General features: G+C 48.4%; 10 protein-coding genes across 30 annotated transcripts; 5 read left to right on the top strand and 5 right to left on the bottom strand.

Moving 5' to 3' along the window:
- Positions 1-12348: 12348 nt before the first annotated feature.
- SLC38A10 (solute carrier family 38 member 10) lies at positions 12349-59188 on the top strand. 4 transcript variants are annotated; one of them, XM_067547260.1, is made up of 16 exons: positions 12349-12919; positions 15129-15246; positions 19206-19251; positions 22016-22109; positions 24142-24285; positions 26559-26683; positions 30429-30531; positions 31614-31796; positions 33847-33958; positions 34514-34620; positions 41836-41992; positions 49691-49861; positions 50136-50582; positions 51181-51303; positions 54719-54898; positions 55051-59188. In XM_067547260.1, exons 1-16 carry the CDS (start codon positions 12815-12817, stop codon positions 56274-56276), a joined length of 3441 nt encoding a protein of 1146 aa, XP_067403361.1. In that variant the 5' UTR covers positions 12349-12814; the 3' UTR covers positions 56277-59188. The 4 variants fall into 4 exon arrangements, with proteins under 4 accessions (XP_067403361.1, XP_067403360.1, XP_067403362.1 ...); XM_067547259.1 differs by having other exon boundaries at positions 55048-59188; XM_067547261.1 differs by lacking the exons at positions 12349-12919; positions 15129-15246 and adding an exon at positions 19393-19492 and having other exon boundaries at positions 19236-19251; positions 55048-59188.
- A 738-nt stretch (positions 59189-59926) lies between these two features.
- On the bottom strand, positions 59927-61397 carry NDUFAF8 (NADH:ubiquinone oxidoreductase complex assembly factor 8). The gene is made up of 2 exons (XM_067547258.1): positions 60607-61397; positions 59927-60198 (listed from the first exon to the last, which is right to left on the bottom strand). Exons 1-2 carry the CDS (start codon positions 60928-60930, stop codon positions 60178-60180), a joined length of 345 nt encoding a protein of 114 aa, XP_067403359.1. The 5' UTR covers positions 60931-61397; the 3' UTR covers positions 59927-60177.
- TEPSIN (TEPSIN adaptor related protein complex 4 accessory protein) lies at positions 61325-73476 on the top strand. Of its 2 annotated transcripts, none has more exons than XM_067547257.1 (13): positions 61325-61399; positions 62790-62862; positions 63604-63695; positions 64090-64183; positions 64507-64574; positions 64793-64871; positions 65872-65943; positions 67073-67276; positions 67779-67953; positions 68507-68608; positions 69053-69131; positions 69723-69857; positions 70359-73476. In XM_067547257.1, the coding sequence occupies exons 4-13, from the start codon at positions 64111-64113 to the stop codon at positions 70953-70955; spliced, it is 1584 nt and encodes a 527-aa protein (XP_067403358.1). In that variant the 5' UTR covers positions 61325-61399; positions 62790-62862; positions 63604-63695; positions 64090-64110; the 3' UTR covers positions 70956-73476. The 2 variants fall into 2 exon arrangements, with proteins under 2 accessions (XP_067403358.1, XP_067403356.1); XM_067547255.1 differs by lacking the exon at positions 61325-61399 and adding an exon at positions 61474-61521.
- Positions 73477-76119: 2643 nt separating this feature from the next.
- CEP131 (centrosomal protein 131) lies at positions 76120-99272 on the top strand. 4 transcript variants are annotated; one of them, XM_067547252.1, is made up of 26 exons: positions 76120-76283; positions 78877-79078; positions 81268-81362; positions 81618-81732; positions 82189-82316; positions 83434-83544; positions 84362-84514; positions 85009-85126; positions 86026-86145; positions 87015-87183; positions 87352-87452; positions 87850-88032; positions 88537-88728; positions 89245-89382; positions 90165-90290; positions 90639-90755; positions 92320-92422; positions 93354-93555; positions 94066-94173; positions 94918-95035; positions 95392-95466; positions 96543-96685; positions 97940-98117; positions 98285-98481; positions 98717-98777; positions 98917-99272. In XM_067547252.1, exons 1-26 carry the CDS (start codon positions 76246-76248, stop codon positions 98989-98991), a joined length of 3366 nt encoding a protein of 1121 aa, XP_067403353.1. In that variant the 5' UTR covers positions 76120-76245; the 3' UTR covers positions 98992-99272. The 4 variants fall into 4 exon arrangements, with proteins under 4 accessions (XP_067403353.1, XP_067403354.1, XP_067403352.1 ...); XM_067547253.1 differs by having other exon boundaries at positions 76126-76294; XM_067547251.1 differs by lacking the exon at positions 76120-76283 and adding an exon at positions 77008-77153.
- Positions 99273-102116: 2844 nt separating this feature from the next.
- Positions 102117-109603, top strand: LOC137152827 (alpha-N-acetylgalactosaminide alpha-2,6-sialyltransferase 2-like). Its single transcript, XM_067547797.1, has 10 exons — positions 102117-102227; positions 102809-103013; positions 103936-104044; positions 104520-104685; positions 105011-105188; positions 105785-105923; positions 106492-106595; positions 107402-107485; positions 107839-107938; positions 108782-109603. Exons 2-10 carry the CDS (start codon positions 102895-102897, stop codon positions 108950-108952), a joined length of 1170 nt encoding a protein of 389 aa, XP_067403898.1. The 5' UTR covers positions 102117-102227; positions 102809-102894; the 3' UTR covers positions 108953-109603.
- Positions 109604-114643: 5040 nt separating this feature from the next.
- PVALEF (parvalbumin like EF-hand containing) lies at positions 114644-116362 on the bottom strand. Its single transcript, XM_067547796.1, has 4 exons — positions 115778-116362; positions 115449-115584; positions 115037-115152; positions 114644-114754 (listed from the first exon to the last, which is right to left on the bottom strand). Exons 1-4 carry the CDS (start codon positions 115881-115883, stop codon positions 114708-114710), a joined length of 405 nt encoding a protein of 134 aa, XP_067403897.1. The 5' UTR covers positions 115884-116362; the 3' UTR covers positions 114644-114707.
- A 7161-nt stretch (positions 116363-123523) lies between these two features.
- Positions 123524-169854, top strand: AATK (apoptosis associated tyrosine kinase). 3 transcript variants are annotated; one of them, XM_067547245.1, is made up of 15 exons: positions 123977-124100; positions 124414-124551; positions 155575-155708; positions 156429-156570; positions 158311-158390; positions 158932-159050; positions 159670-159757; positions 160625-160758; positions 162513-162597; positions 163341-163462; positions 163889-164038; positions 164474-167858; positions 168120-168273; positions 168614-168832; positions 169577-169854. In XM_067547245.1, the coding sequence occupies exons 3-15, from the start codon at positions 155664-155666 to the stop codon at positions 169603-169605; spliced, it is 4752 nt and encodes a 1583-aa protein (XP_067403346.1). In that variant the 5' UTR covers positions 123977-124100; positions 124414-124551; positions 155575-155663; the 3' UTR covers positions 169606-169854. The 3 variants fall into 3 exon arrangements, with proteins under 3 accessions (XP_067403348.1, XP_067403346.1, XP_067403345.1); XM_067547247.1 differs by lacking the exons at positions 123977-124100; positions 124414-124551 and adding an exon at positions 123524-123546; XM_067547244.1 differs by lacking the exon at positions 124414-124551 and having other exon boundaries at positions 124030-124100.
- A 4865-nt stretch (positions 169855-174719) lies between these two features.
- BAIAP2 (BAR/IMD domain containing adaptor protein 2) lies at positions 174720-258302 on the bottom strand. 3 transcript variants are annotated; one of them, XM_067547248.1, is made up of 14 exons: positions 243463-243538; positions 236713-236799; positions 219018-219079; positions 218076-218147; positions 217128-217265; positions 197646-197798; positions 193805-194032; positions 192751-192952; positions 191383-191584; positions 190384-190452; positions 188756-188921; positions 185537-185571; positions 181764-181807; positions 174720-177606 (listed from the first exon to the last, which is right to left on the bottom strand). In XM_067547248.1, exons 1-13 carry the CDS (start codon positions 243530-243532, stop codon positions 181780-181782), a joined length of 1512 nt encoding a protein of 503 aa, XP_067403349.1. In that variant the 5' UTR covers positions 243533-243538; the 3' UTR covers positions 174720-177606; positions 181764-181779. The 3 variants fall into 3 exon arrangements, with proteins under 3 accessions (XP_067403349.1, XP_067403351.1, XP_067403350.1); XM_067547249.1 differs by lacking the exons at positions 174720-177606; positions 181764-181807 and adding exons at positions 182996-184429; positions 258072-258302; XM_067547250.1 differs by lacking the exon at positions 181764-181807.
- Positions 258303-279691: 21389 nt separating this feature from the next.
- CHMP6 (charged multivesicular body protein 6) lies at positions 279692-288221 on the bottom strand. The gene is made up of 8 exons (XM_067547243.1): positions 288076-288221; positions 286460-286569; positions 283634-283721; positions 282879-282965; positions 282716-282781; positions 282322-282402; positions 281517-281571; positions 279692-280019 (listed from the first exon to the last, which is right to left on the bottom strand). Exons 1-8 carry the CDS (start codon positions 288136-288138, stop codon positions 279967-279969), a joined length of 603 nt encoding a protein of 200 aa, XP_067403344.1. The 5' UTR covers positions 288139-288221; the 3' UTR covers positions 279692-279966.
- Positions 288222-309102: 20881 nt separating this feature from the next.
- RPTOR (regulatory associated protein of MTOR complex 1) lies at positions 309103-566773 on the bottom strand. Of its 10 annotated transcripts, none has more exons than XM_067547239.1 (36): positions 566718-566773; positions 520440-520542; positions 512890-512972; positions 474507-474665; positions 463408-463554; positions 449654-449829; positions 434775-434834; positions 415127-415227; positions 413725-413869; positions 399436-399511; positions 393625-393726; positions 390163-390246; positions 388094-388204; positions 383182-383256; positions 381825-381890; positions 380939-381130; positions 379510-379650; positions 373366-373483; positions 371708-371848; positions 371051-371209; positions 363110-363228; positions 358566-358669; positions 357178-357361; positions 355058-355168; positions 341577-341682; positions 338540-338654; positions 337754-337878; positions 336382-336486; positions 331514-331561; positions 322820-322926; positions 318145-318272; positions 317526-317612; positions 313900-314016; positions 313768-313797; positions 313163-313292; positions 309103-311879 (listed from the first exon to the last, which is right to left on the bottom strand). In XM_067547239.1, the coding sequence occupies exons 1-36, from the start codon at positions 566718-566720 to the stop codon at positions 311811-311813; spliced, it is 3927 nt and encodes a 1308-aa protein (XP_067403340.1). In that variant the 5' UTR covers positions 566721-566773; the 3' UTR covers positions 309103-311810. The 10 variants fall into 10 exon arrangements, with proteins under 10 accessions (XP_067403340.1, XP_067403333.1, XP_067403341.1 ...); XM_067547232.1 differs by lacking the exon at positions 566718-566773 and adding an exon at positions 562191-562893; XM_067547240.1 differs by lacking the exon at positions 566718-566773 and adding an exon at positions 547572-547694.
- Positions 566774-572496: the final 5723 nt, after the last annotated feature.

The raw sequence follows: 572496 nt of genomic DNA, 5'->3' as shown, positions 1-572496 counted from the left end.
GGGGAGTGGCACGGAAAGACTCCAAGGAAGGCGTGGCGGTCGGGATCAGGGTATGGCGCAGAGACAAGGTCCCTGCCCTGAGGAGGCTACAGCCTGAAAGTGGGAACGCAGTGGGCCTCAGGAGTCCGGCAAGGATGCAGGGCCCCATTGAGGGAAGCACTGGGCGGATGCCATGGGCACATGGGTAGAGCCCATGGCATTAACCCCTTTGGCCCCAATCACAGCAGCTCATGAAGCCCCAGGGCTGCCTTGGCCCGGGCACATCACTGCGCCTGCCCATCCCATGCGTCTGCTGCTGTGGAGGGCGGGCGGGCGGGCAGGCAGAGGCGGTGACTCCCACGAGCACGACCTCATGGGCCCATCAAGACAATGCCATGGGGCTGAGACTGGCCCGTGGGCAGCTCTCTGTGCATTAGCCCTGTAGCTACAGTGGCTCAGTGCTCAGGGCCTGAATGGCTCCGCCAGTGTGAATCTCTCGCCTGAGTGCCTGGCAGCAGAGGCGGGAGCGACGGGAAGTGCTGGGGAGGGGGCACGATGGAGGAACTGGAGGAGCAGGAGGGCAATTTGCTTGTTCTTGCTCCTCACCCAGCCAGCTTGGGGCATCGTTCCTGCCTCAGCCATTCGGAGGACCCCCCACCCCCTCTGTCCCAGCAGGGGTGTGGTGTAAAGGCCCCTCCACTGGCATCACCGGGGCAGCCCGCCCTGGCACAAAGGGGCAGAGGAACCAGCCGGCTCCGTGCAGCCCACTCCAGAGAAGTGCTCGCTGAGCACATGCAAGGTGCCCCTCTGCCTCTACCACTCCTCCATGCCATCAGCTTCATCTTCCTGCTCCATCGGCCCCGTCCAAGAGACTTTGGCCAGCTCTTCTTCAGCAGCTGGCACAGGCATGTCACTTCCAAGCCTGCATGCCTCACGGGCTGGCTGTTGTTCCGGAGTAGGGACGGGAGCCACAGAGCACGTCGCAGGGGAGGAGGTCCGGTCCTTGGCTTTTCCAGACGGGTGGCAGTGCTAGATGGGGCTTGTGTGACCTGGGGCCAGGCTGGATCCAAAGGAGTTGCACCGTGGGCAGTTCAGGGAACTGACGCTTGCTGGGGCTGGCACAGCATGCTGCATGGCTGGGATAGCTTGACACTCTGACCTGAGCAGCCAAGGATGGAATGGGCACCGGTATAGCCATGGGAAGGAGAAGGTGAGGGGACTGCGGGGATGCCAGTTTGTGCTACTATATTTGCCCTCCCTGCCCAAAGCCTCTGGGCGCTGACAGGGATCATGCAGTGGTTAGGCCACGGGCTCAGTTTTGCACGTGGCAACATGCTGGGTCCAGCACACAGGGCAAGCTGGCCACGGCTGCTCCAGCACTTAGTGCCAGTGGGGTGGCATGAAAGGGACGGTCCAAGTGAGGCAGGAGTGGGAGGGATTTGCTGGAGGTGTGAACACGCCGCGGCAGTGGAAAGTGAGCGCATATCTATATATCAGAGACAGCAGGTACCAGGACATCCTAACACCAGAGAGACAGCAAGGGCCACCCGACCCCCTGAAATACCACTTTGATGGATAGAAATGGCTTTTAATATGACAAATAGAGATGTTTTGCCCAAACCATCCAATGCAAGGTAAGGGGTCCCAGGGACACTCACGCACGTCATTCTGCTGCTTCGGCTCTGTGACCAGGTCAGCACAGGGCCCTGTGCAGAGGACGCCCAGAGGGAGTGGGCAGGCGGTTCCCCCCCCACAAGATCACACTGGCAGGGGATGCTGGGCTAGGCTTGCTCCAGCACAGACTCTGGCAGCCACTCAGTTTCTGGCAGGTGTTTTGCAAGGAGCTGCGCCTACTTGGCTGCCTTCCTGTTAACCCCACCCCGACTCCCAGAGCCTCTCCCAGCAGGACTCTGCAGTGAGGTTGGGGTGGAGGACCTGGACTAGTAGGAGGGGTGTGCAAAGCCTTATGGGGGCTGTATCAGACAGGGGAGATTGCTGTGCTTCATAAGAGAGAGGGACATGATGCGTGGAGGGGTGGCATTCCCAGGAGACGGGTGGCATTATCGGGGAGTATTCCCAGGAGGGCATGGTGTTCCCCGGGGTATTCCCAGGAGAGCATGGCATTCCTGGGGGTATTCGCAGGAGGGTGTGGTAGCCCCCACGGAGCACTCCCGGGAGGGCATGGCGTTCCCAGACAGGTATTCTCAGCAGGGTGTGGTGTTCCCAGGAGTATTCCCAGGAGGGTGTAGTGTTCCTGGCATGTATTCCCAAGAGGGTGTGACATTCCCAGGAGGGCATGGCATTTCCGGAGCGTATCCCCAGGAGGATGTGGCATTCCCAGGGGTATTCCTAGGAGGCCACTCACAGCTGTGTCCCTTTAATCCAACACACTCATTCACAACAAGGCCCCTTTATGCTGCTCTGATGGTGCCAAGGTGCCCTCGGGTGGGTCTGCCTCTCTCAGGCTCTGGGCAACGGGAATCAGGAGTCAGGCCCGTTCCATGTGACTGCTCACGAGCGTGATGACCGACAGCGGTGACTTGGGTCGGTAGTAGGGCAGGCCAGGGCCCTACTCAGTTTAAAGGCTGCAAATCCCATCCTGGCCTGGCCCCTGCGCGAGGTCCCAGATGAAACACACTGGCGGGGCAGGGGTTTGGGTACCTGCCCCGTCACTGCTCTGTGCACACAGAGGCCTTCTGCCTTCCAGGCTGTCGATCCATCTCCTTCCACCACCACTGAACTCACTTCCTAAAAACAACCCCCGTAGTCTGGCCGCATGAAGCTGATCCCAGAGGAGCGGCTCAGTAGCTTGGCGCAGAGAGGGATGTTCATAAGAGCTGGTGAGTGAAGAAACCTGTTAAGAGTTGACTAATGGATGAAGGCGCTCGGCCCAGATTTATGGTAACAGAAAGCAGCAGCAGCCAGGATGGCTCGATAATGGGACGGACCAGCCAGAGGAAACACGGGCTGGATCCTGACAGTGAGGCTTGTCAGACGGTGTCCTCATCGGATTACCCAGCTAATGTAGCCAGCCTTTGAGAAGAGACGAACAGATGGGGACACGGGGCCTCCCAGGGTCTTGCCTCTCCAGGCCGCCTTGGGGCCCTGACGTTTGCCATTAAACATTTCCAAATAAACCCGTTGTTAAAGGAGGAGCGTGCACTCCTCGCTCCTTAGGAAGGGCTGGCGAACGGTGCTGGAGGTGGAGGACAAAGTACCCTCGTGATTCCGAGGCCAGGTGGAGCACGGGCAGTGGCTGTGCAAACAAACCCACACGCAACCCAGAGGGACCCCCGCAGGAGCGAGAGGGGAGTTGGGGCCCAGCACCCTGCCCAGTCATGGGCTTCTCTGCTGAAGTGCAAACGACAACGTTGCGTCGCTTCAGGTAGGCTGCAAGTTCTTTGGAGCAGGGAGGACCATGTCTGCAGGACTGTCTGCACAGCCAAAGCTGTGCATGGCCTGGCTTGAATCTAGCTAGCACGGACAACAAGAGCAGGCAGATCACAGTGCGTGGGCTTCATTGGTGCCCGCAAGCCAAGTACATACCCAGGGGCTGGGGTGGCTCGTACGAGCCGTGCTGCTGCTACAGCTGCCCACGCTAGCTGGATTCAAGCCAGCGCAGGTAGGTCTGCCTGGGCACAGCTTTTGCAGTGCAGACATCCCCTTAGTGTGTGTTTGGACAGCCCCAGGCGCGTCTGGGCCCTGGTGCTGACTGGGGCCAATGAATGTGAGTGCAGCACAAATTCTCACCTGACTGATCTGTGCATGGGGCTCTGATTGTGGTCTCACACCGGCTTACACTCCATTGACTACCTGGGGAGCTATTCCCAAGTCACGACAGCGCAAGAATGATTTGAATCAGGCCAGCGGAGCTTTGATTGCCCTCTAGTGTTAGTCCAAAAGACTGTGCTTAGTCCAGTGGGATCACACTCCACAGCACATCAGGCACATCTGCCTCTGGAAAGAGAAGAGTGACACATGTAGGATCATTGGCAGGACCCAAAGGGAGGCAGGTCCCCAGGGGACAACCTGCAGGATTTCTGACAGTCTCAGTGAAAACAAGGGCTTGGTTTTAAAAAAGATGTATTTCAACATTGGCCTGCGGTGCTAGACACTCAAACCCAGCAAGGGCTGGGGGAGCCAGGACCCAGCACTGAAGCCAGCCGTCCCACTCCCCAAGGCTGGGGAAAAGCAAATTCTATTCTTGCCATTGCAATGATTTGAGTAGAGATTAACTCTTGGGGCAGGCCAGCCCACATCTGTCTAACGTGGGGCCTTTTGCACCTTCCTCGGAAGCATCTGGTGCCAGCCATTTGTCAGAGGTGGCTACTGGACTGACTGGGCCACAGGTCAGATGTTAATACGTATGTTCCCTGTAATCCCGGGCAGGTTGAGTTACCCCGGGGAGGAGGTGGCTGGTTTTTGACTCGATCGTTTTTACCTTCACAGGATCCTGTTAAATCATCATCAGAGTCCGTTGCTCTATCCCTGGGCTTGTCGGATGTGTCTGAGGCTGGTGGTCTGGAGGCAACAGCTGTGTCAGGTGAACAGAACAGGCATTTTCCCTGGCTGAGCCGTGCCAGGCAGGGCCAAGCTGACCTGACCCAGCGGGTGGGTCTCCTCCCCTTGGCCATGCTGAGCTGTCTCTGACTGCGAGGCTTCATAGATCTCCAGGGTAACGCAAGTATAAGGCTGTATCAGTGTATTTCAGAGGGGAACATTTTCTAATCCCCCCCCAGGAGATGCTGAGGTTAATTTTCACTCCTGGTTTTACTTTAGACCAGTTCAAGAAAGGGCCGTGCCAGTCCTGTGCTGTGTGCTGCCGGCAGGAGAGCAGAGAGGCCAAGAACATGAGCAGGAGTTTGCAAAGAAAAGAGAAAGCCAGCAGCAGCTGTTAATCTTTCTCCCTGAGGCAGGACAGTGAATGGCCACCCGGTTTGCCAGCAAGTTCTTGAGCACTGAAGTTGTGTAGGACAGGTGATAGGCCTGTTCAAGGGAGGGTGCCTGGACCCACCCACAAAAAGGAGTCAGAAAACTGCTGCTCTTAGACTCAACATAAGTGGCACCTGGAGGGAATTAGGCAGAAGTGTTCCACCTCCTTGCAAAACTTTTGTAGAGCAAATTCTTGTGGTTACCCATTGCAATTGCTGCAAATTATACAAGCGTCGTGTATTTTGTTCCAATGGCTCGGGTAGGTCTGATCTGCCACTCTGTGTATGTGCGCGTGCGCATGCATGCACAAACCATTCAGCTGGATTTTTTTTATGGCTTGGGGGTAAAGAGAAGAAAAGACGGGAGTTCCCAGCAGGACAGATGCCTCAGAAGGCTCCTGGTTGCAGGGTCAGCACCTCCATGGGGTTTTCTGCCATTGCTATAGTTTTGATTTGGAGGGGCAGACAACGCAAGCGCTGCCGGGGAGTGAATGCAGGAGCGGAGCCAGGTGGAGCTGTGAGAAACTCATTCATTTCATTTCACAGGGTTGCAGGTGAGCCTGGCCTGGGTGGTTTCGATGTGGCAGGACAGCATGCAGCGCCTAAACAAATCCCAGGTGAACCACATTATTATTTATATTCCAGTGGCACCTATTAATTATTATTATTATTCACAGACTCATAGAATGATAGGACTGGAAGGGACCTTGAGAGGTCATTTAGCCCAGTCCCCTGCAGGTCCCAGCTGAGATCAGGGCCCAATAGTGCTGGGGGCTGTATATACAACTGGTGTGAGACAGTCCTTGCCCTGAAAAGTTTCTGATCAAAACAGACAAAGGCACCAGGAAGTTATGTGACTTGCAGGGAGCCTATGGCAGAGCTGGCATAAAGCTTGGTAAAATGTGCGCCAGTACTTTAACAGCAAGCCCAGTCTCTCTCTCTTTTTCACCAACTGGTTTTTGCTTTAAACACACCCAAAGCGAGTGCCAGAGGCGGCATTTGACCAGGCAAATTGCACAGGAATTCCACATTCTCTGTGGGGTGGATGCAAAACCACAAATTGGACCTGCCTCTGCTATGACCGGTCAGAAATCTCAGCAGAGTCTTGAGCACATATTGTCACAGAGAGACTGTGACCTGGCTCTGGAGTTTGTACCAGCACTGATTGACTTGGCCTGGCTCTGGTTTGGCTGTGGAGGTTTTATGTTGCTCTAGATCCAGGCACTGAAATCCCTCTAAATAAAAGAGAAGTAAACCAAAGTCTAATAATGCAACATGAAAGTGTTCCCATCCAACAGCTAACAAGGGTCCCATGGTGTGAGTGCTGCCATGTGATGCACCCATTGCCTGAGTTTTAAAGCTAACGATCCCATTTCTAAACTAGCAATAAATACAACAGGCCCCTGTACAGCGATGCCCTGAACTGAGCTGCCAATAACAGGAACTGGGGCAGGGCCAGCCCTTAACATGAGCTTGTTTCCAAGGGTGTTAATTTCCAGAGGCATTTCAGCTGCAGTTCATTAGAGGGCAGGTTTGTAGGGAGAGAAAGCAGAGGTGCCGGAGACTCATTGACTAGGCCTTGGTATTGAAAAAATGAAGGGGTGTGCGTATACACGTGCACATGCCAGGATTCCTCTCCGGTGGATGTCAGAAGGGCTCAGATGATGGCTGTGAGGAAACCCAGGCCTGCGTCAACTTGTCAGGGTGTTTCCAGCGATCCCATGGCAGGTCCACACTGGACTTACCCTGGGAGAGGTGAACAGCAGGCTGGCTCTCTTCTTGCACTTGGGAAAGGAAGCTTAGCCCATCAGCCTCTAAACAGCATTTCTAAAGTATCCCTGGCCAGTGCCCTCCCTGAGTTCTCGCAGGGAGCCTTAGCACCCCACCCCTGCACCTCACCCCATTACAGGCACAATGGACGAGAGAGGAGACCAGGAGGAAAGAGGGTGAGACCCAGGGACAGGGTGGAGTGCAAGAGACACAGGAGGAACAGGAGGCAGAGCCTCCTTGCAATGTTTGAGCAGGATCCTCCCTCCCAGACATGAAAGGTCAGAGATGGGGGAAAAAGCCAGGCAGGCCACTGCCTGCATCTGAGCTGGGATGGCTCCTTCTAGGCAATGATCAATATAAGGTTAACCTCTGGGGCGCTCTGAACCTTTCCCCATGTTTCTTGTCCATAGGAGGACATCAGGAACAGAGCAGGATTGTCTGTTGTTTTGCAGGCTGCCTTCTCCCACTGCTGCTGCCACCAGTGGAGTTGTCAGCCCACTGCATCCGCTCTTTTGTGTGTGTGAGGGTTGTGTATGTGGGCTTTGCTCTCAAAGCAGTCAGGACAGGCTCTGCAGGAACTCCCAAAGGCTCACACACGCACAAACACACACACAAAGTTTCTCTCTCACTGGGGCAAGCATGATACAAAGAACAAATCAGAAGTTCAAGAAAAGAAATCAAAATAGCCCCGAAAAGGGAAGGGCTGATCTGAGCAGCTGACGGGTCCACCTCTGAGGTGCCTCCTACTGCTTTACTTGAACCCAGGTCTGCATGGCTAGAGGAGCTCCCCACCCACATTCTCCAAGGACCATGTCTTTATGTCAGTCTTTAACATGCTCTGTAATATGACAGCCCCGAGAACTTCATAATGTGCCAACAGAAAATCAGCCAGGCAAATACCAGTGCTAAGCACATGTTTCATAACAGGCCTCCTCTTCTACCATTACACATAGGTCAAGAAACCCAGCCGCCCCCAGGCCACATTGTAAAGCAGGATCAAGGAGTCTCTGTGCCAGACCTTGTGACACTGAAATTCAAAGTTATGAAAAATAGACTCCTGTGAAGCTACTTGTTCCAAGGGTGTCTGAGAGCAGCTCCCTGAGTTTGGCTCAGAAACCTATGTAATTTGGGGCTCATGGGTTTAACCCCATCTATCAGTCTAGGGACAATATTCCTGGAATTTCATTTTAGCATATAATCTAATAGAGGAGTCCCAGACAGCAGCCCTCCGGCCCATCTGTGGTTTTATAGGGACTGCTGATGGTAAATTAGATCCATTCCCTACTATTGGATGTGTTGTCATTTTTATGACTTTGGGGTTATATAAACAGGAGAGGGAGAGAAAGGGAGCAGGAGGGGGAAGAGAGCAGGGGGAGCCCATTAGCCGGCAGTTGCTACATTTACTTTTTCTTTCTGTGTTTTAAATTCGGGTTGGTTTGTAGAATTGCGCTCAGTACCGAGCTTGGGCTTGTAACGTAAACCTTGCGCGCACACAGCGAAGAGGCAGCACCAGACAGCTTTCAATGTGTCAAACCCAAATGAAATAATAATAACAGGCAGAAACCTAGGCAGGGCTGGGGTTGTGGAACTTGGCTCTATACATCCTGTGACAGCGGAAGAAAGCGGCAGAGGGATTTTTTTAAACTATAGTCAATTGTGTGTGTGTGTGTGTGTGCACACCTGTGGGTGTATTTGTGCGTGTGTGTGTGGGGGGGAGGGGGCTAACCCTTTGGCTACTGTCTATGTTTTGAATTGCTTCACCCAGCGACTGTGATGCAGATGGACCTGTTTACCCCCAGAGGACTCAGTAGTGATCAAGAAGCTATTGGGCCCCAACCATCCCACCAGTTCTGTGCATGGGTTTCTGGGTAATCGAGAAGGCCTGAGCTGTGGAGGCTGGGTTGGGAATATCAAACTCCCCAGTTTAGAGGAATCCAATCAGGAGTTCTGGCCCCATGATGGAGATACGGGCCAGCCACCACATCCTGATTCCATCCCTCCCCACTCCGCAGAGTTGGAGTGGCCTGGTATTTTGATAGGAGACCTGCAAGGAAAACTCCAGGTGGTGAATTAGGTGCCATTCATGATTGAGCAGGTGGTGCTCTTCTTCCCTCTATGTCAGTATTGGACCAATGTGTTAAGAGGCAGCAGTGCTTCTGCAGCTACCCCCCGAGTGGTGTAAAAGTTCACAGATTGCGTAGCACCTTTCCCAAGAGTAGAGGAGTTCTCCTGGGTGCCCTATTCAAATGCCAACCCGTGTTGTTACATTCTGCTTCACTACATTCCCAGTTAGAGTTTCAACTGGACATGTTGTTCTTCATTTCCTCTTTTAAACTATGATGTAGTTAATATAACATTGATTAGCTGTTCAATACTAATATGTTCCACTTCAGAGGTGGCTGTATTTAAATTGTGGGTAAAGTCCTAATGTAATGGTTATTGTGTGTGTTGTAGGTAACTGTCTAGTAGTTGTCTGCAGACTACAAAGAAGATAAAAGCCCTACTTCTGGAGAGGGTTAATGGTGATTCTCTATCAGCTCAAACAGTAGATGCTTGTGTTTTGGGAACCCAAGGTTATCCATTCTGTTCCTGACAAGGCATATGTACAGTGTCGTTAGCAATTCTGCTCTTTGTGTCTATGGCTTCCTTACAAAGTGATGCCTGTGTGCTGTATATGGCTTGTGAAATGCTTCGGGATCCTTTGGGATGAAAGGTCCCTATATAAATATAAGATCGTTATCATTATGCAGACAGTCCTGGAAGGGCTCTCCCACACTGACAAGCAGGCTAGGCACCGTTGGAGTATGTGTGTTTTTCTCTGCTAATCTGTCACAGTGTAACCCTGGACACATCTGCACTGAAAGCCTTCACTCACAGCAGCTCTCAGTGCCAGCCGTGGGGTACTGGCTGGGTTGCTATTTATTTGTTTATCCTAAAGGCACTCTCTTTACAGGTTCCCTGCATTGGGAACTAGTTTCCCTCAATGAATGAATGCACGGTACTTCCTGTGAACGTGCACAGGAGTTACACGCATGTATTGAGGGGACCAGGAGCCCTGCATTGTTCTTGTGAGCCTTCATTTTTGCAACATGTCTCTCCTTTGTAGTTTCTGATGGCAGACCTGCGGGATCCCTCAAGAACGTTAAATGGTCCAAGCATCATTTTAGTGACTTGGTTAAAGAGAACAAGCGTGAAGTCTATCCTTGCCTGTGTTACAAATGATACCTGGATTATTTAGATTTAAAGCTTACACTTCCAAATGTGACTAGTGCTTTTGGAGCCTCAGTTTTGGAGCAGCCAACTTGAGACACTTTAAAAAGCATCCACCCTCTGAAAATCAGGCTCCTTAAAGGTGTCCCAAGATGGGCACTAAAACCTGAGGCTCTCAAAATCACTAGCCACTTTTTACAAATTTTGAGCTACATAATTGTAAAACCTGGAATGTACACTTTTAATGCAACTTGGTTGCTCTTTGCATTTCACTAAGCAATGGAGTCTGGTCAGGTTCAATTTGGTTTCCCGTGTATTTTTAGCCAGCCTCCCTTTCTGGCTCTCATGCATTATCACAACACTGCAACCCCCGCAAGAGACTGCTTATCTCCAAACAACTAACAGTTTAAATCAATTTTGTTTGTAAACACCACAGACTTGTCTAATATTTGCTTTTGTAAAAAAACAATTTTTAAACAAATATTAAAAATTGGCTCCAAACTTTCTAAAACTGAATTTTCCCAGGTATATTTCTCACTGAGAACTACATCCACCAAGGCTGAAACTTTCCAGGAGCCATATCCTAATTTTCCAAGCAAAAATAAGCATCCAAATTTTTTCTTAGCACCTGTAAAACACTTCTCCCAACATCTCCCAGAGAAAGTGTTCGAAAGACTTTTTACAAATTTTTCCATAAATATCTTTTTGTGGGCTGAGACCAATCACAAAAGAGAAGTTTAGTCCCTGGTGAACTTTTATGTGAGCTGTAACTGAGTAAAACAAAAAAAGACCTCTTGGAGTCACACCATTGCAACTCGCTTCGTTGCACTGTGCCTTGTCTTTGCATGTTCTTTACTGGATTTCCAAACAAAACTCCCATTCATATGCCTCTGTGACTACATATATATATATATATGAGAGAGAGAGAGAGAGGTTGTTAGCTTAAACAATCGCCTCTCATCAAGCATGGGAGGCCTGTGGCTTTGTAGCTGAAATTACTGCGTTCTATTCCCCAATGCTACACTGTCCTTTTGATTTATGTAGCACCATAAATGTAAGCAGTACTTTATAAGAGGTAGACCGGACCAAACAAAGAACAGATTCTTTACCCCAAAGAGCTACGGCATGAGTGAGTGCTATACCATAGGCAGCAGTATGGTCAGGTACAGTATAGACAAACATACGGGGACTCTGTGGTCATTGTAGCTGGAATGCTGTGTACAACAGGAGGGTTTACAGAAGTTTGTTGAAGCAGGCGCAGGAAGGAGCAGGGCAGACATCAGCTAGGTCCTGCTGCTCCTAGCACTTGAGTAAAGGAGAATTTCTGTGGAGTACAAGGCCCGTGAAACATAGCTGAGTGGTTCTGATTACATCTAGCTGAGGGCAGGCACACACATGCACGTTGCAGTCATGACAGCCACGTGAAAGAAACAAAGGAAGAGGCCAGAAGAGGGGGGTTGGGCACATGCGTGTGGTATAGCTGCCCGCTGAGGGGTGATGCCACGGTCATTTTATGATGGGAACTGAGCCTCTGGACTGAGCGCATTCCTTAGCTTTCTTAGCAGCAGGGTCAGTTAATCTGTACCAGCACAGCCTTGTGATACCATAATGCCCCGGAGAACACAGCCCAGCCCAGGCCAGAATCATTCTGCGCACCGGCAAACCCAGGAAGTTATTCTGCATTTAACGTTCCGAGGGACTGACCCAGAGGAGAAAAGCATCTCTGCAGTGACCCTGAGGAGTGTCCTGAGAATTTATGATGGGCAGAGTTACCCTCACCTGGCCTGAATGTTCCCGATTCACCTTGGTTTTAACGGGTGATCCTGAAACTAAGATAATGGATCCTAAAACTGCTTTCGGGGCTCACAGGACATTGGCATGTAGCAACCTTCCAGCTGGAGGCGTGGATTTGGTGGCGAGCAGATGATGTTCTCTCACCACCGGCGGTGGTGGCTCCGGGGGCGACCTGGTCCCGTTCCATCCCGGTGGGGACAAAATTCCCGTCCGTCCTGAGAGAGCGGCACGACGGAGCCAGGTGGCCGCGTCTGGGTGAAGCAGGCTGACCTCACGCTGTGATGTGATGTCCTCAGGCCAGGAGGCAGTGACCTGAGCTGCAAGCCATGGGGCTGACAGCCTGACCCCACGGCCTTGTCCTTGGGCGGCTGGCCCGGGGAGGGGTGGACTCAGTGGCCAGACTGGGCTGCAGGAGGATGGTGCCACGTGGCCCTGGGATGGTGCCACGCAGTGGCGTGATGTCACATATCACTCAGTGACGTCACGGTTCACGTCACACCGCGGTGCCAGTTTTGCCGTCACACGGCGGGGGAGGAGGGGGTGACACCACGCCAGCAAACTCCGTTGTCATGGCGACATTGCGGCGGGTCCTCCAAGCCGGCGGGAGCGGCGCTCGCACGCCCGGCTTCCGCGGGGGCCGCTCTCTCCTCCCGCCTCGCTGGTGCGCCGCCTCGCTTCCCGGAAACGCCAGCGGAGCAGGAGAACCCGGAAGTGGCGGTGGCTGGGCCGTGCTCGGTGCTGCTGCCGCGCGGACGGAGAGCGGCCTGGGCCGGGGGCCGCGCGGAGGGAGCCGCAGCTGATCCGCCAGCTTAGGGGAGCATGGGGAGGCCGGCCGGGCGGGTACAGCGAAACTCGGGGCCCCGCCCCCGCCTGAACCCAGGGCCCCGCCCCCTCTGGGGGGGCCGAGCGCTCCGCCCCGTGTGACCCCCTCCCCATCGCTTGCCCTGCCCCCATCTGTGGCCACCCCGGCGCCGTCCCACCCTCCCTCGGGGAGCCCACCCCACGCCTTGTTTCCCCTCCCGGCCTGGGGTTCCCCGGTGTCACGCCCCCCCCCCCCCCGGTCCTGCTTTAGCTCCGTCCCCGGGCGGTCCAGGTTCATCGTCCCGCTGGGGCTCCCAGCCCCACTCGCCATGGCGACCTCTGCAGCCGCAGGGTCCAACTGGGGCCTGATCATGAACATTGTGAACAGCATCGTGGGGGTGAGCGTGCTCACCATGCCCTTCTGCTTCAAACAGGTGAGTGCCAGTGTCGGTGCCAGGGCTGGTGAGTGCGGGGCGGGGCGGGCTGGGCCGGTGGCACCAGGAGCCGACACGTGGCATTTGGGAGAACGTGCAAAATGGAAACCAGGTTTCTCTGCCCTGTGGAGTAGAAACAGATCTAGTGGTTACAGCAGGCAGCTGGGAACCTGAACTGCTGCACTCAGGTCTCAGCTCTGCCATGGAGTGGTGTCACGTTGTCTCTCTGTGCCTCAGTTTCCTCGCCTTTCAGATACTTCCTGGGGGTTGTGAAGATTGAGTCAATAAGGGGTGTAAAAAGCACTGAGATCTTTGGGTGAAAGGCATGGTAAGAGTGTGCCTATGCTAGTACATTTGGGGAAATTGCCTGCCATTGCACTAGCTCTTGGTGCAGTTCTACTATGCTGCTGCTGACCATTTCCCACTGTTACCGAACCTCCAGTCTAGTTAACATGGTGGTTAGGATTTCATCAGCCAGTCTCTACAAGGGTTCTCACTGTTGCTAGCGCCAGTGGTGGCACAATGATAGGAGGTTTCCTGTTATCGCCAGTGTAGATACGGCCTTAGAGAGCAAATTATTACTACCTGGATGTGAAGGGGTACTGCATTATTAACAAAAAGTGTCACGTGGACATTGGTGCTGGCAGGTTTTGTGAAAAGAGTGGGCTGTCAGACGTGACTTCCAAGAGAAGATGGCATGTGATGTACCATTGCATGGCGGCTGTTCTAGTTCGCAGGTAGTATGAGCAAAGCAAAACATTGGTAGTGGGAGAAGACCGAGAAACCTCATGCAGTTTACAGTTTCACTTTTTTCCTTTTTGGGGATAGATTATGTTGTATCAACATGCCTTTGAGATGTAGAAAAACTGTTGTACATTATTACTAACTTGAAGAATACCCACAACCATTCTGGGCACCTTGCAGTGCAGGCAGGAAGGTGTGGTCCCTTCCCCAAAGATTGTATGCAAGGTTGTTGCAGCCGCCTCGGTCCCAGGGTATTAGACAGACAAGGTGGGGGAGGTCATATCTTTTATTGGACCAACTTTTGTTGGTGAGAGACACTCCCCAAAGATCTTAGTCTAATTTTAGATGTGGTATAATAAGTAATTAACAATCAGAGGGAGGGGTGAGGTATACTGAGAGTTGTAGCCATAAGGTCTTGTGTTCACTCAGTGTAGGTATGTACATGTACTGGTAGTTCAACCTTCTCTTTATTATGTTAAACCACTTTATACCCATTATACAGTTCATTTGCAGAGGAGAGATGCTCCAGAGACTGACTGGGATTGACTTTCTCATTTGTCCAACTCTCATTCTCCTTTGGAACAAGGTCTCCAAACAGTAGCTTCTCTCCTTTTTCCCCACAAGCGTGAATAAAGAATCGGGAAGTTTACATCCTTACCAGTGCTGTGCAGCCTATCAAGCTAGCTGTGTTTTAAGGCTTTGCACACCAAGACATCAGCTCTGTGTACAAAGAAATGAGCCCTTGCTTTTCCTGTTCATAGGCTGCCCAGAGCCCCAGAGACGCACCTAATTTGAATAAAATAGAACAAATTGTAGCGGCAGTGAGATTTGACACCGCTCACGCCTGTTTAAAGTCACTGGTTGTTTTCATAAATGTGCAATGATTAACAGCGTCCTCTGCAAACATGTATAAATTAGCAAGCCGAAACAATGCTGGAAGGGTAGCTAGCTAGCTTCATAATTTGTATGTAAAATGTATTGAACAGCCCCGGTGCTTATGGATAGGTGTTATGACTGATTTTCAACTCCTGGATCTACAGAATAACGACTCGCTTTACATGATTCTGTTATGAGCTATAGAGAACACGGCTGGAATGGGTCCTGAAACTGACAGGAGGGCAGGACACAAACAGTGCTACCGCTTGAAAGTTCTGTTTCATAAATTGCTCTGGTTTCACTTTTCCAGGCAGAAGTGTTGCAACTGAACCATTTAGGAAACAGGTGGCTGCTCCGTGACTATGCCTCAAACTGGGGCAAATGAGTGAAATTGAACTAATACGTCACATTTCTACTGGCTGCCGTTGAAGGCAGGGGAACTCCCTTAATAGGCGAAAATGTGGATGAAAATGTGCAAGGGAGATTGATTGATATGGGACAGCAATAAGAATGTGTGAAGTAACAGTCACACCAGGAAAAATGGCTTGCTTTCCATCTTGAGCTCGTATTTTCTTTTCTTCCCTTCCAGTGTGGCATTGTCCTGGGAACCCTGCTGCTGATTTTCTGTTCCTGGATGACTCATCAATCCTGTATGTTCCTGGTGAAATCGGCCAATCTTAGCAAGCGCAGGACCTATCCAGGACTTGGTGAGAATTTTCAGCTCTGGGGTTTCACTTTTTTTTTTTAACTGCAGTTTTACTCTGGCCTTTTAATTTACAAGTTTCATTCTAATATTGCTGACTTCTTAATATTTTTGGCATAATTACTACTGTGTTTTGCTTTCCTCATTTATCCCTTCCTGCTGCTTCATGTCATCAGAGTAATCTGAGGGTTTAATTCTGCCTTTGATTGTGAAGTTAATAGGCACAGAATTGTTTTGACTCTGCAGTGCAGGCAGAGGAGATGTGGTGCTGAATTATCAAAACACAAGTTCTCAGGAGCTGGCATAGTGGGTGTCTGATGTAAATTATTGGTCTCGGTATGAAACCCACGAGCTTCCCCACTCTGTGTGCTGCCGAGGACATTGGGTTCTGCCAATAAACTGCCTGGCATAGAGCATAGGCTTCCTGGATCTCGACTGTATGAGTGCTTATGGCAGAGCAATGGGGAGGTGAGAGGAAACAGTGCACAAAGTTCCAAGTGGCCAAGAAAATAAAAACATGTGCAAGATTCATGTGTGGGTTTTTGGCAGCGTTCACCATCCCTCTTCCTTATAGTTTGTCTACTCAACATTGGCGCCAGTATTGGCATCTATTTATGACTTCTCTGATTCCCAAGGATATTGGCGGGGAGGAGACGTTTGGGTCTGGCCTGTGGAGTTTGAATCCTCTTGATCGGCATCTAAAATGAACAGTTGCTGATTGGAAAGCATTCTCTTACTGGGAAACAATGGAGATCCAGGCAGAGTAGCCCCTTTTGGGGTTTATTTGAGCTGCTGTGCCAGTGGTTAGAAATCCTTCTCTATGCTTTTTCAATCCTCACCTTTGCAGCGGTGGGATTTCTTCCTGCAGGTGACAGAGATGGAAGAGTCTCATAGTTGGAAGTTCCTTCCTCTGCCCTCCTATGACCTTAAGGCCGTCCTGTGTGTCCCGAATTGTCTGGTTGCCTTCAGTGTAACTTCTCTTGGGGAGTCAGTGGAGAGAGTTGGCTGATCTCGCTGTCTACAAAAGATTTGAAAGCAATATGCAGCCTGCTCAGTCTCTGTGCTGTTGACAGATGGATACCCTCAGTGCATTAAATGACGGAGGCTCCATCATTTAGCTGCACAGTGCAGCTTCTGCCAAAATATATCTACCAAAAGCAGAAAAGATTAGAAAACTCTTGTGGTCTCAAAGGTTGTTCCTCTGATACTGAAAAGATGGCTCAATTATAGCTGAGCCCTCAGGTGGAGTCTCACATGGCCCTGCATCCCCAATACCAGCTGCCCATAGTGCCTCTTCCACCCCCTTCCTCGTTACAGTGAGCCTTTGTGTGCTGCTTCTCTTTTATTGAAATACATAGAGTCCCCCTTCACTTTGGAGTGTCTCCCAGGAAGACGAGATCCTCTGCACTTTCCAAAGCCAAGGAGCTCAAAGACACAGAGGGCCAGTTGTGCTTCCAAACTTCCTGGCACCTCCTGTCGCACAAACGCTGGCACTGAAAGAAGCGCCTTCCCTTCCTCCCCATCTTTGCCCTGGGAGAGGTGCCACCACAAGCAGCCAGAGGAGGGACAGCGCTGAGAGGAAAGATGTCCTCAGCGCGAATGAAAGCAGCACTCCTACAATGCATCCTAATGCATCAAGGTTGAGCGGCTATACACAGAAAGTGTTTGTCACCGTTTGCTTGTACTCTGTACATCTGCGAGAGATCCTGGCAGCCCCTGCAGCTGATTCTGTGGGAGGCTTTGGCAGCTCTGAAAGATGCAGGAAAGTTTTGCAAATTAACTTCATCCAGCCAGTCCCTTCCGGAAGAACATTCAGATCACTAGATGCAATAACAAAAGAGCCAGAGTTGTGGTAATCTAGAAGTCTAGCATAAACACCTTAATTTATGCAGCCATTTCCAGCTGAGAGAATATATATATTATAACTTTTAAAAATATTTCCTCCTTTGCTATCATGTAGCAGCTGTCCGTGCACAGTAACGTTGTATAACAGGTTAGGATTCTCAGAAGTTAATATTGTATTCCAGTGAATTTGTAGGGGGAATTAGGGAAGTGAGATGGAATTACTGCAGCTAGAGTTTGACCAGGACAAGAGTTAAAGCAACTCCTTGCTTCTGCCAAAAGTGCTGTGGGATATTAAAAGCTACTAGCACTCAGGACCAGCATCTCCAGCCGCACAGTGTCCGCTAACAGCAGGATGAGGCACACTGCAGTACCGACGTTGAGAAAGCGCCATGTGCTGAAACGCCAAGGCCACTGTGCAGCAACCTTGGGGTTTATTGCGGAAGGGCCTCTCCCAAATACTGACCAGATCCAGCTGTGCTCAGCTGGTGAGATTTCTGCAGATCATATTCTGAAGTGGTTTGGCTGAGTAATTTTGTACAGTCCATCTCCTCGTTCCTCTTTGAGAAGATAAAAGATCCAATTTTCCTAGCATCCCCAGATGGGGACATCTGGCATAACATGTTTGAAGACTCATTTTCATGAAAGCATTATTTCAGACTAGCCAAGAACACTGATCATTTAATAAAATCCCATGCCTAGACCATAACCAGCAGCCGTAGCTACTGCCCAGAGGTGCCTGCGCTTCTACTTGATGTAAAAAAGGGATTTATTGGAATGATGCAAGAGCAACCATCCTTTGTGGAGATTAGTTCATTTAAAAAGTCCTCTCCAGGAAGGTGACTTTTCTTTTCCTGGTTGCTTGTCTTCCGGCATGCCCAGTCCTCAGGCGCACACAACCTAACTTTCCCCCGCAGCATCTGCTTCCCATTTTTGCCAGGACCCTTCATGCAGGGACAAGACAAAGTCCGGAGGTATTGCTTGCTCGTCCCTTTTTAATATTGCAACCTCTCTGCGCAGACAGGCGGTACACAGGAGCCCCAGAGATCTGACAGACTGGGTTTCACGCTACTCTTTACTATGCCATTGTTGGCCTTCTGAGTTACCCAGCATGACAAAAGCCTCAACTTATTCTTCTGGTGGCGGTCTTTCCACACACTTTCCTTCCCACTCTAGAGGTGGCCAGTTGATTTCCTTCATTTTCAGAGTAGGGAGGATCCAAGGAAATAGAGTTTGTACAGTAACATTGAAAACCATAGAAGGCACTTCCAGAGGTGAACAAACTATTTCTTGGCTACCTTCTGGTACGTATACTGTACAGCCACCTCAGGAGACCCTCAGGAGGGAAAAACAGGCCGTTCTTTGCTTGATTCTACTGGAGTTAGCTACCCAGGACTAATGCAAAAACAATGTGGTCTGTGTTAGAACTGGAGGTCTTAATTTCCCCCTTACCCCCCAGCAAGATGTCTCCAAAAGTATATAAGCAGAGCTTTCCTGGCGCTTTCTTTTCAGAAAACAGTGATTTAAAGGATACTGATCATTTTCTGCTACAAGCTACGGCCAAAGTATGGGGGGGAAAAAAGCTCTCTTGGCAAAATCCCTGTGGTGTGGGTTGTGAATGCTGGGTATTCTGGGAATGGAATTGAACATTCTGGGCACCATTTCAGATTTCCCATCCAGCAACATCAGGCGGTTCAGTTATAATGGGAAGGATAAAATAAAAATGGGAACTTGACTGAAATTTTGCACTGTAGTAACTTTTTGCCACACAGCATCTTATACATGCATATTTTCTCTTCCACGCTGACTTTCTTCTTCTAATGGTTGCCATGTGTAACTGCTACTTAGCGCTGCTTTTCTTTCTTAACAGAATAAAAAAAGAACCTGCTTTGTATCTTTCCCTCATCTTTGTTCTTGTCTTATGTGGGTTTTGATATTCGGGTGGTTTGTCTGAAAAAAGAAAATGGGAGGATGGGCAGGGGAAACCAGCCCCAAAATGCAAAATTAGCAGATTCCTGTCAAATTGCCCTTCATCACTATTATTGTTAATTTCTAACTGATGTATATGTCACAGTCTGCACCCTTCCTTGGCTCACTGTGGTGTTTTTTCTCTTTTGCCAGCATTTCATGCCTATGGAAAAGCAGGGAAAATGCTGGTGGAGACCAGGTAAAGTGCTATTTATTTAAAATCTAAATAGTTTTAATTGGTTTATTTCTGTTAATTTCAGGCTTTTCGCCAAAGCCCTACAGGGTGACAGTCTCACCATGTCTTTATTTCTTACCCTTCTGCTTTCTCTTCTTCTGAAAGCCTCCACCTAGAATTTGGGCTGAAATAGTGAGCGAAACTACTTGAACTGAACTTTTACTTCCATGCTTCTGCTTCTTAAGACTCTCATTGAGACAGTTGGGTAGGTAGCTTCCTGTGCATCCCTTGGTTTTTGAAGGGGGGGGCAATGTTGTCTAGTGGTCAGTGAGGGACTGAGATTCAGGAGACCTGGCTTTCATTCCCTCTTCTGATACGCTTATTGTGAAACCTTGGTCAAATCACTTATGGTGATTTACAGAGGTGATGAGCATAACCCTGACATCTCAGAAGTTAGGTGCATTTAGCATCTCTGAAAATCAGCCCATTAGCCTGCCTTGTGCCTCAAGTTTCCCCCTCTGAACACTAGGGGTAACACTGATCTGCCTTAGAAAAGCTCTTTGAGATGCAAATTACTAGGAACAATATCTGTTGGTGACAGTGGGCTGGAATTCTGACTTCCTTTAATGGCAACATAAGCCAAGGCCTCTGACTCTAGTAACTGTAACATTTCTGTTCTTAAAAATACTATTCACAAAGCCTCAAAGGACACCTAGTAGAGATGGAAAAGTCTGGCTGGTCTTACGTAGCTGTTCTGGGAGTGGGATGGCATTGCAGCCCATTTTGTATAGCAGAGTGTCTTGCACTGTGATCTGAGGAGGTCTGGCTGCTATGGTTCTGGCCCTGCTCCTTATTCCTAGCTGCTAACCTGCTGTAAGACAGCTAAACGTGCACCAAGTGCTTTTCTAATGTTACTTTTCCATGCAAGCTATTGCCGTAATTACCACAGGGATATTGTGTGATCAGAAATGTGAGGTGAAGTAGCCCATGCAACTGTGAATGGGAGGGGGAAGTGGTTCATGAGACAATCTCCTCATTAAAATGTGGCCCGCCCTGTGTGAATGTCTGCAAACCTCTGCTCTTCAGTATAGATTTCAAGCGTGGTCCACTGCCACTGATTATGGAGTGGGCTAGCCTTGGGCTCCGAATACCTCACTCTACCCGTACTACTGTGAACAATGTTTAAGAAATGCATAGTTGTCGTCCGCAGGGGACACTCCCAAACTGAACTCCCATCCTGGGCTCCCAACAGCAGTTAAAGTAACACACATGCTGTTAGCAGAGCTCTGTCTGTCCTTGTCGACTGTACCAAAGGCATTGCACGCAGAAGGAAGTAAACTGGATAGAGCTTTGTTGTCTTCTGCTGCACTAGCGATCACATTTTTGTCACATGGAAAAGAACAAAACTGAAAGAATTTATTTTCAGGCTCGCGGAAGAAGGGAGGGAAATAAAAAATATATGCCCTGATCCTGCAATGACATTCATGTGGGTGGACCTATGCCTCTGTAAGTAGCCCCATTGGAGTTCCACTCAGGAACAGAGATCTGTGTGCCTGGATACTGTAAGCTCCTTGGGCAGGGACCATCTTTTTGTTCTGTTTGTACAGCATCTAGCACAATGGAGTTCTGGTCCATGAGTAGGGCCCCACAGTGCAAGGCACTGCACTAACACGACTACCAATTATATGATTGCAGGATCAAGGCTGTAGCATGTGTCTATAGCAAGAGGTGAACCCACTTGATCATTATTATTTATTGTTAGGGAGTGCCAGCCATGTTCTCAGCGTTGAACGGGGCACAGGTGGCAACAGGCTTGCAAACCCTAGGGTTGTCTACAGGGAGACCTCAGGAAAGCCAAGCTGAATTAACTAAAGGTGTAAATTTAAAATGTATCAGTTAAAACATATGAAACCCCTGTGTGGATGTTCTCATTCAGGAGTAAAGTGACCGTAGGCCATGCCTAGGCTATGAGGTCGATAGCAGCACAGCTGTGGCTTTGTAGTTTTGCTGGCATAACCTTGTAGGGTAGACGCAGCCTGCAGTGATGGAAGGGATTTTTTTCATTGCTGTAGGAACACTGCCTCCCCAAGCGATGGTACTTAGGACAACGCAAGCATTCTTCCGTGGACCTTGTTACATCTACACCAGGAGTTTGGTCACCATAGTTACGGTGCTCAGGGGTGGACCGTAGCTATGTCAACCTATGTTTCGAGTGAAAACCAGGCCTTAGTTTGGCTTAGTTTAATTCACTTAACTACTCCACTTTAAATTCACACCTGTAACTAATTCGGCTTAGCTTTCCTGAGTGCCCCGTTATAGACAAGCCCATGTACTGAAACTGCTTATAGTAGTCCCAAACGGTTCCAACTGATTTTCACTCTGCTTGCTAGACCTTAATTTTCAGTGGTAACAACAGTGGGAACTGGGAACTGTAGTGCAGGTGAAGAGTCAGTGGCCTGGGCAGTTTAACAGTTGAGCTCTCCAGACCTCTCTGAGCTGGGGACAGACGACACAGGGGTTAAAACGCCAGCATCTGGTCTACACTAATGTTGCCACCAGTGCAGCTGCACTTTTGGTAGTGACAGCGAGAAATTTTCAAAAGAGAAGTCTAGGGTAGATGTAGCCATGGTAAAGCCTCACACTGCTCTGAGGGTTGCAAAATGCTAATCCTCTAGGAATGCAACAGTTATTGTTTGCAGGTATGTGGTAAGTGCTGCATTCCAAGGGAGGTCTCTGCTCCCGAGTAGAATTTAGATTTCAACCTTTTCATTTGTGTGTTTCTTTACAGCATGATTGGGCTGATGTTGGGAACCTGCATTGCTTTCTACGTGGTGATTGGTGACTTGGGATCAAACTTCTTTGCCCGGTTGCTTGGACTGCAGGTAAACTTACGATCACTTGTACGTGTCCAACAGTTTAAAGAGACAATGCTCTGAGTGTTGCATAAGGACATCATGCAGTGTGTGTTATGATGCCACAGAGAGTAGCCTGCCTTAGCAATATCATCAGGCTACATCCAGGGAACTACTTATTCTCCCATTTTCACGCTTAATGGCAAATCGCATGTACTAGAACATGAGAGCACCTTGCCATGTAAACACCTTGGAGTCCTGATACATGTCATAAGAACAGGGTCAGACCAGTGCTCCATCTAGCCCAGTGTCCTGTCTTCTGACAGTGGCTAATGCCAGGTGCTTCAGAGGGAATGAACAGAACAGATAATCATCAAGTGATTCATCCCCTGTTGCCCATTTCCAGCTTCTCGTAAACAGAGGCTAGGGACACTTCAGAGCATGGTTTTGCATCCCTGCCCATCATGGTTAATAGTCACTATCACCATCCTGGTCAAGTGGTCAATAGTATATTCCTACTGCTAGATTCTTATTTTCCAAGCATGGAATTACTATCCATAGCGATTCCGTGGTAGTTTGGTCCACTTAAGATTTTTACTACACTTATACTGCAGTGCCACTCCTCCACCAGTATGACCTATTCTATCCTTCCGATACGTTTTGTACCCTTGTATTACTGCGTCCCATTGATTATCTTCATTCCACCAAGCGTCTGAGATGCCTATTATAGCAATATCCTCATTTAATATGAGGCACTCAAGTTCACCCATCTTAGTATTTAGACTTCTAACATTTGTATATAAGCACTTACAAATGTGCCCTTTTCAGCTACCTGCTGTTCCGTGATGTAACTGAATGGGACTCTTTTTCATTTGACTGTTTCTCATCAGATGCTACCTGTATCACGCATTCATGCAGTGGGATGTGTAAAACTCCTAACATAGGAAACAGAGCACATGCAACAAAATAACTCCTTTAAAATATGTATCTGTCATGAAATATGTGGCCCACTACAAATCCGAGGTGGATTTTCTGCAGGAGTTGGGATGTTCTGTCCTTCCTTTGCTCAGCTAGAAACTAAAGAGCAGGGAGACATAATTCTACTGCCCAAACCCTCATCTCCATTTCCCATTCTAGTTCAGCGTGCCCCTCTCTCCTCCTGCTCTGGAACTGTAGCACTTCGGTGTCAGAAGGAGGAAGATCAGGATACCTCAGCCACCTGCCAATCTCCTCACCCCTTCAAATTACAATACAGCCAGTGACTACCTTCCCTTGCTCCACTTCTTGTTTAATACACTTTATGTTGAGACTGTTTCTGAAGCTCTCCTCTCTGAGAGTAGAGGCAGTCCATTCCCTGGCACACTGCTCTTCCAAGGAATCATCTGCAGCTCTTGGAGTTGGGATGGGGCAGGCTGGGGAAGTGGAATGGACATGTAGCAGGATCTTGGTGTGGCTCTTATCTGCACCAGCCTGATGCCGTTAAGCTCTGATTAAGGAACTGTGAAGTTAAAATGATATATCGTGGCTGCAGCCAAATTAGTTATTAAATATTTCCAGGCATTTCAGAGTGTTCTGCTATAATAGATACCAATATGAGTCTCTGATTAATTTTCTGGATCAGAATTTTCAAGACTCCACCGCCTGCCCCTCGCCCTTTTTTTTTTTTTTTTTTTTTTTTGAAGCAAGGTTAATTTTCAGTTAGTTGCTGGAAATGCATACAAAATATTCAAATATTCTGGTGTTTGGATTATTATTTAAACCCCCAACAAATCTGCTTTTGAATGGGTCTGTCATGTGCTATGTAGAGCAACAGTGGCACCCGGTGACTATCTAGGTTAATCACAGACCTTGCTGAGGAAATAGCATGCTCTGTATCTCTGAACCTTTTCTTAAGGTCAGGAGCATGTAACCTCAAATTCCTACTCTGTCCTATTTGCTTTGTGTCTCGTTCTTCGGGATGATAAGCTATTTTTTTTTATACAGGCCCATGAGTTCCAGTTAATAAAACTGGGAGATCTCTACATGCTCTGCACTTCTATTCCTTATGCTGGTCCTTTTTCAGGTAACTGGCAGCTTCCGGATAGTCTTGCTGTTTGCTGTCTCCCTATGCATCGTCCTTCCGTTGAGTCTCCAGAGGAATATGATGGCTTCCATACAGTCATTCAGTGCTATGGCTCTGATCTTTTACACCGTGTTTATGTTTGTGGTGAGTATCAATGGCGGGGAGGACTTTGTTTCTTTAGTGGGGAGAGAGTCAGTGGTTAATTAATCTGAAAGAAAACTCAATGCAAATTAAGTTCCTGATCCTGCAAGCTGTTCCCTATGGGAGGGACCCCTGCACGGCAGCCCAGACATTGCCCACCAGGTGCAGCACACAGCTTTGGGATCCAAGTTTGGAATACAATACTTTTCCTGTTCAATATTGCTGACTCCGCATGGTATAATTGTCACCCTGATGCCCACACGCTTATACACAAGGAAATAAGGTGCAGCCAAATTGTATAGGAATCGGCTAGCAAATCTGTCAGTCACTATGAAGTTTATACATTGTGGTAGCTTAACCAAATTGTAGCCTGTATTACACTATGTGCTTGGGAGTACTGTGTAGCTTATAGCATTCTGAATTTCTGATTAAATTAGGGACAGGAGATGGTGGAAGACATACACGACAGCAAAATGAATTCTGTAATCTAATAGCTTTTTTCCTTAAAACTCATAAAATCTTGATCTTTAGGGAGAAAAATGATTATTTTTAAGGACACAACTTTATACACTGCATGCAATTTCAATATCAGTGGTAAATGTCATTGAGCCAATGAGCATTTTTCTTCCTAAATGGTAGCACTTTAAATTCCTTATGCAGTGAAGACCTCATGAACACACAGGTGGTGCATGAAAAATATTTGTTTTTAAGCCTTATGAAAAAGCTTCATCTGAAGGACACTGGTACTCAGCCAGTTTGGTTAAGTAGGAGCACTGGTGAGTTTCCATAGCTTAGTAAGTTATACTCAGCCTAGAGGAGCATGCTGCTGTATTGCAAAAGGTTCAGAGAAGAGCCACGAGAATGATTAGAGGATTGGAAAATATGCTTTATAATGATAAACTCCAGGAGCTCACTCTATTTAGCTTAACAAAGAGAAAATGAAGGGGTGACTTGATCCTGGTCCATAAGTGCCTACATGGGGAACAAAAAACTGATTATGCACTCTTTCAGAGTAGCCGGCAAAGGTCCAATGGCTGAAATTGAAGGTAGACAAATTCAGACTGGAAATAAGGCACAATTTGTTTTAACATTGAGGGTAATTAACCACTGGAACCACTTACCAAGGTCTGAGGTAGATTCTCAATCACTTGCCATTTTTAAGTCAAGATGGGATGTTTTCCTAAAAGATCTGCTCCAGGAATTATTTGGGGGAAGTTCTATGGTCTGTGTTATGCAGGAGGCCAGCCAAGATGATCACAGTGTTTCTTTAGGCCTTACTTGTTAAATGACACCATTAACTGGCAGTGGAGACTTTCATTCACTTAATGGACAGTGGTAGTGCTGGCCCCAAATGTTCAGAATCATGACAGGCTCCCAAAATATTAGGTTTGGAGTTATTTTTATCTGGCCACCTGATTTCTCAGCAACTTTGGTCACCTCAAACTTTTCTCTGTAAGCACGAAGGCTGGAAACAAAAGCTGTGGTTCTTATAATCACTTGATGCCAGGAGCTGGGACTTGAAAGAAAACACTAAACGTCATTAAAATTGGCAACACTGTCTCACTAGGAGTGTCAAACCCATTCATACAATAAATGAGCATTCAGCTATATTTACCTTCTGTTTCCTGTGCAGCCCAGCGCCCATCAGCTCCCATGTCCATGCCAGAATAGCTCTCATGACCCATTGCTGGTGCCTCTGCTTACCTCCTGGACATGGACCCTGATCTTCAGAGCGCTCCCATTGTAAATGGGCTTTGCTTGAGCAATCGGCAGGTGTCTTGTTTTATCTGGGTGTGTACCGTTGCCTGTCACCCACAAGTACAATTTTCCTGTGTATCTGCTGCTCCCAGTTTCTGTGACTCTGATGCAAATGGCTGCTCAGGAGTGATCTGATTAGCTGAGTGCATCCCTCAGGAACTATTCCAACTCTGGAGTGTGGGTGTCATGGTGCTCACTAGCAGGATGGCCTCAACCAGGGCATGTGATACACCTTTGAAAAATAACCCTCATCTGCTTGGCAGCAATGGGTGACCCCTACAGAAGCTTGACTGAGCTGGGTTGAGGGTGTGGGACTGAAAGTGGGAAATCTGAAGAATAAATATCCAGCTGTGCAGTGGAAGTTACTCAGAGCTTCTTCATCCACCAGGTAGCACTGCCTTGTTCCTGTCCTCTGTTGCCGCATAAGCAATGTTGCTGTCAGCCTGTTCACTTGCCTTAGGTCTGGCTTGGAGTCTCTGCTGTTTGGTTCTTAACCCTCTTTTTCCCTTTGGCTATAGATCGTGCTCTCCTCTTTCAAACATGGCCTCTTTGGTGGGCAGTGGCTGAAGCGGATCAGTTACACGCGCTGGGAGGGCATTTTCCGCTGCATTCCTATCTTTGGCATGTCTTTTGCCTGCCAGTCGTAAGTACCTGCCATTCTAGCAGATGTGGGTGGAGTGAGTTTGTGCGGGCAAAGGGTCACAAGGATCTTAATGGGATAGAGACCGTCTGCTTCCCTCGTGTAGTTTAACACAGTATTTTACAACCCACTGAAGTACAGCATCTCAGTCTGTTGTGGCTCTTTTGTTACCTGTCTGGGGGAGGGAGTTATGTTTCACTCAGAAGTTATTGTGCTTGAGCAGTTACTTGTTCATAAAATGCATTGGGTCAAATTAATCCCTAGCGTATCTTATATTGACTTCCTTGCAGTTACACCAACTATGAATTTGACCCATTGCTTGAGAATCATAGTTTAATATTAGGAAAAGAGAACTGGTTGTTTCAGTCCTAACCATCATCAGAGTCCTCCCAGGATGATCTACCTGTGCAGTCTTATTGAACTCACCAAATGTAGCTGAGAATATTTAAAAGAAAATTGCATAATCGTTGACTTCAGATCGTTGCTTGTATGTTTCCAGTTGCCCACTTCTTGTAATGGGTTTTTTTGGCACACAGAGGTATGTTACTGAAGACCGGGTTCTTTCCATAATTCCAGCAGCTTTACCTTCTCTACCAAAATGACAAGCACGAGTGATTCATGCCTGGTTGAAGCTGCAGCCAGCTCAAAATAGATGTGCACATCCAAATGTGGACACAAAAAAAGACCTTCAGCATTAGGAAGGCTGGCAGTGCTGGCCTTTCCCCCCCGTAGTTCTAGCAAACGCGCAGCATGCCAATAGTAAATGAATGTGACAAATAAAATTTGTTCCTACTGCTGTGTTTACACCCACATGTGTAATCCAAATCATCATTTCCCACTTATCGTCTCTCTTGGCAGCTTTGTTTCTAGCAGAACACGCTCCAGTCTTGCTGTTTAATGTCTCCATTATAATTGGCGGCAGAAGTTGTATTCTTTTACAGCTTTACCTAGTTACCACTGTAGGGTTTTTTTAAATAGAAAATTGTCCTTTTCTTGTGGTAGCCTTACAGTAATCAGTGCACATTTGCAGGGAGTTGGAAACCCTGCAAAATTACATGGTCTGGACTAGTGTGTGCATAGCTCTATCTAAATATAGATTCTGTTATACCACTTAAATGGCAAGCCAAACCTACAGCTAAAACCTATATTTTTCCCCCCCAGCATCAGAAAAACATGCTCTCCCTAGCCCATGTGATGTCACAAGCATATTATTCTCAGACTAGGGGTGTTTAATTTTGCTGACCTCCCAATCACATTTTGAAAAATAAGTAATTCTAACATTAAAAAAAAAAAGTTCCTTCCCTCCACACCATACAAATGTGACATACAGTGGTGACAAGCAGAATGCACCGTTATTCTCATTTACCTTGAATGCGTAAAAACGCCCATCCACATTTCCATAGCATTGTGTGCATTTAACTTAAACGCATAATCACACTTGTAGATTTATTTCCCTGGCCCTTTGAAATGTACATTAAGATTGCTGAACTCGAGAGGTGTCCTACTTTCCACCATTATACAGTGTGGTCTAGTAGATTCACCATGGGACTAGGAACCAGGTACCCCTGAGTTCTAATATTTGCTCTGCCACTGTATTCCTGTGTGACCATGGACAAATCTCTTAATCTCTGTGCCTCAGTTTCCCCATCTGTAAAATGAGCTTATAGTACTTCACTGGGGGGGGGGGGGGTTAAAAGATTAATATGATCTGCACCCTGTGCGAACCCATTATCCTAGGTTCTGATGCCAGTGACACCACTGAGGTCACCTGTACACCAAAATCAGAATGGCTGATTGGCTGCTGTGGGTTTGGAGGCGCACTCTGGGTCCTGTGAGGTCAGTGGCAGCCTGAGGGTACTAATTTTTCAGGATCAGGCCCTGAGTCTAGGCCAAAACTGCCCCATCATTCATTCATTCTCTCTCTCTTGTGTGGTCTCTCTTTGACAACATGCTTCCCTGGCTAGCTTAGAAATGCTGCTGCACGTGTAACGTCTGTACTCTGCACAGAGCAATATACACGAGATGGGCTTTACAGCCGGGATGAAAACACCAATTAACAGGAGAGCTGAACTAGTTCTAGCCACCGCTGAAACGAGGCCGTGATTCTTGCTCAGGCTTCGACTCCTTGCTGGCGTGCGTGCCCCTTGCTCTTGTCTCAGGAACACAATAACCTGTAACGGGCTCGTGGTCTAAATATCTTTCTCAAATCCAACCGGAGGTGTTATATTTACTTGATTACCAGTGATGTGAAGGTGCCTCAACCAATGGCATACGAAGCATTTGTCAGGAGAAGGCTTCTGCTCCTTTAATGCCCTGGTCTTTCATCGGCCTTCAGCAGGACTGTTCTGGTTTAAAAATAAAACCCAAGCACGTCAGGACATGCTTTTTGCTGTGTGCGTGTCATACTCTTGCTCCACCCAAGAGGGAGGTTGACTGGCAGGGAGGCCCATTGGCATGTGGTCTGGATTTGAAGGACTCTGCAGCTGTGACTAGAAACCCAGGAGGACTAGCTGGGCTCTTCTGTTCGACCACAAGAGGATTGGTCGCAGTTAGAATTCACGTGATGCTTCCTCCCCTCCCCCTTCGTGCCTTTCTGTTGCACTGCTGATGTGCCCACAAAACGTGAGCCTGGGTTAGAGAGCTGTGTCATCACCCACTAGAGATCTCACTGACCGCTCTGCCTCCCCTCCGCTCCACCCCCTGCTGGGCCTGCTCCTAGTTCAGAGCAAAGTCCAGGATGTGTGGCAGTTGCTATATTAAGGGGTTTTATTTCAAGATCAGGGAAGAAGTTTAAATCCTGCATGAGCCAGTGAGAAAATTTACCTCTTGGATCCCCATAAATGCATGACTGTCAGTGCTGTAGATATGGACTCCTGCACGCATCTCAATGTGCAGTTTAAAGTAACAGCCCAGTTTCCTTTGCGCAGAACGTTTTGGTGCACAAAAGATCAAGAATTTTCCAACTTGGCTTCAGTTTCACACACTTCCTTTGAATGCCCATTGGAGCTGGAGATACCCCCTTCCCTCATCTCTCTCTCAATAGTTGCTCTCTTCAGTAGTACACCGTCAGGATGTGGCCACTTGGATTAGAGCAACAAGAGGTTAATGAGTTGCTGAAATATGCACCCGATGATGTAGAAAAAGTGGATTCCACGTGCTTTCCAAGTACACAAATACCCCCAAATCCTGCATAATTGGCGCTTCCAGCTTTCTACGAACTGGGCTGTAGCAGCAGTGCTGAAATATGACAGGCACTGGGTTTCGTTCTGTTTGTTTAGCTTTTCTTTTAGACAGTGGGATGCTCTAACCCTCTTCCTGCTTTTATTCTGTAAACACTGCGTTGCTTTAATTATCAGCACACCCAGCTCCAAGAACAATAATCTCCGATGTGCTGCCTGGGCCTGTGCCACTGGTGTTTCAGTGGAACAAACGGTCATTCATTTTGCAACACTTCTGAACCAAGATGTTTACATCACACATTTAACTCCACGTGGGGCTGGGGGATGGGGAGGGTGAATATTTTTGCAACACTTGAAATTGTGAGTGTTCTGAAATCTCTTGGCATTGGCAATATAAATTGTGGAATAGCCGTGCGTTTATGCTCCTGGGGGGAGGGAACGGGGGGGATGGTGTCAGAGATTTTTCTCTGCTGGGCGGTAGCAAGAGAATTTAGGGAATGCACTGGATTTTGCATCTGTCTGGAAAGCTTTTCTGAAACCGCTTAATGTGTTACCCTGCTTTTCTGCAGCCAGGTCTTGCCTACCTACGATAGCCTGGATGAACCGTCCGTTAAAATAATGAGCTCCATATTTGCCTCTTCGCTAAATGTGGTCACCACCTTTTATGTTACGGTAAGAAACCTCTACCCTGCCTTTCTCTTCCCTTTTTTCCTTGCCTCCCAAAAAAGTGACTTTTGAGATAAGCTTTGGAGCAGTCGTGAACACAGCTATCATGAGATGGGCCAGGCGTTATCTACTCTACAGGATGAGGAGACCTTTTGTTGAAAGCAAAATAAAACGGAAGAAGGCTGCACTGCAGATTCATGGAGGTGTTCAGAGAGCCCAGGCTTGTGGAACAATAGGTCCCATTGAGCAGAGCTGGATTGGGGGTTTCAATCTTTTCCACGTGTAGTAGCAGGGTCTCCTTCTTCCAATCATGTATCTGGAAGTGGAAATGCTGCCCAATGAGCTGCTGTCTTTAGAGAGAGCTTCCCATCAGCCTGTTGCAATTGGAAGGTTATAAAGGAAGTTATGCCTCATAAAACTCCAGTTAATAAAATCCAGTTAATAATTCCCAAGAATAGCCTCCCATGTGAGCTAGGCGGCTGTATGGGATTGTATTACTGACTCTCCCTTGCTGAGGGGGTCAACTTCGTGGGACTCTGCAGCCATCTCAGCTGCAATGCTTAATCCCACTATCAAAACTCAGACCAGTGTAAGCACTGGGAAGGCAGCTGCTCAGCTCCCATTATCACTCATTCAGGGGGGTCCCTCCGTACAACCAATGCATACTCTGCTAATAATGTCAGTGGCTTTTAGGTGAAAGCCCCATGTTCCCCAGCCACCTGACTTGATTAGAGAAGATATCATGGCTTGGCCTACTGGAAGATCTGCATTGTAGGAAGTTGCCCTACGGGCCCTTCTTAGCTGCGCATTGCCCTGTTTTAACTGATCTGCTTTGCCTTGTCCCACTTGTCTGTGTAGCAGTGGGACTCTGCTTCCCATCTGAAAATGTTCAAGCACACGACCCTCCTGCAGTCTCTCACCTCTGCCCTCCCCAGCTTGGCATGCAAAGCATCATACAAGCTGCCTGAAGAGATGGCTGCTCCCGTGCCAGGAGGATGGGTCCAGCGGCAACCCCCGATACGGACTCCTGATGTTAAGAAAATGTAGAAACTTTCTACAAGCATTCACTTCCTCTCCCCATTGCACAGGTGGGATTCTTTGGTTACGTGAGCTACACTGAAGCCATCGCTGGGAACGTGCTAATGAACTTCCCCTCCAACCTGGTGACCGAGATGATACGAGTGGGATTCATGATGTCGGTAGCTGTTGGGTTCCCAATGATGATTCTGCCGTGCAGACAGGCGTTGAACACCCTTCTCTTTGAGCAGCAGGTCAGACCCTTCCGCTGGCTGCTCTTGGCCCTGCATCAGCGACCCTATCACTTTTCAAAGGGCCACCTTTTGGTTTTTTTCCAGTCGACTGGTATTTTTGGTACAACGTGCCGTAGTAGCAGCATGCACGGCTTGGTTGCTAACAACATATTTCTGATTAGCCGCAGATACTTGGTACTGCGAGTGGATGAACTCTCAGCCCCATCCACTTTACTGTAGCTTCCAGTGAAATTGTAACTGCCTGTGGTGTGCTAATAGGGGCAGCATGCGCATCACAGCAGAGCTGTTTATAAATCGGGCTCTGTGGAAACATGACTGTTCTGAGCAATTGTTAATACGCAGCAGTTCTGGAGTCTGGTCCTCCTTGCAGAACACAGAACACTTTAATGGGCAGAGGTGCTGGGACTGAAAATAAAAACCTGGCATTTGCTCTGCCACCCCCTAAACAGAGGTCAGATGGAGTGCTTGTTCCCTGCTCTACCAGCAGTTTATGCACCTGGCTTATAAAAGGTGGTGTATGATACAGAGCTGAGGTTTTCTCTTTTAGGAGTAGGAGAGGCAGAATTATCCATTAGAAACGGAGGACACCCTTCATTTCCTGCTGCTCAGACCTAAATCCCATCTCACTTCTGTGTCTAGCTCATGTTCATGGTCTCCGTCTTCAAAGCTCTGTGCAAGTTCACTCTTTCTTACCTCTCTGCACCTGCTTCTTCCGGCTCTCTTATCTAGCTCATGTTTGCACTTTAGCTATGCTGCCCTGAACAGTCTCCCCTGCTCATGGGCCAAACATCCCCCTCCTTCATTCAGATGTTTCTGTATCGTGTCCCCCTTCCTCATAACTGTTCAGTGATGATCAGCTAGAGAAATACAATTTAAATGCACCCCTCTCTCTCACACTTTCACCGGTCCTGGAGTCAGGCCTTCTCCCAGCCTGGGGTATATTTTGTGACCCCACAGTCTGTCTGATTTAGACTGTAAATCTCTTGTGGCAGTAACATGTTCTCCTTGGTGCAGTGTACAGCACTGAGCGTGCTGTCGGTGTTCAGTAAATAACAGTGAGATAGTGTGGGACTGTTCGGAGGCCCTTTGTGTATGCAGCTAAATGGAAACCTCTGGGGGCAGTTTAGAGTGCCAAATCCTGTCACCACTGTCCATATGATGCCACTTGGCTCCTTTCTCACATTCTGAGTGGTGGGGGCCCAGCTGGTGAAAGAAGCGTGGTCTGGAGCGGTAAACCCTGGAAATCTGGAAGTCCTGAGTTTTAATCCTAACTCTGCTCACGAGTGGCTGGATTATCTTGGGCATGTCACTTTGCGTTTGTCTGTACAAGGGGAGAATACTAACCCACCTGTCTCCTAGGTAGGCCATGGGGCCCAATTAATGTTTGCACAGTGCTTTGAACACACAGTGCTATGGAAATGTGGAGGGGCGTGTTTAGCTGTGGAGGCTGGACGGGGCAGGAAGGGCCTGTTATGATCTAGGAGTGACACAAAAAAATAACATTGACTGTTTGCAGAGCCCCCGATTTCTCCCGTTTCCTGGAGTGCACTTGTTTTACTAGAGCCCGTGGGGCAGAGCGGTTTCCAGCTCACCAGCCATACTCGGGCGGCAACCTGCTGTAGCAACAGCCGGCTTCCTTCCCTAGTAACCGTGGGCCCAGTCGCCCTCCTGCCTTCACCACCACTGGCACTTCCTCATGCTCTTGCCTCTGTTTGGTACTGCCATGAAAGTGAAACGGACAGTGGAGGAAGGCTTCGGCGCTGCCATTCCAAGACGCAGTTGTAAAGTTTCCATTCCGTACCGGATGTGAAATAGCAGCTTTGGCTGTTTTCGTGCAGGTTTGAGTTGAAGCTGCACATTAAAATTGCTCAGCCGCATCTAATTGTCCTCTTCATGGCTACCTATGAAGGCTGGTGCATTGGCAAGTGAAACCATCACCTCTATAGCACCCCCTAGTCTTGTCTGGCTTATCTAGCAGGGTAATTGTGTTAGAGAGCTGCAGGTGCAAAGCAGGGGTTTAACTCGCCGGTTTTTTTGGTTTCTTTAATAGCAAAAAGATGGCACCTTTGCGGCGGGGGGTTACATGCCACCCCTTCGATTTAAAGCCCTCACGCTGGCGGTTGTGTTTGGAACCATGGTTGGCGGCATCATGATCCCAAATGGTAAGTGCAGAGGTGGGATGTAACAGAGACTGAAACTCTGCTGTTCTTTCTCCCCCGTTGCCCCCCCATCCCATTTTGTTCATGCCGCGCTAGATCTTGTGTTCACAAGAATACCCATTGCTTATGGCTATTTGCTCTCACACTCTAGCGTGTCCAGCTAGCGCTGGCCGGGTCTGCGTTCTCCCTATACACGGCTACAGGAAAGGTGAACCTGCTGAGGGGTTATTAGCTCTCGTAGCCCTGAACCGGAGCACGGAGACCTGCGCAGAGGAGAACCAGTGAGGGGAGGCCATTGCCGAGGGAAAGCCCATCAGGGACTTGCAGTGGGTTGAAGTCATTAGAAGGTGACTAAGTACTTGTATGCTGCATAAATCGCAGGGACTCATTTTACCCCCGTTCTAGCTCTCCTCTGGCTGGGCTCATCTCGTATGCTAGCAGGTGGCTCAAAGCTGCAGTCCAATAAGTGGCACCATGCCAACCGCTATAGGTTCTTTTCCTTCCTCCACGGATTTTTGCATACATTTATTTATTCTTCTTCTTGTTTTTTCTTGCCAGTGGAGACAGTCTTGGGCCTCACAGGCGCTACAATGGGAAGCCTCATCTGTTTTATCTGCCCAGCTCTTATTTACAAGAAGATCCACAAGAATGCCCTTTGCTCACAGGTCAGTGCTAATGCTAATTGACTTCTCCCCCGCCTCGCTATAGAGCCTGGGAACTTAGTGCAGCAGGGGAAACCTGTGAAGCCCTCCCCTTTCCATCCCTTCCCCTCCCCCCCTTTTCAGGTGGGAACTGTTGTGGTCTGCTGCACTGAAGCGAATCTCTCCCGAGCACATGGCCAGCGGAGGAGGTGCTTGCTCAGGGAGCGGACTGTCACTTGGAATGGCAGCCCTTTTTTATCTCTGCAGCAGCAAGTGAAGCATTCACTTTACATGTAAAATGTTGGTTACCAAACCCAGTCCAGTGGGCTCCAGGCTGTATTTCCACAGAATGAGAAATCCAGGCAGTGTATAAAACCTTAGGGCCTTAAGTTTCAACCTGTCTGGGCTGTGTAAAATAAACAACTCTTCTCCGGAGAGGGGGTCCTTGCTGCTGACCCTCAGCTTTCTGGTGTCAGCCAAAATAATAATAATAATGAAAGGGAACACACACACAAAGGTGTTGCTACAGGAATTGATTTCTAAAAAAATTGGGGTCATTCAGAGGTTATTCATAACTTAGCTTTTCCTTTGCTTCAGTTTGAATGAGCCTCCAAAGGGACAGAAATAAAATGTCTCTTTGCTGGGTTTGATCTTTCTATTTTGCAAACACTGATTTTTTTGGTAATAGAGCTGAAATTAACATGATTGGGTTTTCTCTTACAATAACTGTATCTTCTAAAGCTGTTTAACAGGCTTCTGTCTGTGCTCCAACATTGTCAGTCCAATCAGCACTTTTCAGGGAATAAGATTTGTTAGTTAACTGCAAAATCCACAGGGGGAGAAGACATTTTTTGGGGTCCTACAGAAATAATGGCTTTTTCTGTTTAATGGTCTGTGGGTTTCCAAACACACCTGAAGCTTTTAAAACAGAGTGTATTCTTCTGTTGCTTTCCTGTTCCCTCATTTGACACAACTTTCTGGCTCTCACTTTGAATCCTGACACTTTGGTCCTAACTTGGCGGGCTGAGACCCCAAAACAAGCTCTGAATGGCCACTTGAATTTTCCGAGAAAAGAGAAAGGATTGTTTTTAATTCAGGCTGAGCAGACCCCTTTTCCCAGGTAAGTGAAACTGCCCTCAGGATGGGCGGAGCGCAGTGTTTCATTTGTAATGAAAGAGGGGCCGGGGCTCAAGCAATTTTTTTTTTACATTCATGACTGATGCAGCAAGCCCAGAGGTGCCAGGGCTGTGAACTGCCAAGCCTAGCGGTGCCGGGGCTCAGCCCTAGCAAGCCGCGGCACAAATGAAGCACTGGTGGAGCAGTTGGACGGACAGCCTGGAGTGGAATGTCAGCTGCCCCCCGCCAAGCAGTGGGGCTCACAAACCACACGACCTGCAACGCTGGTCACCAGAGCAGCAGGGCAGATGTTTGTATCTTACAGAAATCCCCACCAAGGCAAGGTGGCTTACACAGAGTATCAGGTCAACAGGTTACCCAGGGGCTGTGGTTTCGTTTAGCCTACCCTGGAATGAGGTTTGCATACATGCTTTTACCTGGGCTCTGAAGTGTTTCAGCAGAGAAATCTGCCTCGCTAAAAAAGAACATGGTGCTGCAGAACTCCTCCCAGGCCTACAGCTCGAATGCTGGATTCTCTGCCCACCCTCTCCTTGCTCCACTTCTTCTGCAAGACTCCTTTCGTTTCTTCCATGAAGCTCTCATGCAGCATTTCCAATGAGATTTCCGCTCTTTCATATTCCTTTGGCTTTTTCCTCCTTCCCAAAAAGCAGCTCTGCTCTCCCTCAACCCATCAACATGTGCTGTGGTGGTAAGTGACAGTGATGGGGGGAGAAGGGGCACCAACGTGACACGTTTCCTGTACAGTAGTTTTTTCACCCCCTGAGCAATAAACCTGCTGCTCCCCTCTCTGCATGCATGGTTCCATCTTCTAGCTAGTTACCAGATCTGCTAAATCCATTTTTATGGGCATCTTAATTGGTCTAAAGTAATCATGATGTGACTCTCCTAGCAAGAGCGCTACTCCTTCCCCATGCCCTCTGTTCCTGGGTTCTGGCGGCTTTCTGGGTTACCGTGGCCAGACTCTGTTGGAAGCCTGTGGGCGTTTGGGGTGACTCCCTGTTTTGTGGAGCTGAGTTTTACATGCCTGCACACTGAGGAGTTGGAGGAAGGGTTGAGAAGTTCTTTTCCAAGGGGGTGTGGTGTTCACATCCCCAGATGTTTCTGTTGGCCAGCAAAGGGCCTCTAATTCTGCCAGGGAGTTGTTAATTATTACAGACAGCTGGTCAGTCAACAGCTGGCAGCGAGCCAGAGTCTGAGAATTGCAGCTTGGATTAAGCTCCGGGGGTGGTTTAGTTAAAAGGCTTGGTGTGTTGGAAAGACGATCAGGTAACAGCAACAAGGGGAAGTTTAAAAGCTTAACGCCAGGCTCACAGAGGTGTGAATGAACCGGGAAATTGTCCCCTTTATTGTGGTCAGCGTCATCAAGCGTGTCTTGTAAAGTGCAGGTCGATCTGCTCGGCGTGGAAGGGCAATGGGGCGATAGCATGTAAAGCTGCCCTCTGGGAGATTCGGGACAAACTCTGAGGTTTGGCCGAGGGCTGCTAAAGGTCGTGTTAAGGTCCCTAAACAAAGAGCTTTGCTTCTAACAGGAAGGTGTTGGCTTCCCTGTGTTGACATGAGTTTGTTTGAGAGGCCCCTTCTGGTGAGGAAGAAGTCACTCTCCTCCGGGTCTGATAGACTGGGGAATGAGGCGCAGGGAGACTGTCCAGGGTTGCCTGCTGAGCTCTTTGTAGTGAGCTAGTGGGGAGGGAAAGTGGCTCTCCTCCGTGCCCCTGCCTGCAAAGGTGGTGGCCAGACTCCTTCATCTTGCACGCTTTTTAGAGCGTACCATCTCAGATGAAGCGCGGTAGAGAACCCAGTGACTGCCCAGGCATCTTGCAGTCCTCCTCGATACTCTGATTGGGATGAACCTTCTCCCCTCTCGGTGTTTCCGAACTGTGCTCAAGGTCCCAAACAGAGGAGGATTTAGAAAACGTGCTACCGTCGTCCCGCGCAAGAGCGCGTTTTAGCTTCCAGCTGGCAGCTCAGACACCTCTTGGGGAGGCACTTCGGGATAGTCTAATTTCTGTACAAAGGGGGAGTGAAGACCACTGAGCAGTATCGGTGAGCAAAAGGAAGCCTCCTTCCTCACTGCCAATTCCCTCCATGTTTAGACTGTTCCTCGTGGGAAGTGGGGCCTTTGCCTCAGTGGACGGACACGTTTCCAGGATCGTTGCAAAGCCTACAGCTCAAGAGGTTTGCCGGTGCTCCCTCTGTGTCTTCCTGGTGAGCTTCTGCTGGCCGAAGCTCTCAGACTGGGAGTGAGTTGTTCAGCAGTGCTGCGAAGCATTGCCTCTTCATCGGTACAAAACAATCCCTTTGCACAAATGGGCGCTCACCAGCTGCGCCCACCTTTGTGCCTATAGCTTGTTCACGGCTCCCTGATGGGATGGGGCAATAAAGGAGGCTTGTAAAACTGAAGTGACTTTTCGGGGAGCATTTGGGCTTTACCTTCATGGTAAAGGCTCAGTCACATGGAGGCAGCTGCTTGGGTCTCTGCTCTTCGTTGCTGTTCTCTAGCCATCCCCTGGCTGTGACCCAGCGGTGATGTAGGAGTAGACAAAGTTCCTTTATTCTTATTTAAGTGATCTTGCTAAGATCTTCTAATTATCCTGTTGGCATTACGGGAAGCCCAACAAGGGGGAGAAATGTCTTTTGGTTTTTCTTTTTTTTTCCCCCTTGCATTCCAGCGAGGTTGTTTCTGCTCGTTGGACTAACTGGCAGCAAATGCTGTGTCAGATCCATTACCTTCGTGGGTAGTCACCTGCAAATGAGGGTGTTTTAAAAATTAAACCTTTGAGTGATGTTGCTTGGGAACAATTTTTTTTCCAGAGAACTATAAAACAAGCCTCCTTTGGAGGGGGAGAGTCAATGAGAGGCTCCATGGAAATTTTTAAAAAGGATTTTAACCCAGCAGTGCCCGACTTTTTCAGGCAACTGGACCAATTCACCAGACAGAGACCTCAGCTGGAGCAGCCCTTCCACTCGCCTATTCGTCCTCTAACCAAGGAGGTTTGTTCTGCAGTTGTGCCACATGGTGGACCCGGGCTCAAGTCCTTACGCTGAAGTCTGATTCTGATCTGGGCCCCCCTCACTGTTCACTGCGCAGGATTGCCTTTTATTTGTTCCAGGTCCTTTCTCTGGTAGAACAGTCCCTAGCAGATAGTTCTTTGGGCTGGCTAGTGCACTCTAACCATCCCGCCTTAGAAGGCTGCATTCAGATTGTGACACGAGTGATGGCCTCACTTGTCTCGAGTCCCCGCTCCCCTGTCGACTCACATCACAAAGAACGCGGTGTGTCTTGGCCCAGTTGGTAGCCTCCATGATTCCAGTTTGGCACCTCTTGGGTGATGTGTGGCATAATCGGGGCTGAGGGGCGCTAGGAAGGCTGTGTTGGGGATGCTCACTCATCCCGGTCCCTGCACTGTGCCTGGCTCCAGGCAGAATCGGTGGTTCATGCACAACCCAGACTGACTCTGAAAGGTGTGAGACACAGAGTTGCTCAGAACGTTAGAGGCGAAGGTGTTGGTGGGTGCAGGCATTGTATCCTGGGATCCTTCCAGCCCACATTTCCCCTTAAGAATTGAATTTTCTTTTAAACCAACAAACAAAACCACCATTTGCTGGAGGTCAAAGCCCGCTGACTCTGCTTTTGGCGTATGCAGCATGGCAGGATGTCTGCTCTTTCTGCACCCACACATTCAGACAGTGACCAGTTCTTGCTGCTGCTTCTTCCATAATGGAAAAGTTCCAGAGGGGTAGCCGTGTTAGTCTGCATACAGCAAAAACAACGCGAGTTCTGTAACAGCACCCTTAACGACTAACAAATTTCTGCGGGCATAAGCTTTCGTGGGCTGCAACCCACTTCGTCATACATCTGACAAGCTTACACCTGCAGAAATGTGTTAGTCTTTAAGGTGCTACAGGACTCTCGTTGATTTTCCTCCATAATGTGTCTAAGCTCTGGCCTTTCTCCTTTGACTGCACTGCTCACACTGTCCAGAGCCGCCTCATCTCCTGTCTTGTCTACTGTAGCCTCCTCCTCTCTTGATGTGCCCTTCCCCAAGGTACAGTCCCAACAGCCGTCTCCCTGGCCCCTCATTCTGGCCACATTACCCCACACGCTCTTCCTTCTCCACCCTCTCACATACAAACGTTGTGAGCCTTACCCTTAAGACTCCTGACATCTTAGCTCTCCCACCTTACATAGCATTCTGTCATCTCTCACCTCCTCTGTTCCACAGATGATGCTAGCCTCCATCACTTCTTTTCCCTCTTCACCCACAAGCACCTCCCTGCTTTCTCATGCGCCATCCCATATGCATGAAATACCTTCCCCAAACTACTCTGCAAAGCCTCTTCCCTGCCTTCAAATCCCTTCCCGAAGACCTGCATCTACCTAGATACCTGTGAGTAACTGCCAGCTGATAACAGCTGCGTAGATGCCCAGTAAGGACTTAGGATATTTATTTTCTATTCTTATTTTGAAATATATTTAACTGGCTCAGTCACCTGGCTGGGTGAGGTCTACGCCTGCCTATAATCTCGTTTTTCCTCATCTTGCCTCTGATGCTCCTTCAGAATATCTCCAATCCCTTTTGTTATGTCTTGTTTTAGTTATGCTGTGAACTCTGCAGGGAGCAGGGGGCCATCACGTGTTCTGTGTTACACCTAGCACAATCGGACCTGATCCGTCTGGGGGCCTCTGGGCCAGATTGCCGTATAAATAAATCAAAATGATCCACTTAATCTCCATGTATTGTACCCATCTGTATGAGGGTCAATCAGCCTGTTGCTTTAATTCCACCAGATGATGGGGAGATCTTTTGTTCTGCAAATCAAGACATTGTCTATAAAGCTGTTTGTGAAATATGCATAGCATAGTCTAATGTCTCGAGACACCAGAGGCATTTTCTGTTTCGCGCGCACAATTATTCCTATTGCTTTCATGTCCCCCTGTGAGAAGGGGCATGCATGGGGAGAAACAGGTCTTTATTGTGGGGCTCAGTTCCCTTTCCTGTCATCTTGGCCGGTGACTCCAGCACAGCCTTTTGCAGGCTCTTTCTCTCTTACTAGTCATTCTTAATACAGCAACATTGTTGACACACAGACCAGGTTCCATGAGACGCTGTCGCAGTGACAATTACTGTGATTAACTAGGTAAAAATAGTCCATTGGAGTTTAATTAAATCTCCTTACCTGTCAGTGTTGTCGGCCAACAATCCATCCACTCAACTCTTTCACCTGGCACCTTTTTCATTTAGGGCAGCCGCCAGTCATTTGACAGCTCCGGCGCTCAGGCAAACATTCCCTATGCTCGTATTTGGTTTATCAGTTATTTTTCAGGTACTCCCTTTGCTGCACCCCGGACCCCCTCCAGAGTATCCCACAGGCTTCTCCATGCTGTGTAGTTCATGCCACATTTAGAAAATAATACATACTGCTCCCCCTTTGAGTGGGACGTGATCACAAAATTCCTTTCTCCTCTGAATCCAGGTACCAGCTTGTTTTCTTTTTGTATTGCTGTCAGGTGAGGTGCTGGAAATAGACTAGTCCGGTTCTCTGGCGCTTGCACCGTGCTGTGTTGTTGGCGTTGTGGACAGCGTAGGGAGATGTTTGTTTAAAAGACCTGTTTTTCTGAAGAAAACAAGAGAAGTTGATTGGAAAGATTTCTTTTGGTTGTAAAAGCTTAAACCAAACTTGACCTGACTGTCCTGCTCACTTCACTGATAGACGTGTAATGTAATGAGCTTTCCACTTCTAGTCAAAATTAGCCTCCTTTTACAGATTTTCTCTGGACATGCTCTCACCGACCTCACAGACCTTAGCTCCTCTCCCCTAGCAGTTGCTTCTTCTCGCCACACAATCTGAGCACCTCTGGTGCAAGAGCCTGCTCTGCAGCTTCTGAAACAGCCGTTGTGCAACTGTGCTTCCCATTTCAAACTACCTTTCTCTCCCATTTGCCTCTTAAGTTTTTCTCCCTTTCCACTACTTAGTGGTTTCTGTAGTTGAATTGAGCTCTGAATTGTTTTTGAGGTACAGTTTGCATGAAAGATGCTATTCAGAACAGTGACATTTGTTTCAATGGATGTTAACTGAGGCGCTGACCCATTTGTTGTGCAGATCATACTGTGGGTCGGCCTGGGAATCCTAGTTATTAGTACATATACCACCTTATCAGTGACGGAGGACACGCCATTGAAGACAGAAGCAGTGGAACTTGCCGATCAGCTGAAAGAAATCAAGAATGTAATTCACCAAGATTCCGTCAAAATATCAGGTACGTGTTCTGCGTATGTTCTGCGCATCTTGACCCCGCTCCGAAAGTCTCTTGACCCCTTTTAAGCCACTTTTGTTGTGTCACCGGGAGCCTTTTCCAGTGCTTGCGTCTCCAGGGCCTCCTGAGAAGGTTTCCAAGAAAGGGTGTAGTTGTCGCTTTCCAGAATGCTTCTTGGGTCTAAGCCAAGGATTTGGCTTTTGTTTTTTGTTCTATTGCAAGGGGGGGGACGGCCCTCCACCCTCCCCCTAGTGACAGGGCTCTGAAACTACACAAGCCTTGTAATAAAAGGAACTTTGTGCACATGAGACTAGAGATAGCACTGTACTGGCCACCTGTATGAAGGGTACAAGGAGCCAAAACAGGGCCGCTTTCACCATTTCTGCCAGCATATTGTACAAGGTTTCAATAACAGGCCATTCATTGCACTAAAAGGTATGTAAATTTATGGGTGCTGACTTTTTTTGGTTGTGAAGATATAAATTTGGAGCCAGTTTTAGCCCTGACCGAGGCTGTAATTATGCCTCAGCTTTGTTTACTGGTTCATGTTATTTATTATTTGTTTACTGTGGCTGCTGATAGAATTATGGCCTGCCGCTCCCTTCCACAGCTGCAGGCCTGTTTTGCAAGGCCATCGCTAGCAGGTGTCGAGTGACCCTCCCCTGCCCCTCATCTGTAGCTGTGTTCTGGGTTTTTTTAAATTCTTGTTTGGTTTTGCTCGGGGTTTTCTGTTCTTCAGGGCTTTGTAACATCGCAGATATTGAGAATGAAAGCAAAAAAAAAAGGTCAGGCTTTTCTGCAGGAGATTATACTCCCTCCTAGTCGCTGGCCCTGTTCCTGGCGAACAGCTTTGAATGTCTCCGAGGCACCGGTGCTGCCTGCGATAACATTCACTCCTGTGCTCCGTCCCTGACAGCGGTCAGATTTTATACATGCACACTAATGGCTCATCCACGGTGCGCACCCTCCCCTGCACAGAGATGCTCAGGAGTTCTGAGCGGAAGACGCTCTCAGTCCCTTAATGCCCGCTCAGTGGGGCCAGGCTTGGGAGGAAGGTGCAATTTAATTCTTGAATCTTGGTTAATTTCAGAGCGGTAATGGCCAAAGAACAGGTGTTCATTTCGGAAGGGCTGCTGATCTGACTTTTCACGTTTCGTAACTGATAACCTAAAAAGTCCGGTGAGAGCCTGGGTCTGTTGGAGTTTGGAACAGTCGCCCCTCCACCCAGCCACGTGTTCGGCAGGGAGAAGAGCAGGAAACTTGTGTTCAGTCAAAACCTAGTGAATCCTAGTTCCCTGCTACACACACCAGTGAGAACTAGTCAGTTAGCATTAGCCCCTATCATTTGCTACTTTGAGGGTGGATTAAATAATCCTGCCTTGGAGGAAGACATTTTTAGATTTTAAATTTCCCTGGGGACTAACCAGGCAGTTCTAACAGGCCTGTCCACAGCAAAACCTCACCGATTTCCTTCCAGATGATTTGCCTGGATGGTTTGTTTCCTATCAGCCCAATGAGAGCAAGGAGAACACAGTGGGACACCGGGACATGCTCTTCCCTGGGAAGCGGAGTGGGTGCTTTTCAGCACTGACTTTGAAGCCTCATCCTGTGGGAGGAGGAAGCGATGTGGAACGGGGCACAGGACAATGGCCGGGGAGAGGAAATATAACAATGAACTGAAAACACAAAACCTGCTTTGGGAGCCTTTCAGCCCTGGGTAGCAAGCAGCACACTGTATTCCCTGTTCACGAAGGCTGCTGCGCTGCCCCACAAGAATTACACTTTCTGGTGGCGCAGCCCATCCTGCTTGCTGCCAGCTCTCCACTGATCCCTGGACTCTGCTTTCCTCACATCTCCTTGTGACGCAGACTTGGCTAGTAATTAATTACCCTGTGTTAATCAACACCTTTCTGCCCCCTCCCTTTGGCCCTGCCTTGCTTTGTTTTGTGGCCCTGAAACCTCCCCAACAGCTGCATCCTGTCATTCAAAGTGTGCAGGGCTCGGGGTTGCCCTGCTATCACCTGGGTGCCCTTCATTGGCCACATCTGGTTCTTATTTCTTGCACGAGTCTTTAACAGAAACACATGGCTTCTCTTCAGGCCGCATGCAGTTTGTTTTTAGCATGTTCTTGGGGTTTGGGGTTTTTTCCACCCCCACTCCCCTTTAATTGATGGGTTGTCTGGTTGAGGCAAAGCTTGGAGCTGAGCTGAGCTTTTTACCATTTTGCGTTCTCCGTCTGACTCTCGCCTGTCAGCATGTGAGAGGAGTTTTATTGGTCTCTTTGATGTAGCGGAGACCAGAACTGTACTGACTTTCATTAAAACCCTGCCCTGTGGGCCCTGGGATTATGAATATTAGAACATTGCCCTTTTATGTGAACACGTATTGACCAGCGAACTCTGAATAGTGTTTTCACTAATGACACCCAAGTGCCCATTACGGCCCCTGCCTGTATTGCTTGAGGTTTACTGTCAGCGGCTCTTTGGGAAGGTATAAAACCTCTTTCAGAAATGTTCTGCTATTACATACAGCGTGTCTGGATGTTAAAAGGTTGCTAAGCTGCCTGTGAAAGCTCATGAAGGCAATTATCCGGTTTAAAAAAAAGGCTAATTAGGCAATTTCTCTCCGTATTTGAAAGCACCCCCGAGGGTCTCATGGGGCGGTTTAAGATTTTGTAATATTTTTCAGCTCCTTACTTGAGTGTTGCTGCTTCATTTTCTTTCTTTTTTGCATTGTGCAATATCTTGTAACAAAGGCCTGATTCACGCTGTTTGTGACAGCAACCTTCCCCCCCTCCCTCGCCCCCCAGTCCTCGAAACAGTTATGCTTCTGCTTGTTTTAGCAAGGAGTATCTGAGGCAGTATTTCATTTTACGGGCCCCGCTGGATTTTGTTGTTTCACATGTCCCAGGACTTGGCTGGAGCTGAGCACACTGCATGCAGAACTGGGTTCTTGCGTTTGCCACCAATATGCGTGTTTAGCGGTGTCCAGACAGGCTCAACCGTGGCTTTTTTCATGGTTGTATTGCCACTCTAGCTGCTCAGTTTGGACCTGTAAACTGCATTCCCCACAGGAAACCTGCCTCCATCCCACTTTTGTCCCCGCCAGATGAGGAAGTTACATTCTTAGACAGAGCAGACCCCAACATGTGTGAAATGTGGATTATACACAGTTACTCCCTTCGCTCCTGATGGTTGTAGGAACAGCTTGACTTTGCTGCAGCACTCCCTCGTGCTTTTGTGAGAGAGCTTTTAATAGTGCCTGTGACACAGAAAAGGAACTATCACCCTGTTGTAATTTTGGTTCATTTTTACGGCTGGTGTGTCAGGAGACAACTGTGAGCTAATTTCACTGATGCCATTGGATAACCTTGTGAAATCTGTCACCATTGCAGAGTCTGGGGGGAGGGGCAGCTCTTTTTTTGGGGGGGGGGGGGGCATAATCACTCGGTCTCCGTGTTCTTGGAGGTTGTGGGGGCAATTTCCCAACAGAGATGGGGGCTAAATCCCAGGGTTCTGCCAGACTCTCGAAGTGCCTGAGGTCCGGAGATGCTGAGCCCCTGTAACTTCTGTTGACTTCAGTAGGCGCTTCTGAGCAATGCTTCCTGTGTAATGAAAGAGGTGCTGGGGCTCTTTCAGAAGTGACCCGGCAAGCCCAGAGGTGCCGCGGCTCTGAACTGCCAAGCCTAGCGGTGTCAGGGCTCAGCCCTGGCACAAATTAAGCACCGCTTTTGAGTGCTCAGTACCTCTGAAAATCACAGCCCAAGCCCTTTCCTCTGTTTCTGAACCATTCAGCCATTGCTTCTCCCCTGCCCCCCAACCCCTCTTGGTTGCATCCATAATAGGAGGCTCCTTCTGTAGGTTTTCCATGAAGATGAAACCACTTGGGAGCTAGGTGAAATGCTGAGGTCTGTCTGCTCCATGCAGCCTTGTCAGTAAAGATTCTTCTTTCAGGGGATGAACATCCACATTTATTGGGTGTGGTCGGTGCTCTGTAAGGCTCGGAGAATCCCCGCCGTAAGGAGCTTGCAGCACTTTGTTCTGCCTGCCATGCCAGTTGGTCACGTTTCCGTGCCAGCCACGTGCCTTTCAGGATAAGATTCCGATCCAGCGCGCTTTGATCACGTTGCTGAGGTGGAGTCTATTTGATTCTAACCTCCTCAGTCACCCAAAATCTGTATTTTAAAAAGCTGCCTACCAGTCCAGCTACTTCAGCCTTCATCTCTAAGAACAAACATCTTATGCAAGGAGAAGGAGAGGTGTGCTGCAGAAGGCGGGGTGGGGCTAATTTTTTAAAGAGCCACTAAATTCCCTTGACCTCAGCCCAGGAGTTTTGTTGGGGTGTGAACATCCCAAAGATTCAGCTTAGACTGATCCAGTCCCCGGGGAGGAACCTGGCCCTCTTTGAGGAATATCTTTGATCAGTTTCAAAAAGGGGACAGTGGAGGCAGGCATTTAAAATCAAGGGCTTTGCAGCTGGTAGTGCCCTCTAGTGGTTAGAGCGGTGGAGACTGTGCCTGGTGACCTGTCAAGGACTTAAAATAGCCCTGTGTTGGGAATGAGACCATGGCCAAAAAATGTCTTTTCTGCCTTTAATTAGACAGAATCTTCCCAGGACACATCTGGCCCCTTTCCTCAATCCCCCCTCCATGCAGGAAGAGAATAAAGAAGCCAAGCTCCTCCTAAAAAAGCAGGAGATGTAAATGCAGGCTTCAGCTACAGTTTTTAACATGGTGGACAGGAATGACATGAAAACCACGTGAGGAGTAATTTGTAATGTCTTTCTGGGACCATTGCTGGAATCCCAACCAGAAGTGGGGGAGGGGGGGGGGGGGGAAGCTTTTAGGTTGCTAATCATGAAATTTTATTGCAGCCTAGAGAGATTGTTGGCAAACCACTTAAGAGAAAAACTCTCTTTCAGGAAGCATTGGGTCCTCCCATGTACATCTCCAAATGGAGACAGAGCTGCTAGAAAGCATCGTGCGCTGGGCTGGCTCTGAAAGGACCAGCAAGCAGCTAGGACCTCTGTAGGCAAAGAAAGCCCTCTTGCTGTCTAACTCGGAGATGTTGTTGTTGTTGTTGTAAGCCAAGAAGCTTTTATAGCCTCTCAGCCTTTGCCTGTAAAGTCCAATGCCACTCATAAAACATTCAGAGGCCCAGCATTACTGTAACGTTATCCAAAGGGACCTGAAGGGCGACTGTACAGTTAGTGATTATTACACATCCTGAGCAAAATTGTTCTCTGCAAACCACATATAGCTCCTTATAGATTTCCATGCAGCACGCAAGGCCATTAATTCACGCCCTGATGATGAACTTAATTTTGTTTCCTGCTGAGAAAATGATGGTTAGAGGCAACTTGGTCTTATTACGGAGTGCAGGTTTTATCTCCCTTGTTTTGTTGGGTTGCTTTTTTAAATGTGTGTAAGGTGCTAGTCATCTCGTGATTTACGACTCGCCCGCATCACAGCCATGGGGCCTCCACCAGTGATTTCATTGTATCCTGGAGACCTCAGTAGTGTCACCTGCTGCAGTCTGCTGGACAGCCCCAGGTTTATTTGAATAGGTCACCAGGCTGAGCTCCAGCCATGCTGTGAAAGGCAGAGGTAGGAGCTCTGCTTTCTTTTAACTCTTTCCTTACCCTGGCAGATGGGAAGCTCTGAGTGTTTTGCTCCTGAGCCCTTTTGCTTTGCTTATGAAATGTTGGCGTTGCTGTAGAATTCACCCTAACCCCAATAATGACCTGGACCAAGGACCGCTGTGTCGATGGCAAGTCTGGATCGAACCGTCTCTTGACTGAGACAGACCAACTGCTGTAAATGCAATGAGTGGGGTGCATCGTTACCAGGGACCCCCATAACAATTCAACTAAAGCTTTTCTGGGGCAAATCAAGTCACTTGTGGATTCTGAGGCTAGAATTTGGTCGGGAACATCCTTGCTCTGAAGGGCAGAGCACGAACTTCCCAGTGTTTGTTCAGAAATGCTTGATTCCACCCCCCCACCCCCAATGGGTTCCCCTCCCTCTAATAAAGGGATTGAAGAGCAGGCCTCCCAGTCTAGGGGTGTCACATTTGAAAGGATGCTGGTTGGTGATCTGCTGAAAGTGACACAGCCACGTGTTTGAAAAGAGACTATTTAAAGGAACACCTTGCTTTGATCAGTTTCTTCTGCTGGGGGGCAAAGAGGGGAGAGCACACCTTCCGCTCACCCCAGCTACACTTCACTGGGAGAAAAACTCTCCTGCCAATCAGCATCTTTCCGCTGACCTCCCTGAGCAGAGACTCAGGCCCTACATCTTTCATGAGGAGAGGAGCTAGGATCCAGTGTGTTAGCAGGGCTGCATAGACTGGGGGCGTGACCTGCAGTGTCCACATGGTTGCTTCAGTCCCCTTTTCTTCCTGTTCTATTTACTTAACCAAAGCAACCTTGAAAATCACCCAGACTTTAAACACTTAATTTCACAACCAGGCACAGTGCTCTAGGGCAAAGATTCCAGGGTTCGCTGAGTAAACGTCTGTCAGCTGTTCCAGCCAGGCTTCCCACACGGGCCTGGATCTTGTGCTGTTCCGTCTAGTTCACAACTTGCGTAAGACTCGCACAGTTGAAATTGTGACCATCTCTTTTTCCCACGAATTCATCTTGTAATAAATGGCACCGGTTCCAGGGAGGGGGAGGAGAAAATTGAAAGATGTTTATAGAATTAATTCCCCAAAAGAAATTTGAGGGAGGGGTGGAGAAGTGTGTGTTTTGCGATAGAGGAAAAATATTTCAGAGTTCATTGGACAGAGAATGTTCTATGTGATTTCATCGGCCAAAAGCTGGAAAACAATTTGATTCCCTGTTCTGGTTTTCCTCTGAAGCAGAGGTTCTCAAACGTTTCCATAGTGTGGGCTGCTGCTGAGAGTGTCTTGTGGGCGGCTCCTACATTCCCATTTCATGGATTAATAGATTAAGGCCAGAAGGGACCGTCCAACATCTGGCCTGACTTCTTGTACAACACGGGCCCAGGAATTCCAGCCAGTGACCTCACTATTGATCCCAATAACTTGTGTTTGATTAAAGCAGACCTTTCAGAAAGGCATGCAGGCTTCTTGGCAAGCCCCCCAGAGATGGAGAGTACGCCGCTTCCCTTGGTAGTCCGTTCCAATGGTTAATCACCCTCCCGGTGAAAATGCTGTGCCTGATCTGCGATCACGCAGCCCCCCTCTCCCCTCCCATTCGGTCCTTTTACATCCCTGTGGCAGCTACAGCTCTTGGAAAACTGTTTGATGTGCCTGTCCTGTCTGGAGTGTGGCACAGCAGTGGGAAGGAGGCGAGCCCACCTGATCTCCACAGAGCCCCTGCCAGTGCTTCGCTGGCGCTGCTGGCCCGGGAGCACAGGTGGGGAACCTGCCTCTCTGAGAGGTTAAAGTAACTCAGATGATTCAACTGGGGGGGATAAGAGAGCAAGATCAATGCTGCCATCTGGTGACAGTTCTTGGTAGCACGCAGCTTTCATCCCGCAGTGTGACTAGGTAAATTGCCCTGAACTGTTTTTGTTATCAAGATACATAAAAGAAAGTGATGGCCAGCAAAGAAAACTAAGCACTAACAATTGATTAAAAAGCTCAAAATTGCCTCCTAGGCCTGTGCCACTCAGCTGGAGAAACAGGAGTGCGGGCCGTGTGTGACCTCATTCAATTAACTCTGCCATGTTTACAGTCCAGGAGCCAGTGGTGGAAGAGGCGGAGGATAGCCGCGATAAACCCAAGCTGCAAAATGAGAAGGAGGAGATGGAACAGCCGCAGATCAAGGTGCCCATGGACGTGCCCAAGAGAGACAAAGCGAAGGAAAAGCAAGAGGAGGAAGTGCAGCTTGACCGGCCTAACCAGGGTATCTCGGAGATGGGGCTGTGGGCTGGGTAGGGGGTGAGAGTTTTGGCGTTTGGAGATGCAGCTGGGCGTACTCTGATGGGGTGGTTGGCAATATTATTTCCAATAACGGTCATGATTCCATCCCCTCTCCCAGCGGATTCCCTCCCCTCCAGCCCAGTGTGATTTGCTACTGTTCCTGTGTCTTGCTAGAAACCCTGGCTCTTGGCTAGGCAGCAAAGCCTGCTCACTGGGAGGGGCAGGAAGTTAATACACCTGTTTGACGTGCCCCCCAGGGATCGCGGTACCTGTCGGAGAAGCCCATCGCCATGAGCCGCCTGTCCCGCGTGATGAGGTTGTCGTAGATGAGGGGCAGGACCGTGAAGAAGCCAAGGCAAATTTGCGCGAGCCGGCAGTGGAGAAGGAGCAGGGCCGGCCTGTGCAGCTGGATCCCAAGAGAGAGAAGCCCAACCTGGAACCAGGAAAGGAAGATGGGGCCCAGAAGCAGCCCCAGAGAGGGTTTGACAGGGACCCGCAGAATGCCCTGGAGGGGCGACGAGACGGCCGGCCGCTGTACAAAGATCTGGAGCCGGGCAAGCAGGAGCTGGAGGCGAGGTCGCTGGCTGTCCTTCCTGAGGGCGAGAAGAGAGCTGAGGCTGCAGGTGGAAGGGAGAATGCAGATCGCCAGCTGCCTGGGAACGCAGAGGAGGCTGTGAAGCCCTTAGAGAAGGAAATTGACCCTGGTAAGTCATCTCCTTGGTGGCTCATCTGAGCAAATTCTCCTCTTGTCCCGTAACCCTCCCACAACGAGGAGGCTAGGGGAGGGCGGGCATCAGTTGTTCCGACCTGCATTCCAGTGTTTCCTTTTAATTTCCCAGGATTAGCATGTGAATATGCACAAGCCCCTCCAGCAGCTGTTGGGGAAAACGAGGAATCTGGTGTCTTTGACAGCTACTATAATATCTGTCAAACAATTGTTTGCTAGCCTGCTAAATGTCAGGTGCCGTGCGGTTGTTATGTGTCTCACAACTCACTGGAGACGTCGAGTTGGGAGATCTTGACAGGTAACACATTGCTAAGTGCCCATCTAAAAGCTAGCTAGGACGGTTCTTGCATTTTAATTGGCTAAGGTAGTTAGCATTGGCTCTCTGCCATGAGTCTATAAGATGGTTAAATATTTTTTTTATTACTTCTCTTGCAGTTGTCAGGTTGAATATAAACTGCGTTGGCTGTGGGGGGAGGCGGGACACGGTGTGGAGCTGTTTTAGAGAACATCTGCCGCTTCTTCCTTTCCACCCGAAAGACATCCGTTGGTCGGTCGGTCTGTCTGTCCCTCCACAGGTGAGAAGCAGGAGCTGCTCCCACCAGACAGGCTGGACCCAACGCAGGCGCAGCACCCGGAGCAGAGAGAGATCCGGAATGCTGAGGAGAAACAGCTGGCGAATGCTGACAGCAAGCTGGAGGGTGAGTCTCCCCTTGCGCTGGGTGCGTGACTTGGGGGTTAGCCTCACAACAGCTGCCAGTCCCTCGGGAGCCTGCTGCATCGTTGTCCGGTTGGGAATGCGTGGGCAGTGAGCGGGGGCAGGAGCGTGCAGCCCAGAGTGTTTGCCCGTGGGGGCGGGAAGCCCCGTAACTTTGGGCCAGTGGTTCCTGGTGACCCTGCGCTGGGTGTCGTGACCTGGCCCAGCCCTGCGACCCATCTGCACTGATGGGTTGGGGCCACTGTTTGGGAAAACACTGCTGCAGGCCTCCATGTCTGTCTCGAAGGGCCAAATCTTCCAGAAGAGGACGGCATGTTTCAAAGCAAACCTCTGCCAGCCCGCTGGTGAGGTGAGCCAGGGTGGAACACAGGCCTTTCTCTCCCCTCCCGCCCGACCTGAGGGTGAATCACAGCGAAGTCGGAATAAAACCGTAGTGCCTTCCACAGTGGGATGCGTCTGCATGAACTCCACTGCGGGGAGTTGCACGTTCTTTGACTGATCTGCCTGTCCCCTCCCATTACAGGTAGACAGACATGCCCTCATCGCTCAGGCTAGTGTACTAAAACCAGCAGTGTGCTTGTGGCGACCCGGACTAGTCCCCCGAGTATATAGCCGGATGTTGGGTGGATTTGTACTTGGGCGGCTAGTAAGATCCAACCCCCCAGGCCGTGTGGCCACACTGCCCTGCCTGCACGGGGCAGCACGCTGGCAGCTGCTGTGTAGACATACCCCAGGACGTTCCTAGCTTCTGCCAGTGTAGGATGAGGGGCAAAATCCCAGCCTCAGACCCAGGGCTCGTGCCTGGTGGCAGGTCGCTGCTGCTAGCGCTCAGTTGCTCAGATTCTTGCCATATTGGACTCAAGATAATGGTGGATCCCTCACTAACTGCACGCCGGCAGCTCACGTGCAGCCCGTGCCCAGCAGGTCACACCTGCATTCCTGGAACAGAACGTTTCCCTCGCAGTCTGAGTGTATGTTAGCCAGAAGCCTGCACATTGCTGGAGGACACCAGGGTGCATCCGGGGTCTTTGTCGCGGTAACAGATTCTGCATACCCTGCTTAGTGCAGCTCTGGGCAGGGTGACACCAAACATGCGTGTCCCGAGAGGCCACCTATGTACAGTGCATGGGGGGGGGGGGGGACGGCTGAGCTTAGATAACTATTTCTGCAGAATCCTGTAGAATCTGCCATTCATCCAGCCCTCCTCCATCGGTTTCATGAAGGGACCTTCCCCATATCACACAACTGAAAGTTTATGTGATGCTTTCGACGTGTTCCTTTGCGTAAAAGAAAAATCGTGGTTTTCCTAATCTGTTTCTCTTCCTTACGCATCTCAATGGGACTGAACCAGCTGAGATTAAAAAGCTAGTAGCAGGTATGGATCTCAAGGAATTACAATACCAAATTTTAAGGAGGATTTAAAATTCCAGGATGCAAGCTCCAATGAAAGAGTAACGTGCATGACCTTGGTTCTCGTAAATCAGTGGTTTTCAACCTCTTTTCATTTGCAGACCCCCTTTGGAAATCTTAGACATAGTCTGAGGACCCCCAGGGGTCCACGGACCACAGGTTGAAAACCACTCTTGTAAATGCGTTGCATGAATGTATGTGTTCACCTCCTCTAGGGGGAGAGTCCCCCCTGGGCAGAGAGTCAGCACAAGGCCTATGAGACTGAAATGGTACACAGCCCTTGGGGGCTTAAGTGGGACATAGGAGGGTGCGTGGAACTTGGCCTGTTCCTTTATACAGAGGTGAATTTCCCATCGAAAGAACCAGGGGGAAATGGCTGCTCCCTCCTGTTGGTGTGAGAGCCAAGGCCCACAATCCTCCTGCATGGATGCCTCTTAGTGACAGTAACTTCTCTCTGGGCTCTCCTTTCGAAGTCCTGAACCGCGGCACGTTGGGGGTACCCGAGTCCTGCTGTGATTTTTTTTTTGTCTTTTAAATTGCTGACAATATTTTTATGAGAGGTGTGTTAAACACCCAGAGCGTGGCAGGAGTTTGCCACGTCTTCCTCCACTCTCATTCAGCAAAGGGAGTGCGAAGGGGTGGCTTAGTATCCCCAGCTCAGCAGGTTTTTTATGTGTGGAAAGGTTGCAAGAAGTTGCATATGCCTTTAAAAATCTGAATGAAAACAAGTTTGATTTGGCTTTAAACCTTCCCCTGCAGCATTTGCTACCCAAACATAGCCATGCGGAGCTAGTGGAGTCCAGCCATGGAGAGCAGAAAGGTTTCTGTTTTCCTTGTCTGCTGAGCAAAGTGCAAAAAGTAAACAAATGGGAGAGAAGGAAACTGCACTCTTCAAATGATTTCACTTCCCCCTCCCAGAATGCAGCTTTTGCAAATGGGAATAGAAGGGGAAATTCCAAAGTCTCTGCTTGTTTTATAGCATTCTACTGTGCTCCAAAAATATTCCCCTTTATTCATCTTGTGGGTTATTAGCAAGACAACTTCCCTTTTTAATTTAAATGGCATTTTACAGGCTGTTAATCTTTGCCATGAGTTCCTTTGGGTGCAATATTCTGGAAGTTCCCAGAGAGTTCTGGAGAAATGCCACTGGGTGTGTTGGTTGGGGGGGGAGGATAGGTTTGCACGGTATGGTATGTACAGTGGGTGCATACCCTACGAAGAGAGATGAAGTAACGTCTCCATACAGACTGCGTGCCTGCATGTAGCTTGCACAGTGCTGGCTCAAATCAAGTCAGCATTGCTGGGCCCTCACTTCTGAGCATGCAACTAACTGGTAAATTCAAATAGAAATTCTGTGCTCTCCACACCTCCCCACAGTGTTTGTGTCTGTGCAGAGTGACGGGCAGGGTTTTCATCATGGTTTGTTAACATACGAAGTCATATGACACCGTATTGCTGCATCCTCTAGGAGCATGGTTGTAGGCCCCAATTTACTGGGGGTGGGGTTGTTGCACCGAGGTCATTTCAGATCTCATGGGTTGAAACTGACTCCGGTCCAGATGGCAAGCTAGTCTCTCTACCCTTCCCTGCCCTCTGACCAAAGCTGGACATTGGCTCACACAGCATTTAGCCCCTTGACAGCGAAATCTGAGCACAGGCCATGGGTCGTGCCAGGGCAGCCATGGGTTAGATTGCAGGTGCAGCTGAAACCCACACCTCTGCAACAGAAGGGGCGACAGCGCTGGCTCTTTCCGGGTATCCATGGCCAGGTACAGCTGGTCACAGGTATGGACATAGCCTAAGGAGAAGGATAAGTATTGAAATGACTGGTTGCTTGGTTAGACCGTGTGCGAGCGTTATGTCGGAGAGAAGCATGTACTCCCTGATCCCTCTCCCCCCTGTAACTACACTAAGTGTGAGAAACTGTTCTGCATCTCCCAGCACCTTCATTTTCTTCTCTCAACCCCCTCCCATTTTTTTCACTTTAGAAGCTGGGAAGGCAAAAGTGCTGGATCATGCCGTCCTTCTGGAAGTGATTAAAGAACAGCAGGTGCAGCAAAAGCAGCTACTAGACCAGCAGGCGAAACTGCTCGCTGTGATTGAAGAGCAGCATAAGGAAATCCACCAGCAGAGGCAGGAGGAGGGAGGTGATGACAAGCCAAAGCAAGGTAAGGACGTGGCTAGAGAACACCTGCCACTCTCTGGGACTGGCGCACTCGCAGGTGGGAGTAACGTGCAGGTGCACGGTGGAGAAGTGCAAGGAGAAGGGCAAATTGCTGTTGGTCATGCACTAAAAAAGGACTTTCGTTTATTGCAGCAGAAATGCCCCAGGAGCCTGGTCTGCCTCTTGCAAAGAGTAAGGAGGAAGAGGGCCAAGCTGTTAAACCAGATGTTGCTGCCAAGCCTGTTCCTAAGGAGATACTCGACCCTCCTCAGCAAGGACCTGCCAATCAGCCTGTTGACTTGGCAGAGCAACGCCAAGGGAATGTAGATAACTTGGAAGATGCTGGGCACAGGCCTAAAGGGAAGTATCTGGTTCATGTCAGTGTAGCTGGGCCTAAAATTCCTGAGGCTCTTCCTAAGGATGGGAAGGTCCCACAACACAAGGCAAACAAAGCTGTTAAAAACTCTCTAGAGAACTTAAGGGATGATTCACGCCATTCTAATGACATGGGACATGCAGCCCAGGCAGCAGGAAACCATCCAGAGAAGAAGCCTGGGGCCAAGGAGTTGAAAGGAGGCCATGAAGCCAAAGCTGCCAGAGAAATCCCAGAGAAGAAGAGTGCCCTGAAAGCTGGAGAGTTGGTGGCAGCAGGGGCGATCGCTGACACCCAGAGGGAGCTGCCATGGACTGTCAAAGCTCAGGAGGCAGCAAAGAAGGCTCCAGAAAGAGTCTTTGGTGCAGACCCTAAAGCCAAATCAGAGAATAAAGAGGAGCTCAAAGATCCTGAACGTCCACTGGACTCTTCAGATGCACTGCAAGTGGCGCAGAACGTGCAGCGTACGCAGGGACATCCGGAGATTGGAAATGGCGACGGGGGCGATGGAGCTGGCAGCCAACAGCAACGGGTCAATCAGGCCAGAAAAATGGAGGCTGAGAAAGAGGGTCTGTGGGAAAAGGGAGTGAACGTGGTGCAGAGCCCTCAGGAAAACCACTTGAACAGGCAGAAGGTCCTGGATGAAAAACTTCTTAAAGACCCTGATGAAACAAAAGACTTGGAAAACGGCATTGCCGTGAAGGGTGAGAAGGAAGCAGCCCCCCAGGGGGATCAGGAACCAGAGCAGGAGAAAGTCAAACCAAAGCGGGACCTGAAGCTGCAGGCTGACTTGGACCTGCGGAGGAGGAGACGGGACCTGTCCCCTCACCTGGAGGAGGAGACTGAGGCGAGGGAAGGTGTCATCATTGGTCTCCACCCCCTCCCGGATGTGAAAGTGAACGACCTGCGCAGCGCTCTGGAGACGCAATTGAACCATGCAGCCCAAGGTGTTCAGCAGGTGCTTCACAGCCGGCAGATCAAACAAGTGGCAGTGACAGAGGATGCGTGATTAGACCAGGCCTTACCCTATTGGTGGTTGAGGCCGTTCTCGCTTGTTTCTAAGCTCATGTCCACGGTATGGAACTTTCAGATTAGCAAGCTCCCATTTGGACTCCAGTTGCAGACGCAACGGCTGACCGTCTACACCAGCAGCACTTAACTGGGGCTCCGTCCCTATAGTCCTTGGGCAGTTTCTGACCTCAGAGGACTCTCTCCATGGCCCTGTGGGCTGCCATGGCTCCATCCGTTTACTTCAATGTTCATGTCCTGCCCGTGTTTGTCTACTGTGACTGAACAATCAGTGACCCTGAAAGAAAAGATCCGACTGCCCTCTGGCTTTCAAAGGTTCTCCCCGTTTCCAAAGGATCTTTACTGTTTTGTTCATGTTGAATTGCCTTATCCATCCTGCTCTAATTTCCCCATTCAGCATTGAGGCACATTCCCACGCTGCTCAAACCGTCTCCTTGGAAATGTTTCTCTATTAAGTGTGTTGAGTTGCTTAGTCCAGCTTATCTGGGACTCGAGCGTGGGAGCTCGCCACAGTTCCACATTTCCTGGAATGTTGTGATCTGCGTTGGAAAGGCATCAGCTAGGATGGGGTTAGCCAATTGCTTTGGTACGGTTTTCTAAAGGGGAAGCCGTTCCACTAGTCTTTCATGCTTTGGGTTCAAGTCTGAGTTATGAATATCAGTGTAGTTAATATAAGACGCTGCCTTAAACTGGCACAACAGCTACTGTTGTGCTGCCTCTTCCTCCCAGGGACTCATTCAATTGGCCACATACTAGCAATAACGAAGAGCTTTACCGTCTCTTCCTTGGATGTTAGCATTTCAGATTGTGCTTTTAAATGTGAGAGTATTCGTGTCCAAAGTGCATGAAAGGCCTCATGCTGGGACCTGCAGACTCCCTGCTTCCCCATATCAAAACAGCTTGAGACTTGCTGCAAGCAGCAGCAAATATCAGGGAATGAAACCATGTGATTAAAGGGACGGTGTCATGGAGAGTCAGCTCGGACTCATACCTACCTCTTGTCTCCCTTTGCAGAGTTCATGGGATGCTGTGTATAGTTGTTTCCCCCAGAGCAGTTCTTCAATGGGTGATTAAATCCATTGATGCTGATACTTGAGACGCTTGGGTGATGTACCTGCACAGTGGAAGGAAACGCTTCCTCAGAAAATTGGTTTGTTTCAGGCTTCCAAGAGGTGTGTGTGTGGGGAGCGGGGGAATCAGTAGCACACTTTTAAATGAGATACCTTGATTGTCAAATGTAAGGGGAAAAAAATCCCAAAGCTTTTACTAGAATGATTGAAATTCACTGTGCCAGGAGCCTATAGACCTAAGCAGTGTGTTTTTGTCTAGTAAATCAGCCTCATTTAGTTCATATCAGATCAACCTCTTAGAAGTGGGAACTGTGTAATTATTTATTCTGTAACTGTTGTGATCAGTGCTGGTTACCAGGATATAGAAATGCTAGGGGGCTGACACTGCCTTCAGACTAGAGAACTCAAAGCTTCTAAAATGGTTGTCCCAATAGGAAGAGAAGTATTGGGACTTGTCTTTAATGTGGCCTATTATCTGAAGTGTTTAAATCTCAGTTTAAAGGACCTGGAGCCAAATGGCAGCTGTACGTCTCCAGGAGAGCGTTTGCCTTCATCCACAGTGGGTGTTATAAACCAGACTGTCATAGCCAGAATCTTCTGGAGTTCCTCCATTAGCCTGGCTCAAACCACAGTTAACTTGTATCTCAGAAGCTTGTCAATTCTGCTCTGTGGCAGGAGAACCTAGAATTGCCTCCTTGTGATTAGTATTTGTGAGGCAGGTAAGAAACTAGACTGCTGATCATATGCTTTCAGTGCAGCAGTCTTCTCCCCTAGTGGCCAAATTTAAAGTCTGCCCCCTGCTGCAAGAATTAGCCCTTCAAAGCTATAAGGAAGGGGGGGGGATTTGATACTCCCCATGTACACCCCTTCAGCCCTGCTTGCATCTTGTTTGTGTGGGCTCTGTCAGCTCAGTGTTGTGAACCTGCTTGCTAGGGGGAGCACTGTTTCTTACACCATACGAGCAGCAGTTTAGGGTGACATGCCTGGACTGCTGACCTATCCCAAAGGGACCAAAGATACTTCGGACATTCCTCAGCACCTGGAATTGGCCAGTGTTGATGGATTTTTGTTGTGAATGAGACATTTCCAGCTGGACAAAAGCAGGAAACTTCATTACCTCTACGTGCCAGGAACAGTTTGTATCTGCAGCGCTCAGGGGAAGGGCTGGAGGAGTGGCCAAGCCAGGCACATCAATAAAATAAGTTAAAGCATTTAGATCTGAGCTCTTCTTGCTGTAAATGAGCATCTGGAAGCAGCTGTTGGGGGACAGTTGCTGCTGCCTGGGATGGGAGGGGTGTGACTGATGGCCTGCATTTATCCTTAAGGGAACTATGCTCATTCCAAGGGCACCCCCCCCCTCCCCGTTTTTCCATTGCTGCAGATACTGGCTGGTGAAAATAGCAGGGCTTCTCCTTGCGTGCCCCAAAATGGGAGATTGCATGAAATGCCACTTGGGTTGTGTAGGTTAAGGGGGACTGCCCTGAAGTTGAAAGGGGGGTGGAAGCTTCCACCATGCTCATCCCTGAGCAGCACCAAGACTAACACCTGTTCTTATTACAGTGTTTTTCATTAACTAGCTACTCCCTCCCTTCCCTCTATCAAGCTGCTGCTTAGATTTACCCATCCCAGAACCCAGCATTTCCACCCTAGTCCCATGCTTAATGCTCTACGCCAGGGGGTCAGAACCCCTCAAGGAATCACGAGGTTATGTGGGGGTCGCAAGCCACATGCTGTGGCTGCAGCTACCAGTCCCATGGATGGCTGACAACCAGAGGGGTGGTCGGAGAGCAGCGGGTGCTGGCTGGGTGTTGTGAAGGCAGCACTGCCCCCAGCAACTGTGCAGAAGTAAGGGTGGCCTAGTGTTGGGGTGGTCATTACAGCCTGAAATATTTTCAAAGGGGGTCCTAGAAATAAAAGTTTGAGAATCCCTGCTCCTTACACGACTTTGAGGGACCCAGCAGCCCAGCATCGTTGTGGTTAACATGAACCATGGGCCATACCCTGCCCCTGACTTGGCAGCGCTCATGCATGTTCTGTAGCCGTGGCCCATTTCTCCCCCCTTCGCTGCAGTTTCAGTAATTAGGTTTTAAAGCTGCAGTGTGATAGTCTGTATTCACTGGGGAAGGGGAGGTTCAGCATCAAGATTCCCCGTTGTTGTGGGGCAGCTCTTTAGCGTACCAGGGATTTAGCTGAACTCAAGCCTTAGTCATAATATGAAGTCATCCCAGCCTGGGCTGCTGCCCAGTAACTGATGATGCAGCAGAGAGGATGAAATCCTGTGAGATAAAGCAGAACCCTCTTTCAAGTGATCTGCTCTGTATTTCCTCCTCCCAGTAGTTCCTATGACTGTGTGGGAAGGGGAGATAGAATCCTAAATCTTCAGGACAGCCAGATGACAAAAGCTAGTTCTAACAAGAGGGCAGTCTGAGACTAGGCCAAACGGCCTGCAGCAAACAAAGGGGTGTAGCCGCTAATGAGAACAGCAGCTTAGTGTTTGCTACCCCTTCCAGAGAGCACAGTTTAAGTGTAGCATAAAAAGCAGGGCTGAAAACAAACGGACTCAGATTTTGGAGTTTTATTTAAAAAAAAAAAAAATGTCCAAATATCTATTTACAGGCATTGTTGAACCAGCTGGGAGAATTTTATGAAATAGCCTCGATTATTCCATGATTAGACTCCTAGTTCCTGCCCCTTGGATAGCTACGGATCAGGCAGATTCTTCTGCTGGCCTGGAACTACCTGACCACAGCTGCGCCGACAGCAGCGAGGCACTGCAGGTCCAGGTTCCCGTGCTCCGCGTGCTCCGGGCCTTCACCTCGCTGTCCGCTTGGCCTGTGCAAAGAAGGGAGTCAGATCAGCGCCGGGAGGGGAGGGGCGGCGTCCGTTCACGAAACGCAGCTCCCGCTCCGGGAAGGGTGGGGTGCGAGCGCTAAGCCAGCCCGGTTGACCCTCAGACCCGATCCCCCTCTGCCTCCGTCCGTACACGGCCCGGTGCCCGCAGGGCTGGAGCCAGCTCCGTTCTGCCCGGGGCTGTTCTGCGGGCAGGGAGCGGTGCCGGGGGGAGGCGCCGTAACTCGATCTTCTTTCCTTCCCCCGAGTCCCGGCCGGGCCCTCCTCGCACGTGGCCGCTGGCTGCTGCCCACGCGCGGGACCGGACTAGCGCGGGGACCCCCCCTCCCCCCGAGTCCTCCCCCTCCCGGCCCCGCCCCCGCGGCGGCTCGGCCCGGGGATGCCACTTACCGCCCGGCGGAAGCAACGCTGCAGAGCCTGGAACTCCTCGGCGCACGCGTCCCTCCGCAGGGCGGCCCGGCCCTCGCCGCTGGCGGCTACGCACTGTCCGTAGGCGGCGGCCTGCGGGTCGGAGAACCAGACACGGGCCCGGGCCCGGTCACAGGGGCCCTGCTCCCCGCCGGCCCCTCCCCCCAGGGATCGGGGCCGAGCCCGCGCAGGCCTGAAGCGGGGGGAGGGGCTGCCCCGCCTCACCTGGTCCCGGCATCCCGCCAGCAGCTCGGGGAAGCGCCGCAGCCGCTCCCGGGCTCGGAGCCAGACCCCTTGGCCAGACATCGCCGCTGCCGCCGCCGGGTCCCTCCTTGCTCGCCGCTGGGCGGCGCCATGATGGGCCGGGCTCCCGTAGGCTCCTTTCGCTGCTCGTCAAACTTCCTGTCGCTCTCCCATTGGATCCGGCTAACGACCGCCCTCTGTTGTCCTCTGATAGGTTTAGCTGCCTGTCCATCACACCACTGTGGGCGCTGGATTGGTTCCTAATAAACACCGCCCCCATCTCGCTCTCTGATAGGTTTGTCCTAGCCAGCCGAGGCTTTTGGGTTGGTTACGAATAACGCCCGCCTCTTTGTTCCTTCTGATTGGGCCCTTTTCCGACACGGGGGCTTCTGATTGGACAAACTGCCGGTTATATACTTCCCTTCCTTCGTCCTGCTGCTGGTGGCGTCAGTCGTGTCGGCTGCTTCCGCTCGGGGCCCCGCCCTCCTCTGGTGATGATTGGTGGAGCGGGGAGGAAGTCGCATTCTAATTGGTAGGCAGGGTGTTCCGAGGGGCGGGGCGGCGAGGCCGGATTAGGTGGGGCGGACGGACAAGTCAAGCCCAGAGAGGATCATGGCGGCGCCACTGCGGGACCGGTTGGGTTTCCTGAGCCGGGTACGAGGGGCCGGGCCGGGCCGGGGGCTGCCGCTGTTCGTGCCCTCCTGGGACCGGCCTCGGCCGCCTTGTGGGACGAGGCGTCCGGGGCTCAGGGCGGGGGAGAATCTCCCTATTGGCGGAGCTGTGATGTCACCACGCTCGCGTGACATCACCACCCCAGGATTCAGTGACGTCACTGTCCCGCGTGGTGCTGTGACGTCATCCACCCGGTGTGATGACATCACTCCCTGGTGCCGTGACCTCACCGGCGCGTGGCACTGTCCCAGTGTTGCCGTGGCGCCTCCCCCTCCCCAGTGCCGCCCTCGCGCTGCGAGCAGCCCTGGTCGTTACGGGCCGGGGCCTTAAACTCGTCTCCCAGGCTACAGAGACAGCCCCGGAACCGGAGCTGGGCCGAGATCCCAGCCCAGCAAATCCAGCCTCCGGCTGGGGGCGGAACAGGGGCAGGCGGTGCCCTCCAGCGGGGCCAGTCTCTGGGATCCGGGGCCCACGGGAGCCCAGCTGGTGGCGTTGGGACAGGACGAGACCAGCCCGGACTGTGCCCGTCGGGGGGACTGTGCTGGCAACTTGCCTGGACCTGCTGGTGGAGCAGCGGGCAGCTGCGTTCACCCGGGGGCGGGAGGGTGGAGGTGACGGGCCCCGCTGGGTGATGGGCCCTCTTGATCCGGACGGCAGAGCCTGGGACCTGGAGTCTGTGGAGCCAGGCTTTGGCCAACGCTTCTCTAGGGCTTCGACCCGGTAGGGTGGGTGTGCCGCATCCTCCCCAAACCAGTTGTCTTAGCTTCCCTAGGAGGCCGCTAATGCTGGATCTGAATTGTGTCAGCAACTCGTCGGTGAGGGCACCGGGCACTGCCCAGCCATCTCAGACTAGGGCTTTGTCTGGTCCACCCTCCTGTCACTAACCACGACCCTGTAGCAGATAATTAAGGGATAACCTGCTGATAGGGGAAACGTCTTCCTGACCTGTCAGTGATTGGATCCTGCCCTGAAGCAGGAGGTACCGGAGAGCTGAGGGAGTTGGTTGTCCCCAGGACTGTGGTGTTTGGGGCAGGAAAGTTCTCTTATGTCTCAGCTGGATGTGGGGCCAGTGACTTCAGCGTGTGGACGGTGCGGATTGGAGCTGTGGGCGTGTGGGGGGAGGCAGATGTTCTGTTCCATCTGGGAGCAACTTTAACAGCTTGGGAGGGGGCAAAGCGAGGTGTTGAAAGGGGGCTTGGTGGCTCCTCCTCTCTGTCCTTGATTGGCAGCATTGGTTTGGTTTCTTTCAGCTGCCCACTCTGCTCAAATGTACCTCGGATGATGACGTCCCATGCCCTGGGTACCTGTTTGAAGAAATCGCAAGTATCCTTTATTCTCCCCTGCTTGTGTAAGGCTGGGAATACAGAGACAGAGAGAGAGAAAGTGTGTGAGAGAAAGAGAGAGGGAGAGTCGCTATACGGAGACTGTCACAGGTTTTGAAGCCAGGATCAGATATTTCCATTGCCTAGGACAATGGTTACCAAAAGCCGGGCTCACCAGTGCTTTGCAATAGATGTAAAGCATCGCACTCTGTAGGGAGAGCACCGGCTAGTGGTTAGCGTAGGCGGATAGCATTCTGGTGATCTGGGATTTCCCCCCTGCACTGATGCTCCACTTCCCTGTGCCTCTACTGTCTCCATCACTAAAATCAGGCCAGCGATCCCGACTTGCTTCCTGGGATACTGAGAGACGGACGGGCAGAGTGCAGAGTGCTCTGAGATCTTCGGGCACAGGGAGCAGAGAATGAGGAGGGATTGTTCCGTTGTGAATCCCAGCTGGAGGAGGCAGGTGCAGCAGTGGGGGTAGAGGGTGACTCTGCAGGGGGGTGAGGGTGCAGGGGTTCAGTCTGGGGGAGCTGGTAGGGAGTGGGTGGGAGGGGGAGACCTGCTGCTTTTGCTTAGCTGTGATGAGGTGTTACATTAGCAGTGATCAAGGAGTGGGAATGGCTCAGGGGCTGGCAGGATCCTTTTATCTTTGGAGTCCTCGGCATTTAACTTGGCGTCAGCCGCTCATTAGTGAGAAGACTGGAGTGAGCATCACTTCCCTAACACTGCAATCTCCCAGAGATCTCCCACGACTCCCCGGGGAGCAGCCAGTGCCTCCTGGAGCACCTCCTGAACCGACTGCAGAACAACTCCTGTCATGTCAAGCTGAAGGTAATTGGACAGCCAAGTGCTGCCAGGGGGCATGCAGCACGGGGGAATGGGGGGGAAAGGCAGGAGGAGGTGACACCCGGGGGTGCTGGGACCTGAACGTTCCCAAGAAAAGCAGGGGCTGAGACTGTGGCAGGCGTGATCAGCAGAGATGCTGGTGTCACCAGCCCCGTGGCGTGAATGGAGAGGGGCTGGCATCAGGGCGTTCCTAGGGAAACCGCCTCCACTCTGGTTCCCCACTCTGCCTGCGTCTGGATCTGGTGCTTCCAGTCGACCCCTGTTGAATTCTGGTCTGGTGAAGCGAGCGTCTGCCGTAAGGACAGGCAACCGAGTGAGTTTCCCCAGGCGTCCGATTCTGCCACCCCAGACTCTGCTCAGCCGCCTCCTGTGTCTCCAGGTGCTGAAGATCCTGCTGTACATGTGCACGCACGGCTCTTCGCAGTTCCTCCAGCAGCTGAAAAGGAATTCCACCTTCATCCAGGAAGCAACAGGTAAGCGGGTGCCTGGGCAGCCCTGGGGCTGGGATGGAGTCAGCACCATGATCAGGAGCCAGAGAAGCTGAGGGTGGCGCTCTTCCAGCCTTGTGCTGCCCAGGGAAGGCCCAGCAGAAGGAAAGGCCCCAGCCCCAAATCCCTCCGGCGCTCTTGATTTCCCTGCTGCCGGCTGTGAGCTTTGTGCAGCTGTTGGGGAGGAGGGGGAGACACTGCCGGGGTGACATTATGTGCTTCCAGTGCACCCCTCTTGTTGTGCCCGGGCTGTGTTAGACCGTAGAGAGCTGCACCAACCCAGCCCTTCCTCACTCTCTGCCTTCTAGTGTTCGCGGGGCCGCCAGATCCCCTGCATGGCAACAGCTTGTACCAGAAGGTCCGAGCAGCAGCACAGGTGAGTGACTCCCCAGGGTCAGCCCCTGGGTGATGGAGGGCAAGGATTCTGCATGGGCCTTGGGAATGGGGGTGGGTGTTTGAGGCATCCTCCCACCCCTGCTCCAAGCACTGGTCAGGGGGGTGGCAGGAGCAGGACAGGAAGCTCCCCAGGGTCTTGTGGCTCCCCGGGGGCCCAGTGCCGTTTCACGGCTGTGACGGTCTGTTCTTTCCCTGCAGGACTTGGCCAGTGCTTTATTTTCGGATTCCTTGTTGCCCTCATCCTCTGCTCAGCCCTGCAGGCGGCCTCCCCTGACAGGTAAGCACCAGCCCCCTGGTGTGCAGCCCCCACCTCTTGGTGCTTGAGACGCTGCTGGGAGGCGTGAGCTGGCAGCCCTGGAGACGGGTGCTGGGGGAGGAGGCTGATGGTGGCGCCTTATCTTCAGGGCAGGTGCAGCTCAGACAGTAGCAGGGCAAGCTCTCCCCTCCTCCCCCCCCCCCACCCCGACGCTTCCTGTGAATGAGGGGAGTCCTAGGGGATCCCTGCTAGGGTGCAAAGGGCATTCAGGCTCCGTGGGCAGGTCAATGTTTACACTGTGGCTGGCCCTGTAACGCCACTGCTTTCACTCCCGAATCCCACTTGCCTAGGGAGCTGGGCAGTGGTCCCTGCCGTCCCCAGCTGGTGGGGCCTCTGCAGCTTGCCTGCCCCGGGAGCAGAGGGTGGGAACGCAGGCAATGCCTGTCGTGTGGCAGTGCAAACACGACGGCCCCTCGTGGGCAGGGGCTAACGAGGTGCTAGCAGAACTCCCGGGAAAGCAGCGGCCCCTGCAATTCCCGTCGGGCAGGTGCCATTGGGGCTGAGCGGCGACTCCCGTCAAACAGAGGCTCAGGAAATGGAGGGGGGGCTGCAAGGGGCAGTCGGTGCCCAGCTGCCATGGGGAGTGGGTGGGAGTGGGCACTGGGCGCCTACCCCGAAAGGTCACCAAAGCCAGGAGCCCTGCAGCCTCCAGCCAGCCAGTGTGTGTTCCTGCACTTGCTGCTGGGTAGCTGTGGGGTGGACTTGCCCGCTGCCCCCAGGTGGTAACCCCCCCAGCACTACCAGCGTTGCCCCACTAGGGGGCAGCACCCACTGCTCCCCTAGTGGTTAGGGCCGCATAGGGTCCAGGGGCTGAGTTTGGTCCTTGCATAGCTGGGGTTGGCCGTGCCTGGCCCCTGGGCAGCGGGACGGGCGCACCCGGGTGCAGCGATGGGCAAGGAGGCACGGCATGGGGAGGTGAATCTTGATCTCTCTGCCATGTGCTTGGTGTGTCTGCTTGCAGGAATGGGCTCCAAGCCCAGCCCCGACAGCTCCTTGCAAGGTTTCGGCTCCGCGCCTGAGAGAAGCGGTTCCCGTAAGTGCCATCCGCCAGGCCCGCTCGGGGTCGTGACCTAGCCTTGGCGCCAGCTCTCGGGGCTTGTCCCAAGGCTCCCAGCTGTTGGTGCTTTGCTGGAACCCATGGCTCCTGGGGGCCCGGCCCTAGAGGAGACTCGACTGCCATTGAAAACAGGCTGGCAGCTGTTAGCCCGTGTAGCGGCAGAGAAAATCTCAAGAACCCGACCCGAATGCCCTGGGTGTTGAGAAACAGCCAGAGTCCCACGTTCACCAGGGGCAAAGAACACACTGGACTTGCAAGCCAAACTCGTCATTTCTGGGGCCTGGCAGGTGGTTTTGGACCCATCGGGTTGGCGATTGTTGCTGTCCTGCTGCCGAGAGGCTTGGGCTGAAGTCTCCTATGCCCAGAGCAGGCATTGCCCAAACAGCAGCAGGGGGAGCTTCTCCTGGGCCCAGCCCCTGTTCGTGTGCCTCTGCCCCAGTCCAGAGGCCTGGGCTGTGGGCGAAAGGGCCCTTCAGTCCTTGGCGTCCCTGCTGAGATGCCGGTTCGGTGCCCAGTTCATGCTAACCAGCTTTGCTCCACGTTGTGTGTGAGCGTTCTGGGCAGGGACCGCCACTTGCTGTCGGCACATTGCAGTCAGGCCACGCGAGGCGCTCCGCCCCGGTGGGGGCAGGCACTGATGGGGGGAGGGGGGACATGGTGAGTGGGCAGGGTTGCTGGGCTGTGGGAAGCTCAGGCCTCTCTGAAGTGGTGGAGGCCTGTCCACAAGCCCAGCTCCCGTACAGCCCCTGGTGGGCAAAGCAGGTGGGGAGAGGGGTCAGGCCGCAGTTTCCCCCTTTTCCCCCCCCCCCACCTCCCCAAGGTACCTTCTGCCGTCCTCCAAGGCTGTGTGTGCTGAGCGCCCGGCAGCTGACGCTTTCCAGCCCTTCATCCTGGCGCCCTGGGGATCAGCTCTCCCTGCGCTGGGGCTCCTGCCCTGCCCCTTTGGGCGCAGACCCCTCGTCCCATTGCACCACGTCCCTGAATCCACGGAGGCTGCTGAGGGTTGGTGGCAGCTGTGCTGCCTTGCTCTCCCTGGGGGGTGGTTCTGTGACAGAGCCTGCACACAGAGACTCACGCCCTGTCCTTTCATGTGGGGCTTGCTCAGCTTCCACAGGCGAAGCTCTGCTCGCCACCATACAGAAAGCAGCCGAGGTGGTCGCCAGCGCCGTGCTGCCCGGCCAGGAGTTCCCCACTCCCTGCCGCAGGGAGCTGCAGGAAGATGCCTACCAGCCTGTGACGGTGCCCTCTCCTGGGAAGAGCTGCGCGGTGCCTGAGAAGCCCTCCGCTGCCGTAGCCCACAGAGGCCGAGGTACACGCATGGGGCCGGGGCGCTGGAAAGCCGCCAGCGTGGTAGATCTGCAGTAACCGCTCCCGCAGCCAGCTCGGGTGCCTCATCGCCCGGGCTGAACTCGGGCTGCTGGTGCCCCGAGCGGAAGGGACTAGAACCAGGAGTCCTGATCGCAAGTTCCCGGCACTTGCTGCTGGCTGATGCTGCTCCATGCAGTGGCAATAACACCTGTGTTCTCTAGCCGTTCCCCCTGAGGGCTCACCAAATGTGTGGCAAGTCCTAGGAATTGCCGCACGCTGCACTGAAATGCAGCCAACTCTGGGGTGAAACACAGCTGCTGTTTAGCAGCACATAGCAACACTGCTCCACAGTTCAGGACAGGACTAGAAGAACAACCCTGGTTCCTATGGCGGGCTAGTCATTGCCTGCATGGGGCAGGTCGTGGCAGGGCTGTCTGCTGATCCCCGAAGCAGGCAGGAAGCTCTGGCTCTGGGTGACTCTCTTGCTGTTGCTTCTCTCGCAGTGAGTCACCAGCCTGGGCTGGCAGGAGGTGGCTGGGAAGAGACCGACAGTGGACGCAGCTCCCAGAACTCCTCGCAGGAGAACGGGGAGCTGAGCAGGACCTCCGACTCCTACAGCAAGTCAGGCAGTGACAGCCCCTTGGGAGCCAGCAGGGAGCAGGCGAATGGAAGCGAGAGGTGAGCCGAAGAGGACACGTGGCTGGGGCCGGGCTTTGAGCCTGTGGTAGGGACACAGTTGGGGTCAAAACCACAGGGCTCCCCCTTCTCCAGTAACCCCCCCAGACCCTTAATGGCCCATCAACCACGGTCTCCCCTCTCATCTGGCCCTGTTAATTCAACGTCCCTTCCGGGCGCTGCCCATGGGAGCAGTCAGACCAATATTGGGGTTCATCCAGCCTGACCCGCTTCACCCTGTGGGGCTGCCTGGGGGTCATGTCAGCCCCTCGGGCGGGAGGAGTGAGCTGACGGCGCTTGGGGCTCTGTGCGCTGGGGCAGCCCGGGGCTCCCTGCAGAACGCGGGGGGGGGAAAGGGTTGCTTCAGTGCGGGGTTGGAACGCAGGAGCGCCTCGCCCCCAGACCTGTCTCTCTGCCCTGCCGGGGGAGGTTTGCTGGGGGGCGGGGGACGCAGACCTAGAACACAGAGCCCTTGGAGCTTCCTGCCCCTCTGAATCGGGACTACGCCCTCCCGCGCAGCACAGAGCTCACGGGCCTGGTGTCTCCCTGCTGGCAGGGTGGAAGGTGACTGCCTGCGGGAGCTGAGCCTGGTGAGCACACTGACCCGGGGCTCCAAGGTCTTCCTGACGCGGGAGGAGGCCCAGCACTTCATCAAAGAGTAAGAGTTTTTCCCCCCTCCCCTCCCCGGCGGTGCTGCGGGGGCCCTGGGTCAGGGCGGGAGGCTGCGTTCCCCACCCTGCCAAGGTAATGGGGGGGCTGGGTGGGGGTTCTCCAAAGCCTTCTTGGTCAGGCGGTGTTCCTGGCCCCCTCCGGGCCGGCTGACGGGTGGGTCCCTGCCCTCTGGCTGGATCTGGCTGCCCTGCAGAGCAGAGGGGGGAGCCTTGCGCTGACCGTGCTGGGCGTGTAGGAAAGGTGCTGTACCACACACCCCAGCGGCTGTGACCCCGAGATGTGGGGGTAGGAAAGATCCTGGGGGGAGGATGATGGGGCGGCTCTCCTCTCCTCTCTGCACCCTTGTCTGGGAGAGGCTGCCGAGGCCTGCGTGAGCCCGGCAAGCGGTGTCCGCTCACTGCCATGACCACGCGCTGCCCCCTCTCCCCAGGTGCGGGCTGCTGAACTGCGAGGTGGTGCTAGAGCTGCTGAGCCGGACGCTGCGGGACCCCAGCGAGCGCGTCTGCATGGTGGGTGTGCGGGGGGAGCACTACATCCACTCAGCTCGCGTGCGCCCTGCAGCTCCGGAAGGCGCTGGCGGAGGGGCTTGGGGACGGCAGATTGGACGGGGCCCACTGAGTGGCCGGAGAAGCCGCAGTAGCATTGAGGGGCTCCTGGGCTCCCATGGTCTGTGCTTCTGTGGCAGGAGGTGGCTCGGGGGACGAGCCCGTCTGAATGATCTAGTGGGGTCAGCAGGGGCGGTGAGCTGGTTCCTGCCCCCGTCTGCTTGCACTGCTGAGGCTCAGCCTGTCCCTCGTGGGGAAGGGCTCCCACAGCGAAAACTCCAGCACCCCAGTCCCGTGGTTGGACTCTCAGCAGGCGACAAAGGAGTGACTGGGCCCTGGCCCCTCCTGGGCTGTGCTGGGGGTTGGATGGGGGCAGCTTGCTCTGCTGCTGGCCTTGAGTTATCGGGGAGCCCCAGCACCGGGCGGTCGCCTGGCACGTTTCATGGCACTAAAGCCATCTCCCTTGGCTGGGACCGGGGCTCAGCTGAGCTGCCTGCAGCTGCAGCATCGAAGGGGGTCCTGTCTTCTCACCCTTTTCTCTCCTGTCCTTGCCAGAGGTCCATGTGTGCCATATCCTCCCTCCTGTGCTCTGACCTGCTGGCCCACGAGCAGATCTTTGCGATTACCCAGCAACACCTACAGCAGCTCAGCCAGAGAAGCCCCGGGCCTGTGGCCAACAAAGCAACGAAGGTGACTCCGGTGACTCACTGCCCCCTAGCACAGCATACGGGCCTGAGGGGCTAGCGCTGCGCTGCCTGGCCAGACCCAGCTACTTCCTCCCCTGGAGCAGGGAGCACAGGAGGGGCAGGGTCCTGGGCTGAACTTCGCTCCTAAGAGGAGATGACAACATGCTTCAGGGCATCAGCTGGCCCCCATGCAATGTTGCACAGTAGGCCAGGTGCATTATGGGTGATGCTCCCCCTGCAAAGCATCAGGCATTGACTCCTGCTGGGCAGGATACAGCTGGGTGGCTGATCTCATGGGGGTGCATACCCCAGGCTCCATGCTAGTGTCAGGCAATGGGGGATCAGTGTCAAAGGGCTCCCCAGAATCCCAGGCTGCCCCCTTGAGAGCAGGCTGGCAGGGGCCCTCTGTCTGTTGCTGGCCCTGAAGGGGGGTGACCGGCGAAGCAGGCCCTCTGCCCGCTGTGGTGCACTAACTCCTTGCTCTGTTCTTCCCTCTCCCTGTCAGCTCCTGCGGCAGTTTGAGGCTTTGTGCAGGAGCCAGCCTGCTCCCAAGAGGTCGCTGCCGGACGCGGATCACTCTGCTCCTGCCGGGGGCTCCCCCCAGCGCACGCGCGACTTGCTGACGGACGTCATGCCTCTGGCAGGAGAGCCCGTTCTCCCACCCGTCAGCTTAACGCCTTTCCTCTCGGGGCCGTTCGCTGCGCGTGCTGCGGCCGGGCCCACCCCTGTGGGAGAGCAGGGCCCGGAAGCGGAGACCTGGGAGCAGTGTGGGGAGGTTGCTCCAAGCTGTCTGCACCAGCAGGACACGGCGTTCGGACTGACGAGGCCTGAGCCCCGAGTGGATGGTGCCGGGATGGATTCTGGGCACGTGCCGACGCTGAATGGCGGGCAGGGGGCAGCCGCGCCCCCCCTGAGCCTCTCGCTGTTTGCTGGCATGGAGCTGGTGGCCCTTCCAGGCCCAGCACTAGCCAGCCCCGTTGGGGAGGAATGTGCCTCTCCAGCTCCGTGGGCACTGCCCTGTGCTGGGAGCGCCAGCGCCAAGGGCCGCAAGGGCTCCGAGGACAGCAGGGAACCTTCTGCGTTCTCCTTCCTCAACATGTAGCAGGTGGGGCTGCAGGACGCTGAGGAACGGGGGGTCTCCCTCGCTTTCCTTCTGTTCGGTCGTCTCGCAGGCCGTGACGAGAGGGGCCCGGGCTGTCCCACTGACTGGCATGACGGGGCACTGGCCGCTCAGACCTCCCTGGTCCTTGGGGTTCTGCCTAGTCCACGTCCTGCAGAGTGGGGCCGGCGGTACCGGTGCTGCTGGGGAGTCACTCGCTGGGACACGGCGAGGGGCTAATGTCCCCAGTCACTCCCTTCAGTGTGATTCCTGGGGGTGGCCTTGAAAAATCCATGAGCAACCCTACAATAACAATCCAGCCTGATCCCACACGGGGGGGAGAGGGGGGACATGTGACAACAGCCCGGCTGACAAGGCTGTGCACAGGTTTAAGGCTAATCACGTGGTCGAGGCTGCTCTGCCCCCCGCTCGGGTCATCGATCGGTGGCAGCCCTGGGGCATGCTGGGGGGGGAGGGACACGGTCCGTGTGGGCTCTGCCTCGGCCTGGACAATCACTTCACGGCCGGGGCAAAGGGGGTTAGTGGGACATGGAAAGGAGCCGCTCAGCAGTGCCGTGGAGACCCATTGCTGCTATTGGACAAGGTCTGCCTCAGAACCCACCATGCTGGGCACTGACCACCCCCCGGCCGGCAGCTTCAGCAGGGTGCACAGCCCCGAGCTCCCCCCTCATCTCCGCGGGGTTGAGCTGCCTTAGCCGAGCAGTGCAGGGGCAATCCTGCTGTTCCTCTTCTAGCCAGGGAGAGCTGCAGCCTGCAGGGCTGTTGCCCTGCACCTTCCGCTAGTGTGACGTTCACCTGCAAAAGAGACTGCGTCGAGGCTGCTGCGCCTACGCTGAGTCCGCTGGTTGGTTGGTGAGTTTCCCCATCACATTGTGCTTCTGGGCCTGGGCATGGCAACGGCTGAGTCCTGCCCCGAACGGACCCCCTGTCCGTCTGCCCCGCTGGCTCCCAAGTATTCAGCCAGGCAGAGCAGAGGGGTGGTGTGACATGCGTTCCTGTGAGTCTGCTCACTGGCATGAAACCCAGGGTCTCGGGCTGCTTTGGGTGGGTCACGATGGCAGCGGTGGGGTTTCGTTTGCTCTTTTGGGCTGTGGAGGGGCTGAGCGCCGCGGTCTGGAAGGCAGCTTCCAGACGTCTTGTCGAGGAAGCGGATGCTTTAGGCTCATCTGGAAACCATGCAGACCTTGACTGAGCTGCTATGTGAAGCTGAGTGAGGAGGGCTTGGTTCTCCCAAGTGGGGTTCTGTTGTAGTAGCTACTTATTATTTGAAGGTGCATTTGTCTCTGTCTCTCACACACACCCTCGCTCCCACCCACCCGCTGGACTTGGTGCACTGGAGCAGGGCTGTTCACACAGCTGGCAATGGACGGAACTAGCCAATTCCTAGCCAATCCTTGTGAGGCAGCAGCACCTTTCACACCTGTCTATTGCCCAGTCTCATGGGTTAAAGGGAAGCTTAATTCCAGGCACAGGCTGCCTCAGGCAGGAGATTGATGCCCTATTTAGCGTTTACATGTCAGACTCGAGTCCATCTTGCTTTGAGAGTTGTTTACATACAAGTCTGTGTTGTCCTTGGGCTTATGACAGCCAGACCAGCCAACCTGTCCCCTTGGGGCAAGTTAAAAATGACTGGAGAAAATCCCTAAGAGTGTCTGACTTGCCCCATGGGGCAAAAGCTGGGGTGGGATCCTGCTGTGTGCAAATCACATCCTGCAGCCTCCTCCCTGCTCTCCTGCACCATGTTAGCATTGCACATCCCTACCTCCCACTTAGCCACTTGCTCCTGGATCTTCTTATCTCCTGCGCCAGTCTCTGGTCCTAGGGCTGGGAGAAGAGAAGGATCCATTGTCCAGAAAGCCTCCCGGGAGGACGTTCCATGTTTACAGAGCAGGGGTGTGTGTGTAGGGGGGTGTTGCTATTTATGACTTTGTTAATAAACACTACAGTGTACATTTAAAGGTTGACTGATTCTCTGAGTGTGAGGTGCAAAGTGTGCTTGTCTGGAGCCTGTCTCTCATGAAACCTCAGGGTTCTGCTGCCGAGCGTGCTGGAGGGGCTTTCCAGGGCGTGGCAGCAATGACTGTGCTGAGAGTAGCCAGCAGTCAGATGCTGAACTGCAAGCAAGTCCCCTGCTAGGCCCTGAGTGCGCACTTCCCTTGCCCCAATTCCTGAGCTGCACAATCTGCTGAGCCTAGGTGGGGTTTGGATTTCCCTGTTCAAGCATTAAGCCTCAGCTGGCTTCTAGATGGCCTGCAGAGAGGGCTGTTATCCTACCACACATCCTATAACTTGCCCTCTTGTAGCTTTGGCTACATCCCACTCATGGGGCTTTCATCATGCCCTGGCTGCATTGCCTTCCAGGGCCCAGCTGTGCCCGCAGGGTGCAATCAGGAGGCATCTGTATTTCTTTAGTAAGGCCAAGAAGCAGGATAACGGTCCCTGAATTTGTGCTCCCTGCCACTCTCCAGAGGCACTATGTTTGCTAAGCAGAGTTCGAAGTCATTGACTTGTGGAAAACTTTCTATTTCCTGTTGAAATCTGGCCTGATGACATATAAATAACCCCCCCGGCATTCCTGCAGGTAGGCTCCTGAAAGCCTGGTCTTCACCCAGACACAGTGGCAGGTTGCAGGCAGCATAACTGTGTTGTGTCTGTTGAATTAACCTGTACAGCTGGCAGACCTGAGGGGTGCCTGAGCTCACAGTACATCCCTGAGCTGCAGACACTTGTCTGCACTTCATGCCTTTCCCATTCATTAGTGCTTATGCCCAGGACCACTTCAGAAGAGGAACACAGCAGCCCAGAGCAACAACTGGTGCTGCGCAGATGCAAGTGAATCCATCCACCAGCCAGGCTTTTCTATGGAGTCCATCACCACCGTGTCTGACAAGGAAGTTGCCAATGATAGTTCATTAAGTGGGGGATGACAAAACAGGCTCTGACCTCAGATCTTTGGCAATAATTTACAATTTGCCATCTAAGTGCCAGGATATGGCTGGGAGGAGATTCCTTCTACCTGCAACAGAGGCGGATTTTACCTTGCTTTACTTGTTCCTTTCGACGCAGGATCCCTATTAATGGATTCTTGAGTAAAAATCACACGTAAAAAGTCTGGTCAATAGTGCCCTGGATTACTTAGGGAATTTTAACCTCAGATTTGCTTTTCATCTCTTCTACTTTTCTTGTATCATGTACTTCTCCCAGGGAAGCCTGTTTGCTAACTATGGAGGACACGCAGCATCTCCTAAACTTGGAGAGGCGGGGGTGGAGTTTGAATTTAACACACAAGTTTCTATTTTAAAAAATTCCTCCCCCCTACAGGAAGGCAGCTCTGCCTTTTTATTCCGAAACCCCAGCTTGGTAGTCGAGAGTGGGAAGAATTGAGTTGAGGGGGCACTGCTGTGAACACACAAGGTTTAAGCTGTGCAGCACTACGTGCTCCTCTCTTTCACCCCCCAGATAAGCAGAGAAGTCTGTCCGATTGGCTTCTCCGTGTAAAGCACCCCGTGGGCAATTGCTGGAGGACATCAAAACAATGACCATCCAGAGCAGGGGTAGCACAAAGGTCGCAGTTCACTAAAGTGCTTAAGCATTAAGTCCCATTATATTGAACTAGGGCCACAACTGGTGCAATGGACTGTGCTGACTCAGAGGGACACTTTATACCCCACGGGTGCCCCACAGCCAGCCTTTCTGAACTGGGTGCAGTGTTGTGAAATATTATACATAAGATCCTGGAAAAGGGCTGAGAAAGGGCTTGTGATGGGGAAAGTTAGGGAACCTGCTACAGTAGTGCACAGCGGCTGTTTGTTTTGGGCGCACGGGAACAGTCACATCTCCAAAGGTTCTGTTCTTTAAAACAAAACCACCTGAATCTGTCTAGCCACGGTAACCGCAAAGCCCCTGGTGTTTTCTTCAGCAAATCTGAAATTTTGAAAAGACACGCTAACCACCTTTGTGTCTGCGTGAAGCTGCATGAGTCAATGAATCCAGAGTTCTGCGTGTTTCCCAACGCTCTCCAGGGGCCTTACAGTATCATGATAAATATTTAGAGATTCTGAGGTTTTTAAAAATCTGCTAGATGTACGTTTTCTTGTTTCAGGCAGGAAAGCAGCTACCTCAACCTTCCAGCGCAGGGGCAGGGATCATCTGTGTGTTCTGTGTTTGTGTGAGGCCTAACGCAATGGGGTCATGGGCCCTGACTCACACTCCTAGGCCCTGTACCATACAAATAGTGCTCAGTGATCATAGCAGCCCATAACACCTGTACATGTAACAACACACACTTTGTCCACCTGATGGGACCAGCCCTGGGTACGAGGAGCCCTCCTCAACATGCCAACCTCTTCATGGGCCACCTTGAGTAATTTCTGGACAAGTGCACCATGAAACTAATGACGCACCTGAGATGCATCAATGATCTTTTCATCCTCTGACCTAAACTGCCTCATGGATTTCCACCACCTCTCGGCCACACTCTCTCTGGAATACTCCTCCCGCCTCAGCACGGACTGCCCGGGCACCGCGCTCGGCGTCAGCAACGGGACAGACAAGGCTGGCCAAGACACCCGCCGAGTGCCGCGTTTCCCGGCACGGATCCAGCAGCCACCCCCGCTGCACCGAGGAATCGCTCCTCTGCAGCCCGGTGCGCAGCTCGCCCTGCCTGCGGGCCGAGGAGAAAGACGGGCGTCCGCACCCCACCCCGCTGACACCCGCCTTCCCCCAGCGAGGCAGAGCGCATCACGGAGCGGGCACCCGGAGAGCCGACGTCAGTACAGAGATATACCCCCCCCACCCCCCAGACTGCACCCCCCCCCCAGCACCCACACGGGGCACCATCCGCTGACACCCCAGGCTGCAGGGGGTCCCCAGTGGGAAAGCCAGCCCCTTTCCTGGCTGCCCCCCCCCCCCACCTCCCCCCATGCCCTGCCCTGCCCCCCGCCCCCTCCTCACCTCACCCCATGCTCCGCCCCCCGCCCCCTGGCCCCGCCCCATACCCCATGCCCCCCCTTCACTCACCCCATGCCCCGCCCCCTCCTCACTCGCCCCGCCCCTCCTCTCCTCAGCCCCGAGCCTCGCCCCCCGACAAGGCCCTGCAGCCCCACGAGGCTCAGGCCAGGCCAGGCCAGGCCCCGGCTCGGTCCCTTCCGCCCCCACCCCTCGGCTGGGTGAGGGGCGCCCTCCGGCCGCCGCCGCCTCAACCGAACTGCCTCCCCGCCCCGACGGGCAGGCGAACCGCCCAGTGAGAGGCCAGCGTCTCCGCAGCGGGCCAATGGCGTGGCCGAGGAGGCGGGCTGGCGCCCCGCCTGGGTGAGGGCAGGGTAGGTTGTCCCTGGGCCGGTTTCTAGACCGTGGCGGCCACTCGATTGTGGGGCGCGGGGCGGGAAGCGCCCGAGGGGCCCTTCCCACAATGCCCCTGGCGGGGAGGCGGCCCTAGAGCCCCTGCTGGGCGGGTAGCAGACCCCGTAGCCGCTGTTGGGGGGACCCCGGCCCTAGAGCCCCTGCTGGGGGGCGGGGCAGGAGGCTGCATCCGGCCCCTGAGCCCCCCCCAGGAGCCTTTTACCCCCCCCCCCGTTCTAGAATTGCTTCTGGAGACCCTTCATTCCCGCCTCGCCTCGGGGAGCGTCGCCCCCCCCGGGCTCTGCGGACCCCCCCGACTGTCGTGTCGGGGAGCTCCGGTTTAGCCCCCAGGAAGGGGGGGGGCTGTAACTCCGGTTTAGCCCCCAGGAAGGGGGGGGGCTGTAACTCCGGGTTAGCCCCCAGGAAGGAGGGGGCTGTAACTCCGGGTTAGCCCCCAGGAAGGGGGGGGGCTGTAACTCCGGGTTAGCCCCAGGAAGGGGGGGGGCTGTAACTCCGGGTTAGCCCCAGGAAGGGGGGGGGCTGTAACTCCGGGTTAGCCCCAGGAAGGGGGGGGCTGTAACTCCGGGTTAGCCCCAGGAAGGGGGGGGGCTGTAACTCCGGGTTAGCCCCAGGAAGGGGGGGGGGGCTGTAACTCCGGGTTAGCCCCAGGAAGGGGGGGGCTGTAACAGGGTCTCAGGCCGGGCTCCCTCCTGCTGCTGCAGCACCCTGCTAAGGACTGGAGATTGGAGGTGCCTTTGTCTCTCAAGCACCCCCCCCGCACCCCCCAAAACAGCCCCAGATGTCCGCATCCCCAGCACTGGCGGCTGGACGCTCAGGCAGGTAAGGAGCCCCCCGCCATTCCTCTGCATCCCCTTTGGTTCGCTCGGGCCTGCCGCTGCCTGAGCGCTGGCCGCAGGTGGGTGGTGTTTGGCCACCCCACTGGAGTGTCACCTTCCTTGTGTGTGTTTTCTTCTGGCTGAGGATGTGGAAGGAGCAATCCCGGCCCAATGCGACCTGCACTGCCATTGCACGCCGGAGGGGCCTGGTCTGGCCTAGGGGAGAAGGAGCCTTTGGAATGAGAATGCGGGTGCTGTCCCCGCTGCCGCCAATGGACGTTCCAGTCCAGGGGCCTGCAGGCTTTGCTAACCTGGTTGTCATTTTATAGCGCTCAAAATGCGTCGGGCACCTCACCATGCAAATGAGGAGACATGGTCCTGCCCCAAAGGGCTTACAGTATACAGCCCCTAAGCTTGCGATCGCTTCTGCTGTACCTGTCTGGAGCCTGGAGCAAACCTTTTTATTGTATTAGTTTTTTAATATAGGTAGCCTAGGTATTTCCTGTGTACTTTGCTGACTTGGTTCAGTCGTATCGAACCCTGACATGTTGGGCAGACAGTATTAGTATAGTAGCAAAGCAGTAGTTTGTAATCCAGTCTAGTGTTTGCACCCATCAGCTGCAGAGAGAGTGTGTTTGTGTGTGATCCAGCTATACATTTCTCTGATCAAATATCTATCCAACTCCCAAGGCCAACTCTAGCTGAGGCTGTGACCTTCTTCCTGGTGTTAGCTTGGTGGTTTCCATAGAGAGCCTTTTTTTTGTTCTTTCTTTTTTTTTTTTTTTTTTTTTTGGTGCCAAAGGAATTGCAAATGAAAGAGGTTAGGTACTTTTGTGATGTGAGGCCAGATAGTTTTCCCCTTTCCCTCCAAGAACTGAAGCTTTCTTCAATTTCAACTGCTTCCCGGGAAGTTTATTACTATTTAAAGAAATAAAACAACGTAGCAGAGTAACTGTGAAACTGCTTCGAGGCCATGGAGGTTGGAAAGGAGCCAGCAAAGTCCTTGGGAGCTGGGCTCTGCTATGCAAAGGGAAGAAATGGGCAGAATTAACTACCTCTCTGGATGGTAAGGTTCGAGGGGTTAGTATGTTAACTTGGCCTTGCACTCCCTCAAAACCTTTTTTGCAAGGACGTGACCTCCGTGCATTCCTGGCTGGAAGTGATCGTCCAGCACGCTCCAATTGCAACTTGTAGAATCTGAATGAAAGGAGTTTGAGGTGGGGGGATGAGGTCTGAACAGAAAGAACCCTCGTGAACACAGCATGGTATAGCGGGCAGAGCATCTGCTTCCCCATCTGACACGGGTGGATGTGGGGCTTAGTTAGGCCAAAATATGAAGGAAGTGACCACTGATTTTTTTGGGTACCTTACATTTTGGAAGTATCGCTTGAGACATGCTGGGCCTGACCTTCAAAGGGGCTGGGCGCCCACAAACCCACTTGAAGTTGCTGGAAGCTGCAGGTGCTAAGCACCTCAGCAAGCCAGGCCCACCGTGCCTGCAGTTCCAAAATCTTTGTTGACTTCTGAAAATGTTGGCATAGGTGCTGGGCAAGTACTCGCAGATGCAGAGAGCCAGGCCAAGTGGGGTGTGAGTCGGTGGGTATTCAGCCCCTGTGCGTTTGGACTGTTGGGAGGAAAGATGAGAGGCATATGACTTATCGTCTTGTCATTGAGATATGTAGGTGCCACTCGCTGGCCCCAGTCATGCTCTTCCACTGCACTTGCAGGATCTGTCACCCTCTCCACCCCGAAATGAAAAGCACCCGCAGCAGTTCCTCATTCCAGGCCGTCAATGCCAACGGCGTGGACCTGAGTCTCACGGGTCTCCCACTGCAAGTCTTGCGGCGGCCGAGCAGTGCCTCTTCGGCTAAGCACATCGCTCGTTCCATCTCCGTCATCACTGAGAGCAAGCCCCGAAGGAACGCTCTGGTGAGTACCGAGTTTGTGGGGTGCTTTCTCCCAAACACCCTGTCACCATTATGGGGATGGTCGGAGGACCTGGGCAGGCATTTCAGGCTTATTGATACTTCTATTCTCTAGGGGTGCCTGGGTGTTTAACTTCATCCCCTGGGACGTGCATCCCCCTGGCTTTGGTTCTCTTTGGTGTGTGCTTTGGGGTGGTGGGGGAGCCACTGAGGACCTGTTGCTATATATGGCAAGTGGCATGAATCCATTTAATAGAGGGCCAGGCCATCATTCAGGTGGAGCAGGAGTTTGGAAATGTCCAGCTACAAGCTGGATGTGGGGGGTTAGGGTGCTGAGATGGAGACTGTGTCCTTTATCCAGACTACATGGACTGAAGTCTTGGTGTGGACCACTGGATCTCCTCCTAACCCTGTCTCTTCTCTTCTCGTTCCTTTCCACAGCCCAATACAGGCAAGTAATGCTAGCAGCCACTAGATAAGAAGCACTTTTGCTCCCACCCTTGCTCTCCACCTTCCTTTGGTGACCTGCTTTCCGCCCCGGCAGTGAGCCTGCGTCTGTCAGAAGGTGCAGATGCGAGGCTTGCTTTGTGTCTTCAGGCCCAACCCTGTGCATTGCTGAGCATGCTCCATTCCCACTGAAGTTAATGGGAGTTCAGGGTTCTCAGTATCTTGCCAAATCGGGTCCTTAGTGAGCATGTTTCCAGCGGAGGGAGAGGGGACAGAGAAGTCCCCCGTCCGTTCAGTTAACCCAGATACTTTCTAGAGCACCTCACTGCTCGTATCCACTGCGCGGCAGGGCTCTCAGTGAATAGTTCCTGCGTCCCTGCCTGTCCTTTTCGGCCTTTGCTCACTGGGGCCTTATCTACACTGAGGAACTTCAACAAAACAACAACCCACCCACCACTGGTTCGGCAGCAGTGGTGGCACATGAGGGAGCTTTGTGTAGACGAGGCTCTGCTAGCTCCTGGTACTTTCCCAGGTTCAGATGACAACGTGGTGGTAACGCCAGAAGCCACAGCCTCGTCTAGGCTGGGTTCCTGCCAGTGCAGCTGGAGGGGGCTACCTCTAGTAAGATTTTTGGTTTTGGTTTTATTCTAGAATTCCCTAGTCATTTGGGAGGAATTTGCTTTGCTGAGTCCATCCTGGCATTCCATGCCCATGCTTCTCTTTAGAGAGTTATTGTTGGGTTTAGTAACACACTGCTGGGGATACCCAGAGATCTGAGCCACCTGGTTTCCTCTCTGCCTCCGCAAGAGTGAGCTTTGCTGGTGATTAGACTGTGTCAGCTCCTTTCCCCACCAGCAAACTCCTCAGGGCTCTCCCAGTCCAGACCTCGCCCAGCAGGTAACAATCAGGCTCCTCAGAGATGTTCCTCTGCAAGACATAGCCCTTATCCCTCTGCATTCACAGAAGGTATTCAGTTTGCTGTTCTGTGAAAGAGTCAGAACATCACAGCTTATCAACATAACTTGGGTAAATACACCCTTCCCTTCAATTGCAGCACTATGGTAAAAGTAGAACAAGTTTATTAATGAGAGAGCATGGCTTAAGTGATACCAAATAAAAGAGAGAAAGTTGGAGACGGTTACAGGCAAATGAAAGTGAAAACATGCATCTGAAGGTCTAAAACTTAATATAGCAAGATACGATCTTTGGTTTCTTTTACCCCCCAACTCCTTTCAAGCTTTTTAGTGGCTGGCCTGGGCAGGACCCATCACAGAGACCAAGTCATTTGGTTTCTTTTTTGCCTGAGGTGAAAGATAAAGGTGGTGTCTCTCTGTTCCTTATTTCCCCAAAGGGATTTCTTCATCTTACCGGTCAGGAAGGCCTCAGACTGGGGACTCCATCTCCTGTGTCTCTCGAGGTTGCTCTTTGTCTCAAGCTAAGGAACAGGATAACCCCCAGTCGTTTAGGCTGATAGCTTTGTTAACTGCTAATATGAAAATTGAGGTAAACCCACATTCCTTTACGTAGGACGGAGCTGTTTGTTACCTTTACCTACACTATGCTGTCTTGTCTTGAACATCATGCAGAGGGAATTTAACTTCCCATATAAGGTCAACACATACATTGGACAATGAGATTAATAACCTGTTTGTTATTACCTTTCATATGATACCTCACAAGGCATATCTTATACAAATATCATTGCAGCAGTGTTTAGGGTCACAGATTTCACGTTCTCCTATGCAGGAAGATGCAGGACTTGGCTGCTCCAGGGCAATTAACAATCTCCGGAGATCCAGTAGTACCACCCAGGTTAACCAGCAGGTGAACAGTGCTTTCAGGTAAGGGCTAAAGGAATACCCATCTATCCTGTTCTCTAAAAGGCCAGGAAACCCTCAGCTTCATGGTCTTTGGCTGTGTTAAACTAACTGGTCAGTGTCTGAGTTCCAGGTACCTTTAATCCTGAGATGGAAACTGGCCACCTTCATAGGCAGGGTATGACTATCTTGTTGCTGTTAGTTCTGCATTTGAGGTTTCTGAAAAGGAATTTTTTCCTTCCTTGTCTTTTTTGGGATTTCCTTCTTTTGGGATAACAGTACCGAGCAGCCTGGAGACTTCTTGACCTTCTTTGAAAGCAGCTCTGGGGGAAGAAAAAAGCTGTCAAGTCTGAGCAAAACCTCCCCAGAAAAGAAAACCACGTGGAATATCCTGGTAAGGGAGACTTTGGACTGCAGTGGGTCGCATCACACTCCCCATACTCATGTGAGTAGCCCGTTGACTTCAAGTTAATGGGGCAAGCCACATGCTTCAGTCCTTGATATGCTCTGTCTGTATCGGGGCACGTTTCCAGCTTGGCGCTGGCGTGGTTGAACACTCTGATATTCTGCCCGTTAGATCTGCAGCACAGATGGTTAACAAGGCACATTGGTGCCCCCTGCCCTGTGTTAGACCCTGGGTCTGTTTGTCTGGCCCATTGGCTGCTGGTCCCTGGTGTCTGATGTGACACCTGGAGGAGTGCAACTGGACCCTTCAGGCCACATGGAGGATGGGACAGTGAATCTTTCTGGGAGACACTAGCCACTGCAGAGAGACCATGCTCCCCGGGGAGGGTTTATAACACACACCAACTGAGTGCGCTCCTATGCTTCTTTGCTTACGCCACGGTAGGATGATCAGCCCAGGGTCTTTCCGATCCCGTCCAGCGCCCGCAGTACCAGCACCCCGGAGTCCCCAGCAGGCATGAAGAAGAAAGAAGCCACTGTGCTGCTGGCAGCTAACTTCACTGCCAATAACAGGTACGAGAGATGGCAACACAGGGCTGGGACCGTTGCACCCTCTTCTGTAGATATGGTGCTAAACCCAGGAAAAGTGACACTTCAAGGAGGTGGTGATAGTTTTGTCTCTTCACCAGCACAGCTGCTGAGTCAGCTGAGAATGAGATGTGAGTGGCCATCCAGACCCCATGCACCATTATTTATAGAGCATGCCTGGTATTTCACAGACCAGAGGGAAGAGCTCGCCATCTAAGTTACTTGCACTGCAGCAGCTAAGGATCAGATGCAAGAGGGAGCTGTTGGTATGTGAGCAGAGATTAGTGATGGAAGGCTGGGCTGGAGAGGAGGCATTTGAGGGCTGCTTGGAGCCCGGGAAGAGGAAGGTTGCTCTAAATTTAGGAGAGGGAATGAAGAAAGTGTCAGTCCAGGAGGAGGAGAAGAAGGCGAAGGAGCAGCAGTTCGAGGGAACATAGGTGGAAGTAGGCAGGGCCGTGGAGCTGCACAGGTGAGGACGCGTAGGCTGAACTGGTGCTGGAGAGGCAGGAAGCTGACAAAGGTGTTAGAGGAGAAGGTGGCTGGATGTGGTGGCAGGAGGGGAAGATGGCTTTAGCTGCAACGTTTTGGCTAGAGTAGCTCCCGTGCATTGGGTTACAAAGCTCGCTCTTCACTCGTTTACTGGAGACTGTAGTGGCTCCATTCCAGCTAGAGAGCAGGAGCCCCGTGCTACAGGTGGCTGCATGGCACAGGAAATGTGCACAGAGGGCTGCAGTGTGGCATTTGAAACCCCTTCCTTTCTCGTGTTGTAAGGCTTACGCCAGCGCGGCATGTTGCAAATGCCGTGATGGGCAGACTCAGACCCACAGGCTCTCGGCTGCAGTCCCACATTTAGCACGTCTCATGCTGTAGGGGGTTGTGTTTGTAGCTCTCTGCATAATGCGTCCAAGAGCTGGGGAGGAGTAAGTTCTAGGTGACAAGTGAATTTCTAGGAGCAGCGGTGGACCCGGTAACGATGCCTGAAAGCGTAAGAGAAGCTGTGAGCATTTGGGGTGCCAGGAAGACAGCACTGAGTTATCTTAAGAGCCCATTTCTGTGCTCTGATCCAGCCAATCCTAACATGTCATCCTTCTCTTCACGCCAGGAGTAACAAAGGGGCCATGGGCAATTGTGTCACCACCATGGTGCATAACAACTACACCACAGACAAGGCCTCCACGCTGAAAAGTTCCAACCAAGCCGCAACTTCCCTCAAGTAAGTGTGGGCCAACGCTCTGCTGGGGAATAGTTCTCTGCTGCTGGGCCAGGTCCTGTGCCCGGCTCTCTGCCATGTGCTTGGGAGGTGTTTAGGCGCTCGGAGAAGTGATGCTTCTTAAAACATGTCACCCCTCAGTGTGACTGATACTGCAGGCTGACGACAGACCCTCCTTCAGTGGCGCACCCGTAGCTGCATCATGCCAGATGGCTGCCAGCAGCTCTGATAGCCAGAATGTTCCCAGATCTGTGCATGGACCATTCAGGCACCTCCTGAGGGCTCAGACCTGGTCCAGCACTTGAACTATGGGGGGTGCAGGACAAGACGAAGGCAGGGGCTGCACTGTCACACACTGAGCGTTCAGCTCTCCATTCAGCTCCTAAATCCTTAGTAAGTCTTTACAGACGGGGCTTCCGTTGTGCGTGTCTGGTGAAGGTCACAGAGATCTGACAACCCAGGACTCCTGGGTAGATGCTCAGCTATTCCACTGATTCACTGCGTGGCTGTGGGTGAGTGCCTGCACCTCTGGCAAGGTCTCTTCACCACTTGCAAAGTGCTTCCTTCCCTTGTGGGATGGTGCGTGTCAAAGGGCAGAGTGCTGCGTGTCTGAGCCCAAGAGCAGTTACATGTCCAGCCAGAGGTGCCTGTTGTATGCAGCGTTGGAGGGCTCTGGGTGCCCGCAGGTCTGGCTGGTGGGCACAGCGAAGCCCCTTTTACTGCTCCGTGCACTGGGCCAGCCCGCTGGGGTGTGGCGAGACAGCAAGGCAGCCATGGCAGTGGGCAGGATGTCCCTAGACCATCTCCTCCTCTCCCTTAGCAACATCATCAAGGCGACCTCGAATGAGGAGAGTGAGGGCAGCAGCTTCATGAAGTCTCAGAAGAACTTTTCCAGCAACAACATCATGACCCACAACAACAGCAGCAGCAGCCTGCTCAAGAGGAAGGAGGTGACGGAGGAGGAGGCGGAGAGGTGAGGCGGGGAGCGGCACACGAAGAAAGGGGGTTGCAAGCAGGGTGGGAGAAGCTCAAGGGCTGGTGGGGGTGCAGAAGGGAGTGCTGGGGCCGGGGGTGAAAATGGGAAGTCTCAGGGCAGACAGCGGAGGGCCTGGGGAAATGGACGTGGGAGAAGCTGGGGGGGGAGGGGAGGTTTTGCCCAGTAACACGTTTGCATGGGCACATTCTGAGTTTGTCTGTGGGCCAACTCCTCAGCTGGTGGAAATGGTCATCTCTGGATTAACTTCAATGGAGCTCCACTGATTGACCGCTCCATGCTTTGTCTCCCTGCGAGCTTGTATGAGCTGGTCATTAGACTCATCTCCCCAGAAACAGCCTTTCCCTTGTGGAAATGTCCATCTGAACACAATGACCGTATGGGCTCGGTAGTCAGCAACTCCTCATCCCGGGGGTTTGTAGTCTGCTTGTGTGCTTGCAGCAGCATCACTGAGCCTCTTCTCCCACTTGTAGGTTCATTCATCAGGTTAACCTGGCAGCTGTGACCATCCAGCGCTGGTACCGACGCCACTCACAGAGGCACAAGATGGGTGCAGCTGCTCTCGGGCACTTGTTGGCTTCCAAGAGAGAGGTCTGTCACGTGCAGGTCTCCTGGGTATTCGCTCGAAGCCAGATCCCCGCTTTAGCACAGCTTTGTGTGACGCTGGTGTGCTGCTGCCGCTGGAACAGAGGAAAAGCAGTTCCCCTCTGCCCACCAAACCTCCCTGTTGAAAACTGGACAGGGCTTGCTTAGGGAGCTGGTTACGTAGCCAAAGGGACATGCTGAGAGACGTTCGGCCCCTCCAGGCTCATGGAGCCAGAGAAGGGCCCAGGCATTGGATGCTGGTGGCCCCTGTGGCAGCACAGAGCACGACGTGGCTGGTGGCTTGGCTGGCGAATGTCCTGTTGACATCCATGGGAATTTAGTTCCTCTGAAAACCAGGCCACAAGCCCCGTGCCTCAGCCTCTCCACGTGTCATTCCCTTCCCTTGGCGTGACTGCAAACAGCCCCTCCGTTGGTGGTAAGAGCAAATAGCTCCTGTTGTTCTCCCATGTCATGTTAGCGTCTAGGGCAGCGATGCCCCATGTCAGCGTGTTGTGCCCCGTTCCCAATCACTGGCACACTAGGAAATGATGCGTCATCTGCAGCTTTTTATATTTCTTTGTATTTAATTATTTATCTAAATAGGGACAAACCCCATAGCTCCTGCATGTATGATTCTATTTTTAAGCCTGTCTCATCAGTGATTTCAGACCCAGCCAGCAGATAATTGCTTTTTAGTGTCTCTCAAACGTGCACCCGAGGGTGAAACCTCTCTGGGCATGGAGTCGCTGAAAAGGGGGGGTTCGGGCAGGAAACTTTCTGGGTTTGGGGCAACCCCAGACAGGAGGGAAATGTGGTTTGTTCCCGTCTCTTTGCTGTGTGGAGCGAATGCTGGAGAGGAGCATCCAGAGCTGTCACTAACATCCATCTGTGCTGCTTCTGTGAAGGAAAGGCGGCAGCCGCGCACGGAGGAGGGGGACGTCCTGGACTTGCAGCGGAAGAAGGATGAGGAGAGACGGAGAATCCGGGAGGAGAAGGCCCAGCTTGCCCGGCGAGCTGCTATCCAGGTAATGGGCTCTGAGCGATGGCTTAACTATTCAGGAGCCATCCTTGATGTGGGGAGCTAAGGGGGGGCTTCCCAGCGTAACTAGGGGAAGAGTTGGGAACGAAGTGGAATAGTCCACGGGGCTGCTGGGCAGCTCGGTGGGGATGGGCTGCAGCGTCTCTGCCCTGGCCAGCCGGGAATCTCTGCCCTCTGGCGGCCGTTCAGCAGTCTGTGTGAAAAGCTGGTCTCAGTCTAGCTCTTGGAGAACAATGGTCCACATCTTACCTGACAGAGACTGGACTCCCCTGTGGGGAGGGACTGGTCTTGCCAGGGCAGGTGGAAGCATTGGCTCTGCTGCTGTGCATGCTGCGTCTGTCTGTCTGTCTGTTATACTTACCGTGCCCCCGCTGCTGGACCTTGCAGTCTTTTCTGTGGGATCCTGTGTGTCCCATCCCATGCCAGCCCCGTGTGGCAGGGCGGTGCTGGTGTCCCCATGATATAGCTGGCCAGCGGAGGCACAGAGAGACTGATTTCCCCCAGGTCACACAGGGTGTCGCCCAGGTTAGCACCCGCACCCCTGCACCATCCTTCCTCTGGGCCACGCCTGCCCTGTGCAGGAAGACTCGCTCTCCGAGGGCTGCAACGCTGCATTGACGTGTTCGTTTGTACACCATGTCTGCAGTCTTGCTGGGTGGGATTGTCATCTCATTAACCCTTCAGCACCTGTGCGAAGCTTAGCAGGTTTCACTTGCATCCCCCCAGTGCTCAAGCTGTCACCTGCTACCCCCAGCCATTGACCACACACGTACCGAGTGGTGCAGGGGCTCAGCAGCCTGGGCAGAGGGGGGGCTTGTGCTGGGCAGGATGCTGATGGCTGGTCCCTTGTTACAGGAGCTTCAACAGAAACGAGCCCAAAAGGCCTCTGATGCTAAGCGCCTCGTGGAGGAAGAGCTGGTGCTGCTGAAGGAGAGCAGGCGGGTAGGAAGGAAAAGGTCCACCAAGCCGGCCTCTGTGAAGAACACCAGTCCCGCTAACAGCGTCGTCAAAGCCAATAATGCAGGTGAGTCTCCCCGAGGCCTCTCTTGAGGCCTCCATGTGCACCTCTCGCTAGCGGCCGAGGGCCAGGGCAGTCGGGTGCTGGGGCGTGGAAGCTGAAAGGAGGGCTGGGGTGTGTGGTTATTGCTCTTGGGTTGGTGTAAAGAAATTAATGCTGTTTTGATACCTACAGATGCGAATTTCCACGCAGCAGCTGCAGAGCTGGAAGTAACCTCCCCCCTCCAGCCCGGTTCGGGCACGGGACAGGATAACGTGGCAGAGGACAAACCGCAGGTGGGCTCAGCTCTTCTCCCCTTTCCAAGGTCACTGGCACTGTAGACAGCTGAGGCGCTGGGTTTGCACCTTTCGGTTCAGTGAGGCTCAGGGCTGCAGCTCTTTGCACAACACGTCCAGAGTTCTGTGCCGAAGAGGCTTGCACGAGAGCACGGAAAGTGTCCCGATTGCAGAGGAAGCTGTGTCCGTGCGTCGCTCCCCCAGCCCAGAGATGGGTCTTCCTCAGATAAAATGGATGAAATCCAAGGGTCACCGATCTCCCTGTTACACATCAGGCCGCACTGAGCCCCTGGCCTTCAGTGGCTATTTAAAGCCTGGATTACAAGCTGGGCAGGCCCTGCCGCCATCTTACCGTGTGTGGGTTTTTCCTCAGTTTTTCACGCCCTTTCTTCCGTAGGATGTGAGCTCCAGAGAGATGGCCAGTGAGGACCTCGAGACGGTCGTCACTGCGGCCAGCAGAGCCCAGTCCAAGGTCACCCTCAATGAGCTTCTGGACACCCTCAAGCTGCTGGAGGAGGAGCCGGAGCTGCTGCCCCAACCTAAGCTCTACAAGAAAGACAAATACGCCTGGATAGATGGGGTAATGTCAGGGCTCGGGGCCAGCGAAAACCATCCCCTAGATAGAGCTGGGCCAGCAGGCTGCTGCGGGAGAGAAGGCGTCCCTCCCAGGGCTCGCTCGCCGCCGCCCTGCAGTTAGAGAAGGGATCAAGTGCTGGGCGGGAGGGAGCAGGGATGAGAAGCTAGTGCCCGTGAAACGCCGCCATTTCAGACTGTGCCTCTGGGAGCCGCAGTCAGGACACGGTGGAAATTGGCCTGGCTGAGGAATTGGAGCCTGCGACCTGTTCCCTGCCCCCCAGGAGCAGCGAGCCCTTGCTAAAACCCTTCTCTCTGCCAGGCCGGGCTTGTTCAGGGAGAGCTCCCTGTGGGGTGTGAGCGTGGCCATCTGAGGAGTGGCCATTAGAGGGCGATGGAAGAATTCGGTTCCATTCGTGACAGCTGGTTATTCACCCCCAGTCCCCACTCCCTGCTGTGCTGTTGCACTGCTCTGCTGTGCCATTAACACAATAATCGTCTCCCGGGGCAGGAGGCCGACTCAAACTCCCTGACTGCCGATAACCTGGAGAAGTTTGGGAAGCTGAACCATTCCCCTGGGGTCCCTGAGGACGGGGCTCTGCTCTCCGAGGCCAAGCTCCAGAGCATCATCACCTTCCTGGATGAGATGGAGAAGTCGGAGCAGGAGCGGCCCCGATCCGCTGCCTCCGCCACGCAGCAAGAGGTGAGGCCTAGGCTGTGTTAAATGGGAGCTTGCCAGTTGGCTTTTCCTCTCTGAAGCTGCTGCAGAGCAGAATGAGAACCTGTCCCAGTGACATGGGGCCAATGTAGTGGAGACAAATGGATCCATCCATGTCCTTGCTGGAAAACAGGAAGACTCTGAGGCCTTAGGACCATGTTCCCTGCTCTCTTGACTCTTCCAGAATGCTTTGGGGTGGGGGGGGAGTCTCTAAAAGGCATGGCCTGGGCAAGTGGGGGGCTGGGGTGTGGCTTTTGGGGCACGGAAAGGGAATAAACATCTGCTGGCTCCGTTGCGCCTCTTTCAGGAGGTTAGCGAGAGACCCGTCCTGTAGGTTCCAGAGCCCGTCTGAGGGGTTTGATGGTGCAGTAGCTGAGTCCCTTCTGCCTCTGGAGACCAGGCCATGGATCCTGGTGGGAATGAGCTGGAGGAAGAGAGGGTCTCCTGGTCCTACACCGAGCTGTGTCCAGCTCTGGTTGTGATGCTGCTTTCCTCTCCCAGGGGCTCTTGTCGGAAGAGGAGGTGGCCCACCTGGAGCAAGCTTCCGCCGTAGCCACTGAGGTCACCAGCTCCATCGTGAGGCTGAAGCTGGAGGTGGAGGAGAAGAAGCGAGCCATCTCCCTGCTGCAGACGGCGCTGGTGTGTAGTCCAGACACTGGCCTGGGCTGTGGTGTGAAGGCCGTGGGGCCTTCAGCAGTGGGAACCAGAGCTGGCCCTGCAGGGCTGCCCTGCACTCTGCCCTGTGAGAGGGCAGCTGTGTTAGAAGCTGTGCCACACCCTGCACCGCCAGGCAAGCATTTAGCCATGCTGAGCACCGATGGCAAGTTGGGGGCAGAGCCCTCTCATCATGGTGCCAAGCTAACGGGGGGGCCAGAGGGACGGCTCCTGGCCCAACGCACTCTGAGCCATTGGCAGTGGATTGGGAAAGTGCAATTCCCTCCCCTCCATGGCGTGCTCACCCCCCCCTCTCCTTGTCCGCGAGATGCCCAGTTGGGTGGGGCTTCTCAGCCTTCTCTGTGCTGCTCATTTAATCTAAAACCAGCTCCCTGCCCGGCAGGCTCCTCCAGAGCACCCGTCAGTGTCCGTGAGCCTGCCGGGAGCTGGCTGGGTCCTGGCCATGCTCCTGATCCAGCCTGCCACTCTTCAGAAAGGGGGAGGGAGCTCACATGCCGGGACTGCTCCATTTCTTGTCCCACCTGCCCAATCTGAGCTCTGCTCCCTTCCTCTGCTCCTCACCCCCTCGCAGTGGGACTGGGCAGCCCCAGGGGGCTAGAATGGTAGCCTAGTGGGCAGACAGGCATTCATGGTCTCTGCCCTTCAGGACTAACGTGACGGGTTCTGCCAGCCCCAGCTCAGAATGCTGCCAGCTGTGTGTGCAGCTCTCCCTAACGCCCTGTGGTGATTTCCCCTGCGCCCCATAGGCACAGCAGCGGGAACTGACTGTGCGGCACGTCAAAGAGACTGAGAAGGAGCTTAGCCACCAGCTCAAGCTGCAGAGAGAGCAGTACGAGGCTGCTATCCAGAGACACCTGGCCTTCATCGACCAGGTAATCTCCCCTCCCGGGCGGGACGCTTTAGAATCCCGAAGCCAGGATCCCCCTCCTCGCACCCCTCCGATGGGCCTACTTGAAGCATTGGAGTCCGACCCAGTTACAAAGGCCTTCCAAAAGTCCTTGTGGCTGTGAGGGGGGGGATCCTGCTTCCCGTTCTCCAGCAAGGGGCTGCCTGGTGTCGAAGAGGGGAAGGGAGCAGGCTCCCGTACCAGCCTTTGGAGTAGTTCAAGGATGCCCAGCCAGCTAAACTTCCCAAGGAGCTGCAGTGGAATCAGTGCCCCCGATGCGGGTGCTGGGGCCTGAGCCGGGGGATCTAACCGTGTCCCCCCCCCTTTCTCTCAGCTGATTGACGATAAGAAGGTTCTGAGCGAGAAGTGCGAGGCGGTGGTGGCAGAGCTGAAGCAGGTGGATCAGAAATACACCAAGAAGATTGCCCAAATGCAGGAGCAGCATGAGCTGGTGAGAAGGTGTGATGGAGGGAGGGGGCGGGGAGAAGAGACTCACTCTGAGACCCTCATGGTGTGAGTGTAACCCAAGCAGAGCGCGCGCGGTGTCCTCTCCAGCCTGTAGAGTTCCTTAGGCTGGAGCCATCCAGGTTCTGGCTACTTCTTCTGCTGAGATAAGGGGGAGGGAGCACTATTTCCCCAGGAGGGGCATGTGGTGGGTCCCAGACTGATGCTAGCTGGCAGGCCACTGGGTGGGCAGCACGTGTTCCCAGGTAGAGGATTCCACCCTGACTGACCCAGAGGCTGCTGCGTCCCGTTGGAGCCTAGCCTGGCTTGTCAGGCTGGAATTCGAGCAGGGGCTCCATGGAAAGCTGCTGGTGGCAGAGCTGCTGAGGACCTCCTGTTGCTAGGAAGTGTTTCCCAAACGAGGCCCAGCTGCGGAGGTGACTCTCTGGGCTGTGTGGGGTGAGGCCTCGATCCAGCTGGAAATGGAGGCTAGGACAAACCTGCCCCGGCAGAAGAATTCATGGTGGCAGCGCCTCTTCCTGCTGCGTTGGATACTGTGAAGAGGGGCTTGCTTCCTTGTTGCAGCTGGAAACGCGCAGAGCCGGAGGGTAGTGTGGGCCTGGAACAGCTGTTCGGTGAATCCTTGGCGCGAGCAAAGACAAAAGACCTCGAGACCTCAGCTTGTCCCCCTTCTCCTTCCCTGCCCCCCTCCAGCAAACAGCCCATCCTCCCAGGGATGCTGCCTCACTGCGAGGAAAATGTTCTGCATGTTCACCCTGCGTTTTCCTTCGTCCAGCTTCTATCCATGGCTCAGTCTCTGCGTACTGGTCAAACATAGATCAGCACCTCGTCTCCTCGCCTCCGTCAGGGGGAGTTTCTGTCCGTTCTCATCAGCGGATCTCGTCAGCACAGAGCTGCCTCCTTGGCGAGCGTCCACAACCCTCCCACACACTGACAATGAACCTTGTTCCTGGCCTCCAGCACCTCCTGGTGTGGTGCTCCTAGACCCCAGCCTGCCCCCAGGCCTCAGTCCTGACCTCTGGCACCTCCTGCTCTTTATTTCCTCGTACAGCATGGAGCAGAGACAGCCACTTGCACAGACCTGTGGCCCCTTTGTCTCACGGACACAGAGAAATTAAATCAAGACCCGCCAAACTCATTTCGCTTTGGTTTTTAAGCCAGAGTTTGAGTCCAGACAGGAGGGATGTGCAGCTGCATGCCTCCCTCTGTCAGCAGAAAGACACTGCCAACCTGGATGTGCCCGAATCACCTCTCCAGCTGGTGCTCTCGTTTGTCTGCTGCTTTCAGCAGATGCATTTCCAAGGGCTTCCGGCTGCTGTTTGCTGAGCTCCTCCGAGCTCCAGCAGCCCCGTCGAAGGAGGGAGGTTAAGGCCCTGGGACTGTCTAACTGTGGAGGGCACGCTTGGGCAGCGACTGTCCAGGTTGCCCCTGTGTAGCGTAGGCCATCTTGCCCGGTGCCAGTGACTTTCCTCTCAGTGGGGAAAACTGTTTCTAAGTAGTTTTGTTGCCTTCACTCTTGTCCCTGAAGTTTGACATTCGATTCCAAACAGGAGATCAAGAAACTCAAGGAGCTGATGAGTGCGACTGAGAAAATCCGCCGGGAGAAATGGATTGACGAGAAAACCAAGAAGATCAAAGAAATCACTGTGAAAGGTACAGAGGCTTCCTCTCTCTGCAGAGGTGTGATAGCCAGCGTGAGCTGCACCTCCCCCCACGCGCACACCCCCGGCAGCCAGGCACCCTGGCCCTAAAGCATTGCTGACACCCCACTGAAGGTTCCCCACATCAGGGCTATTCTGCTTGTGCGTTTTCTGCCTCGTGGCGGTCAGGGGAGAACAGGAGCGCTGTCTGTTTGGAGTCTCCTCTTCCACTGCAGCTTTGTAGCTGGGGCCATAACTCGCTGTTCTGACTTCCCGGCTAGACTTTGGAAGCTCGGCTCAGCAGTAGCCGTGACAGTCCCTGCTGGCTTCGTCCTTTAGTCCCGTTGCCAAGGACTGAGTAGTCAAGAAGAGCATTAGCAGCCAGCAAGGGCAAGCCGGGTTAGCTCATCCAGCCCATTCAACTAGGGAGCAGTGCAGGGCTGTGCCTTCCTGCGCTTCGGGGCCGTTTGTCCTTCCTGTTGTTGTCTCTGACCCCCACCCCCAGTCTGTGTGGTGGCTGGAGCTGACATTAAGGTGCCTGGTTCACGCTTTTCTTGGGCTTTAAGTTTCTTAAGCTGAGGACCTGGCCGCCTGCACAGGGCTCAGCAAGTTTTCCGCTCCCTCGACCAGCAGTTAATACTGCTGTGTTTGGTACGGCCTGCAACGCACAGCTGGGCCCTCCCCCAGGGGCTTTCCCCACTGATGTTAAGGGGTATTCATCCAAGCCTTTAGCTGCCTGTCCTATCACTGGTCCATGACATGGTGACAACCCCCTGCTCACCGCTGGCAGAGCTGTTCATTGCCTTCCAAGGGGATTGGTCTGAGATTGGGTGTGAGCGTTGCGCCCTGAGAGCCCCATCCACACAGGCTGTGTGGAGCCATTGTCCTTTCCCATCGTGTCATCTGCCGAGTGTCCTTCTCCTCCCCCCACCCTCGAACCCCAGGGCTGGAGCCTGAGATCCAGAAGCTCATCATCAGACACAAGCAGGAGATCAAGAAGCTGAAGATGCTGCATGAGGCGGAGCTGCTGCAGTCGGACGAACGGGCAGCCCAGCGCTACGTCCGCCAGACGGAGGAGATGCGGGAGCTCCTGGAGCGGGAGAAGGAGGAGCAGAGCCAGCGGGAGAGGGAGATGGCCAGGCAGCGGTACGTAGGGACCTGGAGGAAGGGATGGAGTTTCATGCTGGATCCTTCCCAGCTGCTTCTGTCCCGTGCTGGAGCCAGTGGGCTGAGGGGGGAGATAAGCACCCCCTAGGCTGGATGGGCAGCATCAGCTTTTGCCTAAAGCCTTCATGTGTCCCCACCCATTGGGATAAACTAGCAGCCGTTGGCCAGACAGTTCCAGCTTCCCAGCCGGAGTTGAGCTGCCAGCATCCCAGCAAGGGCTCCTGGCTCCCCCTCCAGCCTGTGACCTGCGGATGGATTTCAGCAGCAGAAGTTCCTCCCCTATGTGGGCAGCTGCCTCCATCTGCCTCAGATGAGGGGAGAGGTCAGAGAGCAGGGAAATGAATGCTTCGCGCAAAGCCAGAGCGGGGTTACGGGTTTGGGGGGAGCAAGGGGCCCTGCAGATCCGAGTCCCACTAACATACCCAGACCCAGAGGGCCGGTGTTCTGGGGGCCGGCGAGTTCGCTGAATAGGTCCTTCCCCCGCCACAGGTACGAGAAGCACCTGGAGCAGGAGGAGCAGGCGCTCCAGCAGCAGCGCCGCCGACTGTACAGCGAGGTGGCGGAGGAGAAAGAGCGGCTCAGTCAGCAAGCAGCCAGGTGGGAGCAGCCCGGGGCAGGGCCAGCGCAGACACAGGTCTGTTTTCAGAGCTAGGGCTAAGGCTTGGTCCCTGGGCGCTCACGCTCACCACCCAGCGAATGCCCGTGCCTCGCCGTTACCAGCCCCCGGGTGGAGCAGGGGTCACAGGCTCTCCCCGATCCAGGGATTGGCTAGAACCGTATTGTTAGTCCAGCAAGAATGCGAACCTTTTGCCCAAATCCTGTCTTCTCCACCTGCCCCCCCAGTGTCGCTCAGGGCCTGCCGTTCCCATTGGCATTGCTCCTGGCTTTGGCGAACCCTGCAGCCTGGGCCGTGGGGTGCAGCCTCTCCATGCGGTTGCAAGCACGCTGCAGTTTACACTGCAGGAAAGGCCCAGGGGAGCAGTTCAGATCCCGGCAGGGGGAGCTTGGAGGAGAGATCAGCCGTGTGGTTCTTCTCCACTGCTCCAGGGGGAAGTGGAGATCCCTGGGTTTGTGGAAGCAGAATGCGTCTGCTAAGCCAGCTGCTGTGTAGGGACGTGCGTTGCAGGGCCCAGGCGTGGCAGGGCAGGCTTTTTCCCCAGCCTTATGTTTGCTGGGGCGGTTGCGTGAGTTGGAATGGGCCAGGGTGGAGCATAGATACCCAAATGACTGACACCTGGGCAGATTCCTGCTGGGTCCAGTAGGGCTGCCAGTTTGCTGGGCCATGGGGTGGCGAGGGACATGGTGGCCGTGATCTGACGGTGCTGATCTTCCGTCCAACAGGCAGAGAGCAGAGCTGGAGGAGCTGCGGCGCCAGCTGGAGGAGAACAGCTCCGTAGTCACCAAGGCCCTGAAAGAGGAGTACGAAAAGGGACAGGAGGAGCAGGAGAGGCGACACCAGGTCTGCCTCCCCACCCCAGCACGTGTGCGTGGTCTCCCCCGGCTCCAGTCGTGGGCGATAGAATAGCCCCCTGGGTGCCCGGAAGGTGGCCTCGTTTGCAGACTGAAATTCCCGTCAACCATGGGACACAGAATAGTCACCCATTAGTGCATCGCGGTGCGGCTTGCCTGGCTTGTCCACGCCTTCTCCCAGCAGCATGGACGCCTGTCCTCCCCATGCGCTGCTTGAAGCAGACTGCCCTGCCTGGAGGAGGGGCTGGGCCTCCGCTGGGGAAGGCATGGGGCATTCCGGCTGGCCAGGAACGCGTGGCGCTTGCTGGAGCTGGGCAGTGAATCAGGTTTCTCCCCCTCCTGCAGATGGAGGTGAAGGTGCTGAAGGACAGGCTGGAGATTGAGAAGCAGGCATGGGAGGCCAACTACATGAAGAAGGAGGTGACGGCGCTCGCGGCTGTGAATGCGGCTGTTGTATGAATGTAGATGAAATATGAGATGGGCCCAAAGAGTCAAAGGTGTTAACGTGACCCAGTCACCGTCCAGCATTAAACAGTGACAGTCACCGTTTGGGACGCGGAGACCTTGGCTTGCTTAGCACCTTGGCAAACACCCCATTCAACAGCCTCTCAGGGAAAACAGTTAAAGCCTTTGAAGTATAAAATATTGGGTAAAGCTTCGTTCATCCCTTGTTCCCTGTCCCTTTAGCTGAAGAGAGTTTTTAGAAAGCCGGGCCGAGTCAGGAACAGTGGATGGTGTTTAGGACCTTGCATTTAGCTGCCTTTCTGCTCACCGTCTTGCAGCACTGTTGCAAAATATGCTACCTGGCTGGCTAAGACAGATACTTATTAAACAGAAGGAGAAGGAGGGGGGGGATGGGAAAGAGGAAAAAAATCAAGTGGGGAAGAAAACTCAAGGAGTGGGAGGAGTGACCGTCTCCTATCCCAGGTGGTGGTCAGGATTTAGTGGAGCCAGTGGCGGTAGCGACTCACCTGGGCCCCTCTCTCTAGCCTGGTCTGCTCAGGATGCCTCTCGGGATTAGGAAGAAAAAGGGCCAGGGTCCCAGGAGACGGCAGGGGTGGTAGCCATGATGGAGACGCTCACTCTTCTCCTTTCAGTCAGCCAGCGCCGGGGTAGCCAACCCCCATCCTCCTCTCTCTTTTGGAGAAGCGTGGGTGGAGCAGCCCATTCACTCCTTGTTCTGCCCGCCAGCTAGGCCTGGTTTCCAACACTCAGTTGCGCACCGTGCTTGTTCATCAGCAGGATCTTACCTCGGGAATTCCGGGAAGCCTTTTGGTTTGGACTCATTCAGCCTGTCTGTCTTCCTGTTGCACCTTTCCCATCCTCGTTTGTTGTGACACTGTGTGAACAGGCAGCCGCCTTTTCACAGCTGAGCTCACACTGAGGGGAGATTTGTAGGACCAGTTACCACAACAGCTCCTACCTGAAGCTGTCGTCCCCCCGCTGGGAGCTCAGAGAGGCATGTAATCAGACCCTTTGTCTGACTTTGTCCCCAGGAGGCATGGCTGCTCTCCCGGGAGCGGGCGCTGAAGGAGGAGGTGAGGAAAGAGAGGGACAAAGAGATCGAGCTGGTCATCCAGCGCCTGGAGGCTGACATGTCATCTACCAAGGAAGAGTGCGAGCGGGTGGCAGAAAACAGGTAGGAAGGGGCCAGGTGGCCATAGGGACAACCTGAGCCAGTGCGAGTGAGCCCTGGTGCTTCTGGGCTCTGGCTCCTACCCCAGTCGTCTGGGATCCCTGTGCCTGGGCTCGCCTCTCCGTGCTAAGCAGGACATGGAAGGATGCCCAAGGCTGCATGCCTCAGTGAGTGGGGGACTCTGCAGCGCCCTGACCCAGGAATTCAGGTGCACAGTAGTAGCAGTGAAAATGAGCTCTCTGGCGGGTTTGAATTTCTACTCCTGTTTGGGGAACTGTTTCACTTAGCATCACAGGAGAGGCCTGGTTTTTCTGACCCCAGCCTCAGATTGTGTGCCTGATTTGTGCATGCTGTTATCGCCAGCGCCCGCATGGCTGGCTGGTATGCAGCTAAGGATTTGTGCGTGCGAGCCCGATTTGCACTTTCACTCACAACTTTGTGCACACAGGCCCACTGTTGCGTGTGCAGTTTGAACACTTCATTTTGGAGCGGACAGGTGGTAGGCATGGAGGTTTGCACCATCGAGTGCTGAAAAGCAACACACCTGTTCCCCCACTGACAACTTTTCGTGGCCCCCATCCACCCCCATGGCTGAGAAGGGGTTAAATGAACCAGGAGCGATTGCAAATGATCTTCCATAGCTGTTAGCAGGCCTCCTAAAGGGGTGGAGTGTGGCTTTCCCACGATGCCATGCTGGTGGCCGAGGAGGCGGCTATGGGAGGGAAAGCGGTCTTAGTTTGGTCTCCTTCACACAGCTGGGAAGCTGCAGCCGCCTGCCACCCCCCTCTAACCCGACTCCCTTTAGAGCCTTATTTACCCAGCATCCTTGCCTGCCCCATACCCTCAAACCACGGGACAGTCTATGTGGTTTAAAGTGGGACATTGAATAATGATGAAAGGAAACATTTTCTACCCAATGCGGGATTAACCTGTGGAACCCACTGCCATAGGACATTAAGGCCAATAATTTAACAAGATTCAAAAAGGGATGGGACATTTCTGTGGACAACAAGAACATCCAGAGTTACCCAAATTACAACTTGGGGGCAGGGATATGAAACCATCTGCTTATGGGTTTAAGCCGATCACGAACTATCCGAGACTAGGTTGAGACCCAATGTGGGGTAAGATGATCCCGAATCAATTGCTGTGGGGCTCTTACACCTTAGATCTGGTGCTGATTGGGGATGGGAAAGTGGGCTAGATGGGCCTCGGCTCTCATCCCATCTGGCTGGCTGTTCCCGTGTTGCCCCCTAGAATAAAGAGGGTCCGAGACAAGTATGAAGCGGAGCTGCAGGAGTTGGAGCATTCTGAGCGGAAGCTGCAGGAGCGCTGCAATGAGCTGAAGGGGCGGCTGGCTGAGCTGGAAGGCGAGAACATCCACCTGCAGGGCCTGGTGAAGCACAAGGAGCAGGAGGTGGAAGACATCAGGAAGGTGGGTGAGGGGCAGGGGCGTGGCACTGTTCGGGAGCTCTGCTGCCCGGGCGTGTCAGATGCCCTCCAGTGAGCTGCCCCGCTTTGCACAGGGCCATTGTATAGCACTGAGCTCCCCACGGATGCTCTGTGCCCATCAGATCATCTGAACTCTCCCGTGCCCCACAGGTGAAGGACCAGCTGGCCAAGGAGAGGAGCAGCCTGTCCGAAGTGATTCGCCAGGAGTTTGCCGACCGGCTGGTGGGGACGGAGGAGGAGAACAAGCGGCTGAAGGCCGAGATGTCGGAGATGAGAGCCCGCCAGCGCTTGGAGCTGGACAGGATTGCGCGGGACAAGGATGAAGAGCTGGAAGAGGTTCATAAGAGGTGAGGGCTGAGCTCATGCTCTGTGGGGCGTGGGCTGCCCCCAAACCGCACTCTCAGAAATCACAAGACTGGGGTCTGGGGGCAGCTTGTCTCCCATGGCCTGTGTCGCGTGTGCAAAATTGACCCGTGTTACACGGGGTCCCAGCACTGCACTTTCCAACATGCGCCTGCCTGAGCTTTATCACTGCTGTGTCGGGGCGCTAGGGGCTTAGCCTTGCCTCCTTTGTCTCGGCAGAGTGAAGATGGCCATCGTGAAGAAAGAGGAGACGGTGAACGCTCTTCGGAAGCAGTATGAAGTAAGTGTCCCTGAGGGCTTGAGCCCTGGCACTGGTGGACGTTCTGTGCCAGGGTCCCTCCTTGAGTCCGCTCTGACCATGGTTCTCCTCTGCCGCGTGTCTAACCACGGCTTCCTCTTCTGTCTCTTGTTTGCTGCAGGCAGCTGTGAAGCGGGCAGACCATCTGGAAGCTCTGTTAGAGCAACAGCGAAAACAACTGCTGGCTACTAAATAACAGCCCAGCCGCCAGCGTGTCCGTCCCTGCCCGCAGCACGGCAGGAACGACGGATCACCTTTTCCAGGAGGAAGTTGCACATTGTGGGGCTGTGCTCCCTGTGTGGAAGGCAGGGGACGGGGAGGGGTGGCTGGAAGTGGAGTCTCCTCCTCCTACCGTGCTGTTCTCTTTTTACCGCCTCTGTTACTTGTGCCTCAGCTTGACGCCTTGCTGGAGAGGACTCGCCGCGGTCAGGCTTTTGTGTTGTATTTTAATGATAAACCACGTGCGTGTTTCTAAAACCCGGTCTCCATCTGATCTGTGGCTGCTGGGGGGAAGGGCAGGCGGTTAACCCCTTTCCTCTACTGAGCTGTGTCTGGTACATCCCGGGGAACACCCTTCTGCCCTTCATCAGCATGGGGCCGTGCCCTGGGCCTCCCTCGAACACCTGCTGCTGAGCCCCAGGTTTTCCTCTGGGGTTGATGGGATCCAGACGCTGTGTGAATGAGGATTCACCCTGACCTTGCAGCCAAGGGAAGCTGCAGAGAGAGGTTAAGGGGAAATGCATCTTCACCACTTCCTAACAGCAGGGCTGGGCCAGTGCTCAGCCCCCTCCACTCCCCCTCTGCACACACACCTTCCATTCCCCTTTCCCAGTACACGTCTGGGCCTGGCAGACATCGGGACACAGCTATGTCGAACCCCTGGGCTCGGCACAGCTGGTAACGGCCAGAGGGAGCCCTGGGTTACGTGGCCCCGGGCAGGGCTGTGCTCTCCAGCCTGGCGAACACACGGAACACGCGCCCCACCCGCCATCAGCGCCCTGCTAACACTGGGGTTTTCGCTGCGTCAGAGCCCTGAAATCAGCTCGGGTGCCCGCCGCAGCAGAGACGCCTCCTGGTCGGTGCCTCCCTCACCTCGGGCCTTCTGCCAGGCGGTCAGCCAGCACAGCCTGTGCCAGGCGCAGAAGGGTTCTTAATACATTGCCGCCTCCATAGCTAGGGACTGGCGCCGTGCCGGCTGTGCTCCCTCAGCCTGGGCGGGGGCAGTGCTGGGGCAGCTGTCCTGGGGAAAGAGCAGAATTCAGTCCCCGAGGGTCTTGGGCCAGCCCCTGCCTCTTGTGTGGACACCCTCTAGCAGAAGGGGCCTCTGCTGCATAAATAGGCCACCCAGGGAACCGCGAATCGGCTTCCCGGTGTCTCTGTGCTTCAGCATGTCAGGCCAGAAGGCTGGGACAGGCCCTTCGGGGGTCCCCTCACGTGTCTCCATCAAGTCCAGCACCGTCCCCTCTCCCCCAGTCTCCTGCCTGCAGCAGTGGGAAAGCAGGAGCTTTTTCAGGGGGGAGCGGCCACCGTCCTGGCTAACGGTGCCGGGATCTGCCGAGGCAGCAGGCTGGGCCGTGAGCAACGTTGGCTGGGCCCTCATGGCGTCGCTGCTTCCTGTGAAGCGGCAGTTCTCCTTGTGCGCTGACGCGAGGCTCCATGGGATGCCTCCCAGACGTCACCACGGCCAGGATCCTGCACCGTTGCGTGCGCTGTTACAGAACATCGACACGTGTCTGTGTGTTGACAGGTGTTGGTCTGGGGCCCCCTAGGAGCAGGACAGGGTTTTCACCCCCTTTCCTACCTCTTATTCGTGCTCCTCTGACAAGGGAAGTGCTGCCCACGGCTGACTGGAGATCACTTGGCACCAACCCGGGAGGGGGTTACCACCATCCCCGTTTTGCCGGGGCTGGGAGGAGACTGTGGCCTGGGGGAGGAGCAGGGAACTGGTTAACAGCAGCCCTCTGTTCTCCTGGCTGCTGCTGCCTCACGCGGTGTCACACCCCCTCGCCCTGCCTCAGTTTCCCCATCTGTAGGGCACGGATGACACCAGCTTGCCTTGCGTGAGGTGCTTGGGGATCCTGAGAGGACAGGGGCAGTCGAGATGCTTCTTGTCGCTCTTGCCCTGAGAGGAAACAGACCCCAAGGGCTGCAGCCTGATGTTTCCTGGGGCTGTCCCCGTCCCATGCGGGGTTTGTGTGTTCACTCTCTGCCTGCAGAGCCCTCACGGGTGGGGACAGCGCCAGGAAACGGCAGGTTGCACCTCTCGGGTCTGTTTCCTGGCTGGGCAGGAACTCCCTGTCCGGCTCCCCTGGCTTCTCAGGCTGTGGGGCCAGCTGCAGCATCCGGTGTTTCCTGGCCGGGGGAACCGGGCACCGTGTCTCTGCTGAACTGATGTTTTTCTTCCAGCCAGGCCTGCTGATGGGGGAGGAGGGGCTCTCTTGGTTATCACCCCCGCCCCCCCTCCCCCGTGCCCTCTCCCCATCCCTTGGGCACGAGGCCTCTGTTGTTTGCATCGGTCCCGTGGCCTGTTAATGGTCACGAGCCAAGTGCTGGCTTTGGGTTTAGCCACCTGCCGGTGAGTCAGCCCCGGCCCCAGCCCCACGGGAGAGCAAGGGAAGCCGGCCGCTTGTGCTGGGAGGGAGGGAGCTGGGGCTGTTCTGTCTTCCCTCGGAGATCAGCCATGTGCCTTCCAGGCCGTGACCCATGGGGTGCTGCCCAGCGCCTTGAGGTCTGGGGGGGAGGTGGAGTGGGGGCTCTTCTGCTGTTCCTTTACCCCCCCCTTCCCACTAAGCAGCAGTAAAGCAACCCGCAGCTGCCCCGAGATGATGCTGGGAGGGGGGCTCCCATGGATCCCTGTCCCCTAGGCCTGGGGGCCGCACCGCAGCCAGCGTTCCCACGGGCTCGCTCCGAGATGGCAGCATTCAGTAATCTGCCCTTGGCTTGGGCCCGGGGGCTGCTGACCCGGGGAGCCTCCCTGCATGGCAGGGGGTGGCCCCGCTCAGCTAGCGACCCCTTCTTCTAGTGGGGACGAGGCCTGGCTCGGTCTAGTGACGTCCCATTGGACTGAACTCCCTTTTCTGTTCTGAGCCCTTGGGGAGTTGGCTGGTCTGGAGGAATGCAAACCCAGGGAATGCATGACCTGCCCGGCCTGTCCCCAGCAAAGGCTTCCTTCCTCATTTCTGGGTGCAGTTACCGCTATCACACAGAAGGCTTGGCTGTTGCTGGCTAAGACATCCGGTGTATGCGACAGCTGGTGGTTTCTGCTGTGGGTCGCAGCGTACACAGGATGTGTGTCTGTCTGTGTGTTATACCAGCCAGCCACCTGTAACTTTCAGTGCAACCAACGATGCTGCGGAGACTGGATCCCAGAGCGGCGGCCCGGGGCTGGAAAGACTTCGCGCGCTCGCTCAGATCTGGCGGTGCTGCATAAAGGTGCAAAGACAGGGAGGAGGCCCAGGTGGGAGCAGAGTGAGCCAGTCCCTGTCCCTGCAGAGTCTTGCAAACCAAGAGGGTGGCGGGTGCGGCTGAGAAGAGGATGTGGCTGGGGGGTGATGGAACAGAAACTGATGGAAGGGAGGGCGCCTGGGTTGGAGGGGCTAGGACGCCAGCGTGGTGGTCCGAGGCTGGGTGGGTTGGGGAACAGGAAGCTACATCCTGCATAGCGTGGAGTTTCCAGTCCAGACTCCTAGGAACCGTCTGCCCCCACCCCCCTGCTCCTGTGCCGCCCTCTTCTGGGATCTTTTCCAGGCCCAGCTCTGGGAGTCCGGCCAGAGCTGTCCATTGGCCTGATCTCCGTCCGAAGGGCCCTCTGCTGACGGAGCTGACGAGCTACAGCTCAGCCCCTGAGCAGCATGCAGCTGGAGTCAGAGTTCAAGGGGAGAGGTACAGGCAGGGGGAAGGTGAGGGCTCCAGAGGGGTGCTTGGGGCAGGGTGCATGAAGAGACCCCCCCCTCCCGTGGGGGTGAAGAGGGGCTGAGCCAGGTTTGTATCTCTGAACCTGACCCGCAAGGCAGGGGTGAGACAGCCTCCCCGGGAGCCGTGAAAACTGCCGCGTCGCCCAGGCCCCGCTCCAGTGCCCGCGGCTGCTTCTGCGCCCGCCATGATCTGCCTGCGGAGCCGTGTCCTGAGCTGGGCGCTGCTGGGGGCTGTGACCCTGGTGCTGCTGTACCAAGCCGGGACCCACTACAGCCAGGGGAGCTTCCCAGGCTTTTTCTACAGGTAAAGACCCAGCCAGTCTCTCCCCTCGGTTCCCCGATGGCTCCAGCCGCTCAGGAAGGCGGCACGGTCCCTGCCACGGGTCAGCTGCAGCTCAGCGATGGGCGCTGTGGAAACGCCTGGCCAGGGCACTGCGTGCTGCTGAGCGGGGGCCATTTCCCTGCCTTGGGGGCTCATTTCCTCCCGTCTGCCCAGCCGGCCCTGCCAGCCGCGGCCCCTCCCCTTCGCTCGTGCCTTTGTGCCAATATTGTGCCATTGGAACTTGCCGGACGGCGGCCAGGATAATAATTAGCAAACGCCCTCCCCTGCCCTGTGCCTCTGCGTCTCCCCTGCGAATACCCCTCCGGCGGCATTGCGGCAGGGTGTGGGGCCCATCCTAGGGGTGCCTGGGCCAGAGGGGCAGGGCGCCGGGGAGCTGGGTGGGAGGCAGCGTCGCAGGTCAGGGGATTAACCAGCCCCCGGCTCCTGTTGTGTGCTCGCCCGCTGCTCGCACTCTGCTCTCCGGGGCAGCTGGGGACGAAGCAGTAACTGGCTTGCAGGGCGGGGGATGCTGGGTGCCCAGCAGCTCCCACGCAGAACCCCAGCACCCTGCGGCAAGGGTGCTGACGATCCCAGCCGGGGGGTTCAGGGTGGGGGCAGAGCGGATGTGCAGGAACAGAGGGGCAGGGAGGGGGTAAAATCCCCTCCATTTCGAGACGGGGGGAGCAGGGAGGAGATCCTCCTCTAACGCCCTATTGCTGCCTGCGTAGCTGCCCTTCTGCGGCACCGCGGGCTGTCCCGGAACTGGCCCCGGGGCGGGCGGAGGCGACGACCATGCACCTGACTCAGCAGGGCCCCCTGCCCTCTGGGGGCATCTTCCCTCAGAGCGGGTCTGCCAGCCCCAGGGGGAACGCACCGTGACACTCCTCTCCCCGCTGCCCCCCAGGGATCCTCTCTGCGCGCGGCAGCCCGGAGCCAGGGCGACGACCCCCGAGTCCGTGCAGCCGCCGTGCTTGGGAGCCCCGGATGGCCGGGCCCAGGCGCCCCACAGCTCGGTAGGTCACCCCCCCACCCCCCGGCGAGGGCACTGCAAGGATGCCGCAGGGGCGGGCGCTGGGGCGGGATGGATCTGCCGGGAGGCGGGCGTGGGGAGCAGCCCAGGCCTCCTGCCCCCGCGTGTGCGACGTGCTCACACCCACGTGACCGGCTGACGCGCCTGCCTTGGCCCCATCCAGCGGGCGTGAAGGAGCATCGTGACCGCACAGCGCTCGCCGCCAGGGAGGCCGCTGGCCCCGGCGTGTCGTAGCCAAGCTGCTGCTGCTGCCAGGGCATGGACACGCTGGGGGGCAGGCCACAGGCTGCACAGATCAGGGGCTGCTGGGAATCCTCAGGGTGGTTGTGTCTAGCGCTGGCCTCGAGCTGCTGGGCCCCCGGCGCCGGCGCCCTCTCTCCCGGTAGCCCCTCGTCCCCCTCCCTGGCCTGGCTGCCTGGCCTTTCCTCATCCCTCGTCAGTGGGTTTTGCTTTGGCAGGGGTGCCCCAGCGGCATCAGGAAGAGGATCGTGGGCACCGACTTCCACGGCGCCTTCCTGGAGGCCGTCCCGGTGCTGCAGTGGGCCCCGCACGCCCGGCTGGACGAGTATCAGCGCCTGCAGCGCTACGGCGGGGCCTGCGGCTGGCGGGAGGTCGCCTGGCCCGGTGAGAGCGTGGCCCACAGCTCGTGACGGGGCGTGAGTGGCAACCGGGGCCGAGGGAGGAGCCGTCTGTTGTCCTCAGAGCCCAGGGCTGGCCTCTTGCCCCCAGGGGGGCTGGAGCCGGGCCTGGCGCTTGGTGCTGCCCAGTAGGCGACCCCCTCCCCGGCCTGGCCCCCCCAGGAGCCGGCCTTGGGTCAGCCTCTTGCTCTCCAGCCCCGCCGAGCGGGCGGGTCCCTCTCCACACCCGTGGCTGGCGTCTGCCGGGCACGTCGCCTGCCCCCTGCTCACCCCCCCTGCTCACCCCCCCTGCCCTGGGTTTGTGGTTCCAGTTGTGAGGGACTCTCTGACCCTCCTCAACACGTCGGCCAACGGGCAGATGTTCGACGCCCGCCCCAGAGCCGCCGACGGCGACACCCCCTGCGTCCGCTGCGCCGTGGTGGGCAACAGCGGCATCCTCAACGGCTCCGGCGCAGGGGCAGCCATCGACCAGCACGACTACGTCTTCAGGTGAGAGCGCGGCGGGGGCAGCGCGGCCGTCAGGGGGAGGAGGGGGGCAGCGCAGCGGGGGGGTTGTGTACCTGCCCTGGGGCAACAGCGCCCCCTGCAGGACACCCCCCCAGCGACACACAGGCCACGGGGGACTCCACTGGCTGGTGCAAGGATTGAAATGATGTTTGCATGAGGCCGGGGCTGCAGCGTTCGCCCCCGAGGCAGAGCGTCCGGCAAGGACTGCCAGGGCCTCCCCCAGAGCAGACAGGAAGCGGGGCAGGCTGGCCGGTGGCTGAGCCCCGGGGTGGGGGTGACACGAATGAATGAGGCGGGGCTCGGCCGCTGGCATTCCCCGTTCTCTGCCCTCCATCGTTAACTGTTTCACCTGCCCCACGCCGGAGCAGTGGGTGCCTGCGCCGAGAGCGCGTCTGCGGCCCTTGCGGGAGAACCCCCGAAGCAATGCCAGATCCCTCTGCCGCCGGCACGCCAGGGCGCTACGGGAACTCTCCCCAGCGGGGCTAGAACATCCTGTGCCCGGAGCTGTGCTAAGGCTGTGCTGGGCTTTTCAGCTCTCAGCCCAGGGCTCACTCTCCCCTCCCCTCCCCTCCCCGCAGGGTCAACGGGGCCATCACCAAAGGCTTGGAAAGGGACGTGGGCCGCAGGACCTCCTTCTACGTCTTCTCCACAAACACCATGATGAACTCCTTGGTTAGCTACGCCAGTGACGGCTTCCACCAGCCGCCCCAGGCGCCGGTGAGGGGACGCGCCTGCCTGTGGGGGGCACATGCTGGGGGGGCTGGCTGGAGCCAGGGTGTCTGTGCATTGTGGGCAGGGAGGCGTAGTGGATGGAACACTGGCCAAGACTCAGGAGGCCAGGATTCTGTTCCTGCTCTAGCCACTCACCTGCTGGGCCCCTCTTGCCCCGTGCCTCAGTTTCCCCATCTGTGCAGTGGGGAGAATATCCTGACCTGCTTTGAAATGTGCAGTGAAATCTAGGGATGGAAAATGCAACGTTATTGTTGTTAATTTTATCGTCTTGCAGACTGCTTTGCTGATGCCCTTCGCTCCCGACCCGCAGCCCCCGGGCTCCCCCCACACCGGCTCTGCTGATACACTGGGCTGCCAGGTGTACGGCCCGGCAGGAGACAGCTCAGTCCCTGGGGTGACTCCCTGCCCCAGGCTAAGCACGGCTGCCTCATCACCCCTCCTAGTCAGGCAGCAGCAAATGAGGCACCCTGCCGACGGCTCCGTAGGGCAGGGAAGGCCGTGCTGGGCCTGGGAGCCGAGGCGATGTTAATCCTTGATGTATTTGCTGCAACAGGAAACCAGGTACATCTTCCTCCCAGACCACGACCGAGATTACCTGCTGCTCCGGGCAGCCCTGACCCACCGCCCTGTCGACACAGGCCACGATAAGGGTGCTTGGTGAGTCCACAGCTCCCCGTGCTTTGATACACGCTGCTCGGTTGCTGTGCCGGCACAAAGCCAGTGACCCGCTCCGGGAGATCTGTGCGCCCACAAGGGGAGCCGGGCGCCCACCATCCACGTAATGCCTGGCAACTGGGGGCCACATCCCATCAGGCACTGGAAGGGGGCAGTGCCTGTCATGGCGGGCTGAGGTGCTGTGGCTCTGGGGGTTGCCAGTGGGGGAGGTGGGAGCCCACGACTCTGCTTTCCCAGCCTTTTGGAGCCTGGGGCTCCCTAACAAAGTTTTTTGTGGGGGAATTTCCTGTGTTTAATGACTGTGACTGAGCCCAGAGGGCCTGGCATGGGGGGGCAGGGCTCCATGGAGACTCCTGCTGAAGCCAAGTGGAGCAAACCAAGGCCTGCAGATCTCTACTAGTGGCCCAGGCAGACGTGGAGCCTCTCAGGTGCTATAGAGGCCCCTGCTCTTTGCTAAGTGCATGCCCATGCTTCCTTGCCCCTGGTGCTCTGGGGTCCGGTCGCTATCGTCGGGAACAGCAGCCGGCTCTGACGCTGCCGTGGTGCTTGAGGGCATCAGCCCAGGGCCAGCAGGAGCCCTGGCCGTGAGCGTCCCTGGCGCCCGTTCTGAGGCACAGACGTCTCTGGGTCTCCGTGAATGTCCACGGAGCATGGAGGGGGCAGGGGCTGAGCTGGATGGGCCATTGCTCTGCTCCGAGCCAAGCGTCGGGGGTGGGCCGAGGACGTGCCTGTGGGCAGCTCCGTCGGGCTGGGGGGCTCTCAGGCCAGCTCTGGTCTCCTCCCCGCAGGCCAGAGCGATACTTCGGGGGAGATCTGCGGGCGGAGAAGTTTAAGATGTTTCACCCGGATTTTATCCGCTACATCAGCAACCGGTAACAATCCTGCATCAGAGCCTCTGGCTGAAAGCACTTCCTGGGGCCCTGCACTGCGCGGGGCGGGGGGGCTGGATTCGGGGCCCCTTGGCCCCCAGAGCCCTCGACTGCTGCAGAGACAGCGCCTTCGCCCCCGGGGAGCAGGGAGAGGGCCCCTTGTGCCTCCAGCTGATCTGAAGGGCCCGTGTGGCTGGCTGCCAGAGAAGCCATCAGCCAGAAGACCAGTAACTGCCACCAGGGGGATCCCCCGGCCCCAATCCCTTCCCGGGACATCCCAGGAGGGTGGATTCCCCGTGCATCGGATATAGTCGCTGCAGCCAACGGTCCCTTCCCTCCCCTCTCCCTGACCGTAGGTTCCTCCGCTCCAGCATTTTGGACACCCCGCTCTGGAGGCTGTACCGTCCCTCCACGGGGGCGGTGATGCTGCTGGCTGCCCTGCACACCTGCGACGAGGTACGTCCGCCCCCTCGGACGCGCTGGCCACTGCGCCGTGACAGCGAGGCAGAAGGTGCTCTCTGCTGGTCCCAGGGCACCTGGCCAGCCTTCCGGCGTCCCAGTCCATGGCAGGGCCTCGGGCCGGTCTCTCTCTCCCCAGCCCAAGGGTTTTCCCCCGGTGCTGGACTCTTGGTGGGATAGCATCCCGGCTGTGCTCTTCTACACGCTGCGCTGCGCTGGCTGCGTTCCCTGCCCCGTGGCTCTGCCGCGGGTCGGCTGCTGCTCCAGTCCCTGTGCCTTGCTGTGCCAACCCCCCCAGCCAGCGCGCGCCGCTGTACTACCTGGGCCTCGGCGCGTTGCACCGGGCTGCCCCCGCCCCGTGCTGCGCCCCGTGCCCGCTGGTGCTTGCACTGCGCCTGTGTGGCGGGTTAGCCGAGTTGTCTGCATTGCCCCCGTCTCCACGGGGATGGCCCTACCCCCACGTGTGGCACGCCCGGTCCCCGTCTCCGGCCGTGCTGCACTAGTGCGTGGGGCGTCACCGCTGCTTGCTTAGCTGGGAGCTGCCGGAGAGTTTTGTCTGCACGTTTCCAGCGGGTGCCATAATCGGCTTCACACCCCCATTCAAGGAGCTGGCAAGGCCCCCGGGGGGGAAAACCCTCCCTGCCCCCCCACCACACACACACACACCCAGGGGCGTGAGCAAGAGAGGCCCGACGTCACAGGCAGCAGGTTCCCTAATCAAGTTCCGCCCCACGTCTCCCTTTCAAGGATTGGGGGTTGGCGCATCATTTTGCCCCCTCCCCAAGTGGGATTTTGGGGGTCGGGGGGTCTGTGTCCGGCTAACTCCTTCCCCTCTCCCAGGTGAGTGCCTACGGGTTCATCACCGACAAGTACCGGAAATACTCCGAACACTACTTCGACCGGGTGCACAAGAGCGTGCACTTCTACGCCAACCACGACCTGCGGCTGGAGATGGGGCTGTGGCAGAAGCTCTGGCGGAGCCGGCTCATCACGCTGTACACGAGAGACTGAAGATCAGGATCGTGCTGGGGCCGGCCCCTTCTGCCTGGACAGAGCGAAGGGACTGAAGTGCCCGGATCAGGGCCAGGACCGGCCTGGTGGGGTGATGGATCAGAGACGCAGCTGTTGTGCTGGGAATAAAGCCTCTGTCGAGGGTGAATTGGGGCCCTAGACCTCAGGGAAGGAAAAGCCCTGTTGGACCGTTCTGTCTGTCGCCCTTGAGTGCCAAGGCAGGATGCTTTGAGCTGGGCTTGTACCTACGCAATGAGTGGAATGAGTTTGTCAGGCCTCGCCAGGGCTCCCCAGCCAGTGGGCAGCTGCCGGGGGGACTTCTTCCTGCATTGGGTGTTGCTGCCCGCAGCCGCCTGCCAGCCACAGGGAGGTTCCCATCCGGAGCAGTGGTGTCACCTGACTTTATCCCTGGAACAAATCCGGGCTGTTGCTTTCTGGCGAGCTGACGCTGGATGCGGGAGGCGGGGAGAGGCGAACGGGACTGGATGCGGATGGGGAGGCTGCATGTCTTGCAGAACAGGTCTGCCTGGCAGCCCTGATCCAGGAGAGCCTTTCGCTGGGACTGGGCTGGCGCCAAGACCAGGCCTCGGGGCTGCAGCGCTGCTCGCTGAGTGCCGGAATTCCCTCTGAGCCTCCCCTCCCTGCTCTTGCTGAGAACTATCTCTGTGCAGCGGAGGAGGCCGGCGTGTCCCTTACCCCGAGGGCAGGGAGCCTTGGCATTCAAACTGCCCTGCAGGAATAACTGGGGAACGGGGGGGGGTGGTCTGGGCTGTGGTAAATCTCGGTACAAAGCAGAGCGACGCCCCTGGCTGCTGGCTTCTGTCCCAAATTCCAGCCAGCCTGTGGGTCTACTCTAGGGGTGAAGTCCCAGCGTTTCGGCTGGGATGTGGCCTGACTTCCTGCTGCCATAGAAGACATCCCCCGTGGAGACAGAGCTCTGGATGGCCATTTGTCCTTGGTCTAACACCAATAGCCTCCCCCCCATCTCCCCCTGGCCAGCCCCCATCCTGAACAGCCAAAGAAGGGGCCTCTTCCTGCATAAAAGGAAGGGCGGTCTGGGAGCCAGGGATGTCCCAACTCAGGAGCATTGACTACGTGCCTCTCCATCCGTGCCTCAGTGTCCCCATCTGTGCCTCAGTTTCCCCACCTGTAAAACAGGCGTGGGCACTGTTAGCGGACAATGAGCTCTGCTCCCCTCTGGCAGCAGGGTGGGGCTGGCACTGCCCCCTCACAGCTGGGCACCTGGCCGGGCTATGCAGCGCCCCTGGAACTGCCTTCGCTCACCCTCCCTTTCCGACGGGGCTGAGCTGCCTTGGCGTGCGCAGGGCAGAGCGAGGCCAATGCCAGCTGCCCTTTGCTGCGGCGGCATTAAGCAGAACTAACTCCCCGAGTGCAGCCAGGAAGCTGCAGGCTCTAAATCCATTCACCATGTGAAATCTGGGGCGGGGGGAGCAATTCCTGTCCCGGGGGCATCTGAGGACATGGTGGCAGGGGACCATTCTGCACCCCCTCCCCCCTCCGGTGCTCAGGGTGCTGCAGCACTCCATGCACAGAGGGGAAGGGGCAGGGTGCTGAGCCCTGGAAGGCCCTGGTGGGGGGCTCTGTCCCAGCTGCATGGCCCACAGGAGGTAACTTCAGGGCCAGGAATGGAACCCAGGCGTCCTGTCTCCTCATCCCAGCTGCCAGTCCCTTCCCCCACTCTTGTGTACGCAGAGAGCTGCTGGGGGGGGGGAGCCCTCGAGGGGGGAGCTGCTGTGCTGGGGCTTCCAGGTGTCAGCGCAGGGGGGCTGGGAATGGGGAGGGGGCTGCTGAGATCCTTGGCGGGACTGGGGTGTGACATGGGCGTTACCTGATTGGTTTTGTGTCTTTCAAACCCTGTCAGACCCATGAGCTGGGGGGCACAGTCCTGGGGGCCCCCTGGGAGGAAGGGGGCCTTATGGGGCAGGCAATGGACTGGAGGCAAGGGGCCCAGCTTCAGGCTCTAGCTCAGCCACCGACTCCCTGCGTGGCCTTGGGTGAGTCCCTTCCCCTCTCTGGGGTGATGCCAGACAGGGAGTGCTCGGGGGCAGGGATTGTGTGGCGGGCAGCGCCTGGCTCCATGGAGGTGAATTCTGTAACCCAAGTAAAACCTGGCCTGGGATCTCCCAGGCCCGAACATGAGCCTGGCAGGGCGTTTGCCAGGAATGCTGGAGAATCCCTTTCTCTCTTCGCTTGCCAAGGCCTGAGTTCCTGCTCTCCCAGCCGTGTCTCCATCCGTGCCCTTCTGCCTCAGCTGCAGGGGGTCGGGCTGCCATGGGCGGGAGCAGAGACACGGCTCCTGAAGCTTGCCTGGCCTGGAAGGTGCTTTAAAACCTCTCCCTGCGCACGGAACAGTTCTGCTGCATTTCACTGAAGCATCAAAAATCTCAGGGCCAGCTCCCCAGCGGGGATGAAGAGCAGCATGGACGTCAACGCTGGCTTACATCAGCTGCTGAGGATCCAGCCCTTCCCCTGGTCTCTGGGCATCGTTTTTAAATGAGACTTTAATTGTAGCAAGCTCGTTGTACAGCAAGGCATCATCATCTCCACCTGCTCCAAGCCAGCCGGCCTCAGCCAGTCCTGGCACCAGCTTCCCCTCCCGGTGGGCGGCTCCCAGAGCGGTTTGGTTTGGGCCAGAAGTCCTGCAGCCCCACTCGGGCCTGCTGGCTCAGCTGGGCTCCCGTCGGCTTGCTCAGGAAGGCCGCCGGGGTGGGCATGATGCAGTTTGGTGGCCAATGCTGGGGTAGCTTTCGGCTGGAGGCTCGGCCCTGCCTTCTCTTCGTTGCAGCGTCTCACCAGCCTGTGAGCAGCGGCGTTGGCTAATTTCTAGGCCGGCGCCCAGGTCAGACATGAATAAATCAGTTCCACACGAGACTCTGCAGATTGGTCTTGGAGGGCTGCCCGTGACCCACTGTGGAGCCAGAACCGGAGTTATCCCACCGTGAATCTCAGGGAGGTGAGCCGGCCGCCCGTGGGGCTGCCTGGTCTGCTTTGCAGGCAGCCTCTCGGGCCCCTGGGTCGGGACCTGCCAGTGCGCTCCTCTCACACGCAGGTCTCCCATTCCCTGTGGTGGGAGGCATGTGCACGGAAGGGCAGCGGAGCCCGTCCTGCTAAAAGAACGTTGCCCAGTGCAGCCTTGGGCTGGTGCCCCCTGGGCGTTGCTGGTCCCGCCGGCTGTCCCACCCCTCCCTTCTGCTGGAGAAAGTAGCAAAGGGTTGTTGGCTGCCGGGTCCCGAGGGCCATCTGTGGGCCCCTGATGCGGCACCGGGGAGGGAGGGCAGCAGGGCAGCAACGTGTTTGCCAAGTAGCAAAGCAAAGGCAGAATTTCAGGCCTTGTCTTGCTCCTGTCTCTGGGCTGGCGTGGAACAAGGGGGGGCCGAGAGCAGACGTGGGGGGTCATCTCTGGATGGCCCCACAGTCAGAGTAGAGGGCCTGAGGGAGGGCCTGCTCCTGGCACGAGTGGAGTGGGGTAAGCACAGGCCTGGGAGCCAGGAATGCCTGGGCTGTCATGGCAACTTTACCCTAGCCGCCCTCCAAGACCGCCCCCCCCCCAGCCTGCCCTATCGCAGGGAATTTCAGATGCCTTCCACTATTCAGCTGTTTTCCGAAGTCCCCTGCTGTGCTCACGGCCTGTGTGGCCATGTGGGTGGGGGGGAGAGGGGGGGACACAACCTTGAGCTCCCATGCCAGTGGTTCTGTCTGTCCCGAGGGCCTGGTGCTGACAGGGGCCGGGGGCTGCTCCTGCACCTGCCCCCACCTCATGCTACCCACGTCGAGCCACCGTACCCCAATGACCCAGGGTGTGTCACGCCCCCTCTGGCGGCTAACAGCCCACTACTGCTGCCAGCGGGCGGAGCTGCTCCCTTAGCCTGAGCAGCAGAGGGGTATGTCCTTTGGCCTGGCACGTTTGCACCCCACGGGCCTGGCTCCTCATGCCACGTTCTTGGGTGTGCTGCCCCGTGTCCCTGGGCCCTGCGGTCTGTGGTCCCAGCTCTTGCACGGGTCAGGTCGGGCCCGCGCCCCACCCCAGGAACTCTGGGCCAGAGGCGGGTGCCAGCCTGGAGCTGCTGGGCTGGGCTTAGCCCAGCTCTGCCCCGGTGTTCTGCAGCGGCATGGACTTAAAGCTGAACACAAGAGCCCTGACAAATCCTCTCGGCGCCCGGACCCACAGTCAGCCACAAGCTGCCCCTTCCAGCCGAAGCTCCCCCATGAGGGAGGCCGGTTTAGTGGATGAGGGGCGATCAGGGGACCCGAGCAGCCGGGAGCCGAGCTGAGACGTTTACCGCGGTGGTGGCGGAAGCTGCTCCGGGAGATGGAGCCACAGGTTCGTGTCTGCCGGGGGATGAGGCTCGGATCCGGACGGACCAGCCGGGAACCTGGAGCACGTTAGCGGGACGGGCCCTGGGGGCAGGGGAGCTCGGCCCGGCGCTGCCTTCCTCGCTTTAAACCGAGCAGCCTGGCCCCTGGGCCGCCTGGCAGGAGGCAGTGTCTGAACGCGCGTTAGCCCCAATGCCTCCCGGTCCCCGCGTCGCCTCTTCCCCCTCGCTCCAGCACCTTCCCCGGCTGGCAGCTTCTCTCTCCGCAGCCCGGGCCCGGCCCCGGCCCCGCTGAGACTCACCCTTGCGTGCAGGGCGCCCCGAGAACAGCCCCCCGAGAACGGCCCCAGCCCTGGGATGTGTCCCGAGGGACTTTACCCGCACCTCTAGGGCCGGTGCGGGGGGGTTCATCGTGCCAGTCCATCGGGGTGTGCGATCCAGAGCCGGGCCGCTCGGCGTCTCTCTGTCTCTGCCACTGACTGCCCTCCATGACCAGGGGCAGATCCCTTAACCCTGCCTGTGCGGCGGGCCGCGGGCCAGGAGGTGGCTGAGCTGCCCCCCGGGCGGGCTGAGGGACTTGCTCGAGGGACAGGCAGGGCAGGGGGCTATTCCCGTCACCGCCCGCCTCCTGCCCCCCCCCCCCCCCCAGCGGGCTCCGGCCCGCCCCAGGCTGCCCTGAGCTGTAGGGCCGGCGGGAACGCCTGGCTGAGGCTGGCGGGGGGCAGGGGCTGGGCCAGGCTCGGGGGCCGATGCTGGTTCTCCGCCCTGCCCGGCTGGGAGCGCAAAGCAGAGGGCTCGGCCGCTGGAGGGGTCACACCAGAGAGTCTTTATTCGGGGCTTTCCCCGGGCGCAGCAAACGCAGCACGATCCAGGCGAGCGGCACCGGGGCGGAGTCCACGTGCTGGGCCTTCTCCTGCCCCGCCGGGCCGGGCCGGGCCGGGCCGGGGGCCCCGTTGGTGAGCTCGCCCTGCTCTGGGTGGAGGGGAGCCAGCCGGGACAGGCAGGGCTGCAGGGTCGGTGCTGAGCGGGAGGGGAGGGGGCAGCTGGGCCGGTTCTGGGGGAGCGGGAGGGAGGCAGGAGGCCCAAGGCGCGGGCCGGGCCGGGCCGGGTCTGGTTTTTCTGCTCCCGGCCGGACCTGGCTGGATCTGAGGCTCCGGGGGGTGGGAGGCTGGGGGCTCGCACGGTTAATGCCCCGGCATTGCCTCCTACCGCTCTGGGCACCGGATGGAGCCTGCTGCCCCCCCCCACCCTGGGCCAGGGGTGGCTGCGACCTTCCCCCCCCCCCCAGCCCCTTCCCCCTCCACGCCGGGTCCAGGCGACAGCAGACACAGAAGCGCACTCCCGCCGGGGCGGGGCCCCCCCAACCAGGCGGGGGGGGGGGGGTCGCTCCTTCTCCTTCTCCTTCTCCTCCGCCTCCTGCCTCACTTCTTCTTGGGGATCTTCTCCTTGGTGAGCAGGTCGGAGAACTCTGCAAGGAGAAGAGCGGGAGGCGGCAGGGCAGAGGCGGCCGGGGCGAGCGGCAGGTCCGGGGCGAGGGAGGCGGGCTCCAGCACACCGTCAACTGCGGCTGGCCCCCTGCCCCCCCCCCCCCCCGCAGACAGCCCCGGGAGGCAGCGGGGGGGGGGCAGAGAGTGCGCTGAAGGATGGCACTGCCCCCCCCCGTGCTAGCGGGAGCTGGTCCCCAGGGACCCCGGCAGGGCATGTCCCGGCGCAGGAGGGTTCCCGGGGCTGGCCTGGCCCCGCCGCCTACCTTGGAAATCGATCCTCCCATCGCCATCGGCATCCGCCGCTTGGATGACGGCCTCGGCCTCCTCGTCCGACAAGGGCAGGGCGGGCAGGGCGCTGGGCACGGTGGACAGGATGTACCTGCGGGGCAGAGGGGCCGGGCTCAGGCGGGGTTCGGGGGGGCCCAGGCGCGGGAGAGCGGCGGGGAGGGGGGCGGGGGGGAGCCAGGCAGCCCCTCTAGCCCTTGCCCCGCGGCTCCGGCGGTGCCCCCGGCTGGCATGTGAGGACGGGCTGAGTGGCCAGGGGCGGGGCGGGGCGGGGGGGTCCGTGCGGACGCTGCGGGGCCCTGTCGGGCACAGACAGCCCCGGGGAGCGCCGCGAAGAGCGCCCCGAGGCGGGGCACGGCAGGTGGGTGCCCGGGGGGGGACACACGTTACTTGATCTCGTTCCACTCGATGAAGCCGCTCTTGTCCTTGTCCAGCAGCTGGAAAGCTTTGCGCACGTGCTCCTCGCGCTCGCCCGACGTCTGGAACCGCTGCATGTACTCGAAGAACTTGCTGTAGTTGAAGGCGGCTGCGGGCAGAGGGGCGGGGTGAGGGGGGGCGGGGGTCCCGCGGAGCCCCTTCCCCCCCCCCCGCCTGCCGCTGTGAATTCGGGGCGGGGGGGGGGGGGGACCCCTGCCCCGCCCTGCCCTGCCCCGCCCCACCCACCAGCCGGGCCTGGGGCCGGAGCCAGCCGCAAGCCGGGCCCCGGGGCCGGTCCCTACCGTGATGCCGCATCTCCGCGGGCAGCAGGTCGATGTCCTTGTCGGTCAGGGACGTCCCCAGGGCCAGCGCCATCTTCTTCACCTGGCAGGAAAAATCCGCCTCCATCGCGGGCCCTGGCAGGCGGGGAGCGCGTGTCACCGGCCGGGGGGGGGGAACCCGGGGGGGCTCTCCCGGCTGCTGGGGAACCCGCCGCAGGAGCGGGCCGGGCCCGGCTTCTCCCGAGCTCAGCTGGGCGGGGGCGGCTCTGCGCTGGGGGTCTGGGCCCCCCCGGTGGGATGCGAGGGGCTGGAACGCGAGCGGGGCCGCTCCTTGGTCCCCTGCCCCCGGGACCCCAGCGGACCCCCCCCCCCCCGGTTCGCCCAGCGGTGGGGTTTGGGCCTGGGGCAGGGCTGGGAGCGTTGCCGGGTGACAGCCCGACCCGGGCCCGGGCCGTGTCTCCCGGGGAGCAGGGCCAGGGCCCGGGCTCGCTGGCTGGGGCTCGCCCGGCTCGGTTCCGGCTGGGCTCGGGCCTGGGGGGCGGCCGGCCTAGGGCCGCCTCCTGAGACGGGGCGGGGTGCGCGGTCCGCTGAGATGGCCGGAGAACCTGGCCCCGGCTGCGGGTGCTGGCCTGGCCCCTGGAGCTCACTGCTGAGGGGCCCCGGTCTAATCCCCCCCCCGGGGCCTGCAGTGCGATGGGGGGGTCAGCTCGTCCAGGGGACACCGACCCCGCACAGGAGCGGCTGGGCGCTACTGACAGGGGCCCGGCCAGCTCACAGGGACGGCGGGTCACGGCGCTTTCGGGGAGGGGCGCGGGGGGGGGCAGCTGAGGGAGCTGGGCCCCGATCCTCAGCCAGCTTTCCGCGGGGACGCGGGGCCGCACGCAGGCTCCGGGCCGGGTTTGCGCTGCCCCCAGGAAAGGCCCGGGGAGCCGCCCCCGTCCCAGCCGGGGGGGAAGGGCTGGGAGGGGGGCTGGGCAGGCCCCATGTCTTCTGTCCCCGCCCCCCCCCCGCCCTCGCTATGGGGACTGGCACCAGACCCCAGCAGGGACCCTGCCCCCCCCCCATCACTGCCCTGCCCCCCCCCCCAGGAATCCTGCTGGAAGGGCAGAACATGAAGCCGCCCCCCGGCAGCGCGTGTCTTTATTTGGGGCGGGGGGGGGGTGTTTGGGAGGCGGCTCCCGCCGCTCTGGGACTCTCTTCACAGGGCAGCAGCGTCTTGTGATGCGGCCCGGCTCTAGAGTTACCCCGGGCCGGGATGTCTCAGCCTCCCCGGCGGGCGATCGGGTTCGCGGGGCTAACGCAGCCGGCGTCTATTTCTGAAGGGCAGGTGCCCCCCCCGCGGGGCCGAGCCCGGCGCGCGAGGCCGGGACAGTGAAAGGGGGAGCTCGGAATGTGTTCGGGCCCAGTGCGAACCTGTAACAGGGGCCCCCTCCCCCACACACCCCCACGGGGGTTGCAGCTTGTGCCCGAACCCCCAAGGCCTCCGGGCCCCTGTAACGTGTACCCTGCCCCCCACGTGGGGGTCTGGTGCTGAGCTCTGCAGCAGAGGGTGTCCCCTGTCCCCAGCGCTTGGCGCGGTGCCCACTGACCCCTGGGGTCCTTGCGGGCAGCCGGCCCAGGCAGCCGGACTAGCAGTGGGCAGATCAAATGCAGAGAGACAAGGGGGGAGGGGGGGAGGTCCCTTTCCCGCACCAGGCTCCCTCAGCGTTGCTGCTTCCATATGGCAGCTTCTGGTGCCCTTTCCACCTGGTGTTTCCCTGTTTCTACCACTGCACAGAGCTGCCTTCCACACCCCTAGGCTCCCCCCACGGGGCTGTGGCTGGACTCAGCTCCTGTAGCATGGAGGTCAGGGTCGCCTTGCCCCACCGCCCGGAGAGCAAGCAGAGGAGGGCTGGCAGGAGGCTCACAGGGTGACTCTAACCAGTCAGTCCGGACTCTGCGTGTCCCATGGGCCCATCGCCCCAGCTCCCTGGCCTCACGCCTCCGGCACCCACCGAAGAGCTGCACCTGAAGTCCCGTCTTCGCCATCAGAGACGTGTCACAATGGGCTCAAACACCGGCCGTGGGGTCCGCAGACCTCTCCAGCCCCTGGCATGGCACCACGATGGCGGCTCTGCCCCTGCCCCATGGACAGCTTCCTAGCTCCCGGAGACCGGGGAGGAGTGGCCCTCGTGTGGGGACAGCGCTGGAAGAGTCACGCCCCGGCTTTGGTGGCCTTGGACTGTGCCCTCAGGGCCCGTGTGCCTGGCGGGAGCCTTCTTGGCTGGCACTCATCAGCGCCTCCTCCTCCATCTCCCGCCTCGGGCTGGCCAGGCCCTCCCCTGTGGAGCCGGCTGGCAGAAGGGGCGTTTTCCAAGCTGACCTCTCCCCTGTTGCCATGCAGGTTTAATAGCTGATGCCCTTAGTGTCTCACTAGCTGCCTTCTCCTCCAGCTGTATTGTCGCCTGGGTCTCTTACCTGACGCAGTCTTCCTAGCAGGCTCCTTCCCTAAGTGGACCTCGGCAAGTTCTCCTTCAGGAACTGAGCGCGTCCCGGGGTTTTATAGGCCCCAGCTTGGGCATGCTATTTACGGAGAGCTGCACCTGTCGGACACTGCAGCCCTCCTGGGCCCTTTCAAGACGCTGGCAGCAAGCAGCTCGGATGATCTTGGCATGATCCAAGCCTCATTAGCAGCTGGCACGGCAGCACCTGCGGCGGGCCAGGGCGCCGGCCATTGTGCTGAATGTGGGAGAGTCTCCGTAGCAGACTGCTACTCCCGAAAGTCCGCCATCACTCTAGGAGCAAGGAAAAGCCCCGAGGGGGGGGCCGGGGAGCGAAGACCTGACACCGCTGACGCTCTAGCACCTGCACTAGTGAAATGGACGCGCTGCTGCCCCAGCAGGTCCCCCCCAGGTGGGAAACTCTGGAACCAGCGTCTCCGAGAGCCAGCCTGCCTCTCCAGCCAGGTGTCCGAAAGCGGGAATCTTGGCTCGCTGGGCCTCCCTAGTGGGCCAGCATTGTCTGGTGCTCGACTCCTGTCAGTGGCACGGACGGTGGCAAAGCAGCCCTAGCTGGGACGGGAGCAGGATACGACACGTGTCTGAGCTTCGCCCCGGCCAGCTGGGGTGGAGGCAGGGGTGGCATTATGCCACGTCATCTGCACTATAAAGTATCCCGGTCTTCCGCTGGAGACCTGGAAATTCATGGAGCCTCCTCTGGCTGGCAAGTGCCCTGCCCTGCCCCTTGCAGAAGAGCAGCGGGTGAACAGCAAACTCCTTCTGTCCTGTGCAGTTCTGCCCCGGCCGCTGCTTTAGCACCATGACATCTAGGCTGGGCAACGTCCAGGCCTTTCTAGCCCCAAAAGCTCCAGCCTAGGGATCAGGGTTGTGGGGTATGGCATGGAGCCACCGGACTGGCGCTATTTAAACAGACCCTGGGAGGTGCCCTTGTAGTGTGCCAGGCTGCCCAGGGGCTGGGGCCCACACTTCCTTCCGGACAGGCCTGCAATTCACACCGTGAGCTGGGCCCAGCTGAGCGGGACTCCTGGGAGAGGCTTGCCCACGCTTCAGGGACGTTTGCACTCCAGAGGGCAGTGCAGTGACACCGGGCAGCGGTGACAAGAGCGCAGGCTGTATTCGTCCGCTGGAACGCAGCACTGGGAGTCCTGTGGTTAGCCCAGAGCTGTGCAGGTTAAAGCACCAGCCAGGCTGTAGGGAACTCCATTTTCAGGCTCTGTCGCTTGCTCATTTCCTCAGTCAGGTGCAGCAGAGAGCGCCCAGCCTCCTCCAGAAACCCACCCTTGATCACTCACCCCGGGCCCCGACGTGAGGGGGCAAAGGGTACACTTTACCGGGGCCCAGAGGCCCTGGGGGCCCAAGCCCAGGCTGCAACCCCCATTACCATGAGGAAAAAATTTGTCATGGCTCGTGAGATTGTATGTATGGGATGAGTGATTGTGGTGTGTGTGTGTGTGTGTGTGTGTGTGTGTGAGGGGGCCCATGTTACAAGTTTGTTCTGGGCCCGTAAAAAATTATGCTTGGGCCCTGCCCTCACCTGAAACTCTGTGTCCCGTGTTCTCGAGTGGGGGACGTGTCTCTGCTCAGCTGCCCTGCTAAGATTCGGGGGAATCCCCCTCCAAGTCCTTGGTTGCTGGGTGTGCATGTTCTGGTAGTTGAGGGTCTCCCGTGGTGTCTCGGCTTTTCCACTGAGAAGGGTCAGCCTTGGCGAGCCTTTTGAATGACCCGTTCAGCCGTCACTTTGTCACAGGGTAGATTTCATTAGCATGGCAAACATATAAGGTTTTATCCTTCATTAGTGCAGTGAGACAGTGTGGGCTAGTGGCTATAGCAAGGAATTTGGGAGCCAGGACTCTTGGGCTCTTTTCCTGTCATTGACTCACTCTGTAACCTCGTACCACCTGTACCTCCTCCCTGGCCTCAGTTTCCCCACCTGAAAACCAGACATCGTAATACTCCTACCGTCCTGGCCTGCGTGCATGTGTATACAGAGGAGAGCATAGTTTTGCATGTGTAATTTGTAGACGTGAGGCAGGCTCCTGGGGAGGGCAGGGGAGAGAAAACGGCTGCATCATGTATGCATGGATTTTTCAGGGCTGGGAACAAGTTGCATTCAGGTTTGCAAAGCAGCATGCAAGCCCACAGTGCGGATAAATGTTCTACAGCGATGCCCTCGGCCTCTCTGGGACCTGCTCTGGATTGAGCCAGTTGCTCTCAAGCCTGGTCTGAGCTTTGCAAATTGTGGGGGAAAGCCTGTCACTGGGTGTCCTGACAGTGTGTCGTCACTGTGCCCTGCGTGCACATTCTGAGCCCAGTTTCCAAAGGCCACCTGGCCACCGCACACCTGCAGCGTTGCGGCCTCACCTGTCAGCGGGGGCAAACTCCTCTGTATTTGCATGTGCAGCTGCTGTTGATTTGGGCATGCAAACATTCCCGGGAGGGGGAGGGGGTGTTAGCGGCCCTTTGAAAAACATGGCTCCATGAACAAACTCTTCAACTGAGTGCCAAACCAACGGTTTTGAACCTGTCTGTAATGCTGAGTCTGCGATTCCCCTGGGGGCCCTGTTTGGAAACCAGGGTGAGTTTTACTATAAAAAACCCCCCTCTGGTTTTTGGGGGGCAACTGACCCCTTTCCACTTAGGAGGAATATTCTTTTGATGTGTGTTGTGCTCTCTGCTCACTCAGCCTGCCTGCTCTGCAACCGCTCTTTCATAATCCTCCCCACTGGTTACAAGGGGGAATTGTGCCGATCAGAGCCGGGCACAAAGCAATGTATTCTCCAGTCCCAGGGAGCAAGCACATGAGCTCTGAATGCGGCGGCTGCCTTCTCGGGGAACATTTGTTTGCAAGAAGACTGTAATTTCTCTAGCCCAGGGTCTATTTGTGGCAGCGTGACAGCGGCAGCATCGTGTTCTTTGCAAGATCAGGGCTCCTAAAAAATTAATAGTGTACCCAAATCTGGCTTTAAATATTAAAAGTGTGGGAAAGGGTGTTCCCTGTGCTAAAAGCTCACCCCTCCCGGCACGCTGCTATGGCTGTGCAGCCATGCTAAACCGCTGTCCTCCAACGAAGGCTTCCAGTCGTGATGGGCCTGAGCCACATCCCGGCAGATGAATGCCCGCAGACCTCGGGGGAAGTCTGCGCTGGGTCTGAGTAGCTCAACTGGCCTTTATCTCCATGCTGGGGTGGCCCAAAAACGTCATTCGGGTCCATCTCCAGTATTATGAGGAGTTCTTCCTTCTAACCCTGAGAGCTGCCCGGTGGCGCCCCTCGACCAGGGCAGTTTAGAGGGGTCCAGGCAGGAGGAAACTCATCCTGCCGACTGCTGAGTAACGTACCAGGCGGCTGCATGTCTCCAGCGCTACCCCGTGTACCTGCAGGGCTGGTGTGCTGGCACCATGCAGAGGACAGAGGTGAGCTCTGCAACAGGACAACCAGCTGTTGGCAGGGGCTAAGTGGGAATGTGAGTCCCAGCGAGCCTGGGCCCCACGGGGACATCGTGTGTCAGCAGGGCCTGGGGAACATTTCATCATGTAGGGCAATCACATGAGGTTTCCACCTAGACCTTCAACACTCTCAGTAAATGTCCTGGAGGCAGGGAGGGGGGAATGAGCGCACACACCCTCTCTCCAGGCTTGTTGCAATACCTCTGCTTGGGAGGATAGGGCCTCCTGTATGGTTAGGGGGAGGGCACGCTTCTGAGCGCACGTGATGCTTTGTGGCCTAGAGAGGGGGAGTCCTTCTGGCTGCCCTGGTGAGATGAGAGCCTTTCTGCCCCCTTCCCATGGGATGCTGGGTCCTCACACTCAGCTCATTCCCCGGCCCCCCCACCTGCTGCCCGGCCAGCTGGGTGGCACTTCGCTGAGCTGGGACTGGCCGCCAGGGGGCTGGAGCCAGCTTGTCTCCTGGCCGCAGAGACTGTCGACACCGTGAATCCCCCTCTGTTCCCCAAGAATGGCTTCACTGATCGCAAAAGCAGCCGCTGTCAAATGACTCCTGACGCTTCTACTACCAGGATCTCAAAGCACTTTAGACACCAGTAAAAAGAACTGCAGGAGCTCTCCCAGCTCTGCCTTTGTGACCCATCGGAATATCATCCCCCGTCTCCGACAGGGAAACCGAGGCACAGGAGGACAGGGAAGTGACTTCCTCAAGGTCACACAGCAAGTCAGTGGCAGGGGTAGGAGCGGAACCCAGGACTGCCCATTCCTCTGCTTTCAAACCATCCAAAAGACTCAATCTCCCCAGCGAGGGACAGAGGAGCACTGGAAAGGCTGGGCCGACGCGGTGCAGCGCTGGACGCTGTGTGCACCAAGGCCAAGCCCGTGTCTGCTGCAGCCATGCAGCCCTGCCAGAAGAGACGCCCTCCTCAGGGAGATGCCGCCGGCTCTGAACCAGGGCTGTGCTGGGACCGCTGCCAGCCAGGCTCCACGGGGATCTGCCTCCCATTGTGGCCGAAGGCCCCGGCCTCCGGGCAGGGGCATGTGCCGGCGCCGGTATCTGTGTTTGTTCTGTTTGGCGCTTTTGTTGGCTTTCTGGGGTTGAAATAACAGCAGATCGGGAGCTTCTCCGGGCGCGTCGGTCCCTTGGGGTGGACACAAGGGGAGCCCGGATCCCGGATCGTTCTGGGGCACGGAGGGATCTTGTGTGCAAGGCCTGGGCGAAGCGTGGGCCAAGGGCCCAGCAAGTGGTGGGGTGTGTGTGTGTGCTGGGGACGCCCCGTGCACAGCCCTGGCCCAAGGGGGGCTGCATATGTGTGGGGGAGAGAGAGCTGGGTGGGAGGGGGTGGCAACAGGGACATCATTTCAGAAACGTTTTTTTTTGGGGGGGGGGGGGTAAAGCTGTGTCAGCCGATGGACCATGAGATGTGATTAGAGCCTGCGAAGTGTGTGTGTGTGTGTGTGGGGGAGAATGGAGAACACAGACCTCTGGGGGGAGCCCCCTGAGTGTGAGCAGGGTGGGGGCGGGGCCTGTCTGCAGGACAAATCCCTCCCCCCCCCTTTTATTCCCTACTTGAAAACAAATGCTCTGTCTGTCTGTCCGTCCATCCGTCCGTGCCTGCAAAAACCCCGGGTCAGTTCGGTGCATCCCCTGCACCAGCCCCCCCCGGCTGCAGCTGCTAAACGGAGCCTGAGCCGGGCGAGGCGGGGGGGGGGGGAGCAGCCTGGCGCCCCCCCCCCAGCTGGCTCCCCGCCCCTCCCCGCCGCTCGGGCAGGCACTGCAGTGCTGCTACTGCGGGGGGGGAGCCAGAGCAAGATGGCGATGCTGCTGCTGCTGCTGCCGCTGCGCCCAGGGTCAGCACTGGAACAGCTCCGCGCCCTGCCCCGCCGCCAGCCCCTGCCCGCTGCCGCCGCCGCCCCGCGGCCGCCCCGGCTCCCCGCCGCCCGCGGCTGACCCCGCGGCTCCCGGCCGCTCGTGCTGCAGCCGGCGCGGGGTGCAGGGGAGGAGGTTGGGGGGGGGGGAGGTCGCACGAGGCTCTGCGCGCGGGGAGCGGGGGGCCGGTTCTGCATCGCCGGGGCGGGGACCCGCCCTGCAGCCCGGGCTGTCCTGGGTCAGCCCCCCCCCCCCCCCGGCCCGTGCAGCGCCCGCCCCCGGCAGGAGGACGATGGAGGAGCCGGGCGAGTGGCCGCGGCTCTGCTAGCCTTCCCCGGCGGGGCATGCGGCTGCAGCGCTGAGCGGGTCCGGCCCCCCCGCCACCCCCGCCCCCCCGCCTGCTCCCCTCTTTCCTACCCCCCCCCCCCCGATCCCCGCCGCTGTGCCGTGGGAATGGCTGCACAGCTCCTTGCTATTGTCATGTCGTCTTCCTTCCTCAACCCCAGCTTGGCCTTCAGCTCCCACTTCGACCCCGGTAAGTGCTGCTCCGTGCCGGGGGGCGGGGGGGGGGCTGGATGCGTCTAGGGGTGTTCTCCTCCCCGTCCCGCCCCCAGCCCTGCTGCACCCCCACGCTCCCCCCCCACTCCTTCGCCCCAGCCGCAGGTGAGTTTGTTTGGAGCACGTTGTTCTTTGCACATGCAGGGGGCTGTGAGCCTGATTGCATCCCCCCCCCCCCACCCACCTGGCCTGCTCACCCCCCTCTTTTTTTGCACGCAGTTAACCCCTCCTGTCCCCCCGCAGCGCGGTCCGACCCTGGTGGTGGTGACGGGCTTTACTGTTTATTTTAGCGGCTGCGGAGTTGCAATTGGTTGGCGGTGATTTTATAAGGACCGAAGGGAATAAAGGTCTGCAAAGGGGCCGGCCCGATTGCTCGTCTGTGGCAGCCTCTGGGGAGGGGGCGCGTCCCCGGGACATCTGTATGTGAGGTAACTACCCGGTGCAAACGTGTTTCTCGGCTCCCACCCGGGGAAGAGGCTCTGCTGTGCCGGGAGCAGCTCCTGAGGCTGGGGCTCTGCCGGCCTCTGGCAGGGCTGTGGGGGGTTCAGCTCGGATCTTGCTGCTTTGAGAGAAGGGGGGACGTTGCCTGGCGCTAACCCCCATGGGGGTTGGTTCTGGGGCTCTGAAGGGGTGATGGGGTGGTTGGAGCCGGGCTGCAGGGCCTGGGATAATGATGGATATTCCCTGGGCCATACATCCTAAACCGCAGGGTAAGCTTCGCTGGAGCGGCTTTCACGGCTGCCCTTCCTACTGGTTTCTGGTGGTTGATTTGAACCCAGGTCCCTCGTTTACAGAGGGAAGATGTTCCTGCAAAGCCAGGGTGGGTCTGGCTCCCCGGGCCTCCTCTGACTGTGAGAAATGTGGCCGCTTTTTACCAGCGGAAAGGAAGACATCGAATCTCCTTGCAACAGGCCCAGTTTGTTCTGGTGGGCGCGAGACACGATTTCACATTCATTGTCTTCCTGGGCATTTACTTTTATTGTCAAAACAGGCTGCCGGCCCGGTGGGGGTTGTGCGGTAACTGCCCTATCTGCTGCTTCCATTGGTGTGTGCCTTCTCCACTTCCCAGCTGCGTGCTGGTGGAAGATTGACTCAGCTGGCTATGAATGAAACATGAATTTGCCTTTAATACCTCGAAATGTCACTTTTATGTTCTCCCCTGGAATTGTCAGGCAGAAACAAACCGCTGTGTTTCGCTCCGATAAGAGCTCTTGGCGCAATTTTCTGGGCCGCTTTTACGGTTGCACTGCCTTTTATTCAGCAGCCTGGGCTGTGTTGTGGAATCCAAGTGTCTGTGCTACATCTGAAGGCATTTCTGTGATTTAAACCATGTGGTGGAGGAGAGAGCCACGCGAGCAAACCCCTGCGCTCCCCATTAAACTCGCATGCTGGATTTTGTTCCCAGGGGTTGCCCAGCTGCATTGGCCTGTTGTTTACACTTGTGTAATGAGATGGTTAGTGAGAATGCTGGTGAGCTGGCTTATATTTTCTAGGACAGGAGAGGGTGATGAAGCTACAATGCTGACAGTCAGTCCTATAGGCACACTAGGGAGCTGGGTGTTATGTAAGCAGTTGTTTTAAGGCCTTGGGTGTGCTACAGCTGCGGGAACACACAGCAAACCCAACGGCAGCGCAGTGGCTGTGTTCTTGTGTGTGTCTGGGGCTAATTTGTGCACATCTACCGCGTGCAATTCTGCGTGTCACTCCTCTGGCAGTTGTTGATGATGATGGACTGAGGCTGGCCTAGCACACACCTCACCTGCATCCTGATGTGTTGAATTCCACATGCAGTGATCACTCAAAACCCTTTGCACACGGGGCCAGTTCTGCAGGCAGCAGAGCGCGATTTTGCTACTTGCAAAATCAAGAGTGATCCAGCAATGAGTATCTTCACAGTGCTTTGAGCGCACCAAGCTGGTTATGCAGGTATTATGTTTACCAAAACAATAAGCTAAAAAGCCTGTGTGTGTGTGTTTGGCTTAAGTACACAACCAAACCAAACCAAACCACTTAGGAGGCTTTACACATCAGGCTCCGTGTAAAGAACTCATCCATTTGCAGCTGCAAAACCATTTTATTGGTAAAGGGATCCATTTACAGAAATGAAGCTACACGCAATGGATCTTATTGCCCTGCTCCAGATGCTGCCTGTTAAAAACGGGATTTTCTCCCCACCAATAAGAAAATTGGAAAAGAAGATTTCTGTGTATCTAGCACAGGTTTGTGTTAGTAACTGTGCATTACCTAGTTCCACAGTGTGATTTTGAAAAACAAAAGCACGTTCACTCTGCAGGAGGCTGCACAGTCTTGTTGAGGTTGATTTGTGCTTCGAAGCAAACCCTTTATTTGCGCTGAAAATGCTTTAGAGCTGGTGATACCAGCCAAGCAATTTGAGCCCCTAATCTTGTCAGAGGAGATTAAAGAGATGCAGTCACTTTAAAATCTGCCTATTTTAGGGATTGACACTGCTGCGTCTCACCACAGTGACTGATGGCACCCTGGCATCTGAACATTTTTGCTTGCTGTTGTTACAAATGACACCTACAATTACTGTGTTACTGCTCCAGTTGTCCCTGAACAAATAACTTCTCCTTGGCTCCCCAGGAAGTCTGTCACTCACCCCTTTGCTGCAGATACACATCAGCATATGTTCAGTGGGCTCTCCTGTACTGTTTACTTTTGATACCCAAATCCCTCACTCCACCCGCCGGCCGCCTGCAGCTATTCCACTCTTTGGGATGTCTCAGTGCAGGATCAGCCCACATTCCTCTTGGATTTCCAGCGGACTTTATCAAATGCCTCCAGAACCTCCTTAATTCTCACTTGGCTAATCCACAAACCAGACTTGGTAATTCTCCCCCGAAGCCCAGGGGACGTGCAAAACTTTTGTGGCAGACTGCGTGCCGTACTGAGCTGGGGACTCCATCGGTCCCTGCAGGCTGCCCCTTCCCAAAGGCACTCTGGGTGTTCGGTGCCTGGATCCGACTGGATTTCTGTGGAAGCTGGGGCACCGTAGGCTCCTTTGCAAATCCCAGCCTAAAACTTCCTCGTGCGTGTCTGCGCCCGGGGCACCTGGCACCTGACTGTGTCAGGCCTGAGGTCTGCCAGTGGGGTGAGCTGTGGGGGAGGATGCTCTTTGTCTGAGGAGCCAACTCCCCCATCCACGGAAGAGGGCAGCTTATTGGGGTGATTTTTCCCCTCCCTATTTTTGACCTGATGGGGGGCGGGGCCGTACTGTCATTCTCACAGCCCTCCCCTCTCCCACAGCCCCCAGCCCTCCCCCCCCACATTGCTCACATGACCCACCCTTGGGCCCTGATCCTGCTCTCCCCTTTTGGTAGCTCCTTGGGGACTGCAGCAACCTCCACGGGGGAAGATGGGGTCCTGCAGTCTGCCCTCCCCCAGCAGGCTCAGAACCCCTCCCCACCCCAGCCTGTCCAGGGGTCGGCACAGAGACGGCCTGTGCAAGAAAAAGGGGCCCTGAACTCCTGGGGGCTGGTCCTGAGCCCATTGCGGGGAGGTGGGGAGAAAACAGGATGCTGCAGAATGCTCCCTCTCCGCTTTCTGTTTACGAGCTGGACAGGACAGGGCTGGGGGCGAGGGGAACGCTGGGGGAAATGTCTCTGGAGCAGGCGTTGCTTCCCAGCCCTCTCGGCAAGAGCTCCCCTGCCCCTGGGGTGCTTGGCTGCCTCTCCAGGGGCTGAGGGGCTGGCTCCACCCCGCCAGGAACTGCCCCGCGGCTCTGGGGCCTGGGTTGCCAGCCCTGGGGGGTTGCCCCTGAGCCTGGCAGTGCTTCTAGGCGTTGGCCTAGCCCTCAGTCTAGTCCGTAACTCCCTTCCCGCCGGTGTCAGGGCTGGGATTCGGGCGCTCCCGGCTTCTGGAGACGGCTTGTTCTCTTGGGCCCAGCCTGAGCCGGGGGGACAGCAGGGAGCCCCTCCCCTAGCCACGAGGCTCTGCCCCATGCCCGGTAGAGGTTCTGCTGGGTTAGGCCCAGGAGGTGGGCCTGGGTGACGCTCTCCCTCAGCCTTTGCTCTCGGTGCCCAGGCCCGAGTCGCCCAGCTGGCTGCCATGGGCGGGAGGCTTTGGGGTTGGCCCGTGGCAGCTCCTGCCTCAGGTGGAGGGGAAGGGGGTCGCCCTCGTGCACAGCCGTCCATCTCGGCGAGTCAGAGTCTGGTGTGGGGCCTGCGGGTCGGTCCCCGCTGTCCATGGCCTGGCCACCCTCCACTGCTGGGCTTTGGCAGCCGAGAGCGCGTGCCCGCCCCGGGCCAAGCGGGGCCAGGTAACAGAAGAGGGCAGCGTCCATGGCACCTGCGGGTCTGGATGGGCTTGGGATGAGCTCTGAGGGCTGGGACGCCCAATAACCGGGCCACAGACGGGGCCTGCCCTTGAGGGCTACTAGCCTTGGCGGCCTTGGAGCACGAGCCGTGGCTCCCTCCTGCCATATGTCTCCTGGCTGAGCCTGGCGGCTCCTTGCCAGCTCCCCCGCCCCGGGCGCTATCTGGGCTTCCTCCGTGGCGAGCTGGTTCAGGGTTTGCAACCCAAGCCTGGCGCTCATGCTCAGCCTGCGGGCTCCGGAGCCGCGGGACTCCGGCCATGCTGCCCTTGCCCCGCTCCTGCAGGGTTTGGCCTGGAAGCGAGGGGTGTTCGTGAGGTAACACGGACATAAAGTGGGCAGGGGACGTGCAAGCTTCTCCCACGCTGCTTCACTAGCGCCCCTCAATCCCGACCCGCAGCCCAGCTCCCCACACACACCTGACCTGTGCCCTCAGTCCGTTCCTCTCCTGGATGGGCCCTTCTGCCATCCCCGCTCGGGCCGGGGGCCGGTGTGCTCTGATGTGGACAAGCCGCCAAAGGCTCTTACGCTGCTGCCTCCGATGCAGTTGCCCCGGGGGCCTAATCTGCCCGGCGCGCAGGGCTCCAGAGGTGTAAGGCTGGCGTGACCCAGTGACCCACTTCTGCCCTCTTGTCCGGAGTTTTGGCAAAGAGAAGCAAAGCTGAAGAGTCTGCAGCAAGGACAAAGGCTGTGTCTGGCCTGTGCATGTCGTTCGTGTCAGTGCCCGGCTGGCGAGCTCTTTCCAGGCTGGGGCAAACATCCACGCGTGGAAGAAACCCCCAACGCTCACTCTGCCAGAAGCGGTGGGGCTCCCGTTGCTGGCCCCAGGGCTGTTTATGGGACTTGGGTGAATAAAGCAGCTTAAAGCCTGGCCTCTGACCTACCTTGTAGCTCCATAAATAGCCATGTCTGGCTGCTGGCCCGGCTTCTCAGTGAGAGAGCGGGAAGGTGAAACGTTACAACGCCAGTAAAACTGCTCGGACTGGGGGGTGGTTTGCCCTGGCTCGGGGATGGCGTGGCAGGTTACGGGAGCCGCTGTGGTTCGGTTGCCCCTTTGCCTTCGGTCTGCATTTTGCAGGAGAGCCTGTGTGGCATCCAGCCTTGGCGACAGGGTTTCTGTATCCAAGGGTGCCTTCGAATGCCTGGAAGGTGAAGGGCACAAATTCAGACTAGAAACAAGGAACGACATTGAGCTGGGCAGCGGATCGACCCTGCCACAATTGACCAAGAAGTAGGGTGCCTTCTTCATCACCTGCGGCCTTTTAAGGCAAGGCTGAATATCTTGCCCAAGACATGCTGTGACCCACGTGGAGGTGATGGGCTGGAAACAGGAGGGACCAGGGGAGGGTGTCTGGACCCTGAGGCTGCTGGAGAGAAATGTGATGCTCCTGTAAAGTGTGGAAAGCCAAGCGGCACAAGCCACCTTTCCCCACTTGGCAGCCCGACAAACCCCACAGCGGGAGCAAGGCAGGAAGTGGCTACGTGGGGGCCGGGAAATGGAGACTCCTGAGTACCGAGGGGTGCGTTGAGGTCTGCAGTTTGCATCCAGGTTGCCTTGCTGGGCGGTTATTTGGTGCCTCATCGATGCATCTGGCCCACTGTGCTGGGCAGCCCGGCTTTGCCCCGCGCGGTATCAGACGAGAACCCAGAACGAGCGACGTGTGAAGTGGAAAGAAGTTTAGTCTTCATCAGTGAGCTCCCAGGGCTGCAGCTGGATCCTGTCTGCCCAGCGAGCTGGAGATCACGGGGTGGGGTGGCTGTAGATGGCTCGTCAGATCCCCCCACCCCCAGTGTCAGGCAGGGCTACGGGCAAAGGCTGCATGTTGTGTATGCTGGTGCCCCATTCAGCCAGCAGCCGAGCACAGTCATTGGCAGCTGGGCTGTCTCTGGGTGCTGGCGGGCAGCCCTGGGACCGGCGCTCTCGGAGCACAGCGGTGCAGCGGGCTGCTTTCCCTTGGCTGTTTGGTGGTTGCATTTAGGATGACAGTACAGACCCCTCTCAAAGCGAATTGAGGGACATGAATATGCGAGGCTTGAAAGGGCTCCGAGCTCTCCCGATTCATGGGACAGACGTGCTGGAAGGCCCCGAGGCGAGGGCTTCAGCCCGCAGACTACAGGAAGGTTTATGTACGGTTGCTGGCTGGGCCTGGGCAGGGAGGCGAGAAGGGTGGCCATTGGAGAAGCCAACACCACTGGTGTTTGTAAAGTGCTCGGAGCTCCTTGGGTGCAGGGTTTTAGAGAAGGGTGCCTTTCAGCCATACCTGCCGCCCCCCAGCCCGTTGGGCTCCAGACTGGGTTTGCAGATCCCTGCTGTCTGTCTCGCAGCAGCGCGTGCAGCTGGGCTGTTGTGTCAGGCCGCGCGCATTGTGTGTCAGGAAATTATCGGGACGGGTAATCATCTCCCTTGTTCCCCGGTCTGCCTCTCCAGCAGGCAGAGGAGAGAGCCAGCTGGCTGTGTGCTCGGCGCCCTCTCCTCCCATGCTGCGTTGATGTCACTGCAAATGTGTTCTTGTTGGGTTTATAATTAGGGTGCAAAACAGGTGGTGAAAGTCTGAGCGTCAGAAACGGTCCCTGGCGGCAGGGATTCTGCTCTGGAGCAGGGATGGTCGTGCAGCGGCTCTGGTCCCAGGGTAGATGCTGAGAGGAAGTGGGGATATGGGAGTTGGCTGCGGCAGGAATCCACCTGCTGGGTGCTCTCAGCTCAACACAGAGGCACAGCCGGAGGGCACTTTTTGGAGAGCTGGGTGTGGTGGGGGCGGGGGAGCAAGGCAGTGTGAGGAGCCGGGTGCCTGCTGCTTACCCAGCACTTCTCACTGCCGGCAAACAAATCCCGGTGGGTATTAATCAGTGCAGTCGCCTGGGGGAAGTGCTGGCGGTAGGTGCTGTTTGCCTGTCAGTGGCAATGACCGGCTCATGTGATCTGAGCTCGGTGGAGCTGTCAAAGCCGTCCTCCAGCCCAGAGCAGGATTTATAAGTGGCGAGGGGTTAAACGTGCCAAGCGCGCAGGGAAGTGCTGTACCGGGTGGCAGGCATTGCCCGCTGATCAGCTCACCTGGGAAGCGGGGTGGGGGGGAGGAGGTGGCTCGAGGTTCAGCTCAGGGAGCAACCAACGGCTCCTTCCTGCTGCTCGTGCTGACTTCATTTGGTTTTTAAGAACTAACCCGCTGGAAAGCTTCCGGCTGCGTCGCTGCGGTTCTGGAACCGCCAGAGCGCGCAGCCCCGCGCGCCCCCACTCGGCACCGATCCTGAACGATGTGTGATACTGACCCACGCCTTGGGCACTGCCCTGCGGGGCTTGCTGCAGGCTGGCACCTTCCCCAGGACAGGGTGATCACCGGCAGCGCTGCAGAGTGGGACGGCACCGTGCCTGAGCTGATGGGGGCCTGTGATGGTGGCCCCCTAGGCAGACAGACCTTGGGCCCTGGTGCTTTTAGCCATCCATTAGAGGGTGACAGCTGATTGGCAGATGGCACTGGTGGGCTGGGGGTGTTATCCACATACTGTTCAGTAGTCATGTCTGGGGGGCCGGGAATCCAGTTCTGCTCCAGGTACAAACCTGAGTTCCAGGTTCCCCCTGGGCTGTGCAGGTGGCTTTAAACCCTGCAGCTTGTGTGTGCTGGGGAGGGGGACAGGAGTCCATCGCACTGTTGCTCCTGCTGGAAGGAGAAGTGGAAAGGGGGCGTTGAGGCTGATTGGAGCAGAGTCCTACTTTCTGGCTTGTTCCCTTCCTCCCACAAGCAGTTTCTCTCTTTTCACAGCCGAGCGGCAACATCCACATTGAAAAGGAGGTGGTTTTCATGACAGAGATGAACAGAAATTCTAATGCAGACCAGGGGACTTTATGAAGCATTTCTCCCAAACGGCTGAGCAAAATCGGGCCCAATCCATCTGGGTCGCGATGAAGGGAGGTTGAACATCCCTAGCACAAGACTTTCTGGCTGGTGCTTTGTCTTAGCTTTGTTGAGCCAGCTGCGTAGAAGGCAGAGCCGGCAGATGCTGGAAGACAGAGCCGCCTGCACCTTGGCTTTGTATAATGCAGTTAGCACGAGACTCGGGCAGTTTCATGAAGTTTTTTGCTTAGCCAACTTTGTGAATTATCACCAAAATGCTGGGTCATTTCCCGCATGTACTGTTTCATCGATTGATTGATTGCCTCACCCTGCCTTCCCCCATCCCCTCCCAGCTGTGAAACCAAGTGCCAAAACAGGTTTTATTGGTAACCCAAGGGCCTAGTTCTGTGCCTGCAACTCCCCTTTGAAACCAACAAGCTTTCCAGGCAGGGTGTGCTTCCAGGCCCCTGGACACATGGAGATCCTGCATGTCTGTGGAGGCGTTGCTACGGTAAAGATAAAAATCCCTGAGCCCGGGAGTTATTTTTATCTTCAGACATAAGTGGGTGATGTGGTGAAACGTAGTCACAGATTTAGAGCCAGATGTTTGGATTTGCGTGCGCAAAATGCGTGGGTACGCTGTGCACGCAGTTCCTGTGATTGCTTGTGCAGAAGGGCAGTTTGTCTAGTTGGCCATTTAGCTGAATGAGAACCGGTTCTGCGCACCGTCGTGGCATTTGGCCTCGTGTGTTTCTGCTCCCTTGTGCTTGCGTCTTTAGGCCCACAGCCGCACAGACGCAGCGCCGAGGCGGTGGCCTTTGTCCTGCGGGGAAGGAGAATTTGGAAGGCTTGCCAGCTCGTTTGGAGCACGTCAGAGGATCGTTTAAACAGCGGTGACTCTTGGGAAGGGTCGTGAATTAATTCCTTGCCAGGCCACAGCGTTGCTCATGCATCTGGGCCCTCAGACACCAAGCCAGCGAGCAGCACAAGGAAAGCCTGGGAGACACCAGCAGACGGACGCGACCGTGGGTGATAAAGATGCCTGGGATTTGCTGCCTTTCTGGCTTATTGCTCAGCAGCGCACGCTGGGCCCTGCAGGGACCCTCTGTGTGTAATGGGGAGATGAAGCCACTGTGTCCAACCGCCCACTGAGACTGATTGGCAAGAGCCTGCCACACACACTCGGCCCTGAAGTGCTGGTAAGGCGGGGGGAGTCCTGGCTCCGTGTCCCAGGGCAGCATGGGGGGCCCGCAGTGCTATGGGCGATACTCTCTGTCTTTCAGAGGAGGAGCTCCGGCGCCGCTGTAAAGCCCCTTCTTGTAGCACGGTGCAGCAGTTACCCAGTGCTTCAGAGCCATCAGCCGTCTGTGCAAGTGGGTTGGTATCATTGTCCCTAGTTAACAGCTGGGGAAACTGAGGTACAGAGAGCCTCCGTGACTTCCCTCCAGGTCAGCGGCTGAACGCAGGAGTCCTGGCTCCCAATCCGGTGCTCTGTCTGCTGGATCGTAGGAGTGAAGGGTGCCTTCGGCCTATGGAAATTCTCCCCAGCACAAACCTCTCCGAGCTAATCGGAGTTTTAAGCGCCTTGTTGTTTGTCAGATCCGCTCCTTGCGGGGGAAGGCAAACGTGGAAAGCTGGGAACGGAGCTGCAGTGTCCCTGTGTCGTGCGCCGCGCCCCCCCCCCCCCCCCCCCCCCCCGGGGCTCAGAGCCAGCCCAGCTCTCAGTCAGGTTCTAGGGTGAGCGGCTGTGCCGGAGACGCTCCTTCCCTCTGTAGAGTGGGAACGAAGCCCCGCAGAGCATGCCCTGGGCCAGTCGTGGGAGAGGGGAAGGGCCCCCCCCGGCTTCTCATCCTATGGACAGAGCCAGGGAGCGGGGCAAGGTGCCGCATTGCCTGGCGCATGAGGCATTTGCCCTCCTGTGAGAGTGGCTGGCTCCCTCCACGTGAACTGGCCCCCGAACACAGCCCTCTCCGGTGGCACAGGCGGGCGAGGAGGAAACGCCGTCCTTCGAGGCTGACGTGCTGCGGAGGGCCCGGGGGGAGGCGAGGGAGGCATGGTCCGATAATGGAGTAGCCCCGCTGCATGGCACAGCCGGGTGTCTGGAGAACAACGCAGGCCCCAGCGTCCCCGGGGGCTGGTAGGGACCCCAGCGGAAATGTGAGTGTCCGACAGCTCCGACTGCCGGGGGGGCTCATGTGAGCGTGTTTGCCTGACAGGTACATGGCGGGAGCAATACGCTATGTAGGGACCAGACTTTCCCCGCTCAGCCCCTACAGCTGTGCCGGAAGCTTTGTGCGTCCGCGAGAAACACACCCGGGGAAGCTGCAGCATGTGTCAAAAGAGCCGGGAATCCTTGGCCAGGGAGCGTGGCTGGTCAGAGCAGGGCGTGGGCGCTGATCTCATTGCTCATCAATAATGATAATTTTATTCTGACTTAGCCAGTCCCTTCTCTTCCCTGCGCCTCATGAAACCCTCTCAATAAGACGCAGGTGCTGCCAACCTCCCAAGGGGTGTGAGGCTTAGCTAACGAAGATGGAACGTTCTTGTGTTCAGTGCTTTCAGATCCTCTAAGAAGGGGCAGGGATTATTCTCCAAAGTCTGGGGGCAGGCTGAAAGGGGCAGTTTTTAGTCTTGTGGACCCAAGCAGCCCTCACTGAAACGTGTACCTGACGGCGGCCAGCAGATTAGCTCGTTAGGGGACCAGGTTCTGCTCTCTGGTGCCTGTGATTGGATGTTGCACAAAATCGGTGGCTGGGCTGAGGCCGCTTTAAAAATGTTGCCTCATATTTATAGGTAAATGTAAATCAAAATAGCTGAAAATCAGTTTCCTTTGTTATTTACCTGCCGGGAGTTCAGGGCTGGGTGTTTCCCTGCTAAAGGGGGTGACATACATTGTCCTGCTTTAGGGAGCAGCCCCGCCCCATGGTGTGTATGGGGGGGGGGGGGCTGTACCGAGGGAAATGGGGAGCTCTGAACTTGAGGCTTGGTAGATCGAAAGCTTTTTCCCTCCCTCTTTTCTCAGAGATCTGCTCTGGCACTTGGGAGTGGGAGGGTGGTGAGTGCTGGTCACCTTCTCCCGGCCGGCTGCACTGCTGCATGCCAGCCCTGGGTATTGTGGTATGCAGGGTCCCTGGGCTGGAAGCGTTCCAGAGAGCAGGATTCTAGCCCCTGCCAGTATCATGCCTGTTCGGGAGAACCAGCCGGCAGAGGCAATATTGCATAAGAATGGCCGGACCAATGGTCCATCTAGCCCAGTGTATCAAGTGATCCATCCCCTGTTGTCCAGTCCCAGCTCCTGGCAGTCAGAGGTTAGGGACACCCAGGGCATGGGGTTGCATCCCTGAGCTTCTTGGCTTATAGCCGTTGATGAGCCTAGCCTCCAAAAACGTACCCAGTTCTTATCCAATGCCCTGGCATCACCGTGGCCCCTCGATTCTCATTGCCATCACGGCCCATGGACCCGCTCCTGGCCGCACTTCGCAGCCTGTGTTTGGAAGAGCTGCAGCACCTGGACAAGACCCTTTAATGTGGGAGGGGGGGGGTAGGGAGGCCTCGGCGTCAGTTCCCGTTGACTTCAGCTGGGGCTGGGCCTTTCACAGAGATTTTCTGTGTGCCACTCGCTTTGCTCCTGCACGAGCCGCTGCTTGTCTCTGTGGCTGGGATTCAGAGCCGAGGCTTCTGGTTTCGTAACTGCACCGATCACAGCTGATAAAAATAGGCTGCTCCTCTCCACGCTGCTGTGCGTTACGTAAGGGCTCATCTGGCAAGCGTTGCCCCGGCAGCTCTGCTTTGCCGCTGCCATCATAGCGTCACGTTCCCTGGCTCCGGTGCAGGGTTCGGTTTAACACCTTGGGGTGCAGGAGAAAGGTGCGGACGCTTGGACTGAACCCGTTGTGGCTGAGCTCTAAGAAGAGCCCGGAGGGTAAATGGGCAGCCCTGCCTGAGAGGCGCGGACAGCATCAGACCGGGCCCCGGGGCTGTTACAGACGGGTGGGATATGGTGACTGCCCACATCGGAGAGGCCCAGCGGGCTGAGACGGGAGTTGCTCTAAGGATGGGGAGCGTATCCACCAAACCATCAGCCGGGGTGTCTGCCATGCCCTGGGCTGAGCGCTGGCTGGGAGGTGTCCAGGGCACAGGGGCTGGCGGCTGGTGATGGAGGCTGAGTGAGTTTGCTCAGGGAAGGCAGGCGAGGTGCCGGGTGGTAATCGGGGTGGTCAGCATTGCCGGCTGTTTGGACAGCAGGAGTCAGGCTGCAGAGCATCAGGAGCCTGGCTTAAAAAGCAGAAGCTTTTAGAGAGTGAGAAACGCCAGGTTCACGGTCCTTCGTTCGCCTCCTGGGTTTGGAGCCTCTAGGGGGACGTTTTCCTGCCCATCGCCAGGACCAGCTCGGCGAGACACGGGCTGTTTTGGTTTGACTGGAAGCTGGGCTTCTGAGCGATGGCAGGACGGAGGCGCTGGGCTTTGAGAAGAACACTGGCTCGCGATGGAAGCGGGAGAGCTGCAGCACCTTTTGCAGCACGGGCTGGGCTGCCTGGCACGTGGCAGGATCTCTCTTGGGAGCAGGTGTTGGGAATGGACCCAGGGGTTTTCTGCCTTCTCTTCATAGCCGGGAAGGGCAGCGCTCAGAGGCACATGTAGGAGCCCTGGTCGCTTTTGGTGTCACTTCTGCAACTGGGTGGCATTTCTGGAAGGGGGAGGGTTGCATCTGCTGGGCCGGCTCTTGCTTTGTTGATGCACGTGTGCAGCCCCCACTAGCGTCTGTGTGAGCCGCCCGCGGATAGCGGAGTTACGGACTGGCTTGCGGAGCCTAGTGGGTGTCTGTGGGGGGGACCTGTGATGGTCCAAGGCTCCAGAACGCTGCGGGGCCGTGCGGCGTGCGTTCTGTGTGACACGCGTGCCATCTGTCCCGCGTCGGTGAATGGCTCTCTGGTCTTTCTGACGTGCCCGTCACTGCAGTATCCTCAGCAGCGAAGCAGCAGCGTGGCTCAGGAATTCCAGTGCACTGTGCAGAGGGAGCTGAAGTGCCGTTTGAAAAGACCCTGAGCGTTGCAGATTCCTGGCCTCGTGAAATCGCAGCTTCCGCAGCGGCCAAGGGAGAGAGAGGCCTTTGCTGGCTCTGAAGGCTGCCGGGGCTTTTCAGCCTTTGGCCACAGTGACCTGAGGGCTAGGAATCGGGGGTTGGGATGTGTACAGTCCCATGCTCCAGTAGCACCGGTCCCCGGCATTTCCCTCTCTCCTGCAGCTGCAGGAGTCACAGTGTTTGCACGCGTCCCCCCGTTGGACAGCTAGCGGCTCAGCCAGACCTGAGGGCCTTCGGTCCTGTCTCGTTCCAACGTGCAGGGAAAGCAATGGGTATTGATGGCTGCTAGGGCTGTACTGGTCCTCTGCAGTCAGCGCTTCATGGCGCTTCCAACGGGATGGGCTCTGTCGCGCTCACGGGGGCATGGCCGGAGCTCCTGCGGGGCGCTGGCTTCACTGGGTCATTTAGCTCCTGGATCCCCCCGGCCCTTTCATTTAGTGGCAGATATTGCTGAGATCACCCTGCACCTTCCCTGTGCGGATCAGTCCCAGAGCTGTGTGCAGAGCCCCAGAGCATCATCTGCAGCAGAAGGCTTCCTAGACACGGCAAACCTGCATGGTATTGCAGGTAACCCCTTGGGCAGCCCCCACTGCTGCGCTTTGGAAGGGAAAGGCAGGCCCACACGGATGGTCCCACCACGACCCAGGCCCTTGGTGTGGCAGCATCGCCTTCCCTGGGCGGTTAGGGGTGACATTCTCTGGTTTGGAACAGTTCCTCGGGATGACTGATTGCTGGGTGATTTCAGAGCGCTCTGGCTGGGAGGGTTTATGGCTGATCTCTGCTGGGGCAGGATTCACCTGTCTTCTTTGAGTTTTAATTCAGATTCACATAAATGCCCTTCACCGGGCAGTGCCCAATACAGCACGACAGTGAGCGGGAGCCGGTCACTTTTCATCTAGCAGTGGAACGTGAACGCAATTACACAGTTTGTTACGGGCTGTCGGCCTTGAAATCCGCACTCCCTCTAGCCCGTCCCTGCCCCGCTAGTAGCTAGTTCCTTTCCTGTGGCTAGTTTAGCTACCTTCCATGGGCGGAGGAATGGCTGGGATCACATTTTAGCTGGGCAGTGGGGAGCCGGAGCAGAGCACAGGGAATGCTAACAGTCGCTCTCCATTGCTAGAGAGACGAGGCGGGGCAGGTAATAGCTGTTATTGGACCAGCGTCTCTTGGTGGGACAGACCAGCTTCGGCGCTACACAGAGCTCTTCGTCAGGGGCTCTGTGTACCCTGAATTCACAGCACAGTCACCCCAAAACAGTCCCCAAGTGGGGTCTGGATTCCAGGCCCTCAGTTTGGGCCCAGAGCGGCGGTTCGGGCCCGTCTGGAGTAGGAATGCAGATGGCTGCAGTGCGGGGAGGGCCTGGCATTTACATTCCCGTTGGAGCAGAGCAGAGCAGAGCAGAGCAGAAGTGGTGCCTGGGATGGGCTAATCCTTGGCTGAGGCCCTGACGGGGGCTGCTGAGGGATGCCTTGGAGGATCCAGAGAGCACGTTTCGGGAGCTGCCGTCGCATTCAGCCCGGGGAACAGGAGTGAGTCGCAGCAGGGACTGTATGGCCAGCGCCGGCGGGGCCTGTGCTGGGCTCAAGCCCCCGAAATCGATGTCGTTAAAACCATCAGCAATCCCTGGGGCTTCTGCCCTGGCCCCTTGCACGTCTCCCGCGTGACACAAACCGAGGGGAGCAGGCTGGGGGCAGAGGTGAACGTGGCCTGGTGTCGGTGGAGCATCGGGCACCGTGCAGGGCGTGGGTTCGCCTGGGGCTCAGCTGGGCCAGTCCCATTGCGCAGCATCGCCGCCGCCAGCAGACGGAAAGGCCCGGTGTCTGCACCTCGCAGTGCGCCTCCCTTTGGTACCTGGGCTGCCAGCACGGGAGCGGGGGCAGTATTTAATGTCACTCCACCCCAGGGGTGCTATTAACTCCTAATCTCTGCTCCCGGCTGGCCCCGCCGAGCTGCTGGACTGAAACCAGAGTCTTCTTGGAACCCGCGTGGAAAGAAAAGCACACGCACCGTCTGCTGACGGAGCCCCGGCATGGCGGCTCCTGCGGGCTGGGAAAGGAGTGCGGGTGTGAGGGCAGAGGAGCAGCTGGGAAACGCGGCTTGGGAACATGATCTTTGAGGTGAGGCGAATCCAGGGCCCCTCACCTTGGTATCTGGGCACTCTACCAACCTTGGAAACTGTCAGGGAATGCTCCCTGGTTTTCCCTCCAGACACCCCGCGCAGGGGAGTGGCCATAGCAGCAGGTGCTGGGAGCCAGGCCCTTTAGATTCTGTTCCTGGCTATGTTTGTGAATCACTGTGTGACTGAAGGCACTGCCCCATGCCTCAGTTTCCCCCTCTGTAAATTAGGGGTGATGCCAGTGCCCTCGTTGTGGGGCCCAGGGCGGAGGGGCTGCGAGGCTCCCTGGACTGTCTCTGATGCACCTTGGGACTCTGGTGAGCAGCTCCGTTGAAAGCCGGAGATCCCTCTGGCTTCCTGTGTGTGTTCACAGCTGGCTGTGTACGGCCGAGCGGCGCCTGTGCCCTGTGAGGTGTAAAATTGCTTTCCTGGAAGCTGCCCACGGCTCTGGGCTCTTAATCTCCCTTGGGATTAAAGTGTTGGTGCTGCGGGAGCCGCCGGGGGAGGGCTGGGCTCTTGGCTGGCAGTGAGACTGGCGCTGGCTGTCTGCTCTGCCTGTGCCCCAGGCGTTGAAGAGCAGAGGGCGAGGACAGACAGAGGAGTGGCACCCAGAGCCCGGCTAGCGCCCGGGGCTGTCCCAGCAGAGTGCCCTCCTTGCCCCAGGCCAACGGCTCACGGGATGCTCTGCCCCTTCCCTGCCCCAGCCCGTCCTCGGGCCAGCTCTGTTCCTGGGGGGCATTCCCAGGCCAAGAGTATGAGCGCCGGCTGGGGCTGGGCTGGCAGCAGAGCCGCATTCTGAATCCGCGCTGTGTGCACCTCCCTTGGAAAGCAGCAGGGCACTGGCCCCAGGGCAGGGTTCGGGATCAGAGGCCGGCTCTGGGGCCAGCTGATCCTCGGGCCGTATCTTGCTCTTTGCTGAGTGCTGATGGGGCGGGGGGTGTTGCAGGGAGGCAGTTGGTGCCTAGAGTTTTGCTGACCAGACTGTAAAAGGTAAGGGTGGGATTTTCAGAAGCTCCTCGGGGAGTCGGAAGCACAGATCTCCTGGACGCGCAGAGGGCTCTGCGCTCCAACCGCCTCGAGACGCTGGGACAAAGTGGGAATTTGTTTTGCAATATTTTTGGTGACGCCTGTGCGCGTCTCCATTTCCCCTATCCTTTGTATGGCTTCCCCATGGGGGGACAAGAGTTAGCTTTGCTCTCAAGGAAGCCCCCCCCATTCAGCAGAACACGGACCTAGCAATCAACCATCCGGGGGGGGGAGGGGGTGATTAGAGACCCCAGCGTGAGAACAAAGAGGACAGGGAGATTGGAGGTGCGGGAACAGGAGTTGGCTGGAGGCTGTGACCTGGGAACTGACTTGGGAAGGAAGTCAGGCAGAGGCAAAGCCTGCAAAAAGATGTCACCGCAGCTTGGCTGGTGGCTTGCTCTGGAATGACCAGGGTGGTCCAGGCTTTCACCGTCCATTCTCTGCCAGCCTCAGGACTTCCTGGGCTCTGTGCCAGCTGACCAGCAAACCCGCTGGCTTCGAAAACGCTCTTTGAGTGTCACTGTGAATACCTGGTGAGGGGCGTTTGTCCCTGCAGAGTGGACGTGACCAGGGCTCTGTCTCAGCTGGGTTCGCTGAACAAAGCTCACAGTGCAAAGCGGGAGGGCTGGAGCCCCACAGGTTCAGTCTTGGGGTGGGGAGGTTGCGTGGCTGGCCCTGAAGGAAGAGGGAGACCCATTGGGGTCTGGCACATCGAAGGAGGTCCCACAAGAGACTGTCCCCAGTTGGGGGGCACAGCATTGATCCTGTGGGTCCGTGGCAGGTGCCTTTGCAAATCACACTGTCCAATAATACCGTGCGTTTGCACAGAGCCCGCCACTACTGGAATGCAGCCTGCTCTGGTGTGAAACATGCTGCAGTTTGACAGCAGACAGCACCGCGCACTGCCGTGTGAGGACAGTGCAGGGAGGCAGAATGGAATTACCTGGGCTGGAGTTCGGCCAGGAGCCGGGGTTAAAACCCCAATTCTTGCAAGAACATTTTTAAAAAAATGATCAGTGGGTGTTTTTAGGGAGGCAACGATCAGCTCTTGGCTTTTAAGTGGTGTTGTGAAGGCGGCTCAGCTCCTCCTGCAGCCCATCCCGCCCTAGTGCTGCTGGGCCCTGGAAGTAGATTGAAGGCACCGGTCCTGGCGACCGGCTGTGCGCTGCTCTTTGTACTGCCAGGGGCACATCTCACCTGCTGGATGGCAGCTGGCCAGTCCGTCCTGCGGCCCAAGTATTTGGGGGGCTTGGGGAATTGCTCCGTGGTTGGTCCCCTCCTTCCCGTCCCCAGCCTGTGCTCTCGGCTCATCCATTATTCAGCGGCTACAGGCGTCTGGCTCCGTGGGTGAGGAGAGCGGACTCGGCAGCACTCAGCACCGCGGTGAATTCATTAGGAGCTTTAACGAGCCTCTCGGCTGGGAGCCGGGGGGGCTCTGCGAGCCCTAAACCCCTTGCAGCAGCAGCTCAGCTCGCATTCCCTCGCTCGTGAGCAGGGCTGGAATCTCAGTCGCACCAGACCCTGGAGTCCACTTCTCACCCCTCTGCTCTGCCAGTGACACCAGCCCCGACGGCCTGTTTCTCGCCTGCTCTCATCTCTGTACCTTTGCCCACACCCTTCTGTGCACGGATCCCTCCCGTTCCCGGCCGAGCCACCACCCTCCCTCCATTCACAGCCTTCCTCCCCATCTATGCCCAAAGGAACTGAGCGAAGAAATGTAGCCACTGCTTTCCCTGGGCCTCTCTCCTTCCCTGCCTCTGCCTGCCGGACCGCACGCTCTTTGGAGCAGGGGTGGGCTCTGTGTGCTCTGCGCAGCTCCAAGCACACCTCTCCGGCCCCCCTTTTATTCTCTATAACCACCTGGACGTGTGAAGCTGCAGCCTGTCGGCTTTCCCTGCGTGCTGGATCGTTACTGTGGAGTTGGTCACTGTGCGGGCCTGGACCTGCGTGTCTGTCACTGAAGGGCTCTCCCTGTGCACCCCTGTTGGTTGTAGGTCTGCACGGATTCGCTGCGGGGCTGCTCCTGACACAAGCTGCTGGCCCTGGGATTTCTTGTATGGCCTTTGCGAAGATGTCTCAAAGGGGCCCGGCTGGAGAGAACAGCTTGTCTTTGGCTCCACTGCCAGCCTCGCGAAGCGTCCCGCTTCCTGGCAGCTTTGCCATGCAAACACTTGGCCGGACGTCCTTCGTCCCTGCTGTTCTGCAGCTCAAGTGTACCTTGCAAACAGATCTGTGCGTCTGTGTCCCGAGGTGCTAGACTGAGCGAGACGTAAAAGGCAGCTGAGCCCAGCCAGTGGGAAGAGAGACCGAGCCCCCTAGCATGGGGACGGCTCGGAGCCCGAAAGGTCGGGCTGCATTCTTTCCTTTCCGCTATGACAGCGACTTCCCAAGGTTTCCCGCTGGTGTGCAGCTGACGGGTCCCCCTGACCGGCTGAGCCCTGGCACGCATGGTGGGGGAGGCAGGGCCGCGGATGGAGGGTACGTCGTGCAACGTTCGTGCCCCCGAGGTATTTAGGGGGCGAGCAGGCAATCCCGGGCCATGTGTGTGCAGGGTGCTTTCGCTGGCTTAGCTGTGCTCTTTCCCGTCAGCTCCCCTGCGAGAGACCAGGCCGGCTTGGTTGTTGTTTACTTTGCAAAGCTGTTACAAGCTGCAAGAGGGGCTTTATCCCCTCCAGGGCTGGGGGTTGCTGACAGGAGCTGACACCTTTCGCAGCCCGTTGGGTGCAGAGGCTGGGGCGCATGGGATGGGGGAGTGCAGGACGCAGCGATCTGGCACTGAGCTCCCAGGAGGGGGCAACGCTGAGCAGGGTTTTCCCCTTTTATTATTTACGGCTCTATATTTTATTACTTGATTATTAGTAACGTAAGCTGTGACGTTCCCCCCCTGCAATCTGGACGGGTGTGTAGCCGTGTCACCCCAATTCTTCACTCCTGGGCCCCGACTTACCTCGCTTTGCTGTGTGAACCGCCCACTCCTGGGCTGGCCCACGCCCAGCCTCCTGCGTGTAATCGGTCCCTGGCCTAGGGAAGGAGCGTTTCTGGCCAGCCACTCATGGGATAAACCCCAGCGAACACCCCCAGTCCCAGATGCAACCCCGGGAACTGCTGCACGCTGCACCCTGCACGCCCATTTCCACTTGTCCGTCAATTAACCAAAGACATTGCTATGCACAGCTCTGTCACGCTGCGAGGTCTCTGCACACACTCAATCCACAGGCACTGTTTTAGAGAAAGCAAACAAATAAGTTGATTGACTACAGCCAGGTTTTAAGTGAATCTAAGTCAGAGTATTAATAAATCAAGGAGTTCATCACAATTAACTAGAAGACAACTCGCATCTGAACCCAGAATGAATGTGCCCGTCTGTGTTCAGCTTCCCACACAGGCTGGGTGCGATGCCTCTTGCAACCAGGCCCCCCTTCCCTGTGGGTAGATTCTCAGTCTGTGGGGTTGCTTAGAAGATGGATTCCAGGGGGGAGCCACGAGACAAAGACGCCTCAGCTTTTAACGAGTTTCCCCAGCGCCCCCTGGAGTGAGGCGCTCGGCCCTGTCCGGCCCTGGGCATCATTTCTTCCACCTGAGTCAAAGTGCTGACAGGTGCGTAGGCCAGGCCATTGCCCCTGTGTGCAGGCCTCTGCGGGGCGTGGAAACACAGCCTTGTGTTCCTCTGCGTCTGTTCAAACCACGTGGGACACGTTTGGGGCTAGGACCCAGCGGAGGTTCAGAGCTGTACAGATGTGGGACGTGGCAGGAAACATGCCATAATGTTCAGCGTGCCATGAGCAGCCCAGGCACACCGCGCATGGCGCACTCTGCATCCGGCAGTGCACAGGTACACTGGCAGGGTGAACACGAGCGAGACACAAATCACACCGCAAGGGTGCACGTGGGGTGCAGCCTGGCCCATATGCACCCTGGGGACGCCCTTCTCCTCTGGTGGCAGAGCAAAGGCCCTGCTCCTCTGGCGCTCCCCAAGGCGGGGGAAGGGGGGGTCCTGCACATCTGGGTCCTGGTGCCTCTGCACAGCCTGCCTGGGCCTGCTGTGGATGGGCGGGTGAGGTAGCCTCCTGTCTTCTGCCCATCTCTGGCGTTGCCCCGGATGTGCTGTTGCTGCACCAGCCGGGATCTGACTTGCACGCAGCCCCAGGAGATGCTCAGCGGCTCGGTGGGTGAAGCACTGTCCGGGGAACACCCTGCGGGGGCAGGTCAGAGTCCAAGTGTCAGATGAGCTGTCAGTGGGCAGCGCGTAGGTTGAAGCTGCTCCCAGCAGTCTGGGCAGGGGTGAGCAGTCTTCCCCGGTTATTTTGGTGCATCCTGCATCTCGGCTGCACATGCCACTCGTCAAGGGAAGACTGAAAAGTTGGGGAGCCCAGGGCATGGGGAGAGGGACTCGTGGTGCTGCGGGGCAGGTCTGCCTGGGGGAAGCAGTGCACAGGGGAGCTGGGCCAGATGAGCTCCTGGGATGGGGCTGAGTAAGGCGAAGCCGTACCCCTGTGAAGGGCTGGGGAGGCTCCGCTAAGCGCCGGCTGCCCCTGGGGCGATGCCGTGAGGGGGCTTGGGAGGGGTTTCCGTGCTTAGCATTGTCTGCCTCGAACCGTGGTGAAGACCTGAGGCTGTGGTGATGCCTCCCCGGCTGAGCCGCCGTCTCTTCTTCCCCCAGCGCCGCCTCCTGACTGCACAGAGCCTGGCAATGCACAGCAAGAGCCACGGGCGGGTGGTGACTCTGCGCTCGCCCTGTGTTGCTGTTCCAGCCAGCAGTCAGCCTGTTTCCTGCCCCCCACCCCCGGGGCGGGGGCTGACCATGAGCCCAAGGCTGTTTACAAGCCATGGTGCCGAAGGACTGGGGAAATCCCTCCTACCTGAAGCCAGGGAATCATGGCGGGAGGTCGGGGACACGGTCATGTTGAACTCGGAAGAGCCCTGATGACTTGTGCTTGCCCTTGGGACCCGCCAGGCTCCCCTGGGTTGGCTCCCCTACTCCAGGTCCTCCCCCATCCCTGCCATGGGGCCTCCCCGTGGCCGGCCATGCCAGCGAGCCTGTGCCCAGCCGGCACAGATCTGCAGAACGGCCGGCGTCCCGAAGCGATACAGCGTGGGGGAGTCTGGCACTGCCTTCATCCGTGTGGGAGACGCCACCTCGACAGGCAGACGGGCTTGGGGCCTTGGGCCTCCCCTGCTCCCCCAAACCAAGCCCTCAGTTCTGGAGAGCAAGGCCTAAAGCCCCCCAGACCAGCAGGCCCTGGGACTGGCTCGGCCTCTCCCGGCTCGAAAGGCCCCTGTCCATGGTGCTGACTGTAACCGGCACCGGGTCTTGTGGCTCACACATTGCTCTCAGGGCCACGTTGGGAGTTAGCTGCGCTGCTGTGCGGAGCAGCCGGCTGAGCTGGGTTATTTAGTATCGGTCCCTTTCTCCCCCCTCCCACCCCCCAGTCTGATTTTGCTTTTCACCCTGAGATCAGTATTTGGCTGCCGCCTGCCCGCTCTTCCAGTGCCAGCGCTCCACGCGGCCGTCTTGTCCTTTAGCTGCTGGATGGTGCAGCGCCGAGCGTCTTCTCTTGCTGCTGCCCAGGAGACTGGCTTCCCTTTGATAATGGCTGCAGGCTGGGGCTGCTGGAGGGTCTCGCTGTGATGAAGCCATCACCCTGGCTCTTCATGCTCCCCAGCACGGGCCGTGTCTAATAACCCAGAGTGCCGTGAGAGCTGTGGAGGCAATTGGATGCTTTTTAACTGTCTGAGCATGCTAGATGGGAGCCGTTCCAAGGGTCGCACGGCTCTTCTCTGAGAGAGGAAGGAAGGTATGGGGGCGCGCTGCTCTTTCGGCCCGCACTGGCCCATCCGTCCCTGAGGGGCAGGTGCCGTTGGCTGGGGTCTCTGCAAACCACGCGGTGGTGTGAATTCGAAAGGCCTTGGCTGGCGTCTCGTGAGCAATCCTTGTCGGTGACGCTCCTAGCTCTGCGCTCCGGGCTCGCCCTGCCGCTGCCCCGCTGCCTGTGCCAGAAGGCAGGATGGTGCATGAGCGGGCTTCGTTTGGCAGGGTGTTTGCGCCGTTTGCGCTTGGAAATGGTCTTCCAGAGAATAAGCGTCTTTAACCTTGTTACATGGAAAGTCTCCGTGAATAACTGCAGGGACCTGTCAGCAGCTGCCCTCGAGGGCCAAGATGCAAATGCAAATCCTGGGTCTGATCCCGCAGTCCTGGCCCAGGCAAAACTCTCCGTGAGTTTCCTGGGAGCTCTGCCAGAGCAGATGGGCCTGCAGGATAAAGTGACAATCCTGTCCTTAAAGGCGCATGATGGAACATTCTGTGCTAGCGGAGAGTGGGCTGGATGAGCCACGCCCGAGTTCCTCTAACTTGCACTTCCATAGTGCACGGGTCAGAATCATCACCTCCATTTTACAGGTAGGAAAACTGAGGCACGGTGAGCCTAGCGAGGGGCTGTTCATCTTCATTTCTGGAAACTGGCGCATTTAAGGAAACCCATTTCCTGCTCCTGCCCCCTTGAATGAGTCTGGCTGAAAAATCCGTGTCCAAGGGGTTTGTACCAGATTAGCTGCTCTCCTGTTGATGTTCCAAGGAGTCTTTGCAGTTAGCCATGGCCTGTCTTGCCAGCACCACTCCCCAGGGGAAGCGGTGACACTCGCTGTGCGAAGTGCTGCCTGCTCACCATGGAAACAAGCTGAAACGAGAGAGAGAAAACGCTTCCCCCAGCTTCTTCCAGGTCTAGGCTTTGTCTAGACGAGGGCCTGTCTCCTGCTGGTGGCAGACTGCATTGGCCAGCTCCAGCTAATGCGAGACAAAGCCACCTGGAAGCTAGTTGAGTTGCCTGGCCTGGCCCTGTCTAGAAGGTGATATTAGATTGAGCTAGTTAACATGCTCTGACAACACACCTTTAAACCCCAGTCAGAGGAAGGCCGGCCCTGTGGCTAGGACACTCGGGAGACCCTGTTTAAATTCCCTGCTCTACCACAGACTTCTTGTGTGAGCATGGGCAAGTCACTTAGCCTCACTGTGCCTGAGTTTCCCCTTTTACAGTGGGGTAATAGGGTGGGTGACAAAGCCATTGAAAATGGTGAGGCTCCCAGATACCATGGTGATGGGGGCCCAGCAATATCTTTGATAGTCTCAAAAAGCCTTTGGCGTCAGAGGAGTCGCTTGGAGGCTACGCGGGTTTCAGACAGAAAAGCGCTGGTTTTGTTCAAGGCGACAGTGGCCCTTTAAGTGACTTTCCCAAGGTCACGCACTGAGTCCGTGGCAGCGCCAGGACCAGAACCCGGGAAGCCAGGTTCTCCGCCGCCATCTCAGGGCATTTGCCAGTGGGTTAGCGTATTGCTTGAGAAGAAGGGGGGTGCTGGCCAGAGCATAGGCAGAGGCTGGGCAGGGTTCACAGCGCCACACGTGAGCGCCACACATGAGCGCGTACAGAGGGGTGGCCGTGGCCTATATCTGGGGCGTAGAACTCTGCAGGGCATGGCTCCAGAGGCTGAGGGACTTGAACCACTGCACAAATGCACCAGTTCCCTGGAAATGAGGCCTGGGCCACAGCCCCTTGCAGCCGAGGGGGTTGGATAAATGAGACATGGTCAAACCCCTGCTCTGCCCTTTCCCCATCACAGTCCCCGACTTCAGTGCTCCTCTCCTGGATGCGCTGCCGGTGGGAGGAGACTCGACTGGCGCTGTGCAGTGGGAGATTCACCGAGGGAGGAGCAGGGGCTGAGTTCTGCCGACCTGCTTTTGCTAGGTGTGTCCCGGAACGGGTTTCAGAGGCAGCGCAGAATTCTCTGCTGAAAAGGGTGCTCAGGGACTGTGTGTGTGAATCCCCGCCGGCGGAGCCTGGTCTGGCTTGGCTGCTGTGTGAGGAGCTAACTCCAGGCCCAGCTCCGCTGATGGGCGTTTGCAGAGATGGGATGAACAGGGTGCCTGGGAAAGGCAAGAGACTGCGTTCCAGGATGCCTGCGAGCCTTGTCTGGTGCCGTGGGTGCCGCCCCACGGTGAGCCATGTCTCCGGTGCTGCAGGCACTGCTCCTTCCTGGGAGCTCCCCCAGGCAAAATGACTCAGAAGCCAAAGAGCAAACAGCCCCCCGTAGTCTCTCTGCTTTGGCTTGCGGGGTCCCTGCCCAGCGCTGCAGCAAGCCGTCGGAAAGAGGGGCCCTGCCTCACGCAGCGTCCATGCCAAGTCAGCCGAGTCTCAGCAGCTCTCCTGCCCTAAGAGGCTCCGGGTGTCTGCCCTGGGGGCAGAGGTCCAGCCACTCCATCCCACGGCCAGGGCCAGCTGGTGCTTCTCTCTGGCCACTTCCCGGTCTGCCTGTAGGTGGGCTCCCCGCAAGCCTTGTCGAGGGCTGTCCAGCAGTCTAGCACCTATCCCTGGGGCAGGTTCCGACTCCGTTCCACCTGTATTTCCCTGTCTGTAATTCCATCCCACTGCTCCTGTGTCCCTCGCTGTCCCCCGGCGTATTGGTCCCTGGTTTGCATGGACCCCCTCCCCCCATGGCTGAGCTCCTTTCGTCTTTCCTCCGAGGTTTGTCTCTGCAGCTCCCTGATCACTTTTGTTGCCTTTCTCTCGGCTCCCTGCAGAACCAGCCTTCTGCTGCGGGGCGCCCTGGGCTGGCGAGGGGCCTGGCTCCCAGTGCGAGGTATCTCCAGCCGTCTTGCTGTGGCATTTTGCTTTTATGGCAGTCGGTGCAGATTGAGCCGGCCCGTCTCTGAGTCATGGCTGCTCCCCACAGCAGCCCCTGTGCCTTCCTGCTGCTTCCTCCCCTGATAATTATGCCTTTTGTTTCTAGAGGCTCTGGAGCAGAATAGTAATAGCCCAGCTGCAGCTTGTAAGGCGGGTGCTGGCGGGGGTTCCTGCGGGAAGCAGCTGAGCTGCCGGCGCTGAGCGTGCACAAAGCAAGCTCACAGCTCAGCAACAAAAGCCACGGATGCTCTCTCCACAGGTGCCCCATGAAGGGCCCTTCTGTCTGCAACTGACTCGGTTCTAGAGCCAGCGGGGGTCGGATGGCTCGCTCATCTGGCCCGAACACACAGCCTCTCGCTTACGCCAGCCCCAGCAGCGATGCTCTGGGCTCCCTGGGGGATGGTGTTTGCATCAGTGCGAGCATGATGCCCCTGCTGCTCCCTGGGCTTTCCTGAAAGGCTCTGGACCCTCCTGGGAAACTTCAGCCCAGGTGTCTTGACCGCACCAGAGAGGAGATGTGGGGCTGGCCCGTTGCTGGGATTCACTGCACTTCTCGCTCCTTCTGGCTCGTCATTGCTCGGGGCCAGAGCTGGGTTCCTGCAGCGTGTGGGTCCCCTGGCTCCTTTCCCCCCTTATCTGGAGGTGCTGTGCTCATCGTCTTCCACCCCCACCTCCCTGGGGCGGCGGCAATGTCACTGCCGAAGGGATATGCGGGAGGAGATGACCCGCTTGGAGAAGCCTCCAGGGACAGGATGGCTGCAGGGGTCCAGGATGGGACAGGGCCGTCTGCGGTTCAAGCATAGCTGGTCCAAGAGGGGACATGATCGTGGCTGGGAGGAGATGGCTGAATGCAGAGCAGACAAAGGCGGGATGGGATCCGGTGGTTGGCAGATGGACTGAGACCACGTCCGCTGAGCAAGGAGGCGTATGTGTCACCTGGAGGCTTTAACTCAGGACTGGGCATCTCTCCACAAGGTCTGCTCTAGCCCCAGCAGGAGGCGTGGGCTGGATCCAGGAGCCCCCTAGGGACGTGCTGTGCAGGAGGTCAGGGTGGGGGGACATGGGAAAAAGCCCCTGTGGCCCTTTTTGGGGTTAACTGAGGAGTCCAGGGTGAATCGCTCTCGCCTGCTGACAGCGTGAGCGGCCCGTGTCTGTGCCCACCAGGAAAGACTCCCTGACCTGGAACACAGCGCTCCACATGGGACTGTCGCCAGCCCTGCCAGCCAGCAAGTCCCACGCCCCACTTGGTTACCCTCGAGGGCTGTGTCTTCCTGACACCGCCCAGCGCACGGCTTTCACCTCGGCCCCGCGCTCTCCGTCGCACACAGCACTTGGACCAATCCGAGTCCCTTTGACGGAAGCTGTGATCAAGACTCAGTTAAAGCAAGCGTGGGGATGGGCAACCCGTGGGAACAGAGAAACATGAAATGCAGTCTAGAGCCTGTGCTTATTAGCAAGTTGCCTTCCTGTCTAATCAGGTATTTCTCACCCACTGGTGAGTCCGTGCTGTGCTTGTCCCGTCCAGAGAACTGGGAATCCCCCTCCCTCCACAGTGGAGAACATCCCCGACGTCGTCTCATTTCATGAGCAGGGCGATTTGTTAACTTCAGCTCAAGCCTGAGGGTCCCTGTTCGGTCTTTTCCTGGGGTCCTTTCGTCATTGCCGATGCTCAAGCCTGCGTCTGCTCCAGGCTGTACCTGCTGGGCTGTGCTGGGTCCCCGGATGCGGATTGGTCTCAGTGTTGATCGCATCAGCTCTGAGATTCCTCTTGCCCCAGGTCACATGTTTCCCCTCCAGCAGTTTTGGCGCATCACAAGCTACTCTAGAATTGTGTCTCGCGCAAACACCTCGCAATGACCGTGATAACCAGCTACTTCTTAGCTCTTGGCAGAGCCCAAGTGTGACCCCTTTGGTGCGATGTCCAGAAGACGGTTGCACACAGGTGTCAGACACCTGCCTGGTGTTCGTGCCTCAGTGACGTAGGCACTTGGGAGTTTATGACACTTTTGAGGTGTCTGGGAAGAATTGCTACCACCTGCTCCCAGCACGGGGGAACCAGGGGGAACCTTCCCCAGCTACTCGCTGCTGGCAACACAAATGCTCCACTTCAGGCTTTTGTGAGTCCAGTGCTTTCCCTCTGCGGGCTAGCAATTTACACGCCCCACTTCGTTACACTCAGGTGCCCAGTCCCCTATCTTCCGGATCCCCGCAGTGTCCAGCGATCTGCTGCCTCGGTGGAAGCAGTGCGCCCCAGGTCACCCTTCTCACCTCAGTTCAGCCCTCTCCTTAGCACAAGGCTCTGCGGCAGGTTTGTAGCAGAACCAAACAGAAGTGTAGTGAACAGAGCTTGGGATAAAGAGTCCAACCAAAGCCAGCGTGCGGGTTTGGAAAGGTCAGATGCACGTTACAGCCGCTGCTCGTTACCAGGTGACTTTCCTGGCGCAGAAGGCGGGCTCTGCAATGCTGGTGCCATTGGAAGAGCCGGGACCCTCCTTTCCCGAGACACCCCTGTTGGAATGGGCGAAATCATGTGCACTTTCCTCTTCTCCTGTGAACTTGCAGACTATTGTCTCCTACCCCAGGATCCCCTGTTCAGAGAATTTTCTTGGGGTTCTTTGAGGAGCCCCCATCTACACACCAGAGTGTGGGGCGGAGTTTGGAGTGGCAACAGAATGGCTGCAGCGTAACAGAGAGCAGAACCCAAGAGCCCTGGCACTGCCCTGGCCTGTGACAGGGATGAGGGGCATCCTCTCCCCAGGGGAGGGGGCAGAGCAGGATGGGAGACTGAAGGCTGGTAGTTTGCATGTGTCCCCCTTGCTTGTCCGGCCTTCCATTCCTAGCTGACAATGGCCCCAGCCACACGACAGAGGCTGCAGCTGGTGCAGCCTGTATTCACGTCTGCTCTTCCATTAGAACCTGAAGCAGCCCATGCGCCTGCTGGGCACCATGTGCGGTCCAGCAGGCCCAGGACCGAGTGGCCCTTTGTCTTTTGCCATGGGGTTCGTTCTGATATTTCCCAGGCCCCTGGTCGTCTCCCTTCTCCATCGGGTCCCTGAGCTGTGTGGATCTGGCCTGGCTGTGCTGAAATTCCAGCATTAGCCAAGCATGTCCTAGGAGGAGGTGACACTTCCTAGTGGTTAGAGCACAACGCTGGGAGCCCAGATTCCTGGGTTCATTCCCCTGGGTGCGAGGGGAGTGCAGTCTACGGGTCAGAGTACGGGGGCTGTGAGCCGGGACTCGTTGGGGTTCTAGTCCCAGTTCTGCCACCGACTTGCTGTGTGGTCTGCGTCATGTCCTTCCCCGTCTCTGTGCCTCGTCCTTCCCATCTGTCAGATGGAGTCATGCCTCATGCGTGGGGGCTGACAAGGAACGGGGGCCTGCGAAGCCCTTTGAGTGACGTGCAAAGGCTTCTTTGCTGTTTGCTCTGTGGCAAGAGGTTTGTGACTGATGTGACCCTGCGTGTCCCGAGTGGATGTCCTAGGCCGGGAGCACAGAGTGCTAGCTGTGCTTGCCATCTGGAAGAACAGCATGTGCGCTGCTCTGCCCAAATTCCTGCTGCAGCTGTTGCGTTCTGCCTGCCTAAAATGCCCCTGGTGGTTTGAGTTGGAGGCCGTGTCCTTCTCCTTCCTTCCACCCTGACGTGATGCTGGCAGAACAGAGACGCTGCTGCAGCCAACCCCAGAGGTGGCTGCATCTCTGCCATGCATGGGCGACCCTTGCATCTTTGTGTATGTTAATCTCCTTTTGGCTGATACCATCCACCTCCCCCGTCTGGTGTTCTGGAAGTGTGCACCACCGCCCTGGGAAATGACCTCCCAGCAAATAGCAGCTGGGTCCTGCCCTGCAGCACCTAGACTCGCCACTTCCCCCATGCCCCTCCCCGCCGTTCCCAGGCCTCGCAGTGTGTCTGCAAAGCCACTAATTCAGGGCATGGTAAATCAAAGTGATCCTTCACTGAGAGCACCCCACATGGACCCTGCAGAAGCCAGGGGGCTGCTGGATGAACTTGACGCTGCAAATAGAGATGGGGGGACGGCTTGGGGGCGTGCAGGACCCAGCCCATTTCAGGCCATGTCGTCTTCAGCTATCCCTCGATACAAGGATGATGTCGGCACACAGGGGTCATTGGTGGATTTTTAGGTGGCTAAAGAGCCCAGTTTGTGCCCTGCAGATTTTCCCACAGAGGTGACAGGTGTCATCTTGGAGGAGACATAGTAGTTGGTTGATGTTGTGTCCTTTCTTTCCTCCTTTGCCGTGTCTCTGTCTCCTCAGAACGGGCTGTAGCGTGGTAGATGTGGTATGGTGCCACTGTGGTCTGTTCTGCGCCAAGCCCTCCCCATGTGTTGGGTTGATAGCACCCATTTAAGGGGTACTTTCAGTGTGTCTTCGAAGCGCTTCTGCTGCCCTCTGCAAGCCCTTCTTCCCTGACTTCACTGAGAGAAGAGGACTTGCTTCGGGAGGCCAGTGTCAGACATACGTACAGGCCAGCTGGTGTTTCATGCTGGTGTTTCATGACCTGCGCGTCTACACGGCTGATGTTGGCTGCAGAGAGAGCGCTGAAGGTCTTGCGTCGGTCTTCCCGCCTGATCCTGAGAATCCTCCTCAGGCAGCGCTGCTGGAACCGCTCCAGCATGAGATGGCGTCTGTAGGTGACCATCACCCGGATCTCACACCCGTAAAGGTGGGTGCGGATGACAACTGCCTTGTAGACCAAGATTTTGGTGCCATGTAGGATAGGCTCTGGCCCCTAGTGGTGCAGGGAGCCATGTCTGGCGCTTGCTTCATCCTCTGGGAAACAGCTCTTGTTGGAATTCCTTGGCAGTGTGAAAGCAGGATCCGAGAGGACGTGACAGATCATAGAAATATCGGCTGCCTCCCTGTAAATTTACGGACAGTAAGTAAAAAAATGTTCAATTTTAACACTGTCCGTAAATCCGTAAATCAATGAAAATGTCCATATAATTGGGTAGCAATAAAGCATGTTGTGTTTTGACATTGATTGTTGTCATTGAGAATCACTTCTTGTATCATAAAACGACACAGACCGTGCCTTGATCAATTTCCTGTTTTCTATTATCCCATATGCCCAAAGAACCCAACTGATCAATGAACTGCAGCTAAAACGACTGCGTAAATCCACATTCCTGTGTACAGAATAGCGCCAGGGAGTACACGCTTTTGTGACATTATTGTGTTGTTTATGGTATTTTTAGTGATGTCAGTAACACGTTTACCGTGTCAGTAAAAACAAAAAAATTAGCTTCAGATCTTCATGTCAGTAAAAATTAAAATGCGAGGTTGGCAAACTGCAGGGCTTCCAGACTGGGAGCAGCGATGGATTACCAGTTTATCGAGTCGTGGTGGAAATCAAGCTGGGCTGTGACACCACACAGATCTGCTCTGAGAATCCTTTCAGGGCAGGCCTCGGGCCTGTGCGAGGCAGGAGACTGGGCTGGATGATCACAGTGGTCCCTTCTGGCCTGGAATCTCTGAGTGATTGTCATGGCAACGGTGTAGAGCCGATGTAACTGCTGTGCCTTCCGGCTAGGCCCGGGATGAGAGCGCTGAGGTGTGTTTGTGTGTGCAGTGCGGTGCGGTGCACAGACGCACATGCACAGACACGCGGGCGGGTGCACACAGAGGGGCGGGTGGGCACACACCCAGGCGGGGCACACGCACGTGTGTGCACGCACATGGACACAAGTGCAGACAGACACACAGGCGTGCGCACACAGGAGGGCACATGCATGCACACACACACACACACACACACACACACACAGACGTGCACATGCGTGAACACGCAGGCGCTGCTCGCCGAGGATTTAGGAAGCCAGTTAACGGCTGTCTCAAGGGTTCTATTAACTGGCCCCAAATGGCAAATCGGACCTTTCACGTGGAAAAGTGTCTCCTGCCCCCTGATTTCGGCGCGTCAGCCGGGGGCTTCGGCTGGTTCTTTTTCTTTCCTTGCAAGGAAATGAGTGGTTCTCGGTTCAGTTGCTCTCTTTAAGTCCTTCCCCAGCTGGTGCTGAGCAGGCAGCGGTGCCTGGGCCCCGTTGGCCAGGTGGGGGGTCGGTCCTAGAGAAATTGGCCCGTCTGCGGTGTGGCAGTGCCACCCTGTGGGCAGTGTGGACAATGTGGCGTCTCCCTCGTTTCCTGCTCCCTCCTGGGCGGCGTTTGGGGTAGTCTGCTTCGAGCCTGGCCCTCAGCCGGCTGGCCTGGGGCAACTCTCTGGGGCCGGCTCGGAAGCCGAGGGGGCGCTGCATGCAGCAAGGGGACACAGCGGCTGTGTCGGGACCCGGAGGCCTGAGCTGGGGGTTTTGCTGCCTCCTCGCGCTCTGTTTGTCGTCTGCCCCCTAAACCCTCCCCCCCCCCGATTGTCTCCCTGCAGGCGGCACCCCCCTTAGCGAGCTCTCGTGGTCCTCCTCGCTCGCTGTGGTGGCGCTTTCCTTCTCTGGGCTCTTCACCTTCATCTTCCTCATGTTGGCCTGTCTGTGCTGCAAGAAGGGAGACATTGGCTTCAAGGTAAGTGCTTCAAACTGGGGGTCCCAGCCGGGCTGGGGGTGGGAGGATGTGGGGAGGGGGTCCCAGCCTGACTGTGGGGCTGGATATAAGGGAGGGGGGTCCCAGCCCGGCTGGCGTGTGTGCTGTGATCCCAGCCGGGGGTGCCGGTGGGTCTGGGGGTGCCGCACAGGGAGCCCTGGGGAGCGGGTCCCTGTGTGTGTCCGTCCACAGCTCGGACGCTGCCCCGTGGCCCAGCGGGTCCAGCCAGGCAGGAGCCCCGGACGTGGCATGGCAGCGGGGCTCCTGGGCGCCATGAGGCCAGTGGTGGGCCGGGCAGGGCAGGGGAGATGCTCGCTGGGTGCTGTGTGATTGCGGAGGCAGCCGGCAGGCCCGAAGGGCTGTCTGGGGAGCACAGCCGAGTGAAGGAAGGGCACCCAGTGGGCTGCAGAGAGGGCAGGGCTATGGGGCTGGGTTGGGCCTCTGAACGGGGGCTGAGAGAGACCGGAAGGGAGAGAAGCGAGGTGCGCAGGGCTCCCCACGGCTCTGCCAGCTCCGTGGCATGCTGTGGGGAGCAGGGGGTGCATGGGGCATGCTCAGCTCTGTGGTCTGTGCGCACGTCTGCCCAGGCCTCCATTTGTGAGGAAAGAAGTGCCAGAGCTCAAGCAGCTTTTGCCCCCTGGCACAAATGGAGGCCCACGTCTGCCCTCCTGACCCCCTGCCCTCTGCTTGTGCCCGGGCCAGGAGTTCGAGAATGCCGAGGGAGAAGATTACGTGACCGAGCTCTCGGTGCAGAGCTCCCCGGCCGCGCAGAATGGCCCCGAGGTTTACATCCTGCCCCTCACCGAGGTGTCTCTTCCCATGGCGAAGCAGCCGGGGCGCTCGGGTAAGCTGTGCCGTGGGGCAGTCCCGGAGCGCATTGCAGCTTTGAATCCTGCGGCTCCCTGGGTGTCCTCGTGGCTTCTCCCTGCCAGGACAGCGCTGCACATCCTGATCAACACTGCCATGTACACACCATGGGCACCCGTGTAAAGCTGGGAAGGAGCCGTCTCTGCTCGGGGCTGCAGGCCACTGGGGAGGGAGGCAGAGACGCTGTGACCGCGGCTGGTGCCCCCTTCCCATGGCTGGCTCCCAGGACACTCCCTGGAGTCGCTGGGCGCTATTACCTGCGCCCTCCCCGTTCTTTGATGGGTGGCTGGAGACGGCCGCCTGCAGCCCCGGCCCAGGGGAGCGGAGTTGGCTGGGGCTAACTAGGGGGACTGTCCTGCCGGGGTGGGGATGGTGGCATCCTGGCCGTGACTCTGGCACCCTGGCCCAGGGCTCAGCGGCACCGTCAGGTGGACATGCATGGGATAAAGGGTTGCTTTTGGGGGGAAGCTCTCACAGCGAGGGCACAGGGGTAACACGTGCCCAGACATGCCCTGGGAGGCGCTGGTCTTGGCCTATTAGCAGGATGGCAGCCGGCTGTGGGGGCCTGTCCCCTGGCCTGGAGCCCCCCTTTGACCGGCATCCCCCAGGCCTTCGCTCCAGAGCCATGCAGGGGAGCAGCCTGGGTTGACCAGCCCTGGTGCTGAGGGGGCTCCGAGCAGAGCTGGGCAGAGTGGGGAAGGGGAAAACCTCTGCACCAGCCCTGCCTGGCTGGAGGGGGAACTCGGCCCCTGGGCAGGCAGGGCACGCTGGGCAGGGCTGCTCCGGCACAGGCCCCTGGAGACACAGGCGCTCGCTGATCCCATCCCACGGCCGGCTGCGTGCCCCAAATTCCTTCCCCTCGCTCTGCCCCCCCGGCCGTGGTAAATAGGCCTGCGAGTGGGAGAGGAATTCTGAGCTCGCAGGGCAGGGCGAGGCGCCAACAAACGCTGCCATAGAGAAGCCGCCCCCCCACTCCCCCGGCCCTGCTGTGCTGGGTGCTGCCCAGGCCGGTCTCCCCGGGGCCCCGGACAATGGCCGCAGTGTCCGGCGTGGCCGGGGCGGTGCAGGGCAGCGCGCTGCTGCCCAACAATGGGACCATTGCTGCCCTCCGTGGGTCCATGGGGCTGGAATGCTGGGATTCTGGCGGGGGGGGAGGGAGTGAGCAAGCGCGGGGCAGGGATGGGCGGGAGGATTGGGGGGGGGCTAAATGCCAGATGCCCTGGAGCCGCCCCGACTCCAGCCTGGGACGCAGGGCGCCAGCTCGCTCTGACTTCACCCCACGCCTCCTGTCTGACTGCGGGTTCCTGAGGGGGGGTCACCCCCCTCGGGGAGAGCCGCTTGGCTTGGGAGCTCAGCTGCAAACGGCTGGAGCCCATGGTGGGGAACGCCAGCTGGGAGCGGCTCCTGGACACGAAGGGGCCGCGACTAACACCTGCTGCCCTCCCGGGGGCGCAGGGTGTGAGGGGCTGGAGCCCCCCCAGTACCCACTGTGCCAGGGATAACACTGTCGAAACGGGCCTGAACTCACAGCTTGCCAGAGCCCAGGGGACAGCGCTGCAGGACCGACGGACAACAGCCATGGGGCTGCCCGGGGCCTGGCACCGAACAGCAGGAGGGGGCGAGCTGGCATGGCTGGGAGACGGGTAACCTGGGCAGGCAGGCAGGGTGGGCTGCCGGCTGCGCTGACGCCCAGCTAGCTGGATATGCTCTCTTACAGTGCAGCTGCTCAAGTCCACGGATCTGGGTCGGCACAGCCTCCTCTACCTGAAGGAGATCGGCCATGGCTGGTTTGGGAAGGTGAGCATGTCCCTCTCATGGTCGGTCTGGGGGCGGGCTGTGCCAGGGACGGGCTCCCCCGAGGGACGCTAGCTCAGGCTGGGGTTCGCCCTGCAGCTGTGCGGGTGGTTGAGTGTCTGAGCACCGGCTGCACCATCTCGTCTCACCCGCCGGGGCAGCTCAGCCTCTCGCCCCCAGCCGTGGTGCGGGAACCTTCAGGACCCTCTGTGGCTCTGCCGTCCCCTCCCCACTGTGCTGAGTGGGGGCTGCGGCCGTGCTGCGCTCTGGGGCCGATGGGCGGGGGCAGGAAGCCTTGGAAACGGAGAAGGGGGGACTGGGGAGGTGGGTGCCAGGTCCGGGAGGGGAATGTGCCCCCGCAGGGCGAGGGGAACCAGTCTCTGGGGGGCGGGGGGATGTGCCGGGGGCAGGATGTGGGGACGCAGGGGCAGGGAGGGGACGGGTGTGCTCCTCATAAGGGGAGGCGGGCTCAATGACGGGCAGGGCGGGGAGGGAACGCCGTGGGGCGCGGGGGCGCAGGGCTGACGGGCGCTGCCGCCCCTAGGTGTTCCTGGGGGAGGTGAACCTGGGACTCAGCAGCACGCAGGTGGTGGTGAAGGAGCTGAAGGTGAGCGCCAGCGTGCAGGACCAGATGCAGTTCCTGGAGGAAGCCCAGCCGTACAGGTAGGTGCTGCCCCGGCCGCTGCCAGCCCCCGCCACACAAGGGAGCAGCTCCCGCGCCCCAGGGAAGGGCTCTGGGGATGGCCCCAGGACTGGGTCCCTCCCCCCCCCCCAGCGCAGAGCCAAAGCCTCTGGCACTCTGCTCCCACAGGTGCTAGTTGGGGGGGGCTGCAAGTCAGGATTGAGGGGCATCGATGGAGCTGTGTGCATACGGGGGAGAGGAGCGGGCCCGGACTAGCTGGGGGGCTGCGGGTTGGGATTAAGAAGCGTCCAGAGAACTGGGGCGGTGGGCTGGGATTAGCGTCAACCTCACACTGAGAGATGAACAAACACCCTATTGTTGTGGGTCCCGTTGGGGCGGCTGGCACGTCCCGGTACCCCTTTGTGCTCTGCCCGGGAGATCTTGGCATGGGGCGGGTCACAGAGAGTTCCTTGCTGCCCCGCAGTGACTCATCGTGCGGCCGTGTGAAAAGGACAAAGCTCTGGGAAAAGGTTTCTGTCTCAGCTGAGCTGGTCACGGGACCTACCTCAGCCTCGACCCGCAGCCCCTGGCTGGTAAATTGTCCCAAGCCCGCTTCCCCGGTTTCAGATCTTCTCCGTTGCTCTCCCCCTCCCTGCACAGGGCTCTCCAGCACACGAACCTCCTGCAGTGCCTGGCCCAGTGCGCCGAGGTGACACCCTACCTGCTAGTCATGGAGTTCTGCCCGCTGGTGAGTCGCGTGCTTGTCCCTCGGCTCTTGCCTCTGCTTCCCCATGCTGGGGCTGGCCCAGCGCCCCACAGGTTCCCCTGGCGTCTAGGGGGGCTCAGCAGCGAACGCCGGGTCCAGCGCAGGTTAGTCAGGCCTCGACTGAGCGCTGGGTCCCCCTCGCCCCCCTGCCTGGGTGAAACCTCAGCTCCCCACAGCTTCAGGGCTGGTTCGTCTCCTTGGCTGAGCTGCACGGCGTGGGCTAAGGCCAGGGTGGTGCCATGGGGGGCGGAGGCCTGCCCCTTGTTCCTTAGCACGTTCAGTGAGTCTCCGGGCCACGAGAGAACAGGGCTGGGGTCTTCCCGAGCGGGGCTTGTCTCGGGGGCCTGGCTCCGCAGAGTCCTGTGTGTCGGCTCCCAGCCACGGCCGATCCCTGAAGGCAGCGCAAGGCCCAGGCCGTAAATGGGGGGCCGTGTAGCATCCAGTGCTGGCAGGCTTCTCGTGCGGTTGGGGCGTCGGGCGATGCGGTTCCTGCAGGGCAGCTGGGGGGCGCAGCGGGGCAGTGGATCTGCCTGAGGCAGCCCCAGCCTTACTGGGTTTTCCAGACCCCCATGTGGAGTGTTGCTGGGCATCTGTGCCCTGTGCCATGACCCCCCCTCCCCAGAGCCCTCTGCTCTGCCCCAGCTCGTCCTTTGCCCCGATGCCCCCTCCTGCCCTGATGCACTTACTGCAGCTCCCGGCTGCTCCCCCCTTTCTGACTGAGCGTGGGGCCCTCGCGACCTCCCCAGGGAAGGCCGGGCTGGGGCCACGAGTGGGGAGGGGCACAGAGACCCCGACGCCACGGGCTGGGCCATGGCACAGGGACGATGATGTCTGCCGCTCTCCCGCCAGGGCGACCTGAAGGGCTACCTGCGGAGCTGCCAGGTGGCCGACTCCATGGCCCCCGATCCCCTCACCCTGCAGAGAATGGCCTGCGACGTGGCCTGCGGCACACTACACCTGCACAGGAACCACTATGTGCACAGGTAAGGCTGGGCCGTTGCCTGCCCGCCAGGTGGACAGACAGCCCTACGCCGCGGGGGAGGGGGCACCACCAACCCTCCCCTCAACTCCCTGGGGCAATGCCCCGCTGGGCCCTGAGTGTTGCCCGCCCACCAGCACCCCCGGCCCGTGTGAGCTCCTTTCGGGGCACATGCCCTGGGAAAGGAGGGGAGCAAGACGCTGGGGTGGGGACCAGAGCTGGGGGGGCTCCATCACCAAGGCTCAGGCCCCCTCAGGTGACACCCCCAGGTTTGCGGGGACCACGCCGCCCCTGGGCCCCGCCTGTGAGCCGAGACTGTCGTGAAGGCGCTTCCCACGACCCCCTCGGCCCCCTGGCGCCAGAGGAGCAAATGCGGCTGTGGGCCAGGCAGGAAGTGTGGTTACTGGTGGGCTGCCGGAGTGGGGGGGAGGGAAGGTGTCCAGTCCTCAGCCTGACACACTGGGGGGGGCAGTGTCCGGGGGTGTCCAGCCTAGTGTGGGGGGAAGGGGAAGTGGGGTTGGGGGCATGTCTGGTCCTCAGCCTGGCATGTCTGGGGTGGGCATGGGATGGGGGTGGGTCTGGTCCCCAGGCTGGGGGGTGGGGAGGGTCGCATGCGACTTGCCCTACAGCCTGTAGTTTTCCGTGCCCGCCCCAGCGTGGCGTGCTTCCCCAGGACTCCGGGGTTCCTCGTCTCGCACCTTGGCCGCCCGCCGCCGTCTGGCTTCTCCTCCCCAACAATATCCTGGTGCTGAGTGAGTTGCACACGGAGACTCCAGCATCAGTGATTTTGTTGAAGAGGGCGAGCACTGGCTTCTGGGGCCGTCGGATCCTGCTCGCCTGCCTCACTCCCTCTGCCTCCCACCGGGGATCAGCGCTGCCCACCGCCGCTGGCTGCTCCGTGCCTCGGCAGATCTAGTTCCTGGCTCTGTTTCGTGTGGGTGAACAGAGCCCTCTGGGTCTCTACAGGGCAGACGCTGTCCTGCCCCAGTGGGCGGGGAGGGTCTGCGGTCCCCGGGGCAGTTCAGTTCTCCCAGCCCATTCACTCCTGGGCCCCTCCGCTGAGCCTGCCGGTCGGCGCAGAGCGTGGCAGCGCGTGTGTGACCTGAGCTGGAGCTGAGACCTGCCAAATCATCCCGCAGTCAGGACGACTTTTAATCCCCGCTGAGCTGGGCTGGACTTGAACCTGCCCCCTGCAAGGCGGAAGGCTGTGCGGCCCACGATCCGTGCCCGGCGGGCGCTAACGCAGCACGGGGCCTGCCTGGGTCACGCAGATACACCACCCACGTATCCGCACACGCCCACGTCTACACGTGTGTGGCCTGGCCGCCCAGATGGAAATGGCAGAGGTAGGGCTGCCGGGCCAGCTCCATTCTGCATGGCTGAGGCTGTGATGGACGGACGGACGGATGGACCGAGGCGGCTGGAGGCTTAGGCTTCCCGGCAGCGTTTGGTGGGTCATTGTTGGAACGCGCTGCCAAGGCCAGGGAGATACAGACACTCTGATCCCTGCTGGCTCCGTCTGCTTAGCCGACGTCTGGACCCGACTCACCCTGCCCCCCGGTGGAACGGGTTCAAATCCAGAATCCTGAGAGTTCCCCTCCTCCGTCTCCCCCCGGGGCTTGTTCAGGCCCCTCTGGCCATTCCTGCCCCCCCCTCCCGCGCCAACCGGCTGTGGCTCAGCCCCACGTGTGAGCTCCCCACACCACACCCAGCGCGCTGGGGGTTGTGTAACAGCAGCTGTGCATTTCCTTTGTCTAGTGACCTAGCTTTGCGGAACTGCTTACTCACCGCTGACCTGACCGTCAAAATCGGAGACTACGGCCTGTCTCACTGCAAGTACAAAGTAAGTCTGGGCCTGCGTGGGGGGCGGCTCGGGGCGTGACCCTGCGCCCATCGGCATCCAGCCTCTGCGGGACGGCCTGCTCGCGGGCCCCCCTCCTGGCAGAGCCACCAATGCCACCTGGGCTCAGGGACCCGTGGCAGACTGGGGAGCTGGGGTCGCACGTAGGGACCCTGGCAGGGCTGGGGGCTTTGGTGAATTTGGAAGTCCTGGGCCGGGCCTTGGCCTGCTGGGTCCCTTCGGGCTGGTTGCTGGGCTGGGATTCACCGTCTGCTGCAGCCTTCGGGGGCTCTGCTGCCCTGCGGGATTTGAATTGCTGGGAAGAGGGGGCAGTGCGGGGTGGGGAGGGGCCAGCGGGGAGCTGGGGGGGGAACTGGCAGGGCGAGGGACAGAGGTTGGGGAGTGAGGCAGAGGGGAGGTGGGAAGATGGGGGGCGGTGACGGGGGTGTTGGAGGAGAGGCAGTGGAAAGGGCTGGGGATGGTGGTCGAGAGATGGTGGTGCTGGACGGGGAGGCGGATGGAGCCGGGGGAGGCAGGGGGCTGCAGGGAAAGAGGAGGGGTATAGTGGGGAAAGAGGATCTGGGCGGGGGCCGGGGAGAAGGGGAAAGGGAGGGGACTGGGGGGGTAGAGCTGGGCGGGGGCTGGGAGGAGGGGCCGGGGGGGTGCCGCTGTGACACCCGGGCGTGCTGGTCCCTTGCGCGTAGGTTTGACGTTCTCTTCTCGCGCTGACCCCGCACGCTTGGCAGGAGGATTACTTCGTGACGGCCGACCAGCTGTGGGTGCCGCTGCGCTGGATCGCGCCCGAGCTCATCGACGAGGTGCACGGCAACCTGCTGGTGGTGGATCAGACCAAATCCAGCAACGTCTGGTGAGCGCGGGGCCCGGGCGGGGCCCGTGCCGGGCCGCCAGAGCCTGCCCTCCCCCAGCCCCCCGCCCGTGGGCGAGTGACTCAGGCCGTGCCCTCAGCCAGCGCGTGGGGGTGAGTTGGGGCCGTGTCCCTGCTCAGGATGTGTCAGGCCCTGAGTCCCTGGAGTGGAGCGTAGGGGGCAGGGCAGGGCTGCTGCTCCTGCATGGATCCCAGCCGGGCTCGGACCTCCAGGGCGGGAGAGCCACGAGGGCTTGGTACCGTCCCTGTGCCTGGCCTCGGCCCCTGGCAGGGAGAGCGGCGGGGCGCTGGCCTCTCTCCCGCACTCCAGGCGGGTCTTGCCCGGGTCAGTGGGGCTGGGTGGGGCCCATCCGTCCCTGGGCCTTTCCTCTCTGCGGCAGGCCCACGCTGATGCTCCTGTCCTCGCAGGTCCCTGGGCGTGACGATCTGGGAGCTCTTTGAACTGGGTGACCAGCCCTACCGCCGCTACTCCGACCGGCAGGTGCTCACCTACGCCATCAAGGAGCAGCAGCTCAAACTGCCCAAGCCCCACCTGAAGCTGTTGCTGTTGGAGCGCTGGTGAGGGGCGCCCCGCGGGCACTGGGGTGCAGGCCGGGGGAGGTGGGGTGGGCTGCCAGGTGCCGCCGGCGGGTGGCAGCTTTCCACCTGCCTCCTAGACCCCGCGCAAGGTGCTTGCCGAGCGCGCTCCTGGGTGTGCACGCTCCTGTCCCTTGCCAGCTCCTCTCTCCTGGGCTGGCTCTGGGCAGGGAGGCACTGGGGGGGGGCGGGGGCGGTGCCATCTGTGCTGAGTGGGGGCCGTCCTGCTAAGCTGTGAGTCATAACGCGTGGGGCGGCGCCGTGTGCAGGCGAAGGGGGTGGCATGTGCCCGGCTGCCCTCTCACCGGCTGGTGGAAAGTCGCCTTCCGGCTGGGGCTGGCAGGGAGAGGGGGGCCGGGGAGCGTGCAGACGCGGGTGCGGTGCTGGGACGGACTCCAGCGTCCTTCTGTGTCGCAGGTACGAGGTGATGCAGTTCTGCTGGCTGCTGCCCGAGCAGAGGCCGACGGCGGAAGAGGTGCACCTGCTGCTCTCCTACCTGTGTGCCAAGGGGGCGACGGAGGCCGAGGAGGAGTTCGAGAGGCGCTGGAACTCCATGAAGCCCAACGGCAGCTCCAGCAGCCGCCACCCCGGCGCCGAGGTCTCCTCCTTCCCGCTGCTGGAGCAGTTCTCCACCGAAGGCTTCCACTCGGACGGCGACGACGTCCTGACTGTCATGGAGACCAGCCACGGCCTCAACTTCGAGTACAAGTGGGAGCCCAGCAAGGCTGAGCGCTTCCAGGTGCCCGCCGGAGGCCTGAGCCCCGGCAGCGCCGCCCACTACCAGGACTTGTACTACCCGGCCAGCTCCATGGGCCGACTGAGCCTCGGCGTCTCGCCCTCCTGCTACGAGTGCGAGCAGCAGAGCTGCTCCAGCCTGCCCGGCCCCGGCGTGGTGCCCGTCCTGGGCGCCCGCAGCCCCTCGCTCGGCAGCGAGTACTACATCCGCATCGAAGAGCCCCTGGACGGCAGCGCCGAGCTGGACTTAGCCATGTGCTCCTACAGCCCCGACGCGGAGCACGGCTCCCCGGCCACGGCCTTCCGCCACGGCAGGAACGCGTACGACTCGGACAGCAGCCCCGCCGTCTCCCTGACCATGGAGCCCCTGCTGGGCCACGCCCCCTCCCGCGAGGGCTCTTGGGAGCACCCCGATTACTACCCCTACCACTGCCGCGGCAAGGAGCCCCCCTATTGCCAGCCGCCCCCGGGGGATGGCACCGACCGCTGCCTGCTGGAGGAGCCCTTGGAGGCTGGCAGCACGGAGTGGCGGGTCCCCGGCTTCCAGAAGAACATCTTTGAGGACCCCCTGGGCATCTCCCCCTCCGTGAACTCTGCCCACGGCCCCCCTGGCTGCGAGGAGCCCCACCCAGCCCCCTTGGCGGGGAGGCTGCTGGAGTGTGTGGGGCAGAGGGTGGCGGGCAGGGCTCAGGGCTCCAGGCTGGACTGCGTCACGCTGGAGCTGGGCGAGGAGAGCCCGTGCAGCAGCCCGCGGTGCAGGGGCGGGGAGCGCGGGGGCGAGCTGTTCCCGGAGGAAGCGGGTGCCGTGGTGCCGATGCAGCACTGGACGTCCAACAGCTCAGCCAACAACAACGTGGGCAGCTGCCCCCCGCCGCCCTGCGAGCCCCCTGCCAATGACAGCTGGTGTTACCGCCACATGATCACCTTCCGGGGACTCATGGCTGAGCCCCTGGGCTCCGTGCCACGCGACAAGGCTGAGCTGCGGGACATCCTGCTGGCCAAGGACTTCCAGCTAGCGCTGCAGGACCAGCCCCTCAGCAAGGACCAGAGCTTCCGCAAGACCCTGCCCAGCACAGAGAACTCTTCCTCCTCCTCCTCCTCCTCCTCCTCCCCGCAAGGCCTGGGAGACTGGGAGAGCGGCAATTTGCCCGCCTTCGACCATCTGGCAGACGCAGCGTTGGCAGGCGTCCGCGGTGCACGACGTGCCTCCAGCGCAGAGCTCCCCCCAGACTCCTGCAGCGGGGGAGCAGCCCAGCGGTGCCTGCAGGAGGCCAGCATGGCACCAAGACAATCCGAGAAAGGGGAGGGGAATCCCCATGCCCAGATGCCCCAGCCAAGGGGCATTGAACCACCAGGGCCTGTTGATATGGGGCATGCCGAGGCCGCGGTGGCTTGCCAGCCATCTGAGAGCACCCCCGCGCCGACAGAGGAGGCAGCCCTCCCCTTAGATCTGGAGGAGTGGGCTGTCTCATGTGCCCACACAGAGGGCAACCCTTGTGCAGCCTGCACCCAGCTGCCTTCAGAGGCCTCCGAGGCAGCCGGCCAGGTGCCCGGAGACATCACCATGGACAGCGGGAAGAGCGTCACCAGTGACCTGGACCGAACCCCAGACAAGACCTTCTCCAGCACCAGCTTCCCAGACATGGACGACTGCAGCGACGAAGATACCGCGGAGCTCACGTCCGGCGTCTTCACTGACTTCTCCGGAGACTACGTGGAACGAGTGGACGTGACCCCGTCCTTCAAGTCTCTCCAGAAGCAGGTGGGGACGCCGGACTCCCTGGAATCCCTCGACATCCCGTCCACAGCCAGCTCCTGCGAAATCTTCAGCCCCTCTACCTATGTCCCCTCCAACCAGCCCAAGGCCCTGGACAGCGGCTATGACACCGAGAACTACGAGTCCCCGGAGTTCGTCCTAAAGGAGCCACATGATTCCAGGGAGCCAGAGGCTTTCACCCACCTGGGGAAGTCGCCTGTAGGCCTGGCTGGGGGAGAAGGGGATGGTGTGGTCTCTGAGATGCATCTCTCCTCGTCCTTCAGCGCAGAGCTGCATGGCCTGAGTGAGAAGAACCCGCACCGCGACTCAGCCTACTTCTCAGACTACGATACCGAAGCCGAGCGGTACCTGAAGGAGGATGAGGACAGCGATGGGTCTGAATCCCAGGACAGGGAGGCGGGGTGCTTGCAGCCGGATGCGCCGGTCCTGGGAAGAGCCCTGAGCCTAAACAGCGATGGAGGGGAGCCGCCGCAGCTCGACGACACCCCTGACAGCCCTCAGGGAGCGGCTTGCACCACTGGGGCTGGTGCTTCTGGCGTAGGCTTCCCAATGGCAGGCGAAGCGCTGAGCTCTGGGGAAGGGAGCGCCCCGGCTGCCCGCTCACCACAGGAGCCAGACGCTGCCGCCGGGGCTGAGGAGAGAACCGCAGGCCACAGGCTGGACTTGGACAGCTCCAGAGATACAACCTGGGGCGAGTGTCCTGCGGTCTCCAGCGTCCCAGCTGGGTCTGTGCCGTCCAAGCCCTTCCTTCTGTCTCCTGTGGTAGCGAGCCCGGAGGGCCCAGGCGGACTGGGCCTGGCCGAAGCTGGTGGAGAAGAGCCCGTGCAGGATGGGCTTTCAGGGCCGCTGAGAGAGGCTGCGGCCCCCAGCTCCGAGTCTGATGAGCCCGAGGTGCGGCTGGGCCCGAAAGGGGAAGCACAGGCCGGTTCTGGCAGGGATCCCGCCCAAGAACTGTCTCCAGCTGCAGGTCCACAGCCGTCCCTGGACCCCTCCCTGCAGCAGGCCGGGGCAGAGCTGCAGCCGCCCGGCCCCGAGGACGAGGAGGACACGGAGGACAGCGACGAGTCGGACGAGGAGCTGCGCTGCTACAGCATCCAGGAGCTGAGTGAGGAGAGCGAGGATGAGCCGGCCACCGTGCCCATCGTGGTGGCTGAGAGCCATAGCGCCCGGAACCTGCGCAGCCTCCTCAAGATGCCCGGCCTGCTGTCCCAGGCCTTCTGCGAGGACCTGGAGCGGAAGAAGAAGGCCGTGTCCTTCTACGACGACGTCACCGTCTACCTCTTCGACCAGGTGAGCGGCCCTGGGGCCGAGTGGCTGCCTCTGCGAGCCGGGAGCTCAGGAGGGCGGCCGACAGGCACCAACTGGGGGGGGGCATCCCAGGGACCCATCCCCACCAAACCTCCACATCCCAGCCCAGAAGAGCTGGGAGGCTCTGGTGACACCGGGGGGGGCGCACAGGCTGAAGTATCGGGGCTGGCAGCACTGCCACTGCCTGCCTCCCGGCTGCGTCTCTGGATGGGGGGATTTTCCAAGGTGTCTTTTACTGTCCAGGAAAGCCCGACGCGGGAGCTCGGCGACCAGCTGTTCCCAGAGGTCACGGAGCCTTCGCCGCAGCCTGTACAAAGCAGCGGCACCGGCCCCCCCAGCCCGGCGGACAGAGCGAGCGCGTCTGACAACCCCTTGGACGGGCACGCCTCCGAAGAGAGTGAGGGCTTGTGGTGGGCAGCACACCCAGCGCTGGGGAGGGAGGCTCAGGGACCCAGCTGGGTAGCGGCCAGTGATTCTGGTCATAGGCACCTCTCCCAGCACCGCCAGCCTGCCCCCTCCCGGCCTGACCCCCGGGCGCTGTGAGCCTCAGCACGAGGCCCCGGGGACGGCACAGGAGATCCCCTTGGAGTACAGTGGGAGCTGTGTGCCAGGGCCTGCCAGCGGGGGGAGGAAGGGAGTGGGTCACACCCGGTCCCGCCGAGGGCCGTCAGGCTGAGGAATGGGCATGGTGGCGCTGGGCCCGCTCCCTGATGTGTCTCTGTGGTCGTCTGCTCCAGGTGGTGGATTCGAGTGGGACGATGACTTTCCGCTCATGCCAGTGAAGTCGTCCCTCATGTCCTCGCTGACGGTGGTGCCCGTCCCCAGCCTCCCCTCGATGGACCCAGTCCAGAAGCAGGGGCTGCCGCTCCAGTTCTCCCGGTTCAGCGTGTCGCCTGCGCCACTGTCCAGGTTCTCCATCACGCACGTGTCGGACTCGGCCATCGAGGCAGTCGGAGGTGAGGGCTGGGAGCTGTGCATGATGAGGCTTGTAGCCAGCTGGTTTCGCGCTGCTCTAGCTAGCATGCTGTGCAGGACTGGGGGCTGCCCGCAGCCCGGCCCCGTATGGGGGGGGCCTTGTGATCCGTTACAAGAAGCAGAGTGGGGGGAGGGAGGGTGGACCCAGAAAGGGAGCCATGAACTCCCAAGTTCCACGCAAAGGCTGATACGGATGCCCTTCTTGGCCTCAGGCAAGTCCCTCTCCAAACCCTGTATAGCCGTACTGCAGGCTTAGGGCCGAAATACACTGGCTGGGGAGCCAGGACTCCCGGGTTCTACAGCCATTGCTGCCACTGACTTGCTGAGTGACCGTGGGTTAGTTACATCACCCTCCGTGCCCCAGTTTCCCCATGTCCGGCGTGGGTGTGCCCACCGTGCTGGGTGCTGTGTGGCTCAGTGAGCTGACATCGGACTGCACCGGTACCAAGTACCATTAGCTCTGATGCGTGCCGGGGCCATGCTGCCCAGCACGTAGCTGGGCAGCTCAGCTCACCTGTGGTCAGCTGGGCTTGTGTCCTGAAACGTTGGCCCCATGACTTCAGCCTCTCTGCCCCAGTCCGTGAGCCCCCGAGGGAGGCTTGGTGCCACCCGGTCTGTTGCGGTGACACGGCCATGCCTGGGGGTTGGCTGCGTAGGTGCTGAGCCCAGCCACCGGGCTAGCCCCGTCTCGCCCTAGCGCTGCCTCTTCCATCTCTCTCTTCCAGGCAGCAACGAAGATGGCGCCAGAGAATGAGCCAGCCCCCGTGGTCGCCTGGACTTCGCCTGGTGTTGGTGTCGCCCTCGGGGCCAAGGAGAGAGGACGAAGGACAGGAGCCGGGCACAGCCCGTGGGCTCCTGGGACCTCGCTCTATTTTTCTAGGCAGATTTTATCGGAAGGGTTTTGTGGGCTGCTAGCCGGACTCGCGCCCGGTGGCGCTGCAGCGAGGTGGTTGGTGACGACCGTGGGCGTGTATAAATATACATATATAAATTATAGCATTTACAGGATAGCGCCGTGACCTTGCTAACATCACTGAGTCTCCACCGTGGCCATTTCGCGACCCAACAGCTCACTCCTCGTGGCTTCTTGCCCCTCCCCGGCATTCCTGAGACGCGTCCAGCCTCAGCGCTCTGTGACGGCGCCCCCCCCGTTCCTGTGCTCGCCAGGCTCCCCCCACATGTAAGGAACTTGGCATTCCTGCGCATTCATGGCCATAGCTGGGAGGGGGCAGGCCGCCCACACGCTCGGCTGCATGGGCGTTTGGTTGCAGGGCGCTGCCCTTTGGTGGGGATGGTCGTCCTGCTGGGTGTTTAGGCTCACTCAAGCACCCCTCCGCTAGGGCTGCCTGGGCATGGAGGGCTCAGGCCGGTCGGGACAGAGAGGTAGCCCATGTGCCTCGGCTTGGGACACGCAGGGGAGAAGGCCGGGGTGGCGTCCAACCCCCCCTGAACGGCGCCACTCCCTCTGCTGGTTACCAGCGCTTAGCCGCAGCTCTTGACATTGCTTTCTCTGTGGTTTACTTTTCCAGAACGCTCTTGCTAACAGCGCTTGCCCTTTGCATCCGATCTCCGGCTCTCCTGCAGGGCGTCTGGTAAGAGCCCCCCCGGAGCTGGGCACCGCCCAGGAAGGGCAGGTTGACCTTTTCTCTCAGCTCCCTGCTGTAGGCTAACGTGCCCCCCATCGTCGCCAGTTGTGTCCTCACTGCGTGGGGCCCTGCCAGTGTCCGTGCCCTCCCCAGTGCGACATGCCTGCCCAGCACTGTCGCTACGTAGAATGGGCTGGGCCTAAGGGCCGGGCGTGGCTGGGAGCCGGGCGCTCCCAGCGTGGACAGATGAGCCCTTGACTCCTCTGTGAGCCTCAGTGTCCCCAAACGCTTGCCCTGCCTTGGAGGAGGTGATGTGAGGCTGGCAGCCTTAATGCCTGTAAAGTGCTAAGTCTCTGGACCCGTCTCATCCCTGGTGGGGGTCGATACACAGCAGGGCCCCCCCCCCCCGCCTGCTCACACAGCGCATCTGCACCTGGCCGTGGGGCATCTCGGTGCCAATGGGTGCAGCCTTCAGTGGCAGTTTTTGCACTAAACGCCAGCAGGCGGTGCGTGTCCGGAGGGCTGGGCGCCGTGTGCTGCAGGGAGGTGGCATGTGTGGCCCTAAGGGGGGATTGGGCAGGGCTGGGTGGGAGGGGAGGAGGAGAGCTGCCAGCTGTGCTGTTTTTGTAAAACCAAACCACAAAGCTGCTGGCGCCTGCTCTAACTCCAGTGCGATGTAAGTTATTGTTGCCAAAGAGATGTCACGAGTTTATCGAGGGGCCAGGGCTCTGGTGGGGTCTTTTTATTAGTTTGAGGCTTAGGATAATTGTGCAGTTCCGACTTCCTGCGGGAACCGAGCCGAAATGGAGCAAAGAGACGCCGCCAAGCCAGGGGTTTGTTTCCTTTTGGCCCTATAGACCAAATGCTGAGCTGGGCTGGGGTGTGGCTGTTTGTGTTTTATTGTGACCGTGGGCTGCGTTTGGCAGCAATTAAGCGGCAGCTAAAGTGGGGCCATGCTCAGTGCCGCCAAGTGCCAGCAAAGACAACGGCTTGCATGGCCGCGTGCGTGTCACTGAAAAGCACTTTAACCAGCACCCCTCTCCGGACCCCCAACGCGCCAGCCGCTGGCTTTTTGCCTGCAGCAGCGCCTGGCTGCGCTGTCATTGCACGTCGTTGCATGACCTGTCGGTTTGCCGACGTAGGCAGGCGGAGCAGCCTGTGTTGCGTGGTGAGGCGGGAGCGTCCAGCTGGTGATGTGGGGTCTAAGGTGGCCCCCGTTCCAGTGGCGTGGGCAGATCTAGAATGTGGGCACAGACCCTGCTTAGCGCCAGGGCGGGCCTGGGGACGGGCAGGGCCTGCCCTTGGCGTGGGTGGTGAGGCTGCAAGTGCCTCATGTACTTTGCCTGACGCCCTGATTGAAGCGCGCCCCAGCCAGCCCAGCGGGTGCAGCCAGCCCCTTCCGTTACATAGATGCCCATGGGTGCCTGTTCCTTGGGCGGGGCGGGACGTGCAGTTATGGCCCTGCACACCCACCATGGGGGGCTCAGATGGGGGTGCCCGAGGCCTTGGCATCCTCCCGCTGCACCAGTGGTGACGGCAAGGCCCTGCTCTGTCGCCTTGCGCCCGCCTGGGCTGAGTCCCAGGGGCTGTGGCCACCTCTGCTGTGGGGGGGAACAGACAGTTTGCGCCTCGTGGGGCAGCTCTCTTACCGCTGACCCCTTTCCTGGCCACAGCCAACGAATTCTCGAGCCAATTGCAGCTGTGCAGCTCCCAGATGTTTTTCATGCCCCACGAGAGTCAGGAAGCTGTGTCAGGAGCACCAGCTCCAGGCAGTGGCTAGCCGTAGCGCCACAAAGGCCAGCAGCCATTTGGAAACACAAAGGTAACGGCATGTGACAGGCTCCAGTGGCCTCACCGTGCTCCCCTGGAGCAGCTTACTGCACTCCGGGGCACGCTGCGGGCGTGAATTGGCGCAGTCACCGCTGGGTGCCGCGCGTGTGGCGAGACGTAGGAGGCCAACCAGAGAAACGAAGCAGCAGCAGTTAGCATCGCTTGTGGCCCCTTTACTTCAGCAGAAGGTCTTGCCATGTGCAGCTCTTAAATATTCATCAGGGCTGGAGCAGCTAAGGGCAGTGCAATGACTTGGGGCGGGCTTAAAGCAGTGATGACAGCGAAGCAAGCGCATTGTTGTGCTGTCAGCAGCATGTAAGTGACAAGGCCTCATCTCCTAGCCCGGCTGATGGGCCCCAGCCTTCAAGGCATCTGCCGCCCTCCCCTACGCGGCGTCTGGGCCGCCCACGGCACTTCAGTGTTAGCCCAGAGTAGAGGCACGCGGAAGAAGAGCTAAAAAGCCCTTGCTGCAGTGTGACCCCACTTCAGCTGCACGCACCGCTGGCGCGTTACACTGGGGAGCTGCTCTCTCTGCCTCTATGCCTTTTGAGCAGGAAGTATTTTGAACCCTCCCGGCAGCGTTTTTCTCAAAAGGCCATTGCCCCTCCAGCTGCATCATCCTTGAGACCCCCACCCCCCCCGGCCTTGGCCTGTTCTGTACCCCACAGGTCACCGCCCAGGGGGCTGCGGTAGGTAACTGTTTTGGGGTGAGGGCGCTGAAAGCCCAGCCACAGCACATGAAGGGGAGCATGGAAGAAGAAACTTTCCTATGCCCAGACCAAGCAGCGTCCCAGGCGCTCAGTCCCTGCCCAGGGCGGCGGTGGGTGGGAGGGAGGGAGTCAGCGTGTTACCGTTTCTTCCTGCCCGAGGTAAGTGTTGCACACCGCTGGGCATGTCAAGGCCCCGCCTGAGCCCCTGCTGCCAGCGCCGGCTGTGGGAGGCTCGCCCATGCCTGCGCTGGGAGCAGCCCTTGCTAGGCCGGCACCATTAATTCATTGTCAGCTCTGGGGAAGGCCCAGGGTTTGGTCTATAGGGTCAAAAGCAGCTGCCTCCAGCGCGCAGCATGAGGCCACAGGGGGGTCGAGGCAGGCTCGTCCATTGTGCATTTTATCAATACGGGTCATCCTGGCTGTATTTTTTTATCAGTGCTGATTTCCATACAGCTCCCAGCATGTGTGTCAAAGAGCATCGGGCCAATAATAAAGTTTTTAAACAAGTCTGCTCTGCCCCTCATTGCCCCGGGTGGGCTGGGGGCCCGGGCGGGCCGTGTGCTCCTCCTGGGCAGGGCAACGCTTAGTAACTTGGCTTAGGAGAGCTGGGCTGGCAGAGGGGGAGGAGAGAATTCAGTTTTCTAGCCCACAGTGCCCTTGCCTTGCCCCTGGGGGCTGGACAGGATTGAGGAGAGTTCCTGCTCTAGATTTAGGCAAACAACATTTGGGGCTAAGGCAGTAATTTGATGTATCGCGTTAACACGAGGGCAAAATAAACCAACACTCCTTGCCTTGAAGTGGTGCAGAGCCCGCGGCAGGTGACTGGCTGCACCGCTCCAGCTGTTGTGTGCATGTAGCGCTGATAACCAGGCCATTGGCCGACCCCTGACAACGTCTGCTTCCCCCAGCAGCAGGGAGCCCCAGCCCCACGCCTCCCTGCTGTTAGCCAGCTGCAAGAGACACAGATCTCAGGCAAGAGGAAAAGAAAACACGTGCAACCGGGCCAAGGAGTTGTAGGTTTATTGCTCATAAATTACCTTCCAAAAATAGCAATTGGAGGGTGCATGGTGCAGGCCCTAGCCTGCCTAGAAAGCACAGGGAAGCAGCCACAGCCACTCTGTTTGTGAAGCTAAGCTTGGTTGCCCAAGTTCAAAACACTCAGGCGATGCAGGCTTCTCTGGGCAAGGCAGCCTTCCTGTGTGGCTTTGAACAAGCGCTGAGAGTCCACCGTGCAGCGCCGTGACGTAGCATTGAAGTACAATCATTGGGAGAGCACCCCTCTCCAGGGGCTGGCAGCCCAGCTTGGAGCGCACGGTCACCCATGTGCATGGGAGCGCACAGTCACCAGGGGCTCGCACCCCTGGGTGGTGAGCAGGGACCAATGCTGCGCTCTCCTGCAGCTGCGGTAACGCCATTATTCTGCTAGGCTCCTGCCTGCCCCTCTCCCGCTCCCAGCCTGGGGGATGCAGGGCCAGAAGTCACGAGCAAACTCTCTTGCTATCACCACCCGAAGGCACAAGGTGATGGAGGTGTTAGAGGGGCTCATCCCAGAAGTTCCTTGGCCTCTTTGGTGCCATGCTGGCTGAGCACAGGGGGCACGGAGGCCAGGTCTCTTTCACGCAGCCCTCATTTGTACACCGGTTCAGCAACTCTTTGGTCCACACAGGGCCGATTTAAGGCAAGGTGAGGGCCTCAGGCACACCACAGCTGGAGCTCTCCTTGGCTTGGACCCAGGGGCGGGCAGCAGGTTGCAGAGTTAAGCGAGTGGGCAGCTTTGGCAGCTATTGTTTCAGGCTGGCTGCCCACTCCGGCAAGCCCTGGCTACACATTTACAATTTCTTTACCGTGCAAGGTAAAAGGCTGGTCTCATCCTAGGACTTGAGACGTTGCAGCCTGAAACCTGGGACAAACATTGCGTATTCTGTGAGCTGGCCTTGGCGCCACGCCACCCCCTTACTGCCTCAATGCAGGTGTAGCCCTGCGGATCTTCACAAGCTGATAGTGGGAGCAGGCACAGCCCTCATGAGCAGAGAGGGGATGCATGCAGGGCCCAGCAGCGGCTGAGCAGCTTGTTGTGACAGTTGTAGTGTCCAGAGCTGTTGTGTTAGACACCAGTGCTAGGTGCTGCACAGTCACATAGTTCAGAGCTTGTCTGCACCTAACCCACTGCAGCAGCTGGAGTGCATCATTAGCGCCGTCTACATGGGGCTTAGGGGGGTTTAACTGCAGCCCTGAGGGAACATGGATTTTTCATACCTCAGAGACCGTTACACCAACCTCACTTCCTCCTGCAGCCCAGGCCCTGTGAGAGCACAGTGCACCAGCCTCCATTAACTGCCGACAAGCAAGGAGAAGCCCCTGTGGGCAGAGAGGCGACATGCTACCGGCGTTAGAGACCACACTGCTTGACAGACGTAACCCCCGGGACAGCGCAGCCAGGGCCCTTCAGCTGTGGATGAGCCAGGCCGCTTCAAAACTAGCAGCGCACGCGGAGGTGCAACGTGGTGCCCACGGGGTGGCGTGGGAGCTCCCACTGCCTTCAATGAGGTTTTGTCTCCCTCTGAAAGAAGAGACTCTACATCCACCAGCTGAGAGCCAGGCCATTCCACCTCACTGGACAGAAGGACGTGGTCCCCCCCCCGCAGACCTTCGCCTTCCAGGGGAAGGTGCAGCAACAGCGGGAAGAGGCTGCAGCCGTTGAGCAGAGCTGTCAAATACACTTTCCTTTACCTACACTGACAAGCGCTGACCTCTACTGCTGGTTTTGTTTGCTACGTGTAAGCGTCTATGGACTAAAACTACAGGAAGAACAGAGCCACCTCCCGTGCTCTGCGATCTAGCAATTAAAAAACGCAGAGGGACAAACGATGAAGAAAGGCAGCACCTAAGCTGGGCAGGGGCATGGAGTGTTTCGCTGATTTCTAATCTAGACTGTGATGGAGCCAGGCGGGGCACAGCTCAGACCAGCTGCAGCTCCCGCTCCCTGGAGCTTGTTTTCTCCTTCCCTCGTTCTTTAGTAAGGACACAGGGTTTGAGAAGAGGCCCTGCGGCTGCACTGTTGACCCGCGGCACACGTGGTGCAACCGGGGGGGTGCAGTGGAGAGGTCCTCAGCGAGCAATAAGGGCTCAGGCGGGACTGGAGTACAGGGAGAGCACCCATGTAAGGCAGAGGTTTCTCACTAGAAAACCTGACAACTGCTCTTCTAAAAGCACTTGCCACAGCAGCCTGGGCTTGGGCCCGCTGCTGGCCTGTCCCACACTCACTTCTGAGCTGCAAATTTTCAGCTGGCAGGGGCCTGCAAGGCAGACAATGACACAGGGGGAGGTGGCTACTTGAGGGGGGCTGGCTAGGGGACTTGGACTGTTTCCATCCCAGAGCCTAGGACCTGGCACGGAGCAAAGCTCCTGCCCCTTCCATCACTGCACCCATTTCCTCTTGACGCTGGTTTCACGCTACGCAATTGGGGGGGGGGGGGGGGGGGGGGGGGGGGCGATGCCGGGCTGCTTTGCACAGGCTGCTGGAGGAAGGGGCTATTGCCAGCTCCAAAGGCGCTTTTTCTAACTTGACTATTCGAACAGCACCGGGCGCAGCTAAACCACATCCAGATTCCGCCCCAGGGGGGCAGGGTGTTGAAATGTTAGCAACTGTTTGATGGAGGGGCAGCAGGCCTGCCTGCTAGCGGCTGGTCCTGGTGGTTATGCTAGGTGGCAGCAAGAGCCAGGGTGACTGGCCCTTCGCCCGGAGCAGCACTTGGAGTGAGGACAGAGCTGCTTTGCACAGCTCCGTGGGCACCCTGGCCGGGAATTGCTGCAGGCCAGAAGGGAAATGAACTAAGGCTGGGCCAGGTGCTGCCTGCATCAGCTCTGCATGGAGGCTGGAGCCTCTCAGCCCCACTGCACAGCCGTGTGTGAATGGGACCCGCCCTGTCTACACTGCTCTTTTCAGTGCATTAGCACAAGCCCCAGAAGCATGAGTCTGTGGGTCCAGGCTGGAAATCTCTGTCCCAGCTGCACTGTTGACATCCTTGTTAGAGACTCTGGGGGGAGGATTACACGTCCGTGCACCGTATCTTCCTCAGCGCCCCAAGCAGAGCAGAGCGAGAGGCTGTGGCTACAGGCGGAGTTCAGCTGCTTTCACACTCTCCAAACAAGCAGCATGGCCTGTGATGAGAGCGGTGCCCCCGGCAATGCTGATCTTTCTGCCCTAGGCTTTTCAGTCCACCACTAAACCTCAGGACAGCTGAACAGGGCTCAAGGTCCAGGCTGGGAATTGAGGGCCTGGATGGCTGTTCTCTTTCCACACCAGCAAAGACCAGCCTGAACCCATGGTAACAGTTTAACCCTCTAGACCTCTATCACTGCCCTGAAGACACTGGCTCTAACAGAGATAATCAAAAGGCCAGCTTTAGCCCTTGGCTTTCAAGCAGCAGCAGCAAGTTTAAACAGCTCAGCCTACACATAAAGCTCTGGAAAGACAGACTTGCAAACACCGAGGCTACAGCGGGTCAGATACAGCAATCCAGGCGGGCAGCACTTGCAGGCTCCAGCAACCCCAGGGATCAGCTGATGAAGGGAGCCGACCTGTCGTTCGTCACGGTTGGTTTCAGCTGGATGTTGGCGAAAGGATTTCTGCAGAGAAAGGAAGGCACAGTTCAGTGGGGAAGGATTTTAGCAACTGAGCCGCACAGCCTAGTACAACGGGGCAAGAGACACAACCAAGTGACACACACACAGCTTTCCCTAGAGAACCTGGCCTCTGCCACGGCAAATGCTGCAGTGGGCGGCCTCTTGGGCACAGGTCTCCTGGCAAGCTGGCTTTGCTTGTAGCGTATTGGAGACCTAACCACATCCCTGGTGTGAGCTGAACATGTCTTGCTTTAAAGGCATCCCAGCACGGCTGGATCTCTGCCTTACCTCGCTCACCCACTGTGTGGCAAAATTGTAAGAAATGGGTGAATGTACTTATTCTGCTGCTTCTACTGTATAAAAACCCCTTTGCTCTAACTCTGTGTCAAGGGAGCGTGTCACAGAGATTGCTAGCATGAGAAGAGGGAAGCGCCTAGAATTTAGAGAGAGACAAGAGCTCTGAAGTTATCTGGGGAGTGCAGGATGGGTCCCTCAGCTGCTACTTCTACTTGTCCAGGCTTTTTTTAAAATCCCAAAGGATGGGAGTGGATCCTGAAATCCGAAGGAGAGGGTTAAAACAACAAGTACTTCCACAGAGCTGCATTAGGACCAGAACTCCTGTGAGTGCCTTAATAGAGGAATTGAGAGATTACAGGGTATTGCACGTTCTCTCCGCCACCATGAGTGTGAAAGTTTAGATGGCAGGAAGGAAATTTAGGAGACTGAGGAGTCGGGCTGCACTGCAGCTAGTTAACAATGCACACGGGACAGAGACGGGCAGGGAGGTCAGATCTCAGCTAAACCTCGTTGCAGGAGGAAGGAAGGTGGTTCCCACCCAGACAACAAACCAGCTGGAGGAAGCCGAGGGATTTATCTTGGCACAATGTGCTGGGGGAGTGTCACATCAGCTGCTTTGAGCAGGCAGCTGGGCTGAGCTGTGCCGAGTTGGTGTTCGCAAGGGAAGGCAGCAGGAGAGGAGACGCACTGTGGTCAGACCAAACATTTAAACAAAAATATTCCACACAAAAGAAATGCAGCTCGTGAACTCTTAAGAGCGGCATGCTTTAGCCGACCCGTTATACACACAGCTGGCAGGCCGATGCACCTTCATGGTACAGATTTATTAACCCCCCGGCACCCGTATCAACCTTGCAGTTGCGTGAAAACCTAGGAGCTAACCAAGCAGCATGCTCCTGCCCTCAGCAGGCCTCCACCAGGTAGGCCCCACCTTGCTGGGTCAAGAAAGAAGCAGGAGCTCTGGAGCCCCCCACTGGGACTTTGGCTCTGGGCACCCCCTGAGCAGGCCAGAAAAGCCAGGGCTGGCTGACAAGTCTGCACAGAGAATCAAATCTGGGGTAGAAGAGTCAGCCAGAGCCCTGAGTGGGGAGCCAGCAGGCGAAAGGACTTCAGCCTGGGCAGCAGGGGAAATAGTCCAAGGGGTTAATAAAGCAAAATACAGCTGGGCTCCCAAGACAACAGCACAAAAATCCCCCTAAGGAAAAAGAAGAGTCCCAGGGAGCCCAGGGACCCCAGCCCGGGGCTTTTGGCTGCTGCTGCCCTGGAGACAGTTAGTATTTGCAGAATACACAGGTGTTTCCCTACAGCACAGTACGCGACACACCACAGAGCCACAGACAGACAGACAGGGACAGCAGCAAACACATTCCCCTGCCAGGCACCGAGGGCAAGCGCGGCCGGGACACGAGTCATGGCTGGGGAGGATCTGCCCGTCGTGTGCCCAGCTGATCACGCCCGAGCAGCAGAAACAGCGGCAGCAGGTGCTGCCCACTGCCCCAGGAGAAGCGGAGCACAAACGATGGCTCGATCTTGGTCCCTCCCAGCAGGGTCACTCTGGCTAATGGCTTTGACCCTCCAGCGAGAGGATGGGACTGTGGAATTCTGGGCCCAGGCTGCACCCTGGCTTCGATGACACCCTTTTGATTCCAATCGCTTTGGCACCAGTTGTGGGGGGTGGGGAAATCAGGACACAACTCCCGCTAAAGGGTGCCTGGCTGGGAGTGGAGGACAAACATGCAGCTCGGAGGGACACGGGGTGAAGAGCGAAGCTGCGGCAATGCACAGACGCTCTGGGGCTGCTTCCCACGCCCAGCGGCAGGTGACGGCATGTCCAGGGTACATGCAGGGATGCCAGAGGCCAGCACGTTTCTGATGCACTTTGGAATGTAAATGCCAGGGCAGCCCTGGCCTGTTGACCTTTCCCTGGTCCAGACCAGGGCTCTTTCTCCCATCCATTAGCTAGCTCCCACTCTCCCTTCTCTTCTACCCCATTGACCAGCCCCATGCCGACAATCCCAAGGGCCAATGATGTCTCTTTCCTCTCCTCTCCCCCCCGCCATCTCTCCAGGCTTCAGAGCTCCAGCCGGAACATCTGCACAGCTCTTTTTAGTGTCCTAGTGCAAGCCTGAGGCCGTAGACCTGGCTTCTAAGACTCACTGCTAATTTGGCACCTTTAAACAATTTCCAGCTCAGCAGATACCTCGAGGCAGCGTTTGCGCTTCAGCAATCTGGCAGCGCTGCCGGACGAGCGACCCGACGCCACACAGACAACAACATGGCGAGGAACCCAGCTGCCCCGGGTCTCGTGGGGGTGCAGAGACTGGAGGGGGGGGGTCTTTAAAGAGCTTTTTGAGTACCTGAATTCTGAGTCGCTCCCTCTGAACCACCAATCCTCTCGGCTGAGGGCCCCCCTGCCATCCGAGGGTCCCGTCAAGGTCTGCTCAGTTACACTCCCAGCCCATCTGCAAAGCAAGAGCTGGAGCCTTTTTTGCAGGGTGGTTTCTCTGCTCCTCTCCCATCTAAATCCCACACTCTGGGGTGTCACTCTGCCACCCCCCCCACCCCCGTGGCTTCTGCAGCTCAGTGTCTTGAAACACCAGGTCTAGCAAAATGTAACCTCAGGAGAAGCATCCCAGCGGTTTAGAATCCAGAACATCAGCCCCCAGCCAGCACTAACCCAGGAAGAGCGGCTCAGGCTTTCAGCCATGCTAAGAGAAGGGTGATCGCACCTCTCCTAGTCCCAGCTCGCTGATGCAGCACTAGCTCTCTTATTCCACGGGGGGGCATGGGTACCAGAAATAAGATGAACTCCCTGTTTTCAAGTCAACGCGCATAGTTTCCCAGCTAATTTATGCAGGCTCTCCCTTCTCTTTTTTCCTAGGAGGCCCAAAAATAAAGTCTGTGTCGAGTGACAGGCATGAAAAGGTGACAATGACTCACCAGGGGTCATTTGACTTTCTTTGTTCTGGCAAAGCAGAGAGCTGGAGCACAGCCTGCATGGGGGGTGGGGGGGAAAAAAGCCTCAGACACAAACCCTTGGATTTGCTCAACAAACAACTAGGGGACTAGATGGAGGCTACCAAACTGTCATGGTAGCAAAGCCGCCGTCAGCTTGGAACTCTGGAGCACAGACGGCAATGGGCATTAACTATGGCCAACCCCAAACCAGCTGTTCCAGTGCTTTATTGCAATACTGCTAGCTGTCTGTTGTCTATCCCTACATGACCGAAGAATGGGAAAAGGCTATGCAAGACGGCAATGAAGTGCCAGTCACTGGAAGTGTGTTTGATGCAGAGAACATCAGCATTACTCGGCGACAGCCTCAGACACTGGGACTCACGGGAGATCTAAAACCAAGGGGGAGCGTTATTGAAAGGGGAGCATTCTAAAAAGCAGGAATAGGACAAAGCTGCTCATTGCCCAGCTATGGAAGCATGAAACCAGAAGGCTGCACACGCTCTGCCCCAGAAGTACAAGAGGGAGGGCTGGGGACGGGGCAGGCATTGAGCTGGGAGCCGTGCAGATACAAGTGTGGCTAGAGAGGGGAACAGAGAGGCTTATATGGACGGACAGTGTAGGGAGTTCAAGGAAGCTTCCACCAAGGGAGTTAGGTGCAAGCAAGTGATGGAGCCCGGTGAGGGGCTGTGCTTTGTACTGACTGTCATCACCTGCTGATGGACATTAGCAAAGTGGCCACCCAGCGTTCACGGTTTGATGGTCCCAATGAGCAAATCAATGACCCATTTAACTCCCCGCCTCCCTCACCCAGTCACTAGCAGGCTGCTAGCGCCCCCAGCGTCTGACCAGTCAGTACATAGCACTCCGATAAGTGAGGGGTTTGGCACATAAAATTGTGAACTTACTAACTAGTCAGGGACATCAAAACCTGGCCACTTCAACATCAGGGCTGTAATGAAAACAAAATGCAGTTTGTAGGACGCGTATAACACGCACTCAGCAGCCTTCGTGGGAAATAAAAAGGGTATTTGGTTAATTCGAAAGAAGCTAGGCTAAGAACCAAGTGCTGCCCTGGGATTAGCTCCAACCCAAGGAGACTTCACCAGCGGTGTGACACGCTCCTCCACATACAGGAAGCAAAAAAGGAAAAAAAGTTGTATGGTTAACACTTATCACTTATACAAGCATTTAAACACAAACTCGACCTCATCAGAACCCCCTGGTGAAGATTGTAACGATGGACAAACCTGCTTATATCCGCTACTTCAGGGGTTCTCAAACTTTTTTCTGGGACCCCCCCATTGAAAATATTTCAGGCTGTGATGACCCCCCACAAAAGCGTGACACCCCCTCCCCCGCCAATGCCATGCTACCCTTACTTCTGCACTGCCGCCAGGGCCAGCACTGCCTTCAGAGCACCTGGCCCACAGCCGCTGCTCTCCAACCGCCCAGCTCTGAAGGGCTCTGGCCGTCAGCCGTGCACGGGGCCGACAGTCGCAGCCACGCTCTGTGCAGGGGCTGACAGCTCACAACCCCCCCAAAATAACCTCACGACCCCTTGAGGGGTCCCGACCCCCAGTTTGAGAACCCCTGCTCTATCTGCCAGCCATGAGAAAGACAGCCCACAGCATCCCCACCGGTAAGTGGTGCAGCAGTCTTTTCAGAATGCACTTTCCCTTTCATTGAAGTTTGCAAAGGAAAAAAAAATAAAGACCCGTTTACTTTTAGTGAACTGCACGCCAACCTCCTGAGTGGCACCCAGCTGCAGTTCGGGAAAGGCTGCACTTGCTTTTGTGGTATTACCAACAAGCCATAATGCAAAGCAACTATTTCCAGGTTTATCCTGTACTTGAGATCAGCAAGTCATTCAACTGCAACAGCATGCCTTTCCAGACACTGGTGTAGCACAAAGACGACGTATTTGAACACTAGTGCAGTCGCTGCTATTCAGCAATTAACTTTAATACAAGTCGTCAGACCAGTAAACTCAACAGAGAGAAACAGGGCCAGGAGAAAGGTCATTTTCTGGCCCTCCAATATCATGGGGGAATGGGAAAAAAAATATGGCATAGGCAGTCTGGTGATTGGTCAGTGATACAGACATGAAAGCTGAAAAAACCACCAAAGCCCAACTCAATGCAATAAATAAAACTTTTATTCAAACAATAACTCAGTACACATTTCTCTTCAGCTTTTAAAAAAGGTTTTCAGCACTTTACAATCTTCATACAAGTTTTGCTCATTTTCTACATTCATTCATTTAGCACAGAATATCCTGGATTAAAAATCTTTAGCAAAATTATGACATCAACGCAGGAGGTTCTTATTACATATGCCCATAGTCTATTATATAAAACAAGCAAAAAATCTTTTCTGTGTGTGCGCGTGTGTGTGCGCGTGTGAGAGTGTGTATTGCCAGCATTGTCCTAGTAAACAGGCATGTAAAGAGGTTTGAAAAAATCACATCAGAAAAAGGAAGTGTGTACAGCTTTGCAATGAAGACTTTCACCGGAACTGAAAGGGTTAAGTCTGTACTCTGGGTGTGGGCCACTTACTTCTCCGAACTCAGTGATTGAAGAAGCAATACCAGTAGCCATTAATTCCAATCCTACTGTGTTTGTCTCTAAAGTTATTAAGACACACAAAGAAGATGGACAGGATTTAGGAAGTTAAACAATGGAATTCTTCTCCCCCCTTCCCCGAAAAAGTAAAACCCAAGAACAGTTGCTTTTTGTTTTCGCCTTTTTTTTAAGTCCAATTTCAAAATGCAAAAGAGTCTTTGGATCGCTCTGGCAAGCTGCAGAATACCGTTATTCATCCCCCAGAGCACTACGGTGAGGTACCAATACCTTGCTACAAAATCTATGTATGTGTCTATAAAAACAACGAAAGAACGAACCTTCCAACAACGCGCCCTGGGTCGTTCCTGGGGGAGCCAGGCAACCGTCCAGCTCCCAGCAAGAACCATCTAAACCTTGGCACGCTCCACTTTTCTTAAAACGACCTTGTAACGTTTGGTTGAATTAAAGTGGATGCCACCCAGAGAGAGGAAAGTGACCAAACCTCTCTTGTGTCTACACCTGCCTTCCCTTTAGAAACAGGAAATGCGCATGGGAGTACAGTGGAAGGATCGTTAAAGTAACAGTACGAATACCATAGGCCATGCATATCTGTTCAATTTTGGAAATGGTTTCTTCCATTTTGTTAGTCTAGTGCAGCTCATATTAAGCCTCAGAAAAGGGACAGTGCATCTTTTAACATTCACCACCTACAAAAACTGGATCCAACCAGTAACCGTCAACTGCCTCCAGGCTGCGCCAACAGTAGCACACCCGCTTTGGCAGTTTCTGCTCTGAAAGGCTTCATAAAACAAGGGCAGTGGAAACACCGGGGGGAGGGGGGGAGGATAGCAGCACCATGGTTTCCTTGGATGATCACAAGAGTTAAAAATCCAAAAGAAGTATAAAAGGAGAAAAAAAAAGAGGGAAAGAAGCCGAAAGCTCTTCAAAGCAGCAGCTGCCATTTCTAGCCAAGGTGTCCTCACACAGTTGATACCAAAGTGCCATTGCCACTGTGGAATAAAAAGCACAGGGAGACTGCCAGACTGCACGTCATTGCAGAGCGCATCAGATGGACAACACCACACTCACTGCTCTGCAGTATCCCTTTGCCAGAGCGCAGGTTAGCCCTCTGGGCCCTCGGTCTACCTTACAACCGCAGGGCAGGTGGGGGGGGGGGGGGGGGGGCTGGCTGCGCACGCAGAGCGTCTTACGCGTTCGCTTTCAGTAAAGCCTCTCTCTCAAGAGCCATTCCTGCACTTGCCCTATGCTGGACTTCCCGGGATCTTCCCCTGTGAGGGAGAGGAACCCCCTGCACGCTGGTGTGCGAGTTCAGATCCCACACATCACAACGGGCTGCCATGCCCCACACAGCTCAGCTTTTGGCAAACAGTGGGATGTTTCTTCTCTGTATTTTTATTTTAAATATTTCAGTTACTTCCCCTCCTCCCCATGCAGAGCTCAAAAGAGTGAGCCCTGCTCCCAGGGTGAGAGGCTGCTGCGTTCCCACTACTCAGTGAGACCGTTCCGAACACAGGCAGGAGAGCCTGCTTTTGGAGACGGACCTTCCCTTTCTCTAATACTTTGGACCGAGTCCTGGTGAGGGCAAGGAGACAGCAGAGTCAGTTTCAAGATGGGAAAGTATCATGAGAAGATACTGTAGGAAAATTCAGAAAGGCTGTGTTACGCCAGGCCCGGCTGCCCCAGTGTGAACCCATGGGATGTGAGAAGATGGCTGGGCAGACGTTCCCTTTGGATCAACCTGCATTTGAGAAGTGAGAACTGCTCATTTGGTCCAGAGTCTGAGCCAAGTAGTGACTCCGAGAGACTCCGGCTGTCCTCAGAACAGGCCTACGCCAGCTAGTTCATTTGGACTCTTCGGCATCCCACACTTAGATAATTTAGACATTCATAAATCTGATCTGTCCCGTCTATACCCATCATTGACTCTTCACCACTAAACTACCACAATCTAGCATCGCCTGCCTGCAGGCGAGTCCGTTTATAGCCAGCTCAGGGAATGCCTCCTGCCAAGGGATACTGCAGCGCTGTTCACAGTACCCAGAGCTCTGAACGGCACGATTCGCTTATGGAACACTACGTGAAATAGAGACGCTTACCTGCTTCCAGCTCTTGTCCCGTAGTCATCGAGGCCCTAAGGGAGAACAAGGGAAACCAATCGTGAGATGGCTGAGCGGCAGGACGGGCCATTAGCTGGCACTGGAAGGACACAAGTAGAAAAGCAAATGCGCTGGGTCCCAAAGGCGTTCGGGCTCCAAGCCGAAGCTTTCGGGTATTAGAAAAGCAGATGAAGAGGAAGGTGATTTCAATGGGGTTTAACGCAGCATGGAGTGAAGCTACACTCGTCTCAGCAGAGCGTGCGACTTTACACAACAAGGCGGTTAGAGCAAAGGCAGAGGGAGTCTGGTTCCACCTTGCTACAGAAATCCCCGCACGGAGCGTGTCACACGCTTTTCAAGGGACCCGGAGAAGAAGTTAGGCACTCGCTGGTGAAATGGTCTGTGAAAAGCGTGGTCACCTCGTAACCGAATCCCACCAGAAACTGCAGCGCTCTGGGCTGTCGGCCGCTACTGAACAGCATTTCGTGGCGGGTGGCTGGGGGCAGGACGACAGAAAGTGGCTGCAGCCTGCAGGGGACCAAAGGGACATGGCACTCCAGCCAGTCCGGCCCCATGCCAGGGTGTGTGTGGAGGGAGACGGGGACAGGTGGAGGAGACGGCAGTAGCTCTTTTACTGGTGAGCTAAACTGGGCTATGAGTCAAGACCAAGGAGTCCCCCATCCTCCCCCCGCACACACTACCCAGGTGTTCTGCGAGCCAAGCAGCAGGCTCTGGCCAGTCCAGGAAGAGGCTATTTCTCACCAAACACCCCTGCCAAGAGCAGTTGCTCATTTGCTCCCAAGAAGCGAGACTGTCCCCTCCCGATGCAGCCTCAGCTCCGGGCATGCAGATGAGGCTCTGCTCCCCACGCCGGGGTCCAGCCTTTCGCAAGCCCCTTGCGGAGCGGCCCGGGAGCTAACGGGTCAGTCCCCTTCTCCATGCCTCGAGAGCAGGCAGGTTTCTGGCTTGGTGAGCGCCGCCCACGCCGGGAACGTACAGTCTGGTTGTGGCAGCCGGTACCGCCAGCCAGCAGCTGAGCAGCCCCAGTCTGGAGCCAGCCCCAGCTCGATTTAACTCCAGTGCTCACTTCTGCTCTGCTTCGGCTGAGCAACAGACATTATTGTGTGTGTGGGGCCTGCTGCCCACAGCCGTGCATGGGACCCACGTTAACTTGGGGCCGGGGGGCGCCTCTGAATGGAGCGCTCGGTTTGTTCAAGGCAGGACCCGGCCTGAGGAGGAGGCCATCCTAGTCACCGTGTGTCTACAAATACCAACCCCGACTCCCTCGCCCAGAGCGCCCCTCCTAAGAAGCCAACGTTTCCTCATTCTGCTCTGTCCACCAGCCTCGAAGGAGCCAGTTATTCATCTCGGGAGCTCTTTAAAGCTCGTATCAGAGCCTGTTGCTAATGTAATTGCTGGTCTCTCTCCCCTCAAAACATCTATGACAGAGAGGAGAATCCATTCAGTGGCCCCGCAAGTAACTGGTGTCTGGTGGGAGGCTACCATGGAAACAGCGAGTGTTGTCGATTGGGAGTTTACGCTGCCATTTTGTGCCATTCTGGGTGTCTCACCCTCTTCTCCAAGTCAGCCAAGTGGCTCAGCTCCTCCTTTCACTTGGGCTTTCCTCTCCCCCCGTCAGTTTTGAAGGGATGGTTTTTTTTAAGTCCCCCACGAGGGGGAGTGGAAGGAGACAGGTCATGGAGGCCTGGGCAAGTGACGGAGAATCATCTGGCAAAGACAGCAGATGCTGATAAACTCCAATGGCAACATCGCTTTTGCGTGGACTTACAGTTGACCTAGTGTAAGGCTTGTAGTGAGCAGGTGGCAGTTGGCACAGGCCACGGGAGTAGTCTTTAATTGCACAGCCATAGGGCATAAGGTAGTCCTACAAACAACGAACACAGGCCTGTTGGAGAACAACCCGCATTCACGTGCAATAGGCCAACATCAAAGTAAGACCGATTTAAAATACAAAATACAGACACTTGGCCACATTTACGTCTGCTTTAAATGACGGCTCTCCAGGGGGGAGCGGCCATGGCTTCTACCAGCCCCTGGGCCACACGGACTCCAGTGCAGGCAGCCGCTCTGTACGATTCATTCCATTCATTGCTCCATGCGGGACAGAAACCCGGGGAGGCCCCTGGGTGTTCAGCACCTGGAGAATACTGGAAGTAGGCGCCGCCCGGGGGGGGGGTGGAATCCCTGCGCCCCCTGGTTTAGCACGTTCCCGCAAGCCCTTCCCAGCTGAGGGGCGTTCCACGCGCCCATCCTTTGCTAGCACCTCGGAGCAGCCAAGGAGAGCAAGCCAACCGGTTGAGGCACACGCCCAGGCCTCAAACAGACGCTACAGGCACGCAGGAGTGCTGTTCTGAACTAATGCAGCAACCCACAGCCGCCACAGGAAGGAGTTTGGAAAGAATTGTCTGATTTGCCACATTAAATGGTGATTCAATGGACTGAAGCTGCCCAAGACGAGGGTAGCAGAGAAGTTGTATCAATGGTTTTTGGGGTTTTTTTGTTTGTTTTTTTAAATCCCTCCTCTTCTCCCCCAGGTGAGGTTTTCCCAAATGCAACTACTTCCCTTGTTTAGTGAAAGCCAGGAAAAAAAAACATTGGGGTAAAATGTTCAAGAGTGTCCAAGTGTGTTAGGCACCTTGAGGGGTTAGAAGCCTAGGTGTGTTAGTCACTTTTCAAAATGGGGCCTCGGCTTCTTAGGGCCAGGTTTTAAAGGTATTTAGGTGCTGGACTCGCACGGATGCCAGTGGAAGTTGGGCTCCTCGATACCTTTCAAAGTCCGGCCGTGGGAGCCGAAGGCTCCTCGAAAGTCAATGGAATTTAGGCTCCCAAGTCACTTATGACAACGGGACTTGGGCGCTTTTGAAAGTTTTACCAAGGGAGCGTGTTGTAAACGGAAACCATCCAGAACAACTCCTGCGTCCCCCACGTACCAGATTGACTGACGGCAGCAACATGCACTGACCCAGCAACTTCACCACCCAACCGCCACAACTCGCACGGATGCTGCTAAGCCATTTCCCACTGCACTCGAGGCCCATGCGGTTTGCTTTTTTGACCTCCCCTCTTTGCCCCCACCACTCCAGAACACCAGCGCTCCCCACTGGAGGTGAGCTACTCCCCAACTGCTAGCAACGACGGAAGTCATTAGCTCTCTGCGTCCACGGGTTACCGATTCCCAGGGGGCTCGGGGCACCTCACCTGGGAGAAGGCCGGCACCGCCACGCTGTACGGTCTCTGCTTGAAAGTGCTGACAGGTTGCACGGGGAAGCCCCGCGAAGAGGACACGCTGTAGTCTGGTGGAGGGATGGCAACGTCGTCCTTATCTAGCAGGTTGCCTGTGCTGCTGCTTTTCCCTTGTTGCAAGCTACAACAAGAAAAAAAAATCGTCAGCCAGCACCCACACTCACTTTCCACGCGACTCGCAGGGGAGATCCGCAGTGACATGGGTGCTAGGAATGTATGCAACACCGCAGCCCACGTGTCAGAGGGGGCCTCAGGCAAGAAGCACAGCAAAATCAAGTGGCACATCTTTTCCCTGAACACTCATTCGCCAGCAGCAATTATTTAATCCTTCACAATTGTGAACGAGTCCTCTGCAGTTACGGGTCAGGGTTGTTGTAGCTGCGTGGGTCCCAGGACATTGGAGAGAGAAGGTGGGGCAGGTAATATCTTCTTTTGGACCAAATTCTGTTGGTGAGCAACACCAGCTTTTAAGCATACACCAACGTCTTCTTCAAGAGCTTCTTTCTCCTCTACAGACGGTCAGTTCTCCAGCAGATAAGCCACTAATCCAGTGGTTCTCAGCCCTCTCTGCATCAGGGCTCCCCTCCCATCTAGCCTGGGCCCCCTCCCACTTGGCAGAAATGGGCAGGGAAAATCCACACTAGTCTAGTCCATTTAAAGGCATTTCTAACACAGCCGTTATCACAGCATCTAGGCATAGATACCGCCCAGAAGCCATCGCTAAATCACCCTGGGAAACGGAGACCCGCTCGGAGATGCCACGGAGAGTATTTCATGAAGACACTTGTATTTCTGCACAGAGCTGGTATTTGGCCCTCACCACCCTCTTGCTGCCCAATTGGGGGACGGGAGAAATCGACTCGTTTAATTCAGGTTGCGAATGAGACGCCCCTTTAGGTTGGGCGGCCTGGCGAGGGAGGTGTCGTGCATCCAGCCTGCCTGGTCCAAGTTTGTCCCTCGGCTCCCTGCACCAGTGGCAGGGGCCCCAAGGTGCGAGTCCCTTTGATCTAGTCACCACTAAGCTCTCCACACCTCTCTCATTGGCTGTCGCTACCACCCAAGGACGAGAGCCCTTTGGATTCTTCCACAGGGGAGAAATGCACGTGACGTTTGCAGTGCCACGAGCTAGCTCACCTGTGCCGAAGTGCAGAGAACCCTCTCTAATCTCACACTGCCTACCTGAAACCCTCCCCATGCCCCTACGGGAGACAGTCTCCCCCCCCCCCCAGTCGTCCCCCTCCAAGGACACCGAGAGGCTTTTCTTGGATTGTTCGTGTGTCACATGACCACCTCTGATGCAAAACACGCCTGGTGAGGAGTCTCACTTCCCTGCGTATTCGCTCTGGGTTACTCAACTAGACAGACAGACAGACCCTATATCGGGGCGGGGGAGGGAAATCACACGAGAATGTTTCCATAACAAAGCTTGCAAGACTGGTTTGGCAGAGCCGGGGAAAGCCCAGCACATGGCTGCCTCGGGATCCAAACGCACACGGTTTTTCTCCAGCCCAAAGGGCGTGTCCCCAGCTGCCACACAGCCCCAGCAGCTGGGCCAGCGCGTCTGTTTAAAGGGGTGTTTTTACCTCATGTGCAACCTGTCGCTTCCATCGCTGTCGAGAACCCGCGTGTAGGAGAAAGGGAACCAGCCTCTCCTGTAAGGCAGAGCCACAGGACAGACAGTCAGAGTCACACCTAGCCTCGCACGCGGCGCTGTGTGGAGGCAGGAGCCTCAGGCACACGCTGCACTGCGACAACAAGGACGGGAACGCTGACGGCTTCGTAGGTGCTTCTCACACCCCACAAACCAATACGCAAAGTGCTGTAAAAACTCCAGATCTCACGGATACTATAGAAAGGCCCATCCCATGCCTAGAACGTGCTCGCTCAGATTCTCCCCCCACCCCCGCCCCCACAAGGCAAACAGCAGAGGACCTGTGCAGGCGACAGGATTGATTTGTTTTTGTTTTTTTTAAATATAAAAAGTTTCAGGGCTTATATGCTGGGCTAAACTTGCTTCTCATTCCTGGGCCATTAGGAGCAGGATGCCGGCCCCAGCAGCAGTCCCCCGTCAAGTCAGATTCCTGCCAACACCATCTGGAGTGTGCGCTCGAGAGCTGCCGGGAAGACACTGCTGCCGGGCAGGAGGTTATTTAAGGTTGCCAGCATCACGTACAGGGCTGCACAAGCACCCCAAGATTCTGCCGTTAGCCACCACCACCCGCTCACTCCCCCTTCTGCTCCACTGCAGTGAAATCGGGATAAAGAGTCAATACAGAAAGCCCAGCAGAGTAATTATCCATCTCCTCAGCCCCCGCACGCCAAAGCCCATCCTGCTAATGAGGTCAGTGCTTGATCAAACACCAGCTTAGCTGGCCTGGATTGGCTGGTATTTCATCTTGCTCAGGAGAGAAATTTAACAAGGTGCCTTCCAACTTCAGTAGTAACGGAGCAGCACCCGGGACGCCAGGAAATACTGGTGGGCAGCTAAGCCACGGCAGCGCTCCAGCCACTCCAGCTTTAAAAGTTAGGTGCTGAGGGCCTCTGTAGGTCTAGGGATCTCAGACAGACAGACAGACACTCACATTTTTGTTTTCTCACTCTCCCCGTAGTGCCATCCATCTCGGGCCTCAGGCACCAGGAGCGTGATGAGGTCTCCCTCCTTGAAGCTCAGAAGGGTGGTGTTGTCACCCGCGGCGTGAGAGAAAATGGCTTGTACTCTTGTCCTGCCGTTCCGCTCTAGCCCGGCAGCCATGGAACTGGAGCGTGGCAAGGTCTTGTTTTCAGCTGGTGAGACAAAGAAAGCCCCAAGATCTCAGACCATGTGGCTGACCACATCCTCTGCACAGTTTTCTGCTGTGGCATTTAGAGCCAGTCATCTATTCAGGCTCAGTCTGAATTGCAATTAAGGAAAACTACCTCCCCCCACCCCCGTCTCTTGGCTGTTCATTTGCATTCCCCCCCCCCCACTGTAGGTAAACATGCTCATGGGGCCCAGTGATTTGTGTAGTTCCTCTGAATCTCTCTCCAATTGACAGCATCAAGGCAAATGGTCATAACATTAATTTAATGGCTACACCCCCTTTGATTTTCCTCATTTCACATGCAATGGATGCAATTCAATTCTAAGTTATTACTTGGAATATTATACAAATAGGTCTGCTAATTGTAACTGTTTACACCCAGGTTTCGTTCACTGTTCCAGACACTCTGGTCTGAGAGGTTAACCTTCGTGAAGGGAAAAACCCAGTGGAGAGTTGCATGATCTTCCTGGAAACATGCCCAGGTGGAAGCGGACAAATGAACTGCATCCCTCTAAAGCACGCGGGAGGCATGGTCTGTAGATATTGAAATACACACTCTTCTGGAAGCAGTGATATGCAGGTAATAAAGATTCAGTAGGAAGGCCCCCGCTATCTTTGGCCTAATCCAGTGACCCAATCCTATCATGCAAAGAGACCATCATCATCATCAAGCAGTAGTGCTTAGAGGCTCACTCAAGGCCAGGGCCGCATTGCACTAGACATACAAACACACTCTGAAGAGATGGCTGCAGAATTTACAATCCCCGCCGCCCACTCCCAATTCTTTCAGATTTGCTTATCAGAAGCCCAAGATCTGCCCCCTTTATTTTCTAATTCTGTGCCCAGAGACACGAGAACAGTGACACCACCTCACACGGTTGTCGGGAGAGACCTGGAATTACTGCACACTTACTGAGGAAGTTAACCACGCAGTTACAGTTACCCTAGACAATTCGTGGCCATTAACCAAGGCAGCAATTGTCCTCGCTTGGGCGTTTGTACCACCCGAGCCCATCTTGCCTCCGGCCAGCTGCAAAGACCCTTAATTGCTGCTACTCCTCCCTCCGCTCAGCCCCCGGCCCATAACCCACTGGCAGAAGTGGCTACACGGCAGCTCTCTAATCCCATGACGGAAGGATAAACCCTTACTGGTTGCGTAGCTGCTTTTCGGCGGGACGCTCTTGCGCACAGGAAGCGTGTTGGAGTAAGAGTCGCTCAGTTGCTTGTGAGGCTGGGGAGGAGATAATGATTTAGGCTGGGCTGCCTTCATCTCGGACCAGCGGCTGTAGTCCTCGCTCTCTGGGCCCGAGACGCCATTCACCACGGGAACGGTCTCTTGTGCAGACATGCGCTGAAGAAAGACAGGGCAACGGGAGATTCCAGGATTAGGGACGTCGAGTCACAAACTTCACATTTCCACAAAGGACCCACACACTTGGAGAGAATTCGGTTTGCCGTACAGGAGCAAGCTCCGGTCTATCGCGTCTCATATCCTGCCTCCAGCCATGGCCTGGCCTGAATGCTTCAGGAGGAGGGGTAAAGCCGCCCCGTGTGCGGTGCGGCCTGAGGGATCAGATCCCTTCTTCCGGAGCCCTGCCGTGAGCAGCATACGCCATGCAGGCTAAGACACAAATACCCCTCTCTGAAGAGGGTGTGTGGTGAGACATGCTAATGTTCAGACAGCCCCCTTCGAAGCCAGCCCAGAGCATGTCAGTTCGATGCCCCGGCAGCGAGCGCTGCAGACTGACTACAGGAAGTGAATTTCCTTGGATTTAAACTGCTACGCCGTTTCCACGGGAACATGCATCCTCTCAGGTTCCCTCCCCAACTCCTCCTGCAAGGCCAGGTAATTCTGGCTTCTGCAGCCTCCTCATCTGCAAGTCTCGTTTGGGGGGTTCGAACTGTGGTCACACTCTTCCCCGGGGGCCTTTCAAATCCCAGCTATCTTCAAGGGGAGCCACTAAAACGTCACACAAACCTCCAGGGCATGAGAACACGGGAGGGTCCATTTCATATTGGCCCCCGCCAGCCTCCAGCACAAGCGTGCGCTAGGGGAGTCCCTGAAAACCCCACCTCTGCACGCTGTTTGAAGCTTAACGGCAGGGGACTTGCTGTGACTGGTGGAGGTCAGAGACAGAGCGAGGCTTACAACACCCATCACCTTGGCCAGCCTGGGAAGCGCGTTTATGCCTTGCCTACTTACGCCCACAAAAGGCGCCAGCTCTGGCGGGACAGGCAGCGGTTTGGCCCCGGGGATAGGGTCGGAGATGATTAGGTTCGATTTGGATGTAGACAGGGAGCTGGGGACGATTGTTCCATTGCTGCTGACGGCCATCTGCTGCATCAGTTGGATAGCCCGGTCCGGAATCTTGTTGGGGTCTGAGCAAGATTGCTGCCAGATTGGGAGCTTCTGCGTCAATATTTCTTTCCCCTAGAATCAAAGGGTGAGGAGTGAGAACACAAAAGACCTGCAGACAAATTAATTCCCTCTCAAGAGGGCCCATCTCAGACCAAGCATGCACTTTGCTCATATGGGATTTCAGGACGCACGCAGAGCGGAACATGACCATCACACTCCCGTAGCCAGCTTGAAACACCAAGTGCCACTGGCCCAGATTTACTCTCTACCCATCTAATTAGAGCAGTAAGTGAGATTTCTCTCCTGTGTGTGTGTGTGTGTGTGTGTGTAATAAACAGGACCAAGCATGGCAGCTTACAATAAATACATGGGGTACAATGGCAAGTGAGCCTGTAAGGTCTCATGAAAAAATTTAAAGGCAGGACGGCCAGGTCTTTAGTTTCCCTAGCTTATTTTGAAATATTCTGCTGGCCTGGTAGCTTGAAGAATGGACGAGCCAAAACAAAAGGGAAGGGGGCTGGCCTATTTAGTTTATTTGAACTATACTGTGCCAAGAAATATTTTGCACTCAAAGACTCAGTCGAGAAGTGGGCACCAGAAGCCCCGGTCTGTTCGCGATCGGATGTGCAGCCGCCGCCATTGGCGGCATAGTGGCAGCTCCTGGCCAGCCGTGCTGGGGAAGAACACGGGTGGTAGGCGACTTGGGCACACATTCCCTGGACCACTGCAGCATTCAGTGTCTGGCGTCGATTCCTATCCCTCGGAGCACAAAGCACCAGGGTGGGGGGAGGGGGACGACAGCTTCTCTCTCTCTGTGCGATTAAGTGGAAAGTCCAAAGTTCTCAGAAGCTTTCCAAGGACTGGCATGTGGCTCTACCAGCTGGCAGCCAGCCTAGGCCTCCTCGCTTTGTACGGCTGATACTGCTGTGCCGCTCCCAATGGCCAGCCAGCCAGAGCGGACAGGTATGGGCTTTCTTTTGGAAGGGGGTGGCTGGAGGCAGTATTTGTATTATTCATTCCTCAGAAGTTCACCCCCTTCCCTCCCCCAGAAATCTGGAAATTGCCACGTGGCAGGGAAGGGTTTCAGCCCTTCGCCGTGCTCCCGGTGGCTGGCTAACAAAGAGTGGTTACCCTGAGACAGGCTGCAGGCAGGAGGGAGAGGAGAGTCCTTGCAGCACGTTGAGTTCATACCAGAAAACCGGCCCATTCCCATAAAAAGCTACTATCTGCAGAGCTGGAATCCCGGGGCTAGTCCGACGTATCGGACAGAACAGCACTGACCACAGTGGTGGCATGTTAAAACAGACGCAGACACCCCTTTCGTGTGTGAGATCTATGGCCCTCGGGGAAGGGGGAAAAGCAATGTACTCTCTGGGTTAACAGCACCGGCAGAGGAATCTTCATTTAGTCTGTACAGGGCTGCCCCAACTCTGCCGTTTCCAATCTTAAGGATTTCGAGGCTAACGCTCAGTCCTCGGCAGGACTCCACTAGTTGCTTTTCGGCACTGGGATACAGTAGGTATAAATATGTTCAGACCCACGGCAATGCCCCATCCCAACGTCACGGGGCTGAACTCGGTTTCTGGGTTTTCTTGTTTAAATTAACACCTGTAGCTTCTCTCTAAACAGGGGAATTGGTGGTTTGGTTTCCTAATGGGGCAAACCCCAGGAATTGCTCCCACGTCCAACACAGAAGGAGCAGCTGCCATCTACCGTGCAGCTCTCAACAGCACACCCACCTAATCACTTCCGTAATAGGGATGCGCAGTAGAGAACAATATTGCACCACTACAAAGTGAGCTGTGCCCAGTTTTTAAGCCAAAAGTACACAAGATGCCTCTCCCAGAAGGCAAATTAACTCATTCCTGATTAACAGCTAAAGCAGAATTATCGCAGGGTGAGAATTTACCTATGTCCTTCTAGATTTGCTATTCTCTTTGGGCAAAATTTAAGTCAGTCCCCAAACATCTTCACTGGCTTTAGGAAAAGCTCAGATTTGTTTAAGCATGGCGTCATTTCCCCTGCACAAGTCATCAGAGTGCGTTCACCACCGCAAAAAGATCGTGGCTTAACTGCAGACACGCTGGTGATGGACAGTCCATGCCAAGCCATGGGAGACATGACATCTTCAGTGGAAATTCAGGTTTGTTAGCTTATCCAGCCATCAGAATTAGCCCACACGACACACATCCACCTGCATTACGGGTGAGTCGCCTGCAAAATTCCCCTCCAACAGAACAGTCTGTCACATATTCGGCTACAATAAGCCAGGAGGTGAAACTGCAGTGAAGTGTGGGCTCCCACAGGGCCATTTTTAACGTGTGAGGGCTGCAGCGACGTTACAGATCCCGTCAGACTCGGGTGTTCCCGAGCGCGCGGTCTCCACCTCGGCTGAGAGAAAAGTTATCCCACCTGCACGTCGTCAAACTGTAACATATGTTGGTGATTGACTCAGCGTATATTCTAGTGCGGGATGGCGGTGACTCATCGGGACTCGTATGTTACTCCCCTATTCAAAGCTCAGGCTTGACAGATGGATGTTATAAGTGAGATGAGTGACACGTAGGGAAAAAACAGGAACAACTGAAGCTGCGAGCACAAGCAGGCGGACGGCTGTTGCGTTAAAGGAGCAGCAAGCTCCTTGACACCCTGCATCTACCTGGGTTAGCGAACAGACCACCCCAAGGGGGCAAGGAACCCCTGCACCAAGGTCCCAGGCTGACAGGTACACGCGCCAGGCTGTCCTCCCCCTGCCACACAGTCAGCAAGAGACGTAGGCGGCGTTAAACGGGCAAGTGGGAGTGTGGAACAACAGCCTCTCTATGTAATCCTCTCCTTTGTTAGCGATGAGCTGTAACGTAGCAATCACAGCCGCTCACAAAGCAGAGCTCGCTCACCGCGTTCCCTGCCCCTCGCGGCTCTGCCACGAGAGGCGGGAGTTCTCTTACTGCAGCTCAGGGTGAAGGTCACCGCACCGGGTTTCGGTCTGGCTTGGACTCATTAGCGGATCGAACAGTGACCTGACCCCTCTTTAAGCTTGTGTATTCCATCCTGCAGTGACGAACGACGGCTCAAGGCCCACGCGACCCTAGTGCAGAGCGGTGTTCTGCCCCAGGTGGGCTCCGCTAAGCAGAGGCAGATGTGTCAGAGATGGGGCTGGCCCCTTTAAAAGGAAAGCCGGGCCGTGGTGTGCCGTGGCCATGCTCTCGCCAATCCCTGACGTTCTGGACAGCTAGTCAACCTGCTTTCTAGGGCTGGCCCAGCACTCGCCTTTGTCAGCCCACCAGGAGAGCTATTAAGTGGGAGCCTCTTCCACTATGAAGTGGAAGCATAGCAAAGCAGCACCCACATGGCCCTGCAGATAAACGGCACGTGCCCTGGATCACTGGGGCCTTTGGACAAAAACACCCCCAAGCGCACAGTCCGCAGGGAGTGGCTGCAGAGCAAACACACCGCCTCACAAACAGAGGCGATAAGGGCTTCCATCACCCGGGAACAAACCCATGCTCCCCCACGGGAGTGCAACGCACTGTAAGCGTGGGGTCCCGTGCCCGTTCTGCCCAACCCACAGGGGACCAGGCGGTTACAGCGCTCGGCCGCGTGTGGAGGGGAGCGCTTGGAACCTCTCTGGGGGTCTCCCATCCAGAGGCGGTTTCACAGGCTGCTTAACAAGGGGGTCGCTCACCTTGGCATGGTAGGTGATGGCATTCTTAGCCACAGCACACTGCTTCTCTACCAGGAAGCAGAACCTTCGCCTCTCCTCGGTCAGAGCGGTCTTATAGCCATCCGAGACGTAGCCTTCTAGCTCACTCTGTTTGTTGCCGATAGCATCGATGAACTAGAGGAGAAAGAAGAGAAGCAAACAGGTTATTGGAAGGGGGATGTGTTGGCATCTCTCTGCAAACCCAGCACTGCAGGATTACCTGCGTCCTAATGGAGGTTTTGGGGGGTGGGGGGAACCAAACAAAAAAAACCCAAAACAACCTGGAAACCCATAAAAAAAGACAAAGTTCATTTGGGTCTGAATCCCGTGCATTGCCGAAGCGTGGCTATCCGCTCCAAGAAATTAACGCAGTGTTAACCTGACGCCCCTTCACCGCTCCCCCTCCAAGAGAGGGCGGTCTTGAAATGCTCTAAGATTGTGCTGGATTTGAAATGTGCCTGCAAGCACCGGAACCTCTCTCTCACGCACACACCCTTCCCCAACCGTCCTTACTCATCCACACTCCCCCACACAAGGCTCCTGACTCAGAACGTGGGCTTCAGAAGTCGTGTGGGTGGGATGGTGGAGGGGGAGGCAGAGCCGAGCTGCCTCGCAGCAGCCGTTTCAAACACTCGCCCACACCGGGCAGAGCTGATGTTCTGACACACAGACTGTAAAACTGGCTCTGCTGCTTAAACCCTTCTGGCTTTATGCTGATCCAGGCAGGGCTTACGTGGCATGATTCCTTCCATTTGCCACAGCAGTCGAGTCCTCTTTCCTCCCAGGCAAACCATGGGGATTATTGTTCTTACACACGGACACACACTTCAGATCGTAATCAACACGAGAAGCTACTGACAAGAGAGGAGGGGAGAGGCTGGTGAGCAAGACAAGAACTGTCCCCTTCACGTTCGGCCCCTCCTCAAGTTCCTCCCTTGTGCTCACCCGTTCAGCAGCCCCAGAGGCAGGAATCTGTCACCCCCCTTCTCTGCGTCTGTATCTATAAAATACATTTAAAACCTCAATTCAATGAGAACAGACCCACTCCGAGCCACCCCTTTCTCCAACAACATCCAAGCGCAGAATTTCCATAATCCGCCCCGAATGGTTCCCACAACGTGTGCTGCCACGCTAGCCAATCTGTCACTGTTTGTGCCAACAGGTAGCCAGGGCTCACTCAACACTACCCTGCCCAGCACCTCAGAAAAGCTGCAGTGAGGGCCACCGAGTCAGTAACCCTTCCACAGGATTCCCTGTGGGAAGGCAGGTGCCAATATTCACACGCCTCTATTTGCCTAACACACAGCAACTGTGAGAACCTTCCGCCAGTGTCCCATTATGCTTTTGCTGCTTAGCACGTGGGATGTATGCAAGGCTCACAAAGATCAGTCACACGCCACCGTTGGACAGCACCACGCACATCGCCAACTTTTACCTTCACTTGCTCCTCTTTAACTGGGGGAATTTTGTGCTGGGAGAAGCAGCCACCCAGACAATAGCAATGGAGTTCTCCACCTGCCCAAACCATCCATCACATTCGCAAGGGCAACAGAAGCTGCCTGATCAACCTAGTGGGATGAGCTCCGGGGCGAGAGGAAGAGGTGAGCAAGCCACGCCCATCGATGGTTATTAACAATGGTGCCAGAAGATTCTGAGGCAAGACACCTCAGAATGTCAGTCACTAGCCGGGCTCAGGCCACAAGTTTACCTCCCAGGACCCCAAGCGATGCGACCACCTGCCAAACAAGTTCTGAATTCCATCGTCGGTTCCCTGAGCTGCCCGGCTTTCTGCGGAGCAACCAGAGAGCCATTTATGAACGGGCTATTCGCCTTTCCGGTGCTGTGTCCCAAACACCCGTTTCAGGATTCCTCGGTCCCTCGGAACCCTTCATTACATGCAAAGCAAGATACAGAGCATCAGCCCTACAGAGCAGAGCATCGACAGGCTCTGTGCGCCACAGTCTTGTCGCTTTCAGTCACGTCTCTCCCAGCGACATAACGTAGCTGCACAAGCGCTCTACAGTGGCACAGCTATACAGATACCAAGACTAGCCTCAACTCAGCTTTCCTGGAAGAGAACAGAACATGGAATTTTTGCAAAATCCCACCATTTTCTACCTCTCTTCCTCACTTACTATGGAGCAAGTCACAGCAGTTTGATCTTCAGAGCACTTAAATATCAGTTCTCAGAACAAAATGGTATGAAGCTGAAGTGGGGTGGGGAGAAACAGACAGCAAGATTAAGTGACTTGTGCAAAACCACAGAGCAAGCCCGTTTCAGAGCAGAGATTAGCATTAGGAAATCTCTGGCTCTCCGTTCTGTGTTTGAACCACGCCTCCTCCTTAAGGCCAACCACTTGGGAGATGCCTTTTTGTACAGAGGAGAGTCTACTGGCTAGTTTGCGCCTGGATCTCCCCCATAAGCACAGAGCAAACAGCAATGAAAAGAAAAGGAGAAAAATCTCTTCTGCACCCAGAGCATGCATGTAGAAAAATTTCAAACACCGTTCCCAGGTTTCTCTCACTACTCAGTGCCGGCCTCGATGTACTGAAACCAACGTGACCAAACAATGCTTTCTGCACACTGTGAAACGAGTAATAACTCGATGTATTTTCATAATGCAGCAGGCAGGCTGCAAGACGACTAAACAGCAGCGGACCTGAAAAGGCCATCAGTGTCATAGGGGTGGGCAGAAGTGAGGGTAATTGGGAGAAAAGGAAAAAAAGAAGGTAGGGCTATGCTATGGTAGATGTGTAACAACGTGCATTAACCCTGACACTCGAGGGCTCCCGTGTGCTCAGCAGTGACCAGAGAGTTGCAGTGCATGCCACATGTTCCCAAGAAACCGTGCACAGATGGGAACAGGCAGCGGGGGGACGGACGCTCTAGATCGCTGGCGAAGGAGAAGCATCTGACCATTGCATTGGCTTAATGCAGGAGGTGCTTCCATCTTCTTGAGTGCCCACGATCACCCACTGCGGTTTGTTCTCTGTGAACGGGCACAATCTCAAGTCTTAGAGTTGTTGCCATGCCTCACAAACCCTGTGGGGTCTGACTGGGGGTCGGGGAGGAGTTTGGGGGCGGGGGGGGAAGGTCACAGAAGATTGAAATCCTGGGTCTTCACCCCCCAGCTATCCTCTGTAATAGGAGGGTAACGTCCCCCTCCCCCAAAAAAGAAAGAAAATGACTGACAGCTCTGGAAAGTGTTTCTGGGTTTCTAGGTTGATGGGGAGCCTTCAAATAACTTCCCCTCCCTTGGGTCCAAGCACCAGTTTAAAACTGCACCAGGAACGAAGATGACCTAATTAGCGATGTCAGCACTTCATCGCTACACCAAGGGAGCCAAGGGCATCAGACAGGAGAGCAATCTGGTTTTAAAATAGCTTTTGCTTAAAGCCCGGAGTCCTGGAGACAAGAGCTTGCATTGAAGGAACCTGCACCTTGGCTCCCGTGGTCAGGGAGGGAAGGGAGCCGTCTCTGAAGTGAGGAGGAGTAAAATCTCGCAAGTCACAAAAACCGGACAGTCTTTCAAGACACAGGATTATCCCTGGAAACTGGTGACTAATCCCACGCAAGAAGAGTCTGCCTCAGAGAGCTCCTAGAACACAGCAAACGGTTTTCATTGTTCTCCAGGCGGGGGAGGGAGGCCCTCGCTCACACAGCCATGCCAGCAAGGTGAAAGCCAGCCACGCAGAGAGGATATGCAGAGAGCACGGGAGGCTGCCCTGAAAAGGAGGCACTGCCCACGTGAATCCGTCCCAGAACAGCCGCCATTCTTCCAGCATACAGCTTTCACTCCGGGGCTGCTGGAATCGGTCACAAGACACTTGTAAGGGAATCTGCTAGAATTAATCCAAGAATACACAGCTTAGTAATAGAAGCAAGGTCTGCTCAGCAAATCTAGGGAGCTACCCTCAGCAGAGCTTACTGAATAGAATAATAAATACCGGCCAACTCTGATAGAATACTGTGAGTTGACTGACCAAGTTTTCACCGTAAGCAGCTCATAACTAGGAGAAACAAGGACGAATATATCTTGGTGGGAGATTATGCAACAGAGGAAGCACACACATAGCTGTGCAGGCTGAAAGCCACCATCATTATTAACACAAGGAGACTGTAGATTGCAAATAAATTAATCCCAGAAGCTGGCACAAAATTAACAAATTAAGGCTAGAGGTGTGTGTTTTATATAATAAAAAATATACAGGAACCTTAACAAGGATAAAAAAATACTTGAGACAAACTAATCGAGAACAGATAGTGATCAATTTATAGTCTGTGCAGGCAAAATAGCAGATGTCGTATTTGGATTTCACTAAAGCACTCAGTCATGTATTGTTATTGCAGAAATTAATTTAATCGGTGTTGGAGAGAAACAATTCCATGAAAAGTAGCTAAGAGTGGAAGCCAAGGGCAGTGCTAATCAGTCATGCATTGAGTTGTACTGCAGGAATCAGCGTCAGGGACCCTCTTTATTAGATGACTGAAAGGAGTGTGAGAACTGCACATTAATGAAACCTACCAGTGATAGAAACTGGGAGGAGTTTCAAACGCCCATGAGCGCTAGAGGGGATCTAGCCAAGAAAACAATTTGGCTTGGGGGGGAGGGGAAATCACAAGCTAATACATGTTGGGGAAACAACACAACACTCATCAGCAGAAGGAAGCCAGTAACACTGCAGGAGACTGTTCGACGTGTTTACAACAGGCTACAGCGGCAGAAATGGCTAATGCAATTTAGGGCTGCATACACAAAAGCATCACATCATGAGTGGGGAGGGAATAGTCAATCTAAATCTCTGGCGGGAACATGCCTGGAACACTCGGTTCTGTTTCCAGAAAGATAAAGACCAACTGGGGGAGATCAGAGAATAGCAACAGATATGACTGGGTTAGATGACGGAATTGGAAGGATTAAGAGAGCTAAAGACCCACCTTGATATGAGAGAACATGAAAACAGCCTACAGGGGTTGAAAGGTGTGAGCTCCAAAATCAGAGGATTTATTTAAGGGGAGACAAGGGGGAATAATTAGAAGTAATGGGATACAATTAAGAAAGGCTGATTACCAGGCAAAGCTTCCTGTTAGTGAGACCTATTAGGTTGCAAATAGCCTCACCAGGGAAGTGATGAAACCCGTCTCAGTATATTTAAAACTAGACCGACGCTCAACGCTGCTCTGCTCCCTGGAAGGAAATGGCTTCACCGCTAACTTCCAGGCGCCTGTCCTAAACTAGCAGACTTATTCCGTTCACCCATGGAGCACGGACCTTCCCTTGGCTGAGCAAACATTAAATGGGTTTCCAGACACACCCCAGCCAGGCTTCACCAGTGGCTGCCACCACCAATGCAAATGGAAAGTTCTGGCACAACACTGACATGTGGGAAGGTAAATGGCAATTAAGTAAATACAGGGGGCCTTGATCACCCCGTTCCGCCCCGCCCCAATGTTATGTTCACACACAGATTTACACCCTGTTCTGTAACAAGTGTGACAGAAAGGAAACACGATATACTATTGTTAAAATGAAAACACACTTGATTCTAACACTTGGCAGGGTGACAAGTTTATGTCTTGCTATCATTACTTAAGACAAATTTGCTACTCAGAGCCCCATACAATTTATGAATGAGTGTGAAACTTCTGTGTGTTTCATCTGGCATCAGTAACAATTATTCTGAACCACAGACTTGTGTTATTTTATTGTCTGGCTTGTTTGGGCAATAGGGACAAAGGGGAAGGAAAGGCTTTGCTTTTCCTAAATTATATTGTACAACTACTTGGACACAACAGGAATTATGCTCAGCCACCCGCAGCTATACTGCCTTGAACCATGCTCTCTCTCACACGCTAAGCAGGGTTCGGTTAGGGCTCTACTAGAATGGGAAACCAAGGAGAATCCAGGAGCTGTAGAAAATATTATGGAAAATTCTGTAAGGGGAACTCTTCGTTGTTTTTGCTGTATACAGACTAACACGGCTACCTCTCTGGAACTTCTTCCTCGTCTGAATCAGTATTAAAAATCAATGAATGCATTGGCTGAAAGACAAGGGGCAACACAGGCTATTTACTGGAGTTGCTGCTTTTTGAATGAGAATAGAGCGTGCTCAACAATTCAGTAACATGCACATCCAAACTACCTCATCAGCGTGATCTGGAGATACCAACACACCTCTCTCAAAAGAAACACAAGAAGCTAGTAAACCAAAGGTTGTGAAATGAGCTAAAGATGCCCTTTAACCCTCTTTTGTATTATGGTAAACCAAAACAATCTTCCTCCTGGACTGGAAGATGCCGACAAGTGGGTTTCCATGGAAGCCACACTGCCTTTAATTTTCTTTTGCAAAGAAACAATCCCTCTAGAAAGCCACGAGGTTCTGAACATAGATACATGAATATGCGAACACTTCATTTCATAAACACTATGTCCTACCACATAAGCACACTTAAATCTGTAAAGGGAAATTCACTCAGAATTCCCTTACCACTCAGTATCCTACTCTGGAAGGGAACTGGGATAAGTAGTTGGGAGATACACTGTATTAACACCCTATTCAGGTGTCTCAGCAATGGAGATGGAAAATAGTCATATTTTACTCACTGACTTTTGCAATCATGTTCAAATTAATTGATAGTTTTTCCTCATTTGTGCATTTGAGAGAGAGACACGGGGCTAATAATCTGCCAATACCACAGTGTTTGGGGATTATTCCTAAATGCCTTTATTCACCAAACAGTATTCAAAGCTGCAACGTTAATGCAAGTTAGCAGATGCCTCTGCAGGTTTCTTCCTGTCACCACCCCTGCAGCAGGTCCAACCCCCCATTCTGATGCACCATGTCGTTGCTTCATTTCAATGCCTTGAACACTCACCTTTTCTCCATTTGTCCACAAGGAGCGATGCATACCAATGCACGCATGCATTTAAAGCCAGAGGGCATCCCTGAGTTAACACATTCTCCCTCTGACAACTCCCCCATCACCACCCTACTGTTGGTGACCCCCAACTCCACTGGTGGCTCTAATTTCAATTGCAAGCATTTTCAGGCAGGGATCATTATCTAGGCTCCCAGAATGCAGTAAGAAAACAAGATGGAGAGGAAGGGGCTGGAGAGAAACACCGTTTTGTACAGCACTTTGCAGCCATAGCTCTCGAAGCCCTTCACAATCTTGTAATGGATTTATCCTCACATTCCCCATGACACGGGGCAGGGTTGTTATCCCCATTGTACAGGTGGGAAGGGAGGCAGAGAGGCGAAGCGATTCTGACAAGGTCGCACGGGATAAGCCATCTGTGGCATTTATCTGTACTCCGAGGGAACGCACACTGCCTTCTTCTACCCACTGCAAGAGAGCGAGCCTCCTTGGGTCGCACCATATCTTGAGCCTCAGCCCAGTGAGAGACTACAAGGGGCACTGGTGATCATTTCAGTTTGTGAAGCCCTCTTCACTACTAGCGCCACTGAGGCACGGTCTAATTAGTCTGCGCTCTGCCCACTTCTTGCTTCACAAGATGGCCAGCCTATCGCCCCAGCAGCATCGCCGCCCTCCGGGGAGTGCCTTTCCCTTTGTATTTTACTGTGCGCAGTGTTAGGTTCTCAGTCCCTCCCGCCCCCCATTTCACTCAGCGAATCTCATTTGAAAACCCACGGCTCACATGCTGTAAAAGCCCAAAAGACCCATCCCAACGCACGACCCAAATTACATTCTCTGTGTGAACGCTTTGCACAGCGAGCGGAGATCCGAGGATAGTTAATGCAGTAGCTGAGAGTCTCAAATGTGAAGCGTGTGCAGGCAATTCTAAGGAACACACAGCTAATAAGTCCATTTCCAAAACTCAGGCCTCCGGTTTCATTTCTTTGTGATCTATTTTCTTCTCTCGTTAGGTTTCCTCCCTCATAGGACTGTTCTTCAGGGCAGACCCAGTGCCTTCTGACTTTTCTGTAAAGCACCATGCACACCCGACATTATATAAAATGCAAAGAACTAAAACAGCAACCACTTGCTCCTTTGGCTGACTGTGGGGGCGTTTTGAGACCAGCCACTTAAACCAACGCCTCAATAGAAAGAGCATCTAGGGTCGGTCTTTGTAAACTCGCAACATGCAGAGCCATTTTTCTTCTGAAGGACAGGTTTCAAAGTTATCCCGAAACGAACTGCAAGAGCAGTTTTCAAGAGACTAATTTGTGGCATCTCAGCGGGGGGGGGGGGGGGGGGGGGGGTGGTAGAGAAAACAGCAAAGAAAAGAAGTCAGGCAGTGGTACGAAGGAGGATTTAGAACAGTGGCTTACAGCTCAGAGTCCTGTGCTCATGCAGACCTGGATCTTAACAGTGACAGACCAGAGGTCTATGGCTGACCCAGCTGAGCTAGTCTAGCCGCTGAATACGAAGGGAGAGTAGGGCCCATTCCTCTTCTCACTGGCCCACCTTTGATGAGCAACTCACCAATCTGAGGCCTTGAAACAAGTGCAGCACATACCTTGATTGGTCACGGTTCCCCTAGCGCAGTCACACGTTAACTACCAGAAACGGCCAGAGAGTCAGGTGCTTCTCTGAAGCCGCAGAACATCAAGAACTGGGCTGGAAGTTTTAGAACAGGCTCACGAGCTTTCCCGTACTCTGTTTCTAGTTGGCGGTTCTACACAATGGCATGTTTTGCAGCTTCTGGAACTGGCTGTAACTAGGAACTACAGAGGCAGATGCAAAAAACTCAGAAAAACCAGAGTGGAGATGGAACATTTTTTTTTCTCCAAAACTTCAGTTCAAGAGGTGGGGAGAGTTTTAGGTGACGCTAACAGCGCCTATTAATTAAATTTAAAACTTCCTTCCCCATCCCTAACTTGAATAGGCCAAGAAGAAGAAGAGCAACAAGTCAGGCCAATGAGATAAGGCCAGAGCAACACAACCGATGAGCAAAATGCTTGGAACCCCCAACAGAGATATTCTAATTGGGCTACCTTTCTACTATGCCTCTGGTGACTGTACTCAGCACTTCAGGAAATCTAGCCAGACTCTCATTTTTAGTGTTTTAGAAATAATGCCAATTATTCAGAGCCATCTCTGAGCTTTTACATAATTCTCCCTATTTGCCTTTGTATAAACACTGCTGGCCTCATTAGAGCAAAGTCCTTATCAATTAGTGTTTCCTGACCTATAACTAAAATTATTTCTTCTTATGGGAATATCAAACTGAGGCTTCAATTACAAAACTTTTAGGAAAGCTACAAGCTATTTGACCCGATGGTTTAAAGTGTTCAGAAAGTAGAGAAGCATGTTTATGTTCTCCTCCAATCAAGTATCAACTTAACCTTATCTTCACTTTAGCAAGACTTCCCACCACCTGCACAAACTAAACCATACAGAGCAGCCGGAACAATCCAAGAATGAATGAAAACCTTGCAACGTTAGCAAGTCTCCTGGCTGGAGGAGGCCTGCTGTGCTCCTATGCAGTTCTTGCTAACACAATATAAACAGAGGATGGTGAAATTGCTAAGGAAGGGCAAGCGTCACAGTTCCAGGATGAGCTGTATCTCAGACCCCTTACCTAGCCTCTCTGTGGGCATCCTTCCCAGAGGCAGGCCCAGCACATGAACTTCTCTCAAAGTGGAATCCTGCCATTCATCCCACTTTTAGACGGGGTCTCCAGGTTACAGCACCCTTGTTTTCTCAGCAAGTCCAACTGGGTTCCTTCGAGGAGCTGCAGACAGTAGTAAATGCAGCAACACCAAATATTTGTTCAAAACAAAGTATTTATTTATCCACAGGAACACAACAGTCAGGGAAAAGGGCTGAAAAGAGAAGGCCTTCACATATATGCCATCTTATTTAAACTTAGGCTTCCCTGCAAGGCGTCAATAGACTGGACTTGTCTCTGGTACCCCCACTCGTCTGGGAACTGGGTTACAGTTGGTTTCTCAGCAACCCTACCTGCCTGCTCAGTTTCAGAGCTGAAGTTTTTAAACCATTTTCAAGCTCTTTATTCAAAGACTCCCCCTTTGAATTCTCCTCTCCCTCCCAGTTAGCAGCCCACCTGTTGAGACCTTCAAAGAACTTGACACCTGAATCGTTTAAGTCTGAGCTTCTATTTCAAACTCATTAGCACAATAGGACTGGTGGTCACGGCTTTTCTGATGTTGCAAATCACAAAAAAAGCTTACTTGGCTGAACCAACATAGAAAAAAAAAACCAGTCAATTTATGAGGATCACTGATACTCAGTAACCCACTAAGAATGACCCAGAACCATCTAGGAACAGATAGTATTTTCATTCTCAACTGTTCTAGACCCAGTTTTAAGACTTGTTACTCCAAGTTACTGTGCTTCAAAACAAATGAGAGACAATCAGCTAATGCAACGTATTGATAACCGGGATAGATCATCAATACATAAATCAACAACCAGCCATGCTAGGAGTTACTTGTAGGCTCCAAACACCATAACATGCAAGAAGAGCTTTTTTCCACTGAAAAATCATATGGTGCCTCAGCCACTTAACTACATTCATCTTCAGAGTCCCACCCTCGCCCACTAAACACGCTAGTGAAGGAAGCGAGCGTGAAAGAGCTCACACTTCAGCTGCAACATTCAGACAGGCAGGTGATCAATCAGGCAAGAACTAGCTCCGTACCGGCACTCAAGCTGTTCAGAGAGAAAGAGCGTTACCGGCTCTGATTTGGGTTCATTTGGAAGTGAACACTGCCACTTTCACATTAGCGGAGTCCTGCTAGCAAACCGGTCTGTGTCTGCTTGATTAGGCCTCACCTCAAATCCCTCTTCTTCCCAGAGGTAGAAAAAAGTCCTGCTTCCCACACAGAAGATAAACAGCAGAGTGCAGTCTGAATGACTGATGGGGATTAGCCTCTGCTCTTTCCCTTTGTGAAGGGGAGAATAAAAGCAGGAGAACAGCAGAAGAATCACAGGGGAGGTGAATGATATTTGTTCGGCTCAGTTCTATTGGCCAATCTGACAGCAGGCAACTCAAACCGTGGCTCTTTCAAAGATTAGACAGCCATCGGGGTCTTGCTCTGCCACACGATGGGCTGGCAATTGAACAGCTTCAGGAATCTGGTTTGTTTAGTCCTGATAGCACTAGGATGTGTCAGGAAAGGATGGGCGGGGCCACCTTGGAAGGCTGAGATCGTGGAGGTGAGGCAGAGGGAAAGAAAGGGGAAGAAGTCAAACATTTTGAGCCTATTCACAGAGCAGCCACTAATCCGATCCTCCCGGGGCACAGATTTGAAGTTTCAATTTTACTTCAAGACAATGACAAACTGCTTGTAATCCGGCAAACAATGGAGCTGCACAAGAGAGCAATTGTGCTTCCTGCAGTTCTAAATATGAAAACAGAGGAGATAAACAGCCTGCATCGGATGCTGGCTCTTTAACAGTCACTTGCCTGGAAGTGCTACAATAAGCAAAATCTACGAGTCTTCATAAGTTTCTTTATTGAATAGAATGGACTTCTCTGTAACTGCCAACAGCAACTTCTCGCACTACAAAACAAACTCATCTGCTGGCTCGGTGAAGCATGGCCCCAGTTCAGTCGAGTATGCAGAAGTGCATCCCCCCCTTAAAGCCCCAAGTTGGTTCTTTTAGAAGACAACCACACCGATGGCGCTGTGCCAGGGTAAAAAAACCAAAAACCTCCCCATAGAGAGACTCACGAGTCGGCAGCATGTGAACCAAATGCGAATTCCTCTGCCAAGAAGTGAGTAGCTCTCGAGTTTAAATAAGGAGAGTTGTCAAAGAGATCGTATATTTGTGGAACAAGACTGGATGTCTATGTAACAGCAGCAGCAGTTCGGCAGAGAATTCAGAACTGCCAATAAAGCTGGGACTCTTCACTTCCAGCACTGGCAAGTTTCCCACCCTCCGTACCCCAGGCAAGAGGTTTGCTCCTCAGATCAGCTGCTCTTTAGATACAGGAAGACAGCAAGAGACCAACTGAAGAGGCAAAAGGGGGAAAAAAAAAAAAAAAGCTGATGGTAGAGCTCCGTTACCAAGCATGGTGAGCCCTTCAGCTAAGCCAACAAGGTGCATGGAGAGGCTGTGGGCAAGGGTAGGAAGAAAGAGCAAGACACAGTGCAAGGAGGACTCTACTTGACACACAGCCCACATGAACCTGCTGCAGCGCTGGGTCACGCACAGTGCCATGGTTCCACATACTAAATCCAAAGCCAGGTCGCATCCTCACACCAGACCTCTGCTACCCTAGGAACATTGCGCTTCCTTTCCCCAGCCTGGGATTCTCTCCATGGTGCTGGATGTGGGCCTTATCACAGGGCTGGCTGCATTTCAAAGTTTGTCCCAAGTTTTCCAGGGAGTGTTTATGACCAAGCGTCCACTGGAGCCTATGGAAGCGCAGACATCCTGTGCAAGCGAAAGGGCTCAGCAGTTTTACTAATGCTGCCCAAAAGCCGGGTTTTCAAAGCCCCTGTGACGAAAAGGGGTGGAAAGAGTTTTAAGCGTGGCCCAAAAGGTTTGCTCTTTTTTCCTTTTTCTTCTGAGGACATGAAGCCCCACCGCACTGACCAGCGCAGAACAGAGGTGACTCTGCACCACTGGGGGGTTAAATTCAGCCATGCCAAATCTTTTTATTTTAATCCAGAAAACCCAGCAATCCAGCAGTTTTCACAGATATTTTTAAGCTTAAATACCATTGTAAGGCTTTTTCAAAGGGGATTATCTTTCTACAGTAGGAATTTAGGAAGCGCTTGAGTGTTTGACAGATAGATCCTGTTTCTTCCTCTTTACCCAAGTAAGTCCTGCAAACTAATAGAACTAACCCACAGCGCTGCTACTTCATGTCAAACATCAAAAGGCTCAGTTAACTGAGCTTCTCTGAATAGTCACCCTCTCTCTGCAGCATGTGTAAGAGGAGCAGATGGAGAAGGAGAGGGAGAGATTCATTTCAACTAACTGGGAGGGGTACTCCCTGCAGAAATAAGGACAGTACAGTACCTAGGCATTTAGATCACTCGATAGATGATAAAGGAGCTATGGCAGGAGTTTTGTTCTCTTTGTCCATCTGGGCAACATTCGTGAGTAAGTGAAAGTTAATTGCCAATCTTGGTACCTTGTGTTTTCCTGCGTCGAAAGATGTCCTACATTCTGTTCTACACTCCCTTCTTTCAGCTGGCCATTAAGAGAACTATGTTGCAGATACTCAGAAGTGGTTTCAAATGATGTTGCACATGAACTCTTGTTTTAATCGAGTCTCAAAGCAGGCTAAGCAAGCGAACAGGATTTCTCTGCATGTTTTACGATACCAACACACTTTAGACTGGCTTTTAAAATTAGCTTCTTCAACAACTTCAGGTGCTTGGGCGGCTGGTGAAGCTACCCCTAGGGAAGGCTAGCTTCCCGTCCCGCCTCTGCCACCCCCAGGCCCTGCCCATGCTCCACCCCAGCCCCCATATCCTCCCGCCATGCTCACTGCCATGCCCATGCACTGAATCCTTGGCTGGCTGAGTCCCTCATTTTGCTGCCTCCCAGGCCAGTGTGAGCTGCTGTGCACCAGTCTGCAGGTGACGGGGTGAATGCGGGACAGGAGCTGGCTGCCTTAAGATGCCTGAGCCTGTTCCTCCCTCCCCAGCTGCGGCAAACCCCAGGCACCCTCCCAGCGCTAAGCGCACCCCAAAACACACTGCCCCTCCCGCTACGCCCAGCCAGCCTCCCCAGTGCTGCTACCTTCCCCCTAAACACCTCACCCCTTCCCAGCGTGCCCCCAAACTGCTGCCCTCACCCGCACTCTGCCCATTGCACGGTTCCCAGAAGACCCATCACCCAAAGCTACCGCAGCAATGTTGTGTCCCCAAATGCTGCTCCACCCAGGGAAACACCCCCACCCCCACCAGTCTGCAAAACAGCAGCCAGCGCCATGTTGCACCAGGCAGGCTCAAAAAACACCCTCCCCCAGCCCCCTTGCCACGTGTGCAGCACCCCCTCCCTGCTCAGCCCCCTCCCCTCCATGCACACCCTGCCCTTGAGGCCCCACTACTCCCCCCACCGAGCTAAGAGCTCCCCCCACCACTTGAACCTGCCGCTTACCTCGTGGGAAGGCTCTGCAGGGCTCTGGGCCAGTGGAGGGGGATCCGTTCCTCCTGGCCGTTTATTGCTCAGCTGCCCGGCCCTGCAGAGCTGGCACTGGCCCAGAGGCCTGGACAGCAGAGCGGTGTCTGCCCCTGCCACGCACTGAGTGATCCAGTTCCAGGGCTGCAGGCCAGCCCTGCAGTGGCTTGGACAGGAGGGGAAGGAACCGCCCTCCCTCTGCACAGAGCAGAAGGCTGGCCTGGTGGCATCTTGTCTGGCTCTCTCGTCTCCCACTTTGAAAAGTGAGGATGGGAGTGGGCCCTGCTGGCCCCCCACTCCTGTTCTGCTGATGCTAGAGCAAACTGCCAGGAGTCCCCATCTCCTGTGATCCAGGAGCAGTGCGTATGAAAGAAAGGCTAATTGTGAAAACACTTGGCACTTCTAAAGCACTTTCCATCGGATGACCTCAAAGCACCCAACCACAAACAATGAGTTAAGCTACACAATACTTCCTCTGCGCAGGCCAGCATTATCCCTGTTTTTTGGCTAGAGAAACTGAGTCACAGGCTGATTAATTCCCCTATATCCACTGCCTTTTTAAAAGCAATGGGAAAAAGACTCCTCTTGAGATCAAGCCTTAAGTGACTGGTGGTCAATGACACACTGCATGTCTGTGACAGGGCCATTCTCAAACCCCAAATCTGCACGCTCCTAGCTCGGCTCAACACCCAGCCAAGCAGGAGAGAGTCGACTCAGATGGGGGGCGGGCAGGCTGAGAGCAGATTCAGACTAGCACTGCCCAAGCCCACCAGCCAGGCAGGCAGCAACGGGCAGAGTGTGAAGTGACATTGAAGAGGAGAAGGGATTAGAACAAGTTCCCAGGCGGCTGAGGGGAACCTGCATACAGCATAAAAAAACTTCTGCCTTCCCAGCAGGGAAAGAGGCCACCACAGCTCCTCAGGGGAGATTCAGCCTTCCCCCGCCTTTAATACCAACCGCCCATGTTCAGGTGGATTCAAGATACCTCAGAAGAGAGCTGGGAGTGACAGCTCAGTAAGAGTTCAACATGCAGCATTTTAAACAAGCACAGGGATGATTTCTGGAAGCTTAAGACACGAGTGCTGACAAACACTTTTGGTTTTTTCCCCCCCGTCAGTGATCTTTCCGCTCCATGCTGCGGAGAGAATAACTCGCTCACTGAGTTTTAGTACAATTAAAAATGTAGCCTCCCCTACAGAACCTTCATTCTAATTAGTGGTGATTGTCTTCACGTCTGCTTTTCGGTACAGAGAACTTCAATAAACCCAGGCTATAAAACGGTAGATCGGTCCCCAGTTGAGAGACTGCACAGAAAGGTGAAGTGATTTGCCCAGGGTCTTATGGCCAGGTAAAGAGCCAGGTCTCCCAATTTCCAGTCCCATAGTCTCTCTTCTGGACCATGCTTCCTCCCTCCCACCTAAGGATGCTCAGATCATTTGTGATGGGAAAACAGGGAGCCATTATCTAAGTGCTAAGAAGAATACTAAGAGGCCAATATGGATACAGCAGGAGCTCTTTAATTATCCTAAAAATCAAAAAGGAATCCTATCGGTGGAAATAGGAAGTGTGACCTCATTCCTATAACCTTTGCTTAACCCTGATCCCAGAGGCAACACGACTGCTAAAAGTTTTGCACTAAAGACAGGAAGTAGCAAGTCATCTGGCCTGTGGGTTCATTCCCCCCCCCCCAAACAGGAACATGCCATTGATGCGGTGTTTATTCCATAGCTGTGGCTAGAACTAACAGAGACAGACAAGCAGAAAGAGCTTTTGAGGCCAGGAGGCGTTCACGGATCCATGGATTAATTGCTTGTTTTTTATACGTGGTGCTCACAGAGGCATTGCAGGTGAGGCTTGAATCGGAGGGTCAGTGACTTCCACAAGAGATTAACTCGCGCTAGGAATGCAGTTGCCATTAGCCCACTGGGCACCACACTCACTCAGTACACTCCGGGCCACGGTCCAGGTTCAGTTTCCAGTGCCGTCAATGGAGGGTGCAATAACCCCCCACCCAGGGCCAAGTCTTAGAGCCCAGAGCAGCTGCACTCGGACTTACGGAGGCTCGGGCTGTGGGACTAAAAATTGCAGCACCGATGTTTGGCTTGTGCTGGAGCGTGAGAGCAGAAATCCTGTCTCTGAGCTTGCAGTTCCAGCCCAAGAAACTACACTGCAATTTTGCACCCCCCACCCCCTCAGCCCGGGCTGGAGTCAGCTGACCTGCACTAGCCACAGCCATGCTGTGGGTCTTTTATTGTTGTGTAGGACATTCCCAGGAGTAATTCCTGATGCTCTGCATATGTCAGCAGGGCCCTCTCAGAACTCTTTATGGGATACATTTAAATGAAATATCCCCCATTCATCCCTGCCTGGAAATCCTGACGTTTTAGCCTCTTGAAATGTGCATATTTAAACCAAAAATAAAAGAAAATGGAATTCCTCTCACCAAGACACAAACCGCTGCGTTCGCGAGAGGAGACACAGAGTGTTTGCCTAGAGACTCCGATGCAGCAGACTCAAGAGGGTGCAATCAAAATCTGATTAGAAAACGGTATGCAGTTTTCAAGTATGCTTAAATCAAAAGTCACTACTTAGATAAGTTATTTGCTGTCTAACGAAAAACGCCTCCAGCATGTGCAAGCTGTCATACCGAGGGAGTGGAAGAGGAGAAATAAATAGGAGTTTAAAGCCAGGAGCCTACAGAAAAAACTTGAGCAGAATGAGATCCAGAGGGAGATGCATCTGACACAATGGAAATTCACTAGGATGAAATTTTACTTCTTGGTTCATTCACCGATAAGAGACAAGTCGATCTCAGTCAATGCAAGGAGACAGAATGAATATAGAACGTGGCTGAGTGGCTAAGGAGCTCAGCTACAGTCCTGAAGGTCATGGATTCACATCTTGCTCAATCTCACACTGAAAAGCCACCTCCAATTCACCCAGATACAAAACGGGTACCTGATCCATCAGGTTAGGGCGGTCAAAGGCAGCGGATGTGATTCTGGCCAAGTCATTCCATTGTGTGCTGCTGGCTCGCGTGTGCCCAATGAGCCATTGGCTCGAGGGAACTTTGACTTCAGACTCTTAGACAATGCTTTTCATCAGTAGATCTCAAAGTGCTTTATAAAACGGTAGATCGGTCCCCAGTTCAGAGAGTGCACAGAAAGGTGAAGTGATTTGCCCAGTGTCTTATGGCCAGGTAAAGAGCCAGGTCTCCCAATTTCCAGTCCCATAGTCTCTCTTCTGGACCGTGCTCCCTCCCTCCCACCTAAGGATGCTCAGATCTTTTGTGATGGGAAAACAGGGAGCCATTATCTAAGTGCTAAGAAGAATACTAAGAGGCCAATATGGATAGAGCAGGAGCTCTTTAGTTACCCTAAAATCAAAAAGGAATCCTATAGATGGAAATATAGATAAATTGCTAAAGAGGAGTACAAAGGCATAGCACCAGCATATAGGGATAAAATCAGACAGGCTGAGGCACAAGAGGCGTTAAACAGTTGGCAAGGGACAGAGGCACTATGAAGAGGGTCTATAAATACATTAGGAACAAGAGAAAGCCACAGGAGATTGTTGGTTCTCTACTTAGTGGGGAACGAGACCTACAAATGGATTAGATCAAGGCGGCGGCGGGGATTAATGCGACTTTGCTTCACTTTTCACCAAAGAGTTAATTGTGCCCAGATGCTTAGCACAAGTATTAATAAGGGGGGGAAAAGCCAAAATAGGGAAAACAGGTGAAAGACTATTTAGAGAAGTTAGATGCATTCAAGTTGGCAGGGCTTGATGAAAGTCACGCTAGGATACTTAAGGAACTAGCTGAAGCTATCCTGGAACCATTAGCAATGATCTTGGAGAACTCGGAGGATGGGTGAGGTCCTAGAGGCCTGGAGAAGGGCAAACATAGCACCTCTCTTTAGAAAGGGAAACAAAGAGGACCTGGGGAATTCTAGACTGGACAGCCTAACATCGATACCCGGAAAGATACTGGAACAAAATGAATCAATCAACTGGTGAGCCCCTAGAGAGGAACAGCATTAGACGGAATAGCCAGCATAGATTTGGCAAGAACACCCACATGCCAAACTAATTGAGTTGTCTGATTGGGTTACTGGCCCAGCAGATAGGGGAAGCAGTAGACATGGTAGATCTTGCTTTTAATAAGGCTTCTGACACATGCCTAGAGAACAGTCGAATAAGCAAGCTAGGGAAATGTGATTTAAATGACATTTCTATAAGGTGGGTGCACAACCGGTTGAAAGCCTAACCTCAAAGAGCAATTCTCAATGACTCTGTCATACTGGGAAGGTGTATCTAGTGGCATCCCGCAGGGGTCTGTCCTGGGTCCACTATTGTTCAAAATTTCCATGAATGACTTAGAAAAATGGAGTGGAGAGTATGCTTATAAAATGGGTGGATGACACGAAGCTTGGTGGGTTGCGAGCATTTTGGAGGACAGGATTAGCATTCAAAACAACCGTGACAAATTGGAGAATTGATCCAAAATTAACAATTAAGATGAAATCCAATAGTGTGAAGTACTACACGTCAAAAGAAAGTCAAATGCACAACTACAGAATGGGGAATAAGCGGCTAAGTGACAGCACTGCTGAAAAGGATCTAGGGGTTGTAGTGGATCACAAATTGAATAGGAGTCAACGGGATTCAGTTGTGAAAGAGGCTAATGTTGTGGGGTATATCAACAGAAATGGCATTTCTAAGACATGGGAGGTAGTTGTCCCGCTGTACTCCATGCTGGTGAGGCCTCAGCTGGAGTACTGTGACTAGTCTTCAGGGGGACACTAAAAAAAGATGTGGACAAATTGGAGATAGTCCAGATGAGAGCAACAAAAGTGACAAACGGTTTTGAAAGCCTGACCCATGAGGCAAGGATACAAAACGGGGAATGTTTAATCTGGAGAAAAGACAAGTGGCGGGCAGGGGGAGATTTGATAAATGTCTGCAAATATGTCAAGGGCTGTTATAAAGAGGATGGTGATCAATTGTTCTCCATGTCCACTGATGAAGGTGGGACAAGTAGCAATGGGCTTCAACTGCAGCAAGGAAGATTTAGATTCAATATTAGGAAAAAAAAAAAAAAAAAGCTTCCTAACCATAAAAGAAAGCTATGCTCTAGAATAGGCTGCCAGGGAGGGTGTGGCATCCCCATCACGGGAGGTTTTTAAGAACAGGTTGGACAAACACCCGTCAGGGGTGGTCTAGGTACACCGTACTTGGTATACAGGCAGCTGGACGACGGGACTTCTCAAAGTCCCTTCCAGCCCTACATGTCTATGATCTTATGAATTCAGCAACTGGAGGAGTGCCCAGCAACGCCCATTTCAGCCAGTCACGCGGAGGGTATTGACCACAGACTACAAGAGTCCTACCTGCAGCTCCTTGTCTGAGTACTTCTGAGGGTTTTTGCTTCCTTGGCTCTTCTTCCGCAGTTTCTTCAGCTCTGTCTGGCACTTGTCTAGTGCATCCCCTTTGCTCCTTTGCTCAGTCTGGTATTTCTTCAACGCAGCCTGAATAGAAAAATAGGGGGAAGCTCTGAATAGCTGAAATAATGGCTCAGCAGATCAGCTGAGATTTTCTGCTCCTAATGAGCCTGGTTTACATTCTCCTTGTAGCTAAGGCCTCCACAATTTTGCTCCTGATGCAAGAGGCATGTTAGAACACTTGCCTATTTACAGAATTGTGCAGCCATCCTTCTCTGGGAGATGAGGGGACACCAGATTCCTAATGACCCAGAAAGCAGAAATATTGGCTCTTTAGAGGTTTCACAGTGGACTGCAGAGTTAAGGAAAAGGATCGTTCTCTTCTTTACAAACAATCACTAGCAGCAATGAAAGTTAGACTACATGATCTTTAGGGCAGGGTAACTGGAAATACCTAGCATGTTTTGACCACCACAATCCAAATACGTTAATTGCTATCAGCTCATGCCGACTAAATAGGAAAAGCTGCTTCTTATAATACACCAAATCAACAGGCATGGAAGCCAGAAAAGGACATAAAAAGGTTCGGTGTGGCCATTGCAGGGTTGAGATGGCTAGTTCTCCAAAACCTGCAGGCTCTAACAGAATATTTTTTGCTAAAAATCTGCAACATGGTGAGTGGCTGGGCTTTAGCTCAGACAACTGTGTCCAGGGTTACATGAAGGTAATCAGATCCGAAACAAGCAGAGTCAAGGTGGAACACTCGCACCCCCACGCGGACTAGGACAAGCTTGGAATGCTGGTGGGGAAGGCGGCAGCAAAGAGAAAAGTCAAAAGAAGAGCTGGGGAAATGTTTGTGTTATTTAATATATTAAAATAGAGTTCTGATTTACTTACACTTAGATACCTGGAGTCCAGTTCTACTTTCTGCTCCAGTTGTGTCAGTAGCTCATTGTGAAAAGACTTTAGCTTGAAGACAAAAAACAGAAGTACATATTCTAGCAAAACACTGATCTGGCCTTGAACCCAAATACAAAGAGAGCACGTGTGCTGTGCAGGGGACCGTTCCGTGAGGAAGAGACAAGGGGCTGTCTGCAGGTGTGCACAGCAAAAGTAAGATGCATGCAGGCAACAGCGAGCTAGCTGATGGAGAGCAGTGATGGAACAAGACAGACAGACAGTGGCTATACCACAGAAAGAGGCAAATTAGCATTAGGATAGCCAATTGGCTCTGGAAGACGTGTGGATGATTGGCTAGATAAAGGAAGAGGCGCTGCTGGTCAGAGAGAAACAGATGGAAGCGCATATGGAGGAGAGACCCAGCAGGCTCGTGGAGCAGAAGAACATAGACACACAGGCCAGGCTGGACATCTGCAGGAGAACAGCCAAGTTTTAGATAAAATCGGTTTGTGTGGAGAAAAAACTGAAGGCCGCTTTGTTCCCCGGGCACAGTGCTACAGGTTCCATGGAGCCGCTAGCTGGCCGGGCTCTGTGTGAAGTAGATTTGTTGAACAGCTGGCTCTTCTGTCCAGACGAGGCCATTTGCGTTCGTGCTCTCGAGACACCCTCGTATTTTTTGGACCCTCCCCACTTGATTGATTCTCTTGTTCAGTCAGGATTTCTGAAAGCGAGGGTTCTACGCACAGCTAAGTGCTTGGCAATTATTTCATGCATCCCCTCCATGCAGGGCTGTGGCTGCATTTCACACTGAAATGTAGCTAAAGGCCAACAAATTGCCGAGACAGCTGCTGGTCCAAAAAGTTGCCTGCTGTTCCCCACATGTATTTGGCCCCTCTAGACGCCGCTAGAGAGCACGTCTGCAAGCTGTACCAGACTTACCATCTCTTCCAACTGATTTTGAATCTGCCTGTGAACTTCTGCCATCTGGAAGAGAACATCCCCTAGAAAGACAAGGAACAGAAGGAAAGAGTTTTACAGACACTCAGCTCTCTGTAGACATCACGCACACCGATGCGGGCATTAGTATCAAACAGGATTGAAGAAATGCAATGAGAGCTCAGACTAAGTGCTTTGCACTCGGAGTTTGCAGAACAAGCTCAGTGCGCTTGGGGATTTGTGGCGTGTTTACACATCAGATGCTCATTTAAATCTTAAGCATGCAGATGTTTAGTTCGGAGGTTTGGATACCTACATTCTGCCTCTTCTGACTATGCAATACAATGAAAGGAGACAAAAAGGAAGCAGCAGCAGCATGAGAAGAGCACCTTGGAACTCCAGGTCTGGGTCGTTCACAGGTGTGTGAAGACTCTCCCGGAAGCACCGCTCTGCTAGCTACAACCAACACGGAGCACAAATGTGCTAGCATGTGAGGCTGCACGGTTCTGCCTCCACCATAGGCAGGGCCTTAGCCAGAGGACATGGCTGCAAGAGAGAGAGAGAGTGTGTGTGTGTGTGTGTGTGTGTGTGTGTGTGTGTGTGTGTGTGTGTGTGTGTGTGTGTGTGTGTGTGTGTGTGTGTGTGTGTGTGTGTGTGTGTGTGAATCCAGGCGTTTGGAGGGAGTGAATGCCTTTGTAAGGGATACTGGAAGAGGTTTACCAGGACACCAAGCATCGGTGTGTGCCATCAGCTAGATCTCAGCAGGGATGGGTTGCATCTTTGACTAAAAACTACTTCTCCACCTTCGGTGTGCTGTGCCTATGCAATTAGGAACAAAGGCCAGTCAGGTCAAAGGCTGTGCGCCTCGTGTACAGATCAACAGAAATGGAGGAGATTAACTCTGTGCATGCACACGCCTCCACACTAACCCACATTACTCATATCCAAGGTGTAGTTTCAAAGACAATAACTGGGAAAAAAGCTTCCTTAATGTCTCTGGTCACATCTGCCAGTAAAGTATACAATTTGTTGGTTCTTCCTTTGAGGCATTCCACATTTTCAACAACGCAAAGCTGCGGATGATGTGCAGGAGGTCAGACTAAATGGTCCCTTCTGACCTTAAAGTCTACAAGTAATGCACTTGCAAACTTTTCCCAAAATGCAATGCAGTGTCACCTAGCAGTACAATCCTCGGTAAGTTCTGAGCCAGGTATAACGCAGAATGGTATAAACAGCAGGAGGGTGATCCCTACTAAAAAAATCCCCAACATATATTTTAGTTAGAGAAACTCTTCAGCAACATCTACGTTTCACTGACTATCTAGACAGACAAGTTATTAGATCTATACTTCAGGAGAGCATCCTGTAACTTTATAGGCTGTTTCTCCACTAGCTAGCAAGTTATTTATAGACTGAAAACAAATTAGGTTTCCCACCTTTTCTAGTCTGGGGTCTTAAGCCATTCCAGCTCCGGTTCTGATCTTGTCAGACCTAATAAGCTAAGCAGGACCAGCAGTGGTCAGCAATTGGAGGGGAGATGTGCAAGAAATGCCCACGTGATACAAGAAGAGGTGGTGAGTCAGAAGATCTAGTCTCATTCTCGAGTCTGCACTGAACCTGTGCCCCAGCACGGCACTAGAGGGTGCTGTGAGCTGAAGGTTCTAGCTTTTGGACAAGTCATGACACAGAGATCCCCCACCACTCATGGCCATTAGACACTCCAGGTGTATGGTCATTAGCCTTGTTGTCCTGGCCACATTCTAGACTGGATAAGTCTGTTCTGAATCTCTATATCCCCCGTGGCGTCAACAGAGAAGTTCTGCCTCATTTTCAGAGATTGGCGCATACAGTAGCGGTGACAGACTGGCCGCTGCGTTCTCCCCCAGCCGAGAACGCATTGCAACGGGGTGTGACCATTCCCCTCTTCCCATAGCCCTGCAGTTTTTTTTAAAAGTACTCTGAGATCCCTCAGGATAAGAGGCAATAGCCCAGGCGCCCCCCGACACTTTAGCAACTGAATAAAAGGAACAGCTGCAAGAGCCAGTCTTTGCTAGAACGAAAATATGGAGCATGTGTATTAGGAGAGGAGTTTCTTCTGTCCTAGAAGCAGAGGACGTCTGGTAAGAGGAACACACACAGTCTCCCATGGGAGCGCCACCACCAGAGGCAGAAATCCAGCAGCAGCCGCAGCAAGTCAGAGCCTGTGTAATGGGCCTGGAGAAGCTGCTCACGGCTTCACGAGGCAAAGGTGACAGCTACAGTCAAGGAAAATCTCGGGGAAAAACCTGAGCAGAGGAACAGTCGCCATAGTTACAGCCACTGCTGCCAGCTGAGCCCTGCATTCCTCACATCAAGCACAGCCATTTTGAACCGAGGAGTGAGGCAGTGAGGAATGGTTTTACTCCACAAATCCCCTCGGCTCTTTCATCCTTCTCCAGCCGCTTCCCAGCACAGGCCGGCCATCCTGCGCTCCCCCAGACCCTGCCAGTGGCAGCTCAGTGGCTACCTGAATGCAGTTGAATCGAGCCTTCCCCCTCCTCCCACAGGGCGTTCTCCGCACTCCCATCCGCTCGTATTTTACAGGGCAAGTGGCAGCGTCTCACTTAACTCACCCCGGCCACACAGGGCCGCCCCAGGACCACACACACCGCTGAAAGTCAGGACTGCCAAATGGCTCTTTCCTGATTATAAGCCCCTCTTCCAATACCCTGTGCTGGGAAGTGCACATGGCAAGAATGGATGTTCCAAGTAACCTTGCCGGCCCATTTCTCTCTTATGTAGCATTGGTTAATTCTGCTCTGCTCTAGCGGGAGCTCAACACCCAGCAGCAAGGTTTGGGAGCTTGTCTATTAAAAGGGAACGCAACACCAAGCAAGAGAGAGAATCCTCCCTAAATATCGTTCCCTGCAGATCAGAGCCGAGCTACAGGTGCACCGAGGCTGGCGGCAGCAACCCCTGCGTTATACAGGGGCTGACCTCATGCAGCCCCGTAACTCCAAAGCAGCGACGTAAGGGTAGGGCAAGCAGGCACAATCTCCTCTCACCGGAGTCACAGCGCAGTGCCCACATTAAACGTGCTAAAAAAGGGCTAGAAACTCACAGCCATGTTGAAGTGACGGGTCGGACTTCAACCCACCTCAGGCTGCACGTAGGAAATGAAGGCTACCACTCTGCCCAGCTATTCGGCTGGGCCGAGGCTTGACAGGACTCTGGTGTTTTGGGGAGAACAAGCTTGTCTAGAACTCGGCTCCCGAGTGATCTCAGCCCATGCTCTGCTGCTTTTGGAGAAGCTATCTGTGGAGATGCAAGGATCAGAACCCAGAGGAGACACATCTGGGGTGGTCTAGCCAGTGAACCAGCTGTGAGCCTTTTGCTAACACCTTAAAGAGCGGGGTCAAAGTTCAAAAACCTAAGCAGCCTTCAATGCTCTCCAGCGCCGGCAGTCGGCTGTTACCATCACAGATCTTGGCCCTGAATAGTTTCATGCATGAAAGGGAAGGTCTAGCAAAAGGTTAACACCACAAAACCTACCGGAAATTGCTCTCCGGTTGAGATGTGAAAGTTAAATGGTGGGAAGTGCGTGGTTCTCACTATATTGAGAAGAAGAAAAGTGATGTCATGTTATAACTCAGCTGTAATTTCTTCCATTGACAATGCATCAATAAATGTATTTTTATCTTCCAAGCACTCTGCTAATATTAATCCTCACACCACCACCTCCATGTCACAGGGAGCCAGACAGAGGAGTTCTTGTCAGACTGAGGATTGGAACTTAGGCATGGTATAAGCCAGAAAGTCCCTTTGTTTGATTGTGCAAAGGCTGGTGGTGTTCTCAGAAAGCGTACAAGCACCATGTGTGCCCGGCCATTTAAAGACACACTGAGGGCCATCTCTGCTCCGAGAAGTTTTACAGAGAGGTCTACGGACAACATAATAAAACCACCTAAAGCAGCAGCGGTAGCTATGTCGATTGGAGAGCATCTCCCGCAGACGTAGCGCTGGCCTCACAAGCACTTATGCTGGCAAAGCGTATGTCGCTCAGGGAGGTGGGTTTTCACACCCCTGAGCGACAAAAGTTTGCCCCTCACTACACCGCCACTCAAAGCACTCCAACGTGCATAGGGTGGGTTTGGCGGGGGGCGAGGGGAAGCATGGTAAAGAAGTGATCCGGGCTGAAACCAATCCCAGTTCAACACACAGGAAACATGGCACAAGTGAGTAGCTCTCCCCACCAAGCAACAGCAGCAGCGACCCAGGCAACATGCTGGAGTTCTACTGTACCAGATCGCAAACCATTCCCAGCAGCTCCCCAGGCCAGGCTTCCTCCAGCCCGGCCACAGGGATACCAGCAGCTGATAAAAATGTACTTTTAAACCTAAATTAGCCTCTCAGGGACTGCCAGGCGTCCTGGCATGTTCAGACGGCTCCCCTTGATCGAGACAAGCCACAACCCAAGTCCATTTTATCTTAAAGCTGCAGCTAAGTGAAACATGGCCTGGCAGGAAGGAAGGGGTTAAAATCAGGACTCAAACCGCAAGGAACTTCAAACTTCAGCATTTAAAGCAGCCTACGCCATGGTTCAGCGTCTGCAACATCACAACGATCCAACATCTTTCATGGATGGGAGTTTGATTACTTGCAGTAGGGGGATTTGTGGCTCATACCCTGCTAGTACCCAAGGGCCCCGGTTAAGATAGGCGCCCTATTGTGCAGGACTTTGTATAAATGGAGGAGTTGCTCCCAGGATAGCTGGAATGACAGACATGCAAAGTTCACTCCCACATCCAGGGTTTCTGCACCACGTAAAACAGAGTTCCTAATGGAAACGCCAACGCAACCAGCACCGTGCTCTGTGAACGTGTGAGGAAAGCATTTTGGTTACACAATTACTTACGCACGTTAATTAGCCCATGCAACTCCCCACTTTACAAGGAAGCGGACAGGCTTGACCTGGGCCATAGTGGCAGCGATGTGGGAGTTGAACTCCGGAGTTTCAGGCTTTCGGTCACATGCCCAGAACACACCTATGTCAGTCAGCCCCAGAGTCACCTAGTGGCAGTGTTATGGTTGCAGAGACTGTAAACAATGATATGACACAAAGCAAACGGGACTTGCTATTTCAGTCTCTGACTCACATGACCATTTGCAGAGAACTATAGGCACTATTGTGAGTCCACTGGGCTTTAAACCCACCACACCCAAGAAGAAACAGCTAAAAACAGGTTGTTTCACATGGCTTTTTGGGATGGCTCTCAGCCAGCGAAACGCCAGAGCAAAAAGTATGCAAACTTCACAGAGGGTGGAACAATAAGCACAAGGCTGCACCTCCATTTGTGCGGAGAAGTTTCACCTTGAGGTTTCCCAGGCCTGGAGATTATTTCCACTATTCACAATATTCTTCCCCTCCACACACAGACTCATTATGCATTTAAATCAAACAGTTAAGGGCATCAGACCACAGAGACTATTACCAAATTAGAGACTGTCTCAAGTCATGCTGCTACTTGTTCTAAAAAAAAAAAACCATGAGCCAATCCAGCCTGCCTGCAATAGGCGTGAGAAGCAGTGCTGGAGCTGGGGAGGCAATCAGACACGTCCAGAAGGGCCAACAGGCTAACGACGGTTTGCCATTAACTCCCTAGAGTCTCAAGTCAGGGAAATTCAGCTTTCTTAAAAGTGTAAACTTAAACGAACCTGAAACAAAGGCATGCTGTGGGAAAATGGTCACAAGACAGCCCGTGTTTTCCTATTTGTGCAGGAGGTACCCTCTGGTTATGGTTAACATGGACGGGGAGATGCACAAAAAGCTAAAATACACCCACGGGGAGTGAAAAACAAAAAGGCATTTTAAACAGTTAATAGTAGAAAGCAGATGGATAGCAAGATTGTAGGTCCTGAAACCTAGATGGAGATCAATCAGATTTTCAATGGCTGGTTAGATGCCTTTAGCTAAATCCTTTGATGTCAAGCAAAAGCATTCAAATCGAAGGAGAGTGACAGTGTCTCAGAAGTAGGAAAGCTTACGCAGCCAGAATTTTGAGAGCATCTAGCGCTTAGGGAAGGAAGACAAGCCCATGAAGAGACTTTTATAGTTTTGTTTTCCCCCCAATGGTGCCAAATAAGCATCTCATTTCAGTCCTTCTTGTGTGGAGGGACTTTGTGCATTTGTTGAATAAGGATATTCTGGCATCTTTGGGGGTGTGGGAAGTGAGGGAGGATCATTGCTCATGCTGTACATAGAGCTGTGCTGAGGAAAGTTTGTTGACCAGGGATGAAATCCTTGGGAGTTTTGCCAATGAATTCAGTAGGGCCAGAATTTCACCCAAGAACAACCAGCTTTCCACCTCCTCCTGAGTGGTGAAAGATGGGCTGAGTGGTTATATAGAGATCCTGCCCGATTGTCACCTCTTTCTAGAACACAGAGGCCTGAGAGGTCACCAGCGAGTCACGCTGGCACCCGTCGAATGCTGGGAAACGGGAGCTGGAGCTCAGTTCCGTTGAGGCTGAAGAGCGGCTGCCCCATGGAATCTCTTCTGGACTGGAATAGCCCCCTGCGAAATATCGTAACTGCACAGAGATCTCAGTCAGCCCATGTTAAGGATACATTAGAAACGTGGTTAAAGCGAACTGCTCCAGCCCCGTGAGACTGGTGAAATCCAATGGGTCTGTTTCTAACCTTGTTTTACAAGCTTATTTCTCCCTAAAATTAACATCTGGCTCCAAGCTTGAGGAGTGCAGCAGACAGCACAGATGGGATCCAGTTTAAGGAGATGTTGATTTCAATACCGAACCCCTCGGCCAACCAACAAGATTCAAGGACTTGACCTCGTCAGCAGCCATCTTAAAAAGGCAACTGGGAGCAAGACGAAGCTTCACACTTCTACAGCTGGGGCAGGGGGTGGGTGAGGGACCTCTTGGGTCATCCAGCCCAGGGCCTGGTACAAGTGTGGTATAACACACCCCATTTCCCTTCACTGTTACAACTAATTTCATCTTGAACCGGTTTGCCTCAAAACGTATTTACTGCAGCTAAAAAGCAAGCGTGTGCCAGGAGTTCTATTAGCAGCTCACCAGAACTATGCGACTGCTGGAAATCAGATGAACTCTCTGCAGTTGATCAGTTCTGGCCCCATCCTTTATTGTGATCCAATTATTAGACAAAAGTTTAACAGGAGCTAGTTTCTTTATTTAAAGAAGAGACAAGCCATAGAATAGGTGAACCGTTTTTCTCCTGTATTTAAAGCAAACTCAAGAGTCAGGTAAAAACATTTCATCATATTAATTTTCTGTAACTTAGTTACCAAGCTACATTTTTCCTGCTTATATGCTAGCGATTCTGTATAAAGCGTTGTCCCTTTTCTCTTAGGTAGCTGCTCCCCTCCAAATACATGCATTCTTCCCCTGCATTCATCAGCAAGTCTCCAGTGTCCAATTACCCAGGCAGCTGACACAGGGGAGAGATGGTGACGATATTCAGGGTAAAGAACTAATTAGCAAGATGCAGGAGGGCATCAACACACAGACCTCATTACAATGGCAGAGACTCAGCCAGCAAGAAATTACACAAATCTTCTGCATTTGAGCACTAACACCACCAGTGAAGGGAAAGGAAACAAATGCTTCCAGTGCCCAAATGTGGCAGGGTAACAAGAACTGTTCCCATGTGCTGGTTCAGCGTCATGGCAGCTGTAGACGTCTTCAGACCGGACACAGAATCCCTCAGTGATGTCCGTAAACTAACGACTGGGCCTCTCTCGTGGAGCAGGTCTCACTTCGAAGGCAGGTGGAAGAGACATTCCATTTAAAGCTTCTGGTTACTCAGACTGTTTCCTACTCTAAGGCAATGAACAGCTTCATCACAGGAAGACATGAGAACAAATCGACCATATTTGAAGGCCCGCCACCCCCCCCCCCCGAAAGCTCGTTTATTGTAAAACATCAAGTACAAGTAGCTCCACGTTTGTCATGGCCATTTTTGTGGTTTTGCAATTCCATTAAAAAAACCGCATCTCTTGTATGAAAGCTATCGAAACAGGGGACTCTAGCTACACACAGTGCTGACAAATGCATGAGGTAAGCAAAGTGAAGAGACAGACATTTCTCTCTCGTCTTTCCATGACAATCTTATCAAATCGTAGCAAAGAAGATTGAGTTGAGTTTCCTTTTAAACACCAATAATCTCAGGCCATCTTTCCATACACCACACAAGTTATGCATGAGTATGAATGGACGTATTTTCTATAGCGGGCGCGATCTAGGCAAATAGCATCATTGGAAAAGGTTCGTTCAGTCAAGTGGCAAGGACAGACCAGCCCCATGTAACTATACGCAGCGACTTCCATATGTATTATGCACCTTTCTGACTCACACTTACAACAAAACATTCTGGAGCCCATGTGAGGAAATCTCAAGCCAGCCTGTCTTATTTTCAGAATTATTTCCAGGGGGGAGCAGGGCGTGCCAATAAATCTTTCCTTTTTGAAATGTTTTTCGTTTTCACATACACCAGCAGCTGTTTGGAAGGTGATAAGAATTTTTAGAGCGCAACCTTCCCACTCCCCCTCATTCCCACCACCCGAAATGGAAACAAGGAAAAATGTGTCCACCCCCCCCCACCTGAAATTTGTCAGGCTTATCAAGGTTACTAATTGGATTGCAGAAACTGGCTCAGTGCGCATCAGACTCCTTTGTTAGACGGTGGCTTGTTAAAGGGACAATGAACCCCTTTGGGATGCAGATACGGAGACCTCGGCCTTCAAAAAAGTTTGGGAGCCTTAACAGGCTGCCAATGGCTCTGTAAAAGACATGACTGTTGGAGGAGTGACTAAAAATAAAACCGACTCCTACCGTGCTACACAGCCTGGCTAGAAATGACCACTAAACAATGTGCTCTTTTAACAGGTGTTCATTTAACAGCACTCCACTGTCTCACAAAATGATATTTTGGTTAGGAAAACAGAAAAGTATTTGCTTACTAGTGCCTACTTCAAACAGGAAAACTTCGGAGGCTGCAAAAGTCAATACAGGCACCAACAGAAAGTCCATTGTAGTGGCAGTTATTAATTTGAAAGGTCTTTGCTGCGTTTCAATATCTTTGATTTAACGAAAGGAAAATACATTTCCTGCAACTTCCGTGGAGGTTGCGTTTGCGAGGACTGTAGTGAATTCACGTTAGGACTCAACTTCGGTCACAAAGAAGCAGTTTAACCAATGGCTGTTCAGCTATCAGCAAAGTGGGCATGGTAATGGTGCTTGTTTTGACCCGTGTTCTGATGTACAGAAGCCAAGGCTTTCTTTAATGCTTATACAAGCCAAAGTCCCTGACAACAGACTTTGTAGCTTTCCCTCATTAACTATAGAGGGGACTGGTACACAGTACACATTCCGGCTCATTCTGTACCTGAAGGAAACAGACGACTCATGTGAAGTGTGAAAGGGAAGACGTGAACCGCATGCAGCGCTGTATTATTCAGCCCGTGCCATAAAGAGCTGCTCTTCATCCACGCACTGAAGAAATCTACAGCCCTTTAAAACAGGCTCTCACTAGGTTTGCTATTTCATTTGGACTTCACTGTCACAAATCAAGCAGCTAAAAACCCCACGTGCTAACCTCAGCGATTCATGTCTCTGCGCACTGGACATCCCGGGAAGTACATTCACAGCTTGTCTCTTTCCAAGTGGCTGAAGAAAGGCCACACAGCCACCCACTGGGAGCACAGAGCAGAAGCAGACGGAGTAAGTCTGCTTTTCAAATCAGCAGTCGCTAGTGTCACAGCTTCACCTCCATCAAGACTTCAGGGAGGCCAGAGAGCTGCTGCTAAGAGGCGTCTCAACTGAGACACCCCCACGTCAAACAAAGACTTTAAAAAGACTCCCTAGCAGCCCGACTCTACCCCTCACCGTAACCAATGGCCTCATTCCCAAAGGCAGTTACTTTAAACTGAGAAATTTTAGGATTGAACCACCCCAGGGGACTTCTTCCTGCATGTACAGGGCACAAATACATTTCACTGATCACAGATGGGAGAGGTGCAGGTCCAGAGAGTCCATTCTCCTGCCACTTCAGGGTTATCATCTAGGACTCCACGCTTGGTCCAGTCCCATTTTAAATGACCCAAGCAATGGGGTTTCCACTACTCTGTAGGGAGATTATTTCACAGGCTAACAGACGCACCATGGGGCGCTATTTCAGTCTGGCAGACCTGGCCATTAGGAAACATTTCCCAACATTCATCTTGGGTTTTCCTTTGTAACCCTCTCAGAGGGGGATGTAAACTGATGTGTTAAGCAATGCTGAACAGCACACACCGGTTCACAGAGCACTGCAAACACCATTAGCAACTCCAGTAAGCAGCAGACCCCGGTCCCGCACACATCTGTTTCTAGATTAACTGCCTCCCCAGACAAATGACCTTTCACATTCACAATGTTTAGAACTGTATCTCTGCTGCCATAGGAAGCGGCTATCTGAGAACTGCAAATCCAATTAAGAGATTAAATACAATGCCCCGGAGGAGTCGGCACAGTACTACAAAGCTTCTAATCTGGACCAATGAGGCCAGTACATCCAGGAGGCCGGGCATGCAGGGATTCTGTGCTCAAAGAGGAACGTGCTTCACGTCAACAATTCTTTCAAAATGTCGGTTTAACAGGTATCACACCCAGGGGGACCACTGTGCTTCTCCCTGACTTCCCCGCCTAAAGAGGGCACATTGCTCAGTTCTTAAATGCATGCATGCGCACGTACGATCGTTCGTACTAGAATGCAGGCAGGCAGCATTCTGGTCCTGGGAGAGGATTCTCCTTAAGTGATATGCCATGGAGCCTCAACCAGACTTCTATCCTGCAGCTCAGACTACAGAAATCCTTCTCCGCACGTGGTAAAGGCTAAGCAGAATGCACCCTTTCCAGAAAGGTGGTTATCGTGCAATTTCTAAAGGGCATATTTTAAATCTTGCCTTACAAGCGCAGTTTAAGGTTTGGAAGTCTAGTCTTCTGCACTTACATTACACACAGCTCCATAACAGAGGGCTTTACCATGGGGGAAGAGGGGAACAGGTTAGAATGCTATCATCAGGCAAACTGTGTATCAGATGCAAATCCTGGAAGGAAAATTGTTCTCCAGCAGAGGGTAGTTTCATCTCAGCAGCTAGAGAACAATCACCCTATTCTCCTTCCTCTTTCAGCAGCAGCCTCGACTGATCCAAGAGGAGCCCTATGAACAGAGACCCATGCCCCTCTGCTCCAGCTCAGCAGGGGGTTTCTGAACTGGCTGTTCAGCGCTCCAGTGAAGGCTGGTCGGGGTCTCGCCATGCCAGTGCACACTGGGCCACGAGGAAAGGCACTAGCTGCCTACAATTGCTTGCAACTCCAGAAGAAGGTGGGTTTTTTGGGAGTGAGGGGAAAAAGGGCGGGAATATGCGGGGCCTTTACCATGACCCAGTTTGTAATGACTGACTATCTAAGCACCACACACACTGTGCAGATGAAAGCATTACCCCTTGGCCAGTGTCCACTGACTTCAGCGATTGCACTGATCACAATATGGCTGAAGGGACTCTGTCACAGATGCTTTTGTAAAAACTTTGAGTAAAGTTCTTCAGAAGCCCTTTGGAGAGACAGCATCAGTGCCAAGTCCAAACCCAACCGCCTCTGCAGTGACCAGTCATGCTTCATTCAAGCGCTCAGCATAGAAACCCCCTTCAGAAATCAGCATCCAACTCTGCAGAGTGGCCTGACTGATTATTTATTGTGTGTGTTCTCAGAGCACCTGGCAGCCTTAGTTACGGACCAGGACCCTGACCCCATTGGGCTAGGCATCACACACACCACACACACACACTCTCTCTCTCTCTCTCTCTCTCTCTCTCTCAAAAGCAGAGTCAGCACCTTGGGTGCTGGTCTAGTTGTCGTCTGTGGAGGTAACAATAAGTGGAGAGATGCCAATAAAAGGAAAGAAGCAGGGAAGTGGTTTTAAAAAGCCACGCCTCAGTAAAGCAAGAGGGTATGTCTACATGGCAAAAGCAACTTACAACAGAGCCTCCGAGCCTGGATCGCCTGGCTCAGCTCCCAGTGCGGGAGCAAACACAGCAGCACAGACTTTCCCCTTTGGGCTGGAGGCCAGGCTCTGAAACACAGCAAGGGGAGTGGATCTCAGAGGCTGGGCTCCAGCCTGAGTGGGGATGTCTACACTATTTTTAGCCCCCTAGCATGAGCCCCAGGAGACAGTCCATTGAGCCAGGATCTGAGTCTCCGCACCACGGCAGCGGGTCCTTGGTTCCCAGGAACGTCAAGACAAGACTAGTCCATCGTTCCACTGGTGGTTGGACCCCACGCCTAGGAAAGGCCCTGAACACCCTAACATTAAGTTTTTGTCACCATCCTCCAATAAGGCACTTGGGGAGACAGTCACGATGGCTCAGAATCCAACATGACCAGCAACTACAGACCTCCTTCATTTACAATAAGTCTGACTGCAAGTGGTTTTCCTTTCCAGGCAGCACACAGTAAGTGCTCAGTACTGCTAATATCTAATATGCAACTCCCTCTCGACAACTCCTTCACAAGGGCTCATAATAGAGTAGCTGCTCGTAGCAGCTTTGTGCGCCATCGGTGCTGCACTTCTGTTCAGCAGGGATCTGCACCAGTCATTTGAGAACCTTGCAGTACACCAAGCCAGAGCAGAAGCCTGCACGTATTCTCTGGTTAGTACAACTCCTAATCTGCAGCGCCCTGAAAACACAAAACATTCGTTGAATTTCTGACTACGTGCAATATCTCACGGAGTATCTACCTACTAAGGGATTCTCTTCATTGATTGAACGTCCCTGTTCTTAGCACACGTACAAACACAAAGCACAGTCCCTGCCTCTAAGATACAGGCAACACAATATGTAAAATGCACCTGTGCCTCTACAACAAGCACGAAGCGGTGATGATGTCTAGGGGAGATCGCTGCAGAAAGCTTCACATCTATTTAACACCCAAATGTCTGCCAGAGAGAAGGGAGAAGAGATCTCTGGTACAGCTTCAGCACCTCTGGCCCTTTCTGTTAAGGGCAAAGAAAGCTCCAAGTCAAATTCCTAGGTACTCCAAGTAGACCTCCAGCTGAAGGCTGGTCTTCCCTTATTTTCCTGATATTATAAAGATAAAAATAGAAGCAATGAAATACCTCTCATGTTCTTTGTGCATCAAGAAGAGAAAAAGATAAAAAACCTTTTTTTCCCCTGTACAAGTCACCATTAAGGTTCTCTCTGGAGCACATAGATAGACCATTTCTAGATCTGTTGCTGTTCATTACTGTGCCATCAAGAGAAGGGAGGTCATTAGCATCCCCCTTTTCCAGGAGATGGCCTTTATCTACACATGACTAGAACTGAGCTGCAGAGTGGTGTCGACTTGAGATTTCCTAGTGGAGTTCTGATCAAAGCATACACCAGAGACACTTCTACTTAAATGCTCAACAAGCCAGAGAGCCATTACAGCCAGAATGGCTATTATTGCTACTTTTTCAGTTACTACAGGAGATCATCCTTTCGACACACTTGTCTTTTATAACTGCTCCACAATCAGATTTTAGACCACAGCACTAGAGAGCCTGGAATTAAATGTGGGTGGGTGGAGGCCTGATAGGGATTAGAAAGGCTGCTGAAAGATTTCAAACAAACTCAACAAGCAACATTTATTACACTCAGAAGAGCCAAGTGAGGAGGAGTGAACAAACACCAGCAGGATGATTCAGTAGGACAGGCAGCACTAAGGAACAAAACTTGTGACGGCAGTTTTTCCACTTTTTGCTTAGTCAAAACGGAAGGAGTTCTTTACACTTACATGACTATTCGACAAAAGTTACATCAGGCTGGAAATCTGAGACATGGACTCCTTTATAAAACATCATGAGGAATATTATGAGGATAAAGTCCGACTCCTTTGACAACAGTCCCTCTTCCTAGAACGGCAACGAAGCTAGAATTTCTACATTTCTGGGGAGGAAAGGTTAAGCAGCCAACTATCTAGGACTTTCGCCTCAGGAGGATAGGACCGCAGAGTTTGGCATGCACCCAAGAAAACCCAACCTAAAGAGAACATGATGCAGTCACTATATACATCTGGGAGTATTTTCCTCTTTTACCAACACAAGAGGGAGGGTCAGTTTAGGTTTGCTCCATTAATGAAAGATGGTAATTTATTAACTACCCATTAAAACTTCTAGTAATGAAAGAGGTAACCTAGATGGAAGTAAACAAACAGCGCTTGTTTGATGCTAGCAGCAAGTGAATTGTATCTCGTTAAAAAAAGGATGAACAAATTCAAGATCTTCCCAGGAAAACTAATACCTTCATTTACCTACAGTGAGCAGGGATGCTGCCTGGAAAGTAAATAAAAGGTCTCCTCTCCCACGCCCTATGAAGAATTGTCTGACTGTGAGTCAGGCTAGGAAGCAATTTGTCACTGGCCATATCAGCTGTCCCTGACTTCAGGGATAATTTCGGTCTCCCCCTTTTTAAAATCCATTACAGCAACCGCACCCAACAGAACATGAGTAAGTTAAGCAGAGGCTTTTATTTTAGGTCTAGTTAATCACGCTACAGAGCAAAACTGCAAGGTTCATTATAATATTATTTTAAATTTTAATCCCTGAGCCAAGGCACTATACGACAAGAATTAAGAACACAACACCCATAAATTTTTTCAAATGCACTGAAAATACTGGTCACCCCATCAAAAGACACCAGTGGATGGTTATGCATGTATTCACGATGCACGTGCCAGAAGTTCTTCTTTAAACCTGTCTATTTTTCCACAAACTGCAATGAATTCCCACCAAATCACACATCAGATTTCAAATTTCTACCTCAAACCACTGAAGCTGTTCAAAAGCGGAAGCAAAAGCTTTTAATATAAACGGGAAGGATATGTTCTCACATGGCTGAACTACTTTTGCTAAAATTTTACGAAGCTGTCACTTCTGGGATGAAACCTAAATTGCCACATACTTCAGCCAAGGAGGTAAAGACATTGGAAGAATTAGGAGAAGCAGATGTACAAGCATTTCAATTTGAAGGGTTCAACCTTTACTATTGGTGCTGCTCTGTGCACCAGCTAGGATATCTGGTTCCTTTTTATTGCTCATTTACTACACAGAAGCAGATTACTGGAGGCAGTAATAATCTGATAAACCGGATGTCAATAGAACATCAATAAAACACAAAAGCTTCAAGTGAAGCCAGGTATTGTGCATAGTAGGTCCAAAGTCAGAATCAGTGTCGGATTTACAGTAAACTAAAGCAATAGGGTCTATGGAGCGTTGCGTGGAATTTACTGAAAGCAGGACCGAACAAACTGAAGACCGGAGGTTTATAGTTCCTAATTTCGGAAGCCTTCTGAAGTCACCTCATCCCAAGCCTTTGTCCATAATCAGCTGCTCTTCAGAGATGAAATTACTGAGCACTCAGTTACTTAGTACGGTACTCTGGCTAGCAAGACCAGCAGGCGGAATCAGTAGGAAAGAACAGCTTATTTCCATTCCAAAAAGACTACACTGAAGCAAGATGTCTAAGGGTACGTCTACATGGCAAAAACAACATGCAGCAGCAAGCCTCAGAGCTTGATGGTCAACGGACTCGGGCTCGTGCTATGGGCTAAAAATCAACAGTGTAGAGGTTCCCACGCAGGCTGGAGCCTGGACTCTGAGACTCTGCCCCTTTGCTGGGTTTCAGAACTCAGGCTCCAGCCTGAGCGGGAATTTCTACCCGGCTATTTTAGCGCCGAGCCTGCCCAGCATCAGTTGACTCCAGCTCTAAGGCTTGCTGCTGTGAATTTTTATTTTTTGCAGTGTAAACACACCCTAGGAGAGCTGAACTCTCAGCGGGGGGACGGGGGACAATGGTGCATCCACAAGGGGAGTTTGGGAGAAAGGACCACATTTATGTGCTGCTGAAGTGACACAAGCGAGGGAACTCGGAGTTCAGGCAGGAGCAGCTTTGAAACTTTTGCCAGACTGACCAAAGAAAAGGTGCAAATGCAGTTCTCTGAATGCTTTATCTCAAGAGTAAATAGAAGAGAGGGAAAGGAAGAGCCACAATGTGTTAGAACGGATGGCGCCACTAGAGTAATTTTAATCTACTGGGCAAATACAAGTCATGGGTTGCATTCTAGTAGGTAAACTGCAGACAGCACGTACCAGAGCCTGCAAATCACTCTTTTGCAGTCAGTGGGGTCTAGTCTGCAAATCCAGCTCCAGCAGTATTCGGCCAGGTCTGCCCACTAAAATGCTGTGAGAGGTCTGCCAAAACGAGCACTCTTCAGACAGCAGAGTAAAGTTAACACTGTCCTCTCGTTCTTTGCGTCCGCCCCCTTCTGCCTTCCAGAGCCAGGAACTAGCTAGCTGGCTGGTGCAGCTTAGCTTTACGTGTGACGCTTTTGGTCTGGCAGTTCAAGCAAACCCACTGCCCCAAACTCTTCAAACCCAAATATTTTCAACAGGCAGTAAAAACAGAGCGTCCAAGATCACGCGACCGTTCTACCCCCAGCAGTAGTTCCAGCAGTTCTACAACCCCCTCGAAAATGGGCTGCGTCCTCAGTCACACATCTGCACATTTTCTCAGCTGAGTCAGTCAGGCCTGCAAGGCGAGTCTCCCTTAGCAATGGCTGTAAACACACGACCAACTGGCGTGATTGTTCCAAACCACATCCTCTTCTCACCCAGCTAGAGACACAAGGGAGCTCTCAGGCACCCTGCCCTCAGCAAACAGCCTTAGAAAAGAAGTGGGCCACACGTCTGTGCCAAGCAATCAAAGTGATTCAGGAGTGAAGAAAATCCCTCTGCAGAGGGGAATGTGGGTTAAGAGGGGCTGGGGAGATCTCCATGGACATCTAGCCCTTGTTCATCCCTCTGGGCGCCTCAGACAGGATGAAAGTAGGGTCAGCGAGCGTGCAGCAAGACGTCTTTGACAACATGCTTGCTGCCTCGAAACCGGCATTCTTCGGTTGTTACATGACAGGTAAGGATTGCCTCTTCTCCTGGGAGGACAGGCAAGTGACAGCGGCACTGTTCGAGTCACCACCCCAGCACAGTCACGAGACCCAACCTCTGTGTGTTTACTGAACACGGGACAAAAAACAGGCTTTGGTCTTCAACTTTAAAGAAGTGGGGGCTTGCGATGAGGACATTTTGCTGGCCATGGATACTAAACACGCCATGTATTAAGACAAATGACACAGTGACTCTCATACACAGACTGGAGGTGGATTTATTCCACCATCACAAATATTCAACCTAGATGGCCCATCTGTTCCCGGTTTGCCCAACCATATGCTAGATGATCACTCTAAAAAGACCAAATAAAAGCCACTCAATTGAGATGTTTCTTTTCCCTTATGAAAGGGCAATGTCAGATGGCTTCCTTGTGTTTTTAAGGGAGGAACACGCCAACAGAGCTCATTTTGGCTGACTTCCTCCCCTGTGCAGCAGTGCCAGCCGAGGAGGCCAGGAATAGCACTGCTCACTGACTGTGTGGCCAGCAAGAAAGCTGGCTTTTTAGTGAAGGTTAATATTTAAAAATACACAGGGACATCCCTGTCAGAGGCCACCCATTCCACAGTCCATCTAACAGCATACCTCTTCTCCAGCTGAAATTGGGTTGGACTCCTGTTACTTAACACCACTTTGACTCTATGTTTAAGCTGCTGGACTTACCCAGTTCTTTAGATCCTTGGCTTTCACTGGCCAACTCCCCCATTTTAACCAGAGCATCAAAATATCCTTTCGCAGCATATGTCACACCTGAAAACATCAAGAAATAAAAGTGATTCGTTAGCTTCAGTACTTATAAGAATTTCTACAGAGCCCACCAGTGTGCTGGACACAGTACAGAACAAATAGACACAGTGCCCTGTCCAAAGAGTTTGCAAATTAATTTGAGATAGAGGACTATGAATGGAGGTAATAGATTAGCAAGAAGGGGGACAGAATGAGACAGAGAGAGGGTTACAGCTTTAGGATTATGGGGTTATTCAGACAAGATATACCATGCAAGAATCATAGACTATTCGAGATGGAAGGGACCTCAGGAGGTCATCTAGTCCAACCCTGCTCAAACAGAACTGGATACTTCTTCATAAAAGCACCCACATAAAAGCATTGCCTATAATAATCATCTTATTCTTCAGAAAAAAATCACTGCTAAACAACTGAACATCACTGACTTTAGCTACAAGAAGGAACTGTAATGAGTTTGTGGACATTCCAACACCACACACCACTTTAATCACATAAGCAGGGGGTTTCCCTCTAATCACAAGAGCATGTGGTATAGTTTTTGGTCAACACCATTCAATTATGTGCAGTGTCTTCCAACCTGTGTTACTGATTAAGAGGATTTCTTCAGGTGCCCTTTATAAGGGCTAAGATCAGAACTACAAAATAATAGAAAGGCAATTTAAAAATCACAGGGAGACTTGTGCTGCTACATTTATTCTGAACAGGGAGGGGAGGCTAGAATCAGACTCTCAAAGCAGGGTTTCCCCAAAGAGCTGTCAGATAATCAAGAGTAATATGTTGGTTTTATTCTGGGCATAGGCTTTAAAAAAACCCTAAGCAAACCAAAAAACAAAACACTACAGACCCAGATTAAGTTGGCAACATTTTAAATAAGATTCCATTTCTTGTCCAGGTCACTCAGGCATGAATAAATATATAAAACCATCTTTATCCTCACATACAGACAGCTTTTTCCCTGGTTAGATTTTGTACATTTCCTCCCCGGGACAAATGTGATTTTTAATGCACCCTACACAGAACAGGAGACTTAAAATGAAATAAATAAAAAAAACCCCACAAATTCCTGAACTACAATTTAGTGAAGGTGGTTTAATGCAGCCGGAGATCACTGCTGCATATAAAGCACCATTAAGTACCTGTCCCCTGGAAGATTAACGCAGGGGTGCGTAAGTACAGGAACAATTATATTTTTCTTTAGTCTGAGGAGACTGCCAAGTGAGTCCTAGGGGTTATCTACAGCCGGTGCATGTGTGGGGATTAGCAGTGGCTGTTCAAAGGAGTTGGTCTCTGAAATCTCAGCCAGAGGATGTAATACAGTAGAAGTCTGAGTCACCAGATACACATACAGGGGGCTTTTTGTTTATTTTTTTAATTAAAAGAGAAATGTAACCAAATGCAGAACTTAAACAGTCAGATAGACACAGGAACTGGGCTCTTGTAAGGATCCTGGGGCCACCTACAATAGAGGCTTTCATACACGGATGCTTATAACCTCCGCTGAATCCTTAGGGACTTCTTTCTCTCAAGGTAAGAAGCAATTAAATTCTACATGGCAGCTCAGGTCTGAGAAGAGACCGCCAATAATGCTCAGCTGGACTCAGATCAGGAAGCACTGTAAATAGAGTGCTACTGCGTATTTTCAAGGTTGCAGGTGATTCAGCTGGATATATTCCATTTGCTAGGTTGTGGACCTAGAAAAACCTGCTTAAAACACAGGTAGTGAGAACGAGCAAAAAGCAAGTGGGTGAGGTTTGGGAAGTGTTTCTACCCAAAGGGGACATGGGAAAGTGGTACTCTAGAGGACTCAGTTTCATCCAAAGGTGTTTGGGGGGGTTTTTTTGGTGGGGGAGGGGGGGAAGGGGGAGAATATCTCAAGACTGAAATCCAGGTACAGCTAGGAGAGTGCAAATTAGATGCATTATGATTTACCTTAAAAGCTCAGAGACATCACTTTGCTGTGTGGTGCATCCCTTTTGGTAAAAGCATGTCACGGTACAGACTGACTTGAGAACAGCTACACTACGAGATCTTTTCATGTAGCTCCTTTAAAGTTACGAACTTGTTCTCCAAAAAACACCACACTTTTTTCCATGAATCAAAAGACTGATGAAAAGGGACACACAACAGGATCTTCACAAGTGAGGAGAGGGCACCTCTCAGGAAGGGAAAGTCTACCCTATAGCCAGATTCTTCTTTTTTATTGGGCAAAGAGGTGATCACCAATGTTCAAATAGCCAAGTCCAGATTTGTGAGCGAATGGGTAGCGTCAGAAGTGGCCTGGAGTAAGCCTGAGATGCCCCCGGTAAAGGACTGAAACAGGCACTGACTTACAGTGCGGCCCATGGTTTGCGACAGTCACACTCTCTCTCATCTTCCAGCAGTTTAAGAGCTGACAGCATCTGCCCAGTGATGATGTGAAATGATTCAGCGTGGACCATTGATTATGGGGTAGATTGAAGCTTGGAAGTCCTTTTGTGAGCTGGCAATCGGGTGTTTGGGACGTTAGCATATCCCAGACTTCTTCCCAGTGTGCATCAGGATGGAGCGAGGGCACTTGGACAAGCTCTAGCTCAATTCCAAAATGGTTTAGGAGATTTCAAGCATGTCTCCGAAAGGTTCTGGAGGTCTCATGAACTGGTAAGTTCAGGCTGGCCATGGTTTGCTTGTACTTATGAGCTGTGTGGGCGAGTCTCTCTGGATCTCGGGCAGTGGTGTACATGCCAGAGTGGGCAACCACTGATCAGTTGTTGATTTGAGTGTCCCAGTTACAATTCTCATGGCAGCATCAAGCTGAATGTCTAGAGATTTGATATGCAAGCTCCCCACACACAGCATTCAGCAACTGTGTATACCAGTGCTAGAGTAGCTGGTCAAAGCGTGTGCGCATCAGCACCCATATCGTGCACACAAGATTTTTGGACAAGGTTAGTCTTTGCTTTTAGCTTTTCACAAGTCGTCTTTTCCACGTGAGCATCAAAAGTCAAACTTATGCCTGTGCAAACAAAACCGTGCAAACTGATACCCAAGTACGTCAGATTGGACTCCTTTTGGAGCAGTTGACTGCGAAAGGTGACATTAAGTTGCTCCCTGACAGTTTTGCTGTTCAGATGAAAGGCTACTGCCAAGATTTCAGAGGCGTTGGGATGTGGCTTCCAGTTCTGAAAGCATTTGGCTATTTTCCAGAGGTTGAAGGAGGCTGTCGCTAATGGTGATGAGGTTTTTGCCTTCTGCCACAAGAGCAATGTTGCCAGCATAAACAAAAGCCACACAATTATATTAGGCAAGTCACTAACATGTTAATAAGTCATTAAGATGTTAATGGTGAAGAGGCCAGCACAGATCCTGGAGGTAAACCCTCACTGACGGTGTGTGCTTAGCTGAGCTGCCTATTCCGAAGGACAGTGTTTACTTGCTCAACACTGGAGCCAGGTTATCCAGTGCTACCGCATTTGATGACCCTTGATGCCTTGAGCAATAGCCCATCCACAGTGTGCCATGGACAGTGGATAAACCACTCAGTGATGTTCTGTTTTCTAACATTCTGCTGAAAGTCAGCCTCTGCTCACAGCACCTTCATCCTGGTCTGAAACTAGCCTGTTTCTTTGGCAAGACGACTTCGAAGATCGGGTGAGACAGACCAGTAAAACCCTCCCCATTACCTGAGGAGAGCTGATGGCATCCTTTCGTGGTTTTTCACATCTGAGGAGTGCAAGGACTACTGCCTGACACCAGCTTTTTAGCATCTTCCCCCTCGAACGTACAGCAGTTCACAGGTCTGCCAACCATGCTCACCCCATTAGTCCCGAATTCTTAAGGAATTCAAGATCAAGACCATCCTTGCCAGCAGCTTTTCCACTTATTTCTTGTTTATTCCTTCGGTCGTATATGGCAATGCTGGCAGCGAAGAGCCAAGACTCTGTTAGATGTTTAGAAAAAGCTTTCGGAGCCTTCCGTCTAGCCAGCTTGTCGGTTTTGGTCCTCGAATGACAGGGCAGGCGGGAGGCGACACCCGTGGCCCTCACTTTCAGCTGATGGCATTTTACAGAGTCAGCTGCTCCAAGCTCACAGAGGAGCTTTAAGCTTTGAGACTCAGCGACCCTCCATCTCATTCCATCCCTCCAAGTGGGCAGAGTTCGACGGCTCTGTTAGTGCTTCTGCTGCATCTGGCTCACCGCTCCGCTCATGTTCTTTGAGGAGTACTTCTGTCTCCAGCTGCCACCAAGGAGTACAGACCTCGCGATAGCCACAAGGAAGGGGCTTTTTGGACGTTTGAGTAAGAAGGTGAACAAAGGGCTCAGTTTTCTGGGATCAGCTTGACACAAGGTGTCCCTGCTTCAACTTCCGCAGTATATGCAACCCAGTTGGCTTTGCACAAGTTTCAGCAATGATTCAAGCATCGGACCGTCAAAGCTGCCATGCAGAAGAACAGGAAGCATTGGCTGCAAGGAAAGTTTTCAAGCACTGCTCGTGAAGCATGCAGAGGAACTCTTACTGTCTTTCATCAGACAGAGGCCTGGATTGTGTTCAGGATATTGTCTGGCCAACCAAACAGTCCCTAGCAGTGTGGGGTCCAAAAGAAGGTGGGTGTTTATGCACAAGGTCCAACCAGCAAGTTGCTCACCAGCTGCACCACTTCTGCTCTAGTCCCATCGCGAGTGGTGGCTATTGAAGTCACACCACGGTACAAAGGAAAAAGATGGCAATTCGCTTCCAGATTTGGAGAGTGATCAATTAATTGCAGTTAACACAAAACATATTAACTAGATTTAAAAAAAGTCATGACTAGTGGCAGTTTTCTTTGAATGGTTAAACAGAATACCCATTTAAAATTATAAATAGGATTTTTCGATTCCCCTAATACAATTCCACTCAGTCCTACTTCTCGTTTAGCCAATCATGAACACAAACAAGTTTGTTTACGTTTACGGGAAATAATGCTGCCCACTTCTTATCGAAAGAACTGGTGAGAACAGGTGTTTACATGGCACTGTTGTAGCATGTGGTGCAAGGTAATTGTGTGCCAGATACTCTAAACATTCATATGCCCCTTTATGCTTTGACTTATAGGGTCAAAAGTTTTTACTTCACTCAGACACAAAACAAGGTATGTAATAATATATTCTACATTTGTAAGTTGCATTTTCACACTAAAGATTGCACTACAGTACCTCGAGGTGAACTGAAGAATGCCATTTCTTTTGTTTCTTTTTTACAGTGCAAATATTTATAACCAAAAGTGATATTTGTATTCTGTGTTGTAATTGAAATCAATATATATAAAAAACGTAGAAAAACATCCAAAAATATTTATAACAAACAATAAGATCATCAATTTAAATTCAACAGTGTGAAGAAAACTGCCACAAATCACGACAATTTTGATTAATTGCAATTTTTAAAATCCTTTGACAGCTCTAGTTTCTAGATGTTCACCATCATGAACATCTGTAAACCTCCAACATCTATGAAGTGCCCAGTTCTTATTGCAGTAAGAGAGATTCTCATGGTCTTGGATTCCCCTCCAGGGCCGAGACATCTTTAAGACCATGCCTGATGGACACGGCAAAGCGAAACTGGCAGCCATGAATTCTATTTCTTACAGCTCGCTCTCAGGACTGCAGCATGAGTTTTTTTGTAGAAAAATGTCAGTGTCATCCTCCTTATGAACGCTGGATAGACGGTCACACTTAACATGTGACAGACCTCCCGCATCAAATTGGTGCGCACAGACCTTGTCCTGTGATTCTCCTACACTGTTCCAGACAGGTACTTTTAACCATTTCATGTTGTTAATCATACCAGGAGATTGATATCCAGTGGCCTTCTGGAGCAAGACGACAACCTTCAAGTGGTGCTTCTGTTACAGGTTAACAACTCAATGAATGCTGTCAAAAGGCTACCAGACACTGCTTTGTCAGTCTCCCAGTATGATCAGCAGTGGGAGATCTATAGCCAAACAACCAGCCTTATAGCATGTGACACAGGGTGAAGTTCTATGCCCTCTGCTAGCCAGGAAATCGGACTGAATGATCACAACGATCCCTTCGAGCCATAAAAATGTGCGCATCAAATGAAATTGGCCATTCAGTGATTTAAATCTACTTTTCTTTAGCTACTTCCAAGAGGGGCTGATAGTCCAAATGGGGGGACTTCAAGGCTGAGCGCACACAGGTCTCCTTAAACCAGTGAAGTGGCATTCTTTAAAAGTCAGAGTCAAAAGTAAAAATTGCCATTTTAAATAAGGATATTTGTAAAACCACCTTTTATTAATATTTAAAAGCGGCAAGCCGGTCTTCAAGAGCAGGCTTGGTTCTCCTCTGCCAGCAGCCAAAACTCTGCTGCTCACGGCCTTTTCAAGCACATCATTCCTCAGGTGCTCCGTGGGCCAGGTTCTTCCAGGCAATGAGCGCCTGGGAGAGGCTTCATGCCTCATGTCAGAATGATACAATATTTGCATCTTCATTCAAAAAAGACTCTCTGCAATTCCTCCCCCCACCCCCAAGGAGAAGAGGCACACAACGACATTCCAAAATTGTAGAGCAATGCTGCCACGCTGCACCCTGGAGGCCTGTCTACCTCTGCCCAGAAGCCCTTCCTGAATACCACGGGGCCTGCAGCTCCTAGCGTTTCCAGCAATGAATGCATTTGCAGTGCAACTTCACTTACTTGCCAAGGCTTTTTCATAGTTCTTCCCCATGGAAATGAAGTTCCTGAGGCTGGGATTGAACTGTTCCATGATCGTCTGAAGGAAAAGCACAAGAAGTGGGAGACATTAGCAAAGCTGGTTGGGTGAGGGATAATTAAGAGCTAGAAGGCTCCCTGCAGAAAGGCTGAGCATCTCCATGTCTGCTTTGTGTATGCACACACAGAGTGGCTGATTCACAACATACACACATGCTGCCATGCACAGCAAAGTCTCAGAAGCAGAGAATCCTCCCACACGCCCCTCTATGGATAACACACTCCCAGCTTACTGACATTTTACAAGAGGATATTGGCTGTACGCACGCAAGTCCTGTTTTAAGTACAGCAATGTTTGATCAATAATTCTAGACACCCTGAAGATTGTTTGCCTAGAAGGATATTTATTTTAGCAGCGCTGGCAATATATGAAGCCCAAAGAGTAACATAATCATAGGATGATCTATATGATCACAGTAGCTGGGGATAAGCTAGAATCATTCCTAAATCTAAATCAAATGTGAGTTGACACAAAGCAAGCAACTTGGCTAAACAGAAGTACTGTTTATATTATCTATGTATTTATAACCCAGGTATCGTCTTGTTCTTTCATGAAAGGAGATGAAGGCATCAAAAGACATTTCTACATTGATAATGCTACCTATATTCATATTTATGGGGTTATACCTGGATATAACACCAGTGGTAAGTATGTCAAATTGTGGCTAGTGAAACCGTACAGAGGAAGATGTATATTTATGAACCAAACCACTCACTCATGCATCTTCCTTTCACCGTATATGCAAAAACCTTCTAAAAAATAAAACCAAAAATGAACTGACCGCTTTCCCCCTAATTTTTCAGCTCAGTTATAATATTTCAAAACATATGGTTGCTTCAGCTCTCAGGATATTATAGGGTAAAATGTGTGGAGCAGAATTTTTAATATTTCTCTTTCATTAGGCAAAGAAAGAAAACATAAGTATTTGTTTCTTTCATATGGGAAACTCCCCCTCCCTTTTGGAAGATGTTATGGATAGTGACACAGCAATCCCAGCTGGAGGGGTGATATTAAGACAAAGGCAGGCTTCTCTTAACTTACACTGCATTGGTCATTACCCAGCAACTGCTGGGTCAGCTCAGCAGATTAAGGAAGGGGATTTAAGGAACCTTCATTTCTTTTATCATCAAGGGCAACTCCTCCACAGAGCTATTCCTCAGTACATGCTCCAGTAACCTGCCTTTTGGCACACCACGGATACCTAGCATGAGACAGAACCCAGAGAGAACAGCAGCCAGCAGGTACGGCGCCTAGCAACCTCCTTCAGCCCCTCTGGACTGCGGAGCAGAGCCTTGTAAAGGGTTCGGGTTTGACATACGGATTTCAACGCACAGTCACTGCCCATTGATAGTCAAGGTTTGGTCATTGGTGCTAATCAGATGGCATTCGCAGCCTGCTCCTAGCAGCGCACACACACACACACACACACACACACACACTGGGGCTGATCCAGATTTACCGCCTGCCTGGAATTTGCCTTAGTCATTTAAAGAACATGGACACACATGCACATACCTTCCCCTCAGCCTGAGCTTTCTCCGTCACTTACATGTTCCTATAGCTTTTCCCCCCAGGGCTCCTCTGTCTCAGCCCTTCTCACTCTTCCTCAGAGAGGCTTACACCTCCTTATGCTACCGTGTGGCCACCGGTAGGACCTGGCTTGTCAGACAAAGCGAGTCGGCAGAAAAGCTGTATAACCGTGCAGTATCCTAGCGTCTGGGTGAGTCAGCAAAAGAGCTCTATCACGACCTTGCTACCCAGTGACAAGTGACAATGGAGCGGTTTGAGTGCACTGAAGTAGATTTAATCTAGACACAGAAAATTCAAGAACTAACAAGTTGAAGCCGGCGATTACTGTCTGGCTAGTCCAGCATTATGTAGCTCTGCAGAGCTGACAAATGGCGCACATGTCAAGGAATGCCCTGGGTATCACCATAAGCCAACAGAGAAGCATCAGTCTGATCACTCACACTTGACAGAAGAGGATTTGGAGGAGGGAATTTAAAAGAAAAGTTATTTAAGCACTGGTGACAGAATAAATGGCAAGCACCCAATGAATGCATCCTTAAGGCAGAGTTCATCCCAGCCTGGGGTCAGGCCGTGTGCAGCAAGGCAGAACCTGTGCTGGGAATGGCTAATCCTGCTGCTTCTTCTACATTCTATTGGGGGGGGGGGGGGGGGGAGGGGGGGAGACGACGACGTCCACACACAAGAGGCACTTTCTAGTTAGGGAGGGTTTTTTCACTTCACTGGGAAAGCGTTTACTTTCTCCTAGCTCTCCATGCAGTAATCAGATCACTAAAAAAGAATGGATCTTTGTCTGTTTGTAGCAGGCTGTGAGTGGATTGTCCTACCCAACTCTGCTCCACAAAGTCATTCAATCTCCTTGTAACTATGGCATCTTAAAAACTAGACACAAGTGCTGCAGCTGAATGTGTGGGAAGGATAACCAAGTCTCCATTCTCTTACTGACCCTTGAACTAAACTCTGGCTATGAAGGGGGAGCGACCACAAGCCAGGGGTAGCTATTGGATATTTGCTTCTCAATCTTTGTTGCTGAAGGAGGGCGGGGACCATTTTCCAATCGCCCAGGGATAAGTGAGGGCCAGTTGACAAGAGGAGGGATATGAAATTCAGTTTAATACCTTTGCGTCCCTTAAGTGTGAAAGAGCATTCCCTCGGGGAAGGATGGAGTCCGTCAGGCTTTCACTTGCCACTCACCCTCGCTGCACAGTGACACACTGATGTTACACATTTGTGGAAGGCGAGGGAAGAAGACAGACAGACCCTTATGTTGAATAAGCTGATTAAACATCTGTCACCTCATTTGAAGCTGGCCAAACACCATAAAGCTCATTTTCTGCCTGAAGCATTTTTATCCTTGGTTCCTGTTCTTTTGAGAACATGAGACCGTTTAATTTGCTTCAGCAGATACATGCACAGCCACTGATGTTGATCAGCGCCGTCTCCAAGTTGAGAACAGCAGGTTATCAATTTCAATAAGCAGCCATGGCTTCGTGGGATACATCTGAGCGGGGAGGCTGCAGTTTAATACACTATTTAGTGGTAATATTTTAGACTTTAAAACATTCCTGAGCTCACAAACATTTAATCTGCAAAGTAATTCTCAGCAATGGCTTTGCTCCAGCACTTTTCCTAGCAAGCCAGCAAGAGCGACAAGTGAGCACTGAAGCCTGTGAGCTGACAAAGGGAGAGGATCACCTCTGTCCTGTCTAGAAATTCATTGCATTCAGGGAAGCTTTCCAGAGAGATCAAAAGAGCCAACATCTAAGACAACATTAATCTAAACTGGATCCAGCTGTGACGCTTCAGCATGAATTCCCCCACCATCACCCTGGATTGGAAGGCACTAGAGGTCATGAGCAGAAGGTATTGAAGCATAGGGACAGGGTTAGATTTGCATTTCATAGTGCGCACACAGTACTCCAAGGGCTGAGTCCATACAAAGGAGGTCTAGAAGAGGAATGTTAGCATGTTGGGTTAACCAGGAATTTTCCTCCTAATTAACACTGCCTGTCACCCTTCACAGTTTGGTTCAAAATATTTCAGACAAAAGCTTCTGCAGCTTTTAGTGAACATTCTGATTGATAGAGCAAAATGACCCTGTAGCAACAAGCTGTTTCAAGGATTATCTTCCATAATTATAGGAGGCAATTACCTGTGAGAAGTTAATTAACATGAAGGGAAAGAGGATTCACATATCATTCCTTAGTCACATTTAATGCATGTGACATTTGGCAGAAAGCTATGCCCAGAAGTTACTACCACTACCTGGAAAAAAAAAAAAGTCAAAATTTGCATAATTCCCTCCACCAGCCTCTGCACCATTTACAGCAAGTTTGACATCTTCAGTTATCAGTGAGAAATGGGGCCAGCCCCCTTACTCCACCCTTCAGAACACATAGCAACCATCATTTCAGACAGAGCTGTTACAATACTACAAGCTTTTCTCCATTAGAAGCTCAGGCCCAGCAATTCTAGGCTGAATAATGTTTACACAGAAGAAATATTGCCAGGATTTCTCTGGAGAAGGATTTGGAATACATTTGCTAGGTTAACTGCAGTAAAAAACCAACCTCAAAAAAAAACAAAACACTTTTGCAGCAAAGTCTGAGGGGATCCACAGCTTATTAAAAGGAAAAGACGGATATCTAAAACTAACATAAAACAAATGATTCAGCGGGATCTTTAGACAGAAGAAAGCATTATCCCTAATCAGAACACACACACAGAGCTCTTATTGCTACAGTAAGAATTTCAATCAATAGTTTCCATGATCTGTGGCAAGCTGAGTTGCAAGGCGGGTCACAGCTGGCTGCCTTCCAAGATATATCTTTGGGACCTGCAAGTCAAACCTGCTTTATCTTCTTGTGTGCAAGACGCCGTGCCCACTGTATGAAACACAACCAGCTCCAGAATGAGATTTTCTTGTGTGGCTAAGCAGCAAAGGTAAATACTCTTTGTAAATGCAGTGCATCTTATGAGTAAGGGAATCAAACATGTGACTCATCCCTAAACGTGCACATCTGAAGTGTGTTATGTAAAAAGCTTAGACCTCACTCTTTAGCCACTCAGAACATGTTTCTAGCCACTGTTCTACAATGAAGGACAGCCACTTTAACACAGCAAATGAGGAGAAAGGGGAACTAGCTAGGAAAGGAGACAGCTAACGGAATGAAAGGAAGCCAACTCCTCATTTGCACATTTTATCAGCCGAATGTTTCCCAGGAGGTTTGCTGGCAATGAATGTTTTCAGACCCGCCTTTCATTCTCGTAAGGACCCATTTACTGAAGCGGGCCACAATGCAGGAATGGGACTAGGAAATCGTGGCTGCTGCTCCACAATAAAAGGCTGCCAAAGCTCTGGTCATTTCGAAGACTTACTTTGGACTCTCAAGGTGGGGGGAGCCAGAAGTATTTTCTAGAGTTAATGTAGCATTATATCAGGCAGAAGAGTCAGCACAGAGAAACTGCAGAGATCCCAGTTCTGATTTTCTTAAAGATTCAGGCAATACAAGTTTGCTCTGTACAGAACATGCTAGGCAGATACTAATCTATTCATTCTATTGCACCGAGTCATCCAGCAAAACCCTGGAATTGTTTTTATTAATCTGCACGGTGCAATGCTACAGAGCAGGTGGCTATAGCCTCAACAGCCCTGATGAGCTCACCACGAAGCCAGGTGGGCAAGGAGAAGCAAATAGCAAGGATTCAGAGAGCCTTTAACACCCAGGCTTTGATGCTAAAGATTTTACACCACCTGTCCACAGACCAGACCTTCCTTAAAAACAGAAGGTCCACTGGAAGAGTTCCCTCTGCAGAGAAGAGTCCTCCATGCTCAGCCAAGACGCACGCAGACAAAAAGTAAACGGAGGTCTCTCTCTCTGCCTCCGTAGCTACATTTTCTTGACCCAGCTAGGTGTAAACAGATTGGTAGGAAGGTACTGCAAGGCCAATATTCAGACGACCCTTGGTAGTGAAAGCAACCACATTCTTGCTCAAATTCTGCTCCATCAGCATCATCCACGAGTTGTCTGCATTCCACGTGCTGCCTGGGCAGAGCCTGAAAAAAAGGGCAGCTAAAGGCTGAAAGGGCTTTGTTTTGTTCCACTGCACTAAATTCCTCAGCTCCCTGGGATCGTTAGGGCTTTCTTCAACTGCCAGAAATGAAACGAATGCAAAGCACGAGATCTCCAGGACACAGTGCTGCTGAATTAAAGAGCAGGAGAAGAGACGCTCCAGAGGCAATAGAGACAAGTCTCCTCTCCCTCTTTACAGATGTGCTAGGATTCCTCCCAAAGGAGCAGAGGGGTGCAGCCACCGCTAGGGATGCTCTATGCTCCGCTCAGCCCATTACAGAAATGGGAAGTCCTCCTGTGTTTGCGGGAGGGGGATTTTAAGTGACCTGCTTCATTTTGGGCAAGGATCTGTTTGGCAGGAAACAACAGAACTCCCTTAAGACCCTTTAAAAGGGCCATTTTATTAACTAAATAAGAGGAAGGAACCAGCACTCTTCTCATAAAGGCTGTCACCATGGCTTCAAACGGCCCCTAAAACTGAACATGGAATTTAAACAACCCTGTTCCATTCTCCTCGAAGAGGCCAAGGGAGATGGATATTTCTAGTCCCCGTATATTTTATGTCAAGCTGAACCAATAATTCAATTTCATCTTCTGTCCATATCCGAGAGCGACTGGTTTTCCCAACCGCTCTAGCCTCCTTTCTTTCCTCATTTCTCACCGCGGGATGCCTATGCCTGATGTGCTGACTCTGCCCCGAGTGAGTGTAGAAGGCAGACCCACAGACCGTGCAGGCATACTTCTCTGAGTTGTCCGCCATCCTGGGCCTGCACTTGCGGTAGTGACAAGCTAGGTTATGGAACTGCGAATGCTTGCCACATTTTTTGCACACGACTCTTATTGAAGTACTTTTATGTACATTTATGTGCTTCACCCATTTACCGAAACTAGATAAAATTTGTGAACATATAGGACAGTTAAAACAATCTATGGGGTATTCTAAATAAAATATTCCCTCTTTGAATAAACCGCTTTCTTTTGGTGGGAAGGCAGCAGAGTCTTTGACATCAGTTGATTAGACACGGCTGTGCACCTGCACTGAATGGAACAGGTGTCTTCAATCAGTCGAGGAAGTGGAGGTTTTGCATGACACATGCCACTCTGGACACAGACTGTCACTCTGCACCACTGCTAGTCCGAGCATGTCAGTAACACGCATGCTCCCCCAGTTACCCCTCCTAACAGCTAGAACCAGACCTCGTTTGGTTAGGCCAGAAGGTCTCTCCTCCATCTATAGCACAACACGGTACCACCCAACCGTACTAATAGGCTTTTGCCGCAGTAGGCTGTGTGGACTTGGGCAATGCATTTATGCTCTGTGCCTCAGTACCCCTCCTCCTGCCTACAAAGGGCTGAATGAGTGAAGATCAGCAGTTGTGAAGAGAGGGTCCTTACTGCTAGATCCAGCTTCTGAGCTGACGGACACGGTCCAGGTCTTGGCTGGCATTACTGCCAAAGCCATTGCATGCACTTGCTCCGTGGCGGTGGCTCGCTCTTCCTTCACCCTGACTATAACCACCACGTTATGAAGCAGAGGATCCCATACTGGGCCAGCAGGGCATTGCTGGGGATCCTGGCCCAATAGTACTGACTCTCCCCTTGCTTCCCAGCTGCTCAACTCCATTAAAGAGCAGCTAAACCCACCTAAACAATTAGTAGTAATAGGCAAGCGTCGAACACCCCAAGGCTCCAACCAAAATGGTGGCTCCGTATAGCAGCTAACACAACAGGCTGATAGGAAGACAAGGCTCCTGCCCCAAAAAGCTTCTACAATTTGCCACCATAATTGCTGTAGTTGACACAGGGACACACAATCACAACTGGGCGGGGGTGGGGGGGGTGTGTCCAAGCACTCATAAATGGGAAGGGAAGCATCCCAGAGACATTCTTTATTAAGATGCAGTCATGCTAAGTCCAAGAACTGCTGCAAGGAATTCTGATGGCTAAATGGGTCATTCCAGCTTCAGAAACTCATCTCATTATCTCTGTATTAATTATTAATGCCCAAACCACGATGACTAGTTACATCTCAGTCTGTCCCACCCTGTGTTTAAAACAGTGCTTCATAGTTTCAATAGGCTCAGCTTCTGCACGAGGAGAAGCTGCACTGCACTTATTAGTGAATCTAATTTCAATTATGAGCGGGCTCAATACATACTTTCCATTTCTGCCGCGAAGAACCCTCCCACCCAGGAAACCAGATGGTATCTATATATTGTAGGCGCGCACCTGTCCCCACATCACCTAGGTAATAACAGTGTGACATAATGCAACCGTACCGTTGCAGAGTTGTTCTCCACCACTCTCTCATCCGGTGAACGTAGAGCATTTCCAGTGCTTGCTCCACACGTGCAAATGGCTGCTCCTCAGACATTATCGTGGGACTCGCTGTGTGGCCTGAGGCAAAGTGTGAGATCTGAATTCAAAAGCATCTCTACTGGAAGAGTGTTCCCTAAGAAGCAGGCCTGTGCCAAAAGAGCCACAGCATACCCGGCCGTTCAAGGGTGTCAGCTCGGAGGGGAAGCGGTGACTGTCAGGGACACATGGGCTGAAACTGCCATGGCCTGAGCCCAACTGACTTTGAAGATTAAGACCAGGACCTTGAATTAAATCAAGGGTGGGAACTAGTGTTGTGCACAGACCACCAGAACGCTGTATTCACAGCAGCCATGGTATCTCCCTCGTGGAGATGTTTCATCTTCTACCTTAGATATTGAATGGTCATTGATAAGGTACAACTGCCGCTTGGACCTGCAGCTTTCACTGTCACATCTTGCAGTCAGTAAGCCTGGAGCGGAGGAATGCATTGATCACCATGGTCCAACGGGAAGGCATCTCTCACGACAGAACTCAGTTGGCAGATCTCATGCTGCGGCACCACTACCAAACTGAAGGCTTCAACTTGGTTCAACCACGTTTTGGTGGTATTAATGATTTGGGAAATGGGAAGATCCAGGACATGCTGCAATTGCTAGTATCAACAACGAGCTAGCTCAGTATAACAAGCCTAAAGGCAGTGGCCGGCTGCTGAGCTCCACCACAAGGTGGCTGCATTTCAATGGTGCCAGTTACAGAGAGTTTGGGATTCTTTGGGGGAAAAAAGGCGCTATAAAAAGGTCAGTTACCATCAACCTCCTTTCTAAACCTTCCAGGTTGTTAATTTACATAATCATCAGTGATAAATTGTCTGAGCAAAAGCTAAAACCCCTGTCAAATTCAACAGTAACAGCAGAATACAAAACTAAAAGAGGAACCAATCCCAAAATACCATGGGGCAGGCACAACAGCCATTCCCAGCACTGCACCCATTCTGAGTCAGTGGTTTTTCTGTTTGCATAGTGCTTCCTGCAATGCAAAAAGATGCAGAGAGGCGCACAATGCGTGAAATACAGGAGGTGGCGTAGGCTGGCTTCTGGGGCAAAGGCTTCCCTCTTCTATCAGCCTCCCGCTGCCACACACACCCACCATTTCCCCTCTGATTAACTTGAATGAGAATCTCGTTCCTTCCCTCCGGACTCAGAGATAATGAGGCAATAGAGGTGGTTATGCTAGCAATGACATTTATTACTTCTGATGTGTAGCAAATGACTATAAGGAATTCTGCCTTCATTCGCTCAAGACTTTTTAAAAAAAAAAAGTCTTTATTTTTTTTTTTTTTTTTTTTTTTTTAAAAAAGAGCCTTTTCTGCAGATCCTTCCATAAATCCTTGCAAAACCACTCTTCCATATGAAGAGATGTTTGCAACATGAAATGGAAACTGGATTGAAGCTTCCCATAATGTAATCCATCACCCACTGATAACAGCCTACTCGTCAGGGAAAGAAAAATAGTCACCAGGTCTTTAATACTTTTGCCAAATATGAATGCTCTGCAAAACAGTTTAATCCTCAGCACTATATATATAGTTTTCATTATTTATTCAGAAGGGCAATACACTTAAATCTTTCACCAGACACGTGCCAAATTTCACATGCCACCTCTGCTAGCGATGCTCCTCGCAGCCACAGACCCATCACAGCAGCTGTGCTGATACAATAAGGTCCACACAGATGAGTCAGTGCCTGGGGAAAGTGGGATTACGTTGGCGGAAGGTGCCAGCTTCCTCCATCCCTCTCTGTAATTACTCCACATGTGTAGGCAGCTGATTGTAGTGGCAGCTTCAGCGAGGGGGAGGCTGACAGCTCTTCCACCATCTCATTAAGTGCAATCATTCGGAGGGTGAGCACCGGTTCTGGAAAATAATTACGAGGGGCCTTCCTAATCAGAAGGCCTCAGGAAAGCCGCTGCTCAGGGGCAGAGGGCTAAGGCTCCAATATATAAAATAACTGTTGAAAGGTAACTGCCTGCTTCAGAAATCACTATGGGGGACATCAAGGTGCCACCTGCAACTGGAGCACCAGCAATGCAGCACAGGTGACAATGGTGCCAAGCTGCTTCCCCTTCCACCCACCTGAGCACAACACGGATGGCTCCAGACAGAAACCTGCAGTTCATTAACTGCATGGAAGTGGCAAAAAGGATGCAGCTTACTCCGTTCACTCAGGAATCGGTCCTGCCTCCCAATGCATGGCCCGGGTTCCTGCAGAAGGCCCGGCAGAGCACAGGCTTGGGATACAAAGCGGAGTAATGCTTGGGCAAAAGATAGGCTCACATTTTAATTTTGGTTTTTGACCTGGGGGGACTCCAGAGCTTCGATCAGCTTTAGGAAGGTGCCGTCCCTGTGCCACCAGCACAGGCGAACAGACTATCCGCAAGAACAAACAGGACTGTTTCAAAGGGAGCCCTGAAGAGCAGCAGCTCTGTGTCGCTCGAAAGCTGGTCTCCCTCACCAGCAGAAGTTGGTCCAATGAAAGATCTCACCTCCCCCACCTTGTCTCTCTAAAACGGAGACAACATTTACTGTTGTCCAAGAACTTATGAATCCGAGCTTCCCCTGACAAGCTGTGGGAAGCCTTGCCCTCTGTAGCTGGTTGCAGTGGGAACTGGCATCCCTAGAATTTGTAAGGAAGTTTTGTTAGGTCTCCTGGCACATTCTCATTAGCCCATGTGATGGTGTCAGCATACAGCTAGCTACGAACACCCAAAAATCCTATCAATAAATATGCAGCAGTGAAACGGCATCTCTTCTAACAAACCAATACAGGATTTCCCTCCTTACCCCCAAACTAGACCCTGAAACACTTGCGCTAGGCTTTCACTGTACGAGTCAACTCTCGTTGACTGTAACGGAGTTAGATCAGATCCAGAATGTAGTTTCTTGGATAATTTCTTCTGAAGTTTGCTCCTTGGGATCAGCAAACATCTGGTTCCTATAAGGTTCCCAGGCAATAACTCCTGCTGGACATCTTCACACAGCAAGAGGATTCTTTTCTTTCAACTGAGAAATCAGCACTATTCACAAGGAAAGAAATGTTAACCTAGCACCAAACTCTTGTAGGCTTTCGTTTCCTTTAATTGCCCACAGACATACAACTTCAGTGCACTAACTCCATTCCTAGAACAATAACTGGATCAGGCTTGGAGGCCATTAGGGGCCAAGATGAGTAAGGTATTGCCATTTTTTCCCCTAAAGATTTGCCCATAATGTCAAGTTCTCTCTCTCTACTCTCCAGCCAGCAGAATGCTTCTACAAAAAATGATCAGCGGTGGAACAGTTAACAATATCGCTAGAATTTAACATCGCTGTCTTTGGGCTTCAGAGTCGATGTGACGTCTTTGAACGTAGATTCTATTCACAAAACACAAGACAGGTTTTAGCCAGGACAACAGGATTTCAATCAGGTGCCTGGTTTTGTATCGTAAATCAGCCTCGAAGTTATTAATTATTTGTAGTTATGACTGTTGCCTTTCCATCTGCAGATGGAGTAAAGCAGCGCTGTAGTGAGGCGCATTCAGTAGGTTTCCTTTGCAAGCAAAAAGGTTAAAAATGTAGGTTTGTCTGAGTAAACACTTAGACCGGTGGCTCTCGACCTTTCCCGACTACTGTACCCCTTTCAGAGTCTGATTTCTCTTGCGTACCCCCAAGTTTCACCTCACCTAAAAACTACTTGCTTACAAAAATCAGACATAAAAATACAAAAAAAAAAAGTCACAAGCATAGTATTACTGAATAATTGTTTACTGTCTCATTGTTACCATATAATTATAAAATAAATCAGTTGGCATATAAATATGGTACTTACCTTTCAGTGTATAGTATATAGAGCATAGTATAAACCAGTCATTGCCTGTATGAAGTTTTAGTTTGTACAGATTTCACTAGCGCTTTTAACATAGCCTGTTGTAAAGCTAGGCAAATATCTAAATGAGTTATTACCCCCAGGAAGACCTCCGCGTATCCTCAGGGGTATGCGCACCCTGGCTGAGAACCACTGATTTAAGATAGTACAGGAACTGATGAAGCAAGTTACAGTCAATGGAGATGAACTATCAAATACCAGTGCAACCCCACTCAGCGAGGCCATGCTAACATTCATATTTTCTTCCCTAGGGAAATAAAATTGCATAAACTTTACCCAGCTGTTTTCAAACTAGAACCCCTTCAAACTGTCCTTTTTGGCCAAGGCAAACACAAAGCTTAAAAATCAAGTTCAGTTTGCAACTGCCAAGGTAAACAGCCCCAGCGTATCACGTGACCATGACAAACAAGCCACGTAGCAAGTTCACAACAGGACTGTGCAGGGGCTCCCGAATAAATCATTACCCACACTGCAAACATGGTATTAATACAGCTCTTCAAAAGACAACACCACCTTCACTATGACTGAGCCACCGGCAGAAACTGCTCAGTAGCAACTGACCTTGGAGACTGACCCATACAAATCGCTCCATTCTGAAGACTGGAAAGTCCAGTTTACTTATTCAGCAGCTATTATTGCTAGGTTTGCTCAGCTCAGGCATACACAATTCTTAGACACCAGGCCTTGCTGATTAGCACAGCACTCCATCATCTCGAACAAGTTAACCACGTTAACATCCATGCATCTGGAATATCCGCAGCCAACCAAGCAGCAACCTAGCCATGCAGATTCTGTGAGGCCAGACAACTCTCCAGGATGGAATGCAGCCCCCTGGACACCTGCAATGGCAGTAGCGCTAAAAGCTGTCAGATCCTGATCTAATTAAACTTTTGCAGAAATGAGAAGCCTCATTATCAGCTTGGCCTTGACAATGTAGAACAGAAAATAGGATTTTACTTCATCATCTTTGCTAAAACGGAATTGTGACTGGTCCAATGAGAACTAGACCCTAAGGAGACCACAAAGAAAAACAGCCTTATAAAACTGTGCTGTGTTGAATGCTAAATTTTCCTATCACAATTTTACTTGCTGTATGCTTACAGATAACACTCCAGCCATTGACACAAGAGACAATAGTGCAACTGTTCCAGTTTAATGCAGGACAGTCCTGCTTTATGCCCTAGGTTAGAGGGATTATATTAGGTGTTGTCAGAGGCCCCAGCAGAATCACACCCGCCCTCATTTACCCTAATTCACACAGGGAAAAAACACATTTTGGTTGTGAGACTCTGAAAGGGGAAAAAGAGAAACAAATCAAGAGACTCACTGACCTCAGATATAACCAAGTTTGACACAGAGCTAATGCTTTTTGATAGCACTTCCCTTGTGGAAAGAATTTGTTAGTCTTTAAAGTGCCACAGAACTCTCCTTGGTTTTGCTGTATACAGACTAACAGAGCTACCCCTCTGGACCTCTTACCTAGTAAATCACTCTTCCTTTAACAGGTACATTCTTTAATCCCATATGCATCTAGCATCATCATGCGCAGGTCAAAAGGAGATTTATGAATAAATAGGCCTGTCTCTTCAGAGAAGTATTCATAGCTCATGAACCCTCATTAAAAACCAGAAATAGCTCTCAGCGTACACAGAGCAACACGGAGAGCTGGAATCGTTACCTGACACACAGCCGCACAATAGCTGAACTGGGTTTCACGGTGTATTACCATGCAGGAAGACCCATCATCCTTTAATACAATTCGATCTGTTGCTCGGCTGAGGGCTTGGAGATTTTACTTCGGCAGCCCTGAGCGAATATCGCTTTGTAAATGCCAGCTCCTCCGCTCTCAATCCCCAGTGCGATCCTCCCAGCCGGCTCAGAGGAGCAGGAAATCCATACAAAGGCTTTGCCCATTAACCGGACAGCTAGGTTGGACATTGGGGTTTGTTTTAAAGCTCTATTTTGGGAACCATTCAAGGGCGTTTTGATCCGAAAATTTTTGCCTGGTAAAATGAAATGAGGGGATGGGGGAGACCGAGAGAGGGCCCGGACCCCGGGGTATGTCGGCATCATTTACTGTCCCCCCTGGAGCAGCCGGTTTCTCCATGAGCTGCAGCTCGCAGTGACCATCGGGGGCCGGGTGTGAAGACCAGCACCCACGAAAAGAAAGTCAGGCGGGGACTGCGGGCTGGCCCCGGGCGGCCAGGAGCGCGGGCAGTGCGCGACTCCCCCCAACTCCACGGCCAGTTCGGCGCTTACATAAGAGCGCATCTTCTCCCACCCCGCCCCGCCCCGCCCCACCCCTGGGAACAACCCCCGCGCTCAGAGCCGGGCCCCGGGCACGCCCGGCCGGGGAGAGGCACCGCGCGCTGCCAGCCGGCGCCGGGGGAAAGACACAGCCGCGAATTCACACGTCAAACCCCGGCCCCGAGCCGGGAGCGGGACCCGCGGCGGCTCCCACGGCTGCCCCCCAGCAGAGCCCAGCAGAGCCACCGCCGCCGCCCCGGCTCCTCGGGCTGCAGGAGCCGCCCGCCCCCTCTGCCCCCCAGCCCCAGCCCTCCCGGGGAAGTTGGGGTCGCGGGGAGCTCGGAGACTCTGCCCAGCCCGGCCCGGCCCGGAGGCGGCTGCAGAGGGGAGCGCGGCCGGAGCCGGGCCCGGGCCCGAGGGGACGGGGATGGGCGCCCCCCGGCTCACCTTGTAGACGGTCTCGGTGAAGCGGTGCATCTCCTCGGAGCGCGCCATGCCGGCCGGCCGGGCGACGGGAGCGGGACGGGACGGGAGCGGGGCCGGCAGCCGGGCGGAGTGCGGCCGGGTGTGGCAGCCGCCGAGCTTTTATCGCCGCCCCGCGCCGGGCTCCCCGGCGGCCGCCTCCGCCCGCCCCCAGCCCCGCCTGCCGCCGGCTCCGGGCGGGGCTGAGCCCGAGCCCCGGCCTGGCTCCGTGCGCGGCCGGCTGGCAGGAAGGGCCCCGGCACCCCCGAAACGGGGGACAACACCCTGCCCCCCACAGCCCAGACACCCCCAACACCCCCTGCTCCCCACAACACCCTGCCCCCCACAGCCCAGACACCCCCAACACCCCCTGCTCCCCACAACACCCTGCCCCCCACAGCCCAGACACCCCCAACACCCCCTGCTCCCCACAACACCCTGCCCCCCACAGCCCAGACACCCCCAACATCCCCTGCTCCCCACAACACCCTCTGCCCCCCACAGCCCAGACACCCCACAACACCCCATCCAGCCCAGACACCTCACATCAACCCCTGCCCCCCAGAACACCCAGCCCAGACACCCATATCAACCTCTGTCCCCCAACACCCACCCAGCCCAGACTCCCCCCAACATTCCCTGTTCCCCACAACACCCTCTGCCCCACACAGCCCAGACACCCCCAATACCCTCTGCCCCCCAACACCCCACCCAGCCCAGACTCCCCCCAACATTCCCTGCTCCCCACAACACCCTCTGCCCCCCACAGCCCAGACACCCCACAACACCCCATCCAGCCCAGACACCTCACATCAACCCCTGCCCCCCAGAACACCCAGCCCAGACACCCATATCAACCTCTGTCCCCCAAAACCCACCCAACCCAGACTCCCCCCAACATTCCCTGTTCCCCACAACACCCTCTGCCCCCCACAGCCCAGACACCCCCCAACAACACCCTCTGCTCCCCAACACCTCCCAACATCCTCTGCCCCACACAGCCCAGACACCCCCAATACCCTCTGCTCCCCAACACCCCACCCAGCCCAGACTCCCCCCAACATTCCCTGCTCCCCACAACACCCTCTGCCCCCCACAGCCCAGACACCCCACAACACCCCATCCAGCCCAGACACCCCACATCAACCCCTGCCCCCCCAGAACACCCAGCCCAGACACCCATATCAACCTCTGTCCCCCCACAACACCCCACCCAGCCCAGACACCCCACATCAACCCATGTCTCAAGTTGCAGTGGGGCAGGTCTAGGCTGGATATAAGGAAAAAAGTTTGTCACTAGGAGGGTGGTGAAGCACTGGAATGGGTTACCTAGGGAGGTGGTGGAATCTCCATCCTTAGAGGTTTTTAAGATGCGGCTTGACAAAGCCCTGGCTGGGATTATCTATCTGAGGTTAGTCCTGCTTTGAGCAGGGGTTGGACTAGATACCTCCTGAGGTCCCTTCCAACTCTAATATTCTATGTCCTCCATCACCCCTCTGCCCCCCCACCACACCCCATCCAACCCAGACACCCCACATCAACCCCCACCACTTCACATCCTGCCCAGGGCCGACCCCCATAACAACCCCCATCGTCCCACCTCCATAACACTTCATCCATCCCAGACCTCTCACAACATCCCCCCACATTCCCAACCCCCCCCCCAGCCACCATATCAACTTCGCATCTTCCCACCCCCTCCACATAACACCCCACTCAGGCCAGACACACTTCCCACCCCGCTGGCCTAGCCCAGCCCCCCAGCCATGGGGGAACAAAAATGAAATCACAGCAGCTCTTCTGTTAGATTCCCAGTGTTTGCTCACACGTCCAGGAGAGAAGGCCATGAAGGGATGGATGGAGGTTATAAAGCAATACTCGGAGGGATGGGAGAGTTTGTATGGCAACAGATGGACGGACCGACGGAGGGATACAGGATCTGTAGCAGGAGCCGGGCAGATGGATGCACCCAGGGTGGTGGGGGGAAGGCGTGGTTAGAAAGGGCTTGGGTGGGAAGTAGCTAAATATGATGAGGGGCGAACTGGTGAAGGCGAGGACGAGGCGCAGGAGAGGGCTAGCCTGCTGGTGTCATGTGCACGGGACGTGAGTCGGTACAACGGGCCTGGGAGCTTTTGCTGCCTGTGGTGGACGTGCGTGTCCAGAGCACAGACTGTCCTGGGGAAGAAGGGGAAGGGGAGAGGGGAGGAGAACTTGGTGCCATTGCAGGTCCTTTCCCACCAGGCCACATTGAGCCAGTTCTGCCACATCCTTGCCAGCAGCTGCGGTTCCCCACTGTTCCCCCAAGCAGAAGAATCTGGGGTCTTGTTTGTTCCCTTCAAATGGAGAGGCCCAGGTGCCCCTCAGAATTCCCACTTTCCCTCAGGGCCACACTGGGCTCAATAGCTGTCTGTCCCTCGCCCCCTCCCCCCCGTTGCAATCCACATCTTTCTCGGGCTACGCCTTTCAGGTCTTCCTCACAGGAGCAAGAGATTCTGAAGAGACCTTGGGGGTTTGGGACCTTGGGGCTCTGTCTCCTAGAGCCACCTTTCCCAAAGGCCTGGAAGGTGATCCACCTTCAGAATGAAACCACTTGTGCCCCCCTGCACACCGACGCTGTGTCATTAAAGGCCGTGCTGCCCCCGCTCCACCCACTTGGGGAAAGACATGTGCTGATCTCTGCAGCACGACCCTTCCTGTCCGTTCTCGCATGCCGTAAAGAACAATGAAATAGTTCACACTCGGGACTTCACAAGTATCAGTGCGGGTCCTCAGCAGCACACATTGAAGTGAATGGGGCAGCTCACCCCTCAAAGCTACTGTATCAGACTCTCTGCAAACTCAGGCAAGTGGCTCTGCTTCAGTTACACGTGTTTCATGTTTCAGAAGTTTTCTTTGCAGCCATAATATTGCACTGAATGGGGGACATGGAGACCATGAAGGGTGGACGCAGCAGCAGTATGTTAGTTAGAGGCACACACGCGCTGGCAGTTGGATTCCAGCAGGGCTGGTGGGCCTCTCCTTCTTCCTATCAGAGGAGTGAGAGAAAAAGGCAGAACTTTTGATGGGGGAGCGCAGGTGGGCAGGGGCAGCAGAGGCACATTCTGGTCTGGGCAGCCCCTCACGTAGGGTGTGGGTAGGGCAAACCTGTGGCTGTGGGGTCAGTGGTAAGCAAGTTGAATATATAACTCCATGCCCCTCCAACCCCCTTCCTTTTATGGCCTGGGGTGATGCAGGGGGCTCTGGTCCCATAGCATTCTGTTCACACCCAGCCTGCTCTTCTTTTCAAGTGTTTTTAGTTTTCTTATCCGAGGCCCTGTGATTCCGTTTCCGCCCAACACTACTGGGGGTTAAGGAGGCAGGCAGGCGGCTCCGCTTGGCTGACTGATAGGAGGAGCTGTTTCTGCTGGGATCTTCCGCTCCATCTTTCTTGGTCATCTTCTGCCTCTCTCCTCCCCGAGTTCTGAGAACAAGAGGAAGGGGACAGCACAAGGCAGCTGTTCTCCTACCCCGACCCACGCTTTTCTCCTTCGCTCCACTAATGTCTTTCATCCAGCAAACACAGGGGAGCCAACAAGATGCCCAAGCTGCCTGTCCAGTCTCACTGCCTTTCTTCGGGCTTCTCTTCGCTTACCTCCGGGATTCAGTGGCAGTCGACTGAAGTTACACAAAAAACGTCCCGTCGACTTCTCTGCTTCTCTTCTGCGCGCCGTCTTCACTGCATTGCGCCAAGGGGAACCGCGTTCCCGCCAACTCAGTGCTGCGCCGCTTGAGGCGGTGGTCTTAGTACGTTGATTTCTGGATCGACTGAGCGGGTCTTCACTGACGGCTCAGTCGATCCAGAGAAGTCGATTTGAGGGCGGTGAATTTGCCACCTTCAGTGAAGACAGAGCCTTTGACTCTCATCCCTGGCCTGCAATGGTACCTGCCCGCTGTAGGTTGTAAACTCTGCTGGGCAGGGGAGAGACAATGTACCAAGGAAGGGTGTTTGACTGACTTATTAACTAGCCCATGCTGGGAGGGCTGGGATTTATAGGTGCTTTGGAAGAGGCGAGCTCTCAAAGAAGAGGGGCATATGGCATGCAGGGCTGGGGACCTGGAATGCCACCTTCGATCTTTTCAGGAGAGACCCAGCGAGGCAGGAAACAGGAGGCATGCTGCCCTGCTGAGCAGTCGGATTGCGGGGAGCGGGGGCTCAGAGTTGGAAGTGTGGGTGCTGATCACTCGAGGGTTGCTGGACTAGCCAGGGCAAGGCATTCCAAGAGAGGGACGGGAGAAGAGCCATGGTGTGCATCTTTATCACGTTATTTTTAGTGGTATTATGTAAGCTGTTCTTTGCTACGTCATGGGTGTGGGGGGTTCTTGCATTTAATTCCAGTGTGACAGCCCAGTGGAGTCAAACAAGCTGTTCCTCTGGCAAGGGAGATAAAAGGCTTTGTAATTTCTCTTAATGAAAGAGGCCTTTTGGGAGGCACCTCGGAGAATGTCTCACATCTAAGCTCTGGTCTCAGCCCGCCTTGTATCAGGCCTTGTTTTCTTTCCTGTCATCACATTTCTGCTGCTGCTTTTTATGCCTTATCCCCAGGAAGGTTGAGCACTGGAGAGGGGCTCCCCTGGTCCCAGATTGGGAGCATTCAGTGATTCTTCTCATCTTCATTTTAAGCGGCGGATTTACCAAATCATATCTGCCCACGGCTTTTCCCACTTTAAGAACCTGACAACTGTGTTCCTGGAATGGTCGCTGGCATTTTGCTTCACTAAATATGCCCTGAGGAGTTCAGCTAATCCCAGAACAGGACCTACTGCACCAGCAGCTGCCCTGAGCAGCTTCAGGCTGTGTGGCCATGGCAGGCCCCGTGCCCTCCATTTTCTTTTACATGTTTTCCTAACTGTTCATCTGTTTCTGTGCTTCACTCTGCAAGCATCAGGGCATGGCAGGAAGGTACCTCGGTCTCTGTGGAGTTATAGTTTCATCACATTTTACATGGTTTTCCTTTGGCACTCTGAACCAGCGCTTCGCAAGCAAGATTTCCAAGAGGTGTCAATGGTTCGCATGTGTCTGCTGCAGAGACGCGGCCTCGCTTTCCATTTGCAGGGGAAACAAGCTAGAAAACTAGGGTGAGAAACCTCGTGGAATAGTCTCCCAGGGGATCGGGTGGGAGTCCTATCATGTGAGTTGTTCAGAACTAGAGAGAAGAAAGCACTGGAGAATACAGAGTAAGGAACATTCCTGTACTGACCAAGAAGATAGACCAGATGAGACCAAATGTAAATGTTCTCTGTATGATTCCTGGAAAGATACTGAAACAAATCATTAAACAATCAGTTTGTAAACATCTAGAACATGGGTGGCCAAATGTACTGATCCCCCAAACCTTCCTCCCCAACCCCTCCCCGCCAGCTGGGCAGAATCCTCTAGCCCCACCACCCTGCCGCAGAGCAGAGCTCTGAGCTCACCACCTCAGTCTGGTAGGTGGAGAATGGGGCGGCATAAGGGGCTCCGCAAGCCGCACTTTAACTGTAAAAGCTGCATGCGGCTCACCAGCCACAGTTTGGCCACTCTTGATCTAGCGGATAACAGGGTTATAAGGAATAGCCAGCATGGATTTGTCAAGAATAAGCCATGCCAAACCAACCCAATTTCCTTCTTTGATGGGGTTACTGGCTTAGTGAATGGGGGGAAGCTGTAGATGGGATGTATCTTGATTTTAGGAAGGTTTTTGACAGTCCCACACGACATTCTTATAAGCAAACAAGGGAAATGTTGTCTGGATGAAATTACTAGAAGATGAGTGCACAACTGGTTGAAAGACCACATGCCAAGAGTAGTTATCAATGGTTTGCTGTCAAACTGGGAGAGTGGATCTAGTGGAGTCCTGCAGGGGTCAGTCCTGGGTCTGTACTAGTCAATATTTTTATCAGTGACTTGGATAACAGAATGAAGATATTTATAAAATTTGCAGATGACACCACCCTGGGGGGAATTGCAAGCACTTTGGAGGACTGGATTAGAATTCAAAATGACCATGCCAAATTGGAAAATTAGTCTGAAACTAACCAAATGAAATTCAATACAGACAAGTGAAAAGCACTTGACTTAGGAAGGACAAATCGAATGTACAACTACAAAATGGGGAATAACTGGCGAGGTGCTAATACTGCGACAAGGACCTAGGAGTTATAGCGAATCGCAGCAATGTGCTGCAGCTATGAAAGGCTAATATCACTCTGAGGTGTGTTAACAGGAGCTGGGTTTGCATTACCTAGGAGGCAACTGTCCTCGTGTACGTGGCACTGGTAAGGCCTCAGCTGGAGTACTGGGTCCTGTTCTGGGCACTACACTTTAGGAAAGAGGTGACTAACTTGGGGAGAGTCCAGAGGAGAGCAACAAAAATGATGCTAGGTTTCGAAAACCTGACCTCTCTGGAAAGGTTAAAAAACTGGGCATGTTTCATCTTGAGAAAAGAAGACGGAGGGGGGAACCTGATAAGTCTTCAGATACGTGAAGGGCTGTAATAAGGAGGGCTATGATCAATTGTTGTCCATGTCCACTGAAGGTAGGACAAGACATAATGGGCTTGATCAGCAGCAAGGGAGCGCTAGGTTCAATATCAGGAGGAACTGTCTCACGATAAGGGTGATTACGTTCTAGAACAGGCCTCCAAGGAGGTTGTGGAGACCCCATTGCTGGCGGTTTTTAAGAGCAGGTTGGACAAACCCCTGTCAGGGATGGCCTAGGTTTAGTGGTCCTGCTTCAGTGCATGGTGACTTCTCGAGACCCCTTCCAGCCCTATGTTTCTATGCCTCTATAGCAAGCCCAACATTAGTAAAGTTACACCAATAGCTTAAAAATAGTCATGCTTAGACGCATCACACAGGGGAGTTCTGCTCCAGTCTACATGATCCCCTTTGGCTCTCTGCTTTCATATTCAGCTTCCCACAGAACTCCTCGGATGAAGGGCTGCTAACTCTCCAGATTCCCTCCCATGGCAGCCCCAGTCCCCTTCCTGTCTGAGGGTGTTTTCTATCTGAGATATAACACATCAGCTCCCAGCACATTCACATCCGCCTCCAGCTGCCGCTGGGGTGGAGCGAAGTTTCTGTAGCAACACCATGTTATGTAATCCACCCCGTTTGACTGCAGGTGTGCGTGTGAGTGAGCGAGAGAGCTACTTTAGAAGTTCCATAAGGGCTTCTGTTTAATGATTACATCTAGATCTCCTGGATGGTTCACGCGCTCGCTCTTTGCCGCACGTGAACTGACAGAAGAGCTATTGAACAAGCAAAAGGGTCGTATCACAACTGACCTGAGCCCTAGGTGCCTGCAAAGTTACAGCCAAACAGGCGTGTTGACTGTTGAGGGGAGGAGCTGCTGGGGAAAGAAGACTCTTAAAAAGGGGACTGAAAGAACCATGTCTGAGGCCGCATTTGAACAGCTGGTAAATCTTCCAGTGAAATGTAGCCAGCTGTGGAATCATCCCCCCAGAGGAGGGCTGGGACAGTCAATGAAAGGCAACAAATTTAAAAGCTAGTAAAGGGACTACGTGTACACAACTCACACTTAACCAGTGGAACTCACTGCCACAAGATGTCGTGAAGGCCAAGAGCTCAACCAGATTTCCAAAAAGAACGAGACATTTATATGGGTATTGAGAACATGCACGGTAGATAGGATTTTAAAAAAAGGGATATAAACCTTAGAGCATGAGCCAGTCACTAACTGATGGGGACTAGAATGAATCTGCCTATATAGTCAGGTTATACTGTCAGGGCCGTTTTAAGACCTTCGTAGGCCCTAGGCACACTTGCCTTCGTAGGCCCCCCGACCGAAATAACTAATTTGATTTTAAGCTATTAATAAATAGTTTTTTAAATAAAAATAAAAAATTATATATAATTTTTTTTCCCGTAGGCCCTGAAAGTTTCGTAGGCCCTAGGCACTGTGCCTATTGTGCCTAATGGATAATACGGCCCTGTACACCGTAACTGTCCATTGCTGGATATTTTGTACCTTGCTGGCCACTTGTAGAGACAGGATACGGGGCTAGATGGGTCCCTGGTCTGGTCAGGTAATTCCTGTGTTCCCATTGCTCGGCACATTTAAACTAAGACAGGACAATAAATGTCACTTGTCCATGTACTGCAGGAAACAAGGCTCCATTTACAGATGGATGGGCTAGAGCGAACAGGCCTCTTCCGCCACCAATTTCCATGATTATATGACACCCAGTCACCATATGGGAGAGACAGACACATGCTCGCTCACTCTGTAGATTTTAGGTTCTTCGAGGCTCTCCCTGTAAAATCCCAGCTTGGCTCTGACAGCAGCAGGTGTCTATAATACATACTGAATCTTCCCTCTTTGGCATGTACTGCAATTTGAGGATACTCAGGAAAACAAAGCTTCACATTGAGCTCCTCCAACTAGTGTGGGAGGAGGCAGAAATGTACCTGCAAGTGTCAGTTCGTTAATGAGATTACCAGGAAATTTGCATGCTGCCTCTCTCACGCAGATGGCTTCCCCACTAGAGTCCTAATACTCTGCCTGCTGTGGGCACTGCCTGGATATGCAGCGTTATTTATTTTTAAAAGAATTTTAAGATGATTTTCTGAAATCTGATTTGTCACTTTAGGGAACCATCCTAATGGGCTAGAGCAAAAGCAGCAGAACGACATCTTAGTTAACTGCTTTTTCTTGCAGATTTTCTTTCTGAAAAGGGGCATTTTATCTTGTAGCTAAGTTTTGGTTCGCAGTAAAATCCTGTCCCCTTTGGCAAGCTGATATTTTGTGTTGTCCTGACGACCAGTAATTGTTTTGGTGTCTCGATTTCATGGATTTACATCGAAGATTTTATCTCTCCCCCAGAGCTTTTTGTTTGAAAAAGCGAAAAGGATGTTAGATTTTTTTTGTTTGTTTCTTTCTGAGGGCACAGGTGGGCAACAGTGAGAAGGTTGGGCCAGGGTACAGGCAAAAATTCTCACCATTGTCCTGTCAAGAAGGCTCATTCTCACACTTTCACGGAAACCCAGATCAGTGACTGCATCTGTCTAACTTTTTTTTGGTTAATTGTTCACATTAGGGGAACGATCACTCGTTGTACAGGCACCCAAGGGTTAAACCAAACTGCTGGTCCAAACTGCAGAAGCAAAAGCTTTCCTCCAGATCCAGTAACCATCCTGGGACAGCCGCTGCCATCCAGTGGATACACACAGTAACGTGGAACATAAGTCCAGCAGGGGCTCCTCAGTGTCTCAAATACATAAGCCAGCGAAACAAACAGAGGAAACTGGTTTATTTCAATTTTTTGGGTGTGCTTTACTGAAGTACAGAAGTACTAACGCCATAAACGCATCTAGCACACAGAGCCATCTACCTCGGGGCCGTTTTATCTTCTTGCTTAGAGGATTTGGCTATTGTTCATTTGTGGAGGTCATAATAAACTGGGGTCCTTTCAGTTTCCAGACTTTCCTTAATTTCTAATCCTTCATAGCTGTCACCCGAGGCAACGGCAGCCGTAAAGAACAATGGGGTGTGGGGAAATACCAGCCAGCACATTGCAAGAGGAGTCTCCCTGGCTTCTTGAGGTTATGCTCACAACTAGATTGTTGAAATAAGCGAGGTCAAAAATAGCAGCTATGATTTATTAGTACTATTGTTCATTCCTGCCCATGTGCTGGGCATTGTACTAACCGACGGGAGACATGGTCTGTGCCCTGGAAAGCTTACACACTAAGACAGATGAACAGACACAGAGCAGAGGAAAGCGGAATGACAAACAAGTAAGGTGGGCAGGTGACAGCTGGCAGCTTCCTGCTAATGGAAAGTGTTAATCACACATACATAAATAATATGTGTGTGTGTGTGTGTTTGTGTGTGTGTGTGTGAACACACACACACTCTCTCTCTCTCTCTAACACAAACACAGACACACACAGACACACACGCAATCTAAATGCGTAAAAGATATGCTATAGTTCAAATGAGTTACGGCTTTGATTCAGGAATTATTGGAGCAGGTCTCTGGCCTGTTGTATGCAGGAGGACAGACTAGGTGAGCACAGTGGTCCCTGCTGGCCTTAAAAAAAAAAACCTAAAACCTATGACTCACTGAGCAACTAGAGAACCACTGAAACGCAACCCACAGCAACCTCATAACAGAGGAATAATAGCCACAGGGCTTATCCCAGCCCAAGTGATCAACGAGCACCAACTAGTCCCAGCCCGGTCCCCGCTCAGCTCAACAGCCCGCCCGAGGCGCACGCAGCACCTAACAGGCCCCACCTCGTGGGTGGAAGAGCTGCAAAGACTGAGTCACAATTAAGACAGGTACCGTAGCTCCAAGGCCACAGCTGAAAAATTCAGTTATCAAGGGAAAGACCCACATGTTTTCATTCTGCAGAGGAACACGCAGCGCTCCCTCAGCAGCTGGGAGCTCTGAACCACCAACGTAACCGCAACGTGTTTTTTTAAACACAACCCAGCCATCAGGCAGGGAGCCCAGCTTAGAGAGGCAGATTTTTAAGACAGGTCTTGTCTACACTTGCCGCGCTGCAGCTGCGTTGCTGTAGCATATAGTGAAGCCGCTTGGTGTAGGTACGCCACCTCTGCGAGAGGGCAGCTTTGGCGCTGGAAGAAGCCCTCCTGTCGACGTAGCACTGTCTACACCCAAAGGTGCGGAGGCGACACACTTACACCGACATACGTTGCTAGCGTAGACCAAGCCTTAATAACTGTGACTTTTAATGGTCTCTCCCCCGGAGCGCCGTATTTAACAAACTGCCCAAGGGCCTGAGCCTGTCACACACAGGGGCATGCTTCACAGTACGCGTTTTCAGTCATCATTGACGCCAACGCGGCTGGTCTGCCCCAAAACCCACCCAAGTCAACAGGCCCCCCCTTGCACTGATGTCAATCAGCTCTGGTTCAAGCCCCGTGTGCATGAAGTTAGGTGCCTGCATACAGATTTGCCGGATTGGGCCCATCAGTGACGCCCATGGAAGGGATTCTCACTGTGTGGCCTGGTCGGCTCACCAAAATACAAACGGGAAACAACTTACAACAATTGCCTTCAGCGGTTTTGGATTAATAGAAGAAGAAACATTAGCAAGCAGATATGAAGCTGCCCTCCTGATAGTTGGCAACTACCGCACAGAGATGAAGGTACCATGGTGATGAGCACAGTATAAACATCTAGCAAGAGACACAGCTGTAGATAGCGCGGCAGGAGGAGAAAGGGATGGGAGGACACTGTTTGCAAGTCCTTGACATCAAAGCATTCGAGTGGGGTTTTCCCACGCGCCCCCTGTCCACAGACACGCACACGCCACGGCTTTTCAGTGGACATGTGCTCCAACGCCACATGGGCTCCACAGTGTTTCCCAACAGCGCCACTCCTCTTTTGCTTTATTCTGCATCAAATGAGGCGTCTGCTGGGGAAAGGAATCTGGTTGTGAGCAGCCCCGGTTCAGCAAATGGAGCGTCTGAAACAGTGATGGTAAGGTGTGTTGGAAGTTCCTGGGTCCCAATATTTTCGTGCACAGTGTCGGTAAATACTTGTACTTGCTAACCTGCTATGGTGTGTTATTGCACTGGTGCAGCGCTGAGCCTGGCCAGTCAACGGTCAGGGCCCCAGGGAGCCAGGTGCTGCGCAAATAGGTAGTAAGAAGACAGCCCTTGTGGCAGAGAGCTTCCAGCCCTGCCTTATGACAAGACACAAAGAGGTGGATGAAACAAACAGGGATCCCTGTGCAGGGGCAAAGGTGAGCAGGTTTCTTCAGCCTTGGCCTTTTCCTCTGGGACAAAGGGAGAGCAGAAGCAGCCTGTGCTCCAAGCTGGTACCTGTATCAATTCCCATCACTGGCCTCCAACGCAGCTTCTCCAGTGACAAAAGGACTAGTGAGAATCCTGTGGCACCTTAAAGACTAACACGTTTATTTGGGCAGAAGCTCTCGTGGACAGAAGCCCACTTGGACCCTAGGCCAGCCAACAGAGAGCTAATGCAACACACGTTGGTGGGGCGCGTGTGCATACACACATCTCTGGGCACACTGTTCTTTTCTCTTTGCCCTGTGGCACAGGGCGGGGAGTGCCGGAGAGAGTTTTATTTCTAGGGGTTTGGAAAGGTTTTTTATGTGGTGCTCAATTGAAGTTGAAATGTTGAAAGGTGTATGTGTATTTTTTTTTTTAAATAACACAACCTGTAATAGATCTAGAGCATGGGACAGGCAAACCCCACTCTCCTGGAGGGGATGTGTCCCCTAAACCCTTATGCTGGAACGTCTCCCTCCTCTCAGCCAAGAGGTACTTTTGTTGCAGGACAAACCAAGGCCTTGCTTATTGCCACGAAGTCCCAGGTCGCTACCGTGCTGTTACGCTAGGGTGAAGATCTGGGGGGCAGGGAGTGGGTTTCAGCATGGAGAGAAGATGAGAGCAAATGCAGAGCAGCATACGGCAGAGGCCAGCAAGCTAACTTTTTCAGAGGCCTTCTTGGAACCGTGCACTGGGCACCTGCAGACAGCAACAAGCTGCCACCAGCAAGTTTTGCGGACAGTCTTTCCTGTCAGCCTTGCTTTAAATACCAGGCTCGCTGAGACCCTCCTGCTCAGAACGTTGGCTTGTCCCTGCAATCAAACCCAATTCTCTTCCTCATCTTCCGTTAATTTCCCAGCCAGCTCAGCTGTTGGCTTTGCACAGGGAAAGGGCTGAGTTCCAGCGCCCCTGGGACAGACACCACAGTCAGCTAGCACGGGGCCCTTGGAAGAGAAAACAAATAAACACTCGAAAGTCAAGAGCGAAACTCACCCTCTGCTGGATGGCGGCACTTGGGTCTGCGGCACCCCACTGAGCAACAGCTGCTACGTGCCATGCGACCAGCAAGCTGAGCGGAGAGAGAGACAAAAGGATCCCGGTTCCAGAGGCTGCCAGGACCATCAGCTCCTTGCAGCTGCTCCCAGGACGAGGAGCAGGCCAAAGCCTCTCGCAGCACACGCCGTCCCCTAGGCTGGTCACGCTGCACTACCAACCGCTAGGAACACCCGGGGCCGTTTTAGGAAGCAGGAACAGTTTCTGTGATTTCCATACTTGGGATGCAGGGACTTGTTCATCACGTTATTTAACGGGGACGTGCTGGGCACGGTTGGCCTGCGTCTCTGAAACTCTGGTGGCAGCAGCAGGCTCACTAGGGAGTTGTGTTATGCATTCATAAGGGCCCAGTGCCCCTGCCTTGCACACGCTCCTCTGCTACAGCCACTGATTTCCCTGGGGCTGCTCACAAAGACGGTTACACTCAATGAGAGTGAAGCCGGCAGACCTAGGCCCTTAGTTAAGCCTTCCAGTGCAGAGCAGAGACGGGCTGCCTGTCACTTCCTGAGGCACTGGTAATTCGCACTCCATCGCCCAGGTTTCCCCAGCCCAGCTGAGCCTCATTTACTTCCTCCTTTCACACTCAGGCTGTGTCCACACTAGACAGCTGCAGCGCTGCAGTGGGGGCGCTCCAGTGATGGGCTGTGATTCACCTCCCTGGAATTCTTCCATCAACCTAGCGCTGTCTGCATCAGGGGCATAACTCTGTCGCTCAGCGGTGTGTGGCTTTTTCATTGCTCTGAGATGTAGGTGGGGCAACTTAGCTTTTTCGTGCAGACCTGGCCTAAGCGTGCCCTAAATTGGGACTGGGTCACCGACAGCTTTGGGCTCGTCTACACTTAGAACGTACAGCGGCACCGGTGTAGCCGTGTTCCGGCGATGGGAGAGCGCTTTCCCGCCCACACAATAAAACCACCTGAAGGAGCGGCAGTAGCGAAGTCAGCAGGCGAGCATCTCCTGCCGACGGAGCGCTGGCTACACAAGCGCTTATGCTGGCAAAATGTATGTCACTCAAGGGGGCGTTTTTTTCACACCTCTGCGTGACGAAAGTTTTGCCAGCATAAGCGCTAGTGTAGACAAGGCCTTTGAACGACACGGTGCCTCGTTTTAGTTCTCCTGCCTGTTGCTTCCTCTCCTCAACGTTTCGCAACTGCACATGGTGACTCACCTCAGCCCTGGGCAGCCTGCTGTGAAGGCCAGAAGGGAGCCCTCTGCTGAACGGCAGCACACGAGGCGCCCGGCAGACTCCTGCAGGCAACAGCTAGCCCTTCCGGAAAGGCAGCCAGGATCGTGCCATGCAGCAGGGCAGGAAACGGCTGTCAAGCTCGGAGGCGCCTTAATGCAGGTCCACGGCAGCACATGTGGCTTGGGGAAACCCCCACGCCAGTTCAGAGCTGGGCGAGTGGCCTGGAAGTGGGATTGGAGTGGGAGAGATTGGCCAAGCAGAGGAACACGGAGACGATGATGTTTGCAACATTCCAGCCAGGTTACAAATCAGGGAGGAAATTAGTCAGGGCTTTCCCGCAAAAGTCGGAGGGCAGGGAGCCGGCGGGACCTCTGAGCTGTCACTAAGGAGAACGCGCCAGACACCTGCCAAGCTCCATGCAGCACAGGAGGCTTCCGCGCTGCAGTGAGCGCCAGCCAAGGTCACAGCCCAGAGACCCAGTTGGCTAACAAATCTGCTCTGCTCCCACCAAGCCTCTCCATGGGAAATGGAGGTTTGCCCCACCTGCCGAACTAGCAAGACTTGCTAGTGCCTCAGCTTGAGACAAGGCCACTTAAAATGTGAGACGAAAGGTGAACTCCAGGGAAGAGGCAAAGCTCCCCGCCGGGGTGGATTTGCCTGGGTTTCTCGTCAGCGTGCAAAGGGCGGGGGTGGGCTCAGAGCCCCCCAGCCACCTGTGTGCAGCGGATTAACCCTGCCCAGCCACATTCAGCCTGCAGGACATCTGGAACTATCTGCCCTCAGGAGCAACCCTCTTCTCTCCCACACGTGCAGCCCCGCTTGGGGCGTGTTAGCTGCCCTGCTTAACGCCCCCTTCGGAGCCCACGTGCTCCTGCCATTGCAGCTTGGGGAGCATCTGACCAACTCCAGCCTTTCCTCCAGCCAAGGGGGAGACGGCTCTGATTCTCCTCCCCAACACATCACGTGAAGGGCCCAGGAGGGATCCCACCAGGTGCACAGCTTGTTCCTGTGACTGGGAATGTGCTAGGGGGAGCCCTGCTGAGCCTTCCTCTGGTTTGGAGGAGGGCCTCTGCCCCAGGGGATGTGCTTGCAAGTTGCCAGCGTAGCCCAGTGGTTAGCGCAGAGGTCCTAGAAGTCAGAGCTCCTGGGTTCTGTCTGACTCGCTCACTGAGCTGCAGGACTGTAGACAAGTTGCATATTTCTCTGTGTGCCTTGATTTTCTCCATCTTTACAATGCTACCTACTTATGCCTAATTAATGCTGGACAGGGATTTTGAAGGGCAAGGTATTGTTATGAAGGTGGTAGAAAGGAAAGTGGGGGAACCCCAAAAATATAAGCGGTGAACTTCCTGACTCAGTGTTCACAAGGGAGGATAGAAAGCTCCCAGCAGCAGTGAGATAGAGCCAGTGGCTCTGGTGCCATGCCGGTGGCATATGCTCCATGAAGGCAGGGACCATCAGCTGCATTCGGTCCATCGCCTGGGTACAAATGACGGGAAGCTGCGTGTTTCGCACCCAGAGCTAGACACGCCTCTTGCACAGACCCCTCGGTGCCAAAGCACGAGTGGATCCCGCTGGAGAGCAAAGGCCTGAGTGTTCAATGGAGTCACTATTTATCTGACCGCGTCTACCGTGGGCACGTCAGAAAACATCCGAACAAGCGGGGTCTGTGGCCTTTGTCAGCGCTAAGTCCCCTCTCCCTTTCCAGCCTGCCCAAAAATCCAGCTGTGTTGGCATAGTAACGACAACGGGCCTGGCCTGGCGTCATCACAGCAGTTACACAACTCAATTAAATATAGAATAAAAGAGCTGCTGTGATTTCAAAAGAAGAGGGTGTTCAGGCCACGAGGGATTCTGTGTGAAGAAAGCACCTCCCCCACACGAGCCACTGGCTTCCGGGCAACTCCCTAAAGATCGAGGGGAGGGGGGGCTTATTTTTTTTTTTTAAAAGCCCAATATACGGAGCCAACCGGGCATTCAGAGGCACCAGTATCTTGTGGACACCTCTGAATAATGTTCTATTTAAAGGCCATGCTGCTTGCATAACATGTGGTGTAAGTCCCTCTCCCCCACACAAACGTTATTCCCAGGGAGATTTAGGAGAACAAGATCTGTGCAACCACCGAAGTCACATGCTCCCTAGGGCACAGCATCGAATGAGTTCCGTGGGGGGAAGGTAGATTCTGAAGCGAGCAAGGGAAGGGCAGCAACACAGATCCCTCGGGAACAAAGATGTTCTCTCCAGCGACTACAGGCCAGGAAGGTGGCAGAATTGTCTCCAAGCAGACCTGCCCCAGCCCTGACTTCTGCACGGGGTCACATCATCTTTACATTTCAAAACAAGTCATGCTAAAAGCCCTGGCGCTTGGATCCTGTGTTGATTGATGCATTAGAAATACCGCAGAGACTGCAGTAACAGCTCTGGTAGAAATGACAAATCACCGGTCTCTGTAAATGTTAAGGGGCTGCAAGAGAGACAAGGTGGGTAAGGTAAGATCATTTATTGGACCAACATGTGGTGATGAAAGAGACAAGCTCTCACGCTACACAGAGCTCTTCGCAGGTTAAGGGGCTGCACATCACACTCACTGTCCCCTTGGTTAGTGACGGGCATCTTTAAACCCATGTTCTTCTGGTGGTCAGAAACTTTTGCACTAACTCTGCTGGGCTGCTGTGGGGGAGAGAAAGACAGACAGCAAGCAAGCATCCGGTGCAGTGACGCTGCCAGGGATGTGGTGCGAGGGAGGGGAACAGCAGGGGGAGTGGGAAAGTCTCTAGGGGTGCTTTGTGCGGGCGGTAGAGATAGCGGGAGCAGCATGAGGTGGCTTGGTTTAAGAGGGATTTAATTAGTGACAAGTGCTATTTCTTCAATGAACTGCTTTGAGGTGGGAAGAGTTTTTAATGAAATATCGGGCCCACTAAACCCTACCCCTGCACAGCTGGACAAATACACACTCACATGAAAAGCCGTTTCAGTTGGGTGGTTGATCCTCTGGGGCAGAGGAAAGCAGGAGCCAGAATAAAGCACCGCCCACGGTGCCCTGGCCAGAGTGAAAGTTTTCCAGGGCCCCGCCCGAGGAGGCAGCTGGGATCCGCCACCACCAGCCTCGTTTCAGTCAGTGGAGTGGATGTGAGGCCCAGCAGTGGCAAACCACCACAGGGTCTTTAAAAAAAAAAATACCAGCCAAGGGAATGGAGGAGAATCACGTCTAAACACACAGGTGCTGCATCCTGTTACTCCCTGGGCACCCCGGTTTGCACTTCGTGCCGCATGCTCTATCCCTCCAAGAGCCCGGGGGTCGTATGGCACGTGGGTGGGTTTAAAGACACTACACTACCAGATAACGAACACCTGTCCTGTCCAAACCTGGGGAGCTGCTATTGGCTACAACCTTCTCCGCTGCTGCGTGAATACCCGTGAAAGAGTCACAGCACAGCCTCTTCAGCAGGGCTGAGAGGAGAAAAAGGAAACCACTCTGAGCAAGTGGTGGGCAGGGAATGTGATGACTGCTCTGCAGTCCAGCCAAGCCCCACCCACGCCTACTGCTAGTAACGAGAGTCTGCACTAACCAGGCAACTCACCCTTCCGGCAGCCGAGGCTTCAGGGCTCAGCTAATTTGTTTCTCACCTTATTAATTCTTAGAGAGGGCCCCTGACAAAGAGCTCATTTTCACTGCAGAACTGGAACAATGGAAGGGGTGACTTTCACCCCCCGGCCTCTGCTGCCATGTTGGAATCACCCCAATTGCAGAATGGCACCTGCACGCCAGCCTGCTCCTTCATCAGACTCCGAGTCGCCCAAGGACACGGGAGGTTGTTTTACTATCAGAGCAGCTCTCAGCCCAGCGCCTCCCATCCCGCTTCGCTTCAGATACGCTATGGAGTAAGATGAAGACAGTTACTGGCAGCTGAAGTGACAGGTTTATCGGGGATTTGCCCCTCTCAACCTTAGTTCTAGGTGCCACTAGCAACTGGGGCTTAGTATAAACAGGTCACCACATCCACACACGCCCAGCTCACTCGCTCGCTCGCCCTCCATTTTACCAGGCTGCAGTTTGCACCCAAACGATACAGCAGTCCTGGCAACAGTACTGTGATTTGTTCACAACATTAAGCTCTTAAGATCCATCCAGACAGGGTTGCTCTGCGCTACAGAAATGCAGGTTCTGGACATTCCTCCCCAGGCCATGCAGGGAGGAGGGTTGTGTGGGAGGGACAGAAGGCCCCTCTCAGTCACTCCAAATATATTTATCATGACAACCTGATGACGGAAACTGAATTGGTGAAACCATTAGAAATACTTTATTGTTATAAACAGACACGAGAGGTCATGGGCACTCCTGGCTTTTCCTCTCAAGGAGACCCGCAGTACAATCTGTTGAGTACAGGGATCAAAACTGGAAGCAGTTGGCAGTTCAGTAAGTGGTCATTTCACTGCCCTTACGAAAGCAGCATGCCACATTCATCCCTTCAGTGCTAATCCCATTGCCTGGCTGGGATACAAACCCAGAGAGGGTAACGAGCACAAGATCACAGAGGACAGCAGAACGGGTCGGACCCTGACTGGCACTTCAAGAGCGTTAACTCCCCAAGCCTGGCCTGCGCTGCCTTTGTTCGCACTAAATTCACGAACGCCCAGAGTGAGAGCAGAAGTGTTTCCATCTCTCCTCTAACAGTGATGAGTGATAACACTGCCTTGCCTCAGTCCAGCATCTATTCCGATGAGCCAGACCGAGCCAGCTCGAGTGAAATCACAGTCACCCAGAGAGGGCATTGGTGAGAGATTCAATGACACATCGACTGTGTTCTTCCAAAAAAAGTTAAACACAGGGCGCTCGTGAGGGCAGGGCTCCCTCTGGCGGAGAACATGCACGTTGCAGAGACAAGGTGGGTGGCAGAGGTTCTCAACCCGTGGTCTGCAGATCCCCTTGTCTACGGGGTCCACAAAAGACAGACTGAAAAGAATTCATCCATATCTACAGACAGATTTCCTCCATTTGAAATTTTGTAGGGATCCACTAATGAAAAGAGAATCACTGTTTTAGTGGACCAACTTCCGGTGGTAAGAGAAAGAGAAACTTTCAAACTTTAGCAGCCCTCTTCTTCAGGTCTGGGAAAGGTACTCAGAGCGTCAGAGCTAAATACAAGATGGAATAGATGACTGCTTATGCCCAACACATATATTGTGAGAGACCATTCAAAGTGACCTGGCCCGTTAACACCTTTGCAGCGATGCTACTGAATCGTCTCTCACAACGTGTGTTAACTGTGGATGCTAAACCATCTCTTCCACCTTAGAGTTAGCTGTGACACTCTGAGTACCTTTCCCAGACCTGAAGAAGAGCACTGTCCGGCTCGAAAGCTTCTCTCTCTCACTACCAGAAGTTGGTCCAATAAAAGATATTGTCTCAGCCACCTTGTGTGTCTCATATCCTGAGACCAACGCGGCGACGACCACCCTGCAAACATCCATACTGCAGGACATTCAAAGGCTTGAACTGACAGCAAGAAAAAAAAGTCTACTGGGGGGAGGGGGAGAATAAAGAACTGACTCACCTACTTTAGCTCTTGCCTGTCAAAACTGGGCTTGAGGGCCAGTTCCATGGTGGTTGCAAAGAGGACTGAGATGACACACAGAAAGGGGAACATTTTAACCCTGATCTGTTGGTTCCAAAAAGAGCTGGGTTAAATTACACTGACTAGCAATGCCACTTTCCCCATGAAAAGCAGAGTCCTCTGGAGGGCTCCAGCTGCTGGGAGGGTGATGGTCAGGTTTTTGCAGCACCAATTTGTGCCTTGGCTTTGCTGGAAAACATGACTAGTGACCGACTGCTAAAAGCCTGGACATATCAAGTTCCAAGGAGCCTGCCACCTAGAGGACTCCTCCATCTCTTGCAGGAGTGAGACAGCTCAAAGCCCAGACCTTAGAATTCAACGCACACAGTAAGTAATCAGGGAAAACATGATTTTAAAGGAGTACTTTTGCTGTTGGCCCTTCGCTATTGGAAAGCAGCACAGTCTCTGGAAATTTTTATTTTCTAGCACCAAGTTCCATATTCCCCTAGAAGCATTCACCTAGCAGCACCCAATGGGCCCTCTGGCTATCTTACCCTTCAATGCCCAATTAGTGGGTGAACTGAAGGATGTCTTCAAGAAATGGACAGCACACTAAGGTTGACAAGCCAGAATTGTAGACATCCAGCAGAGCATGCAGGTTTCCAAAGACAGAAACTCAGATGCATCCTACCTGCTCAAAGACAAAATTTTTGTGAACACCAGATCAGTTCAGGACAGACAGTAAGCACCGTCCAAGTTTGTAATCTGGCCTCAGGTTTCTGACTGATTCATCAGCCACACCATCCTGTATCCTTCTGCACCATGGGCAGGGCAGAACTGTCCTCTGCGGCTCAGTGAAATCACAGATTTAACTGGTCTTCACTCTCTTTGCAAACTTTGAAGATAAAAGTGCAGAAGATCTTTGTGGTGTTAATTTAAGAAACCACACACTTTGCTCCCATGTACAGAATCAATCACCTGTTCATACCCATGCAAGCTTTCCATCCTATGCCCCCCTCCAAAACAGGGAATGCTGATAACTGAAAGCAGAAGCCATTTCAGTCCACCTGCATGTTGCGAAGCTGAGTCCTGCTCTGCTGAGGAGCAGAGAAGTCAGGGGACAGCTTTTGAGCAGTATCATAAGCAGGCGAGCGAGTCCCTGGTCTAGTTTTAAGAGGCTCGTCAGACTCCTGGAAGTTAAGTTCTGCTCAGTCACACGTAGCACCATAGGTTTCAACAGGCAAATGGGCAACAGAGAGATGTGAATAGGCACATTCTGATTCATGGCCTGGGAGCAGACTCAGCGTTTCCCATCTCGCTGTGGAGCAGTATTTCTCTCACAAGGGCTGCTGCAGCCTACTGTAAATTAGGCCAATTGCCTTGTCGAGAGTGTAGAGATCCCAGCTCAGAAGAGCACTGGCCTCTTACGTACGCAAGTTTTAATATGAGATTCAATGGGAGGAAGCTCTCTCTGCTGGCAGCCTCGCCACACCCACTTTTGTCTCAGGGCCCAATGCCATAACAGCTTTACTACACCTCCCACAAGGGCGCTTGAGCTGCAAGAGATTTGAAGATGTCAAGCTTTTCTCCTCATCTCTAAGGGCTTCTCCTTCAGCACGAGGGGCTGTCACTGCCTACAGGAGGTCAAGAAAGATGCTTGCGCTCAACCTGGCTGAATGCTACCCATCCTTTATAGTGGCCTCTCAGACCCCAGTGCCATGCCAGACAGTCTGATTTAGATAGGGACAGGAGTCAGTGAAGTCCCTTCCACAAACAGACTCAGACGAGGAAGATCAGAGGGACATAGAGGATTACAGACAACTGGAAGATCTGGTGGGTTTCTAGCAGTGCAGTAGCCTTTCCCCCCAGTGTAACACAGTGACTGTGAAAACCATTTTTAACACTCCACTGCTCCAAGAACAGCACTTGGGCTTCGAACAGATTCAGTGAGGGCAGCACTGGTTCCACAGGCAGATTTGCAATTGAAAGCAGCCCGTAGAAAGCTTTTGACTTTGGAAGTTTTAAAGTCACTGTTTAATCTGAAGACAGCGCAGCTGAGTGAGTTTAGAATTTAAATTACAAAAAGAAAGCACTAGAAAATAATCTTGATACAAGAGCAATAATCTGCTGAGGTTCCCTGCCCTATGCAGGAAACCTCGCTCCAGCACATTTGCCCAGCGCAGCTGGGATGCTACCGAGGCATTTCCTGTTCCCAGAGCAAGTTGGGATTCCAAACTGTCCATGATGAAAGTTATTTGGGGTTATCGCCAGGAGTGGAATTAAGACGCTGCCACCAGTTCTGGCTTGGCCCTGATCTTGACAGGTGATGCTTCTGAGGAGGAAAGAGAAACTCGTTACAGAAGAAGAGAAAATAGAGGCGATGGAGAGTCAAGTCCTGCGAGAGAAACAGGACTCGCCTCTCATTTCTCAGCAAGGCAAAGAGCACTCCGGCAACACCTGGGAAATCTATTGAATGATACACCAAGAATAATTCTATTTATCCAGCATCTCCCTCTGCCCCACATGCTGCTCAAGCAGTTAAAATACAATCTTCACAAATACCAGCTAAAATCTAGAAACCTGAGCAGGAAAGACCTATAGGTCCTGTAGGCCAGCGCCCCACATCATACAACATGAAGTCAAAGCAAGCAGTTTCCTGAAGGGGCACTGACTAGAGAAGATCTCCCTCATCTCTGTGGTCTGACAACATGCATCCTTGCAGGGACCCAGCTGACTCTATACAAGCAGAGCTCATGATAGGGTACGGCCAGCCCGCAATCGATTGACAACATGGACTGACCGACCCATGTTCACTGTCCAGCTGTCATAGCCAAAACTAGCTGTCCAGCGGCTTTTATTGCTCCAGGCTCCTACAACCAGGAAGCTGGATGTCTCTCCTGCAGCCAGCGTCTCAATGCTCCACTCCTGCTTGAGCCCAGCCCCATTTCACCATCCATCCCCAGGGCAGATTTCTTTGCAGCAATTCCAGCAAGGGCAGACCCCCATTTCTCTGGGGCAGGACTTTAACTTCTTCCTCCCTGAAGCCAGGCGAAGGCCCAGGAGTATCACAGTTCACTTTTCCTTGCATTCTGGCCTGTTTTTCTCTCATCATCCATTCAGTGTGCTATCTGCACAACCCTTACATTGGAGTCTCCTGCACCAGATGCTCAGGGATGAGCCAGCACATGGACCCCTTCTGGAGGCAGGAACCATCACCTCCACAGAACCCATGCCCCATGGGTCCTAGCATTCCCAAACTCTTGGTGCTCATGAGAAAGTGATGGGCCTAGTTATGAGCCTAAAAAGAACAGAGATTAGATTGGAACTGGAAGTTCCCTAGCAGCCGAGCTGGCAGGGATCCCAAACATTTCTTGTACCACAGAATACCAAGCCTGACCTACGTTCTAGGGGGGACACAGCAAAGTTCTCTCATGGTGAGCTCAGCAAGCTAACCAGTGTTCCGAGTTACCGCTGAGCCAGGAAGCCTCACTGCAAATGAGAAATGTCACTTCGGATGGCCAGCTTCGGCAGCGGGCAGGAGCGCTAGAACACGACGCAGATTACTAGATGCATTGGCTAAACAACATGAGAGGCTGGACTGGGGCTGAGCCATGTGGGTGGTGAAAGTCAGGATTAAGCTACGTTTGTCAGAGTAGTGTGTATGAGGGAAGCTTGCACAGCACAGGTCCACATTGCTGCAGGCACAGTTCAGCCACTTATGTTTAGAAACACCACATTCACTGCAAACAAGAAGGGCCCCAAGTTGCTGTTAGATCCCTGAGGAGATGTATGAGAAGCAGGAAGTTGTACAACCAAATAGAAATTCTACCTGGGATCTTTTCCGGGAGTGGCTCAGAAGGAACCTCTGGAAACTCGAGTTGTTCCTGCAAGAACATTAAACACGTCACATCCCACTTGCCCCACAGGAGCTCTGTGTTGACAGAGCAGCATTTCATGCTTCTGCACTGAGCTGGTTTGGAAACTCTATGAACTGGCAAAATGTTCCACAGGCAAAATGGCATCGTCCTCCAGAACTGCAGGAGCCAGTGCTGCTTAGAGTTGCTAGTTTCAGCGCTGTCCAGCAAACCAGGGCAAGGCCTGGCTTTGTCAAATGATGTTTATTATGAACACAAATTAGCCACAAGTCCCCTCCTGGCAGGGCTGGCTGCAGATTCCCACCACCATCGCCCGACTGGACTGGTGGTTTCCTAGGCTAAAGCCAGACAACCTGAAGACTGGAATTTGGAACAGCCACAGACTTCATAAAGGATGGAGGGGTAGAGTACAGCGGTGAAAGTGAGACAGCAAGAGTCAAGGTCTTAGTCTAGAAGAGTGGGATGGCTGCCCAGTAAAGGCAGTGCTCCAACACACAAGATTACGGTTTGCAATAACAGCGTAAATAAAAAACAACCCTTAAAAACATGCAACGTTGTTTAAGTGACTCCTGATTACAGAGCTGCTGGCTGGCTCCCTAGATGACACAGAGAACACACACATGCAGCTATAATTAGGATCTCCAGCAGAATTAAATCAATTGCCATCTCTACAGGGGAAACTACCCCTTCCCTGATGAAAGAGTATCACTTGGCAATGTGGATGAAAAGTAATTACCAGAGCATGAGATTAAAGCTCACCTGAGTAATGGCATTTAATTCTTCTAAAATGGCATCTTCATCTTCTTCAGTGAGGCTACCAGCCAACATTTCATCTATTTGCTGTGTGGGAGAGAGACAGATGTGCCCATGAACAGATGTGCCCATAACAGCAGTAGCTCTGCTGCTTGCAGCACCGTACACACGGAGAACAGTGCATGTGATAAGGGGATCCCACGACACAGAGTTGTTGCTCTGGCTTTTTGCTGTTGGAGGCCTAAATTAAAACCCTAACTTGGTCACCTCTGAAATGAGTTTTGGCAGATCTCAGCCTAGCTGGTAGCAAGGTTCACATCACAAGAACACTGCATGATTGGTCATTTCTGCTCAGGACCACTCAGAATTTGTGCGCAATACATATGTGCACAATACATACCCTTTGGTATTCCACGGCATCTTGGGTTTCATCTAATATTCTTTCCACTTCTTCTACTGACATAACCTAAGAGGAGAAAGCCAAAATCCACACGTAAGGGCTGCAGAACAGAAGTGAACATCTACAACTCCGTCTCACCCAGAGCTGTCCTGGTCATCCTTACCTGATGCATTTTATTCAGACATTCATTGCCAACTTTCAGGCCTTCAATCACCTTCATTTCAATCTGGGTGAATTCAATATCCTGGACCTAGGGTAAGAACATGAGTCACCGCTGGGTCACGAGCAGGGACACCCTCATCACTAAGCAGTAGAGAAACATGTTGCTGTCAGAGACAAATCGGAAGGCTCATGCAGGTGGAATATGGAGCCCTTTACTTAGAGGTTATTGGTTCAAATCCACCCCAGTCAATGTAATGAGAAGCAGGGACCATCCGATTGCTGTTCCAGGGCCTGTGTGAAAGGAGTTCCTTAGCTCAGGTGGCTGCATCAAGAACACCACTGAAGTGGGCAGCAGCTGGCTCCTTTGTTGGCAGTCTTAGCAGAGGCCTAAGTCTAAACTGGCTCTGGGAACTCCACCCACTTCTAGGCATGGTCTCTTTAAAATGGAGGGGAGGTGTGAGTGTGAGGAAGCTTCCACTGCTACACTAGACCAAGGCTTTACTTAGTGTTGAGACACCGGGTTAAGGCCCAGTCTACATTACAAATTGGACCTAGTACATAACTAGATTAGGCAATAATCATGGGGTAGCCAGCTTCTATGAAATGTCTGTACGCCTAGCCCACATTAAGTCCCATTAGTGTTAGGGAAGTAGCTGTAATTACACAAAGGCAAAAGGTGGTATGCATGCTAAAGAGAGCACTTAAACCGGCTGGGCAAAATAAGTCATTCTCTGGCATTCATTGACGCTTGCATACCATGCGTTCCAGGTTGCTGATTTGGTTTTCTGTTTTATCTAGCAGCTGCTCTTGATAGCGCTTCTTCTTTAGCAATAACATGGCTTTTCTGAATGAATAAGAGCAGAGAGAAAACAAACAAATGAGTCTACATTACAGTTTTTATGATGTGTTCTTGTAAAATTTACACCTCAAGTGCAATGGCGGGACAATTTCCATCAGGAAGGAGGTAACAAAAATGGGCAGTTTAGTCAAACATTTACAGTCAAGAGATTTCTTTTTAAGAAAAGATTAAGCCATTGGCCAATAGATAGTTCTGTACTGTGGGAATTCCACAGCTTTTGAGTGGAGAAGATTGGAATTAATATTTAGTCATCTGCAGAGCCAGAAATATAACTAAAAATATTGTCAAGTTTCCAGCATTAATTCAAATTGTTGTGTGCTTTAAAGTCGACATCTCTCACTCCCGGAGAAAAGCATGGTGCAGCTACAGTGGATTAGCATGGATCCCTATCTGGACAACAGAGAAGTTAGCAGTCTTCACACACACCGCTCAGCAGCAGCACTCACTGTCAATCTGTCACTCTTCAGCACTGACATGGGCTTTCAGGAGTGGAAACCACCCAACAATGGATGACCTCTGCTGGGTTATGGACAGCCCTGGGCCAGGCCACATAAGGGCAATGCTTATTTGGGCCTGGAGTAGGTAAGGAAACCCCCTCAAACAGATTAGCAGGAATTTACTTGAGACCACAGATTTTTTCAGGGGAGGGGTGGGTAGAAAGTACTAGTTATTGATCAAGACTGAAGGCAGCTGGGCCCTCCCCACGCCATGATTAATTTAGGTTCCCTGTAAGGCTTCTTCTGGGCCAGACTCCTTTTCACTTTAAAAAACATTTTAATGCCAATGATTAACCAAACCCAAGGCAGGAAATACTGGGTAAAAAGTGAGTGGCAGGAACAGATAGCGCCCAGCTGGCAGAGCAGTGACAGCCATGGTAGGAGACAGGCACAGGGAAAGGGCTAGATATCTGAGTAATGGAAGAACAAAAAGGCAGTATTTCAGGTCACTAGTGGAAGATCTCGTCAAATGTATTTTGCCCTGGAGAATGCTTCTTTGCTTTGTCTTTGACCTCATGATACGGGACCAACAAATTCCACACAAAGCCACCATGCTAGAGTATCACTGCTAGGGAGTGTTCACTGGTCAGTGAGACTTGTACTTTGTGAATGTCAATGGTATAATTAAGCATGAAGACTTACTACACCTTTCTGAGCATTCTAAAACACTTGAGGGCTGGGAGGAAGCGTCATAAGATGTGACCCTAGTAGCCAACTGATTAACCAAAAAAAGCACAATGAAAGGAGGAGTGTGTATTACTGTTCTAACACACAATTCAAAAGGACATTGTTAACTAAACAGCACATTAGATTGGGTTGTACACTCTTTGGGAGATGACCAAAAAACCCCACAACAGGGCTCTGATCCTGACTGGGGTCTTTGTATGCTATCAGAATACATACAATTCTCTCTCTCTCTCTCTCTCTCTCTAGATATAGATATACAGATAAATAAAACATGCATGCTGTATGCCAGCTCCTTTACCAGTTAACCATAACACCTCTGATTATTAACACTGAAAGAATTCTCAAAAACAATTCATTTGGCACTAATTGTGCTCTGTTTACTTTTAGCTTGGACAAAGAAAATAATTAAAGACAGCTTCCCTTTCAGGACCTTAATGCTGCAATATCGGAGTTTCAAACACTGCAGAGGAATGTTTATTTGTATTATAGTAGTAACTACAGAATTCAGGTCAAGGCCCCATACAGCAAGGCACTATCACAGTATCTGTTCCACTGAAACGTGTTTCTACCTATGTTGGCTTTTATCAAAGATTATCTTTATAAAATTTAAATCTAAAGGGTATATTTAAGGCAACATCACTTTAAACAGGGACATAGTCTGTCCTTTGCAGTGACTTGACATTATTGATATGGACGTTAGGAAGCTCTAGTGGGGACCTTTTGTCCTGAGTACAGATTCTGCCCCCCAAAGCCTACCTGGAATCCTCTCCACTGGCAAATAAATCTGGGTAAGTGTCATCACTTTATAATTAAACACAAGCTGAGCCATGCGCCTCAAATTGATTTTTTTGCAATAATTGTTTTGGAGGATTTAAGACCAAGAATTCATTTTGTAATCTTCTCAGTAAAATAAGAAGCTTTTTTTCTTAAAGTACAGAGAGATTGCCACGAAAACTATTCCAGACCATGTTTTGGTTAAGAATTTCTCTCTGCAGAGCAAGCCACCAGTAAAGTTCAGTGAAAAGAGAGGTATTTCTCGCCAGGGACACCCAATTTTGTCCAACCATGGACCACGTTGTTAATATGTCTGGAGCCTGCAGAACCCAGATAATTTGTAGAAAAAAGAAATCACTACTTCAACCCCTGGGAACTACAGGTCCTAGCAGGGACTGCTGCACCTTTCCCCAAGAAATGACTACCCAAATCTAATTATAGCATTAGCAGATGGTAGCTGTATATTGAAGAGGATGACCACAGTCTATTTTTGCAAACCCTTTTCAAGACTTAGGCAAAGGCTTTCCAAGCTCAGTGCACACACTCACTCTCAATCCTACTTTTTAACTTCGCTCCTTCTACAGAAAGAAACCTAGGGATTCTCTGAACTCATTTATATTACATGCTTCAATAACATTTCCTGGTAAGTTTATGCCAGATGTTTGAAAAAACAAAAATCTTTTTGTATTGCAAGGACACTGTCTCCTCTGCTATCTCAGACCTTTACACTCTTCCACTGATCAGAAACAAGAGCTCCTCACTCACTCTTTCTTGCCATCTCTCAGCAACTGCCGGGCTACAGTTCTCTCTCTTTCCAAATGCTGAGTTATCCGTTTCTGATACTGCTTCAGTTTATCCCGCTGCTGTTTCAGTTGCTAATGGAGAAGAGAAATAAAAACTGCATTCAGTTAAAAGACAAGCCTTTGAAGCTTAACTGTACAACTACTGTTGAATGGTCCATGTCAGACACACCCACTGTCCATTCTATCTGTCCACATGGGTCCCAATTTTCTAATCCTTTCAGTGGCTAGTTCCTAGAAGACAACAGAACAGTAGGCAGCAAAAGTGGTTAAAATGCCAAAAGTTAATCCTCCTTGCTTTGTGACTTCACACTCCTCAAAATGAAAAATGCTTGCAAGAGTGGCTCCCGAGGCAGAAAAACCTATTGAACTTTGTGGGATTTTTTACCGTTTTGGCAGCCAGCAGAAACTGCATGTTACAAAAATAACTGCTGTAGGGATGTTCCAGGACTGTCAGAGGCATCCTTAGTACAACCTGGAAGAGTTTCTCTTACTGAAATGTACATACTGTACACATGATATATAAAAAAAAAAAAAAGAGAGAGAAAGCGGGATAAGTCCCTGAAGGCCACAGGAGCCAGCATAAAATCCACCACCTCGATCCAAGCAGAGTGATGCGTGGATCAAGATGGAGAAACACATGTACCTTCTGGGAACACACTTCAATACTAAGGCCCTGATTGTGCAATTAACTTTGTGGGTGTGCCTCTGCACAGCGTCCCGGGAAGTCCCGGGGAAGGTAAGCACAGACACACAACTGCAGCGTCAAGGCCTAAAGATGAGAAATGCTGCAATCTGCTTTGGTTAAACACAGACCAAGCAGCAGGCTAGCCACCACTGAAATGCAGCCACCTCTGGTGTGGCATGCAGCAGCAGCAGCGTACTGAGACCGTGCCAGCGGCTTCCAGACCGCCGGCGGAAGATTCCCGAGCAGAAGGCAGGCAGGGTCCAGTCCCCAGGGAAGGGTGTTTGCTGGAGGAGACGTGCAGAGACTGGGAAGTCTCCTGGCTCAACAGCCACCCGTGGGGCTGGGCTGGGCTGACTCCGGCCAGCCTCGCAGGGGGCCGAGGCTGCTCTGCCCGGAGAGGGCTGGCTCGCTCGCTCGCTCGGAGAAGGGCAGGCACCGGCAGGGCAGGGCAGGTCCCTCGCCGAGCTGAGCTGCAGGCCGCGGTTATCATCCCGCAGACGCGCTGGCCTCCGGGGCGAGGCAGACCCGGGCCACGCCTGGGCAGGAGCCAGGGAGACCAGCCGCGGCCCGGCAATGGCCAGGGGCTGCGGGCAGGGCCCGAGGAGGAGCCGACACGGGGCCCCACGCGCCGCGCCCAGGCCCTGCCGCAGCCGGGGGAGCCGGGCCCTAGAAGCTGCCCCCCCCCATCTCTGCCCTCAGCTCCCTGCCCCTCCCCCCACCCTTCATAGCTCCTCCCCCCGGCTCCCTGCCCCCACCCCTCATAGCCCCCCCAGCTCCCTGCCCCCCACCCCCGCCACCTCACAGCCCCTCCCCCCTCAGCCCCCTCCCCCCACCTCCCTCACAGCCCCTCCCCCCACCCCGCATAGTCCCCCCCACTGCCCCTCCCCCCTCACCAGTACGGCCTTGTCCTGCTCGGTGACGCGGCTCCGTCTCTTGCGGCCGAACAGGTTCCCCATGGCCCCGGCGGCCCCTCGCTCGCTCCCCGGACCCCGCCCGGCCGGCGCGGCCCCGGTCCGGTGTTGCCGCCTCTTCCCGGCTACGGCGGCCGCGCAGGGCCCGGCCCGGCTGAAAGCGAAACGCGGGGGGAGGGGCTGCCGGGGACGCGGCGGGAGCGGGCGAGTGGAGGGGGTTGGAGTGGGCATGGGGAGCTGTGGGGAGAGGGGCACAGAGGAGGGGGCTGCGGGGAGAGGGACACAGAGGAGGGGGCTGCGGGGAGAGGGGGGGCTGGGGTGGGCAGGGGGGACTGTGGGGAGTAGAGGAGGGGGTTGGGCGGGGGGGCTACAGATTGGGAGGGGCAGAGGATGCTGGTGGGGGAGCCCATGGGGGGCTCCAGGAGACCCCCCCCCGGGCGCCCCGTCTCCCCCCCACCCCCCCCCGGCAGTAATGGGGACAGGTGGTCCCGGCCCTGGAGCTCCTGCAGAGCTGGGGGTTTCGGGGAACAGGTGCCCCCCATCCCTGGCCTGCAGCAGCATCACGGTGCGCGGCTCGTCTGCACTGCCCTGCCCGCCCCGCGAACCCCATCCTGTGTGGGGGGTGTGCGGCGGGGCTGCAGCAGGGGCAGAGAGAGATTTTAAGGGAAAAGCAGCACCTCGTAGCTGAGCCGGGGCCGGTCCTTGCAGGACCCATGTCCCTGCCCTATGGTGCACGCTCTCCCGTCCCCGGGCAAAGGGGAGAACACCACTGACCTGCCCTGGGGTGGATGCGATGAGGCCAAATTCATTAAAGTTTGTAAAATGCTTTGAGAGCACTGGATGGACAGACAGACTGACCGGTGGCTGGGGACCGCGGCACAGCCTTGACCAAGCCCCATCCACTCAAAACCCTGAGTCAGGACCCTCCCCACACCAGGGAGAATTTAAAAAAGCAACACTGGGTTTTTTTTTCAATTTGCTGGCTGACGTTTTGAGTCTTTAGTATTCACATGGTCAAGCTTCTCTTAAGAAGTTGAGGCCCCAGCCATTTGTTTAACTGAGCGCTGAGGTTCTTGTGTAATCTCAAGTCCAGGAGTCGGGGCCTTCAGAGAAATATAAAAAACGATGAGATATGCAATAAAATCAAAGGAGTTGGTACCATGCCCCAGTCCCCGGTTTCCAGGATGCCAACGGAACACCAGGATGGCTGAGCTGGGGTCCCCCAGCGCAGGAACCTTTTCACAAATATTCCCACATTGTCAGTTCCAAAGGGGCTTTTCCAAAACTCTCATTCATGGGCGTTTAATACCCTGCAGCGAGGGACTGGGGCTCCAAACGAGGACACCATGAAGATGCGCTGCCCTTCTCCAGTGCCTCGGGGCCTGCTGGCAGGATTCCAACTTGCGCCTTGGTGGGATCTCAGCTACACGGTGGAAGGGGAAAGGCATGGCTCCTGCTGCAATCAGCCAGTGAATTGCGAATGGCTACACGGGGCCAGACCAATGCTCCATCTAGCCCAGTATTCTGTCTGACAGTGGCCAGAGCCAAATGAAGAGAACAGGGTGATTGAGTGATGCAGCCCGTCGTCCAGTCCCAGCTTCTGGCAGTCAGAGGCTTAGGGACACCCAGAACATGGAGTTGCGTCCCTGACCATCTTGGCTAATAGCTATTGATGGACCTATCCTCCATCAACTTATCTAATTCTTTTTTGAACTCAGTTATACTTTCGGCCATCACACCTTGCACTGAAAATGGGGTCCACAAGCGGACTGTGCGTTGTGTAAAGAAGTACTTCCTTATGTTACTTTTACATCTGCTGCCTATTAGTTTCATTGGGTGACCCCTGGTCCTTGTGTTATGTGAAGGAGTAAATAACACTTCCTTATTCACTTTCTCCACCCCACTCATGATTTTATAGCCCTCTATCACATCCCCCCTCACCCTCAACCATCTCTTTTCTAAGGCCAGGTCTACACTCAAAAGTTAAGTCGATCCAGCTATCTCTCTCCAGGGTGTGAAAAAGTCACACTCCAAAGAGATGGAGTTAATTCTTCTGATCACCTAGCTACCGCCTCTCTGGGAAGTGGATTGACTATGCTGATGGGTGAACCCCTCCCGTCACTATAGCGAGGGTCTAAACTGAAGCCACAGGGATGGAGCTGTCTGCTGTAGCCATTCAAGTATAGATAACCCCTAAACTGAACAGACACATGATCATAATGGTCCCTTCCGGCCTTAACATCTATAAATGGTGATGCCGAGAGCTGCAACTATTTGTGATCTGGGGAGTGCCCGCCCCCTGCTAAAGGCCCAGGAGGAGTCACTGGACCCAGGACACAACTGATTTTGTAGGACAAAGAATGAAAAAAGAAGCGGGCGTGGGGGGCACAGGGTCAAACGAAGGGAACACCGAGCAGAGAACCCCGGACAGCGCCCACTGCTCCCAGAAGGTGTCAAGGGAGCCAGCGGACGCTGCCCAGAGGAACTCTGCCCGGATGCGTGAGTGGACAGAGGAATGGAAATAGGCCCCACAGTCACAGAGCGCCCCCGCCAGCCAACCTCCTCTCCCTGGTCCTGTAGATGGCCATTTCGGCCAGGGCTCCGCTAGCTGCTTGCTGGCTGGTAAGCAAAACCCAACAGGGACTCAAGTTTGGGTCATCCACCTCTCAGTGGAGTGCAGGACCACAGACTTCTGGGCCAGCCTCTCACCAATGCACAGCCCACCCTCACACAATGGCTGACGGGACTCTTACTGCTACAGACAAATGGGTGTCCAAGAGAGAGCGAGCAGGGGCATAAGAGCTGCCCTCCCACCTTGCATCACCTCTAATGTCCAGTTCAGAAACCCCCCGCCTCAAATCACACAGAATGAAAACGGCCTTGCAGGAGTTAACACTATTCAGCTGCTGAATAATTGTAACCTCAACTGGCTGTCAGTGGCTAAGCTGCCCCATCTGGGCAATAGGGATATTACTAACCTACCGCTAGGGGTACATCATTACGAATTGAAAAACATATTGCAATCCTTGGGGAAAGGTAGTGCCAAGGTGCAACATCAGATCAATGGATGGGGGTGGAGAAAAGACTAAAAAAAAGCCAATTATGGTTTTAAAGATCAAGAATCATGTTCAAAATATATTCTCCCCACAGAGCCCTCATTCAAGGTGATTCATCTCCACCCTAACCGAGAAACTTGGGCTGATGAGAGTGAATACAGCCATTTTCGATCCGAGGGCTACCAGAAAAAGGCAATGATGCTGAGTCACTTAGCATGTTTGGAAGGGTTTCCAGAGACCTTTTAAACCTTTACCTGCTCACATGGTAGAACACGACCCTTGCTCCATTCTCTCCCCCCGATTGAGAAAGGAGGGGCCAGGAGGAATTTAGGGTCACCAGAGAGACCTGAAATATTGTGATTAAAAAACGCTGAGCTGCAGTTTACTCAGACCTAGAAGAAGAGGGTTGACTCTGCAGATCAGGATTTTTGCCTTTAGGAATGCAGGGGCCATTCATTCTGCTGGCTACAGTTTCTACAGTTAAAGAAGAAGAAGAAAACCCAACTATTTTTGATTCTGTGGCCACCCCCTTTGTTTGTAAGTTACCTGATTTACAGGAAAAAGAAAAACGGAATGGATATAATTCAGAAACCTCTGAAGATGTGCTTTTAAATTCCATTTCCTCCTGCATTTTATTAAGCATTTAGGTCTCATCTGCACTGTTGTCTTTATGGTAAAGCATAACTAGCTGACGGGAAGATATATGGGTTTGATGACGTGCATTCAACATTTTTAAAAATGGCTCATCAATCTTTTTTGGTAGTTATCGGCTGTAAATTACAACCCCGCTGTGAACCTGCGTTGAAGCATTTTCCAAATGTCTGATGCATCCCAGCTGAATTCTCCACTCACTCTCTCAGGTGACTTGGGACTGAATGCTTATATCCGTGCGTTTTATTAATGTAGCTATTTGCAAATATATATACGAAGGTGTAAAATAGGTCACAGCCTCAGTCCTCCACCCTGAACACGAGCCATGAAGCTCAGAGAAGTTGGGGTAGGGAGCCTGCCATGTACAAACACCGCAGGAGAGAGGGATTCTCAAGCAGCGTTTGTCAGCTCTGCAGGGTAAATGCTCAGGGATCTTGACACAGGAGACTTTGTGCTTTGGATGGGGCACATCACGCCAGTGGAGAACCCGGCATCTCAGGTGCCCTTACGGTCCCACCTCTGTTCTGTGAGACCCGCCTTCTTGCAATTCCTCCACTAGGTGCCACTGCAGACCCACCCAGCCCTCGGCGGCTGCTGGCAGAGGAGCTGCAGTTACTGCAATGCTGTAGCAGGCCTGGTGCAAAGCTTCTCTCCCCCCTCTCCAAACCACAGCTGTCACTAAGCATCCCACAGTGGCCAGTGGTGCCTGGGTGGCAGAGTACTCCTTATGCCTCCCAGGCAAGCTCCCAGGTGATTTTGCTCCCCCCCCCAATTTACCCACCTCCATGATAGGAGGACAGGAATGACTCCTGGAGTGGGCCGCAGGAGATGTTGCACTGCTGCGGGAGGCACTCCTTGCTCCCTGCCCCACGCCCACACGTCGCCAGTGTGAAAAATTGGGGGAGAGGTGCCTATAGAAGAAAAAGGCCTGAATATCAAGACTGTCCCTATAACACCGGGACAGCTGGTCACCCTCCCCCCATCTAACCCTAGCTGGCTTGGAGAGCGAGGGATTGGGCCAGGGGGGAGCTGTGGCCCCCCCACGGTGGGAATGCTGAGCAGTAAAGCCTGGAGCTGCGGTTCCCAGTCAAAGGCGCTGCTAGCTGCTGTGATGTTCTCTTGGCTCCCGGTGCACGGTACTGTAATCCTGAGCGCTACGCTGACCCCTCAGCACTGGTGTGGCCCACTGCAGGAGCAGCCCTTTGTCCATGGTGGGTTAAAGCACCAGCCGCTGGTGGGCACAGCTGACGTCAGGCTGGTAAAGGACCAGAATTGACCCAAAAATTTGGGAGCTGCTGCCCTCAGCAGAGAGACCAATGGATTTAGACTTTAATGTGCAGCAGGAAATTTGCAAAGGGGTGATGGGATTTCCTTTGGTCAGATGAGCCGCTGGGACTACACAGCCACCAAGCGCAAGGAGCTGAGCAGATGGCGGAAAGGCTGCGGCCTCCCGGCTCGCACGTGGCAGCAATGTGCTGGAAAAGAGAGATTGGTCCAAGGCCTTGTGAGATCCTGGCCTGCAAATACCCAACGGCAGCGGGGTCAGGAGGCTGCCCACTGCTTCCTGCCTCCTCCCCTGCTGCCCCTAGGCGGTCCCACGGCCGCACAGCGCAGATTTCATAGAGCTGAATGTGGTGCTTTCCCCAAGGGAACGGCTTAAGGGCAGGGGCCAGGTTTAAAACCAGAAGTTGCCCAGTGAACACATTTCACAACAGACTTGGCCTTGGGAGCATTTCTGTTCATGTAGCACGGCAGGGGGAGAAAGCCAGGGCTGCTAGAAGTTAGGCAGACATCCAAGACACCTTCCTGGGGCAAGAGCCTGGAAGGGCAGGAAGCAAGCAGCTAGCGCGTGGAGAAGGTGAGCTGAACAGGTGAGGCGGATCCAGTCAGAAGTTCCCTGAGAGCGGGGATGCTTCTCCAAGCATCAGCCTCCAAGTTCCATGGCCCACTCCAGGTGTGCAGGGCCCGGGCTGCACTGCTCATGTCTGGGCAGAAGGCTACTGTTGGGTGAGCCCAGCCCCAGCTCCTTCCAGCAGAGGATCTCAGTGCTTCACAGACTTTTAACTGACTACACCCTCCCCGCAGGGGGGGGGGATTATCCCCATTTTGCAGCTGGGGACACCGAGGGATAGAAAGGTGAAGTGACTTGCCTCAAAGTCACACGGGGGAGAGCTGGGACTGCAGCCCAGATCCTGCACTTTAGCCATGGATAACGCTGCGGGTGTGAGTGGCACTAAGAGAGGCTCTGAGAGCACCTGGAAGGCACAGAAGTGACACCGCAAGGGGCAGCAGTGCAGGCACGTGACCCGTCTCTTGGCACATGCTGGCTGATTGCACTTGATATAGATAAGGCTCCCTTCACACTTGCCCCCAAATTCAGTCTCCAGTGAGGTGGAGCATACAACTGCCAGTAACACAGCTCACAGCAACACCAGGCAGTGAAGGTACCTCTCTCACACACACACGCACGCACGCACGCACACACACACAAGGAACCACAAGCGGTCATTACCCAGCCAGGATTTAGCCACACCCCTCTCCAGCAGGGCCTTTACATACAGATTTCTGCTCAGAAGAAAGAACTCAGATGTGGTTCTGTGGGCGCCCTGTGTATTTATTTTAATGCCTGAGTGGGGTGGGGGGAGGAGGGGGTAGCAAAAGTGCCACCTGCAGTCTGGTTAGAAGTTTCCTATGACACGAACCTGCCCATCCGGTCGAACCCTGTGGCCTGGTCAAAGCATTTTGCAGTGCTTTGCAAAGCCTAGGTTTAAATTTGAGCAGAGCAGCGGGGGAGCAGGGAGACGGGGACAATGAGCTGGAAATCGGAGAGCAGGACATAATCTTGCTGCAGGGTATGGGGCTTGGGGCTGGGCACAGATGAGGGGAGAGGTTAAGTCCATACGCCAAGCATATGTGTAAGAAACTGAAACAACAGCCTTGCAGAAGGTACGTGGAGCTGAGAGTTCCTCCCGGGGCTGCCCCCACAGCAGCACATCAACACCTCGGCTGCAACAGAAATTTGTTTTCTGCAGCTATTTATTTTTTGCCAGGGCAGGAGAACACGGCCCAGGGCTGCAGCCCTGAATCCACACCCCTTGCCAGCCGTGCCAGAGACTGGTGGAAATGCCCCTGCAGGTAGCGGAGTCCGTGTAGCAAACCAAAGCTCTCCACCCCCTCTCAGATCACTGCACACAGCCAGCAGGAGGAGAGGCTGACGGGTGAGAGAGAGCAGGTAGTTCTGCGGATGTACAAACGCCTTACCGCGCTGGCAGCAACGGTGGACGAAATACAGCTGGGCCCGTCATGAAGCTTGGGAAGGATCACACAGTGAAAGGCGGCTGGAAGTCAGCTGCAGAGCTTTAAGTAAAAGTATTTCTCTCTCTCTCTCCTGTCACTGCTGCTTTTGGTTCGCCATGGCATCAGCACCAGCCGGGGACCCAGGCAGCCATGCGCATATTGCTGTCACGCCAGGAGGCGAGGGTGAAGCGACCCAGTTCTACGCCATCCACAGCAGCACCGTTGTGGTCTGAACACAACCACGTGCCTGATGCAAGTCACTTTCTTCACACCAGTCATGATTTTATAGCCCTGTATCCCCCCAGTTGTTTCTTTTCTAAGCTGAACAGTGCCAGTCTTTTTAGTCTCGCCTTGTATGGAAGTAGTTCCCTACCGCTAATCATTTTTGTTGCCCTTCTCCGTACCCTTTCCAATTCTAATATATCGTTGGTTTTCCCCAGCGGGGGTGACTAGAACTGCACACCGTAGCCAAGGTGGCGGTGTACCAGGGATTTATATAGGTCACGTTGTGATATTTTCTATCTTATCATCCATTCCTTTCCTAATGGCTGCTAACTTCGTTAGCTTTTTTGACTGCCGCTGCACACTGAGTGGGTGTTTCCAGAGAACTAGCCATGCTGACTCCACGATCTTTCTTGACTTGTAACGGCTAACTTAGCCCCCATCATTTATATGTATAGTTGGGATCATGTTCTCCAATGTGCATTACTTTGCCCTGATCAACACTGAATTTCATCTGCCGTTTTTGCTGCCCAGTCATGCAGGTTTGTGCAATCCCTTTGTAGCTCTTCGCACTCGACTTTGGACTTACCTGTCTTGGATAATTTTGTATTGTCTGCAGACTTTGCCATCTCACTCACGCTCCCAGATCTTTCGTGAGTATGTTAAACAGCACAGGTCCCAGCACAGCTCCTTGGGCCCCCCCACTATTTTCCTCTCCATTGTGAGAGGGCCATCCCTCTAATCTTTGGTCTGCTGAATCTACTGGTCAGAAGCCAGACAGGCTGCGCGAGTAGTTCAGCTCCACCGCCCCACTGGGAATGCTAGACCATGAAACCGGCACCAGACACACCAGATCTTGGGCTCTGCTTCCACTGACACAAGTCAGGGTCTGACAACCTCCTAACCAAGTTCTGCTTCGTGCCCCTGCCCTGAGCGAGCCGTTCTGCCAACGCACCGAGCCTCTCTTTGGGCCGAACGCCGAGGCTGTAGAGGGGTCGGGCTCAAGCACGGACACCCCCAGTCCCACAATAGACACAACTGGCCCAGTCCTAGGCTTTGGCTAATGAGCAGTCAGTGCAGCAAGGAGGGGTCACCAAGAGGTCTTGAGTTGTCTGGGAACTGGCCCAGCCCCTGGTGTAAGTCAGAGCAGCCCAATTCATACATTATGGGAGGGAGTTTCAGAGGCACACAAGGCATGTTGGTGCCCCGGGCCTATTTTAGGTCAATGGGAATCAGATCCCCACCTCCCATTTGTGCCTTTACAAAGCTCCCGGACGGCATTTCCTTAGGAAGCAGGCACTGTCATTGTAATGGGATCACAGCGGGAAGGGGATGGGGACAGCACCTTGGTGAATGGGGAGGGACGTCCCCGCGAGAGAAGAAGCCTGAGAACAGCTGCTCCCATTCAGTGCAAAGCTCTTGGCTGCATCTGGAGTATAAATGGCCACATGCAAAGCTGAACGCTGTTCACTTGCTGCTTTATGCTTCTAACACCGGCCAAGGCTATTAGTGCCAGGAGCTGGATTTACGCCGTTCTTGCCCATTCGCGACTCCAGGTCGAGTAGGCAGTGAAGTTAACGTGAATAGGAAGCATCAGCCTGTTCGCCTGCAGTGCCTTAAAACAGGGCAAAACAGGCAGTTTCTACAGATCTGTCTCGAAAGCAGAGAGCGAACGGAAAGTGCTCCCACATCTTCACTTTCCGCTAAGGTGTATGAACCGGAGCGTGACGCAGAGTTGGGGTAGGATGAGCTGTAATCCCATTCATTTTTATACAAGTTGCTGGTCAAATGCATAGCCCGGAAGAAGCAACGCGTTGGTTATCACCAGTGAGAGGCGTCCCGCCCGTTAGGAGGAAGCTGGCTCCAGAGGCCTGGAGCTGTGTAAGTTTCAGCGCATGCTGCACGCGTTCAGTGCGGGAGATGGCACATAGGGTCATCTGGGAAGCGAGACGGCTGCTCACAGCCACTCCCCAGCAGTTGGGGGACGGTGATTCCTTGGTGTCTCTCTCGCCCAGCACACCCGTGTTTAGTGGCCCTGCTTTGAATTAGAAACCACGGCGTGCAGAGCTGGGATCCCGCTGCCAGAACAAACTCTAACATTTGTGAAAACGAAATGCTACACTTGGGGACGGGAAAGGTTCATTTACATTCATTTGGGATCTGGTCCCTCCTTTGTGTTCATTTCTTTCCCACTCACTGCATCGTGTGGAAGGCACCAGGCACCGTAATTTAGTATCTTGGCCATTTAAAATATTTTAAGCCACATTCAGCCCTGGTGTCAACTGGATTTACCCCAGGGTTGAACTTGGCCTAATTTAAACTACCTACAGCAGTTGTGATCACTCCAGGGTTTAGACGAGCACAGAAGAGATCACGGTGCAGCCAGACGCACTGGCCAGTCCTTTCTGATTGGTCCCATAGCTCAGAGAAGAGCAGGGCCAAGAAATAGCAGAGGATGCCAAAAGGAAGAGGTACGGCAATGGTTAAACTAAAGCGAGGAAGAAAAAACTGTTTAGTATGATGCTAAGCATCTAATCTACAGCTCTACACATTTCTCAACTGGTTACACTGAACCAACAGGAAAGAAAAATCAGTCACAGCTTATTAAGATGCAGCCTGGCTGGCAGGCGCTGGGAAGGAGGCAGAAAACACGGCTTTGTTCTACGGCTTGTGGATACAGGGTTGTCACAACTTCTTAGCAGCTCAATGACAGCGAAGCTCAGCAACACCCACTCACAGTTGGGCAGCGGGGCCCTTGTGGACATTGTCCTTAGAGGGGAAATGCGCCGCCCCCCCACCTCCGAGTGAGCCAAGAGACCCTCCTGATAAAGGCCAGCCTCATGGGGAAGAGAAACTCCAGGCTTTGTAGCCAAGCTAATTGGGAACATGAATTAATTAATGCAGGACCCACATGAGGGCAAAATTAGCTTCTTCGTCAGAGATATTCATGCGGGAGATTGTAATCAATTTCCAGCTGTGATAGGAAAGTCCACATTAAAAGAACAGCGTGAAGTGAATATGCTGAATCAGATCATCCCTAAACTCAACAGCAGAAACGTGATCTAAACCTGCACAACGGTACTTTTAACCAGCAGCTGGCGTGTTTCCAGGTTACTCATCACTGACGGTTCGAAAATCTGGACTCTACAAACAGTGCTTGCCGGAGCTGGTGATATGTGTCACACCATTAATTGCACTTTCATTTATAGAGCTTCCTTCATCTGTCAGAACCCCAAAGCGCTAAAGAAACTTAAAACAGATGCACAAACTATACCTAGGGATTACTTCACCCACATCTTGGGTGAAGCACTGCAGTGGTTTAATAGCTCACAGCAACACGTTAGGGCAGAAAATGGAGATCATAGATATTTGAAATCACAAGAAGAACTTTGAGGATGAATGTAATTACCCAGATCAGAACAAAAACAACGAGAGTCCTGTAGCACTTTAAAGACTAACACATTTAATTTCTGCAGGCATGAGCTTTCGTGGGCTGCACCCCACTTCGTCAACCCACGAAAGCTTATGCCTGCAGAAGTTAAATGTGTTAGTCTTTAAAGCGGTACAGGACTCTCGTTGTTTTCGCTGTATACAGACTAACACGGCTACGCTACCCCTCTGGAACTTTTCACCAGATCAGAACGTCATTCTTGTGGGAAGTGCCAGGGGATCTTTAATGACCAAAAGAGATCAGGACATCACTGATGCCTCATCTGAAAGATGGCACCACTCAGGAGCGTTGCACTGCCTGTCATCACCAGGGACTACTGGGAAAAGCATCCCATTGTGAATCCCTGCCCACACCATGCAGCATTAGACGGCGAGGGACACTGACTCATATGTGCGAGGAGGCTCATTGTGAGGCACACGCTACGGTGATGTCTCCCATCCAGGAACTGAACAGGACCGACCGTGCTTATCTCCTGAGTTCTGATGGCGCCCACGCTGGGAGCTGGGGCTGCTGCAGACTATCAGGTTATTCTGATGAACGCTTTTGCACAGGCTCAGTGACGCAGTTCTCTGGAAACTAGATCTGCTGCTTCCCCAGGACACAATCAACACCTCAGAGGCTAGACAATGCCGTCTGGCACTCGGTGGATAGAAACGGGCTGCACGTCAGGATGCCGGCCCGGGCCTGCGCCTAGCTCTGCATCATTTTGCTTCTTTGAGCCCTCCCGATAGCTTTCTCAGCAGCCCTTCTTCAGAGCAGACTCTTTCCCATCTCATGACTCTCAGCCACGCGGCCACCCACTCTCCTGGCTCAGGCAGGAGAGGTTTAGCATTCTCTTTGAAAGCATCAGCCCAGAATAGACTAGCTACAGCAACCACTTGCAGATTTGGTAAACAACTTAGGCTTTGAACAGCAAGTAGGTCACTACAGGACACAAAGCAAAACCCAGACATTTAACATTAACCACAACGCTCATGCTCCTGGGAAGAGCTGGTGAAAGTATCATCTTAGCTACAAAAAAATAAACGACTGTTTAATGCCCCAGTTCAGCAAAGCATTGACACGCACAGTTACATCCACCCCACTCAGCACAGCAGTTAAGAACATGCTCAATTCTCTGCACGTGCTTTGTTGAAGAGGGACAGGTTGCTGAAGCAGGGCCTATGGCATGGAGAATGATTCTAGTGGCCACGCTTGGCCGTCTCAGAGAGCATGTATTTTCTCCTCAAAATGGAGCCACTCCTGGGCAACCTCTGATACCAGACAGGCTAAAGAGATGAGGAGGAGGGAGCAAAGGACTTGGGAATGGCTAGCGGAGGTAGGAGAGGAGGGCACGAATGGGAGTTAGGGATCTGATTCCCAGCACAACTCAGCACAGTTTAAGAGCAATTTACGCCCAGCCAAGCCAATCCACAGACAACCTGCGTGCAGCAGCAGTGAAACTACCTCAGTCAATTACAAATCCACCCTTCAGCATCTGACTTCTAAACACTAGTATTCGTAGGTGTCTTGTCTGTGACATGGCACCTGTCAGGTGACCGAAGCACGGTTAAACAATTAGAATTTGTCAAATGAAGGCCGGGGCTTCCATAAAACACCTGGGTTTTGCGAGGGCCGTTTCCCTCCTTGAGGAATCATGCTTCTGTTTTTGCGCCTTCTCCCCAGTCCTAAATTGCAGACACAAAAGTGCAGCTGTGCCCGCAGACCAGGCAATTCGAAATCTTCTTATATTTGCAATCACAATGCAAGAAACCAAACACTGCGTTGGCAAAAGTTGTTGGTTGGGTTGAACCCAGGGAGATAGAAAGAGATAAAGAGATCTTCATCCAAAAGAGAGAAAAACTGAATGGTAAAGAAAATCACAGCAGAGTGTGGTTTCCAACTGCTGAAAGCACCAGTGTTTCTAGATTCCAAACAGATGTTACATATTATTCAGCAACTGGCAACACCACAGGGTTTAAATCTGTTGTGTGACCCAGACAGTTCTCTCTCAGCCCTGGATTCACACAGACAAATCAGACTGAGAGGTTACTGGGGCTGAGACAAATGGACAGGAGGAGGCAAAACACAGAAACAATGTAATCAAAGACCCTAATCACTGTAGCTTATTACAGAGGAGAGCAAATCATTGATCTACTGTTTAAAGGGTCTGAAATACAATACAGAAGAGTAATTGGATAAGAAACAACCTGACTGCCAGATGGATCATGCAGGGCACAACCCCCAGCCCATTTCAAATACACATTAAAACCGGAGACTTTTAGATTGGTCGGGAGAAGTTTGATTGCTTCAAACACTTGTTTGATTAATTTAACTGTGATTATTAATTAAACTATTGGGGTGGGAGGAAAAAGGCAAAGGACAGACCTTACTACAGCCAGGAAAGCCCCTGCATTCCAACGGATCCCCCATTCCCCACACCACATGCCCGGACTGTAGCTCCTGCCAGGAAATATCAGCTGAGAGGCTACTCACACTCCTCCTGTGGGGATCCTACGAACAGGTCTTTGTCAATACATATTTTAAAAATCCTGGTGCATTGTGTGTGTAACTCAGGAATTACACCCAACCCCTCTTCTCTGGATTGCCGCAGGTCTAGGTGTAGATGGACGTGACACCCGTTGGATTTTTCAAGTCTCAGACTTAAATGTGGGAGTGACACACAAGACAGGTAAAAGCTGGATAATGAAACCCCAAGAAAACAGGGGCTGAATTTTCCTGTGCAACCAGGACACCAGCGTTTGCTTTGTTTTAAATACATTTATTTGCTCAGCGCAGGAGATTGCCCCTCCTGAGCAGCAGTGGGGCTGGCTCCGCCTCGTCCAGAGTTACAGGTGGATTGCAGGCAGGCGCAAAAGGGAAAGTGGCAGGGAGAGCAGCAGCTCGTCTAGATCAGGACCTTGGGCAGCTCCTGCTTCTCAGTCCTTTCTTCGCACCCAATTCATCTCTCCCATAAAATGTTCAAGGGTCAGTGACATGTGGTACTTGGGTGACATGGAGGCCCCATAGTGGTTCACCAGCTGTCAGCAGCTCGTCAAACTCGGCAGAGCTGGTAAACAAGTTTCTCTGAGACAAAGGAAAGGCTTGTGGGCCTGGGTATCGAATGTAAATGGAGCAGGCGGAGTCAAAACCAAGAGACTGATATTTGCACATTGAGACAAAAGGAGAAGCAAACGGAGTGAAGAATTGGAAGAGCACAGCAAAGAACAATCCGTGGGGGAGAGCAACTTAGTCTGGAGGGAACTTCCAAGGTCTAATGGACTATAAAAAAGGGGGAAAGACATGTTGGTTTATCCATCTCTGAGGGAACAGAGAGATCAGTGCTCTTTGCATTCATGAAAACTGGTTTCTGGCTGGGGGAGGGCGGAGGGGCGCTTGTGATGCTGAGAGGAGGCTTTCGTTGAGAAAACGGCCTTGGACAAGGAGTATGGCCTGCTAAGTCGTGGTCACTGGAAAGGCTGTTATACTTCTGTTTTATTTGTCACCAGTTTGTTTCTATTACCCTTGCTCAGTAGCACTGAAATCTCTGCTCCTTCTGAGTAAACACAGTTCTTGTTTCATTATCCACTCATCTCAGAGCCGTTACGTTGCAGGGTGGTGTGCACCCTCAGCTGATGTGTGATTTCTGCAAGTGTCCAGTGACAGCAGCGGGGTCCCGCAGAGGAACGCCCTGCACGGGGGCGCCTGCTGTTCACCTGAAAGGCAAGGCTGGGGCTGGCAGAGACGGAGAAGGGGCTGAGTGGCCCGTGTTGCACTGGAGCTGATGCTCCACTATCACAGGACCCCCTCGCGCTGCAGGCAGGGTGTTCAAGGAGGTCACCCACAGTCCCGGGCACCCCAAGAAACCATCACAACTGGTACGTGGACTCCCACACATGGACGCCTTCCAATATCCCAAGGAGTTATTCTAGGGGTCACCAATGAACTCTAGCTGACGTGAGCCATCCCAAGCTAAACGACACACAACAAGGTCTCCACTGTGGCAAGCTACAGACGCAAAGGCAGATCTGGCCAAAGGAACGCAGAGCCCTGATTGAAGTCACAAGAGCAAACGAGTTTGTCCACATTCGTCCATGCCAACAAAGCTAACGGGTCTGGCTGAGTTCTGCATCAGTGGCAGCCTCTGCTCAAGAAAGAACTGGGAACAAAACAGCAGGCGGGCGGCAGGTCAGGACTGGGGACAGTGGCAGAGCTGTATCAAGTACAGGGCTGGAACCGCAGGGGGGCTGCAGGTCAGGACTGGGGGGCATCAACAGAGTTCATGGGACTGCGCCATGGTGTGCTCATCCCTGGCCAGCATTATTCAGTCCCTCCTTTTCCTGGGACCTGCACTCTCTGTGAGGTAAAACCCCGTAGCTCCTGGGCAGGCAAATAGCCCTCCTGTGAGTGTGTGCACGGCACGGCACATGTCATGGGGGGAATATCTTTTGTTGGAATAAACACTGTAGTATAGTCACTGCCGTTGATTAGAACACACAACAGACAGTGCGCCTTTGGGGTTACTATAGTAACGCTTTCCACCAAGACCCAGCCAACCACCGTGTCAATTCATCTTCAGTCGCTGTCTGCAGCTGCGTAAATCATTTCTTATTGGTGCTGTATTTCACAGAGACCCATTGTTTTCACCCCGGTTGCTGACAAGCCTCCTTGATCGACTGGATTATTTCCCACACACAGAAATGATCAACGTAGATGACAGGCTTGCTGGAACTCTGTGTGGTATCTTGCCAGACCACAGACCAAGCAGTGCAAAACTTTACAGCCGTTTATCCAAGCTGTCTGCCCTGGCTCCCCGACCAAAGCCACTGGGCTCGGTGGCTTTATTCCCCACCCTCAATCTCACAAAAGCCTCTCTAGACGCTGTTACAGGGGATGAGCTGATAAAGATCAAATCATCCAGCCCCTCAGAGCAAAGGGACCCTCCCAAGTTCTGAATGCAACAGGCAGGGCTTCTTTGACACTGCCAAGCTGGTCGCTGTGGGAAACAGTGATGGCCGTGGAAAAAAGGTTCAGTTTTCTGGGGGAGGTAGGGGTGGATGTGCTCTGAAATGTCCCCATCAACCTCCCACTCTGTGTCATGGTGAGCCATCCTTCAGGCAGAGGAATGCTCCGACACGAGCCTGTCAAACAATCCATTCTAGTCTACGGAGCTTCTTATGTTGCACTCAACGATGTAGCATCCAAGTGCCTCCTAGCTGTTGCATTAAGCCAGACACAGACACACACACACACACACACACACACGTGTGTCAGACAAGGCAAAGTCAAAGCAATGCACCTTGCACTCAGAGCAGAAGGTGGAGAGGTTTGTGACGGTCCTCAGGTCCTGGGAGAGATCATTCCCTGTCTCGGGCCGGTCCCTAAGAAAACTCCATCTCCGGCACAGATAAGCTTTACCCTTCTTGGAGAGCATTCCTCTGGCACAGTGGAACTAAGCTGTCGACCATGGTCTTACATTGGTCTTTTAGATCCCCTGGGCCTAGGCTGTGGAACGCCTGGACGATAAGGACTGAGACCGTGAGTCAGTATTCAATGGGAAGTCAGTGTAAGGAGTGCAGGGCAGGTGTGATGCACTTTGGTAGCCACTGCTAGGGAGATGGACTGCAGCTTTCTGTAGCAGGCCCACTGCAGGGCTGTAATCCAGCCAAGAGAGCAGGAAGGCGTGAGGAGCTGAGGGTGGAGTCTCCTCGCTAACCGGATATGCTAGGAAGAGCTACGTGTGGATGCTGCTATACTGAGAGAGCTCAGCCTCAGTGAAGAATGCAGGAGCTTCCTCAACTAGGGACTGACCTGATCAGCTGTGTGTGTGAACCTTCACCAAAGGAGACTGCACCATGGCTCCTCAAACTGCTTTCCTCTGCCCCCCGGCATCACCTCTGCCTTGCTCCGGTTCAGATTCAGCAGCTGTTCTTCATCCATGAGCTGATCTCATTTAGGCACGGGACCAGTGGAAGGGGCATGTGGTGAAGGACAGGTAGAGCTGTGTCTCATCTGCATGTTGCTGGCACTTAAGTTCATATAATTTGACCAGTTTGCTAGTGGCTGCAGGTAGATGTTGAACAGGACCAGAGAAATAATTGATCCTTATGGGACTTCACAAGTGAGGGGTCTAGTAATGGAGGTGCAGTTTCCCATCACTGCTCATCTGGTGCGTCCTTCCAGGAAAAGCTCTCTCCTGGATTCACAGGGTCTGGTCTATGCCCCATCCTGTAACCAGTCCCTTGGGAGTGACCCATTTAGCGTGCCAAACTCCAAGGGTCCACACAGTTCCACAGGGTGGGCCCATGGTCTCCTTGACTCTGAGACTGGGCTTTGGACACCAGCAATCCCTGTCTGTCTCCATGGCTCCTTGAGGTGAATCCAGCCAAGCCAGAATTCTGCAGGAGGCTTGTTTTTACCCCTTCAAGCTGCAGTCCTCTCACTCAGTACTGGCAGTGACACCAGGCAGCCTTTTCTACAGGAGGTAACAATTTATTAGTCATCTGGCAGACAGAATCTGAAAGTTCTTAAGTTAGCATTAAGGGGCCAGGTTAAGACTGATGGATCACTTGATGATGACGTGTTCTGTTCTTTCCCTGTGAAGCACCTGATGTTGTCCACTGTCAGAAGACAGGACACTGGGCCATTGGTCTGACCCAGTCTGGTCATTTTATGTTCTCAAGACAGAGATCAGACTGGCCAGTGCCAAGCCAGAGCTCTTTGAGCCATGCTGCCATCAAAGCCATCTTGGCTCTTGTCTCTGTCCCTTTTCCTTTGGTTCCAGGTGCGTGTCCTGTATCTCTCTGTGCTCAGCTCTTAACACAGCCACTGACATCTTTTCCCTTTTTTCTCCAGCTTGGGGCCATTGCTAAGCTAAGGAGAGGAGGGAAATCTTTTTCTCTTGGCTGTCGGTCGCCAGGTCTGAAAGTCCCAGCCACTGACATTTCCATGGTCTCTTCTGGATCCTCCATTTGCGTGTGTAGACTTGATTCAACTTGTTAATGACTCTGCTCTCCAACCAGGTTGCTATGTGAATCAAATACCTCGTCCTTTCCCTTTACACTCATTGACTAGTGATGCAAAGACCAAGGGAAACAGGTGCACACGGGAATCATAAAAAAAACTTACCAAAATTCCCACATTCATCACAGGCTCAAATGCTTTTACCCTGGATCCCCGCGACCCCTCTCAGATGAGACAGCTCTATCTTACGGTCAACAATGTTAAATGCTGCAGAGAGGTCCAGGAGGATGAGAATGGATGTCTGCCCTCCATTTGTTGACAGCAGATCCTCCATCAGCGCTGCTCTTGGCACTCCGGACATACTGTCTCCTCTGTAGCACTCCCAGTCCAAGTGACAGGTATACCTTTGATGCAGTGTCAGTGTAGATGACTTCTTGGTTCTCGGTTCATTCACAGACCCATTCACCCACCTCCTCTTCCCCCACTGCACCAAGAAGCATCAACACATCTTCCTGTCTGACCTCTCACCTGGGGAACATGCTGCAGGGTGTGTCCAGAAAGGACAAGCTCTACCTCCTCATACTGAAAACCAGGGAAGTACCCAGGCGAAAGTTGCAGGACCTCCCTTCTTCCTTTCCCTCTGCCGAAGATGCCTTCACATCCCCAATGGAGCCCCACAGATGCTCCCATTCCCTCCCTCGTGCTAGAGCACTTAGGCTTTACTCCACACCCGTCAGAGCCATGAGGAGCCTGCCCCTATTGACTGACCAATGCTGAAGCCGGACGTATCCCTATCAAAAGCAGGTCAGTGACACAGTGCCACATTCTTCCCCAAGCAGAGAACCCCCCGTGCGCTGAAGGACAAGGTTTGACTTCGATGGCTCCTTAGACGCTCATGGGAAAACGATTAGCAATAGAGCAAGTGCAAATGACAAGCATCTTTCACCTGTGGTCTCAAAAGCAGACTCAGCCCCATTCAACGGATGGGGGACGCCAAGGCAGAGAATGACTTGTCCAGGGTCACCTAGCAAGTCATTTGCAGAATTAGAACAAGAACCCAGAAAGATAGGAAGTGTGATCAGAGGCCACTCTGGCTTAACCAGAAATTCTTCAGTGACCTGAAACTCAAAAGAGAGACATACGAGAAGTGGAAACCAGATTAAATGATAAAGGATGAATATGAAAAACACAACACAAGCATGTAGGGGCAAAATTAGAAATGCCAAGGCACAAAATGAGGTTAAATTAGCTAGGGATATAAAGAGTAACAAGAAAACATTTGACAAATACAAGAGAAGTAAGACGACGACACAGGACAAGATAGACCCATTACTAAATGAGAAACAAAGACAATAAAAGAAGACACAGCAATGGCTGAAGTGTTAAATGCTTTTTTGTTTCAGCTTTCACCAAAAAAATTAGCAGTGATTGGATGACTAACATAGTGAACATCAGTGTAAATGGGGAAGGCGCTGAAGCTAAAACAGGAAACAAACAAGTAAAGAATATTTAGATAAGTTAGATGTCTTCAAGTCAGCAGGGGCTGATGAAATACATCCTAGAATATTTAAGGAACTGGCTGAAGAGAACTCTGAGCCATTAGCAATTATCTTTGAGAACTCATGGAGGACAGGAGAGATACCAGAGGACTGGAAAAGGGCAAATATAGTATCTATCTATAGATAAGGACAACCCAGGGAATTACAGACTAGGCAGCTTAATTTTGGTACCCGGAAATATAATAGAGCAAATAATCAAACACCTGTAAGCACCTAGAAGAAAATAAGGTAATAAGTAACAGTCCACATGGATTTGTCAAGAACTAATCATGTCAAATCAACCTAACATCCTTCTTTGACAGGGTAACAAGTCTTATGGATAGTGAGAAGGAGGTGATGTCATCTATCTTGCTTTTAGTAAGGCTTTTATAATGTCTTACATGACCTTCTCATAAACAAACTAGAGAAATATAGCCTAGATGAACTTACTATAAAGGTGAGTGCACAACTGGCTGGAAAACCATACTCAGAAAGCAGTTATCAATGGTTTGAAATCAAGGTGGAAGGGCATATAAAGTAGGGTCCCACAGGGATCTGTCCTGGGTCTGGTTCCATTCAATATCTTCATAAATGATTTGGATAATGGCATAAAGAGTACACTTATAAAATTTACAGATGATATCAAGCTGGGAGGGGTTGCAAGCACTTTGAAGGACAGGATTAGAATCCAAAATGACCTTGACAAAATGGAGAAATGGTCTGAATCACACAGGATGAAATTCAATAAGGAGAAATGCAACGTACTACACTTAGGAAGGACTAATCAATTGCACAAATACAAAATAGAAAATGACTGCCTAGGAGTACTGTAGAAAAGGATCTGGGGGCTATAGGGGATCACAAACTAAATCAAACTATATGTTGCACAAAAAAAAGAATGTCATTCTGGGAGGTATTAGCAGGAGTGTTGTAAGGAAAAGACTAGAATTCTTCCACTCTAGTTAGCACTGGTAAAGCCTCACCTGGAGCACTGTGTCCAGTTCTGGGCACTGCACTTCAGGAAAGATGTGGACAAATCGGAAAAAGTCCAGAGAGGAGCAACTAAAATGCTAATAGATCTAGAAAAACATGATCTCTGAGAAAAGTTTGAAAGAGTTGGGTTTCTTTCGTCTGGAGAAGAGAAGGCTGTGGGAGAACATGTTAATCTTCAAGTGGGTAAAAGGCTGTTATAAAGAGGAGGGTGATAAATTGTTCTCCTGAGCCCTAGTCTACACTTACCTGGCGATTCGGCGGCAGTTGATGGGAGTTACGCAAGCTATGCAGAGTAGCTTGCATCACTCCCGTTGACTGCTGTACTTCCCTTCTGTGCGGCGTCTTCACTGTGCCAACAGGAACACGTAGCACTACACCACTTGAGGGGGTGGTTTTACAGTGTCAACGTCTGGATCGATTGAGCGGGTCTTCGCTGACCGCTCAATCGATCCAGAAAAGTCAATCTGACGGTGGCAGCTTTTAATCACTGAAGACAGGACAAGAAGTAATGGGCTTACACTGTAGCTATGGAGATTTAGGTTAGACATTAGGAAAAACTTCCTAACTGGAAGGGTAGCTAAGCCCTTGAACAAATTACCTAGGGAGGTTATGGACTCCCAGTCATTGGAGGTTTTTATGAACAGGTTAGACGAACACCTGTCAGGGATGGTCTATACTTAGTTCTGCCCAGTGCAGGGGACTGGACTAGTTCACCTATCAAGGTCGTTGCAGTCCTACATGTCCATGATTTATATGATTTCTCCCCTCCCTACCCAGCCTGTTTTCCGGCTCCCAGTACTGGACAATGCTGCCTCCTTCCCTTTGTTACAAGAAAACGACCTGACCACAGGCTGTTTCTGCATTTATATTTTATTAACCATTTATTGTTTGTAATTATTTTACTCTCACATTACAATCTCGTAGTTTATTTTTTTAATATCTTTTTTTATTTTTGTAAAATAAATAGAGATAAGTGAACTTTTAGGTAGGATGATCTTTAGAGCCTTGGTTAAACTTCATGATTGAATTTTTTCATCAGACCTGTGAAAACAGAGCCCAGACACACACACATGCTTAGATCAGAGCTAAACAGGCCAAGTCAGTTAAAAACCATACTCCTGGCAGCCCAGGCTGGGAGGGCGCTCAGGGAATGCTGGTGTGAAGATAAAGCAGCTTCCCACGATGCACCTTTGCATTTTGCCAGGTATTTCTTGTTCTTTAAACAAATCCACTGATCGAGGTTAAAAATCTATGGTTTGTTTGTAAAGCGTGCATGTTAGTCAGTTATCTGCAAATCCCAGTCTCTGCCAGCAAGCCCATCATTGGCCAGTCCCTGAGCTCCTAGCCATATGCAGAGGGACAGGCATGGTAATCAGAGGGTTGAGACTGGGCACCACCACGACAGACACTGGGGCAAGTAAATCTGTGTATAACAGCAGCTCAGTGGGCCACCAACAGAGGCAACATTTTTTAGCCCATCATTAACTTTTGGTAGCCCACATATTAGAAAAACACAGAGTTTTAGGTAAAACAAACTCCTCCAGATTTCCTTCCACAGCCTTCGATTCAGCATCCTGCGAGGTGGCCTGCGGTCCGCCACAGCGAACAGAAGACTGCGATTGTGCTTGCGGGTGGGGAAAGTGCCCCAGGCTTTGGTACCTGCCTCAGTCGTCACAGCTCAAGCAACCTTGCAGCGGGAGTACTTTGAGATTTGCAGACAGCAGCGTTTTACTACTTGACTTCTAATGGCAGAGCACAAAAGGATCCGGGAAAAAACACCCGAGTGGTTCTGATGCCACAGCATTGCCGGGCTGCTGAACGAGCGTCTCAGGAAGCAAAATGATCTGGCATGTTATGCGCAGTGACAGGTCAGTCATCCCCAGCCGAGCTCGGGGGGGAGGTGAAGCTGCTGCCCAGCCCACAACAAAAAGCAACAACGCTGTTCTTTTCTTTTCTCATTAACACTATTGTCGTTGTCAGCCTCATCACTGGCAGAATTCATTAGGCACCTCTGCTGGCCTGTGAGTAACCGTGATGCCAGCACTGAGAGCGTTTCTTAGATCTGGATCGCTTAGCATCATCACTGTGTTACTTCACAAGGTTTTGTTCTTCTCGCCCAGCTTATTCACATCTAGACAGTGCTTTACTGGGGAAATCCTCCCTTCAGCTTTGCCTCCTCCTTCCCCAAATCAATCTCCAGACACATTCTGGATGCCAAGGGACAGGAATCTTCATTACAGACAGGGGTGAGGGGAGTGGGAGAGGGTATCGGCTTTCCCTGGAGATCGGGGACAAAATTGTCTTGCACCAGGCAGAATGATCTGCTGTCAGCCCCCTCTCTCCAGGATGGCAGTGATTCTTTTGTGATCAGAAGATACAAGTATATGCCCAGATGTGTAGACACACATGAATGTGCCAATGCAATGCATATCTGCCTGGGTTCATACGGACACATATGAATATGCCCGGATGCTGATAGACCAAAGTGCATTCAAATGCACATGTATACAGCTGGGCGCATACAGTCACATGTGTGAGAAAATATTCACCTCCATTAGCTAGCAGAATATTCGCACTTTCAGAGCAAAATTAATGCCTATGGTGTAAAGCAGGGGTACAATGAGCCAGGAATCCCCCTCTCTGTCTGTGCAGAGTTGCCAGGACATCTCATGTGCTTTTGGGGTTTGCTGTGAGCAAAAGGACAGTGACTCCTGAAACAATGCAGTGAATGAGACAGCGAAGTCTCACACCCCACTCACGTGCATTGACATACGCATGTGCCCATGAACAGAATGCAGTTACATTAGTGACTCACTTAGGGCAATGAGAATGTTGCTCATTTTCTTGTTTCTCCTCCATTTGGATGCCGAACTTTATGGCATGTCAGTGTGCCAGCCGGGTACTATTCTCCTCACTTGCAACCCCCTTCCCTCTCGGGAGCCCCACTCCTCCCTGCTGCTATGCATGCTCGTCTGCTTGCTCATCCACAGCAAACACAGCATACCATTTCCTGTCTCCCTTTGCTCAGTTACACACAGATTGCTCAAGACCAGGTGTGATGTTCTGCAGGCAGGCAGGCAGCCAGCTGGGATCCTGTTCCCAGCCAGAGGGGCTGCTCTTTGGCACAGGGTAGGCGGAGGGGGTCACTTGGTAGGATGAGAAAGCATGGAGCTGTAGGCGAGTCCTGACTTCCTTCCGTACGTTACCTACGCTCCCACGAAACAAAGTCTAAAATAAAAAGCCTCTCACAAAGGTATTGTCTCATCCAGTCTCTGGAGCCTTGGAACCATGTTTGTAACAGAGAAACGTCCACTGAAAACAAAAAAGAAATGTTCCTTTTCGGTCGTTTGTAGAGGTTACAGCTGGAAAGAAAATAGGAGATTGTCTCTCTTTCCACCTCTTAAAATTATCAGTAGCTAAGTCAGACGGAAAAAAAAAGGTTCAAGTTATGGGGTGCAGCAGCAGCAGCCAACACTAAACATTCAAGTTGATCATTTCACTATGTACATTACAGGTGAGACACGGCCCTGCCTGCTGGCACTCTCCCTGTCTCCGATGAGGCTGCTGTTATCTGATCCGCTTTTCCACCGAGTACACTGAGATGTAGTAGTCATTGCTTCCAACGGCCAGGTGAGGCTGTGGGAGGGAGAGCAAACAAGTGAAATATGCAGGAGTCATGGGGCGGCGGGGGAGAAAAGAAAGAGGCAAAGCAACTTGGCTACAAGCTACACATCACTCAAGGGGGTGTAGCGCTGCATTCTGAGCAATGCTGGTCAGATACGAGGGAAATCCCAGCTGGGTCTGCCCAGGTAGCTCTGACAGTGTTTCCTCCACCTATCCTGGCTGTCGGCACGCTGTATGGCACTGTTTCGGGTGGCCATTAGCTGCCAACTTCTTGCATGATTTTTCTCAATGACCAGAAATGTGTTTGTTACAATGCTCTGGATTGAAAACTAGCACACTGTCTGTTGAGAGCCCCAGGAGAACTCCAGGCTTGGAAGAGATCAGGACTAGAGCGTTTCTTTGTTTGCTTATTTTAAAGGAGGCACATTTTTCGGAATTGCTAACCCCTCTCCTCATCCCCCACACCCAAGGACAGCAAATCACCAGGTGTTTGCAGGGTGATTTCCCAAGGGAAAGGAGCAGCAGACTGAGATGCACGCGCTCCCCTTCGATTGCCTTCCTCCTCAGGATGTAAAACACACATAACCGATCAGCAACCCCAAGAAACAACCACCTTGTGTCCCTGCCCCCTAGTCAGATGGCCAGTAACACGTCACATCACAGCTCACCTCTCCCCCAGCTCTGTCCACAGCTCTCCACTTCTTCAGGCCCTTTATCAGTTGCCTGGCTCTTTTCTCATGACATGTAAACTACTTGTGTCCTGACCTTCCAGGTTCTAACAGGACTCTGCCCCCATCTTCACTTGCTCCCTATGCCTCATTCAAGCTACTTTCTGCTATTCCCTCCATCTCCCTCACCTATTCCCAGCTCCAGACATCTCATGTCATTCTGCAAGTGTGCAACACCTCCTAATTAAACAACTGCCAGCCACCCTCATCCCCCTTTCCAAAGACTACAGCACAGCCACCTGCTCTGTGACACAGTCCCCCTGCAAGACCTCTCTCCGTCCTGTTCTGGTCTGAATTTTAACAGCTCACGTTTTACATTGTGCAGGGACTCTAATTTTTTCAGCAGTTTTTTTCGACTGCACAGCACCCAGCACCGCACTACAGTACTATATATCATAATACAGTGTTATATATACAGCTGCAGGTTAAGAACTCAGGAGCACCCATAGACCTGTGCTGGGCAAGACTTCAGTGCCCACTTGCGCACGGGCTGTCTTTAGCCCCTTTTACACAGACATTCACTCAGAATTGCAAAAAAAGTCCAAGTTTTAAAAAGAAAATACAGACCCAATGAGGATGGAAAGCCAGGCAGCTGATGGCTCCGACTCTCTGTCCCATAAATCCATCATAGTATTTGATATTGTTGATCAGCTCTCCATTTCCATTGTAGATGGCAGTGAACTGATTCATTGAGCCACTGGAAGGGAAGAGAGAGGATCACGTTCTCGCCACATTCTGACAATGCTATTTATTTATACATAAAGGGTTTGCTACTCATTACCGCTTGACTATGGAGACAGGAGTCATTTTATAAAGCAAAAGTGTGTACCGAGAGTTCTTATAAGCAGAGAGATTGGTTTTAATCCATGCTCAGCAGCCCAGCACAGAGAGATTTACAAACAGGCTCAAACTGAGCTTTCACCTGTTATGCTGTAAATTCAAGATGGAAAATAAACAGAGCCAATACAAGTGCATATTCCCTGAAGGCGGTTCTCCCACAGCTACCATGGCACCATTTGCATGAAGTGGATTCTGGTGCCCCCTTTCAGCCCAACCATACCCTGCTGCCTTTGAGGAGAGAGTCTGACAAATTGTGAACTGGCAATACCCCGCACCATCACATTGAGTCACCAGTGCAAAGGTTTCAAGAACACACGAAAGGGTTAAAATACCTGAATTGCAAACCTGGGAATGAAGTTGCACTGGTCATAGCAAAGGGAAAAAAGAGATATGAAAGGTATTTGTAATGACGGATTTCTTCTCTCTTTGCTCCACAGAGGAGGTGGGATGGGGTCAGAACCTACCATGCAAACAGATTGGCCTGTGGGTGAATGTCCAGGGCTGTCAGCCCTTTGACTATCTGAAGGACCTTCACAGACTCTGGCATCCTGGGGTCGAAGAAACGGACGTCTCCATTCACGCTATCAACAGAGGAGTTTCACAGCATTAGACTCTGTCCTGAAGAAAGTGCAGACTCCAAAGCCCCAGAGAACAGGCCAGTCACCTGACTGCAAAGTACTACAGTGGAGGAAGAGTCAACCCAGCACCACCCCTCCCGTCTACATCCATCACTGGGACCTTACCCGCCCGATCATAATTTGTTTCCAGTAGCATCCATAGTACACTGGGTGCTGTGCACGAAGGAAAGCACATTCTCTGCCCCAAAGAGTGGCTGTTATCATCTTCTCCCATCCCCATCGACAGGATATCAGCGCTTTCCTTGGTACATCGCACACACACAACACGCTGTGTACGAGGCCCAAGTTCCTTTTCCTTCTGCCAGTGTGAACGATACATTCCATCAACAGTCAGTCATCTGAGGGGCTCCTATGGAACTGCCCATTACGCCAGTTATTTGGACTCTGGTCCATAAGCCCCTGCTGTTCAGAATACTCTTTGGAGCAGGTGTCAGCAAACATAGATTAACGTCCAAGTCACCCGTCAGTCCTATTGATTATTTACTTACTGGGGCGAGCGAGTGGGGATATGGATAGTGGCATGGGGAAGATACTGTGCTTGTTAGGCACAGCATCTTTCAAAGATAAAGAATTACTTGTAGGAATGCGAGCATTGGAAATGCGCCATTAGAATCAAGTTTACTAGAACCGAAGAGGGTGCATCTTTTTCTACCATTCCCTCACACTCTGGTACTGAAGTTCTTGATAACGCATCACACGCTCGCCTGTGCTTTAGGATGGGATTTGTTGGTTAATCTAAGTGAAAGAAGGGGGAAGAGACAAGGAAGAAACTCCCAGGAGCCTGTATCCGAAGTCCAATGGGCTGAAGTTATTCTATTCGAGACTAGAAGTCAACCCTTCTACCACAATCACAAATTTGTGAAGTGCCCTTTCAAGTAGTCATCAAGCCACATATAGCTGCAATGGAAACAACAGAATTAACAACTAACTGCAAGCAGCAGCAAACACATTTCCTTCAGTCTCCTAAGCCTGGCAGTTTCTAACTATTAAAGAAAGGGTACGCCACAGATTACTTACGGAAGTACAGCAAACTGGAACAACCACTGTCATGAAATTAAGTTCAGGGCAAATTAAGCTGCAGGCTCATTTGGATTTTAAAGGAAGACTGAGAATATAATCCAAAAGAGATTGAACAATGATACACAGTACATTCACTCAAAGCATTACATGTCAATAAAAGAATTAAAACTCAATACTTGAGTTTACTGGAAGCCAATGTAAAGTCTTGAAAATGGGAGTAAGATTCTGTGATTCTGAAGCGCTTATCAGAAGGTGGCATGGGTAAACTGCAATTGAAGCTTTGGAAATAGTTCTACAGTCCAACCTTGCCAAACAAAAGCGCTCACAAGATACTCAAGTCTTTCCGCTAACAAGACTGTACATCTGTCTAAAGGGGATTTTGCAATAAAGTGCAAGTGGTTTTCCAAAGACAGAATGGGGCCAGCACTTTCCTCACGGTTGTAATTCTGGAAGAAGGGGGTCTTTGTCTACAGGAATTGTCAGGGAAGGAGTTCTGAGACCTCAATAAGAATGTTTGCTTTTAGGAAGGTTCAAGTTAAATGATGAAACATCAAATATTTGATCTCTCTCATGCAATCAGTAGAGCCAAAATACACTGATGATGGTTAGACAGAAAGCTCATATACAACTACCAAATTCAGCTTCTACCTTCTATGGCTTGATCCAGGGGAAGCTACTGGCCCTAGATACGGCATACAGGGTAGAGCAGTGACATGGAAAAGATTCATGGCTGCTCTGACCCAATGAAGCAGACACCAAGTGATGAGATAAGCAAGATTTAAACTGCCCTGCAGCCTCACCTGAACTACAACAGGTTCTGACTAGCATGAGGATCTCAAACTCCAACAGGTCTAGTGCTGCTGAGGGGCCCAGTGATAAACCAATAGAGACAGAGATCTAAACCAGCAGCAGTTAGAAAGACACTGACCACCTTTAACAAAACTGCTTCTGAACCATGGTGTTTACCTAAAGATGTCTGAACCGTCAGAGAGAGATCAATCTACACAAGCTGGGGCTGGCGTTTTCAAGGAACTAGACCCAGACCCAAATAATGAGATTAGATGAAAATTCAAAAACTCATGGATTGCTGACTATTCCTTAAGCAGAGGGGTTATTAAAGCTAGTCCAGTTTTGGGCACATGGGGGCTCTCTGTACCCTGACATACTGCCATCAGCCCCAGGGATGTGTTTTTCCAACCATTCCGCACAGTTAGGAAGTGAGTCTAAGGCACAGCGCGCTGGGCCTCGCTCCTGCATTTCTCTATGAACGTGGAATGTTCAGGTTTTGGAATAAGAATCCATAAAGGGCTACTAGAGAATATGGGCACTAGCTCTCGGCTGAACAAAGCACCCGATGAATGTGCAGCCTAGGTGTCATAATCCCTTCAGCCGTATGAGTGAGCTTCCTTGGTGATCGGGTTAAAATGGTCAATTCTCTCATGCTTGTTGATCCAGATCCTTTATGGCTTCACTGGTTAGAACTGCAAATGTCTGAGGTGTTTCAGGAAATAGTTCCACTGGAACCAGTTGCTGGTGAGCATTCTTTTATAAAAACCACTCTTCCTGGATGCTGTAGTCATTCAAAGCCAGAAGGCATTCCTTTCTGGAGAGGAAATGAACTGCAGGATGGCTTGTTTGACCAGAGTCCAGTTCTCTGGGATGGGGGATCAGAGATGCCCATTCAAGTACAACATTTTCTCCTGTCTTTATGACACTGCTGTGGAGGGTGTGAAGGAGAGGAAGCAAATGTATGTTCCTTCAGACAAAGACATGCAAGGCAGAGATGCAGGCCGAGCTCCCTGGGGTTGCTGAGGAAGATTACACACGCTAACATGGGAGCACTACAAATCTGGCAGCTGTGCCACTTAAGCCCCTTCCTAAAAATTGTGATAAATTTTACTACTCTCTCCCCTGCCTCGGGAAAGCATTACATCCCAGAGAATTATGTTCTGTTCTCATTCTGTAAACAAGAAAGAGGAGAATCTCTGTGGACGAAGTGCGGCTTTGTGACAGTAAATTGTATTCTGCTGTCCCTTTAACAGGCAAATAAATATCAGCTGCTCTCCACACAGTATTTACTGAACGGCAGGAAAGGATTTATGTGTAGAAAATTTCTAGACGGTGAAGTAATCCAGCACAGAAATGTGCCCAGAGGATGCAGAGGGAGCGTCCTCCCTTTTTGTTCTGTCACACCTGACCCCCACAAGGCATTTACAACAAGGGAGCCAAAGCAGAGCATACAATGTCTTTTAGAACACCCTCATACACTTCCAGGTAGGCTTCTTCCTCCCTTCCCCCACCAAGTTTTGGAGCAGGAGTTAACTGCTGAGCCCAAATGGGAAAGGGCAGAGCTTTACCTTCTTAGGTGTTGAAATATCAGTGACCGATTTAAAGGGAGAGGAAAATGTCTCAAACCTTCAAGGCCATTTTACCTGACACTCATGATGTTGCCTTCAGGATGTTTCTGCAAATATGCTTTCACGACCCAGGCTGTGTGCTCCCGGTAGGTCATGACGCGGCTGAGGACCAAGCAGAGAAAGGGGAAACTTTTGGAAGGAAGACAGAGGAAATCTGAGGCGGCCCAATGAGCTCCTCTACCATCTGCAGCAGCAGCTATAGCTGGTGACCTTCTGAGTCCTGCTGGTTGAAATCATCGAGTGGAAGAAAAGGGCCCTTCCTTCTCACACATCTGGGCTTTGTTAACGAATTTGGGGGCCTAATGAGGCAGGACATGGTCCTTGTCACTAGGCAGGCAAGCAACACAGATCTCTGAGCCGGCTGAGAAAACCCCTGGACCAACAGGCTGCAGCAGCGCTGCCGAGGTGGGACAACAGGAATGAGCGACTTTGGGCACGTGTGTGCTGTAACGAAGGCTGTGAAGAACTCACTGAAACATTACAAACTCCTTCAGTGACACATTTTAGTTACTGAGGCCAAGGTGACAGCTGATAAGCGCATTGCTAACTTGGAGCCTTTAAGACACGAGCCCAGGGAGATTCAGAGACAGTCACTGGACTGCAGTGTGTGGGAGGGAACGCTGCAGTTAGTTACCATTCACTCAGAGCCATCCTCCTGTCATAGACACGGATGGAGCCATCACCGAGCCCTGCCACGATCAATGAGCGGTGAGAGTCACACGACAGGCTGGTCACACAGCTGTCAGCTCCAGTGGGGATATCCTAGGGACAAAGCACACACATCAACCAGGCTGACAGGGTGAAGAGCCTCCAAAGTCCACAGCCTAAACCAGGAAATGCCGGCTACTTCTACACTGCAATAAAACACCCGGGCCACGGAGTCCCTGAGCCCGGGTCCAATGCACTAGGCACGTGGGGCTCAGGCTGGGGAACTAAATGTTGCAGTGCAGACATTCGAACGTGGGCTGGAGCCCAGGTTCTGAGACCCTGGGGTGGGGTGGGGAGTCTCCGAGCCTGCACTCCATCCCAGGCTTGAATGTCTACACTGCAATTTTTAGCCCCACAGCCCCCATGAGCCCAAGTCAGCTGACCCGAGCCAACTGTGGCCATGCTGTGGGTCTTTTATTGCAGCACAGATGTACCCACTAGCCACCGTCAAAGGGCCTTCTGCTGACCCAGGCTCTCCTAGGGTTTCAGGAATCTCCTCCCTCCTTTACCCTGATCACAAACCAATTTCATTTGGGATTTTCATGCATTCTCCCTCCCCTGGCAGGGTATTAATCCTGCAGTTCTACAGTCACTTGGAGGCAGAACTGAACCTCCAGCTGGGACAGAAGGCGTATGTCTACACAGCGTTTATGTCTTGGGTTAGCAGGGTTCGCACTAGTGCTTTAAAAGTTGCTGTGCAAACAGCACTTTGAAGTTGTGGCTCGGGCCGACGCTCAGTCTCTGAAGCCTCGGGAAGGCCTGAATCCTCCAAACTCAGCCTGGGCAGCAAGACACAAATATGGGCTTCCTTCGTGGCAGCACAACGAGCTCTATTCAAAGATCAGCTTTTGGGAATAATTACACACCACAGTAAAGGAGGAAGTCCATTTCAGAAAGGAAGAATCATTGTTATTCTCCTCCTAAAAACACCTAATTAGTTAAGATAAATGTCTACAAGGAATTCTTTCCATAAACCATCCTCAGCATCTGTCGGTTGCAAATGCTACTGGAAAGGCAAGATGGATAATAAATGCTTGGTGAAAAAAACAGGGGGAGATGAGCCACAGGAGAGAAACACACTTGCTGAAAATAAATAGCTTGCAGCTAAGTGGCACATGTAAAAAAGAAACCAAACACACATGAAAGGGAGAGACGGTATATGTTATAGGCAGCAGCATCTACTTAAACTCCTGTTAAAGGAAGGGAACTGCAGAGTAATAACTCTGTGCCTCAAACCAAAATACAGATAAATACTGGGAGGAAGTTTAAATGTGCCTCTGAGAAAGGAATAACAAACTTCCCGAGTACAAAAAGGCAGTAGAAACTTGATCTAATCAAAGAATAGATCTGTTAAGAGGGAGACATTTCCTATGCCCCAAACCAAAATCTATTTCTGAGAAGAGCGGACACCTCTGCAGTGGAGAGCAGCTACAAGTAACAGACCTGCTCAGAAAAGCTTTGGTACAGGAGGCCTTTTCATTTCACAGGTTTCTGCTGTATACCATAATATATACCATGTGTGCACTTAATCTGCCATTCATTCCGAAACCCTCTTTGTCCTCTGGAAAGAATAAATTGATTTTGCCAGAAAATATCTCCCTTGAGTGACAATTAGAGTCATGCTGGGTAATAAGAACTATTCTGTTTTGTCATTTCCATTTTTACTTTAACCACGTTTTGTCTCTCTTACACCTCTCAGCAGTGGATCTCAACATGCTTTACAACCCGCCTGTGAGCAGGGAATTATTACTCCCATTTGACAGATGGATAAGTTAAGGCACCCTGTCATTAAGCGACTTGTTGTTTACAGTGTTGTTGTAGAAATGTTGTTCCCGGATATTCGAGACAAAAGACGGAATTTAAATTCCAGCTTGTGCGCGAGTATCCGACGATTTCCCGTCTCACTTGTTGACTCTGTAAAATAACAGGGCATAACGGTGCCGAGACAAGCCTAGAACCCGGCAGTCCTGACTCCTAATATGTTTGCTCTAGGAACAAACATACGTTTTTAGAAGTACTGATTTGGAGAATAAGAATGTAAAGCAGTAGGGATGAGATTGGTGGAAATACAGCCTACACTCGTATTCTAATGCTGTAGCTTTACCCTTTGTATCTGCTACAAACAAGAGAATCAGTTGGAATAACAGATGTACAACTGTGAAGAAGAATTAAACAGCTAAAACTGAACATTATCAAACAAGGATTAACAAAGAGGCACTTTGGAATCGCATTAGCTAATTTCACACCTCAATCCTATTTTTGTTCCTGTGCACATTCACGTTCTGTTCTCTAGCTGTCATTTGCCACTTATGCTGAATTAATTAACTGTTTGCTGGAGACACCTAACTTGGGGAGCTGTTTTTACACAGTTATTCTAACTACCTAAGATCCATGTCTGCATTTTTGTCTCTGTAGCAGGAACGTGCAGCTAGTGTGGAAAGAAAGTACTTGCTCCGCCACGATATGCAACTTGCCCCCAAAAGGTATTCTCCCAGTGGTTCAAAAGGTGGGAAAGCATCTTTGTTAGCTTGGTTTACATGGCTCCACTGCTTTCTGTGCTGAATCTCAGCTTTGCAGCATGGCTAAGTGAAGAAGTTTTGATCACCAGGATTTCAACAAAACCAAGTTGCGCAATTAAAAATAAAAGAAATAGATGTTTTAAGATATTCACAGTGCAATCATTAACCTTTCTAATTTAAAATATTTTCACCCTACTGATTTCTTATGTTCCCTAATTTACACCGATAAAATAATATTAGAAAATAATTAAGATTAGCATAGGCTTAATTATGCTGCATTGCAGGGTCAAAAGTGTGATAATTAATGTTCATTGAGAGGTAATTAATTTCTAAAAGCTCTGTACACTAATCTTCATTTTCCCCTGCATGGTGACTTTATTCTTGCAGATCTGCTGCTTCTCCTTACACTACCTAAAAATTGTTTTAATTGGATCACAGTTGACATGCAAGCTGACAGTTTTTGTCCTCATTTATTTTACATGGAAATGTATGGACAACAGAAACAGTGCTTTGGTGCAGGATCATTTAAAAGGTGGAAAGCATTTGATTATTCTGAAAGTCACGGTAAGCCTTGGAGTCCTGAAAGGCAAGTTCTGTGGAGCCCCACAGAGGTGAAAGGAAACTATCTAAGAGACTCTTGATGTGGTGCAGCCATTTGCAGAACCAGAGGGCACTTTCAATGCTTTAGAGTCTGTGGCCACATGGTACTGGGGCAGATTCTCAACTCAGTCATATTGATGTAAGTCAGTAACTCCATTGACTTTACTTGACTGGTGTGAGATCAGACAATGTCTCACATACATGTCATCCTAAGCATTCAAGCCCTGATTCAGGAAAGCCCTGATAAATTGGAGTGGGTTCATCAAGAAGGATGCTGATGATAAATTGGAGCGGGTTCAGAGAAGAGCCACGAAAATGATTAAAGGATTAGAAAATATGCTTTACAGTGATAAACTCAAAGACCTCAATCTACTTGGCTTACCAAAGAGAAGGTGAGGAGGTGATCTGATTACAGTCTGTCAGTGTGTACATGGGAAACAAATATTTAATAATGGGCAGAGAAAGTTCTAACATGAGCCATGAGCTAGAAAAATTCAGACTGGAAATAAGGCGGGTGGTGAAGCACTGGACTGAGTTACCTAGGGAGGAGGTGGAATGTCCATCCCTAGAGGTTTTTAAGTTGCGGCTTGACAAAGCCCAGGCTGGGATGATTTAGCTGAGGTTAGTCCTGCTTTGAGCAGGGGATTGGACTAGATACCTCCTGAGGTCCCTTCCAACACTAATATTCTATGATTCTAAGGTGTACATTTTTAATGGTGAGATTATTTAACCATAGGTACAATTTACCATGAGTCGTGGTGGATTCTCCATCACTGACAATTTTTAAATCAAGACTGGATGGTTTTCTGATAGATCTGCTCCAGGAATTGTTTTGTGGAAGTTCTGTGGCCTGTGCTATATACAAGAGTCCAGACCAGATGATCTGGTCTTGGAATCTATAAAATCTACATTACTTCAGTGCATGCTTAAGTGCCTTTCTGAATACGAATGCTTTCCTGAATCGGGGCCTCATATGGCAGGTGGGAAGGAAAATGACAGTGTTTTAAAGGTTAGCCCTATATATTTTCAAGAGTATTCTAGGAGCAGAAGCTACTGAGTCTGAGGGGTGCCTGACTCTCTCCATCATTGCACTTTACCCTCTCAAGATGTTTTATAGTATGACACCTGACCTCCAATTTGTGATTGCTCAGACCCTTGCTTTCCCAAATGCAATTGCATAAAATTCAGCAAACTACAGCAATTTCCTACAGGGAAAAGCACTGTAACATTAGGAAAGTATTAGAGTATTTTTAGTTGTCTTGTAATGGGATTTTGCAGCCGAAAAGGACAGCCAGCAGCACATGACAAGTCCACTCTTCAGAGATCACGGCTTGAGAACCTCTGGACTGTGTTTGTTAAATCACTGTTTGGGATATGTCCTGGAAATATGCTCCCTGGTGCTTAATTCCAGGAAGTCAGCAGGGAGACCTGTAAGCTCCAGTAGCAGTGAAAGGGTTAAAGAGGCAAACATGCAGCTGTTACCTGTACTTTCATTTCTCGATCTGTGTCCCAGATCCGGATAATCCGCACATCTCCTGATGTCATGAGAAGCCCTGTCTCTTGTTCCCAGTCCACGACCATCCCTGCTCCTGAGAAAAAACACAGGACATGGGAATTATTCTCCATATAAACCCAAGCAGAGCTTGACAGATCTAAAGACCAAGTTGTGCGATCTGACACTTTTTGGTATAGCTAGGAGAAACTTAAAACCACACAAACACACACTCTCTCCAAATTGGGTCAAACCAGCAGTTCCTGAATTCCAAACTACGGCCCTCACTCCTTGGACTGGGAGTGCTATAGAAGACACATGCTCACCCCCTGATCTGGAAGGAGGACCTCTCTGCTCAGCAAATCCGCTTCTGGCAGATGCTCTGAAAGGTCCAGATGGCTTCTACAGGAAAATGGAACCAGTCCTTTGCAGGAGGATGGAACTATACATTATTCATCACCCTATAAAAACATCAGGGTATCTTGAGTAGACTGGACTGGTGTTGAGTGTTAGGGCATCCAGCATGTCCATAGCACTGCTTTCAAAAGACTAAGGGACCCATGGATTACCATGATGTCTTTTCCTCACTCAAATCGAAATATTGCATGTGATTCAGAGGAAATATGTTTACACAAGGAATGGTGAAGCTGTGGAATTTGCTACTGTAAGATATTGAGTTAAATAGTTCAGTAAGATTTAAAAAAAGCTATGTGCATGGATAAGAAGGAGAACATTCTGCAGTTATACTACCTAGAATACGTTTGCAAGGGCTCTCAATCCTCATGCTTCAGGACATAAACTGATTACCAGCAGGGATCTAGAAGAAATTTCCTCCCATGGTATTGGAGCATTATAAGGTCTTTACCTAACCCATAATCATCTGACACGGACCACTACTACAGACAGGTTGGCAGACTATATGAACCAGTGATCTTTGCTGGTTTGGCCATTTCTATTCAACAAATTACTGTCTTTCACCCCTTCTCCCATTGAGGGGAATAACTGGGAAAAGCCATCGAGTGAGCCCAAACTGCTTAAGTACACAGTATACAAATGTCAGAGCAAGGTAACTATTTTGGACTTGGGAAATAGCAGGCTCTGCAAACCCGTAATTGGTAAAGTAATCTCCCAGGTAGGATTCTAGTACATTTAATTAGAAAGGCCTTCTTTACACTAGCTATAAGCTGCCTGCACAATGCCTAAACGTTTTGCTTTGAGCAGAAAGCGATATACCAATTATCTTTTGCTACCTCTGCTGGGAGTCTGACTGACCCTGGATCTGTGGGTTTCCCAGGGACATTTCTATGCATATGTACATACAGAGATGAAAAAAATCCCAGAGCAATGAAACCTGGAATGAATTTCATTGCACAGATGTTTGGATTCTCTTACGTGCATAAGTTCTCTTCTACACAAACCAAGAGAGAATCTAGTGTCTCCTCTCTTTTCATAAGCAGCTTTGCACTGGTGCTCCCATAATAGAGATTAAAATGTGGTGCCAAATGTAAGGTGGGGGTATTAGAAGACTCCCAAGAGTCAGACACCAGCCCTGTAATATATTAGGATTGCAGCCTCATTTTTCCTCCTTCCATCAGGACCTTTTGTGAAAGAATAAAAAAAAACCCCAAAACCCAGGATTCTAACTCTAGAAAGACCCCAAAGAGACACACACAGGTGTCTTCTCACAAAAGGACTCAGTGGGGTTTTGTCTTATCTTGCTCTTCAAAATTAGCACTAGAGGGAATTTAAATACTGTACAATGATCTGGTTGCCATTAGAGACCCATTGACACCGATTGGCAGAGCAAACGTCCTAACAGCCACCACAAGGAAAGATATTTGTCTGTCAGAATTTTACAGGGTATGAAGCCCAGAAGTGGAAGCACCCTAAAGAATAATAAGCCTGCTTTGAGGATAGTGGGATGACCATGTTTTGTGCAAATGCAGACCTAATTTGCTATCTACTTTTCCTCCTGGAAAAGCACATCGGAGCCCTCTCCTGATTTCACCTAGTATTACAGGATCAGAAGACTACTGACATTGACAATCTCATCCTATTACAGGAAATTCAGGACCCACAGCTAAGCTGACAGCTCGTATCTTTATCTTGTGAGTCAAACAAACCATTACTTTGGATTGCCTGGCCACTTGGAGGGCTGCAAGAGATGCTAAGCAAAAAAGCAGGCAATGGTTTAGCTTATAAGCACCTCCAAAGCGTTTTCATTTGTCATCTTGTTTATTGTCCATGTGACAAGATAAACCTGGCAGGCCGGAGATGGATTCTGCCATTACTTCACTGATGGAGTAAGTTAGGCGGTTTTAAAGCTCCCAATTTTCCAGTAATGTTCTCCAGTTTGAAGACAATTATCTTCTTCAGTTTGATCAGCAGCAATAATCCCTGTACCACCTGGAGCCTGCAGATATTCCTCCACTGAGAGGAGTAAGGAGAACAGGAGGTGTAGGGTTTGGGCTGGTATTGTTGGTGCCATTGATTAATAAACTTGTTCTGGGGGCAGTCAGGGGGAATTTGTTCCTTTCACAGTCACTGGGATCTTTAGGCACAGATAGTCTGGAGGGAAAGGGGAAAATTTTGCTTCTTACAAAGGTGGATGTTTCTCATCATGAGAGATTTTACAGGGTGGAAAGAGTGAGAATTCACACCAAAGAAGGGCATTGTGAGAGATTCCACTTCTGCAGAGCAAGCGGGGTGGAAATTTGATTTCGAAGAGGATGCTTCACATATGGAGTTGTCCTCTCCAGCTCGGGGAGCACGTGGAGAGACTCTTGCAAAGGGGACTTCCCTTCCTTCAGTGCCCAAAGAAACTAATGTTCAGACTGGAGACAGGGGTGTAAGAGCGGTGGAGGGGTTCACAGAGTCATAGATCCTAAATCCAGGGGAAACCATTGTGATCATCTAGCCTCACCTCCTGTGTAACACAGGCCAGAGAACTCCCCCAAAACAATCCCTGGAGCAGATCTATCAGAAAAACGTCCAACCTGGATTTAAAAATTGTCAGTGATGGAGGATTCACCACAGCCCTTGATAAATTGTTTCAATGGCTATTTACCCTCACTGTTAAAATGTACACCTTATTTCCCGTCTGAATTTGCCTAGCTTCAGCTTCCAGCCACTGGATTGTGTTAGAACTTTTTCTGCCAGACAGAAGAGCCTGTTATCAAATATTTTCCCCCATGTAGTTACTTACACAGACTGTGATCAAGTCACCCCTTAACCTTCTCTTTGTTAAGCTAAATAGACTGAGCTCCTTGAGTCTGTCACCATAAGGCAGGTTTTCTAATCATTCTCCTGGCTCTTCTCTGACCCCTCTCCAATTAATCAACATCCTTCTTGAACCAGAACTGGACACAGGACTCCAGCAGCGGTCACACTAGTGCCAAATAGAGAGGTAAAATAACCTTTCCTCTCCTATTCGAGATTCCCCTGTTTATGCATTCCAGGATCACATTTGCTCTTTTGGTCACAGTATCACCCTGGGAGCTCATAATCAGCTGATTATCCACCACAACCCCAAATTTTTTTCAGTCACTGCTTCCCAGGCCAGAGTCCCCCAGGCTGTAAGTATGGCCTGCGTTGCTCCCAGATGTATACATTGACATTTAACCACATAAAAAAAACATAATTTTCTTGTGCCCAGTTTGCCAAGCGCTCTAGATCACTCTGAATCAGTGACCTGGCCTCTTCATTATTTTCTACTCCCCCAATTTTTGTATCATCTGCAAACTTTATCAGTGAATATTTTATGTTTACTTCCAGGTCATTGATAAAGATGTTAAATAGCACAGGGTCAAGAACCGATCCGCACAGGACCCCGCTGGTAACACACCCACTCGATGATGATTCCCTGTTTAGTTACATTTAGACACCCTCAGTTAGGCAGTTTTTAATCCATTGAATGTGGATGACACCCAAATTCATGGACCTATGGGTGTGCCCTATATCCTCCACCTATCCACTAATACTTTGATGGCCCCCCTCATTGTACAGTAGAACCTGAGAGTTACGAACTGACTAGTCACCCACACCCCTCATTTGGAACCAGAAGTACGCCAGCTGACAGCAGTGGAGACCAAAAAAAAAAAAAAAAGAAAAGCAAATACAGCACAGCACTGCGTTAAACGCAAACGACTAATAAATAATGGGAAAGTTTAAAAAAAGATTGGACAAGATAAGGAAACTGGGTCTGTGCTTGTTTCATTTAAATTAAGATGGTTAAAAGCAGCATTTTTCTTCTGCATAGTGAAGTTTCTAAGCTGTATTAAGTCAATATTCAGTTGTACATTTTTGAAAGAACAACTATAATGTTTTGTTCAGAGTTACAAACAACCTCCATTCCTGAGGTGTTCATAACTCTGAGGTTCCACTGTGGTATCTGAGCACCTCTGTTTCCTGAGATTGGAGAGGGCTGGATCTCAGATTTCAATAATCAGAGCTCTAATGATCTTCTCTCAAACGTGCCCTTCCTTGAGAAAATGTGAAATACAATTTTGACCTCATCTGACACATATTGCTCAAAGGTGGGTGAATTAACATCAGCTCCTTGGGTCTCATGTTACCCCAAACGATCCATGCAGGAGAGAGAAAAAACTCTTGGCGTTCTCCTTGATGAGACTCTTTAAATACCTGCAACCTAAGAGCTGTTCAACCTCTTGTCACCAGAGGCTGCACATGCACTGAATTCCAGGCATGTATTACAACCCAGGAAATCTCAGCTTCCAGCCTCAACGGGCTGCGGCAGATGACAAGAGCAACTAGTGAGAAATAAGAGGCTTATACAATAAATTTTCAAACCCTTTCAATGAGATGTGCTATGAGGAAAAAATAACTGTGTGACGAGACAATTCCAAACAAGAAATTTAGCTTGTGTTGAAAAAGAGCAAAAGAACTGGCACCTTTTCATATAAATCTAAATTATTCACAAGTATGTAAAAGAGAAGGCTTCTTTTGCCTGTGAAATATTAATCACAAGAAAACTCCACAATATACAGAGTGAAGTTACTTCTACGTGTTACCAGTTACAGGGCATGTTTGTGTTTATTAAAGCAGACTGAGGTTTTTAGCTGATAAGATATAAACCTGAGTCAATACTGTAAGTTCCCAGCACCAGCTCACTAATGTTTTCTTTTTAAATTAAAAGGAGGCCCCTCTCCAGGACATTAGGGCTTAGAATGAGGTCTACCAGCTGTATTTTGGCCTACAGGGTCAAGCATGCTGGGCAATCACTCTGCTAAGCCAGTGCTTTGCTCCTGTGAGAAGGCAGCATACTGAAAGCGTACACGACTCCTCCACTCGGAGTGAACCAGAGAGGCGGATTCTCTCCCACCTATCTCCCCACATTCCTGCTTGCTCACCGGAATGGGGCAGACAAAGCAGGGAATGGTGCAATACACGTGCATTCACAGAGAAATCTGGTAACTGAATCTGAGGATTTTTTAAAAGCCTATGAATTTCAGAACCATGAACCTACACGATACAGCTCTTTTAACCACATCATTATTTGAGACCACGTCTTTCCTACCTTCTTGGATGATAAAACACAACAAGTCTTCCACAACTCAAGAAAATAATTTTAAAAGTGGTTTTAGCTGAGCCTTTTAACACAAGGACTAGCAGTTCCGCATGATGTGAAAAGATACACAGGCAATGCAGATCAACAACTGTTCTCGAAGCTGTAACTTTCGATAGCTGTTTGCCGTAGGATTTCCCCTGAAAATCAGATACATTTCTCTATGGGATCGTTCCCTGTATAAATTTCAATAAATAACCCTGGCGCTGAAAGCAGATTCATTTCAAGTGTGTGCTCTTATTTTTATCATTGCTGGAATGTTGCCAACCTGTACTTGGCATTTTGATGAGTTCGGAAATGCCTGCCTGGACCACAATACCAAAGCATCTCAGAGACTCCCTGCTGATCTTTTGAACACAGACCCTCCTGAGTAAGCAATGAGGTGTATCTCCATTTTAATTTCCAAGAAGCAGTAGGAGGGCTGCATTACCTCATTCTTCATTCACTCCTAAAAAAGTATCTTTAAGTGACACTCTTTCCATGCCAAGCACTAGCTATAGTGACACAGAAAGAAAAGGAAGAGTATCCGTGATTCTGGACATTTAATTTAAAGCACCCAAAATCCTGGTCCTGGAGCTGCAGCTTTTCTAATACTTTATTTCCTTAAAGGAACTGACCTTATCTAAGGTGCTTCTCTCTATTTCTCCATCCTTCAAAGGAGCAGATACCAACCCTCAGAAGAGATTTTGGGTTTTACTTTTACCTTCTTCTTTCCATGTTAGCCCTCTTTGGCTTTTATCTCAGCACCTGGTCCCTGTAGGTTGACTCCATATTGTAGTGTAGACCAGGGTTTAGTATGGTTAAGACAGGTATTGAACTAATAATAATGTGTTTAGACTTTATGAAATGCTTGTAAATTGCTGCATGCAATAATCTCAGTTATATCATCTTTATCACATGCTATAAAGTAAATATTTAAGTTTTTGCTTTATCACTGTAAAAAACGCTTGCCCTGAAATGGTCAGACTGTCAGAATGACTTGTCTCTTGCCCATCAGGAAGGACTATCAAAATTAAATGGGCCATTGTAGAATATTACAATATAAAGACTTAGCTAATTGCCCCTCCACAGGCTATGTGCAAAAGGGCTCATCCTATCCACTTGAATTCTTAAAGAAGGAAATAAAGACAGTGAACCTGAAAATTTTTCATCTCTGCTCTTTGGATTCTCATAGGGCTGGAGCTAGGAGACAGAAGCAGAGATCCCCAGGGTCAACCTGGGTTAGCCCTGAAAGACATTCAGTGCTGACAGATTGCTACAACTCTGTCACCTTTTAAAACCACAGACTGTTACTCTTTGTGTATATGTTTTCCTGCTTTAACCTGTAAATAATTCTCTCATTTCTTTTTCCTAGTTAATAAAGCCGTAGATAGTTTTCTATAGGACTGGCTACAAGTGTGGTCTTTGGTGTGAAATCCGAGGTACGAATTGACCTGGGGTGAGTCAGTGGTCTCTTGGGACTGGGAGTAACCTGAATCTATTGTGATCTTTGGAGTATAGCAACAAACAATCACTACGTCCAGCTTGCCTGGGTGGCAAGATAGACTGGAATGCCCAAGAGGACTGTCTGTGACTCCATGGTAAGACTGTTGTAGTGCTTCAGGACTTCACACTTGTTACTGGGTTGGTGAAATGAATTATAGAACGTACAGCCAGTTTGGGGGGAGTGCCCTGCTTCTTGCTAGTCTGCCCTGAGTTTGGCATTCACATTTGTGAACCACTCCAACCCATGTGACACCCTACACCAGAGAGCTAACACTCTAAGTACCCCGTTATGGCCCATAAAGTCAATGGAATGTAAGGATGCACCTGGGGCGTTAGCAGAACATGTGCATTTGATATGGGCATATCTGGAGTGTCAACCATCAGACAAATGGTTAAACTCGTACATTTTGGAGAACTCCTTCCCCAACAGAGACAGGGGAAAGGGAAATCCCTGCTACATTTTCCATTAGGAGAATTCTTGGAAGCTAAACACTTGTGCTTATTTTTATTGATTCACAGCTACTTCTGTGCTCTGGACAGAGTGCTGTTTGCATAGCATTGTCAGTATTGATCCTGCATGGGAGTGTCTGGCATTTCCGCAAGCTGATGCCCAGTTATTGAATGGGGAATTCCTTCTGACTAAGGCTTTCTAATTTTAGCCTTTTAATTTGCCAGTGAATGCTGAGCAAAGCCATGATGCGAATAGTAACACATTAGCTTTGCACTGTCCAATCCCACAGCTCTGTGTCTGAACAGTCAGAGGGGCACACAGGCTCCTAATTACAGAGCTCTGAATCACACACACTAATACAATCGCTACAGACACATTCTGGCCCTTATCAGCTCACGCATGTTAATAGTTAATGAGCAGCCTAAGAAGATTACGTCAATTTCCACACACACACAGAAATGGTGTCCTGAAGAGCTGGCCATCTGTCTCCCTCTCAAGGGCCTCAGTGTAGAGAAGGGAATCAAATCCAACAACCCCCAGGCTTTGCCCAGGTCCTGCTTCTGCAGCCAAAGCCTGGAGAGTTACACGCACGTTTTTGGAAGGCAAAGGCAGCGCTTGAAATATTTATCAGACATGTACTAGCCAAAGGACTCAACCCACTAGACAGAGCCTGATAACAAAGATGCACCAGCTACTCTCTTTCCCTTCAGAGTACGATATAATGGTCATGTCGTACGTTTAACTAACAACAAATTAACAAAACTCACATTGGCTCAATGTGATATCTGTTGTCACCATTTGGAAGCTGTCACTCAAACCCTCTCATCCAACAATGGTTTGAAACGCTCCTACCAAAGAAGGAGCTTTATGTACTCAAAAGACTACCCACATCTCCCACCCTGCAAAAAGCCCCCATGCTAAAGAGAACAAAATATGAGCAGCCACGTTATATTACTCTGCTGTCCTCCCCGCTGGGCACCTTGGTCCATCCAGATAGCATCAAATACACTTCCCATTGTTCATTAACGACATGTATACAAGGCAAGAAATGGGAGGGACAGAAGAAGCAAAGCCTTCCAGCTGACATTCAATGGGATGCCAAGTCCAACTAGAAGGCCCTTCCCGCCCCAGCTGCTCGTAGGTAAGAGGAAAGAAAGCACTCACCTCCCTGTTTACTTCTGTCAAGATAGATTGAAACCCTTCGGGCCAGACCTGTGAGAAGACAGGGAGTAAGGGGTGATGCTAAGGGTAAGTGGGTCAGCCAAAGCAAAATAAATCTTAAAGGGTTAGAAAAGCAACTCAAAGTAAAGGAAAAGAACAGCTAAGGGAAAAGCAGCAGCACCAAGTCAAGTACGTGCTTCCACCCAGACAAAAGGCATTCGTTTGGTTTTAATCACAGTAGCCTTTTCCTAGGAAGCCATTAACAAGTTTCGGTCTGTTTGCCAACACCACAGATTTGATTGGTAAGCTTCTCCCTGAAACTGGACACTCTCTAGATCCTTTTTGTGGTTTTGTTCCTTGGTCTAATATAAAATGCATCTCATTGGAGAGTGACGAATGAAAATCTAAATGACCCATGGCATAAACATCTGTATAGATCAAACCAAACACAAAACATGAAGTTTTTGTCATTTAAGGCTTCAGCCCCAGGCAGTGAGCGCTGCTGAGCAGCAGTATAATGGGCTCTCGTGCACCATACTTCAATGGATTGCTAATGAACACTCCGTCAGAGAAAACAATTTACAGATACTACAGTGAGGCAATTCTTAAGTGGGGCATTAGCTGTAGAAACGGATTAGTTTCAAGCCTTCATAAACCCTGGATAGTGAAAGAAGCAGCAGTGTGGCAGCATATTCACAGAGTCCGGCTATGTTTAAGTACATTCTGAGACCGCTGCTTATGTCTTGCATATGGACTCCATGTGTGCAGAAAGAGACCCGGCTAGTTTGATAACAGGAAGGTCTCATACAGAGTCTTTTTTGGGAGTTACACTCTGGTTCTCTTTTCTAATCCGGACAAAGGAAAGCAATACAGGCTTATGCAAGTAGAACAGAGGAGAGACTGGGAGAGGAACACTGAAGCGGATGTAATTACATGGATTCGAGGCAGCTGGTTGTGTTTCCACACACTCCTCTGAGTCCCAGAACCTGAGTTTTAAAAGAGCTGAGATGATAAGACTGGAGATGGCGGTTTATGGTCCATCCTTCCTCACTTACATGGTTCATCTTGAAGGAACAATGTGAAAGTTACAATTTCACTCATGGGAAGTGTTTGCACCGTTTCTTGTCTTCAGAGACATAGCTGTGCAGCTGCACAACACACTCGGCTGGACCAGACAGTGCAAGTTCTGAGTCATCTTATACAGGCCTCTTGTACGGAAACCTGGGGACAGAGAGTTTGCTACTCAGCTATCTGACAGCCCTGGGATCTCAAGCCACTCACAAAGCCACTGACTTGCAAACCTCCCTCTTTTTATGGTAAACACTTGACCCCCAGGCTCACAGCAGTGGGACAACATCTTTACAGCAACTCCTACACTACTCATTAGAAAATACTCCCAGTTTTCTTTTAACTCCACATCAGTTTTGCACTCGCAGATTTAATTTTTGCCTAGTTCAAGGCTTTAGGCTATGAACAACATGAGCATTACCTCTTTTTCAGACATCCTCTGGCTGGGGACGTAGGGCCTGTCTGCACAAGAAAGTTGCACTGTTTTAACCAATGAAGTGAACCCAAATTGGTGCAACTCCCCGTTTAGACACTCTTATTTTGGTTTATGAGTAGCTTTTTTTTTCATTTCAGCATAAGTTGATAGGAAACAGATTTGAACTGCATCGAAATAAGAATCTTTTAAACCAGAATAAAAGTGTCCACACAGAGAGTTGCTCCAGTTTAACTGAATCTGTTTAAAACCAATTTAAGTTAAACTTGTGCAACTTTTCCATGTAGTTAAGGCCTCCTTTGTTTCAAGCATCTCAGCCAGGCAAGAAACTGATGGACACTAAGCAAGAATTTTGCTGCTGTGATACAAATTATTGAGCTAAAGCCATGGAACTCCCATCACTTAAACACCCAGCTGATCTCTTTCACACCTCTGTTGGAAGTACCGTTTCTCTGTTAAGCATTTTGCTTATTCCTCCTTTCCTTACTCTATCCTGTTCTTCACAAATGAGAGAACAGTATGGAAAGGCTATGTGATTCTTAACAGTCTCATCTATTCTTGCTGCTTATTCCCATGCAAGACGATCAAGTCACAGAGACAGGATTCGGACCCTGGGGGTGTGGATGAAGGGAGAGGAAGATCAACAGCAGGAGTAACTGAATTCCAGTAAAACTCCTGTTTTCATGTAAACATCCTTAGTAAAAAAGAGGGAAGTGAGGTGCAGAAAAATGAGAATGCGAACATAACGGCTTCAGCGCTGTACTATAACCTTGGTCTCTGCAGGAAAAGCTAGGACTTCGATCGAGAATCTCATTTCCAAGGGACTCATTTCACTTGGCTCTTTTGAAATGATTTGTTCATTTCTCTCCCCACAAATAAATCTACATTTCTCTTCTAAATCTAATCCAATCACTCCCTGAGTGAAAGGCAAAGAAAGCAGCGAGACTTGCTTAGACCACAGGAACGGAAAGGGTGTAGAGGGTGCAGAAGAGAAAAGGACTGGAAGTTTCAGCACTACTGTCTTGGCAAGCACAATTCCCCAATGCTTACAACTAAATCAGCTTTTGCTTCAGTTCATCACCTATTCTGCCACGTCAAACATTGCTTCTGTGTACCTTCCTTTTGCTGATGTTTTGAAGGCCTGTGGAGAGCAAGATGCAAGCAGAAAATGCCCTGCCCTGATTAAGGTGCATGTATGCACTGGGGAAGAAAAATGGGAGCAAACCAGAAGAGATTCAGTCTGCATTTGTCAGCAACTCCTATGAACTCTACTCATTATGCAGCAAGGAGTGGATGCTAATGGAAGCCTTGGGGAATTCCTAGATTTGGGTGAGTGCATTACCAGGACAATGGAAATAATATCCTGATTCCTCGGAGGGAAAAGCTTCATCGTCATCACAAAAGCTGATGTTAGGGAGAAAGAAACAGAAATGAGAAACCAACTGAAAGAGTCAAAAGGGCAGCTCGGGGTACCTGGCTGGTGCGCTTCTCTCCTCTGCTCCAAAAGAGCAGGAGCAGGCAGCCAGGCACCTAACAGCTCAGTGCACTGTCACTGACCTCTTCCTGCTTGTGTTCCTGCAAGGAGCAGGTTTCAATCAAGGCAAGTTTCACAGCATGCTGCAAACTTCCAGCCGTCTGTAATTAACGAGGTGCATGTCTGAGGGTGTTGTACTGAGCCGGAAGTTACAGCAACCACACTTTTTTGTAACTAGACTACCACGGAGCCAAGGACAGACTATAAGGAGTGATGGAAGAGGCACCAGTTCTGAAGCCAACAAAGCAGCACAGGAAAACTCCAATGAATAGTTAAAAAAACGGCATCAACCAAGAGAAGCAGGAAATAGAGGGAACGTTAAAGGGGGACACATGGGAAGTAAGACCGAGCTGTAAAAATGGTTAGGCTTTGGACATGTCTACACAAACATTTAGTCTGCAGCAAGCTTTTGTCAAACAGATATCTCCAGCCTTGGAATGAAAGGCATGTTTATAGGAATTCTTACGTGGGATGTGAATCTACCCTGTGTTAGCTCCTCTGTACAGACTATGTGGATCCTGCGTGAACTCTTGGTGCGCATCAGCAGGGTGCACGTGGACGCATGAGGCAGGCTCGTGTGAGGCAGACGCACACCCAGCTCGCTGTGAATGAAATGCTCATGCGGAGAAGCCCATTGTTACATGGATAGAAATGCTTGCGTGACAAGTCACCAAGGAGCAGGGACAGGCTGTGCTGGCTCTCTGACAGCATTGCGTAGGGTCCAACAGAGTTCTATGGAATTAGCACCAGGGAGTTTTCAAATAAGCTACGCCAGACTCCTGAGATGAGCTACACAGGCTCAGACATAAGAGCTGTCAGATCTTAAAGCTATAATGGACCATTCCGATCATCTAGTCTGACCTCCTGCGTAGTGCAGGCCAGAGAATCTCACCCAGTGACACCTGCATCAAACCCAGAACTACAGGTTGAGTGACAGCAGAGCTTGGTAAAAGACATCCGGTCTTGATTTACAGAATTCAAGTGACAGAGGATAATTGTCAGACCCTAGAAGTATCCTCAGACTTTGGACAGAGAGAACATGACCTCATTAATATGCTAAGACAGGTTTCATGGTCATCCAAACTAGACTCCTGATTTCAGCACTGTGCCTGGCTGGGTGCTGGTGGTCTTTCCGCATGTAGCCTCGCTTGGCATTTTTAAGTTCCAAGGTGGTTTGAGTCTGATTGTGCCACGAACCTATCCACATTAGATGAGATGGCCTACTCTTCCACCACCTCGTCACCCACCAGAAATGGCAGGGAGTAAGTGCTCAAATGGAACACAAGCATAGTGTGGGCATGAGTGCAACGTGCAAAGCTGTGCAAAGGGTGAGCAGCCAATCAAAAGGAAAGAGGAAAGAGGTGAACTATTTATAAAACCCAAAAGGGGGGAGACAAAACCACCGGCCACAACCAATTCAGGGTAGGAAAGTGCTCAGTACACCCTTGTTCTACAGTTCTCTCTTCAGGAGCAAAACAAGTTAGCTGAGCTCGATGCAACTCCAGTGGAGCTATGATGGACAATGTGGCTGTGCCGCTCTACTCCACCGGTGGAGAAGTATCCTCCATCTCCACGGTCTTACACTGCTGCTCCCCACCTGGCCACTCTGGTCATACTTCGCTCAGAAGAGCTTGTGGCTGGGGTTTTTGTGGACAAGCAAAAAAAGAATCCCTTACCGGGGCTTGGTAAGACTCCACTCCAAGGCCCAGAGACTGTTAACAAGGATGTTACTGAAGGCTGTAATAGAACAACTTGTTCCACTTTACCTATCCCTAGAAAAGGCCCCACCAGGGTAAGTTATTTCTACCCCCAGATGGGAATTCAGCACAGACCCACCTCGTGTGGTTGGCAGCATGTCCGACAAGCCCTGCCAGGCAGTCACCATCTCGGGATTCTTTTCCAGGTCCGCAAAGTTCTTCCACACTCTGATAGCACCGTCATCTTGAGGAGCACAGAAAAAAGGCAGTGTCACTGCTGGTAGAGAGGTCACTTAGCTACTTGAGAGCAGACCGAGAAAGGAAAGAGACCCTGCAATTGTAGTCACAGACTCCTAAATGGAATGACAGTGTCGCCTGAATTTCCAGGCCCCTTTCTGAATTATTTCTCCTACCCCTGTTCATTAGGGTTCTTCTTCTCTCTGACCTTATGTCCATGTAACCTAGGTGATTATTTCACAGGGGACAGCAATGGGAGAGCGAACACACCTTTAGTTAGCTGTAAATCCTTCTCTTTGAACCAGTTCATTTTCTCTTGTTCTTCCCATAAGTGCTGAGAACCAAAGTACTAAATACAAAACACAACCCAGTACAAGAGCTTTACCGAAGCCCAGCTTCTTGGCACAAATCATTCATACCAGCATCACGGCTCTTTTCATTCTGTTCCCCCCAGGGAAACTTTTTTGTGCTAAAGATCAGTAATTTGAAAGAAAAATGTCCTAGAGGCCCCACGACTTCTCTCATTTCTTAATTATGCCATACTTTCACACTTCAGCACTAACTTTGAACAGCAATTGAAAATACTTAGATCGACAGGTTGACAATGGGAGAAGCAAATCCCTCTCACAGCTTCAGCAGCCTATGAATGGAAAAAGCAGTACTTTGTGCTACCATACAATAGGGCAATCTACAGAAGTTATTTTCCTAGGTGATCTGTCAGGGACAGGGAAGAGACTTGCACAGAAATTTGGAGCCATTTGAGAAGTTATAATGTAAAAAAATACACAAGCAGGCCATGCCCACTCTATAGCTAAGCCTGTGCCAGTAACAATATTTGACTGTTGACAGGTTTAGCACTGTTTCCTTGTCTGCTGTGGACAGGATTTTCTTCCCATTAAAAACAGTGTTGACTGAAATTGTGTTGCCTCCACAGGTCATCTATACAATAAAGTGGCAACATGGTTTGTAAGTGTGTTGGGGGAGGACTCAGAACCATGCATCAAATGAATCATGATTGAAAATGATTTCAAGAAGTGTTTAGTGCATCAACTTCAATGCAAAACAGTTACATTATTTAGCCATTTAAACAGTCCAATTATTCAACCTGCTAGCCATAAACTTCTCCCAGGCCTGGAATTGCCATGGAAGGGTGAATGGACCAGTCCCTTAAGGGAGAGGAGAGGACTCCGGACATCTCACATACACCTGAAGCTTGTAAATGCCTCCTCCTCTCTCCTGTCCCTTGACCCTTTGGTGAACGTGACTGAGCTCACCTGTGGCAGTCAAAAGGAGAGAGCAGTCTTGTCCATTCAGGTATTCCATCGCTGTGATTCTGGTGTAGCGAGGGTTCCCATTGTGGAAATAGTCCAGCTTCTCCCCCTTCTCCCAATCCCAAAAGCTGGGAAAGACAGAGGAAGATCGGGTCAGATCCGGGCTGACTGCACAAGCCGTAAAAAGCAGCTTTCCCGTGAAAGTGGTATTAAAGGCTATATACACTGGGTACCAAGTGAACTTGTTTTCTCCTTTGAGTACTGAGCATCTTTTTATTCATGCCTTTCTATAACAACATCTCCAGCTTCTGCAGAGGAAGTACTAAGATTAATACCCAAACCCATTACAAATCTAGTCATAAAGTGGTTCCTCTTCCGACTGACACAGAAGGCCCCTTATTTGTTTAACACAGGAGAGAAGCAGACTTTAAAACTGCACTTGTCTAAGAGGAGCCCATGTCTCTGGGGAGCCTTCTGTGTCCATCCAGCATGAATGGGAACGCATGGGAGCAAAGTCCTCAGCCCCTGCTGTCGGGTGAGTTATGCGTTACTCTGGACAATGCGAAGAACCATGCTGCTAGGCTGCAGAAGGTGCCCTCCCCCACCCATCTCAGCTGGAAGGAGAATAGCTATGGGAATGGATGGGGAGAGAATTGAGGGCAAGCATAACATCCCCCCAACAAAAGATTCAGACCACTTGGTATACATCATTGTCCCAGACAGTCCTTACGTGTCCAGTCATGACCATGGAAGCCACTCTCTCAGGGTCAGGAAGGCAGAAACTCTTACCAGATGCTGTCTTTGTCAGCTACTGCTATACATGGTGTGAATGGATGGAACTTGACCACGGAAGGAACGCCTGGATTCCTGTTCAGAAAGATTTGATCATCTAGCCGTGAAATACCTGGGAGGGGCAGGGAGACAGGGAGGGGGAAAATGAGAGAAAACCTAGACTCAGTACCTGGGAATCAAACCACAAAAGGGATATCACTCTCAACTTTCTGTCTACTCCCCAACCCCCACTCCTATCCTTCTAAATGCGACACTTGGCCAGTTCCTTTGTCCCACCAGACTTTGTGCCTTCTTTCACACCACCCCTGACTCCCAACTAGCATATGCCAAGCCCCTATCATTCTCTGCCTTCAAAAACCTCCTTTACCACCACCTGGCATGAAACCCTCTTCTACTGGTCTAGCAAAACTTTTACTTAGCAGCACCACAGATACTTATGGTGCTACATAAACAAGAATAGCATAAGGTGTTGTTTCCCTAAACCAGAGTCCTCCACTCTTGCCATGTTGCTCAGAGACCTACAACTGCTGGCTTCTCCAGACTGGCTTATTTGGGGCTGCATCTTCTCCCTTCCCACCCCATCCCACCAGAAAAGAAAACATGCCACCTAATGGGCGCCTAAGCTGGAGATGCTCAGTGGGTGAGCTCTCTCCAGCACAACAGTGGTTCATTTCCTCTGTGAGAGTGAAGAGCTGCAAAGTCCCGCTCAGTCTCACACTCCTGAAGTTGCAGTCAGGCACCTCTAACAAATTTTAAACTTGATGAAAGCTTTTCTATAGCAGAGAGTAAATGTCAACACTGCTCAGAGCAGTAAAGCTAGTGGACTAGGTGTTTGTGAGCTCAGATTTCACAGCAGGCCTTCGGTTCATACCCACTGCTAACACTGCAATAATGGGGGAAGCTGCCAATCCAGAAGTGTCACTGAAATGAGCTTGGTCACATCATTATTGTAAAACGTTGATGCACCTCTTGTATGAAAGGGGACAAATTCTAATGGGAAATACTCACAAATGCCTGAAACACTGCCATTTGTGTACAGGTCAAGCTGCTAAATATCCTGGGCTATGATATGTGGAATCTATGACAATCATTTCACAAAGGTTATATTTATGCAGGCAGAGTTACACAGGGTGTGACTGTATGATTTCTGACCTGGGTTATCATCATCGTAAGTCACTGCAAAGTTTCTGAAAACCGAAACAATTAAAAGGTAAGACTCTAAATCATTGCCAACTTATGCAGCTCTATCCACTCCACTTTCGATGCTAGCAATATCATTAAGGATTGGGGCGGAAATGCTAAATCCTGAGCCGACAGCATACCAGTAGATATAGACTTTGAGATAGTTTGTTTTACAATGCATTGATTTCAGTCTATTTTAATTTGTTGTGGTTAATATTTGGGATCTCAGTTCTGTTATTTTCACAAATACTTTGCATTTCACTTTCACAGTCTCGATGACAGAATCTGAACCCTGTCCATGAAGAGATTCAAGTCCATAAGGCAGACATTAACTCTCCCTCTTTTGTTCTATCCGTATTCAGAAAAGGTCCCTAAACCATCCCCCTGCATGCTCCTGGTTTCTGATATTCTGCCGTGCTACAAAACCAGGCCAGCCATTGTAGAAGACTCAAGTCTGGCAGGCCTCCAGCTGCACACGACAGACTGAGTCTCTGATGGCATCTTGCTCAGCACATTAATGTTTCACACTAATCCTCTCCCAGTCAGCATCTCATATGAGAAAGACACCCAAAACTCTCTCTTCCACCGTGACAGCATCTCTTGAACACCACAGTCACACTGAGAAACACAGCGTATGGCATGACACAGATTTAACCTCCACTACTCGCTGGCTAAGCAAGCTGCAGAAGGAGTAATAATATCAGGTCTCACCAACACTGTGTAAATTCCAGAGGCCACTTCAGTGGGCTAAGCTGAATTCAAATACATTAAAAAAATCCTAGCCTGAGTGCCGCTTTGTTAATGCACCAAGAGTTGTAAAGAAGTCAGCTTAGCTTTCAGTAGAGCACCGAGTATACATGCTAATGAAATATAAACCCCATGGCATATTAGAGGAAAAGCCATGAGTGTAAATGAGGCTGTACATAAAAGTGCTAAAGAAATATAACGGGATACGAGGAGCTTAGTGGGGTGGGGGAATTTTGGAGTCATTCAGATGCATGCCAAACATCAAAAGGACAACACATCATCCAGCTTTGCAAAACAAGCTGATATGGCATGGCTGGCCATCTGAGTAGCATCTGATACACAATAAAACCCCTGACTATGCTCTTTATGCCAGGTGGGGACTCTGAAGTTTAACCTGCCATGGTCTGTCTTACATCCCTTTAAAAATGTAACCTACAATATCCACCAGAACTTTACAGGACAGGAAGGAAAGGCCAAAATGGCAAAACAATAGCATCTCTTAAGGGCCTCTAAATTATCCGGTTTGTACTGGACACATCGGTACTTGCGGACAAGCCGTCTCTGATTGGCAGAGCTACGGAAAAGCTCAGCTGCTGACTTTCAGGTCCGAGGCTTCAGAGAGAACACATGCATAGAAAATCGTGAGCCTTGTCAGTTCTTGTGAGCAGGAAGCCCCTTCTGATGGCAGGTTCAATCTCTCTCTCAAAAACCCTTTTCTCTTTCTTTCCCACCCCACGTTCGACTCAGACGGTTACATAAAATCACGATCCTTTTTGGCTAGCCCTGCTTCAGCACAAGTAGCCAATCCCCTGAGCAGGTGTACCTATAAATGCATAAATTAATAGCAACAAAAGCAATAAATGAAGCCCTCGAAGCTTAAAGATAAATCCCCTCTAGGAAAGCACTTCACAATTGAACAAGCTCCTGTACTCCTCAATGGGACCCAGGAAAAAGGCCAGTGACTAGTTAAACACCTGGCCTCGCATAGTCCACTGTTATTTATAGTTTGTATTACAGCTAAGCCCCATGATTAGGGGGGTGAGGGAGGCATGATGCTAGCTGCAGTACATGAGAAAAGTACTTGAGAAGTAGAGAGCTCACTCACCCTTCTGGATGATCTTCTGTGCTTGCTTCCTGACGCGGGTGTTGCGTAGAAACCGCCATTCCCTCTCTTTGCGGATCTGGCTTTCCAAATCATGCTCCTCCGGAATCTTCCAATAAATTAATGCATTAATAAAACAAAACCAGAGTGGCTGGGACTATCCAAACCTGACTCTCTCTCTCTCTCACACACACGCATGCACGCACGTACGTCAGCCAGATGCAAAGATTCTTTAGCACATGCCATCCTACGTCCAGCTGCCAACAGTACATGGAAAGAGCACGCAGAGCCTTATGTTTTTAAATACCGGAGCAGCTTTTTTATTGGAATCTTCTCATTGTTAGTAATCTTTCCCTTTGTCTCTCTCCTTGACAGGTGCCCTCTGTTTTGTCAGGCCTTATTTAGACTGTAGCTTCTTCGACAGGGAATGCTAGTTTTATTTCTCAAGGAGCCAGGTACATTTAGGGTGCTACATAAACGTTTTGTCATAGTAATACATTGGAGCCAGGTGTGATAGATGGGAATTTCCTGCAATATCCTGGACAAACCTTACGATTGATATCTTACGATGATTGATATCTTATGATGTCCTGGACAAACCTTACAATTGATATCTCTGGGGTCCATTTATTAAAAACGTAATTACATAAGTGTTATTGAGACTGCATGTAAGTTCTCGTGGAGAAGGGGGTATGCTAATGTAGTTCCTCCAATTACCAGCCTTTTGAAACTTCGACTTGGAGAGGGGACCCATTGTCCGGCTGATGACCTATTCACAGCCTCCTCAAAGATTCAAGCGGGATTCTCTAGAGACCAGCAAACAAAGAAAGGAGGCTGGGATAAATAACCTACATGTCAATGATTCAGGCCTTCCTTCTGATTCAGCAAACAGACAGGACTGTGGTCCACAGGGGGCCCCAATCCTCAGGGAAGGTTTACAAGGACTTTGGCCTCCTGAGGCCCCATAGGACAGGGTTGTTCTCATTCTGACCAAAGACTGCAACACACTGGGAACCATGTGGAAACCCCTGGGTGGGGTTCTGAAGGACTGCTCCTACCATAGCTCGTATCGGAGGGAGTGATCTCCGGTAAGCTTGTTAGCGTGTGTGTAAGTTCTTTTGTTATATGTTCTCTGTGTAGTGCTTTTAGCATACGAATAAAATATGCTTGCTTAGAAAGAACTGTGTGGTAACTTATAATGGTAGCAATTACACTGCATAAAGTCTCTGAGGAGAGAAACGAAGCAGGTCTGCATAGACAGACTATCTTTTGCTGGGAATACCACAGTGAAGGCAGGGAACTGGCCAGCCTGGCAATACCCAGTCAGAAGGGGGGTAGATGCAGATCTCCATCCAAGACAGGTGACAGCCAGGGAGCTGGAAGCCTGACAGTGGATGCTCTTGCTGGACCACTATGAGGAAATGCAAGTGCAGCTGCCCTGAACTATGACACCAGGTAGCCACTGCAATCAACCCGCAGACACACTTCACTTTACAAAACTATGCCAGAGCCAATCTAACTACTTTCTCCTGTTTAAATACAATACAGCTTATTTTGCAACTCATCAAAGTATCATAAAACACTTCAGAGCAAGGCATAAAGAAATAATGGAGCTCTCATGTAGGCAGAAAGTTAAAAACTTGTATTAAGATCTTTCTTTCATTGTCTCGAACTGACAAGAGGTCAAAGATTGTGTTAAATATTTTATTTTTAAATCCCAAGGTTTTCAGGTTACCAATTCAGCACTGATTGACAAACTGAAGGGTTGTTTTAGCTTACCGTACTGGAACACCACAGCTTGCAAGGAAATTCTGTAACCCTGTACTGTCTCATCCCACTTACACAGATAGAGCTGGGTAGGAAACAATTTTCCCATCCATGAACATCTTTGAGATTGCAAATGTTTCCCCCTTCTGCATTGGGACAACACTGAGACCTTTTGAAGTTTTTCTTTTTAAACAAACAAATCATGCATGTAGAGATGTGCTCTACCCCAGAGGAGCCAAGAGTCTCTCCCACTTCCTTGGGATGTGGGAAACCCAGGTTCAACTCCTTGCTCTGTCAGACCAGAGGCTTGAACCTGGGTCTCCCACATCTCAGGGGAGTGGTCTGACCACTGAACTGTTGGCTATTCTGAAGTAGTGCTCTGTCTAATCAGAAATTCCAGCCTGGACTTAATAAGCCTTACCCTGTCTAAAGTTTCACTGAAACTGGAACCTTCCCACAAAAAGTTTCAGTTTTGACAAATGGGCGATTTCTCACAAAAAAAATGTTGTTGGAAAATCCCCGACCAGCTCTGCATACAAACCCTTCAGTCTGTGAAATCTGGGGGCACCCAGATATAAAGGAAGATTACTCAATACCATACAACTGGGTCCTATGTTTTGCAACCTCTCCTCACGCTGGGTAGCTCTGAGGTTCAGTAGGACTAAGCACAAAACCTGAGTATGAGTTGCACAATAAGGCCCATAGGCATAAAAATCATAGCAATGTAGGGCTGGAAGTGACCTCAGGAGGTCAGCCAGTACATCCCTGCGTGATGCGGCAGAATTAAGTATACCTAAACCATCCCTGACAGATGTTTTCTAACGTGTTCTGAAAAACCTCCAGCGATGGGGATTCCATGATCCTCCTAGGTCAACCGTTCCAATGATTAACTATACTTACAACTAGAAAGCTGACCTAATATTTAACCTAAATCTGCCTTGCTGCAAACTAAGCTGATTATTTCTTGTCCTATGGTGGAAATAGAGAACAACTGATCACCATCCTCTTTATAACAACCTTTTATGCATTTGAAAACTTAGCACGTGTCCCCCAAGTTTGCTCTTCTATAGACAAAATGTTCCATTTTTTAATCTTTCTTCATAATTATTCCAGTGGCAGAATCTTTGCAGGCATTATTTTTCTCTGGCCAGGTCTACGTCAGAAATATTTGCTGGTATAGTAACGTCACTTAAGTTAGGTCTACACGATGAGCTGGGGGTGCTATACTAGCAGATAGCATGAGTATAACGAGAAGTGTAGCCGGAGTAGCAGTGCAGCCATGCGGTGCACAAACCCCCTAGTTTCAGATGGCTCAGCCAGGCCTCCACTGTCACTACCTGTCTGACCACAACTACACTGCTACTTCTACTCATGGTAGCGATGACAGGCAGTGCAAAGAAGTGCACACGAGCAGGGGAATCACACCCCAGCACAGTGTGGACATAGCCTCGGGGATACTTCTTCTGTGACATTTTTATATCGGCAAAGGCCCTACTGCAGGATGAAGTTGTAACTTAGACCAATTCCTTGAGCACAATGAGTTATCCTGGCAAAACACTTTTTGCCCAGTATAAACTGCGTCTACACCAGCAGGGTTTGTTGAAATAGCTATGCTGCAATGAGCTTTATTGAATTGCGTATTTTTAAATATGTGAATAAGCTAAAGCAGCTTTGACTGTAAAGACACAAGGAATTCCCTCATTTATAAAAATACCAATTAAAGTTTAGAACTGCAATATTAAAACAGTAAATATAGCGGGTGAAGGGCTTTGCCTCTTAAAATTTCCTTTCTTCCCATCCTCCCCTTAAAAATTATTCTTCCTAGCAAGGGACAGATTCAATAAAGATGAAACTGGTGCAGCCTGTGACCAGTACTGTGCACCGCCATGTGGGAGTCCCCGGGTCAATATCAGCTCCAATCCCCGTCCTACAGGAGCAGCACGCTCATCTGCTGGGGTGAGTGTGCCACTCTCTCACAGCTCTAGAACAGAGTTCTGCAGCCCGGGGACTGCAAGAGAGACTCAGGGCTGGGTTGCGGCAGGCAGGCCCCTCCCATGCAAGCATTGTAGGAGAAACAAGGATGATTTTTCTGCCATTTGATGCATTTGTCATTTGATGATCCCAAAAGGTTGAGAACCACTGCCCTAGAACCACCCCTCTGGGCAATTAAAAAGATGTGACAAGGGGCGCTGATGAGAATCATACCCATTTTACATGTCAATGAAAGTGACAAATTGCTGCTCATGAAGATGGTATTTCTTGGGAGGGAAGCAGAGGAGAGATAAACCCTCTCAGCCCCCCAGGTTTTTTTCCTAATGAAAAAGGACTTAAATAGCCTTACATTACTATGCAAACTGTGTTCAAAACACTCCACACTTTGGAAAGGAGTCATAACAAAGATTATTGGACTGGATTGCCTTTTCTTTTTTAAAAAAGCACACTAGTTTCATTTTGCAGCAATCTAGGGTTTATTAGAAAGGAAATGACAAATGACCAAGAACACAAAGCAATAAACAAACCCAGGCTAAAATGCATCAAAGCATATTCAAGAGCAGAGATATTACACTTTAATGAAAATCCCGTTTCTATGGGAATAAATTAAAGTAAGATCTAAAGGCCGTCTCAAGCAGGAAGGGGCAGAGGCATGAACAGAATTCTAAGTCCTACCACTGGCACCCAGCAATTCTCTCGGACTTGGACTAGGAGCTGTGTGTCTGCGGCGGAGCTCCTGTCCCCTCCCTTGACAAGATAGTGGGTCTGCAGGATAGATTAAGGGAGTAGCTGAGCTTTTCAGCTCTGAGGAAGATGGACTCAGTCCTTCCAAGGACAATAGCAGAAAGGTAGTGGAGAACCAGCCCAAAAAGAGGTATCTCACAGTGACACGTAGGGGAGGTGATATCTTTTATTGAACCAATTTCTGTTGGTGAGAGACAAGCCTTTTTGGTACCCAGAGCTCTTCCTCAGGTCTAAGTAGCTCGAAAGCTTGTCTCTTTCACCAACAGATGTGGGCCCAGTAAAAGATATTACCACACCCACCTCGTCTGTCTAAGATCCTGGACTGACAGGGCTCCCACAGTGTCAGACATGCCGTGTGCCTGCTTATGGCGCTGCATGGCTCAGGGGAACTGGGTCCGTCTGCAATCATTTTGCCTTGTGAACTGGGAGTTGTGGGAGAGCAATGAAGTTAAAGTTGCTGCACGCAGCCAGTAGAAGGGGACAGAGCATGTGGGAAAAACAACGTCCTCCCCATGTCCCCAGGAGCTATAGTGCAGGGCTCTGACGAGTGATCTCGCTGAGCCAATGCAGAGCTTTGGCTAACAAAAATATGAAACTACTCACATGAGCTCATAGCGTGTGCACACAACTGGGGAACTTCTGGGTTACAATGCAAATGAGAGAGCGAGCGAGTGTGAGCGAGATGTCACCTCCCCAGCGAGCGTGGCACTGAGGGAGACCGAGAGGGACAGGGTAAAGGTATTTATTCCAGAGAACACTCACCGATCATTCATTCCTTTCTCCCCTCCCCCATCCATTTTTCATTTAAGCTTTAGAAAATCTTCTAGTAAACAAAAACCCAGTGTTGGCTTTTGCTCAGCTCTCCTCTAAGCAGAGCTCCCAGAGGAACGTGGGTGTCTGTAATAGCGTTACATGATTAGGATCATGACACGCTACAGATTTCTAACACCTCTTGGCTGCCACTCAGAAAGAAACCAATTACAATTCTGCAGCCTTCCACTGAGGAGTGCCATTCCAAAGCCAATGAAGTTGTTCTCTTTTAACTCTTTGCTTATCTCTCAAAGAGTGAATCTGTAGTTGGGGATCCAGGAAAGAGGCTGACTCTCTCCTACAATAGCAGATACTACTACTGGGTGATCGTTGCTGGTTTATGTTACTGCAACAATTTTATATAGGGTTAATCTCTCTACCAGGGCTTTGCACAACTGCCAAGATACTGAGCAGTGAAAGTGCTGAAGTTAAGGCTAGGATTTATCAGGAAGGATTTGTTGATGTAATTCTCACCTTCCAGGATCCTCTCCAGCCTCTACCCTCGGGCTAGGTCCATATCAAACATAATGAATACTGGCTTCTGCTCAATTTGACATGGGCCTTCCATACTGCTGGCAACTTCACGGCTACCCTGCATGATACAAATCCAGGTTTGCACGGGGGCGGCAGAACAGCCTTTTGCCACTGGAACTTTCAGAACTCAGAGCAGGGTTAAGTTCTTTGCAGAGAACAGAATTCCCAAAGCTATCTGCTGTTTAACTCCTCCCCAAGCAATTGCAATTCAGTGTTCTCGTTCTAATTTATCTGATTTGATAATCAATCAATCACGTCCAGTTTGATAGTCTGAAACCGAGTCAGTGATTTATAATGGAAATTAATCCCTGCATTTTCAGAGCAAGGGCCATGAAGCAAAGCTAAACTCATCGTTTAAATGCAATCAAGATGTGCTCGCAGTCGTTATCTATTTATTCATTACAGAAATGACTGTTTTGTCTTTTTCCCTGTTTACTTTAGGGAGCCGCAGCCCTGCGTGAAGTACTAGAATGGAATAGCAATGTCCTTCTCGTCTACCTGCACTTGGTTCATTTTTCACTTTGCTCCTTCAGCTCCCAGAAGGCAGCAATAGCCAATCATGGCTCTGTGTTCCTTAATGCACCAGGAATGGCACTTCTACCAGGAGAGCGTTCTACAGAATTCCAGCCAAGAATGGTATTATAGAACATCAAGGTCGCCTGGTTAAACACACAACCATCAGGAAATGTCAAAAAAGTTGCAGGTGGAACCTTCTCTCTACCCTTTGTGCACATGCAACATAATACAGTCTTCAATTATAGACTTGCACACTATTTCTCAGTTAACACAATGCAACGTAACATTTTCCTTCAAACTATGGGCTTGTCTACACCTGAAATGCTACAGTGGCACAGCTTCAGCTATGCCATTGTAGCTTCAGGGTAGACATTACCTACGCTGACAGGAGGGGTTCTCCCATCAGCATAGGTACTCCACCTCCCTGGGAGGAAATTCTGGCCTGGGTGTGTGTTGGAGTCACCATGCTGGCTGTAACCCAGGCTGGTGGAAGCCAGAGTGGGGCTGTAGACAGGCTGCTGGGGTCAGAGCTGCTGAATCAGGGCTGTCCAGCACACAGACACTCAGGGTGTGACCTGCATGTTTGCAGGCTGGTTGTGAGTGTGGCAGACTAGGAGCTACAGCAAAGCATTGTAAGGGATCCAGGCTGCAGAGCAAGTGGTGACACAACCTCTCACTGGCCTGGTTTGCACCCTGAACCCCGTAACAAAGTCTCCATGTTGACAAGCCCTGAGGCTGTAGAAAGAACTGTATTTTACAGTGTCTCCTTTGAGAGATTTGTTAATATGTACACAGGGGAAGAGCTACGGCTGTATAGCCAACCTTAACATTGACATATCCTGACTTCTGAGTGCTTAACCAAGCAACCTAAATGCTCTCAAAGAGAGATTTACCAGACTCTTTTTTATTATTTTTGTGTGAAAACTTTCAATGCTGTCAAACTCTTTGGCTACACACCATTAGAATATCCTGTCCTGTGCGCCTTACGAGATGTATACAATGGAGCGCCTCTCACGCATCTTAGCAAGTGTGCAGTTCTTCCCCTAGAAGATGCACACTGAACAAACCCTCCTGTGAAGCTCTGCATGGCTTGTTCACTGCATATCTAACAAGATGACTAAAGAGGGAGCCAAAAGCTCCTCCTGCAGAGCCGTTCCCTCATCTACCACTCATGTTGGGTAACTATTTCACAGAGCTGGTAAGTTAGCTATGCACGCACACCCAGTGCCGCCTCCTGGGTACTTGCAGAGTGCAACTTTCAAATGCTCATAACTCGGTCAAATCAAAACCTGAACACTCACAGGCATTTCTCCTCAGTGAGCTAGTCACAGGCCAAAACTCATCTTCTGTCCCCAGCCATTTCAGTCCTTGAGCTGTTCAAGCACCCCACAAAAATATTTTCCAGAAATCATGAGGAACTGGAGTCTCTCCCCCTACTTGCCGCCTTGTAGTAAGAGAAAAGAACGGTTTTTGCTCAACCCCTTTCTCCCCCACCCACCCAATTATCTCTAGTTAAATACCAAGCCCAGAAAATTTCATCCTGAATGATGAAAATGAACAACTGAGAACTGGAAGCTAGAATGGAAACCATTACAGAACTCTCACTACCACAAATGCTACCACTCTTGCTATGATGTTGGAAAAAGGATGGCACCAAGTGGTTAATGAGATAACCATGGTACAAATTCTGTTTATGAACACAGTTCTTCTGCAATTCTCAGACCATCTCAATTCTTAGGGAGAAATCCCAACGAATTGTTTGGGCCTAACTGATGCATAAAGAAGCTCTGTGTATTCACATGACTGACTCTCAGCCCATTTCCCCTCGTATCAAATGAGTACTCACAGAGCTTCACATTTTTATTTATTTATTTTAAAGAAAAACAAATCTAATTGTGTTTGTTTCATGCATGTGAAGTACTCAAGCTAAAGTAATCACTCCCCATACACCAGCCAATGTTGCATTTTGATTGGCTGTCTTCAGTGATTTATTATATTAATAAGACACCACTCTTGTGAGCAACTATCCAAGAAAGTAGACAAATGTTTTTAATAAGCATTGAGAGACAAAACATTACCCATTTCTAAATGGCACTATCATCATCCCCAGTTCTTTCTCTCTTTTTTCCTTTATAAATCTACTATTTCCTGGACTTAGAAATGAGACCCTGAAACTCATCTTGACCAAAGCCAACCTTTGTATAAAGCCCAAAAACTCAAAATTTGAGCTGGCAACTAAATCCCACCGGTCAGAAATATCTCCCAATACATTACTGGCTATGCTGATGTCATTAAGAGAAAATTACTTACACTAGCAGGAGAGCTGACGAAGCATTGGACCAATGATTTTACTTCCTCTTAGTGATTCACATAAAAAAATTAAGATACTTGGAAACCTGCCTACAGTGTAACTAGTTTCATAAAACACAGACACAGCCAATTAGCTCGCACCATTATCCTGTACTGATATTTAAAAAACAAAAACAAAACACCATGTGTTGTAAGGAAGAGCAGTAATGGATGCATCATTGTTACTGATTAGGATAGGAGGAATTTTCTATACATGAAATACAATTTTTCTATCTACTTGAAAAATATAAATAACCAGGAGAGATATTTATAAAGGAATGCACCCAGCAGTATTCCTCTAATTTCCTTCCTGTTAGAGCACCATCACATTATTGTTTTGTGTGACAGACGCACATTGAGATTCTATGGCAAAAAAACAAAATAATTAAGAGGTAAGGTGGCTTGGTGGTGCGCTGTCTCCCTACAGAACACTAAGCTGAGCAAAACAAACTTCTGAAAACCAGGAAATGCATTAACTCTGCTTTTTTTTCAGCTGTAAGGCTTGAGGTTGTTTTCAGCTAACAAGTTGTAGGTCGAAACTCATTTAAATGGCTAACGAGCATACCTGATCCTCAAGGACATTGGCTAGTGAAAGCATCCGATGGCTCAGGAAGCCAGATGTCCTCTTAGTGATTCTAATTCCAATGAGAACAGCACATTTGCTTTTAGATTTTCTGTCTCATCTGCCACCTCTCTGTAAGGACCCTCCCACCCCGAGTGTAGCCCTAGCATCCTTGATGTAAGTAGAGTGATGAAAGTGTCTCTTCACGTATGTAACGACCATTATCACTGTTGTTCTCGTCAGATGGGACAAAGTCTGTATTTGTAAGTGAATAGATAAAGAATTTAAAACGTACTATGTAATCGATAAGAAAGCGTATATAATTGACCACTGTAACACCATGAAGTTGAAGCTGATTTATCGGACGTGCCGGTATCATGGATAAACCTCTTCAGTATTGTCTGTGCTGCCTGATTCTTGGAGAAAGAATCCTTCGTGCTTTACACAGCTATCCCCCAGCGTGCCTATTAACACACACACCTTTACTCTGTCTACCCCACAGTTGCTGAAACGTACAAGCTCTGTACCTCCTTTTACAACCATTGACTCTTACCCACAGAATTTCATTTATCACAATTAAAAGACAAAAAGGACAAAACAACCCCAAAGGATGCCAGGCCATCTGCCCCGGCCCCCTTTGAGCAATGCATCGATACATCCATACTCACATTGGCCTTTGGCACTGGTTGTTTCAGGAGGTTCCAGATCCCGCTGTGTACACTCACACACAACTAGCTCCCCAGAAAGAATCCCACCCATGTACCATTTAAGAACCACTTCACAGCGTTTTACAAATTGCTCACACTTTTCCACAGGATACCATCTCAACCTACACGTTTACTTAATCAGCATTAAAGCGTTAGAACGCTCTCATATTCCACCTCACTGCTGATAATAAAAGCCCTGTGCCCTGATATTGACACTACCTACACAGTTCTTCACAGAAATGACGCATATTGCATCCTGAAGGTACACATGCACCTCTTCCCTTTCCTCACACACAGGAGGATGCAAAACATACATCCCCTCATATCAGTCACAGCTCTGTCACATACCTCACAGTAATCCACAGACTTCACAAACACAGCTCTACCAAGCAAAGCCAACTACGGCCTCTGCATTCAGTGCAGCTACACCTGACACCGACCACCTCACTTTACTGGGAATGCATACATTGATCTCATATCCCAGCTCACTACTGGCAAAACTCTTTCTATGAAAACCCCTGTGCCAGGGGTGGGTAAACTACGGCCCACGTCTGAGCTTTTCATCAGGCCTCTAGCTCAACCGCTGGTCTGTGGAAAAGTTGCAGAACAAGCTGTGTGGCACGGTAGTGACCACTCCCCCTTCCAGCCCCACACCTTCCCTCCGCCCCCTCCCACCTGCAACCTTGTGATCTAGGAATTCCCCAGAATCCACACACTGTCAACCCAGCCTGAGATGCCCAGATAGTAGCATGGCTACAGTGGCATGGCAGTGCCCCCATTGTTAAGATTGTTAAAGGCTGACCTTTCTAAGTCCTCTAAAATTGCCATGCTTACTCCGATTCTTTTGGGATTTGGTGTGCCTCAGGGGATGCAGGCTGGGATTAGTGAACCAAGCGGTGGACGTTTGAGCTAGTTTGCAGAAATATAAGCCCTGAAAAAAAATAGCCCTTTTTCCAAAAGTTTTCCAGGTGTGTGGTTTTCGGTTTGTTCGGTTTTTTACACAAAGCTAGAGATCAAACCATTGATGTGATGATGGTCTCAGGCGGTTCACTTTTACCCCCGGTAGTGCATGGCACCCACTGAGTCTTTGGCGAACCCCACCGTGAACAGTATTTAAGAAAACGTTCACTCCTTTGCTTGCACAGATGTGCAGTCTGAAAGGGTCACAGTGCATGTGCACCAAAAAAGAAAACAAGCCCGAGAAGGTTTCTATGGACCCTATATGGTTGCCTGGGTAGCCTGAGGAAACGGGCCAATGCCATTCTCCCTGGTGAACACGTCACCATTGACAGTTCTTGTCCAAACCTTTGTGAACATATTCAGTGAAGAGTTAATAACTCGTGTTGCTTGCGACAAGTCGTCTTTGCTGTAATATAACATGTTTTTATTTTATGGGGAGGTTTCCTGTGAACTCAGCAGCCTGTCTAAGCAAAATATTTGTTATGTTGGGTGGGCAGGAGATGGACAGAAGATTGCGTGTGTGGGTAGATGACAGTGTGGGGACAGGGAGAGCAGTTGAGGCTGCAGAATGGGCAGTAAACAAGGATGGGTTGTTGGCGAGCCTCGGATTGTTTGGGAAAATCTGTATTTTATTAGCTCTGGGCGGTGGAGGGGAGACGGTTAATTCTGCTCTCAGGGCAGATTAACATGGTGCTTCCAAAGCAGATTAACACTGTGCGGAGGTCTGGAACTGACAGCACAGGTACCTTGACTGCTGAGGGAAAAGGAATATGTTGAGACCCAAAGAGACAGGCCAGTCTTGTGCATCTACCAACATGCATTATGAAGCACCTGCTGACCGAGACAGCTTAACTGTGATGACTACAAGAAATGAAGCTGGCAATGTGGTTATTAATTGTTCTGTTTGAATCCCACGACCGTGTGAGGATTTGATCTCAAAGGCCCTGGCTTCCCGTTTCTTGTCTATGCTCAGGTAAGAATTACTGCTTGCAGGCGGATGTTCTGCTTAGTAGCTGAGACTGAAATGAGCCGTAACGTTTTTGGAAAACAACCTGAGAGTTGAATGGCAGTTGCTGCTTCATGCCACTGACAGTCTGCGTCCAAGTTCCTATTAAGGCTCTGCACTGGTTTGCCCGAGCACTGGTGTGTAGATTATACTGCTCCTTACACTGACCGGGGGCAGGGGAACCCTCTCAATTTTACATGCCTTTGGGAGGAGATTCATCATCACCACCACAACCACCACCGCCACCCTCTTCCCTTGCTGTAACTGCAATTTCTTTTAAACAAACACGGCTGCGGTAGGCTTTCCTGGGAGCTGTTTCAGATCCTCAGTTGCTGTCACACCCCCTTTCCTGAACTAAAGGAGATTTACAAGAGGAGGTCACAGCTCTAAAGCTGCACTTAGGCAAGCACAGTCAAATCTAACTTGGAGTGGAGGACAGGTTCTGCTAGCACTGGGATTAGATAGTCTTCACTTAAGGCAGCATTCTCAAGAGTTTCCTCTGATTATCTTAGCCTCAGCACAGCCAAAAATCTAAAGGCAACGATGGGAAGAAAGCAACATCTTTGCCCTCGCTGTCGGAATATAGGGGCTTCATTTCACTGCAAAAGGGGAGTGACATTTATTTTAACAATCCAGTTATTTTTATTGTTCTTTTTGTTCTCTGGGCTGGCAGGGAAGAATAGTTAATCTCCAGCATTTTCCCAGAAAAGTTCACCTGAATACACCCTCCCATGTGCTGCCCAGCTCAGAGCAAGATCATCTGCACACACAAAATAAAACTTGCTTTTAAAGAGGTACTATCACATCAAGCAAAGTCTTAAAAGAATTGCTAGAAAAGCATGTTTCTCTGCCAGCTATTAACTGCAGAGAATGGTGTCACAGTGACAATTTACACTGCCTCATGACTGAGCCTGTGATGACGTCTTGCCTTTGCTTTACTTATCCATCTACCCACCCACCCCATCCTACCATGCTTGTATGTGAGGCCAGTTAACATTTGCAAAGCACATTTAACCTTCAGTGTGCTAGGTAAGTGTTAAAGACAGTACAGTTAAGTCACTCCTCTAATTATGATATCTATTTGGTATGGAAATTATTGCAATGTTACAAATTCAGCATTATAACTGTGCTGCAGAATTCAGCAAGGTGGTGACAAGTTGGGAGGGAGAAACCCCCCTTTTAAACATGAATCCCTGAGGTTACTAGCAAGGAAAGTTATGGGAAAAACACACAAAGTGCTTAATGTGACCCTGCTGCTTTGAAACAAGCCCTCACGCTACAAATACAATCATCTAGAAGGCATCTGTTGTCAAGTTCCTTTGGCTGAACGCCCCAAGGCCGGTGGCTGCCCCAAAAAAACAGCAGGGATGACGGTGTGAGAGGAACGCTCTCATTCCAGAGGCTGAAGGGTAAAGGAAAGATGAGGGAAGGGAGAGCATGTTGCACGCACATTTCAAGGGGTCAGCGTCCCTCCTTTCCGTGTGGTTGAGAGGGCGGCACTGCGATTCCAGAAACATGCACGGAGGGAGAATATTACCTTCATGACCGGCTGAGCAAAATATTTGGCACTCCAGTCACAAAATCCTGTCTGCATTGTGGCTGAAATGAAGATTTTGTGTCCAACAGTATCATCTGCATCGTCAGTGGTCTGCCCGGGAAGAGAACACAGAGGTAAACATGTTTTGGTTAATGATCCTGTCCACCCCCATTCCCAGAACCCTCACAAACTAATATCACAGGCTGATTTCAACAGAGAAGAGAAACTGGGCAGATAGATGCTGGAAGGTGCTGCTGAGACATGAGATTTTGCATGCCAAGCTTTGAGAGAACAGCCCTTACATAAAGCTCCTCCGGGAGAGCACTGAAACGCTACACAGCACGTAGCATGGGCTCTAGTAACAAGCAGGGCCTCTGGGCACCAGCTCCTTTCCATGGCCTGTCTGGAAGGCATGGGGCACAACTGTGACTAGGGAAAGGGATTCAAGAAAAAGCCTCCTGGCCCAAGCCTCAGAGCAAGGGCCAGCACACGTACAGCTAGAAAGAGGGGTGATAAGGCATGCAGAAGAAGGGAAAGGTCACTCTCAAACCTCGTCCAGTTCTTTAAAGACGTGCCTGTCTTTGGGACTGGGTGGCCGAGGCAGATTTGCAATGGGACGCACAGAGCTTCAGCTCGAAGCTGCTGACTTGATTCTAGTCCCTCCTGCCTGGTCGTTTGCCCAAGTCGTTACCATCTGACTGCTGTGCAGTGGCTTATGGGAAGTGAACTGGTGGAGGCCACTCCAATTCCTAGCAGCCAGGTGTCCACATGACAGAGCATATTATTATAGGTGGCAGTCTTGGCAGAGAGGCCAGGGATGGAACGAGCGATGGAGGTGGTTGGTCCCTCTAGGGCAGGGAAGCTGTTGTGCTGCTGACTGGGCTGCATCTGTGCACAGAGGAATTTGGTCTTCAGCTCTGACCATGTGGCACTTTCTAACAGCACTATCTGCACACCAGTGAGTGGGGGTCTTCCTCTTTCACCGCCAAAGCTGCTGCCCTCCCTTTGTTTTTCTCACATTTGGCACAGTTTGGCAGCCTCTGCAAAAAAGCCACTCAGGGCTAGAGAGATCCATGTTCAGAGTGAAATGAATTGGCTGAATGATGTGTAAAAACTTGCCCAGCACCTGCCAGTTCTAGCCAGTGCTGGCAGTACATCACGTTCAGAAATCCCTCACTGTCCCCAGCTCTCACTCACTGGGCTTCCTTCTACAGTCACTGCTCAGGCACTAAAACTTTCCTACCTTCTCTCCCATGGAGGGTAGCTCTGCTCAAATGGACCCAGCATGGGATGGGAGTCAGGTGTTCCACCGGCTCCCGAAGGGTTGCATTCCTTGCTCCTGCACTAGTCACCACCTCTGTGCGTCAGGTTCCCCATTAGTGAAGTAGGGATAATTATACCTGCTCACCTTTGAAAAGTGCTAAACAAGCAGCAAGGATTGTTTGAGCATCAACCCAATTAACCCTTTTGGCACTGAACAATGAAAACGTTAGATGCATCTGACCTGTGTGCTTCACCACTGCAGCCACACGGAGCTGGCATGGATTGATGGTCTTTCCATCTGAATGGACTTGATGTAGAACATTTGCACATTCTGACAGTAGCAGAGGGGTTATGAAGACTTGAGTGCACCATGACCTACAACTGTGTTACCAGGGCTGCTCCTGTGATGCCCACCAACACTGAAGGTGCTTGCTGAAAGGATTTTATATTCTCTCCTTGCAGTTAAGGAGAGCGAATGACTCCTGGCCTGTGAGAATTTCTCTGAAACTTTGTTCATTAAGGGGAGGTAGCAGCCCCAATTTATGCAAAGTAGCTGAATGTTTACAGAACAATAAATAACCTTTTCCAACTAAACCCTTCTCTGCAGCAGCAGCAGCTAGTAATGTCACATCAAGAGCTACAAAGCGACATTTATCCTGGAGACAGGGAAAAATAATCAATTTCATTTTTTATTTTATTGATGTTGGCAGGATTAGAGGAAACTAAACTGGAGTCTGTGGCAGCAGCAAAAAGCAAAGAAAGAAAGATATTTAGAAAGTAGAAGAGCAAAGAACAGGACATGTGACAAAAAGCAAATGAGATGGGGGGTCGTGGCTAGTAGGAAAAATCCATTTTACCTGATCTGGCCCTTTGTCAAACATTTTCCTCGTCCTGGGGAACTGGTGGGAGTGGGGGGTGTACTGCACCCCAAGACTGCCTACATTTGAAGGTCTGACAGACGTGATGTCCCGGCTGACTGGCTGCTTTGTCATGTCATTTGTCAGGCTGGAGATGCTGGTGCTGGTAGTCGGAGGGGACCCTCTAGTGTTGGGAAAGAAGACAGGGATGAGCACAGCACTGAACACGGAACTCACCCTCACCTTCTGAACCACGCCGATGAACATCCACTGGAATTCAGGCTTCTCCAGGGTGGAATGCAACCAATCGCTTCCCCCTTTGAGAAACGGCCAGGTTTCTTACAGAGTGAGCGAGGTGGAAAAGCCATCTGCCAGCGGAAGACTAAGGCTAGAATATAAACCTGGGTGCTTGGGACTGGCACGCCCGCCAAATCACTGCAGCTGTGCTACCTCGGCATCTCTCCCTTGCGATTTCTTTTGTGTTATTTAGAAGGTACAGGTTGGGGGTTTTTTTTAAGCCTTTATACTCTACTGCAACGTCTCCCCCACCCCGCAAAATAAAAACAATGAGCCTTGGCTGCTGTAACAAACCTAAATTCAGGTCTAGAGAGTTAAACAGCTATGCTCACTGGGGGACACGGCCAATGTCACAATGATTCATATGAACGCAGTTATGGCACCTTACCTAAGGCATGTTAATAGTAATTCTAGTTGACCCAGGAGTTCAGGGATCATGTCAGTTCATGACAAGGCTGCAACATATAAGGCAGAGATAACCTGATGTTTACCCTGTTATATGGCCAGTAACAAACACATGCCTACAGAATAATGACATGTGTGTGTCCCCTTGCTGGCTGTAAGGTTTCCTGGCATGACATGCTTGCAAGGTCTAAACGGCCCATGGCTGTTTTCCACTGGGAGAGAGGTTGGGGTGGGGCATAACCACCAGAGAAGTTAATTTTGAAATCCCAACCTTGCCCATGTCATTCTTGCACTGGATCGCCTCTGCTGTTGATCAGGGAACCCTGGATCCTCACCATTTAAAAGTGGAGAAAAAACAGATCAGTTCCAAGAAGAAATTTGGCCCATCTATCTCAGATCAAACCAATGACGAATGAGAGCAGCAGTATTTCTCCACTTATCTGCAGTCAGTGTGCCAGGCTCTGCCTTGTCCTGATAAGGGTGCCAGAAGGAAATGCCCAGCTCTCTACAGAGGAGGAGTTCTCCTTTACCAATCTTTAGAGGAGGACCAGACAGAAAGCTACTGAGAAAGTTCCCCAGCTATGTCTCAGTTAACTGGGGTGGCTGAATGACTTGTGATGGGGAACGAGTGAACAAATCCACTCAGCTGTAACCCGAAAGGTAACAACATTTAGGAGACAACTTACCCCACTTGGTTGATATGCATGCCCTTGTTGGTAGGGCTGGCTGGGGCAGACTGTGTGAGGGAGGAGGTGTCGAGGATACGCTGGGGGCGAGCATTTACTGTTGCCTAGGGAAAAAAAATTAAGTATTCAACATCTGAGAGGGTGCAAACATCAACTGCAGTTATTTATTCTCTAATAAAAACCCATGTCCCAGGATACATGTGGTTAAACGCTAACAAAGTGGGGTTTTAAAACGTGCATCAACGGCTCCTGAGTAATTCCCATCCAACCACTGTTAGCTTATTAAACCACTTTGTCAGTCAGGAAACACTTAGCAGAAAAGGTCCTTCTGCTACTTACTGGGAAAGGCTGTTGAGTGACATGTAAACCCTTCCCCTAATTAAATTACAATCCAAGATCTGCACTGGCATTTGGAAAAAACTGCCAATGGGCAAGTAGCAAGCGTGGGGGTTACCTTGTAGCAACAAGGTTTCTCTCTCTCTCGTCTCAGGAAAGAGGAGTTGGATTTCCTATCGCAGTCAAGATGATGTGCTCTAAAGACTCTGACTGCCAGATGCTGGGACTGATGACAGGGGATGGATCATGCGATGATTGCCCTGTTCTGTTCTGTTCATTGCCCTGAAGCACCTGGCTTTGGCTACAGTCGGAAGACAGGATCCGGGGCTAGATGGACCAACAGTCTGACCTAGGATGGTCGTTCTGATGTTCTCATGTACAAAGTTTCACCAGAGCATCTCAAAGCACTTTACAAACACGGAGCCTTACAAGAAGCCTGTTAGGAAGGTAAGGGAATATACAGCTCACTTCATCTACCACTGAAATGCAGCCAACCCTGGAGCAAAAGAGGTTACTGTTCAAACCAGTTTGTAACAGGACAGTTCAACTGAAAATGCAAGAGAAATGGTTTTCCTTCCAGCTGAGCAGGGCAGGCTGCAGCTTCAAGTGCCAGCCAGAGGAGGATCGGTGAGGAAATCAATATATAGCTCTCTCACCTTCTCCCACTCCCCAGCCGGAGAACACTGCTAGCCCAGTGCAACCATACCCCTTTTTAAAAAAAGACAATCTCTTCGGTTTGCTTAAAACCCCAAAACTCAGACCCGTCCCACTCCTCCTTTTTAAAATACTTGGCTCTTGCATACTGGAAGAGTTTTTAAGGGACAGAAGCACCACTGCGTCATCAAAAACCTGCTAAGTGCAGCAGTTCATGTTATTCCAAAAAGTCACATGGGCAAACCAACATTGATCATTTCTTGAAACATCTGGAGAATCTGGTTTGTACAGTGGGGCAAAAGAATCAGGTCCTGGGTAACAGAACCTCCACACCGCAGGGGTGTTTATCCAGTAGAAAGTGTGCTAACCAGGAGAAGAACAGGACAGTCATAGAAATACAAGGCAGGTGACTAGAAAGAGCCGTGCGCCTGGCTTGCTGGGCTCCACGCAATTGATGAGCATAAAAAGCAGTTCTAGCATCCAGTGGGATCACCAGTATCTGCTTTTGCACTTTACACACACAACAATTCACTGGAGACAAAATTGAGGCACTCGTGCTTGAGAGCACATACTGCCTCTGTCCTGCCTCTCTTCTTCGAGGGAGCCAGAGGATCTTTTGAGGTAGTCTCAGTTTTCTTCTTTCCCCTGCTTCCCCTGAGATGAGCTAGTAGAAAATTCACAATGTCAATTGTTTTTAGGAGACTCAATCCCTCTTGAATGTCACAGATCTGGCTCCAAAGTGGCATGAGTAGTCACGACTGTGTTACAATACAGTACATCCACATGCTATCCAAACATAAGAGCAGCTGCTGCCAAGAAAGCAGGCACCGTGTGCTCTTCGTAATGGAGTTAGCCCACCAATATGGTGCAGAATAGCTGCTTTCCCATGCTCCATTAGCAACAGATGCTCTAACATCACTGCCGCTCTGTACTGCAAAAAAAACCTTCTAGCACTTAAGCCATTATCTGGGGCAGGGAGAAGGTCACATGATGAGAGCAGAGGGAGGGTAAAAGGTAAAAAGTAACTAACTATAGCCAAGAATTAACTAATTTAGTCACAAAAGACACATGGTTTGAAGAATTTTGCAGGCAGGTCCCCCATCGAAAGCGGCTCAGGCCAGCTTGGCTTTCTGGAGAGGCTGAAGCCAGACAGAGCAGGGATGTGAAGTGAAATGAGTTACGTAAAGGGCCCCACCCCCCTTTTCTTAAAAGGGAGCAGAAATCCCTCTTTTCTACGGTAGCAAGCAAGTCCTACAATTTGAGGGCCGTGGTTTAGTGTTACAAAGACATAGGGAGCTGTTCCCCGACCTCCCTCTTTTGGAGGTTTGTTCTTGTAGCATTCACATCACATCCTGTTCGGGAGGGGAGATGGTAACTTTGAATAATGACTTCAGGCAAAGAGAGCAAGCAGGCAGAGTTGCTTGTTTATGCACAGAACTGCCTGACGCAAAGGATAGGTTACACAGGAGTAACTAGCAAGGTAAGTGAGCCTCTGGCGTTCCACTGAAAACAGCTGGATGAAGCAACCTGGGAAGGAGCTTCATTAATTAACCATAATCAGAGTCTTCAAGGGCCAGCATCACTCGCTGGGCTCTCATTCCTTCATTTCAACAGAGACACCAGCACATAAGTTTTGGGTTTTCTGAGTTGCAGTTTGGAGGGGAAGTTATTTAATTCCAATTTACTCTTTAAATTCAATCGCTAGACTAAAACCAATCCGGTCTGAGTGCTAGCAATGCATACTCAGCCCCCGAGATAACACTGTGTATTTCAATGCTTTTTAAAAATGAAATTTAGAAAAAATAGTTTGATTTAAAATAATGTAGCTGCAATCTCCTAGTCTGAGACTTAGAGTGTTGCTTTGATGTAATTTTCTTAAGCACTCAACTGTGGCTAGAGGCGAGCTGGATAATACTTGGTGAACACACTGTGCACTTGAAAATGTCCTGACATTCAGCCCAGAGAAGACTGTCAGGAGAGTCCTGGCCCTCATCACCACCACCACCACAGGTGCACACCCTACTGGCTCTGAAATCCCACACTTTCTCTCTTATCTTTCATGGAGCCACCACAGCCCTGGGAGATTAGGTTTATTTGTCAGAATGCTTAATGTGCTCATCAGATCTTTGGATGAGCAAAAATGCGCTCCTTTAGAATCGTGGGTTGCCATAGGTCCATTGTTCCTCTCGAGCCCTTATGATCTCGAGACATTATTCCTCTGAAGTCCAACTGCAGAGATGCTAGACACTTATTTCACTGTGCGAAGGCACTTAGATAACACTGTGATGGGCATGGGATATGAACCTGCAGAGAACACAATACTGTCCTTAGACAGGATCCACGGGGTGAACGTCTGGCCTATAATTTTAGCTGAACTAGAACTTCACTTTGCAGAGCCTAATAATTACCATGATGTGGTCCAGAGAGGAGAGTCTGAAAGCGTTAACATCTCCCCTTCAGTACTCATCTGAATTTGAGATGTGCCAATCTGATGCACAGATTTATCTGGTGCCTGAGTCACAAACTGGAGATCTCAGCTCAGCCCCCTCAAGCGGTGAAGCTATTCCATATCCCAAAACACAAAGCATGCAAACGTTAAGTCTGCAGCCTGACCCCGGTGTGTATTCAAAACAAGCAAACAAAGGGTTTAAATTAAGAACTATCCTCAAGTGAAAAATGGGCTTATAGCAGGAGGTCTCTAACACTGCAATAGTGGATGGTGATGCTGATATCTCTTACGACCATGCTAGTTCAGGTCTAAGTGATGGTGTTATTCACCAGAAATCAGTAAGAGACTCAATCTGGCATTGGAATGGCTCATGGACTTAATGCTAGAGCACCTGTGAAGGTGCAATTCAGATACGCGGGGAGGACTGTGTCTAAATGGCGTTCTGGCGCAATCCAGTGGGGGCTATTGATGATAAGATGTACCAAAGTGGCCAGGTGCTTGGTTTCTGGTGAAAGGTGAGGGCTGCTTTTACAGCTCCCTATGCTGGCAGTTCTGGAGTAGCAGTGATGGCAGTCTACATGGATTTCTCATCATCCTCTCAGGATGAAATATGAGGAGCATGGTGATTTAGGCCTGTACTGAAGAGGTGAGGAGTGGGAAGGATGCTTGCATGCAGATTCACATGTACCTCACCTGGATCAGAGAGCTGTTGTGGCTTGAGTCTGTGGGCCAATCCCGTTTACATGATCTAAATCAGTTTGCAAAGGGCTAATTTACTGTAGTATCTGTACGGTGTCACTCAGGGGTCGACCTACTCACTAGACATGTAAACAAGACTCGGTTTTTAAGCCACCTACCTAATAATGGCACCTCTGAAATCATTCCAGCCCCTCCCTCAAATAGTCTGATTTGACCAGGAGCTCATCTGAGTGTTTTCGTGTTGGAAAGTTGAAGAACTGCCCTGAGTCAGACTGAGCTGTGATCACTAACCATGGCCTTCCAACCGGGCACATGCAGATTCAGTCTATCCACACTTTGCCTGAGTATGAAAAACCCCCCTGCAAAATACAAGAGCTTAGAGATACATGAAGACTGGCAATCATACCTTGTAGGCAATGCTATTGAGCACTTTCATGGCCACATCTGAAACATCAGGGTAGGGGTCAGCAGCCAGGTGTAGAAGCACTCTCCAAATTTGGGTGTAAACACTATTGAAAGACACTCCTGGAACAGAAAAACACGGGGAGCAGACAAACATCAGAAAGCTGCCGTCACCTCCAGTCCTCTGACATCTTGTGAGGAAAACAGCCCACAAGAGCTGCTTTTACACTTTAGAATGGCAGTCAGAGACGATCAAGGTAAGCACTCAAACACAACCACAGAGATGGAAGAAAATTCCCACTGTGTGATCCCTTTTGGAAGTCTGTAAGGGTGAAGAAAGAAAGAAAGAAAGAGAGAAAGAAAGAAAGAGGGAAAGAGGGAAAGGAGACTTGCCCAGAATTAGCATCCAAAATACTTATTTTCTTATCCCTTGGAGGAAACCACTTGACCATCTTGTGCTAAGGCAACTCAAAGGGAAATAAGTTTGCAGCCTCTCTCAACAGATACATTTATTAAAATCCTTTTGCCCTATTAAAGGCTAGCTACACAGCTGGTATGTTCAGGACTTTATACATTCCTGAGATGTATTTAACATCTAAATGCTAATAATGAGGTAACATGATTCTTCATTTTACAAAGCGGAAGGTTGAGTCAATCCTTCAGACTGCAATTAAGTCAATTTGTTAATTACCAGTTTGGTCACTGAATATCTGCTGTTTAGTACATGCAGTGGGAGGGAATGATAAATGCACCTTACACATCAAATAAATAAGAGTTTGTGTAATTGAAAAGGATCCTGTGAACATTTTATTTGACTGGCTTTAGGCATATTAGCAGTTTCTTTTACACTTCCTACATCATTCCCATGTACTATGGTTATAACGCTAATCTTGGGAGCAGAGCCATTTGAGAGTTATAAGGTAGGCAGGTGCTGTGATAACAAAAGAAACTCAAATAGGGTTTTCAAATGAGTCACAATGAATTTGTAAATGGTGTCAAAAGCTGTCTGCATTTCCCCATGTGTTTGCAGAGGCATCTAAATATAAAGCCTGAGGTTAGGAAGAAAGGGTCCCTTGGCTGACAAGCAAGTGCTCACCTTGGATAGCTTCTGTACCTGACACTCAGGCCAAGAGAAAATAGATGCTGACAGCTCGGTTTTGAACTCTGGCCCAGGATGTAAGTAGAATGCAGTTACATGCTTGAGCAGCACACAGACCGCAATCTTTTCCATATGCTGGTTTCGGTTATACAAAGGAATCTCCCATTTGCCAGTAAAATTCACCAAGACGACACTCCACAAACGGCAAGGCAGGGACTAACTTCCGTGTCTCACACAAGCTGCAAATTAAAGGGTCTCTCAACCCACTGGTGCCCAAGGGATTTAGTGGAGTGATGTCTATTAACAAGAACAAGAGCTGCGTATGCAGTTCTCTCGGCTCGACGCCGTTGACGACACCTTTTGAGCAGTAACACGCTGGCCAGTGGGACCCTCAGCTGTGGGCTGTCAGCATACTGAACTGCCACAAGCTTTCCTAATCTCTTCAATGTTTAGGGTTCACGCAGGATTGTCACCCATCCTGGAAACGATTCGGGGCCACATGAAGATGCAACAATATCAAATTTGTCCTTCATGATGTAATGTCAGGTGCAGAGATGAGTCAGACTCATGCTCCGTTTTGTCTCTATATGTTAGCAGATGACATAACCAAAAGTGTTCAAAACCAAGCAACACATTGATACAGTGAGTGCAAGTTTAGGGAAATAAAGGCTAGGTGACTCTGTTTGGCAGCAGGGAAGAGTGTAGCATATCTTGCACCTCTGCACATCTAGGTTCAAGTTCTGGCTTTGGCCACAAGGCAAAAATGTATCCCCATCCTTAGAAGCTGTTTATTCAGATTTAAAATAAAGAAAAATAACGAGAAAACAAAGCAAGTCTCTGCCAGGGGAAGGCCAGGACTGCAGTCCCGAAGAGAATTAGAAGAAGATGGCACAGCGCCTGTCTGAGCTTTGCCAGGCTACAGGCCACTGTTATTAGTCTGAGTTTTCACAAGCACCAAATTCACCTTGAAAACTACTCAAACAAGACAGACAAGGTGATAAAAGCCTGGGAAAAAAAGTGTTCCAGTTACTGACGCAGCCAGCCAGGTAACACGGCTGCAAAGGCTCACTGAAACCCGCTCAGCATTCTGCCTCCAGTGTGCTTGGGTCTGTGCTGGAAGTTACATAAGGGCAGCTAGGAATCTAAAGGGTTTGGTTTCTTTTAAAGAAAGAGCAGGGGGGGGGGGGGGGGCAGGAGGAAATCTAGCTTTCAGTATTTCCAGCCCCTCTGATAACTCCCTCACTCATGACGCAAGCAGGACGAAAAAACTCCAAGACATTTTTATACATCTAAGCTTCAGAAAAAAAAAAAAAAGAGGACTTCACCGATGCAGTTCCTCATTCGTTCAACAGCTTCTGAAAAGAACAGAGGGGATTTCTATAAAGGCTTTTTAGACTCATTAGAGCTAGTGCTTGAAAGTGTGTTCCCTTCCCTCACTATAGTATTCTTTTCTTTTTTTTCTAAAGAAAGCGTTACTCATCGAATGGATTCAGCTGAATGACACATCCAACCGCTCCTTGTTAAATCTGAACCACCTGAGTCAGTGTGATAATGAAAGGAGATAGGGACAGCAGGAGAGAACAGTGGTTTGATTTCACATAATGGACTAGAATAAAAAAAATCCACAAGACACAAATGCAGCACTAGGCAAGTGGGGAGAGTTAATTTAAAATGACAGATCTGTAATTAGTCGGACTGATTCAAAGCTGGTTAAATAGACCTTGCAGTATAGATTTACAAAATGATTCCTTTCACCATGAACGTCAAAAATAAATTGCCTTTCTTCACTGATTATTTTGGTTTCGTTCGGGTGTACATAACTCTTCATTCAATTTCACAGCAAACATCAGGGCAGCACAATTGGTTTTGATTTTCAACCTTGCAACCTGAGGACAGCAAGGACACAGCTGTGCAGCACACACAAATTAAAACATCAGTGTCTTGATTTAATCTCTTTCCTTGGTTTGGCATTATCTGTTTTTTTCCCCCTTTAAAATACTGCAATGATTCTAAGCCTTCAGCTCCACAGAGAGATGCAGTCCACCCTCCACAAACTGACCAAACCTTGAGCCCCTGTGCATTTTCAATTGGAGACAACAGCTCTGACTTGTTTTTGCATGTTCTTCCTGAAGCAAAAAACAAGTTTTGGACTGACACATACAGCTGAAATATTTCAGACTGAGCAGTCAGGGGTATTTGGGGATTCTGATACAAAATTCCTGCCACTATTAACCCCACTTCTGATTTATAAATGTATCCCCCCCTCATCCCTCTTCTCTTCCCATGAGATATAAGATCCTCTGAGATCTAGATTCAGTGAGAGAAAAGATCTAAAATTCGGATGGCTCTGTGAACTCTACTTCAGCAGGTGTGAGGGGCAGCCCCAACCTCTTAGGAGCAAGATACTCCATGACAGCTGTTGGAGAATTAACATTTCTTGCAGAGATGGCACAGATTACAGAGAGAACCCTCTGCACTTGGTCTCTTCACAGAGTATCCTAAGGACACCTTCCCACTCCAGCCTCTCTGGACCCTATGTCTGCTGTGCTCCAACTCTCTCAGGGAGCGCAGAGGAGTATTATTTCCCAAGGCTAAAGCTGCTCTAAAATGAAGCTGATAATGGAATCAATAATAAGCATCTTCCCCGAATACCCTGCAACACAGCAGAAAACTCCCAGTGACTTGGGGTAGAAGTGGCTCAAGGAGGCTGCCGAGCCCAGGTTTTCCCCACTAGTCTATGTAGTGCAGTCTGCACCACAGGGAAAGCCAATGTACAGGTCCTCCCCAAGAGTGACCCACACAGCAGAGCATGGGCGTTCCAATGCGTCACTAATCCCAGAGGAGACTTCGTGCCCGTAAGGAAGGACCTCAGGATCAAGATAGTTATCACAGTCCACCACCATCAACCCACTCCCCATTTCCTTTACACATTTGAAAGGGTGCATGGTTGTGGCCAAGACAACTCAGTTTCAACAAGTGGAGAACTGGAAAAACAACTCCCACACTCCCATGCATTCCAGCCTTCCCCCACCCATCCTGGCATTCCCCCTTGTCCAGTAGTTCCTCACTTATACATGTGCGCTGGCATTCCCAACCATCCAGCACTGCCCTGCCCATCTCACCAGGCTTTTCCATTCTCGTTATGTACTGTATGGCACGTTATGGAGCACACTGCAGCATACTTACTGCATAAAGAAGTGCAGTGTTGCTTAAGTCTGTGAATGGCATTTACTTTTGACATAATATTTTCAGTACCTTGTTTACCGTTTTATATTTACTACCAATATGGTAATTGCTGCAGCTCATTGCTTATCAGTTTAAGTGCATGCTTACAAGATTTTAAATGAATTGTCTAATTGCAAATTTAAGTCCATTGCCAGTGCTCCCACTCCCCAAGATCTGTTCCCCTCTGTCCCCTCCTTCTCCCATTCGCCTACGGTCTGCCTCTCCACACCCCTCCCCTCGCCTCCGCCGGCCTCCCTCTCTGCTCACTATCGCCTCTGACTGTAAACATTGCTTTCGCCAGTCCTTTAGCAGGGATTCTGAATGACATGGCGTAGTTTCCCCTCCCCATCCAAATCAAAGCTCATCCGTCTCCTACTGGAAAATGAAATCCATCTCCAGCATTTTATTGCTCCAAGTTTCTCCTTTCCTCTTTGATCAATGTGTTTAGCATTATCTTTCCAGCAATGATCTCCCCATCACCACGAGACACATCTAACGATGGGGTTTAATCATGGCATTAGGGTATGCAAAAAAAAGTCATCAGTCTCCTGGCATCCAAAGCCAACGCCTAATTTCTCTCCTTTTCCATCTAGAGAGGCCAGATTAATGGCTGGCAGATCTGGCTGTGGAAAGGGCTGCAACAGGCTTAGCCTCCTTCCCAAACCAGCCTTTGTTACCCAAAAATTCTTCCTGCTGCCAGCTTAAAGGCAATGGAAGGCCAGAAACAGATTACTCTTCTTCCCGAAACTACCCAAGGGACAGTCACCTGCCAGAACCCAACTAATCTTGTGAACTGTACATTCACAGCTCAAGGACTCACTCCTCTTTCCGGGATTGCATCTCAGAGATATTTCAAGCAAAAATAAGAGGAAAATTTCCATGTGTACCTAGCTGCCTAGCACCTTGTAGCAAAATGGCACTGGGTGTGAGTGAGGACTTCTTAATGAAACATACTGCAGTGAGAAAGAAGTCCCGGAATGCTAATGAATCACAGCTGGGTGTGTGTCTGAGGAATGCAGAGGACAGAAAGTTAAACTCTGGGTGAGAATGATTTGTATTTCTTAACATTAGAGGCTGAATTTTTTAAAAATGGATTTGGCCTGTTCCCTAAAAGGTTCCTTTTAATTTCTTCCCCTTTCTCCAACACCTGGCATGGCTACAACTGTCAAACAAGTCACCATTGCACCTTCCACACCAGCCAGAGGAGTGGAGACTATCGAGCAATGTCACGGGTTTCCTCAGACGGGGCAGATGCCTGTGATCCAAGCAGGGCTCTTCCTTATTTTATACCCACCCATCTGGGCTGCACATGGCGTCCATTCTTTGTTGCAGATGAAAGATTTAAGGAAATAACCTGGAAGGAAGATGGATACAATTGGCTGCCTATGAGGGAGGTTAAAAAAAGAAAGAGGAGAGAGGTGGTGTAGAAACTGGGCCTACAAATTTACCCTCACTGTAAACTCAACCGGGAGAAGTACGTGAAAGTTCACGAAGTGTCACAATAACTTTTTGGGGTTCTTAACAAAGACTTGGGGTGGGGAATCCACACACACAGATGCGAATGCTGGCTGGCAGTGGTCCCAGCGGGCCTTGCCAGTCCAAGGAGGGACACTGCAGGATCAGCTCAAACCCAGGCCTGCTGCATGGCCATGTGTCGCCCTAAGAAGATGTCCCGAGTTGATACAATTCTGAAAAATCTTTCCTTTGGGAGCTAACAGAGAGCAGGCTGGGGACTGCAATTCTTTACCCGAAATGAAAAAAACTCCAGCTTTAAACAGGCAAATGCTGAAGGTAATGGAATTCCGTGTAAGTTATGAATTTTAAACACTTCTATAAGATCTGTCGTTTACTGCTGGATATGAGCTCTTCCTGACTGAATATGAATGAGGGAGGCTTTGGAGCCCCGCTTTTTTGTTGTCTTAAGTTTCCCTCCCTCATCTCCAGCTCATTTCTAGGCTCTTTCTCAACTGTGCTGTAAAGCTCTTCTGAGACACAAACAAACCATCATGCAGGCAGCAGTTCTTTCCAGTGGAAGGAGGCGGGGGAGGAGAGCCAGGTTCAGAGAGAAGGCAAGAAAAGGAAGCTAAAGTTTTAACCTGCCACTGCCACTGGGACAGCAGCATTCCAACAATCCTGCTGGGCCCTTCAGAAGGGACCGGGGTCATTATCTGTCAAGTCATATGACTGGATTGTTCAAGAGTCTAACAACTACACTTTATTAGGATGGAACAAGATTTATTTTAAACTGTCTCAAGGGCCTGGGGATCCAGTCATTAGTTAACAGTCAACAATTGATGCCAATTGATCTGTTCATTAGTGGGATCCCAGAATCTTTCTAGTTCCGGAGTGTGGTGTGGAGGGTTTTCATCACCAGTTTGCTACAGATTACTAATCCACCATATGACAATGGTAGATAGGGATTTTTTAAAGCTAGGAGATCACAGTCCCAGACAACTGATCATAATGGAAGGATATGAGCCTCCCCTGTCATTTCTCTGATGTGCACTGACTCCTCCAGCCTACGGAACAAGAGCCCGTTCCAAACACTGGGTCCCTTGCATGCTGGCTGGCTGTGCTCTTACCATACCAGAAAGGTTTTAACCAATTTGAAAAGATGATCAGCTAAAGAAAAATGCTGCTGTAGCAATCGGACATGCCTGAAAAAGCCATCAGAAAAATAACCAAAGAACTGAACTAGTTTAGTCCAGAACTTCCAGATCAGTTTTATAAAAGAAATGCCAGAGAACAGCCGACATGCAAATCAACTGTACGCTGTGGAAATACAACTCCATTCCCCTTCCTCCTTTGCTATCGGCACCAACATCTCCACATATCCACTCTGCAGCATTTTGGGTATTATTTACAGGGCTGAGGCTTCAGGGCAGAACAGGATTGTTTAGTTTTGGTGCTCAGGAGATCAACAGATGCTGCAGCTGGTGTTCTCCTGCCATTCTCCAGGAGGATATATTTGGGGAAGTGATGGCTGAAAAGTGATCAGCTATGACATTCTGTTCAGAGCACATTTCTGTGAAATGCCAAGCTGTCTTGTCAAACAATTAAGACCAGGTCCAGGGTTTCTTCCTTCTCACCCCCCATTTAATAATGTACAAACACACTTGGATGGAAAATCAGTAAGGCTTCCCCGGAGACATAGAAGACTGTGCTGTGTAACAGACTAAACCCAGCTTACATGAAAAGCAACTGAGGGTAGAAGTCCATGCCAATGAGCCCAGCTAGCAGGTCCATAGAATGAAGAGCCTTCCTAACCCTTTCCTAGCCCATGAAGCTGCAGGGGCTGTAAAATTCCAGTAGATGCTACCTTTTCATGCTCAAGTTCTTAGTAGGAATCCCACCTTCTGTAACAAAAGATAGCTGCATTTCTATGGTCATAATGCTATGTCATTGCTACATCCCATCTTCCCGAATATCCTCAGGTTAACGCCCTTTCTGCTTTCTTCATATAACCCCACTCAGACACCATCATGGCATTTACCCATAATCAGAACCCTTGCTGTTACAATGAGACCTATAGAGAGCCACAAATCAGAGCTTTCCAGACCTGTAATGCAGCAGGCACGAGAGGGTAGAGAAAGCAGGAGACATTGGAGCGCCCTTACTCACCAATCAGTGAATTCAATGAGGAGTAGGAGCTAACTCTTCTCATCTTATCGATGGTCTCAAATGACAGGATGTACTCTTCATTCTCAGGGCTGCCCAAGGTGCTGCTAGCACTGCTACTGGTGCTGAGATTCCCAGGAGAAAACGCAACAGAGCTTCCAGCTGCGAAGAGGGAAGTGGGGAGACACTGAAACACAACTACTACCTAAAGAACAACTTTTGCTCAAGCAGGTCATTGTTATGACCCCTACGTCATTCAACAAGTGAAGAGAAATTCCTCTGTAAAGCAAATCTATCAAGGCCTCTTTCTGAACGGTGAACATTTAATTAGAGGCTACGCATCAAGGCTTCGCTAGTGACTCCGGCTGGTGAAAACATGTGCATCTGGAAAGCGCTCTGTTTGGTCTCCAGTAGCTTATAAATCAAAACTACTGAACAGCGAATTTCAGCCTCTTAGGCTGGGGGTTGATCATGTCGTCCCTCGGGAGAGACGGGGGGTGGAGGAGGGGGAACTGGATACCATGCAGTAATAGTCTGCTCAAGATGCTTTCCACATGAGATCTCACAGCAGGGAAGAGCTGGCAAAGGGACAAAATAAAACAAAGTCTCACATGAGAAAAGTGGTAAGGAAAAATGAAAGAATCTTGAAAGCCACCTTACATTCCTCATTCAAGCTGAGGTTCTGCAGAGACTTGTTCAGGTTCCTAGCCGTGGTGACTGCTCGGATGTTCCCATAGGAGCTGACAGAACGAAGTCTCGGAGTACATGGACTATCTCGCACTGGTGTCAAACTCCCACACTCTGTGCGGACAAAGTTTAGCCATGATACATGCCGTCACAGAGAGCCGCCATCCCACAGCAATGTCATGTGATCAGTGCAACTGATTAAAACAATTTAAATCAAACCACTGAGAAGATGGGTGCTCAGTCCCTGCCAGCGAGCCTTCAGTAAAGAGCAAATTATGAGAAAGGGCTGGCATATTTTACCCGACCCCCCCAATCCTCTCTGCACATACACAGGACAATGCCTACAGCACCATGTTTCTTGGGCTGTCATCCTTATACATTCCATAAACTAAGCAGGGCCAAGCCTTGTCAGTCCCTGAATGGAAGACAACTAAGAAAAACCGTGTGCTACAGGTGGTGTTTTTGGTGATTCTTCCCTGCAAGCCAATATCGAACTAATGCCTGCACATGGTGTCGAGGGGACACCTTTTAGATACTTAAGTCTGGACAGCTGATCACTTCTGCTCTTTAACAATCTGGTAACATTTTTCATAATAAAGGGTTATTTAATCCTGGTTTTCCCGGCCAGATTTCACCTCATGCCTGGAATACCTGCAATATCTACTGGAAAAGTCATTCTTCATTTCCATTCCTAAAAGCACATATGTAATGTCACTGCTGCAGAACAGCTTCCCATCCCTGAAAGGTGGGAGCAGTACTTTCTGAACATCCTATTTATAAAGTACTTTGGGCTCCTTCTGGATGGTAGAAAGTGCTGTGGAACTGTAAGGGATGATTATTTTCTGCAGCAAAAAGGACGAATGGGGAAACTAGTTCTCTATCATGATTCACTACTTCAGACAAAGAAGTAATTGATTATTCATTGCAGAGACCGTTCATCTTCTCTTCTGCAAGTTCCTGTTGCAACAGTCCTGTTATTCCTGGTGATTTCCAATTTATTTAATTTCTAAAAAATGAAGGGTCAGCAATAATTCCCCAAATGAAGCAAAATACATAAGGAAGAAAGGGATGGGGAAAACCAGCATATCAAGCACCAAGGACCGGGATCACAAACCAAAGGCTTTGGAGCAGACAGCTCCACTGCAGGAGGGCACAGCAACATGAAGATCGTCACTGTCTCCTGTCTGAAGTCTCTCAAGTAACAAACAGTTGGAGTGGCACCTTGTAGAACAATAAGGATTCTCATTGGCAGCATCAGTTCAACGTTTGAGAGACTAAAATTTCCTGTTTCCCCAAGAACAAGTGCAGTATGGGTAGCTTCACCAGCTATCTTGACAACATGCTTTAACCTTGATCTTGAGGAATCCGTCTCTGGGTAGCAGGGATTTCTATCTCCCTGGCTCCCTGCTGAGCCAGAAGCACATCTCAGTCTTTTCAGAGGGAGATCTCCCTGAGATGCAGTTCTGCAGTAAACCGGCCAAAGTGCCAAACCGGCATGAGAATTGCCCATAGCATCACTAAACTTTGTAGCACTGTTTCCTCCAGGTCATGCAATCAAATTCCTCAGCTAAGGCTCCCAAGCACTATATGGATCAAACCTCCCCTGGCCATGAGCAGACAGAAGGATGTACCTGTGGCAGCTGGAGAGGGCAGAGGATAACTCTTCTCTTCTTCCATGAACTGCAAGGCTACAGTGCAGAAGTTACTCTCATACTGAACCACTAGGTGACTCAAAGCCACCACCAGCTCCTGGGGAGAGAAAGCAGGGAGAAACAGACCTTTGGTTGCTGTGCGTGTCAGAAACAAACAACTGGCTGCAAGCAACAGATGTCAATGAAAGATGGGGGACAACCTGGTCAATAGGCCATTCCATGATAATTCACAAAACAGAAGAAGGGATACCCAACACCAAAACCCAAGAATCACGCAGAGGGGATATTATTCACTGAAAATGCAGGGATTCTCGCCTGTCAGCAAAAACAACCTGCTCTAGGCAGAAATGACTGCCTGATGAAGACTTTGCCATTAGAAATAAAGTGCATCAGTCAAATGAACCTCTGCCTGCCTGGAACAGAATTCTAGCAAAAATCCAAAGAAGAGTTAAAGGGACAATACCTGATTTAGAATTCCTGTACTGGGCTTCAACCAAAGTAAAAGGGCTTTTAACAGACACATCAGTGTAAATTAGGCTTGTGTGCACCATGAGAGAGCGCCAGTGAGACCACCAGAGTTTGTACAAATTCTACTCAAGTTTGTGAAACTGCAATTTATTCAAGTGGATGTTACTTACTATAACAGGACGTTCTTTGAGATGTGTGGTCCCATCTGTATTCTACATATGGGCACACGTGTACCACAGGCCCAAGTCTGGAAATTCTTTAAAGTGGTGTGCGTTGGCCTGTCCAAGGGTATACGAGGCACCCTGGGTCGACACCTCTCTAGCGGAATGTCTGTCAGGGAGGCTGTGGAGGCTGTTTGTGCTTGCGTGGAGTGGCTGTGACAGCCTCAAGAGGAGGAGTGTGCAATGAAATGAAGGAGGACACAATTCCAACTCAGGCCATGCAGTGGTAAGAAGGAACTGGACAGAGGTTGACCTACACTTCCTCTTATGCTCTCGGTCGGGGACACGAGGAGAGCTACGGCATGTGTACAGGCCAATGGACACTGCCTTGACGAATTTCCAATCTTGGCACATGTCCCACATGTGGAATATACATAGGGACCATCACTCAAAGAAGAACATGGCAGCTATAACTTGTTGAGTTCATCTAGAGCATATTCTACAACTCCCTCTTTCAATAGAAACTACTGCAGATGGCAAAATATGCTTTTTTAGGGGTTGGGAGGGTGGGACACAAATCTCTACTCAGATGCTTCTCTCCCATGAAAAGCAAAGAGATTGCTCTGTGTCCCTCTGAGTGTATGTCTACACTGCAATGAAAACCCAGGGTTAGTGGGACTCGAGTTACCTGACTCATGTTAGGAAACCCTAGGCTTGAGTGTCTACATTGTATTGTAACCCTATGTTAAGAATCTTCTAACCTCTGCTTGAACACAGGGCTCTGGCGTCCACACTGCAGTGTGCAGACCCAAATCAAAGTAACCATATCCCAGAATCCCTAGCACTGCTGCCTCCGCGCCCTCCAAAATGTGGCCACTCTAGCCCTAGGAACATGGTGCACTGTGGGAAAACTTTACTGCCCACCTTGCATGTTACCAGGAAGGAGCTCACTTTGCAAAAGGCTTGATGGGTTCACTCTCCATTGCAAACCCAGGAGGCTCTTTGATAGCGTGCTTGCGGATCAGTGATCAGAAGAGAATGGGTTAACACTGACCTGAGCAGCTGCTGTTTGCAAAGGGGCTTCCCTTTTCAACAGAGCGGACTGCAGATTGTTGGGATAGAGAGGACTAAGGAAATTGTGCCATGCAATTGTCAGATACATCCGGCTGGTTCCCGGGACCTGAGTCAAGCGGGGCTACATCTACACTGCAAAGCAGTAGGGCTCGGAGCCTGGGTCCTGGCTTAACTCGAGCTCGGACCCTCCAGCCCTGCAGGGCCCTGGACCCTGGGTCTGAGCCCTGGATTAACACAATTGTAGTGAATGCATAAGGGGGTTAAGGCTTGCACTGAAGGGCAGACATACGCTATTTCAAAGATGCTAATCTTCTACGGTGATGAATGCCACAGAACGTCCTGGCAGTAACACAGATGGACAGAGGGGTTGTAACACAACAGCGAGAGCTTGCTGTTAGAAGAGCAAAGCCATGCTGAATTCTGAGCAGAGGGGGATATTATCTTAAATGTAAAGCAATGCAAGATTGACAGACCCCAAAATAAGCCTGCATAGAAATAAATAAATAAATAAAACCCAGGGTTTTTAGACTGTTCCTCTGATCCTGTAAAATGTCCCTGCTCCCCAAATCAAAGGCTTGCACAGGGGAAAAAACCAAAAACAATGCAGCTTCTCAGTGAGGTGATTTGCCAACAAGTCTTTATTTCCTTTGAGATGGCTCAGCTCTTGAAATCAGGCAGGGTATGATGGAGTTAGACAAGAATCTGTTCTCGCAATGCTTCTAAAATCAGGAATCTTGTATATTTCAAACCTCCGCCTGCTAACAAGAATGGAGTGACCTTGCTGAACAGTGGGAGAGTTAGGTGTAGAACTTCTCTCAGCCTGACCTATGCTGATACAGGAGGCTAATTGACAGATCTGTTGGCCTGCACGTCTCTCTCTCTCTCTCGAGCAGTAAGACTATATAAAATCCCTTCTTAATTCTCCCTCCCACCCCCACAACCCAACAAACCAATGACAAAGATGGCAGAGTTTAGCAAATTCCCTCTACTCTAAGCTAACACGGTGGAAAATAGCCTCTCTTCTGTGCAGAATAAAGCACCGGTGACACCAGCTCCCTGACAAAATGAATGCCCATCTGTCATCTCGAGTAGGGATGAGGGCACTTTTTTATACTTGGTTTGGAGAAGCATTGATTTTTCCTTCACTTCAGTGCAAAGATCTGAAGAAAGCCAGAGCTCTTAGTTTCAAAATGAATTCTTCATAACAAAAGGTCTTTTATTCCTGGCCAGGCTCTCCTACTCTTTGATTCAACCTGCTATTGTCAAATCGATGTACTGTCACGGAAAGAATTGAACTGGAAGCTAGTACACAGCTCCTTTGTCTCACATGCAAGCTGCCATCCTGCCCAGGAGAGACATATGTTTTCCGGAGTGAAATAATGAATTGTGCTAAGGAGCAGGACTCTTGCTCCTCGTGGCAAAGGCCAAACCTCTATTTGTTGACATGTGACTTGTGGGCAGGAGCTGTATTCCTGCTGCCCTGCACTCACACTAAACCTCAGCTACAGAGACACCAACAGTGGGCGGCCAGGGCCACTGCTGAGCTGCCATCATGAAGGATACTGAAACTTGCATCCTAAACATGGCAGCATGGTCAGTCCAGGGGAGAAAACATGGCTTATATTCATCTACTAGGACCAGTGCTGGCTAATTTAGGAGTGACGCTGCTGGTCTGATAAAAGAGCCACGCTCATTTCTCTCTGGCTCAATGGCTGCAACATGGGAGTCCTAGAGAGGAGGTGGGGAAGTGGACACCAAAACTTCAAACCTCTCTTAGGAATTGTGGTGATAGGCCCCTTAGAAACACCAGACAGACAGACAGACAGGCTGCAGAGCTGTGGTCTGCTGCTAACACCGGTTTAATGGCCTAAATCTCCAAAAGAGAAACCTACGTATTCCAGTTACACCAATAAATAAACTGAAGCATAAGGCCTCAGATTTAACCTCTCATTGCTGGCTCAACATCAGTCCCTGTCGTGGTACTAATGTTCCAGTTAGATAAACAGGAAGTTTGACTATGTCTGGAACGATTGAGCAGCTGCTGGCAAGTGAATCCTGCCAGGAACAATTTGGCCGTGTCTGGCAGGTGGGTTCTGACCGGAACAATCCAGGTGCTCTGCAGGCAGTTAATGTGCTTTTGTTGGAGGGTCAGAACACGTGAACTTCAAGAGACTAAGGAAGTACTGCTTAATCAGTGTGTATTATTCCTCCTTGTGGTTTCCAAAAGCAACAAGGTCTCTCTACTGAATGGAGCTGTCAGGCTCTTTCCACTGCACTCAGCCCCTCCCCTCTTTCTCCCATAGGGCTGCCATGCACTTCATGCTTCCAGTAACAAATTAATATTTAATTTAAAACCAAAAGTCCTGTAATGTAAAACTTTGCTATCAAAACAGTAACAAACAAGAGAGCATCACAGGGACAGAATGCAGCTCTTGTTTCTAGAGGAAGTAACAAAATCAGACAGAAATCTCAGGAGTCAGGATTCTGGATAAAGACACCAAGTGCACACTCTTCTTTCCCTGCCCCCATTCCTGCACTGATTTCAAACTCAAAGAACCAGCTTATAAACAAGTCCACTAACCTCTGACAGATTATTCCTGTTTCAGACATTGATTTAAGGGAAGGGGTGGGTGAACTGGCCTCATTGGTGCATTGGTAAACAGCAAATATATCGTGGTCTGTACTATCCTGTTTTAATATCTGGTCTGTTTTTCATTTGGTCATTATGTTATACAATGTGTTTTATGTACCATGTACTTTTCTGTTTCACGGGGATTCCTCATGTTGTACAGCAAATGAAATGCCTATTAATATCCATTCTTGAGACTCCTCAGAGCAGCAGCATGGGAAATGGAATTTCCTGACGTTCAGGGCAGATGGCAAATGACATTAGTGCTTCTCTGTGACAGCCCTGGAGCGATTCCAGAGGCTTATGCCCACAATCTAGCGAGCTGGTAATGACCAGCACACCTGTGGCTATCAATGTTCCAAACCATCCCCTCTCTGCCAGTTTAACTTTGTTTTCTTCCGAATATGGAAAGCAGCACACTGCTGTTCTTCATGCTGGCAGCACAAAGCATAGAGGAGACTGACATTTACATAAACCTCGCAGGAAATGAACACAGAAAACAATCGAGACAAAAGGAGTTGGCATTCCAAAATCCATGGTGTACAGCGTCCGTACTGCAAGCAGAACCACACAAATAGCTACAACACACTAGAACCATTTGCAGGAAGCCACTGGGCACTGACCCTTTTAGAGTTTGTTTCTTAACATTACAAGCAGGGATAGGAAGGAGAAATAGATAGTCAGCAAAAGACTGAACTGTCCATTGTTTAAAGGAATTTTTAATTAAGAGATTTGGAGAAATCGATGCTTCTCCATTGGGACAGTGACATCCATTTGCAGATGAAGCAGCCTTTGCTGCCAGAGCCTCACATATGCTAAAGGAAACTCTTCTGAGTAGTTTCTTTGAGGGCAGGAGATTAAAACAAGGGAAAACCAATGAGAAGAAGTCATCCGGGACCAAGAGAGGGAGTACACTGTGTCATCAATTTCACAGTGTAAAGATTCCATTACAAATGAGAGAGGCGAGTCCAACTGACCCAGGCAATTTTGCTCCTGCTCCATTAACACTGGTCAATTACAATACTGACCCCTAGAGTGTCTAAAGAAGGTGGCAGTGGCACAATTTTTATCCTCTCACATTCCAACTCCACAAACTTCACTCTCCATTTAAAAGTTACTCTGTGATAAGCTGATGGGAAAATGATGGATGCTTTTAAATAGCAAGTATGTTTTACTGTTGGTGGAACAACTTGCCCATTTGTTGGGCTTCCCCTTCCTGATCCTAAAACCCATGGGGAACCCTATGCTTCCTCACTTAAAAGGGCAACTACAGAAAAACTACTCTGGAAAGCTATTCTACTGCTTTGAGTGTGCAACTGTAGTAGGCAACATGCTAAACAGATTTCTCGGGGCCAATAGCAGAGCTGGAAATTAGGCATTTTAGCGCCCAGGATGAGGAAGCATATTTGCTCCCCCTACCATTTTTTTTCCATAGTTTTTTCTCCCCATTTTTCCGCCCCCATGGCTTTGCGCCTTTGGGCGGCTACCCTGCTTGCTCTGCCCTGGCTAATGCCCTGGCCAGTCGCCATAACTTTACGATGCTCTTTTCACTGGGGATAGCCATGTTTGTGTGTTGCTCCAGGGCAGGGAGTAGGCACTACACCAGCTGCCAAGGGATAGCTAGCTTGAACAGATGCTTCCAGATGAATCAAAGCCATGAATTCCTAGGAAGAAACCCACTGTCCAAAGAGTCTGCTTCCCCAGTAATACACACAATTAACTCTTATTAGGATTACTGTGGAAGTCACCAGCATTAACCCTCCTCACTCCCTTGTGCCCCTCCTGCTGTACCTTTCTAACCACGGGGCTGCCGTCATTGATGAGCTGTGCCAGCATCATGGCCACGTTGTGATCAATGGTGGTGGAATGATCGGTCCGCTCAGCGGAGTTGCCCACAAATGTGCCGAGTGCAAAGACTGCAGCACAGCGAACCTGTGGGAAAGTGAAAAAAAAAAAAAAAAGAAAGAAAAAAAATCAGGTTTCCTACCTAGTCTTGCCCTTGAACTTCCCAGCGTGATCTCTTATTCTGCCAGCTCAGATCTCTCCAAAGCCAGGCTACTGTGTTGGGTAAATGGCAGCGGCTGGATAGAACCCAAAAAAAGGAAAGACAGAAACGGATATAGGGGCTGTGCCAAGTTTTAGCTTGGTGCAGCTCTAAATACTCGTGTGTGCAGAAGCGTATATTATTCCCCGGAATGTCAGGTGGCTTTCCCTTTGGTGATTTTTCAATGGGCACTCTCAAGAGACTTCTGCTTAACAGCATAAAGGGGAACGAGGAATTATCATTGAGGGGTCTAGGTCCCCTTTGCACCAGGGATCTCTAAAGCCTCCAACTATTTGATATGGGCTCATGGAAAGGGAGCAGATGATTTAAAAAGGAAGACAGGTCAGCCACAGCATACACAGGCCATGGGTTTGGAATCTAGCGTGGCCCTTCACCCCCAGGCTTGGCAGAGATTGGGAATGGTGTGGAGGCAGCATAATCAGCCTCTGGAGCGTGTGTCTCATAACTCAGCAATGATCTGACTTGGTTGATTGACAAGAGAAGTGAATGGCCTTGAGGACACTCCACCTGATCCTTTGCAAGACAGTTATCTGCCAGTTGGGGAAAGAAAAGGAGGCAGTGGATGCCCAGAATGGGAAGTGTTAAATCATTGAAAGAAGAGAATCTAAACTTTAATCACTGCAAATTGATATTGCCCTTTATCTCCAAGCTTACTTCTCCTAGTTGTAATATAATTTCACTGGGGTCTCATAGGTCTTTCAATCACAGCGTGGCTTGGCCCAAGAAGAGTGTTCTCATAAAGGTGAAACATGCATTCTATTAAAATTGCATTTTTTCATCTATCTGGCTGAGAACAGTTTTCATATTTAGACAAACTGGATCAGAGAACTTGCTGAAATATACCGTGAGTTATGGTAACACAGTTTAAAGGGCTTCTAACACAGGAGCAAGCAAACAAACATGGAGCTTCTTTAAACCCTGGATTCAAAGTCATCACACTGAACACCCTCCTTCCTGAAATATATAATCCTTTGCATTTATTCTGCTTTTCCTGACTCAGATCTTGCATGGCTTAAGCACCTTTCCTGCAGAAATAATAGAAAGCTACGTTTTTTAACCAGACACCTATCAACTCATGAGATTTCTTGACGATACTGATTTTTAATGTGTTTTGTAGCCCTCTCTCAAAAAGGCTATATAAACTTAAAATATTACCTCTGGGATTGGATCTGAGAGGAGACTGTAGAGCTTCTCATGGGCACTGTCTCTCACACCACACCACCTTGCTGAGTCAAAATTCTGCCAGATACGTCCTAAACAAATAGCCACCCACTGGCGCAGTAGAGGGTGTGGATCATTTAACTGCTCCAGGCAGATGGCAATCAAGTTTCCTTGAAGGCAGGCTTCCTAAAATATAGTTCAGTGCAATTCATTTAGACAGGCAGCTTCCTCTCTCACCATTAAAAAACAAAATTGTTTTGAGAGAGGGGATAGACATGCAGTGTAGAGAAAAGAATGATTGTGTGGCTAGATACTGGTTTTGTTGCAAAATTTTATTGGAGATGCTTTGCACAAGAGCTCTATGAGGAGTCCGAGGAGGTCAGCTCTGTGCTCTGATAGCCAGCCACGCAATTGTCAATGTCAGAAATGCTCCCTGAATGCAGTAAACTTGTTTTTTCCCTCATTGGCAATACTCCTTGCATCTGTCAGGGCTCCATGATTTATGGCTCATACCGTTTTCCTGGCTTTAAACCCCTTCCCAAGACCCGCATCACAGCCATCGTGCTTCCAGGATTCCCGTAACAGTATGTCAGTGTATTGCCTGCAGGGGATGCTGTTCTGCGACATGTTTCCTTAACCTCTATATTCAGGTGCTGTGCACAAACTGCCTCTGTGGCACTTTCAGGCAATTTTATTTTTTAAATTAAAAAAAAAAAAAAAAAAAAAAAACCCCAAAAACCAGAAAGCCTCCCTCCCACTGCAACTTTCCAGTTCTGTGGTATGCTCCGACACACGGCAGACAACTCACATCAACGCCCAGTCACAGGACAGAGAAGGGCTAAGGAGAAGCAATGTAAGGTTCAATGACCCTGGAACTCACCTGCCCTGTATTGTAGCTGTTGACAATCACAGCCAGAATGAAAGCAGTCATGGTCCTGTGTTCAGCCTTAAAAACAAAACAATCCAAAACGAATTGTTATCTTTAAACAGGACAGAGAACAACTGTATGCTGCGCTGTTTGAAAGGAGAGAGACCACCCTGGCTCTCTTGGCTTGCTTGATGTGAAATCCCTGAAACCGTGACCATTTGAGAATCCACAAACTTTTGGTTGGGTTCTGGCGTTACTTAATGCCAAGTGGTTGGAACGGGCCACAAAGCTCACCCCCCTCTTCACGCTTGGAATGGGAAGCATGGATCACCTGCTTGGCTGTGGCTGAGCTGCAGTGTGCATCTGAGGCCTATTAATCTACTGAGAGGTTGTGATTTTAATCATGCTTCTAACAGGAAACAGCCTGACATCACGTAGAAAGGAGGGCAGCCGGGGACCCAAGGCTTTCTGGAAGATTTTCACAATTTAAAGAAGAAAAATGTAGTTGCATATTCCTGGTTTTCTGTTTTTAACATACTGTACTGAAAAACCCAACACAAGGCAAAGGAAGAATTCTAGAAATGCCCTGCTGTCCCACCTGTCTAGCTGCAGCTCTGAAATGCCTGACTTGGTTATGTCATCAGGCGGGCAACACGGCCGCTTCATGTTTCTTTCTTTCTTTTTTTTAAACAGTGAAATAAAAACACCATTTAAAAGAAATAATTTGCAACAATCCCGTCATATTTTACATTGGGCTGAGTGACAGAATAGTTGCAGAACTATTCTGTCTTCCACTTCATTTTTCATTTACAGTCAGGGTTTAAAAGGCATTAGTGCAGAAAAGACCAGTGCCCTGTTTAGTTCATGTTTGTGACAGCTGTGTGCTTTTATCATTAGTGAAACTGCAGGGGGAATAGTCCCTAACATACACTGCTTCTGGAAGGGCTATAGGGATATCTGTTGTAGGATGACACAAAACAGCATTCCATCAGAGGTAGTTACAGAAGCTATTATGAAATTAGACAGGACTTCAGTCCATTTATCAGGGCACCTGTGGCTCCCATTTCAGAGCAGATGAAATGAGTCTCAAGAAAAGTAAAATAATCTGTGTCTAAATCCTTGTAATGAATTGGCTTTGCAAACTTGTCTGGTCTGTAAGTGTTTTTGATAGGGCCCTTTATTATCAATTTCCCCTGTGGCCAACTCTGCAGCCCATCAGTGCCATTCGTCAACAAGGCAGTGGGTGTCACCAGGAAGTGACATGATGCTATTCCCACCAGTAGCACCAACCACATCATAACAGCAGCATAAAAGCCAAGACGATCTAAGCAAGTTTTCAATAAGTCTGAAAAAGACGATTTGTCCTTACTGGCATGTATGGATCTGCCAAGACGGAAAGGAAATATTTGTGACCGTTGTCCTTCACAAGGTCGGCTTGGCATGACTGAAAAACGAGACAGGGAGAGGGAAAAACAATGAGTACAATAATCTGGAGAGAACTTCTTTTTGCCTCCAATGATTTATGAATATTTCATGTCTTAAGCATCCTTCTCAATCCCGATTTTCATTTGAGAAACGGAAATAAGAGCCAATCCCCCTGACAGGACGGCAGCCAAACACTCTTTGGTCTGAAGAGGTGACCAGGGGGCCTTGTGTTATTTAAAGCAAGTGGCTCCACTGCACCTTGGCATTTGAAAGGAACACAAACTGCAAAGATGCCCTCTAGTTCTTCCAAGCACCCTAGAGAGAAACAGCCTTTGACCCCTCTCTGGGCCACGACATGCTTTCACCACAGTTGTTATGAGCCTCGAAAGGGAAAAGAGGAGGAATTCGATTAATCGGATTTCTGACATTTGCAAAACTAAACCAAATAAAATTACATATTACAAAAGCTTCTTATCTAATTCTCCACCTGGTTTGCTGATGGCTGCTATCCCAGTCCCATTGCCTGAGAAGAACAAGAGATGAATTTCTCTCTGCAGATGAGATGTTTTGATAACTGCTACGCATCACCCCCTATACATAAAGCAAAAATATTTATCTGCATGGTTAGTCTAAGTCCTGGACAAATGCCTAGAGTTCCGCAGACATGGAGCAGCTGCCAGTACTTCCATCTCAAAGCACATCATCTTCACAAACTACCTCAGTCTGGTTTTAGTGTTCTGGACTGGCAAGCATATCACATGCAGATGCCGTGCACGCTCTCTCCACACTATCTCTTAAAGTTCCTGCTCAGTACCATGCACGTTTCCTCTAGAGGGGCCTGTATCAATGAGTTTCCATTCTGATTGAGAGATTATCTCTGAGGGGTGGGGACTGTTCATTCTTCCTGGCCTATTCAATCCTTGACCTAGGGCTGGAACACAGTTTGGTAACACGATTTACTCTCATCTACACAGGCAAGACCAAACTATGTTACAGTCTGGACGGGACACTAGCCTGTTGTAATGTGATCTCTGGACATGCGACAAAAAATGCTTGGTAGATGAACCCCACCATCATTCTAACCAGCACAATATGCAGAAATCAGGGCTCTCAGGAACAGTATTACAGGAGAAGGAGAAGGCAGCCTGGATTCAAACGCTGATAATCATCAGCAGGGCTCCAGATATGACATATTAAGGTCAAAGTACAAGAATACATAGCACTAAAGTGACATTTTTGGGTGGAAAACCTGACTTTGCTTTCAACCCTCCTTGTGGCTGCAATTCTGCTGTATGTTTCATTCCAGAGACAGCGTCATGTATATTTAATCAGGAATGGAAGACTATAGAGGAAACTAATTGTTGAAAGGAGGGGGCTGGAAAGACAAAGATGCAAGAGAATATTTCATTACTAAAGCAGCAAAAGATGCAGTTTGCAGCAGACTAAAGAGGACAGGGAATGAATCGACGTCAGGTTGCAGTTACAATATGGTTTGCCTGCATTGTGCTGGTAACACTGTACAAAAGAAGAGCTGGTTTCCTTCTTCCCAACATTTTTAACTTTCTTCATATTGTTGCCCCTTAGAAAAACAAAGTCCCCTCAAACCAGCGTGCAGGCAAACTGATGCCAGCTAAGAAAAGACTGCCCGCCTTTCACTGTATCCCAACATGCTGCCAGCACCATCCAACCATCTGAGCCAGAGGGAGGAAAACAGATCATGTAACTCCAGGACAGTTTTAAACATACACTTTGCTAATATGTTTTCTATGCAGTGCCTGAGAACAATATTAATATTCAGTGTCAATAACATCTCCCCCCCTTAGCATCTTGTATTCATGAATAATAATGACACATGAACAAAACATGCTGTAGGGTAGATGGGAAAATTTAACACTTGCATAAAATCAAAAGATTTCCAATGTGGGGGAAGGACTAGGGCACAGAAAATGTGTAGCTGTGTAAAAATATCCTTAGAGAATAATTATCTGGAACATCTGTATTGACCACAAGATGCCACTGTTCCTCACAAAACTTGCTAGCAAAGAACATTTAGCTGGCAGTTGAATATGCCATTTAAAGGGTCAAAGCCCATCCCTTTGACAAGACTCACACTTTAATTCTCCACTGTCTTTAAACTCTTAGAAACTTCAAGTTCTTTCTTTTTCTAATGTTGTCTTTTCCTATTTCTTGGGTATTGAATTTTTGCTGCATTGTTTTAAGTAGAGATTAAATTAACACAATCATAACTGCTACTTCCCTGTTTTCTACAGAGGTAGTGGTTATACCATCTATGATACCCTCAGTTATACTTCGCTGGGTGCCCTTGACAGCCTGGAATTTCCATCAGAGGAGCTTTTTTTCATGCTTAATTTTCTCACTGACTAGGATGGGGTTTTTAAGTGAGATATTTAAGTTCATTCAAAGTTGAGAAACTGATTGGGAGTTGAAAAAGAAGAAAAGCTTGTTTTCCTCTAGCAATCTATGAATAAAAACTAGAGGTGAGAGGATGAGATCTACTAGTTCTAAAATCATGAAGGACATGATGACCAGGAACAATCAGTTCAATACACTCACTACAGATAGTTAACTAACTTCTTTTGTTTAATAAATTATTTTTAAATGCAAAACATTTTTGATAACCTTTGTCTTCCTTATGTACTCAGCACACTTACAGTAGTTGTATTTAACTAATAAAAACAATTTTAAAATGCTGTTTTAGTGCATTTTAACTGAATTCCAAGTTCCAGCCAAATACAGCTTGACACAAATCACGAGTAAAAAATGAATCACCTAATAAATAAGAAATGCAATATTCACCATTTTCTATCATAAAGAATGTAAAAATGTATGTTAAGTTTATAATTGCTTAAATAAATATGTACAGCTATAGTATATTCACCTAGTTAGCAAAAGAGGTGCCATATTTAGGCCACATTTTAGTGTAAATCAACATGTTTTAAGAATTTCCAACTAATGAGAATCAACCTTTCTTTAAGAAAATAACTCAAAAGTACAAATGAAAAACAAGATTAAAATTGATGATTTAAATCAAAGTTTACTGCTTTCTGATTTAAATCATGATTGAAATTGGTGATTTAAAATCACTGATTTAAATCAATCCACCTAGGAGGAAGCGTCTCTGGGAAAGTGTTTGAAAATAGGAGCCCATGGCTTTTGCCTGGATGATTGATGAAACACCTGCACTTGTAAGAAAACAGTTCCAGTTAGAAACGTGGCCAATATGAGAATATTCTTGTGGTCTGCCCCCTCACACATGCATATTCCTGCTGTACTCTAGCACTGTAGCAGTAGTGATTCAGTGCTGTCTAATAATTGGATCTATCCTTCAGTCAACATGATGGAAAACAGCCTTTCATGACTGCCTTCAGCATCTGAGAATACTTTCACTTACATTCACAGGGCATACTCTTGCAGTTGTCATTTCCCTCATAACTCTTATAAATAGCTCTCTCTGAAAGCAAAACATTCACACAGGAGAGTGTTCCTCACAGCCGAAATACTACACTACACATTGTTGTATCCATCGAGTACCCCTTTGTCCCTTTCACTTCTGGATCCTGCAGATATCTTGTGCTTTATATTTTTCAAATTTTATCCTTGGAGAGATGAGGGTGGAAAAGCGGGGGTGGGAAGGAGAGAAATGTACTATAAAGTTACAGGGATTTTAATGTATATTGCAGGCATAATCATTATATAGTCTTTCAATCATCTTAACAAGCCAAAGATGTCTCATCAAGCACATTTGGGCAAGTCTCTGCCCAGTCCGGGCTGGAAGGATGATTCTAGGCTTATTTTTAAAACAGTTCATGAAATATGAGTATTTCTTCTGATAAACAAGACAATCCCTTCACTGGCATGTTTGTTTCCATTGTGGCGCGTGCTAATTAAGTGGATTCTACAATATCCCTACTATGTATTGTACGGGTTTCAGGGGCTGAAACTTCAGCCATGGAGGAGCATGCATCAAAACTGAGCTTTTCAAGATGAGCTTTCAGATTAATCATTTTCATTTTCTTTGCCATTTGAAAGCCTCTTAAGATGTTAGCTAAAACATATTTATAAAACTAAACATGACAATGCTGGATCAAGAGAGGAGAAAGAATTCCAGCAAATCCAATATCATTCCTTAGGCTACAAACAAGAGAAAAGATCATGAAAACACACAACCAACATTAAAAAAGGAAGGCTCCAACTTTAAAAAGCAGCTGGTGCAATTTTATGTCAGCTAATAACTCCATCTGCAATTAACTGTAGGTGTCAAACCAGAAAACTATATGTATCACTGCGTATTTGCAGCTGCCATTAACTAATTGTTCAAATATTTATATTAAAAAAAAAGGTGTCTTCATTAAGGCCATATTCAAAAATCATGACCCCAGTTTAAAGCCTTGTCCTGAAGACTGACAGAAAGGTGCCAGAATGTGTTTTGAGATGGAGAGAAGTCCAGAATCACAGGCCCTGGTGAAAGCAGCCCAGTCTCCTGTCCTTTCTGAACTGGTCAGCACTTTCAAGCCCACCAACTTCATCTGTCATTGCACCTCAGAGGACAAAGTCCAGTGAATGGGCAGGTAGCCCAATGAGCCCTTTCAAATCAGGCTTGTTACTGCATCAATGGGGATTTCACATTCAGAAATTCCCAGCCGCTCTAATGCACTAGTGACTTTGCAGGTGGGAACTCCGACTAAATAAATACATTGGTTTTAAATCCAGCCTCCTGCATTTCACTGTCGATTGTACTGTCTGCCTCTAGCTTTAAAGCAATTGGCTAAGGAAGACAACAGTAAAGGACGTTACTGGAAACCGATAAAGAACAGTAATGGTTCAAGATTACTCACACTGTCCACCGCAAGAATTTTGGCCCAGATGAAGACAAGAAGCGGCCTCAGTTCTCGAGCTGAACTCTGAAGCAGCTTGAGCACATAAGGGAAAATGCCAACAGACAGAGCCTGGGGAGAAAGGTAGAACAGCAAATTAGCATAAGCCTCCGAGACCATTGCAGGAGGAGAGCTGGACAGGTATCAGAATTGTATGCTTTACACAGATCCAACATATTTATGGCACATATGAGAAACCTAATAGGAATAATATCAAGCATTTATAGTAAAAAGGGGACTCCTGTGTAGTTATTTATCTCTGATTTAATTCCTGGATGTCCCCAGATATTTCCAAACTCATCTGGCCCACTGAGACCAAGAGTTAATTTAGCACCAGCTTTTATTTGTTACATCCTGCGATTCTTCATGCCTCATGACGTGCCATTCTCCTCCCTCAGATGGGGCTATCTGCGCCCACAAGTAAACAGATTGCAAAAACTCATTAATTACAATCCTTCCACTGGAAATGATACGAGCTCTCCACACTCACAGAGGTCTGTAAATAAGCTACTAATAGCATGCAGAAGGACACACAGCTAGTTCAACTGTTTAGCATTTCACTATTACCGAGTGGGTATTGTAGATAGTCTATACCAGTGCACTGCAAAATAAACATGAGAGGAGGAATTCTGTCCCCCTACTCCAGCACCTATGCGCTACACCAGTGATGTATAAGGGCTGTAATCAGCCCACAGGGGGCTAGGCAGAAGTCCAGCTGCCATATGCCAAGCAAGGTATGAAGCTAATGAAGGAGGCTGCAGGGATGTAGCGCACACTGCTATGGCGAGGCTGGTTTACAGTGTAGGCCATAAGCAACACAAGGGAGGCTATTGTAATTTCAAGTCAGCCCCATGAATTGCTCATGTTTTGGCCCTCACAGCAGCTTGCAATCCAGAAGGTTCAAAGCTACCTTTGACCCCCTCTCTCCTAGGTCTATGCCTTCTGTGCTATGCTTCCAGGGGGTGCAGAATCTAATCTGATCTAAGTGGTGTGGGAGCAGGCCTGGGAGGGAGAGGAAAGAGAAAAATCTGTGAAAGGTCCCGTCACAGGACTTGTTCATTCCCTGCTGTCAGAGACTCACCAGCAGCCTCTGTTAACAGAAGGCACCTGGAATCATTTACATTTGTATTTCAAGTGATACTCCTGTTCCTTATGCATTTGTTACCCACATTATGCTAGGCACTTTCCAAATGCAGAAGGCGGCTGTCCCTGCTCTGGACAGCTCACACAATCTAAAAAGAGCAAAGGAATGAAGGACAAGGCAAAAAGTATACAGCATACAAGTCAAGGGACCAAGGGGATGATAAACAGGGAACTAGCCAGTTATCTAATTTAGTTTATGACAGTTTATAAACCATCCCAGATGTTCTAGCCATTTTTAGCTCTTATTTTGTTAATTCAAATATTTTTATATATTGAAAAAATTAATTAACTACCCACAAACTGCTCCTAGCCCAGCTATCGCTAGTTCACACCAAGCCCAGCTGTTTGACCTTTTCCCTCAATCCAAGCCGCCTTCCTCTCAGGTGCATCTGCCCCATGTTTGAAGGACAGGTGAAACAAGTACGTTTGATCCCATAACTTGCTGGCGGTGAACTTATTTCTTAGCAAAAGGATGCTCCTGACTGTTACTTGCGTTCAGGGACCTCATTTCATCTGGGTAATTAGTTTCCTATGTCTCACATGCACATTAGATGCTGTCTGTGTCGCCACATGTACTTTCTTTTATGCAGCAGCCATCACTATTCATAATCTCAGCTGGAAGAGAAGGAGCAAAGCATGGACAATGTGGAGTAAAGCTGATGGGTACTAAATATAAAGGACTCTCAGCAGTTTCCAAATCTTGCTTAAGCTCTGGCAACCTGATTTATGTTGACCTCACGGCCATTTGACTGCTGTCAGATACTGGTCATTGCTCCAAACTCAGGGGATATTTTCCACATCCTGCATTCATAAATCATCATTCACAGACATTGTCTATCCTGAAAAAACCCCTCCCTTTCAAAGGGCCAATGCAACATTACACACACCAAGCTAACTGCCCAGGGACCCAGGTCCAAAAATCTTCCCAACAAGTCAAGAGCTCGCAACCGATGCACCTGGCTCAGCAGCACCTGCAGAGAGGGGAAAATCAGCATTAGCGCCATGAACAGAAAGCCTTGTAACAGCTGGGCAAGCATAACAAGGCCTCACAGGGGCCCCCCACTCACACATCAGCCTTGTCTAAGGCTTAAGTTTCAAACTGCTGAATAACGTTGAAAAGCAAGAGGGCCGACTGGCTGGAGGCAAGATTTTGGAATGCAATGCTTAATCCTGTTTAAAACGAGTAACATCCCCCAGTATGGATCATGGCAGAAGCTCCCTGATTTGGCTCCACAATTTGACTCCTCCCCCCACATTAGTTGGTAGTCTTCCACTTTGAAAATTAAACACTCTCTGAATGTTTAACCCTGAGCAGTAATGAATAGTGCCTAGGTCATGCCTCATACAACAGCCCACTAGACGCTGAGGTTCATGTGGAGAGCCAGAGGGAAAGGATGGTATTTATGTGAGGGTAGAGCGAGCATACTGACCTTTTATCTCTCAATAATGCTCAAATCCCAATATAGGTCAAATGAGAACGGGTTTTGGACATCCCACCCTAGCTGGCATCTGTCTCTACCATAAATCTGCTACATAATTTGGCACAATTAGCAGTGTGCTCAGAAGACACGGGGCACTAGAACAACAGGGAGAGCTGTTTGAGACAGTAGCAGAGATTAGAGGGGGGTGAGGCAGGACAGGACTGAAGTAAGAGAGAGTAGTAGTGCAGGTTAGGTGTAAGGGGCAATGGCAGAGAAGGCGGAAAGCAGGCATGTTCTGCACATTATTCCCTTTCATAAGAATGAAATAAATCCACAAATTCTGTCAAAGACAGGAAAAAATCAGATGCAATTTTAAAAGGGTTTTTAAATGAGCGTGCAAATGCACCTTACTGCTGCCAATATCACAGAGGCATGTATAAAATAAAATATCTTTAAGATTGAATTAAAGTTGCAATTCATTATCTGAGAAATGTAGCTGGGTCTCTTTTATGCACATACACTTTCCTAAAGCAAAGCTGCACAATGACCTAAAGACAAAAGCGATATGGACACAAGAGCCATGTGACAATAATGGTATGAGCTTAAAAGAAACCAGAAGATAGATAGATAGATATTGCTAGAAGGACTAGATTTTCAGACAAACTGCACAGGAGTTCTCTCTCTATTGCCAAAAAGGATTCAACATTCTTTCTAAACAGAAGAGGGGGACTGCAGGGGCATTTGGAGGTACAGCTTACAAATCCATTAGGTTTTGTTAGCTCAGAAAACTACACCGAACTCCCATATGGCTGTCCAGCAAGAGGCCCCTGCTCAAGGTTAGAAGCAAGCAGCATTTTCAAATCTAGATCAACAAGTAGATAAGGAGGGAAGTGGATCTGAAAAAGACAAGGAAGCCTGAGTATGCAAGTTACAGAGCTGCCAAGGCATGGGAGGATAATATATGGATAATGGGGCTCCAGGCTTTAGCATTAAATCTCCCAGGTAATGCAGGATAGAAGAAATCAGGTCCATGCAGCAGCAGCAGCAGCTACCATTATTGTGGGGCAGCACTGAATGAAACAAAAACTCCCTCTGCATCTCCTGTTTACCTCCATGGAGCAAGTGTTAATCCTGTCCATCTGCACTCACCCAGCCTGGAAAAGAAGTGTCTCAGCAAGGATTAAGAATCCACTACTCAGGCTTGTTTCAGGCTCTCAGACTGAATGAGCTAACTTTTCTCTTTTGTAAAGTTCTCCTCTCGCTTTTCTCTGCACCAGAAATCTGGCTTTGTCAGATCTTCCCCCAGAGAGCAGGAATTCTAAATGAACTGCAATTTTTATAAGTCAATAAAAGACCATTTACAAAAGGACTGCTTTCCTGTCCTCAGCAGAACCAGGTCTCACATGGCTGGCACCAGGCCTGTGGCACTCAAATGTCCCTTTCTCCTGGGATACATTCAAACAAGAGGAGCAGCAATGTACCTCTTTAGGCCACTGGGGTGCAGTTTAGTAGACATAAGATCTATGCAACATGGCATTCAAGAGTGGAATGAAATGTTCCCTACCTGCTCCCAGTCATTCACTGACACATCACAATTCACACAACAATCCCTGTTTATAAAGCAGTGTGTGAGCACATTTACCACTCTCCACACATAGCAGTGCTTTAACATTTACACTGGCCATGTTGTTCTAGCCTAGTCTCACCCTTTTGAGATCATGGAAGCACATTCCTAAACCAGGTGAGATCTCAGTACTGCTGCAAGATTAATTACCAGAAGAGCTTCCTGGCTCCAACTAATTCAGTGGAAGGCAGTGGACTTAATGCCAGAGAAGAAACCTGCCTGCTCCCATTGCAGTGACAGAGATAAACAGCACATCTATTTTTCCAACTGATCTCAGCCTCTGGAGGCTCAGAAAAATTAAGATTTAGTCTCCAAAAGTTTGATGGCACTGTCAGACATGAGGCAAGTTAATGGCAAGTTAGTGGCTGTTGCTTTGTCCATTATGGGGATGGAAAACAGATGTCCTTGGACACTGGAAGACTGGAATCCCATTCCTTGGTGTGGGAGGGGATCTATATTTTGCTACCCAAGGGAAAGATGGCCAGCACTGCCTTGAGAGGATTTGCATTTGGGAGCATATGAGTGTGCATTTAGGGGGGTAGGTGGGCTGCTGGCACATTTTGCCTTCGCTCCTCATGAAACTTGGTTTAAGATGAGACATTAAGGTTCCCCAGGGTTCACTCAAACTATTTTTTTTTCCTTTCTATAAATGAACTCAGACCACGCCGAGCGATGGGAAGGAATGCAGAGCAGCAGCAGTGGCCTTCTGAGCCTCATGCCTGTGTTGCTTCCCAATACTTTTTACAGACTGTACCAGACCCCTCTTTCCCTGCAAGGGGACAGATACAGGAACTATCACTAATGACTTAGATTGCAGCAGCTTCCGCTTTCCAAACGCAGAAGGAAGACAAAGTTCCTGCCTCACTGAGCTGGCAGGTAAAATGGGAAGGGGAGGAAGCAATACCGCAAGTGCACCATTCCGAGAGAAAGCTTTGCTGATTCACAGCTAAATTGGAGAGGGAGCTTGATGCTGCTGAAGGGGCTAATAGACTACAGCAAGAATGTGTGCTTAACTGAAGGTGTAAAGATGGGGAGAGAAGAGGGAAGACAAGTGTGTCTTTATCAGCAAGGGTCTAGCAAACACCATCAGGTCCAGTTAATCCTGAACGAGCCCACAAAATGTATGTACCCAAACACCATCTGGCTGAGAGCACAGCACTCCACCAGCAGGAAACAGACATGCGCGCATGCACGCATGCATGCACGCATGCACACACACACCCCCCCTTGTGGCTGACTGCCCATGAGTCTCAGCAGTGCCAGCTAGCTTAGCTCACTACCTGGCCCTTGCCAAGGCGACTAACCTGCAGAACTATTGGAAGCTGTTCTGGCGGGTTCCGGTTCTCCACCCCCATCGTTAGCCACACCTGGAATGCTGTCAGCTGCTCAGCAAAGAATGGGCTGTGCTGTTGGAACAAGAATATGGAAGTGAGTTTTGCGGTGTCCTCTTTATTCGGGCGTGCACCCGTGTGATGTTTTATCTGACCCAATACCAAGTGAGACTGCAGGCTTTGGCATCAATTAACCCTGTTCCCAACAGCTATTCCTTTCAATTAAGGCACATAACTACTAAAAAGGATTTCTCAAACAGTGATCTCATGCACCCTCACAGAGTACAGGAAATATGCCAGCCTACCCTGATATAAATGTCTGTTTTAAAAAAGGGCAAGGGAGGAGGAGGAATATGGTGGGGAAAAAAAGATATCTTGAGCAAAAAGGTTTTGGGAAAATTTTGTTAACGCATTTTTTTACATGCACAGTAGAGAGAGCAGCAGTTAATTTATCTTCCAGTAGAGACAGTGTATTTAATGCATGTTTCTGCCTTTGTCAAGTCCAAGGTGAAAATAATCCAGCAAGAATGAAAAAAACCATGTGCCACTGGTCTCATACTCCCTGGGCTGCCTTACATCTCCTGTGAAAAATGCTGGTGATTTAAAAATGCCGTTTTGGGGCTGTAGGGAGGGTTTCCCTTACAAAAAAATTCCTTAATTCCCTCACATCCTGGTGGATCTTGGCATAGTTTCCAGGGGCTTCAAATATGTAAACCTAAAGAATCTGAAACAGCTGCTTCTAATAATGAATTCCCTGATTCAGCGGGTAAAATCATAGCAAGGTAGAGAAATAAACCTGCAACTGCCTTGCAGAGTACTACAGGAAGTAATTCAAGAGGAGATGCTATTATGGGGGGAAAGGATGAAACATTGCTCAGCACTCGGAAAACATTTGAGATTACTGTTCCCAGGACCAACTTGCTAAAGGAATCTGGGATTAATCACCTTTGGTGGATAATTTGTGCAGAGCAGGAACATCTAAAAATGCAGGGGAGTTCTCTCTAAATCTGAGCTACTCATACATTGGGTTAAAAGTAATCATGTGAACTAGTTTTCTATCAGAACACAGAAAAAGGGACTGCAGAGTTACAGAGGGCTAATAGAACAACTGCTTTAAGTTATTTTGACAGTTTTTCCACAGGTACACTGTCCTTTTCAAGCGTATGTTAGTGAGAACCGTGATGGCCTCCAGCAGCCTGGACACAAGGGGAAATGGTGTGAAGGATAACCAAAAAAAGAGCAGTGAAAGTGCTAAACACTCTGAGTGGCAGAAAGTGTTTCTGTGGCGGTACTATAAACAGGGTGACCTCCCAGGCATCCCTACATATCAACAACAAAAATGCACAGTATACTCACAAACTAAGATTTGCCATTTTGTGGCATATTAGAATGAGGTTATTGGAGCCTGTTTGGGATTTTATTGGTGTGTCTGTGTACAGAATATAAAGTGAGAGGCAAAGGGACCATACATTTATACTGACTGCTTCCTGAATAAGGTTAGGAGCTGTGCATGGTAAGAGGCAAAGAAGCAAATGAAACAGCTAGTCCTAATTCCCCCTTCATAAATCACCTTTCTACATCATACACCATTTCTAAAGGAGAAAAGATGTGGGAGGCAGTACACCCTACACATGCAGACAACTCCTTTGATCTAAACCTATAATCCTATTGGGTGCTGGGAGTAAACCATCACAAAGTGCAGGCGCATCTCACGACTACTGGAGAATCTCATTCAGATCAGTGCACACTTATTTTTAGTAACTAGAGACCCTGGAAGTGGCATTTCCTCATTGTAAAGTGCTTTCAGATCTTCAGCTACATAGAGTAAGTGCAGGGTGTTATCATTGTGTACTTGATACTGGTGGGTGGGGTAGGCTTAAAGGGCAAGTACGTCTGGGCACTATTGGATCATCAATACTCAATTTCTCTTTGCAGGGGAAATCAGTCATTTGCCTGGGATTTAATTCTAACCCCTTTGGGACAAGGAAGATGTAAAGCTTTGGCACAAAATGCATTGCCATTTAACTCAGATGTGACACTCAGGGGTTAATGACAACATGCCAGTCAGGAAGGCAGGAACTCCTGCTCCAGATTCTCTTGGAAGAGCTATTCCTTATGCATTATGTCATGTAAGGCTTGCAGTACAAACAGGGTGTGAGAAAGGGCCAGCTGTAGGACACAACAGCTTCCAGAACAGAACTCCACCGGGAGAAAGAATCTTCAAAGCACATTCATGTGTGCGTGCAACACACATCCCCAGCATGTTTCTTCCCTGTAAGAATGCGCCTAGGCTAAAGGCTTCTCTCCTGCAGATAACCCTGGGTTTCCAGCTTTGACTAGGGAAGAACAAGGAGAATACTCAGAAATCAGGGACTTGTGGTTTTTATAATATGCTTTTGAAACAAAAAACAGCTTTGAAGAAGAGATTATCAATGACTTTATCCAGGGCTGGACTGGAAACTAAACCCATAGTGGCCAAAAAGGCCAGAGTACAAATGGTAGCTCAGTAATCCTCTGACACTCTAACTAGAGCATTTTACATCGGAGATACTGATTGTTGCTTCTGCCAGCCCAGTTATGAAACAGACTGACTAACCTTAATAAAATGCACCCCCCGCCTCCCCGCTCTGCATTAAACAACAGTTTCTTATAGGATTAGGGTTGGCTGGCAGCAGCTAACCTTGTCTGATATACAATACCTCCTGCTGGGTATAAATCAGAGGTTGAAGGGCAGAATGTTGATTTAGAAAACAAGGGATGGATCAAGGATGTCTTTCCATTTCAATCATTTGTCACAGCTTCACAGTATAAAGCTAAGCCCCTTCCACGCCCTCTCAAAGTAAAAAAATAAGCTTCACCTTCTTTATGTCTGTTTGACAAAGCAATGCCCTCCTTCCTCTTGCAAACCTACACAGTCAGCCTTAACTACATCAGGTTTAAAACATGGCATTGGCTGGAGCTTGGAAGATGACTTGTTTTCACGTCTGAATAGAGTTTGCTGACTTCTTACCTATTCCCTGGTGGATATTTATCTCTTCTCACCCCTGAAACATGTCCACTCTTCGCTGTAAGTCAGCCCAACTGGCCGTCAGTTTTCAGAAGAAGCCCAAAACTGCTAAAGGGGAATATTATGTGCACTAACAGAGCTGTGTCACAGAACTGAAATAGCAGGGGACACTGCAAGCCAGAGTAGGGACAATTACATTTATTTCTATTTTAAAATAAAGAGTATGTATAGAAAAAGAGAAGGGGATTAAAGGGTGTGTGAGCATTTACCAGCTTCACCCTCAAACAAGTCCAAGTATTTGTGTTGCATTCAGACACTTGGATAGAACGTCAGGCAGTAAACCTACTGGGAAAATACAGTTTGATAATATACATGGAATGCAAGTGCATTACTATAAAAACTGGATTTATTCTACTTGTGTGCGGCAGGCGGAAATCCAAAGTATAAGTGTAAACTAAAGGTTATACCCCCATCTGTGGATACTTAGTATCATTCAGACCCATATCCTAGGACACATTAAAACTTCTTGCATGGAGGCTTTAGAGGAAATCACTTATGTTGCAAAGTAGATACCAGTTGTATTTCACTTGCTAGGCTGACTAGTGCTCATTTACAGTAATCTGTTATGGATTTATGCTACACAGATTTTGAGGTTATATTCTGGAGTCTATTCAAACTGGTTATACAGAAAGTCAAACTACCTGCAATAGACTAGGCAAATATTTATCTTCTGATTGTTTGTTTCAACTTTAATGGTCACTTAGTTTGCATGGGAATAGCTTGTTTAAAAACTCACACATTTGCATTTTGTCATTGGAGTTGCACTCTCAGAACCAGCTCAATCTCACAAGGAGTCTAGCAAATGCAGTACTTTATTCTCATAAATCTACACTGGGCTCTCAGCCAGTCACTGTAATGTATCTGGATGCACTGCAGATAAGATCCTGCTATACCTACTGAGAAAGAGAGTTTGCTGTATAACTATATTGCCTTTCTTATAAATTTATATTAAGATTCTAGCCCTAGAAAATGGCAGACAGAGAGCAAGGCTTTTTCTTTCTGTCCACAACACTTTAACTCTCATCCAGGTCTGTTTCTTTTGTCTTGATTACAGCAATCTCTGGGTATGTTTGCACTGCAATAGAACAAGGCCTGGATCAGCTGGCCTGGGCTCTCAGGGCTCAGGCTACAGGGCTATAAAATTGCAGAGTAGATATTTGGGCTTGGGCTGGAGCTCAGGCTCTGAGACCCCACAAATGGGGAGAGTCCCAGAGCCTCGGCTTGAGCCTGAACCTGTGCCTCGGCAGGTCAGAAGCGGGTGTTTTATTGCCGTGCAGACACACCCACCTTCTCTCTGGCCTTTCTGACAGCAACCCCGCTCCCTTTCAGGTCCATTCAAATTCCTGCAGAGATAATCTTCTGTAAATGTTACCAAAGGCACCACTGTCCCACTCTGAGAAGCTTACAGGCAAGAGAGACTGACAATATAAAAGCACACTGGGAATCTCTAACTTATCAGTGTTCCTTGGGATTTGTTTTTAAACATGGCTGACAACAATTTATCACTAATCAAAAATCAAATGTATCAATTCATCATTTAAAATTATGAAACTTGGAGTAGACAGGGAATTTAGGTAGAAGTATTTCAAACAATGGGTCAGATTCATAAAATAGGTTATTGAGAAAGGTCAGTGAAATAGAGGATGAACACGCAAAAACCTCTGGAAAAGGAGGAGATAGGTCAGGTGAGAAAGAAAACTGGGATTAAGATCAAACACAAACATTTGCTGGGAAAGATGGCATTTTCCTTTTTTCAGAGTCTCATGTTCTTGGATTTGAAAACTGCTCTATTTATAGGCACATCAGAAACCAAAATAATCCCATATAGGAAACTCATATTTACTTTCCTCAAGTAACTTTAATGGGATTCATCCTCGAGTCTATCAGAACATTATGACCAACCAGCCTCCTAAACGCATGAGGCATCTGATGAACATCAAGAGAAACCCATCCAATCTAAAGGCATATGGGACACATTTTTTGTTAAAAAATGCAGACTCTTTGCTGCTTGAGATAAGATAAAGGGCAGCATCAAATGCAGTGAATCCCATTAATGAGACCACTCTGTCTAAGTCACCTCCTGTCTTAAAGAAATGGTGTCAAGTACCCCCAGATTTACCGAGTGTGACTTTGTTCCATACTTATTTGACAACACCTCCATTAAGCAATTTTTTTTGCAGGTTTTCACATGGTTATTAAAAATGGTCTAATTGTAAAATCACAGTGGTGTGCTGTATTAATAGAAAGCCCACGTGGCTGAGTTTTCTGAAATGTCAGAAGCCAAACCTAGAATCTAAAGATTTCTGCCAGTAAGGATTTCTTCCTCCCCACTAACTTTTAAAACAATGAAAATTAGCATTGAATAGAAACCCTCATCCCAACTTAATTAGGAAATCTCACTAAGAAAGAATTCTAAGGTGTATATATATGTACATATCACTGCATATGCCCGTATAAGCTGGGTGTCTGAATTCAAGTACATTCACGCATTCAAAAATGTTATATGCTAATGAAAGATTTTAAACTGACCCTAATCTTACTCCTTCAAGTGAGATGATTAGCAGTTTGTGATCTCCCAGGAAATGTAAACCCCTCCCAGTCGTAGTTCCTTGGCTGCAAGAATTCAGGACTTAATGAAAAAGGAGAGTTCATGGGGCTGGAGCATCGACTAATGGCTTAAACTGGACACAGCACATTTCAGTGTCTCAATAACTTACCCGGAATGCAGTTCCTTCCTCTATGATTGTTGGTAATTGGGAAAGGCAAATATCAACTGCAAGGTCCCACGCTTGCCTGGAGAAACAAGTGAGAGACAGGTCATCATGGGATATGAGCATGCAATAACCGGGAGAAGTCTGAACCGCTGATTATGCACAGAGATGCCAAACTGGCTTAGCTAATACGTAACAGCTCTTCAGTTCTAGAAAGGTCAGTTCGAACTCGTGCAAAGTGGTGGCTGCAGTGGTTTTGACAGCAGCCAATGTCCAGAATCACAATGCACCCCACACAATCTCAGTAAGCATACTACCTCTATATAAAGACCAAACCCCCTCTAATTTAGAAGGCAGGAAGACTTTGTTGTTATACTTTTTTGCCCATGTGTTTATATGGCACAATAGGTGTATTTTTATGAACTGGAAGAATAACGTAATCCTGGATAGAATGTAAATTGGTAGGAGGAAGTTCTTACATTACAACTCCTCTGCTCTCTGAAGACCTGTAGTTAGCTGGCATATTTCTAGCACAATTCAAAGGTAAAAACATTCAACTCTTACCGGCATTAATGGAGTCTATCTTGTTTCCCATGTGCTACACTGTATGGCTGCCACTCAGGACATGTACAGTTTGGCAGACACAAAACTCTTCATGAAATGTTGATATTAACTATCTACTTAACTAGAAAATGAGTCTGTGCTTGCTCTCATTTTAACTGTAACAGCCACTTTTTAAAGTGAACTTTGATGTTCTCATTATCAAATTCTCATTGGTGTCTTATTAATATCCACCACCAGGACATAGCTCCAAGTCTTGCATCACTCATAATCCTAAAGCACACACTTCTAAGGTGCTGGTACATCCTTTCGAAGATTAGCTTTCTTAGGCAGGCCAATATGCTTCATCAAGAATTACTCCTATTGACAGGTCCTGAGAGTCACAACTCATTGATCCACTGGCAGGGTCATGATAAAACTGCTCTTCAGAATTCTACATTTAGAAACTCTGTCAGAAAATGTACCGTTGAAGGTTGGCTTTATCTGCATTAATCCTCCTCTGATCTGGGTTTCACATGGCTACCTAGTTTAAGGAGATTTGTTCTGCACTAATCAGACACACTTGTGCTGGTGATACGTATACAACGAGCCATGGAAAAACATGGGAAAATAGTTTAAAGATCTTAGTTCTCATACTCATCAAGCAACTGCTCAAAAGACATGCATGATTTTTTTGAGTGCATAATGGAAGGGAAACGAATGCCCTTGAAATGAGGCAAGTTACTTGGGCAAAAGGTAAGTCAACCCTGGCCAATCAGCCTGACACCAACACCATCGTTTACTGGCTCTCTCCTTGGCAAAGTACTGATTTCACAAGTTTTTTCATATTTTGAATTTACGGTCAGAAGGGGCTACTAGCTCATCTATTCCAACCTCCTGCATACCACAGGCCATTATAGTTCACCCAGACATCCCTATCTTGATCCCAAGTACTTTAGTTAGACTAAAGCACTTCAGTCCTCCAGAGACCAAGGTGTGGTGTGCCTCAGGCAGAGAACAGGAGGGTCCAAGGCTTGAGGCCCCTGCAATGGCAAGAAATTGATGAGGTGAGACAAGCCCAGAGGATCCTAGCAGAGAAAGACACCATGCTGCAGAGGAAGATGTAACCGCCCCCAAAGCCTCTACCAACCTAACCTGGAGGAGACTCCCAGGCAGTCAGTTTGATCCTGAGCACATGAGCTAAACACATCTGTCAGACATTTAGGAAAGAGGTTCTCTGTACCCCCTCAGAGCATTGATCCATCCCATCTCCAGCTGTGGCCAATCTTCGATGCTTCAGAGGAAAGCACTCTACCACCACCAACCCTAATCCATCTGAAAAATTGTACTGCAAGGGAAAAATTCCTTCCTGCTCCCTGAAGACAACTGGCTGAAGCACTGAAGCATGAGATTTGATTATAGTGACTTGCTGCACGTCTTGTGAGCATGCTGAGGGTAATGCAGGCAATCATGTCCTTCCAAAGGCCCATGAAAGAAGAGGATGAACAGGGAGAGTCACAGATTCCAAGGTCAGCATCCCTCTCATGAGCACAGGTCATAATATTTCTCCCAGTAACTGGATTAAAACATATATTTTAGAAAGGTTTCTAATCTCATTTTAAAGACTCCAAGCAAAGGGCAGTCCACCATTTCCCCCGGTAAGCTGTTCCAGTGTTTCATCACCCACACTGCCAAGAAATTACATCTTATTTCAAGGTTGAATTTGTCTATCTTCAACTTCCACCCAGTGGGTCTTGTTATGCCGTTAACTGTAAGATTGAAAAGCCCCACCCCCACCCCACTCAATGTCTTTTCACGTGTAAGTACCTAGACACAGTAATCAAGTCACCTTTTTGCCTCCTCTTCGATAAACTGAATAAATCAAGCTCCTTAAACCTCACACTGCAAAGCTTATCTTCCAGCCCCTGGATTATTCTACTTGATATTCCCCTGTTTACACATCCAATGATTGCATTAGCTCTTTTCACCAGAAAATTGCACTGAGGGCTCATGTTGAGATGATTATCTACCTAAGTGACTGCTTTCAAAGAAACAATCTCCCATCCTGTAAGTAATAAACTGTGTTCTTTGTTCCCAGATGTACTTTCCTGCATATGGCTATATTAACATACATTTTGTTGGATTATGACCATTTAACCAGGTAATTCAGATCACTAACAGTAACCTTTCCTCCTCATTATTCACTAGTCCACCAATGTTTGTCACCCGCAAACTTTACCAGCAAAGATTTTATATCATTGTCTAGCTTGTTGAGAAAAATATTAAATAGCATTGGAACAAGAATCAATTCTTGTGGAATCCTTATAGAAACAGCTCGGTTCATTGATATCTCCCCATTAACAACTACATTCTGAGATCTATCAGTGAACCAGTTTTTAATCCATCTAACATGTACCCTGTTAATTCCATATCATTCAAGTTTAATAAAAATGTCATGTGGTACTAAGGGCTTGTCCACATGGAGAATTAGTGCGCAAGAAGCCAGGGTGGAAATCTCTGGTGCACTAAGTCAAACTGGGTGTCTTTGCTGGAATGCACTAAAAGTTCTCTTTGAAATAGCAGTCTGTTGAAGCACAACACGGAACTTTTTATGCACGGCAGCCTAGTGTGTTGTAAATTTACATTCCGGTTTGCCGTGCACTAAGTCTCTGCATGGACAAGCACTTAGTCCAATGCGTTGACAGTATACAATGTATATTAAGTATACAATGTCAATGCCATTGCCTTTATCAACCAGAGCTGTAATCTTGTTACATTAACAGGTCTGTTTGACAAGACCTACCTGCAGTGAAACTATGCTGACTGGCATTAATAATATTTTCAGCCTCTAATTCATTGTTAACAGAATTCCAAATTAATCATTCCATTATTTTTCCTGAGATCAACATCAGGTTAGCCAGTCTATAGTGGCTTGAGTCATCCCTTTTACCCCTTTTTAACTAAGTTTGCAGACCTCTAATTTTTTGGAATTTCCCCAGTATTCCAAGATTTCTTAAAAATTAACTTTAGTGGTTGGCTCAGAGAGTTCCTCAGCTAGTTCCTTCAAGATTCCGGGGTATAAGTTATGCGGAGCTGTTGATTTGAAAACATTAAATATTAGCAGATGCTGCCTCACACCTTCCTTTATTGCAGACAAAAAAGTTTCTATTTCATACACATCATCATATGAAATGGATATATCTTCTTATTTCATTCCAAATATAGAAAAGCAACATCTATTGAACAGTTATGATCTTATTTGATGCTTTTGTCACATGGGCAGTTATTCTTCTGGGGAAACATTTTCTGAAGCACCAAAGTTCTGTTTTCAAAAAAGTTAATGGATCTTATGCTCCAAAGTCTCTTCTGAAAAATGGGACTTGGGAACTTTTGAAATGTTTACCCCTCCCTTCCCTCTTCAAAACTCACTGAATACATTTCTCAATTTAGCATTTGAATTCAGGCATTTTCAGATGACAGGCTAGGGACTTAAACCACTGAAGTACCACCAAAGATTTCTTATACAGTAACTAATTTATTCACTAGACAGAATTGCTCCTCTAGGGCTTATGGCCCTGATATTATCATCAATAGGCTAAGCAATTTTTCTTTGTCACCGAACATTTGCAAACATAGGACTAGAGGTTATAATCGATAAACTGGATTTTAGTTATCTGTTCTAATAACTTCTTAAATCTTAATAATCCTGCTGTATTACCAAGCAGAGATGCTACCGGAAGAGCACTTAATAAGAAGAGTCCATTCCATTAGCCTAGCCACCAGCTGCTTACAATTAGAAAAATCTATACATTCAGGATGAAGAAAGAATTAAAAAAAAACTACCTTTGTTCCATTAACCCAAAATATGTAATTTGTTTCAATTGCCCCAATCCTGCCCCTCCTGCTTCATCAGCGTTCACCTTCCACTTGACAGTAGCTACCAATATAATGAAGAGGTAATCGGGAGATAATCAAAACCGCTTCAAAGCACAGGCAATAAATGGTTCCCACATGCTCAATAAATGCCCAGGCTGCAGGCAAAATGGTTATACAGAGCTGCTGAGGGAGATATTTATTCCTGGATGAGGCAGAAGCAAAGTCACTTACTGCAATTATAATATATAAGGGTTCTTTGACTCTGACGAAAGGATGAATACTTCTAACTCTAGGGGCTGGAAAAAATGGGGGAGGCTCTAGAGGTACGTCTACACTGCAATAAAAGACGTGCAGTGTGGGCCTTGGGCTGCAGCTGGCCCACGAGGGGGTGGGTTTCAGATCCCAGACTCCAGCCTGAGCCCGAACATCTACACTGAAGTTTTTAGGGCTGCAGCTTGACCCCATGAGCCTGAGCCAATTGACTTGGGCTCTGAGACTCAGTGCCACGGGCTTTTTATTGACGTGTGGGCGCGTTCTCAGATGTTAAGAGGTGCCATACACAAGTCCTTTGAGATGAACGCCATTAAACCATGGTTCACTATCTGAGGGTGAAAAGGGGCCGGGGAGGAGAAGCACTACAGTCTGATTTGTGCTGCTCACGAAGGCTGCTGTGTAGGTCATTACGCTGCAGAGGCACAGCATTGAGGGTGTCTCTAAACTCCAGGAGCTACAGCGGCACAGATGTGGTACTGCAGCAGGTATGTCGTCATAGCGCTATAAGGGAGATGCTTCCTACAGGAACAGGAGCGGTTTTTTTGTTGATGTAGGTAACCCACCTCTTCAAGCGGCTGTAGCTAGGTCAACAGAAGAATTCATCCGACGACCCATCCATGGCTAAGATCAGCTTAACTGCGGTGCTCGGGGAGTGTGAATTTTTCACACCCTTGAGCAACAGCTAGATTGATCTGAATTTTAAGTGCAGACCAGGCCTTATACACTGAGCTCCTCAAAGTAATTTCAGGTAAGCACATCTGCCTCTATAAAAATTGTCCAGAGCAGCCTTGCAGGGTCAGATCTTGAGGGTTTTAAACACGTTATCAGGAAGAACTATATGGCATTTGAAAAGAGATTTCAGCAGATTCAAGCCAAATCTCTTTTTAGTCGTCTAAGAACAGATCATTAAAAATCAATGCAGTCACACCAGCCAATATTATTCAATCTTTCTGAAAAGTGAAATCGCCAATACCAAATTTCAATACGACAGCCTTTCGCAATCTAAAGAGCTACCAATTAATGCGAATTGCTTCATGGGCCCACTCAATCCAGCTACTTGCAGCACACCCACCTGCTCCCAAGAACAATGGTTTTGCTGAATCTTAAAAAAAATATATAAAAAAATACAAGCAATACAGTTCGGACTGAAGCCAACACTATATTACTTCAAATTGCCAAAAAAACCACCAGCAACTTATTTTATAATCTTTTACTTGCGTCTTTGTTTAGAGAATGAACCCACTGTGCAGGTAAAAATATATAGCTTCACTAACAGGGCATTGGGGATGTCCAAAAAAAGAATGATAAAAGGATATGGGTGATTAAATGTGGGTGGGGAAATTAGAAAGATTCAGGTTCAACCAGGGAGAAAAAAGACCATTAAGGGGAAGAGGTAATGACTGCAGGTTTCACTTTGCCAGGAGGGACAGGGAAGGTAGACAATTTGTAGATACGCTCTCTGAACTAATCTTACACCTCAACACAGAAACAGGAAATAAATTGGAGAGCAGTAGGGGTACAGGAAAGGGTGCCATTCCCTTCTAGAAGTGATTCAAGAGAGCCAACCCAGGATAACACTTTCTTCCCTCCTAGGCATCTTATGGGGATTACTGTTCGCAAAGTGCTTTTGAAGATTAGTTTTCACTATGCTAGGAATAAAAAGGGTTGGATAAGAGCTCAACATGATGTTCCCCCCCCTTGTTTTCAGATGTGCTGAACTGATGATGCAACAGCTGCAATGTGGTCTCCTAAATAGCTGGGCATTATCACATGTATGCATTATTCTACCTGAAAATATTCTTAATAAGATGTCATGGTTTTACCCTTTGTTGCCCCTGCTTATTCTGTGAATGAGGCAAGCTCGATATAGTGCCTCTTAGCAGAGGCAGGTCACCTACTCTTTATTATATGCCCTGGAGACTGTGCAGTTGGGCATCTACCTGACTTACTCTTATAATTTAAGTTAAAACAAACCTGAGATAATTAAATGACATGGTCTTTGTACTTGCTGGTAGTATTTAGCTCCCATGCCCTCACTGATGAAAATTATAGCAATATTCAACACAAGCACTATGGGGGTACTGAACAGGAATGGAAATCCATTAGATAGTTAATTGGTTAGATTTGAGAGGTGACAACTCCTTTGGGATACAATATTCCCCCATTTTAATGCCCATTCAGCTGCAAAAATGCTAAGTGTGGCATGTATGCCTACATTTCACTCAAGGAAACAAGGAAGTTTTTAGTGAAACTGAGAAGCCTGTTTTGCATTTTTGGACCAGGATTTTCAGCTGTTGCTCAACCCAGCAACTATTTTTGTGGGCTTGCATTGGGCATCCTAAATTAATCACATGTGCAAATGTTTCTTGGACAGTGTACTCCGTGGGCAGGCATCGTGCTTATCTTTATGTTTGTATAGGGCCTAGCCCTTCTCTTCAGAACAGAACCAAACTTCAAGGAAGGGAGTAGGAATAGGATTAGGTTAATTTACAGTATCACTTCCCATGCTCTGCTGTGGTGCAACTTAATTAAAGAAGTTGGAGTTATTAAAGTTGCTGGTTTTCAACAGTCTTTAGAGAGGTAGAAAGAGATGCTCCGGGTTCAAATATTTAGAGGGACATACCCCAGTCTGGCCCCTTTTCTAGTGAATTTGGGAAACATGTATTTTTCAGTTTCTCACTAGTCTGACGTTCAGCTCAATTCACTCAGTTGAAAACTACATCAGACTGGAAATAGCATTTGTTTTTATTCAACCAGCAATGGAGTGGGACATGCCTAGGGAAGGAGTCGAGAAGGAAAGCAATCCAACTGTACATAACACCTCCATCATTACTGATCAATCAATCCAACAAGGCACCCTCCAAGGAAATACAAAATACAAGCTATTACTTTGAAGGAATGCAGAAATTGAGAGGGAAACAGCATGGATCCCCCATGACTCTACATCAAAAAATAAACAAGGGCAGGACTCCCTGGATTCTGTCATTAACTCTCTCCTCCCCTGAAAGAAGCGCTCACGTATTTTACTTTGTATTTTAACTCCACTTTTGTTTAGAAATGTATTTCCCCCCATCTTTCTCCCCTCTTCACCCTAACACCGATTTCATTAGGAATATTATAAACTTTTAAATACTGTATCCTGATCTCTTCCAGCTGCCTTTACTTTGTGTCTTCTGAGGTGCTCCAAAGTTTGGGCTGCTAAGCAGGGGATGGAAAGCACAGGGCGTCCAGCTTTGTTAAAGACCGTTTTATTATGTGAGAGCGTGAAACGTTCCATGTTGGAAGCCCACTGTAAGACTTTACCAACGTAAGTAAAAGGCAGTCATAGAGATCCACCTCAGTATTTCTGCACCCACATGTACTGTACTAGTCAGCAGATCAGGAAGGCAGAATTTATTGCATTTAACTTTAATTTTCTGGGCTGAGTCAGTCTGCCTGATGCTTTTAATCCTCACATCTCATTTTTGGTAAAGAATTACTGATGTCTCTTAACCTTGTGTTCTCTCTCTGTGGAAACAGCTGGTATTAGACTGCATTCCACCACAGAAAAACAAATGTATTGGGCTCCTTCCTTTTTGATACGGAGTTGATGATTTTTGGGGAGCTACTAAAGGAATCTGAGTTTCAGCCATCTGTACTCTGGGGACTAACACAACAACACATGATTGAATTATACATTTCTGTAAAACACTGTAAAACATTTCAGTCTGTATCAGCCACGTTGAACAAATTATTGCCAGGTCTGGTTTTTTTGCAGCTACCGCTCACTAATATGTTCTAGTTGATTGAATTTTCAAATATCAATCTGAAGTCAGCGGCTCCACAGCGATACTGCAGACTCACTGAGCCTGCTCTAGAGAAGGCAAGAGGGAAGCACTTCACACCTGTGTGTTTTTAAAAACATTTAGTGCTACAAACTCTTTGGTAAGTATTTAGGTGCTTATGAAAATGAGGGTCTGGACAATGCTAGTTAGAGGCAGCAATGGGTAACCTTTCTCTTCTCAGCCAATGAATCTCAACCCCTGCCCTACTCTACTCGCTCTGGACCTCTCCTGATCAGTCTAGGTGGGAGCCTTCCTGATAGGTACTAGAAACTCTAACGATGAGGTGGAGAGCAAAAACCTGATGTTTCTGATTGAAACCAGAAACCATCCAAGCTTACAACAGGCTAACTCAGAGTAGCCAAATGGCCCCCTAAAGCCTTCACTCATTTTGCTGTTGCTGAGATGTTAAGACGTTTCTATGTTTCTAAAAGAAGAGTCCTTTTTAAATCCATCAGTGAGAAAAGTCACAGACTTTCACTTGCACCTTTTTTGCAACACTTCCCACAATGTTCAAAGACTTCAGAATCTCCCTCCTCACCTGTTACTGGGAAGTTACATTATGGTTTTCTTTTCAGCTAGAATTTCATGCTTGGTATATTTACTGTAGCAATATTTCTATTATTATTATAAGCACATCTCTGCCAGAGCATAATAAAGGTGACTTGTTTAAACACATGGCCTACATCAGTGGCTCTCAAACAGGGGTACGTGTACCCCTGGGGTACACAGAGGTCTTCCAGTGGGTACATCAACTCATCTAGATATTTGCCTAGTTTTACAGCAGGCTACTTAAAAAGCACTAGCGAAGTCAGTGCAAACTAAAATTTCATACAGATAATGACTTGTTTATACTGCTGTATACACTGAAACGTAAGTACAATATTTATATTCCAGTTGATTTATTTCATGATTATACAGTAAAAATGAGAAAGCAAGCAGTTTTTCAGTCCTAGTGTGCTGTGACACTTTTGAATGTTTATGTCCGATATTGTAAGCAAGTAGTTTTAAGTGAGGTGAAACTTGGGGTACACAAGACAAATCAGACTCCTGAAAGGGGTACAGTGGTCTGGAAAGTTCGAGAGCCACTGGCCTATATTATACATTAGGAAACATCTGCAAATTTACTTAATTACCATGATTACAACTTGCTACTGGTGATCACAAAGTACAAACTACAACCCATGGCCATAGAGACCCACATTCAGGCAGACAAAAAGGTCTCTTTCTCCCTACATACATCACAGACAAATACATCTGGGCTTTGAACTGGACAGCCACTCAATGCATATTACTAAAACTTGTAACACAGTAGTGCCTACAGGACGCACCCAAGACCAGTGTCCCACTGTACTTGGGACTGTACAAACATATAGTAAGAAAGTCCCTATCCTGAAGAACTTAACAGTCTAAATAGACAAGAGAGACACAGGTTTGGAGTGGTAACAGTGGCACAGAGAAGTGAAGTAACAAGGTTAGGGTCACACATAAGTCAGCGGCAGAGCTGTGAGCAGAAGCCAGGTTTCCTGACTTCCAAGTTCAGTGTCCTATTGAATGTATCCTAATGCTGGCTGATCAGTGGACATAAACTGGCCTCAGAAAGCAAGGCTTGTCCTTTAGACCAATCTCCTGGCTAGAAGAAGTGATTCAGAAGTCAGAAAGCACTGTAGTTTTAAGTGAGTTGATAAAAATGCTGATTTGACTAGTCACAGAGAATTTACTTGCAGATGACAGACAAGAGAGAGAGACACTTAGATCGGTAGACACCTCTAATGCCACTGACAGCTTGGTGACTATTTCCAGAAAAGGGTTAAATCTATTCAGGATCCTCAAATGATGTGAAACGTGAATACGGTGTAGAGAAAACCATCAGGCAGAAGCACATACAAAAATATACACCAAAAATATAGGGCAAAATGGTCTACATTTAACTTCTGAAAAGGGACAGCCATAATTATTCATGAGATCAAGTGATGCTCAAGTCAAGTGGAAAAACATTTCACAGCATATGCATATTCCTGCGGTGCACTCATGGCTGAGTAGTGCACTGTCACAATATTTTGTCAACTGCTTTATGGTTTTCTATCAGTAATGTAAATGCAGCAGAAACAACAAGGTGCTGGATCCAGCTCCATATATCTAACGTGAAGGAGAGAAGGGGGGAACTTGAGCACCAAACTCTGGCTTTTGTGGCCCATCTGTGTTAAAGCCAGGTACTGAATGGAATTACAAGAAGCAGGAGATGCTTTCCGTTTTTCCCACTCTCACACGGACTGGGAGGATGTTTCCAGTAACAGAAGCAGAGTTGCAAGGCGTGGTGTAGGTCATCTTTACAGTCGACCAGCATTTCCCAGAAAGGGGGGAGGAGTGGAGAGCAAGTGCAAAGTTCAGAATCCATTCATTGTATTTTACTATAATCAGTGAATCACTACAATTACTTATGTCTTCTGTGCGGAAGACAGCCCAAGAGAACATCCTGATGATCTAAAGAAGTGTGTCAGGAGAGGAGAGGATGTGGAGGAAAAGGAAAAAGTATCTGTGACTCAATATTACTTATGCAGTTCCAAAGCAGACTCCTTTTTACAGTGTGCTTGTGTATCCTGTGACTCCCTTTGCACTACTAACAAACAGAAGAAAACTTGATTGTGTTTTACATATAACTGCTATTTCATACTTTCCCAGTGAGACTATTCCATCATGTTTCTTCACATCTGAAATGCAAGATAAATTATAATGTACTTCAGGAGAGCTGGCAGCATTATAGCAATATAGGGTTTAACAGACAGCTTTCTGAACAGTGAAGGCACATGGTAAAACTAAGCTTGCTTCTCCAACCAGCTAAAGAGTGAGACATGAAGAGAGTTTGGCAAGGATTTCATCTTTATCCAGTGACATGGGACAAGACAAAGTGCAGCACAAATGGTATTTATGGCGTGGAGGGAGTGGACCAATCACTCACAATTGCTGGGTATGGAAGGATGCAGAGTAGGGGGGCAGATTAGCATCTCAAGGAAGGAGGGGTGGAGAAAGAGACTTGAACGGACCCAAGGCACCCACTCTGAAATAGCTGGAGACGCTAATCATCACAATGCCATGGAGGTTTTAAACAATGAAATACAGTGTAAGGGGCTAGAGACACACAATACCTGCTTGCCTCTCAGCATGGAGGTGTGGCAAGAGCGGAAAGGCTACACTCATGTAGCAACCAACGTAGCAAGCAGAAAAATTAATGCAGAGGGGGAGGGGAAGCAGAAAACCGTTAAACCTTTAAGCCAAGTCCTTGAGGAACACAGATTGATGTGTTTTAGGACTCAGTGTCTGAGCTTGTTATCCATTTACATATTACAGCAGCTCGTACGGGGTTTCTTGTTAGCCCCTGCAGATCAAATCACCATGGATGACAGCCCAGCCAGTACCCACGTTCATTAGCATTCAAATTCTGATCTGCCAAGTGCAAAAATCTGTAAAAAGCTCACAGCAGCGTGACAACCAGTGCACTCAGCAATGCCCATTTGCTTTCTGTCATCCAACAGGTCGCTATCATCCAACAATTTGAGTTCTGGTTCTTTCCTCCACCACATTTTCTGGGTTAAATTTCCAAAAGCTGCAACAATCTGCTTTAATTAAAAAAAAAAAAAAAAAAAAGGAAAAGCAGAAGAAAGGCTTCAGAATATGGCACCTACCTAAGGCCTAGGGAGACTCGACTATCTAGTGGTTTAGAGCACGTGACAGGGAGTCAGTGTTCCTTTCCCGCTCTGCCCTGCAGCTGACATGTTGTGTGACTAAGTCAGTCACTTCTGCTGAGTCTCAGTATCTAACCTAGTGTACAGGTGGGTTGTAAGGTTTAAAGTTTGTAATGGGTCATGAGAGCTTGGATAAAAGGTGCTAAAAATGGCACAAGATTATTTTTATAAATCTTGAATTAGACATTAAACTAGAGTTTCTCAAACTCTTATGTTGCTGGGCCTCCTCTGAAAATAAGGAAGAGTCTCCCCTGACCTGAATTTTATTTTAAATGCCACCTTTTTGGAAGAGTATAAAAATCTGCATCAAGAAGCTGTCTGTTAATTTCTCCTTTGCTGGGTTGCCACCATCTAATAGTCAGCAGAAGCAGACATGATGACTGAGTTTTCCTAAGAAAGTTCTAAGTAAAAATAAAAACAATAATAGCAGCTCTTATCTAGCCCTTTTCATCCACAGATCTCAAAAACACTTTACAAAGGAGATCAACATCATTATCCCCATTTTGCAGATGGGGAAACTGAGGCACAGAAGGAGATATGACTTGTCCGTGATTATCCAGTAGATCAGGGTAAGAGTCAGAAATAGAACCTACATCTCCTGAGTTCTAGTCCAGTGCTTTATCCACCAGGCCACAATGCCTCACAGAAACACTCCAGCAAGAAGCCAGAAAACATAGGAGTTCAGACACCTGGTGATGAGCATGGTAGAACTGCACATCTCTGCTCATATGCTAAGCCTGTAACCATATATGTACCGTCCTTCTCAGGAGGTTCCCAGGCTCTGCCATACCTTTCACGTGAGGCAACAATTGGACACAGTTACCAGTTGAGCTCTCACTCATTGTTTGGTATGCTATATGTTCTATCCCTTCTGTGTACACAAAGATCCGGTTTCCTTTTGCACCACACTGACAAGCTAACTTCATTGTGTTATGTACAATGACAAATCCTTTTACTCAGAAGTTCTTTCAATTTAAAAGCAGCTGTGGCTATACTGTATGGGCCAATGTGCATTTCTCATTATCCCTCCATGCTTTTTATTAATTAAAGCAAATCTATGTTATCAGTAAACTTCTAATCACCGTCTGCTTCTTCCTCCAAATGATTAATGAATGTATCAAACAATGATCCCAATACTGAACTATTAACTTCTCTCCAGTCCTAGAAAACATGCAATATGACTTCTGCCACCTCACCAGTTTTTCCATGATGTGACTTTGCACCCTACTCAAACTTTGTTTTCCACTATAGTCGGATGGAAGGACTTCATCCAAAGCTTTATGAATATCCAAGTAAATTAAGCCTATTCCATTATATTTATCTATGACTTTATTAACTTTTCAGAGATTACAGAGACATCATTCTCTCGTACAGAAATTGTGTTCGCTTGACCCGGTCAGGTTTCACTTAGCCAAGCTTTGTACAATTCTAGCCTTAATTAGACAAGGCTAAGAATCATAAGGAGGGTTTTTATATTCACTCAGCATTTGTTTACGAGTCAGGAATGCATTTAAGATGCTTTCCATAATGTGAGTCATTTGCATTTCCATTAATCATCTTTAAAAAAAAAAAAAAAAAAAAAAAAGAAGCAGAGTGCTGGGAAATGAACTCTGTGGCAAATCCCAACTCCTTTTACTGTCTATTGTGAAAGTTACAAGAATTCTTCCCTTCGCCCCAGCTATCTCAGTTCTCCCCATTACTATCACAGGTGATTTATACCAGCAAAACAGAAAGGTAGCTGCTGTGCCTTTGTTTCTCTAGGTGGGCTGAAATGTTATTTAGCGGAAGTGGAGCTTTTGTATTAAGGAATTATATCAGAATTATATTAATGGGGTTCCATACACACAGGGAAGAAATACATTTGGAGATAGGTATTAAGCTACCACATATGCGTCCATTTCCAATCCACTGATTTAACTGGGAAAGTGCTGCAGTTTCAGGTGGTAACAACCTTGTATGACAGCTGCTCTTGAAATTTCCACAAGGCATCTGCACAAAGCCTTTAAAACACAGACTTTAAGCACAAGTAAGTAAAGACTTACCACATTGCATGCATATAGGTCGGAGGTAGACGTGGGCTGCTGACAGGGGTACAGTTGTAAGACCTCATAATCCTTTCTGCCAGTAGGAAGTTACGAAATAAGCTAGCCACCAGCAGGTCCTGCCTAAAGAGCTTCTGGAAGAGATCTGCAGAGAGATAATGTGTGTGAGAAACAGGTACCTTCAGTGATCTGTAAGAAGCATTTCATACCAGCAGATACACACACAAAAACACAAACAAGCTGGTCACTGAATATTTTCCTCCAACAAAAACAAAACAGAAAACAAAAGCCCAAAACTTCCTGAAATAGTTTTGCTGTCACTTGACACTCACAGAAGGATTAATGGGCATTGAGTTTGCCTGACAAGTGACAATAACATCTCTATTGAGAAGTCACAGTTAGACCTGGGCAAAGTTTTTTGACTAGTGTCTTCACCCAAAAAAAAAAAAAAAAAGTGTTTTGGTCGACCCAAAACTATTTCTGAATTTGAAATGAATTCACTGAATAGTTTCAGCCAGAAAAAAAAATTTCAGGCTAGATTAAAAAAACAGCTGAATGGGAGGAGATCCCAACCTTATGACTTTTGTCTCATTGGTTCAGGGATTCACCTTTGAATTCCAGCTCTGGGACAGGGACTTGAACTCACGTCTCCCCCACCCCAGCCACGTGCCCTAGCCACCACCCTGGAGACTGTTCCAGAGCAGGTCTCTCTTAGTCTCTCCTGTTGAAGCTGTTCCACGTTGTGTAAATGACTAAATATTCACTGTGATTTGATTGCAGAGCAGGCCCTAACCACGAGGCTACAGAGTCATTCTCCTTCTCGTCCTCTGGCCCAATGACTATTCCAATATTCTGTACAAAGTGGAAAAGCTTCAACAGGAGAGATACAGAGACACCCACCTCTGAATACCCTAGAGCCTGGTGGTTAAGGTCCTCACCTGGGAAGTGAGAGACCTAAGTTAAAGTGAATCTAGTCCTTTACAAATGCCCAGAAACAAAACATTTCAGGTTGAACTACACATTTTCTTTGACCCAAAACTGACTTTTTCGATTCACCAAATTTTTTTTGCCATTTTCTAATTCAGTTTGACCTGGATTGAAATTCCTCCCCGCCCCAATTTTTCAGAACGGCCAGCAAATGGAAAACTTTAGTTATTCATCCTGCTCTACGCCTACTCTCCCCTTAGAAAATGAATACTTTCTGCCTTTCTGTTGGTTTTCCCTTTCCAGGGCATGGATGCTTTCTTCTGCTGTCTCCCCTCAACTCAGGTTTTCTCCATCTCTTGTTATCAGGCGCTCTCTTCTTCCTTGTTTTATTAATCCCTTCATCTAACTCCCCTCCCCCTCTACTCTGAGCAGGTAGCACTTAAAATGTGGACTGTTCACTGCCAGGCAGTTCTACCTCTAGGCAGGACATTCCATGCAATGGTGTCTGTGATTGCGGTGAAGATCCAATTCAGTTCTCCCAGAGGAGTTCTCCTGTCATTCAATCTGCCAGGAATCCTACAAAAGAGACATTTTTATTAAGTGTATTACTATACATATATATCTCATACGTGCATGCACTTAGGCCATACCCAAGGCTACAGGTGTCACTATATTGTTGCTTTAATTTTACTAGTAGAAGTTGCTTTGTTCCTCCAGGTGCACCTCCTCGATTTCCTTGTTTCAGTAGGAAATCTTATTCTACATGTTATTTTACCTCATATTTTGTTCCCTACTTCTGTTTGTTGCTTTCTGCCTTTTCATCACCTGAACTATCTTAATTAATGTAGGACTCAAATGACTGAGATTCTGAATTCCTTTAACAACAGCTAAAAAGGAAAAGTTTGAATAATTAAGGTGACCCTTAAATAGTAAAACAATTGATAAAGAGCAGATAACAGAATATTTTAAATATCAGAATATGTACAGATCAGTCAGTCTGGATGCTATGCCTTCTACAGCACTACAGGAATTTGCTAACAAGCTTGCCATATCACTGAATATTTGGGGGGTGGGGTGGGGGGTGGATATGGAAGATGAGAATTGGGAAGGTACTGGAATTTGTAGGAAAGCAAAATATAGTACTGATCTTCAAACAAAGGAAAGAAAAGTGATCCCAAATATTACCATCCTGTAAATCTAACTGTTCCTTAGCAAAATGATGGGAAAAATATGTAGAGGATAATGGAATCATAAGCCAAATTGGCTTATCAAGAATGAATATTGCTGCACAAATTTCATTCTATCAAAAAAGGGCAGTAGTATCTGAATTTTCTTATGGATTGAAATTTTGGATGGAGGACCATAATCAAGAGATAATGAACAATGTGTTGAGCTGAGGGAAAGGTATTTTGAGGGCACTGCAGGGAAAGATTCTGTTAAAAACTCCAGAAAGTTTGTTCTTCAGATCAGATCTGCTGTCTCTCTCCATTTTATTCACCACCAAATACTTAAATATTTAAAAATAAACATGATAACTTTGAGCTCAAGCTCCAAATAGTCTCTGGATAAGAACTTCTCAGTGTTCACCATCCACTGGCACAAAATGATGTTCGGTCAGAAAAAACAACTTCTCAGGCAGTGAAATCATAAGAGCACATTGGGTTGAGAAATGTGGCCCTGCTGTTAAAGGTTTATGAGGCTTACTTATACTTACTATAACAGACTTACTTCACAGCTCCCTGCTGTTTGTAAGTGAATTAGAAAGGCATTGTCTATCCATGAAGCAACTGAGATTCTCTTAATTATTCAAGCCACACAACAACTGAAGCACATTAGAGGATGTGTACGCCTCATACTGAGGTCATTCAAACTGGGAGGGGTTGCAAGTGCTTTGGAGAATAGGATTATAATTCAGAATGATCTGGACAAACTGGAGAATTGGTCTGAGGTAAATAGGATGAAACTCAATAAGGACAACTGCAAAGTGCTCCACTTGGGAAGGAACAATCAGTTGCACACGTACAAAATGGGCAATGACTGCCTAGGAAGGAGTACTGCAGAAAGGGTTCTGGGGGTCATAGTGGACCACAAGCGAAATATGAGTCAACAGTGTAATGCTGTGGCAAAAAAAGCAAACATGATTCTGGGAGGTATTAGCAGGAGTGTTGTAAGACAGGAGTAGTAATTCTTCCGCTCTACTCTGCGCTGATTAGGCCTCAACTGGAGTATTGTGTCCAGTTCTGGGTGCCACATTTCAGGAAAGATGTGAACAAATTGGAGGAAGTCCAGAGAAGAGCAACAAAAATGATTAAAGGTCTAGAAAACCTGACCTATGAGGCAAGACTGAAAGAACTGGGTTTGTTTAGCCTGGAGAAGAGAAGACTGGGAGGGGACATGATAACAGCATTCAAATACATAAAAGGTTGTTACAAAGAGGAGGGAGAAAAATTGTTCTTCTTAACCTCTGAGGTCTGGACAAGAAGCAATGGACTTAAACTGCAGCAAGGGAGGTTTAGGTTGGACATTAGGAAAAACTTCCTCACTGTCAGGGAGGTTAATCACTGGAATAAATTGCCGATGGTGGTTGTGGAATCTCCATCATTGGAAATTTTTAAGAGCAGGTTAGACAAACACCTGTCAGGGATGGTCTAGATATTACTTAGTCCTGCCATGAGTGAAGGAGACTGGACTAGATGACCTCTCTAGGTCCCTTCCAGTCCTATGATTCTATGTTCATTTATGAGGGGTACATTTTGCTGTTTCTTACATGTATGCCACATTTTTCCTCCCAGTAAATTCTTAGAAAACTTGCCTCAAGTGAATATGATGTGCATCTACCTACCTATCTCTTATGTATCCATCGCTATAGCGTTCAGGTACCATCATAATAACTATTTCAAAAATATGTCAGGTAAACATTTAAACTCACTAGGTGGCTTTTTATTCCAACAGAAGGTGCTTCCTCTATCCCATAGGCTTTCTGATGAACAGGTCAGCATTCTTGGTAAGCAGTCCTGGTACACAATGGACCATCAAGAGCTGCACAACTGTGTAAGATTTTAATACACATACTGCACAAGGACTTGATTGTGAAAGAGAAATTCTCTTAATCAATATCAGAGTTACAGAGCAGGAAGAGATTTTCAATATTTTTCAACTGAAAAACTTCTCCCGCTCAAGATTTTCAGGTGCACTACAAAGGTCACCTTAAGAAGCTCCTTCTAGTCATTAAACTATCATCAAACTGCTGCTGAAAGCTTGCATTTTGGAGCCCTAGAGTAACATACAAAACCACACCACAAGCTGAGACAATGACTTTTGCCACCACTTTGGCTGCATTGAGCTTTGCTATTTTTCTGGAGTCATTTTGCCTTTTCTATTTAAACCAAATCCAGACGTTTAGGGTACAGATTATCTCAGTGTGCAGTGAACAACCATCGGACTCTGCCTAGCTATAACTATAACTTGCTTTCAAAGTAAAAAATTCAGTATAAAAATCTTCTATCCTTGGTGTTTAGTATTCTTTGAGGAGAGCAAATTCCCTTTCGCTAAAGGGTCAGGGGCATTACTAATATAATACAGACGGAGATGATCGAACAGCAGCTATTACCACTACAGCAGCAAGCTGTTCTCTGGCCTATGTGAGTTGGTGGCATCAGTCCACTCGGTTAACATTCACCTCCTCCGGTCCTCCAGCTTTGGGATACCAAGTGCAGTCCCACCTCCACAAACAGGAAGATCTTGTCAGCAATATACACAGGGAGTCTACATCATGGTGTCATATTCAAAGTGCTGAGAAACCTAATTTTCAATTTTATTTTATTTTTGAAAGGAGAAAAAGTGACACTGATCAGTTCCTAGCATGGCAGCCTTCCAAACAGTGATCTGTTGCCCATACTTCTCCTGTCTTGGGAGGCTCAGAGAAACTGCACTAACAAGGATTCTCAAAGTCTAGTGTTTGGGATGTAAGAAATCAATTTATATCTCTGCAAATACTGAAATATTTACACACGGACTCGCTCTCAAGCAAAGGAAATCTTAACAGTAGTTCAGGGTAAGTTTAGCAATTGACAAAGCAGCCTATGATTCCAAAATTATTTTGCATGAGATTGTAGCACATGGAATGTGTACTCAAGCATACATCCTTTTTTAAGTCTGTTCCCCCAGAGGTAGAGTTTAGTAGTATGGAACCAAAGTATAGTTATAACAGGGCTGAGGCAAAATGTAAAACTTTGTATTTGCTACAGTGGAGCCCAGGGTTCTAGCTATACTTAATATTCCTTCCCTCCTCAGTGAGTTGACAGGACATGCTTCCAGAAACACCTTTTCATCTAGATGGGGACCAGCAGCAAAAGGAGCTTCAAGAAAACTAAAATTATTCTTTACTCTTTACCTCAACCCAAGCCACTGGCACCAATGTCCAGGTTTCATAAGTTTAGGAACTAGTAAATTTGCAGATGACACAAAGATTGGTGGAGTGGTAAACAATAACGAAGATAGGGCAGTCATTCAGCACAAAGCAGGATTCCCTGGTAAGCTGGGACCATTAAAAAATATGTTGCCAAATGCATAGACATACATCTAGGAACAAAGAATGCAGGCCCTACTTACAGAATGGGGGACCATATCCTGGAAAGCACTAAATCTGAACGAGGTTAAGAGATCATAATGGACAAAACTGATGCCGTGGCAAAGATGACAAATGTAATTCTTGGATATATAAAGAGGGAGGTAGTGAAGAGTAGGGAGGTTATTTTGTCTCTGTCTATGGCATTGGTGAGATGAGTACCGGAATGCCGTGTCCAGTTCCGGTGTGAACATTTTAAAAAGGATGCCAAAAGGGTGCACAAAAAACCCACAAAAGTGATTAAAGGGCTAGAAAAAATGTCTTACAATGAGAGTCTTAAAAAGCTCAATCTGTTGAGTTTATCCAAAAGAAAGAAAAGGTATCTTGGATATTGTGTATAAGTATCTTTAAAAGAAGAAAATACCAGGGACTAAACAGCTCTTTAATCTACCTCAAAAAGAGCTAACAAGAATCAAAGACTGAAAGTTAAAGTCGGAGAAATTCAAATTAGTAACAATACATTTTTTTTAAATCCTGAGGAGGATTAACTCTTGGAGCAACCTCTGCAGAGAAGTCGTGGATTCTCAGTTTCTTCATGTCTTCCACTCAAGACAGGCTACTGTTAGAGATGCAGGTTTTCATCTGAAAGCTTTTTTAGTGAGCCAGATGCAGCCGCCCACTGGTGGATACCAGTCAGTGAAAACTGACCCAGGTGTGATAGCGCTGCTCCAACATGTGTTTTATGTTTAGACGAAAGGGAGGATTCAGGCCTCCTCCCCACATCAACAAACAGAATCTCACCATTTCCAGACTCAGACCTTGGACAGCATGACCTCCTGTTGCAGAGTTACCCAAATTTATCTCATCCAAGACCTGAACTGACAAGATGCCAAAAGTGGAGAGTTGCACCTAAAGTGGAGAATACACTGCAGTCGCTCATCTTGAATATGGAAGTGTGGCCTACAGAAACTACAGGTCTTAGCATACAAAGCTTCACATCTGATCCAAATGACCAGACCACAAAGCATGCTAGGACTTGCAACCTCCACAGGCTGCACTTCTGTGTTAAAGAGGAGTGGCTGTGGGCTGTTATTGGATCCACCCATTATTTCTTCCTTGTCAATTCTATCTTAAACTCCTTTTCTGGCATTAATCTGCTCCTCATAAAAAACCAAAGCCATTCATACCCAGTTTCCAACTCTCTGATTACTGCTCAAACCCTGTCTCAGAGCTAACACAATCTGGCACTCTCTCAGCAAAGCTCTTCTCTATTAAGAAAGTATCCAGGGTCACCTGTGATAAGCAGATAAGAAACGTGCAGCCAGCCCAGTAAGATGTGTGAATGGTGAGGTAACAGTCTAGTTTTACCTCATTAAAGAAAAATGTGCCACAATGTATCTCTTTGGCATGTAATAAAAAGACAGGTGGAGGAAAACCTTAGTGCTTTTCAGTTTAACGTGATACAGCCAAGTGTTTTCCTTTTCCATATAAATCTCCGTATAGACAGTATCATACTATTACAGCATAGTAATCATTGCAACCACCCTGGAAGGGACCAATTGGAGATAACACACACATACTCTTTAGACTTAAATTTTTTTAAATCTCAGCTGTTTGTAAAACTCTCTTAAAAGCTTGAAAACAAATGTCTTTATCCCTAGCAATTACGTCCTGTCAGTTAGCAAACAATAGGGTTCCTCCTACTCTGTTTAGAGAATTTGTTTTGCAAAGTTACAGAGAAGACATTCTAAACACAAATGAATATTCAATCCAAACAAATACAATATTCAATGTTAATTTTCCAATGAAATACTGACTGTAGTGTTTGACTCATCTAAAATATTTAGCAAAACTTCACAATGCAGCTAACTAGGTATTTATTTATATGCGCTAATCAGAGAATTGTTTTCCCTTAAGCTCTTCTGCATGTCAAGAATATCAACAATTTTCATCATCTTATTCTTTATTTTTACATTTGGCAAAAAATCTTGATAGACCCACCAAGAAGTACACATACCTTTGAAAACCCTCCACTTGTCCCCTCTCCCCTGTATGTCACACCCAAAATTTAGGCCCTGATCCTACCAACACAAACATGTTTAACTTTACGCATTGACTTCAGTGAGACTACTCATCTGCTTAAAATGAAGTACAGATGAGAATTTGCAGGTTTAGGGCCTTTGATTGTAAACTCTTTGCAGCAGGGACAATATCCTTCTAGATATCTTGTGACAATCTAGAGTGCTATAAAATAACTCAAGACAATATCAATCCCATACATAGTCTCAAATAAAAACAGACCACACAAAAAGAGAGAGGAGTCACAGGGCCGGAAAACACACCCAACAGAATAGATAGCCAAAAGCAGAATAGAAGCCAGCTATATCCCAATGCCCTGCTGCTGCCATTCAGATTACCCTTCAGTATGTTTCGTTTAATATAAAATTAGTGATTTCTACATGAGTTGAAAATCTGTCATTTTAAAAGAAAAACTCCACTAAGCTCTCTCTCAGTTCTTGAGTTTAGGAACTACATTATTTTTCCAGCGCCACATGATCAGTCTCAATATCTCTCAAAAATTATAGATGTATCCTTTAGCATGAAAAAAAATCATGCAGGCAAAATTAGCATCCCAAATTGGGCAAACTACCATCCCAGATTCCCCTCATCCATCCCACTCACACTTCTGTAACACACTTTCGAACTTTAAAAGTCTGGAGACAAAACTAAATGATGCAGGTGAATTTGTCATTTGCCTCATCAGCCATCTTCAAATAGTCCACACTTGCACATGTGGGAAGGAGTTCACAATGTTCTCTGCAGGATTCAGGAGGAGTCTGTCTTCCCTTGTTGGAACTCAGTATTTCTCAAGCGGCTTGAAATTAAAAGCTTTTTAAAAATTCTTGCTGTTTGGTGTGAAACTGGAGGAAAAATACACATTTCTAGAAACAGTGTTTGTTAACTGCTGCCCCAGAGGGAACACAAGGGCACATCACTTCTTTTGTGAAGCCACCACATAAATACATACTTACATTCCAGGCGATTCTATATTTTATATTAGTTATATTAGTACATATAGAATCCAAAACATTCCTTGTTCAGGCTCCTGTGTAGGGCAAATATTGAACCTAAGCTACTTGACTGTCCCTTTAACTTAATTTTCAAAGTAAGTAGAAAGAGTCCATATCAGAGCAGAGTTCAGAATGCCAAAGTTCAGTTCAGTGGGAGAGGCAGAAAGATTTCCAAGCACAGCCTTACACTTAATTCTCTGTATTAAATGTGAGATGCACAGAGATGTGTATTTTGGCTGGTACTATTGAATGACAGCTGTGAATCAGGATGCCATAGGAAGTTGCTGCCTGCAGCCATTCCCTAGAAGTAACCTGAGACTTGAATAATCCAAGTTACTTTCTTGAGAAACACTATGGGTTTTATGTTTCTGCACGAAAAGGCTCGCCACTGAAAACACCTGCTCGTTAGTAGGGCATATATTGTATTTTGGATTTGTTTGCTTTTTAAAAACCAATGTATGCAGTCAGAGTGGGTGTTAGGCCTGAACATTTCATTTACAATGCGAGGAAGCTTTGTAAGGCTGTAACCGTTGGAAGGACTTGTGCAAAAGAATGACTTCCTGTGAAGGGCAGCACGCTCTACTGGCCAGTGCATGGGATGGGAGTCAAAAGTGATCCTGCCCTACCTACTCTCCATTCTGACACCTTGTGTTACCTTGGACAGGTCGTCTCTCCATGTGCCCAGGCATAAAATGGGGATAAATCTTTTGGTACCTTCCTCCAGTGTCGGGAAAATTCATTAAGGTCTGCCAGTGCTCTGAAGATGCATGTGCTATCAGGAGCAGGGCAGGTACATAAGTGCCTAATGAGTACTCTGAATGATGTCTGTCTGCACACATATCAGGGTCTACAGATTTTCACTTGCAGCTAGCAAGCCTACATTAGAAGGTGTTTGATTGCACTGTTATTTTGCATGTTTCACAGAGAACAATTACGTTTGGAAAAAATAGAAGGATAAATCTTTGCATTAAAAAAATCAGCAATCCTTCTGTTTCTAGATGAGACATCCTGATCTCCTGTTCTGTGACAGAATTGAAGATTAAACTGCTCTTGTTGCTTGGACGACAGGCTGAATGATCCGGGAAAAGGGCTTTTATCTGATAAGAGTCAATCTCAATCTTTGCTTGGAATCAAATTTTAACTTCAGAGGGAGATTGGAGGAGCAATTCTCAACTCTCAGATGGCAAGCAAAGATTAATTCGATAATAGAGATAACTAATCAGCCAAAAAAGGAGTAAGTCCATCACCATCCAACCTCAGAAACTCAATCAACCTGCAGTGGAATTCAGCAGTACCAGCCTGTACTCATTACTTACAGGAGCTGCAGTCTAAAGGTTGGAGGAAAAATACAGCATTTCTTATTTCCTTTCTCACCGTTTTATGATAAAATAAATAAATAACTAATTGCTTAAATTAAATAGTCTCATTTCCATCCCCCTGAAGAAATCAGAGTTTGCTTTCATTTTATTTATTTTTGCAGAGTTCCAGGGAAATGAGCAGATTTTCTTTAGACTGGAGTATCTTAATTGTTTTTCAGATAAAACAATTGATCGAGATTCTCAGTGTATTTGCTACTGTAAATGCTTTTTAGCTTTTTTAGTTACGTGGCCACTAAAACAAACAAACATGGAATGAGCAGAAGGCAGCAAAGCTCCACAAAGTGTTTGTCCTGTGTGGGGTTTTGCTGCCTTTCTGGTTTCACTTCTCCTGATGTCTTTCATGTTATACTTAACAATCACTGGAGAGCCCTTGACATTGGAGACCGAGCAGGCTTCATTTCTAAATCTGGGCCAAGAATAGAGAGGAAAAGGCCAGGCTGCCTCAGATGTTGGCTGTGATTTAACATCTCTACGGTATCCATTGCTTCTTCCATCAACTATTCCTGACAGTTGCCTTTAAAAAGGTCTAAATCACTGCAGTATATTGTCAAAAGTAAGGACTACGAAAACGTCAGGGTCACTGAATTTGTGCCAGGTGCAACTGTCAATGTCCTCAGAAATTTAGCAAAATCCTATGGATTACTTTAATTACAATGGAAACATTTACTCCAAAGGAAGCCAGGTTTTCCTCCTCAGTTGGATAAAAGCTTCACCACATTAACTTTATTACTGGACATCTAATTTATATAAAATTGAGATGCACCTTAAAATATATGGTTTACATGTTACAACCAGATATTACAGTTAATATTCTCTAACGTGTTCATAAACAGTGAACGGGAAACTTCAGAATTGGAATGGTTATCCACACCCCTGATCTTCCTCCCACTAGATTCTCAGCCCAATTCTTACCATTTTCTCTTGCCACTAGTATAATCACTGATCCCCCTCCCGCCTATCTTTTAAGATCTGGGGAACGTGGCGAGGCAGCAGGTATGCTGGGCTCCAATCGCTTAATATTTGCTAGCTCTCTGGGGCTTCTGTGTTACTTGTACCTCAAAGAGCATACCTGAGGGGAATCCCAGAGGGTACAGAAGTGTCAGAATCTTGCAGTATAAATCATTCAGCTAGAAAGATACATCCTGGCACTCCAATGGTTAGTAATCAGTTCAATCAAAGGGAGCATTTCTCTCATTCCCATACAATCATGCAGCTCATACAGAAAAGACAAGATTCTAACTGATTTGGCTACCTCCTGAAACCTTGCCTTGAAACAGTCAACAAAACAGCTATAGCTCTGACAGTATTTATTCTGGAATGTTCTAAAACTTTCTGTATTTGTTTTCAGTCCATCATCTATCTTTATTAAGCAATGGATACAGTGTTGCCATGAAAACCATCTTGTTGAGTATGATCTTTACTTTGCATACACAATACGCTTTTGCAGTACAGGAGAGCCTGACTCTGTCTCTAACAATGGTGATAAAACTAAGTGCTCCGTTTCAATAAAAACTGATTTACTGCCAAACAAAAACCTTCTGGATCAGCACTCTGAAAGCAAATCTCAAAGTCTTCCTCACCCCTCAACACAAGTATTAATGAGCCACATTTTTCCAATAAGTACAATGGCAAGTTGTCACTATTATCCTTTGGTTTCTGAGATATTTAAACCCAAAATATATTGAAGGCCAAATTTTAGAGTCTTCCATTACACTGCCTAGAAAGAACTCCGGGGCTGTAAACTGCCCGGCTTTGGTCCAAAGTTTGCAGTCTTCAAAGATAAACTAAGAATTGTATTTCTTCTAAGGTCAATATTATTTTCCCACTGTTTCTCTCTCCACCTTTCCTACGCTCCTTGGACCATTTTTATTTGGTGTGTTCATGCCTATTTTAGATTACAAGATCTTTGGGTCAAGGATCTCATTGCCTTATAGACACTAGTGGTGTCAGCAATCATCTCTCTTTCCCATACACTAGGATATGCGCCTTGCTGTCTTCTGCCATGCTAGAAAAAAACTAAAACAAACCACCACCCAAACCAGTTCTAGCACTGTTTCTTTGACCAGTGTCAACAGAAAATTTTAGAATATATTACTAAGCCAGGCTGTGCATCCTATTTAAAAGAATCGTGTTTAGAGTGGTTTGGCTAATAGGGTTAGCAACAACTTTGTTTATTTAAAAATGTATTTATTTATCAAAACATGGACAGGTTTGATCCTCCTGACGCTTTCAGATGGAATGAAAGAATGTCATTGCTAGTGTCTATTGGGGAAAGGTGACGATTGGTGGATGGAGTTTGCTTCAAATAGATGAGCGAGAATTTGCTGGACATGCTAACCCCTAGGAAAGAAAAGTGATAAAAGCAATTATCTTTGACTTCAGAAGTAATGGAAGGGAGCCGAGAACAGAGTTTTGTGTAGTGAGAACGGTTTGATTCTGACAACTATAAAAGGCCCTTCGTGGAATTCTAGGCAGAAGTGAGAGTCACAGAAAGCCTGGTTCTCCTTTACTGAAATGTGGCTGGTGCACACTGGTATCCAAGGAAGCACACAGCAACCACCAGGGGAAATTAATTTATACACAATCAAAGACTGTTAAAGGGAGGATGATCACATTCTGAATGCCAGAGTACATGATCAGCAGAGCATAATGGAAAGAGGAAATCAGTGCACCAGATGTTTGAAACTGAGCTTCTTACAATTCCAGGACCTTGCTATCCAAATGCCCTGCAGCAAAGGTGTCTTCATTCCCTTCTCCTATCCGATTTCTTGGTGTGTCAACTTCTACTGAATTTTCCCTAATGGGATGGAAGTGGGAAAGAGGAAGAAAAGGGGCGAGGGGATAAGAGGCTGTTTTAAATGGGCTGGGGTTTGCCAAGCTGAGTGTGTGATTCTCCTGCTGATTGACTTCCTGCACTACAACTGGCTTTGTATTGATTTCCTCCCCACATAACTGCAAATGGGTGCTCATCATGTGAGCTGGCCAATGTCATCTCAGTCCAGTCCTGGGTCACTCTTAAATGGATACTACTAATACCAACAAATGATTTCTTGGTTTGGGATGTCTAAAAATTACTAAGCATGGCTGACCTGCTCATAATTTGAACTGGGATCTCCACAGATGAAAAACTAAATAACAAACAAATCACACTACTTTGCCTCCCTTCCAATCTACTGTTCCAAAGGCAACTCTGACTAATTGAGATTCTCTGGGTATTTGTTATTTTGTTACGTTACAGCATGATTTCCACATTTTTCCCCAATTACTCACATTCTTTCTGCTGCACAGTCTCTCGGGGTTTTGTTTTTCCCACTTCATCTCTAAATTAATTCCTGGTGAATCATTACTCATCTTATCAGTGACTAACAGACACCAGTGAATTACTGATTTCCAGCCTGTGACACTTCATAATAGTTATAATGAAAACAAAGGTAATTTTAGTGCCAAACTTGTTATTTTTAGTAATCTTTGTAAAGTGAATTTTGTGCTATTGAAAGGTGCTTGACTGACAGACCTGGAGACTTCTCTTCTCAAAACAACTACAGAACAGGTAGCAGCAAAGCAAGCTATACTGCTCCTGTTTAAGTGACTCAACCCTGATCTGCAGGGAAAACTTCGAAGGTTTAGAAGAGTGTCCATGCCCTACAGATAACATGGTATGTTTGCTAAGATGTGTGACAAAACGTTGTTGGAAAGGGAATATGATTCACACCAATTATGATGGGTTTGATACCATGTACCATTTGATCATTACAAATGATTGTGACCACTAATTCATTTTAGACAGAAAACTGAACAGCTATCAGATGACAGAGATTTTTGCTCACTAATTATATGTGTCAGACAGCAACAAATGGCCCAGCTGGAAAAAAGCACTGCGTGCCATTCTCAGTCCCCTCAGCTTCCCAAGTTTCCTAATATTCTATATGTTCCTTTTAAAAATTGTATTACTTAGCTTCAGCATTAGTTCCAAAACGTGGATTATTTTGGCTCCCTCTCAAAGGACTAATAATATAAACACACAGTAGACACAGCAACATGCTTATCATCGGGCTGCTGGGTTAGTCTAGATAATTAGAAATCTGGGCTCCTCAAAGAAGTGCAGAGTAATTTACTCCCAAACTCTGCAGCTTAATTAGAAAACAAACTCCTTTTCCAGGTTTAGAGACAGCTCAATTTTAAATTACAACATGCACTTCTGCCTGCATGTCTATCTAGACTTGTCTTGGGATTATAATAAAAACATGTGTACTCTATAATTGATATCTTTAGCTAATTATGATGAAAAGGTTTTATATCCTCAGGAACCTTCATTCAGAACACTTTTCAGGAAGGCAGTTCTTCTGAAAAGCACATTATGGAGTTATCAAAAGGAGCAAGAACTCAAAAAATTCTTGCAACAAGTGCCCCCTACAGCAGTGTGAAGAATTTGAGTGCAATGCTGAGCAAAGCTTCATTTCTCGTCTCAGCCACAGCAAAGGGAATACAGAAGATCCTCAGAGTTTACAAACACCTCAGGAAGGGACGTTGTTTATAACTCTGAACAAAACGTTATGGTTGTTCTTTCAAAAGTTTACAACTGAACATTGACTTAATACAGCTGTGAAACACTATTATGCAGAAGAAAAATGCAGCTGTCCCTTTATTTTTTTAATGGTTTACATTTAACACAGTACTGTACTGGCTTTTTTTTTTTTCTTGGTCTCTGCTGCACCTGATTGTTTACTTCCGGTTCCAAATGAAGTGTGTGGCTGACCAGCCAGTTCGTAACTCTGGTGTTCGTAACTTTGAGGTTCTACTCTACGCTACACAGGGTTTGGTGGCCACAGCAAAGGCTGAGGTGGCTAAGCAACTGTTTTGCTTTTTGATCTACGCGGGAGTCATCAGTTTCAGGTAAACTGATCCCCAAACCTGGGTAAAAAATGGCAAGCTCACTTAAGAAACAAGATGTGGTTCTAGATTCTCATGCTAAGCATACAGAAAGGATAGATAGATTTTGCTAATTTATCTGTCACTTGACCTGACATGATTTTTAGCACTTATGGTTAAGGAAGTCAAAAAAAGTAAGAAATGATTTTGCAATCTCAATTTTTGTTTATTCTTCTGCTTCTGTTGTTTCCATAGATTACTGCAATCCAGGGCATTTACTAATGTGACCACAGCATAGACAGCTACCAACTTCATGCGATTTCTATTCAGATATTACCTCTCCCGCTGGTAGAGAAGTCAGTTGTCATTTTCAATTTAGAGTTATACAAGGACTCTTAGTCCCATTTGCCTTGAAAAATTGCTGAAACAATAATTCTAGCTTTAAGTATCTAAGTTTTAGAATTATTATAACTAGAAAATCAGTAACATATGTTAACTTGCTGCTAATGTTATCGCTTTTATATCATGTGGACTCATAAGATCTGTTTGGCTATATAATTTTTATATAACGTTGCTCTAGATAATACAGTAAGATTTTAGTAACTGATTATGTCACCAATTTACAGTGTGTAGGATTTTGTTCAGACTAAAGAACAAAAATAAACCGTTCCTTCCCCTTCCCACAACATCTGCCCGTTTTAATATACTCTGACTTTTCATATTCCATTGTTTAAAATGCTGCTATTGCTACATCCATGAAACAGATTCAGGGGGAGAAGTAAGAGATACAAGTTGCCCAGGCAAGTTTAAAATGACCCTGGTAGAGAATGCAGCATTGTTGTAGTTGCGTGTCCAAGACTTGAAGAAGAGTTCTGTTTAAGCTCGAAAGCTCATCCTTCTCACCAACAGAAGTTGGTCCAATAAAAGATATTACCTCCCCCTGCTGGTAGAGAAGTCAGTTGTCATTTTCAATTTAGAGTTATACAAGGACTCTTAGTCCTATTTGCCTCAAAAAAACAAAAAGATGACCTCAGTAAGGACATGTGTATGTCACCCAGCCAAATTACATAATAAATCCATAAACCCATCTTGGCAGCCACCTCGACAACTTTGTCAATACTTAGCAGTTTAAAGACTAATCCCTTTCCCCACCCCCTTAATTTATGGTTTTATATCTTGGAGAATATTCTGAACCCTTTTGCCCGTCAGCTATTTATAAGAAGTATAACACATAGTAAGCTGCCCAGTTGCAATGCACAGATTTCCTGCATTCTCAAGTTGATCTAGTGGCTTCACATATTGTGTTCTCAGCTAGCAGTGAAACAAAAGCGATTTTCAAAGCAGACAACTTTTCTTCTCCATTTCAGTTTGAGGTACTCACATGTTTGCATTGGATAATCATTAATGGCATGTGAAGGAATGCTAGTTACAGCAGCCAATCAGATGATGGGAGTGCTGACCCTTCTTAGCTCATTAATTCTGGGTATGGTGGAAGCCTCCTGTGATGGAACTAAAACTGTTCCACTCTAATTCTAGTTCTGCTGAAAGTACCACTGCAAGGTTGAAAGCACCTTGTATCAATAGCCTGGGTTTAAAGGAAGTGCACAGCTCCAAAAGCAAAGCAAAATACCTGGCTGTTACTGACTGCCTTGTTATGCACTAGAATTTCTAGGTCAATTACAAGCCAATCGCAAGTATCTTGTCCATCAGCAGCAGCTACAGGAGACTCACACGTAAAGCAGACCAGCCATGTCTAACTCAGATACTCCTTGTTCTCAGGCAAAAAATTAGAAGAGGAAAACAGGTGAGGACAACGGTGTTCATCTGGTTTTAGTAACCTCTAGAGAAGCAGAAACCTAAAGGGGGGTGATTAGTCTTCTGTGCCTACTCCTGGAAGGGGAGGAGAGAGTTCCTCTCTCCAGAAGTAGAAATGTCACTTCCTCCCTTCTGAGCATGTCTAATCCTTTGGGGCTAGAAAAAGGAGAGCTTCAACTCTGTCCTCTTTAGACTCTTCACTTCACGGTGCTCTTGAAACGGTATGCTCCTCCCAATAGTCTACCCATCTCTGCAGTAAGGGAAGCAGGTGGTCTCCTGTTGAACGCAGGCCTTGAAAGCTTCTTTCCCTACTCTAACTTCTTTAGCCAGTAAGTGGCATACCACAGTTGGAGAGACAGATACCCTTCCCCGGGGAATATTCTTAATGACAATTAACTTCATTGTTATTTCACATGTCAGTGCTTGATAATATATTTATGTGGTACCCCCAGGAGATCTCCACTTGTATTAATGACTCCTTCAGGATTTAAAGACAGAACCTCTTAGTTTTGCTTCACAGATAGTTCAAAATCAGAACTGTTCAAGACAGCATCCTTCTGTCCTCTCCCAGTGTAAATAGGCTTGGCAGCACTTGATTTTTATTTTTTTATTTTCTAATTTTGGTTTATTTTGATCCATTTTTATTTTCAAGATTGCTCCACCAGGAACAGAGCCTCCCCCCACACTGTGTTGCAGGGATCAGGTGTCACTCACTCCCATGACAGCAGAGCTGCAGAAGGTGACTTACCTGCACAGCCGCAGGGCTGGTGAGTGCCAAACTGTGCAGGCACTCTGGCTCTTACTGACTGATGTCATTTTTCACCAGCTGCAGTGTGCCTGCTGAAATCGACGTTTACCCACAGTTACGGATAAAAATCAAATCCTGCCAAGCCTAAGTATAAGCAAAGGAACCCTCAGGCCAGGATCATCACACGCATGTTCTGAAAAAGCATTAACGGGCACTGTGTGTATTGAGATGAGACAAGTATAACCCAGTTGCAGGTTTCCTTTCTTCTCCTCACTTCCTTAAAAACACTCTTGCCCAAGGACAAGTGGCACGTACTGCCACAGGGCACAGTATCCGATGGAGAAGTGCAGCTGCTGCTTCACTGACACATTACTGAAAACCATTTTAACAGCTTCTTTTGGTAGCTTTGCTGAATTGGGCTGGGCAGGTTCCATTTTCCCTTCAATAATCAGAAAGCAAGATAGAACAAAAGATAAATACCAATGAGTCGCTTCCGATTACTCACAGATTACAAGGATTGTTGGTCCACCTTCCCTGCATCTTGCATAGTGCATTAGTTAAAAACCTGTACTATCTAAAAATATTGTAAGTTAGCGTGAAGATTTTATAGAAATTGCTTGGACAATCAGGATAAACACTGCTGTCACGTGTGGTGTGTGACTTAGAAAACTGCAACTAAAAATCCATGAAGTATATTGCAAACAGGAAAAATAAATGTGCTCAGTGTTGGTGTAATGAAAACAAACCTAAAAGCTTGACATGGCTCATGATTTAGGGCATGGAGAATGTAAAATAGTTCTGGAGATGGAGGAAAGAGCTGAATCAGTTCTCCTACTACGTTTATTGACTTTCATGAATGGATTTCTGACCCTGTTTTGCATTGGCTTCTTTACACATCTGATGAGCTGAAGAGATTTCTCTTTGTTTTCCTACGTAATCTGTCACTACCCAAGGGCCTTGCTCTGCCAGTTTTAGTCAATGGTTTGGGTTGGATCCTCACTCAGAAACATGCAGGAAAGTGCTGTCACAGTTCCGGCATTAAATGAACTCTCTATGGGTGGGGACCTGCATCGCTGTCCTTCACTGGGGATTTAGGGTTGCAGTTCCCCTATGCTTATCCCCAGCAGATCTGCTCTTAGTCCAGCACCTGCCATTCTGCTTTCTCCCAGGGTCTGAATGTGTTTACCAGTGACCAGCCAGACTTGACATTTATTTAGGACAAAAGCATTACAGAGAATGCAGATCATAAAACAACAAACAATCTAGATGCATGCCAAGCATGCCAGGCGTCATCCATCTTCCACACAGAGACCTTGGCAGGTTCCAGTCCTTCAAACCCTTCCAGCAGGGTTTGCCTAGTTACAGTATCATGTCAGTTTGAGGATCACACGAGGGCCTCTCACTCATTTCAGTCTCTTCCTTTATACCACAAGCCTGTTCTTTGTCTACCGGGCCTCCTGAACATGGTCTGAACCTGCCTATGCAATATTACTGCCTTTGACGTTGAGGTTAATAGAATTCTAACTTGTAATTGTAATAGAATTATAAGTTGTAATCTCCCACCTAAATTGTAGCTGCTGGTCATGTTTTCACACAGATCAAATTTGTGATCTCAGCGTGGCTTCCTTAATGGTTAAACAGCTACAAGCTGCTCAGGAGCCTGATATAGACCTAGCTCCTAAAGTACATTTCATGGAAGGTTTACTGGCATTGAACTATACCTTGAAATTTATTTGAGGTTGAAATGGGCAGGTTATTCAACATGGATTTACTTTACCAATGCAATAAGCCAGAAGAGAAGATAGAGCACTTTGAACTGGGAATTTTAGCTGATGCAATCCTACACTCATCACCATTGTTGCAAAATATCATTTGCTACTGGCAGTCTGGGAGCAATAAATGATAGCTGCAAGTCACTGTACTCTACAGAAACCTATTAAAAAGCAAGAAATAATACGTCTTCTGTCTCCCCAATGATTGAATACCCCAACCCAACCTCTCCGAACACCACAGAGAATGCCTTTCACCTAATGAAACAAAACCTGGAGAACTGAAGGAGAATAATTGGCTCTGGACAGTCACATGTCAGAAGTCTGAGTTTATGGCTGATTCTAATTAATCTTGACAATGAACGTTTCTCAAGGCAAACATCTCAGAAATTGAATTATCTTTTATTAATTGCTCCCAGCCAATTTAACTTAGGTACACAACAATGTTCTAAGAATAGGCAGCTTGAAAATACTAACCACATGGCACAGATCTCAGAGACCATCCATCCAAACACCTCCTACCTCACCTGATGACAAAAAAATACCTTCCTTTAAAAACTCTTTGAAAACAAAGAATGCAGTGGATGAATTATGGTTTAGTTTTTCAATAGCTGGGTGTCTTTCAAAATCTGTGTTTTGGAAAAGAGTTTACTTTGCCAGTCCTTTTTCCCTGGGCTGTCCATTAGCCAGTAGTCATGGTCAAGTATTGCTTGGATGAAAGGATTATAATAGGTATCCATGCCATTAAGGGCAGAAATATAGCACCATTATCAGACAGAAAGAACACTACCATGTGCTGAGGAAGGGACAAAATGTGTTTTGTTTGTTTCTGATTTTATACAAACACTTGCGAGTCAGAGGCTCAGGAGATTGAATGGATTTTATGGCTCACGAAAGAGAAAATGACAGCTGTGGCTAGAGACGCTCAGACCTCAGACAAGTATTGCAAAAGCTTCCCCTGCAGAGTTCCAGCACTGTGCACCGACAACAGCTCTGCCAGTGCATCTCAATCCTGGCCTGCAGTACGCCATGCTATTCCAGTCCTGGTCTCCCCTGGGCAGAACTCTACCAATACATCTGAACAGCAGAACTGCAGGAGTCATTTCAGTGCTAAGCTCCCAAGTAGTTCTACCAATGCACTCATTGACAGACTTTGGACATTCTCTACTACAGCAGCCTTTGCCTGCCTTAAGCAGAGGCTTTTGCCATGTGGTTTTATGTTGGGCGCAGGCTGAGAGTACTAAACTCATTTCACAGGTGACCTTAACGCATGTGAAATTGTAACTGCAGAAATGAAAGGCTATGAGCACTATCTAACATCTCCACCGATCCCCACTGACAAGTTCACGTATGTTAACAATGTGTGCCCAAAACAACTAGCTATGTGGCTTGACAACACTGAACTGCTACAAAGATGACCAAAGTCTGGGTTCTGGGTTGACAGTTCTCAGGTTCGTATGCGTTCAAGAGATCAGAAATGAGACCTGGGTGACTTGCAAGTTAGAAGGTCTGAGCAAAGCTCGAGGACAAGTGTAAGACTCCATCAAAACAGTGTTCCCTGCTGACCAGACACTGCATTAATTCTCGCTTCCATTGCCACTGCTTGTTCTCCCAGCCTAAGGTAAGACAACACAATGAGATACACCATGGGCATGAGAACAAATGCAAAATAAAGGACTAACGGGGTAAGGAAGTCAAAGAAAAATGAGCAGAGGGAAACCTGGTCCCCCCAGGGGAGTCTTGGACAACAGAAGCACCCCAAAGAGGTTCATGCCCCCCAAACAGACTGAAAGGATCCTTGAAGACAACATGAATAAAAAGCAATTTCCCCACGCCAACAAATCAACTATAATAATGGAAGTCAGGAAAATAAGAGTAGTTTTAATGTCATAAAATGTTGCTTACTTCTCTATTAAATCCAGCGTGACTCCTGGCACCAATCTGACACTCTTCTGCATGCAAAACCTGTGGAGAACAGAAGAAAAATATTTCACACTAATTAAATACTTAATGACAGGACTCGTGGAGGTTCTGTGGAAAGAATGAGGAAGGCTGTTATTACAGGATTTTTGCTTCTAAAATAACATTCAGGTTGGAAAACTTTGCCTCGGCATAATGAGAATCAAACAAAGCTCTCAATATTTGCCACGCTCCTGATTATGCAGTGATTTCCATCGTCACAGTGTCAAGCCTGTGGTATTATAACTGCCACAGTGAAAAGTTTCCCAACACATCGAGAGAGAGAAAAAGGGTTCACACAGTCATCCAGCTGAGTCCCTTGGGAGGGGGAGCAAGACACTAAATAAAGCAGAGCTAGTATACGCAAGTGGAATAATGATCTGGGTTGCGGGGAGGAAAAAGAGGGAGTGAGAGCAACGTGTCAAGATCAAACACCTTAGCTACATCATTTTAAAATATAAAACATCTGTGTTCTTTCTCCTGCAACTAGAGACACGACAATTTCAGAACTGCTAGCACTGAAAAATACAGAGCACAGTTAGACTGGTAGTTGGCCATATCTAGAGACTCCAAGACCAACTAATCTAAGGTGGAAAAGAAGATGCCTGCTCAATTCTCAACCGCTAGCTCCCTCTCTCCGGACTTCTTGGGGGATGTTCTTAGTGACCTTCAGTGGAAGAACTGGAAAATCCTGGTTCTGGAGAGAAAAGTAACCAGCAGCAAAACATCCATCTGAGCAGTGAGTTCCTCCACTGACTCCACTGCATCCCCAGTCCTCCTATGCAGAGTTTCACAAACCCGCGTCTCCCCTAGGGGGCCCACTCACTCACTCATCATTTCCAGCAGAATACAAATTCGCATTTTTAAAAAGGGTTCCAGCCTTTATGATTGTGGAGAAAGCCAACTGAATGGGAGCCTGAATCTGCAGACAGACTGAAACCATAGGGGAGCAACTGCCTAAGGGTTAGATCCTCATTCCAGAAACAGTCTGAGCAGCAGGGTGATTCCTTTAGGGCCAGGGAAAAGAATCCTCCACCTCCATTTCCAGGTCAATCCATGGCTGTACCACTTGCCTCCCCAATAAGTGGAGGAAGTATCTGCCCCAATTCTCCCTGGTACCGCAATGAGCAAGAACCCCAGACATCTGTTCTCCTTCATGTACCGGGAGTACACCTCTACCTGGTGGAGTTCTAGGGGGCTTCCAGCTTTTCCCGTTTTACACCACATTTTCAAGAATATGCATTGCAGCCATCTTTCTAGCCAAGGACACGGCAAGGCTCAGAAAAGCTCAATGGTGCCACAATCAGCTAGAGGTTGTTTCTGATACTCTGTGCCTTCTGTCCCAAGGGACCTTAAACTGACGTACAATTCTACACAGGGACCCCCCACACCTACTGCTGAAACACTAAACAGTGGGGTGAAACTGCATGGCAATAGTGCCCAGCAATGAAGAAAAACACCATCTCCAAAATGCAGAGGGCATTTAAGGAGGCAGAATGCAGGCAGAGATGGAATCTGACTGAGAGACCTGGTTTAATGTCCCCATTCATATAGAGTGCCATGGGATTTTATAACTACGTTGGCCAGTGCCTCCAATTTATGTCTCATCCAAAAGATGACCACACTGTTCCCTAATGACATGCTAGGGCCGTTGTACATTCATTCACTACTTAACACTGAAAGAAGAATGCCACTTTTCGATTCACCACCACCACTTTATGCAGCATCCCGTATTTTCTTCGGAGGTCTCCCATCCGAACACTGACCTGAACTCACCCTGCTCAGTTAGTGAGATCGAACAGGATCACAGAATAAGGCTGTATCGCTGCAGGCCAGTGAGAGCTGGAATGTGAAACGTTCCTTCCCTCAGGAGGGCGAGTCTGCTGCCTTCTCAGCACTCCCCGCTCCTTACAAGACACATTGTGGGAGACCAAGAACTGAACCGCAGTCGCTTGCCTAGTAGCACAGGTCATTTGCCACGAGGCAAATGGATCCTTTAGCTTCCCTTCTTACCAGGGATTCTGGCAGATGGCTCCTAAGCAGCAGGCTTTTGATTAGAGCTTGCTGCCTTAGTGGTGACAGGCCTCCCCCACGCCCCCAAGCATTCAAAATAGTGGAGCTGGAAAAAAGTATCACTGTGTCAAGCGTTTCCTTCTATTTCTAAAATAGGAAAATAAAGTACACCTTTGAGGGTCAGCTGGAAAAAGGCATTTCCCCAAACTACATACATTACGGAGCTGTCACTTAGCACTGCCATTGGGAGCTTTCGGCAATGAACTCTGGGCAAGGCATAAATAAGTTTCAGACTTCAGATATTTCCATGGTGCCTTCGGCTTCTCAAAGGCAACTGAATAATGAATAAACACAGATTGCATTTGATTAGTAAGGGAAACTCCCTTCCTCCTGCACGGCCCCTCACCACGTCTCTCTTTGGTCTTCAGCACCAGGGAAGTAGCACAGCAAGTGCTTGCGGCTTTCACGTATGCAGAGCTGGGACTGCTACAGCACTGCCCTTGTACTTCAGAGGAGATCAATGCAGGGAATGCTCTGAGCCCTCTTTTAATGAGCCCCCACTATGTCCCCACAAACTCTTTGAAATAGGCGGTCTAGTTTACCAACCCCCCAGCTAAATTAATAATGGTCGCTCTCTAGGTCCTCACTCAGAAGTAGTGATTGCCAAGAAAACGTGTGTAGGAACAGAATGTTCCTTATCTTCCCTCTGCAGTACCAATCACACAGTCACTTCCTTCGCACTGAAACATCATGTCTCAAACAAGCAGCTGTGACATCAATGACTTTAGCTCCCAAAAACGGAACCAAACTCTGGGTAATGCACATTATTTTGTAAGTTTTGTTTAACTTTTAACATACATTTAAATAAAACCTTTGGCTTCATTTGCAGTCTCCTGATGCTTTCATTTCTGTTGTGGCCTTCCCTCAAGTAGGTAACCTCTCTCAATAACTTGAAAGGCCAGTGTTCCTGATTAAGATGCAACTTTTCTGGATCACTCCCAGCAAATTCTCCTGGGAGGTCAGAAACAAATATCTTCTGCATTCATATGAGTTATAAAAATCCCTCGTACCATAAATTCATGGAAGGCTAGAAAAACAGCCCACCAATTTCACTGCACACTGAATGAGGGGGGAAACGAAAAATAATGTTATAGCAGCGCAAAGTACCTAGCTTTTTATATCAGAAGTGACAACTTTAGCAGAGTCAACCCTCTTTAAAAATACAGGGTTATGGAATCATGCTGAGAGCAGCACTACTTTGGAGTTCAACAGTCCGCTCAAGTGCATTTTATCCTGCTAAACCATGCAAAGTGTCCTCACATGCATCATTTCCAAATCAGCCTGCCCATATTAGAGGATCTAAAACCTATGTTATTGCAGACCTTTGAATCTCTCCTCGCCTGGTGGCATGATGCCAAGTCCTGACTCTCCTTCCATAATGGTAGTAAAAGAAGAAATCAGCTCATCCTGGTTCTTCCAGAGGTGAGAAGAATTTTAAGCAGGATTGGAGAAAGTAAAATATGCCCAAAAGTATCAGAGTTCCTTTTGTAATCAAGAGGCACTAACAAAAAACCCTCCAGTGCATTTCACAGATTTTATTTGAATAATGTAGAAATTCATTTATCTTTCCCTTTAGATCCCATTGGATTTTTCTCTATAACAAAATGCCACTCAGAGATGGGCTGTCTGTAGTTATCACATTATTTCTTACCAAAGATTGACTGATCTATCATCCACCCATTTACCTAAACAACTTACGAGCATTTATAGATTTATCCTCGCAACATCCTTGTGAGGTAGGGAAGTATTAATCATCCACTTTTTACAGATGGGGAACTGAGGCACAGACATTAAGTGACCTTGATGGCAAGGTCACACATGAAGTCCAAGTCCAGATCTTTGGTGTTTTAGGAAAGTGCCTTAACAATAAAACTAATTCCCTCTAATCCAGCCCATGTTCAAATTATCTAACAAACATCCTTTACTGACAAAGTTCTGTTGTTTCAAGTGTTATGCACTCCTTTCCCGTGTCCAAATACATTTACAAATAATTTTGGGCTGTTCCAACACTACTATTCAGAGAGCTTTACTACCCATGTGCTATATAGCAAGTGGTCTTCTTTAGTCTTATTTATTTCTATTTCAGTCTATAAAAAACCACATATCCCAAGCTCCTGTAAAACCCTACTGCCTGATAAATAAAAATCCATCTAAACTTCAACAGATCGGTTTTGTGGTGCCTTCTAAAGGGCAACAGATTTGGGCTATTATGGAAGTGGGAGAAGGAATTCCAAAGTCAAGGAACCATCAAGGCCAACTCCCTGCCAGTCACTCTCTCATACCAAGGAACGCCATCTTGAGAGCTTCCACTGAACTCAACGGTGCTCGCACTGCATAAGAAGAGAAGCAGCTCTTAGGGAGGCAGATCCCTAGATATTAAGGATCTTTCAAAGGTTTGAACCAATAGACAGCCAGTAAAGATCCTGCAATTGGCAGTCCCAGGCTTATGGCAAGATAGACCATTTAAACAAGAAGGCAGCTGCACTCTGCACTAGCTTCAGTTTCCAAGCTGATTTAAGATGTAGCCCTACCTATTGCAATAGTTTAATCTTGAAGTGAAAAAAGCATGGATGACAGCAGTGAGATCTGCACCACAGTGAACGCACTGTAACCTCCTGACCAGGGGCAGATGGAAACAAGCCGACCTGGTCTCTGTAGATACATGAACATCTAACAACAATTCGGAGTCTGACAATTGTCAAATGGCAGACATATGCCCTTATAGGGGGGATATCTTTGCCATATCCTCTGGTTATGTCCTCCAACCATCCAGCATCTCATCAGTCTTTTCTGAGCTGAGACTCAGCCAGCTTGTTCTCCACATTACCATACACTGGGAAAGTCACTCAACCAACCACACTTTCTGGGTGGATCACGTGGAGAGAGAGCATGAGTGCTGAATGAAACATACTGAACACACTTTAATCTATGCCTCCTCACTTATCCTCTCAACAGCTTTGTGCATTCAAACAGGAACGGTGAGAGGGCCCTTGAGGCAGAAAAAAGTCACCCCACGCTGAGCTCTGGGATCTCTCATTTTTGTCCAGTCAAATTAGCGTCCAGGTTATGTTTTAGGGCCTTTTCCTACAGCTCTGAATGCTTCTCTACTTTTCTTTGATAACGGCGACTTGGTCCAAAGATGTAGTGAGAGTCCACTTCCCTGTGGAAAGGCTGTAGAAAAATGAGTTTCTAAAAGCCCTACATACAGTTAAGACCACATGCTCAAATAATTTAAATTGGGAATGAAGACATTTTAGACTGTGAACGCTTTAGGGAAGGAGATGTGTCTTTCTATGGGTGTGTATCAGCTTCTTAATAGAACTGTTGTAAGAATGTTTTTATTTAACAAAACAATGTACTTTTCCCTAATCTTGTTCTTGTAAACAACTAAAGCATTTTGCTGAAACTTTCCAGCAAAATTCATCCTGAGGCAGACATTCAACATGGGTATTTCAGCTCAAATGGTTAACTTTGGCAGTTATATGCAACTGAAGACTGGATCTTAAGTGTTGGGCAGCTTACTATAGGTGATGCTGTAGTTCTGATTATAATTAAAATGCACAAACAGTTCTCTTCAACGTAATTGGTTATGATAAGCTCTGTCTTTGAAAATCTGCCTTTCCCAATTTAGGTTTTGTCTACAGTAGAACTTATGCTAGCAAAACTTTTGTTGCTCAGGGGAGCGAAAAAAAAATCCCCCTACGTGACATAAGTTTTGCCAGCATAAGCGCTTGTATGGACAGCGCTGTGTTGGTGGGAGATGCTTTCCCACTGACACAGCTACCACCACGCGTTTAGTTGGTTTTATTATGTCAGCAGGAGAGCTCTCTCCCGCCGACATAACGTGGCTACACAAGCGCTCTTACAGTGGCAGAGCTGCACCGATACAGCTGTGCCACTGTGAATTTTAAATTTAAACTAGCCCCTAATAAAGGGAACACTCAGGCTCTTAGACAACGTCCCTCCGCAGTTTTTTCAGTCACTGCTTTTAAAAGCCAATTTGTGAATCTCATGAAACTTTCAAAGGCCCTCTCAAAGAAACACCACTTTTTTCTTTCCTCTTTTCACATATGAGGGATTTCTCTGTGTTCATACAAGTTGAAGGGTTTATAGGAGAGAAGGAGTTTAGCTGGCTCTGTGTTTACATTCTTAAATGGAAAGGTTTTCAAGAGCTGAGCCAATTACAGAGAAGTCTGCTGGCACTGGCAGCAGTTTGGTGCAATGTGGGTGTTATTTTGGCTGTCTTAAAATTTGTCAAAATCCAGAGCAGGGAATGTGTTTTACAGCTTTGTTGCTTTTCATTTTAAAACCCCAATGTAACGTGGGGGGGGGGCGGGCTTGCGGAGCTAGCTGCTTTTTTTTTTTTTTGCTGCATAGCTGACTGTACAAGGTGCAGCTCCGACAACTGACTGGCACTTGTAATTGTACATCTGAAAACTCACTGCGGTCGGGTCCTACAGGCTGGTGGCTTGCACTGCAGCTTCCCACAAACTATTTACCAGTCTTTTAAGAGAGATTAACCACCACTGTTTCGTTTCACTCCTCCTCTTGTCTTGTGCAAAAGCTGTTGCCCTAAACTGAAGTAAGGCAATCAATACTGCTGTAATGGTAATGCCCAGGACCACAAAAAGTGAACCCATCAAATGGTTTTCACCAGTTATTTCCTAGATTTCTCCCCCTGGCCCCTCAAATACCCAGTGGGACTATATAACCAACCCAATCTGCTTCTTACCCCCATTCCATTCCCCCCCCCCCTTTTTTTTTTAATTAAAGGATCTGCTTTACAACCACTGCCTATTGTTAGTGCAGGGCACTGCAACACAAGAGCACAGTTTTGACTCCTAATCTTCTCTCTCCTGGCCAGCTGGACTGGAAGTACTACTGGTTAAGTACGATGAGTACCCCTCCCACCCACAATCCACTAACAAGTGGCATTACTGGAGTTTCTTCAGAAAACAGAAATCCAACATAAGGTACAAAAATGTCAATTTCTACAGACAGCATTTCACAGATTAGAGATTTAGTCAGCTTCATTTTGCTGCTTGCACAGACTGGAATTGCAACGTGAGGAAGGAGACGAGTCACAGTACTGATACCCATCAACCCTTTTCAACCCTTGCTGGTAAGCAGATGGAGTAAATCCAACTATATGATGCCAAGGAATTCAAGAGCTCATAGAAGAGTATATGGTATATACTTGGTTAACAATGCTATTGTGCCCTTGCTAACGTGCCTGGTATAGTCCCGTCAGCACCAAGAACAGCGGCAGAATGGTAAAGGGCTTTACTCTGCAGTGGGACACCAGTGGAGGAGCAGGAGCCATGTAAAAGAGGCTTTCACTCTGCAGCAAGCTGAAAATGGTTCATTACAGATGCTTGCAAATGCTTCATACTGATGCTGAATGCTCATCAGAACTCATTAGCAGTACCTTAAAAGAAACTGTCAGATTTAAATTCATATCAGTAAGTTTCCTTACTTGTGTTACTAGAAATTCATTAGCTTGTTAAACACTGACATTTTTTTTAAAGTAGACAATTTGTTTAGTTTGTTTCATCTTAGTCAATGCAAATAAGCTAGTCTATTTCCTATATATTTAGTCAGTTCTTAACCAATTTCATTTCAGGTTCTCATTCAGTGAATGGCACAATGGCTGCCTATTTCAGGATGTTTGTTTTAAAACACTTGCTGTTTTGGGCAGAATTTTAATTCACAGAAACATTACATACACACAAATCCTTGTGCCCGGCTAGGCTGGATTGCCACCAGTTCTTTCCATTTGATTAGAGGGTAAGAAAGGACTTTTAAAAGTTTACCATCACTACTTGATTTGTAAAGATTTCTCTGTTCTGTGTTACGACTGCAGTATCTTTTAGCACAGATGAAATTTAAGTCATGGTTCAGGATTTAACACCAAAGCACTGAAGGTTCTATTACCTATATTATTAATGGGTTTGCATGTGGCCATGTGAGAAATGCTGACATTTATATATTAGTACCTCAGGTTGGTGCAAGTTTAAATAGACCTCTTCACTCTTTTGACAAGCAGAACGTGTAGAGGACAGCTCTCTTGTGAGGAAGAACATATTAAGAAACTGTGGTGCAACAGGACCTCATCTAGAGAATGATTTGCTGGCAACAGCAAAGGGACAGCATGGTTCTGATGTGGCTGAACAATGCCATTGTTCCTAGCCTGAGGGGAAACACTTGCCAAAGGGAAGCAGAAAACCCCCCCAAAAACAGCAAGTCATGCTGCAAGAGAATAGTTATTGTCTGTTTACAGTGTAAAGCACATTTCACATTATACTTACATACATGCAAACCACAAAGCAACATCAAAAAGGGCCTTTAAAATACTTTTTTTAAAGCAAACCATTTCAAATACCATGGAGCCAACTTAAGAACCAAGGTACAGAAATAAATCAAACCCAATTTCAATTCACATATCAAACCTATTCACGTCAGGCACCAAAAAAGGGAGGCAAAAGAAGTGACAGGCTAGCTTCACAAAACAGGAGGAGGTGGAGCAGTGTTGATTTCTTTACACCTACTAGCCCAGTGCTGGGATGTAGGAGACCCAGGTTCAAATCCTCACTCTGGAGCAGGAACCTGAACTCAAGTCTCCCTCATCACTGATGAGTGACCTAGCCACCAGACTACTGGCTATTTTGCAGTAAGTCTCTCTCAATCTCTCCTATTAAAGCTGTTACACTTTGCATAAATAATTAAATGTTCATTGGACCAAGGACTTGAACTTGAGTCTTACACATCCCAGGTGAGTGCCCCAACCACTCAGCTATAAGCCATTCTCTCTCTTGCCCCATGACCATTCAACTATTATATACAAACTAGAACACTTCAACAGGAGAGACTGAGAAAGATCCACCCCAGAATAACTTTAAGGTTACGGCACGTCCCAGGAGAAGTATAGACCTGGTTTCAATGTCCTTGCTCCAGAGCAGGGATTTGAACCTGCATCTCCCACACTTTAAGGGAGTGCCCCAACCACTAAGTTAATAGGGGACACCAACACCTCTGCCTCCTCCCCCTCCAGTGGTTTTGTGAATCAAGCCCGAAACTATTTGCATGAACAGCTTTGGCTGACCCAAAACTTCACATTTTGGCAAATATACTATTTGTCCAAATAATCTTGCCCAGCGCTACCCCACAGGTAGTTTATTCTGACACTAACAGACCAAGACACGCAAATGTGAGACGGTCCACCTGGAAGAGTTACAGGTTAGTTTATTTACAAGAACACTGGGGACTCTTTTTAGTGTGTATTCTATCTATACCGAGGAAGCTGCCTGGGCAGTGAATGCTGCTGGTTTTATTTGAGGGAAGAGGTGAACTCTCCTCTGGTAAATACTTCATCATGGAAACTATCAGATTATGGTGAGCTTTGTTTTTTCCATTTTTGGTTATTCTGAAAATGCTTTGGAAGTTGATGGGAAGAACCAGGCCTGAATATTCTTTTGTAATCTTCTCTTCTATTTTGTATCAATCCTACTTCCAAATTTACAAGCTCCGTTTTTGTTTCAGACATTGCTATGACAATGCATACACTCCTCCTCTTGGCTGAAGGGTAGGGGAAGGCAATGGGACAGAGAGGAGATGAAGAAGGGGTTTAAAAGTGGCTAGGCTGCCACATAAAGCAGCTATACAGGACATCCACGGTGGCAATGGCAACAGAAACTAAGTCAGGCAAATCTCCCCACAGTATATCAGCACTTTTTGTTAATCAGGATGCTGAAGGGACACTGAAGTACTGGCCCCCGGACTCCTGAAATCCAGTAAGCCATTGCAGAGGGGTTGCAAATGAATGCTAGGGTTGTTGGCACAGATTTGTTTTTAAGAACACACAGCAGTAGATAAAAACTGGACTGACCAAATGTGAACTTCATTTAACACTGATCATCATAAAAGTGCCAATTCTTCCCCAAAGCACACCATGCTTCTCTTTCAGTGCCTATGAGTTAGGAAAGAGAAGAACTGGTAAGTAAGATTACTGTGTTGTTCTGCCCACAGTGTGCTCACTTTCTGGATCATGTGAGATGGGTTCAGCAAACCCATGTGAACACTGGTGGGAAAGTGGCATGTGCACATGATTTAACTGCATTTATCTGGTGCACCACTACTGATCCAAAAGTATTTCCTCTGTCATCTCACTACTTCAGCTCCCACTTCTTCATGGTTGAGCAAAACCCAAAGCCTTTGTTTTTGCTATGGAAAAGAACTGATCATCAAAACACACTCCTTGCCCCTCTCTCTCTCTCTCTCTCTCACCATTTTCAGTTCCACGATGGCATTGCCTATACTGCATGGCACAAGAATCTTATTTCCAGTTCCTGCCAAGGCTCCCCATACAATTATTTCCTGAGGGCTCTTGGGATTTCACTGGATCACAGTCAGCAAATGGGGAGAACAGCTATGTATCAAACACCATTTTGTAAAATGGCAACACTACTGGTGTTTAACACAGATATCCCATCTCCTTTCACGGCTAGGAACCCCACCACTTTGTAATGGGCACAGACAAGAGGAAGCTAAGTAAACAGATCTGATTTAGGTCTCTGTTCAACCAAACAGAGCAAAAACTGTATTTGTGAAAAGAGCTTCCATTTAAAAATCGGCCTGTGCAGACTACAAAACTATATTAACTCAGTCATATAAATGAATCAAGGCCTTACCTGCTCCATTCACCTACCCTCTGTGCCCTCCCAACTGCACCATATTCAAAACAAGTTAACTATTCAGAAATCTCCGTACATCTTGGAGAAACAGAGCCTTGAGGAATGTGTTTTGCATACCATGAAATGCACTTGCAGCTGCAGTCCCCAAAGTATTCTCTGAACAACAAAAATATGCCCCAATGACATGCTGTTTGAAACACTGAATATTGAAACTAAATTTAAATATTGTTATAGTTTGCTTGCTACACTGTATTGACTCAGGCTTTAATACCCACCCATGTATTATTTGCTAACCTCATACACTAGATGTTGTCAAAACAAATTTAAGTTATATACAAATTATTACCATTGTGGCACAAAGTGACAAGAGCCGGCATACCAAGGAAAAGACTGATGCATGGTTTAACTCATGTTATTATAACACGTTTTCTAACATGTTGGGAGTGATACTATGATGCCAGAAGCACCGTCTGTCAGAGGATATAAAAACAAAGCCCTTACCACTTGTGGTCATTAAAAGAGCCTGTGACATTTTCATTTTTATAGGTATTAGCTCTGGTGCCCTGCCAAATTTGGGGAATTACACTGTCTGCTTAAATAATGCTTGCAGTTTTGATCCTATATGGTGTTTACTTCCTGTCCTAAACCGTCGGGTACTTGTTGTTTGAATTGTTAATGACCACAGAAGTATTTTAATGGTGGGTGAAGTGGTTCCTATCTATATATAGCATGTAATCCATTTTGGGATGGCAGATGCCACAGAAATAAACATAAGATGATATATTATTAGGCAGGGGAGACTTCTTGGTAACAAAACATGGTGCTGTCAAATGGATCTGAGCATGCTGTTTTCAATATGCTCCCACAGTCCTGCCAGCTCAGGGAAAGGAGGGAGGATTGAGTCTCTGGAGAGCAGTCCTCCCTTGATATATTGGCGCAGAATGCACCAGACTGGGTCCCAAAGCACTTGCAACTGAAAATTTTTAATGTAAGATTAATTTGTGCAGCCCTATTGGGTTTTGTTAGGGGAGAATATACAAGTTTGCCCGCAGGTATGCTGTATCCTCCCCACATCCTCTTCAAGTAATACGCACCTCACTCTGTAGCTTTCACATACACCCAAATTACATAGGAAACCATACTAAACAATTATTCTTCGAATACTCAGGACTATAGGAATCGACAAGCTGGAAAAAAGCCACATTTCAGTTGGTTTGCAGGTTATATTTCTTGAGAAGTCATAGAAATCATTTGGAGCCCTGGTGCATAATGACATTAAGGTACAGTAAGTAGCAATTCTTCTTCCCACTCTAACCAATAAAAAAGGGAAAACTGCAAATTTTTTACCCCAAATTTATTTTCCTGAATTACATTTATAACTCAAGTATACTAAAAGCTCCCAGGTGGCTAAAACTGCAAATAGTCTCAGCTCTTGCCTTGTCTGTGCTGGAACTGGCTGAATGGTTTTCTAAAGACTCAGAACTAAAGGCTTCCCACAAAAGACCATAATATTTTATGCACCCTTCCTGTCTCCTCTATACACACTAAAACATCATTGCTTTAATGTCTCTTCCAAATACATGGTTTCCAAATTATTGACCAGGAGAATCACCATCTTTTTAACAGCAAACTTCTCTGCAGAACATATCCTCGTCTAAATCCACATACAATGAAGTAGCAGGTTTTTTACACACACACACACACACACACACACACACACACACACACACACACACACACACACACACACACACACACACACACACACACACACACACACACACACACACACACACAGAGAGAGAGAGAGAGAGAGATCTGTTTGGCAACGTGATCTGTTTAGGAGTTAGACCTCTGCATGAAGCTGAAGTTCACTGACTCAGGGGGTCAGGTTTCAGCTCATTAACTGCACATGGGATATAAGAGGCGGGAGTGGGGGGCAGAAGTTTCTGGAAGGGAACACGCAAAAGATAGTCACATTCACTGACTTTCAGTGAGACTTTCTGAAAAGAGCTTAAGTGATTTAAGAGCAAGAATTCCAGTGAAAGTCAGTGGAACTTTTAGCTCCTAAGGGCTTGTCTACACAGGGAAAAAGCCTGGTATAGATGGTGTGGATCACTCTTATTCTTCATTAAGAATGCCTTTGTGTGTGGGGCTTAGGGTTAGTCCACTTTGGCAAAGGCACAAGCAATCTTAATTCTGGTATTTCCTCACTTCTGGGTTCTTGACTTTGCAATGCTAATAATGTTCTTTTAATGTAGGTTTGTGTGTGTTTTATACAGAGTGCGCCAATACCACTCACCTGTAATACAGGAATGAATCTATTTCTGAGGGTACAGGGTTTAGCATCCATGAATCCAAATTTTTACACTGCCCAGACAAGTGCCCTAGTTTGCTCTATGTATCCATATCGGATACACACACAACACCGATCACTGCAGCGCCAATCAATCGAGAACAGTAAGGGAGCACAGGTTCAGGGAACAGAAGGGAAAATACACTTTCGCTTGCTATACAATACTGTGTATTAGATACAGTAGGAAGAGCTTTAGTATCTAGGGGTTAAAATAGAATCCTCTGATTTTAACAAGACTAGCCAAAGTTAACAGTTATCAGGGTTTTAACATCCTCCATCCATAAACAATGTATTTTCACATTCATTTGCTGTCAAACATTTACATACAAGCCAAAAAATGAGGGTATCTTACTTTTGAAGAGGAGTGTACATTATGCTTCAAAACCTGCCCCGATCACCCTAAGTCTTATTCTACTCTTGATGAGGAAAACCGATTGTGATACCAAATGTACTTTCTATGCATATTTTAAATATACAGAAATCTCCACTGATTTGGGGATATTACCTGTTTGGAGGGGATCCTTCTTCCTCGCAAAATCTAATAAAAATAGCTTTTTAGCACTTTATTTTCAGTCTTTAACCTTCCTCACCCCATTTGGGGGAATAATGTGCACAGTGAAGCTCTGATAAAGCATAGGGGAATGAGAGCCCCAAATTGCATCAATGGAATTCAGTGGACTTTCACACTGCTTATGGTGAAGATTCACGCTCTAAGCCCCACTGATACGAGCTGCATTTCAAGGGGGATCAACACCAACCCTAAAGGGTAGGGTATGCTCTGGTTCTATCAGCTGTTTACTAGACAAAATGCGTTGATTTGGATGATATAGGACAGCTTGAAGCCTAATATCCTTAGTAGGTTAAGGATTAATATCAAAGCCAAGTATCAAAACAGAACATACTACAGCCCAGTCCTCCTCCTAATAATACATTTACTTCAACTCAATTTGTCAGCGGGTGCGGGGCTTTTCATTCTGGGGCTGCAATTGGAATCTTAACAGAGGATCAAGGAAATAAGTTTTGGTGGTCTCCTTCTGATAGCTGGTGGGCACCGAGTTCAGGTGGATTATTTCAGCATTCACAAGGCAATGAGCATGGTAGCTATCACTGAAGTTCCCTGGCACGATGCTCCTGTCCAGTGCTGATATCTTTTTTGTTCTACCACACAATTTCTCTACTGTTGGGCAAGAACTTTGCTCTTGTACAGTTCCTGCTGTCTGGACCACGCTTTTGTATCTCTTTGCCTCTTCAATTTGCCATATCATTTCAAAACATCTCTCTTGTTTTTACTCTTAATTTATTTCACAGTGCTATTAATGCTACTGTATTATTTACAGCAACCCTACAACACTTGGAATATAGTTTGTATGAAAGATAACTTACAAAATAAAGTTGCATTGTGCTGTATGGTATTTCTGCTCTGTGAAGAAGCAGATACCTTTAATTTCCAGTAGCGTAAATCCCTTAATCTGTGCAAACCCAAGTACCCAGCTAGAATCTAAAATGTAATAAATAGAAGAAAAGAATATTTTCACCTTCTTGGCTTTGACTAATAAGATGCTGTCCCAGGCGTGCTCTTCAAATCCCTGTAATTCAGTACTGCAGAGGAACTTCAGTGTGGATATCTGGCTCAACAAGTCTATCAATTCAACAGACAAGCTTCGCAGGCCATGCTTTCTCCCCTACATAACAGGTGAGACACTTACCACCTCAACGCAATTTTGATTGGTGTCGTAAGGCATGATGTGAAAAGGTCAGCCGGCAGGTCAGGGATCATGGGTAGTAATTCATTGGCTTCGCATGCTGCCAGCTGAATGCAGTTCTTCATTGATGGGGGCAAAGGCATCTGAGCAAGCGGATGATTAGGGTTAATTGCAGCAACCTTAATGAGAGATCAAAAGAAAAAAGAATCAGTCGGAGGACTTAAACATCCAGAAAAATAGATCTGAAAACAACTCTGAAAACAACCCGCTAACAATGACCAAGGCAGAATAGCATTATACAGCTATGTGGGAGCGAACAGTTCAAGTGTACATTTGCAGGACTATGTCAATATTTAATAATAAGACCAGCAACTTGGGACACAGAGATTAAACCGCCGATCACCACCATTGAATCTTCAGTCCACAGGATTCTGCCACTTTTGAATCAAGCATTGTAGAAATAAGTCATGTGAGCTATTGCACTACCTGAGAAAAAAGTTTAACACAAAATATCCTTTTTGCACCCCCACTCACTCCGAAGTGGTGAAATAATTTAGAACTGAAAGGAGGAAATGCAACTGATTGCTTCAGATGGAGCTCCGAGTCATGGGGGCTGAGTATTTCTACTGCTACAGTTCCCAGTACTTCCCAAACTGCTTCCATGAGAACTCTCAGACTGTACAGAGGCCCAGCTACAAGGAGGAGAAAATTGCCAGAGGAAAGGGGAAAAGAGCCTTTGCAAAAGACAATCACATAAATTAAAAGAGGAAATGTTTGCTTTCTTCTGGGCAGAATGAGAGACAGAGGAGTGTGTGGTGTTAATTCAACAAAGGTACCATCAGGTGCAGCTTGCAAGTCTATATTAGAACAAGGGCAGAGAACAGAGAGAGGAGGAGGACAGGCAGTTCTCTCCCCAGGATTGGATAGAAATACCCATGAGTTGCAACTTCTGCCCAGGGCAGTGGATATCAGTCACCACAGCAATTATATTAAAGCAAGTTTTTTCTGCATCAACCAGATGAGCTAAAACGTCAGCAATGCCAGACTGCTCTAAACAAGAAACTAGTTCCTATCTCTACAGTGACAATCTCACGAAAATGTCTGATTGGTTTGGGAACAATCAGCCATCAAATCTGAGTCACAAAGAGAGAATGGTAGAGGTAACAGATGTGTCAGTGCTGCCTTCACTCTAGCCGTGCACTTGCGGAATACATTAAGCTAATGGCATTCCTGCAGCAGCAGTCAGGGAAGAGGGTTTGCATAAATGCTATTCAATTTCTTGAATCCAGGTCCTTTGTAGGAATCCATTTTTAAGAAAAAAGGGTAAGCAGTAGGATAGGAAGCCATCTGAGCATGTGCAGGGCTTTGGTAAAGGTAGGACAAAGCCTCACATGAAGGAGTTTATAAGGCCTGGTCTACTCTAAAAAGTTAGGTTGACCCAGGTGCATTGTTCACAGGTGTGAAAAATCCAAACCCCAAGCGATGTAGTTAAGTCTACCTAACTTCCAGTGTAGATAGAAGAATTCTTCCTTTGACCTAGTGCTATCGACATAGCTACTGCCTCCCAGGGAAGTGGATTATCTATACCGAAGGGAGAACCCTCCCGTCTGAGTAAGTAATGTCTAACTCTGAAACTCCACAGATGCGCTGCTGTAGCATTTCAAGTGTAGACAAGTTAGCTGCATCACTTTACCTTTGATTGGTCTGTCCAGCTATCATCTTGCAAAATGGAAATATGTGCATCAGTAATTCCAGGTGTGTTTTTAGAATTACAATGCCACTAGCAATCAAAATGTGGATTAAGAATGCTATGTTATGGGAGATTATATGGAAAGCACAACATAGGTATTCCTTCTCGTGTCTTTTTAAAGAAGGTAGAGACACAAACACTAGCTTGTGTGTGTCTACAACACTCTTTCAAGGATCCAGAATTCTGGACCCAAATGTGCATGAGGCTTCTTGAGCAAACAGGACAGGAAAATTGACCTGTCAACAACCTGAACTACAAACAAAAATGAAGTAGGGCCATCCTGGAACGATCCATCCAACTCTGCTGTCCTAATCACCAAAGACAAATGACTTTTGCAGGGTTTCATTTTTGTCAAACTGAATTAGGCAATGAAGATGGGTTAATAAACCAGCCCTTTGCCACATTTATGTACCAAAGTTTATCATCTTGTTTAAATCTCAACTGTAAATCAGTTTGGTAGTCTCAGCAGAGCCCTTTGTGAAGGTATGTCCAATGTTACACATCCACTACAGAGTTCGGTATGACTTTTCACCTCTGCTTCACAGAAGCATAGAAAAGAGATGCATTAGTAAAGCTGTGGAGGGGTTTCAGATTTGCCAACTCTCACTATTATTATTATGATTTGTGATTTTCAAGAATTTTCATTTCTTTTTTTTTTTTTTTTTTTTGAAAAAAACTCAATCTCAGGAGCTGCTACATCATTCTGACGGGTTTCTTGCCTTTATCCCAAATGGCTGCCACCTCCCATTGCTGTCAATCAAGGTGGACTGCCCTCAGCTAAGATGGATGTCGTATCCCTACATTCTAGGTGGTGCTGAACCTAACCTCAAACCAAACCTGGGATGTCTGATCATATTTACTGCACTTCTCTAATAACCTAAACTTTATCTTTTAAATATCTTATAAACATTTTTTTTTTTAAAACGGGTATTTTAAATAACTACAGGAAAGGATTTGGGGGTAGTGAACAGGATGGAGGAGGTTTGCCCTTTACAGATTTGTAAACATACAGAATCCAAATGGCTTCAAATGGTTATTAATGCACTAAGGAATCATGTACACACTGGGCATCCTCAATATGTAGGTTCTTTAGGAGGGGAATTCACATGGTTAAGTGAATTTTATTCTGACTGAAATATGTTGAATATTGAAAACCACTAGCCACAGAGCACGCATGGCATAAGTAACAGCCAGGAAAGCACCTGTCACTCCCCATCACAATCCCCTCAATTCTGATCTGGAAAGTAGCTCTTCCTCCTTGGCCTGTTTAATCCTTGGTTTCGCCACAGAGATACCCAGTAAGTCATGAGAAATATAATATGAACCCTTGTCCATTAAAATCTGCAACACTAACCAGCACCAACCCAATAGAGCGTGTCGACTTTTGGTATTTGCCATCCTGGTCAGATTTAAATCAATGCCCTAGAGGTGAAAGCTTTGGAATTCCCTGGGCTATCCAGTCCCTCAGTCCAATTATTCCTATTGCAAAGCAACCATGAAGAAAAAGATGAGCTTCAGCTGATTGGTAGGAGCCTATGTTAAAAACACATGTGCACACTGCAAGCTGGTCTCTTCTGGCATGCTAATAACTGACCCTAGATGTGCTTAGAAAGATGCTAGTGCTTTGTTATAGAACAAGGAATTTACGCAAAACACTCAGAGGAATAATGGCTCACATTTCCTTAATTTCTGAGCTGTCATCTTCCCTCATATGCCACCACCCCACTACATATACTAAGCTGGTGAGAACAGACAATCTCATGGCAAAATTGTGCATGTTCCCATCACAAGCTTCAATCAACAAAAGCAACTGTCTTTACTAAGACTGGGGATGACACATAATAGGTACAAAGAGCAATGGAAAATCCATGGCATATCAAGTCAATAATATTCCTATCAGCTAAACTGAAACCCCTAGATACTTCTGTGAAGTGATAAATCAGTTGTTTTGGAGACAAATTATAGCTGCCCAAGTTAAGATCTATTCAGTTTTGCCACTTGTGAATGGTGTACTTGCCAGAAGAAAAAAGGAACAGATTTGTAAGTCTCACCACTTGTAATTAACACAAAAGGAGACAATCAGTCTATTTTAAACCTCTGTTATCCAAAACTTTTATGCACATAAATCAAGGTAGGCAGGCAAATGCAAGGAAAACTGGTCTTTTTGAATTAACAGGCGTGTTTAAGTTAAACTAAAGGAAGGACTTTGCCTTAAAGTGGAGCGTAGAGGTGGCAGTTTGCAGTTTATTTCAAATGTTAGCCAGACCTTTTGTTTCCACAGAATTTCTATAGTTGTCAGAATCCTCATCCCTGCAGAAGACAGTAATGCAGCTACAAGAAAAGGAGGAATTCCTTCCAGCAGATGGTGGGTAAGGAAAATTCCCCATCATACTTCATGCCATTGCCAGAAACCATCCTGCTGCTCTGGCATTAAGCTAATTTTTGGAGATTTACTTTCAAGATGGAGAAATAAAAAAACAACAGAAGTTCCTCAGCTCTGATTAGAAATAGTTAGTCATGTATCCTAACTGAGGCAAAAGGGACATGCACACCCACAGCAGAATTTAATTCCTACACAAAAAGGGAACAAGAGAGAGCAAAATGCTTTAAGGTAAAATGCTGTGAAATTCAAACAATAAAAGTTGCTGAAAATAGAAAAAAGATTATAGATCCTGCAGAAAAACACGCCAAAAAGTGACATTTCAGCCCTCATTTGAGCACAGCTCTGACGAGGCCTTATAATGAGTACAGACCCTATTTCTCCTTTTACCCATAATTAGATGTTGCAACTGTCAGAATTTTATGGAAAGTTCTTCAAAATTAACCAGCCTGTTGTTTTTCCACTGTTAGTATGGTGCACTTGAGCAACTTGCCTAATTCTCCAGAACTGTGATGTATTTATATACACTCTCAGAACCTGTGGAAACTAGGTAATTAGATAATGAAGAGTGATAACTGGGTGCTTTACTCTCAGTACAAACACAGGGAGAGCTCCGGGCACATGCAGAATATTTTCTGAACAGATAGTCCCTGCCTTGTACTCACCATTTCACCTGCCATGTCCCTATACTGGCATGAGGCCAAATCCTTCAAAAATAGCCCATTACTCACACCACAACTGCCCATGCTCTCACTGGCTACTACCACGATTGTGTATCACTGATGCCAGGTATGACATTATCCCAGGAAACCAGCAGCAGGAGATCTAGTTTCTAATGCTCATGTTAGCTTCCATATCTGAAAAATGCCGGTGAGGCAGGAGGGAGAGGGGATGTAGCTTTCTGCTAGACAGATTGTGACAAAAAGGAAGTGGATAAAGGCACAATATCAATCATTAAAATTAGCATTTAAACCAAGGACACAAATGTGTCAACCACATAACATGCTAGGGCTTCAACACCATTTTTAATTAAATGGATTTTTTTTTTTTAATTTGCAAGCCACTCTAACTTCTGTATTTATTTGGATATGATTAAAACTTGCTTTGCTTAGAAGAGTTGTTATATGTATCGTCCTTCAGATGAGGTTTTAAATCCAGGTCCTAACTTCCCATCCATGTGGAAGTTAAACAATCCCAAGATGCTTTTGGAAGACAGTCAAGTATCCGAGTATCCCAGCAGCCCACCTTTTTTAAACAAGAGTCTTGAATGTCCTGGATGGTAGGCAAATCAACAATGAACAGAGTGGCTGTGCCTTTTGCTTGCACACTCATGGCTCTGCCAACTCAATGCTTTGGAAACACTTTAAGGTACTGTAAGAAAGAAAGGGACTTTTGAAATTTGAACTCTAGCCATCTAGTTAATTAGGAGCGGAAGCCATACTGGAAAGATAGACTAGAGTCCTCATCTCTTTCCCCTTCCCTAAAATCACAGGTACCGCTGAGCTAGCGTTAGCATTTGCAAAACACTCTGAACTGGAGTTCATAGAATCATAGAATCATAGAATATTAGAGTTGGAAGGGACCTCAGGAGGTCATCTAGTCCAACCCCCTGCTCAAAGCAGGACTAACCTCAGCTATATCATCCCAACCAGGGCTTTGTCAAGCCTCACCTTAAAAACCTCTAAGGATGGAGATTCCACCACCTCCCTAGGTAACCCATTCCAATGCTTCACCACCCTCCTAGTAAAAAACTTTTTCCTAATGTCCAACCTAGACCTCCCCCTGCAACTTGAGACCGTTGCTCCTTGTTCTGTCATCTGCCACCACCGAGAACAGCCTAGCCCCATCCTCCCTGGAACCCCCTTTCAGGTAGTTAAAAGCCGCTATCAAATCCCCCCTCACTCTTCTCTTTTGCAGACTAAACAAGCCCAGTTCCCTCAGCCTCTCCTCATTGCCTTTCAACCTCATCTTGCCCAGGAAAAGCATTTCTGTTGAGGAGGAACAATTTTTCTTAATTGCAGTGTTTCCACTGAGATTTAAGAAAACATATTCCGGCATTTCTTCTTTCCAGAATACCACTTCCTTCATTCTGCTTCTCTCCGTAGCTCTTCACATATATTCATCAGTGATTCCCTGCACCCTGGCAATATGCTCTCTCCAGATCATCCTTTTCTCAGTTCAGTTGTCTAGCCCGCTACTGAATTTCTATGCAAAAATCATGTCCAGCAGCTGGATATTATGCTTTTTTATAGTTGACTGCTATTCTGGGGACACCTCAAACAAGACAAGACAACACAAGCAATGCTGGGACAGCATCTATTATACAGATGTCTCAAGACACTTCCCACCCCACCTGCCACAAACCATGCCTTACTTTTGTGCTCAGTCACTGAAGAGACAAGGCAAGTTTTAAGCCTGAGAAGAGAGAATCACTTCCATATTCAAGTAACAATGCAATGAAAACATGATGCATTTAGAAATATATCTGCAAGTACACTGGGCTTAATGTTTACATTTCTGATGACCTCTTGGCCAGCTTTCATTGATTCTATGAGCAGAGGAGACCATTATGATCATTTAGTCTGACCTCCTGTATAATATAGGCCACAGAACTGCCCCCAAATAAATCCGAAAACAGATCTTTTAGAAAAACGTCCAGTCTTGATTTAAAAATTGTCGTTGACGGAGACTTTACTATGACCATTGTTCCAATGGTTAATCACCCCCACTGTTAAAAATGTATGCCTTTATTTCCAGTCTGAATTTGTCTAGCTTCAGCTTCCAGACATTTGATTGTGCTACACCTTTCTCTGCTACACTGAAGAGTGCATTGTCACAGAATCCCATCAGTGGTAGCACCTGTGCCAAATACAGAGGGAAAATAACTAATCTGCTCCTACTTGAAATTCCCCCATTTATGCATATCAGGATCACATTAGCCTTTTTGGCCACAGTGTCACACTGGGAGTTCGTATTCAGCTGCTTATCCACCATGACTATCACATCTTTGTCAGAGTCACTGCTTCCCAGAATAGAGGGTTCTATCTTGTAGGGCCTACATTTTTTGTTCCATGTAAATATACGCTTATACATTTAGCGTTATTATTCACCCAAATTAAGGTCCTCTTTTCCACAGCCAGTGCTGTGACACTCTAATCAGAAATGAAGAAATCATCTGTCAGAATTATCTATTTTACCAATCCTGCAAACCAAAAAGACTGTCTTATTACATTCCCAGGAGGATGCTATCATTTGTTTTGTCTGTTTAGCTCCTATAGCAAACTCATCTACCGTTGACTGTTGCAAGCAACACAACAAACATATTAAGGTAATTGACACAATATGAATTCAGACTATTTATTACCTCTTATCATGACTCATACTGGCCACGGCCACCACCAATTAAATCTTTTATGCTTTCAGATTAAATGTGTTCAACTCACTGGCCTAAAATGCCATGGTAAACGGTTTAATGGCCCAGTCAGAGACATCTAAAGGCACTTAGCCCACCTATTTTCTCTTCCAAAAGGAAACAGATAAAATCAGAGGAGGGGGAAATGGAAGGATGGAGGAAAAGATGGAGTGTGGCTAAAGCTGGACTGCTTTAATCTAGCCTCCATCTTCTTTCCTGATTATGTTCTCTTCAGTCACTCCCATCTATCCCACATGCAGCCCTTTCTATCTAATGAAATTTCTTTAGTGAGCACGTTGCATTTTCATGTTGTACTTACTCACAAGGAAACAAGCCAATTATGGACTTAAGCTAAGCCCTTTGTTGCCTTGTAACTTTAGAGATCATTACCACCAGAAGTAAAACACTGCAGCTGCAAGAGGAAAGAGCTGGGTGAGCTAAGTTTTCACTCTTGTCCCTGGTTATGAATTAAGTGCCAAGAATACATATACAAATCCCTAACACACACATTCATAAGCATAACAAAATGGAACTAATGAAGCAATCTCACTATGCTGCACATATTGCAGGAACAAATAATCAATTATTAAAGTCCTCTGTCTGCAGGATCTCCCACGTTCTCCAATATAAATGGTTACTGGCAACACAGATTTTCAGATTCACATTTCCTGAAAAGCTGCCCCATGCAAAATCTCTTCCCATTTCAGTTAACTTTAATCAGAGGTAAAATGCCACAAACATAAATTTGAGGTAAACTGACAGTTGAAAGGTAGCGTATTAAGCGACTACGAAGAAGATTTAAGTTTAGTTTAAATGAAGTTTGAAACCCCGGTGCCTTTGTACTTGTCGGTTGGTGCATCAACATTTTCAGTCTTATCAGCATAGTCCTAAAAATTGGCTCTTATGTTACACATTAGGGAACCGACAGAGGGAGTACACAACATTGTTTTAGTCTGGGTCCGACAGAAAGAATTACAATTTTATGTCAAGATAGGCTGGTGGTTTTGAAAAGAGGCTTAAAACTCAAACACGACTCTCCTAATGGGATGTTAGCTTATAAGAGTTAATGCAGGATTTGAAACATTAGAGTAAAGCACTGCTTCACTGCAAGAGCCAGTCACAGTGCTAACACATGGCTTTTAACTAGCAAAAAAATAAAACCCCAACAAGACAGAGTGAAATGGCTGCAAACACAATCTCCTCTAACACACACTTCCATAGGCATACAAGGAGAATTTCTGTGGATTAAGACAAGTTAACTGAAGACAAATATTTAATGACTAAACACGTACACACAGATACAGGATTCTTATAGTCTCAGGCAAGTCACCTAAAAACTCGATCCTACAACAACTCAGAATACTCCAATACCTCTTATCTAAGGTGTGTTGCATAATAACCTTCCTTACTTGAAGTCTTCCTCCTGCACTACCCTACTTCTTCCAGTGTAAGAAAGCAGAGGTTGGAAAAGCATTAATTATACCTTTTATTTAAATAGTCAGATGAAATTTATTAACTTATTATGTATCACCCTTTTTGAAGTGGAAACTGAAGGCACATAATAGCTGTATTGAAAATTTGTTTGGATTAATTGTACCTCCTTCAAGAACCCCTATATCCTCAACTGATATGTTAGTTTTAATGTATAACATCTGACAGTGATCTCCTGAGCAATTCAACTATTACTTCTTCACCTCATACAATAACAGTTATGATACGGGCATCATTCTGGTAGTTCTTCCAGTGACCATGATATACCTCGGTCATAAAAGGATGTGCTATACCAGAGCCCCACTAACCATTCCTACACTCATATTTATAAGTCTTCAAATAGATTTTAAAGAATAGGGGCCTAAAATTAGAATCTGAAGTCTATTTTAAGCAACTAAATAGGTGGGCCAATTTTTGAGGGTGCTGAGCACCCTGCAGCTCCCATGGCCTCAGCAAATGTGAAAATCAGATCTATCCATTTTTCAAAGTGCAGATCTTAAAAAAAATATTCTAGGTATTTTTCTCTTTGATTTTCTAAATGTAATAATTCAGTGTTCAAAATTGCTAGCTAAGCTGACACAACTGAAAATGTTAAACCATTTTGAGTGACAGATCTGAATTTTCTGTAATCATTTAAATTATGCCTTAGCCTTTTCCTACATTGGATAATTCCCAGTACTTCTGTGGGCTAGTATACATAGAGCTGGTAGCACCACCTATTATTAAGGTTGCTCAACACTTCCCATTGTAAGACCCTGTTTTCAGTTGCTTATAACATTTTGAGAAAAGCTTTAATTACTTGGTCTGAAATTTTACATGCCAGGCGCCCGCCACACACTGATTCTCCTCCCACCCCCGAGAATGGTTTCCCATTTCTAAGGAAGAGGCTAGGAAAAATATGTTTTGCCCATGTTAAAAATTCTGGCAACCTTTACTTTGAAAAGGTCACGCGTCCCCCATGCTTTGAGCAGGGTGTTGAAATTTCACAGGAGATGACCTTTGTGTCAGGGTATGCCTCAGTGATACCTTCCTCCCACCCCAGACGGCACCCAGGAAGCACGTAGAAGGAAGCTGCCTGGTTTGAATGCAGAGGGAGGTGACAAAGGCTAGGAGTGAGTGGGGGGAGTACACTGGGGCAAGGAGCTTCAGGGAGGGAGCCTGGGACTCGAAGCTGTTGTGAGAAGAAAAGAAAGACTGGGACTGGCAAGGCCAGGAGATTGGAACCGAGAGCTGAAACTGGAAATGGGGGGAGAAAAAAGGGGGGGGGGGGCGCTGACTGGGAAACAATGGGAGGGTAGAGGAGACTGAGATCAGATGGGGAACCAAAGAGGAAGACCAGGCCAGCTCTGGAAAAAACAGCATGTGATCACTGTGATTAAAGACTATTATAATGCATATGCATAAGGAGGCCAAATTAAGGTTGCATAGGCAAACTTAATTCTGGGGTTTCCTAACTTTTGAATGCTTGACTTTGGAATATTAATAATGTGCCTTCAGAGAATTGTGTATGTAATAATATTTATATTACAATATTGTTCAAAGATCCCAGTCAGTACTGGAGCCACAATACTGGGCCCTATACAAAACACACAAGATGGCATGGTTTCTGTTCTGAGAATTAGTCCTACAACAGGCTGTGTGTCGGCAGACCCCTGCAGCCACACAAAGCTCAGCTGACCTCAGTGGGGCTCTGCACAAGGATCCACCTGCACACAGCTCATTACACAACTGGAGTCTAATTTAGGGCAAGATGTAAAGAATTTTGACAAACAATAGGCGGGAAATGGGGGAGGGAAGAGAAGGGCAGCAGTAATGAGCACGTGTCTACACTGTCTAACAATGTGAATAAATAGGAAGTTATGGGTCAGTTAAAAATCTTTGGCAAATACACAAACAAACAAACAATGAAATTTAAGTATAAATATAAGTAAATAAATATCTGGAATCTGCAGACAATCTCAAATACAACCAACATTCAGCAAAAAGGATTTACACTAAAAAAGAAATGTAAAAATAATTACTATATCCTGAAATATAGGATATTCCCAGAAGCTCACATCTACATTAATGTTTCTTACAGAAGGCTGTGTGATCTGACCATTTATTTATTTCACGTTGCTACTTTTTTCATTTTTTGAGCACCACATATACCATTTCCTCTGATCTGCTAGCTCAACATACCATCTGGCCCCTTCCTTGATCTGTGTTACTATCACAGACAAAAAAAAGGATGTCAAATATTTCATGAGTCTATAATCTAGTAGGTCAATTTTTTTTTAAGACACAAATGCATAAATAGTTTTAACAGGCAACAAATGAATGCAGCTCACGTTTTCGGTCCTCAATGTACTGAATAATTTTTATTCAAAAGTGGAATCACAACATGTACTGAAATTAACAAATGTTTTGAGATATTAACTATGAACAGATTTTGCGCTTTTAATATCTGCTATTTATGCAATGGACCATTTGAACAATAGCCAAAATCGTTAAACTTAGTTGAAAAACAAACCCTTAATTAAAAATAGCACTGAGATAAAAACTAAGCTAATCACAAAACATCGTGTAATTTTACATTGTCACCAATTTGCCATCTGGAATAACCTTTATTTTCATTCTTATTTTTATCTTCTGCATACAGAATTAAAATTTAATTTGCAAGAAACTGCAGGTATTATCTAAATAAAATGCATGAAAGTCTGTTATGCTGAGTACTTTGTATAAAATTTAAAACCAGTTCTTTCAGTGAACTACTCCTCAGGAGTACTCACCAAACACCTAGAGTATTTATTGAAACCTAAGATACCAAACAGGAAAGTTGGACTTGTAACATGGGAAATAAAATGTTTAAATAAGCAAATTAACTGGCAACTTTCACCCTGTCCTGTAAAGAGGAGTAATACTGAAGACACTTTTGCTGTTTGGATTTTCAAGTTTTTGGCACAAGAAAGAAAATCCTGAAAGTCAGACAAGCTTTTTGCATTTTTATTGGATGGCAGAGACGACATTTCCCAGCTGTGGTTGTTTCACCAACTTGTGTATGGTGAACAGATATCCTGGTCTGGGGGGGGACAGCCCCTATGTGTGAATCCACTCTACTTATTCTGGAATTTTGCCCTAGTTTCACTACAGCTCCTAGGAACATGATCACATGTGCTTGCCCAGCCATCCACCTCTGCTACCATGGCACTGCAGTGTGGAAAAGCCTGCAGCGCAGCAATCTCTTCAATACCCAACCACAGCTTTGCACGGCCTCTCCCCTCAGCGCACAGTAGCCACCTGGCCTACAGAGAACAGTAGCTACCCTCCTCCCAAAATATCTTCAGGTCAGTCTAGGACCCAGTTGGAGCAAAGAAGAACCAAAAACTGGGAGAGAAAGGGGAGGTAAGGAAAACCAAAGGAGAACTGAGGAAAGAAAAGAGCTGGTGAGAGGAACAGCTGTGAGGCACCTTTCTAAATCTGTTTATGCCTGTGCTCCGGGAGAGGAGAGAAGAAGAAAAAAAGAAAAAACAGAACGCCCAGAAGGACAGAATCTACACACAGAAAAACAAGAAAGCAATCAATATGGCAGAGTGAGTGATGGCTGACAGATAAACATGAGAGAAGTGAGGCTTACAAGCAGCAGAGTGAAAAAAGCTGTAGGGTGGGAGGAACACAGGAGACAACGGCCACTTTTTCCATTTTTTGTTTTGAAAATACAGTAGCCTTCAACACACATCTCTGCCAACACATACGTGGTCCTTTCTGTGTCACGTCCTTCCTTGGAGAGGAACCTGCCAACGCTGACACACTAGACTGGCATGTTTCTTTAAGGGGGAAAGAGGGAGTCTCTTCTTGACAGAAAGTCACTGCAAAATTCAACATCTCATTTTATTTAAAAAAATTGAAAACCAAATAACTGTCACGGAATCATGTTTGTAAAAGCCGCTCAGTTGCCTGACTGACCAATATTCCCTGTCAAAAATATTAAAAGTTTAAAAAATATTTGACTTCGTGCTATGGAAGTATAAGAAATGAATCTTTAACAGTCTGCTTTTCAAATGGTTAAAGCTCAGGGAGAACATCCAGTCACACACCTGCGTCCATGATCCAGTTTCTGACACATTACTGCGCTAAGCCTCTAGTGCACAAAGGGAAAGCACCTTAAAATTACTTCTTGTATTCCTCTTTACAGTTATTTACTCCAATAAATTCTAATGAAAAAAAGTGTCTTTTCATTAGAAACACACTGTTCCACTTTTGTATTTTGCCCTCAACAGTCCTTTTGTCTATCAGTTTTAAATCATTTAGTTTAACATTTGTGCATTCAGTACAACAGCTAGAAACACTACTGGAATCCAAATTTGTACCATGTTATCGGTCTACTGACTCTAAAATAAATGGGTCTGCTTCACCTCGGCATTCATCTCAGCAGTAAAGATTATTAGGGCACAAAGTGATTCTACTAACGTTACCACTTAATTAGTACTTGCAATAAAAATGATTCTGACTATAACAGGGTGGCGGAGAGAGCCAGAAAGATTGCACTGGAGTGGCATGATATTTTCCAAATGAATGTGCTTTTTAACTCTGTTTTTTAAATGTGTATTTTTCCAGCCATATGTCACATAGTGGGCTCAAACCTGTCTCCACTGAAGTCAATGCGAAGTATGATCAGACCCCGAATACCCAGCAGAGAGTGAAATGAAGCCACAGGAAGCTTTCACAATTCACTAAGATCTCACCTCCAACTCTTGCTCCCTCTGTAGTGCAAATTGCTTGAATGACTTGACAATAAGGCCAGCATTGGAGCAATCATAGACGAAAATGGAGGGACTGCCCATCCAAGTCTGCAGGTCATATATGGATAGTGGAATATACTGAGTGTAGTTCTGTAAGAGGAAACAAAATAAAAAGTGGCCATTATATACATGAAGTGAATGACAGATGATGGCAGAGAGTCTTTGCCTCCGATGCACCGAAACAGGTGCATCATGCATTCCCTTTTTGAAATCATATAATGAAAGTTTGCCTGTGTTCAGTACCTATTACTCATTATACTCGACGACTCCACTCAAAAATGTCACACACAAAATGTCTGTCCGTTTACTTCCCTGCGAAAATTGAGCTTGAATGTTTAAAAATTCTAAAATCTGCTTCTTCAAGGTTGCTTTGAAACATGTTAGCTGTCTTGAACTGACATCCAACACTGCATATTCATTTCAGGCCCCTACAATACTGATGCAGGACACAGAAAATAAGAAGTCTAGCCATAAAAATCTTCAACTTCAGAAATAGGTTGCTCTTTAATTTAAGGTCAAATACACTTGCACTGGAAACTTCACGGACATAACTTAAAATGACTGCTTACAACGAATATGTCCATCAGCAGACATCTCTGGTGTTGGTTTAATGAGACCCTTTCATTGTTCTATTGTAGCCTTTACAACAATAAGTGTGCATTTTTCAAAATTAATAAATAAAGTTAAATCCTACAAAGCCTGACTAACTACATGAAGTGCCCATAAATTCAGCTTCTGCAAATGTCAAGTGTTACATTTTCTATTAGAAATTGAAGGGGTGAGCGTCTTATTTCTTCTGGGCTACAAGAGGGATTTTTAAAAAAGAGCCTTGAAACAGGACACTGGCTGCAACCTTAGCTATGGAGAGGCTATGCACCCTCTTTATATAAAACACAGAGCAGCAGAACTGAGGCTGTAACCCTGATCCTTCACTTCCAAAAGAAACCCCCACAGGTATGGGTCACCTGAGCTAAAGAAATATCTATTAAGCATCACCTAAGCATCACAGAGCTTTACATTCTTTCTAGACTGCAGCCAGAGGGCAATATGGTCACACACATGTACAGCATCCAAGTCTACTGCTCCTAAAATCAATTGCAAAAACTACCACTGACGTCACTAGGATGCCAGCTGAGCCCACAAGTCCCATTTACAGACTCTAAGGTCAGAAGGAACCAGTACGATCATCTAGTCTGACCTCCTGCACAACGCAGGCCACAGAACCTCTCGCCCACCCACTCCTGTAATAAACCTCTAACCGATGACTGAGTTATTAAAGTCCTCAAATCATGGTTTAAAGACTTTAAGATACGGAGAATCCACCAGCAAGTGAGCCATGTCCCATGCTACAGAGGAAGGTGAAAAACCCCCAGAGTCTTTGCTAATTTGCCCTGGGGGAAATTCCTTCCCGACCCCAAATATGGCGATCAGTGAAACCCTGAGCATGTGGGCAAGACTCACCAGCCAGACAACCAAGAAAGAATTCTCTGTCATAACTCAGAACCTCCCCCCCATTTAACATCCCTTCACAGGCCATTGGCATCTCTACCACCAGTAGTCAAAGATCAGTCAATTGCCAAACTAGGCTGTCCCATCATACCATCCCCTCCATACATTTATCAAATTCAGTTTTGAAGCCAGTTAGGTTTTTTGGCCCCCCTGGTTCCCTTGGGAGGCTATTCCAGAACTTCACTCCTCTGATGGTTAGAAACCTGCATCTAATTTCAAGTCTAACCTTCCTGATGGCCAGTTTATATCCATTAGTTCTTGTGTCCACATTGGCGCTGAACTTAAATAATTCCTCTCCCTCCCTGGTATTTATCCCTCTGATGTATTTATAGAGAGCAATCATATCTCCCCTCAACCCTCTTTTGGTTAGGCTAAACAAGCCAAGTTCTTTGAGTTTCCTCTCATAAGGCAGGTTTTCCATTCTGCTGATCATCCTAGTAGCCCTTCTCTGCACCTGTTCCAGTTTGAATTCAACCTTCTTAAACATGAGGGACCAGAACTGCACACAGTATTGTAAATGAGGTCTCACCAGCGCCTTGTATAATGGTACTAACACCTGCCTATCTCCACTGGAAATACCTCGCCTGATGCATCCAAGGACTGCATTAGCTTTTTTCACAGCCACCTCACATTGGTGGCTCATAGTCATCCTGTGATCAACCAATACGCCCAGGTCCTTCTCCTCCTCTGTCACTTCCAACTAAGGCGTCCCCAACTTATGGCAGAAATTCTTATTATTAGTTCCTAAATACATGACCTTGCACTTTCCACTATTACATTTCATCCTATTTCCATTATTCCAGTTTACAAAGTCATCCAGATCTTCCTGCATGATATCCCGATCTTTCTCTGTATTGGTAATACTTCCCAACTCCCAATACTTTCCAACATCTGCAAACTTTATTAGCACATTCCCACTTTTTGTGCCAAGGTCAGTAATAAAAAGATTAAATAAGGTTGGTCCCAAGACTGATCCCTGAGGAACTCCACTAGTAACCTCTCTCCAGCCTGACAGTTCACCTTTCAGTATGACCCATTGTAGTCTCCCCTTTAACCAGTTCTTTATCCACCTTTCAATTTTCATATTAATCCCCATCTTTTCCAATTTAACTAATAATTCCCCCATGTGAAACCGTATCAAATGCCTTACTGAAATCTAGGTAAATTAGATCCACTGCATTCCCTTTGTCTAAAAAGTCTGTTATCTTCTCAAAAAAGGAGATCAGGTTAGTCTGGCACGATCTACCTTTTGTAAAGCCATGTTGTATTTTATCCCAATTACTGTTGACTTCGATGTCCTTAACTACTTTCTCTTTCAAAATTTTTTCCAAGACCTTGCATACTATTGTCAAACTAACAGGTCTGTAGTTACCCAGATTGGTTTTTTTTCCCTTTCTTAAAAACAGGAACTATGTTAGCAATTCTCCAGTCATATGGTATAGTCCCTGAGTTTACAGATTCATTAAAAATCCTTGATAATGGGCTTGCAATTTCATATGTTAGTTCCTTTAATATTCTTAGATGGAGATTATCCGCCCCCCACCCCCACCCCAATTTAGTCCCATTAAGTTGTTCGAGTTTGGCTTCTACCTTAAACTATCCACCACAAAAATAGTTAACTTATCTAATGCTCATATTCTTAAGGACCTTTATCTATATGTAAATTTTGAAGTGATAATCTGTTTAAAGGGAAGGACAAGTCAGATTTGAAAATTCAGGATGTCATTATCTTCAGAACATGGAAAATTTCAAGCAAAACTAGTTTTATGCAAATATAATCAACAGATCATTTTCATTGCAAATAATTTACATGTGACCATCGAAATCAGCATATGGTCAAGACACCCTTCCCCAAACAGTGGCAGGACATGGAGTTGCAAAAACCTGGCAGCTGTGAGGCTGGCACAGGTTGTGCTGGTGATGGGGGGGATAGATAACTGTCCATGTATGCTGTAGTAGATGAGAGGGTGTCTGAGGGTGTCTGTGGTCGCTGATGTGCCAGTTGATGTCTAGGGGTGTCTGGGTACTGATGGGGGAGTGGCTGGATGCAGTTGGGATCGGGTGGGTGCTGTAATAGGTGGGTTGGTGCTCTCTGGGGCTGATAGCTGGAGTCTATCTGGAGGGCAACTCTTTGGGGTCCAGCTAGGGAGCTGGTTGAGAACAGGCTTGGGGCTAAGGCCTCTGACGAGCTGAGACCTCTGAGGTTGGGATGTGGGACCCTGCCAGCCAGACCACCTGCTGCTGCACCTCCTTTGCCTGCTCTACAGGGAGAGCAGCTGGGGATGGGGGGTAAAAATGTAGCTGACTGGCCTGAAACAATGAGCCACAGCTGTGTCTAGTGGCTAGCAGGTTCAACTACAGCTTCTGCCCACTGCTTAACCAAACACCTGACATTTCGGTTGATCTGTGGGCAGGTGTGACAGGTCTGGGATATATGTGACACCTGGAAGCCCTGGCTCTAAGGGATGGTCAGGGAAAGCTGACCCAGCTTCCTCTGTCTACTCAAGTGCCCCCAGTAAAGGAATATTTTAGAAGATTCGTGTTTAGTTATTTGGCAGCTTGCCAAAATTTTCATGAGGAATGAAAGTGAGAAAAGGGAAATGGCAACTTTCAAAAATTTCTCTCTCAGCAAAACTTGAACAGACTTTCATGGGACAAAGAAATGCACTTTTCAAACTCAGAGGGTTTTCCCTCTGCCACAGCAATATTGGTGCCAGATCTTTTCAGAGGTCACAAGATTGTTTTACAATAGAAAATGTTAGGCAACATAAATATAGGTATCGCTTCCAACTCCCCTTATAATAAAGTTTTCAGTACTCAAAGCACTCATGATTGCTGACCTCCCGTTTCTAACAATCTTTTGGAAGACCAAATTAACATCACTGAATGGCATTTGGGTCTCCTTGGTTTAGCAACTTTAGAAGAGATTATATATCAATTAAACAAATGATAAATACAAAAAGTTTAAGAAACAGACCAGTTTCTCAGAGATCTTAATACCAAGTCAATAAGAACCAAATTCAACACGATAAAGTGTTTATTTTTGGTTTTATTATTTAGCAAATTCCATATGTTTAGCATATTATTAAAGAGCTTAATCATGTAATTCTGGCTTCTGCTGGTGCTTGGATTTCATGCACCTATTTACAAAAATAATAAAAACCACTAATCCAGAAATAAACTGGAGTTCTAAACAAATAATTCTTCCTTCCAATGTGTGGTGCCATTTCTCTTCATGCTTCATATCAAAGACCAGACAGTGTCTGAAGATTACGTATGCATCAATGCCTGGAAAGCTAGAATGCTCTTCAGAAGGTTCCTATGTTCCTTTTCTGTCCTGGGATTGCACCACCTCATCAAATCTTTCAGGAAAATTTAGGAAAAGAGCCTCATGGAGATGACCCTGTGGGAACCCACCCCCGTTATTTCCATATGTATAATTATCTCATCAGCTCCCGCACTTGGGAAATGGTTTGTCTGTCAAGCTGCAGAGCAAAATTAAAGCACTGCAAACCTTCAAAGGCTTGCCCAGAGTAACGCCGCATTTTATCATGCTGCAGTGAACCCTTTGCTGCTGCAGCTGAAGAGAAAGGAGGAAAGATCATCACAACTGTCACTATTTCCTGCCCCTTTAGAAGTGTCCCTGTAAAACTCTGTCTCCCAGTCCCTCTACAAATTACAGAGCTGAATGCATTTCAGCAGAATGAGCAATCCTCCTAAGAAAAGAAAGAGTAGAGTGGACACCTTCCTACATTCTACCCTGAATTCCCTATACCAGGACAGAACAGACAGAGGGACTCATCATGACTGTCTCTTTTTTTTTTTTTTTCACTGCTGAACACAGAAAAGACCAGGTTTTCATTCTAAATAAACAAACAGAGATGGATTCAGAAAGATTATTTATTTATTACGATCCTCTATCTGTCAGGCTAGATTAAACATAAAAAAAACCCTAGGCTTGCTTCACAAGGCTGCCCTGAAAGATTAAGCTAACCACAAAAGCAGTTATACCACAGCAAGCACAACATGGCAAGAGTTATGAAAAATTTAACTCACAGAAAATGTGCGTACAGGGGAAGGCAGGTTTGCTTTTTAAACACCAAGTGAATTTAACTATTAGCTTTTTAAGTGTCTTATCCAAACTGTGCCACATTCTCTGTTTCACAGCGATTCCCTGTGGGATTTGAATTCTGTTTAACTAAAACAAAGCCACTGAGAATTGGCTTTGTAGCTGAAGTGAATCAAGCTGAAATAATGCTTCCTGAAGGTTTTATCTTTTTTAATCTACATATCAGAATATGCAATGCTTAATCTCTCATAAATATAGCACTGCCATACAATGATAGATTCTTAGAGTCACACGGACCCACTGCAAATTCAGTGGTCTCCTGCTGAAGGACAAGGTGATAATTTGCAGAGTCCCTGGCAGGGAGTTGCAATACTACAGTTACAGAAAGGGCAGAACTGGAATAGTGTTATACTCAAGGGTATCCCAGGGATACACTCAACAGTATGTCAATCCAATTCCAGTGATTGTACCAACCAACTGGATTTCAATCAACTACATAAGAGGACCATTGGGAGATCTTATTTTGCAGAATCAGATTGGGTAATTTAGCACATAAAATTGGTATTTTCCTTACAATTTAACAGCTTCAATTTACCCAGAGCATCAGATGTTTGGGAGCAGAGGACTAGGATAATTTATAAGCATACATTTTGGAGGAGGGGCTTTGCAGCTAATCTGTATTTAGTAGGATGTTTTCGGAAATCTGTCTTTACAATTTATGAATGTTGGATAATATTGTGAAGATTATTAAACTGGTGTATTTCTGAATGCTTCTGTGTGTATGTGAATTCTATCTTTGCTGGTCTGAGCTGTATCAAGTCCTTCAAGACCAGATACAATGGAGTATAGTCAGAACTCAGTGAAGAAACACCTTGAAGAATGGGGGGAGCTTCAGCCTAGGAAAACAATTTCTCACCTACCCCTCTGCAGAGGGCGAGTAGAGGAGTGGAAAATTCTCCAAAATTGGAAAAAGACACTAGATAACCAAAGAAGAGTCTATAACAGAATCCAAGGAAAGGAAGGGGAAGGAAACAGACACACATAGGAAAAGTTAAGGCAGAAGGAAGGGCACAGACTGCCAAGGTCAGATGAAGCAATCTGACCTAGGGAGAAGGCTCCATATTTCAAATCACAAGACATGCATTGGAACAGGAGGACTTTAATTGGGAACAAAGGACCCTGACCCTAGCCCAATGAACGCCCTGTACCAGTGAGGAAATCGAGGCTGAGAACTGCGTGCAGGGTTTATTATTTTTGGACAGATCTGGGCATTTCTCGTGTAATTAAGCGAAAAGAAATAATGTGTTACACTTCTGTACTTTATAGGCCACATCTGCCACGTGGCCACTCAAAGATGGAGAGCAGAAGGCTCCCACCTTTGGGGGGAGTTCTGGGAGAGGTGTGTTTAAGAGACAGGAGTCTGAGGCATCAGCCTTGGTTCCAATGCATGTACTGCATGGTTTAAGCTCTCAGGATGGGATGCTACTTAGACTCCGAGGGCTTAAAACACACAGTTTCAAGGGCTAAATCCGCTCCTAAAAATCTGGTGAGCTGCCAGCAGGGAGAGCTCAATCAGATCTGTGACAGTTGGCCGCTTTCCAACAAAAAAATCAAGAGAACGGTTGCAGGTATGCCATCTCATGTACTACCTCACACAGTTTTGAGCACTTAAATCTTTGCTGCAAAAGGAGCAATACTTACTAGCAATCCACTCCTGCTTCTTTGACCTGTGAACAGCTTCCAAGCTAAACTTCTGAGATAACAACCAAGCGATTGCTTCCCTCCTATTAAACCAAAGTCTGCAAGTAAATGCAGTATTTTGGCAACAAATTTAAGCTCCAGAAAGCATCAGTTCATTATTTAGCATTTTACCAGATCTAGCCAGTGATAAACAACAAACAAAAAGTCCAAAGAAACCTAGGAGGCGAGAAGGGGAGACAGAGAGCACAATTAAGCCTGAAAGTACATATTGATAGAAACAAGAAGTGGTGTATTTTATCAGATTATTGTCTATCCTCCAATTCTGTCCATCTTTCAGGTTCCCCCAATTTTTCCCTCATTTTATATCCTCCTCCTCTTCCCTCTCCAAGCTTAAGACCTCAGTCTCATGAACACTATTCTTCCTGGCGAGAAAGAAAAACAGGGCTTCTCTAATGAGCTTCCTGGAAGGGGCCTCTAGCTAGGAACATAAAGGCATTCCACCAAACACCTCACAGGTTATAACACCCTCCACTTGTCGGGTTCCCAGCCTCCAAAGCAGGAATCCAGGAGTCGAACTTTGATCTCCCGTATGGTAATGCAGAGTAGTAGCCCAGAACAGTATATCTACACAGCAATGTAAGTGCTGGGCCACAAGCCCAGACTGGTGGGATCAAATCATCATGCAGACCTTGAATGACCAGCACAGAGGGTGATTTATGAACATCAACCAAGGCTGCACTGGGAAAGTTCATGATTCCAGGGTTTTGGGCCAATCGGGAGCATACACTCATGGACTGGCTGGAACTCTATTCCCACCAAATAACATGGTCATAAACTGAGTTACTGTCCTCACTGTTATTCTACGAGATCCTTCATACCCATTTTTGCCTTGGCTTATGAAACTGTCCTGATTTAAGACATCCTGGCAAAAGACAGGTTAATTGCTCTCTCAGGATGTACCAGAATGGCTGTTGAATGTTCATTGAGCAGACTGAAATTCCACTGGCACTATTTACAGACCCGTTCGGATTCCAGTGTCATCAATGCTATCCACCTCACCGTGGCTAGTGCATCCTTCACAATCTTTGGGAAGCCAGAGGTCAGCCATTTCCCCCTGAATGGACCTATGACAACAAGGGGCCACTGAATCAGTACACTCTGTCACGAAGTCCCTCTACCTCAGCTGGAGCTGGATACCCCTGGGCAACTGAAGTCAGGGATGCTGACTTAACCCTAAATAACCCAATGAAAGAGGGGGGAATAGTAATTTTATGAATGTGCTTGTAAAGCTGGGGGGCCTCACTGACTGGGGGAGCCTGGGTTAGAATTTTGTGGGAGCTGGGGGAGGGGAGCGTGTGGGATCTGTCCAGGGTTTGGGCTCGTAGGTGGAGAGGAGTGTCTGGGAAGTTGGGGACTGGCTGGTTGCTGGAGGAAAAGCCAGGGCCCAGTACTGGATGTCTCTCACTTGTCCTCTTCACTTGCTGCTGCCATTGCTGACACCATGTGCCTGCTGTTCTCACCTGCTCTTTCTCTGCTCTGGTCCAGCAGGAACATGGAAAGACAGAGGCCGCTTAGTTGCCTGCTCATGGTACACCACAGCAAGCCCTGGCAGCCGTGAGCTACAACTGCAGCCTCCCCTGCAATTCTCCAGTGAGACACTCTGGGCTGCAGAAATATGGAAGGGGCAGCCTGGGTAAGTGATTGTCCCACGAGATGTGAGATGTTTGGCAAGTCTGCATATAGGCCACTTACTGGTAAGGTACTTACTTCATCCCTAATCTATGCCATTGCACTTACAATGGCAGCAGACTAGTTTTATATGAGGAAAATGAGAGGAAAGGATTAAAGTGTGAATAAATATGGTCTGAGAGTATTGGCATATTCAAATGTTTGGACAGAGTCTCCAAATTATAGTTTTCTTCTATCTTTGGATCCTCAGCAGTATTCCATTAGTAACAATACCACCTCTTTGCAGTTACATATTAGTTTTATGAGTAACTCTCATACAGTGCTTTGCAAAGACAGCTTAGCATTATTACAACATGCATTTTAAGAGCTTTCCAGTCAACAGGGTCTTTATATTACAGGACCATTTCAGATCTCAGAGAAATGAATACATAATTTAGTGCGATTTCAAAAGATCAATAGTATGTTTCAGCACATCTGCAATTTCAACTCAACAGCATCCACATGTTGAGCCTCATTAGCTTTTACACTGTCCTAAAACTCTCACCCTTAGAAATGGTCTCTAAAAATTACTGATTTTCCCTATTTTTAATCACATTTTCCCAAAATCTTCCTTTGAATAAGAAGTGGGAAGAGTCACTTTGCTGCCTTCCCTTCCAAAAGAGAGACATATTGCAAAAAGGCTATTAAATTTCAACCTCCCCCAACCTCTTTTATGCAGGTCAAATCTTTCTCCCTAGATTGGACCATAAATCAGAAGAGGTCTCTCCTCCTAATCACCAGTAGAGTCCTAATCAAATTAACCCATCTGAGATTGTAAGCAAATTGGCAAATTCCCAATCACTTCTTAAAAAGGCATTTAGCATAACACACAAAAACTTCATTGAGCAATAACTTCCTCCTCTTGCATGTATAACACATTCTGCCCAGCATTATTTGTCTTATTTATTACCCATTGCCAGTAAGAAAGAAGAAGGTCACCGCTATTCGTTCTTAAACCAAATTCAGCTTTCAAATGAGTTGTTTAAAATGATGGGCTAAATGTTAATCAAGCCTCCAATTTAGATGCATTGGAATAAAATGATATTGCCCCCCAGCAATTCTCTCATGTCAACGCTGGATTCTTTTTCAGCTGCAACAAACCAAACGATATGAGAAGAGTGCAGTTTTGTTCTTGGCACAATACAAACCAAAAAAAACCAACAGAACCAAATTATATAATGATCGGAGCAAGTTCTCCCTCCATCGGATGCAACTTTCAGTTACTGACAGTAAGTCTCGATGGCAACTGTACCAAGCCAATAAAGAAATAGTGGAATAAAACTATGTTCTCCCTTTACCTTTCACAGGTGCTAAATGCATTACTTAAAAGGGAGGCAATGCACATTCAGCTTACGCAATTAGCCATAACTATAAGTTCCAATGTAACAGGGTAGCAGTTTTTCTGTATTAATACGTGATCCAGTCTTGCTGTCCTCAGTAAAAGTGACAAAGGCCTTGAATGAAAGAGTTGCCTACTCTACTGTACTCACAAGCACCATAATACTCTGTTCTTTAAAACTGGGAACTGAGAACATTTCATTGTTTCTCATGAGTTATACTGGCATAGCATGAACAGTAGTTATGCAGGGTTGGCTGGCACTCTCAACATAAACTCTATTTTAAAAGGCTAACGGCTAAGCCAGTGACACAAGGCAGGGAAAGCCAAGCATCTGAGAAAAACTACATCTTTTGCTCCAAATCTGGCAGGAGCTAGGTAAGCAACTTTAGAGAGGAGCTGGAGGGTTTTGGAAGTAGTTGACACTTCTCATTGCTCTGTAATGTCCTCTCTGACTATTTTAAGAGCAGCATAAACAAGGCTCTGGGAAATGAGGTGTTCAGCACTTCTTGGGCAGAGGGACAAGGTGCTCGTTCTGACAAAACTTTGAGGGTAGATAAGGAAAGAGAATAGACGTCAGTTCTGGAACCAAACGTTCATAAAGTCATTTTAATTTCTGAAGATTAATTTGTTCTCCCACAAACAGTAACAGATTTCACGTTGTGCCCTCCTTTTTAACCCCACTGCTAGGTGACACACCTTGTTGAAGACCCAGATCTCCCCATTCACTGTTGGCCTGGGAACACCATGCCCATTGTAGTGAAAGAGGACCCTCTCTTCCTTGGCATTTCGACGCAATGATGTACACAGTTTCTTAACTTCATCCACCGTAGGATCGAGGCTCTGCTTGTACCGGGCCTGGTAACATCAAAAATAAGAGAACAATGTTAATTGTATGTACATGCATACCTGAGATGCATAGAAACACGTACTCGTCAATATACAGGAAACGGTACAGATTATGTATAACACTTACTGAACAACTGAATGGCAAAACATTTCTGCCACTTTTCTTCTCTCCACTGTTCGACCACTTCACCTGTCCTGTGCACACCTCAACACTGATCCATTTCACCCAGGGATTACTACTAGCATGCCAAATGCCTCAGCACTTTAAACAGCTGCTTTTATTTATTGATTTTAAGTCAGCCTACTGAAAATTGTTTTCATTTCCCTATTCACAATTTCCCCCCAAAATTACACCAGCCCGAAGCTCAGAATTGACACTATTCAGTCCTGCACTACTGACACTTCTATGGTCAGATATTTCTGCAACCCTTCAGGGCTAGATCTTGTTTCAAACAACTGATAGGTGGCCCACCTCAGGAACCCCCTCCCGCAGGACACCGATCAGCTGTTTGTCAGGGCTCCCCTGCCAGGTGTCGATCAGCTGTTCCGTGGGGCCCTGTCAATCATCTATTTGGCAGCTGCCTGGAGGGGCTGGCCCCCAAACAGCTGATTGGGGGGCTCAGAGGTGTGGGTGCCTGCTGGTGTGGATGCCATAGAAGAGATAGACTGCGGATGGCAGGTCAAATGTAAATTAATTCTCACGGACACGGATCCATATTTTTGCATCCGCACAGAGCTCTATCTATTATAGTCTTGGACACCACATCTCAACCCTATGTACACGATGTTACAAACAGGAAAATCCCAGGGCGTTTCAGCCCACCATTTGAGCAGATCTTTAATAAAAGTCAATGCTACAAGAGCATTCTTACTCAAAGACTTGATGAGGAAAGGTAGATTAAAATCATGTTAACTTCTAACAAAGCCATCCACCACAAAAGGATACATCCAATGTATAAAACCATGCAGACACCATGGCTGTGTGTCAAGGGCCATAAAATCTAAGCAAATACGTTTAGCGAGTTTTCCACGTGGAAGCTGGCTTGCGTGTCAAACTAAAAGATGTACTGCTGAGTCAAAGCCAGGTGACAAGGAAATGGTTTTTAATTGCCCTTTGAAAGGTAAGAGTCTCTGTCTCTCCCAGACACTCAGAATAAAAATACCCAAGGGACTGGAAATCCAGAATCAAAGGCCTCAAGAACTGAAGCTGCTATATTACAGCAGAAAAGAACTGCTTATAAGAATAGGACAATTTTAAACAAATGCAAAACATTTTCTGCTTTAGACTGTGTGCTTTCAATATATTTTTGCAAGCTACAAAGACAAATTAATCCTTTTTTTATATTAAAGGGCTTCCATGACCACTCTCAGTACATTTTGTTTAAAGTTTTTTGTACCTTTAATCAACACAACAGATGGCTAAACAGAACCTTGATAACTTGGTTTTTAATGTTTCTCAATTAACACTCAGCATTTCAAACCAGTAAGCAAAAAGGATGCCTTGCAGAGTCTGGTTTTAGCCCGTTAAGGCACATTCCTGAGTGTGGGACCAGCAGCAGTCAGAACGAAGAGGCGGAGGAATGAAGGCTGTGCTCTGTCTGTCACATCTGATGTTCTTTAGGAGTTTTCTCACTAGGCAAAGGCCAGGGGAGACATTAGCCTCAGCACTGGCTTCTTTCTTATTCCTTCTCTCTCTCTCTTCTTACAGTGTTATTATGAAGGTGCTGATTTCCAAAGTATGTGTCTTAAATCATGTTCTTCCGGTTGGCACCTTTACAAGACACTATAACCAGAGCCCTCAAGTAGTGAGTAATTTTTCAATTCCCAATTTTTTGTATTTATTTATTTTTTTTTTGAGAACTTACTCATTGGAATATCCCTCACGTCCTTTTAGCATAAATATTAAACACAGCTCTTAATTAATGAAGGTGAATGCATGCTTTAAAACCAAAGCCTACAGATCTGAGATAAACATATCATTTACACATTTATAAACACAGGGCTGCAAAAGAAGGAGGGAGGAGGGGAAGCAGAGCCTGTAAATGAGCAGATAAACGCCTACCCCTCAGCCAAGGACTTTTAACCATTGGTCTACTCAGCTCATTCTGATGCACATTACAAGAAGCCAATATCTATTAGTTTTGCCCATGATGAGAAAAATAACCTGACATTTGTTTTGTGTTTATGACAGACATTTAAGACCTCTCTCAGTGATGTGAAAGATCAGGATAACAATGACAAAGGCAGACCAGTTTTGTACTATTTCACTGACGGATGGCGGCCGTTGGGGGAGGGAGGGTTAACATTCACAAGAAGATAATAATTGCATTCATTTCTCTTTCCAGAACTGCTGCGGCAAAGTCTGTGGAGAGCAGAGAGAGGGGGAGTGTAGAGTACAAAGAATATGAAGACACCAGGTTGTTGGGTTTTTTTCCTCTTAGTTACTTTACCAGATGGTAGATTGCCAAAGCGAGTTCTCTAAAACACTGTGCACAGCTGTTGTGCAGTATTGGTGACAGTTCAAATCTTGTACAGACAGTAAATAAGGATCTAGGAATCCAGACCAAAAATGCATACAACTCATCAAAGTCTCCTTTCCAACAAATATTCTCCTGCTCCAAACTACATTTTGACTGCTTTGTGTCTTAATAAGACACAGCCACCCCTATTTTTATGAAATTTTGCATCTACTGCCTGCAATTTCATTCTGTTCTCCAAGAAGGAATATTTTAAACTCTGAACAAAGCTCCATTTGTGGAGAGGGGGAAGGGCAGAGTCTGAAGCATTGTCTCTGGTTAAGCCCATCCGGTAAAACTGAAATATTTCATAATGCAGGTTCATTTCTATGTAAGTAAAAGAAAATAAAGAGTCCCTCTCTGCAACAAAACACATTAAGATGAGAGCGCACCCTAGAGCTCTGTAGCCTAGAAGGCAGAACTGTATTCTGCATGATGGATGCTGTCTCCTTCTTCACCAAACCGTTAGAGTTAGAAACAGCAAATTTTGGGTGACAGAATGGGTGACAGAAGCTACAGTTTGCATGGGACAGAGCTAATTTCATGAACAAAATTGTATGCATCTTTTATAAAAACTTCAGTGAAAGGAGCTCTACAAATGCTTAGAGATTGCTGACAAGAAGTTATCATTGGGTGGGAACTGAAAGACCATTTTCCTCAGGATGCAGACACTGACGCTGTCGGTCACTTAGCAGCTGAACACAAAGTTATATGTGAACACCATATGCAAGTGCACTGGTGGTGCAAGTGGCTGTGTAATTAGTGGGAAGAAAGATAGCATTGGCACAGCACCGACGTGTAGTGGGCACAGTAAGAACTTGCAGAAAAGTTCGTATGAACTCAACTTCAGTGGGATACTAGAGAGCTAAAGCCACGGGCTCTAAAACTTCCTACAAGCTTCCTTCTACAGTAGACAGACCATTGAATTCAATAGTGAATCTACTGGAAGTAGGATGGTATATGCCATGCTTCCCACATCAAGGTCTCTTATTCAGCTCTACACAAAATACAAAAGACATTAGACGTATCAGGGTACAGGGTCACACAGCTAATCCAAAGCCGCAACTAACTCATTCATTATATTGTACAGTCTACTTCATTTTGCATTAAATGATTTATATTTTTAAGTTTTCACAGCTCTGAGAAACAAAGCAGCACACATCTCTGTTCCTACAGTCTGTCCAGCACACTTGCTTCACAACTGTATCAAGTTTGTAGTTTACACATTCACAGCCATTACCCACTTCTCAAAAAGATTTGCCAGGGACATTGGTGTATAAAATCATAATACCTTTGGTTTTAAGATTAAGTGGACTGAAATGCATCACTATGCACTAATCCATCGGTAATCGTTTCTTCCAGATACTGGAAGAGTGCATTAAATCTTTGAAAAAGGCTGACATACTAATTAACCTGCTGTCTAGGAGCATTCGTTGATCCTAGAATTTTACCTTATCTTCTAACTGGGAAGAAGTATCTTTCTTTAACTCATGGTTTTGTTTTTAATTTCTTCTTTTAGCTTTCTAACTTATTTCCTTCGTGTCCCTTCCAGATTTAGTATTAGTTTGTCTCGACACAGATTTTTTCCTCTCTCTCTATGCTGCATTTTCCTCCATCATTATTCTCTTTCTCCGTTACTTTCCATCACATTACTTTTGCCCAATACATACTTTCAAGATGTTAGACAAGGTGGCAACACTCACTCACACTAAAAGCAATTATCTGAAAAGTTTCTGTCGGGCTTTAGGTCAGTACCCGCTACTCAGACAGTATTTTATATTATTTTTAAAATAAAGAGTCATTAATTATTTTTTAAGTTATTGGGCCACTAATTGTTACAGCACCTGAAGACCACACTGGTCTCTCTTACCTAACACTAGATGTTAACAAAAAGTCTAAATAATTTTCTATTACTGTTATTGGGCACTGACGCATCTAGTACAGTTTCCTTTTTTATAATATTTGTTGGAATAATTTTCTTTAGCCCTTGGCAAGAAGCCTCTGACTCTTGTCACGGCTATCAGACAGGACAATCTGGATTTCCATTCCTTTGCAGATGCTACCCAGCTATATCTGGCGCTCCTAGCTGATGCCGCAATTGTAGACTTAGAGCTGTCAAAATGCCCAGCTGATGTGCACTGAAGAACAAGTATGAAATTGCTGAAGGTGAAGTCAGTTGGCTTAACAGTGTGAATGTGATTTTTCCGATCACCTTAGTGACTCAAGAGCAATAACCTTGAGGAGTTCTGATCTGGACTTTCTTTTGAGTATTCTATTTATGCAATCACAGCTACAAGTTGTGCTTATTTACGCAATACTACCACACTATAATATCCACACTCTCATACTGAGAGCTGTACATCACTACTTGTGATCAGGTCTTATTTATTGTACCTGATTAGCTTGAGATTCCATTTCAAAGCACACTGAAATGCAGAAGACTGTTTATGTTCCAAAACTTCAACAGAATCTAAACATTATTAACACATTTTAAAGCAGAAAATGAAAATCATTCTCCCCCCAACCTGAAGCGAATACTCACCAGCAACTGTACACCATACAACAGAAACACTAACCCAGGAACCTATCCTTGCAACAAACCCCATTGCCAACTCTGCCTGCACATCTACTCAAGTGACACCATCACAGGTCCCAACCACATCAGCCACACCATGAGGAGCTCATTTACCTGCACATCTACTAATGTGATCTACACCATCATGTGCCAACAATGCCCCTCTGCCATGTACATTGGCCAAACAGGACTGTCTCTACGCAAAAGAATAAATGGACACAAATCAGACATCAGGAATGGTAACATTCGAACACCAGTAGGAGAGCACTTCAATCTCCCTGGATACTCAGTAACAGACTTGAAAGTTGCCACACTTCAACAAAAAACTTCAAAAACAAATTCCAGCGCTGGAACTCCTATGCAAACTTGACACCACCAGACTAGATCTGAACAGAGACTGGAAGTGGCTAGCCCATTACAAAAAATAAAGTTCCCTCTTTTGACATTCACACCTTCTCATCAACGGTTGTGAATAGCCTCATCCACCCTGATTGAATTAACACTTGCCCTCCTCACTGTCATGTAACTCACCCATCCTTGCATGTGTATACATACCTACCAATTGAAGTTTCCACTTCATGCATCTGACAAGGTGGGTTTCTGCCCACGAAAGCTTATTCCCAAATAAATTTGTTAGTCTTTAAGGTGCCACAGGACCCTCCCTGTATTATTATTAGTGTTATCCTAGTGCTGATGAGCCCCAGTCATGGACCAAGATCCCATTGTGTTAGGCACTGTACATACATAGAAAAAAGAGATAGTCCCTGCCCCAAAGACCTTAACAGATGGAGACTGACTGATAGGGGAGTGCAAGACGACAATGAGAATATTGTTCAACATGATTAGAATATTATCAATTAATTATTACCCCCCCCCCCCCCCCCACCACAACAATTTTTAGTTCAATATGCCACATATTTCAGTACTGATAATACACTGCATTGAAGAAGTTGTTAGGGGAAGCTGGAGTTTTGGCTGCTGGAATAGGGCAGTTGTTTCTTCCATCACTGAAGGCATAGAAAGCAGTTGTGGACTATAGACTAAATACTAGATGCTTTTTCAGTGAAATGGTTAAAACAGAGATTTAATTAAGCATCTTTGAGTTTCAAAGTTAACACTGCATTGAAGGAGAACATTGCATACTTGTTTCAGGCCGTTTGCAGAGTCAGGAAGAAAACATTGCATTGTTTTACTCTTATTTCACATTTTCAAGGTTGTCTCCAAAACCAAGTAGGCTAGAAACAATTTAAAAAAAATAAAAACAGACTGTGGAGCACAGTTCTAAAGCCTTGGTTTCATTCATGATACCACCAGTTACCCTCTAAGGAAGATCCTGAAATCACACCTGGACAGGTAAAAATTGTTTAGAAAAAATTGCCAGCATTCCAAAAATTAAGATGGGCCTGGTTTATACAGGTATGTGGTGTCTAAGTTAATATTACGTATTTTTAAGCATTTAGCAACTAACTTAAAAAAGGTTAGTTATTGATGTATTTAGGAAATTTTATATAAAAGCTTGAATATTTAAGAACATTTTACAATGTAAAAATATGCTTAAATAGATTCTTAAGCATCTATACTTTTCTTCTACACAGTTTACACATATACGTCAATCATCCTTTGCTTTCAGTAAATGACAGATTGTGGTTTGTCAAGAGGACAGCCAAAGACATTCATAGCCAGCCTTCCAGTGTTCAAAATACGGAGCCCCCATCCTGTCTGAGAAATCAGAGGCCCATTTTCCCTACAGCATAAATAATTTACAAATGCAAACATATCTGCCATTCTCTTTCAGTCCTAGTGGCTGTACTGCCAAGTCAAAACAAGAAATTTGGAGTATCAGATAGCTGCAAAATGATGGATTTAAACATATAAATAATACACAGCCTTGGAAGCTTTAGACAGTAGCATAGAGCTAGCAGCTCTGAGAGAGTTAGGAGGACAGCTTTAATTATTATAATCTGAGTTAACTTTTGATTCATACAATGCATCTATTACCATGCTCTAGGGGCACAAAATGTATTTCATCACATCATACACATTCATGTAATCTGCAATTTGCCAATGCTAACCAAATCACTAAAACACCCTCTATAGAACCTGAGGTACCCCCAGCCACACACGCAGTCTGAGCAAATAGAGTTTGCAACAGATGCTGGAGATCAATAAATTCCGGCTTTAGCAAGCAGCGCAACTAAAACTAGCAGGCCAGGATCTGCAGATGCATCAAGACCATGGCCAAAGTGTCAAAGGCAAAGGAAAGATTTGAAAGAATCCTCATGGACACTTTCTTTCACCATTAATCAACCTCCTGATAAGACCAGCATCATCTCTGTGCCGTACCATCAAGACCCAGACTGAAATGGGTCAAACAAATATGAAGACTCCAGATATTGCCTATAATAGCCTCTTCAACAGTGCTGGTTTATTTATTTTAACACAATCAAGGTCAGAAAGGCCAAAAGAAAAATGGCTACACATTGATCCACCTCCCAACATATACTGGCAGTGACATGATTTTCTTGTACTATGGATCCCTACAACGCCAAGCATATAGTTATTGGACAATATTTATTATAAACATTTGAATCCCAAGCCTCACACAAAATAACTTCAGGGACAGGACTCCTTAACTTACAGTCCTGTAGAAACATTGTCTGCAGAGCATAGAGGAGAGGAATAGAGAAGGGGGAGAGGGATGTTCTCAGACTGACATTATCAATAGGTTTTTGATTTGGGTGGTAGGGAGGGTGATTATATTCTGTTTTATGTACACATCGTAATTTTTAGGTTCAGCCTTCCTAAGAAAGGACAGTAACAGCAAGTTACTGATTTCACAGCTTTACCATTGTCATGACAAACCAAATAATCTAGGAGAGAGATCACATCTGTAGAGAACATATGTTTTATACAACAAAACCACACAGATCTCATACAAATCCTTCTCCTCGCCTCAAGAAAACAGCAATACTGAGGTGTTTCATACCCAGGGCTCGGCACTGACTTTTGCATCTGCAATTTTTCAGTGCCATTTCCTCTCAAGCTTCCTGAGCTAGATCAGTAACAGGTCGCACTGGTTTTGTGTTTGTGTAGATTTCCAGTTCAGCACACCAACTGATGATCAAGCCACACAATAAACTAATATGATTAACATGTCAGGGAAAACACCTGGTGAAAGCCTTCAATGAGTAACAGAGCAGCCAGTTATTTAATAAGCCTCACATCAAGGTACTGCACTGGTGCTCCAACCACAGCAAATGCGGTAATGATGGAGCACAAGTATACCTGCCTCTCCTCTATTAGCCTATACATTTTATGAGGGATTTCATTCTTTCATAGCATAAATAAAACATCTGCAGGTGAAACAGCAACCTCACTGAGATGAGTCTCACTAGAGGGGAAAAACCAATGCACTGCGTTCCTCAATTTCTACCCTACTGGGAACTGCCAGAATATTTATTGACTGCACAGAGCAATCCAACAGTTCTGTGGATTTTTTGCACTCGAATTAATGCTCTGCTTTGAAATCATTTGCCTAATTACATTTGTTAAATCTTTGAATAGAGTCAAGCATAAATCAGTTGTAGTCATGAAATTCAGAGTTAAAGCAGCTCCCTTGCCCTAAATTATTGTGTTACGTTCAGAGTGGTGAGAAGTGCGGCACCAGTGGTTGCGTGAAAGTATTGTGGCTGCCATCTAGGAGATTAGAATTTGAATTATTATCAGTGTTCAGTTCTCCAGGGGGTTCAACCCTGCCAGATGCTGAGCTCAGGGCGCCTAGGGTAGGCAAAAAGGAAAAAGAGTCCTGAAGGTGACAACTTAAGGGAAGGTGGTGTTTTGGGTTGCCAACGCTATTAATAGGCCCCTAGGGCAGGAAATGGGGCTCAGAACTTGGCCAAGGTTCCTGTCCTTGGATGGCAGTCACTGGTACAATGTGTGATGACAGAGAGACTGGAGTGCTCCTCTGCTTTTTCATCAGGAAAAAGTAAACAGAGAGACATAGCATAGTCAAGTAGCTACTTATCTGGGGCTACAAACTTCCCAAGGGTCACAGCAAAGGATAGCTTGCACAAGTTCAGGCTAGCAAGGAATATCAGCTATTTAACAGACAGGCATGTACAGAATTAGAGCCGTATCTTCTCGGTATATAATGTGAAGATTTGGGGATCTGTTTGAAAACTTATTAATTCTGGTTGATATTATCAAGTTTTTACTCGAAGTTGCTGTATCCCTGGATATCTCCATGTAAATACAGAATCCACCATGGGCTGGCGAGGCTTGATGCACCATACCAGGCACAATGGTGTGTAGTTAGCCTTAATGACTGTACTCTGACCACACAATAAAGAGGTTGGCTGAAGCTAAGAGAATTAGTTTTCCCCAACCCCTCGATAGTGGGGCTGAGTGTGGAGAGCAGAAAATTACCAGCAGTAGGACAAAGAAACCAGTCAAGGTATTGACACTAGCCTTTAAAAGCCACAGAGACTGGGTGGGTTGGGGAAAACTCAGAGAGCCCCACAGGAAGCTTTGGTCAGAAGAGGGGAAGAGCTACATGTTTTCATTGCTGGGAAGACGACAGCTTAGCTGTAAGACCAACCAAGATCAAAGCAAGTTGACCTGGAGAGAGAGATAGAGGCTTCGTGTCTGAGTACAAGCCATGCACTGCAGGAGAAGGACCCTCGACAACCCCAGAACGTTGCACTTGTTGTAAAAGCACATAAAGTGCATGTACTACACTACACTACGAGGTTAAAGAATGCAATAAAGAGGCCTAGAAATATATCAGTAAAAGTGCACCTGAACTGCAAAAAGGAGGCAGACAATGTTGTTAAACAAGGAAATGTTAATGCTACAAATATCCCTCTTCTTCAGATCTTCAGAACAAGACTAAATGAGATATTAGCAAACCAGATTATAGATGTAAGTAGATGTTGAAGTAATTACTAAGATTCCTGATGGTACTTTTCATTGAACTATATAATGCCTCATTCACTTCAGGCCGGAGAGAGGACACAGCTACCTGCAAGCCAGAACATTCAGAAAGGACAGTATAGTTTAATTATAAGCACCTCTGTGAACCCTGTAATTATTTATTCTAAATTTTGCAAGTTGAAATGATTCAGTCTCCCTGCATGCAGCTGCACTGCACCAGCCACTATGCTTTACATTGCAAACTAACCTGCAGGCAGAAAAGCTGACTGGATGTAAGCAATGCCAAAAGTTGCCCACGGAGGTTCTACCTTAGAGCTGCCTGGATCCTTAACAATATTCAACCAACAACTTATTGAATAGCAACTTAATGTTTTGGCAAGTAGCACTGCATATTTCAAAGTGCTCTGAAAATACAAAACACACACACACACGCGCGCGCGAGCGAGAGCTGAGCACCATCTAGTATTAAAGCCTCTTGTTAAATAGCAGCTAACTAAACCCAATTTTAAAAAAAGTAAGAGTATCTAATTATACTGTTTCAACATCCCCACGCCCTCCTGAATAGTATCTGCATCTGCATGATGAAAGCTTTCCAAGAGTAGGCAACAAGTATGTATGAGTTTGGATGCAGCCCTCAGGCTGATTTCAGAAATTCAAGACTTTGAGGAAACAATTTATGTTGCCTGTCTAAACAATCCACAGAAAACATTCGTTTTTAAGATTAAGATTTCATCTCTTCCTTTATAATGAATTGTGCACTGATACAAAGATATTGGATTGACAGACTTTGCGCCTGAAGCCTTTTATTCATCAACAAAACAGATACAAGACCAACAATGGCAGTGCAATCCTTCCACCATGGGAATCAGCCCTGACCTGGAGGGATGAGATAGTAGTTCAGTCTTCTCACGGAGTCCTTAGTTCCATCTGAAACTGCCAGTTAATGGGAAGTATGTGTCAGTAAGTTCCAAAAACTTCATCTTCTGGTTTTTAAACCAGGAAAAGATACTGTTGATAGTTTATCAGGAAGAACTTTTGTCATAAAAGCAGAGATCACGTCTAACGAACTTTATCATGTTCCTCTCTAGAGGCTATACTCATCCATACCTTGAAACAACAGAGCAATGTGCACAACTATCTGTGTGACTATTGCCATATATTTAAGTACAGATACACCAGAGCTGCCCATGGGTCACAGGGAAAGTTTAAAATTGGATTACTGATCAGTTTAAAATAATCTGTCCCCCTTACACACAGTGATACATCCTTCCCCTGAAATCGATATTACCGTGCAGAGAAAATATGACACAACTGGTTCTAAAAAGCACTATGTATTTAGACTACCGCTAGGATTTAAGTAAGATGAGCTCTACAGGATGGCCTTCAGTCTCCTGTCCCAAGATACAACTTTACTAGCATGATTACTAAACACAGAATACAGGACTTCCCAACGTAAGTGACCTGTCCATTCAGATTAAGAAACCCAGTTCATTATTTGTGCTAGCTGTGATGGGTGTGGAATTGCTATATAATAATCTCACTTTTATTTTATGAATGCTGCATGTAGCCTTGGCAGAGAGGTGAAGCTATTGTATATTGGGGTAATGCTCACTATACGTCTATACTGCTTTAATAAACTGTAGACTGTTAGAAGAACAAATAGGAAGACAACACAACAGCTCCTCAAATAAGAACTATTAGCTTAGATAATCCTATATCCTGCCTCCATCGAAGATACCCACCTTGTTTTGCCAGGCTGGGAGCCCAGAAACCAAAAGATTACAAAGTTAAAAAGCCCTTCTCAAGAGAGGATAGTCAATTGTCAGCAGCTATGCAAGGAGACAGGCTGAAAAATAGAGAGTGGCTAGCAGTTGGACCTTCCTCCACAGAAGGAAGAGGGCACAATAAACCTTAGGAAATGGCAAGTATATAAGATCTGTTTTCTCTTAAATGCTTTTGGGCTGAATAAATAATACTTTTGCTTTGTCTGTTTAGTTACAGGCTACCATTGTCTTTGCTCTCGAATGAAATGAAAAGTCAGGTCTGCCAAAAGTAATCATAGTTGATCACAGGGGACTACCGATCAGTCAACAGTGGGAGAATCATATGATTCTACCCCGAGATAGGTGATAACCAGAGATCGGAGAGGAGGTGTGCTCAGAAAGACAAAGAGGGGTGAAAGGTGCAGTTAACCTGGTAAAGGACATGAGCCATCTAAACATTTGAGACAAAGAGTCAAGCATATTATCTTAGCTCTACCCAAAGCCAATCTATGCAGCACTGCCAGGTGGAAGGCAAACATCAAACTACCAGTTGTGGGCTGCTGGACCCAAACTTCAACTGGGGAAGTTTAATTTTTGAACTGAAGGGTACAGGCATAGGGAGCAGGCGTCAGTTCCAAGTTACCCAATATGTGCTTAGGGTTTTCTATAGCACCTATTACCGTAGTATGTAACTTGTATTGTACTAAGTAAGTTGTAATGTAAAACAGAAGAGCATTAGCTGCTTGACAGCCACCATTTTTCCTCTTTGCTAGCCAAACCTGCACAATTAAGCTACTGACAACTGCGCTTTAAGGTTTATGCTCAGAAAACCAAGTCAGTTCAAAATTATGACTGAAACTGTCCTTTTGCCCCCATTTTGCTTAAGTATAAAGATATCGCCAAAAAGGAATTACTTTATATTACGTAGTTTGAGACACCCATTGAACCCAGGCAGGGAGGGAAGAGCTGGGGGATATGCATTAGAAATTAAATTTCAGCTGCAATGATCATTTAGATTCTACCCATTTCTTAACATTAGCAGCACTGCCTAGGTATGCGTTTTGTACTATATACAAATTTTACTAACGCACTGTTCTTCCCAAATTTCTAGAAAAGACGAAGGCCAGCAAGACTCTAGGACCTAGTCAAACTTGGGTATTGCAATTCAGAGACCTCCATCCAAGAAAGGTGGTCACGAAATAATGAGGAAAAGGGTGATGAAAGGAGTTGAAAAGGATGGGTGAAATCCAAGATAAGAGCACAAAGTCACAAGTGATTTGATCAGAAAGTCAAAATGAATTTCAAAACACTCAGAGGGACAAACCATGCTTTACACAAAGTATTGCTTACTTCTGATATTACAAAAAAGCTAGCAAAAGCACTCTCTTCCAAGATGACAAATACCAATTCATACAGCAGTTTCACTAAATTAAATTCTTGAGTGATGCTCCTCTTTATTTATGTTATGTTTTTATGTAAAAGACAGTGTGGTGGTAGATCAGGGGACTGTAGTTGACAGAGGGAATCAGTGAAGTACATCAAGATCAGCAGCTCTGCTTAAGGATTTCAAAGTCTGCATCACAGCCTGAAAAGGAAAGGAAAGGAGAAATTCCATTGAGCTGATGGCAGACTTCACAGTTTGCTCATTATAATTAGCACTCAGCTAATCCAAATGTAACATGCTGTTGCTGCACCAAACAGAACAGAATCTACTGGTTGAGGAATAAGATTAAAAAGAGAATTAAAAGTTAACTTCAGCACCAGAGTTACTATTATCATGTTTAATGCCCAGGAGACCCCAGTTACAGCCCAAGCCTCTTTTCCAGTTCCACAGGCCAATCAGGGTTGGACACTCTGTGAAGGCAAAGTGCTCAGCTCCCAGAGCAAAAGGAGAAGCAGCAGCAAAAAGCACCACTTTGTGCTATGACAGGATCCACTGCGAAATTTAGCATCAATATAATAATAGGCTTTATAGTCCCATGTCTACCCTAAGACAGATGCTGTAGTGTTGCTCCTTTAAAGGCAGTTGCCAAACAGTAAGGGGCATGGAGGAGGAAATCCTCAAAAGAAAATGTAAATTTAATTGCCACGTTTGTCTTTCTCCCAGAGGACAGAAGCGACTTCATCTGTACGAAATGCAAGCTGGTTTCTATATTGGAAGAGAAGGTTAAAGGACTAGAGACCCTGTGTTGCATCCGAGAAAATAAAGTCTTTCTAGATAGAAGTCAGGATTTGGTACTGCAGGCACAGCATGCTGAAGAATCAGAGAGGGCAGTGCACGAGGGACAGAAGAATGGAGAAGAAGTTTGGCAGTACGTGACCTCCAGAAGAAGAAAGAGGAAAATCCGTATATCCCCAAAGCAGACAGAGGTAAGCAACTGTTTTCAGGCTCTGTGCACAGGTACTACTGCAGAGAATAATTTGGAAGAGTCATCCGAGGGAAGGGATCAGAAGGAGACCCCATTGATCGGCAGGCATGGGCTGCAATGTCCTAGGGATGGGGATTCCACGACCACCACTCCCAAGAAGAGGAGACGGGTGGTGGTGGTGGGGTTCCCTCCTAAGGGGGACAGTCATCCATCTGCCGTCCAGATGGGAAACTCAAGAAATGTGCTGCTTCCCTGGAGCTAGAATCCAGGATGTGACGGAGAGTCTGCCAAGACTCATCAAGCCCTCAGACCACTACTCCTTCCACACTGGCACCAATGATACTGCCAAGAATGACCTTGAGCAGATCACTGCAGACTATGTGGCTCTGGGAAGAAGGATAAAGGAGTTTGAGGTGCAAATAGTGTTCTTATCCACAGAGCTGATGGGGTAACTCACATGACTGGAGTGCTGTCATGGAGAGTATAAACTGTTCAGAAGGACAGGAAGGGAAGAAAAAGTGGAGGAGTTGAACTGTATGTAAGAGAGCAGTATGATTGCTCAGAGCTCCAGTATGAAACTGGAGAAAAGCCTGTTGAGAGTCTGGGTTAAGTTTAGAGGCAAGAGCAACAACAGTGATGTTGTGGTGGCTGTCTGCTATCAACACCAGACCAGGATGACGAGGGAGACGAGGCTTTCTTCAGACAACTAACGGAAGTTTCCAGATAAAACAGACCCTGATTCAGGGAGACTTCAATCACCCTGACATCTGCTGGGAGAGCAATACAGCAGAGCACAGACAATCCAGGAAGTTTTTGGAAAGTGTTGGGGACAACTTCCTGGTGCAAGTGCTGGAGGAACCAACGAGGAGCCGTGCTCCTCTTGACCTGCTGCTCACAAACAGGGAAGAATTGATAGGAGAAGTAGAAGTGGGTGGCAACCTAAGCAGCAGTGACCATGAGATGGTCGAGTCCAGGATCCTGACAAAAGGAATAAAGGAGAGAAGCAGAATGCAGACCCTGAACTTCAGAATAGCAGACGTTGACTCCCTCAGGGAGCTGATGGGCAGGATCCCTTGGGGGGCTAATCGGAGGAGGAAAGGAGTCCAGGAGAGCTGGCTGTATTTTAAAGAAACCTTGTTGTCAGCACAGGAACAAACCATCCCGATGTACAGAAAGAATAGCAAACATGGCAAGCGACCAGCTTGGCTTAACAGAGAAATCTTCAGAGAGCTCAAACACAAAAAGAACGCATAAAGGGATGAAATCAGGAAGGCCAAAGCACAATTGGAGCTGCAGATAGCAAGGGGCATGAAAGGGTTTCTATAGGTATGTCAGCAACAAGAAGGTGGTCAGGGAAACCGTGGGCTCCTTACTGAATGGGGGAGGCAACCTAGTGACAGATGATGTGGTAAAAGTTTAAGTGCTCATGCTTTTTTTGCCTCTGTCTTCACAAACAAGGTCAGCTCCCAGACTATTGCACTGGGCAGCATAGAATGGGGAGGAGGTGAGCAGCCCTCAGTGCTAAAAGAACAGGTTCAGGACTATTTAGAACAGCTAGACATGCACAAGTCCATGGGGCCGGATGCAATGTATCCGAAGGTGCTGAGGGAGTTGGTTGATGTGATTCCAGAGCCACTGGCCATTATCTTTGAAAACTCACGGTAATCGGGGGAGATCCCAGACGACTGGAAAAAGGCAAATATAGTGCCCATCTTTAAAAAAGGAAGGAGGAGAATCCCGGGAACTACAGACCAGTCGGCCTCACCTCAGTCCCCGTAAAAATCATGGAGCAGGTCCACAAGGAATCCATTTTAAGGCACTTGGAAGAGAGGAAGGTGATTGGGAACAGTAAGCATGGATTAATCCGGGGCAAGTCATGCATGACCAACCTGACTGCCTGCTATGATGAGATGACTGGCTCTGTGGATGTGGGGAAAGCGGTAGATGTGATATAACTTGACTTTAGCAAAGCTTTTGATATGGTCTCCCACAGTATTCTTATCAGCGAGTTAAAGACGTATGGGTTGGATGAATGGACTACAAGGTGGATAGAAACCTGTCTAGATCATCAAGCTCAACAGGTAGTGATCAATGGCTCGATGCCTAGTTGGTAGCTGGTATTGAGCAGAGTGCCCCAGGGGTTGGTCCTGGGTCCGTTTTTCCCCAAAAACTTCATTAATGATTTGGATGATAGGATGGATTGCACCCTCAGCCAGTTCAGGAATAACATTAAGATGTGGGGAGTGGTAGATACGCTGGAGGGTAGGGATAGGATACGGAGTGACCTAGACAAACTTGAGGACTGAGGAATGGGCCAAAAGAAATTGGATGAGGTTCAACAAAGACAACTACAGATTCCTGCACTTAGGACAGAAGAATCCCATGCTCTGCTACCAAGTGGGGACCGACTGGCTAAGCAGCAGTTCTGCAGAAAAGAACCTGGCGGTTACAGCGGACAAGAAGCTGGATATGAGTCAACTGTGTGCCTTTATTGCCAAAATGGCTAATGGTATATTGGGCTGCATTAGTAGGAGCATTGCCAGCAGATCAAGGGAAGTTATTGTTCCCTTCTATTTGGCACTGGCGAGGTCACATCTGGAGTACTGTGTCCAGTTTTGGGCCCCTCACTAGAAAAAGGATGTGGACAAATTAGACAGAGTCCAGAGGAGGGCAACAAAAATGATTAGGGAGCTGGGGCATATGACTTATGAGGAGAGACTGAAAGAACTGGGCTTATTTAGTCTGCAGCAGAGAAGAATAAGGGGGGGATTTTATTGCAGCCTTCAACTACCTGAAGGGGGGGTTCCAAAGAGGATGGAGCTAGGCTGTTCTCAGTGGTGGCAAATGACAGAACAAGGAGCAATGGTCTCAAGTTGCAATGGGGCAGGTCTAGGTTGGATATTAGAAAAACTTTGTCACTAGGCGGGTGGTGAAGTACTGGAATGGATTACCTAGAGAGGTGGTGGCATCTCCAACCTTAGAGGTTAAGGCCCGGCTTGACAAAGCCCTGGCTGGGATGATTTAGTTGGGGTTACTCCTGCTTTGAGCAGGGGGTTGGACTAGATGTCCTCCTGAGGTCCCTTCCAACCCTAATCTTCTATGATTCTATGAAAATAAGTCCCCCAGCCCTCCAAACAAGTTTGGCATAATGAAAAACCTAAACATTTAGTTGTTCCATAATGCTACCTTGTGTGTGTATATATTATGAGGCTATGTAATTGAGTAGATTGACAGACCCACACCAAGGATTTCTCATTATTTAAATCCATTAACTATAAGCTAATGCTGGTTATGCAAATGTTTTACTTGACAATATAGCCAGTAAGTGACTGCAAGACTTTCAGATGGATTTGCATTTCTATAAGAACACTAAGGACTTGAGTTTTAGTGGTTGTTATCAGATCACACAATAGGTGTGAGCACCACATGGCAGTAACTTAAATTATTACTACCGCATTAACTTGTGAGAATGATAATTAAGTCATGTCCACATCTCACACTGAGGGAAAAGGGAGGAGAGTGTTATGAAGTAGTGGTTGAAGCTAACTGTTTAACAAGTTCATAAAATGCTCCAAGAAGGAAAAAAATAGACTAGAAAGATTCTTATAGAACTTCTACTGTTTTCAGCTGAAAATAAAGTGCTTATTGCAGGTTAAAAGTTGGAGATCTAACCCTTCAAAGATGTGTTGTGGCAAAGACCGAGTGAAGCAGACCTCAGTGGGAAAGCAGATTCCAACAGCTCTTTCTCAGTTCCTGGGAAGCAGGATAAATTGCTACAGAAATCAGAAGCTTTCTATTGAAGATTAATGTTTTTGTTAGTGTTACAGTAGGGGGACTCTACGTCAACATACTATTCCCACCTCTGAATTCCTGGGTTCCTGGCATAGGTCACCCATTTTCACTTGTCTGAGGATCTCACGCAAGTCTACAAGAGTGCAAGCTGCAATTGCAACCACGTGATTAAGTGTAATTCCTTGATTTTGCTAACGGCAATACTAATATTGGAATGCCAGAGGGCTGTAGTTTCTAAATTAGCTGTTTCCACCCAGTGAAGTCACTGTGGATAGTTCTCTGAAAACTTCTGCGCAGTGTATAGCAGTGATCAAAAAGACTAACAGTGTGTTAGGAACTATTAGGAAAGTCATAGAACGTAAGACAGAAAATATCATAATGCCACTATATAAAATCCATGGTGTGGCTGTATCTTGAACACCTTGTCCAGTTCAGGTTGCCCCATCTCAGAAAAGGCTATAGTGGAACTGGAAAAGGTTCAGAGAAGGGCAACAAAGGGCATGGAACAGCATCTATACAAGAAGAGACTAAAAATATCAGGGCTGTTCAGCTTAGAAAGGGTGGATAGAGGTATGTAATATCATGAATGGTGTGGAAGAAGTGTTATTTACCCCGTCCCACAATACGAAAACCAGAGTCACCTGATGAAATTAACCGGCAGCAGGTTTAATACAAACAAGAGGAAGTGCTTTTTCACATAACTAACCTGTGAAACTCATTTCTATGGAATGTTGTGATGGTCAAAAGACTGGTTTCTTGATGGCTATTAGCAAGGATGATCAGGGACCCAACCCCAGGCTCGGGATGACCAAAAACTGGGAGTGGAAAACATGGATGGATCACTCCATAAATGCCCTGATGTACACACACCCCCTGAAGCTCTGGTACAAGCCACCTTTGGAGACAGGATATTGGGCAAAATGAACCATGGTCTGATACAGTACGGCAGTCCTTACGCGGTGTGTAAAAGCAGCTGTTAATCTCCCACTTTCATGATAGTGACTTCAAATAAATTTCTTCAGAAAGTGAAAGTGTACGAAAATTGCAGCCTGCCAGACTTCTCACTGGCTTACAGAGCTTCATTTTGAAGAGTTAACACTAACAGTTCTGCATTTAGTTTGACCATAACTCAAACCAACTTCAGCAACATGAATTCAGATTCCACACTTCAGGAGGCAACTGTCAGTTTGATGTAACGTTACTCAGCAAATCTGGAACAAATGCTCCATAAGAAGAGAGAGAAAAAATATGCATATACACACTATCAAAATCATTTCACAGCCACAAAGTTTGATGATTATGCAGTTTGATGATTATGTAATACAGCAGAGAGCAACATCTTAGTTTTATTTTCTTAATATTGAACACACTGGAAGAGTATAAAAACACATAACAGCTTTTATCAGAAGGCTTCAAAACAGTATAGCACCAGTTTCCTGGGAGTAAGATACCACATTGGAAGACTGACTGCATAGTGATTGTATTTAGCTTAGTGGGTTTTACTGAAAGAAGGGCTCTTCAGTATATAGTAATTCAAAACACGAAAAAAGCACAACAAGGAAAAGCAAAAAATACTAATTATTTTGAAACACTGGATGTCACTGTAGAATTTAAGTCTGTGTGTAGACACCTACATTATACCCTGCTGTCTTGAATTTAATTCTTCCATAAAAATGTTACCACAATTTGTAACAGAGACAGATATATACTGGCAAAATGAAGTTAAAAGGAATACTTCACTTTTTTTTTTTAAACATACTGTTAGGAGAGGGTCAGCCTCATTAACATGACTGAATATCACCTTTATTATTACAATTCATTATAGTTTTGCAACTGTTGCTGAAATCAAAGCATCTTCACTTGAGCTACATATACTTCCTTGTCCATGTCTTTACTAGATAATAAATGGTGATCAAACTGCTGGCATAACAAACAATGTTTATGGCATTTCTCCATTATACTGAGTATTGACTCGGACCTTCACTAGTCATACATGACAAAACCACTTGCCACACAAAATAGTTGCAGTTTTAACTTCTAGCTTTACAATGTGAGATCGGTTTCTAAATCTAACAGTCTCAGTAGCAACCTTACATTAACATGAAATGTTTATATAATAGCTCAGACAGGTGGTTTACGACAGCTCCTGACAAATCCGATTATTCTCACTATGCAATTTAACAACAGAAATAAATAACTAATGGTGCAAAAAACTGAAATAAATCTTTATATAAAAACTTTGCATCAGCCTTTTTAAAGAAGTGTCTAGTGTGTCACCAACTTTGAATTCTGATGTATGAACAGCATTTTTAATAGTGCAGTGTTAAACTGGGCTTTAATTGTGATTTTAGGAATATAAAATACAGATAAGTATTATACTGGTAATAATTATGCACAATATTGAAGCACTCCAACAGTTTAATTGACTAGCTAAGGATAATACTTCCTTAGTTTAATAAATCAATTTTAAATGCAAAATATGTTTTGATAAACTTTTTCTTATGTCTATATCACATTTAAGGCAGTTTTATTTAACTAATAACATTTTAAATGTTGTTTTTATATATTTATTTTTTAAGTTCAATTTCCATCCAAATGCACCTTGACACAAATCATGAGCAAAAATTAATCTAGTAAATAAATACATCATTTACCCTTTTCTAACATCATACAAAATGTAAAATAAAACTGACTCAATATATGTTAAACTACATAATTGTTTTTTAAAATGTGTATAGATACAGTGTATATGCCTGTTTAGCAAAAAGAGGTACCAAGTTGACTGTAAAGGCTATATTTAGCACAAATCAACATGTTTTAATGATTGCCAACCAAGGGGAATCAACCTTCCTTTAAGAAAATAAGTATAAATGCAAACCAAGATTAAAATCAAATCATTTAAATCAAGGTTTCCTGCTTGCTGATTTAAATCATAATTAAAATTGGAGATTTAATTTTAAATCAATCCAGCCTGAGATTTAACAAGCACATAACACTTGCCCAAAAAACCAATGAGAAATCTATTCATAAGAACTAGATGTTGACATGGGGAGCAGCATCAACTTGAAAGATCTATTGCAAGCCACCCAAGAGATGGTCATACCTCAGTAATTACAGTGTAAGCCACCACAAATTACTCTGCATGCCGCATCACATGTGTATAATTTACACACACAGACTGGACGTGAATGTGTATAAGAAGGGTCTGCTCTCTGTTTGCTCAGAAAAAAAGCCATTGTGAAATGATTTAGTAAATGTTCGTTTATTTTCCAAAAATTAAGAAAATTGATAAAAGAAACAAAATGATAAATGAAGAGCAGAAAATAAGGAACAGATGACGTTCTCTCTCTCTCTCCTTGGATACAAAGACAGTTTAGTTGCTTTGATGGGTCATATAACAAAATGCTATAACAGGATTTTAAGTACACACCAGGACACAACTTTAAAACCTTCTTAGTCAATAGACCAGATAACTGTCAGACAACCGTGTCATTTTAGTACCCTTTCCTCTTAACCTCTATTTTAAGAGCTCTTGAAAAATTTCAGACTCTGAATGGGTCTCCTAATTTCTTAAAATTAAACTCTGACATTACTCAGAGTTCAGTTCAGGCTGCAGTACCACACTTTGGTGCATAAGCTTAACCCAATGTTAGGTGATTTTTATCTTCTGGGATAGTGCATCATGGTAGGAAACATCGCTAACAGTTATCAATGTTCGAGGCAAGAAATACATATCTTTCAGACATTCAGTGCTAGTTGTGCTCAGTCTGCTCGTTGCTCATCATGAGCTTAATGCAAGGATAGTCAAGTTAAGAAATAGAATAGTGGTTGTGGAGAAGGAGAAAGAGAAAGAATAGCAAAGGGTGGGATAAATGGATAATAAGGGATAATAGCAAAGGATGGGATAATAAGGGGGGAGCAGAATAGGAAAGGGGGAACGTGTAAAGATAAGTGTACCTTGACTTTCCACTCTACCCTAGGGAAATGATCAGGATAATAGATATATCTCTCTAATTTCCCCCAAATGGCATCAGAGTTTAGTAAGAAGCTTCTGAAACTATTCAGGAGAAAACTTAAGTGTCTTAATTAAGTGCAATTTGCATATTCAAACCCCCAGTTCTCAAGTTCTTGTTCACAGGATGTTCAATGTTATTTACTGACTAAAGAGCACCCCAGTCACTTCCAGTGGATCTGTAGCAGGCTCTACTATGTCCCTAATCTCTACTGATTCATTATGTTTCACTGTACATAAAGACAACGTATTTTTAAATAGGTCAAGCAGAGTCTGCATGTTAATTACAGAAAAACATTAAACAGATTTGAGCAGGCAGAACTGCTTAGCCCTTTCATAAAGTCTTTCTGGTAACAGATCTTTCTGCATGTCTTTTATTAGGGTAGAGACACATCAAGAGCGCAATGATCCTATAAAGATGCTCTGACATGAAAATCTTGATTGTCTGCCAACCCCAGCCCCAACTTGGTAGTATTATAAAATCACGGTAGCAGCTCCATAGTTAAGGATCTAAGATCCTTTGCATTGTAAGGCTGACATTTATCACTCCTCTAATTTCCAAAGAAATGCTTATCTGCCACAGGGGACGGCAATGTTTGACGTGGTCCAGAGAAGCTGTGTACACCAATTACTTTCTGTCCTACCTTCCATGGATAATAGATCATGATGCTCTTTATAACAGTCCTTAATATATTTGAAGACTGATCAGGTCCCTTCTCAATCTTCTTTTCTCAACATGCCGTATATTTTTAATCTTTCCTCATAGATCATGAACACCTTTTATCATTTTTGTTGATCTCCTCTATACTTCAATTTGTCCACAACTTTCTTGAAGTGTAGCACCCAAAATTGAAAATAGTACTCCAGGTGAGGCCTCACCAGTGTCGAGTAGGTCAGGACAATTAACTCCTGTGTCTTACAAATGATAGTTTTGTTGATTTTTTGTTCCTAAATGTAGTACTTTACACTTGTCATCTCTGAATTTCATCTTCTTGGTTTCAGACCTATTCTCCAGTTTGGAGAACAGGATTAGAATTCAAAATGACCTTGACAGAGTGCTTGCAACCCCTCCCAGCGTGAAGTCATCTGAGTATTATATATGCATATTCTTTACTTGGTTATCCAAGTCACTAATGAAAATATTGAATCATGCCAGCCCCAGGACAGACCCTGCAGGACCCCACTGGATATGTCCTCCCAGTAAATGCCATGTGATCACATTAGGGAATACTCAAGTTTCAAATGGCAACTCATGGGTGTCCTTCCAAAAGTAAGTAGAGGTGTGTGGAGAGGAACAGAGTTAAAGTTGATGTGGGAACCCTGACCATTAGCCTGTGAGTCTCGTCTTTTTCCATTGTCCCAGTGAAACTGTAAAAAAAAAAATAATTAAGATGTATGGACAGGTGCTGACTTCGTGCTCAACGAGTGCTGGGCTAAATGCCTAGCACTAGCACTCACACAGGTGCAACCTAAACCTGGTGAGCAGTTCCTCTCCGATTCCCATATCTTCCCAGAAGAACGGTCTCTTACTGAAGGCTGAGCCTTCACATATCAGAGTCAAAGTCAGTTATGAGTCAAACAAGACACATGCAGGACCACTAGGCTTCCATACTTTGACAGAACATTCTCAAATTAAATCACTTTATTTTGTTATTATTCCACCTTCTATCTGATGAACTGAAAGCACTTTATCAACATTAATTAAGCCTCACAATCTCCCACCTCTGTGAGGCATAACAAATCTTCCCCCAAATTAGGATACCAAGACACCAAATGGGAAAAGTTGGATTCAATATCTTCTTAGCAGTTCCTTGCCAAGTGAACCCTTCTTAAAATGTGCATCAGAAAAAATCTGCTGTTTGGGAAAGAAGTTTGTGATTGTCCAGGACAAGCATTAGGTCATTTCAGAGCCTCAGTTCAGTAGTCACTCGCACTTCGAAAAGTAGCAGACGTTCCCAAAGCTTCTCTAACTCACACAGACTCAGTATTGCAATATATGCTTATAATGTTCATTTGGAGAACAAGAAAGAACTCCTCCTAGGTAAGAAAGTTGACTTTTCCTTACAGGTTTCTGGCCTCTTTTTAAGACTTTGGCACCACCCTCCCCTTGACCCCAAATTCCTCTATTTCAAAGTCACTTTGCCTGCAGTATTTGCAGCTGTGAGCGGGGTAGCAAGACGAAGAGGATTTTCCCATTAATCTGATTTTACAGGTTTGTTGACTTGTCTGGATGCCAGGTCATTCTTGTGGAATGCAGGCACACTACAATACGCAGACCAGCTTGATGCCACTTCTCTATCTCCATGGTTCCTCTCAATGCAGTTGTCAAAGAAGCTTCCTCCATCATCTTTATCCACTTAACTGGATTCTTGCTTAGAGATTCCAGTTTTCACAAGGGTCTCAGAGACCTGCATAAAGTGGCCTGTTGTTGTAGTTTATTTATTTATTTATTTATAGCATCCAAGTGATTTTATTTTTAAGAGTATATTCAAAAGTTTATCCTACATGATTTTTCTACCAAAATAGTTAAAATCCAAATAATCTTTAGTGTAGATGCACTTATATCAGTATACAGGTGCCTCATTTTCCTCTTCCCTACAGAGATAGCAATAAAGCGCCTTTGGATTGATAAAGCTGTCTCCACACTAGGGGGTTGTACTGCTTTAACCATTCCGGTATAGTTAATGTGGTATAACTTGTGTGTGTAGACAAGGCCCTAGGCTATTTCATTCCCAACTTCTTAATTTAATTTTATTTAATACAGAATCTTCATGGATTAACTATTCAAAATCCACACAGCACTGGCAATTCTATAGAACACGTGCATGGAAACACCGCTGTGCATGTTTACTGTGTGTTTACACAGAGGAATTACAAGTCAGACACAGCATTAAGGGAGGTTTGTGGAATGAACAGCTACTGCTGGGCTCTAATGATTCTTCACAAACTAGAATTTGTCCTTAATTTTCAACGCATTCCCATGAGATGAAAGAAGGGATTTCAGTTCATAGATCAGTGCTACTAGTTAAGAATTCACGAATCACGATCAACTCTGCCAGCATGAAATTGGTAAAAAAAAACAAAAAAAAAAACAAAAAACCCCACAAGAAGTAACAATCAAAGGCTCAGATTAGTACCAAGACAATTTTTCAGAAGACAGAAGAGGAGTAAAATGGTTATGGACAACCATAGCTGTTGATTGCACTTTTATGGCAAGCTTTTCACCAGAAAGTGTCAGTTTACGCTGAAGACTGAAAACTCAACATTTTGCAAGACAGCAATTGTCTGTATTGTAAAGCTTTACCAAAGCCTACATTAGTGATGAATGTCTTTATCTGGTTCTCTAAATTCAATAGGCCTTTAGCAAATAAAATAATGAAAGCTTTGCAATCTTGTGACAGTATGTGATAGCAGACCAACGTATATACTGTGAGCCTTGTTTGACAAAATAAGATTTTCCCAAGATATGCATTAGGGAGATGAAGGGCAAGTTATTTCCATATACTTTCTCCCCTGGGAATTCTCCAGGATTTCTCTTGCAAGAGTAGTTAATATTTGCTGTGGTTTTAAAAGAAAAACCCTACAGAAATAAAGGAAAAGCAATGGCTTGGAGACAACCCAATAATTAGGTCATGTGTTCAATTAGCTTTCATGCTTAACTAGTTACTCGTCAGGAAATGCTCAGCCTTTGATGTACAGTAAGCAGCACACCAGTTAATTAGGAAGAGGGAAGCAATGCAAAGAGAGTAAAACTTCAGAGGCCATATCAAAGTCCAGAGATACCTAATGATGGGTACAACAGCCTCAACAACAGACAACATGCAGAAAGGGGTGAATGATGCCGCTTAAAAAATCCTGGCTGCTTTAACTTTAAAATTAAGACAAGTGTTTGGCAGGGGATCAGAAGAGAATAAGAAGAAAACAGGGTTGATTAGAGGCTACGTCTAACGTGAGGGAAGGGGGGGCGATTCCCTTCTGAGGTAGACATACTTGCGCTAACTCTCATTGAGCTCACATGCTAAAAGTAGCAGTGTAGCGGTGAGCAGCAGCATGGGTTAGCCACCCTGGATACAATCTGCCTGGTTCCTGTGAGTACATACTTGGGGCAGCTAGCCCGTGCTGCCACTTGCCAATGCTCATGCTATCATGGCTACACTAGTATTTTTAGCGTGCTAGCTGGATGAGAGTTAGCATGAATACATTTATGCTAGCTAGGAATCAGACCCCACCTCCAACTATAGACACACCCAGGAAAGCATCACTGTTTCCTTTGAGTTGAGGCACAAAAAAACCACAATTTTTCAGTACTATATGAGCAATTGCTTCCCCCCAGCTCCATAAACCTTGATTCATTGGTAGATGCCAGTTTCAAGCGACAAAGCATATCATATGACACTGGCTACAAAAACCTTCCCTGAAAAATTGTACAGTTAAGTGCAATAGCAGACAGGTGCTCTTGAAGAATCTCTCTCCTGGGCACAGGTCACTTAGAAAAGATTAAATGTCAACTATTTTAAATTATTGTAACTGATGCTTCTATTTTATGTACGCTGTGTAGTTGAAGCCCTGTTGGTCACAGGATATTAGAGAGGGAAGGTGGATGAGGTAGTATCTTTTATTGGACCAACTTCTGTTGGTGAGAGAGACAAACTTTCAGCCTTACACAGAGCTGACCTGAAGAAGAGCTCTGTGTAAGCTGGAAAGCTGGTCTCTCTCACCAACAGAAGTTGGTCCAATAAAAGACATTACCTCATCCACCTTGTCACTTCCATTTTAAGTGTAACAGGAACAGGGAAGGCATACTTGGTATTAGCACTTGATTTCCCAATTCCCTCAGGCCATTGTTCTGCTGTGGATTCAACGAGTGTTAGAGTCTACCCATTAGATCTTGACACCCCTTCCCTATCCATCTCGCTATTCCCCCTGGTTTTGCCACCAACTCGAGCTCAGTGACAAGAGGACATAAGCCACAAAATATATATTTATCACACTAACAGGCCAAATGGAGTGTAAAGGGCTATAACATTTCTAGACATCAGACAAGTGAGTTCAGAGATCTCATTGTCTGCCCTTTAATAAGCCACAGTAGCAAGAGTAACAGAGAATCTACATGGGAACATGAGGCAATGGACCTGAAGACATTGGGCAGCAACATTGTCTTCAGTATTCATCAACATTGAACCCAGGACAGTCTTCAATGATTATTAAAAAAAGAGAAAGAAGATGCAGCATTGTGCTTGAATGCCAAAATTTGCCTTTCAGCCACCCTTCCCAATGCCATGATTAAGAACTAGTTTCATCTTCTGCCTTCCAAGTCTTTTGAACTCAGCCACACTTCTGCCCTGATTAACACCCTTGATTGCCACCGGTAATTCCTCCTCCACTGAAGATCAGTCAAGTGTGGTTCTAATGAATATTCAGCACAGATCCCTTAGCATCAAAATATCTCCATGCTCTTACTGAAGATAAATATCTCAAAGAAATGAAGGGAGAGCAAGGGAGAACAAGGAAGGAAGGTGATTACACTGTAGCACAAGAAACAGAAAAATCAATACTGTGCTCAACAATTTCCACATGTTCGATTTAGGTTTAAAGGTAGGGAAAAATCAATTCTTTTCTATGCAGTGTTTAAAGCTGATTGGATTTTACTGCTGGTCATCATCACGAAGAGGAATATAAAAGGCTCTCATAGTTCCTGGCTTCACAAAGACCAAGAGGGGATACATGTTAAACTATGGGTTCTCAAACAGGGGGTCAGGACCCCTTAAGGGATCATGAGGTTATATGGGGGGTGGGGGGGCTCTTGAGCTGTCAGCCCCATGCATGCCATGGCTGTGGCTGTCAGCCCCGTGCATGGCTGACAGCCCGAGCCCTTCAGAGCTGGGTGGCCGGAGAGCAGCAGCTGCTGGCCGGGTGCTCTGAAGGCAGTGCCGCTCTCAGCAGCAGCAGCGCAGAAGTAAGGGTGGCATGATGACATTGGGGGAGTGGCATGGCATAGGGTGGTCGTCACTTTTTTGGGGGGTTGTCACAGCCTGAAATATTCTCAAAGGGGGTCCCAGGAAAAAAAATTGAGAACCCCTGTGTTACGCAGATGACAAGCCACAGATTTTAGTGGGTTGAATCCAAGAGACAGATTAACATCTCCCATTCCCTATAATCATTCAGGCAAGTTTATTATATGATATGAAAACAATGCTGAACTTAATACAAGGAGGACCTATAAATAGAAATACACAAATGTTGTCTATTGGTTGCACCATTATTGGTCTCTGCGCAAAGGCAGAGATGCCACCATGACAACATAGCGGGACCCCAGCTTTCTCCCTCCCAAATCAACGCAGGCAGCAAAAAAACAAAAACAAAAAACCCATTTTTAAGTACCATTGCCATAGTTCTTTATACAAACACACCTTCGTTGAATGAAAAACAAAAATACATTTTTACAATTGCCATTCCCTTTCCTGCTACTCATTCCACAGCTAGTTTTATTAAATGTGCTCTGGCTGGGTTGACAAAAAATACTCATCTATGCCACACCTATCCTCTGATGAGGTCACTTTCCTACTGTATTTCACCTCCATGCCCTGGAACTTGATCCTTTTGCCAGGCCAATTCTTTACTACATTTATACAAAATTCTTTTCTCCACAGTGGAGCCCTTTTGTTTTTGATACACACTAAATAAATCTATTTCTTTGCTGGACTCTTCTTGAAATAAAAAGTCTGCTGCAGCTGGAATACTGGGCTGCTGCTCTCACACGTTTCCATTGTATGAGAGGAAAGTTGGCTAGGGAGCTCTGGAATTCTCCCAGCCGAGTACCAGAGTAATGAAGCATGAGGCTGGACAGCATGATGATTGCAGCTCATCTGCACACTTTCCAGTGTACTCACTTGAATCAGTTCGCTTGCTGAGCGCTTCACACAATTACACCTTTCACTGGCTCACTTCCAAGGCTCTTAAGCAGTGTGGGCCAATGTCTATTCACTTCACAGAGATAAAAGAGAGCTCATCTAGAAAATACATATACTCAGGCTCTGTGCTCGAACAACGATTGTAGAACATTTATTGAACAGTGGTGCCACTGCAGTTAGCTGCAATGTACAGGAAATACACTGACTCAAATGGACATTACGGTTCATTTTTTTTCTGAAATCTGTGCATTAAGTTAGTAATGGTGAACAATGGCAGATGGAAGTCCTCAATCCACAAAACAGACAGAGGCAATGCAAGCTTTCCTTTCTCTGGAACCCCCATGCTCAGACACTTGCATCCCTGTCCATCATGACTCAACCCTCTTCCAATTGGTCCAACTGTGGAGTAAAAGGTTAGTTTCAATCCTTGGCTTTGCTTCTGAGTCTGTCAAGTAATGTGCTTGCTAGCGCCAGCTGCAGTACAAGTTGTATTGCTGCTCGCGGCGTGCTGAGTTGAGAATACCAAGCATCTGCATGGATTTACGTGTGGAGATAAAATTGCTAAACTTCCTGAGAGAGCTAAAAACCAGTAACCACAAGCTACATAAACAAATTTTCTATCACTTTCAGCAGGCTGTTATAATGCAGTGCAATTGGTAAAAGGCAGTTGGATGTCAGAGATTGTCCAGAAGCTTAATACATGATTTGTTCAGTGAATTGCAAGCATAAGCAAACTCAACATAAGCCCAGTGTATCCTCTCTCTTTGAGGTCAGGCAATGAACCGAAGAGCTTTTGCATTTATGGTCTCTGCTGTATCAGCATGATCAAAATGAATGTCAGCTATCTTAATGTCTTAAACAAGAACAGAATTCTCATGGTGCACACTATATTGCACTACAACTGCTGCATGAGACAAGATATGGTTCAAACCAATGTCACAAAAGAGGTGTCTAAAACTGACTAGCGTCGCAGCAACTTATACAAAATAGAGTCACTGCCTAGAAAAGCTTGTGGGCCCATTAGGAAAAATGTGAGGAACTCCGGGAGCAGGTGCATAAATGTACTGCATAGGAAACAAGGCGAGAGAGTTCCTCAATCAGTTCTGTTCACTGAATTTTCATATACTCCCCTACCAAAAAAAAGAAAAAGTTGAGGATTTTATATTCCAGGAGAGTAAAAAGAAAGTGAACCAAATTTCACTATCATCACTTAGGCTTGGTCTACACTTGCTGCCGAATCGCCGAGGTAGTCGACGGGAGTTACGCAAAGTACGTAAAGAATTTGCGTAACTCCCGTCGACTTCTGTGCTTCTCTTCTGCGCACCGTCTTCACTGTGCCACCAGGAACCGCGTTCCCATCGACGCAGCGCTATGCCACTTGAGGAGGTGGTTTTAGTACGTCGACTTCTGGATCAACTGAGCGGGTCTTCACTGACTGCTCAGTCGATCCAGATAAGTCGATCTGACAGTGGCGACTTTGCCGCTGTCAGTGTAGACATAGCCTTAGTACTTGTGATTGCCAACCTGTAAATTACCGGCCCACGGACTTTTTCATAATGTAATCTACATCTTAATCCCAAGCTTACATCTCCATTATCTCCCTTCCCATTCACATTCAACAAAAACCTCTGTGTTGCAACTACAAAAGCAGTAACAGGAAACAAGGAAAACACCCAGAACCATGACTAGCCAGCTCTCCATTGGTCACCACCAGCAGATGTCTTTCCAGACAAACTGAGAACTACTAAGTTAACATGTTTTTGGTTCATTTATCCAATCACACGATATTCTTTTAAAATAAACATTCTGGGAGACTCTTTCAACCAGCAGGGTCCCAAATTGCTTTACAAAGTATACAGTTATTTTATTTATACACAATTCCATTTGCCATGGCGGCTAAGTGTATCAAATAAAAAAGAATGTCAAAGTTAAATAATCCACCCTCAAACAACAACACTAAAAACGTCACTCTAGCATGACTGTTTCCCATACATAATAAACCAAGTGTTAGCACCTTCATATGTCAAACTTAACAACTCAAGAAACAAAGCAAAACAGATAAAACAAGAATAAAAAGCCATACACAAGTATGGAATAAAATGTAAATACACCACCAGTAAAATGCAACCACCTCTAAAGAAAGAATAAAGAGCAGCAATCAATTAGCAAACAGGATACTGAAAATCTACGAAGGAAGAAATTTTGCCCAAGAATTCTGAGACAGCAAACCCTTCTCTCATCTTATAAATACCACCATGAGATCTTTAGCATCCATACAAAGCAGAAAGGACCTCTGTCAAAAGAATAGAGAGATCAGTCACCTGCTGGGATTTGAATTAGTGAAGTCTAAGTGTTGCAAACTTGATGCTAAGATCACTAAATCAACCTCCACAAAGTCAGTCTGCCTTTACAATTCCCTCTCCTTCTTGCTTCTGAGGCCCTAAATTATACCAACATCCCAGCCAACAAGCTGTTCAACAACAGCTCCAAAGGGGTTGCTCTTGGACAACATCCTCAAGAAGGATGTTGATAAATTGGAGAGGGTTCAGAGAAGAGTCACGAGAATGATTAAAGGACTAGAAAACATGCCATATAGTGACAGATTCAAAGAGCTCAATCTATTTATCTTAACAAAGAGAAGGTTAAGGGATGACTTGGTTAGTCTGTAATTATCTACATAAGAAACAGGTATTTAATATAATGGGCTGTTCAGTCTAGCAGAAAAAGATATAACATGGCTGAAAATTGAAGTTAGACAAATTCAAACTGGAAATAAAGTGTAAATTTTTAACAGTGAGGGTAATTAACCATTGGAACAATTTGCCAAAGGTCATAGTGGATCCTCCATCATTTGATTTTTAAATCAAGGTTGGATGTTTTTCCAAAGTTGCCCTCTAGGAATTATTTTGGGGGAGTTCTATGGCCAGTGCTATGCAAGAGGTCAGACTAGACCAGTGGTTCCCAACCTCTTTGGCTTGAGGGCCACAAATATCATTTTTACAACCGTGAAGGGCCACCACCCTATCAACTCATAAAAAATGTACTGATGTATACACCATTAAGGACTAAAAACCACTACATATTTAAAGTAAACATTTTGATGCTACTGTGCTCATTTTGACATTCACTATTGTACCCATACAAATGACTCACAGTATGTCACACACTCCCAGACAAAGCATTAGTGTAGATAAGTGACTGTCACTACACACTGAAGCACATAGCAGGCCACCCACCGTGACTTAGCTGCCAGGCTAAGTGCAGGCCAAACTGGAAGGCACTGATTTTTAGAGTCCTGCCCCTCCTCAAACATGGGGGGTTCTGGCTGCTCCGCCAGCAGCGTTCCCCCACCCCCCTTGCCCTGCAGCCAGACGGAAGGAGTTAAGCAAGGACGTTGCCTCCTTGCTGATCTCCCATCCTCCTGGCTGCAGCAGGGAAACCACACATGTCCTGTAGCCCCAGGCGCTCCACCTGACTCCCTAGGCAGTGGCTCCCTTCTGCAGCCAGCGGAACGGGAGAGCAGTGCCTACAGTATGGACCCAGGTGGAGCACTTTGCTGTGCTCCCTGGTACAGCCAGGGGGAAGGGAGCGCTGATCTTCTGTCCCCTTGGCTGCAGCAAGGAGCCCACATCGGTCTTGTAGCCCTGCGGCAACGTGCTCTGCCTGGGTCCTTAGGCGGCGGCTCCCTTCTGCAGCCAGCAAGAGGGAAGCAGCAGGCCACTTCTGGCCATGGGCCATGGGTTGGGAACCATTGGACTGGATGATCATGGTGGTCCCTTCTGACCTTGGAGTTTATGAAAGCACTCTTGTCTGCTTGATCAAGTTTGCTGCCTCTGCTGTATGCTCATCACCAGGGAGTACATAAGGGAATTACACATACCCCTGAATCTCAGTCTTCCAGATGGCTGTGCAGAGCCCTACTAGTATGTAGCTGTAGCATTTTAGGGTGCTCAACACAGTAGTAATGAGTGCAACACCCCACACACTCACACACACCCACACCCACAAAATAAAATTCTTAAAAGGTCAAATTGCTTAGTCTAGTTATGACAAGAGGCAGCACACAGACGAGATTTCCTTTTCTGTGTGTCACTAATGCGATGCAGTGCCAGTGCAGGAATGTGGAGAATTATTTTAAACTAGATTTCTTAAACTGACCTTTATTCAGGAGCACTTATTAAACATCACTTTCTGCAGGGAGTTGAGGAATAAAGTATGGTATTGCAGAAGCCTCTGGTTAAGGAGCACAGTTCAGAGTCCCTGACTAGTGAGTACACTGCATAGGTGCGGGGCGGGAAGAGAGAAAAGCAGCATTGTTAAAACAAGGGTGAAATTAAACAAAACTACATATACTGGAGCATGTATTCTGAGTATTCTGGGCACTTTGGAGTTAAAAGAAAGAAAGCGGTCAAAAACCACAGTCAATCAAAAAGAAAAAAAAATCTAAATTCATGCAAATTTAATGAGCATATGTTGCAAACTACTTCACACCAGATCCTGAATTATGTAAAGTGTGCCACCCAGCCTACAATTTTGCCTTTGGCCACAAATCCTCATTTGCAGTTTGTCACAAATACATACAAATCTGAAGTAAACAAACATCAGTGTCCAGGGAAGGGTAGCAGCCAGGAGACTGAAGAGCTGGCCCTTACAATCAGAGTAAGGGGTGATATTTGGCACCCTTATGAGAACCTGTTAGTGACCACAGGAAGATGTTTTACAATACAGTTTCTGTATAATGCTCCATGCTTAACAGCCAAACTACAATGGGGACTTAGTGCTTTTTATACCCAGGCAGTTCTAGCCCGATTCAGAGGACTCCAGCCAAGAGATTGCAGAAAAACATTTCTGTTCTCTCAAGTGAGGGCATCAGAAAAGGAATACTGAATTGTAAAACATGACTGTAGCAAGCTGCCCTTCTTTTTCACCCTCCCAGATGACCCCCTCTGCTCCACAATCATCTCTCTCTGTCACAAAAATTCTTCCAGAACATTAAAACAAGAACTCGAGCCTCAGGCCGTGCTGAGATGCACTTCCAGTTATTGACTCATGTAGGAGTAGGCTCTGTACATAAGGGGGCCACAGTAGCTTCTGCACATTGGTGAAACACATCCCTGCAGTAGTGCTGTGAACTACCAGATGTCTATTGTTCCCACTTTACTGCATGCTCGACTATGTCTCTTTGTTTTTCCACACAGAGAACTAAGCTAAGGGAAGATCATCTCTTTTGCGCTGCATGATGGATTTTCCTGGTGTGTATGCACTACTGCCAGCAGAAATACCAATCATTATCTCACTCCACAGAATTTAAACATTCACCACTCTCTGCCATCACACATAGGCCAAGCTGCTAGGGATATAATTGACTATTCCCTGTACCATTACATTTAAGATGTAGACGGTATTCTGTGAGGGGAAGGAAGAGAAGAACACATACTGATAGACATAATTTAAGTTTGATCAGTTTCTCGCATCTAAATATTTTTGTTGAATATATATAAGGAATTTCTAAAGTAAACCTATCAAGTATTTTGCTCCAGGAGAGAAGGGTGGCAGTGTATAGGAAAGGCTGCTTTTCCCTCCCAATTCGTTTTTTTCACCAGCACATAAATTATCTCCATGCTGAACTGCCAGAATTCTAATTTGTTAGGAAAATTCTTCAGAGCGATAAATTCTTCATTGTATGCCCGCAGCTTTGTAATCTTCTTCTCCCTTCTCCCAATAAAACTTTCATTTGAGACATGCAATGAAATGACTGAAATTTTATTTAACTGCAGTATTTTGCAGATGAAACAACGGCTGAAGTGTTTTTCCCCCTCCTGCAGCACACAAATTTATGTAGCTACACAGCAATAAAGCAAAGTCTTAAATTTAATCAGAAGAAATACTTCAAGCAATGGCAAACTGATAAATTATTTAAAAAGGGGCTCAATAAGACCTGGCAAAGAAATATGTACCCAACACAGCCTGGGAGCTTTCAGAAACAAACAGAATTTTCAAGCTTACCCCTCTTAAGGATTTCTGCCTCGAGTATTTGTATTTCTTTTTTATACTAATAATTTCCTAGATATTGATTCAAACAGCATCCTGTGAAGAAAGTTAGACAAACAAGACTGCACTGGCAGTGATGTCCTGTGATAATTCTTGAGTGATAAATCTTTAGGACTGTATTAGGAGGATCATCCTATGTGTTCAGTGGTCAGTTTACAGTTAATTGGCACTATTCATGCCTGCATTAAACTACAGGTATTAATGACAGGCATTTCCTGGTTCACACTGGCAGCTCCACAAAGCTAGTTCTCCTAGAAGGTTTTAATGACCTGGCCTTATTTCAGATTGCCAAATATTTCCCTTTCTAAGTCCCTCCCTCCTCCAAACCTCCAACCCTGTCAAAAAACAGCAAAAGAGACAAAACTAGATCTATCAGTATTTACATCAAAGATCTAGGAAATTCAATAACGTTTCTATTGTTTTATTGCAGATGGTACATCAACTTCTCTTTATTACTGCAGAAAACTCAAGAGCCCTATCGAGTGCAATAAAGTAGTACGTGTTCAGCTTTGCAATGTTTCAAAGGGCTGTGATTTACTGTTAAGAACCAGGCACCTTGCACACAAACCATCTGAGCTCAGTAATTGCCTCATGTTTTGTGCAAACTCTACAAGGCAGCATGAGGTCTCCCCACACAGAGTACCTGCTGCTACCAGAAGCCTGTTCACCATTCTCCAGTACCAGGGACGGTTATTAAAAGAGCAGACATGTTTGTTTTTACTCTGCACCAAGGTGTTTTGCTGTTTTAATGTTAGATTCCACACACTATATTACGAGTTTTACATCAGTCAGCCAATCAGATGTGTTCCAGAGCGTTCGTTACCCCACATTACTGTTCAAATGGAAGATACCTGAAGTGGCCTGTATCACAGTAATTTATAATTGCATTACTTAATAAATGCAGAGACAAGGAGAGTGAGGTAATATCTTTTATTAGACCAACATCTGTTGGTGAAATAGACAAGATTTAATAAATGCAATCATCTGTAATAACCAGTGTGACTAGTTACAACTCTTGTGACCTTTCACACACAGGGCATACTCTTGTCAGTAAAGAAACCTGTAACTTGAACTCAGAAGGACCTTGTACTCCAAGCTGTATCACACTCCAGATGGCACATCTCCTTTAAGTAACCTTATAACACTACAAGTTACTTGAGAGCTGAAAGAAAACAGTTAAAGGAAGAGGCCTATTAAATTGGGTTTTCTATGAAACACAAAAATTATGAAACCCTTTACCTGATAAAGGGAGGTCAAAAGAGAAAGTTTCCAGTATACCCAAAGTGAAAATGCAAAAGGAAATGAATTTGTCTTAAATACACTTTGAGTTACAATTAGGACAGGGCCCTCAAACAAATACCTATTAAAAGAATGAAATGCTGATGCAAAAAAAAAAAAAAAAAAAAAAAAAAAACAAAAAAAAAAAACCACATCCACTGAATACTCAACTGAAAACAGCTATATAGAGGTGACCTGTAGATTTAACTGTTCATATCCAGCCCATTACCATGAAATAAGAGAAATATCAAATGCTATTAACAGTTGGAGACAGCTCTGACCAGATGAATCATCTCTATTCATATTTTACTGTTTCTCTGGCTTTGAGATAGAAAATGTAGGGACTCTGATAATAGACTGAAAAGTTGCCTAGTTTCACTATACCTTCTACATCCTCTACTAAAACTTGTAACTCCTCTCTAGTGTGTAAGAAGAGGCTGACTGTGGTCAATAACTTTGCTCTTCTGACACTATGGAATTCTCCGCAATAAGGGTAAAGATCTTCTGTGCCAGAGACAACTTACATTGGGGCTGCTTTAAGACTGTGAAATGAACCAGCCCAGAACATCACAAACCTCACCATCTTCTGCTCCAGGTGAAAGGTGCATTTCGCTTGACTTTGCCTTTTCTAACAAACACACAGCAACATGTACATTTAAAACTAAAAACCCCACAAATACACCCTACCAAAACAAGACTGCATACACTTCTTCACCGGGGGAGACAATGGGTATATCTACACTGCAATTAGACACCCACAGCTGACCCATGCCTGCTGACTTGGGCTTGCAGGACTCAGGCTGAATACACATATAGCAGGCAAGGAATCAGCAGTCCTCTTGCTGATAGACAAGGTGTATGAACCTCAGAAAGATGCTGATCAAAATATTGAAGATATGAGTTAAAAGGAAAAGATTAAACAATATCCTTTCCAACATATCTTCAATTTCCATGAAGCACTAAGTTCACAAACAAAGAAATAAATCAATTTCGACCACCAGTAGAGGATATAAAAGTAAAACCTATATTTTAATCAATCCCAACTGCTAAAGCTGCTTCTCCGATGATCAAACGAACCAGGTCACATAAAATATGTTTCATATTTACAAGTTATTGTTTAATAGTGACAATGTGCTCAATGCTGTATAGTACTCAATGAGGAAGAGGTCAATAGCTCACAGTCTAAGACAAGACATGTAGAAAAGGAAATTGACAGGACAAATTAGGGAATCAAAATGCTGGGCATGACTCAATAGGTTTTGAAATTTTAATTTTTTAAAAATTATAAACTTCCATCCTTGTAAGCATCAATGAAGCTTCTAAAATGTGGAGCATTGAAATATTAGGAAGCACAGAAATTTACCAAAGCTTCAAAAGTGATTTTAAAGTAAAGAATGAAAAGACAGCTGTAAGCTGCTGGCTATTTTACCACCTGCTTTATACCATTATGATCAAATTTTCATTTAAAAAATATAGCACACCATACATTAAGCAGCGTTAATAGTTAATGACTGAACCCTAAAAGTACTTTTCTCAACAAAACCAAGATCATCTATTAGCTTACTGGCCTTACAAGATTATTAGTTTGTTCCAGCTAAAGTGTTAAGAAATGCACTGAAGTGAGAACCGAGATATACATTCCAACTAGCTGAGGTTGCAGAAATGCACCAGGAACATTTTCACTACAGAAAAGAGAACATGATTTGCAAACTTTCCAAAAAGTACAGTAAGAGTAGAAAAGCTTAATAATGTATCAATGTAGCATCTAGGAGTTTGAATAATTATGCCTGCCATGGGTAAACAAAGTGTTAGCCAAGAGATACATGAAGTAGAGAGCTAATTGAGTTTGAGAGTCTGCAAGAGTGTCTGTGCATGTGAATAGACAGGCAAGCAATGGAAGCTGCGAAATCACTGAAGTTATATAATAGGTGAATAACTTCCTTTTTAGCCTAAGCCAGAGTTTATCATGTAATAGTGTCAGGTCTACAAGTATTGCGACAGTGGGGAAAATAAAGAACAAATACAAACACTTACCCTGGGTTGCCAGTTTTCATACTGCTTTTGCAAATTTGCACCAATGGTTTCCAGAGCTTTTTGAGGACCCATTGACAGAGGATCTAGAAATATAAAACATAATTGAGAATTTCTGATTACTATTAAATTGCCTGCTTTTGCACTAGACGAAAAGAAATTCCACTTCAATGTGCATTTGACTCCGTAACGCAACTTTACTTACTCCATGCTAGGTTTCTGTCAAATTTAATATGAATTCAGAGGAAAAAATTAGTGGTCTGGGTAGTCACTATTTGTGCTGAGGTGTGATCTACAACCTTTGAAAGAGAATAATTTAAAGCTGTCCTCACTTTCAGTGTTCCGGCTAAGGCATGTGATAAAATATTTTCATGATATTTTAAGACAGGCGTTTTTCATGATTCAAGATATTTATTTTAGGTAAATCCATCAGTTTCAAATTCATTCACAAAATTTTTCATCATAGTTACCTAAAGGCCGTATCCATAGCAATTGACCCCAGGTTAACTACTGTTATACAGAATTGAGGAGCAGCATATTTGTCAAACTTGCAATAAGAACATTTTTCCCCCAAAGAGGGAAGTTAAAAGCTTCTTAGGAAAAAAATGAGATGTAAGTTTACATTTTTCAATATTTAATCTTCTTTTCCATAAGAGCCAACAACAACAACAAACAACAACAATGTAAATAACTTTCACAACAAAAATGTTGCACATAGCAGATCATCCTGTGGGGGGGGAAATCAATGGCAGTGAGAGAAATTAGATTTTATATTAATTCTAGGGAAAGGTTTATCATCAGAGATTTGACTAACTCGTTTTAAAAACTATATACTTTTGAGCACAAAGTTCATCTCCCTAGACACTGGAGAGTCATTGTTCCAATATACTTGGTCATTTCAACTGCTATATATCTGTTTTACTCAAAGCCCATGACCATGTAACTGGCTACACTGAGTATCAAGAATCTAGAAGTTAGTACTGGCCAGCTGAATGTAGAATTTTATTGATTAAAAAAGCAGTTCATAAAATTGATGAAGTCATATTTCTTTTTAAAAAAAAATTTAAGCATAAATACTCCACTGCATACCTCCAGCACCAGAATTTCATATCATCACTTTATAAAGAATGGAAGAAGCTGGGGGCGGGGAAGGGGCGAGCCACAACAGTAAAGATGAAACAGTAAAGATGAAATTAAACTGCCTGTGACCACAACATATCATGTTATAACAAGAAGGATCTTTCGATTCATACGATGGTTCTGAGGGGCAGGCAGACTAGAGCCTGGTCTACACTAGAGAGTTTTGTCAAGAAAAATCACTTTTTGTCGACAAAACAGTCCCAGTGTACACACTGCAATGACCCTTTTGTCGACAAAACTGCCCTGTTTTGTCAACAAAATAAAACATCCCGACAAGCAGCATAGAGCTTTTTGCGACAAACTTTTAGCGACAAATCGTCAGTGTAGACACTGCTGTATGTTTTTGTCTTGGTAAACGGCCTCTGGAAATGTCCCACAATGCCAAACCTGGCCACTCTGGACATCCGTTTGCACTCCGCTGCTCTACAGCCACCCACCCCTCCCCCTTTACAATCAAGGTAAGTTTGAAATTTTTATTCCACTTCCTGCTTGGTCGGCATGAAGAGCTTGCATCTCATCTTCCCAACTGACCATGCCAGCTCCACACAGCAAACGGTTTCCCGCTTGCAGCACACCGGAGCTGCTGGACCTGACCAGCATTTGGGGGGAGTCTGCCGTGCTATCCCAGCTCCACTCTAGCCAAAAGAACTTTGATACCTACGGCCAGATTTCTCGTGCCATGGCAGAGAAGGGCTATGAGCAGGACATGCTGCAGTGCCGAGCTAAAAATCAAGGAACTGTGGCAGAGCTACCAGAAGGCCAGGAAGACAAACCATTGCTCTGGTGCGGAGCCAATGAACTGCCGTGTCTACAAAGACCTGGAATCCATCCTCAGCGGCAACCCCCGCATCCACCCCTAAGACACCTGTAAACACCACCGCGGCCCTGGGGCCACAGGATACTGGACTGAACCCCAACTAAGAGGTCATCAGCGAGGAAGTGGAGCTGGAGGATGACCCGGAGCTGGTGAACATTTTGGTGGCTGAGGTTGGGAGCTGTTTTCAACCCCAGGCTACAGCCAGCCCCAGCCCTTTAGGTGCTCAGGATGCAGGAGAGGGGAGCTCTGGTAGGTGTTTGGAAGCTGATGCTGCTTGGGTACTGGAGGCATGGGGGTCCTCAGCTTGGCTAAAATATACAGATACTTGAAGGGATAGAAATGCACAGGAGTAGCTGTGTTTGCATGTGCTTTCCCGTTCCCTTGCACATCTAGGCAGTATGGCTGAGAAGCACATTAATGCATGCTGAGATTTCGTAGGTATCCCCGGGTGTGATCGCTAAGAAACTTTCCTGGAGGTACTCCCTGATTCTCTGCCTCAGATTCCTGGGCAGAGCAGCTGTGTTTCTGCCCCCGTTGTAAGTCACTTTCCCATGCCAATTGGCAATCACTTGAGCGGGGAATGCCTACGGCTGATAAGGAAGTGATCCCGGAAAAGCATGGAGGAGATGTTCCAGGAACTCCTCCTGTCCTCTGAGGCATCCAAAAGAGAGAAAAGGGCATGGAGACAACCAATGTCAGAATCCCATACGGGGGCTCTCTATCTCAAGCCTAACAAAGCTGCCGAGTTGCATGGTGGGATAGCTGCCCACAATGCACTGCTCTCACTGTCGATACTACAGCACTAAGTATGGACGTGTTTTTGCAACAAAATTAGTACTGTGTGAACAAGCGCAAGCGCTGTAATTATAGCGCTTTATCATCACCGAAAAACCTATCATCGACAAAACTTTCTAGTGTAGACAAGGCCTAGGAGATACAGATCTGAGTTGTCTATCTGCCAAGAAATGTGGCATCAATCCAAAATACAGTCCTGCACCACCTGTTGTCAGTGTTCTTTAGAAAGGTTACATCTGATATATCGTTTGAGTGGCTCAACTATTTCAGAAAAGGGGCATCTGACTTCAGCCAGGGTTTCTGATGTGGCTTTGAGATGAAATTGTGAAGTAAGCTGTCTAAACAATTGGCTGCACACAATGTGGCCAGTGCCCTGCTTTCCCATTTAATCACCAGGGGGAGCAATGCCAGTCACGAGTGGAAGGTAGGAGACTGGAGCTGTCCACGTCACACCAGTAACGATACAAAGGGCAGAGCTGACCACTAAGACCAACTTAGCACAATGAGTATTGGAGCCCCAAGCGGCTACACAGTATTCGGCAGGTGCAACGGTTAGGACATTGGAAGATGTACATATGGGTGCAGCGCTGAAGCCCCATGGGTTGCTGGCAAGCCTGTGGAGCACTGCAACTCTCAATTGTATTTTAGCACATCTTCTCAATGTGTTGAAAGTGCAGAGCGCGGTCAGGCTTTACCCCCAAATAAGTTCGGTACAGTTCAAAAATGACAAGATGACACTGTTTTTAGTGCATTTAGTTTAAGTCGCCACTTCGAAGAGTACTTGGCTAAGATGTCAAGGTCAGATGACAGGCTGGACTCCAATTCCTCAAAGCTCCTTCTGGCTATTGCCAGGCAGATGTCAACAGTGTATACAGACAGTTACCGAGTGGGCAGCAGGGCAGCTGTATATACCAAAAGCCAACACTAGAGTTTAAATATACCATTTTTTTCTTCATAGAAATGCTCATTTCTTAGGCATTTGGGGAGGGGAGGGATAAGTCATTAATGCTTTTGCAATCATTGAGGTTTTAGAAGAGATACAAGGAAGAAAATCCATGGACTTTCCCCCCAGTTTTACCCAAGAAGATCTATCTACATAAACTCAGGGTCAGCTGTTCCTTCATAAATTAATCAAAGTTTAGCCACTGACTTCTCTGGGGCAAGATCAGTCCCTTTAATGCATAAGCAGGGCACATAGCACTAATGATCCTGCAGTTCCATCAGTTACCAATATAACCTCTAGATTTAAAAAAAAAAAAAAAAAAAAAAAAAAAAAAAAAAAAAACAACACTACCACACACCACCACCTACTCTATTTTAAACGGCAACAATGTATTTTTGCCACTATTCTGAAAACAAATAAATTGTGGAAAAGCTGCACTAGGGCCTGTTGCCATTTAAGCCAAATTTCAGCCACATGCCTTTTGGAACTGGTGATCATAAATCTCTAAAAACCCCGCACAGAAATACTGATGACAGGTTAACTAAACAAAGGTGCTACCAGGGTACCCCTTTGATTAAAAAACAAAAATACGCTGGCAAACATATGGGTTTCCTTAAGAGTTCATGGAAAGCATCAAGTGGAATTTATGAAAATGCACAAAAAGCCTAATGACCAATACTTCAGTTTCACTCAGCGAAGAACTGTGTACTGTGTGCTCTGGAATGCCTCAGGGGTTCTTCGCATTTTTAATGAGGCCCTTTCAGAGCCTTGTACAAAAATAATGAACTTAGTGCCACTCTATAAAACCAGTCCATGAAGGTTTTAACAGCCAGAGGTTGGAAACCAGGGAGAATGGAATAGACACATTCAATAAGTAACTTTTAAAATAAAAGTTTACTCACCCACTCTAAAGACTGCTATGAGCTCACCTATGCCTTCTAGAGGACTTCATGTTGGACAAGAAAAGGATTGACAATATAAAATCTCATACTAAAGCTTGAAAATAACTATAGCTCATTAGCCCAACTACTGATCTGTGCGCAAGTGGATCTTGGCAGAATTTGACTAATTAGATTATAATGTGCACAGGGAGTGGCATTTGTGGAGAGATGAGAAAGACCTCTTTATAAATCGTAGTTATTGGTTTTATTACACGGGAATAAGTCAATATATTACATTTTCTCTTTAGTGAGATAGAAAAGAGGCAGTAATCCTTCCATTTAGTTACAAAATAAGAACAACTAAAACTGATAAGGGCTGTAGCAATTATAATTCTACAGTTTGCATGGCTGTCCCAATGGCTGCAGCACTTTTGGCAGAGAGGAGGGATAAAGAGCTCAAGCAGAAACACTTTCATTTTCTTGTGACTTTTATGGACACATTCTGTGACATTTTAAATAAATGGACAAAAATGGATATTTCCGTATGTATAGCTAGCCTTGCTTTATAGTTAATGCATTTCCAAACAAAGGCCCTGACAAACCTCTCTCCATATTCCTGCCTTCCTTTGATGCACAACTTCCATTAGGTGGTATATATAAAAAGAGATTTCTGCAGAATTACATTTCCCCCATTCAGCATTCAGCTCATTTAAACCACTTTTAAAACACAGATTTTTCTTAGTATGCTACAGGGCATGCATCTTGTAGAATGGCATTTTCTTCATTACTGTTGTGGCATTTAATGTCTGACCGTCAAACAAAACAAAAAGGAAAGACCGATGTCGTTCCTCTAAACAGGAGAGGAAACATTATGGAAACAGTGTCTTTACCAGGAGCAGAAACCTAATAGTTAACCTTCGTTTTCAGGAAGACAAATAGGAAACAAGTGCGGCAGTGTTTCTCAGCTCATTGAGGGTAAATTACCAGAGAGATGTACACCAATCCCTCACCTTGCTAGAATTTGTAACTGCATGCTTCCTTCAACTCTAATTCCAGGAAGATGCATGGGACAAATTCAAGGAAAGGCAAAGGGAACAGACTGCAGAAAGATTTACCTCATCACTCTTTAGACTCCATGTTTTTTAATTTATAGCTGAGCACCAAAAGTTCCTGGATAAAACTGCCAGAGCAGCAAGGGAGAGTCCACAGAATCATCTCACAAAACAATTCGCAAGCACACGCAAAGCTGTAGGCCTTGGCAGTTATAGTACAGCCCTTAACAGGTCTTCGCTTATTAATAAGCTTTTACCTTTAAAACAGTGGTTTTCAAACATTTTAGGCTGCACAACCCTTTCCAAATGAGGTAATCCATAGTTTTTCACCCTGTGGTACACGTACCCCCAGAGACACAGGCAGGGGACACCCAGGGAAAAACAGAGTGAAGGGGAGGTGGGCAGCAGCTGACGACTTCTGGGGAAGGCAGGCAGCAGCAGCCCCAGCAAAAGGTTCGGGGGGGGGGGGGGGGGGGAGGGGGAAGCAGCAATGCTGCGCAACAGGGCTTGGGGAGGGAACACCACCTCAACACACCTCAGCAGGTCATGAAGCCTATTTGGGTTTGAGGATGAGGAAGACAACCAAAAATTGTAACTCGGGGGGGGGCTCAGCTGGCCTGAACCACCTGGTGCTGCTGTTCATCCCCCCCTGCCCCCCCCGAAATGTTTCTCCATGCCCCCCAGGGGGGCGTGCCCCACAGTTTGAAAACCTCCGTACTAAATAAAATGCACTGTCCACCATTACAGGATTTTCCTCGCATACCCCCGACAAGAGCTTGCATATCCCTAGGAGTACGCATATCCCAGTTTGAAAACCACTGCTTTAAAACAGAAGTATTGATGCTAAAGTTTCAGCAGCACTACGGCTTCAAAATGCAAACACAATGTGGAAACCATTGACCATCAGCTAGTGTTGACTGGCCAGCAGACCACATCACCAGTGGGTGTGCTGCTCCTGGATGACTCAGTTTGTCACTGAGCAGAATTTGCAGAGAGTGGTTTGGGATATTGTTCATCCCTGAGGTCACTCACCTGGGGTCCTAGCTTGTCTCCCTTCCTGTGCAATGTGTACACTGGGCTTGTGGGAGGGTTAGTGAAGAAGCATGGGAAAAGGTACCTTCAATATGAGGATGACACCCAGCTCTCAATGACTTCCTTGGTGTCTGGATAACATTAGGAGGATATGAATGAAGGCAAGCTGGCTAATACGAAAGTAATTCTGATCATTTCAGGGAAGTATCCAGAAGGCATGATAAGAACTTCATCTGACTTTTTGATTGAGAGTGTCTGCCATCTGTTACTAGAGTTCACAAGCTAGGACTTTAAATTCAATCCCTAACTGCTGTTAAATGACCACATAACAGCACTACCCAGGATGGCTCTCTCCCCTCCACCTGCATCTGGCCAACATATTACAAACGATTCTTTCATATCCAGTTGTTACCATAATCCATGCTTTTGTTAGCTCAAAACTAGACTGTAGTACAGGTGCAGTGCTGGTTGTGTGTGACAATTTTAAATTTATGTATAAGGAACTTAGGCACTTTTTACACATTTTATATTAAAACAAATAAGGAATTGTATTCAATTTTCTTTGCTGATGTCAATCACTAATCAACATATTTGGATGAATCCTGATTGTTCTTCACTTTCTTCACTTAATGTTGGTGGGAGCAAAATTTCAGTAAAGACACTTCCACAGCTAGGTCGACACAAGGAAGCTTACATCGACCTAACCATGTAGTGTAGACCAGGCCTTATTTACAGAGACACATTCAAATCAGATGTTACAGATTTTCTTTTGTTCAGCCTACCTTTGCCCAGGAAACACATGCTATTAAGGCTGCAATGAGCTTAGACTCCCGAACATTAATGAGACAAAGCAACATTTTCAAACTGCTTCCAAAGATATTCAATAAGCTTACCAATCCAGCACTCCAGACGGGCACAGGGAGTTGTCTTCACCACATCAGGAGGGTCAACACCTACGTTTAGGCACAAAACTAAGGCAACACTAACAGTCTTCATCTAGAAACAAGAGAGGATAATAATGCTTAGTGCAAAAATTCACCACTTATTACCGATGCTGTAATTCTAAAACCCTATAACTCTCACAAAGAGTTCAAGTTCAGCTTTGCTATTCCATCCTTAACAAGCAACATTTTAAGCATTCTGTTAAGAACAGGAAGAAAAATTGGAGGTAAGAAAGCTATGAAAAAAAGCTCTTTTTGTTCCAGCAGAACTGTGCTAATTCTTACTTTGTTAATCTGCAATCTCCCTGAATTCTCACAAATATTCAGCAGGCTCACTCCACTTCTCAGAAGAGATTTAACAAAGCTGTACTTAGGTCTTGCATTGCTAAGATTTCTTCATTTCCAGGGCTCATACTGCTGTACATTATGAAGATCAGATGCCAATGGATTTCTGCCAACCATCCTGGATTAGCAATGTCCAGCTGAAATGCTTTATTAAAAAGTAATGTGAACACACTATTCAAGATCCCAAATCAATAACAGAATATAGTAAACCCTGCCTTAAGTGATCACTCAAGCAACAGACCAAAAAAAAAAAAAAAGTGACCTAGAAGGCTACTTGGGTTTGTTTGTTTTTTTAAGACCTTTAATACATGTTGGCAACCTGAGTTATACTTAAAGTGCTGTCTTTAAAAGCGGGGTATACTGGAGGCTTCACTGTACATTTTAAAAAAATGAAACATACAAATGAAAAAAAATTAAATATTAAACCTTTCAGGAGCAGAGATCAAGATATTCCCTGCAATAGAACTGCATTCTTAACCACATTTTAGGAGCTTGTCTCCATCTTTGAGAGTGGGGAGCCTACAGAACTCTAGAATACATATTCTGGGAAGGATTTGGAATTTTAAATATTTTTTTAAAACTCCTTTACAGTTCATCTTTAAGACTCCGCCACATCTGGTAAGATCTCAAATAAATTTGAGAACATTAACTGAATTTTTCTGACAATATTAATCCTTATGCAGCTACCTATGACTAATGTTCCTAGAGAGACAAGGTGGGTGAGGTAATATCTTTTATTAGACCAACTTCTGTTGATGAAAGAGAAAAGCATTCGAGCCAGAGAGAGCTCTTCTTCTGGTCTGGGAAAGCTAAATGCAAGGTGGAACAGACTGTTTAGCATAAGTAGTTAGTATATATTCTAAGGAACTATTCAAGGCAGAATGGCCCATTAACACCTCTGCAGTCATAGGACAAAAAGGAGAGGGTCAGTGGGTTACAGATTGTTGTATTAAGCCACAAATCCAATGTCTCTGTTCAGTCCATGATTTTTGGTGTTGTGATAGGCATGTGTAGGATCCATGCATCTTGAAAGGTGTATTGTGAGGGTATTGGTCATTGTCGCAGTGGAGATATGTCTGCAGGTTTTGCATCTGTTGTTTTGGCAGGGTCTGGAGCCGCTTTGAGTTGGTATGTCCTGGTCCGTGTGGAGCTTGCATCTGATGCACTGAGAGAGGTTGGGGGGGTTGTCTGAAGGCCAGAAGTGGGGGTTCACAAAAGATTTCTTTGAGGATGGGGGTTCCCATCGAGTACGGGTTGTAGTAGTTTGATGATACCCTGTATGGGTTCCAGTGTGGGGTGATAGGTGACAACTAGCGGTGTGCAGTCAGAGGGGGGATTATTTCTGTACTGAAACAGGTTCTCTCTGGGTATTTGGGTTGCCCGTTCCATGATGCAATCTGCTTTTCTGATGGAGGGTCCTTGTTTGGTGAAGAACAACAGATATTGGTCCAATAAAAGATATTTCCTCACCACTTTGTCTCTCTAATATCTTGGGACCTACACAGCTACAACTACAATGCATACAATAATGGTCCTAGGGTTGCACTCACCATCATGTCACCATTCTTTAAAACAGCCTCCTTGCAAGAAACCTGACATGACTGAACATATAATCCCTAATTCAATAACTGCACCAGAACTGAATTACAGATCTCCAAAGCAATAAGTGCTACAAAAAAAGGTCAAAGAAATAAAGTATTTTCTATTTTGTAATATAACAAAACCAAAACGTTTTCAAGCTAACCAGGTTACAGGCTGCAGCCATGCATCTCTGGCAGCAATCTCAACACTCCACGGGTCAGGGCTGGCAGTATTTGTATGGGAGACCACTAAGGAGAAACAGGTGCTGAAGGAAGTGCTGGCACTTCATTAGGAATTGCTCTTCCTTCAACAGCTGAAATAATGCCCTAGCTTGGTGCTGTACTCCTGCAAGTATCTTTAGGATGCTGTGTAAGTGTCAAATTTTCAAGAAGTGCATTTTACTCTCGACAGAAACTGTATGATCATTACTGTCTTCACCTTGGTCACCTGCTTGCAAATTGTCATCCCTTCCCGTTTTTGTTCTAATTTAGGCCCTCATCTTACTTTCATGGATAAAATTATGCATGTGCTTAATTGTTTGTGGGATTGGGTCCCTAGACTATAAGTGCTGTAGGGGTAAGGATTCAGGCCAGAATTTTCAAACATTCTGTTTGAAAAGTCTAGTGTCCTGGGTTGAAAAAACTGGTTTTGATTGAAAGACATGGCTATTTAAATGCTTCATGTAAACTGTAAGCTAACAGCTCCATATTCTTTTTTCCCCCCACTTTTTCAAAAGAACACACAAGGAAATTGAATTTAATATTTGTGTTAAAGCAAGAACATGTTTGTACCATTAAAATCACAAATCAAGAAATTGGCATCCCAACAGCAAACTAAGTAGTGTTTTCTATTCCTGTGTCTTAGTACTGGAACTCCACAAAGGCCCTGTCTACACTTACCTGTGAGATTTGGCAGCAGTTGATGGGAGTTACGCAAAGTACGCAAAAAACTTGTGCAACTCCCGTCGACTGCTGAGCTTCTCTTCTGCGCTCCGTCTGCACTGCGCTGCACAGCGCTACGCTACTTTTGTAGCTGGTCTTAGTACGTCAATTTCTGGATCGACTGAGTGGGTCTGCACTGACCGCTCAGTCGATCCAGAGAAATCGATCTGACGGCGGCAAATTTGCAAATTATGCTGTCAGTGTAGCCGTAGCGTAGACAAAGTTAAGAAATAAAATTTTTATACATCGTACCTTAAAGATGCACTGTACTTTTGCATTAAATATGCCAGTTCTGTGCTACATTGAGCATAGACATGTCAACATTTTAAAGGGTGTTTTTCCTATTCTGTGTATTCATGTGAACTTATATCTAATATAAAAAGGTGTTTTAAATTAAAAAATTAAAGCCTCAAAGATGCTTTAAAGTATATTGATGTACTGTGGTACCTAGACAGCATGAGTGGTGTTTTCAGTTTGGAACAAACCACTTGTTTGCCCTTCTTGCTCTTGCCTAAGGCTGTTGATTTGACAGCAACAAAGCAAAAGTGATCAAACAGCGTACTCACACTTGCTTCCATATCCACCAGGGGCACTGTGAATGTATGAAATCCAAACCTGATAGCATCTTAACTTTATCACTACCTAGAACCAGCACTAAACCAGCTACTACATGCTTTTGTCAGACAAAAATACTGCTTCAAAATTGCATTTTGCAGCTCTTCCCTCCTGCCCATTCTCTTCTCCATATCAATATCTAAACTAGGGAAAGGAAACAAAAAAGGCAATGTTGTTCTCTATATTTATGTCAGAAGTGTTCAGAATTCCCTTGCCTGTCTGAAGCAAAGCCAACCGCATCTCCACATCCCTGGGGTGTTCATTAAAATGCAGAACAGCAGGCAAAAAACTTACTGCAAAGCTGGAGCCATATAAATGTATAATTTATAAAGAAAGCCAGAAACTGGAGCTCACAGCTAAGAAACTATGCATCTAGGAAGGAAACAAAAAGACCCAGTCAGTCAGGATAAAATTTCCACAGCCTCTGCTGATTCCTGCTTCTATCCTAGAGACTCTGCTGCAGAAAACTAACAGGAAAATTGGCTCTTGGGCTGCATCCCACACCACGTCCTTGATAAAGAAACACTGCAGCAATCAGGGATGCAGCACAAGTTAGCCATCACCGTATTACATTGACAAGCATTAAGTGGTGCTTCCTAAGGCACAGGAGGAACAGCACTATCAAGACTCCCTTACCAACATTTCTTGGAGATTTCCCCGTGGTTGAAAAGCCCTTGGGCAATGATGTACTTTAAAGTAAAAGACAGAGGTTTCAGAGAGATCTTATATTTTAAGCTTTTTTTCTAGGACAGAATAAGGGACACTGGTACAATCCAAATTCATTCTTAAATGTATATGGATCAGTTGAACAAATATATTTGTTGCTGAACTCCACTTATGAACACACATGCTAAGAGCACTGCCATGCCGCACGGAGAACGACCCATTCAATATTTGTAGTGGATGTTCAAAAAACAGGGACACGAATCAGATCCCAGGTTTATACCTTAAAGTTAGCCAAGACAGATGAACATGAGCACAGCGGGGTAATCTGGCAACTAGCTTCAGAAGACGTGTGACCCCAGTTCAAGAGAGAGGGGGCTCAAGAACAGAGAGATAGGAATAGGTGTGATTGATACTGATTCCAGCCACTGAAATCATATTTGATACAGATAAGGGATAACTGTATTTTGTTTGTACGGTAAAATGTTCGGATTAACCCTACAGCCAGGGAAACACATCCTGAGAGATGAGAAGCTAGGACACTTAAATAAGGGGATCTGTGCTTCACAGGGTCAGCTCTCCCTTGAGACAATACCTTAACACACAGGATGTTTGGGAACTTCTGGAATAGTATTAATGTTTGGACTCTAAAGGACCTTGGAAATGCTCAGTATGTACCATGGTAAATGGTGAAGAGATATGGAAGGAAATTGTGTAGTAAAGGAAAAAACAAAGTGTTGCAATTGAGAAACAGTCTGTACATCGTTCAAAAGCTGACATGCATGAATATGCCAGGGATAGGTTTCTGTGGGCAGATTATCCCAGAACATCTTGCTATAAGCTTTTCGTGCACCTCTCTCTGAAGCTGCTGATACTGGCCACAGCTAACGATGGGAAAATGAACTGGATAGAACACTCCTCTGAGCTAATATGATCATTTCTATGTTGATGAGGATGCTCTGTTGAGAGACATTTTTAAAGTGTTCTGCTGTATCTTCCTTTATTATGTACAACTGTTTCTGATCCCATCTAACGTCAAACAATTTCAGACTGTTCTCCAAAGGGAATGTCCAATAGCTATAGTTTGGCTTATGTCTTGAAGCAAACGGATTTATTTCACTTTCCAAACTCTTCAAGGGTTTTTTGTTTTAATATTGGCAAACTCTGGATGTTCTTGTTCATATAAATGTCTAATTCGTTTTTATTCTTCTAGACTCCTGGCCTCAATTCCATTTTGTTACAATGAGTTCCATAGGTGCATTGTACCTTGTGTGAAAAAGTATTTTAAATTAAATTTTATTTCCATTTAGGGGCAAAAAAGAGTGCCCATGCACAGGCTCAGAATTACAAATGAAGTGTCAATTTCAGTCAGCTCACCCCTTCTGTCAAAAAGCAGCTCTACATACAAAACACCCCAAATAAATTGGCTAGCATTTCACTCTGCTAATCCAAACGGCAGAAAAGACAAATGGGCCATTGCAGCGTACTCTGAAAGCTGACAACTTTGGGTTATTTTTGACTGAAGGAGGCAAGCATTCCAGATCCCCAGAGCTTTATGAAGAATACCTGCTCACGGCACCCTCTACTAATCTGAGAGAACCTAGCATCAGTACACTGCAGACCACAACTGTGGCAGTGTGTCATGGGGTCAAAGAGGCAATCTTCCTGTAGTTTGGCCACAGGCCATTCAGGGCTTCATTGGTCAAAACTAAGACCTTGAGATCTATCCAGATGTTAGCCTCAGGGTATGTCTACACTGATTCTGCTGCATCAGGCTTCAAGGATCGACACAGCAGGATTGATTGAGCAGGCAGTGGAGACCCACACAATCAATCCCGGAAGCGCTGTCTGGCCAATGCAGTAAATCCACGCCCCCTGCCCCCCCAAAAGAGTAATGCTGCGTCGACTGGAGGGCACTTCCTGTCGATGCAGCGCAGTGAAAACGCGGCAGTAAGTGAAACCTAGTAAGTTGACAGGAGATACGCAAGTTTCAGTACGTAGCTTGCGTATCTCCCATCAACGCCACCAGCAGTGTAGACCAGGCCTCAGACTTCAAGGCCAAAAGGGACCATCATGATCAACTAGTCTGACCTCTTACACATTGCAGGCCTCTGAATCTCACCCATCCACTCCTGTAATAGGCATATAATCTCTGGCTGAGTTACTGAAATCCTCAAATCTTGATTTAAAGACTTCAAGTTACAGAGAATCCACCATTTACTCTAGTTCAAACCAGCAAGTGACCTCTTTCCCCATGCTAAAGAGAAGGCAAAAAAAACCCCAGGGCCTCTGCCATCTGACCTGGGGGAAAATTCCTTCCCAACCCCAAATATTGCAGCCAGACCCTGAGCAAGTGGGCAAGACATCAGTGAAAGAATTTTCTGTAGTAACTTAGAGCCCTCCCCCATCTAGTGTCTCCTCTCTGGCTGTTGGAGATATTTTCTAACAACAGTCACAGATGGGCCATTTGCCATTGTAGACAATTCATCATACCATCCCCTCCATAAACCTATCAAGCCCATAAATTTTTTTAAGTTTGCCCTTTTGAAATCAAGAATCCTACTTGCTGACCTACTTTTATTTATCCTTCTATTTAATTTAAACTGAATTAATTAATGATCATTCAGACCAAGGCTGTCCTCCACAGCCAGTTCTCCTCCAAGGTCCTCACTACTCACCAATACTAAATCTAAAAGCATCACCTCTTGCTGGTAAGGTGAATATATGGTGAAGAAATCTGTTAGCTATCACATCCAGGAATATCTGGGTCCTACCACTATTGGTAGAGTTTGTCCTGCAAATTATATCGGGGAAATTAAAGTCTCACACAATACTCAGTAATATTTATTTAATTAAAGAGGTCTCTATCCCTATCCAAATCAGATCCTGGGAGTCTGTAGCAGACCCCGAGCACTATCCCAATGGTGCCTCGGTTACTTTTCTTTTCCAAAGTCATTTTCGCTCAAACAGATTCTGTTGCATCCATTCCATCATCACTTCTAATTTTCTTTTCATCTACCTCATTAATATACAATGCTACTCCCACCACCTTTACTTCTGTCTTTCCTGAACAGCACATACCCTTCAATACCTATATTCCAGTCGTGACTACTATTCCACCATGTTTCCGTTATCCCAAAAATATCTGGTTTCTCTTTCTACACCAGTAGTTCTACTTCCTCCAGGCTCCTTGCATTGGTGTACAGACTTCATAGTTGTTTCTGCTTGGCTTCACCCAGATTCTTTGCCCAAATAAAAGGTACAGTAATTTCACTGCCAATATAACCTACCTGATGACTGTTACTGTCAGTGGTATTGGCACTATCTTTTCTCCTATTCTGTTTTTCCTTTCTCCGTTGTTGTATCCTCTTTTACTTGATTTTCCTCCCACTCAATATTAGAGTCAGACATGGAGATTAATCAACATCTCCCAACTTTCTCCCCTGGATTCCTAGTTTAAAGATCAATTAATCAATTGTGCCAACCTCAATCCCAGAAGTCTGTTTTCCTCCTTATGCAGGTAGACTATCTCATGAAGACAGTGCCTCCCCATGGTTCAACATCCAAAGCCCTACCTGTGGCACCATTGCTTAAATTATCTGTTGATCATCATAATCTTGTCTCACCTTCTCTCTCCTACTCTAGGGACAGGCAGAATCCCACTGAATATTACCTGAGCCTCCATTTCTTTCAGTGTCTGTCCCGGCCTGGTGCAGCTTTCCTTGCTGCATCCCAGTGAGAATTCAGCAGTATCATTTGTTCCAATGTGAAGGACAATCAGTGGATTCTTTCCTGCTCCCATTAGGATCTCTTCAGGCTCAAGTACAAAGCCCATTTCTTAGCTCCTGGAAGGCAGCACACCCTTCTGTTATCCAGATCAGCTCTAAGACAGGCCTGTCTGCTGCTCTTAGTAGAAAGTCCTAAATCACATAGAACTGCCTCATTCTGGTGTTTATACAATTCTCTGGTCTTCCTCCTTAGGTTCTTTCTGGCTACAAGTTTTCTTGTTCTGTTCTCACTTGCAGTCTTCATCCTATATCTTCCTGAGGCTCAGAACTCCAGATATATCCACTATTTCTTCCCCTCTTCTGGTAGGACTAGCCACTCTTCTCTTCTTTTCTCTCCCATCTTCTGTTATTGTCTGCCTCTCCCCTTCATTTTCCAATTCAGCAAACATGTTCTTCACAGTCTACCCTCACAGTTCTCTGGTCCAGCATGCATCTGCAAGTCTCAAGGCAGCAGAAGAATCAGCAAACAGAGCTGAAAACAGGAATTTGCAAGGGAAGTTTGGGACAAAATTGCTGGAGTTCTTTATAGGCCAGCTGATTAGGTAAGCCCTACACATAACCAAGGTTCAGCTGTGATCAAAGGCTCTGCTTCTCTCACAACACACTGCCTCCACCAGAGACTTTCAAACTGAAAACAAACAAACAAACAAGCAGGCATACACACACTCAAGAGCTCACTCATTGCCCCTAAGGAACAGGGTCCCCTCCCCCCTCCCCGTCTTCTCCAACAGATCTCCACTCAAACTCCACTGTTTTCTGCTCAGTTTACTGGTTCTTGTGCTACTGCTCCTTCGTTTTAGGATCGCTATAAAAAGACCTGCTTATATAGCAGATGACTCCTTTTTCAGCAATTCCACCTTCCACATAAATTTGAGATGTAGCTCCATCTTGAAAGCATTGCATTTGCTACCCTCACATTTAACTGAATGTCCCCTTTCCTTTGACATAAGAAAAAGGGTGGAAGTCTTCCCACTCCTTATGCATGCAGAGAAAACAAATGTTTCAAGAATTCTTCTAAAGTGTTCCCTTCGATCAGATTCCAAGCAAGCGTAGGGGTGAAATTCTGGATATATCACTGACAAATACCAAATAAACCATTTTGTCACAGGCAAAAGCCTAAATGAACTGTTGATCTGCTTCTGTTTTCACCTCTGTCAGAGTTTCTTACTATGCAAGGCTTTTTACATATTCCCTTAATTCAAGGTAGAATACACGTGGTATTTCATTTGCAATCAGCACCACTAGTAACAAAGTTAGAGAGTTATTTTATTATCAATATCATCGACTAATCTACTTTCTGCTGACTGAAGATTCATCAGAGACAGCTGATACAGTGAAGAATCATTCCCAAGTTGAGAACTGGTTACTACAAGATTATTAAAAAATAGTTTCATTTCCTTGAAAATAAAGGTAATAAAACAATGCTTAACTCTAATGAAAGGAAATACAGTTCTAAAACTTAATATTTAAAATGTATCCTGCATAAATGTGATATTCCTTGCAAAAGCAGATGAAGGGCTTCTTGGTATAAGATAGCTCAGGCCATGTGGTGGTGGGGGGATATTAATAAAGTTATTGCACACTGCCTGTCAACTCCAAAAAAGAATGTTACAAGCACGTTGACATAAAAAGCACGCCCCCCATTACAAATACAGCCCTATTGCCAACACCACATTTAGGGATAGAAAATAGTACATTTTTCAACAAATTACTCATCTTTACATGGGAATCACTGGGTGAAGTTCTATAGCCCATGTTATGTAGGTGGGTCATTCTAGATGAAGGTAATGGTCCTTTCTGGCCTGAAAACCACTGGATACATGTTTAACGTTTGTTCTCTGCCAAAACACGTTTTCATATCTTACCTTTTGTGACCCATGTTACACATAATTACATTTTCCATATCAACAACAGATTGCCATTCTCACCTAAAAAACACTTCACCTGAAAAACTTATTTCAAAAAGTTTCTCTTTCCACCATATAGTGATGACAATTAATGGTAAAGAGAGGAAGGAGGAGTGAAGGCTAGAAGTGCAGGAAATCTCATCTCCCTCCCTGATACCAGAGAGATTTAGTGTTTTGTTATCCAGAAACAAGTCAGTTAATAATGTCTCTCCATGCTGCATATATATAGCCTCCCAGGAGCCACTGTCTGATGACCATGCCAGCGAGGAGGCAAGCAGCATTACAGCTTAATCGCTTTTTAATTAACACTCAAGTAAATTATAACTCGACAGTTCATTCTTACTAGCAAAAAGTGTGATGGCGTATGACTAATGCAGACTTGCTTATATTAATGAACTAAAGTGATTTACTACAGCAGGAACATAATGCAATTACATGAGCAAAATCCAGCCCCATGTCTCACGTCCACTTTCAACTTGTCTTCTGCAGTATAAGCAGTCTCAGATATTTTGGTGCACAAAAAAAAAAAAGTGTTTTATTTCTTCTCTTGGATTCCTTTCTTTATGATTAATGTAACTGGTTGGGTAATGTTTTGTGGATACCACCAGTTATAGTAAGCATTCCCTACAAAGCGCTACTAATTCTTCCCAAGTTATGATTTGAAACAAGAATACTTATTCCCTTCAGAGTAGGGGCTACCAATCCTACAAAGCAGAGCCGCATAGTGCTTTTATGAGCCCTGGGAAATCCATTAGACACAAGTGGGACCCAGACTCCTTTTCACTTGTGACCTAAAGCCACCTTCAAGCCCAGGTCCCTACAGATACATTAGCCCATTGGAGCATGAGACTCAACTACCTTCACCTCTAGACGTGGCCTCTGCAAAACAGGTTGAAATACACGAGTGTGCAAGAAATTTTCAATGGCACCGCGGCATCAGTTCTGTAGCTAAACAATTTCATTTTCTAATGCTATCAGTGTCACACCTTACATAAGCACTACATTAATTTAAGTTAAAAAAATATAAAGTGTCGTTTACAATGACTTGCAGGGAATAACAGACTACAACCAATTCACTCTGATCAAAAGTTTGTTTACATGAAGCACTTAAGCACAAGGAGTTACCTGTTTTTCTAAGCTTTTTGGGAGAGAGGTTGGGGATGAAGACAGACAATGGAGTGGAGCTTATTTTGGGTTTGGTTTTGCTTGGTCCCCCCCCCCAAAAAAGGCTTGCTTTTTAGTGTCTTTCACATATCTTTATTTAAAAAAATCAATCTCTATTGTGTGTGCAGAAAATGTTGAGAGGCACAACTGGAAACAAATCTAAATTAAAAGTATTTCCAAACACTTGGTGACAATCCAAGACAGACACAATTAGCATTACAAATCAAATGTCAGCATCCACAGAGCTGGAGAACTTAATCCACTAATCCGAGTACTATAGGTTTGCTTTCCTGTCCATGTAAGATCTCTTCTGAGTGTCAGTCAAGTTACTACCTCAGTTATTGTAATTCCTGTCAAGCACCAAACAAATAAGGAACTGGCCTTCCAAACATGCTCTGTTCTCAGAACTGTGTGTGTTTCCCCATTTTAACACTCTAGAACACTGGTTCTCAACCAGGGTACACGTATCCCTGGGGGTACACAGAGGTCTTTCAGGAGGTACATCAACTCATCTAGATATTTGCCTCATTTTACAACAGGCTACATAAAAAGCACTAGTGAAGTCAGTACAAACTAAAATTTCACACAGACAATGACTTGTTTATACTGCTCTATATACTGAAATGTAAGTACAATATTTATATTCCAGTTGATTTATTTTATAATTATATGGTAAAAATGAGAAAATAAGCAATTTTTCAGTCCTAGTGTGCTGAGACACTTTTGTGTTTTTATGTTTGATTTTGTAAGCAAGTAGTTCTTAAGTGAGGTGAAACTTGGGGTACGCAAGACAAATCAGACTCCTGAAATGAGTACAGTAGTCTGGAAAGTTTGAGAGCCGCTGCTCAATAAAAAATCAGCTATTTAGTACTGACTCCTCCTCTTCCAAGCATATAAATCCAATCTTCACCCTCAGTGTAGACCTATCTAAGACATCCAGGAAACTTGTCTCTAAGGATCAGAAGAGAAAAATGTAACGAAACAGAGACCAAAAGGACACAGCGCCAGTTCATTCTGTGGGAGGAGGCACCTGTGTGCACCCTGGCACTCATAGGGGCCTGGTCCCCACTGCCTGGCACTATTACTTACACCTATGCAATATGCCCTTCTGCCCATCTTAAATAAATGTGGATTCTCTCTCTATCGCCTCCTCCCTCCCCCAAAGCCACATAATGATGGAACATCAGGCACAAGAGAGTTGCATTAAATTGGAGGTATACAGGATACCATTTAGTTCTTTAAAAAAAAAAAAAGCCGGTTGAAGACTACCCTCTTTCCTCCAATTTTTTTGTAGTATTTAGTATTTAACTAGCAGTTTTATTTAAAAGATGGGTTTGGAGGAACATGGCAAACAAACCCATGTCGCACAGATGAAGATCATACCCTTCTGTGAAACCAAAACAATTACCACAATGTATTGTAATTAGAGTAAGCCCCAAGCAAGGAACCAGTCCAAGAACCATCACAGGTGTATCTATACATCTATGTAGATATCTTATGTATTGCTAATGCACTAACTAAGTGCCACTAAAGCCTACTGATACTGTTAAATGTCTCACTGATGTCAGCTCATAACATGAATATGAATATCATGATACTATAATGGACTATTATTGCAGGCAGTAGATGAATTATTGGGCTAAGCAACTCTCTCTAGAAGTCAAAGGACTGAATTTTACAGTACAGTACAGGCATAACACCTATTGTTAACGAGGACCATTCATACCACTTTCTATGTACTATAATAAAAGTGTGACAACCCCTCCCCCCATTAACAACTTTAAAAAAGTAAAACCACTGAGACCCCGCAGTTCTGCCTGGCTAACTTGACCTGCATGTGGAACTGGAAGCATTTCAGAGAATGTTACCATGGAGGTCCTGGAGTTCAATCTCTTACCTAGCAGCCTAAATTTGGCCTCCAGGACCTCTCTCCTATCCTTCCCTAGATCATTGATACCTGCATTTACCACGACCACCAGCTCCTCTCCAGCACTACACACAAGTCTGTCTAGATGTCTCAAGAGATCCACAACCTTCGCACCCAAAAAACAAGTCACAATGCGGTTCTCCTGGTCATCACAAACCCAGATATCTATGTTTTTAATGATCAAGTCCCTCATTACCATTATCTCTCTTCTCCTAATAACTGGATTTCCCTTCCCGGAGAGGTATCCTCAGTGCAAGAGGATATCAGGACATTATCTGGAAGGAGGGTCCCAACTATGGGATCACTTCCCTCTGCTCCAGTTTGATGTTCTCCTTCCTTGAGACTTTCATCCTCACAATACAGAGACTGTCATACCGGGGGGGAGGAGACGAGACACACCATCTACTGTGTCCAGAAAGTCTCATCTATGTACCCCACCCCCCCCCTCTCTCTCAGCTCCTCCAGTTCAGCCCCACTGGTCTCCAAAGCCCATACATGCTCTCTGAGGGCCAGGAGCTCCTTGCACTAAATACACACATACACCACCCGCCCATAGGGCAGGTAATCAGACATGCTGCATGCAGTGCAATAAACTGGATAGCTCCCACTCTGTTGCTGGACTTCTCCCTGCATTCGCTTTTTACTAATCAGGGGATGGATTGTCTTTAGTTTACAGAATGTTAATGAAGTATCTCTCCCCCCATCTCCTCCCACTCTCTGACTCCCCTTCTAAACTCCCTTGCAAAACTCGTTAGCTGCTCCGGTTCACTAGCTCCTCTGGTCACTTAGGAGTGGGCTTTTTAAACCCTGGATCTCCCTGAGTAGCTCCGCCCTCTAGTTAAGGGTTGATGGGTGCTAAAGAGCTTAGAGATCAGAGACTCATTAAGAAGCTCTCAGACTTGCCAAGCAGGCCGCTAGGATTTTGTTTCCCCCAAACAAATAGACCACAGGATATATTTCAGTCAAGCAGCAAGCACACCACAAACACAAACACATATATTTAAGATTGTAGATTATAATGTATTTCTTGAATACTGTGATAGTCTACTAGACTTTATCAGAACACATGTGCACAAGGGAGCAGGATTAATTTTGTGCAACACCAGAATGCATCATTCAACACACATGGCTGAGTGAAGGCAGCTTCCCTCATGTTCGCCTTACCCCTCATCTACCACATCTGCTACAACACAGTTACAATTATTTATTGCATCATCTGAGTAGTTTAAGGCCTCTCTGGTTTTGGGAAACGAAGGTGGGTAAGGGAAATTATTTCAATTTGGAAAGCAATACACAAGTCAAGTGATGCTCCTCAGTCTCATATTTCTCTGCTCTCCCTCCCCTAAACCCTGCCCAAGTTACTTAAAATATTAATGCCATATAGGTCAAGAAGCCTTTTGGCCTGACAACTCTGAACTAAGTGGATGAAGACAAGGCATTTCAAATCTACTGAACCACATATACAGAAGTGTTCTGCCTCTAGCCTACCCTTAATGTAAGATACTAAGCAAGTAACACTACATTACTGCTCTAAGTGGAAACCATATGCAGTGTACCATTACGACATGATGTATCAAGTATGCTTATTTGTAGAGTGTGTAAAAATTCAATGGTCCAACATTTTTCAGTTGTCACCACTAGATTACATTGCACTGACAGAAGGAGCTTTAACCTGTTCCTATCCACCACAAAAATATTTACTACGCTGATTCAATTATGAATTCAGACAGCCTCAGAGAGGACAGAATGTTATAGAGCACTAACATCCTTATAAGTAATCATACATTGGTAAACAGGCATTAAAAACCCCCAAAGACAACAAAGAAAACTACCTGGAAAAGACAGAAAATCTTATTAGAATTGAGAACACACAAATCATTATTTCAAGAGAAAGTATTCTGCCAAATAATCTTTTCTTCTACCTCTTAATTACTGCTTCCCCTTTATGGCTTGGCACTACATTATTTTTCCACTGTTTCACTGGATGTGCCTGATCTGTGACTGGTGTGGTGAATGCCAGTATTTATTTCCTGTTCTTCAGTTCTGTATATTTTAAAAGGAGCGTTTTCCCTTGAAACCAGACACTAAACTGGCAAGGAAAAGTAATAGACTATTTGAGTGTTTCCAAAACTAACAGGGATTATTTCTTTTCTTCCCTTTCCCTATAAAGGAGGCACACTACACACCATGGCTATTTGTTTTCCTAAGTAAATATGAATCAATATGAATTACAATGCCAACCCTCCAAAAAAAAATTCTTTCCTATAAAATCTCTTTCCATCATTGTGAAACACTACAAATTAAAAAAAAAATAGACTGAGCCCAAATCTGCTGAACAACATTTTTCAGGTTTCTAAACTGTTTCCAAATGTATTCCTAGAACCTTTAAAAGCTTCAGTACTACGGAATCTATGGGAATATTCTCGTTAGAGTCACTGAGACACAATGGAAAGTTTTAGGAGAAGTTGCTGATTTTTCAGTTTTACATTTCAGAAATAAATGCAGGTAAATGTGTTCTAAGAGGTTTCCTTAGGATTTGTGAAGTATGTGTTTAAACATATGGAAGTGCTCACAGCCAACCCAATACCAAGGAATGCTTTCACACAGGCTATGCACTACACACCACTTTCAGTGGCGTACAAGATACGTGTAGCTACACACTGCAGTGAAAAGCAAGCTGCAGACACACTGCAGTGTGCAGCTACACGTGTCAGTGAAAGGTTTTGGCAGTGGGGAGGCAGCAGGGAAAGGCTGAACCCCACTGCCTTCCCCCTACCACACCTTTCCCACTATGGAGCCTTTCCCTGTGCGGAAAAAGGCTCCAGCAGCTGGGAGGCAGTGGGATATTACATAGCTAAAATAGCGGTGTAAATGAGAAGGCATGGCTTGGACAAGTAGACAGCTGTGCAGCATGTGTATTTGGATACACACCCACACTCTTCAAGCATGTCTGTACTCTATTCACCATCTGCACTGCTACTTAAACTCATGATGGGGGGCTATTTAAGTATATACACACACAGGTGACAGAAGTGTGCAGTGTAGATGTGGCCACAATGGTGCTGAGGTCAGAATTCCACAATCAAAAGGATATAAGCCTCTTATTGTGGGCACTATGCATTTAAAAAAAGGTAGAGAGCATTTCCAGTTTTGTACAGTGTGTGGTACAGGTTAATAATTCATAGATCAGAGCCTGCAACACAACTCAAAAATCAGAGGTCAAATTCATCCACTAGTTCAATGGTATTGCCCACAAGATTAAGATTTGCAGGATCAAGACTGAAGTATTTTAGAAACAGGAGCAGGAGAACTAAAGGTTGGCCCGTTCTTGATTATCTACTACAGGCCTGATAAATTAAAAGAACTCCAGTAGATTAGTAAGGCACAGTTTTTCTTTGCAGAAACAGTGCTGGGGTTAGATCATAATGTAATAGAGTAAGATATCATAATGACGAGCTGTAGTCATCGACCAGAGCAGGTGTTACACAAACAGAATAAAAAAGACAGTCCCAGCCCCAGAGAGTTTACAGTGGAAGCATAAAACAAGAGACAAAAGATAAATACAGACAGGCTGACTGGCTACAATTATAATTAAAAATAGGACTCCACAATCTACGAGGTCCAGATGTAGGCTTACTAGTTTGTAATTTTCTGGATCACACCAGGACCAGTTTCAAATGTAGACACAAGAAAAGTGGTTTCCTTCCACTCAACATCCTGTGAAAGATTGATACAAAGAATTCATTTAACTTCTCAGCAGCATCCTTGCTTTCCTTAACTACTCCCATTAATCCACAGTTACCCATCAATTCCAAAGATTATTTTCTGCTTCTGATCTACTTAAATGTCTTGTTTGTTTTCATTTTATTAGCTATTTGGCTCCTTAAATTCCAGCTAAAACCTCCTAATTTCCTTATGTTGTCTGTTGTAATTTAATCCCCTTCTTAAACTCTGACTGGTGGGTAAATAGGAAGTTAGTCAACACTTTTGCAAGGCATTTCTTTGCCTTTTTATGCCTACAGTTTCTGTTAATGATTTGGGACATCGTTTAAAAACTTTTGCATTCACCTCTTATTTAGCTCTGAAATAAAAGTGGGATAGAAGTCTTGAAACGAAATGAAATTGCAGATGGAGAACAGTTATCTAACATTGCCCGTAACTATTTGAAGGCTCTAGGACTAAGAATCAGTTCCACCTAAATTAGTGCAGATCCATTATTACTTGAAGTTACTGCACCTACTAGTAATTTTTAACTACAGAAATTCTTACATGTAACTCATAAAAGTAAGTAAGATTGAAGAGCAGAGACTATCACCAAAGGTGCCTCACCTTTTCTCCTTTAGTATACCTGAAAGCAATTCCTGTTCAGACAGAAAACTTCAGAGACAGCTACTCCCCCACTCCATCCACTCACCATGCCCTAACAGTATGTCTACACTGCAATTAAAAGCTCACAACTGACCTGTGCCAGCTGATTCAGGCTCAGGGGGCTCAGGCTGCGGGGCTATTTAACTGCAGTGTAGACATCCGGGCTCAGGGTGGAGACCAGGCTTTAGGACCCTAAGAGGTGGGAGAATCCAAGAGCTCAGGCTACAGCCCAACCCAGAATGTCTACACCACAACTAAACAGCCCCGCAGCCCAAACTTGGCGAGCCTGAGTCAGCTTGCTTAGGGTATGCCTAACTGCAGTGTAGCCATATCCTGAGACTTGTTATATGTTGAAAGTAAAAGCAGAGTAATTTTAAAAAGGGATGGTCAGTGCTTTATCATGTAGCCTCAGTAAAATAATCAGCAAGTCCATGGCAATACATTTACAAGTAGAGTTTCTAGTTTTAAGTTAAGACTCCATTTAACATTTCAGAATGGGCATTTTTTTTGACCATGCACCAAAACATCTCAAATTTTGGCACTACAAGAATAAGTTTCAAATCACAGGATCACTCATATTATAAAGCTAAAATCCAGTCTGTCTACTTGCCCAGTATTGAAACCTGTGTTAAAATTATAAACTATTGCTTTAAATTCTCAGGGCTTTTCCTGGTCCAACTTGCAAGCTAGGGCGGCTGTTTAGGGAAGCATCAAACGTGATCTGAGTCTTCAGCCATCAATCTTTTTTTGAAAATATTTTGTACAGAGAAGTCCAGAATAGCTAAGCATTCCATGAGTAATTCTCCAAGCCAGTGTGGTAATATGTCACCAAAATTTTAACAAGTGGCTCTTTGAAATTCTGGTTAACAGGGGGCAATACCTGCGATTTTTCCTATGTAGGACATTTGTCCCCTCCACATCGCAATTGCTCAAAATAAATGAATAAATAAATAAAAATCCAGTAAGCCCCTCCTTTTCCCTTACGATTCATCAGTCCTTCCACATCACTCTCAAGCAATAATGCTCTCTTCCTTAACACCTCATGGAGACTCTTCTATGTCACTCCCCTAACAGTTCTTCCAAGGAGCACTTACGGCAGATGGGTTGCCTTGTGGCCTCTGGCTGCAAGATTGATGATTGATATGAAGAAGGGGTCCCCACTGGTTCTTATGATGGGGGAACTCATATTGGGTTTGCCCTGGGTGGTGGTGGAGGTCCAGAACTCTAGGCTCCCTCTCAGTACATGCTTTTTACACTCTGGGCTAAGACCAGACAGACAGCATCTGTAGACTCCTACTCAGCGCAACAGCACCTTGGTCCCACTGCCTCCTCACACTGCAGGAGTGGGTAGCAAAGTCAGAGTGTAAGCTCCTAGCGCATCAGTGAGGAATGCAGAAGGAGAGTTCCCTTCACCACAGCTCTGGAGAAGGCTGAACATTTTAACAAGCAGAGTCAACTAATACTCTAAGGGGCGAAAAAACGTTTTTTTTCTTTCCCTCTCTATCCCCATATTAAAGCAATTCTTAGTCACTACAGTTTCACCACCATACATAAAGCCAGGTTAAGACTTTTGAAGAGGTATAACAAGATGGTTCTTTGGGACAGACCCCAAATTTAACTGACAGTTTTATATCAAGAGTGGGTAAGGAAAATCCTGCTGTAGACGTGGACTCACGCAGCTGCTTGTTCATTTCAGTCCCAGCAATTGGTTTACATTTTCAATCCTCTTTCAAAAAAAGAGCACCTAGAAATGTAGAGTCTAATTCTCAATTTCCCTGCACCTTGTACAGTCATTTACGCCAGTGCAAAATGAGCGCAAAATGCTGCCATTCTGATTTGGTAGCATTTTCCAACTCACTTGCACCAATGTGAGTGACCACACAAACCGCTAGCTAATGCAAATCTGGCCTTTATTCTGACTTTATGATGGAGATTCTCTTTCATGTGGTCTAAAGGTCAGATCAACTAACAAGTGGCACATGAAAACCCCCATAAAGCCTCTCCTGCTCATCAGTGATATTTCTGAGGGAAAGAAATTCTGCAAGGAAACAACTCTCAGAGGCTTTCAAGGGAGGCTTTTATATAAAGTTTGAGAAAAGTCCTGTATAAAATCATGAAAAAATTATTTTTCTGGGGAGAGAAATTTAATAGAATGCAAAGAAAAAACTTGAAGTTTAATATTAATAATTCATATGCCCCTGCTGGTAGTTTGCAGCCATCTGCAACCGAAAAGGTCAGTTCTTGCTGTGACCGTGGTGACAGCATGCACTAGATTCCTACATCAGCTCCTTGAGTGTTTGTTTTTCTTTTTTAACCTCAGTTTTCTGCACTTCTAGCATGGAATTTCATCAGATGTGTACCCATGTCCAACATGCTCCCTACTTCCATGCTTTTATTTACCCAGTGAATACAGCTACTAAGCAAAGTTCAAGGACAGTCACTAATGTAAATATAGCTTCTAATAAAATAGATTTTCACTGCTAGATTCACCATTTACTTCATAAGCATTTCTCTGGACTGGTATTATAGCTACATTAGCAGCAGCAATCGATATGCAACATACACATATACACTTTCTATTTACTTGCTCTGAGCACAGCAAGTCTGGCTTACCTGTGGGTTAGTGCAGTTAAACCAGATATTAGTGTTATAAGAATGTTTGGACTTTACAGAATGCTGGTAGGATGCTGTATGTATTCATCCTACTTATAATATCTGTGTCCCATGGTATAAAGTTATATTGAGTGTTCGTACTGTAAACCTCTGTAATTGTGTAACTCACCAAACAGGAAAGGAAGCATTAATTAAGGTAAAGTGCTTGTCCTACACACAAGATGTCCCACTGAAAGCAAATGAGGTACTGCCTTGCATCAAAAGACAGAGAGCTTGTTGATTGAATTCCTCACTCCCTCCAGAAGGGGAGACCTGAGAATGAACTCATCCCATCAGCTTGGATTCTGGGGTGAAGGGGATAAAGATCCCTGACAAGGAGAAACCAAGTCTCTTTATGCTGTCTGGACTCTGAGGGGCAAAGATTCCTAAACATAAGCAAGAGATCCCCATGCTGCTTAGCATGGGCCAGCCCTAAAAGATATAAAAAGCAATTTATTATAGACGCTTATGTTACCTTTTAAAATCTAAGACTGTAACTCATTTGTTTATGTTTCCTGTTTTAAACTCGTAAATAACTCTCTTATTTCTTTTCTTAGTTAATAAATCTTTAGTCAGCATTGGCTACAGGCACTGTCTTTCATTTGAGATCTGAGTACAAATAACCTACGGTAAGTGACAGGTCTTCGGGACTGCGAGTAACCTGAATATTGCAGTGATAATTGGTGTAAAGTGACCATCAAACGTGTAGTCCAGCTCGTCCAGCTGGCAAGATAGACTGAAATGCCCAAGAGGACTGTCTGTGACTCCATGGTAAGACTGTCGTAGTGCTTTAGGACTTCACACTTGTTACTGGGTTAGTGAAAGCTAATTATAGAACATACAACCAGTTTGGGGTTTCTGTCCTGAGGCTGGCACTCATAGTCATGAACCACTCCAGACAGTATGATAGTAAGAGACATTCACAACCATCCCCATTTTCTTTCATAATTCCTAATTAAAACTGAAATGTCAGCATTCCCCTTTATTTCCTGAATGCCCCAAAACCTTCTCTAAGGCTATGTTCAGACTGACGGCGGCAAAATCGCCGCCACCAGATCGATCTTTCTTGATCGATTGAGCAGTCAGTGAGACCTGCTCAATCGATCAGGAAGTCGACCCCCTCAACTAGCGTAGCGCTGAGCTGACGGGAACAGTGCAGTGAGAACAGCATGCAGAAGGGAAGCAGAGCCGTCGACGTCAGTTCCGCAAACTACGCAGAGTAGTTTGTGTAACTCCCGTCGACTGCTACCGAATCGCACGGTAAGTGTGAACCAGCCCCAAGATGCTTCAGGAGTCAGTTTAAACTTTTGTAACAAAGCTTGTTTACATCATTCATAATTTTTATATTCCTCTGTGTTCATAAGGGGGAAGCGTCCCAGGCTTTTGTCCGTGACAGTAATGGTGCCATGGGGACTTCAATCTGAGTGATGTATGCTGGAGGTTTCCTACTGCCAGTACTAAAACATCCTCAGAATTTTTAAATATTATAGATGACAATTTCCTAATTCTTGGGGTGTTGCATCCAATATGGGATGATTGCATATTCAACCTCATCTGGACAGCTAATGAGGCACAGGCAACAGAACTAAAAATTAGTGGTAGTTTAGGTACAAGTGATTGTGACTTGATCACTTTTGTTATGTGCAATCAGAATGCAGTCCAAACTGGTGACAGATATATTCATGTGGTGCTTTACAAGGCCAATTTCACAAAGCTGAAAACAATTATGAGCCAAATCAGTTGGGAGAAAGAATTTAAACAGAAAATTGTGAATGATAATTGGGACTGTTTAAGAACATTTCACTAGATGGCCCAAAAGCCATAAAATATTTCCACAACCAAAAAGAAGGTCATACTAGTTTAAAAAAAAAAAAAAAATTGGCTTAGTAAGGAAGTAAAGGCAGCTATAAAAATTACATTATATATTATATATATAAACAAATTGAAGAAAGAGAAGTTGATAATTAATATAAAACAGACATTAGGACTTGCAGAAAATTGATAAAGGAAGCAAAAGGACAGAATCATAGAGTTGGAAGGGACCTCAGGAGGTCATCTAGTCCAATCCCCTGCTCAAAGCAGGACAAACCTCAGCTAAATAATCCTAGCGAGGGTTTTGTCAAGACAGAAGGAGAAATCTATGGCCAATAGAGTTAAGGACAAGCAATAGCAACTTTTAAGTATATTAGGAACAAAAAGAATCCTAACAATATTTTTGATCCACTACTAGATGGAAATTGTAGAATTGTCAATAATAATGCAGAAAAGGCAAAAGTGTTCAATAAATATTTCTATTCTATATTTCAGGGGGAATCAAATGAGGTATTCATATTATGATGATGATAATGAAATTTTTCATTCTAATAGTAACTCAGGAGGATGTTAAACAGCAGCTACTGAAGTTAGAACATTTTTCAATCAGCAGATCTGATAACTTGCATCGAAGAGCTTTAAAGAGCTGGCCATGGAACTCACTGGACCATTAAAGTTGATTTTCAATAACTCTTGGAACACTGGGGAAGTTCCAGAGGATGGGAAGAAAGCTAGTGCGCCAATATTTAAAAGGGGTAAATGGGACAATGCACGTAATTATAGGCATATGAGCTTGACAACAATCCCAGGCAAAATAATGGAATGGCTGATTCTGGACTCAGAGAATTTAAGGAGGGTAATATAATTAATTCCAATCAACATATCTTTATGGAAAAAAGATCCTATCAAACAAATTTGGTTTTGTTTTTTACTGAGATTACAAATTTGGTTGACAAAAGTCAGAGTCATTAACACTTCTGTAAGGCATTTGACTTGGTACGCCACAGAATCTTAATTAAAAAACCAAAATGATACAAATTTAACACTGCACACATTAAATGGATTAAAACTAGCTATCCGATGGATCTCACAATGCGGGTGAGGTAATACCTTTTATTGGACCAATATATATTGGAGAGAGAGAAGCTTTCGAGCTGCAATGTAACTGTAAATGAGGAATCATCATTGAGCAAGGTGTGTTTCTAGTGGGTTCCTGCAATGGGGTTCTTGGCCCTATGCAATTTAACATTCTTTTTAATGACCTGGAAGAAAACATAAAATCATCACTGATAAAATACCTACATTGGGAATCAAAGATTGATAATGGGGGCTCTTCAATCTAGCAGAGAAAGGTATAAAAAGATCCAATGTCTGAAACTGAAGCTAGACAAATTCAGACTGGAAATAAATTCAGATTGCAAATTTTTAGCAGTCAGGGTAATTAATTAGCAGAACAACTTACAAAGGATTGTGGTGGATTCTTTATCACTGGCAACTTTTAAATCAAGATTGGATGTTTTCCTAAAACATATCCTCTAATTCAAACAGAAATTTATTCAGAGAAGTTCTATTGCCTGTGTTATGCAGGAGGTCGGACTAGATCATCACAGTGGTCCCTTCTGGCTGCATAATCAATTAATCCTTATTTTTAAAAGGGCTACACCATTCCCTCCCATGTCCAAGTCTCAACACATCTCTTCCTCTGTCTCGAACTCCATCCAATCTTCTATTTTTACTACTCTGTCTCCTCCTCCTCAGTCAATTTTGGACCTTTTTTAGACCACCCCTTATGTTTGGAATAGCCTCTATCTTCCTGTATGCCAAGCAATCTCCTCTCCTCCTTCAGATTTGTCCTTAAACTCACTAATTTAATTTAGCCTTCCAATGCTTCTCTCTTTTTTGGTGCCGTAAGCATCTTAATTTATCCTCCACACTTCTTTTTTTTTGCCCCCTATATCCCTGACAAATTCACACTATGGGCTACAGGAAGCATTGTGAAGCAAGGATTGTTTTATCCTTTTGAATGGGAACCACAAGTAATAAGTGGGAGGGCCCAAAGAGGAGGACTAGGTTCTTTAAATGACAGGCTAGTGTTTTTAGCTCAGGGGAGCAAATAAGAGAAAGCCATCAATCCCAGATTAAGTAAGGCACTTAAATCGGGGCGTTGAGGGAGTAGAGAGGATGAGAACTGTTGATGATTGAGTGAGCTGCACAGGACTGTGCAGTGCCTTGCTCCCAAATGACACACAGCCAGTTGAGCACTTCAAGGATCTTAACTTCCTGCTGTTGACCTACCCTTGGAAGGAGAGAGGGAAAGGAAGAATAGTTCTGACTTGACCATGAAGGAAGACAGTCCAGATTCTCTTGGAGGCATAAGATACGCTGCACACTGTTCCCTTGTTGCAGCTCTCACGTCACACATACAGAGACGAAGAGAAACATTCCAATTATCACTTCCTAGCACAAATCCCAGTTTACACATTCCTGGGAGATTGTTTCTTTTTGCTCTTCTGCAGACTATACAGCCTATTTCCTATTGTAGCTCATACTAACACAAAACTAAGCAAAAAAATCACAAGTTAAAAATACTGGCTGAGGTGTCATTGGCAAAACCACTGGGACAAGAAAACTAAGAAGGGACACATTTTGCCAAGTGCCAGTGATACAGACTTACTACTCTGCCAACTGTAAATCCTCACTGTATAATAAAACAGGAGCAGGTTATTGCACTGCATTACTTTTCTATGGACATGAACAACATTTATAGGGAATATTTCATAATCTTTTAAAGAAAAAGCATCTACAAAAGATTCACTGAGTTGAATGTTAATCCCAGACCAACTGGCTTTAATTAAAAAAAATACATTTTACTATACCTATCGTCATACAAAAGGGAACTTACAGAGGAACGGTAAAGTCCAAAACCAAAGTCAATTCAGAACTAGAAAGCCAATCTGGCCTTCTGTTACTTCCTGACATGCCAGGAAACAACATTAGGGTCTTCAACACCATTTTATATTGAAACAGTACAGCATATCAAGGTCTTAAAAAGTTCAGTTGAACAAGTAGAAAGGATGCGTGGGCGAGCAGGCTGAACATGGGGCCAGGGAGCTGCTAGCTCCTTCTCTCTATGGAAAGGTTGAGAAGAGGAGCAAAGTAGCCCAGGAGTCACTGAGGTTTTTTTAGTTGAGGAGTGGAAGGACGAGGAGTAGGAGCAACGTAAGTGTCACCTCTTGTCTTTTAAGAGCAGGGTAGGAAGGAGCAGAGTGGCCACAGCTCTTATATCTTTTCTGGTGGGGGTGAGTAGCAGGGAACAGACTAGACCCTACAGAGGAGACATCTGGTATGCCAAGGGTTTCTATGAGCCCAGGAGAGTGGCAAGCCCCAGGAGAGCCCAGCAGAGGCTATGGTGACCAGAATGCATTAACTGGTGGGGAGGAGGTAAGCACAGAATTCAGTAAGTAGCGTGCACAATTGGGAGGAAGCAGAGAGAGAGGGCAAGAACTGATTCAAGTGGGGTGGAAGCACTGTTGATTGGTGAAAGAGAGAAGATGTGACCGTTTAAGTTATGTAGTTGTGTACTGGGGGCTATGGCCTTAAAGATAGTGGTAGCACAAGTACCTCCCCCCTGACCTAGTAAGAGTCAAAGAGCTTTTCAGGCCCTGAGCGCAGCATATGCCATTACATACTTACTGAATGAGTGTCATACACCAGAGCAAAAAGATAGGTCTCCTCACCATCTCTAGTCTACATTTAGCTGTACAGCTCATTCCCTTGTTAAAATTAAAAGGTTTAATAGAGGTGAAGTGTTCACAGTATGTTCCTGAAACCCCATTAAAGAGGTACATTGGAACTGGCAATAAGCAACTTGGGTGTGGCAGGTTTACTGGGGAATTCTTTAATCTCAATTAAGAGCTTCTCACATCACTAAAAGCAGTAAAATACTCTTCTTCTTTAAAAGACTTCTAGTCCCTCTAGAGAAACCCTCTAGAGTGGTTCTCAACCTTTCCAGACCACTGTACACCTTTCAGGAGTCTGATTTGTCTTGCATACCCCAACTTTCACTTCACTTAAGACTTACTTGCTTACAAAATCAGACATAAAAATACAAGTGTCACAGCACACTAGGACTGAAAAACTGCTTACTTTCTCATTTTGTCTGTATGAAATTTTAGTGTGTACTGACTTTGCTAGTGCTTTTTATGTAACCTGTTTTTGATGTACCCCCTGGAAGACCTCTGCATACCCCCAGGTGTATGCGTACTCCTGGTTGAGAACCACTGGCAGTAGAGGATCACTGCAACAGCAAGCACTCAGCACCCAGTTCACAAAACCAACAGGTCAAAAAAAGAATGAAAAGGTGTGTGACCCATGAAGAGTAGCAAAGCTAATACTTCAAAGAAATCTGTGAGCCCTTTCCAATTCCTCACTTGTGTGGGGAGAGGGAGAGAGGGAAGAGTGAGAATTAGAGAAGCATTTACAAAGCTTTTCAGAAAGGTTCACATAACCTCCTGCCTCTCAACTACTGAAATGTACAGAATGCCAAAATTAAAAAAAAGTGGTAGCTGTCAAAAGAACAGATGTTTCCCAGTTTTCTCTACAAGAGTTTTATGTGACGCACCCTGCTACCACCTGGCTATATACCATTGCACTGGAGTGCTACTAGTATTTATTAACATTTGCCACACTTGAGAAATAAGAGGAAAAAACTCTTACTGTGACAGATATTTTAATTAAAACATGCTGTTTACAACAACAGTCCAGAACTTCAATATTGATTTCAAGGTGCACCTTTTATTCTTATCCTCTGTTCACAAATGTCTTAGGTTTCCACAGGCTCACGCAATAAGGGCATTAGCAATCTACTCCAAAACAGACATCACTGATTTTAAGCAGCAAAACACACTACACAACTCCACTCTACTCTGCTATATGTTTATTTACCTTCAGTGCTAGAATGCTGGTTTTATCAACTATGCTAATCTTTCTCCAAAAGAAAACATTAGACATTCTGCACACACAATACATGCACTCCTATCAAAATCTTAACATACTGTTGCACCTTCTTGATCTTAGCAGCTAGTCAAATTTCAGTGCCCTGAAGATGTTCCAGATGGAAGTACAAATGTTGGAGAGTTGGATATTTTCTCTGATGCAATCTTCTTTATTTATAAGGAACATAAAAACTCCTGTTTCTCCAAATGCAGGAGGGACCAAGAACAAAAGGGGCAGTTTCATCACTTACAGCCCCAACCCTCTTTAGCTAACAGCAGACCCAAAAGCTCTCTCTCTAGCTTTTTCCAGGGTCTCACTGCACTTACAAGCTATTGCTGGGCCTTCTTCTTGAGTCAGTCTCTCAGTTTCTGTTCCTTTCTCCACATATACATGCGCGCACGCCACTACTCAGTCAAACCCCTCTGCCCAATCAATCGGCCCAAAAACTCCTAAACCTGTTCACAATCCCCTTTGTTTTAGCTGAGCTGCTGGGATTTAATTTATCCTGACACTTACATTAATTGAAAGGTGTGTTAATACCCAATCTCAACAAGGTTTTAATTCAATCCATAACAAGGTTTCAAGCAGCTAATAGCAATAGAAAGGAATACCCTTTGGAATAAAAAAAATGAAAGTAACAATTTACTGTCATGCCATTCACTAATGCTGCAATCACTCCCCATTCTACAACTGCCTCTTGTCAAGATAATGTTGATTTCATTTTCATAATATTAATCCTGTATTTCTACCATTTATTACTCGTCGCAAGTATAATTAGAACCAAGTGCTCTCACGGAGCTATTTAATGAACCAGTCTCTTGGCCATTCCCGTACAGCAAACAATTGATTTTGGTAAATTAAAAATTACATTTTTACCCCCACCACATTGGGGAACTGAAAGTCAAAGAGCTGATCACTGCTTAATATTTTGTCAATCCTTATCCTGAGAGGTTGACCGAAGCCAATGCAGAGCCAAAGGTCTGGTGCGTCTCCAAATTGCTAGTGTAAAAGAAGCAGCTCCCCACAAATTATAAGACTAAAGAAACACTCACAGAGATGCAGCCACAGAGAGGGAAGGTTATAGGAGGGAGAAAACAGTGCTGCTGAACAAGGCTAGATGGGGCAACCTTAATATCTTCATAATTAAGGGGACAACATTTGTGGTGTGAAATAACAGCACATTTTCTTCGAGCATTTCAACATGAAACTGTGTTGACATTACAACATCATTACTGACATGAATAACTGATTATACCAAAGATATGAAGGGCCCTCTACTAATATACTCTGAATTTATATTATGGAGTTCAAATGCTGATTTCAAATATGGTTTATCAACGTGCAGAAAGAGGCATGAGCAATTGCACACTTAACTTGTATACTCAATTTACATGATTGTCCATACAATCAGTGTAACTGCAAACAAATTAAGCATATCATTACACACAGTTTCCACTTACTATTGTGCATATGTAATTTGAAAATTAACTCCCTTATGTTTCCTGTATGAGAAATCAAAAGCAGGAGTTATCATGACTTTCCAACTGAAGCAGACAATTAAGCCTCTGATAGAAAACAAAAACTGCTGCATTAGTTTATTACAATACCAAAGAACTCTGCCATTAGCCTAGCTCTTGAGAATTTTTGGTTGTATTGCAAACAACGGGATGGGGTATTTGGGAAATATTCATCTAAATGCACAAGAGAACTATGGATTATAGAGTTAGTCATTTTCAAACTCCCACAAACTCCCAATTGAACGGTAAAAATGTTGAGGTTTGGACAGAGATTATCCAGTTTTAATATTTCAATATTTGCTACTAAGACATCAAGATTAGACCCTTTTCTTCTAAAAATGTGTGATTAACTGCTCTGATTGAAGAGTGAAGTCCTCTCTCTCTTTAGGCATAAAATGCGTGTAGACACATGCAGAAAGTGCAAGCTTCACAACTCTACTTCATCAGTGCACAACAGCAGCTTAAACTTGGAGTGACCATGTCTATGGAGAAGAAAAGATTCAATCTATAGCTTCAATGATGAGACTGCCAACAAGGCTCCCATTAATGCCGGTTTGGTGGTGATTTTTGTGATATGAATGTTTGTTCACTAGTTGCCAGACTAGCCCAGCAACTCATTTTACAAATGTCACTGAAGAGCCATAACTACTTTTGGTCATTATTGAATTAAGATAGATTTTAACCATTAGCCTGGAGGTGAAAAAATTCACATCATTATCAATCCTCAGAGACATTCAGTACTCTAGTTTGACGTGTTTTCTTCCTAACACCAAGAGCCTGTCTTCATTTAAAGGGCCAGTTGAGTCGTTTGGATTTAGATCCCAGTCTAATTTACTAGCATAGGGCCTACTAAAATCTGCACACAGCTAGCACTCCATGATCACCTGTGCGTGTGCAATCAGTGACCAGAGAGAGCCAACCTTGCATAGTTTGATTACAAATGTGACCTACTATAAGAAGACTTACAAGAGTTATTTCAAGCTAGAGTAATTGTCACAAACTAACACTTAAGAACTCAGAAAGAGAACACTACCACCGTCTACTAGATTATCTAAATATCAACATACTGTACATAAAACATGAGTCAAAGTGTTGTTTCATTGCTATCCCTCCACTACACTTATTACACTGCTATGTTCCATTAATATTCCTGTGAAACGTCAAACATTTAGCACTCAAGCAGTTAAGATCTACACATTTATTTGAATTAAGAGCATTATTATGCAGTACTGTTTTTAATCTACATTTCTGTAGAAAACCAATTGTCTGTCTATGCCTGTTCTCCTAAAAGCATGATTTAATTCTCACTGTGCAGGTTATAAAGCAGCAGAAAAAAATGTGTTAAAATAAAACCACTACAACTAGCTCTTTTGCTCTCTGTGTATTTTAGAAATCAGTATAAGTAAAATATGGCTCAATTTAAATGTTCTTTAGTAGCATCTTGTCTGTAAAATTCCAACGTATTTGAGATCCTTTTATTTTAATAAAGTTTCATGACTCACTTGCTACGAAAGCTATGAGATTTAATTCAACATTCAAAGCATAATCCCAACTCCTTCTGATAAAACAATTATTTAAATACATAATAGATGAAAGCAGTGTCACTCTGCTGACACATACACTCCATAGAACCAAGGTAGAAAGAATAAAACCTCTGCAGAAACTGGCCTTTTCGATGAAAAGAGGTGATAATGTTCAGTCATTTTATTATATTTATCAGTGATCCCACCTAAAATTGGAAGAGAGAGGCTTTCCCCTCTTCCTTCCCAATTCCTCTCTTTCAAAGAGCTTTCCTTTTAGGCCTCCATGAGATCAAGCCCTACACAGCAAGAAAAAGAATGCCATCTCTTATTCCCAAACTCTAGTAGGAATTTTACTATGAGCTACAGAAAACTAAGATCACTAGCTGGCCAAATGGTGCTATGAAGAGACCTGGATTTAGGATTGCAGGAGATAATTTCCTTATCAGTTAACAGCCTTTGTATATGTGTATTTTGGGACCTGGGAAAGAATCCACCTGCGATCCTTTTAAATGTGGTCTAGAAATGCTTTCAATTTGCCCATGAAAATCTGATAAATTAGACATAGGCTAATATGGCTGTTGACTATATCTTAACTAATATGCATTCTGAATATTTATGGAAAACAAGCTTTCTATTTCAAGTTCTTCATGGATCGCTCACCCAGTGTAAAACACAAATCAAGAGATAAACACAAACAAGACCTCTCCAACCCTTACTCCTCCCTTCTCCAAATGCCTGAGACAGAAGTTGGCCTCTTGAAGAACCCACAGCTAACAGACCTGGCCTCTGAAGGACCAGGGATGGGAGTCAATTCCAAATGTGAGGGCTCCTGAGAGAAAACAAACTTTTCCCATTTACAAGGGAGCTCCAACTTTAGTGTCTCCACTGACCTCAACTGCAGCACTACAGCATGAGGAAAAAGAATCTCAGGTAACCTAGACTCAAGCTATTAGATAATGCACTATAGGACCAGAACAGGGAGATTTTGGCAGACCAATAAAATGCCTGGACCACTACCAATAACTGGACTATCGATTATCATGCTTATTGCCAAAAACAGCTATATCAGTAGGTCTTAGCAGGCTTCTGCGACAGCCTTAGCATATCTCAGAAGCCATGAAGGGAGGAGGTTGAGGGGGGAGCCTGACCCTCTGTCCTTACTAATAAAATCTCTGTTAAAATTGCTGAGGTATGTGTTTTGGAAAAACAGGAAGCTTATCTATATCTGCCCTTTGGGATACGTTGGTAGGGCTCTCAAGACATGCAGACTCTGCAAAAACATGGCCATCTAATTAATGGTTTGGGGAAACCTCTTGTTTAAACTTTGAAGTTGTTTGCTTAACACGTTTTTTTATTGACATGTTATTGTTACACAAACCCAATAAATAAGGAGAGAAAGTATGGGGGGGAAGGCGCGGCAGACTCTTCATGAACACAGTTTAGGATCCCCAATGGCAGTTGAAAAATAGGCCAATTGGAAGGCTGCTGCTGTACCACTCAAGAGCCATACCAAACTTCGGTAATTATTAAGGGTTGGGAGTGCTTTACTAATCTGTTGCGGACATATGTAAATGCTTGAGACTAAGTAAAGTATAGCTTTAAGTAAGAGCACTCTTGTGTTTTACTGCTTGTGCCAGCCATCTATCAGTCAGACGGCCATGTCTCCAATGATTTATTTCCTGACACCACCTCACACAGAGTAAAGTTACCAAGAGTTTGGGTTGAAAGAACCCCGGGTAGCAAACCTCATAAACAAACTAGGGAAATACAACCTAGATGAAGCTACTATAAAGTGGGTGCATAACTGGTTGGAAAACCATTCCCAGAGAGTAGTCTTCAGTGGTTCACAGTCAAGCTGGAAAGGCATATCAAATGGGGTCCCACAGGGATCAATTCTGGGTCCAGTTCAGTTCAATATCTACACCAGTGATTTAGATAATGGCATAGAGAGCACGTTTATAAAGTTTGTGGACAACACCAAGCTGGGAGGGGTTGCAAGTACTTTGGAGGATAGGATTAAAATTCAAAATGATCTGGACAAACTGGAGAAATGGTCTGAAGTAAATATGATGAAATTCAATAAGGATAAATGCAAAGTACTCCACTCCAAGGAACAATCAGTTGCACACATACAAAATGGGAAATGACTGCCTGCCTACAAAGGAGAGCTGCAGAAAGGGATGTGGCAGTCATAGTGGATCACAAGCTACATATGAGTCAACAGTGTAACACAGTTGCAAAAAGAAAAGAAAAAAGCAAACATCATTCTGGTTTTATTAGCAGGAGTGTTGTAAGCAAGACATAAGTAGTAATTCTTCCACTCTCCTCCACGTTCATTAGGCCTCAACTGGAATATTGTATCCAGTTCCAAGTGCCACATTTCAGGAAAGATGTGGACAAACTGGAGGAAGTCCAGAGAAGAGCAACAAAAATGATTAAAGGCCTAGAAAACATGATTTATGATGGAAGATTGAAAAAACTGGGTTTGTTTAATCTGGAGAAGAGAAGACTGGGGACATAACAGTTTTCAAGTTCATAAAAGGTTGTTACAAGGAAGAGGGAAAAAAATTGTTGTCTTTAACCTCTGAGAATAGGACAAGAAGCAATGGGCTTAAATTGCAGGAGCGGCGGTTTAGGTTGAACATTAGGAAAAACTTCCTAATTATCATGGTAGTTAAGCACTTGAATAAATTGCCTAGCGAGGCTGCGGAATCTCCGTCATTGGAGATTTTTAAGAGCAGATAAGAAACACCCTTCAGGGACAGTCTAGATAATACTTAGTCCTGCCCTTTTTTAGTTATTTTCCTAAAGAAAGGCTGATCTTCTCTGGTTGGTAATCATTAAAACATATTAATTTCCAACTAAGTATAGCCTTTACCCTAAATTGGTGCTTCTTTTTGCTAATCAGGATGATACGCTATATTTACATACATTTATTTAAACTATTATATAGCTTCACATATATTCAAATTCTTAATTTAGTATGCTTTTTGTCTTGGAAAATGGTGAATGGTTCATTTTATATTTTACTAGATTATTATTTTTTATTTGTGATTTGTGTCAAACTTTATTTGAAAGAAAACTAGAATTCAAATAAAAGGCACAAAAACAGCATTTTATCTTATTTTATTAGCCAAATAAAACTATCTTAAGTGTGTTGGATACATAAGAAAAAAGTTTATCAGATGTTTTGCATGTAAAACTAACTGATTTATTAAATAAAGGAAGTATTATCCATAGTTCATGAACTGAAATGATGATGCACATGGTGACAAGAAACACAGGTTTTAGAACTGGTAGATCTCATCCTCTCACACCTAGCTTTTATGCATGGATTAGATGAGGAACATAAGCTTTCTTGCTTTTTCAACTCCCAACCAGTTTCTCAACTCTGAATGAACTAGTCATTGAACTGAACTAGCTGAATAAACTGAAACGAAGGAAATGTTCTCTCTGCACTTGTAGAAGAGATTACTACTATCAAAAACTTATTTAGCACTTCAACAAAATCTGGTTCCAGGTGTCTAGTCAGTGACTTCCTCCAGTTCAGCGGTCTGACTTTCTTTAGAACTTCAGCAGCAAATGTATATCGCTTAATACTGTTTTTGTATTTAAATTTAAATTATTTTAATACATTTAGGCCTTAATATAAGTTGCCAATTTCAAACTGAATTTTAAATAAGTTTATTTTTTAAAAAATCAATCTAGATTTAATTCAAATTTTAAAAATCATCAATTTTTAGTTACCCTTGGGCAAGGCTTCACAAGATGATGCCAGCAGCCAAATATTGCTTTCCAATCTATCAAAGGCAGAAACAGAAGCTGTAGTGAAAAGGCGAGAACAAGTTCACAGTCTGATTGAGGAGAAGTTAGGGAAAGGACTGCCTACCATCTCACTCAATTGATTAACAAACACCACAATAGGTACCAAAGAGTCTGGTCCATGGCTGAAATGAACGTGGCTGCAACACGAAATTGAGAGAGTCGGAGGAGAGTATGCTACAGCAAGCAAAAAAAGGGAATGGATTTTCAGGAATCACTGAAGGACACAAAAGGATGAGAAGAGGTTATTTAGTGTAGTACGGGAGATATAACAATGGAATGAAATTAACAAACAGAGTGAATAGCAGGGAACACTTCTTAATAAGGAAATCTATTAGACTGTCAAATTGCCTCCCAAGAGAAGTAGGGGAAGCCCTATTACCTTCATTATTTAAATTTAGAATAATGAGAAATTAACTCTTCACAGACTAATTGAAAGTTGTGCCTTACATCACTGGAAAGGTAGTTTGTCCTGGATTAGCAGTAATTTCTCAGATTCCACCTACACCCAAATGTCGTCATAATCTGGTTATTCCAGATCACCCACCTCTTCAGAGGTATTACCACCACTAGTTCAGATATTAACATGCTACTCCTGGACTAGGTCTCAATTTTCATGATCTACTTAATGGATACAGAAATATAACAAATAGCTCTTTGCTCTGCTGTTTGGAATGAACCTGCTTTTAAGAAGGAAAATAGAAGCTGTACAGTATGTATTCTGTTTCCCTTATTGCTGTGTTTTACATGGATCCAAACATTTTAAATTAAGTGAAAGCTGCAAACATTATGTGGCTCTCAAGGAAACACACAATTTAGAACTATCAGATTAGCATATTGGGATCTGTTGTGGGGGCAGACACACATTAGTATCCTATATGCTATATTATATTGTTATTAGCACAGGTAGGATCTTCAAAAAATGAAGCAAAGACTTTGGGTGGGAGTTTCGTATGGGCTTACAAGTGACTTTTAAAAACAAATTCCATTGAAAGTCAATGGGACTTGGCGTCCTAAGTGACTTTGGCATTTTTGAAAATTCTGAATTCAGAATTCTTTCCCCCCAAACAAAATTGCCTCAAAAAAAAAAAATCAGGGAATTCAGTCTGCACCATTTACACCCAACTATATTGAGAACTCCCCTGCATATGGGCTCATACACATTGCTCTGAACCTATTATCAACAAGATCCCCTCTACAATGCTGGAATCTAAAAATTCCTTGGTACTTCTTGAAAAGAAAAGGGATAACCACAGCCTTCCAGGCATCATTAAAGCAGGTTCTTAAATCCAACAACTCGTGAGCTATTACTAAGTGTGTAACAGCTGCTGTATTTCCCTATACATTAACCACACCACCATCTCACAATACTTCACACAGAAAAGGTGTTCTATGCAATACCTGTCTGGTCTCTAGTTAAATAAAGTTACTTGCTTTTCTGGATATACCAGTAACCTTTAACGATCATTTTTGATGGGCTATCAGAGTTACTGGCAATAAGAACTGGTTCAGCTTTTTTACCCCCTGTTCACCTACAACTGTATACTTTGTTTTTAAAATATGTGCAAATTACCAGGACTGAGCTAAATGGAAGGGGATGACTGAATGTTTAATAAATGTCAATTTCTTTAATGAATCCTGAAGCACCTGCTAGATTTTAAGATTAATTTCTGGTACTTATTCACTACATCAAGTCATAGTAAGCATTGGTGATATCACAATTGGTTGCTGGGGAAACGAATATCACAAGGTAGGAAAAAAGCAATAGAAGCAGAAGACATCTAAGAAAAACATACTCTAAATCTCAGTAACTATTTTTGGTAACAAAGGGAGATAAAGGAAATAGAAGACAAATGTAGTAGAAAGTGAGAGCCTGAGACATGAGGCCTAGGATAACAGGCCAGTATGAGACCTGAGCTAATGTAACAGTCAAACCCTGCTGTTATAAAGCAAAGTTAGCAGGCTGTGAACCTGCATAAAAGTTCACAGAAACTGGCAAGAACAGAGCTGGTATTGCAAAAAAAACCCCACATTTCTAAAGAAGCGCTAGGTACAGAATACTCAGCAAGCACATTCCAGAAAGCTGGTACCAGAACATCCCAATACCAGGAATGGTAAAAGCTCACCCTCAAAGATAACAAGGGCACACTGACTCCTCTCTAAGGCCAGGATGACAATCTGATGGATACAGATGTCTTAAAAATATGATAGATAGAGATATTTTGACAATATGATGGATAAAGATGTTGAGACAAAATAATAGAGATGTTTTGATCGGACCATCCTGTGCAAGGTAAAGGGTAGTATCTTACCACATCGGAGGGTGGTAGCTACACGTCAGAAGGGCAATATGCAACTTGTGGTCTCAGAGGAAGCATCTTTGTCTGGCAGAATAAAAAACGGAAAGTCCTGCCATTTTCTGAGCCGGTCCATTGTCACGGCCATGTAAGTGTATTAAGTGTACTTGTAGCACGTAAGGCAATTTTTACCTTGCTTTGTCGGCAATAAACCTGGCCTGGTGCCTTCATTACTGAAAAGGATCTCCGATCTTATTAGGTAATCCAACTGTGGTTTACTGTATCGGCTATCTGCACAGAGCTGGGACAGCATAAACACTGGGAGAACACATGCAGCCAACAACTGACAACAACAACAAACAGAATAGTTTCTAAATTAAATTGTCTAATATTTTAACTGTTCACTGTATATCCCTAAACCCCTACATTCTAGTAGGAAAAGCAACTACACACATATGAATGGCAGGTGTGTACAATGCATACCTGATCAAATTAATCAGATTCACAGAGACACCATCTATATGCTACAAAACAAAACATCACTGATCCCGAAATAAAGAAAAGCTCACTTGACACAAGTGACAAAGTTCAATGTAGATGCACCAACAATAAAAGTTCTCTGGCCTGTGTTATACAGGAGGTCAGACTAGATGATCACAATGTTTCCTTCTGGCCTTGAAATTTATGAATCTATGAATATTTATGGTTCAGAAAACTTAACTGCTCAAGTTGACAAGTCAAGATTTGCTCCTGTCTTCTTCAGTTAAAGAAACAGTATATAATATAAACAACAATTCTGCAGTTAAGTTCACACAAGGCCAGCCTTGCTCACATTGAGTTGCACCATACTCCATGAAAAGCTCCACTGAAAATAATGAGGCCTCTCAGAGAAGAAAAGGTGCCACTCAGCATAAGTAAGGATAGTAGATTCTGGCCCACAATGTTTAGTGACATTCACTGAGACTACAGTATACATCATTACATGATGAAACAGAGTTGGATTTGGAGTCACTCTTATTTGAGTACATACTATAAGTCAATGAGAATGCATTTCAGGAGCCTTGATCAGATCAGTCTCATTCCTGAACTCTGACAAGAGAGATTTGCAGGCAGGGGAGGAAAATAAATTAGAAGTTTCATAAAAGAACAGTAGTAAGTGAGGATCTAAGGAAAGGGATATGGTCATCATACACCTCAGTTCAGAAAATAAAACACATATGGCACGGTCTACTCTCTCATTCAAGATGCACAGGGGGCTTTCAACTGGGTCAAGCAGAGCTTTATTCTAGGCCAGATTCAGTTTGGGTTCTAATCTTATAGCCTGAATGCCAGTCCCACTATAACTTTGCCAAACCAAGATTTCAGCAGGTGACTCTGATAGATTTAAAAATGCCACCTGCTTTATTCGTCAGTCTGAAAATCAAAATCTGTGTGTTCCCTCTACCAGCTCTCCAGCAATTAACTGACATACTCTGTTCCAAGCGCTGTGTTCTCAAAAGAGAGGATGCCAGGGCACAAACATTTTGGTATGACAAGATGCTTACATAATTGGGTTTTTTATTTAGTGGCAACAATATGCTTAATTCTAGCTCTATTTAAAAATACAAGGGGGGGGGGGGAGCCAGGGTTAAAGAGAAAAAGGCAAAACAAAATTATTTTCAAACTTTTTGAAGGTTTGCCAGATAGCATTAAATATTAAAAATGGCCTTGCCCTTTCAGAGACTCTTTGGGGAATCACCACTTTGTCATTTTTCATATTTTGATGGACTCTTCATCTTTAATCATATGTGCTGAAACTAACTTCTGCTTTCATTAGAAAGCTAAAAACTATTTTCCAAAAGGACATTCAAATGCATTTATTATAAAAGTTCTTTTTTAAAAAAAGTATTAAATGTTGTGATCATGGAAGGTGCCCAATTGATAATACTAGACATTAAAAAGTCTTCTAGTTCAATCACAGACCTGGCATAGCATGGGCAGTAGTAATGCAAGCATTTCACATAGTGCTCTGCTAATACACAGCAACTCTGACTTGGAAAGAGCCTCTAATACAAAACAGTTCCAGTTCCACAGTCCAATAAGGCCTTTTCTTCTCTGCTAAGCCTAACCACAAGTGGGTGTAGTGAAAATGAAGTATATATACAAAAACCAAAATCTTAGACTACAACTACAGTGCTCCCTTTATATTACAATACGCTTGTTCAAATATAAAATGTCACAAAATTAGAAGTTTACAATGTATAGAATACCTTTAATCTGCCCACCCATTCTAGGCTAATATACTTTCATTCCACAACAACTTGGTGCTGTCACACTATATTTCTAATGTTAGAAGCTACACAAAATGTTTTATTAAAGAGAGAAAGTCAAGGCAGAGAGGCACAGAATTAAACATACCAGCTGTGTTTTGGTTTACAAAAGCATGAAAATCATGCTGCCCCTCTGCGCCTACTTGTGAGAAAACTAGGCAGGAAATGTACACGAATTTTGCCTGCAGGGGTTGTAGGAAGACAGGATTCTTGTATTTTTCATATCTTCTTTGCTCACAAGAACTGAGTGCACAGGCACAAGCAGCAAATTGCCAAGAGCTACCTGCATGATCATGAACTCATCACCACCTGTTTGTCATTAATGATAACCCGGTTGCCCAGTAGAGACCGGTGAAGTTTGTCTAACATACAGCCCTCTTTAGAAGAGCTGGTAAGAATTTTCAGGATCAGGAGAACAGTGAAGGTGTGTTTTGTTTATTTTTTAAGCAGCATTTGTACAGTAGGTTAAGATTTGGACAAGAAACAATCACCACATCCCCATAAATGACACAAATCTCACTTTGATACTGTACTATTTAAGTTTTGTCTCTAATTTGCGGTCTTTGCCCCACATATGTGCCTTTGCAGAATTACAACTGCCAGCATGTGACAAGAACCTAAATCTTCTCATTTCAAATGGCATTTGAGTTGCAAAAATGGGTTTACATAATTTATATCGTAGGCTATGCATTTATCATCAGATTTTTTTCATCACAGTAGTTATTAGGGTTCAGTGAAAAGTCTCCCCATAGCTTGGCAAAGATCAAAATTATGGCATACATGTACGAGCATGTTGCTAGGACACCATTATCAGATACTCTTATGGAGGGCAGATTCCACATCAAAATATCCCAATCACTTTTTAAAAGAAGGGGGAAAGGCTTCCAAGTACCAATGGTGAATACAAGTGATTATTTGATTTTGGCTACTGTGTCTCAGGAAGCAGAGATTAAGTGCTACAATGGATAGCAAGACCAGGAAGCTGCAGACAGCAAAAAGGAGTTTTCCTTCCTCCCACACAAGTTTATTTGTTTGTTTGTTTGTTTTTTAAAGTGACTTCTGGAACATCTGAGTTGGGATTTAAGAGAAGTATAATTCCATTTACCTAAAAATCTTCTTTGATATAAAGAACTCACAGATAAGGTGGGGATAAGAAAGATCAGAAAGGAAAAGGGATTCAAAACAGTGAAAAGTTACTCTCCACTCCTCAAACAGCCCAAATTAGGCAGGCATTTAGTTTGCATTTGTTTTCAAAGACAACTCTCATTCTCTCTCTCTGGTTCACAGGGCTGCAATCAGTAGCACCATCACATGGCTGTAGCAGTTTTTAATCTTTTTTATTTGGATAGCTTCATTGGTACATTTTACTTCCTAATTAGGTTTTTCATATAAAAGTGAAAGTTAAAACAGAAGCATATAAGCACTGCTGAATGACAAGCATATAAGCCTGTATTATTCATATAGCATCTTCCACCCCAAAGCGCTTCATGTATTTTACTAACTGTACACGTTATACAATGTATATATAAATGTTACTTATCTATCATTGAAGTAGTCACTTCCAAGATGAAACACGGGAAGTATTTAACAGCACACAGTGATACCACACAACAGTTTAGGGCAGGAAATAAAGAATAATGTATCCAATTGAAACTACGGATAATATCTGTTTTGTGCATTCAGAACAGAGTTTGGGCAGGACACGTGAATTAACAAACAGATTCTTAGTGGGCAACAGAATCATTAATAAGCACAGAGAGGTCAGGACAACATTTCTTTGTCTCTCATGTAAACTGGAACCTCCAGTATCTCAGATCTAGCTGAAGATGTACCAGGTCCAGAGGATAAAATGGGGCCATCATCTCCCCTCCTACTTTGCAATGCCCCCTGGACTCAGAACTGGGTAGAGGAGACATCCCCTCTAGGGACAGTAGGACCCATGCAGTGCCTCCCCTCCCACCAGCCAACTGGTCTTTGGGGGGAAAACTGCAGAGAGGAGCCAGCCAGAAGCTAAAGTAGGCAAAGCAGATACAGAATGAGTTCAAGCAAGGACAGAAGATAATATTTTCTACAGTTCTGACTGGACTTGGTCTTACCTGAGCTGGTTGGATGTTTGCTCCAACCTCCTCCCACCCAGTCTCTTCACCTCAACCTCACTCCACCCCTATGCCCCTTCTTCTCACTAGCTCTGTCCCAGGCACCCTTCCTGTTTAGCTAATACCCTAACACCCTCTCCCTTCCAAAAAACACTGTGAAACTAACATGATTGCTGCCATGATAATTCTCCGTGTACCTTATATCCCTTTACACTACCCTTTGTCTATCTTGTCTATTTAAACTATACATTATTCAGGGCAGGGACTGTACTACACTGAACAGTTGGGGCCCCAATCTTGGTTCGTCCCTAGGCCCTGCTGTAATGAACATGTTTAATTATAAGTCAACATTCCCAGAGATTTGAAGTGTCAGGGGTCTTTTGGGGAGGGAGTGGGGGGATGATTATTAAATAAGAATGACATCACAATTATGGAACATTCTGACATCACAATTGTATTATCAAAGCAACAAGAAAACCAAAAATAAAAAACCCTATTAGGTTCCATCTAGTCCATCTCTACAGGTCCAATGCAGAATTACTTCCTACAACCCATTTTCCAAGATTACAATAATAATTCACTGAAAATGTTGGTTTTTTTAATTTGTCCATAACACACAGACACACAAGGGTGGTATATTTCCAAGATTTCAGAAATTCTATAGCTCAGAGCCACTTCTAACAGTAGATCAAGTACATACTCTTTTCCCTCCCACATTTATGGATTTATATTTAATGAGAAAAGTTTAGCTGAGGCAACCAAGCCACAGAGGATTGTATGGGCCTGACAGAAAGCTTTGCCTTTTAGTCATAAGACTTAGTACAGCATCAGCTTAATGGTCAATAGATATTTGGTCAGGGGACACTATCTTGCCTGGCAAGTAAACGTGCCTCAGGATCAAACAGGTATTTTTCCATCTCTAAAATACTATGATCCTAATACTGTTCTGGTAAGAATGCATTACTCATATATTCCATACAACATTCCCAAGAAGAACTAAACAACCCCCTACAGGACAAGTTCACAGAACATAATGTCTGCATTTACTGCACCTTCTGCCCACACCATTAACCTGACCCAGAGAGCTCTGTATTAAGACGCCACTATCTTGTCAGGAGAGCACAAGTTTTAAAGAAGCTCAATGCAGCTATTTAAAATGCATATAATTAGGAACTCTAACCAGCATTTATAATCTGTTAATATGTTCACTTCCACTGTAGTCATGCAACAAGTGCATGGGACAAAGACAAACCTGATTACTAGAAACAAACACCTAATGATGCATTTGAGGGCATGCTGCACACCCTGGACTAAAACCAGAGCCTCCTTGTATCCTTCTCCCTCATCCCCCCCAAAAAAATCCTCTGCCCCAGAGCATTACCCGGTCCTTCATCCTCCAGCTCTGGGCCAGAGACTTGGAGCCCTCAATCTTCTCACAGTGCCGCTTCTTCATGAAGGCCAGAGGCAAGTTCCAGTCAGTCAGGTCTGAATCATCCTCCTCCCCGAGCCCCAGGAGAGGCGACTGCAGCATCTCAGACTCCATCAGGGGAGAAGGGTGACAGGCCACAAGTGCTCGGCAATCTCCACCCCAGCACCCGCTGGGGAGAGGAAGGGGCCTGTGGGGTCCCTATCCCAGGAGGGGCTCGGAAAGGCAGAAGGGGATGTTCTGGGGCGGCTCGGAGTGTCCCTTTCCCACCTGCAGGGGGGAATAGCGGGGTCCTGCCCCAGGTGCGTCTGCAGGGGCGCTCAGAGCCAGCGAGTCTCCGCCTCGGGGCCGTCCGCAGACAGCAGCCCCGGCCGGACTCTGAGGAAGGCGGCTTCTCCTCGGCCCCGGGGAGGGCTGAGGTGTCGCTAAGCTCTCGGGGGCTTCGGGCCTCCCGTCACGCCTCTAGCCCCGCGGGCCCTGCATGCTCCCCGGCTGCTGCGGCGGGAGCCGGGCTCGGCCCATCGAGCCTCCCCCCGCCCCCGGCTCCTTCTCGCGCACACACACGGGCCCCTGGCGGCTCGGCTGGCTACGGCCCCCGCGGGGGGGGATCGTCCTGCAGCGCCGGAGAGTGAAACTCCCCCTCAGTAGCATACCAAGGAGGCGGCCATATTGCTACAGCCCACAATGCACCGCGGGGACGGGCCGCCGCCTGAGACAAACCAGGCCGGCAGCGTTCGAGACCGCAACTACTGGGGAGGGAAAGGCGGGGGAGAAGGGGCTGGGGTTACCAGGGTTACCAGAGCATCCTCTCAGCCTGCTCCGGGTGTGTCACGGGCGCTCCCCCAGAATCTCAGCATCCCCACAGCACCCGCCAAAGACCCCACAAGCCCCTACTCTCCCCAAAATACCACCCAGCACCCTCAAAACACCCCAAATCAACACAGGATCCCCGCATACTACCCTACAACACCCCTGGTACACCCAAACAACCCAGGGCACCCCAAACTCCTCCCAAACTCTGAAGAGCCTCCAAACACCCCAGCCCCCCAAAATACTCAACACCCCACAGCAATCCCCAAATACCCTGACTACATTTAACGCCCCCCCCTCCCCCGCCCCCGGTTCCCTACAGCATCCCCAAAAACACAAAACATCCTGGTAAACCAAAATATCCTTTAATCCCAACAAATTCCCCCATAGCACCCTCCAAATTGCCCCAAACTCCTAGCAGCAGCCCCAAAACATTCCAAACTCCTCACTGCTCCATTCAAAATGTCCAAAACTGCAGACCCAATATCCGCCCTCCCTACAATAGTCTCCCAAACGCCTTTAAAATGCCCCAAAACACTACACAGAACCTCATAAAATGTCCACAGCACCCAAACATCTTCCTAGCACCCCAAAACTCTTAACAAGCCCCAAATTTCCCCAGAATCCCCAAAACATTGCATCAAGACTCCCCCCCCCCCCCCCCAAAAAAAAAAAAAAAAAAAAACCCTTCCAAAATGCCCACCCAGCAAAGCCCCAATGAGGACTTTAGCCTTAGGCCTTTTTATACAAGGCTTAATAAAGAAGGCATAATTTTAGCAAGCTTTAAATACAAAACATACAAAATATATACTACTATATTTAATAAGTTAAGGAAATGGGCCTCTACCATAGGATGACTCCTTTGCCCAGAGCATGAAGATAAACTGAAAATATGTATTATTAATCCTATATTTGTATTTCAGTAGCACCCAGGAGGCCCAGACATGGACCAGGGCTCCACTGTGCTAGGCACTGTACAGTTATAGAAGAAAAAGATGGTCCCTGCCCCAACAAGCGTACAGCTTAGAAAGCAGGCATGGGAGATACAGGTAAGAAAAGGTGGACAAGATTCAATACAGCAAACACAGAGAAATAAATATTTTTCAAATAGCTTTTTTATTGACTTCACTCTGTTGTGTTTCTAATATCTTTAACGTTTTACCCTTCTTCTCTACTAACACTGTCTCTTTCTGTTTCCAAGCATTGTTTTCCTGCTTTGTTTGGGCTGGAGCTCAACCTCACATAGCTGCTGCTTTACATATTTTAATTGTTTACTTGTACCACAAAATCTCTATCCTACCAAATCATCTTTGAGTACCAGGGTCCTGGACTTAGTTCAGCACAACTCTGAGAAGAGCATTAACATAACCAGCAATGTCTGGATGAAGAACATATGCCTATAGTGTTTGGAGAACAGAAGGTAGTGACAGGGATGTTCTTGTTATGTCTAAGGGCCAGATCAGTGATGTAGCTCCATTAACATCACTAAAGTTATTCTGATTTACACCAATAAGCCCTAAGTACCTCAAAGATCATGATAAAAATTTAGGAATGGATCCTATTTTTATGATGTTGCATCAGGACAACACATGGAGAACCCTGATTCTTTTTAACCCTTAGGTTATTCAGACATTTATAGCGGGACTTTTTCACAATAAAACCATCAACATTTAGAATTCTCTGGCTCAGAATCCATTTTACATAAATTCAAGGGGGAAAATGATCAATTTATCTGACACAAGTGGTACCCTGAAAGTGTATAAATGGGATTGATCAAGGTGATCCTTATTTACATTCCGCACAGAGGCAGAGTGTTCCCCCTCTCCTTGTGCCTCTCACATGTCTGGATTTTCATGCTGAAACCACAAGGCCCCTGAAGTTTTAGAAAAGAGGAAATTTGTGTGCAATTATTTTGGAATAAGCTATTCACAAAGCAGGAGGAAGGGGAGGTGTTATTCTATGCAGCTAAGACACTAGGCAGGAGATGAGGTGGGCTTTATATTCACAACACTTTTAGGTTAAAACTCTGCCAGACTTTAATTTTCTGCCTGAAGTTGTCAAATGGGCTGAGATTTGTTTATATATTTCAGGCTTTTGTAATACATTGTGGAGAATATTATGTAATTAAACAAATAAAAACTAGGGCTGTCAATTAATCGCAGTTAATGCATGCAATTAATGCAAACAAATTAACTAGTTTAATGCCAAATCAAACAAGTTTGTTTACATTTACGGGCAATAATGCTCCCCACTTCTTATTTATGTCACCTGAAAATGAGAACAGGTATTTGCACAACACTATTGTAGCCAATGTTGCAAAGTAGTTAAGTACCAGAGTTGCTAAACATTCATATGTCCCTTCATGCTTTGACTTGTCAGCACTGAAGTTCTACATTGTATTGTTTTTGAGTGCAATCATGTAAAAAATAAATGCTACATTTGTAAGGTGCACTTTCACAATGAAGAGATTACACCACCGTACTTGTATGAGATGAATTGAAAAGTACTATTTTTTTAATCTTTTTTACAGTGCAAATATTTGTAATAAAAATAAATATAAAGTGAGCACTACATACTTTGTATTCTGTGTTGTTATTGATATCAATATATTTGAAAATGTAGAAACACATCCAAAAATATTTATAATAAATTTAAAGTGGCATTCTATTATTGTTTGACAATGCGATTAAAACTGCAATTAATCGTGACTGTTTTTTAATCTCGTTATTAAAAAACTGTTTGACAGCCCTAATTAAAAGCCAAAAAAAGCAAATTTATGATGGTGCTTTTTGCTCCAGGGGAAACAAGTAAGATCCTGTGGTCCACTTTTGTTCGTAGGGAGGAAGTGAGGGAATGAAAGGGAAAACACAGACGTTCTGACAAACCCACCAATATATGTTTCAGGGCCTCTCAGTCACTTCTGCTAATTGTCTAACCATACTGTATTTTCAACTTGAGCCGCTTTGGGAGGAGCTGTTCAATATAATGCCCTCTGTGTTCCTCTGATGAAATGACTTCGCAGAACACAGAACAGACTAGCTCATCAATTACCACTGAGGCCTTAAAAGCAGGCACGCTCAAACCCACATAGTTTACATTCCTATCACTCAAAACTCACCACAAAACGGATCCTAGAGTAGGCCTTTCCGACCAGCTTGCACTGAAATATTATAAATTACGTTCCTAACAATCTTCAAATGAAGAGAGTTTTTAAAATGAAATCTGTCTGTGATTTTTAAGTCCTGGGGCCTGACTAGTTTTACACCAGCGTAACTCTGTTGAGCCCCTTTCTCCATTGCCCTGCACCACTACAACGTGAGTGAAAATCATTACTAATCTGATGTGACAGCATTTTACATCCACTTGCATCCGCTTTGCACTGATGCAAATGACTGTGCAAAATGCAGGGAAATGGAGAGGCTGGCTTATTGACTTCAATGGATTTACTCCTCATTCTCAAACAAACTGTGTTCAAAACTCAAAAGTTGCTCTAAATGGGGGTTTTCCAGCCCCATTCTTGAGAGTGTTTACCTTTGATGGCAATCTACTCAAACTGTACACGTATTTACATGTTAAATGCTTCTATATATAATTGGATTAATGAAACCACATTGCATTTGCCAAAGATTCTAGCTACATTTTTATGCATAAAATACAATTTTTAAAATATACCATGATGCTGCCAACAAATGTCTGGAAATCCCTGGAAAGCAATGTTCTTGGGATGGCTTTTTTGTGACTTTGACTTGTTAGCTGGGTGAGTTTATTTATTTGTATCTGATTATTTAGTGCTGATCAGTGATCACCATTACGCAATTATAAGTCTAATTAATTGTTATGGCATGCAAAGCTGTTAATAGGTGTTTTATTATCATTTAAATAATATAATAAATTAATTACCTCCTGTCATAATAAAATTATAAATGCTAGGGTAGCGTCCCCATGCATGCCAAGAACACCCAGGAAAATGAATACACCACAGGCAAAAGTCCGGGTGAACAGATGGGTTTTACACCAGGCCTTAAATTTTAGATTCTATCAGACTACCTGAGGGGGTTTATTGCAAAGTCAGTGACTCTCCATGGAGAACTCTCTGTTGTCCACTCCCAGCCATTCAAACCTAGGGACTGCTAGTGAGAATGCTTCGGCTCAACACAACTGCTAGATGGGCACAGGGAATGAGGCAGCTTCTCTCATGTCTAGCACCTCAGCCCTGCAAGGTTGGTCAAATTAGGATAATTTATTAGGGGTCGCACACTTTATTGCTTCTACAGGCCGACCTCATTGCACACACTACAAGCTCTTTGCTATTTCAAGGACATGCGCAAACCTCCTCCCCCATGCAAAGACTCTCTGTGCCCCACATTCCTCCCTCCTCTCTTTCCCAGGGTCCATCATAGTCCTCCACATGCCAGAGGCTCTGTGTGCCTCCCTTTCCCCCATGCCAGTGATTCTGCATGTCCCCTATTCCAGGGCCCCTCATTCCCACCTCTGCCCATACCAGGAGGCTCTGTGCACTTCCCTTCTCCCCCCGCCCCATTATTATTTCTCTTCTTTTCCCTTCCAGTTCTTCACTTTTCCCCAAAATCAGTAGGACTCTGCCCACCAATGCCTTATATAATCCTGAAATTTTGGAATTGATCAGATGTAGCATTTGAAAGTCGTCACATTACAAACAGACAGACATGTCCAAACAGAAATACCATCAGGTTGAGTGGAAGGCATCCCAAACTCAGCCAATTATTTGTCAAGTGCTCATGATGTTGAAATCAAAACCTGTTTATCACCTATGTGCTGATTGCTTGTCATCCTGCCTTGTGTTTCTCCCACATTAAATGACAGCGTGGAAGCAACCTTTCCTCTAGAAGCCCCCTACACTGGAGAATATAAACGATTTACCTACAGAGAGAGCCTGTAGTTTTAAAGATCTCCCAATAAGAGACAATTCAAAGGGATTCCTCTGTTACCTGTATCTATCACTTACTTTCAAACAATATTTTTGTATTGCCAGTCAACAAAAATAATACATTTTTTCCAGAGTTAAGACAGGAACATTTTGCCTTTGCAGCTTCATTCCTTCATGAACCTCTGTTTCTGGATTTTAATTTGTTATAATGTGGAAACTGTGCACATGCACTTTCTGTGTCTCACCTTTCTGTGCCTCAATTTCTCCTTTTGTAAAATGGGGGATAGTAACATCTCCTCACTTTATTGGGATGTTATGGTGATAAATATATGAATAGTTGTGAGACAATCACATATTATGGTGATGCGGCTAATTGAAAAGCCTATAAATAAATAATACACAAGCATACATGCATGCACACATTGATTTTTCCCATCTTGCTTTTAGTAGGGTTTAGCCTGCACTCATTCTCAATGTACAACAGAAGAAATCAGTTCAAGCTAGTCCCTGATAATCTGATGGGTGTCTTTGTCTGTTGAATTTGTCCCAGGTTCCCTCTAGGGAATTCTTCTGCAGTCTCACTCTGCTAGGTAATCAGGCTGTGCACTAGACAGCAATATAATCACAGCCTGCTGCATGTCAGCATCACTCCACAATGCTAGGGGAGATTTTTAAAATATCCCATTTTAAGAAAGCTCCAGTCTCTTAAACCCACATTAAGTAAATGGTGTAACCATGTGGTGGCTACATTCTTCCCCTGCAACTCTAATGTCTGACTGCTCATTTATATACCACATCTGTGGAAACATTAATCCTACTTAAAGTAAATTCTCAAGAGTAATTACCTATACATATAATCCTACTTAAAGTAAATTCTCAAGGTAATTACCTATACATATGTGGGATATGTATAAGCTAAAGATAAACATGCCAGTTCTGTCTTCAGAAGTGTGCAGGCTGTAGTTCCATCAGCAATGCAAGGTATCACACGAAAGCCAGTGGCAAATCAACTGACAGCAAGGTGCTGGAGGACAATATGTAACCCAGGTTGCAGTGTTTTGAAAACAACCAACCTCAAAACCCAGCCAAATTGAGGGCCTGACTGCAGGGATAAGAGCCAGACGTAGTGAGGGCAGACTGTCAGCAAACTCCTTTCACACAGCTCTGCTAATGCATCTCAGTCCTGACCCACAATACCTTTCATTATCCCAGACATATGTTCCCCGCACAGCTTGGCCTGAACCGCTCACATCTCCTGCTATTCCAGGCTTTAGGCAGCACGCAGCCCTGTCGCCTGTCAGTGTTTCAGTTCTCTTGCCGTGCCCGTCCTCAGGTTCTGAGGTAAACAATAAATGTTAAACTGAAACGTTAACAAATCTTTTGGCTTTAGAATAACAGGCTCGTAGAGGAGTCCTGCACCCATGGAGTCAGTTACATGTGCACCATGTACATACTGGATGTGTACACTCCTGCTGCTGTGAGTGAGGGCAGAGTTTCAAAAGGCAACATTTTACACTCACTTGTTATGGGTTTAAATGGCTACACAAGGAACAGGGCAGCAGAGAATTAGAGCATCTGGATTTGTAGTCTACAGGAGGAAAAACCAGCAGAGCCCACATAATGAACTGTGGAGACAGTGTGTGTGGTGCAGATCCACAGGGCTACAAACCTGTTTAAGAGGAGAGTGTTAGGTTATGCCTACTACTTCCCCCCCCCCCCCCCATTCACTGGACATGGGTTTGTGTGAGGGAGGCCCAGATCCTGCTTCCAGTTGGAAGATGAGGATTCCATTCCTACCAGCTCCCTCATTGTTAATGTCCAAATGCCTTTTAACTGGGCTTGCTTTGTTTAGGGGCTCAGCACTTCAGGGGCGGGGGAATTCAGTGGTGCCTGTTGTATTCATTGAGATGGAATATATGGGCCAAAGTGGTTTACATAACCCAGACGCCATCCAACATTAGACAGTGTTTAACAAGGGGCTTGAGATAAAGAGACCTCGGCCTGCTTAGCACCATGGCAAACACGGTATGAAAACTCCTTTTAGCCTTTTATTAATGATGAAGAAAAGAATGAAAAACAGTTAATGCGTTTAAATGTAAAGTATTAAGTAAGGCTTTCATTACAACAGTGCCCCTTGTGCCCCTTCTCTTATGCCGGAGAGAGTTTTAGAAGGAAACCCCCCTTGTCTGACAGTCTCTTAGATGGGATCAAAGATGGTGATAACCGCCCTTTTGGGGAAAAGAGGAGAATCTGGTTGAAATGGGCAGGAGCTGTTGCTGTTGCTGCTGCTGTTAAAGTCTGATCCCATTTCATTCTAAGAGGTGTTTGGGAAATAGCTGGAGCCAGTGGAGATAGCAATGTCATCTGGGTCTCTCACTCCGGCCTGGTCTGGTCAGGACACCTCTCAGGATTAGAATGATGACGTCTGGGGATCCCAGTAAATGGAGGGGGTGGCTGTCATGATGGGGAAGCTCACTCCAGTAGCCTCCCCTCTCTTCCCCTGTGCTTCCCCTTTCCCCCCAGTCTATTTCTTTAATGACCCACAAAGTGAATGCTGGGTGGAATAGCCCTTCCCCTCATCATTTTATCCATCAATTAGGCCTAATAGCCAACACACCAATTTGATTAATTAATTTCCAATTCCACAGCTGATTTTACCAAGCATGATTTCAGCACAGTCCTTGCATTATATCAACTGGACTTTTTTGCCTGGACTAATTTAGACTCTCTGTGTAGTTCTTTTGCACCTGTTTATAACATTCATTTCTGAAAGTAGCATGACTTACTTTCTATTAACATTTGTTATGATAGGTTATTATAACATTTTATTCACTTTCACATCCTTTTTACAGTTGAGCTCACAATTAGAGTAAATTTGTAGACCCAGTTATCACAGCATACCCTTTCCCATGGTTCCTCTCTCATTGCACTCCAGAGTACAACATCAGATCCAGGATCTTCTCGCAATGGGACAAATTCCACAATCTTACTGGAGCAAAACTCTCACTGATGTCAATGGACCCCAGAACTTGACCCAATGCCACTAGATTACTGTTAAACTCTGTGTGTGCTTCTTCAGCCAAACTCCTCCCTGAAGCATCTGATGTTAATGTTCTTCTTTTTCTATTTTTTCCCCATTTCTCTCTTAACCTCTTTCCTTCTTTATCTTTCATTCTCTGATTACAGCTACACTTACAGATTTCCCCAGTGCAGCTGCAAGTTCAAATCCTAGCAGGAGAGACTCAGCGCTGCATCCTTGTAAGGTAAATTGAGTTCCTCACAGATCATGGTTTACGGGTCTTTCAGATGAGACTTTTAAAACCAAGGTTCTGTTTGCTCTGTGTGGACATTAAAAATCCCATGATCTTTTTTGAGTCAAGGTTTGGCCTTGTGTTCTTGGGCAAAACTACCTCCTTTCCCTTCTACTATAGGATGCAGTGTGAGAGTTGGCTGCCACCCTCTGTCAAAAAGTGATTGCATTTCTGTATGTATATAACGCCAAATCCTAACACAGGTCCTCAGGTTTTACACATTCCTCTCTCACTCATGGCCAGCCTCTATCAATTTCAAAGAAAGTATGGCTTGATTAGCGTCTGAGTACAAACTGAGTAAAGGTTTCAGGATTTGGTCCATAGTTTGTATAGGGATGTAACAAGCAATGTAAATGTCCTGTTTCTGGGTTTTGTGTGTATTCCCTTTCCCATGCTTGGTAATTATCAGGATATTTAATTGTCAAGTACTGTAGTTAATAAAAACACCCACTGTTCTTGCCTGGATTATTCAGCAATTGTGACAACACAATTCATCACAAACTCTAAGAACATTAAATGACTCAGAAGAAGAACAGGCTGGGTAGAAAGGAGATTTTTTTTGCTAATGCATCAACATTTTTGGGTCCAACTCATCTTCCATCAAAGCCAGTGGAACAATTCACACTGACTTCAATGGGAAGTGGATCAGGCCCTCAGTTATCAGCAAAGATGGAAATGTAAATATAGATAGAGTGCAAGGAGGGTTGGGTAAAACATTATTTGTGCTAACTGAGCTTCTCCAGCTGCAGTCTCTTATCCTTAGCCCCTCACTCCCTCTGTCCCCCCAAAACAATAATCGCTGTATTCTCCATTGCCAAGGAAACTAGAGGTCTGCTAAACAATGGGAATTACAAATCCGTTCAGTCTAAAGTGCCAATTATGTTACATTTTCTGACAATGGGACTCAAAGTCTCACAGTTGAAAACACATTTGGCTTCTTCATTTTCAACACCAAAGAAGCTATAATTATGAATAAAGGGAGATACTCCAGCAATTGCTTTCCTTAACAGTGCGGTGCTTGGTATGAGTGTTTGTTTACTGCACTCATACATCTGCCTGCCTCCATGCACACACACACGCAACACACACGCAGAGCACTTCACTTAATGGAGTTTGTGTTGAGGTTGAGTTTGTGTTTCTGAGTCATGTGTTTCAGTCCTAGGCCTTAACATCTACAAAGCTGAATTTTGGGTTAGTAAATCCGCTCCTGATGAGACTGATGCTTGCAAAACCT

This window comes from Emydura macquarii, unplaced genomic scaffold (assembly GCF_026122565.2).
Source record: "Emydura macquarii macquarii isolate MOO-44397 ecotype Brisbane River unplaced genomic scaffold, CSIRO-AGI_Emac_v2 contig_1230, whole genome shotgun sequence".
NCBI lineage: Eukaryota > Metazoa > Chordata > Testudines > Chelidae > Emydura > Emydura macquarii.
Note: the sequence above shows the minus strand (reverse complement) of the source record. Positions and strands in the feature narration are given on the sequence as shown.

What these genes read in the sequence shown, in the direction of transcription:
- SLC38A10 (XM_067547259.1), top strand. Translation starts at nt 12,815, where the DNA reads ATGGCGACCTCTGCAGCCGCAGGGTCCAACTGGGGCCTGATCATGAAC. An exon ending in TGCCCTTCTGCTTCAAACAG is followed by an intron (nt 12,920 to 15,128) that starts GTGAGTGCCAGT and finishes CTTCCCTTCCAG; the next exon opens with TGTGGCATTGTCCTGGGAAC. An exon ending in ATGTCTTTTGCCTGCCAGTC is followed by an intron (nt 26,684 to 30,428) that starts GTAAGTACCTGC and finishes GCTTTTCTGCAG; the next exon opens with CCAGGTCTTGCCTACCTACG.
- NDUFAF8 (XM_067547258.1), bottom strand. Translation starts at nt 60,930, where the DNA reads ATGTCTGGCCAAGGGGTCTGGCTCCGAGCCCGGGAGCGGCTGCGGCGC. An exon ending in AGCGTTGCTTCCGCCGGGCG is followed by an intron (nt 60,199 to 60,606) that starts GTAAGTGGCATC and finishes TTCTTTGCACAG; the next exon opens with GCCAAGCGGACAGCGAGGTG.
- TEPSIN (XM_067547255.1), top strand. Translation starts at nt 61,480, where the DNA reads ATGGCGGCGCCACTGCGGGACCGGTTGGGTTTCCTGAGCCGG. An exon ending in AGGTCCGAGCAGCAGCACAG is followed by an intron (nt 64,575 to 64,792) that starts GTGAGTGACTCC and finishes CTTTCCCTGCAG; the next exon opens with GACTTGGCCAGTGCTTTATT. An exon ending in TGGCCAACAAAGCAACGAAG is followed by an intron (nt 69,858 to 70,358) that starts GTGACTCCGGTG and finishes TCTCCCTGTCAG; the next exon opens with CTCCTGCGGCAGTTTGAGGC.
- CEP131 (XM_067547251.1), top strand. Translation starts at nt 77,113, where the DNA reads ATGTCCGCATCCCCAGCACTGGCGGCTGGACGCTCAGGCAG. An exon ending in TGGCAGAGGACAAACCGCAG is followed by an intron (nt 87,453 to 87,849) that starts GTGGGCTCAGCT and finishes TTTCTTCCGTAG; the next exon opens with GATGTGAGCTCCAGAGAGAT. An exon ending in CTGGAAGAGGTTCATAAGAG is followed by an intron (nt 98,482 to 98,716) that starts GTGAGGGCTGAG and finishes TTGTCTCGGCAG; the next exon opens with AGTGAAGATGGCCATCGTGA.
- LOC137152827 (XM_067547797.1), top strand. Translation starts at nt 102,895, where the DNA reads ATGATCTGCCTGCGGAGCCGTGTCCTGAGCTGGGCGCTGCTGGGGGCT. An exon ending in TTCCCAGGCTTTTTCTACAG is followed by an intron (nt 103,014 to 103,935) that starts GTAAAGACCCAG and finishes GCTGCCCCCCAG; the next exon opens with GGATCCTCTCTGCGCGCGGC. An exon ending in CAGCACGACTACGTCTTCAG is followed by an intron (nt 105,189 to 105,784) that starts GTGAGAGCGCGG and finishes CCCTCCCCGCAG; the next exon opens with GGTCAACGGGGCCATCACCA.
- PVALEF (XM_067547796.1), bottom strand. Translation starts at nt 115,883, where the DNA reads ATGGAGGCGGATTTTTCCTGCCAGGTGAAGAAGATGGCGCTGGCCCTG. An exon ending in ATCGAGTGGAACGAGATCAA is followed by an intron (nt 115,153 to 115,448) that starts GTAACGTGTGTC and finishes TCTGCCCCGCAG; the next exon opens with GTACATCCTGTCCACCGTGC. An exon ending in TGGGAGGATCGATTTCCAAG is followed by an intron (nt 114,755 to 115,036) that starts GTAGGCGGCGGG and finishes TTCTCCTTGCAG; the next exon opens with AGTTCTCCGACCTGCTCACC.
- AATK (XM_067547244.1), top strand. Translation starts at nt 124,046, where the DNA reads ATGTCGTCTTCCTTCCTCAACCCCAGCTTGGCCTTCAGCTCCCACTTC. An exon ending in AGGGAGACATTGGCTTCAAG is followed by an intron (nt 155,709 to 156,428) that starts GTAAGTGCTTCA and finishes TGCCCGGGCCAG; the next exon opens with GAGTTCGAGAATGCCGAGGG. An exon ending in GCCATGGCTGGTTTGGGAAG is followed by an intron (nt 158,391 to 158,931) that starts GTGAGCATGTCC and finishes TGCCGCCCCTAG; the next exon opens with GTGTTCCTGGGGGAGGTGAA.
- BAIAP2 (XM_067547249.1), bottom strand. Translation starts at nt 258,119, where the DNA reads ATGGCGCGCTCCGAGGAGATGCACCGCTTCACCGAGACCGTCTACAAG. An exon ending in CCAAGGATCTAAAGAACTGG is followed by an intron (nt 219,080 to 236,712) that starts GTAAGTCCAGCA and finishes TTGTCTTTCTAG; the next exon opens with GGGATGTTCTCTTCCAGATG. An exon ending in GGGACAAGAGCTGGAAGCAG is followed by an intron (nt 184,430 to 185,536) that starts GTAAGCGTCTCT and finishes TTTATTCCACAG; the next exon opens with TGGCAATGGCACTTTGGTAT.
- CHMP6 (XM_067547243.1), bottom strand. Translation starts at nt 288,138, where the DNA reads ATGGGGAACCTGTTCGGCCGCAAGAGACGGAGCCGCGTCACCGAGCAG. An exon ending in TCAGCAACCTGGAACGCATG is followed by an intron (nt 282,966 to 283,633) that starts GTATGCAAGCGT and finishes TTCTTACCCTAG; the next exon opens with GTCCAGGATATTGAATTCAC. An exon ending in ACTCCCGGAAAAGATCCCAG is followed by an intron (nt 280,020 to 281,516) that starts GTAGAATTTCTA and finishes TTTCCTCCTCAG; the next exon opens with AAGCATCACCTGTCAAGATC.
- RPTOR (XM_067547232.1), bottom strand. Translation starts at nt 562,352, where the DNA reads ATGGAGTCTGAGATGCTGCAGTCGCCTCTCCTGGGGCTCGGGGAGGAG. An exon ending in AGGAAGGAACTGCATTCCGG is followed by an intron (nt 393,727 to 399,435) that starts GTAAGTTATTGA and finishes TTGTTCCAACAG; the next exon opens with CACAGCCCATTCTTTGCTGA. An exon ending in GGCAACATCATGAGTGTCAG is followed by an intron (nt 314,017 to 317,525) that starts GTAAAATGGCCT and finishes CTCTGTTGATAG; the next exon opens with CGTGAATGGAGACGTCCGTT.